The following is a 516,467-nucleotide window of genomic DNA, read 5'->3' as shown; positions in this document are numbered from 1 at the left end:
AACTTTTTAATAAAACAAAAGGTACGTGTTAGCCACAAGATTTCCAGATATTCAAAGATGGTCTTTTTCCAAAACCTATCCATTGAATTCGAATCAATATCTACTACATTACTGAGGTTATTTACTTTTACTGACAACAATCGTCATGTCGTTGTCGGTCGTGCAACTTTCTGGGAACAGGGGAATTAATTCATAATTCATAGCGCCAAGAACAGTTTACACGTTGGAGGATACAAAGGACTGATCGGTTTCGTGGATAATTAAATCCAAAATATCAGACATAAATAATAAAGATTTGAACCCTCGTAACTTTAATTATAAGTTTTGGACTATAATTACCACCATTAAATTAATTAAAGTATGACATAACTTGACGTTTTAAAAGTGCTTGTAAAATGAGCTGAATTGCAATAAATGAATTTGAATTGTGATTTTTTAATAATTGAACACAGAGCTTTGCGTCCTACAAAAAAGTATATTTAATAGTAACCTTGCTGAAAAGGGATTCCAATACCTAAAGGATAACTATTAATAAAAGATAATAAATTGTATCGTTACTTAGAGTCGTATAAAGATAATCTCCGTTGAGAGTGCCGAATGTGGCAGATAATTATGTCGCATCATGACTACTTTGGTCACTTTGAGGCGGAGAAGACACTTGAAAGAAAAAAAAAAAATTATTGGTTTAGGAAAATGTCAAAGTTCGTTAAAAATATGTAAATTTGTGCATTGAATGTGCATATGCCTATACCCGTTTAAACTCGAGAGAAGGTCTGCTCCATCCTTTCGCTAAAGTACGAGTAGATGTGATGTTTCATACCATACATGTTGACCAACTCAGACCTTTAGTCAAAACAAAATGAGGTTAAACACATTTGCTAGTGATTGTAGATGGATTCACCAAATCATGTCTTATTAAGCCTGTTAGATGTTAGTAAGATGATATATTTTTCATGATTAGAGTGCCTGACTGTATTATAGCTGACCGCGGTAGCTGTTTCGTGTCTTACACCTTTACTCGATTTTGCTTGTGATAAATGTGTCACTAAGCATATTCTTAACGCAGTAAGTCCTAGGTCAAGTAGAAAGGTACAATCGGACCATTCTTGACAAGGGCAGAAAACCAGCCTGAGTTTACTCTGAAGGTGAACTTGTTAAGATAACTAAAAAGATTTTTAATAATGATGAACAGAAAAAAGCTCATGCCCTCATGTATAGGGCCCTATCGTGTCTCTAAAGTCCTAAGGTATGATATCCTAGGATAGGTATCAAGTAGCGCAGGTGTCAGGCGTAATCGGCCTGCAAAACACACGTCCCACAACAGTTGCCGCCGACCGTATGTTGGCATGGATAAGTACATATTGCTGCTTTATAAGATGAACGGTTAGAGCAAGAGCTCTGATGATAAGGATTATAGAAAGATGATAATTAATACTTGACTAAAAAAAATAGTTTATTAATGTTTGTATGATTTTAGTTTACAATTTTATATAAGAATAAGAATTGTTTATTTGGAAAAAACTCAGTACTCAAATTGCAATGACGTCCTGGCCCTTAAACTAGGTAAGCCCGTGTCTTAAGGGCCAGTGACTTCCCCAGGTGCATATGCATAGGTACAATTACAATAATGGTGTAGTTAACATAAAATATCCAAATAGAATTTTTACAATAATCAGGTATTTTGTGTTTTTTATATTTATTTATCGATGCATTTAAACTGCAGGTTGATTTTTCGTTGTTACAGATGAGACACGAGAATCGATCGGATCGTGTCTTGTCACTCTCGATGGAGCTGGAATCAGGCGCGAGAATCGATCGGATCGTGGCCTGATACAGCAGAAACACTAGAACCAGGCACGAGAATCGATCGGATCGTGTCCTGGTATGTGAATATTAGAGTATGTTGCCCCACTGGCTGCCACAAGTAAATCGATCGTCTTGTAGTCATATCTGTGCGGTAAGCTGATAATAGTGGGTTATTCGATTAATCGAACGTTCGAATCCCAACGAAACAGTAAGAAGTCAAATAAGTGAAAGAAAGCATTAATCGATCGTTGTTTTTCTTATTAAGCAGATCCATATAATTACTTACGAAGTAATGTGATCAATAATAGCCGTATGTAATATAAATATTAATAGTCTTAAAAGATAATCAGTTTACGAATGTAACCGATTATAATTAAGTTTGTGATTGTTGCATTAATTATGTTGATTGCAATGTGTAAAATCAATTGAGAATATAATCGATCACTGGATGGATGGATATGTTGATTGCGATGTATAAAATCAATTGAGAATATAATCTACATTTTGATATCATATAAGATACAAGAGTTATTCAGCTCACAAAGTATGTTTATTAAAATAATATTAACATTAAAATTTGTATACAATCAGAGTTTTATAAGAATGTACGACTAGAATAATATTATGAAAAGAGTAAGAGTAAGAGTTTATGTAAAGAGTGACAACTGACTAACTTTCGATTGTTAGGATGCCTCCTGGCGACATGTGCGGGGCGCACACGTTGTCAGGACGGTCGATTGTTAGGATTAAGCAAACTAGATTCATAATTATATCACATTTTTATTTTCATGCTGGCAACTTTGTTTTTAAATGATCTCTCAGTTGTCATTCTGTGATTGGTTGACGCCGGTTGAAGTAAAATGGCGGGAACCAATCAGATTTATTTTATCCAAGCTTGAAAGCTACAACTTGACAGAAGACATTATTGTTTTCATGTTGGCGGTCGATTATTCTCTGTTGAGCGAATCACGAGTTAAGTCGAGTAGAATTGAAACAGTTTTTATAACCAACATTTTTGAAAAGAGCTACTGTAGAGTTTCTTATCGATTCTTCTCTGCAATGTCTGCAATTCCGAATCGAGAGTAGTTTTACCACCAATAGAAATATCATAAAGTAATTGAAATAAAAGAAGGTATTCAAACAATCAAGAAGTTATTATTACCTGAATCCTGAGTACGCCTACAATATGAAATCCAAAACTGACCCGAGTTTGGAATGGAAGGGATCCACTCCGAGCTGGGTTGTCAGATCTTGTTGTTGAAAACCAGTGCACTATCAGAGTCGACAACATTAAAAAAAATGGCAAAAATTAGAAAAATAAAATCAACATTCCATCTAAACATCTTCATCATCATCATCATCATATCAGCCGATGGACGTCCACTGCAGAACATAGGCCTTTTGTAGGGACTTCCAAACATCACGAAAAGGAAAAGAAAGAAATATCTTTATTTTTAGGCAGTGCCACACATTACAATAATAAATTTTAAATATATAACTCATAGCTAAAACAAAAAAAGAAGAACGCCCTGCAATATGTGGCATAACCTAGGAAAAGGCCCTAACTCAGTATTTTGCTACATACTTCCTATCCAAAAAAAAGTATGCAGTACTGATTTTCAGTCACTGGTAACTTTTAATAAACAGCATTAAAATTGCTTTCTCATCCAGCCAATGCACCCAAAATATTTCAGAGAGAACTTTTATTTTTGGAGCAAAAACCGCTCTTTTGTGCAGCCATTTTTTTCTATATAGCCGAGGTTGAACTTTGTTCCGACCAAAAATAAATTAGTTTTTCCCTGAAATTGAGCTTTGTTGTACATCTGCGTTGAACTGAGTATGAAAGGTTTTCAGATTTTATTTACGAACTAGTAGACGCCTCGCGGTTTAACCCAAATAGTTCCCGTTCACGTACAAATACGGAGATAAAATATAGCCTATAGCCTTCCTCGGTAAATGGACTATCTAACACTGAAAGAATTTTTCAAATCGGACCAGTATTCCTAACTCAAGGTGCAAGGAAAGGTGGAAGCCACGAGAGCGCGTGGTAGGTCACCAATGCGCTGGACTGACCAAGTAAAAACTACTCTTCATGGATCGCTCCACGAATGTGCTAGGAGAGCCACACTACGGGAGGAATGGCAAAGGATAGTGAGGCTTGCCACCGCACCCAAATGACGACCATGACCACTCTGCCAAGAGTGTAACGACAAAGAAGAAATTCCTAACTTTAGCGCGTTGAAGCAAACAAACAAACTTTTCAGCTTTACAATATTAGAATAGATATAAAATTAATAGAGAATCGGATAGGCAGGAAGGACAACACGAGCGGAGAAAGGGAGCGTTAATCGATTGACAAGGAATTCCTTAACCCTACATCCATTGGTCACAAGTCCTGGACTTTCATTATCAACCCATTTTTGGGTCACTGCTGAGCTCTAGTCTCCTCTCAGACTGAGAGGGGTTAGGCCAATAAGTCCACCACGCTGGCCCAATGCGGATTGGCAGACTTCACACACGCAGATAATTAAGAAAATTCTCCGATATGCAGGTTTCCTCACGATGTTTTTCCTTCACCGTTTGAGACTCGTGATATTTAATTTCTTAAAATGCACACAACTGAAAAGTTGGAGGGGCATGCCCTGGACCGGATTCGAAGACAGAGGCCACTTGCTGATGTCCTTAAGTTTTCCTAAACCGAAGGTTGCCTGGAAGAAATCGCTACTTAGCGATAAGGCCGCCTTTTGTATGCTGATCTCTTCTTAATATGTTTTTGTTTCACTTGTTGTTGTCTTTGTGGTGTGCAAATATAGAATATCTATTTATTTATCATATCCTCTTATTCTTAAAATGCACACAACCGAAAATTGCAATTTGGTTAAATACGTACTCTCTCATTGCATTACGAGTTAGTGTAGAAACTTGTCTTCTTCAGAAGAAGAATAAAAAGGGCATCCTAAGAATAAAGGAATTAAATATCACTTGTCTCAAACGGTGAAGGAAAAACATAGTGAGGAAACCTGCCTACCTGAGTACCTGCATACCTACCTGAGTTTGTGTAAAGTCAGCCAATCCGCATTTGGTAAGCGTGGTGGACTAAGTCCCTTCTGCGAGAAGTCTCAACAGTGAGCCGAATATGGGTTGCTAATGATGATGATCATAAAGTAATACCCTTGCCACAGTAACTTTTCACTCCGCCTTGGAATAAAACCTCTCGGATTCGGAAAACGAAATTCAGATCTAAACCTTTTGTACAATTAGCACTACGGCTACGTCGGATAGGAGGCAGGGCGGAAAGAGCTTAATCCGTTTACAGTACGTCCAACCAATTACAGAATGCACTAGCTACCTTGGACGCATCAAGTTGCCCGAAATTATTATATACCACTTTTGAAGTGATGACTTCTTAAGGGGTAAATCGCTTCGTAACGAAACGAGTTACGGCGCAGCTCTGTCCGGCTTCTCTTTCCCTCATGAATTCGGCAGCAGGTTTAAGTTGTGACATCTGTCGAGTAAATAAAAAGCTTGTTTGTAAGTTGAACCTTGGACTCCGTAAACTCCGTCAAAATTTCCGTCAACCTCTGTACTAACCAAATAAATATCAAGTGTATCATTGGTTTAGTGGTTCGCCTATGTGGTTTGGGATCCCGAGGTCCTGGGTTTCACCCGCGTAGTTTCACCCTGTGAGAATACGGGGATAAAATATAGCCTATGACACTCACAAATAACGTTCTTCCTAGTAGTAAAAAAGTTCTCAAAATTAGTTCTAGAGATCCCCATATTACCCCCAGCAACACCACAAACTACCTCTTTATAATATAGTTTAAATATAAGAGCCGTGGTAGCCCAGTGAATATGACCTCTGCCTCCGATTCCGGAGGGTATCTTTTTCAGTTGTGTGCATTTTAAGAAATTACCTTAATTAATTAATTAGGTGAAAAACATCGTGAGGAAACCTGCATACCTGAGAATATTCTTAATTCTCTGCGTGTGTGAAGTCTGACAATCCGCATTGGGCCAGCGTGGTAAACTATTGGCCTAACCCCACTCATTCTGAGAGGAGACTCGAGCTCAGCAGTGAGCCGAATATGGGTAATGATGATGATAAATATAAATATAGGTGCGTAGAAAGATTTTGAACATGCCACTATTAATTTTCACAGTATTCCGTTTCATTGCACCTTATAGCAAGATCTGGTGCTGACATTCAATTTTAATTTAACAAGGTGACGTACCTCGTTTCTGTACTGGTAACATTATTATGCGTAGCTATGCGTGTTTCGCGAAACGTGAAATTAATCAGGGGTGAAATTTGTAAGCCCTTTTATGTATTCGCGACCCGAATTTTGTTTTGAGCTAGTAGGTACAGTAAATCTTTATTAGGAGTTTTATTTTAATAACGTAAATATATATAAAGAAATATACATAAAATCTTTTTAACAAAAACATTTAACCTACTTCAAAGATGCATTACTTACCTTAAAAAGCGAAACAAAAAACATTGGACGTATGTCTTTTCTAAAGATCGGTCGAAAGGCGGTGCTATGCCAAACGGCTCTAAAAATTATTTTGTTTCCTGGCACCGCCTTCAAATAGGTATAGGTATAGGTATAGTCGCGGACTATTTTTCAAAAATTTTAAGGGTAACAAGGTAACAATTCCGTCATACATATTTTTTGTGTATTACACGCGCACGGATCGAATCCCCTCAAAAGGAAATTTATGTTCCCGTTTTTGCCATGTTTTTGTCATATCTATAATTGCTGCTCCACTCATAGTAGTCGTAGCGCATTATACCTAAGCCTATTGGTATATGCATTTACTCACAAATAATGTCGCTTTCTATTACTAACTCCCTACAACCTCAGAAACACGCGAACTTTATACCTTTTTTTTATAATATTGGTATAGATTATTAGGTAGTTAAATCGTGGATTTTTAAATTATAAATTCATCATGAGGTATCAAATTTTGATTACAGTAGAAGCTATCCAACAATAAAGTTTCCTTCGAACCGGGCAAATTAGCTTCTGGGCCGGCATAAAATGTTATGGCTATTTTATAAACGTAATAAAGTCTCAGGAAAGTAATTCTTATTGTATTAACCTTAGAATCTTAGTTTTAGTATAGTAATAAATGATTGATTTAAATGGCTCTGTGTTGTACTCATGGGAATTAAGTCTAATTAAAATTTATTTATATTATAAGACTATAAATAAAAATTTGTATAATAAATAACTGTACTATAAAGTTTGCCATGGTTATAATATCATCATCATCTTAACAGCCGATGGACATCCACTGCAGGACATAGGCTATTTGTATTGGACACTAGGTGGACCGAAAACATCAAGCGGATTGCCTGGAGCCGGTGGATGCTGGCGGCTCGAGACCGATGTGCTTGGAAGTCCATGAAAAAGGCCTATGTCCGGCATTGGACGTCCATCGGCTGATAATGATGAGGACATCGCTATCAATAATAAATTAGACAATCGTGTCATACGAGTAGGTAAACGTACAACTTTGAGATGAAAACATCGAGAAAAATATACGTGCTTTTTTGATGTTTCACATTTCACGCAAAGGAAAATGATTTTAGTCATAAAAATATAATGTGAATTTCATGAAAAACTCATTAGGCAACTATTGAGTGCTCTATATAGCTCCATAGTGGAGCATGAATGAAATGAACTTTTATTAAAAAGCGCAAAGGTTTTTTGCACGCTACTTTATGTATTCAGCTATGGATGGAGTCAGCTACTTTTATGTAGAGGTGATTAACAGACATATTCCAATATTATTTTTTATTAGCTGAATATTTATTTTTTTGCTTTTACTTATACTATAAATTTATATTATTTATACTAATTAATACATATTAAATAAAATATAAATGTCTGTCTGTGTTTTCTAAATAACTGTGTATTTTCAAGTGCTATTTATAAAAAGCTCTCTATTTACACGACACTAAAATATAATCAATTTGTCTAAAAAATTCGTCCTCGTATCTGGCTGTCTGTCTTTCTGTTTGTCCGGCCAATACTAAAGAACTGCTCAACCGATTTCAATGGGACTTGCGCTGGAGCAGCATATAGGCTACTTTATAATCCGAGAAAATAAATGGTTCCCGCGAGATTTCGTCGGGATTTCCGAGGGCAAAACAGAATTTCATGCGTCCGCTAGTCTAATCCGCTATAGTATTTATACGAATAGTTCAGCTGACGCCATGCGGTTTCACTTACGTGGTTCCAGTTTCCGTAGAAATACTGGGATAATATATAACCTATAGCCTTCCTCGATAAACGGGCTATCTAACACTGAAAGAATTTTTCAAATTGGACTGGTATTTACTCAGATAAGCGCGTTCAAGCAAACAAACGAACAAACTCTTCGACTTTATAATTTAACCTTCCTCGATAAATGGACTATCTAACAATAAAAGAATTTTCCAAATCGGACCAGTAGTTCCTGAGATTAGCGTGTTCAAGCAAACAAACTCTTCAGCTTTATAATATTAGTATAGTTTATCCGTATCCAAAAAACTAACTACTGAGTCAATGAGACATTTAATTAGAAATTATAATAAGTATGCAAATCATAATATGCTAAATAGTCACGTTGCTACTGTTTACTGATTGAGATAGAATTACGAAAATCCCCGACTTCGCTTGCGAAGCAAATCCCGCGAGATTGGTGATGCTAAATTGGAACTATGTCAACGCGATTTTGTTGTTTGCTGAGCGAAATTATTCTTCGCTTCATCGGTGTAGCGAAAGCGAACGAGTTTACTGAAGAAGTTTTACATAGGTTTCATTACGTTTCAAATATTCATGCTCAAGAAATAGTACCTACTCGTAAATACGGACTGAATAACTGTAATGGAAAGAAAATTGAGGTTAATCCTACTAATATTATAAACGCGAAAGTTTGTATGTTTGTTACTCTATAACGTCGCTACTACTGAAGCTGAAATATGGAATGGAAATAGATTTTACTCTGGACTAACACATATACTACTTTTTATCCCGAAAAAATCCATAGTTTTCCGAGATTTGCGAAAACCGATGATTTTGATGATATGAATGTTTGTTACTCTTTCACGCCTCAACTACTGAACTGAATTAGCTGATATTTGGTATTAATATATATTATAGCCTGGATTAACACACAGACTATTTTTTATCCCGGAAAATCCATGGTTCCTGCGGGATTTGTGAAAAACTGAATTCCACGCGGACGAAGTCGCGGGCGTCTGCTAGTCGGAAAATAACAAGAACCTATGATAGCCAGGCCAGTGGCGTAGCGTGCCTTGGAGGGCCCTGTTTCAAAATTTGTTGAAGGCACCAATTAAGTAACGACTTCTCACAAAAAAAACATTTTTTTCTTTACATTTATCATTTTTGAAGTGAAAACTCAGCTTTCACACGTAAAAAATGGATCCCCGGCTGGACTTATTGAGCTTCTCTTAATTGCTCCAGGTCTGGCAGGCGGGAGACTTCGTCCGTGGCTAGTTACTTCCTTACCGGAAAGTTCTCAGCATTACGAATTAATCAAGCCCAAACACAAGGTAGTTAACGTAAACCTTTAAGGAGTTCCCTTGATTGTCCTTGGTCTTCATCAGCAGACCCCTAATGACAGTCACAACCTATCGAAGTGGAAAGTTCTCATTAATATAAATGAATCAAGCCCAAACACAAGGTAACTGCTGTAATCGTTGAGGAGTTCCCTCCTTTGTATTATGGTTCCATCATAAGATCGATTCCAAACCTTCATGAGATTGTAGTGCTTTAAAATAATAATTGGAAAAATTTACGAACATACCAGTCACCTATATAATTTTTGAAAGTTCCCCTCAATTTCTCCAAGATTCCATCACCAGATCTTAACATGGGACCATATGGGGCTATATTCTTTAAAACAAAAAAAGAATTTTTGAAATCGGTCCAGGCGTCTTCGAGTAATCGGTGTACAAGTACATACATTAAAAAGAAAAAAAACATACTGGTCAAATTGAGAACCCTCCTCCTTGAAGTCGGTTAAAAGGCGAGATACAGAAACTCACACTACCAAGTAAAAAAATATTATAGGACTAACTTGTCGTTGAATAAAACAATGCGAAAAAAATCTATAGATATACTATAGAATACGAGCCGTGATAGCCCAGTGGATATGACCTCTGCCTCCGATTCCGGAGGGTGTGGGTTCGAATCCGGTCCGGGACATGCACCTCCAACTTTTCAGTTGTGTGCATTTTAAGAAATTAAATATCACGTGTCTCAATCGGTGAAGGAAAACATCGTGAGGAAACCTGCATACCAAAGAATTATCTTAATTCTCTGAGTGTGTGAAGTCTGCCAATCCGCATTGGGCCTGCGTGGTGGACTATTGGCCTAACCCCTCTCATTCTGAGAGGAGACTCGAGCTCAGCAGTGAGCCGAATATGGGTTGATAACGACGAAACAGTACCATAATATATCCTATCAAAGGCTGTAGTATAGTTTTAAAACATTACAGGACTATCTTGTCGTTGAATAAAACAATGCGAATAAAATCCATAGACATACTATAGAATATATTTTGTGTTCATTCCACCCAACGAATGTGTTCCAAGCTCCAGTAATGCTAGTTGTTAGTCGAGCGGAAGGAAGTAATCAGACGATTTTAAGCGTTGGTATGAACGAGCTCCGGCTGTTTTAATTTTTTTTTTTCGCCTTATAAATGAGACTCGTAGTGGTTATTATTGTGAGGAATGAACTGGATTGTTATACGCCATATCCGGTGAAACAACCATATAAAATAGTGGTTATCCGGTTGGTGTTGTAAAATCTAAGACTTCATCGTTTAACAATAGGTGAGTAATCAAGCTACTAATTGTCATCGAATTAAAAATATAGGTATATCATTAGAAAATTTAAAAGTAAATATCAGTAGTTAAAATAACATTAAAATGTATTTTTAGCAGAAGGCTTTTGACGGCCCCCGTGGCGCAGTGGTATGCGCGGTGGATTTACAAAACGGAGGTCCTGGGTTCGATCCCCGGCTGGGCAAATTGAGATTTTCTTAATTGGTCCAGGTCTGGCTGGTGGGAGGCTTCGGCCGTGGCTAGTTACCACCCTACCGGCAAAGACGTACCGCCAAGCGATTTAGCGTTCCGGTACGATGCCGTGTAGAAACCGAAGGGGGTGTGGATTTTCATCCTCCTCCAAACATGTTAGCCCGCTTCCAAGTGATGATGTAGTCTAAGACTGCATCATCACTTACCATCAGGTGAGATTGTAGTCAAGGGCTAACTTGTAAAGAATAAAAAAAAAGGCTTCAAAGGTGGATTAAAAAAAAAAGAAATCCAATGTTGAACAACGGTTATGATTCACAATATATGTCAGGACAACTTAATTAACAAATCAAACTGTAACCAAAATAAAACTCTAGAATGGCGGAGAATGAATGTCCTAGGGTGTAGTCACGCACTTGTGAACGTTGTGTGTAGGGTAAAGGATTCTTTGACTGTTAACAAACACTCCCCTTTTCTACTCAAGTCACTCTCCCCGCCTATCCCAAGTAACCCATTTAAGATTTTTACAAATCAAGAAATGTGAATGGCTCGAACGCCACGAGCATACTGAAGCCGGCCGTACGACGAGTGCCTTATATCGATAGTCGTTCCCGCCAACCGATCACTACCCCTCTCTAACTCCCTACTCTTTACGGAAACAAGTTGCGCCACCTAGCGTGTCGGCACGAGCTAACACGTGATCGAGAAACGTACCTAATATACGCCTCAAACTACTTTTTCCTACAGTATAATTTTTATAATATTTAACTGACATAATATGAAACTTCTCTCTCAATATTTTTCAAGGTTTTTTTTTAAATGCAACCTCATTTTATGATGGCAAGGATTTAATAAAACGATAAAAAAGTTAATTAGTTCCAAACAATATTGACGTTATTGTTGATGACAAGCAAAACCTGGCTGAGTTTGTAGTGGGTTGTTCTCAGAGTCACACTAAGTTTGGAATCCTATAGTTGCAAACTCGAAGGTTGTGAAGATATAGTCTGACAAGTTCGTTGATGACACTCCCATGATATGCGGGCGACGAGGGGAAAGTCTACGTGGGTGTGTAATCGTGCGTGCGGGGAAGTAAGGTGCATCAGTCGTGGGTTTTTCATTCATCGCTACACGCCCCCCGGCACGCGCGAACCATTGGGAGTGTTACGAACAAAGTTGCCAAGCTACATAATTAATAATTAATAAAAATAAAAAAACAAACTAATTGATCATTCAAAACAGAACACACGATTCTGATAAAATAAACGAAATTTGATTGTACTTGCATCTCTTGATATTCGTTATCAACCCATATTCGGCTCACTGCTGAGCTCGAGTCTCCTCTCAGAATGAGAGGGGTTAGTCCAATAGTCCACCACGCTGGTCCAATGCGAATTGGCAGACTTTACACACGCAGATAACTAAGAAAATTCTCTAGTATGTAGGTTTCCTCAAGATGTTTTTCCTTCACCGTTTGAGATACATGATATTTAATTTCTTAAAGTGCACACAACTGAAAAGTTGGAGATGCATCCTTCGGACCGGATTCGAACCCACACCATCCGGAATCGGAGTCAGAGGTCATATCCACTGGGCTATCACGTCTCTCTTTTTGGTATTAGAATGTATTTTTTATTTAATCTTATTTTTAATACTAGCTTCTAGGTAGTCTGGTCTTTATGATGTACTTTTGTGTGTTAGTTATTTTGTTATACAATGAAAAGATTACGTAAATTGAGCGTAAATAACAACAAAGTAACCTCACGCCTACCGCTATAAATATCAATTTGGAATTTAACTACCAAAACGCCTGGAGGCAGGATAGAGTGCTTGAGACGAGTAAATAATTAAAAAAAATTCTCCCTTTACCCTGAAAACGCTATTATGTAAATCTTTGAAGACGAATTTTATTTAGCCTCCGTAGATGGCTTATACTAACTTGTTGATTTAGGAAATAATGGCCTTCCTAAATTCTATTAGAACGGGCCCATGGGCGTATTCAATCTTTTACGTAACTTTTAAATTAAATATATGAAGATAATGCCCTTTTTTGGCCTTGGTAAAGTCAAAGTCAAAGTCACAATTATTTAGAGATTCCTTATCAGTTTGTATTTGTTACAATTTCTTTACATTATTATGGCGAGCGAGCTATGCTTGATGATTCTCTGTGTGATCGAATCAGAAATCGAAAATCGATCCGCAGACGAACCAAAGTCACCGACATAGCTCAGCAAGTCGCGAAGCTGAAGTGGCAATGGGCAGGGGCACATAGTTCGAAGAACCGATGGTCGTTGGACTCCCAAGGTTCTGGAATGGCAACCCCGCTCCAGAAAGTGCAGTGTTTGTCGACCCCCTACTAGATAGATGGTTGCAGGGAGATGTTTGAAAGTATAAACAAGTGACAGTCGGCTGATGATGATGATGATGATGACGATCTGATGTTAAGTCCTGGTTCAGTCTTGGTAATAGGATTAGAAGAGGTACAAGCTTATATTTCGATGATATAATATTCTACGGGATATTTTACCGTAATTTACTATGTATTATTTGTACGGTATTTTCAGTAAGGTCTAGCCACACTGAAACCTACGAACCTCCCAGACCTCAGTCAATTTAATCGAACCCAGTATCTGTCTTTTGACCAACATATAAGTCGTTCAAAATTAAAAAAAAATAAAATTAATTTTCTCACCACATACGCTGCAGAACCGATAGACTGAAGCGACTGAAGAAAGGTCAGTCACCTCACTCGAGTCAGATGTCAGCTGCCTGGCCTCTGAAGCACTGCTTGCACCCTTTCGACACTGCGGCACCGGATAGTGACGAGAGCGTATCGATACATTAACGAGCAATAACGAATAAAAACGACATTCGAACTTAGATTGCAATAAACATGCGCGACCACACAAATGTTACTGCTAGTGATGTGAAAGAAACCGTCGTATGTATACGACATCGATTCGTATCAATCTGATGTCACCGACTTGGCATAATTGGAAGTCCATAAGAGGCCTATGTTCAGCAGAAAACGTCCATCAGCTGTTATTGATGATAATGATGATTCATTTATGTAGATATTGTAGTGCTGAAATTATCCATAATCAAACAAAGGAGAAGAGGTGAAAATCTATTTACCTTATTTATATGCAAAAACATACTTAACCTCCAATAGAAAATAAAAAGAAGCTTGTATCACTCGCTTGCTGTCTAAATAATATTAATTAAATAAATAAATGTATTTATATTCAATGTTAAGCTATTGCATGAAATTACGTTTACTTTCGAAATAAATACAAAAAAAGTAATTAGAACTATTTGCTGTCAATTAATAATTAAATAGACGTATAAATTAACAGTCAACAGAAGAAGATACTTAAATTGATTCAACGAAATTACTTACATACATTCTTGGATGCGAAGCGAATACGCGTTATAAATATTTAAACATCTTAGATACATCGTTAACGTTAATAAAGACGAGCAATCTTCATGGAAAACGAAGTTATTATACAAGAAACACGATTAAATTGTACAACATGTTTACTCCATGCTGTTAAAACGATGATCCTATACCTTCCGTGTGATCTGTCATGGACTTGTATTTCATTTATATCGATATCGAGTAAAAACACTAGACTTCCCTTAATAAGAGCGCGTTGTTTCATCTCCCGCTATAAATGACCAGATAGGAGCTGAATGACTGCTTTGTAGTGTATATTGCCTGCTTTATCGACTATACAGACGTAGTTAAACCACTTCGGGACACAGTTGTTGCTAAGCAACGCTATTCAATAGAGTTTTTATCAAAAGCCAATATTGTCGTTAAGTTTTATAACCAACTGACGAATCGTCGCGCGAAACTAATTCTTAAAGACCAAATCGGGAAATCAAAAAGTCCACTTACATGCTATTTTTGTCTATAAACAGCTTTGATCAATGATAATTTTGTACTATAGATCAATTACGTCCCTACAAAATCTCCACAAAAAGTGATCCGAATAACAGGCTACAAAACTGAGCGCTCTTGCACAAATTTGTCTTTAAATCCATTATTTATTTATGTATATATAGTTTTTACGCTTTCTGACAACTCGGCTTTTCACACAACTCGACATTGTAGACGATATTTAGGTATTATTTGTTAACATTTTTTTTTTATTCTTTACAAGTTAGCCCTTGACTACAATCTCACCTGACGGTAAGTGATGATGCAGTCTAGGATGGAAACGGGCTAACTTGTCAAGGAGGAGGATGAAAATCCACACCCCTTTCGGTTTCTACACGGCATCGTACAGGAACGCTAAATCGCTTGGCGGTACGTCTTTGCCGGTAGGGTGGTAACTAGCCACGGCCGATGCCTCCCACCAGCCAGACCTGGACAAATTAAGAAAATCACAATCTGCCCAGCCGGGGATCGAACCCAGGACCTCCGTCTTGTAAATCCACCGCGCGTACCACTGCGCCACGGAGGCCGTCAAAAAACGTTCATTGTTAACATTGAGATGTGGAAATTTCCTCTTTTGAGCGCCTCAGTTTTCATGACCTAGTAACACATCTAACAGTGTTTAATCTTATTGGCTTTGCTGTTTCGATGTGAAGATTTTCACACCTATGCCTCAGGCCTCAGGGTGACGGATGCAGGCTTAATATTGTGTTTTTATTATAGTTGGCAGTAGGGTTGCCATGTCGCCGAAATTAATAGCCGGACTGTCCAGTCAGTTTGGCCTGACATTTGGGTAAAAAGTCCAGATAGCCTACATTATTGAGGGTTTTTGTGTACATCAGTATTAATAGGTGCCTACGACAATTTTTTTTGTGTAAAATCTAGCATTCATGATTATCATCGTAAATTTTGTTCCCACACACACTCGTCGTTCGCTCGTTAATTAAATTAATTAAATGTAAAGCGTAACAAAAGTCCGACAAGCCGGACACCGTTTATTTCGGCCGGATACGGAATAGAAAAGCCTAACTACGTCCGGCTTTATCCGGACACCTGGCAACACTAGTTGCCAGTATGGTGTGCACAAGGTGTTTAACTAGAGTACAATTTGTAAAAATTCCTGTCTGACTGACTTGTCAGGGTACGCAGTATGAAGCTTAACTATTTTTGACCAGATGGAAGCAGGACAGTAGCGCTATTCCTTATAGAGTTTCCTTTCTCAAGAAGGTTCGAATAAGATCTCATGGTTTATAGCTGGCTGGACATTCTGAGTTTGGAACCTTATATCTTATTCTGTCTATAGTATCGTGTTAGACAGAGAAAGATAAAGACGAATTCAACACACACTTTCGAGATATGAAAACATCCATATTGACTAGCGCTAATGGATATTGCAGGACCACTCCTGCAATATCCATCTAACTTGGTGTTTCTTTACAATAGTAGGAGGCCATCTTTACTTTTAGAAATAACATGAACTTTAAAATGTTGAAGGACAGAAATTATTAATTACACTCTCGGTCAAGTCATCAATATTCTCTTTCAGTGCAGTTCATATGAGACCCCACTCGAGTATATTTGCAGACATTCGCTTATTCTTCCCCACTTTCACCCACTACAAGTTTTAAGCGGCTCAACCGATTTTCATCAAACATGTCTAAGAACACTCCCACATAGGTCACCTTTAATAATAATAAAAAAAAAATTGAAATCGCTTCATCCGTTGGGAAGCTATGGTGCCACAGACAGACAGACACGTCAAACTTATAACACCCCTCTTTTTGCGTCGGGGGTTAAAATTTAAACCATAAAAGTTATGGTCTGATCTCTTTAATAATGCTCTCAAATATCTGCTGTCGTTATCAACCCATATTCGGCTCACTGCTGATCTCGAGTCTCCTCTAAGAATGAGAGGGCCTTAGTCCACCACGCTGGCCCAATGCAAGTATCTTCTGTACAATGTACATTTTATGAGCATAAGAAATCATAGATAAGGCGAGCACGCAAGTGGCAAATGATTTATCTGTCTCCACAGAGCACGTTTGCTAAAGTGTTTCATGTTTTATGTAGATTACCCTCCACTTTCGCTATTCAAGAAGAAGGCGATTAGCGAGTACATTTTTGAAGTATCTACTAAGTTCTCTGTTAACTTAGAAGATATTTCAGACACTGCACTCATATATATAAGCGGTTATTACTCACTATGGTACATACAAGATCAATGTTTAGAAGATTTACAATGTCCTACAAATTGCGTGGTACATTATCTCGTTCGGACGCTCAGAAATTTTTATTACCTGGTAACCCAATAGGCTTTCAATACACCTATTGAGAATTACCTATATTATACCTATAGCGCTTAGGGATAGTGTAGCTTCTCTACAGTGAAAGTATTTTTCAAATTAGTTCAGTAGTTCCGGAGCCTATTCGTTACATACAAACAAACAATCAAATCTTTCCTCTTTATAATATTAGTATACATAGTATAGATTACGAGTACGTAGTAGAAGTACTACAAATAAATATATATATTTTTTGTAATCTTGTTTGTCTAGGGGATGGATTATCATGACACAGCTTGTTTGGTCCCCTCCACACACTCGTAAGTGGGGTCTTTGTCCTCACTAATAGGCTTTCCGCGGCTTTTCCTTTTTTTTACAGTGAAGCCAAGTCTACGGCCCTAGGTGTGTAAGCAGGGTTTAATAAACAAATGCCAAATCATAACACCTCAAATCGGAAACACTCGGGAATCGGAGAGATTTTAGATAAAAAAATAAGTAATTTATTTATTTTAATCACTTCATTACGATACAAATACAAGATAGTATACATACTCGTACTAGGCCACCTTACGACTAATGGCGATTTCTTTTAGGCATTTTTTTTATGAAAACACACTTTCACACAGAAACTACTAAATGGATTTGTCTGTAATTTGGAATGGATACCCTGGATTAACACAAACATAGCCTACTTTTGTCCTGGAAAAGTCCATGGTTCCGTGGTTTTTTTTAAATGAATTTGACGCAGACAATGTCGCGGGCTTACTCTAGTGTGTTTATAAGTAGTTTACACAGTTACAAGTCTTTCTATTAAAATTGACTTATTTCGTTTTATAAAATGCACACGTCTTTTATGAGTGTGCAATATGTAATTTGGTGGTTACAAATGGTTCTGGATCTCAGATTCTGGAAAAGTTAAGAGCCTGATATTTGGATAAATGATATTTCAAAGTGTTAGCTTCGTTATGACTATACAAAATACAAAATAGCCCTCAATTCATAAGCTACGTACTATTTCATTGCTGATTTTTCATTCAGTTTTACACTCCAATATATTTGTCAAACGCTTTTCTTTAGCTTAGTCTCGACATCTAAAGCTAAATTGTCTTCTAAAGGTAAATAGACTCAGAATCAGAATAATTTATCTTCTCATCATACAAAGGTGAAGATTGTAATGAAATTGTCAACACAGTTCGAAAAGCCGATGGACGTTGGGGTCCTGAAGTGCTGGAATGGCGACCCCGCACTAGTAAGCGCAGTGTTGGTCGACCCCCCACCAGGTGGACTGACGACGTCAAGCGAGTTGCAGGGATTCGCGGATGCAGGCGGCTCAGTATCGTGATGTTTGGAAGTCCCTACAAAAGGCCTATGTCCTGCAGTGGACGTCCATCGACTGATATGATGATGATGATGAAGTCAACATAGTAAGTATGGCATTAAATTGATATCAGTTCTAAGCTAAATTATGCAATATTCTGATATTTCCGATCATAAAAACGTACTACGTAGACAACCATAGAAGTTTTATTAGGTCAATATGAGGTAACCGCGCGTTATGTACCCCTTTCCCATGATTTCCCCAGAGATATGAGAATGTTAGATTTTCTCTTAGTTCAGAAACCCGACCTACTGTTACGTAAACAGTAGGTTGGCTTCCTGAACAACGATTTGTCAAATATTTGTCTATTTGTGAATCCTTAATTGTGTTAATCAATTTAGCTACAACCTTTTTAGGGTTCTGTACCTATAATTGAAATATACGGTATCCTAATTGGATAAGTTAGTTGTCCGTCTGATTATAACAAGCTAGCCTTTGACTCCGATCTCCAAACAGAAGGTAAATGCTGTAAATCTTTGAGGGGTTCCATCGTATTTGTTTCGGCTCCATCATCAAACCGACTACAGACCATAAAATTGTAGTGCTTTAAAATACCTATTTGAAACAAATTAACAAACGCACTAGTCGTCTTTACGATTTTCGAAAGTTCCCCTCAATTTCTCCAAGACGCCATCCTCAGATCCTGATACGAAGAAAATGGGATCACCCTGAAAGTATGCCCTACGAAACAAAAAAATAATATTCAAAATCGGTCCACAAATGACGGTCATAAAAAAAATAGCATACCTACAGCCGAACATAGAGCCTCCTTTTTGGAAGTCGGTTAAATATAATTTATTTTGTAAGTATCTAATATTAAGTTACTTACATACGACTAATTACATTCACTTAGTTTGTATAAGCTTTCGTTGCTAAATAATGAAACGCTGGACCCTAATTAATTTTCGTCGAGCATGGAATTGACCTGTGTCAACCTTATTCCAACACTAAAAAAACGTAAGAAAACTGAATCGCAATGGAATATCAACCTAAATACTTTGGAATACTGACGAAGATCGCCTGGCGATGTGTAATACCATAATGTTTAACATAAAGGAGGTTACCAGCTAACAATAGTTGTTTAAATAAGAGCGCAATAAGGTCAGCGCATCCGCCGTCATTTGAAATGCCAATAGATTGCAGCCAGCCATGGTTTCAAAATTCAAAATTCTAAAAGTAGGCTCAACAAGCACTTTTGATACGTCAGTTGGCTATTTGTAAAGATTCTACCACCGGTTCGGAAGGCAGGTTCTGCTGAGAACATACCGGCAAGAAACTCAACAGTTGCTCTTTTGAAAAAGTCATACAGTATTATAATTTACAATGTAAATGTGTGTAGTAACCTCGACTAAGTAAATGTTTTTTAACACATTGCTTAAAGTTGTGCATTGGCAGGTCCATCACACCATTACATAAGTAGTTTTAGTAGTAGAGCTTTTTGGGACAGAGATCGTCCGAGGAAGTCTATACAGCCTCAAGGGTAAGAGCGGTCGGACTTATCACCGAGGGGTGGTGGATCCTCACCCCGTTGGTCTATTGTCGTACCCACTCCTAGCACAGGAGGGGAATGGGAAAATTGGTCATATTAAAAAAAAGATATGGCAAATATTCTTTAAAAAAAAAAGAACTACCGCCATGCAGTCAAACAGCATTTGTAATAAGTTAGCATTGCTGTAAAAGTCTAAAGGGCATGTAATTACGGGCACTGAGATTGTTTTACAGTATATTGCAACACAGTGTTTTATATAAAACACTATCCATCGTAAACAGATGCGTGAAGTTCGTTTCTAATATGAATATTAGGCTATTTTCATTTAACATCATGCCATCTGTCCATGTTCATACCCACGGGAACAGGAACTACGCCGGTAGACCTCGGGGCAGCTGGTAGTAATATAAGCAATAATATTTTATACTAGAGATGGGGCGCATCAATATTGAGGCGGACAAATGTGGAAAATTGACTTCATATCATTTAGTCGTTATTTTAACAAAAAACTGGTATTTACGTAATTTCATTGAAATGTTCATGTTTGAAACACTGCGCGGGTGTGAAATCGTGCGTGCGGGGAAGTGTCGTGCATCAGTCGTAGGTTTTTCATTCATCGCTACACACCCCCGCCCAGTGCGCATCTTCGGGTGTGTTACGAACGAAGTTGCCCAGGTAGTTGTCTTGGGAATTACTGGTGCTACATGTTAGAATATTTATATAAAAACTACTATAGCTATAATTTATTATTAAAACGTATTGACCTTAGGGAGTACACAGTCAAAGGACTATATACTACAGTCGTCATCGTCATCAACCCATATTCGGCTCACTGCTGAGCTCGAGTCTCCTCTCAGAATGAGAGGGGTTAGGCCAATAGTCCACCGCGCTGGCCCAATGCGGATTGGCAGACTTCACACACGCAGAGAATTAAAGTAATTCTCTGGTATGCAGGTTTCCTCACGATGTTTACCTTCACCGTTTGAGACACGTGATATTTTAAATGCACACAACTGAAAAGTTGGAGGTGCATGCCCCGGACCGGATTCGAACCCACACCCTCCGGAATCGGAGGCAGAGGTCATATCCACTGGGCTATCACGGCTCTTATACTACAGTAGTACTATACTAATAGCATTAACAACTGAGTCTTAGGGCCATAAATCATTTCTCTATATCTATCTCGCTTGCACTTATGGGTCTTATGGAGCCGTCTAGTGAAGGGTGTAACAATGAAAGACATATTATCGATAAGTAAAGTTTATTATCGTATCTTGTTCACAAAATTAAAAAAATTAACAATATTTGATTTAATATAATACATATTTCATATTATATAATTATTAACTAAATAAAATTAATCTTCATCTGAGTCTTCATCATCAGAATCTTCGTCTTCTGCCAAATTTATTATATATTAGTATCCATAGTGCGCAACGAGTAACACATGAATGTATTTATTTAATTGCAGTAAACACATTTATAGCAAAAAAAATACGCAATGCAATTACATTAGAAACCGACCAATCAGAATCGTCCAAATCATTATTGACTCATCATTAGCACGTGCGCAGGTAGCCGTTTATCGATAATTAGGGTGCGCAGGTAGGCGCGCTGCACATTCCTATCTTTTTTGACTTTTATGACCGGACGACTCAGATGATAATGCGCATACTATAATTAATTTATGCACGTCATTGCCTCGTCTGGTCACGAGACTATTGAATGCTCCCGCGGGATTGGTTGCCTGAGTCCCGTCAGCAATGTAACGTTGATCCGTCTTATAAATACTACTAGCTGGCGCCACGCGGTTTCGCCCGCGTGATTCCCGTTCCCGTAGGAATACGGGGATAATATATAGCCTATAGCCTTCCTCGATAAATGGGCTATGTAACAGTGAAAGAATTTTTCAAATCAGACCAATAGTGCCTGAGATTAGCGCGTTCAAACAAACTCTTCTGCTTTATAATGCACAGAAGCAACACTATATTCTCTTATAACTTATCTTCTTTTTTGCCTACTTCTAGATTAAATAAATATCTATAAAACCAAAGACTTTATACTATTAGATATGTTAGTAACACGTTGAAACTGGCGCATAAAGGTGGCTTATTTTAATTTAGTCACAAAGGCATCGAAAGTCATTTAAGCATATAATACCTAAATATTGTCTATAATGTCGAGTTGTGTATTCAGGAAGTGTAAAAAGTATATACTTAAATAAATATATAATGTAAGTAAACACAAAATTGTGCATTTGTGCGCTATAAGGAGTAGTTTGAATGTCTTTTTGCGGTGCTTTTTTAGGCACAGTAGTTAAATTTTAATCGCTTTTTGTGATTTTGTAGGCACGTAGCATGTCTATAGTATGAAAGGTCGTTGTATAAAACACGTCTACAGTTCGATTGCTTTTGAACGATATTAATTGTTAAAAGTAAATAAGAGAGTGTTTTGAAAAATAAGTCAAACTTTTTTTGCGAAAATCCGACAAATCCGTCTTTTAAAAGGACCCATTTTTAAAAATTCTGACATTTTCATACGAGAAGAAAATAAGCTTTTAAGGCTTATCGAACTGGTCCAATGCGGATTGGCAAAATAAATAACCAAACAAATAAAACGAAGCAAAAAATATAACCCATTTTTATGAACTACTTATTTTGATAAATAGGTGACAAGTATCAAGTGACACGATCATGATAGCTAGGGAATGGACTCAGCCCGAAGCCTTTACCCTTCAAAATGTAGTCCGGGATATATTTACGAGTACATATATCGTTTTAAGACAGAAAGGTTGGGAGAACTAAAATACGCAGAACTAAATGTTAAATGTTTAAAATAATTATATATTTATTTAATAGATACAACGCATATAATGTACCAAATGAGCCGATGGACGTTGGTCCCAAGGTGCTGGAATGGCGATCCCGCACCGAAAACCGCCGTGTTGATTGACCCCTCGCTAGGACTAAACACGTCAAGCAGTTGTAGCTCACTGTTGAGCATAACTCTCGTCTCTGAATGAGAGGGGTTAGACCAATAGTCCAACACGCTGGCCCAATGCAGATTTCTTCTTCTTCTTCACACAAATACTACTACTCAAGTAGAACTACGAAAATTCTCAGGTAATACTCAGGATGTTTTTCCTTTAACGATCGAGACACGTGATACTCAATTTCTTAAATCGTATCGTTACTGCCTTCGGAGTGCGTGGATCCGGAGTGCGTGAATCCGGTCCTGAGCATGCACCTCCAACTTTTCAGTTATGTGGATTTTAAGAAATTAAATATCGTGTGTCTCAAACAGTGAAGTAATCTGCATCCCTGATTTTTTTTTATAATTTTCTACGTGTGTGAAGTATGCCGATCCGCATTGGGCCAGCGTGGTGGACTAAGGCCTAACCTCGCTCATTCTGAGAGGAGACTCGTGATTAACAGTGAGCCGAATATGGGTAGTTAATGATGAATTAGTATTGTTTACGCAAGCTTAATTAGGTGTCTGTTTGGTTAAGTACTAACTTCTATTTGAGAAAAAAGCTTAGGATCAAGTAACGTTTAAAATGCGAAGCTTTCATGTCAGGCTGGCGACAAATGACTCACCGTGACGTGACCTTTGCCTTCTGAGTATCAGTTCGGTTCACGGCAGATTTATATCGACCTAAGACAGATGGCCCGGGTGAACTTAACCGGGTTATCTGTAAAAATATAAATTAGTCTACGTATTTCTTACTAGCGGACACCCGCGACTTCGTCCGCGTGGAAATCAATGTAAACTTTCAAGCCCTATGTCACCACTTTAGAGTTTGAATTTTTAAAAATTTCGAATCACATTATATTTCGTATTTTTTTCATGATTTATGAACAAGTTTTTAAAACTGTAACTTTAAAAATGAAGGACTTTCCATACAAACTTTCAACCCTATTTCACTCCCTTCTCATTTCATTTTCGCAATAAAAATTATCCTGTAACCTTCTCCGTATTATGGTCTTAAACCGTGCGAAATTTCATTTGAATTCATTTAGTAGTTTCAGCGTGATGCACGAATAATAAAAAAAACACGGACAGACAGACAGACAAAAAAATCGAAAAAAAATAATTTTAGCTTCAGTATCGAATATATAATGCCCCCAACAAAAATTTTCAAAATTTCAATTAAATTCTTCAATGTACAGAATGTACAGAGTTTGACCTGTTACAGTTTTATTAGATATAAGTTCTAGATGGCGCTAGTAGTACGTTATGCCAAGGTAACAAAGCCACCACCACCACCACCACCACCTGCATCCAGCGATTCGTCTGCGAATCTCCTCATTTTTGATTCGATCACGCAGAGAAACCCCAAGTATAGCAAGTCTCGGATACAATATAAAATTATAAAATTATGTGAATAGTAGTTAAGTATTAAATAAAATTTAGAAGTAGAAGACAGTTATAGAACTCCAACGCTAAACTAATTTTTCTAGGTTTTGCTAACATTTTCATTTCCGAATTGCCTCTGAAAGACGTATTTCACATGATTATTGACATAAACTGTTTCTTATACCCATTCAACCATTCTCAATGATATTGATAGATATAAATTTTCTAGAGCAGGATTCGTTCCGAAGCGGAACTATTGACCCACATAGATGAATAGAAGGGTCTTATGGATCGTATGACAGTTACTCTGAATTATCCAATATTCTCTGACATGTACCTATCATAATATGTCAATGACAATAGCGGATAGCTGAAGCCGAAGTACGAAGCGTTAGCTCTCATTCGCACAAGAGTTTTTTTAACAGACGTAATAATAATCATTCAAATCATTTTTTTTTATAAATTTTTAATAGTGTTTTGTATTTTATATTTATATTGACATTGTTAAAAATTAAAAAAAAATAACTAATAAATAAATGAGAGTAAAAATCATTCAAATAAAACAAAAGCATTCCCAAGTTGATGTTCACACGACAGCGAACCCGACTACGGCGAAGCTAAAAGTAAGGGTAATAAAGGGTAGCTAAAAGTAAGGGGTCAGTCTACGTAATAATAAAAATAATAATAATAATAATTGTTTATTTGCAAGGATACAACATTTCACTAAATTAATAGTGTGCAAATATAAAAAAATACAAATAGTCACAATTACCAAATTAAATGAAATGAGATTAAGAAAAAGATAAATACAGTCACAATTACTAAATTAAATTAAATTAAATTACAAATAAAAAAGAAAAAATAACACCAATAGTCATAATTACCAAATTATATTAAAAATAAAAATAACAATTGCAATACAATATACAAAATTCATTATTTTTACAATTAACATTTTTACAATTATTATTTTTATAGTTTTTTGACATTATAGTAGTAGAATGTATGTATAGGTATATGTTTGTTCCACCGTAGTGCCTAAACTACTGAACCTACTGAAGAAATGCATAGGAACAAAAATAGTCACGGTAGAGCCGTGGAACCCATTATATACCTCACATGTACGTACAAGTACCTATGTTTAAAATAGAAGTGCTCCTGGTATAATCACATTAGACCGTATACAGTCGGTGCGACCACGGCTCTACCATGAACATTTTTGTTCCTATGCATTTCTTCAGTAGGTTAGTGCATTTCAATCTGAAATATTTTCGTGTATCGTTCCTTTTAGACCCTTTTTTACGCAGTCGGGTTACAGTTTTTAAACTTTATTTTTTATTTGGAGCAGTGTTTCATTTTCAATTTTGAGCGCTGCAAATAGACCTTAATTTAACTATATTTTTAACGTCCGTTAAAAAACTCTCGTGCGAATGATGGCTTAAAGTAACTACTACCTATTGCTATAAATCAAAAGGCGACACTTGAATACGAGTATATCCTATGTAGCCTAGGTGACAAATTACAGCATTTGGATGTACAGATAAGTAAATATATTCAAGGTAAAGCCACAATGTAATATTTAATAACTGATGGAACCTCGTCTTCGTGAATGTATAGGATTTTTATCGTCCCGAAGAAACTCTCTAGTTAAAAAAGATTGTTTAAAATCTACTTGTGTGTGCTTATGTTTCAACACTATATAAGTATGGTGTAATAAATGTTGGAAATATTTTACAGGTGTTAGGAAGCGAATAAGTAATGGAATAGCTCAGTAATTTTCAAGTAGGTAATTTATATTTTTGTTTATTTTATTTTAATACAATAATTAAATGCAACATATCATTTTATTTTAAGGTACTAATACAATCATACATACAAACAATCATCCAAGTATCTATACTAATTTTATAAAGCTGAAGAGTTTGTTTGTTTGACCCCGCTAATCTCAGGAACTACTGGTCCGATTTGAAAAATTCTTTCAGTGCTAGATAGCCCATTTATCGAGGAAAGCTATAGGTTATATAATATCCCCGTATTCCTACGACAACGGAAACCACGCGGGTGAAACCGCGTGGTGTCTTCTTCTATATACATTTCAATTGTTTTCACAAAGAACGAGTAAATGTCACACAATCGAGCAAGCAGAATGAAGTGGAAATTGGTTTTTCCTACACAAGTATACATTAATGTATCACGATGGAAACGTCGAGGCCTATTTTCCGAATTTCACTACTTTGACAAGTTTTCACGCGCAGTATGAATAGGTACAGGCTACTAAATGTATTGGAAAAGTGTCAGTCATTGTTACCAGCATGATAGAGTGCGATGTAACATGGTTATTCTTTGTATACATTTTAAATGTTACAAAGAAAATGTTTTTAAAAAAAGTGATCGGTGATTTCATCCCCATTATAATTAAGATACCTGTTCTTTTGTTCCTTGTTTGGTATTTGACAGTTTACATGTTTTTTCGGTGAATGTTCTGTGCACTTGTTAATCATAGATTTACGTATAAGTCAATGTGAGCTATTTATATTTTATTTGTAATAAATAAATAAAGAAAAGAGAATAAAGTTCTTGCGACGTGATACATTAATAGATTTTGTTTAATAGTCTACTGGAGGGTCAAAATCAGACCTCTCTGTGGTAAAAGGGTGTTTCCCTCTTTATTTGATGCTTTGATCACCATGCTTCTTCAGTGCGGCTAGGCAGGGTTATAACATTATGTACAAGTAACAGTGGAATCATAGACGTTGTAGAGGCACCCTCAGGGGATCATTCAGCCGCTGAGCGTCGAATTTAACCTTTATTTGTTAGAGAATTTGACACTCAGCCAATGAATGATCCCCTGGGGGTGCCCCTACAACGTCTATGAATTCCACTGTTACTTGTACATAGTGTCTGTTTCTTAACAATCACTACCAGAATGAACAACCTTTTTTAACTTTTAACCTAAAAAAAATGAGAAGATAAAAAAAAGATAAAAAGAAGAGAAATTGAAAAACACATTTCTCAACACTTTCAATAACAAGTGACATTAATGATGAGTATAAATAGATTTTTCATCCCTGACCTACGTCACGCATATATTAACGTCAACTTCACTTCCCTTAAATGTACTGCAAAATATGCCTTATAGCTTATTCGTAGAGTCCATAATAGAATTAGCACAGTTTGATTCCGTTTTCACGGTCACCTGTTATGAAGAAAAATGTCTAATAAAAAGTATTCCGCAAAATAAATTGCCTCCCAAGTCCCAGCCTGTCTTCGACGTCGAAGCGATGTCGCTTGACATAACCTTGTTATACTTGTAATAATATGATGTCTACCGTAGCGCAGTCCCTGCTGGCAGGTTTGTTCCACTTAGGCACTTGAGTACCTCCCAATTAAAAAATCCGTTCTTTGTTTATTTTTAAATCTATCTAAATCTCAGACCAATTATTGTATAGGACCTGCCTCGGTAGACGTTACTTTTCTGCCAAAGTATATGATCAACGATCTAACGCTATTATAAAAACTGTCTACAAAGAATCGATGTTTCATAGTTGTAATTGAATTCGTCGGTTAAAGAGCTGCTTAAAAATACATTTTTATGTAGTTGAATGCTGTAAAAAACGGGCAAGAACTTCTAGTTTAGTATAAGATATACGCCAAATCCAAGCTTGTTTTGTTCGGAAAATGACAGACAATTTTGTTCGTGAATATGGATGCAACACTGGTCCTTCTATAATTGGTCTGAGATCTAAATACACTCGTAATAAATAAAGCGTGTCATCGGAAAATATCGATGCTTGATGTACAAATTTGTGATTTGGTAGAGTGGTAGGATATTAGTAGACGTCCGCTAAGAACGGATTTAGTAAGATGGCCGGATTAAAGAGGTCTAAAGGTGGACGCTAGTATTGGAATATTTCACGGAAAAGATGACTAACCACCTGTGACATGGTGATACTGCAAGAAAAAAAACTTGAAATTTTTTTAGATGCGTTGCCTTACATCTTGAAGCTGAGGCATAAGTTTAAACTTCATGTGCTAAGTATTTCACAGGCAACCATACTCTCCAGACGTAAAAGGCTTTATTTATTTTATTTATTTATTTATTTGTTGCAAGGGCAACTATTCAATGAAAAAATGCATACTTGGTTTAATTTCAAATGGAGCTCGTTACGGATAGCGTAAAAATAAGAAAGTATTTACGATTTTCCTGTAGATCTCGATGTTTATTTGAAAGTTCCAAAGGACGACTGCTATACCTGCAATAAAATAAAGCTAGTTTTATTTAAGTTTTCGATCAAAACACCGTGATCCTTGAAACACGGTGAAACCTAAACAAGTATTTTCGTACACAAACGAGTGCAAATAAATAAATCACAAAAACTGATGCGTGAATGAAGTCAAGAACATTTACTTAAACCACCAGCCTTGGTTAATGTAACACTTCAGACGAATTACAGTAAAACAAATAATATTATAAAATCAAATATGACGATGAAGGAAAGAACTAAATATTAATATGTATTAAGTAAAAGCATTTAAAATGGTTTGTTGATATTAATCATTGCCAAACAAGATGTTTATACATATTGCGATATCATGCCGATACTAATAAACTATATTGTAAGATATGGCTGTTCCTATGTATTTTGTTTGTGTTCGAATTATAATTTTAAATACAATATATATTTTATTGTTAAACTTTCGTAAGTTAAAGATATGGTTATTGATAAGTAATGAGACATGTTCTAGTTGAGTGTCTCTAAGCCTTCAATAAGGTCCATTATTTTACTCACTTGCTTTGCTTTTCTAGTTCAATATTTCTTTGTCCTCATGGGTCTATGAATTATTGAGTCTTATCTTTTAAGCAATTCTCAGTTAGCCTAGAGTAGAAAAATTCTGTTGTGACACCCCTGACTCTTGGAGAGTATGTTAAGCCGACGCTACTGGTCATTATCTTCAACATCAGATTTTGATTGTTACGAGTAAGATTATCACCCGCCAACCCGCATTGGAACAGCGTGGTGGGTTTCATATGCCTCTCGTAAAGAAAGGAAGGTCAGACTCTGTACGGGGCCATTCAAATAGATTCAAAATTAATTTATTCACAATGATAATATAATTAAGTAATTGAGAATAATTACGGTGCCAAGTGGAACATAGTCCTGACACCTTAGACTTAGAGGACCAGATGTCCCGAGGTAATAACTTGAGCTCTATCCCAAGGCCTATGTAGGTACCAGTATTATTATTTGATGATCAAATTTTTGGATTTTTTTTATTATATATACTAATATTTTAAAGAGGTAAAGTTTGTAAGGTTGTAGAGAGAGGATAATGTTAACATTTATAGCTAAAACATCAAACATTTACTTAATTACTAGCGGATTCAGTCTAGCTTCGCTTTGATTTATGTGCACTTCTTCCCTACTCTTCACTACTCTACCCTACTCCTATCCTACCCAACCCTACCCCTTCCCTACCTCTACCCTACCCCTTCCCTACACCTACCCTAACCCTACCTCTTAAACGTTTGTATGGGAAATATAAAAGGGTTGTTTTTATGGTTTTCCCGGCAAATAATTTTTCTCACCCTTTAAACCTTCTCTATACCTCCACTAACATTTCAAGAGCAAGATGAGATAAATCCCTTCGGTCGTTCTCGAGTTTTATCGAGACTAACGAACAGCAATTCATTTTTATGTATAGATTATATGGAAGTAAAAAAAATATTAAATTAATTGAGGTGATAGTTACTTTGTGGGTTACTATAAAAAGTTTTAAATTAAAAATAAAACGGAAATTCAAATTAGTTGTTATTTAAATTTCAACTTTCTATTTGTTTTCTGAATGGTTTATCTGTTTTTTTTTTAATTAAAAATGTCAGACCCAGGCGGCGTGTCTGCATGCAGATTGTTTTGAGTGCATAACAAATCTCTTAAACATTTTTATATATTTATACAATTAAGCATGTACCGAACTTTTTCATCTTTTTGAATTAAAAAAAAATGTCCTTGTTGTTGTGTACATTTCGAAACTCAAGGAATCAAAATTTATAGGGTAAGTACGTAAGTAAAAATAAATTTTAATTTATTTATTTTACACTTTTACGATAGATGGTGAATTTTGGATTTATTTGTTACGTTTGTTACATGTTACAAAGTATGATAATGTAGGTATACGTACAACTGAAATTAAATATTCAAAAAATTCTACGAAACTTCGGTGGGCGAATCCGACTCGCACATTAATTTTTATAATCAATACATTTAATTAAGTCTATTTTAGGTGTTTTATAACTTCACTTCACAAACCTTCTTGCACCTATAGTCATCCGTCTCGCGTATTCCCGGCTTCGTAAGAAGGAGGGTAATGTTTTTGTATAGACAATGAAAAACAACGTTTTTCTAATTGTAGTTTTTTTTAACATGGCCATGATATACCATTTTAAAATCATCACAAAAAACCCAAAGCATAGAATTTGATACCCATATTGCAATATTCGAAAAAAAGTTTTTTTTTTCACCTCTCTCACAGACGACTTGTTGGTTTTTTTTTAATTCACCTATGAGTTTAGTAGTTTATGCAAAGAACACTTGGGTTATTAATACAAATGAAACGATATCTTAATTACGTAAATCCGTTCAGCGGTTTGGATGATATGAAGTAACAAAGAGTCCATACTTATTACATACATACATACGCTCTGCAATGACGGCATAATGCTCAGAGTTATTTTCTGATATAGCAACAGCCTTCTAGGCATTATTCACGTTGGTTCATTTCACAGGTTAATTTTGTCCATGGCTTGTAGTCTATATCAGAACTCAGAAGGTAGCACATAGTATACTAAGTGTGTGTGAGCGTGAAGACAAAGAGAACAATTGTACGAAGCGTAACAAATTATGTGCGTACGTTATTAGCTTCATTATTATAACGATCGTTACGTCAAAAAAAAACTAACGTAACTGCGTCCAGCGAGCTAAAAGAGATACTTGCTCAGCGATTCGGTAATTTACTGTTACACAGTCATTTATATTGTAGCAGTAAAACCATAGAATAAATACAGCGGTAAAACTCAGACCAATTACCATTGGACCTGCCTCTCTAGACGTTACCCCTCTGTCAAAAGTATATGATCTTGATCTAACGTGTCTATACAAACTGTGTCTATAGAATCAGTGCTCCATTGGGTTAAAAAATACACGTGTGTTTATTACGATTTAAAATAGTTGTGTGTAGTGTAAGGCCACAGGATATATTTATTGGCATCGATCGTAGATATTTTTTTAAGTCCACATCCACTTACAGCATTACGTACTGAGATAATATGTGCGTGCACGTCTTTTGGTTATGACATAAATTTGTGCATTCTTTACTATGGACTACCCTACCTAAATATACCCATATAAAATATTTTCGATTAGTGAGTTTACCTGGTCCCCCTCAAAAAACGACAGACAATTTTGTTGGTGAATTTGAGTGCGTTACAAAACAAAGTTAATTGGTCTGAGTGTTAAACTTATTATAGTATAGAATATTTTAACCATTATTAGTTGAAACTGGTAGCATATTTAAAAATATTCTTTCTTATCTCCTTTTTAGAAAGTCTTATTTGCAGCTATAGAATGCTCTTGATGTGGACTTGTTTGTCTACACACTGCTCTCGAGTGACTCGCGCTCGTACCGACAAAGTTAGAAGCGGTGGGCAGGGCTAGCAGCATGATATGCAGCAGAAAGAGTAACTTGGCCCCACGACTTCTCTGCCTACTTCCCTCACTATTTCCTACGCCACTCGTGCGGTGTATGGCGGGTGTGTTAGCAGAGTTTAACGTCTGACACCTTCTTTATAGAAGAAGCGATATGGAGTTTAGACCCGTCACGCAGGTACGATGCGCGTTGGCAGGGTTAGAGTGGTAGTGATCATTGAAGATTTAAACCCTTAATAATCACATTAATGACATGCCGAGCCGTGATAGCTCAGTGGATATGACTTCTGCCATCGATTTCGGAGGGTGGAGGACGGAGGTTTGAATCCGGTCCGGGGTATGTACCTCCTACTTTTCTTTATGTGCATTTTAAGAAATTAAATATCACGTGTCTCAAAAGTGGAAAGGAAAACATCGTGAGGAAACCTGCATACCTGCGTATGTGAAGTCTGCCAATTAGGATTAGGCCAGCGTGGTGGACTTTTTGGTCTCTCATTCTGAGAGGAAACTCGAACTCAGCAGAGAATATGGGTTGATAATCATCATCAAAATCGATTGAGCCTTTGTAGTTACATACGGGCATGCATACTTACAGGTTAAATACATAACCCTCCTTTAAATCTTCGTCGCAGTCGGGTAATTAAATGAAAACAATGTAAAGCTTTCAATGCGGCTTGTCTTTATTCGCCCGGCTCCCACTTGACCGGTCGTGACGTCGCTCCGTCATTACGCTGGATGAACTTTTATAACAACTGATATCCATCGTGATCCTTTACTCGGTGGAAAAACTGAGTAATATTTATAAAGACGTATATTATGTTGAAGTTATATTATTATTTAATTTTTACCCGACTGCATTTTTGACGGCCTCCGTGGCGCAGTGGCATGCGCGGTGAATTTATAAGACGGAGGTCCTGGGTTCGATCCCCGGCTGGGCCGATTGAGATTTTCTTAATTGGTCCAGGTCTGGCTGGTGGGAGGCTTTCGCTGTGGCTAGTTACCACCCTACCGGCAAAGACGTACCGCCAAGTGATTTAGCGTTCCGGTACGATGCCGTGTAGAAACCGAAAGGGGTGTGGATTTTCATCCTCCTCCTAATAAGTTAGCCCGCTTCCATCTTAGATTGCATCATCACTTACCATCAGGTGAGATTGTAGTCAAGGGCTAACTCATAAGGAATAAAAAAAAAGAAGGGTTATGATTTTCGTGCGTATCTTGTATGTATGTATGTATGTAATATTTATTACCTCATATCTTTCAAACCGCTGAACGGATTTACTTAATTAAGATATAGTTAGATTTGACTTAATAACCCAAGTGTTCTAAAATAGGTGAAATTAAAAAAAAAATCAATAAGACGACTGTGAGACGCTATAGACTCTAGGTGAAATAAAAATTTTTTTTTCGAATATTGCAATATGGGTATCAAATTCAAGGGCTTTTTGTGAGGACTTTCTTATTGCTTTCTACACTTCCGGACTGAGCTTGTTTTTTTTTTTTCAGTTTTTTATATTTTATGCAGTCGGGTTTTTAATTGTTAATTAATGTTTTTTATACACTAACTTTTATAAAATCGTATTTTTACATAACAGAAAGACTCGTAAACTATGGCTATTGGTATTGTCTTTCATTAAGTCACGCTCGCCTGTGCATAAACACTCGACCGTGAAACAATTAAAAACAAAAGTGATTCACAACATTTATCAATGTAACCGTCGCGGTTACGCCGACAGTTTGCGGTTACATGCAACGAGCGAGCGGGATGTCTGCGTCGGAACTCGGAAGACATACATATATCACACATGTATCTTCCCACATAACCACGAGTACATACATACCTACCCAATGATATTAACCATTCGCTGCCCGCGAGTATTTTATCGAAAAGCCCGTCTGCGTTGAAGAAGTCGACAGTCAGGGAATACGGCTAATCTACCGTTGTGAGCCATTTAAAAAAAATTTATATTCCTCTATCGCGCGGAACATGATACTGTGCTCGCCTACTGCCCTTAGTTTACTTTTAGTTTATTTTGTTTACATGTCACGTAACGGATACGATGGGCGACCGGTCGTCCATTTAGGAGTCAAATGGTTAAATACTGTCAGGGCGTCTCCTCTGAGACTCGGAACTCGGCTTCAGGAAATCCGTTCAGGAAGGGTGTTTTGGTCTGAGTGTATTAGTCCGAGGAGAGAGAGAGAGAGAGGAAGAAAGAGACTAAGGGAGTCCTTAGAGGCGGACGATGTCGCGGGCGTACGCCAGTATTTTTTAAGCTAGTGGTATAACAATAGTCCACGGATACAAATTGTAATTACGTCTACTTTGATACAATCCACCCTCTAAAGCTACTTGTTAATGCAATTTCATTTCACTCCAACGATTTTATACTATTAGATATGTTACGTGTCTACAAAATCACCGCAAAAAGTGATCTGAATTTGGCTCCTCCACTGAGCGCACATATATACAATTTTGTGTTTATTTACATTGAACAGGGTGTTGCGGAGTATTTCCCATAACTTCAAAGTGTTGACAAATCCACTTATAGGAGCCGAACTGCATAACTAATTTTTTTAATTAAAAAAAGAAACTTTTTTTATTTTTAAGTACTTCAAATAATTCCGACTATATATGTAAAAGTATTATTAATCCTTGCACTCCGCAGTTTACTAGTAAACTACTTCATGATATTTCTAAAATTATTAGTTTAGCTAGGTCATAATGTAAGTAAAGGGACACAATTTAAGATCTATTAACAAAAGAAATATTTTTACTCCGAAAATATTTAGAGCACATGTTCCAAACATTTTTATTAATTTTCGTTGAAGAATATAACCCTAGGGTTATGGAAAATACTCCCGAGCAAGCTGTATATTTTATATAATATATAGTTTTTACACTTGACAATATTTAGGTATTATTTGTTTAAATAATTTTCGATGTACTATGCAACTATATGAAATTAATACAGTTAGCCACATTTGTGCGCCTCAGTTTTGACGCGCTAGACATATCTAATAGTATAAAATCTTTATTTCACGTTTCACCCTCTAATTTATCGCAAACTCTGCACTTTTCCTGTCGAAGCTTTCCGCATCCGGCGAGAGTGCAATAAAACTCAAAATTTGTATAGCCGAGTCACAGGATGTGCTTCATAAATTTATTGAAGAAGCATTCTATTATCCCGAGCCTCGTGTAACTGCCAGTTTTTGCCCTTTATCTACCAATACTGCTCTCGATAAGGCACGCGCCGCCCATTCAGGGGACCCTGAATTATTAACTGAGATATTTCGCCGTTGAACGTGAATTGCACTGTCTGACGTGCATTTTAAGTGTTTGTAATTAGTACTCGGCTGTGGAAGATAAAACGTTACTTGCTGGTGTTCATATTTATAACTGTTATTTATATAAGTCGCTATACTTAATAAATCTATACCAATATTATAAAGCTGAATAGTTTGCTTGATTGAACGCGCTAATCTCAGGAACTACTGGTCCGATTCAAAAAATACATTCAGTGATAGATAGCTCATTTATCGAGGAAGGCTATAGGCTATATTATATTTTCAAAAAATTAGGAATCCCTTCTTAAACTCCAATAATGTAACCCAAGGTGTACAAAAGTTTTGTTTACATTGCAAAAACTATTGATTATAGAATAAATTCTGTGTCAGATAGCCTATTTATTGAGGAAGGCTATAGGCTATATATTGTCCCCGCATGCCTGAGGATTTATTTACAGAAAAGTTTCATATACCATTCCTGATCTCAACAAAGTTATTCATGGTGATTTGTTGACTCTTTTAGAGGATAGATATTATAATACTATCTGCCGACTTTTTTTTTTGAAAAACAGAAAAAGTTTTGAAAGTCTTAAATAGACCTACTTCGCGGTATTGTAACAATTTTTTAATTCATTTTTTTCTTCTAGAATAAATACATCTATATTCTATAGTTTGACTGGGTGTTAAATCAAACTCAAACCACCATAAAACGAATAACATGCTGGCTATGGCAGGCAGTAGGTACGAATATAAAGTATCTTAATAATAATGCTACTTAGTTTAGGCACTCCACACAAAAAGCATTGATGATCTCATAGTTAAGCCAAAAACATGCTAGGTAGTATATACAAAAAAAAAAACAATACAATACAAAAACGATATACGTTTATTGCTGTTCTAAACTTCTAAGATGTGATTAATTGGCCGAGAAAATATTTTAATATATTCGGTGTTTGAAGCGTCCACAAATGGGGATAATATATAGCATAGATTGCTCCCTGATAATATAGTTTTCTATTAGTAAAGGAATTTTTCAAATCAGTCCAGTAGTTTTTTGAATTTTTCCGTTAAACACAAAAATACAAGCATCTTCTCCCTAAATATAGACTCAGACCAATTACCTTCCATAAGACCTGCCTAGCTAGAGGTATAATTTTTACACTTCCTTAAAAACTACTTGACATTGTTGACAATATTTAGGTATTAATTGTTTATATAACTTTCGTTGTTTACTATACGACTAAATGAAATTAAGACAATTAGCCACTGATGCACTAGTGACATATTTAATAGTATAAAATCTTTGGCTTTTATACCTCCACGGTAAATCTTGGACTGGACTATTGTTGTACCTCCTAACACAGTTTTTACTTTATAGCTTTCTTTCATTCAAATGGTCTAAAAAAATTAAAAGTTGAATAAACGGTACACCAAAGATAGCTACAATTAAGTGGGTACTTAAACAAATTATAAATATTGAACATATGAGTGAGCATCTCAACGTTGTAGATTTACAGCGGATTTATTAGACCATATCGGATTACAAAGTTGAATTACGTACGGTACTGACAAGACTCACGCAGGAACGGCTCTGCAACCATTTACAAGTTTGCTGTAGATTCTACTGTTATTATATTATAAGTGTGTTTAGGCTTGGACACAGAAATACAAAATGAAAATGGCGACCTCGGGCCGTGCAGGAGTGGTGTTCGAGTTGCCATGGTGATATTTAAAAACGTTCCTAATATCTTTAAAAAACTGTGTCATAGGCTGAAGCATAGGTGTATACTACAATATGTTAACTTAAATCGGGTCGAGTGAGCTGATCATATAATTATGATCGAACTTCACTTCCAGGTAAGTTCGTTTGATCCTTAATTATGCTGTTGAAGCAACTTGTATGTTGAAGAGTTACTACTGAATGAATGAATGAATGATATTTTATTCATGAAAATGTAGGTTTAACATGATGGTACATATTATAGAATTGAGCCTTTATACATTTTACCATAACTGGTGTATGAATTATCTAAAATAATTAAATACATTTGAATGAAGAAAAAAAAAGAATCTAAATTAATACTGTTGAAGAGAATATTTTAAAATTCATGTTGAATTGACTCAAGTTTATGAAACTGATGTACTACAAATTAAAACCAACAAATACCCAACTCTGTTATAAGAAATGGGGATAATAAAGCCGTGAAATAACAATTCTTGTCTCAATTCTACAATTAAAAGTCTATTCATATAATATTGCATTGTCGCCAAAGATAACATTAACAAGGTATATGGGTAGGTTTTATATGAGTCTAAAGTTTCAACCAACGAAAGAAAGAAAATGATCCTTATTTGGCTTCCAAGATTTGACAAATTCATACTACAAGGCAAGCTAAATGGGGATGATGACTAGGTTTGAATATATTGATTTTTATGATACATTCGGGTAAATAGGGTCAATGTTAACTAATTTATACAATAAAAGCAAAGATTGTCTGGATGTTTGCAAAGTAAATGAGATTATAAAATTTCAAAATCTATTAAAAATATTTTATCGTAATTAGATGAAAATTCATACAGTTTTAGCTTCCATACATTAAATGTGACATTTTTTAATAAATGAACTATAAACTTAAACGCACAAATAACAAAGATATTAGTAATTTTGTTTGAACGCACATACAAATCTAACGATTATTACATTGCCTACGACGTCATTAGTTCGTGCCATTTTGTATGGGGCGTTTTTCAGGGATCCGCGGCAGCGCCGCAAATCTGACTCTTTGAATCCCTGTAGCTCCGAAAGTAATGATCGCAGATACCCTGTTCCTTTTACAAAATTTCTTTACTATTAGTATACTCTTAATTTATAAACAATTTAAAAAACTGTCATCATCCCTAATATCACGCATGAATTCCTTTGCTGTTGGCAGTGAGAGAAGAAATGGGTTGGATACCCGTTTTGGAAATAATGTTTATTTTAGAAGTCAAATAAATGCTTGTAATGAGACGTAAGGGGGTAAAAGAAGTCACCGTGCATACGTAAGCATTTACGCCATAATTTTTACCCTTTTTAAGAAGTCTGTTAATGAACTCGTTCGTTATTCATTGCTGCCATGAAGGTCAGATAAGGGCAGGCGTATTTTTGACCTTAAACTTAATTAATGGGATGGGGATGAACACTGTAATTTAAGGGTTCTAATTTTGCAACGTGGCCGTAATAGACCAGTGGATATGACCTCTGACTTTGGTTCGATTTTCACCCTTTACGTAATATCAAGTTACTCGTAGCTTACTTTACACAATCAGCTAACTTCAATATTGGCTAACATTGACATTAATTATGGTTTTTAAAGACATCATCATAATTTTCATTCATACCTTCGATTCTGAGGGGCTTAGATTCTTTTCAGTTATGTGCATTTTAAGAAATTAAATATCACGTGCTTCAAACCTTCACCTGAGAATTTTCTTGATTCTCTTCGTATGTGTCTGCTAAACCGCATTAGGTCAGCGTGGTGGACTGTTAGCCTAACCTCTCTCATGCTCATCAGTGAGCTGAATATGGATTGTTAATGATGATGATGAATTTTGCAACATGTATGAAAAGTTGAATAAATAAGTGAGTAAGCTGGTAGAAATTAACGCAATAAAATATTTGCAGAGCAGTCCGGTCCCAATTATTCAGAACTGCCTCGAGACCAAACAAAGGTTAATTAATCTCACAGACGCAGCTGTCATAGAAATATCCAATATTCACAGTGGACTCGGACTAAAATAAACAGTACGCAATGACCTTCATTAAGGTTAGACAGTGGACGTGTCTATAATATCATAAATTTGTTAGAAAGTAATAAAATTAGAACCAATTTTGAAGTTATGCACTAATATCGAACATTTTTTGATTATTCAAATCTAAGACTTCAGTTTTAATTAAAAAAAAATACAATTTTTTCCTTCAAATAAATGTAACATTATAGATACAGGTATTAATAGCGGAATGATTTAGTTTTGACGTTTTCTGCTATATCATATATGTCAAAAATGAATGTTTTGACATAATGTTATTGAAAAGGTCCGACGGCTTAGCGGGCTATACGAGGGGGTGTGACACCACCGATATTCTTATTCCCACCAATTTTCTAGTCAAAAAATGTCGTTTAAGAAGTGGGTACGACAATAGTCCAGCCGGGAATCAAAGTCGAACCCATAAACTCTCGGAGTTGAGTCCGGCCGCTATAAAGTTGAGCTATTGACTAAAATAATAATAACATGCTTTTAGTAAAGAAGAAGAGACGTTATACCAGAGGCTTTGCTTCGAATCCGGGGCATGCACCTCCAACTTTTCAGTTATGTGCATTTTAAGAAATTAAATATCACTTGTCTCAATCGGTGAAGGAAAAACGTCATGAGGAGACTTGCATACCTGAGAATTTTCTTAATTATCTGAAGTCTGCCGATCCACATTGGGCCAGCGTGGTGGGCTAAGGACTAACCCCTCTTAATCTGAGAGTACTCATCAACAATGCCGAAATATGGATTGTTGATGAAAAGTAATAATTGATACAATAGCAATCGTTAGCACAAACACATAAATCATCATTATAACTTTGCACTTTATCACAATCACAACCGACGTCTAGATATCAGCCATTTAAACTTACCATAAGTGATAGAACATTTTTTGTATCGCTCGATAAATCAAATAGGTTGTGGTGAGAGATTGCGACGGGTCCTATTTACGAAGCGTTTCCTATGAATTAATTACCTGTCGACTGCAAGTCTGATAAATATAAGGATAGTAAGTATAATTATGGTATAAGGATATCTCTCAGAGTTATTTCTAATGTTTCATCATTAGAAATCTTCTTCAGTCATTTACTAGAGGACTGCTACTTTGTTTGACTGAAACTCAGTTTTGGAAAACCATGGATTTTTTGGGCATAATAATTAGCCTGGAATCCAATTCTGGGTACAATCTATCTCCATTTCTAATTGCAGTCATATCCTTTTACTCACACGTGAAAGTATATCAAAATATATACTAACTTTCGCGTTTATAATATTAGTAGTAATGTTTGAAGAAATTATAATCAAACTTATTATTTAAATTACCTAGTCTGTATTTATTTAAGCACAGAAAACATATGTGATTTAAGTATGTGCTCTTTAATGTTGTTGCGACAGACTACATAGAAAACGTTGTCCATTTTGGAGTCTGTTACCATTTTTATCTGTAACTTCTTTTTAACCGACTTCAAAAAGGAGGAGGTTCTCAATTCGGTCGGTATTTTTTTTTTTTTTTTATGTATGTACACCGATTACTCAAAGACGCCTGGACCGATTTCAAAAATTCTTTTTTTGTTTGAAACGGTATAGTCTCCATTTGGTCCCATTGTCATCATGTCAAGATCTGATGATGGAATCCTGGAGAAATTGAGAGGAACTTTCGAAAATTATATGGGTGTCTAGTGTGTTCGTAAACTTTTCCATTTAGTACTTTTAAGCACTACAATTTCATGAAGGTTTAAAATCGATCTGATGATGGAGCCATAAAACAGACGAGGGAACTCCTCGGCGATGTACTGCAATTACCTTGTGTTTGTACTTGATTAATTTGTATTAATGAGAACTTTCCACATAGATAGGTTGTGACTGTCATTTAGGGGTTTGGTGAAGAAGACCAAGGACAATTAAGGGAACTCCTTAACAGTTTACAGTAACTACCTTGTGTTTGGCCTCGATTAATTCGTATTGCTGAGAACTTTCTACCTAGATGAGTTGTGTCTATTATTAGGTGTCTGATGATGAAGACCAAGGTCAATTAAGGGAACCCTTAACGGTTTACGGTAGCTACCTTGTGCTTGGGCTTGATTAATTTGTATTGCTGAGAATTTTGTACCAAGATGGGTTGTGACTGTCATTAGGGTTCTGATGTATTCGTTTCAGATGAAATTTTACACTAAAAATGGAAAAATAATAAAAATTTTAATAAAAAAATACAACCGACTTCAAAACCTAAAAACGTACCCACTAAACTAAAAAGCGAAAAATAACATCATAATAATATGTTCTACCTGCTGATCAGTATGAAGGCGGTGCTTAGCCGGTGTTGTCTTAATTTAAGCCATTTCTGACAGGACCACATGAAACAACAGTGCAAAATCTAAGTATAAGATATTCTAACATGGCTTGAATTAATACATCACCGGCTTAGCACCGCCTTCATACTGATCAGCAGGTAGAACATATTATTATGATGTTATTTTTCGCTTTTTAGTTTAGTGGGTACGTTTTTAGGTTTTGAAGTCGGTTGTATTTTTTTATTAAAATTTTTCGATTAAATTTATCTAATAAATTCGTGAAACCTCATGAAAATTATGTCTTGAATGATTCTATTACGTTGCTCGCTTCAAGATTATCCTGAGCTATAAGCAATCTTTATATGTTATGGTATGAGATTCGAAGAGCCAATGGACGTTGGGGTCCCAAAGTGCTGGAATGGCGACCCCACACGAAATGAATTTAGGAAAGATAACTTATCTGAAGAAAATCAAACCCCACACAGATATATCATCTGTAATTTGCTAGTCAAAATATGCGTTAATAATAATAGAATCAAATAATGCGTTTTACAATTAAATTTTTAATTGCTATAATACACTTGTACCACAATTGCTTCGCGCATTTTTTGTTCGCATAAGAAACATCTCACGTATTTCTCGCAAGAAGAAAATCCTTCGGTTTATTTACCTTTCAACTAGCTAAGGAAAAATAGATCGTACATTATCAATATATCTGCTACATTTCAATCCAAGTTGACCATACAAGGACCCGATGTGATGAATTCTAGATTTCCTTTGCCGTATACGCGGCGCGTCTCAATAAGTCAATGGCACGCGGCATGTGGTACAAGCCTAATTTATGAGAGCCGGTGGCTCATGAAATTCAAATGTCTCTCCGTGAGGTTCACCTGGCGTTGACGCATTGAGTGCGGAATACTGGACTTTTACCGGAAGTGCTTTGAACACTTCAGTGTAGTTGTATCTATTTATTTAAGAAGGATGCCAAGCGTGATAATGATGAGAGGAAATATGTATAATTTTAATACATATTTCCTCTGACTCATCATGTGTTCTTAAGACAAGCTTTTTATCGTACTTGCTATCGCTGGTAACCCTAATAAGTAGGCGTAGATATTACGTAGATGAGTTTTAGATTTTCTTTGCCGTATACTCGTGTGTCTAAGTCAATGGCACGCGGCATGTGGTACACGCCTAATTTATGAGTGCCTGTGGCTCATGAAATTCAAATGTCTCTCCGTGAGGTTCACCTGGCGTTGACACATCGAGTGCGGAATACGTGCTGCGAGTAATCACTGGACTTTAGCCGGAAGCGTTTTTAACACTTCAGTGCAGTTATATCTACTTGTTTGTTTTATTCTTAACTAGCGGACGCCCGCGACTTCGTCCGCGTAAAAGTCGATGTAAACTTTCAACTACCCCTACCCTACCCTACCCCTACTCTACCTATTAAGGCTGCACACGCGATGGAAGCTTAAAAAATGGAGTAACCTCTTCCGTTTTGCCAACATTTCCCTTCACTGCTCTGCTCCTATTGATCGCAGCGTGATAAAAAGTATCCTATAATCTGCCCAGGAGTGTGAAGAACAATTGTACAAAGTTTCGTTAAAATCCGTCGAGTAGTTTGTTTCTATAACGAACATACAGACAGACAGACAAAAATTTTTCTGATTGCATTTTTGGCATCAGTATCGATCACTAATCACCCCCTGATAGTTATTTTGGAAATATTTTTGTATGTACAGAATTGACCTGTCTACAGATTTCACTTGCAATGGCTAAAATATATATTGGTGATAGCTCTTCCGCAGACGATCTCTGACACCAAAATCTCTACAACTACCTGGGCACATCCAAGTCGAATTCGCGAACTGAGGATAAAAACAAAATTGAAACCAATTAGTTACTTCTCTGAAGCTCATTTCTAGTATGTTTTGCTTGATTTATGATATTACTGGTAGTGTTTTGTACTTTTTAACCGACTTCCAAAAAGGAGGAGTTGTATGTTTTTTTATGTATGTCCAGCGATAATTCCGTCAATTATGGACCGATTTTAAAAATTCTTTTTTTGTTTTGAAGGGTTTACTTTCAGGGTGGTCCCATTTTTTTCATGTCAGGATCTGATGATGGCATCCTGGAGAAATCGAGGGGAACTTTCGAAAGTTGTAGAGACGGCTAGTGCGTTTGTTAGTGTTTCGATAAGGTATTTTAAGCCACTACAACTTTATGAAGGTTTGGAGTTGGTCTGATGATGGAGCCGAAACACAGACGATGGAACTCATCAAGGATTTACAGCAGTGACCTTTTGTTTGGACTTGATTAATTTGTATTCATGAGTACTTTCCACCTATATGGGTTGTGACTGTATTAAGGGTCTGGTGATGAAGACGAGGGACAGTGAAGATAACTCTTCGACGGTTCACAGTAGCTACCTTGTGTTTGGACTTGATAAATTTGTATTGATGAGAACTTTCCACCTAGATGGATTGTGACTGTATTAAGGGTCTGGTGATGAAGACGAAAGACAGTGAAGAGAACTCCTCGACGGTTCACAGTAGCTACCTTGTGTTTGGACTTGATAAATTTGTATTGATGAGAACTTTCCACCTAGATGGATTGTGACTGTATTAAGGGTCTGATGATGAAGACGAGGGACAGTGAAGAGAACTCCTCGACGGTTCACAGTAGCTACCTTGCGTTTGGACTTGATAAATTTGTATTGATGAGAACTTTCCACCTAGATGGATTGTGACTGTATTAAGGGTCTGGTGATGAAGACGAAAGACAGTGAAGAGAACTCCTCGACGGTTCACAGTAGCTACCTTGTGTTTGGACTTGATAAATTTGTATTGATAAGAACTTTCCACCTAGATGGATTGTGACTGTATTAAGGGTCTGATGATGAAGACGAGGGACAATGAAGAGAACTCCTCGACGGTTCACAGTAGCTACCTTGCGTTTGGACTTGATAAATTTGTATTATTGAGAAATTTCCACCTAGATGGATTGTGACTGTATTAAGGGTCTGGTGATGAAGACGAAGCACAGTAAAGAGAACTCCTCGATAGTTCACAGTAGCTACCTTGTATTTGGACTTGATAATTTTGTATTGATAAGAACTTTCCACTTAGATAGGTTGTGACTGTACACACGCAGTAGGTATGCTAACACTAAAAATAAAAAAATAAATTAAAACACGGCACTGGCTTGGCACCGCCTTCAAACTGATCAGAAGGTAGCACATAGGTAGGATGTTATTTTTTGCTTTTTAGTTAAAGTTATTTTTTGAGTTGGAAGTCGGTTGAATTTTTTTTATTAAATTTTTTTATGATTCTATGATCCTTGCCCTTGTATGTATAAAATATTAGACAAAAATACTCAAATCTTTGGAGTTGGAAGTTTAATTTGATAGAATTTCAATTTATTACTTCAAAACTGACAAAAGCTTTTGACAGTTAAACAAACAAACCAACAGGAATAAATGTAATCGTTATAAGAGTTCCATTATTTCGTACAAGTGTGAGTCAATGAGAATACGTCACGCAATTATCCACAGACTACGTTCTGTAATCCACTGACTGATTAAACTTTTATCGGATTACTGAATGGGGCATTGATCTTTGACACAACGACACTGATTAAAGGATATAACCTACTCTAATGACGAGTAAAAACTACCTATATACATGAATTACAACTTTACACTCAAGTCTTAATTATATGTAGGTACGTTACTAGCGGACGCCCGCGGCTTCGTCGTTCGTTTTTCACAAATCCCTCGGGAACCATGGATTTTTCCGAGATAAAAAGTAGCCTATGTGTTAATCCAGACTATAATCTTTCTCTACTTCAAATTAAAGTAACAAACATTCATACCTCTGTACAAACAATCTCGGGAAACCAGAGTTTTTTTCATGACAATGTGACATGCCTTTGTGTTAATCCAGAATAAAATCTATTGCAATTCCAAATTTCAGCCAAATCGGTTCAGTAGTTGCGGCGTTAAAGAGTAACAAACATCCAAACTTACAAACTTTCGCGTTTATAATATTAGTAGGATTAAAGGTAACTCCTAATTCAATGTAGAGGATATTGATGTCCTTCTCTTGACCGAATTTCTTCTTTCTTGAATCTTAAAACTAGTTTTTTACGCCGACTAGTGTACACATTTGTGCACTCTTTGCTCTGATTATTTCATAATGTTCATGTTTCCAAACTGACACGAAAGTGACTGATGCCTTTACGTGCTCTCCAAAGCACGCAGTATCACTAACTTACAAACTCCAGATTACTATTCAGACGTCTTTGCGTGCTTCGGAACGGAGATATACTTACCGCAGATTTCCAAATTCAGGCTGCTATTAAAAAAAAAAATTTCAGCTTTTTTTCATCGAACCTAGGACATAATCCGTACCTACGTACACGAGCTATGAGGCAGAAAGATGTTTAACGGTAGCGATTGTACATTTTTACCTCTTTCTACATTAAGGGAGAGGCGGGTGTGTCGCCTAATTGACGAGATGAAACTCGCTGCTCATGAAATTCAAATGGCCCTAGCTGCTCACCTGGGACTGTGACAAATTGCGAGCGAGGTACAAGAGTTTCAACCGTTAGGATTTCTGAGCACTGACGCTATACTATAGGTCAGGGAAGGCGAACCTTTTATGTATCAGCATTTTTATTTCAAGGAAATGTTTAATGAGGTAGTTTACGTGTCCCCACTATTTAACTTTGTGTTTATTCGGATAATAATATAGAAAATTTTACGAAAAATTATACCTACGCGTGAGATATTTCTATTAATAAACATATATCTATAGAAATGTGTCATGCGTAATATAAACAGAAGTAAAATTAGTGTGACTTCTTTACTGCATTATAGATGACCAATACTGTGTTAGAAATCTTTATTATTTTTTTTTATCTCAAACTTCTTCTTAACTATTCTACTACACTTCGAAACGTTCGATCGTCAAATTGTTTTAGTGCATAGTGAATTTTGTGATCGGTGACATGCAAAAAATTCGTGTCGCGTGCCATTGGTTCGCCATCCCTGCTAAAAGTAGACATAATTAAAATAATTAAATATATTTTTTTGGCATTAATTTAAATAAATAAATCATGTTTTTGTTAAAATATAATGAATCACACTTTACATTTAAACCAACTAAACATTTAAAACGTACGAAAAGTCAAACGTTTCTAAAATAAAACAATTTAAATATTTTCGAAAGGCAATCTTACAACATTGTATTTAAAATTCAAACAAGTAATTTATACTTAACATTGTAATCCAATTAAAAGTGTTGCTAACAGAGTCTCATTTTTAATTACAACCTACTAACAAGTTATTAGGAAAATCGAAATACAAATTTTCTGCTCTAAAGAAATTTGTTTGAAGGTCAATCTATTAATTGATTCCCTGAAGTTTATAAAGTGAGTATTGCGCGTAGTTGAATCACTAAAGGAATAAGTTTAACGTAAAAATATTACAAAACTAGCGGACGCCCGCGACTTCGTCCGAGTGGAATTCAGCTTTTCATAAATCCCGCGGGAACCATGGATTTTTCCGGGATGAAAAGTAGCCTAAGTGTAAAATCTATTTATATTCCAAATTTTAACCGATTCCTTTCAGTAGCCGCAGCGTAAAAGAGGAACAAACATACTTACACACTTACACACAAAATTTCGCCTTTATAATATTAGTGTGATAGTATGATGTGATTAATTTGAATACGAAGTGCAGTGGACGCACTTGGTTGACTTTCTATACAAAGAATACTAAAATCTGTTGGACGCGATGCGTCCGATACGTACGATGCGGATCAGTGGACGCCTTCCATAAATCGGTTAATTGTTGAATTCCAACCACCCAGGTGATTGGAATGGAATTCATCTCTACGGTACATGTTGCATGGTTTGTATGGTGGAATAAGCTCTAATAAAGCTTTGATTGAATGAGCTGCCTCCAATTCCGGAGGGTGTGGGTTCGAATCCGGTCGGGACATGCACCTCCAACTTTTTCAGTTATGTGCATTTTAAATTAAATATCACGTGTCTCAAAACGGTGAAGGAAAAACATCGTGAGGAAACCTGCATACCAGAGAATTTTCATAATTCTCTGCGTGTGTGAAGCCTGGCAATCCGCATTGGGCCAGCGTGGTGGGATATTAGCCTAACCCCTCTCATTCTAAGAGGAGACTCGAGCTCAGCAATGAGCCGAATATGGGTTGATAATGATGAATCTACAGTACAGTTAGTACCTAATTATCAAAGATTCTATACAAAGATTTTCTGTATCAGGGCCTATCAATAAAGTATTGAAAAGGTAAGGTATTGGATATTATTTTCCATTATCGCCCAGCGAAAATTGATAAGGCGGAAAATTTAATAAAATGCCTCAGATAATATTATTCGGATTCCTGAGGATATTAAATTTGGGCTCCTGAAAATGTTATCGAGGATTTGTATTTAAGAATCTGAAATCAGGTCAACTCACTTTTAAAAATGTAGCGAATTTTTTTTCAAGAGACTGGACTAAAGTGTGATTTAGGATCTTTCATACCTAGTAGGTATAAAATACTGAAGACTGTGATTCGCCAATTTTCTTTCCTAAAGCTACTGTTACACATGCTCATTTCAAGCACGAAAGAATGCTACTATTGAGCAGTTGCTACTTATTAGCATGTATATTGCAGGATTGCTAATAATAAGCATGCTTATTTCGAGCTTGCTCAAGAATCAATAGTCGTGCGATATATTAGCATGCTACTTGCTGCGCGGGTAAAAGGGGCGTGCTTTTAGCGCGTTTAAACAGGTTTGCTTATTGAGTATGCTAGTCGATCAGCATTGCTATTCTGTATTCTCTTCACCTTCATCTCTCCCTGTCTAACACGATACAGTGGACAGAGAGCGATAGATACAAATTAGCATGTGTAACTGGAATGTTTGCTATGAGTATGCTTATTCAGGAGCATATTTAAAAATACCATGCTTATTGCTAGCAAATGGAAACTGATGATAAGTATGCTCCATACGAGCATACTATCTAAAATAGCACGTTTTTAGCATGCTATTTTAGAGCACGTGTAACACTACCTTAACTTTTAAAGGTGTCTTTTAAAATTACACAACAAAACCTTCAGAACATAAAATGACATATTTACGGAGATGTTACATTGGAAAATTCATTTTCAGATTTCAGAGTAAAAATGTAATTACCAGGGAACAATAGTGTAAACTATTTGGCAATCCAATAATACAAACGTTCGATTTCGACCAGTCCAAATCTAACAACCCTAGCCCAGTGGATATGACCTCTGCCTCCGATTCCGGAAGGTGAGGGTTCGAATCCAGTATATACACCTTCAACTTTTCAGTTGTGTGCATTTTAAGAAATTAAATATCACGTGTCTCAAACGGTGAAGGAAAAACATCGTGAGGAAACCTGCATACCAGAGAAATTTCTTAATTCTCTGCGTGTGTGAAGTCTGCCAATCTGCATTGGGCCAGCGTGGTGGACTATTGGCCTAACCCCTTTCATTCTGAGAGGAGACTCGAGCTCAGCAGTGAGCCGAATATGGGTTGATAGTGATGAAATCTAATAAAAAGTATAAAGAAATCCTAAGCTGGAGAGAGAAGTTAGTCCAAATTTAAAAAAAAAAGCAATTCTAAACTTACGAAGCCTGTAATATTTAATTGGTCTGTTCACCTATTTTTGGAATAATCATAGATTTTAGCAGAAAATTTCATTTAAACAGACAATCTCTTTTCAATTCATTTTACAAGGCTACTGTAAACAATTCCTTACTCAATCACGTGTATTTCAAAATACCTACTATCAGTTGAAGATCGAACTTGAAACTTAGACAAGCGGCTAATAGTGCTTCGTGCACAGAGAACGATCTAAGATTACTATCCAGGATTGGTAAGCAATAGCCTTTCTGATCGCACTATCATATTACGAGCAGTTACTAATAATATGTGTAGAGACCTTACATGAAGAAGTTATCCTAGGAGCTACGTTGATTTTAAAAGAAGGTGTGATTGCAATAATATTAATGTCAGAAATAAAAATAAAATTGTTGTACATCACACTAGGTTACAAAAAATTAGTAATTCTTTTAAGGGCAATTGCATACGTTTTTATAATAAACTGCCACATGAAATCACTGGCATGTCTCTCAGTCGCGTTTGGAACCCTCGTAACTTTAATTTTAAGTTTTCGAATAATTACTATCACCATTATCTTAAGTTCAATATTATTACCTGACGTTTCGAAAGAGCTTGTAAACTAAGCCTATTTGAAATAAATGAATTAACTTTGACTTTGACTTTGATGACAATATACATGAAATAAAGTATAGTATAGTGTAGTTACACCACTTAACTGCTGGGTTTCACAAGCGTATCAGCCTTTCCTGTGAAAATATTGGGATAAAAAGTAGTCTATCTGCTGTCTATCCTAGTAGAAGCTCTATACGAGAATACATTATAGACTATGATACTCACAAGTATTTCTATTAATTCCATATAAGCTTTCTATTGGTAAAAGAGTTTTCGAAATTGAATCAGATCAAATAGTTAGGTTAGAGATAGGATAGGAGTAGGGCAGGGCTATTGTTGAGTAGGGGTAGGGTTGAGAAGGAGTATGGTAGGGTAAGTGTAGAGTGGGTCCAAGGTAGGGTAGGTTTTCACGCGGATGAAGTCGAAGACGTTCGCCAGTATTAGTATAGATGTAACAAAGTAGGTAGACTTAGCCCACATAACGCTGAATCCCGTGGTTTCGAGAAAGTTTTCGGAAAGGTATGTACAGCGTAGATCCCTTTTAGAAGGTTGAGGCAACAAGAGCGCGTGGTAGGTCACCAATGCGCTGGACGGACCAAATCAAAACCACTCAATTCGTTAGGAGAGCTGTAAGTACGGAAGGAATGGCAACGGATCATAAATCTTGCCACCGCCCCTAAAGTGACGACCACTGCCACTCTGTCAAGAGTGTAGCGACGAACAAGAAGATGCCTTTTATGTAAAAAAAATCGTTTTAAACAGTAGTATGTCCATGTCAAATATTTTTCAATAATCTGAAACAATCCGAAGATAAGAGTAAAAAGAGAAATATGAGAAAATTTACCCGTTTGGCAATTGTTTTTCTCTATGCTTGCAACTTTACATAACATCGTAAAATTGCATAAATTTTAATTATTGAAATTTTAACTTAATGAACCTGATTTTGATACATTGTCAACTGTCATCCAACCTCTAACGGCCATTTTTTCATCGCAAGTAACAGTTAAAGTAACGTCATAAATCAAAAGTGACGGTCTTATTCACTGCAAAATAAAGTCTTTTTTACTACTTACTTCTTTTACTGTTACTTTAGAATTTTACATGAAGAAACTGGCTGTAACTGTATCTTCCATAATCAAGTAAGTGTGCTCGAGTTAATTGTCATCCAACACAAAAGCGAGTCCTTGTTGTAAAGTAGTCCTTAAATCTCGTCTGACCGGATCGGCACGTTGCAAGCCTATATCAGCAGCTGGATAGATGATATCAATGTAGAATGGTAGACTGATTATTGGGTAACTGCTTGTTAGCTGCAATGTAACTGGAACGGGCGGCTAATAAAGTTGATATTACACGCAATTTATGCTCAGATAGCCATCACTTTAGACAATTTATTCCGCTTCATCGAAACGATGACTTGTAATGAATATCAGTTGCTTGGATTGAATGTAATAATATTGTCTTATGATAAGCCGCTTTTTAGGTATCAAATCAGATATTCCTTAGATCTGGTTTGATACTTAGGAACTGAGATTCAACTATTGACAAGGCTGTCACGGATTTAAAAGATCATCATTATCAACCCATATTCGGCTCACTGCTGAGCTCGAGTCTCCTCTCAGAATGAGAGGCCATTAGTCCACCACGCTGGCCCAATGCGGATCGGTAGACTTCACACACGCAGAGAATTAAGAAAATTCTCTGGTGTGCAGGTTTCCTCACGATGTTTTTCTTCGCCGTTTGATACACGTAATATTTAATTACTTAAAATGCACACATCTGAAAAGATGGAGGTGCATGCCCCGGACCGGATTCGAACCTACGCCCTCCGGAATCGGAGGCAGAGGGCATATCCACTGGGCTATCACGGCTCTGAATTTAAAGATACATATTTAAAATCAAGTGGTAACCTTGTCGGTCAATTTTCAGTCGAATTACGGAAGATGGAGTGGTAGGAGAACGACTCACCAACATGGTTCATTACTACATTCATACGTTTTGCTTGAATTTAATGTATTTATGGCGAGTCGGATCGCTATGAATACATTAAATTCGAGCAGTACGGTTATGAATAAATATTTTGTACTTAGGACCAAGGAGTAAGAGATATACCTGCAGATACGCAGAAAAATTTTAATAAACGAAGATCGACAAGTTACGCTTGGCTATTGGAACTGCAACGGCTTCTAGAAAGCATTTCTCAGATATGCCTAAAAATGTGGATATGTGGCAACAGAAGCTAACTGAAAGTAAGGAACTGTTTGAAGCAAGTTCTTTCCAGTATATTATTTTTTTCCTTCCACATACGATAGATGCTCACTGCCCATCATCTAACCATCTTCATCTTCATATTTTTTGTTTTCTGCTTTCTACTTAATATCTTCTCTATCCGTCTCTATTTCTATTGCTTTAGTTATTGTTGTGTACAAATAATCAATATTATCCAAATGACGTTCACAGCTGGACATAAGGCTCTCATTTGGATTTACAAAGACCATGGTCTCAAGCTGCCAGCATTCAGTGGTGCCCTGTATCCCACTTGTCGTTAGTCCATCCAGTGAGAGGATCTACTAATACTGCTTCTTGTTCCCATTCCCGGAGGAATATGGGGACAATTTATATATTGTATAGTCTTCCTCAATAAATGGGCAATTTAACACTGAAAGAATTCTTCAAATCGGACCAGTAGTTTCTGAGATTAGCGCGTTCAAGTAAACAAACAAACTCTTCAGCTTTATAATATTAGTATAGATAAGACAAGTAGGCTTGTATCCCTATTATTAAAATTAGTTAACAAAACTATGTTTAAGCAAGGGAAGATTTCATTTATCCAGATTTTTTTTCTAACATCCGGATAGCATGTTAATCTTTTTAATTAGCACTAAGTAATCATGATATCTCTGGGAAAGATGCCTTTAAATTGATGTAAAGATAGCTCGTAGCTAATGAAGAAAGTGTGGTTAATTTATTCCTTTAATATAAAAGTCTTTGATGAAAGAACATTTTTATCTAGCGCTTTTATGTTTAAAATATTTAATTTTGGTAATGGATTTTTATAATATTCTTTTACGTCTCTCTGTTGAATGCTACCCTTAGCTAGTTATATGACAACATTCTTATTACCAATTACTGCTCTCAGATTCATATCTTTGATTTCCTATCCTTGATTTTCTGTGATCTTTGATCTTATCGCTTTCGGACGGTTTGTCTTTCGTTGTAGCATACACGGCTTTGTGTGTCTAATGGAAAGGTCATCACAACAGAAACACATTGTTAAATTATTTACAGTAACCAAAACAGTTTACCGGAAAATCGTTGCTTAGCAACAACATAGAGACAGATGCTAGTTTTATTAAAGTTTCTGATTTTCTAACGCTCGTTCAGTCATCTTTACCGCTATAACCAAAGCCTTACCATCTTTCAGAAGTAAAATATTTACTTAGATCATCATAGCCCATACATTTTATGACGTCACCATTATCTGACACATCTTCATTTAATATATGTCAAGCTTGATCAGAAAAATGCTCTGTTAGTGATTTTTGTGACAAGTTCTTAGGGTACTTTAGATTACATGAACTAACTTTTTTAAAATTTGTTTGTCCGCGCCAATTTTTGGAACTTCTGAACCTATTTTCATAGGACTTTGACTGGAAGATAGTGGAGGTTATTGAGCAACACACAAGCTACTTTTTATCACGGAAACATCCAACGTAACCGAGGAATTTGTGAAAAACTGTATTTCACGTGAACGAAGTCGCGAGCATCCTTGTTATTCGTGAATAATTGCTTGTTTTACATGAATACAGAATGCATACTCATAGTTATAAATGATTAAAACAAAAAGCTTGTTCGTTAGCAAGTATAAACTGAACCCAACATTCATATAATATGCATTTAACTGCATTGCACAAAACTGACAAATTCGTAGTTTGTAACCCATGTTTCATATTTCTCTGAAAAGCGACGCGAAACTGCTGACAAAAACTAGTAATTAATAGAGGGATTCAAGGAAGAATTAATTTGCGAGATCCAACGAAAATTTAGTTTATGTTACACGCCTTGAGACTATAAATTACAATCAACTCAACACATTCGCATTATGTTCTACATAATTGTTACACAAAAACGAAATTCCAGAGACGTTGATTGAACAAGTTCAGTTGTTGAGAAATTATGTTTTTGTTTCAGTGATTACTTTTACTTTATATCACAGATTCATTAATTAGGATTTAATTAGATATTTTCCGTTATTAGGCATTGGTACTCACGGTATATTAATGACCTACGGGTCTGAGATTTGATCGTAAAAAGGCTCAGTCATTTAGTAGACGATAGAGCGAGCTGATCGAAGTCATCAAATCAGAAATGAGGAGTCAAAGTCACCCACCAAAGAGTCGCGAAGCTGCTTAACTTTAAATCACAAATTCATTAATTAGGAATTAATTAGATATTTTCCGTTATTAGGCATTGGTACTCACGGTATATTAATGACCTACGGGTCTGAGATTTGATCGTAAAAAGGCTCAGTCATTTAGTAGACGATGGAGCGAGCTGATTGAAGTCTTCAAATCATAAATGAGGAGTCAAAGTCACCCACCAAAAAGTCGCGAAGCTGCTTAACTTTAAATCACAAATTCATTAATTAGGAATTAATTACATATTTTCCATTAGTAGGCATAGGTATATTAATGACCCACGGGTCTGAGATTTGATCGTAAAAAGGCCATTCAGTAGACGATGGAGCGAGCTGATTGAAGTCATCAAATCAGAAATGAGGAATCAAAGTCACCCACCAACGAGTCACGAAGCCGCTCGAAGCATTAACAACCTATATTCGGCTTACCATTGGACACGAGCCTCCTCTAAGAATGAGAGGGGTTAGGCCTTAATCTACCACGCTGGCTCAATGAGGATTGGCAGACTTCACACACGTAGAAAATTAAGAAAATTGTCAGGTATGCAGGTTTCTTCACGATGTTTTTTCTTCACCGTTAGAGACAACTGATATTTAATTTCTTAAAATGCACAGCTTAAAAGCTGGAGGTGCACCTGGATCTTATTCGAAACTACGCCCTCTGAATCTAAAGCAGATGACAATATCCACTGGGCTATCACGTCTCTAAGGGCGATGTACGTAGTTTAAATTCAGGACAAAGTCACTACATGCTAAACCTTAAACAAGATTAAGCCGGCAATAACTATGTTCGAAGTGAAAATTCGAAGTCGTCAATGCTAGCATAACTCAGAAAGAGAAATTGAGCACACACCAATATCCGACCGATATCAGCGTTATTGATTTAGATACGACAATGAACATTGATTTAGAGCCAATTGCTACTCGAACACTAACTTTGAATTCTGCCACCGAGCAAGCCTTGAGTGCAAAATTTGATATCAAATTACCGGGTAATAAAGACCCTCCGCCTATAGATATAGGATTCAACGCAACGCCTTCAGTGAGATTTACGCCCTTCCGCGTGTCATTAGTAACTTTAATGGATGCCTAAACATGCTCTGGGGGACATTTCTAGGACGTGGTCTGGAATAGGAAATCATTGGCATAGTTTACGTAGGAGAAAAATTTGCAATCGATGCGTTTATTTTGGATAAAGCACCGTTGTTAAAAAGATTCAGAACTCCTACTTGGGATATGCAAATTGAATTGCATCATATATGTAATCACACAGAAGTAAGAGATACTTATGTTTGATTTGTTTGTTATCCAACCTTTAATCAAAATTGAACTCTGTGGTTGGGATTTTAAAAGTTAGTTTCAATTAAGTGCTAGCTAGCCTATAAGTCTAGGCAAATTGTTTTTCTCACGCTATCTATATCTATCATCAGCATTTTTTTAAGAACTAGTCTAATTTGGTAAATATTTCGAGCACGAAAGGTACGTTTTTCTGTTGAAATTTGTTTCGGCTACGAAAACCTCACGCGTTTTGAATATGTCGTAGTAATTTCCTGTATGAAATCATCTTTTAATTATTTGTTAATTACACGTTTAGTAAAAACATTAATTATGTTCCTTGTCATATTTTTGTCTTTGTCTTTTACTTACCTACATCTATTTTGTCTAAAGTTATCCTTTTAATAATCTTCTATTTCAAAGTCAAACTTCTAAAGAGATAAAGATAATTTTACCAGTAAGATTTTGATATATTTTATCTACGTTTATCCAATCCGGTCTAGATATTGCAATGCAAACATATTATGCAAAGATTATAATATCAATTCAATATCGAAGTAATTCAAACACGTTTGAAGCGACAGCGTTGAGTACTTGACCGATACATCATCGGCTCCTTGATTAGTCGATGAATATGCATGTCATACGTCGAATTCCTTAACAGTGATTGAGAACTAAGAGCCACTAGGAGCCTCTCCTCCAGTGGCGTGCACAAGAGTTTCAGCTAGGGTATGCAATATATGTATAAATTGTGTATGTAAAATTCCTTCTTCAATAGAGGCTAGTAATGAGTCCTTAGAGTAGGCAGTGTATTTTTGCATCTTTATAATGGACTCCACTGCTCTCTTCGTGGGAGAGCTTGCCTGGGGAAGAACTACTACTATCAATTTGTATGCACATTACTAGTTACAGGCATATGTGCATTACCAGTTATATGAGTATATTTCTGGTTAAGAAGTAGCAGTTGATACTTAGCTATACATAAGCGATTTTATCACTAAGTCGTTTGTTCCGTAAACGTAAAATATTATTAATAACTATTGAAAGACGAAGAATAGAAGATTAAAAGAAGAAAGAAAAAATGTTTACAATATATGTATAAGATATTTAAAGGCAATACATGAAAAAACAAAATGAAATTTCAAGACTACAAAAAAGCTTGCCTGTACATCTAAAAAGCATTCCTGACGCTTAAACTTTTGTATATAAAAAAGGAAAAAAACGAGCGAGAAATAAAAGTACCTCAATAAAAAGTTCTTTGAACTTTCATTCAAGAATGTCATAAATGTTACCACTTGACGGCACTGGAGTATTTCGTGTAACCGATTCAAATTTTCGCCCTAACCACAGCCGAAATTGCCTGTACATTGGTACCGGGTGGTACAATTAATTCCTACTTACCTTCGAATTGAGTTTAATCCTTTGATTCCTGACCCCTTTCAATCATGATCTATTTGCTTTTGCAAAACTTAAACTAATTAGGTTTGTAATAAGAACTTTAATAATGTTATCAGGTAAGAAAAGTAGGTAAAAGAATGAGGCAAGAACATGACTACAATAAATAATTGAAATAAGTAGAAAAACTGTTAGCTGGTATAGGGTGGGTACATTTAACTAAAATTAGCTCTTAAAAGTTTAATGTTTTACAAACGGATCCTTAAATCGAAAAGTATTGGTAGAAGATATATTATATTTAACGATACTCCTCATTATGAAATAAACGAGTAATAAAAAAAACATCCCCACTGTACATGTACTTACCCTAAAAAAATAGATTTCAAGATTTTATTTTACGACTTTGTTTACTTTTTAATGTTAATAATTAAAACTAGCTTAGCTTTCTAGTATAGTACGAGTAATAGTCTCTGCGCTAAACCGCGGACAGACACACATGTCGAAACTTCACATTTGGACTACGGAACCCTAAAAATAATGATATCGTGACTTTTATGAATTGCAAAAAATTACAGTAACGAAAGGCGTTTTTTTTTAAAGCGAATATCCAAAAGGTATGCAAAAATCTTTTACATAAGTCCGAAGCAATTATAAATCTATTCGTTTAATTTTCAAAACTTGATTGTTGAATTTCTAAAATTAAATACGGAAACAAAACGACCTACATTTTAAGTGGAACTTCCAGATTCTTCCAAAGTACGCACGCATATTACAGCCTTTATGCAAATTCGCTTAACTTATCCAGCAATAAATATCAGAACTGCACTAAATGTATTCCTAACTTGGATTTTGTTATGTAAATTCATGTTAGGAGTACCGTTATTTCGTGAATCCGAAATCCTGGATCCGCAGATAATCTCGGTTGATTTTCCACTTGGATAGATTGTAAGCGTCTTGAAATTGCCTTTGTTAATCTATATAGCTATGGAAACTTAGTTGTGTTTAGAGCATCAATGGATTTGTTATCAAAACTAAGTGGACCAATTAATTTGTAGTATTGATTTAATTAAAGTTAAACAGAATTACTGAATTCTCTTTATACTTTACTATAATAAACTAGCAGACACCCGCGACTACGTCCGCGTGAAATTTACTTTTTCACAAATCCCTCGAGATCCATGGATTTTCTCTGGATAAAAAGTAGCCTATGCGTTAATCCAGACTATAATCTATCTCTACTTCAAATTTCAGGCGAACACTCATACGTTACGGTTTTCGTAAATCTCGTGAATCCAAGGATTTTTTCGGGATAAAAAGTAGCCTATGCAATGTTAATCTAGAGTAAAAGCTATTTACATTACAAATTTCAGCCAAATCGACTTAGTAGTTGCGGCGTTAAAGAGTAACAACCATCCAAACATCCACACAAACTTTCGTGTTTATAATATTAGTAGGATGATTTCTTAATAAACTTATTTTCTGGCTATAAGTCCATAAGTTGAGACCTTAATCTCAAGCATTATTTATTAGCACTTAAATTAATTACTTCAGATTTCGTATGAGTCGCAAAATTTCATTGATCATGTTTTTCTCTTGAAAAATATTCAGATTAATTCTTATCTGCGAGTATTTGAATATATAATATAAAAGTGAATCTTGAATCTTCCTAAGCGCAAATTTCGAGAACGGCTATTTATTTTTTTAGAATACTCCTTGAAGTATGAAGATGGTCTTTACGGTCAGTTTTTTTTTAGGGTAGGAGTAGGGTAGGGGTAGAGTAGGGGTAAGGTAGGGAAGAAGTGCACTAAAGTCAAAGCGAAGCTCCGGTCCTGGGTCGCTAGGTCGGAACTGGGTCCGCTAGTTATATATATTTCTCTCTATTAGTTTTATGAGAAACCTCATTTTTAGCTCCCAACGTAATGTCGGCATGAATCAAACGATTAAATATTTCAATGACACGAGCGTACAAGCAACAAAAACTAATAAATTCAGTTTACAAATATGGTTTGCATTATGTCATTCATATCAATGTACTTACAACATCACGAGGTAAGAAACCTTCTCATCATTACTCGGCCGATTGTTAAGAGAACTATTTACCATGTTCAGGTGTCATTGAATACATTAAATACATGCAAATTCCTCCTTTTGTTTATATAAACATCGGATTTTTAATTATGATAAACGGTCATATTTATAAACATGGATTAAGATTTAAAAGCCTATGTTCTTCAAAGTAAAGTGAACTTTAACCTGTAGAGATTAGGTGCACTTTACTTTGAAGGAAATTCGGGTTTGAATCTTAATCCACGTTTATAAATATGGCAGATTTTGTGGTTTCTGCCACTAAGTCTCGAACAATCAAAGGACCGACTGTCTCTTTGAACCAGTGATTATCCCATGTGGCTTGTGATCATATGTCTCTGGGTCGGGGTATGAAATGCCCAACCGGCAAAAACGTACGTACACCAAGCGATTTAGCGTTCCGGTATGTTGTCGTGTAGAAACCGAAAGGGGGTGGATTTTCATCCTACTTCTAACAAGTTAACCCTCTTTCAATTTAGATTGCATCATCACTTACCATCAGATGAGATTGTGGTCAAGAGCTAACTTGTAAAGAACAAAAAGTAGGTACTGCTATTTTCTTTTTTCTAGGGAATTTTAATTGGAAAATGGGAAGTTGGAGACATTACAGCCTCGTAATTCGGAGAATTTTTACCATTAACATATAATTTTCTTTTACAATGATCGGCAAAGAATCAAAGATTATTACGCCCACCAATCCGCATTGGAACAGCATAGTAGGTCTATACGCTTTATTTCCTTAAGGGGGGAGGCCAAGCCCTGTAGTAAAAATAATCTTATAATGATGATTTGTGATTTCAGAAAGCGCTTATTCAAATAGAGTGGCTGTAACTACTTCTGATTCCCAAACAGTATGCCAGTATTCATGAAAAGGCCAAAGTTGAATACTTGTTGATCGAACACAGCACTCAGCTTCTGATACATTGTGAAGAGTTATGCTTGGGACACGTGGATTAGAGTAGGTATTCCCCAATCATTTATACAGGATGCTCTGGAGTATTTCCTATAACTTCAAGGTGTTAACGAGTAAACTAACTACAAAACTATCCACGTAACAAACACGTAACAAAGTGACAACGTTGCATTTTAAAATATAAATACGTCACAATTATTGGGACGTTTATAAGTTGTTTGTATGGGACACATTTTATTTATTTATTTATACTTTATTTATGCATCACAACATAAAAAAAAACAAATAATAAGACAGAAAAGTTAAAAAGTAGGATACAAAAGGCGGTCTTATCACTATGTAGCGATTTCTTCCAGGCAACCTTGGGTTTAGGAAAATGCAAAAAGACGAGAATGCAGGTTGTATAAATAAAATGAAAATTTAATTATAATTTTTTATTATAATTATAAAAAAAATACATACATTCAAAAAATTACACACTAATACATAAACCAATTAATATATAGATAAAAAAAATCAAGATCTATTTACAAAAGAAATATGTATTATTTACTCCGAAAATATTCATTTAAGAACACATATGTTCCTTGAACATTTCGAATTATTTTTTTTAAAGAATGTAACCCTCGAGTTTATAGTGAATACTCCCGAGCACCCTGATAATCGAGTATACAAGTATCGAGTACATAGTATTGTTTTATTTGTAGAATAATCTAAGATAGAACGAGATATTGTCTCGTTTCTTGTAGAATAATCTCAAGTTTTTAAAGAAATCTCAAAGATTTTGCTAAAAAACCCGTCCGTTTTTACAGTGCAATGCGCTCGGTGTGAATTTTTAATTTCTTCAGCTTAGTCTGCTTATTCTGTCAACTAGTACTACAAAAATACCTTTTGAAGAAACAGTGTATATTTTTTTTTTGTTATCAATCCATATTCGGCTCACTGCTGAGCTCGAGTCTTCTCACAGAATGAGAGGGGTTAGGCCAATAGTCCACCACGCTGGCCCAATGCGGATTGGCAGACTTCACACACGCAGAGAATTAAGAAAATTCTCTGGTATGCAGGTTTCTTCACGATGTTTTCCTTCGCCGTTTGAGACATGTGATATTTAATTTCTTAAAATGCACACAACTGAAAAGTTGGAGGTGCATGCAACGGACAGGATTCGAACCCACACACACCCTTCGGAATCGGAGGCAGAGGTCATATCCACTGGGCTATCACGGCTTAACTAACTTACGAGCACAAAATAAAGAAAGAAAAACGGATTGTAACTCACGTAGCTAACTGGATCGTGTGTGACTTTAAACTAAGCTAATATTGAGAAGACATTCAATAGTTCTATGAATTGTGACTAGCTATATTATAAATAAATAAATTTCAGCTAAACTTTTTCTATAAATATGTTTATTTTTATGAAAACAAAAACACAATACGAGTATAATGAAGTAAGAATTTTTTAGAACCAAAATAATCTTGGATAAAGTAAGTTAGCAAAACTTTCCCAGCCATCAATCCATTCTTGAATTATTTATTAAAGGGAAAATAAGATGGACAGAAAAGTGAAGGTATTTTTCAGAGCCCTTTTACTTAAAGCTCCCTGAATCTTTGATCAAATAATATAATCATTACATACACATACATGACTTTCTTGGAAAGGGACACAGAAAGTTATCTTATTCTTAAATACTGTAACATGTAATCAGCTTTCATTTATTATGTACCTCGGAATCTAGGATTACCATGAATTACTTACGTTATGTGTGGAGGGTACTGGAGGGTGTGAGTTCGAATCCTTCAACTTTTCAATTGTGTGTATTTTAAGAAATTAATTATCACGTGTCTCAAACGGTGAAGGAAAACATCGTGAGGAAACCTCCATACCAGAGAATTTCTTAATTCTCTGCGTGTGTAAACTCTGCCAATTCGCATTGGGTCAGCGTGGTGGGCTATTGGCCTAACCCCTCTCATTCTAAGAGGAGACTCGAGCTCAGCAGCGAGCCGAATATTGGTTGATAACGAACTTACGTTATGTACATTGTTATAACTGAAATATGTTATGTACATTGTTATAACTGAAATAAATGAAATTTGAATTATATATTTTGTAATTTTTTATATTATATACACGTAATATAGTAGAAGATCTGAATAAGTAACGACCTTTACCCATCTGTTTATTGGATGATAAGTTATATCTTTAGTAAAACAAAACGGTCAGTCGGTGAAGTCAGTTAAAAGTTTAAACAAAATTTCGAAAGTTCCCATCGATCAATTTCTCCAGGATTCCATCATCAGATCCTGGTTTTCTTGTCATGGTACCACCATCGAAACATTTCCATTCCAAAAAAAAAAAAAAATCCGGATTGGTTCTACGACGTTGTGCGCGAAAGCGCCACAGTATGGGCAATTTCATTCATTTATTCCAGTTATTTTCATTTTAACACAAAATTACTGAACCGATTTTCATTAAAATTAAATGGGACCAATATGGAACTGTATTCTTTCAAACGCAAAAAGAATTTTCAAAATTGGTTAATAAATTACGAAGTTCTGAGGTACCAAACATACGCGTCCTATTGAGAACCTCCTCCTTTTTTTAAGTCGGTTAAAAAGGTGAATGAACTCCGTCCTATTCTACTAAATAAATTGGATTATGTAGAATGTAGATATGGAACAGTGGCGCCAATATAAATTCAATATTGTCGCAGCTTTGAGATTAAGAATTCCATTTTGGTAACAGCCTATCTATATGGGTAACAAATGGTTTTTCCGAATATTATAATAACCATATTATTATTAAGTTAACCAAATACAGAATAGCCATATATTTACATAATATAATAAAACAGTTGAAAGTTTGAATATTTATTACAAACTAGCGTGGAATTCAGTTATAACAAACGTCCATACAAACTTTCGCGTACAAAACATTAGTAGGATTTATATCCTACCTACTAATATTTTACTAAATCATTTTTTTGACTAAAAGTCTGCGAAAACCATGTTTTGGTCATTATTGGTAACCAAAACATGGTTTTCGCAGACTTTTCTACAATAAGTTTATTTTGTTCTAAGTTCTAAGATTCAAGTCCTAGTTGTAGGTAAATACAGTTTATTAAATAAGAAGACAGACAGACAGATGGACATGATCGATAAAATCTTCACGGAGGTAAGAATTGAGTGGGGGGTCGACTAACACTGCGCTTTCCGTTGCGAGGTCGCCATTCTAGCAACGTCCATCGGCTCTTCGAACTATGTGGCCTGCCCATTGCCACTTCAGCTTCGCGACTCGCTGAGCTATGTCAGTGACTTTGACAGTGACTGATCTCCTCATTTCTGATTCGATCACGCAAAGAAACTCCAAGCATAGCTCGCTCCATCCATTGAATCCTATAGGGTTTGCAAACTGGTTGATCATTATGCACTCACCAAAACTCCCAATTATATAGCAGCATATTTCACAAAGGCCAACAGCTTAGTTAAGTGGGAAGAATTCTTGAAAATAAAAGAAAATGTCGTAGCGGTGCCTATACTACACTATCAGAAAAAATATTATGTAATAATAATTTCACGTTATCCATCCTTCTATGGGATGCATTGTTAGATTCGCCTTTCCGTTCCGCTTACAGATCAGAGAAAACCACAGCGGAAAATTCAACATGGTACGTAGGTACTTAGGTAGGTACTGCTTGCTCCAGTCATGTTGAATTACTGTCCCGTCATGGAGTGGACTTACGCACGCTTGATGCATGGTTGCCTAATTTGTATTGGCTGATGTGGCTAGTTTGTTAATGAAAACATTATCAACTACAAAGATTTATAATAGAGATATGTCACTAGCGTACCAAAACTAAGGCGAGCAAAAGCGGCCAATCTATAGGTATTTATAATAAATCTGTAGAGAAGTCAATTCTGTACATGAAATTTCCAAAATAACTATCATTGGTGATTAGTGATCGATACTGATGCCAAAAATGCAATCTATCTGTCTGTCTGTCTGTATATTCGTTATAGAAACAAAAACTACTCGACGGACTTTATAGAAACTTGGTACAATTATTTTTCATACTCCTGGGAAGGTTATAGTATACTTTTCATCACGCTACGATCGAATAGGAGCAGAGCAGTGAAGGGAAATGTTGGGAAAACGGGAGAAGTTACTCCATTGTTACAGCGATACTACTGTAAGGGCTGTATTAAAGAGATCTAAGAGCGGAGGAAGTCGCGGGCGTCCGCTACTTTTCTAATAAGTAAAGCAAATCGTTGAGTCGCATAGTAAACAATATTTATATTGTTTAATGTATATTTAAGTATTATTTAAACAAATAATACTTAAATATACATATACAATGTCGTGTTGTGCGTTTAGGAACTTTGAAAACTGTATATAACGGATTTAAATATAAAATAGTGCATGTTCGCGCTCAGTGAAGTAGCTACATACGACTCTCTTTTTGCGGTGATTTTGTAGGCACGTAACATGTCTACAGTATAAAATGTCTTTGATGAACTATATCATAAACTAATGCCCTTTCAAGCGCAGTTGGTGATGCTGTGGTTTTAAAAATGAAAGTCCAGGGTTCGGTTGCCAGATCTGGTCAATTTGATTTTACATTTTCTGAATTGGCTCAGGTATGGTCTGGTAAGACGTACCGCCATGATTTAGCGTTCCGTTACGATGTGGTATAGAAACCGAAAGGGGTGTGGACTTTCATCCGCCTAACAAAAAGTTGACCCACTTCCGTCTTAGACTGCATCATCACTTACCATCAGGTGAGCCGGTAGCGTGGTAACTAGCCACAGCCGAAGCCTGCCATCAGCTAGACCTGGACCAATAAAGAAAATCTCAATCGGCCCAGCCGGGGATCGAATCCAGGACCTCCGTTTTGTAAATTTACCGCGCATACCACTGCGCCACGGAGGCCGTCGAAAAATTGAATTTACTAAACTACATCGAGCCAAATACCAATGTTGTTACCAATAATGTTCTAAAGTGTATTTGCATGCAAAGTGTATTTTATTTCTTCACTGTTTCTCCTCATACATAATATTATTTATCGGTAGCTTTACGCATCATTATAGACAATTAAATAATGATCACCGGTTACACTTAAATTACAGAGCTAGGTAGCTAATCACCCGGAGAAAATGTATTCCTGAATACTGAATCTAATACGTAAGAAAATGGTATTGATGATGCAAGTTCTACAGTAAAATGAATCCGGAAGAAAAAGAAATATAATAGAACGCCTAATGATATAAAATTCCATAAGTAATAACCTAAAATTAATCATTTCTCACTTTTACTTATGTAAACAAACTTAATCAAATCTATAAAAAATCAAAAAGCTCATACGTAAACTCGCTAAAGTAAAAATAAAGAAAATTATAATCTATAGGTACTAATATTATAAAGCTGAAGCGTTTGTTTGTTTGGTTGAACGCGCAAATCTCAGGAAGTATTCCCGTTCCCGTAGGAATACAGGGTTAATATATAGCCTATAGCCTTCCTCGATAAATGGGCTATCCAACACTGAAGGAATTTTTCAAATCGGAACAGTACTTCCTGAGATTAGCGCGTTAAATCAATCAATCAAACAAACAAACTCTTCAGCTATATAATAATAATATAGATATATCTATACATTCAGCTTATAATGTGTTTAAAGATATAGCTGACGATATAAAAACTTTACAATATTTGAGGAATACTTAAAAGAATTTAGATTTAGAAGTTCCTCAGTCAGAAAATAAACAAGGTTGGAAAATTATGGTCAAGCATCGTGAGCTACTTTTAATCGTAATTAAAAACTTGCACAATTACCACAATTTCGACAAATCTACAAACAATTACATTACGTGAATGCACGGCTAGTGGGTATCATGTAGGAAATTAAACATTAATTATAATCCATTTAAAAATTCCGGTGAAATCAAAACAAAGTATTGCCGGTTCACGCACAGAAAATTTATTGCAATAAATACCTACATTACATTAACAAACAAAACAAACAAATCTATACTACGACTATTCTTACCTTAAAAACTCGCAGTCATATTCGCATACCTCGAATGAAATACTGAAAAAATCCTTTAAGGTCACCAAATATACGCAATAAAACACAAACGTAATTAAAACAGCACTTTGGGGTCACTGGAATTTAATATGAGCTTTTGAAAACGTTGCGGAATTTTGAAAACACCACCGTAATAACTGAAATTTAATTTCGTCGGCTATGAGTGTAAACATAATAGTTCATTCAATTAAAAAAAAACATAAATAATTTTCCTTTTGAAAAAAAAAGAAAAAATTTTTTTTTTTAATTTTTTTTAACACTGTAAATGTGTCAATGCTCTGTTGTCAATATCTAACAATATGTTAGGATGAAAATCACAGATTATTATTAGGTTTACACTATAAGCCGACTCACACTATTTTGTCCGTTTGTTTATATTCCGCGATGTTAGAAGCGTGGACCGAGACACACTCGCTCTCTCCAAGCGCTCATATGGAACTGGCGAGCGAAGCAATGAAAATTATTCGTCATACAACCCGCTAGTGGAAAACGGTTTTCGGTACAATGCTCAACAATATTTTATGTTATGTTGGGAAATATTAAAAATGCAATATTTTGAGGGTTTTAATAATGTATTTTGCGTTACAAATATAATTAGGATTTGGTAAATTTTTAATTATTGTTCGTCATACAACCCGCTTGTGGAAAACGGTTTTCGGTACAATGCTCAACAATATTTTATGCTATGTTGGGAAATATTAAAAATGCACATTTTGAGGATTTTAATAATGTATTTTGTATTACAAATATCATTAGGATTTGGTAAAATTTTAATTATTACCAATAATAAATACGCTAGTAAATATTTTATGTTCAAATAGCTCTACGGTTAAGGGACTAAAGGTAGAAAGGTCCTGTTTGATTAATTATTATTCAATGGACTATCGCCGTGCCTAAAGGCGTCTTGCATGGTTTGTGGGGAAAGAAAATATTGGACAAGATTAAAAAAAAGTCCGTCGTACTAGTGTGAAAAAAAAACATGACTAATCTTCTGTATAAAAAACATAACATCATGCGGAAACCTGCATACCAGAGAATTTTCTTAATGAAGAAGTGTGTGAAGTTTGCCGAAAGAATGCAATCCGCATTGGACCAGCGTGGTGGATTATTGGCCTAACCCCTCTCATTCTAAGAGGAGACTCGAATGAATATGGGTTTATAAAGAATCAAAAAATATATAGATATAAAAATTATAAGAATACATACAACATACAACGAGGAACTTAAGCTAACTTATCCTAATAACTACACAAATCACGCCCACGTGGAATGGTGGCAAAAATACCGGCAGAGTTTTCGCGCTGGACGGCCAAAATAAAAGAAAAGACATATTTCATACTAGGATATATAAGGAACTTTTTACTTCTTTACTTTGTCGATACAATTAACTTCAAGAAAATAATTGTCTTGATAGTGACTAAATAATTGTATTCAGCCGAATGAATACTCGTACATTAGTAAAATTAAACAAACAAGTTGACGCTTTATTAAATAGTGTGGCAGCTGCCACTTATGGCTTGTCTATACAAAACTACTGCACGTAACTAAAGTCACGAATATGATTTAAATAATTAATTGCGTGTCAATGCTTTGATGCCCATTAACTTCGTTTATTATCGCTCTTCCCTGTTGAGATGAAGACAGCCTTCCTAGTTTCTACGATAGTGCTGTATTAGGCTGCCAGTCCATTGAAGCGGAACGAGGCAGCGGAGCCGATAAACGGAGAAATATTTATATAAGAATTGCACAAAATCTCCGCTCCTCTTAAATGGACAGGGACTTGCGAGTGCTAGTTTAAAAATTCATATAAAACCGGTAAGCTGAGCGGGGAAACGGAAATAAATGAAATTTAACATTTATTTATTTATTTAACATAGTCTGCAACTCCGCTTTGGATTAGTCTGTTTCTCCGCTACGCTCTCTTGCTCTGCTCTGGTGGACAGGCAGCCTTAATAATATTAGTAGAAATAGGTCTCAATAGGGCAATCGTTTACATTACGCGGCATTGATATTGTTTAAATAATTTCTTGCACTATATGATCTGATACTTAGTTTTAGAGATTATTGTAAAATGATGATAAGCAAAAAGAATCCTTGACTGAGTTTGTTGTGGGCTCTTTTCGGACCAAGGCGCAAGGAACCCTCTTAATTTTAAGTTTTAATAATAATAATAATAATAAAAACATTTATTCAGCCAAAACAACATAACATAAATAAGAAAAAAAATACATGAGAATTAATACTAACTTAATACTAAGGCTTCGGCTGAATGGGGCGCTGCCTCAGCTCTATGCTACAGCTAAGACGCTAACTGTAGCGCTGATTTTCAGGCATAACCCCAGGGTGAGCTCACGGACTGATCGGGAGAGCGTTGCGTCATTTATTGATTCCAAATTTAAAATAGATAAAATAATATACTACTATGTATCCACATATCTATAGTAAGTAAAAAACATAAGTACATACAGACGAACGTAGAACCTCCTCCTTTTTGGAAGTCAGTTAAAAATTAGATTGGAGCGAAGGACAAACATTAATATTATATGCAAAAAATAAATAAAAAATAAAATAAGATTACTAAACAACTACAATAAAGACAAAAAAAAATAAAAAAAAAGAAAAACAACTGTCCTGCAAAATATTTGGTTATTGTTTCTGTAGAACTAAGAGATGTTCTTTAATTAGTTTTTTGTAAACAGTAAGAGATTTAGCTAGTCTAATTGGTGGTGGTAGGTCGTTCCAAATTTTGCAGGCTGAGTACTTAAAAGTCCCCTTAAACGAGGCAGACCTATGAAACGGGCAAGAAATACGTGGAGCTCCTCTTGGCCTGCATGTACTACCTTGACTGGCCCATTTTATACGTGAACACAAATAAGATGGTTTACCAGTGGAGATGACACCGAAAATTAGAGTGGCTAAATGTAGTTTCCTCCGTTTTCGGCTTTGATTCTCACATAACTTAATCTGACGTTTCAATAGTGCTTGTAAACTAAGCCCACTTGAAATAAATGAATTTATGATTTCAGTTTTATGACTTTCGTTACCGTACACTGTGTTCAAACAACACGACACAAGTTTTTTTTGCCTTTTTTCTTTAGAAAGGCACAATAAAGTTCTACATTACTTATATGCTTTTGCCCATAATATCATGATGGGTAATGTATTCGTGGATAGAATATTCCATGATAAACTTAGTCTGTTGCATATTTTATAACTTTAGCTAAACTTGTAGCTCTATCGCTCCATATTCGGTCAAAGTCCGCGCGTCAAGTAACATTGTGTTATATTGCACGTCGGAAGTCTGAAAGCTGCGCATTGATTTCAGGGGGCCATTTATGGCTTCCGTTATCCTAAGGCTCTGTTCAAACTTTATTACTCAAGTCGATATGCCTTTTATCTTTAGAACGCCTCGACCAAGATCTACATTACTTAGGTACTTAAATAATAATATCATAATGGGTAATATATTCGTTGATAGGATATTCTCATGATAAAATTGGTTCACCTGTTCACCTGTCATAACTTTAACAAAACTTAAGGCTCTACAAAGTCCGCGCGTCAAGTAACATTGTGTTATGTTGCACGGAAAGTCAGAAGTCGGAAAGCTGCGCATTGATTTCAGGGGGCCATTTATGGCTTCAGTTAATCTAAGGCTCTGTTCAAACTATATGACACTAACCAAAAAAGTACAAATATTCTAAGCCTCTTTAGTTTCATTAGTCTCAAGTTGATTTTTAATTTTAAGAGATTAAAAGATTCCAGGTTCGATTACTGCTTCAAGCTTGGACTAAAAAAACATGAATGTCTTTTACAATATGTCAATAAGAAGAGTCTTAATAAAGACATCTAAAGATCGTTACATAGTTAAATAACATCACATTAAGCTCTCTCCTCTCCTCTTCCTATACGAACTATTATTAAAGAAGAGAGAATTCGTATTCTTTGTGTACTGATGATGGCGATTATGATGATTGACATAGCTCAACGTGTCGCGAAGTTCGAAGAGCCGATGGACGCTGGGGTTCCAAGGAACTGGAATGGCGACTCGGCACTAGAAAGTGTTGGTCGACCTCCCACCAGGAGGACTGAAGACATCAATCGAGTCGCAGGGATTCGCTGGATACAGACGGCTTAGAATCGTGATGTTTGGAAGTCCCAACAAAAGTCTTATAAAATCTTTGTAGTTGATAACGATGACGAATAAAGGTCAGTTTATATCCACAGACGTTTAGCCAGACTCGTGCCGTGGCAGACAAAAGAATATTCTTCTATACAGTGTTTATTATCGTATTTATATCTATCGTAACGCGGTCGCGCAGACGTTGACAGACACGGGCCGCGCACGGCCAGTATTCGCGTAAAGAATATTTTGTCTGTGCGGTTCATGTCTGTAGAGTCCTTTTCATGAAACCTGAACTAAAATTGACAGCGCCTTACACAAATGATAATAAGACCGCCATTACGAAATGTCAATGACCGCCATTAAGACATTAGCGCCGCATCTGGGAGACTTCTTTCATGAAAAGGAATTTAAGTGTCTCTAGCTACCTGCTGGGCAGTGTGAATAGACGGTGTCTGTTTGTGTCTGCCACGCTACTTGTCTATGACGCACTGGGTCTGTAGATATAAACGGACCTTAAATCCCTGTACATTATGTATTATTATATATAGTGGTAAATAATGGTCGTCATTCTAAATTTATTGCAACTTGCACTGTTTTAAACATATCTCCGTCCAACAGGCAGCATTACTGAATAATGCTTCCAAATCCTCTCTCGCTCGAACTGGGTTAAAAATATAGAGCACTGCGATGTAAAAATATCTGGATATATTTTTTTAACCTCTGATATTCGTTACTTCAGTTTAATTACATTTGGACGATTTCTCTGGCGCAGTTGGTAGTGCTGTGGTTCTCAACGGAGATGTCCTGGATTCGATTCCCAGATCAGTTTAGGATTTAATATTTTCTATATCGGATTAATCGAGTTGCAGCGAGGAGTGCGTCAGGGAGATGTGATCTCTCCTAAGCTATTTACATTGGAAGACGTCTTTAAGCTTCTGGACTGGGACGGATTTAGCATCAACATCAATGGCGAGTACATCAGTCAACTGCGGTTCGCGGACGATGTAGTCATCATGGCAGAGACTCTGGGGACTTAAGTACCATGATCAATGACCTCAGCAGAGTTTCTTAACAGGTGGGCCTGAACATGGCCAAAACAAAAATAATATGTAATGCTCATATATCGCTCCACCCAGTTATAGTTGAGAACGCTGCACTCGAAATTGTAGACGAATACAAATGATCAAGTTAGGTCCCTCCAAAAGGTCTATGTCCTGCAGTGGACGTCCATTGGCTGATATGATGATGATGATGATATCGGTTTAAGTCAGGGGCCTTAGCCATGTAGCACGTCCATTCTCTTTCTGCAAACGCTAACGCTTCTACGAACGATGTATTAGAACTTTTGAATAAATCACTTAGCCAATAAAGCACAAAAAATATATTTCCATCTGTGCAAGTCCTTAGAAAAAGTTGACCGCATTATATCACCCGTCCGGGGCGTGTTAGCTTTCAATGAGGCTTCAATACTGAATTACGAATACGTTCTTGTTGGCGATTGTATGGTATAAGCCAGTGAGATGTTGTTACCTCTAGAAAATTTATATCCCGTTTTATTACATGAAAACTATAGAAACTTTTTAAACCTGGAAATTCACAATCTTTTTTATTAGGTTTTTATTTAGAACCTCTAAGATGTGAAATGCCCTTTTAGCGTCAGTGTTTCCTGTGATTTTGTGCATCTTCAAGACTTCAGTGACTAGGCACCTTCAAGGGCAAATAACGTTGTTTTTCATCAGTGTGCGGCCAAAAACAGTTTTCGTGAAGAGACATAGACAAAATATCGACCAATGGCGGCGGAGTAGTTCAATATCCAACTCTTTCGCCCCAACGCAATGAAAGAGATACGATGTTTTCGGTTGCACCCTATTTCTCTTTATTTGTCTATTTCTCTTCATAAATGGGTTTCGAAGAGCACCATAGCTTTACCAGACTCGAGTATTAGGACTTGAAGAATTTGAGGAAACATTTTCTTTAAGGGCGTCTTATATGATACACTGACTTCGTCTAAGAGGGACGTTAGAACCAATAGGGTTTGTTGTATATGAGAGACATGTCCTGCCACACTTGTGACCATGCTAAACTTATATACACAACATATTGAAATAGAGTAATGAGCCCCATTGACGGTCAATTATTCTCACGTTTCTGCCGTGAAAACGGCAGCACCCACGCGGCTCAAGTCGAGCCGTCATGTACGCAGTGACCAACACACGATCAATTAAAGTCGTGGGTGCTACAGAAAAGTGAGAATAATTGACCGTTTGTTGCTAGCATGCGTGTAAGGTTCTAAGAAAAATAATAATGGCTTTTAATAAGTTATTTAAATACTAAGTAAATAGTCTATTTTGTGATCATGTCGTATGTTTTTCAAGTTTAATAGTAGTAAGAATACTAAGTTCCTCTAGTAGTAGTTATATCTCATGCAGTATGAACAGACTTTATTACGCGTGTAGAGTCTATTTATTGATATAAATGAAGCGTATATTTGTATTCCATGAAATGAGTTAGAATCCCTTTGTTTTATTATTCTGAACGTAGGAAATTAGTAAATTCAGATGTTTTATTATTCTTTATTAGAAAATTCCAAGAGTTGAAAGATCGCTTGAGTGTTTGAAAAAAAAAATCGAGTCCAAAGATAGTAATGGCTAAGCAACTTTGTTCGTAACACATCCGATGGTCCGCGCGGGCCGGGGGGCGTGAAGCGATGAATGAAAAACCCACGACTGATGCATACCTATCACTTCCTCGCACGATTTCACACCTGCGCAGCCTTTCCCCCGTCGCCCGCATATGATGGGAGTGTCATCAACGAAATTGCCAGGCTATAGTTTTTCATTTTAATTATACTCTTTGACCTATAAAATATAATTTTAATGAATAGAAATTCAATTTGTTTAGTGCAAAGAGTAAAATGATCTACATACTAAAAAAGCTATCGCGACTACACATTACACAATAGGTAATATACGCTTTTCGTAATTATTAATTATAATGTTATTGTATTATGAATTAATTACGCAGCGGAAAATTTAGCTTCCTCATTCAACCTATATACTATGTACCACATTACTAATTACACCAAATTTAACATTAACAATTCTTAATGCCCTAGTAATAAGGTTCAAATTTGTTTGAAAATCATTTGCCCCGAGCAATAGTAAAATGGTTTTGCGCATCGGTTCATTTCTTCCTATTCAAACTAATAAGGGTCTGTAGGTTGTTAGTATAAACCCTTTGTCAGGTGTTGGGTGTTGGTGAAAGGTTCGTTATTAGATTTCGAAACCCTGTTTGGGTACCTAATAGTTGTACCCTACTGAGAGGATAATTGTGTTCCGGTATAACAACAGAGAGTTTTCATCAGGTATAAATAGATAACATAGTTTTCATGAAATGAATTGCATGTCTCCTCTTATAATGAGAGGGGTTAGGCCAATAGTCCACCACGCTGGCCCAATCCGGATTGGCAGACTTCACACACGCAGAGAATTGAGAAAATTCTCTGGTATGCAGGTTTCCTCACGATGTTTTCCTTCACCGTTTGAGACACGTGATATTAAATTTCTTAAAATGCACACAACTGAAAAGTTGGAGGTACATGCCCCGGACCAGATTCGAACCCACACCCTCCGCCCTCCGGAATCGAAGGCAGAGGTCATATCCACTGGGCTATCATGGCTCTGAATTTGTTAGAAATGAATTTATTAGTTACTTTTCCACACAATTTTTTAGTTAGTCTTTGATTTTTTTATTCTTCACAAGTTATCCCTTGATTACAATCTCACCTGATAGTAAGTGATGTAATCTAAGATGGAAGAGGGCTAACTTGTTAGGAGGAGGATGAAAATGCACACCCTTTTCGGTTTCTACACGGCATCGCATCGGAACGCTAAATCGCTTGGCGGCACGTCTTTGTAGATAGGGTGGTAACTAGCCACGATCTGGACCAATTAAGAAAACCTCAGTCGGCCCAGCCGGGGATCGAACCCAGGACCTCCGTTTGGTCACCGCGCATACCACTGCGTTACGGAGGTCGTCAAAGAAAGTGCAAGGCCATGCAAGAGGCCTATGTCCAGCAACGGACGTCCATTGACTGTTAATGATGAAGCTGCTACAAAGGTAGGACATAGCCAAACCCAGGAATCGAACTCAGGACCAGGATCGGTAGCAGCTAACCCCTGCATTAACAAGGCAGTCATGCCGCGCTGCATTCATACCGCATTGCGTCACATCTCGCTACGCATAGGTAAACAAACTGTTGTTTGTTAGAAAATCCTTACGAATTTTTACTCGGCACCCGTATACACTACGGCGTATAAACGTAAGAGAACTACTGAATGATTGGCGTAACTATTCCATATGAGGCTTGTGGTGTGACTCATCAGAAGGCTCAAATGGTCTAACGCTCAAAGTCACTCAGCGAGCGATGGAGCGAGCTATGCTTGGAGTTTCTCTGCGTGATCGAATCAGAAATGAGATCCGCAGACGAATCAAAGTCACTGACATAGCTCAGCGAGTCGCGAGATGCTGGCGGCTCGAGATCGTTGTGCTTGGAGGTCCATGCAAGATTCCTATGTCTATCGGCTGATAAGGTAAGGTAGGTAAAGATTTTTTGATAGAAATATGTCACTAGCGTTTCTAAACTGAGGCGAACAAAAGCAGCTAGTTGTCCTAATTTCATTTATTTGTTTAAGAAACAACGAAAGTTGTTTAAACACATAAAACCTAAATATTGTCTACAATATCAAGTTGTGTGTGAAGTGTAAAAACTATATTATACATAATGTAAAACTCAATATTGTGCATGTGCTCAGTGGAGTCGCTAAATTCGGATCACTTTTTACGGTGATTATGAAGGCACGTAACATATCTATACAACAAGATAATCTTTAATATATGTATTTTATCCCCGTATTCTCAAAGGAACGGGAACAACGCGGGTGAAATCGCAGAACGTCCGTTAGTATAAAATAAAGAAATACAAATATTTTATGTATTTAAATGAAATGTGTGCACAAAATTCGTATTATATTTTAATGAACGCTTAGATGTAGTAAAAATTATTTAATAATTGCCAGTTAACGTAATTATCGACGTGATTTCATATAATAGGAAAGTAAATGTACCGTAAAGTGCGATACCGACAAAGAAATCTTAATCACGAAAGATGTGACGTGGGCTTTAAGAAAATTTTACCTTTTATTTGAAACAATTTTCTCATTTACAATGGAACGGAAATGGTTCTGCCAGAGATCTAGATAGGTAATGCCAAGGGACTTGGTACGTTTCTAACAAAATACATATTATTTCCTATATTTTCTGAGTAACTAATGCCAGCGACTTTTAATGTGCGAGGAAATTGTTTCAAAAATCCTGTAATGGCCAGACCTCTTAAAATATTAACTAAATAAATAAATATACTTAAACATCTCATATTAAGCTTATAGCCTGTGTGGATCGTTTTTTTTTTGAAACGGAGGTCGTCGGAGCTTTTGTTAAACGAGATAAATCTGGTCAGAGCGCAGGCCAGATCCGGAAGACACAGACTTGGACTCTTTGTCCATTTAAAAGGTAAATTTTACTCAATTGAAAAATAAATAATAGGTACATTTAAAATAGCTTGATGTTAAACGATACGCTACGATTGTGTGCTTAATTTTTTTTTTCAATTTTAATAACAATATTGCAACAAACATATCTAAAAACATACAAAATCTTAGTTTTTGATAAGTTTGTAAAATGGTGGTAAACAAAAAAAAAATCTTATCTGAGTTTGTTATGGGCTCTTCTCGGACCAAGGTGTATTTGGAATCTTCGTAGCTTTGAGTTTTTAAGTGAGCTTTAAAGTTTTTGACTTTAATTATCACCATTAAATTGACGTTTCAAGTGCTTGTAAATTAAGCCTTTGATTATTTTAATGAGATATTCAGATTCTATAATGGGATATTCAGATTCCAATAAATCCTCTATCAAAATACAACAAAAAATTGGCACTAGAGATTTAAAACAATTCATCCGAAATCCAACAATTTATCCCAATAATTAGATCCCATACCTGTCTACGTTATACAGTAACGTCATCCAAGCGGCCTATTTCACCGCTTAGCCCAGAGTTTCCCAAACATTTTTGTGTCGTAGACCCCTTGCCATGTTTTTCCGTGTTGGGTAGACCCCCTACTTATTTGATATTGATTTTCTGTATACAATTTTATAAACATATATAATGAATTTTTTACTTCATAGTTACTTTTAAACTAATGTATATGTTTTGATATTATTAGATAAAAATAGGTACTATCAGTGTATGTGTTATGATCCACTATCGTGGAAACCATTTTCATTTAATGGACCCCCAATTTTTTTTCCTGACATAGACCCCTTGCAGTTTGTCATAGGGTCGATATAGACCCCTTTGGGAATCACTGGCTTAGCCGATTGAGTTTTACGAGTGCAATCTGTCAAATGCCAATAGCCGAGGGTTCGACCCTATGCGCGGAACCGAATTATCCCATTAGCCACAGGAATGGGGAACGCGCGAAAATGCGACGCTTCCTTGCTACACGGCTTGACTGAATCATGTGTTTCCAGCTCAGAGGGAGAAAGTCCGAACTTTCTGGCTCGGTGGTTTAATCACAAATTATTTAACAATAAATACTTTAATATAAAGGGTCGCGTAAACGATCAAACTTCTTGTCAAATCAAACATGTTTGTCAAACTATTATCAAATAGATTGTCAAACGTTGCGTAGTGAAAAAGTCAAGTTTGTCCAAAATTTGTTTAATTCGTTAAAATGTTTTAGATTTGCTTTGTAATTGAAAGGTCAATAATTCGTTTTAGATTTCTAGGTTAGTGCGCTGCCTTAAAACTATTTTTTTATATTCTCTACAGGATACACTGGCGTGTTGCCAGTGATGACTTATGGCTCCGAGACTAGGTCGCTAACTATGGGCCTCATAAGAAGGAAGTCACACAGCGGGCGATGGAGCGAGCTATGCCTGGAGTGCCTCTGCGCGATCGAATCAGAAATGAGGAGATCAGTAAAAGAACCAAAGTTACTGACATAGCTCAACGAGTCGCGAAGATGAAGTGGCAATGGGCGGGGTATATAGTTGACGATGGGGTCCTAAGGGGCTGGAATGGCGACCCCGCATCGCAAAGCGCAGTGTTGATCGACACTAGGTGTACCGAAGACATCAAGCCGGTTGCAGGGAGTCGCCGCCCCGAATCTTTTATTTGAGATCGAACAGTACATTCACAAATTACACTTAAATAATGCTTGAAACGCGGTATTTTTTTTCTCTGTTGTAAAGTACCAATTTGGTATAATATTACGATCTAGCCTAATTATGTAATTAGTAATTTAACTTTCACCTAAACTTGTAATATATAATTATTTTCCTTCTAATATTATATTATCCTACTAATATTATAAACGCGAAAGTTTGAATGGATGTTTGGATGTTTGTTACTCTTTAACACTGCAATTACTGATTCGATTTGGCTGAAATTTGGAATGGAAATAGATATTACTCTGGACACATAGGCTACTTTTTATCCCGAAAAAATCCACGGATTCCCGAGAATAAAGCCAAACCTGATAATTTTTATGGTATAAATGTTTGTTACTCTTTCACGTCTCGACTACTGAACCGAATCACCTAAAATTTGAAGTAGAGATAGATTATAGTCTGAATTAACTCATAGGCTATTTTTTGTCTCGGAAAAATCCATGGTTCCCGAGGGATTGTGACTAACGAAGACGAAGTCGCGGGCGTTGCTAGTACCAAGATAAGGCGATATTAAAACGGTTATTTTCGATTTCGATGCGCTGCTCTTCGATTTTCACATATATATGTACCATATATGCATTGCGTCTAGGTGGGTAAACTCATTACGCGCGACCTGAATCTGCCTTTAACACGCTGGATTAACTCCATTATACGCTCCGGTTTACACTTTGCCAGACTTACTCACTAATTAATGATACGGAATAAGAACTTTATACAGCGCTTGTCCTCGGCTGTTCATTAGCAAGCTTTATATGCTTTAAACAATGCGAGATGTCTTAATTCTTGACTTTCTTGCTCTTTGTTGTGCTTGCTGATTGTTGTCTTGTTTTTGTTTTGCTACGCAGCACGCAGTCTTATAAAAAAGAAAAAAAGTACGTAACGTACGTACGTAAGAATATTTACTTAATATTCTTAATAATAAGAAACACGAACACGACTGATGAGAGATCAGGAATAAAATCGTTATTTAGTACGAGTAGTTGAATAGACACAAATTTAATATTAATTAATAGTTTTTGAATTTTATTTTACTCTCAGACCTATAGAAGGACCTGTATCGCACTCATAGTCACGAACGAAATTGTCTGTCATTTTCTGACGAAAACGAGCTTAGATTTGGTATATATCTTATACTAAATTAGAAGTTTTTTGCCCGTTTTTTACACAATTCAATTACAGAAAGGTATTTTTACGGAGCTCTTTATCCCACTAACACGATTACAACTATTTAACATCGATTATATAGAGACAGTTTTTATAATCGCATTAGATCGTTGATCATATACTTTGACAGAAAAGTAATGTCTAGCGAGGCAGGTCTTATACAATAATTAGTCTGAGATTTTACTCGTTATTTCTTGTGTCTGTGCGCCAGAAATGGCCGAATACATTATTTTGTTAATGTAAGTGTTCAGCAAATATAATTTTAATTAAACTTAAACGTAGCAAACTTAATACAGTAACGGAACTAATGACAGTACACTGTTCAGTAAATAAACACCTTTCGGTTCTAGGTATAACAGACAGTCCTCTATGCAGAGCATGCATGGAGGAAGACGAAACCCCGATACATGTTATGCTCAGATGCAGAGGTGTATCCAAACAACGCGCAGCACACATTGGATCCCCAGCAACACTCCAAGAGGCGTTCGGCGACCTGGGCGGCCTGCTAAGCTTCTGGAGCGAGCTCGGTTGGCTGGAGTGACTGGTGGTGAGTACTGGTGCGAGGAGCATCACCAAAAGGACCAACGTACAACTGCCCTAGTGGCCAAGTGCGGAAAAGGCCCAGGAAAGAAGAAGAAGAAGAACGGCTAAACCTATTTAATGAGACTTGAGCTATCACGACTAATAAATAATATTAACTGGCTCTTTCTCTATCGGCCTCTTTCTCATATGAAAAAAATAAAATTAAAAAGCGAGAATTTAAAAAACAATTGGCGTGAATAATACACACTCGATTTTTTTCAGAAATTCATTGCAAATTTGTGACCATAACTTACATATTTTTCAACAATAATTGTTATTGTTGTCTTCATCTAGTGAGAAAATGGTGATCCTAATTTGAAGATAGATGAAATTTTCAATCTGTTACCATCAAAGTCGAGACGCATTTACTTAAATACCTACGATACCTACGAATACCTACGAAAAATTTAATAAGTGAAGGAAACAACAACGAATGGATTCACGTACTCATTATTCATCTTCACAGTAGCCGGAAATTATGTTACCGGGTAAAAGCATCTCCCTTAATATCCAAAATTGTAGACTTTGTACAATTAATTTTCAATTAAAATAAATCATTGAATATTGTACTAAACTATTTTATTTTCTCGCAATCGTAGTGAAAAGCAGAGTGTAACACGTGGGGCTAAACCCATTATAAACTCGGTTTCTATTTAGGCGTATAAAATACCTCGTATACAATGGGTCTTTTTAGCCCCTTGTATAACAATCTACTATTATTCTGCAACTACTTGTACTTGGTTCCTACTCTCATTAATGATGTAAAGTTGATTAACAAAGTTCTATGATAGTGGATGGAGGCATATTGAGTTCCAGCTATTTGGAGCACACATCCGATCGGAGAGCCACAACTATTGCCGGCAGGAGCGGCAGGACAAGTTGCCGATACTTGCCGGAATTCCGACCCGATGTCAATGTGTGGTGTAAAATAACTGTGTCGACCGGGCAACTAACTTTGTAATTGTAATATTAATTAAACACAGTAGACAGAGAGTTATATATTTGTACCTTTTGCCGTGGAGACCCTTGGGCCATGGAGTCGCAGTGCCAAAAAATTTTTCCGTACCACTTCACCGCGGCTTGTTGCCTCGACTGGTGACAGAAGGGCTGGCTCATTTTTTGCGCAAAGGATCAGCCTGGCTGTCCAGCGCCGAAATGCAGCCAGTATTCTTGCCACCATTCCACGTGGGCATGATTTGTATAGTTATTAGGATAAGTTAGCTTAAGTTCCTTATTGTATTCTTTCTCAATAAAAAAAAAAATTAAACACATAACCCATTATCTATCTATCTACTCAACACGTATAGAAAGAGGATCGTTAAAGCACTGCGTATGATATCGTCAGGGATAGTAAACATTTGCTTATATGCATCGATCGTAGATCGTTAGATGGGCCTCATAGCGTCGCGGAATTGTCATTGGTTTCGCACATAGAGTACGTAATTTTTTACACTTCCAAATTAACACGTTGGCATGATCAAGGGATTAAAATAAGAAAATACAGTAAATATTTTTTTAAGTCCACGTCACTCACATCGTCGTCGGACGGACGTCAAGCCGTTAGCGCTGCAAGCATGTGAGATTACTTGATTGTCAGTAACTGACTTAATAGTAAGTACCTAGGTAGGTACAGAACCTCATTGTTCCAAAGTCGGTTAAATGGCATTAGAAAGAAAGAAAGAAAAATCTTCATTAGAGCATTATGACACAACACAATTTGTTCTTATAATCGTCAGAACAATATCCTGCGATGTGTGGCATAACCCAGTAAAGCCACAACAAGGACCCAACTCAGCATAATGCTACATACTCTTTAAATAAAAAGAGCATTACAAATCCCTTCTAAAGACTCTTGATTTCATTTATTTTTAGATACCTCGTAGATATAGTAATTAATAGTTGTCGAAAACTTGGACCACAGACCTTTCAAAGGATGATTGAAATGTACCAGTTGTGAAATTTAATTCAGGATAACTGATAGATCAGGAATTTAGTCAGCTATGACGAAACAAATGTTTGTATATTTCCTGTTCCGAGCTAAAGCTAAACTCTTACAGATTTAATCACATTCTTTGGTAATTATAAAAAAAAAATATTTCCCATTTTTTTTAAATTGATGAATTAGTCTTAAATACTTTGAGGTTGTGTACAATCGGCCGTGGGATCAAACCGATTACCTCTCAGCATTGAATCCGTCTTTCAGTATTGAGCAGATAGCCCAGTGGTTATGACTTTTGCCTCCGATTCCGGAGGGTATGGGTTCGAATCCCCTTCAACCTCCAACTTTTCAGTTGTGTGCATTCTAAGAAATTAAATATCACGTGTCTCAAACGGTGAAGGAAAAACATCGTGAGGAAACCTGCATACCAGAGAATTTTTTTAATTCTCTGCGTATGTGAAGTGGGCCAATCCGCATTGGACCAGCGTGGTGGACTATTGGCCTAACCCTTCTCATTCTGAGAGGAGACTCGAGCTCAGCAGTGAGACGAATACGGGTTGATAATGATGATTGATTCGAATTGAAGGATTCGAAACTGGTCGGGCATAGTCCGACAATAATCACGTGACTTTTAGTTAGTTCCATTAGTTATTTATTTATTAAAGTAATGGGATGTATTAAAACGAAATTTCGTATCGAAATATTGTATTTTACATTTCATCAAAAATTCATAATATAGTTACTTTATATAATAATAATTATAATTATATTTATTCTATATAATCTATGATTACAAAAATAATGTTCTTACTTACACAATAGTTACAATTTCATTTAAAATATAACATTATTTATAACCATATATTTTTTTTACTTAGCGAGAAATTCATACATTTCGCATGGCATTTACTTCTAATAATTACTAATATTTACAAATAACAGTTTATTACGGAAGACTTATTATTAATTGACTCCATAATTATTATTACGAGGGATTAGCATTATTTTACGTCGTGTAACCATCTAGTGAATCCACCAAGGAATAGCTACCATACACAATTAGCCCTCATTCGCACGAGAGTTTTTTTGAAGGACGTTAAAAAAGCGTTCAAATACAACAAATGCATTACCAAGTAAGAAAGAAGAAAGAAAATAAATTTATTCATATCTAAAAGTTACAGACAGACAATAAATACCTTATCCTTATGACAGCATGTCTGTCTGTAACCCTTAAAAAGAAAAGGTGTACAGCTCAGCATACGCCGTGCACTACATACAAGCATAATACACGGCGCTGATTTTCAGCTGAGACCCGAAGTATATGTTCACACGACAGCGTTTTTAAAACACAACGCTTTTTTTCGAGCAGTGTTGCATTTTCAATTTTGGGCGTTGGAAATTTAACTTCATACTATATTTGAATGCTTTTTTAACGACCGTTTAAAAAACTCACGTGCGAATGAGGGCTTATTACAAGTAATATTTGTAGCGCCATATCATTGTACATTACTTTCAAGAAATGGACGTTTGGAATCGGAGTTCAATGCGGAGAAAGTCAGGCAGTTAAATATAGCAAAAATTCAAACATTTCCAAGGATTAATTTATAAAGGCACATTAGGTTTTCATACCTGTAGTAGGTACTTGTATCAGGTAAAACACAAACACTGTGTAGAAGGTTTTGGCACAAATGTATTAGTCAAGAGTTAGATGAAGTCAAATTTGAAATTTATGTCAATTAATTATGTCAATCAAAGGAAATTGGGGGTTTTATTTGTGCTTATTTTTGATATATTTTTTTTAGTTGAACACAAGCATAATTCTGATAAAGATCAACTATTTGGCACTTCATTGGCTACCATACTTTTGTAAATGAAATACAAGTCCCTCTTTTATGTATTTTTTTTTCAACTATTTTAATGTTTAAAATTGTTCTATTAAAATATTACTGATTTTCTAAAATATGAATCTATTGATAGAAGTATGTTTGTGTGTATGTATGTTGTAAAGATTAAAATAGTCGTAAAGTACGATTAATTTTTTACTGTATGTCTGAAAATTATAATCATTTATTATTTAATTTTTATTACCTACTATGTGTTATAATCTAAATTGTTAATATAATAAATAATGTGAACAAGGAACATTATTATGATTGCATATAAAATTATCTGTAATGCTTGTAAATATTTTTTTCACAATTTATGTATCACTGACATAAAAATGTAAATATATATGTGTGTTCTATATTCTATGAAATATTAAAAACGGTTAATTAATTTGTGAGCACCATTTTGTTTACAAAATTGTTTTTCTCATAACAGTAATTTTACTGTAGGTATATAATGAAAATATTGGAAATGGTGTGTTGGATATTACCTTATTTGTGAAATAAGTACAATACTTTACATATTGTAACATTGAAAGTATAAAACGTAATGCTGTAACGGAAAAAAAAAACGGAAATTATAAAGGTTGAAATTTTTCTGGTAACATTTTGATATTCCGAATACCCTGATACGTTTGGAAATAAAAATAAAAATAATAATTGGAATAGGCTATTCAGAACAGCAAATTATAATTAGGTATGCATGATACTTAACATAATACCTAGTTTTAAAATCAAAATATCATTAATTTATGTTAAACTAAAGTGTAAGATCTTTATGTGCCTGCTTACTCCAAAAATAAAATAAAAATATACAATATACAGTTAATTTGCAGTTAATATTAAAATATGTCTCGCTAAGCCTAAAGCGGCATAACTCAGATAGTATATAATTTTATGTGGATATATAAATTCTCTAAATAGTCATCTGCAGGATTATTTATTATGTTACCCTTGGCAAGCGCTGTAACTAATATAATGGCAAACAGCTTTATCAGCAAAAATAAAAACTAAATGAGATATTTCTTATTCATATCTTACTCGATTGCCATATTCGATTACTTTATGGTTAACTCGTTTAACCTCTGCTGCTAACTTATTGAGACTACGATGATGAAATAATAAATGGTTTCATGATTATGTACCTACTTTAAAAATATAAAAAAAAACTGTACTCGAAAATTTGCGCCATCTAGCGGCAAGTAGCTAAACTAAGTCACGAAGATTTTTATTAGATAGATTTTTGATAGATGGCGCAATCAGAAACATACATGCTACAACAAAATGACGACGCAATTTTGTTCAATGCTTTGAAAATAAATATTATAATTATTATTTGAAACGATACCTAATAAGTCATTATAACTAATAAGTCACCGTTAAGCATAATAACTAATTTTAAAAAGGACATTTAAAAACTATTTAAAACGACATGAATAACACGATTCAGCTAACTAGGTTAATTACTCTCTCTTGTAATAAAAACACTTTGTGACATCATCGTGGCCCCAACAGAAGCGTAACTACATCCAAGTTGTACAGTGTCCCCACTGGTTCAGTGGTTAGAAGGTGGCGTCCCATCCGGAGAGGTCGTCGGGTGGCGGTTCGTCTGCGTCGGGCGGGTATTGGTCGAAGTTGTGGGTGTCTACTGCAGATTTCACGACCGGCGTGATTGGTGGGTCCAGTGTGCGTTGCGCCAGACCTTCCCAATTGAAGCCGTCGAACCATCTGCAATAATTATTCGTTACTCATTAATTTCAAGGTTTACTCATTACATAAAAACCATTAATTTGCGAATTGTATATGACAAACATTTAAAAGACTGACGGCTTTACGTGCTCTTCGAGGCACGACGGTGTATCAACACCGACATCCCAATTCCACACTGATAAAGTGATCAGGACTCAAACCCTGGACCTTATCATCATGCCTAGAAGAAATAGTGATTGGAAGGAGGGTACTGGTAGCCCAGCCGCTCGGCGGGGTTGTCGCGGCACAGTCGACGAGTGTAACAACAACAATACGCACTTGTGTTTCTGTATCTCGGTGATGCCGCCGCGCTGGTAGCCCACCCGCTCGGCGGGGTTGTCGCGGCACAGTCGATGAGTATAACGACAACAATACGCACTTGTGTTTCTGTATCTCGGTGATGCCGCCGCGCTGGTAGCCCAGCCGCTCGGCGGGGTTGTCGCGGCACAGTTGACGAGTGTAACAACAACAATACGCACTTGTGTTTCTGTATCTCGGTGATGCCGCCGCGCTGGTAGCCCAGCCGCTCGGCGGGGTTGTCGCGGCACAGTTGACGAGTGTAACAACAACAATACGCACTTGTGTTTCTGTATCTCGGTGATGCCGCCGCGCTGGTAGCCCAGCCGCTCGGCGGGGTTGTCGCGGCACAGTTGACGAGTGTAACAACAACAATACGCACTTGTGTTTCTGTATCTCGGTGATGCCGCCGCGCTGGTAGCCCAGCCGCTCGGCGGGGTTGTCGCGGCACAGCTTCTTGATGAGGTTGGCGGCGTTGCGCGTGATGCAGCGCGGGAACTCCACCGCGTCGATGCCCTTCAGGATCTTGTTGTACGTCTTCATGGGGTCCGTGCCCGTGAACGGCGGCGAGCCGGTCAGCAGCTCGAACATTAGCACACCTGCAAGTAAGTAACAACAGGATTAATTATAAATAATAAATATGTTCATGAGCTCAGAAATTATATGATAGTCTCCTTTTATAGGCAATTTATAAGATTGTAGGTAATATTTTATGTGGCATTACTTAAAATAAAGATATTTCTTTAATATAGGTGTAAAGGAAAGTTACTCCTCTTTTCTCATTGCCTTGTGATAGCCTGGATTTAATTATTCACTTTTAAAATGAAAAGAATGGAAAGTGTGTATAGGTACTCGTAATTCATTAAATTTGCGATACTTTCATTTGTATTTCTATTCTTTCAAACCATCAGCAATTTATGTTATCTAGCGTTAAGCATACGTTGTGCATGCAAAAACAACAAAACTTTCCCTTGTACCATAGTCATGTGATCGTTGAAAGTCTTTTTGTTTAATTTATATCATACTAGCGGATGCCCGCGACTTCGTTCGCCCTTAGACCTTACTAAATATAAACTATCTCCCTGCCAAAATTCATCTTTGCACATCAAGCGGTTTTCGAGAATTCATGATGGATACCTTTCGCTTTTATATATTAAGATATGTTGCAATGTATATATTTAGGTAAATAGAATTAAGATTTCGATTTATAATATAGTGCTAAGCTAGGGAATTAGGTGATACCTGTAAGGCTAGTTTTAAGTTATGATGATAATAAATAAATAAATAAATGTTACCTAGCCTACCTACATTGGAACAGCAAGGTAGGTCCCCTCTCCCATAAGGAGGGCCTGTATTGGGTCACTAAAATCGGCTAATAATGATGATGATGTTACCTAAGGACCAGTAGTCAGCGCTGATGTCGTGGCCCCTGTTCATGATGACCTCCGGCGCGACGTACTCCGGCGTGCCGCAGAAGGTCCACGTCTTGCGGCTCGCTTGCAGTTTCTTCGAGAAACCGAAGTCCACCAGCTTCACGTATCCCTTCGAGTCGAGGAGTAAGTTCTCTGGCTTGAGATCCCTGGAATAAAAAATCTCGGCTGGATTACAGGAGTAGTGCGAACTAGGCCTTATCCTTATCCCTAACTAGCTGACGTCGCGCGGTTTTACCCGCATAGTTTCCGTTCCCGTGAGAATATAGGGATAATATATAGCCTATAGCCTTCCTCGATAAATGGGCTATCTAACACTGAAAGAATTTTTGAAATCGGACCTGTAGTTCCTGAGATTATCACGTTCAATCAAACAAACAAACAAACTCTTCAGCTTTATAATATTAGTATAGATGCATGCTGTGACAATCAATAGGTGGGTTTGCAATAATTGCCGTAACTTTGATATTTCTTTATATTTTATTATAGGATTTTATTGTAACCTGTTGGTGTCCTGTTTTAAATAAATAAATAAGACGTTTGGTATATCAATTTTCCATATACATTTAAAAAAAATTGAAATGTCTGTTTGTGTTTTAAAATTACTGTAATTTCTCAAGTGTTATTTTACGACGGTGTTATTTTTGACGGCCTCCGAGGCGCAGTGGTATGCGCGGTAGATTTACATGACCTTGGTTCGATCCCCGGTGGGCCGATTGATTTTCTAGATTGGTACAGGGCTGGCTGGTGGGAGGCTTCAGCCGTGGCTAGTTACCACCCTACCGGCAAGGAAGTACCGCCAAGCGATTTAGCGTTCTGGTACGATGTCGTGTAGAAACCGAAAGGGGTGTGGATTTTCAACATCATCCTAAAAAAATTGCCCGCTTCCATCTTAGACTGCATTATCAGTTACCATCAGGTGAGATTGTACTCAAGAAAAAAAAATTATACCAAACTAAAACACAAACAACCTTTTTTTATTTTTGTCTATTTGTCTGGGCCACTAGGCCCTCTGGTCACATGTTCCAGAGGGCAGTTTGATACTGTTACTATCGCGTTAACGTAAACGCGAATTTCTAAGGCATTGAAACAGCGCCATCTAGTGGCACTACTGCACAACTGTTTTAACTCCATATAAATTCGTGTTTACGTTAACGCGATAGTAACAGTATGAAAACTTCCACTAGGCACACTGTTTTTAATGGGACTTTCACTTGTAGACAAGGTTGTTGAGTAACTTGTTACCCTGGAACACTTTTCACTCACGGTTCCTCCGGGTTTTATGAAAAACTGTTTTTTTCTTTATTGATTTACCTGTAAATTATGTTCCTAGAATGTAAGTAGTGGAAAGCCTCAACAACACACGCTGTATAGAACCTCGTCGTTGCGTCGTCAAATTGTCCTGAAATGAGAAAAATTTAAAGAAAATTAGGAAAAAATTCAAACGATATTTAAATTATAAGCTTTGTTATAAACAGAAACGAAGTATCTATGGGATAAAAATTGGTTGTAAATAACTTAACCATTATTCTGAATTGTTGGATTATTATTTGTCATTCCATTTTCAATATTAAATTAGGTATAATTAATTTGTCTAATTTTGAATGATTTGCTTGGCTTTGGATGTATTGGTAAAGTGTACATGCTTATGAGAGGCACGTTGGTATGTAAAACTATAGAACATCTTCAATCCAAAGCCATGCACGCAAGTTAGTTTAGGTATATATAACAAACGCCAAAACCATTACTTCTAAAGGGACTCATAGGAATAGATATAGCCCTTTAGAAGGGCAAAAGGGCGTATTCACGTAGAAAGCAGGTTGCATGCTCATATCTGCGTATCAGCTGGCCTATTGCAGTAGGCAAATGGCAGTTTGTCAATTGTTTATTTTAATAAGCACCGGATGATATTTGTTACTGTCAACTAGCATACGTCAAAGATAGTGAATTAGCCTCTGCAATACTGAAAACATTGAAAACTCCCACTAGTTTACAACGTTTTTATACTGTTACTATAGCGTTAACGTAAACACGAATTTATATGGGATTGAAACAGTTGTGCGGTAGTGCCACTAGATGGCGCTGTTTTAATTCCTTAGAAATACGCGTTTACATCGTCACAGTATCAAACTGCCACTAGCCCCTCTTATAAGCTATGGGGTTGATCGGCGCAAGCAACCTGTTCTCTACGTACGCCATAACAAAAGTTCAATCGCATACCTCTATCTCTCAATATGGTCCACAGCTCTCCTCCAAGGCAAGTCTCCATCAGCATGTACAAGTATTTGCGGTCTTTGAACGTCTTGTACAACTTCACAATGAATTCGCAGTTCATTTCTGACATGATCTCCTTCTCCGACATTATGTGCTGTTGCTGCCTCGTTTCGACTATTTGTGCCTTCTTCATCTGTTTCAGGGCGAAGGATCGGCTGGAGTCTCCATGGATCTGGACTAGCTCAACGCGCCCGAAGCCACCGATGCCAAGAGTTGCGATGATACGCAGGTCGGTGAGTCGTAGGTTTGCAAACTCTTCGTTAAGTCTGGAATATAGAATAGTTACGGTTCAAATAGATGTACGAGACGAGCTTGCATTCAATAGATTAATGAATGTCAGGTCGTGTGGCAGAGAGAATAACTTTGAGCAGATCTCGGGATTTGTGAATCGGGTTAGGTAACTCTTTATACTCGTGCCTACCTAGCGGACGCCCATATCGTTGTTCACGTAAAATCTTTGAAAAAAGTAAGTAATTCTGGGAAAACAAGTAGCTTATGTTCTGCTTCAAGGTTCACTTTATTCCAAATTTCAGACAGACAGACTTACTTTTGCATTCATAATATTATGTATAGATGTACCTAAATAAAAATTCCCTAGAAAATGGATTTCTTGAATTTTAATGAAATTTAAATTAAATACTAGAATTGACACTCATAACTCTAGAATATACAATTTTTATTAACCAACTGCCAAAAAGGAGGAGGCTCTATGTTCGGCTGTATGTATGTCTTTTTATGTATGTCCAGCAATATTTCCGTCATTTGTGGACTGATTTTGAAATTCTGTTTTTGTTATCCTCATCTCAACCAAAATATTTATTTTATGACCTTACTGTTTAAACTTTGTGTTAAGTTACAAGGCGAGACAGACAAAATTATGAAAGAAACGTACCATGGTAGTACCATTTCCTTCCCAGCTATCAAACCAGCCATTTCCGTTCCAAATATTTGACGTAAAAGCACCTATCGTCAGTCTAGATGTGATACCTCGTAACTGTTAGTTAATTTTGGTAAAAATTGATTTTGACGCAGAAAACTTCAAACAGCTTTTCCGGTGGTAGCCCGTAAATGTCTTGTAGTACGTACTTAAAAAAATGTTTTTGGTCGCATAAAACAACTTTTAGTGATACCTAAAAGATGTTTCTTGTCTCTCCTGTAAAGTTCGTCAGTTAGCACTTACGAGCTATCACATCTAGACCGACGCTATGCTATGTATGATCTAAAAAATATCTCCAAAATCCCTCATTTAATGCAAGTCGAAAATCTTTAAGGTTATTGTAACAAAGCCGTGAACGAAAGCAAGTTGATAATCTTGAAATCCATTAGACCTTGTAATTAGTCGAAATGTAAAGTACAATCGCCTTCGATTGTCGTTTATCACGTACCGAGTGCAGCTGCATTGTTTTAATTTACAATACCGGCGACAAAAACGCGGGAAATCATCAATTGTGTGACGGTAAAAAGGTTCAAGTTTCTATGCCAAAGAGGAAAGTTAATAACCTGCGATTTACTTCCACTGTTCAATACTAATTTCTTTCACCATTGCGGTTCGTTGATAGTGAAAGTGATAACCGATAACTGTAACTTTTGGTTTCGTAATTTAATAGGTGTTTATTATTGTTGTTACTGCGCTTTTGTGTTTGAAATTTGATATTAGCAGCGTTTTACCTGAAATAAAACGCATATTAAAATACTTACCTAACTGGAAGCTTTTATATTGAGAGTAGCATTTCCGTTTCCGTCGATTTTATACCAGTTTTCGTACTTTTATTGACGTCAGGTTTGGCTTTGTGGCGCCACCTGGCGGTGTCGGGCTCGGGAAGTTTCGTAAATCGCTGAGCGCGACTCTAGCTCATTGGCTCAATATATCACCAGGCAGGAATTACTTAAAGCTTCCAGTTAGGTAAGTATTTTAATATGCGTTTTATTTCAGGTAAAACGCTGCTATTAAAATATTGACCTAACTGGAAGCTTTTATATTGAGAGCCTGTTTGTTTTCGCCTGGTGACGCCACATATTAGATTATGTATCTATTATATTATTACGCCAATGTGATTAAAATAAAACTTTTTTGTAACCAATAACACTTGTTTATTTCTAAATCAATTAACCTTCTTTACAAATAATAATGAATAATAAAAAACTCAAAATCGTTATTACATAATATTAAATGCGAAATCAAATCAATATAGTCATTGATATTAACAATCGTTAATTTATTGAATTGAACAATTGAGTTACACTTTCTAAGTTATTACTTTCCATCACTTCACGTCTATAATAATTTTTAAAAGTATTTGCTGATTGCCAATTTCCACGAGCCAATATTTCATCGAGGGAATGATTTTCCCACCAACTTTTGGATGCAACTGCCGATCGAATACTACCAGGAGTAGCAGATATGCCGGCTTCTTTAAATAACGTTTTTATCCAACCTGCTATAACCGTAGGCGAGGCAGGTTTAGCTAAACCTCTTATTGTTACAAACAAATTCTTGGTTTTTGCTGCATTACGTCTATCATTCAACAACGTAATAGATTTATTAATCCAAAAAAGAGGGTTAAGGTTATTATTATTTTTATTTACTAGTAATTTCCAGCCAGATTGTCTATAATCACTCCTATCAGTTTTTGAACCGAACTGTGGCCAAAATATAATATAATCATCAGATTTTATACAATGCTTATCATCAACTCTAAGTAATGTTAGATCATGTACACGTCTTCCTGAACATAATAGTAATATAACAGCAGTATGACGAGATACTTGAAATTGATTTTTTAAATCTACTGAATAATTAACTAAGTAAGAAGTTAAATCACTAACATTCCAGACCGGGGGTTTGGAAATCTTTGGATTTTTTAATGCAATGGCTTTTAGGATATGCTTTACAAGAGCGTGGCTGCTTAAGAGACTTGAAGTTTCAGCGTTACATAAAGTTGACACTACTGATTTATGTAACAGGATTGTATTATAAGATAATTTGTGATTTAAGTGTAAATCTGCCAAAAATTGTGCCAACTCTGAACCAGTGGGGTGAATAGTATTAATATTTTTACTTCTAGACCATAAGCACCAACGTTTCCACGCTGATTCATAAGTTTTTAGAGTAGATTTTCGCCAGGAATTTTTAAGCAATGATAACTGTTTAGAATTCCAAGTTTCTGTCGCCTCTGACCACCCCCACATTTCCAGACTTCGAGAACTATCTCCTCGACTTTTGGAGGTGCAAGGCCTGTTGAAGTGTCGATGAGAAACTTCTTTAGATGCCTTAGAGTTATAGGTGCTGCAAGCGCTCGGGATCTGAGATCCGCCCGCCAAAAGACTTTCTCCCACCGGGGTACTACTATCAAAAATATTCCCATCGCCTGGTTCAGGTGAGACAAGACTCTCGGGATTAGAAATGGTGGCGGGAATACCCATGCAAGTTGGAAGTTCCACGGGATGCTGAATGCATCGTAAAAAAGAGCTTGGGGGTCCATCATGTCTCGCGTTACATAATTCTGGACTACATGAGCCTTCTCTGAAGCGAAAAGGTCGATTACCGGGGTACCCCACTTCGCAAACACTTTTTCTACGCAAACTGGGCGTAAGTGCCACTCCGGCGGGTGGAGATGACGTGATAAGTGATCTGCATGACCGTTGTATTTGCCGGGTATATATTGTATTCTGTAGTGAATTTGATGTTGATCTAGTAACTCTAGAACTCTGAATGTTATATTCAATAGAGGTAACGACTTCGTCCCCCCTTCCCTCCGTAAATGAGCGACAGCTGTCTTGTTGTCGCATTGAATTAAGATGGAACTGTTGTGTATGTGATGAGCTTGATTCTGGAGGGCATGTAGTATGGCCAACATTTCTTTCTGATTGGAATGTAGTGCCTGTTCCTCTTGAGACCATGAACCCCATAGAGCCTGATTGTTCAGTAGTGCTCCCCAGGCGTGGTCTGAGGCATCTGTTACTAAAAAATTTTTTGCCGTAGGGTAATGAAGTGGAGTAGGCAGTCGACAATTCTGAGTCCACCAAACTAGTTCTTCGATTACCTTCAACGGTAACGGGTAATTTTTTGATGATGGATCCGGAATTGTGTTTTTGAACAGCAACAGGTATCGATGATTCAATCGTCCTCGTGGAACCACAAAGCTCGCAAAATTTAGAAGACCTACTATTTTTTGTAGCTTTTTTAGAGTGGATCTTCTTTCTTTTAACACGTGATTTATGTTTGCGATTATTACATCGGACTTTTCCTTTGGAAGAATTTTCAGATTTTCCCAGGGTTTCCATACTATTCCTAAATAAGTTATCGATTTTTGTGGCCAAAGAATCGATTTCTCGAAATTTATTTGCCAACCAAGGGTCTGTAGTAACTGTACTGTAATTTTGACATGTTCCCGAAGTGTATGTGCGCTTTGATTTGCTATGAGAAAATCGTCGAGATAAACTATTATTCTTATATTCCACCTTTCTCTTAGAACTTGTGCTACCCAATTTGTCAGCATTGAGAAAGTTTTGGGAGCCGTGTTTAGTCCGAATGGCAAGCAAGTCCACTCCAACAATTCTCCGTTGTATACAAGGCGTAGGAAGCGCCTCTGTGATTTTATTATATTTACATGAAAGTAGGCTTGTGTTATGTCTACTTTGCTTAACCAATCTTGGGATTGAAGAAAGTCTGGGATGCGGTGCATGTTTATCAAGTGGAATGGTTTTGCTATTATGTAATTGTTTAGTGCTTTGAGGTTGAATATAGGTCGTAACCGGCCGTCGGGCTTTGGCACCAAAAAAAGCGACGAAAGGAAGCTCGGTGTGCGTGGAGCTACCTTTAGGATTCCTTGTTTTCTCATTTTGTGTACTATTGCAGACATTTCTTCCGACACAGGAGTGTGAAATGATGTTTTGTTTAGGTTGGGAAAAACAAGAAGAGGTTTTTGAAAGAATGGTATGCGATAACCTTGTATTAACCTCTGTATGATTTCTGGTGCTCGCATTTTCTGCCATTGCGAAAGGTGGTGCACTAAACGACCTGCTTGAAACGAAGTCGAGTCAATCTCTCCAGTTATCTTTGGAGTTTTTGGATGCGTTGGAGCGTCCTCTGTAGCTACCCTTAGTGGGCCGCGAGCCCCGGGTCGGAAAGGATTCTTTATCCTTTGCATGATAATCGAAATTATTTTTAGTATGTTGATTTCTAGAAGCATAACCGGCACGCTGATATCCACCCCGCGAGGGTGGGTTATAATAATGATGCGTGTAAGATTGTGCATGAGCGTGAGTGCATTGTGTATGCCGTGCCGAGTGTGTTCCACGCGATGGAACATTTATTACGCCTTGCCCCCGCGAGGGGCGGCGATCTAGTTGACTATTTTTTGACTGTGCACATCCTTCCTTTTTGGGCCAAAAAGCCTTTCGGACGCCGCCAGCCTTCTCCAAGGTGGATGTGAATTTATCCGAATCAAATAAATGCGTATCTGTAGGTGGTATTTTATTCAATAATGCTTTTACTAATGGATCACGAACTTGGCACGTGATATGATCACGGCGCATCTCAATAGTTTCTGCTCTGTGGCCACAAACCATTTGTAATAAATCTGAAAAAACTTTATGAAACTCACTGTTGTGAAATAATTCCTCAATTTTCGCAGTTAACTGATCAGAATTTGTATTATTGTTTTGTCTGGCCCAAGAAAGCAAACCTTTTATTGCGTCCTGTAAAGCTAATTTTTGTTTTAAAATGCAGTATGTGATAGCTGCATATGCTTTTTCTGTATTTGCTAGATGACGTAAGGTATCATACGTTTTTACCTCTTCGTTTGATTCTAGGTCTATGAAACCTGGAGTATGATTATAATTCTTTTGAGTTTCTGCGTATCTAACCTCAGACCAAGAAGCGGTACCGAAACGTTGGACATCAAGTAACATTTTTAGGAAACTTTCTGATGTTTTCGGAACAGTAGGTTCCTTGACCTTAGTTTCTATATCAAAAGAAAAATCTAAACACTTTTCCTGTTGTTCGAATTGACACTGTGGTTCGTCAGGTATATCTCTATAAAGATCACCACTCACTTGGGAACAAATTTCTTCATAATTATGAGTATTACTTGATGTGACAATATGTTTACGTAACTCACCGATCTCTTTTGTTAGCTTGTATACGTCCTCCATCATTCGTGATTTATGAACGCGTCTGCGTCGTTTACGTCGCTGGCGGCGCGTCCGTTTTGTAGTACTATCCGAGGAAGAGCTCGAACTACTGCTGGACGAGCTACTACTATTAGAACTGCTGCGGGTTCGCTTTCTAGGAACCCCACTTGGGCCCGCCTCTTCCACTATATTATCCATAACCTATTATTTAGGCAGTCGGAATAACACTACAAAAGAAAATATAATGTTACACTCTATAAGTACGAAAACCTTTACAAAAAGACAAAAGACAACATTTTGATAAATAAGGTAGTGATCCGAACGGACAAACCGTTAAAGTAATGATCACGTACTATTTTAGTGATTCAAACGGACCAACCGTTAAAAATTTATCACGTAGGTACTATTTAAAATTTTCTGATAATTATTAAAAATAATGATCACGTACCAATTAATGTAAAGTAGTCACTGTGAATTCGCTTCACTTTATACTTTTACTATCACTTTTTTCTTGCAATGTCGGGTACCCACTGATTGCAAGAAGTTGCTTCGACGGTAAACGAAACGCCAATGAGCTAGAGTCGCGCTCAGCGATTTACGAAACTTCCCGAGCCCGACACCGCCAGGTGGCGCCACAAAGCCAAACCTGACGTCAATAAAAGTACGAAAACTGGTATAAAATCGACGGAAACGGAAATGCTACTCTCAATATAAAAGCTTCCAGTTAGGTCAATATTTTAATACGTTTTACGAATTCTATTATATCACTACAATACGTAATAATTGCATCAACAATGTTTAATATTCTCTGCATTTTTGGTAGCGTGAATGGTTTGAATTTGATTGAATGTATTTAATTTTTCAATCATAAATATCAAAAGTAATTCTGATAATTAAAGAAGAGAGCTTTAATTGTATTGTCGACGGATGTAGTTAGCGCTAACACAGGCACTTTGTCTATGATAAACAAAATCAAATAAATCTAAACTAACATTACAAGGAGGTAAAGTTTGTGGACTTGTAGGGGGGTAATCTCTGGATATACTAAACCGATTTTGAAAATATTTTTACTTCTAAGTCACGTTATTTGTGAGTGTTATAACCTTTAGGTACTGTATCCCCGTATTCTCCCAGGAATGAAACTACGCGGGTGAAACCGCGGGGCATCTAGATAAAATTTGGTACAGAGACAGATTATAGTGTGAAATAACACACTTTTTATGAAATTCCCATGGGAATAAGATCTACGTGGATGTCGGATGAGAAAGCAGCATACAACTAGCAATTTATAAAAATAATCAAACAGAAGATTAATTAAAAATAGACGACGCACGGTGGTTCATGCAATAGGTATATGAGATCACCACAAAGCTAAGTCCATTACAATTTCCACAATTTGGTGTGGAATGACTTACCGTATAACATATCCAAGTTTGCATTAACAGAAACACAACATGTTATTATTGAACGGTTAGACAAAGGACGCCCAAAATAGTAATGTTTTAGCATACCAATAGAGACTGTAGTCGCATTCTTGCTAAGCCTATTGTTGTCCATATCGGTCTTACAAGTTGTTTTTGTGAACTTGACACAAGAACAAAGTCTAACATCTAGTATATCGTTGGCAAAGATCGGTGAATGTGTGACCTGATTCTGACAGCAAATTATTCACATGTATATCAAATGAATATGTTAAACCAGTCTATAATCTAAGATGTGACCTTGAAGTGAATGATAATGTTGTATTACTAAATATGCGGCTATCTTATGGTTACTACAAAATTTTAGTTGCCTAATTTAGTAAGAAAAAATTGATCTTAGGTACTGTGACTGACTGAATTAAAGGACTTACTTACAAACAAACATTTTCTGCAAAGTTTTCTTCACATCATATATATTCATATTTATTATTAGTGCCTACTTAGAGAACTTCATTAAACACTGATTTGATATTAATGTAGATCATCATTACTTTGAGAACTAGTTTTGAGGTTGCTAACAAAAATGTCTTGCAGATCGCCTTTAAGGTTTATTCTTGGAATTTGACTTACCTCTGTCTATCGTCGCCCTCGTCCTTGTATTTGCTGCGGATTTCATCCAAAGTGGATATAAGCTGGTTGAAGGTCTCCCTGTCGATTACCAGACAGGTGGTGCCGTTAGGAGAGTCGCAGATGATGTTTGCAGTTCGAAGATCATCCCTGAAATATGTTTATCAGTTGTTACTTTCATATTACATTGTTTAGTATAATGTCCTAATATAATGCTAATTCTAATTTTCTATGATCAGGCTATCATAGAAAATTTAAATTAGAATTTGTTTTTAAGTTAAGATTTGAAACAATTCATATAAATATATTTATTTATATGAATTGTTTCAAATCTTATCTACGCGTTCCCTAAACCATGCTATACAGACCTGTAATTTTAATAGAGCAGTCAAATTGTTTAGTTAAATTGTCCATGTGTAGTGTCCGTCAATTTTAACAGTAGGTACAGTTAAGTATGACCGTCTAAAGCGCAGGTTGCCCATTTTTCCTTTGGTAAATAATTGATTTATGTTTAACATCAGCTAGATTTAGTGTTTCTATTATATCTGCTATTTTGGATGTCTTTCTTTCTATATCAGTGGTTAAATATGATGCGAGTGTGTTCAAAAACAATCTATAGTAATATTATAAAATTATGAAAATTACCCTTGTAATGCTTTCTCTCCGAAGAAATCTCCTTTCGTCAGAGTTCTTATGAATTTCTCGTCATTGCAGTTCGGTAGTTTTTGTGTTACTTTGACCTGAAACGAAGAAAGTCTACATAAATAACAATGTTAACGGAATCGAATTTTTTAAGTAATAAATATTTCAATTACTGGCATAAAATGTGCACCGCACATATCTAAAGACGAAATAAAAATAAATATAGACTAACTATAGACTCGAAAACATCGCTCTATCTTTCAATACGTTGGGATGGAAGAGAGAGCGATATTTCAACTTCTTCCACTGGTGGTCAACATTATGTATTTTCCTCTGGACGAGATAATTTCGTTGGCGCAAATCTCAGTTCAGGCTTACTATAACTAAGACTAAAAAGTATAAGTCAATTCTTAGGAGTCAATGAGACCTTCTTTCATAGGCACCATCATGCCCAAAAGAAGGTTTCAACAATGAAATTTATTAAAACTTGTATGTTTAACCAATAAAGATTTTGTATTTGTCAATGATAAACGATTCATAGTGTGTATATAGAAAACGAAACAAACTGGCGTAAGGATTCCAGGAGAATCTATACTGAATCTATAGGTTTTCAATTCAGTAACAGATGTAGATAACTATTCTATCGCATCAATATATAATTAAGAAAAATCAATAAAAAATAAACCTACAAGATCTGTTGGACTTTAACTTTTGGACGCATGTGGCAGAATTGTTGCCATCCATTGTTAAGACAAAAAGAGATAAGACAAGATGTTAAATATCGCATGTGTGACTATTTTCATTTGAACTGTACAAAATATTGAGTCTTTATCTTTGACCCTAATGAGTATTTGAGCAAACCAAAATAACTAAAGATAAGAGGTATCGGGTCACTAGCGCGGTCAAGTTACGGATATTGTAACCAATTTTCCTTGTAGTTAGACATTGTAGACGTAAAGATAATATGGTAAAACTATTTGGTTTATATCATCGTAAAATTTTTGTGAATTTCAGAATGCCAAAAGCAAGATTATTTTTTTAATTTTACAGAGATATTTAAAATTTTCCTATTAAAGACAAATTTAAAACAAATTTTAAATTTTTCTTCTTAACTGTCAGTCAACTTCAGAAACTAAATAATATATTCATTTTGTTTTTTATTGTAAAAAAAACAGTGTTTCATTGAAATTAGACGTAGCGAACAAAAAAACCTTACGAGCGTAGGCTAATTAAAAATATTTCTGAACTAAACGTTTTCAAAATATCGACAAAGTTTTAATCACCATAACAGATTTGTATAAACCACCAGAAGTAACTTTCGTTTTGGTACTTTACTGATGTAATTTGTTGATGCAATTATTTAAAAGTAGTATTTTTACGATTGCCGATTTCTCTTTTTTAATTCATTGTTACAAAATTGACAATTCAATTTTTACAATTATATGCTTTACAGTTAAATTGTTAAAATAAGTATTTAAATATTTTGCTTTATATTCGTAGATTTAAGGATTGTACTTTATGTTCAAACTATTGGTGCTATATGGCATGAAAAATTTACAATTGAATTAAATGATGAAAAAAAAATTAGAATTGATTGTACAAAATTATAAATTAATAAATCATGCAATAAGATATAATCAAGTAACCTAAACCGAAGATATCAAAATACAGGATTTCCAAACAAAGAATCTTAAAATCTGCAACCTTAAATTAAATGTTTATATTGGTTATGTCTACCAATGCAGTAAACAAATTAAATTTCTATGCGATATGGATAGATAGTATCAAGCTATCTATCCATATCGCAAGTTTGGATAGTGGTCAAGATCGTAATGTTGGAAAGTTCTAACAAGAGGTTTTTATGCAGGAGGGAAAATATGCACCTCCTGACCCCAAGACGTTGGTGTTCCTGCCATTTTGGCTTACTACCCCTGTCTATCACCGTGCTCTGTTTTGTCGTCCTTCTCTTTGTACTTTATTATTCCTTCCAAATAAAATCTACAACTTCCTATTTCTCTTTCGTCTCCAGCATTACGATGCGTAGATTAAGAATTCTATTTCAATTCAATTCAATTCAATGTCGTATTACTTACTATTACTCTTTTTCATTCAAAATTAGGGCAGTGGATTATCGTGTGTTTCACATTGTCTTCTTCTGGGAAATTCAAACATCAAGCATTCGGCGGAATAAATTTTTTTATACGTTTAAGGTAGGCTTAATAAAGACTCTTTGCTCTGTGCCATCCAGAATGTTTGGTGTCCATGTTTTCTATTCACCCACTCCTGTATGTCTGCGTGTCCAGCGGCCACTTGTTGACTGGTTGACTCATTCTGTCTTCATTTCTGTCACATGTGGCCATTCTTGTCCATACGTGGATGTTGTTGTTGTTGATGATGATGATGATGATGATGATGAAAATGACGATGACGATAACAAAAGAAGAAACAACCAAAATCCTTTACATAAAATAGCTTGATGACGTGGTGATTACACGGTAGAGAAACAATAAGCAAAAGCAATTATGTAAATACACCTTAATCGCGTAAACCAGTTACATCCTGGTTGTCCATGGTTTGTATTTACAATTACAATATATCTAATATACTGACCAAAAATATAAAAAGATTTGTAGAATCTTATACGTACATAATTGTGTTTAATGACCAGTGATTTGGATAAAAATATATACATATAACAACTGATATCTTTACTTAGCCTTAGCCTTTTTAGAATTAATATAATAGGTTCAAATTGTTTTTTCAAAATCAATCTTGACTGACATTGTAGATGGTACTAGAAACAGGAAGGGAATTCCAAAGCTTTATCAAATAAGGAACCAAATCGCGTATATGTTGCTTAACAAGACGATATACGTAACTGTGCTGGCCATTGCGATGACTTTTTTTTCTGATTCTGTATTTTCTATAGACTCCATAATAGTATCGTAGCTGCGTCATAATATTTAGAGTGAGTTCAAAAGCTCTGTCAGAGTCGAGTTCTAAATAAAGGCAAATAATTGAGGGAAGAAATAGCTCTTTAAAGGCGTCTTCTGTGAGACTCAGACCTCAGGGCTAAAGTGATTTTCTGACCGAATTTGTATCTAACTCTTTTTATCAGAAAACAGATAAAATTAGATTAGAGTCGAATTTGAAACACACTGCCGAAGTTTAACGACATCGTTAGAGAATAGAATAATCTTAATTTGGTGAGAAGAAATTATTGAATATTTAAGTATGTATAAGCTCTTTAAAGGCGTCTTCTGTGAGACTCAGACCTCAGGGCTAAAGTGATTTTCTGACCGAATTTGTATCTAACTCTTTTTATCAGAAAACAGATAAAATTAGATTAGAGTCGAATTTGAAACACACTGCCGAAGTTTAACGACATCGTTAGAGAATAGAATAATCTTAAATTGGTGAGAAGAAATTATTGAATATTTAAGTATGTATAAGCTCTTTAAAGGCGTCTTCTGTGAGACTCAGACCTCAGGGCTAAAGTGATTTTCTGACCGAATTTGTATCTAACTCTTTTTATCAGAATACAGATAAAGTTAGATTAGAGTCAAATTCGAAACACACTGTCAAGGTTTAAAAACATCGTTAGAGAATAGAAAAATCTTAATTTGGTGAGAGGTTTAATATTTAGGTAATCTGTCTGCTAAAATTATAACGATTAAAAGTCAAACTTATGGTATTACAAGAAATTCATTAGTTAAACATCAAACAATGAATTAATTTAATATTCATTAGGTAGGACTGTATTTAATTATAATTCTTTTGTTTGAAATAATTTGCATGTTTTGTTTGCAACAAGAGCAATAAACTTGGTGTGAACTAGTGTCACAACTCACAGGGTCCAGGTAATGTAATTATAATAATTAATTAATGCTGATTTGACCAGCATTTTTCTTTGTTTTTGTCCATTTTGCTTGTTGACTGCATTATCTTGGTTACGTGATAGAATAGGGCTTGGACTTTGACTCCATTTTCTATTTTAGAAAGTATACATCTGTTTGTTAATTACAATTTAACTCAAAAACTGCTGGTAATAAATTAAACCAAATTTTACTACTGTTTTAATATAAAATTCATTGTAATTGTTCAATATTTTAGATTTGATTGAGATATTTATGACATTTTTGATTTTTTTTATGCGAAGCCAGGGTAAGTAAATTCTAATTTAAAATATATTGGTTTTCTTATCATGTCAGATAGATGTGGAATGTTCTTCCAGCTTCCGTTTTCCCCACCACCTTCAATATGGGTGTCTTCAAGTCAAAAGTGAATAGGAATCTTCTAGGTAAACGCATTCCAACATAGGCTGCAACATCGCTTACGATAAGGCGTAATTGCAGCTATACTAAAGCTATACTCAATAAGCATTTTTTACCAACAAATGAACTATAAATGAATGTTTTTCTGCCTTCATTTATCACATGTAATTTCATGACTTATTTATTTTAAATGATGTATTGTTTTTTTATACAAATTATATTAACTACGAGGGTGGCTGAAAAGTTTTGAGCCAAATAGAATAGGTACATTTCTATTGGTATTAAAAATGCTAATAGAAATGTATAAAAATATTTTTTAGGGTTTATTTCTTTAAACCCTATCTCGGCGAGGTCACTTAATACTAGTACTACTTAGGCTCAAAACTATTTATTTCTTAACATAGACAATATTAATAATTAAAGCTTATTAATAATTTTGTTTTCCTTACTATAAGAACAAGTAAATCAAATAATTATTAAGTGTGGAATGACTAGATTTATAGCCTCATTTTTAAACTAGTAAACAGTGCACATCGAGTATAACTTAGGTATAAACACTTGTTTATACATAATAATAAAAAACCCTTTCCCGTTACTTTTTATAACGACAATCGACTGGCCTTGTCCTCTCTACCATAACTAACAAGCTACGTCCTCTATTTTTAGGCTCCAACGACAATCGCACTGCCATGGCCTTACCACTACCTACTACTAGTTTGGATTTGTAAGAAGTTGGTTAAAAACATACGTATTGTTAAATAAAAAGTGAAGTTGTGCTCATGGAACCGTCTCCAACGATCTTTAAGAATCTACGGTCTATGAGATTTTTGGGTCAAGAAGCAATTTTGTCACTGTTACGTTTTAAGGAAAATACTTAAAACGTTTTAAAATAAATGCAGGTTCTTTATTTAGAATTATTGTAAGTGATCGATTAATTTGTTTCTAAATCATGTAACATTTAATTTTATCATCATAATCATCATTAACAATTCGGCTCACTGCTGAGCACGAGTCTCCTCTCAGAATGAGAGGGCTCTTAGTCCATCACATTGTTACATCACATTGTTTAATTTTAATGTATTTGAATTGGTTAATATTAATTTATTCTTAATTTTTAATTTGATTGAATTTGAATGTATTATTTTTAATTTTTAATTTGTTTGAATTTGAATTTATTATTTTTAATTTATTTTTTTTTGCTTAATATTCATTTTGTAATTTAAGATTTATTGTAGTAATTATTATTCCTGATTGCTCGAGAAACGAATTGGGAAACTGTAATGTTTCTCTGGGCACTTGTTATGTATATAAATAAATAAATAAATAAATAAATAAAATAAATAAATAAATAAAATCACGCTGGCCAAATGCGGATTCAGACTTCACATACGTAGAGAATCAGGAAAATTCCTCATGATGTTTTCCTTAACCGTTTGTGACACGTGATATTTAATTTCTTAAAATGCACTTAACTGAAAAGTTGCAGGTGCATGCCCCAGACCGGATTCGAACCTACGCCCTCCAAATCAAAGGCATATCCACTGGGCTATCGGTATGTATATATTATTTATTAATAGTTATTTTCGTTAAAATATTACCGTATACTAGCCAGATATATCAGGGGACGCTCGCGACATTCTCACAAATCTAGCATTAGGAACCATAGATTTATCCGGAATAAAAGTAAGCTTATTAAGTAATAATATTAAGTATTAATGCAGGGTATAATCTATATCCATTTCAAATTCATTCACATTCATTCAAATCGTTCAGCAGATATGGTGATAATGAGTAACAAAAATAAACATACCTACCATATATTCGTACTTATACACATACTTTCACAATTATTAGTAGTTAGTGTTTGTTGTTTCAGTGTGTGTAAAGAGTGATTTTAACATGAATCTCACCATTGCTTATTATCACGGATAAACTTAAGTTGGTGTTGTGTGCTTATTATCAACCTTACAAGTAAAAAAATTGGTATTTTTTTTTTAATGTTTTCAAAAATACTATTACGTTAGATCCAGGAGTCAAGTAGAGAGAGTTCAGAGGTTCCATTGCAAATGTTGAGTCAGAGACCTCACTCATGCCTGACCCTGACACGACGCGTGACGCAAAATTGCAAAAGGTTCATTTAGATAACCATTTTACACGCGGACGCACTGATCTGACCTCATACCCCTCTCTCGTTATGGTTGTCGCCCACTTGTGCAAACCATAAAGTAATGTTTATTTTTATTTCAGCAACGAGTTTATGATTGCTGCACGCTTAAATTGCAGGTGCGTGTTTACTATGTCTAAAAGTACATTTTTGAAGGATTTTTTTTATTCTTTACAAGTTAGCCCTTGACTACAATCTCGCCTGATGGTAAGTGATGATGCAATCTAAGATAGAAGCGGGCTAAGTTGTTAGAAGTAGGATAAAAATCTACATCCCTTTCGGTTTCTACACGACATAGTACCTACCGGTACGCTAAATCGCCTGGCGGTACGTCTGTTACTTGTGGTAACAAGCCACTGCCGAAACCTCCCACCAGCCAGAACTGGACCAATTAAGAAACCTCAATCATCCCGGCCGGGGATAGAACTCAGAACCTCCGTCTTGTAAATCCACCTCGCATACCACTGCGGTCGGTGTTACGCAATTTGTAGGTTTCAAGGGAACGGGAACTACGCGCATGAAACCGCGGGGCGTCGGTTAGTATTCTATATTACTTACTTAAATCATCATCATCATTTTAGCCGATGGAGTCCACTGCAGGCTTTTTATAGGGACTTCCAAACATCATGATACTGCAACCTCCACCTGGTGGGGGGTCGACCAACACTTAACTTTCTAGTGGGGGTCGTCGGGATTCCAGCACCTTGGGACCCCAACAGCCATCGGCTCTTCGAACTATGTGCCCCGCCCATTGCCACTTCAGCTTCGCGACACGTTGAGCTATGTCGGTGACTTTAGTTCTTCTGCGGATCTCCTCATTTCTGATTCGATCACGCAGAGATACTCCTAGCATAATTCATTCCATCGCCCGCTGTGCGACTCTGACTTTTCTTATGAGGCCCACAGTTACTTAAATAAATGATATTTTATACCTTACTTAGTTAATACTATAAATGCGAAAGTCCGTCTGTCTGATCATTACACGGCAAAGCCGCTGATTTTCACACGATCAGAGTCGCAGGCTTCCGCTAGTATTTCTTTATTACTTAATTATATAGTATTTCACATTATATTACTTAAGAAACTTAGTGTCAAGGTCAACGCGTACTAGATATATTTACATAACTAACAGAAAATAATTATGTAAATTATACTATTTAGAACTACAGTATTATAACTTGTAGCACTAAAATTAATACATCAACTTAGTATTCATAGTTACAAAGTATTTATAAAACCTTGTTTAGTGCAGGTGGGATTTCATGTAATTAAAAGTGACCATAGTTTGCATTTTAGCATACAATTTACACGAAATAGAATATACATCAGTTTCAGTTTGAGATAAAGATGAAAAGTATACTTATAATAAAACTGTAGCAGGTCTAATTCTGTACATTGCAGATTTTTTGAAAATTTTTGTTGGGGGCAGTATATAAACGATACTGAAGCCAAAAATATTTTTTTTCTATTTCTTGTCTGTCTGTCTGTCCGTATTTTTTGTTGACCGGACATCACGCTGAAACTACGGAATGAATTCAAATGTAACTTAGCACAGTTTGAGATCATAATACGGAGAAGATTATAGGATACTTTTTATTGCGAAAATAAAATAAAAAGGGAGTGTAATAGACGTTGATAATTTGTATGTAAAGTACTTAATTTTATTAGTTGGTTATAGTTTTAAAAATTTGTTCATAAATCATAAAAAAATACGAAATATAATGTGATTCAAGATTTGAAATATGACTTGAAAGTTTATATTGATTTCCACGCGGACGAAGTCAAGGGCGTCCGCTAGTTTTTAATATGTTTGTGCACATCGAGTATGGCTTCAATATTATATAGATTATAGATAGTTGGAAATGCGCGATGACCCTAACGCTCCCGCCCGCGTAGTGCGCTGACCTTGTAGGCACAATAGCCCGACACTGCGGCCTCTAAAGCCTCAATTGCTTGGGTAAAGCCTCTCACTGTGCTCTAATATACATTTATTATTTATGTAGTATATATTATATATTATATTTTTTTTTAGTTGTATATTATGTAATACATATGTAAATTTTAATATTATATTTACGTATATATTATATTATATTTATTTAATTTTTTATATATATAATTACATATAATGTATTGCACCTTCCCGCTCTTTCTTCGCAAGTTCTCTCGTCAGGGGTTGCCTGGTAGAGATTACTTTTAGTAATAAGGCCGCCTTTGCATGCTAAGTTTAATTTTTCTTTTCATTGTTTTAATTTATAATTGTATTTTTTGTGTGCAATAAAGTATTTCTTCTTCTTCTTCTTCTTATACCAACATACCTATATTCGTATTGTAATAAATATAGTGTTATATTTACATTTGAGAAGACATGACTTTCGTTCAGGAGGTCAGGACAGAGGCGGATCCAGGATTGTTGTTTGAGAGACTTAACCCTTCTTCAGCGTAATAGCCCCGTGGATATATTGTGTGCTTTTTAAGAAATTAAATATCACGTGTCTCAAACGGTGAAGGAAAACATCGTGAGGAAACCTGGATACCAGAGAATTTTCAGTGTATGAATTCTGCCAATCCGCATTGGGCCAGCGTGGTGGACTATTGGCCTAACCCCTCTCATTCTGAGGAGGAGGAGACTCGAGTTCAGCAGGGAGCCGAATATGGGTTGATAATGATGATGAACCCTTCTTCACTGGTGTGCAACAGGTTTTTAGCTTGTAGCTGATAATAATTAAGTTTTCTTTCCCAAAAAAAATGCTAAAAAAAATAGCTACATTGTCTTAGCCAGTGTGAAAGGTGTTTAGCTAGTGCCAAGAACAATGTATTAATGTCTAGAATGTTTACAAGATGATGATTATAGCCCGTCTGTCTGTAGATGTGTATTAACATAAATGAGATAGAAAGTGTAATGGTGTAAGTATTATTGTGAATGAATATTGAAATGTTGTGTAACTTTTGTGTTGGGAAGTCTATTAGTGAGATTTTTATAGCTATATATAGGATAGGTAGGAAGATAAGTTAGAGATTGTTGTTATTAGTATATATTGGAGCAGTGATAGCCCAGTGGATATGACCTCTGCCTCCGATTCCGGAGGGTGTGGGTTCGAATCCGGTTCAGGGCATGCACCCCCAACTTTTCAGTTGTGTGCATTTTAAGAAATTTAATATCACGTGTCTCAATCGGTGAAGGAAAACATCGTGAGGAAACCTGCATACCAGAGAATTATATAATTTAATTCATTCTCTGCGTGTGTGAAGTCTGCCAATCCGCATTGGGCCAGCGTGGTGGACTATTGGTCTAACCCCTCTCATTCTGAAAGGAGACTCGAGCTCAGCAGTGAGCCGAATATGGGTTGATGACGAGTATATATTATTATTTTCTTTCCTGTAAGTAATAGACGTTGTCTCGCTGGTACAGGTTATAGCCAAACAATTCGAAATATTACTGGATAGTGTGCCTAGTGGGAGTTTTCAATATTTTCATACTGTTACTATCGCGTCAACGTAAACGCGAATTTATAAGGAATTGAAACAGATGCGCAGTAATGCCACTAGATGGCGCCGTTTCAATTCCTTGGAAATTCGCATTTACGTTTACGCGATAGTAACAGTATCAAACTGCCACTAGGCCCTCTGAAGAAGACAATCAACTTCCGATATAAAACCCATATTTTTGTAAGAAATCTTTACTTTAAAAGGGTTTTGCTATTTGTGTTTTTTTTGTACATTTATTCTATTAGAACATCGATGTTCTAAATTCAGAGAACCCATTGGTCTCGGTTTAATTGCGTGGTGTAACGAAAAAGGTTCTATTTGTGTTCATAAAACATGATTCGACATAGAATCGGTGGAGTGTTAACACTGTTATGTTAGGTACTGTTATAATTTTATCTAACGCTTCCGTGTATTCATCAACATCATCATCATTATCAACCCATATTCGTCTCATTGCTGAGCACGAGTCTCTTCTCAGAATGGGTGCCGTTAGGCCTATAGGCCACCACGCTGGCCCAATATATATACTAAAAACAGTAAAAGTAAACTAGTCATGTAAATATTTACTTTCCAGAAATGAATATCAACTTGCTTGACAACAAAGTAACGGACTACATTTTTATGCCTACAATAAAACTTGTAAATTATAATTAAACTTTTATCTAGTTATTGTTAAAAATTCAAGAGTTTCACAATTAATTTATTTTTTGAATAGTTTACATACACTTTTGAAACGTCTAAATTGTCTGTTTGTAGTGTAGTAGTAGTAGTTACTATAACTCAGCGAATTCGTCCGTAACACTCCCGATGGTCCGCGCGGGCCGGGAGGAGGGTAGCGATGCCCCGCGCGCTTGACTTCATACCCGCGCAATCCTACCCTCTGCTTCACACGCACGACTTCACCCCCGCGCAGTCCTTTCCCCCGTCGCCCGCATATCATGGTAGTGTCACCAACGAGCTTGCCAAGCTATGATATATCTACCACCAATTCGAAAGGCAGGTTCTGATAATAAGACAAGTTGTACAATTTAAACCATTGATATTTTAAAGTTTTATGTCCTTTTTAACATTCCATTTGTACATAATTGTTTCACAAATAACCTTTAAATTTTCAACTTTTACGTCCTTATTGACATTTAATTTAATATTTTAAACAACAATTCACTATATTAGTTAATTGTCTGCAAGTGTGTTATTTTAATCCTTTCAAATAAAGTTTAATTTGCAAGTGCGATTTCAAAATTGCAAATAGTTGTATAGGTATCTCAAAGTAGACACATCGAGGCTCAGTTAAATGCCAAGGTGAACTGGTTATTTTACAATCACCGTTTCCACGCGGACAATTTATTATTTCAAAGTCAATTCTATATCATTCATATTACTCAGGTCTTTTCTAGTCGTTTTTAGGCTCAGATCAATTACCTTTGGACTTGTACCGCACTCAAATTCACCAACAAAATTGTTATTTTTTGAGGGGGATGACGTAAACTCACATATCTAAAATATTTAAACACCAATGAATATATCCTATCCGTTCACTTCACACAACTTTAAATTTAAATCGTTATACACACACGTGTGATTTTAACACAATGAAAAATCGATTCAATAGTCGCAGTTTGTATAAACACTTTAGATCGTGATCATATACTTTTGACAGAGTGGTAACGTCTAGCGAGGCAGGTCCTATGGTAATTGGTCTGAGTTTTAGAAAAGCTTGGGGGAAACTATACCACATTTATGAAGTCGGTTGAATCTATTTTTCAAGTCATTGTTTCTTGCTGTTGAGTTTCTTATCTCTCTTTGGCTCGGCTCATCTTAGCAGAACCTGCCTTCCGAACCTTTACGTTTCAAAAGCCGTTGTCAACAAAGCCTACTTGAAATAAACGAATGTTGATTTGACTTGATCTTAAATATTTTATCTTCACAATGTTTATTTATTTTATTATCCTCTATGAAGTCGTGGGATGTTGAGAGTTGGTAGAACAAACACACGGTGGACTTATAACAAACAAATTACGAGAAAAAAACAAACAAAGATCGGGATAACGTGAGATCATTTACCCTAGCAAAGGCCTATAAGGGAATAGCAAACATAAAATGCTTGGATTGGTTGCGATTCTATAGTAAACTAACTTGTTAACTATTTGCGTAAATAGTTTCTTAACTAATGTTAAAAATAACTGTATCTCTTTTTTATTTTTTTCTACTCGAATTATACGGGCTACAGACCTTCAGTTGTAACTACAGGTCTGTAATCCGCATTAGGTAAGTAAGATGAAATCTATTAAAATTGCATTTTAATTTAAATTATGAACCTAATCAATCTTCTGACAAACATACGACTGACGTTTTCTTTGAAACCTGATGAGAAAAAAATACTATTACATATCGTGAATATTGTTAATAACACTATAAAGTAAGATTTATTACTCCCCTTATAATATCTACATACGCAGTCTTACGGCCCCTTTACACTAGCGTAGGCGTTTGTCGAAAGCATAGCGCTGATGTGGGACCAACGCCTTGCGAGCTATGTATTGTGGCTTATTAACCACGTCTACTAATCAGTCGTCTACTAATCAGTCGGATTGTAGTAGTAATACTCTGTGAAAGATCTAGTCCAGGTGAGTAGTACTACCATGCGTTTATGCCTTGGAATCGCTGTTTCTATATTGCCAATAAAACTACGGTTTTTTTTAAATAAGAAGTATAACTTAACAATTACGTGATAAGCAAAACTTAACTCATGTGTGTGTTGGTTTATCTGGAAAGGCATAATACTGCGTCTGGTCCTTTGCAACTCAATGATTGTCACTTTACCCTACTGTCTAAGCGATAACATCCAACATATTATGCCCAGCGTTTGAATAATGTCTACGTTGGAGATATGTCAGTGTGAACGGGCCATTAGATATAATTGGCTTTATTGTCACATCCGCTATGAACACGAGAATATAATTTGTAAAGAATTTCTCACTTTCCTTACATAAGAAGTAATATCAATTAGACAGATACTTGTATTGCTTACTAAAACTTTCATGTGGTTTTATAAGAATATACCTATAATAATTTTGTTACGTAATTAATAAATGTACCTACATTAATTACTTACTTGAAGTGATTTGATATAATTTGCACCTGAGAGGCAGACAAAATCAGGTAAAGCAGGTTTACAGGTAAAACAAACATTTTTTTGAAATGTTTGTCGAAAGATTATCAACTAAGGTGACAACGTTAAGATAACGATGATATTCTAGGACGACAGAATAATTATTTTTCGGCCCCTCATCTTGAAATTAGAAAATTATAAAGAGTTGGAACTCTCTTCGGCGTCTTCTAGAATTCTTTCTCCTTAGAAGTTCTCCATAATAAATAATGTTTTTAATTAATATTTTTCATAGGCCATTAAAACAAATAACTACTTCTACTACTCGTACAAAAAGTATACCTAATAATTTAAAACATTAAATAATGTAAGTTTAAATCTAGATCTACTTTTTAAAATATCAAAAGCTCAGTAGTAGTGTCAAATACAACTCCATACATTAGGATTACATACAATCAGATATGGGCAGAAGGCGTTTAAAAACATGCACAGATAACAGACGAATCGGATATTTACAAAACATAAAGGTGTGGTTATTGCAGGGCTGTGCCAAAGGCAAAAATAAAATGACTTATGTATATTTATTTTTAACCCCCGACGCAAAAAGAGGGGTATTATAAGTTTGACGTGTCTGTTTGTCTGTCTGTCAGTCTGTCTGTGACACCATAGCTCCCGAACGGATGAAGTGATTTCAATTTAGTTTTTTTTGTATCAAAGGTGAAAATCGGTAGAGCCCTTTAAAAGTTGAGGGGGTTGAAATTGGGGAAGAACAACTAAACCAAAAAATATACTCGAATCTCAAATGTAAGCGCACTGAAAGAATATTGACGACTTGATCGAGAGTGTACTTTATTAATAATTTCTTGACATTCGGGGGTTTTTCAAGATTTCCAATTATATGTTATTTAGCTATTGACTGCGCCCTTACTTACTTCACCTGGCGCGGAGGTACGTTTTTGTCGGTATAGGGTGATAGCTGATCCTAGCATTATAATTAAATTTAAGTAAATGTATTGATGTTGATTTTATCGTGCTGGCAACCCTAAACTAGACCAGTCTTTCTCGAAAGTCGATTCAAGAAACGAAAGTGAGACTGTTAACTCTCGTGTTCAAACATCTTCACGTGTTTGACATACGAGTATAATATCTACATGTATGTAGGGTTACCATGTCGCCGAAATTAAAAGCGGGACAGTCCAGGCAGTTTGGCCTGACATTTAGTTAAAAAGGCCAGACAGGCTACATTATTGAGGATTTTGTGTACTTCAGTATTAATAGGTAGGTACAACAATTTTTTTTGACGTGACAACGTCTTATAATTCGATGTAGCCGGCTGCACGAAAAAAGATGAAGTCATGCGTCGTTCCCTCGTTCTAGGGTTGCCAACTTTTTTTTACAGGAAATAAATTATTAAATTTTAGAAATACGAACATTTTTTTTTTTTAAATGCAGCTATTCCATCAGTATTTTCGACGTTGTTACATTCATGCTAAATGTAAAGCCTAACAAAACCCGGACAATCCGGACACCGTTTATATTAACCGGACACGGAATAGAAAAACCTAAATATGTCCGGCTTTATCCGAACACCTGGCAACACTACATGTATGAATGCTTCACGCCTAGTCATCCAAACAAATACCTATAAAAAGTCTTATCACATTAGTGAAATTATTTTAAGTTTCGACATTGCTAAACGTTAAAGAAAAGTGTTTACGGTTTTTATCGCTACGTTGTCTCACAGTGTTAGAAATCTTTTAGAAACTGCTAATAAAACTTATTTTAAAACTGAAGCTAATGCACGCCATTGACGATCAATTATTCTCACGTTTCTTCAACACGAAGGTATATTGGTCGCTGCGTGCATGACAGCTCGACTTATGACACGTCTTCGCTGCTGTTTGCGCTGCAGAAACGTGAAAATAATTGACCGTCAATGGCTGACTTAAGAGTGATGAATTAAATCAATTAATAACTTTATCTGTATAATAATAAATACTAATATAATAGAGGTAAAGTTAGTGGTGTTGTATAGGGTAATCTCTAGATATACTGAACCGATTTAGAAATTCTTTTACCACTAGAAAGCCATGTTATATGTGAGTATCAAAGGCTATATTTTATCCCCGAATTCTTACAGGAACAGGAACTACGCGGATGAAACCGCGGGGCGTCGACTTTTTATGAAGCTCAATTACGTACATCATAGCATACAATTGAAATATCTACTTCATATGCAAACAAACTGTTTTTTGGATAGTTACAAACGAGAGAAAAATAATGTAAGACGTGTTAAAACTGGTTGTTTTTAGTGCTGTTTACAGTTAATTTTAAACATTTCATGTCCCTTAACTTCACAATAGCACGCCTAAAGCGCGAACTTGGTTGCACCGGATGTATAATTAATTAAGTTTTATGGTAATATCACGACAAATTACTTCATCATGTCCATAGTTATAACATTAAAAACAGCTATTTGTCAAGATTTATAATATTTAATTGATTGAGTTGCAAGAAAGACCAGTTCGGCTAATTATTTCCTCTGATGCGATTGGTTCATACCAGTTGTAGTTTAAAACTTGTGTGAATTTCGAAAGATGTTACTCCTATCTATTTGCGACGCTAAATCTTGTTTTAATTACTCTATTAATTATACTGCGTGTTAAAAATGTTAACGTCTGTGTACTACGTTTTAACAGATTCATTGAACCTTGAAAGTGCATTGGTATTAATTGCATATTCAACTGTTCCGAATGCATTTTAAACGATTGGTACTTTATAATTAACGTGTTTTAAATATCTTTTCAGTTCGAATTTGTAACATAATACTGTTTTTCAATGAGCTCTGATGAGAATATTTTAACTTTGACGGCCGCGTGGCGCAGTGGGTAGCGACCCTGCTTTCTGCATCCACGGCCGGGGGTTCGATTCCCACAACTGGAATATATTTGTGTGATGAACATGGGTGTTTTCCAGTGTCTGTGTGTATTTATACATTATATAAGTATTTATATGTAGTATATAATTGTATATTAATATTATAATATTAACTATCTTAGCACCCATAACACAAGTTACTCTGTATGCTTACTTTGGGGCTAGATAGTGATGTTGTTATGTGATATTGTTTAAGTATATTTATATTTATTAAAAAAAAAAAAAATTTAACTGAATTTTCATTTTAGATTTGCAATTTTGAAGAATGCATTGTAAATAATCACACTAATATTACAAAAGCAAAAGTTTGTGTGCGTGTAAGTGTGCATGTTTGTTCCTCCTTTACACTGCGGCTACTAAAGCGATTTGGCTGAAATTTTGAATGGAAATAGGTTTTAATCTGGATTAACATATAGGCTTTTCATCCCGGAAAAATCCATGATTCCCGCGGGATTTGTGAAAAACTTAATTCCACGCAGACGAAGTCGCGGGCGTCCGCTAGTCAATTGTAATTTGATAAATAAGTGTTTAACCAAACACTCTTTAACTGGGTGAAAGGGTTGGTATAGTCGAGTCAATTTTATTTGATTTAAGCCATTTTTTCTGTTCTCTCCGGATGCATATAGAAATTTATAACCGGTGACATCTTTGATAGGATGTCCAAGAGCCGTCTCGAGTGGTCATTTATGTTTCATTAAGATTTCTGTTTCACTCTCCAATTTATGTTTAAAAATACCTAATGATACATTTTTTAGTGACTTCAAAACAAGGCAATGCTTTTTTTTATTTTTTATAAATTTAATATCACACACTGTCATTTGAAATTCTAACAGGTTTTATTATTTATCCGAATTGTAAAGTTGAAGGCTTTCTTGAACTTTTGAATCAAATGGCAAATATATCGACTTGTACAAATGTGATCCACGTTTATGTTTCATTACTAGTTAAAATATTTAACTCTGGTATATTAATTCTTTATTAATAACGTAAGAATAACATGCTGTGTCGCGATATTTAAATAGATTAAGCCAATGATATTAAATACGACGTGTACTAGCGCATAAAAAGTGAGGCGCTCAGAAAAGGAAAATTTATAGTCAACTCAATGTTAGTTGTGGTCAACAATGGACGTTATTTAAACAAATAATACCTAAATAAAGTCTACAATGTCCAGTTGTGTGTTCAGAAAGTGTAAAAACTATATATACATAAATATATAATGGAACTAAAGACAAAACTGTCCATGTGTGCGCTCAGTGTTGTAGCCTATTCGGATCAATTTTTTGCGATGATTTTGTAGGGACGCAACCGATCTATAGTATAAAATTATCATTGTGTTAAGCTAATAAGCTGTCACCTTACCTGTCCCTTTGAGATTATGAAGAATGTATCTCCCCTGGCACCTTGCCTGATAATGTAATCACCGTTTTGATAGTGAGTCTCTTCCAGCACGTCGGATATCTTGATAAGCGTGTCTTCGGGCAGGTTCTTGAAAATCGGAACACTGTGGAAGACAAACATAATTATATTTAGATTTGAGATTAAGAGCTTTTCTTAAGTGATCAGTTTGTATAGAAGGCTTAATTTATGTTAGCATTAAAAGTTGGTATTAAAACCACGTATTCTGACAGATGAATTTTGAGTCATTGAGGATTGATTCATACTACCTATACTAATTTTATAAAGCTGAAGAGTTTGTTTGTTTGAACGCGCTAGTCTCAGGACCTACTAGTCCGATTTAAAAAATTCTTTCAGTGTTACATAGCCCATTTATCGAGGAAGGCTATAGGCTATATATTATCCCCGTATTCCTACAGGAACGGGAACCACGCGGGTAAAACCGCGCGGCATCAGCTAGTATTTTACATTGGTGATATATCCATTGCAATCCTTATTTCATAATTAATTTAATAACAAAGAATGTGTTTTATATTCCAATGCTTGCATTTTCCATGTACTTCTAATCAAACGTATCGTTTAAAATGTTATAGGTATGCACTTTACTATTAACTATAACCTCTATGTTCATTTATATTTCAAATTGCATTGCTCTTTACTTAGTAGCAAACAAGTATCTATATTGTAGGTAAAAGTTAGTATGACCTTAAGAATAACAATTATAGGTACATTTACAATATTAACTTTGTAACCTGTTAACGTAAAATGTCCAGTCACTGGTTTCAATTTCCTGAACTGCAAAATCATTGATAATGTCATTAATGTTTTAAATAATTAAAATACTTTAGCACCAGCATGAAGCTAATATTCGAGGCCAACCTATTCGGTAACACACAGTATCCTTTCCAATCAAAACCTTTAGTATTGTTAACTGAATAAAACAAAAAAATTCATAGCCTCAATAACTCAACGGTAAGATCGGTCCGACTCATCATCGATCCCCACTCCGTTGGTTGGTTGTTGTCGTACCTACTTCTAATACAGTCTTTCCCGACTTGTAGGAGGGGAATGGGAATATCCTACTTCCTACTATCCTACTTAATATTATAAACGCGAAAGTTTGTATGGATGTTTGGATGTTTGTTACTCTATAACGCCGCTACTACTGAAGCGATTTAGCTGAATTTGGAATGGAAATAGATTTTACTCTGGATTAACACATAGGCTACTTTTAATCCCGAAAAAATCCGTGGTTTCCCGAGATTGGCAAAAACTGATGATTTTGATGATATGAATGTTTGTTACTCGTTCACGCCTCAACTACTGAACCGAATTATCTGAAATTTATATTATAGCTCGGGAAACTTATATTATAATTAAGTTATATTATAGCCTGGATTAACACATAGACTACTTTTTATCCCGGAAAAATCCATGGTTCCCGAGGGATTTGCGAAAAATTAAATTCCACGCGGACGAAGTCGCGGGGGTCCGCTAGTTAGTCATGTTTAAAACGTAGAGGTACCTGATGGCACATTTGATGTCAATGAAGGTCTGTATGTGGCGTTCTTTTTCTATTTTCAATAAATATTTTGCAATATCAGATTACAAAACAAACTTATTCGAGGGAATTATATCTCTAAAGATCTAAAGGTACCTCTTTCTTGAAGCATTTGAAAAAGGAAATGAAAACAAACATCTCTACACTAGCGATGACCATCAAACGTTAAAAATATTTATAACCTTGTTTTGACATGGAACATTAGCTACAAGAGGATGGCGATGAATTATATACTCCTTTAATCATAATTATAATTATAATTAAAGATTGAGAAATAGAAGTAAGATATATGAGCGGATTCCGTTAGTCAAGCGAGTTCATACGTCAATTGCAAAACGCGTATCAAAAATATAGGAAATTGCCCAATTGCTACTTAGTCACTCGTCCATGTCGTTTCGGTTCAAGTTGTTTTACTAACGACCCATATTAAACCTGTTTGGTTCTAATTAAACTATATTAATCTATCGCTTTCTGTTGCTTCTGTGGTTAAAAACTAAAATATATTAATGTCCATCAGTGTTTATACGTTTGTCTTTAATTAGATCGTCTCTAACCTGAATAACTAACTAGTGCCTACTTATACAGCCTTTCTTGATGAGTACTGTTTACCAACAAACAAATTAAAAATGAGGGTATAAATTACTATTCATTTCACAACTAATATTAATTATAATTCACTTATTCTCTGAAAATAATTTTGATTAATAAGCTTACAAAAATTAGATATGGTTAATATATTTTATATAACATTTTATAAACAAACCATACATAATTTAAAATAAATAAGTTACGAAATGACACGCGTTTTCTACCAACATTTCTAATTTGTTTGTTGTTAAGCAGTACTCTTCAAGAAAAACTGTAGTATAGTAAGTGCATTTAGCCGTGACTTCGGTTATTTATTGATATTGTATCACAATTTATAAATTTTCTACGACTTTGGTTAACAAGCTTGCGTAAATCTACCCCTTCTGAGTTAAAAATGGACTAATTAAAAAAAGCTGAATTAAGATTTCAATTAACATGACTAATTGTATCTTTTGATTATTACACTCTTGAATTAAGGAAATGTGATATTTCAGAATAAAATTAAAACACTAGATTTTTCCAAGCAACTGGTTTATTTTCACTTGCATCCGTATCTCGATTTCTTTGTGTGACCTTAACTTGCGTAAAATCTTTATAATTATCAATGTTACCTCTTGAGTAATAGAGATTAATTATAATTGTAAATATTCAATTATTTATTGTGGTTTTAATTATTGGAACTTAATTAAGAATTTAAAATTCTTTTAAATTTAATTAGTATCTCGAAAACATTTACATACATTTTCTATTTTTATTTGAAGGTCACAAAAGGTAAATAAATTTAATATTTAAGTTTTATTAAATCAGTAAAATGCTTTTGTTAGATATTATATAATTTTATTACGTTTGTTTTATTTCCGTACCAAACAAGCAAAAATATAGTACAACCTTTGTATTGGCCTTTAATTAATATTATATTTTTAATACATAACCACTATCTCTTACGTCACTTGCCACTAGTTTAAAACCATGAAGGTCATCTTACTAAGTATTGTAATAATTTTCTATATTACTGGGAAAATCTTTTCTATTAAAATTAAAATATAACTAGATTAGAATTGGTATATAAACGAATAGTTAAATGTGAATTTGGAAACCATTTAACCCTAGGCTTTTCATTCAAAAGGTACATCAAATCTTAATTTAGTTGTACCTTCATCTGTTTTAATATTATGAAGAGGAAATATATAAATATTTGTTTGCATTAGATAGGCTTTGAAACTACTGAACCGAATTGAAAAAAACTTTCACCAATGTAAAGCTACATTATCAGCAAGTAACATATGCTATTTTTTATCTCCGTTATCCTACGGACGCGAGTAGTACGCGGGTAAAACCACGGCCTCTGCTAGTAATAAAATAAAGGCCTTGATTATGCAACACTTTACGAAAGACAATAACGACTAACGAGTAATATAAAGTCGTGACGCAAAATTATATCGACGAGCAAACGTAAACATTGTCTTTCAATGGAATATAGATAATGTTTATGTCGACACGCCATTTTAGCCGCAGGCAATTTCCGACAAATATTTTGTAGTCAAAGATAAATCTATAACTAAAGTAAAGGCTTTAAATGGCTTTTTTTTGGTTGAAACTCATTAAATTGAAATGCATATGAAATAAGACATACGTATACATGTAAACAAATAATTACGACAAGACGTCAAATATTTGAAAATAATTCAGACTGTTTTTAACATTAACTATACAAACAATGCAGGACAAATAAATATAGAATGTCTTAACTGATGTACTGATTTGTATTAAATTATGTTAGAGTTCTAATGAATCCTTCCTTCATATCAAGTGGGAAAATAATGTAATAAACGTTGGAAAATTAAACTTAATTTTCATATCCGCTTATGCAAGTGATTGCATAACAGTAAACAGTAGCTAGAAGCAATAAATAAAGTGCCCTGATAGACAACTAGGTAATTACTCGCAGATATGTGCCGACAATGTGTGTCGAGGCAGTGGAAGCGTTAATAGGACCTCGTTGACCACAGACCAAAGACTTTGCAACACCACGAAGTTATGTACTTATACTCGTACATACTCGTAGGTATCTCGCAAGTCGAGCAAAAAAAAGGGTAAAGCCGTAAATAAATAGATCGACTTGACAAGCGCTCTAAACAATGTTATTGGATATAATAATGATTGTAACATACTTATGTATTCATGCGATGGCCAAGTCAATCTATTTATTTAGAATATAAAAGATTTTTAATATTGATATGGTCACTGTAAGATGTTGTTAGATTAGCTAATTACGTAATAACTTGAAACAGAAGATCCTTAATTACGGACAGAATAAGGTAATCGACTTGGTATTACATGGATCTCACAACTTTTTTGCGGTAGAATAACTGATTGCGAGAATTGCTACATTTTACAAGTGTTGTTTTTTATGGTATACATTATACATTTCGTCGTAGAGGTAGGAGATAGGCAGAATTTAAACTTGTATCCCTTAATCAGCTGAAGATTTAGGAAGCACATATACGTTTTTGAGTTTAAATTAATTGGCGAAAATTTTAAGTTATAAAGAACTGTAAACAATTTGTGAAGTACACAGTACCTAGAAGCAATAAATAAAGTATCCTGTAACTAGATAACTAGTTACTTAATTACTGGTATATATGTGTCGACAGTGTGTGTCGAGACAATTTAAGAATCAATATAAATCATATCTAACGTCTGAAAAATGGCATTCAATAATTGGTTGCTAACAAACAAAGAAACGTTCTTTATTTATACTAGTTTGTATACAATTATAATGATCTATAAGTTTATCCATAATCCTCCATTAAGAGATCCATTGGGAAAAACAAAACGTCGAAAGACAATAGAGGAAATCACCTGAGGCTGTTGCTCAGAAATACTTGACTTAGCGGGATTTCAAATAGGGAGATCTGGAAGAGATGGAAGCTTTTATCCACAAGGAACTAGATTATAAATGAATCGATTAAAAAAGTAATCAATTAAAATGTAGAAAATAAAGCTTATAATAATAATAATCCATAAGACTGACAAAATGCTTCCGTCATAGTGGCCATGACGCGTTTGTGTCCAGTCTTCCTAGAATGAAACAGTACTGTGGGCAGTGAAAGGATTGAAAATTCAAATGTCATGAGTTGCAACGTGACATGTATTTCGTAAAGTATCGCACGAACCTCTTGGGCAATGTTGTCGAGTTTCACAACTCTTTGTTTTACAACGTTATATATACGGAAAATCTTGGAATATGTCAGAAATGGATTGTCTGCCATGTGTGATGAATGCAGATCATAGTTACGATAGCGGAATGTCTCAGCTTGGGGAAGACCTTCGTTTGATTTGTTGAGAAGGTCAATGTCGTGGTATACGAGTGTTGAGTACTTATACAACAAAATGTATGCGGGTTTAGTTATAAAATACTATTTGATGCCCACGGTTTCCGTTTCCGTGAGGATACGGGAATAAAATGTAGCCTATGACACTCACAAAAAACGTGGATTTTTATTAGTAAAAGTATTTTTCAAAATCTATTTAGTAGATCTAATGATTATCCCCAACCAAAAAACTTCACGACTTTTTTATATATTAGTACTAACGGACGCCTCCTTAGACCTTCTTAATTCGGCTCTCTTGCAAAATCCGTTCCTAATGGACGTCTACTACCTATAAGCAGGGAGGTACCTGCCAAATTTCAACTTTGTACGTCAAGCAGTTTTGGAGATATCGTGAATGACCTTCCGCTTTAAAGTATTAAGATAGATTAGCTTCAACTAGAACTATTGCCGTTAGCACATCGTTTTAGCACTAATTTAATCTAGAATCTGAACAACTAAACTCGGACAAAATATTACGTTTACCATTAGCGAGCTAGTAGAGCCTTTAGTAGATATTCTAAGACTACACATTTTCTAGTCTCTTATTTCCTTATTTTTCAACTAGCAGACGCCACGCGGTTTCATCCGCGTGGTTACCATTCCCGTAACAAAACGGAGATAAAATATAGCCTATAGCACTCGGGGATAGTATAGCTTCCCAACAGTTAAAGAATTTTTCAAATTGGTTCAGGCCAGCGCCTATTCAAAGCATACAAACAATCAAATCATTCCTCTTTATAATATTAGTATAGACTACCTAGTTGCCTATTTATAGAAGTAGGTAAATAAGGCAATAGATAGATAGCCTTTGTCGTACATGATTTGTTACGATATTTTGAAAAGGATTTCGAAACCTTACTCAGAAGACAGTGATAAAAATATATTTTTTGAAACTGTTATATTATCGTTATACTTAATTTAAATTCAAAGTCACGTACAATGTTGACCTCGGTCGTACTTATTAATGTATTCCTCTAACAGACAAGTGATATTGTGATGAAAGGATTCAAAGTAGCGGAATACGTACCGTAATATGAAACTATAAAAATATCTTAGGTACTTTCTAGAGTTGCATGTAGATGCTAACATAGTTAACAGTAATTGGAGCAGAAAACCTAAGTAAAATTTCTCTTAAGCATAATCTATGTCAAAAAACCCCGTTTATTGAGCAAAAAATTCATTAGATCATTTTTATGATAAGAATCAAATTATGCATAGGTAGATCTTAATGTGTAAATGTGAAAGAAACGAAATCTCGAAGACGACTTATTTTTTTATCTTAGATAGTCTTGCGCTTGACTACAATCATGCCTGATGGTGAGCAATGATGAGGTCTAAGATGAAACCCGCTTGCCTAGAAGATGCCTGTTCACTCTTGCCTTGAAGGTGCACAAATTGGAAGTGTCCGGAAACACAGACGCCGGAAGGGCATTCCACATCTTAGCCGTTCTAACTAGAAACGTTGACGCAAAACGTTTCGTGCGGGTCGACAACAAAGGAATGCCATTTTCCACGACATCTCGCTGTTCTGTGGTAGAATGGGGATGGAGGAACAAGATTATAAAGTTCAAATTGACATAAGTACAAAGATGAAATTTGGCAGGGAGATACTTTACAGTTAGTAGACGACCGGTTTTGCAAGAGGGCCAGATTAAGGATGCCTACAGGCGGACGAAGTCGAGGGCGTCCGCTAGTAATTAGATATTGGTAACTTGAACATAAAGTTATAAGATTTTACACGTGCCCTTGTTATAGAAGAAATCTAAAATAAGCCAGTTGTGGTTTTATATCACTTACATTTGTTTATTGTAGTCTTCTGTAATTTCTTATCATCACTGTTTATAATTTTATGATTATATCTCTTACTCGTGTATACGAGTACGTCACTAGCTAATTGCCGGTCTTTCGCGTTAATTTGAGAATTCCACTAACCCGAGGGAACTTACTTTAGGGGGTAAATTTTAAGAAATATTTTTCTAGTGATAGCGGAAGCCAATCTTAATAACTATCTGAGTCATCGTTGGGTGCCAAATTTCAGCGCAATCCGTTAAGTGGTTTGAGTTTTGTGTTAATATTGTAACTAGATAGTCAATAGGTTAGGGTAGGGTAGACATAGGATAGGATATGGGTGGATTAGAGGGAAGTTATAGTAGGGAAGAAGTACACATATGTCAAAGTGAAGCTTGAACGAATCCGCTAGAAAGAGATAAAATTAAACTGACTATAAGAAACAAAACTAAAATAACTGATACATACTGAATTAAAAACTGAAATGGATGTGGGCAGGAATATTATTAGTCCTAGTAGATAAATGGTCAAGAAATATAATAGCTTGGTGTCCAAGACAACAAAAAAGAAACAAAGAAAAACTGCGTCGTAGATGATGAAGTCAGAAAAATAGCAAGTGTGAGTTAGGCATACCTAACCATTCAGTGTGGAAAGCTTTAGGGGAGGCCTCTGCTGGAAATCATGACAATTTTCAACTTAACGTAAGACTATTAAATAAACTATTATTGTAACTAGATCAGTCAGTAACGGATACACGGATACAGACTTAAAAACAAACTGACCTATGCCTATAAATATTATTGAAACGTTGTTGAATGATTGTATGTTTCTGACGATGCGTTTCCTCTTAATAAGTGGTGTAGACGACAATTTCAAGTCCCCACCGATGAAAGAAGAATAGGCCGTTGCACGCCCATTGGATTTGCATAAGTGTCTCGGGTCAATACCCGCTTTTAACTGTTTGCTCCTTGTGCTACTATCCTATTATATTTCGTTTTTACTTGAACTAAAAATACTTATAACAAATGGTACTTTGACAACAAATTACCTGTTATTCGAGTAGTAATTTTTAGCAACAGATTATTTAATGATGTATACAAATATGGGGAAATACAACAAATCTGGCAGGATGGAAACTTGTATCACCAGCTTTTTGATTTAAGATTTTTGAGTTTCCATTAATTGGCGAAAATTCCAAAATAGAGGATTATAATAAATTAGCTGAGTGTACAGGACACTTCTTAAATTTTTAATTATAAAAGGTTGGAATAATTAAATGGTGCTTTGATGATTAGTTATTTGACATGTTGCTAATTTTTATTCTGTTGTAAATGGATTTCTAGGTAATCTTATGACCTTTAAAAATATGAGGAAAAGTAACTAAATTGGCAGGAATTAAATTTGTATCTCTCGATTCTACTCGTATACCAGATGTAATGATTTGAGAGTTTCTATTAATTAACGATAAATATTAGAATAAAGAACTATAATTTAGTAAAGTGTATAGAACATTTCATAAATGTTTGATTATGAAGTCTTTTTATGGAATAAGAATAGAAGTGATTAGTGATAGGTTATTGACAAACGCACATAAAATAGTTTCGTGTTACATTGATACATAAAACGAACGTGGCAATAAAACAAATATCCGAATAAAACCAGCTATAATCTGTGTTTATAAACCAAACTAAAATAGGTCTGTACCTACTTTTAGTCACCGACCAGCTAACTAACTAGTCCACGAGTACATTGTTAGTAAAACAGCCATGTTATTGACCGAGGAATATAAACAAGGTATCTCAAGTCCAAAATAGATGACACAGTAGTTTCTTTTACGATCATCATGAATGATAGATAGATCAGGCGTAAAATCTGTTACTGACAAGAGGATGTATTTACGTTTTATCTTACAAGTTCACATGTCTGTCGAATGATAAAAAAAAAGATAATGACTTTGAAATTTGACTTCATAAATCTAAAAGTGAACGTCTAACATTCTAGTCATTTGCTAAAGATATGAAAAAATGTACAGTATTTTCTAATGAAGATTTTGGGATAACACAAGTTTGTGTCAATATGGCACACATGTTTAATCTATGGGACTCAGATACTAATAGTAAAATCCAGCAAAGCCATTATGTGCTAACGTGTACTAATTACATAAAACTGGCAGGATGGAAGCTTGTATCTCCCAAGAGTATACCAGATAAAATGATTTAAGAGTTTCTAGCAAATTAATTAAGATTTAAGAGCTTAAGAGCTGGCGAAAAATTTTAGAATAAAGGACTGTAATAAATTAGTAAAGTGTATCAATTTGTAAATGTTTAATTATAAAAAACTGCGTCTTTTTATGGAATAAGATTTATGGAATGAGATTATGGAAGAAGATTTTAAGGAATAAGTGCAGTGATAGGTATAGTAACAAACGCTCAGGCAGTAGTAAAAATATTTTCTAATGAAGATTTTAAGATAGTATAAGTAAAAGCTTATGTCAACCCAGCTCTTTGAAATGCACACATGCTTAATAAATGCGACTCAGATAGTTAAATCCAGCAAAGCCTTTATGTGCTAACATATCCTTATTACATCTATTTAGCATGCGACACTTGTAATAGTTAATAGGGAAATCGGAAATCGGTTTATCCAACTGTTCATCTCTTTGTCTTGGACATTTATAATCCAGATGTATAATGTGTAATACATATGCTTCCTCACTATTACAATATTCAAAATATATATTGAACCACAGGAACCTAACGAATGATAATGAATTCATCGTGTTGACAAACTTTCAAATACAATTCTTTATCAGATTCTTAGTTTAGACCATTGTAGACTTGTTTCTTACAAAGTCAAATACTTATTTGCAAGTAAAACTGACCTGATATATCTCATTAAGAGAAAAATACAATGCCGACCAATCGCGGCACAGTTGTCGCAATCCAGCTCTTTCGCCCCATGACAACGAAAGACAGGATGGTAGTTCAGATTATTACGTTATTGGTCGACATTTTCTCTCGACTTGCGATGTCCTGCGCATTGTAGGCCTACATGCATCCTACAGGAGACTAGTTTTTAAGCTATTGCATAGCTTTTATCGCAGGCTTTGAGCGCGGCGACCGAATCAAGAAATTCCGTAACGAAAATAAACCTAACACACAATTCGTGCATTAAGTTAACACATTTCGACGTTATCATAACAACTCAACTGGACAAGTGGTGTGAAACTAAGGGGCAAAACTTAAGAAACCAGAGTTCGATTACAGCTCAACATAAGAACATTTTTTTTAAATTTATTATTTTCTAAAGAAAAAAAAATACTGTGTAAATAAAATATTATAAAGCTGAAGTGTTTGTTTGATTGATTGAACGCGCTAATCTCAAGAACTACTGGTCCGATTAGAAAAATTCTTTCAGTGTTAGATAGCCCATTTATCGAGGAAGTCTATAATAATAAGTCTATAATATATATTATCCCCATATTCTTACGGGGACGGAAACCACGCGGGTGAAACCGCGCGGCGTTAGCTAGTAATTTACAATTGCGTTAATCAAAAATTCTATGTAATAGCTTTCTTTACCGCGGCAGTCCCCGAATGCCACACGTATTTTTTTTTTTTGGTAAAGTTGCCACGCACTTACACATTTGGTAAAAACTGTAACTATCACAAACAAACGCTTCAATGTCAATAGATGAAATTTCTTATTTCTTATTATATGACAGTACTGACCTCTTGAGGAAATCTGTGTATTCAGCCTGGCGAATAAGCCCAGTCCTCATCATGATGGTCTGGAAGCACTGTCGTTCGATGGCCCACAGGCGGCAGTCGGTGGCAGCTTTGATGGTGGCGGTTCTCTTGCAGTTGTACAGTATCGCCAGCTCGCCAAAGACTTTTCCAGGCGCCATTGTGCTGAGGTATTTGTTCTCGCGGGATACTTCCACTCGACCCTCTGTTGACAAATTAAAAGCATATTAAAGTAATGATTCAATCAGAAATTAAAAGTGAACCAAATCTATGTTTCCATATTATTATGCGACTTAAGAAGGGTTATGATTTTCGCTCGTATCTTGTATGTAGCTATGATAATGTTCTTTATTACCTGTTCGTTCTTCCAAATCGCTGAACGGATTTACGTCATTAATATATCGTCTTGAAAACCCAAGTCCTCTTAGATAGGTGAAGTTAAAGTTTAAAGAAATCAAAACGATGACAAGACTGTTTTCTAATTGCTTTCTACACTTCTGGATTGAGCATGTTTTTTTTTACTTTTTAGTTTTTATATTTTATACAGTCGGGGTTTTTATTTCTTTATCTACATACTTTAATATCATTATATATTATAAAATTAAGTCGCTTTCCCTTTATGTTCGCTTAGATCTTTTATACTACTCAACGAATTTTAATGCACTTTTCAGCACTATATGTATAGGTACCATATTTTTTAAATTGTTTTACTAGTGGAAACCTACATTATTCAAAATTCATTTATTTATTTCAAGTATGCTCAATTTACAAGCACTATTAATACGTCAGTTGACTACTTGTAAAGATTCTACGGAAGACAGGTTCTGCTGAGAAGAAATCGGTAAAAGACTGAACAGTTGCTCTTTTAAAAAAAATATCATACAATTATTATTAGCAAGTAACATGGGCTATATTTTATCCCCTTACTCCAACAGTTAGGGGAACTGCGCGGGACAAACGATGGTAGCGTCCGCTGGTAAGACATAAATGTAAAATTCAATTAAAAACACCAACCTGCATTATTAAACAAATATAGTATTTGTACGGTCACCAAAATTAAAATAACGGATATATTTGTTGACACACACCCATAAGTGTTCAAGGCTGAAGCTAATACAGAGGCTAAACGTTTCTCACGATTACTCATAAACCAGTCTTGTTAGAAAATATGACAGGATATTGCAAAAAGTTTCATACTTAGCAGATCTCACAACACAGCACATCAGCTAGACAAGCAAAATGAACTATGATCGATGAGTAAGAAAATGTACTAGCGCATCGCAAATGTAATAAACAAATTATTACCTATACCATATCATGTTGGGTAGGGTAAGTAATTGTAGGGAGTAATCTCTGGATCTACTTAACCGATTTTGAAAATTCTTTTACCTCTAGAAAGACACGTTATTTGTGAATAGAATAGGCTATATTTTATAACGGTAGTCTCATGGGAACGGGAACTACACGGGTGAAACCGCGGAGTGTCGGAACATTTAGGTATTTCATTCTAAAGAGTGTAATAGGTAGGTTTATCGACATGAAAAACAACTGAAATTAAATACATACAGCATATTATCACGTGATGAAAATTTATGATATGATGATCTGGAAGTGGAGGCACTTTGTTGCTATAAAACTCCTGTTTTCAAAAGAAACCTCAATTATTTCTATTACTAAATTCCTTACAACAATTTCGTTTATGGTGTGATTGTATTAATTTGCACTTTGTTGGTATAAATAATATGCCTATTTCAATTTGGTTTTAAAGAATTTAGATGTCAAAAAAAAAGATTATGTTATTATTGATATTGATACAAATAAGTGAATTACATATACAATAAATTTCATAAACCGTAACAAATACTTATATTAATTTATACTTTGTAGTACGTTCACACAATAAATTAGTTAATAAAGTTTTAAAATTCTTACACGACTCAGTAAACCTAAATGATGCAGACAAGATTAAATCTTTCACGATGAAATCTGAAGAAAACTAATAGAAATACCAAAGTATGTCTGTCTGTTTTTTTTTTACCCTCACGGTTTGAACCGATTTTGATGAATGTTGGTGTAGAGATAAATTGCTGATCAGTTTGAAAACGGTGCTAATCCAATGATGTATTAATTCAAGCCCTGAATATTGAAATGTGGTTCTTTCAGAAACAGCTTAAATTAATACGACACCGGCTTAGCACCGTCTTCAAACTGATCAGCAGGTAGAAGATTATAGGATGTTATTATTCGCTTTTTAGTTTTATGGGTACGTCTTTAGGTTTTGAAGTCGGTTGTATTATTTTTATCAAAATTTTTATCACGGAAAAATCGATGGTTGTCGCGAGATTTTTGAAAAGCAGAGCCTTCGGAGTTGTAAGCATGCTAGTGTTACCTTTAATGGAGTAAGCAGTAAAATAGTTAAGAAAGTTTTATAAACTTACTTACATAGGTTTTACCGATTTATCAAACAGTAAAACAAGTATGTTAATAATTTAACATATTTCATCAGATAAATGTTAGTAACGTATGAAAGATAGAACAATTGAGTCAAGGTGGCAACCGTGCGAATAAACAAAGAGGCGTGTGATATCGTACATTGTTTCAATTATTCTTGTTAAAGAACTTCATTAATATCCGCCCTGAATTGAATTAATTACGGTTTGTTCTGAAACTGGCAACATTTGTTAACACTGAACAATCAAAGCAAATTTTACTTCAAGACGTTAAAGTCAAAATTATGTTTATTTTGTTATATTAATATTATATATGTGATGAACCTCTCATTACATACTTCGGTTTTATTAATAAAGAGACAAAAACGTTAAATTTTTTGATTTAATTATTCATATTGACTAAAAAACATTTATGTGGTAGATTGTCTCCATTGTTCTTGTTAAAGAACTTCATTACTATCCGCCCTGAACTGAATTAATTACAGTTTGTGCTGAAACTGGCAATATTTGTTAAAATTAAACAATCAAAACAAATATACTTAAAACACTATATAAGGTTTAAGTAAAAACATATTTATTTTATTGTGTTTATCTTACAATATGTAATAAGAGTAAAATATACAAAACGGTTGTAAGAACTGTCGTGCTGTATGGATCAGAATGTTGGTTGGTAAAAGGGACGGATAGTAAAATAATGCATGTGAACGAAATGCGTATATTGAGATGGATGTGTGGTGTGACAAGAATGGATAAAATAAGGAATGAGTATATAAGAGGAAGTCTGATAGTGGCGCCAGTGACAGAAAAAAAGGAATAGAAAAAAGGAGAGAAGGAGTAGAATGGACATGTATTGCGTAGGGAGGAAAGTGCAAGTGGAAAAACATAAGAGGAGAGGAAGGCCAAAGAAGAGATGGCTGGAGTATGTGAAAGAGGACATATATAGTATGTACAAAGGCAGTGGATGATGAGTTGACGAGTAATAGAGACGAATGGAAAAGATTGATATATTTTTCCGACCCCACTTAAGTGGGATAAGGGAAAGGAGATGATGATGATCAATATGTAGGTAGAAAAATCTCTCATCACCTATTTTTGTTGTTACATATTTCTGTTTTTTGAGTAAACACACAATATGAGTAATTTGATTCAATTATTCAAAAAACTATAAATTATTTATTGATTGTGTTCCAGTTATTATCATACTGAATCGATGTTTATTAATAACAACTTAATTTGAAGTGGTTTAATTCAAAACTTTGCTTAATTTTGAAAGGTGTTTGACGCATATTAAAACTGACACTTAAAAGCCTGTAAACATTTTTAAGAGCATAATATAGTCATGCTTATGGTCTAAGAGCCAGTTCATTTTATTAAAGTTGAAAGTTGAAAGTCAGCTCCTATCGTAGATACTCGTAAGCACGGTAGACAACTAAGAAGACCCTGGTATGTAAAAAATCGTGATTTTTTTACACTTCCTACCAGATATATTTTTTATTCTCTACATTGCCCTTGACAATAATCTCATCTGATAGTAAGCTATAATGCAATCTAAAATGGAAGCGGACTAACTTGTTACGAGGAGGATGAACATCCAACTTTGTCCGTTTCTACACGACATCGTACTGGAACGCTAAATTGATTGGCGGTACGTCTTTGCCGGTAGGGTGGTAGGCCGGGGATCGAACCCATGACCTCCGGCTTGTAAATCCACCGCACACACCACTGCGCCACGAAGGCCATGTTTGATCGCTGTGTTTTTCGACAGTATACTGAGATAATATAGGTTAAACTTTCAGCATTTCTAAAATCAGGAAGATCTTGCTCTCACACGTTCTCAATCTATACTCAGAGGCACAATTATCCGCCCATTTTAATGTACTCGCGTCATATTAAAGAGGGCGGATAATTGTGCTTCTGAGTATATTAGGTGTTAAAGTGAAATAACCGTAGCACTCGAGAAACTTTAGTCTTTAGACGCTCTAAATGTTAATTATGTTTTGGTTGATAATAATAATGAATTAGAATCACATTTACATTAATTATAGGTAGGTAAGTAAAGCTATGACTAATAGGATATAAAAGAGACTTATAATTTTTAATGTCAGCCTTCAAAATATGTGACTGAATCGCTTTATAATAATACATGATCATAGAAGATCTAAAGTGCCTACTTAAATTTACATCAAGGACTGGTAAACATCTACTTGGTTAATTCAATGTGACTCCTTCAAGGTGATATTGACGTGGGTATTATACCTGGTAGGTATATGTTGCATCGATCCATCTTAAAATAACATCATTGAAATTTAGATGCTGCCATTGTTAAAGAAGTTTCAAATAAGATGTCAATTAATAAAAATGTTTTTTAACGAAAAAGTTGAACCGACTTTAAAGATGCATTACTCTAAAAAGCGAAAAATGACATCCTTTCTATAGATAGATTTCAAGGCAGTGCTATACCAAATATGCTTAAAGCTTTATTTGACATTAAACTAATAATAGGAGTATGACATATATTTGTATAACAACTTAATGATAAAGGAATGAACTTGGATGGTTGGTGTAACATCACCATGTGAAAAATTCTTTCAAGATTAAAAATCCCAGTAATACAGCCCATCTAGTAAACAATTAAACAATCTCATTTGCGACAGTTAATCGTAGTTCAATTTAGATTAAGTTAATAATTTTATTTCAACAACGAAAATTTGGGTTATGATTTTATTTATTAAGTGTGACAAACTGGTTTAATTGAATAAATAAAATCTTCTTATACGCTTGCATGATTAGCTTTCAAAGTAGGCCATACTAAACTAGTTCTTAATAATACACAAGTGAGTTTATTGAGCAATATTAGAATAGTTAGCATTACATTGTTTATGTACATAATTTAGGATTTGGCGTCGAAGGAAATGAAATTCAAATAGGCTATCGTTGTTCTATCGGCATTGATAAATAATGTCTAGAGAAACAAGGTTAACTTAAAGACAAATAAATCTGTAGACACGACATCTATGAAAAATGTGATGTTATTATGTGCTTGGGAGGTCAGTTAAAAAGTACATTAAAATGAAATAGGTATAATTAAGTATGATTACATACTAAATTAAGCCTATTATGAAAGTAATAATTATTAACATTCATTCATGTCAAGTAGGCTTATTTGATGGTAGAAGCGCTCATGATGCTGGATTTATTCGAGTGTTGCGTGGACCTATTGAGCTCATACTCAACAACATGCTGACGCGCTCGAGTAAATTCAAAGTTATCATCTCATGAGATGTGATAGCCCAGTGGTTATGACCTCTGCCTCCTTTTGCATTGGTCATTAAAATAGGCCCACAATAATGTTTTTTTATACATCATTATGTGCCTAATAGTTTTATTAAATTCATAAACTAATTTAATAAAACTATTAGGCTATTTTAAAAACGAAGAATGCCAATTCTATTAAGTTACGAGCAACATGAATCTGTCATCTCTTCGCAAATTTTTTCGTCCGTCAATATGATGCTATAAATGATAAAGATGCTATACATAATAATCACATGATAAAGATAAAGTTGATGAATCACAAAAGAGAGAGATATATTTTCATCTTTCGTCTTTTTGCATTTCATCATGTAACAACTAATAATTATATAGGTTTACCTGAATCTCCATTTTGTTGAGAGTCAAAATTGTTGCTCGTATCTTCTAAGCGAGTCACGTCTAGCAATATTCCAGCATCAAGCGAAGATTCAGTGGCTGTGCTATCCCGCTGACAAAGATTGCCAGTTCTTCTTTTACGTAATCCATATGTATGTACAGGTACTATTAATTTTGGTCGCGGTATAGAGAAATCAGAGTCTGAACCACTAGATGAACTTTTAGCACTACGAGAATAAATACCGGTATTATTAGTCGCACGTTCTTCAGAGATACGCTCTTTAGGTGAACTAAACGATAAAATGTCATTGTACCTATCATACCTATCTTCACTTTTCACTCTCACTGTATTGTAAAGCTTCCCGTATTTATCCGGTTTAATTTGTCTAGCAACACCGTTAGTCCGATATTCACTTTCTTTTCCTAAATCGACGGAGTGAAACCCATTACTGGTTGAGACAGGTGGAGGCTGACTTCCACGTAACATTCCGTATTGCATTAACGTCAGCTGCTCGCTCGGTGAGAGATTCCTTTTTGGTTGTGTAACAGTGACGCCATTATACATTTTGTTATCATTTTCTACAGTATCAAGATAAGGTCGAAGTGGCGCCCGTCCTTCGCTTTTTACTCTTAAAGATTTTGAACGAAAACTAGGCCTAACATCGTCCGCACGTCCGTTTCGCTTATTTTCAGGTTGCGTTATGTGCTCAGGAAGTTGCTCGCATGTAGATAACGATTCATTAATAGGGTGCATGTATATGCCTAAATCTTCCGTTTCGCTATCCATGTCGAGGTTTTTGTTTCCGGATCTTTTTTTTATTGGGGCTAAATCTAAAGTTGCCATTGAATTTATTATTTTATACATATCATTGCCATAACCACGAACAGTACCATTCATCTTGGCATCCCCATTTTCAAAATTTCTTTCCTTCTTTGGGTCTTTTTGAATCAACTTTATTTTATCACTGTCTGTGTCATTATTTTGTTGGCTGACCCTTGAATAATATTCATAGTAGGACTCTGATGCAGGATCAGGAGGTACGGGCCCAGGGTCAGGGAGAGGATATAAATTTTTCTTAGAATCAACTTTTCTTTGCCTATGCGCATATTTGAGAGAATCTTTTCTTTGTGGAGGGACAGGAACCTGTTTGTCACTAGGACCAAACGCTTCGATATCCCATTCAGTAAAGTTTCGCCTCTTTACCCTTCTTAGTGTTGACGGTTTATATCCATTTGGCATATCTTTAAAACTATAACTGTGCTTTAATTTATTTTGCATTAAGAAGTTATTGTTGGCTCTTGCCTTTTCTTCAATATCCTGTTGATATTTCGCTAATTGAGATATGTTTTCACGAGGGACGTTATTGTTCTTGTAGTGACCTTGGCTTGCACGTGAATAGGTGTTGTATTTGTCATCGTCTTTTTCTACGCTGCGCCCCACGTCTCGACATGACTTACTTCTAGATATGGAGTTAAATGATTTAACAGACTGGTTGTCATCTTCTTTGTACCCATTTAGGTTATTCGCCCCAACCCAATTGGCGGCGTAAACAAGGTCCATTGTTCTATCATTGATAGATAGCCAAGGGTCCTCCATGACCGCTTTTCCTGGATAATGCTTGATTTTCATAATGATTCAACGTTGAAAAATTTTTTATCAACTCTAAAACTCCAAAAACTCTTTCTTGAAACTTTTAGAGCACTACACAATTCTTGATCCATCTTTATTAGTATGTAAGTTCAATTAAAATTTCCACTTTTTGAGTTTCTTGTTGATTTAATCTATTTCATACCGAATTAAAATTAAATAAGATTAAAACACTGAGTTTTATTTTTCCGCTAAATGCCACAACAATATTTTAACAGGTTTTATTATTGATTAGCATTGCCTTTTGTTACAGGAATATCTATGAAGTTTATTCTGATGACATAATTTGAGCGAGATTAAATTTAATATCAAAATCGTTAGCTTTAGTGTTTTGTTGTATGTTCTGTGTTTATTATAATTCCCTTTAATATAATCAATGAATCATGCGCAACACATGACTTACATTAACAGGGAACCCGATACAAGATTGTTTCTTTGGTACAAACTGGTTGACGCCTGGAGCATAATAAAATATTTTAGGAACGCACTGACTACCGGAAAAAATAACTCGAGAAAATAAATATAGCTGCAATGAGGAAATTTGACTTGAGGCAAGTAAAAACCAGTATCTAACAGAATATTTCTATCGCCGACTTCAGTTCCATCAAAAATTAACATTATTATAAACACAAAAGAAATTACGTAATAAATGATGATTATGTTGATAATATTTGATTGAACATAATTAATGATTACTACAATAATATTTCACCGTTCCTTCGTCAGTTCAATTGTTAATTTCCTTGATGTTCTACCCGCATTGAAAATAACGCAACCATTGATGCTGATGACTACTATTATATATGAGCTATCAGCCAAAACAATTAATGTTTCACGCAATAGACAAGTGGTTTACCAACCCATGCCTGAGTTAACTAATTAAAGCCATTAATATATAAAATGCCCTTCATAATAAGAGACTACACAGCTGTCGCTTCAAATCAGCCTTGAAAATAATTCCTTTACTGGTTTTAAGCCAATAATAAATAATTGAACAAGTTATTGGCTTGTTTATGCAAATGGGTTATATAGAGTTGGTCTAAAAGCGATACAATAGACGGACGTGCATTCTCATTATAATTTATAAATGTCACAGCTTTTACAAAAGTTCAATCAATCTTCATAACAGGTTTCAAGTCGCTTGCAATTATTAATTTAAATTCGATCATTCCATTTACATAATTAATACCTAACTCTGAACCAAAATACTGTTGTACGGTAATGTTGTATTGTAAACTACATTGGTATTGGCTCCTCGTGACTTTGTTTAAACACCTATTACCCTACTTAGTACTATTCCTAATTTGTAAGGTTCAGACCTCTTTTATACAATAGAATAATTGTGTTAAGATCGCATTTCCTTCGTCTTGATCATGATAGAATTATTCATATCTACTGAAGTCTGATTTAGAAATGGAATACAAACTAAGATACAGCTATCTTAGTTTCTATTTAGTGTATTGTAGTTAGTGCATAATCAAACTTTTTATCTTTATTCATCGACAGTTTAAAACACCAAGACTATGTAAATCCACTGTTACCGCTTAGGTATAAAATAGGTCAAACATTTTATTTCAAGTAGACTAAAGAACCTTATCTACTTGAAATGAAGAGAATTTCTTAACAAAAAACCCAATATCTTTTTACTCAGTGGGTTTTTGTCAAGTATCATAATATACTTTCCACAGACGTGATAGTCTAACAGATACCTTCAATTCTTATTTTAAGTAGGTAAGTAGTTATCGTAAGAAGAAAAAAGTACCGAAATACCTAATTATTCCTCAAAGGAGAAGAAAAAGTATCAAAAACCAAACGTAATGCATAACGTTATTACAATTAGTTAATGAGAGAATGTCTTCGATCTTATCGCTCCAGTGAAAAGTAAGTAGATACCGAAATAAGCTTTTCACTTGTGAGAATAAAAATATAGCATTAAACGAAATAACAGTCCATAAGAACGGATGCGTCACGGACCGTAGCCACGAATTGCACAAGCCATCATCCATGAGGAAATAACTGGGCCCCAAGAGTCCATCAAATGCAAAGTGTACCTCGTTGCACAATAATTAGATAATGGCCGAGACTTTATTCCGTCCGCACAGTAGCCAGTTTTTAACATTTAATGTTATTGCACTTTCACTGTTATTTACTGCAATTTGCTAAGGGTATGTGCTCACGGTATGATGGTACGGCGCGATTGATTTGCGACTCTCATAAAATACGTTGTGTTTTTGTAAAATTTGCACAAATATGTGTACCTATTACTGTGTAGCAACTTTTTATCAGTTTGGAAAAGCAATTGCTATTCAACGCTTAGTTAAAATATTAAAAGATTGGGTTTGAATATCATCTCACCTGATGATAAATATTATATGACAGATAAGGTGTTAATTTGAAAAAAGATAGTGTCTATAAAATACACAATCTGGTATGAATATTTTGATCTGTAGAACTATACCGTCATTAACTAACCCTACATTTATATGAGTTTATTCTGCGGACGTGAGCATGCAAACTCAATTCAGGCTGGCAAAGATATATATAAAGTTTAATCGCGAGCTGATAATATTGTGTTCTTTAAAAACGCGCGTACTTGTATGTATACTATCGTGTGTCTACAGTCTTAAAACAAACGCAGACTCCCGGCCAATAGTGGTTAGACGATGACACAATAACAAAAACGTATAACAACAGTTTGATTAGAGTTTTTGCGGCTACTGCGCTACTGGTATTGAAGCAGTAGTAGCGGTCATTTAACTACTTTATAATACAATCGGAAAACAACACTGTTAAAATGAATTTTCTTTCCTTAACATCAACAACCTAAAACAAAACAATCCTGTATCTTTCTTCTCTTGCATTTCATTTCAATGCAACAATTTTATACACATTGATACTAGTTATGACTTTATAAGTAATATAAGTAATATTGTGGTATTATCGAATTAGACTAACGAATGAAGGTGAGAAATGAGTTTAGTAATTTTTAATCTCTCACTTTTTCTTGCTCTATTTGCTATCAGTTGGTAAAAACGTGATGAGCACCTGAGTGACGACTTTCAGGTATATAGGTATACCTATAAAGAAAACAAAATCTTGATGAATTTAAGTTTCGGACTGATATGTTTTGTAAGTTGTCTAGATCTTTGTCCTAAGACAAACTTGTTAAGAAAAAGTAACAGATAGACTATCAAATAACTCTTACATCTAATAATTGTTAGTTAAGGCCCACACTTTATAATTTGGTCCATCACTGATATGAATAAATGAGTACCTATAGAATCGAGTGTAATTTGCAACACTGCGTGGTTTTAATAATAAACATGATTTCATACATTTGATTTGCTTTTATTTCGCAACAGAAAAGCTCACAATCGACTGCGTTTGGAGTACAGTTGTTCTAAATACCTACCTATTTTGAAAATAAAGTAATCATATTTATGATAACTTAGAAAGTATTAACAAATTCAGAAGAACGGATGTCTTCATTTAAAAAGCAAATCTCAAATGAAAGAGAAACAATAACATAAGCTAACAAAAACTAGTGCAAAATGAATAGATGAATAGAATATTAATAAATTTAGCTGAAATGCCTCACGTGAATATAGCCAATCAACCAAATGATTGAGCCAATTATAGCTTAATTCGTAATCTAAATGTATTTTAACAAAATTACAGGTACGAGTATACTGAGTACCTACATAAAAATAATATGAGCATACTTTGCAAATTGAAGGTAATTATTAAACGCATGATCGAACTACTAGAAAACGATTTCTATATCGATAGAGTTGAAACCAGTTCAGTGGTCCACATATCCATTGGACTGGCCAGCTGATACATGAGAATCTAGGAACTTGAGAAATCTATGCCTAGTTTATCACTCACTAGCCTTATTAAGTCTAACAAATGATGAACAAAAAATGAACACAGAAGAACTTAGAGAGCTCCAGTCTCTAATGATAAAAAATATAAATATTTGTTTCAATGGAGGGAACAATAAAGCTTAGTGTAACCAATCTATATTACCGTTTTATTGGAAATCGATGATAATAGTAGAAAAACAAGATTACAAAGAAGAGAAGTTGAAAAACAGTGGGAAAGTGAGAGAAAGGGCTCAAGCATTGTCTTTACTCAAAACACTGTGATTATACAATCAAAAATAAACAATGTGCATAAAACAATCGACCTGATAGGAATTCGAGCAAACAATAGATAGGTATGACACCTTGGTATGTGTAGCGCTAAGAACAATAAGATATTCTAATAATAATATTCTCAAGACACTCGAAAATAAAGTACAATTTGCATACAATAAAAAAACTCTTACAGTAGGTACCTACTTAGCGAGGTACTTACATAAAATTGTAATTAAATAAATATTTATATGCACTTATTTGCTTCATTATAAAGATCTGATGAGTTAACGTTCGATTATCATAATCATGACGAATAAAATACTAATAAAATCGCAACTACTTTCAAGTACAAAGTACATTAAATTTAAATCCACAATTCAAAAGTTCTGTACTTGTTTCATTAAAAGATTCGTTTATAAACGTCGTTATAAAATATTGTAGAGATCCAATATTTTAACGCGACGAAGCCAAAGATGGGAGCAAAAAAATATAAAGTCCAAACAATCGATTCCGACAATCACTCGTCGCTAACCACAAACCAGTTTAATTAGGCAAAAACAACACAAAAAGTTTTTATTTTAAATCAAAAGACAATTTAACTCAAGGTAACGATCTAAAAGAAATCACAATGTGTTTAAATGATAAGTAGAGTAGGTAATGTACCTTATTTCGGAATACTATCACGTTTCTTTATAGAGGTAAACATTAAGAAATTATACGATGACTCACCAACGTATGAGTATTAGTCGTAAAAGGAAAAAAACATAAATATAAATAGCTCGTCCCGGATATATCTATACCATAATTGTTAAAGTAGCAGACAAAAGAGTTCTTTTCTTCCATTGAACTGAATAAAGCATTACGACATTAGGGGCATTCCATGAACTGAAATGTATGAGCATTATTATCAGAGAAACAACTGTCTGTCTTATTTAAAAGGTCGTTCATTGTGTTATCTTATTCATTTAGCAGAGCATCGATAATGTTGTAGTATAGATACGTAGATCAAATAACTCATTAAATAGTGTTTATCCTAATGACATTTTAACATTTTTAATTGGTAGGTAATGTATCACAACAAAAGGCAACTTTCTATAGCGTCGTGACAATCGTTTCGGCCCACACTATTATTAAATGATAACATCAATATTATTATACATGGGTTAACATACATTGTTGAACGAGTAAATCACGATCATAACATTAGACATGTGTATGTATGTATTTGATAAAATCATTGGTATGTAGGTACTTTCTAATTTCAGAGGTAAGAGAATGATGGGACACATATTTGAACTGCTACAATCAAAATAGCTCAATACAGAAATTTATAACTAATAATAAATCTATCTGTAGATGCAATAAAGAGAATTGGGCTGTAACATCACAAATTAATCAAAACCTGTTGTGTTTAATAACACTAGCTAATTATAACGTGAAATTCTACATGAAACAATTTATTATTAATATTTTCTCTAATGTTATTGCAAAATTAGGTCATCAAAATAGTAACAAATAAATTTCACGAAATGCATCGAGGCTGAAAGGCTGTTGTAGAAAGCTCCGTGAACATTAATATGCAAAAAATCTTCACCGTGAAGACAACGTTCCAAAATACTTTCACGACACATTCGAGTAATGCACGCGAGCATGACTTGGATGCAATATCAACTCCTAAGAGTGCAATCTAGCTTACTTGACCAACTAGCGAATTTGAATAAGAAATGAGATACTCCAAAATTTAATTCAACGTTTAGTCGAATGATTTGAAAGTATACACGTTTTTTAATAACTATAACACGCCTTACAAGTAGTTAATATAAATTAATGATTATTCTGATGTTAAGCATCAAAAGGGGTAACAAAATATTGTTGTGGCTTAAAACGGATGCACGCTATCCGAGCTTTTCATCACGATAGTCACTTAATATCCTTCGAAATCTTTGTGTTGTGACAGCTGCAAGTTGCGCGAAAAAACACCTTGACACTTCACTGCGTTCTCAACCACTTTGTTATTGTATCACCAAATTATGTGTATGAATAAAAACTGGTCAACACGCAAACCATCGTTCTTGGAAGCGAGATATATCGCGTCGAATTTTTATTCGGGGGGAAAGGAACGTGGAACGCAAGGCGACCAATCACGGCGGCGTCGCCCCGCTTACTGTTGGATTGGAACTTGGTCTGTTGCACTCCGATCTTGATCAACTCCTGCGCATGGTGACGTGAGCAAGCGAGATCGACACACAGGTAGAGACAGAACATTTTATACCTGAATTTAAAAGCTCTAGTAGTAACAATAGACGTGACGTCACCGTAAATCAAACAACCAAGTTTACCGTAAATGTTTTAAATGGTCTATAAAATGTTCAACAAAATATATCCACAACGATTTTTGTAAAACAACATCGAGAAAAAGTTATTTAGGTATTAAATTCATAACTAAAACTGCAATATAATACTTAAAATTAAGTTAACATTTACCATAATGTTGTGTCATCGAAATATAGTTTGCATCAAATAAGTTTTGAGTTGATCTACATGATTGCTGTGATAGTCTGAAAATCTGAAGATATTATCTCGATAAAAAGATAAAAATATCTTCTTATTAAAATATTTATTGGAGAGGTAACGATAATTTAGGTAAACCAGTGCAAGGTGCTGCCCATGACCAGCCAGCTGATATTTGAATGCTCAAATTGAAGGTAACGTCCGAAAAAGTATTGTACAAACGAATGACATTTCCATTTAATTTAATAATTTTAAGAGTTAAAATTTTTCCCCACGTTACATTTGCATAGTAAATAGAAACAGACTTAAATCTTTTAGGCATTCATAAACTTATGTTGGCACATGCATGCTAAGCAACAGACCACGATGCCAAAGTTTATCAAAAAGAAGTAGTGAATACACAAGATATCGCAATCAATTGATTTATATATGCTACGTGACTAAAACGTATAGACGACTACTGTGTACAAATGTAAGACATAATTAAAGTAAAGAAAACGTTGACCTTAATCTTAACCGTCTAAAACTTCATCAAATGTAAATTAACCCATATGATGGTGTTGTTACATTCATTCCGGTTACATAAGTAAACAACATAATCCGGATAATATGGAAAGCGGCAGAATTGAGAAGGGAAAGTGCTAAGTGAAATTAAATACATAAACGACCCAGAATAGGCCCATTATGTAGAACTTTATATAATTTACAAATGCACTTAGTTAACTTGTTCAATTGAATTCAAACCAATGTCAAAATACAAAGTGTAGATACATTTTACAACTATTTGTACAAGTTGCTAATCTATAAAGATGTTACACGTGTATAACTAGTTGGTTGTTGGATCTACGTTAGGATCCAGATGATAATTATAATTATACCTAGAACTAAAACAATTATGGCAACTTAAGAATGATTGTCAGATAATCTAATGAAACGATCTAGTTTTGCGGTGACAATTAGATACACGAGTTTCATCATGCACATTCTAGATGTTATTATGTTATTTCTATAAATATACTTAAGCATCATCATATCAATTATATTTACATCTTAAGCAAATAATACTATCTGGGAAGGATCTCATTCGTAATATACAGGTAGATGTGATTGCTCATATACCTTTCATGTTTATCCACAATTATACTAGCGAATTTATCCACGTCAGTTTTTGGCAAATATCGCAAAAATCATGGAATTTTTCGGGATGAAAGTACCCTGGTGGCTGGTGGGAGGCTTCGGTCGTGGCTAGTTACCACCCTACCGACAAAGACGTACCGCCAAGCGATTTAGCATTCCGGTACGATGTCGTGTAGAAATCGAAAAGGGGTGTGAATTTTCATCCTCCTCCTAACAAGTTAGCCCGCTTACATCTTAGACTGCATCATCACTTACCATCAGGTGAGATTGTAGTCAGGGGCTAACTTGTAAAAAATAAAAAAAAAAAACAAAAAACCCTATGTGTTAATCTAAGGTATTATCTATCTTCGTTTTAAATTTCAGTCAAATCAGTTCAGTAGCTGCGGCGTTAACTAGTAACAAACATTCAATCAAACATCCATACAAACTTTCTTGTTTATAATATTAGTAAGGTAAATAATGGAAATGGAAGTAAAACAATCAACTATGAATATTTTACTTGGTATAACATAAATAAATCTATATTTAGGTTCAGAATACACAACTAAGACACTTAAATATCTAAAAGAAAAAAATACATATATAATTTAAACCCACTTTAGCAGTAAGATAGTGACATTTAGTTCGTCCTCGAATTTATCAAATGCAGAAAGAACAAAACCATTGATTTATACTTCTCAGACAGACAGTCATGAATATGGAGACAATTTTACTAATCATCTTCGAAGATGCATTATACATAATTTTTTAATGAACAAACAAAATCATTTGTCTTTCATTGTTACAAAATTAGGATTCCATAATAACGTGTCTGAAAAGATTAGCGAATAATCTTTACTAATATTTTAGAAAGGTAAAGTTTGTGGTGTTCCAGGGATAATCTCTGAACCTACTGAACCGATTTTAAAAATTCTTTTACCGCTAGAATGCCACGTTATTTGTGAGTGTCATAAACTATATTATATTCCCGTATTTCTACGGAAACGGGAATTACGCGACTGAAACCGCGCTTCAGCTATTAATAACAGTATACTGAGCACCATCTAATAGTAGCTTCACATTATGTTAAATTGATGTTAGTAAAATATTTTCCTATTTTAAGGGATTGTTTACTTGACCTGTTAGCTCTTGAAACTGAATTCTGATGAATGCTGTAGGTGCTTTGGATTAAATTTCTCTCTACAACCTTTCGAATGGCCTGTCTATAATGCGGATTTGAAAGGTTATGAAGAGAAATTTGAAACCACAGCTTAAACACGAGAACAAGCAAAATAGTATTGAAAAACGTTAATATTTAAAATAATAATCATAATCGATCACTCTCTTTAAGTATGCCAAATATTGTTAAAAGGAATTCCTTGAATTTCATTATTGAGAAAGATATAAAAGAAAATATATTTCAAATAGCTGACGCCGCGCGGCTATCTTACGCTGAAAAATTTTATAAAACGGACTAGTAGTTCCTTAGATTAGTGCGTTCAAGTAAACAAAGAAACAAACAAACTCTTCAGCGTTATCCATATTAATACTTTAAAGCTGAAGAGTTTGTTTGTTTATTTGTTTGTTTGTTTGTTTGAACGCGTTTGTTTGTTTGAATTATATCTATAGTTAATAGTATTTAATCACCTACAGGATGAGTGGAAAGTTTAAGTAAAAGTAATGGTAATTTGAGGCTTCAATCGTACTTCATTTGCGTCGCAAATCAGACCGCGGTCAAGGCTGAGATCGTGGGGTTTCGCTTTCACAAATCACGACAAGAAAACGTTAAAAAAATGGTAATAAGATACTTTAAAGTGTACTTGAAGGGAAAATAGTTTTAAATAAAAGTACAAGAATCAAACCGAAGTTACGACCTCAATAAACTAACTCAGGTTTTGATGTTCGTTTTGTCACTTTATCATTTAGATGAAAACAATTTTGCATTAATAAAATAAAGTTAAGTACCTATGGTAAAAAAAGATTGTGAAAAATAATGCTACAATTTTATCTCTAGTTTCAAATGCAATGAACGCAATTCTGTCGACGCAGTTTGCGTCAACACGTTAGATCATGATCATAATTATAGTCTTGACAGAGGGCTAACCTCTAGCGAGGCAGAGGCACGCTGGTCCAATGCGGATTGATAGACTACACATCATCATCATCATCATCATATCAGCCAATGGACGTCCACTGCAGGACATAGGCCTTTTGTAAGGACTTCCAAACATCACGATACTGAGCCACCTGCATCCAGCGAATCCCTGCGACTCGCTTGATGTCGTCAGTCCACCTGGTGGGGGGTCGGCCAACACTGCGCTTACTAGTGCGGGGTCGCCATTCCAGCACTTTGGGACCCCAACGTCCATCGGCTCTTCGAACTATGTGCCCCGCCCATTGCCACTTCAGCTTCGCAACTCGTTGAGCTATGTCGGTGACTTTGGTTCTTCTGCGGATCTCCTCATTTCTGATTCGATCACGCAAAGATACTCCTAACATAGCTCGTTCCATCGCCCGCTGTGTGACTCTGAGCCTTCTTATGAGGCCCATAGTTAGCGACCAAGTCTCGGAACCATAGGTCATCACTGGCAACACGCACTGTTCGAAAACTTTTGTCTTCAGGCACTGAGGAATTTCGGACGAAAAGATGTCGCGAAGTTTCCCGAATGCAGCCCAGCCGAGTTGGATTTCTACTTCTACGGAAACGGGAACCACGCGGGTGAAACCGCGCGGCGTCAGCTAGTTAGACATATAAGTCTAATACGTACTAAGCTGGAGATGCTATGGTTTAAGATCAAAAGTAGGTAGACTGTAAATAGAAACACCGACTTTGATGGTCACATGGCCACAATCTGTGACAGTATACCACGACCAATTAAAGAATTAAAGTGTTTACATCTAACGCCATATAAGCATTTACAGTTGCAAATTGTTCGGATAACGTTCACATTTTTTGCGGAACTGGAACGTAACCGAAGAGATTAACGCCATGTGAAGGAAAAGTTAGAAGAACTTCTTATACAGGGTGGCCCGTCATTAATGGATAAAACGCAAATGGTAGATACACAACCTAATTATCTAAAACTGATTCAAATAATATTGACAAAATCCTTATATATTTCTTTTTCGGTTTTTTAAATTTTTTTATCCTAAATCAGTTTTGTCATCTGTTGTAATTAAGATTTTAAAAATTCTGATTTTTGTTGAACATTACAGATTAAATTACCAATGTACTATAATACTATTTTTATAAATAATGTTTTATTTGTTTTGTAGGAAGCTTTGAATGCAATAATTATTTTTCTATCAATATGATGACCCGTTTTAAAGATTGTCCTTTAAAAAAAATGTATTAAAATCCAAGTGTACTATTATTTTACAAACTTATACACTTCTCGTGGTTTGTAAATTTGTATAACACTTGTGTCTACTCCTTGTAGTTACAAAAATGGTAAAACTGTATGAGGCGCTGAGTTTTCAAGACAAAAAAAAATTTGCACATTCAAACATTTTTTTAAAAATGTTATACAACATTTGCCTATTAGTTTAAATTTACTAATGCAGTATAACCTATGTAGTGTATCTACCATTAGAGTTTTATCCATTAATTACGAGACACCCTGTATATGCACTGTCTAGCTACTGTATTGTTTCACTGATTTATTGAGTACGTCATTTCCAAATTGATGATTCAGTTGGGAAAAGTCGTCTATAACGATAATGGATTGGAATTGCAGTCTCTTGATTGTGTGACGGAAATAAGTAATGAGTCATTAGTTGTTATAATTGAATATGCAAATAAATAAGTTGTTATGAACAATTCAAAAATACCCATCATTTGCTACTGATATCTTAATCAATAATTATTCTCATTAAAGCTTTAAAAAGAGAAGAATTGCTAAGTTTCTTGCCGGTTGTACTCAGTGGAATCTCCCTTCCAAACCGATAATCGAATTAAAGTGAAAATAGACAAACTAGATGTTTTAAAAGTGCTTGAATCTGAAATTATGATACGTAAATATGATTATTTTACAATATTAATCTTTTGTGTTCCTAGACCTTAGTGGCGCAGTGGTATGAGCGGTGGTAATTTAGAAAATATAAAAATCCGAAATCGAACCCAGGACATCTTTGTAAGAAACTGCAGCATTACCACTGTGCCATATCTAATTTATAGTATGGCAAGCTCATTGATGACACTCCCATGATATGCGGGCGACGGGGGGAAAGACTGCACGGGTGTGAAGCCGTGCGTGCGGGAAAGTGAGGTGCATCAGTCGTGAGTTTTTCATTCATCGCTACACGCCCCCGGCCCGTGCGGATCATCGGGTGTGTTACAAACGATCTTGCCAAGCTATAACAGCATTTACTGTGTGAGGTTAGAACAACTTGTACCTATAGTTTCTTTGTGTTTCGTCATCGACCTACATAACAATATTTCTCACAATAACCTATAGACATTAAGGCCATATTATTGGCTAATGTGGTCACTATACTAAGTGAGTGGAGCTAAGTCGAAAATTATCTTCATATTACACATATCTAATCTTGCGATTCTGATCTTTGTTGACCTTGTAACATGGGTCATTATGCTGTATCAAGGTGATTTTAGTAGAACGAGATCTGCTTTTCTTCTAGCTCAATTTTCTTCATTCATGCATCAACGTAACTGAGCGTTGCTGATTAAGAATCTCTTTTATTACGTTTTCATCTATAATAATATTATTAAAGATTTGTTTGTTTGTTTGCTTTGAATAGGCTCCGAAACTACTGAACTGATTTGAAAAATTCCTTCACTTTTTTTTTATTCTTTACAAGTTAGCCCTTGACTGCAATCTCACCTGATGGTAAGTGGTGATGCAATCCAAGATGGATCCTAACTTATTAGGAGGAGGATGAAAATCCACACCACTTTCGGTTTCTACACGACATCTTACCAGAACGCTAAATCGCTTGGCGGTACGTCTTTGTCGGGTGTTTGGGGTGATAACTAGCCACGGCTGAAGCCTCCCACCAGCCAGACCTGGACTAGTTAGGAAAACTCAATTGGCCCAGCCGGGGATCGAACCTAGGACATCCGTCTTGTAAATCCACCGGGCATACCACTGCGCCACGGAGGCCGTCAAAAGCCGTATGGAAGCTACACTATCTATGAGTGCTACAGGCTATATTATGTTCCCTTGAACGGAAACTAAGCGGATTCCTCGGAACCACGAGCAGATACTTTTAAAAAAAAAAATATTCAGCTTCATGAAATATTATTGAACTGGGACAAAAGAGATGGAACTGAGACAACTCCGTCGCCACTAGACGATATTTTTTCTATTTCTCTACACGTGGTCGCGTGTTAGCGCCACAGAGCAATAGACAAAATAGCGACCGAAACAGAGATAGGCGACAAAATAGTCCTTACATACATAGCTAATTAGTCCCGTAACTATCCTCCAAGTGACCGACTACGCAATCCACTTTCTCTTCCTAGTCTTTATGTCCACGTGTTTGTAATTAAAAATGAGTTATGCGTAAGTCTGGCGCTCGCATTTCAAGCATCGCTCAAGTACGTTTTGCTTTACTTGTGAAAGTAAAAGATTTTTTACATATTATTTTTACAAAAATATATGACCTCTGCTATTCGATTCGGATGGTATAGGTTCGAATGCGGCCCGGGGCATGGACCTCTAACTTTTCAGTTATGTGCTTTTTAAGAAATTAAATATCACATGTCTCAAAACATCGAGAGGAAACGCCAACTGAAACGCCAACTGAATAGAAAACATGGTTACTGGTTAACAATATTAATAATTAACGCATACTGAACCTCAAAGGTTTTCAAAGACGAGATGAAATTGTAGAAATTGTGATGAAAGTTGGCTAAGGTTGTGTGGTTTACGAGATTCACAACGACCACAAATGACGGTTTACCCCTTCCGCGAACGAAATGTGTCAGTCATAGTTTTCTGGATTGCCTACCACTATACATTATTAATGAACCCCTCTCATTCTGAGAGGAAACTCGAGCTTTTTTTGATGTGTTTGTTATTGTTCAGGAGAAGGTCCTTATGACAGAAAAAAAAAATTGTAGGGGTAGGGATAGTTGAAAGTTTACATCGAGTTTCAGGCGGACGAAGTCGCGGGCATCCGCTAGTACATTATGTATAGTGAATTGTGACACAGAAAAATACATAGTGGAGAGAGTAAAGAGCCGTTTTAGCCCAGTGGATATGCCTCCTCCTCCTCTGCCTCCGTCTCCGAAGGGCGTAGGTTCAAATCCTACTATTCAGTTATGTGCATTTTAAGAAACTAAATATTACGTGTCACAAACATCTTGAGGAAACGAGAATTTTCCTAATTATCTATTTGTATGAAGTCGGCCAATCAACATTGGACCAGCATTGTGGACTATTAGCCTAATCACTATCATTCTGAGAGAACGTTCGTGCTCAACAGTGAGCCGAATTTGGGTTGATGATGATGATAAAGTAGGAAAAGCTTGTAATGCCCACTTTTTGTAAGGAGAAAGAACTCATATGGTCACTAAAAATTGACTGATAATGATCAACTTTAAGATATTTGGTGCGTTTAGTTCTACAAAAAAAAATCTCTTGGCCAATACTCACGGCTCACGTATCAATTGCAAATTGTTTCGCAAGTCTATACAAAGAAGCATACTAACAATCCACTTGAGTGTTGCAATTTCCAAACACTATTAATAGCCGCAATGACTCAACGGTTCAATAGTTGGATTTAAATTTTGAGATCCTAGGTTCGTTCCTCATTTGAGGTAATTAATTATGTTAATATATATAATCGTATGAAAAATTTAATTACTCAATTTAATAAATATGAGCGTCTACTAAGTTTCTTGACAGCGTTTTTATTATATTCTATGGAAATAGTCTTTATTCATTGTTATGTGTTGTATTGATATATATTTTTTAATACTATTTATTTGTACACCACAATAAATAAAAGAAAACAAGCAAAACAGAAACATAAGAAAAAGTAGAATACAAAATTCGGCCTTATCGCTTATAGTAGCGATCTCTTCCAGGCAACCTTAGGCTTAGGAACTTATTAAATTATTATTAATTTTTTGCCTTTTGAACCGGTAAAGGTTTGCTAGAAGTTGACTTTTTAAAAATGCTCGTAAATTAAGCCAACTGGAAATAAACAGATTTTAACTTTTAACTTTTCGTCGTTTCGTTCGCGGATGTCAGCAATCTAGATCTCTTTCGTTTCCTAGGCGTGGAGTAACTAACTACTTCCAAGTAAAAGACCGGTCAAGTAAGGCTAGGTTAAGCCAAAAAAGTAGGAGTACTTACCTTGCATAAATTCCCAAAAAGGCATTTACAAAATGGTTTTGTATTGAATGGGTGTTTTCTCTACTACGAGTAGGTATGTAGGTATATTACTCTTACAATGGAGTATCAAAACATTTGGACACAAATTTCATATTTAGGCAGATTTAAAAAATGTCTATTAACTTCCAAATATAGAAGCGACCTCGATACCGAATCAAAACAACTTTTTGCAGTGTAACCTCTTAACCTTCAAACAGATTGATATTTTTCAATAAGTTCTTTGGTCATTCATTTCAAATTAAATCATGCTGCTTGATAAAAAGATGAATAAGAAATTTATTTTAGACCGAAAGATTTTCTAATTGATCTAAATCGACTTAAAGTAAATCTTCAGTTTTTATGTAATTTGAGTTAGGTATTTGTTTTTTTAAATAATTCTACTGTTCTAAATAATTTGACTTCCATTAACTTGTTTATGGTATTTATCTTCTATTAAGAGTAGCAAAAATAAAAATATCGTTAAACCATTATATAAGTGAATCTACAATAAAGCCGAATAGGGATGATGACAGTACAAATTGTATATAAATTAGGAGTAGGTAACAGGATATCTGCGATCATTATTTATCAACAAACAAATTAAAAATGAAGGTAGAAAACTCATGTAATTTCATATATAATTTACCTACATAAAATTATGTATTGTTTTTGTATGAAATTTGATTGAAAATCTTGTCAAAATTGTCATTAATTTAGGTACAACTTTCAAAAGGCAACAGGTAGGTTTATGGTACTACTCTCAAGAGATGAGCACCACAAGATGTCATGAAATACACTGGATTTCGCACCAAACACGCCATAATACAAATACATAAAATCCCGCAGAACGTCTCACGACAGATTGCAGGAATAAGGAGAGATAAAAAAAAATAGGTACAAGTTAGGTAATTTTAAGTATTATTAGGAAATGACTAGCAAATCGTTAGTTATTATACCCTAATTTTTAATGTGTTTGTTGATAAACATTGCACATCGAGTTTACCTTTAGTATAGTACCTACAGTATTTACATCAGAATGTATAAGGTTTCCCTCACCTACTCCCGTGTCTCGCAAGAAAAGTTGGTGTCGCTGCTGTTTTTCCGCTTTCGCGTTGAGAGAAAGTTATCAACGAGGCACAACAACTTTACTGTCGTCGATATATTATTAAAAAAACTCAATTTATAAGTATCTACTTCTATTTATTGGATTAAACTTTAAGATAAAAGTAAGCTTCTTAAGTACATTCTACAATAATAATAACAATTTGTAGATTTCTTTCTAATAATTGTAACTATAATTTTACTACACGACAAATCTAAATATTGTGAATTATTTTTTTTTAATGATTTTACATCTAAAACGTGTTGCTTTTAGGTAGAAAAACAAATAAAAATATTCCTTTCTTTTAGTTTTGTTGCCATCTATATTGATTGTATGGAACTAATAGCTACTTTGTTAGTTGTAATAGTTTAGCTACTGCTCAACAGATGGCGCGTAACGTAAAAGCGCTAAGTCTAAGTCTGCTAATCTACACTAGATGGCGGTATAATAAATATGTTGTAACCTTACCTTCCATAACGTACACGATGCTGCCAACATCTCCTTCTTTGATGATGAGACTGCCGGCGGCATATTCAACTGGATACATGCAGTCCACAATCTCTCTAATCTGCGTCATCTCTAGGTTCTTCATGAAGTCGTTATCCAGGATTGCACTCTTGATTAACTCCCGAGATCTGGTAAAATAAAAGGAAACATTATTAAAACTGTACAATTTAAATTTTAAAAGATATTTGTTTTTATATTTATCTAATTTATAATGATAATCCAGTCGCAGTGTTAACTCACGTGATTTGCACCACCACTGCCTTCGATTCGGAGTGCATAGGTTCGAATCTGGTATGGGGCATACACGTCACAACATTTCATTTATGAGCATTTTAAAAAATAAATTAAATACGACGAGTATCAAACGTGAGGAAACCTGCAACCTAGTAATTTTCTCAATTCTCTACGTGTGAAGTCTACCAATCCGCATTGGGCCAGCGTGGTGGACTATTAGCCTAACCCCCCTCTCATTCAGTAGAGGCAGTGCCGGATTAAAGTAACTTGATGACCTAAACAATCTTCTCCTATATTCCTAAATAAAATACAAATAATGATTAAAAAAATATAGTCATACGTAGGTGTAATAAGTATCAATCAACGTCAATTGATTTCGCTCGTTTTTTTTCGTCTCTGGTGCCCGAAGATGGAATGTCCTGGCCTAGTTCGGACTACTGAAGTATTTTAGTCGAGTACGAACAATTTTTGTGCTTTAAGCGATTGCTTGTATTCTGTGCTAATAAGCTAATAATCCAGCACTGATGAGACGAGATTCGTACGTTATAGTGAACCAAATATAATGTTAATGATGGCATCTATTCGAGTGTGTTCTGGGTTCTTTTTTATAAATCCAAGATGGCGTGTTGTGAATGTTAGATGAGTCTCGGTAATTGGTTCCCGAGAACTGTAATGGTAGGTTCATATTATCCGTAATTAATACTAAGTGTATAAAATAATGAAAACGAGTTGCATCCGCATTCAAAGCGGTTTCCATCATTATATTTTATTTATAGTAAGTTCAATTACTTTGTTTACTAGACTTGATTATGTAAGGCAGGTAAATTATATTAAAATTAATTTATCCATTTAGATATTTATTATTTAGTAGCGTCCGCGTGGAATTCAGTTCTTTACAAATCCCGCGGGAACCATGGATTTTTCCGGGATGAAAAGTAGCCTATGTGTTAATCCAGACTAAAATCTATTTCCATACCAAATTTCAGCCAAATCGCTTCAGTAGCCGCAGCGTAAAAGAGGAACAAACATACTTACACACTTTCACACTTCACACAAAATTTCGCCTTTATAATATTAGTGTAATTAGTGTGATGTGAAGTGTGATTATGTAATCATTAACTCTATAATACGACTTTTCTATAAGCTTGCGTTTAATAAAAACTTTGAACTTATTGAAAAACGTGTCCGCTGTTTCAAGTGGCAGTTTATTATAAATTGTATGCAATTACCCTTAAAAGAATTACTGTTACCCTTAAAAGAATTAATTGTGAGCGGGGCAGAGGGACGGACTGCGCGGGTATGAAGTCGTACGCGCGGCGTATCGCTACCTCCAACCATATTGGAATAAATCAATTTTGTCTTACTTAATTTTTGCCGCTCTGGGCCCAAACAATTACAATTATTTTCCGAGAGGGGTTTGTTAATGTAACCCTGCTACTAGCTCTCATGAGGTCACCTGTAAAATCCATTTGAGTCTACATCATACCACCTGAAACCAATATTTGCGGTGAAATGAGTAATGTTCGCAAGTCACGAATCTCAGCCGAGTGACTAATGTGCTGCGGCCCACTTAAAATAAACTACATATTTAAACTTGACATAAAAGGTCATTGCTTAAAGTGCAGCCCCAATTTAAAAATTCATTACCCACCAAACTGTGGTTTTAATATTTATAACCATAGTTATTTATCATAACACGAAGAGGTAAACTTTGTGTGGTTATAGGGGATAATCTCTGGATCTGTTAACAGACTTTGAAAATTGTTTAACCAATACAAAGCCAAGTACTTTGTGAATGTCATAGGATATACTTTGCCCTAGTATTCTCAAAGTAATGGGAACAGTAAAACCGCGGGGGATATCGTCGTTATCAACCCATATACGGCTCTCTGCTGAGCTCGAGTTTCCTCTCAGAATGAGAGGGTTTAGGCTAATAGTCCACCACGCAGGCCCAATGCGGATTGGCAGACTTCACACACGCAGAGAATTAAAAAATTCTCTGGTATGCAGGTTTCCTCAAGATGTTTTCCTTCACCGATTGAGACACGTGATATTTAATTTCTTAAAATGCACACAACTGAAAAGTTGGAGGTGCATGCCCCGGACCGGATTCGAACCCACACTGTGTGAAGTTCTTCATTTAGTAGTTTTTTTACTTTTAAAAATTTTGAAACTAATAAAGACTTTAATCTTTATTATTTTTTAAAAATGGGGATGACAAGTCAATAATTTTGCAACAAAAAGACAACCCAGATGTTTCAAAAGTGCTTGTAAACTAAGCTTTCTTGGAATAAATGTACAAAGTAAAGCCTATGACACAAAAGGACAAAGTAAAGCCTATGACATAAACACTATTCATCCCCTTTCTTAAAGGCTTAAGATAAGAAAGGGGTTGACAATAGTGTTTATGATGTTTCATCGCACATTAATTTGCGTAATCAATAACTGAAAGAAATAAAAAAAAGCTTCAAACAATATGCACTTAAGAATAAATAACCGGATCGTTCCAGACAAGGCTATTCCGGTAATAGAGTTTAATGACAGTAACCTTTATATTACAGCAAATTGATGTCATAAACTGCGAGCTTGTCGACGACGCATTACAATAAATCTTAGGTAAGGAGGTACGGTACATACAAATATAGAAGGTACAAGATAATTGCATCTATTAGTCTATGATATGTACTTAGAAGAAATTGATTTATCTACTGCTGGAAGAAGCTGTAGCTGATAAAGCTATACTGGACTGTGTCTATTGATCTGTCATTGATTCCCGTCCAAAAATCTATACTAATATTATAAAGCTGAAGAGTTTGTTTGTTTGTTTTGTTTGTTTGATTGAACGCGCTAATCTCTGGAACTACTGGTTAGATTTGAAAAACTCTTTCAGTGTTAGATAGCCCATTTATCGAGGAAGGCTATAGGCTATATATTATCCCTGTATTCCGACAGGAACGAGAACCACGCGGGTGAAACCGCGCGGCGTCTGCTAAAACAAGCAGACTGTTTTCGTCAACCTTAAGGCCTAGTTCGGACTACTTTATCATTTCAGTCGAGTAGAATATTAAACTACTTGCTACCACCCAAAAATCGTTCGTACTCGACTAAAATACTAAAGAAGTTCAAACTAGGCATAACAGTCATGATTGAACTCAAAATTATAGATTTTTGTATGAATTTTTTGTATGAAATGTAAGTTACTCTCGCAAAAATTGGTAAAGTTATAATCAAGATACTAAAACGTTCAAAAGGTTTCAAAAAGGTTCAGTTTTCTAAAAATTTCTTAAAAACTAAGTTAACAATGTTATGGCTAATTAATTTTTACAAAAAACCAAAAAAAAAAAGATTTTATAAATACAAATTATCCTTTCAAAAACATTTTTTTTCAGGTGGTAGGTATTTCGGTCAATGATATTTCCGTCTCGGGCAACGTGCCTAATTTTAAAATAAATATTATTCCGGTTACGCTCACATGAAAACTTTTCCAGTTTGTAAATAAGCATACTCAATTTAAAGAACAACACAACCCAAAAAAGTAAATAAACGAACCTTTGTTTTATTATCTGCCAAGCATATATAAAGTACTTCTAAATAATATAATATCATAAATAATAAATAACATAAACATAAATTGGCACAAAATCCAATTACAAAAAAAGAAATAGATTACTTCAGCGTTAGCTAACTTAACCCACCCAAAAATAACATACGTTAATAAATCATTAAAAAAATCACCACTAATTAATTTCCACGGTAAAGCTGTAATTAATAATCATATTTCGTATGTCAAAAATGAACACAAGAATAATAATTGAAAGAAATTAGTCACTGCGACCGAGAACGACATAGCCCGTCATCGAGTGCCATAAGCGAGGACAATCGTAAAGTTCGTTCGTAATTATACCAAATGGGAGCTATTGAAGGCACTCCGGCTAACACACGTCGACCTCGGCGCGACACACGCGGCGAAGAAATTCAATCACTGTGATTGATCACTTTACATTACTTACATGATACTTATTAATCAGTTTAAATTAACTGCGAGATGCATGGATCCCTTTTAGTGATCTACGAGTTACTTGAGTATCGTTGACAGAATAAATAGATTTAGAATGGAAATATACGTCGTTTTTATGCAAAGTTGCGGAATTTCTAATAGTAGAATATCTAGTAACAAAAGTTGTACTATTAACGTGAAAGAATATTTTAAAATTTCTCGCAGACAAGAATACAAAACAATGTCATCAAAAGACAACAATGTCAACAAATATACCAATTCTCGCGACTCAGTTGTTCTACCGTAAAAAGTTATGAGATTCATGTAATACAAATGTCGGTTACTTTATTCAGTCCATAATTAAGGGACCTTCTCAAGTTATTACGTAATTAGATAACCTAAGAACATAATATTATAGTTACCATATCAATATTACAAATTACAAATCTTTTATATTTTTAATTGATTTTAATACGTCGAAAATGGTGAATTGCTTCGAGAAGTATGGTACAGCCGTGCCACCTTTTTTGCTCGACTTGGTGAGGGCACTGCCATGCTATTACGTTAATATTGATTAAATACCATACTTTAATAACCAATTTAAATTGTTGTTCTTGCACATGCGACAATCGATCAGAAAATGAGTTCATTTAAAACCCTTTAAAGAAATAAGTTTCTTTTATGTATTTAATTTTAAATACTTACTTGTGACTTTTCGGGATTTTAATCAGTTTCATTTCGTTATCTTGCGTCAAAGAAGACAATGGTTCCGCTGAGATAGCTGTCCTCTTAAGCCTGGGCTCACCAAGCGGAAGTATCCTTGTGTTTTCTATACCAGGCGTTTTTACTCGCTCTTCTTCATCGACACCGTTCCTTTGTATATCAAACATTTGCCTTGTCAGTGGCTTGACCACTTGTCTAAATTTGTCTATTTCATTCTTCAAATATCGTATCGTAGCATCTTTGTCGTCTATCTCATTTTCTAACAAGGCTATTATTTTGTCTCTGCGCTTCAGTTCTTGCGTCTTCTCTATCACTAATCTCTTCATCTCTAACAACTTTTTCTCTAGTTTGAAGTAATCGTCTATTTTGCACTGAGTGGTACTGGTATGTGTTTGCGCCATGTTGCTTATAATAAAGTTCCTCAAAATACAATATGCCAACGCAATTTTAAACCTTGATATTATTTAGTCACTGGTAGAATTTTCATTATGGTACTGTGTGTGAAATCTCACACATTTTTTGAGTGTCTAAACTTAAAAATCAAACTATAATTTGAATTTTCTGAATTATGTGCACGAGCTGTCATTTATAGATAATATTCGAGGTTAAAACTTGTTTTTATCGAAAGCACTTTAAATTATTTAGGTCCTATAACATCATACATACTCGTATCTTTGTAACAATGCTCTAGTATAGTTAATCGTGAAATAAATAGTATGTATATTCGTAAATACCAATTTGAATTCTAATAATAAATAATGAATTTGTATTTATTTCAACCGCGATATTAGTTTAATAACAAGTTTGTCGAAATAATGTTAATTTCAAGCGAGGACATAATTTAATTAGAGTCAATACTTTGAATACTGGCACTAAATTAGATCATCGTAATGCTCTGGCAGTGGAACATAAGCCTTCTTCAGAACGAAGGGAAATAAGAGTGATGCTTTAATACCTTTTTAAAGAACTAAACAAGTAGAGAGTTTAAGAATTAATTTTCTTAGGTTATAATGATTAGTAATGATTAGTAATCTCTCTATATAATAAAAAAAACTACCAAATGTGTGGTTAACACAAAAGGAATTTCTTTTTTGCATAATTTTGTTAAAGATAAAAAATGTAAAAATGCGATAAAAACTTAATAACAATTTCTTTTTCCATGCAAATCACAGATTTGAGACAAAAAAGTCTATACAGGCAGCTATTAAGACAACAATATACAATAAGAATAAAAATAACCGGAATTATTAAGGTTTCCTAAGCACCAGGAATTAGGTTAGTTTGAATGGATGTGTTTTATAAATTAAAGTACTTTTTTAATGGATATACAAACATTAATTTGGATGGGATATCCAGTAACCGTACTCTGTCAAGGTAGATAATCATTGGACAGAAAATAATTACATAGCCACTTATTACACAAAAATACTAATTATTAATGTATGTGTTAAAAATATAATTTATGACTCTATTTAAAATGTAGGCGGTTACTCATAAGGTCGATGTATCGGTAACACGTAGCAAGAAATCATTATACCTTTCAAAGTTTAAGGCAAAGGCCAATACAAGATTTATGACAAGTGAAATAATTTGGGACACATATGTGGCTGAGATTATGAAACACGTGATACTAAATCACGTTACAATTATGAACATATACCATAAAAACAATTATATTTTAATGGTAAGCTTTCGATAAATATCAAGGGACAAGTGACTGACTAACACATGTATACTATGATGATAAAGAAATACAATTTGTGAGATTGTATTATAGAATATGTATGTATTATCTACTGGATACATAAATATTTAAACAAAAATATTTGTATGAAGACGATGTAAACTCACATTATTATTGAAAGAAATTTACGAGAATCCATCAACGCTCATGCTGCCAAAGTAGATGGCGTCGCAGGTTTCCGTTAGTAACTTAGATATGTATTTAAAAATATTAACAATAAAGTATGAAAAGATATCAATGATTGATATTTGTAGGTATGTTGTAGACATTTATTTCCGTTTCAGGAATATCGCATGGATTACTTACAGAAAAGTTAAACAAAGAAAGATTGACCAACGAATTCGTACAAAAGTCACAATTTAAAAGTTAAATTCAAATTCAAATACCTATGTGATTAATTTCAAATCATTTTGAAAGATCTATTAGTTATTTGTAAGTATAATATCAGTTAGGAGGAATCAGAATAATTTATTAAAAACAACTGAAAATAGCCAATAATAAAGTCAGCATTTTAGATACATTAAATTATAAATTAATTATCACGATACACTTTGGATAAAAATTCTATAAATTCAATATCCACCGTATTTTTATATAAATTGAAAATGTTAACTAAATGTTGCATATTAAGATTGATCTATAACGCAAAATTACAGTGTTACTTTAATCTTTTAATTAAATAAATCATGCCTGTCATCTAAAACTGGTAGCGAATTACGTCACTAACTCACTAGACATTTATTTAAGATCTCAACGGCATTGATAAAATCAGCTTCTGTTGAATGTTTATATTTTAAAAACATTTTACTAATTAAAAGATTGAAACATTACATAATATATCTGTAAGTATTTATGTTATTGTGACTACCCCTCTCACTGGTTTATACTCCGTCGTGTACGGTAGGAAGAGAATTAATGATAAGGTCGCCTCTTGCATTGCATTTTAATCGTAGTTTTAAGATTTCGTATGTTCCACACATATATGTTTTGTTGCATTAAAGATATTTAAATAAAATAAATAAATAATAGAACTGATTGACATATGATATGGTTGAGCATTATTAGAAGTGCATTCAATCAAAATGTTTTTATCAGTTTGTTTATCTTTTGGTATACTTGGTATGGTAATATAAAAAAATTTGGTATATTTGGTTATCCTCGATGGCATCGTAATATTAATATTGTACCAGAGCTGAAAATCAGAGCTATATGCTCCAGCATTTGCTAGGTTTATGCAGTCCAATAAGCATTTGCTTGGTTCATGCAATACAATAATGACCTGGTAGTTGGTAACTTTTTCAAAATTGTGCCAAACAGGAAGTGTAGCGTTTGATGTTTCTACTAGATTGATAACTATATAGTTAACATATACACGGCTTTCAAATATTGCAAAAGACGGAAGAATTTTCTACACATGACCGCCAAACTTCGGTTGGAAAAGGCACCTAATGATGATGATTAGGTTCTGTTTTGGTCTTGCCTTGCCCAGCTGGCCTATTCTAATTTGGTCTTTATTATCAACCTATTGGTATAGACATTAAATTAATTGAGAAATGTCATCTACCTACTGTTTAATATCCACTAGTAGGCACCGGGTGACATTTGTTACATAGAATCTCAATTTCGTATATGTCAACTAGCATACGTCAAAGATAGTGAATTAGCCTTTTAGTGTTTTGAGGCATAAGACACTTCAATAGTGCTTATGTATGGTGGAGTGGCGATGGTGTGGCACAATTTTAAAATAAACGATTTTTCTTTCTTTCACAACTTGGCAACACTACTACATAAACTAGAGTTTGAGCTCATTTACCTTGGTGATTTATATAAAAGTTTGTTTACAAAAATTTTTAAATATTATTTATTTTAATATTAAAAATGTAATTTTAATATGAAAAGTAAATATGATGTCCAAAGATGACCTTCATTTTAATCTGTATTTAAGAGCAGACTTACATAACTTTCTGTAGTGTATGCAGTTTCTTGTTTGCTCTATATTTTGAGTTTAAGGAAAAGAAAATAGGTCAAGTAGAACGTGTACTAAACCGAGTTGCTATCGTGACTCGTATGTGAGTGGTATCGTCACTTTCAGAATGGTAATTTGAATAATTTTAAATAATTATCAAGTATTCAATTAGTTTGTACGAATTACCTAAATTATACATTTTATTTAGGTTGTTAGTTTATAAATGTTGTTAATTTTTACCCGACTGGAAGAAGGGTTATGTTTTTCGCGCGTATCATTTATGTATGTATGTAATATTCTTTATTACCTCATATCTTCCAAACCATTGAACGGATTTACGTAATTAGGATATCGTTAGATTTGTCTCAAAAACCCAAGTGTTCTTAGATAGGTGAAACTAAAAAAAATAACAAGACGACTGTGAGACGCTATAGACTCGAGGTGAATTTTTTTTTCTAATATTTCAATATGAGAGAAAAGCTTTTTGTGAGGATTCTAAAATGGTATATCATGGCCATGTTTAAAAAAAACTACAATCAGTAAAACGTTATTTATTAGTTGTTGTCGACTGTTTTCTAATTGCTTTCTACACTTCTGGACTGAGCTTGTTTTTTTTTTCAGTTTTTTTATACTTTATGCAGTCGGGTTTTTTTTATTTGTTTAATTAATTTATTTATTAAAAGATCACTTTGGCGAATATTTTCCAAGACATTTATTTTCTAAATTGGCTCAAATATCAAATACGATACTGAATTACTTTGCGTCCATTTCTAAAATGCTCAAAAGATTATTGTGTATACATGTTGTGAACGGATATGGAAAATAACATAGGATACCTGTCATCCACGGATACTAAAATACGCGAGAACTTACAGTTACCGAATAAATAATCCATTTACATAATATCGAATCAAATTCTTCTAGAATTAGTATTACTATATACGTAGTCTAACTGTCTCTACTGTTGTATTTATAGAAGCTGTCATTGATAATATATGATAAGATAGTGTATCACCTATTGCCAATCACCATCTAACTGCTGCGTTGTATGTACTCGTATGTTTAGACAAATTATATCTGTATGACAGTATACTGGCGAGTCATAGCCGTGATAGCCCAGTTGATATGACCTCTGCCTTCGATTCCGGAGTGTGTGGTTTTGAATCCGGTCCGGGGCATGCACCTCCAACTTTTCAGTTGTGTGCATTTTAAGAAATTAAATATCACGTGTCTCAAACGGTAAAGGAAAAACATCGTGAGGAAACTGCATACCAGAGAATTTTCTTAATTCTCTGCGTGTGTGAAGTCTGTGTGTGAGTGGACTATTGAACTAACTTCTCTCATTCTGAGAGGAGACTCGGGCTCAGCAGTGAGCCGAATATAGGTTGATGATGATACTGGCGCGTCTGTCTGTCAGTCTAAAGGCGATAGACTTATAAACCACTTCATACGGTTTGACCAATTGCGCCGCGTAATCAAATCGAGATAAAAATATTTTTGAAAACGTAAATTTTGATAATCCATTTATATGAGTTTGAGTAACAAACATTCCTACAAACAATAATATAAACTTTCACATCTTTACTATTACTGAGATTAGTAGATAAGTATTACCAGAAGTGTGATTAAATATTTATGTTCATAGATAGTAATCATACCTATTTTTTTTTAAATAATTACATTTATGACCCTCAAAAAGTCCTTGCAGATACTCATATACTTCATTTTTCATTATTCACGTAAATACGTCTGCAAACAATTTGTAACTATCACCGTTGTCTTTTGGCCTAGACCCCATTTGCACACTTGGCCTCGGGCCCAAAGTTTTTGCTATGATAAGATCACCCTTAACTATTTTGACAGGTCATCCTAAGAATAGTTCTTTAATGAGTTCGATGGCAGGAATAACTATAACTCTAAAACTAACTAAACTCACTACTAAAACTCATGGTGTAAGCAATGTTCATAAATGAATATTCATCATCATCATCATCATCATATCAGCCGATGGACGTCCACTGCAGGACATAGGCCTTTTGTAGGGACTTCCAAACATCACGATACTGAGCCGCCTGCATCCAGCGAATCCCTGCGACTCGCTTGATGTCCTCAGTCCACCTGGTGGGGGGTCGGCCAACACTGCGCTTACTAGTACGGGGTCGCCATTCCAGCACTTTGGGACCCCAACGTCCATCGGCTCTTCGAACTATGTTCCCCGCCCATTGCCACTTCAGCTTCGCAACTCGTTGAGCTATGTCGGTGACTTTGGTTCTTCTGCGGATCTCCTCATTTCTGATTCGATCACGCAGAGATACTACTAACATAGCTCAACAACATAGCTCTAAATGAATATTATGGTAAATTAATTAAAGACAAGTTCTAAACTAAGTATTTCAGAGTTGAGTGTGAGATGTGAGATCAATGAATTGCATTGATCTGCGAATAATAAACAGAAATATACTAAGCTCACTGCAAACCTTTGCTATTAAAAAAATAACAAATTAACATTACAAATTAATAATAATAATATAACAAATTAATATTGATTAATAAAATGTCAGATTCAGAACTGACGGAGTTATGCAGCTGTTATTGAGAGGTAATCAACTTTAAATTTCAGTATCGATAATTTAAAAACTTGCATTGAGATTTATGTAAAAATGAAATTTTCCGTTGTTTCTCAACCGCTTATCAATTACGTTATTCGTGCAGTTTATCATACATATCTGTAATTAGAGTTTGCGTGTCTCCAAAATTAAATAAATCCGTCTTGATATCCATAATTAAAATTATTGAGTGATTAACTCGGTATATTTATAGAAATTGCGAAGTATAAGTACAATCCATTATAACAAGTAGTGCTTCATCAAAACATTAAATAGCTTTAGACGTCACTTTGAATGAATTATATTTTTTTATAAGATTAGGTATATATTTTTAAACATTTTGATAAAATACATTTTTTAAATACAGTCACCTCTTGACAGTGATCTCACCAATGATAATAACAATAAGTTTTGTAACTGAAGTGATGTTTAAGGTAGTATGGCTAACTTGGAAGGAGTTCTAACACTAGTTTCTACACGGAATCAATGCTAAATCATTGGGCTGTTAGTATATATTTTAAAGTTTAAATAAACCTACAACCAGAACAGAACTGAACCAATATATTAAGAAGAAGAAGAAGAAATACTTATTGCACACAAAAATACAATTATAAATTAAAACATTAAAAAAGTAAATTAAACTTAGCATGCAAAGGCGGCCTTATTACTATAAGTAATCTCTACCAGGCAACCCCTGACGAGAGAACTTGCGAAGAAAGAGCGGGAAGGTGCAATACATTATATGTAATTATATAAATAATTAAATAAATATAATATAATATATACGTAAATATAATATTAAAATTTACATATGTATTACATAATATATTACAACTAATATATATATTATCTAAATATAGAAATCAATAAATTGTCTTAAACTGTTAATCGAAAACAGTATCTGTTATATAGAAAGAATTACTCGCTTGTAAAGAAAGCAAGAAATAAATACATATACAAACAAATAAAAAGTTTCAAATAAATACATTGCACCAACTGATTGTGCTGAAACAAATGCGAGTGCAGTGATAATAAATAATCATACATAAGCTGTAAATAAAGCCGTGTTTATAATTTCGTTTAGCGTAAATTAACGTCTCGGCCAGACAATCACAAATCGTATATGATAATGAATGGGCAACTTAGTATTACCGATGTATTACCGAGTTCTCTATTATTATATTGTAATTATTCCATGCTGTAATGATTACTACAGCTATTACAATATACTTGTTATCGTAAATTCGCTACTGTGTTTGTTTAACATGGACATAATTGTTGTTTTGCTAGAAAATTATAGGTTTTAGCTTTTACATAATGACTTTTGTACAGCAACATTTGATTATGCTCAAGTGGTATTTATGACTTTTAGTATATGCTCATTATTAGTACAATTATTGTAATCTTATTTAGTTAACTGGATTTTAGATGAATAAGTGATCTTAGAGACTACGTCATTATGTTAGTCTTTATAATGTAGGCTAAAAAAGTAGGTACGTACTATGAAATCTGTTCTAGAGAACGATAAAATTATATTCATGAAACTCAACGATTAAACTTAAAAAAATCTTCAAAAGCTTTTTAATTTTTTTAAACCTTATTTCTACAAGGAACCTACAATTAATATCTTATTATGTATCTTATGTCACTTATCTTTTTAATTGTTCAAGACAATGCGAACAAATTAACTACATATCAGTTAAGTGGTCTATAATTACTCAAAAAGTCATATGAGCAATTATTAATCCAATTTTCATTTTATTTGCTGCTAAGCGAAACATGGTAGCGTGTCAACCAATTTGGTTATGGTGTGGCAACGCTCTGATTGTATCGACCCCCATTCCATGTCAACATGATAGTTGATTGATTTAGAACACAGCGTTACAATCTAATCTGTTCTCCATTACTAATGACATCCAGTTAACCGAATTTTATCTAAAGCTCGGTAATCTTCTTTACATTTGACGTCATACAGCGTGCCATTTAAGCCCGTTAGCTGAGGTTGTCACAGATACTAATTGCTATTTATGGGGCTTGACGTTATCATGATACCGGCAAAATAGCCAAAACCATTAGGGAATTCAGATTCTGCCAGATTGCGTAACAATGTCAAAAGCCACCAAAATGTTGCTTCCATGAATTTTGATGTACATTCAAATTAATGTTAGTATATTTTATATAGTGACAAACATCTTAATTATAAGACTCGTACTTTATCTCCTAATGATGCACAGATGTGTATAGATGATCAGAAATAAGGCAGAATAACTAACAATGTCATTGTAGATTCAGTATTCAAAAATAGACACACTGGTAGCCATTTAAAATTGATTAGTTCTCACGAAACAATAGAAAATATATAACGCTTATTTGCTATGTTAATAGTGACAAAAATAGAACTACAATAAAGTCATCAGCTATATACAGGAGAAAGGTTTACGAGTATATGAGGAATGGCTATGGAACTTAATGTCTTATGCTATTTTCAGCTGACTTTGAAACGCCATTTGGAATGTATTTGATGAAATATTAATTTTACAACGTATAGAACACGTTTCACATGTGTTTTACAGTTATCGTTAATCTCATTTGAACTGAAGGAGAAAATAAAACTTTAGCAAATAAAATATAAAAGAAAGGAGATATCCCGAAATTGTCTCAGGTGAAATGAAAAATACCAAGATACCCAAAAATATATATGTGCTAAAATTACCTTACAATTGTTATATTGAAAGATATAAACAGAATCTCGGAATAGATAGGTATTATGTGACATGTTATGATACACAATAAATAACCCAGCTGTCAAGGATCAAAAATAAAATTTATAATTAATTTAGACATTACAATCCCACCAACCCAAAGATTTAATTGTGACGCATTAACTTTTTTGTCTGGGGCTAACAATATATGGAGAGTGGGACATCTCCTTTGGAGTTTCAGAAATTGTCATAGAATAAAACCAAAAAGGCATATAATGATTTTTAAATAACCTTAGGATATTTAAACATTTGTTCGACAATTTTTTGTGATCAAACAGGACAAATTATATTTGTTCAAAATAGACAATTCTCGAATATATAAGAGAGACACTCAACTCAAGCTTCCACATTTAAAACATCTGAGTAAATAATTATTTGGCTAAATTTAGTGTGTGATTTAAGGATACGAACCAAGTGGGTACCAAGGTCGAACCGGACACACAGTTAGTGAGTATTTTAGTATATTTTATACTCGAGATTATCTTAAGATTTATGTTGTTTCTTTTTTATTCATCATTTAATTAAATATTTTTTAATGTCTTTAGGATTTATATTTTGGATTTTATTAGTAGGTATATAATCTTAATAATGAAATTAAATTATTTCTCTTGACATTTTGTTGAATTTTTTGGAGGCTTAACTACATTAAGATAGTTAAATTATTTTAAGTGTGACTATAGTTTGCATGTGTAAGTACATGCAATTGAAATATGTTGAATTATTGATATTATGATTATATTAATAGAATAGATATTATGATTATATTATAGTGCTTCAAACGAGTATATAATAAAAGTTTAGATCTATAGTGCCTAACAAATAGTCTGCACCTGTGAGTACAAAAATAAAAACCTAAGTAATTAAACCACTTTTTTAAGAAACCTTGACACAGAAACTTCAGCTCAATTTGTCGTTAGAGATGTGAGAAAGATTGTCACAATGCACGACAGAGTAAATAGTTCTTTTGAAAATAAGTCACACGTTTTTTGTCTATTATTTCTTTCATTGAAGTTTCAGTACATAGAGTCCCATACGACAGTATATTTTTAAGAAAAAAGATTATCTCTTTCTCCAGTCAGTCCCTCTTGACTGAGAACACTCCCTTAGCGAGTAAATAGTGAACTTTCGATAGACAATCATCCTCCGTAGTGTACGGTCCCAGGCCATTAGGGCTAAACTGTAGTAGGTACGAACACCTGTATCTTTAAGTTCACCCATTATAGGGTTGGAAATCTAACCCATGACTGTTAGCCTTCTATATTTCTAACCACAATTAAAAACAAGTATTTTCAGTTACATCCGTAGATCATAATAAAACGTTTTGTTTTTCCGTACCTATTTAATAAATTAAGTAAGTAACTAGTAGTAACCACCAGATTATAATCATAATTATGTTATATTTATCGACTGTAAAAGTAAAATAATTCTCGAGTTTCTACAACAGCATTAAGTAATTAAATCAATCGGAAATATCTTAAATGACACTAGGCTGTATTTCAATTGATGCATGCATTAATTAAATATGAAATTTAAAAACTTGTCCAAGCAAATAAACACACAACGCATTTCGTGAAAGTGAAGGTCAAAGGAATTTTTCTGTTATATTTTCATTCCATTGTAAGTTTATAAAAGACTAAGTTAGAAAAAATGGATATCCGGAAGGTAGTGCCAAGGTTGCTCTTGATGTTATCGGAAGTTGACGATGCGTATCGGATAAATCTGCTATACATACAGATCACGTACCCACTGCCATGTGAATATATGAAGGTGACCGAATGACATTCGGACTCAAAATATATCAATGACTGAAAATTCCAACATGTGACTAAATTGTACAAGCAAATTCAATACCACCAATTGTAATGATCATAAGTATGAATTTGTATTGTATTTCCGTACAAAAAAAATAGTTTTGAATTTCATTTCTTACATTCAAAGTATTCAAGTTAAAATAATTTTCGTTTGCATTCTAATTTGTTGTCAACTGTTGATCTTCTTGTTGATGTTTAGCTAGTTTTCAGTTTTTAGGTAATGGAAGAAATGTGAGTGACTAGACTGTTTGTTTTTTATAGTTCTGATAAAGTTTTGAAAGCAGTTAAACATGTAATCTTGGGCCTCGCTCCACATCATCAAGGAAAAAATAATAAACGCAAAATTATTTTGCGAGTTTCAGTGGTATGGACGTATGATGAAAAACTTGATACACTTCTTTTAGATGATATTATAAATGTAAATAATTATAAATGTAAAACGTTGCATGTTACTCAATAAAACTTTTAAAGGGCTGAAAGTTTTAGATGCAAGGCACGCAGATAATTCACAACCATGTTATCTATATCTTAGCATATCTGTCTGTTTATGTTCATCTTTGAAGATGCTAAAAATACGTTCAGACTATTTTCTCAGAAAGATTAATTCCATACGTAATGTTTCACAGAGATCGAACATCAAGACCTATATCCGTATATTGTACAAAGCATCGTCTGCAGGTATGGTTCATAAAAAATAAAACAGATTAATTAACCAAAAATGTTACTCAACTTAAATTCATAACTTGTGCTCTAAACATAATATGATCCGAAAATTGAAATTAAAGAAGCCACAAGCTCGAACGTAATTAAACAATTTAGTGATAGGTTAAATGTGTTATTCTATTTTGCTAATTAACATACAATGAGAATTTTAACAGTAACTACTACACCAAACATTTAAAAACGCCAAGATGTTTTTACGGAAGCAAGCAGAATTAGTGAATTTCTAAACCGGTGAATAAATATTTAAAAATATATTTTTAAAACTAGATTCTGAAAAGAAAATAAAATTAAATATTTATCCAAAGTTATAACGTTGTGCGTTACGTTATGTTTTTTGTTTACTTTTGAATTTCGTATTTGATAAATGCTTTAATGTTATCGAATAGTTAGCCAACTTTATAATGAATGACGTTGTTTTCATTTCACTTCGATTTTTCCGCCATTTACCATTCTTACGGTAAGAGGGATATATATTTTATGAGTCCGCTAACTTTTGTTAAGTATTTTATGAACAATGACTTTAAAAATATACTTAAAAGTTTTAATCGAGGTTTGCATGTAGATATATAATGCATATACAATATATACACACAAACACACAAGACACAAGTTACTAAAATAACTAAACGAAAATAACATGTTTTATATTAGCCATAGGTACATGATCTGCTTAAATTGTCAGTCACCATGTTTTTATTGCAGCATTTCTTTTTTCTCGTGCTACTATTTAAATCAAACTTTGGTTTACATGCGAATTTATATTACTATGATATTGGCATAGATGAGTAGAGCAAGTAAATTTGATCAAACAAAGTCCTAAACTATATAAAATCATCAAGTATGAGCATACTGAGGATTTATAGAAAAGAAGAAGAAATACTTTATTGCACACAAAAATATAAAACTAAATAAAAATCATTAAAGATGAATAATTTAAACTAAGAATTTACAAGTAAGTAAGACGTCGTTATTACTGTAAAGCAATCTCTACCGGGCAACCCCTGATGAGAGGACTTATGATAAAATAATGTTGTATTCTTTAATAAATTAGCAGATATTTTGTTTTTACTGGAGTTATGTAATGTGAAGTACTTCTTACTCTATCTACTTTATTTCGGTGACACTCCTGTAAGTAATTTCAGCTTAACTTTGTAATTAATTTTCTCCACTGTTTACTTATTTATTACTTTTTGTTTTTCTGGCTATTATGTTTCAAAATAATTGGTTCGTTCGGCATTTATATTGAAAGAGATTTCACAGTCATCTCTTGCGTAAATTAATTTTCTTTTTCTTCCATTGTTACAATAAAATAATAATCTATGCAAAATTTATATTTTCTAAGCGATATATTTATTTATTTGTCGATCACAGATTCAATAATAATATTCATATCCTTTTTAATTGTAATAAGAGCTAATTGTAATTGGCTCTCATGTTAACTATAGTTATTAACATACTTATATACGATATTATTTTAATTTGTAGCAAAAAATAGTGTAAGTAGTTTCCTAGCGAACCAATGTAATATTTACTTATAAGACTGATTATAATAATAATAAGAACGAATTGTAATTCTCTCTAATGATATAGTTACAACCAAACACCTGTACGCTTTTTTCTATTGATGACAGCTCTATGACTTCATAATTCGAACGATAAAAAAGTCGTCCGAAGTGCCTATTGTACATCAAACGACTATTGAAGTGGAGGCAAAAGAAAATTCACCAAGAAATACCAGTATACGTAAATAAACGAACTTTGAAATGGGTTTCTCAATCGGAGTTTTCGATACTTTTCACTTTGGGGATAAATTACGCGCGTCCGGATTAATGATTCGATTTTCGAAACGCGTTGGGACGTTCTGTCTGTACGAGCGTCGCGGTACGACTACCGGACTAGTGTTGAGTAGGACATACAAGAGCCAACACATTTGTCCCGTACATGACGTCAGAATGTAAGAGCGGCTCAAAATTTCAAAATGTCCTACCTCACATTTTTTGTCGCGGCAATACTATTACTCGTAAGCCAGTCGCAAGCGAGACGGAGTGAGGCACTTAAGACTTACTGTTATGGCGATACATAGACGTGACATAGACATTCTTACAAAAGAGAAAAGACGACAGACAGATGTGATTTGTGCCTGTGTTTCCGTGTGTGGGTCATTCATACGGTAGTCTACGGACGCGTTCGCGTTTCGAAGAAATTATGAAGAAATTTTGAATTACAAATAATTATTTTGCATTTTCTATCATTACATTTTCTGTTATAATTAACATTCATATAAAAAAAATTACTCACCAATTCAATTAATGTATACCAACTTTAAATAATAATTATGCTTACTAAATATACCAACATAAATATTAATTGGATTATATTACCCGGTACTTGTACCGAATCGTAAATCTATGTTATTACCATAGATAATAATGGCCTGTAAAGCAATCTCAGGTTGTGTAGTCTATGATAGCCCTGCAAAATTGAGCAATTTATTAGAAATTTGGTAAACTTTTATTAATTCTCTATAGACGAAATAAATTAAATAGATGATTATTAAATATGTGCAAGTAAGTGTTTATAATTATTATGTTTTATGTGTGTTATGTGTGACATTTACGAAGACTGTGAATAAAAATATGCGTTTTTAGAACGAAAATAAGTTTTATGGATAGCAACCCTGAGCTCAAGCTTGGCGCGGGCGCGCGACAGTTTAATTTTGAAATTCGATTTGAATTTTGAATTCATTTCATAAACGTCCTTCTGAAAGTTTGCGTTAGGACCTGCGAAAGTTTATCGAAATAGTTGTGAAATAAATTAAATAGGTGATTAATAAATATATTCAGGTAAGTGTTTATAATTATTATGTTCTATTAATGTATTTTATTATATATAATTTGTTGATTTGGCTTTTAAATTTGGTTTGGGTCACATTTGTTATGGTTTAATATATCTAATAATTTTATTTTTACTTTCTTGCATGCTCTTTGATGCAATTTGCACAAAAGATAAACCTAATAAAATTATGTGTGTATTTAAGTAAGTGTGGTTTACTTTTATCAAATATAAATTAACATTGACGGTTGGCCACAAAAGCATTTTTGTTGCATTTTTTTGTTGATAAAATTTGAATAAAGGATTAAGCATTAATAAAATTTTGGGTGCTTGTAACAATTAATCAAGTACTCAGACCAATCGCACTATTATTATTATTATTATTATTATTATTTTAGCCTGGTTATTTATTTATTGTATATTACTATTATTTATAACTTGTAAGTTATAAACACAAGTATCACTATTAGCTTATTTTATTTAATAAACTGCTCACTGGAGAGCTAAGCCATCGTTCGAAGCGAGGATATGGAGCTTAGACGCACCCCGCCACTTCTATGAGGTTTGGCGGGCTTGAAATTTGAATTTGTAACGATCACTTTCAAATAGTAATGCTAAGGGCCGAGATCGATGGCTTAAAGTACTCTCATCACCAATTTCCCAATTCCAAGCTGAGAAGTTTATTGATTTTTTTTAATTTAAAGTAAAAAAATACTTAATAATTAATTTTCGTTCGACCCAAAACCTCGTGATTACAGGAATTAATAAAAAATATATTATTTTCACTACTCTTGCTCAAAAACACTGTCATATTACCACTCCACAGCGGGGTTAAACAAGTATTTCAGCCTCTAGGGGCTAAAGTAATTTTGTTTTTTTTTTAATTCTTATCTGTTACGAGTACTAGCCAAGCACTAGCCTACTATAAAACGGAGGAGGTTTTATTTGAAAATAAAATAATTATAGGTAAGGCCCTGATTGATTTGAAAAATAAATAAAAAACTTTAAATGGAATGAAATGCAGCGTTCTTGTCTGTGGAATGCGTTCATTTTTTTTATTTAATTTCTATTGAGTTGCGAATAGAGCGAGATTTGAAGATATGGGACATCCTGTACGGTGTAATACCTTTGCCTTTATCTCATGTGAAAGAAAAATACAATTAAAAAGCGAGAATTTTAAAAATAATATTGCCGTGAATAAATAATCCATACTTGATTGTTTTAAAGAAATTCATTGTGAATTTGTGACTGTAATTTACATGTTTCGCAAAATTAATTGTTATGTCTTTATCTAGTGAGAATAGTGACCCTAATTTGGAGATGGATCAAAAAAGATTTACAAATGAAACACCTACTTACGAAAAATTTAATAAGTGGAGAAAAGAACAATTTCGTTGCATTCACTTACGGATGGTGTTTTTAAAACAATTGTCTCCCATGTTTACCGCTTATTCTCATTATTCAACTTCACAGTAGTCGGAAATTAATTTACCGGGTACAAGCATCTCCCCTAACATCCAAAGTTGTAGCATTTTGTACCTACATTTAATTTTCAAATAAAATGAAACATTGAATACTGTACCGAGCTATTTTATTTTCTCGCAATCGTAGTGAAAATAATTGTATCATAGGCGGGGCTAAACCCATTATAAACTCGGTTTCTATTTAGGCGGCCCTCGCCTTCGGCTCGTGCCCTAAAAATACCTCGTTTAAAATGGGTTTTTTTAGCCCCTTGTATAACAATCTACTATATTTATGATATTTAATACTATTATTTTGCTTTTTTGCATGTGTACGTAGGATGTTTGGTGGAGACAGAAAATCATCAAAAGCATGGCAGTTTTTTACAGACCTTAAAAACGATAAAGCTAAATGTAACTTTTGCCAAAAAGAGTTTTCGTACAAAGGTGGCGGTGCTTACAACTTAATAAGACACACAAAAAGCAAACATCCTCAAGTATTTGTCGCAATACGCGAATGTCCGCATGATGCAACTGTTCCAATAGCTTCCTCTGCCACAGAAGTTCGCCACTCCACAACAACTACCAATTCACCCAGAATTGAACTTCAGATACCCGCTGCTTCCACGTCCACCGCTTCTACATCATCTGGTTCAACTGCTATCGTACCTAAAGCTTCTGGTTCCTTACCCATACTAACTACCACCAGCACAAGCACCGATCTATGTAAACCAAAATGCCTGACCACTAACCCAAAATTAACTCAATTTTTCCATAAGCCGCTGTCAGCAAAAAAAACAGAATATTTAAATAAATTACTAGTGAAAGTTTTTACAAAAAATTTCTTGGCGTTCAATCTTATTGAATCTGCAGAACTCAAACAATTTATAAAAGAATTGAACCCATCTTATCAACTACCTAGTCGCAAGACATTGTCTAATGCTCTATTAACAAACTTTTATAACAAAACTAAAGAAATAGTGAAGTCAGAAATCAATAAATCAGAACACGTGAGCATAACAACTGATGGCTGGACATCCGCTCCCAACGACAACTATATTGCTGTAACAGTACATTTTTTTAACCAACAGGCAGAATTTAAATCATTTTTACTAGAATGCATTCAGTTTTCCGACAGACATACCTCAGAAAATCTAGCAGAACAACTTAAAACAATTACAGACGCTTGGGATATTACAGATAAAATTGTCGCAGCGACTAGTGACAATGCTTTTAATATTAAAGGTGCAATAAGATTAAATAAGTGGAAGCAAATACCTTGTTTTGCTCACACCCTCAACCTCATAGTTCAATCCGCTTTGAAAGAAATTAAAGACATCACCATAAAAGTTAAACAGATAGTAGAGATATTTAAGCGCAGTCCACTGGCATGTGAAAGATTAAGAAACATGCAAAAAAAGCTAGAGGAACCGATACTAAAACTGAAACAGGATGTATCCACTCGTTGGAACTCCACGTGCGACATGTTCCAGAGAATTATTACGATAAAAAATAGTGTTATGTCCACCATTGCAATAGACTACCCCGATACTGAGAATATTACCCTGGAAGATATAAAGATTTTGGAATCTGCCATTGAAATACTCACATATTTTAAAGACGTAACTGAGGAGATGAGTGCCGAAAAAACAGTTACGATATCTGAGGTAAAGTATGATCGCTATATATTATTTTTCACGTAATTTTAGTATGTAGAAGGAAAAAAACCGGCCAAGTGCGTCTGATTTCGTTATCAACCCATATTCGGCTCAATGCTGAGCTCGAGTCTCCTCAGAATAAGAGGGGTTAGGCAAATAGTCCACGCTGGCCCAATGCGGATTGGCAGACTTCACACACGCTGAGAATTAAAAAAATTATCTGGTGTGCAGGTTTCCTTACGATGTTTTCCTTCACCGTTTGAGACACGTGATATTTAATTTCTTAAAATGCACACAACTGAAAAGTTGGGAGATGCATGCCCCAGACCGGATTTGAACCCACACCCTCCGGAAACGGAGGCAGAGGTCATATCCACTGGGCTATCACGGCTCACTGGACTATCATGTGTGTCTGATTTAGTAGATTAAATTAGCACTTAAAACCTTAATATTTCAGAAATGGATCCTTGAATGGAAACATAATTTTATAAACACTACAATTCAATTCACAGGTTTTATAAATTAATTTTCCTATTTCTTCTGATTAATCTAATTCTAACTCAACTCTCCTACAATGCCAGTCCTCCCCTCGTTTTTGGAGAGAAGATATAGAGTTCAGACCCACAACGTTGCTCCAACGCAGATTGGCAAGCTCAGACTGATAATGTTAAATTGTTTTTTTTTTTCTCCTGTAGTCTTGATTTCTTACTTGTTTCGCTTTTCACAGGAAGCACAGAATTTAATTTAATATACTCGTATTATAACAGGTGCCTATTTTTATTAATTACAGGTTATACTTATATCAAAAGCACTGAAAAAAAAATGTCAAAATTTTTTATCATCGGCGCAGCCAGAAATTGTAAAAAAAATGGCTCAAGTGCTATTGAACGAAATGAACTCCAGATTTCAAGGAATCGAAGACAATAACATTTTTGCTGAGAGCACAGTTTTAGATCCTAGGTTCAAACAATATGGTTTTGACAATGAATACGCCTACGGGAGGGCGTGTACAAATTTAAAAGCCATGGCCGGGCAAATAAAAACGTCAAATTTATCCCTAGTGGAACAGTCACACACGCCACCACCGCCGAAGTGCAAAAAAAGCATATGGGATGAATTTGACAAAGAAGTTGGAGAAATAATGAAGAATACCAATCCGACGGCAGGAGGTATTATCGAGGTAGATAAATACCTCGAGGAACCCCTACTACCAAGGTCTCAAGACCCAGCCAAGTGGTGGTTCAAAAAAAAAGACGCCTATCCTAGGCTTTATAAACTTTTTTTAAAGAGGCTTTGCATTGTTGCCACTTCTGTTCCTTCCGAACGCACCTTCAGTAAAGCGGGCCAGATCATTACTGACAGAAGGAACAAGTTAAGTGGTAACAAAGTAACACAAATTTTATTTTTAAATTCCAATTTGTAATTTTGTTTATTATTTTTTTATTAAAGACTTAAATATACTTGGCATATTTTTTATTTACTTACGAACACAATTTCGGTACTATGTTAACAAGCATTTATTATAATATGATGATACATTTATTCATAATAAGTTGTTTTACAATACATTAAAGAAAAAAATCAGTTCAAATTATTTTTTCTATTTTGCTAAATAAAACTTTAACCTGTAAGATTTAAGGTTTATTTTTAAATGAGACAAGTCAGCGATATAGTGACGTAATTATTGTACTTATTATTATTGTACTCAGTTAACATCGGTCGGTACAGTGATCACGCGCGCGCGGTTTTTGTCTAATTAATATTGTGATTATAGTGGGTTTATTGAATATTTCTATAGGTTGTGATATATTAAATAAATCTAGAGAATGTGTGCTTCAAAATGGTGCATAGAATAGTGTCTGTATTGACTGTGAAAGTTTTGTCTTCAAATTTGATTATTTTGCGTCGAAAAACGAATGATCGTTTGGTAAGTACCTATATCTATCCAACTAGCATGGGCCCCCGTTAAAATGTTTAGCAAATTAATTATATATAATACAAGCAATTAAATATAGATATCCCCTTAAAAATACAATTCGGGCCGCTATGTTTATATACAATATTCACAGTCTTTCTGTAGTGTATTTAGTATCAGGATTGCACCCGAAAGAAGCCACTATTCCATTATATGAATGTATGCAACGGTTACAAATATGACATTTCTAGTCGTTACTTCAAACGAGTACAATATGACATTTGTACTCGTCAGTTCGTCACTTCAAATGTAGTGCCAAACGCCAGTACGCCTCGCCTCATTCGAAGTGGGACATTGTACTGCCTCGGTACAAAAAAGAGGCAACACTTACAAACTCTTTTTCAAGTCATGTCCTACCCAACACTATACCGGACCGGCCGACTCGCATCGCATTTCGCTGGCGATAATAGTACGTCAACGCGAATCAGTCCTGTGTGTGAAGTGTTTATTAGAGTACGACCACACTAGGGGCTTCTTAGAAGTTCTTGTTTTTATACCACGTAAATATAATCTGTATATATACATATACTTATATGCCGCGTGCAAATCAATGTTAATCTTATCCACGTACAATGACTTGATTATTTTTTAGAAGAAAAACTGGCCAAGTGTTTGTAGGGCCATGTTTAGGGATGGGATCCGTAGATAAAATTAGCACATTAAAAATTTTAAAATGTTTACCTAACATATCCAATATCGTTGGATATGTTAGGTCCACACTATTGGATGGACGAGAAAAAAAACACCCTCACTATACAACGTAGGAAAAGAAATCAAAACATTTATTTTTTCAATTCTTTTATACACTTTTTAAACGTGATTAATAAATATATCAATGCCAAATTGAAGCTTTAGTTTATAGTTTTAAGTTACTAACAACTTTATCTAATTAATTAACAATGAAATTTGTATGAAAATTTCTGTTATCCCTAAAATAACCATCCATCCATCGGAATATTCCCCTATGCATGTTTTTATTATGTCTCCGAGGAGTTGGAGGAGCAGCGTTTCCGGTAATAACTCCCAGGTGCCCTGATATCTTACATTATTCATACACATTTTTTTTATCCTTTACAAGTTAGCCCTTGACTATAATCTCACGTGATGGTAAGTGATGATGTAAACTAAGATGGAAGCGGGCTTACTTGTTAGGAATAGGATGAAAATCCACACCCCTTTCGGTTTCTACACGACATAGTACCGGAATGCTAAATCGCTTGGCGGTACGTCTTTGCCGAAGCCTTCCACCAGCTAGACCCGGATCAATTAAGAAAACCTCAATTAGCGCAGTCGGGGATCGAAACCAGGACCTCCGTCTTATAAATTTACTGCGCTACGGAGGCCGTCAAAACTTCAACACTTCCAACAATTATTATATATTTCAATAAATTTAGACAAAATCTCGACAAATTATATATATATTGCAACACAATATATTTTGTCAAGATAAAAAATGAATAATTCAATCTTATATGCTGGTGATAACAGCATGAAATTCCGTTCAATAGTTTCAAGTTTATCACGAACAGACAGACACGGTAGATGTCTTTGTTTTGTAATATATCTAGATGCGACTGTCGCTAGTGTGTTCATGACCATATACAACTTAAATTAATTCATACATTAATGAACGCGTTGACCAGATGGGCGTAATTGAAGGATGTGCCTACTGCCTATTGTTGCCATTTGATTGGGAATTTTCTGGAACGATAATGACATTTCTATTTATAAAGAGCAATAAGAGAACAATAAGCAATCAAGATTTTTAATTTTTTTGTTCATCAATTGAAGCACGCCGCAAAAACAATTGAAACCATAGGTATCAATAGGTATTTTAAGAGGTCAAGTTTGTAAGGTCGTACTAGGATAATCTCTGGATCTACTGAAGCAATTTAGAAAACTCTTTTACTAAAAAAAAAGTCACGTTATTTGCGAGAGTCATCTTATATTTTATCCACGGGAACGGAACAACGTGAGTGAAACTGCAAGTCGTCTGCTAGTTCTAAATAAACCAAAAATAGAAACATACTTGAAACGCCAGTAGCAGAACGAACTTTTAGCTGTTTTGATGATTGTTATTGTCTGTTTTTTCAAGTGTGCCGCTACCTTAAAATCCCTTATGCTAATTCCCCTTTGATCTTGCTTTATATAAAAACTTGTTTGTTTTAATATGGGAGGAATTTATTACTTGCAGGTTTATAAAGAAAATTCCACTAACATTCGTTATCCACTCATATTCGACTCACTGCTGAGCTCAAGTCTCCTTTCAGAATGAGAGGGGTTAATTGAGAGACTTCACACACACAGAGAATCATGAAAAGTCTCTTGTATGCAGGTTCCTCACGATGTTTTTCCTTCACCGTTTGAGACACGTGATATTTAATTTCTTAAAATGCACCCAACTGAAAAGTTGGAGGTGCATGCCCCGGACCGGATTTGAAACCATACTCTCCGGAATCGGAAGTAGAGGTCATATTCACTGCGCTATCACGGTCTCTCACTAACATTATATAATGATAGCAATACTAAGTATACTACCCCATTGTTCCCGTGGTAAGTTGGTTCGGCTACGGAAAATGAAGTCCAGAGAAGAGTCCAAAAAAAATCGTTATTAATTTTTTCTTACAAGAAAAAGGGTTTTGGGTTGGTTGGTTTGGGAAGTTGGCGGTGTTAATACACCTCCGTGCCTCGGTAAGCACGTAAAAGCCGTCGGTCTTGCGCCTGATCTCTCACCAGCCGTCTCGGTTTGCCGTCCCATCTATAGAGTGAACACGAGATAAGTTGAGAACAGTAGTTGGTCTAACAACAGGTCACTGCCCGCTAAACAAACACCTTTCAATCCTAGGTATAACTGTCAGTCCTCTGTGCAGAGCCTGCATGGAGGAATACGAGACACCGCTACACGTTATGCTCAGTTGCAGAGGCGTAACAGAACAACGAGCAACCTACATTGGTTCCTCAGCGACACTCCATGAGGCTATGGTCGACCTGGGCGGCCTGCTAAGCTTCTGAAGCGAGCTCGGCTGGATGGAGTGAATCCAGCGGGAACTTACACCCACGTAAAACGGCCAATCACATGGTCAAGTTCGGAAACGGCCCAGTAGAAAGAAGAAGAAGAAAAGGAACTGCACCTGTGCGCAAGCACACACTTGTGCACTGTAATATCTTCTGCGTATAAGGTATCAACATTAGACTGGCCCGCGTGGTCGTAAATAAAAAATCGGTCGGAAGTAATAATAAGTCAGCAAAACTCAGTGTCTCAGGGTTCGCACCCAGACCCTCGTGATCCGAAGCCACTTAGCCTAACCACTGGACTTAAGGCAGTTGTGCCAATTGGCACATCTGTAGGCAATTAATCGAAATAAAAAGAAATATAATATAATGCTATCATTTGAAACGGTTAACATAATATGAGATGGTACCTCTTAATTTAGCGCAACCTCGTCGCTATTTTGGCCACTGGCAAATTGATATTAACCTTGAAACTGTTTTGCCATAAACCAGGTACGCGGGACTGGCCGTGTGGGACGCAGGTTAGGAATCGTACAGTTTTATTTGTAACCAGAGAATACAATAATACAAGCTAGCTTTTTAATGGCTTGCAAGCTTTTTTTTTCACGATAATGCTTATTTGGCCCATCCAGATAGCGCCAGCGCAGCGTTTAAAGGTAAAATACCTAACATGGCTCAAGAAAAACAACAAATAATAAGATGCCGTTGATTTTCTTGTAAATATTTTAATTTTAAATAACTGTAATATTTTGTAAAGTACTCGTTTTAGTCATTTTAATTTAATTATTTATAGTTTTCTCATTGTGTATTTAATTGTGTTACTACAATCTAATAAATCAAAGTAAAATCATAGATCATTATTCTGTACCTACCTAGTTATTTTTTTTTTATAAATTAGGTAGGTGCAAATTGTGCAAAAGTCCCATGGGGTTTTGAGGTTTAGTACATTTTTTTGTGAAATATAATAAATATATTTATCGTAGTTCACATTATATTTCTTTTTGCTACGGCAATTTTACGCTTTCTAACAAAGGCATAAATGAAAATTATTCCAAGGAAAATAAAACATGCTTATTAGTTTATGTATGACGAAACAAGTAGTTTATAAACCTAAGAACGGCTAGCAAAGACCAAAAACATCAGGTTCCATAGAAACGTGACTAACTACAATATGTTTTTTTTTGAGTATTCTCAAGTCCAAAAACTATATTACGCATTCTGTATGATTACTAAACTGTGGCGCAAACTGTCTAAACACTATAAAATATTTTTAGATGATATTATAATTCCAGGCACGCTTTCGTATTAACTGCACCTAGATGACTTCTAGATTTGTGAGTACGCAAGGGTCAGTCTCAAAGTCCGCCTAAATATTTACCGCGGTTGAGCAATTATAGACTTTATATTAAGATAAAATAGAGTTGCAATTAGTTAGGATTCCTAATAAAATTGTTTTTTTTTGTTGTGTTGGTTTTGTATTGTTAATTCGCTTCTACTATTGTAGAGGGGTTCAGGACTCTTTTTAGAGGAGACTGTTTGGTGCTTAGACCCACCCAGCCCAGACTTAGACTCAGCCCAGAGTTGAGATTTGGTAAGTTTGAGAGAGCACGGTAAGCCGGTACCTGTCATTGACATCAGGTAAGTAATACCAAGTGGTCGTTACAAAAATCAAACCTTATGCTAGCTACTAACTATCAAATAAGTCCACGTGCCTGCAGTGCTAACCGTGGCGCAGTGGTATGCGCGGTGGATTTACAAAACGGAGGTCCAGGGTTCAATCCCCGGCTGGGCCGATTGAGGTTATCTTAATTGGTCCAAGTCTGGTGGGAAACTTCGGCCGTGGCTAGTTACCACCCTACCGGCAAAGACGTACCGCTAATCGATTTAGCGTTCCGGTACAATGCCGCGTAGAAACCGAAATGAGTGTGAATTTTCGTCCTACTCCTAACAAGTTAGCCCGCTTACATCTTAGATTGCATCATCACTTACCATCATATGAGATTGTAGTCTAAGGCAAACTTGAAAAAAAAAACAGCACGACATCCGATAAAACTGACCGCGTTAGTCGGGATGTGCATGACATCATGCAGATCGCTACCAACACACGATCAGTTAGGTATATCAGATATCCTTCCGTTTGCGCTGCAAGCCCATGAGCTTATTGGATAGTCAGTGACTAACATTATTCTGAGCCAACTAACCTGTACTGGAGCAGCGTGTTTGTGAGTGAGTGATTAAGCTCCTTATTTTATAACTTTTTATCAATCTTAATAGGCGAAAGTATGTGTGTTTGTTTGTTACTCTTTTGTGCCACAAAGCTAATGAATTGATTTGGCTGAAGTTTAGAATGGATATAGATTATATTTTGGATTGTTAAATTACACATAAGCTACTTTTTATCCCGTGGGGTTTGTGACAAACCGAATTTCTACGAACGGAGTCGCGGGCGCCCTCTGGTATGAAATACAAATATTGAATTTCAAAAGGGAAATGTAGCGCCCTCTTGCTCTTTATTTCATAAAACAAACATAAACGAAATATTCTACTGACCGCTAGATGGCGCCAACTTGTGCAATGCATGAAATTATTCTCTTATCCACTTGGCTCTAACTTCTAATTTAATAAAATTAAATTTAAGAATTCTCAATTATATTTATTTAAATTAAAAAACATATTTAAAATTAAAGAAATGTTTTAAATAATATTAATAATATTTTAAAGCTCCATCTATTAGCGAACATTTTTTAGTTTCCAATAGTAGTCGTATGTTTTTTTTTAAATCTGCATCTTTTCAATTAATGTACATCATCTGTGAAAAAGGCCTACCCTAACCACCCGGCAATTTAAATCCAAAAAAAACCTTGATAATTCTACTTTAGTAATGAAATCGTTACTTTAACAAAAAAGTTTGCAACAACGTTTTACGATATTTTTAATTCATCTCTAATTTGTCCACAACGAAGAAAGAAGAAAGTGATTACCACAATACAGGGAATCCTAGTGTGGAGATCACAGACTTATGTAAATTATTTTTATGTGTACTAGTGAATCAATAAATATATTATTATATTAAAAAAAAAATTGTCCACAACGGGGACAAGCTTGCATTGACCATACACCCTGAGTTGTACGATATTTTTGAAGACATATAATTCATTTTTTTGTTCGTTTTATTTTTTGTTAAGCTTTTCTGGTTTACCAACAAACCAGAAAAAAATAGTACAAAATAATTATACAGCTTCAAACGTTACTTCGCCGCTTTGGTACACTAGCGAACATTTTTTTCTAGAAGACTACATCTTAATATCATCTCCATATACCTACTTATCCTAATAATATTCTAAAGTTTGTATGGATGTTTGGATGTTTGTTACTCTTTAACGCCGCCAATACTGAAGCGATTTGGCTGAAATTTGGAATGGAAATAGATTTTACTCTGGATGTTCACATAGGCTTTTTCATTCACTTTTTATCCCGAAAAAAGCCATGGTTTCCCGAGATTTGCGAAAACTGATGATTTTGATAATAAGAATGTTCGTTACTCTTTCACGCCTCGACTACTGAACCGAATTAGCTGAAATTTGGTATTGAGGTACATTATAGCCTGATTTAACATATAGGCTACTTTTTATCTCAGAAAATCCATGGTTCCTAAGGGATTTGTGAGAAACTAAATTCCACGCGGACGATGTAACGGGCGTCCGCTAGTATATTATATGAGGGTATATCTGGGTTCCCTTTTCAACTGTCTGTCTGTAACAGTCATGCGATATTATAGTCTGGTGATAGACGGACAGTCTTAGTCTTAGTCTTAGTAATAAGGTCCTTTTGGTTACGGAACCTTAAAAAGAGAGAAAATTTTATTTCAATTTATTTATTAGTGTTATTTTTAATGTATTTAATATTATTTACTTTTATTATTTATGTATTAAGTATAATATGTTTCCTCACTTTTTTTCTGTTGTACCTATCCATTCGTTTTGTTTAAAATCTCTCCCACTGCCAAGGGTCACTGGCAGAGATCTCTTATAGAGATAAGTGTTTCCTTGTCCACTGTTTTTCTTTTTACTTTTGTGTGTTACTAATATTGGTACAAAATAAATTAAAAAAAAAAAAAAAAAAAAAAAGAAAAATAAACTAAATATATCAGCAACAATCTCATACAAGCGCGCTCGTCACAAAGCGAGATAGGTCAAAATGATTGCGTGTCACTGTTGATCATGGACAGTTTGCTCGTTGACTAAAAATAGGCCACCTACGCAGTACACAGGCTCGCCTTTATAATAACGTCCTTTTATTGCTCGGGCAACGCCAATTGTGAGGAATTTAGCGCAAGATTTATAATATTACATGCTTGGTATAATATGAGACAAGTGAAATAGAAAAACGGCTATAAACTAAATCAGTGTATTGTGGGAATCATGACAATCCATAATCGGCTCACTGTTGAGTATGGCTCTCCTTTCAGAATGAGAGGGGTTAGGCTTTAGTCTACCAAATGGCCAAATGCGGAGTGGTTGCTTACACACGTATAGAGAATTAAGAAAATTCTTAGGTAGGTATGCGCGATGGCTCGTGTCTCGATATGAACATTATACCTACCGGCCTTCCTTATGCCTCGGTAATTAGCGACTTTCAAATTTATTCAACCAGCTATGAAAATAATATGGAGACCGTGCTAAGTGCAAGACTGGAAACAAATTAAATTAAATTAAGTCAAATATTTTTAAGACATTAAATATCACGTGTCTCAAACCGTGAAGAAAAAACATCGTAAGGAAACCTGCATAGCAGAGAATTTTCTTAGTTCTTTGCGTGTGTTAAGTCTGCCAATTCGCATTGGGCCAGCGTGGTGGACTATTGGCCTAACCCCTCTCATTCTAAGAGGAGACTCGAGCTCAACAGTGAGCCGAATAAGAGTTGATAATGATGATGAGTACATGGTCAATTATTTTGAAAAAATAATTTCAGAAAACTGATGGTGTGGTTGGTAAATTTTGCCATAACTTGAGATCACTGTTAAAAGTGCCACATCATGTAAATACATAAGAACTTTTACTTATTAGTTATGGTGGAAGATAAATAAACAATTTGTAGTCCGGTAGACTTGTAGTTGTAAATTAGATATGTGTAGTAGTTGTTAAGACTTCGCTCTACTGCACTTCCCTTGACTGATTATTATCGGAACACGATACGAGGGATATATTTCCAGTTTGTAAGGCGATAAACACACTATGCGTTCTTAATTCGAATTTTTAATTATAAACTAACCAGATAAAACAGAACACGTCGCTATTTTTTTTTTATAATTTTATTCTCTCACGTAGAGAAAAGGCAAAAGTATTAAGCTGTACAATCCTCGCCATGTTACGGAAACGAACAAATTGTTATTTTTGTGTATCTGACGTACAGGCAAAGATCTGTGACCATACAGCATGGGAAAAGAAGTTAATGTCTTGGTCTTATTGTAATCTACAAAGGACAGATACTAAAAAGTGCTTTTGGTACCTGCAAATAATGTTTATATTTTTGAAGTTGACTCTTGAATTGCAAAAATTGCGTGTTGTAGAGTCAACTTTTCCTGTTTCGGGGTGAAACGTACGTAGAGAGTATTTTGTCGGGCCTGGGTGACGTTGTCGCATGGGTTCGTCGGATTTTCATCGGATGATAGCAAAATAAATAAATTACTATCTAATATCTATTCATGATGAACTACTGCAAAGTAACGAGTGCCTCTATCCAATATTCTTGACATATAATAAAAAAGAAATAAATAAGGGCATAGGAAATGATCAATGAGAATGACAAATTTGTTTGTCAAACTTGACTTCATAAAGCGATATTTGACAAATGCTTTAAATAAATGCAAATTATCAAAACTGACAAAAATATAATACTAGATCGTAGTACGGAAGCCATTGAGATATGAGAAACGTTTTTGTTAGTTCACGACGAGCCGGTTAGGTACAGAAAACTCCAGGGGCGCTTCAAGGGTGAGTTCGACATCGCCCACGTGCCCACGGGCTGTTTACCAACAAAGAGCGGCGCCTTTTTTTAATCCTGCTGATTTTGTAAAATCAGCAGGATTAAAAAAAAATATCTTAACCGCTCGTTAAGATATTTTTTTTAAGTCATTACGTATTCCATTCGTTAAGATGCTACCTTTTTAGGACAAGCATGTTTAAATTAAATATTTACATAAAGGTACTGATGGTATACTAAATGGTCTCTGTTTATCTGTTATACATAATTATATAACAAACGAGACGCTCCACGCTCAGTGGAGATGACCTCTGCCTCTAATTCCGGAGGATATGGGTTAGAATCCGGGGCATGCACCTCCAACTTTTCAGTTGTGTGCGTTTTAAGAAATTAATAAACGGTAAAGGAAAAACATCGTGAGGAAACCTGCATACCTGAGAATTTTCTTAATCTTCATGTGTAAAGTCTGCCAATCCGCATCCGTGGTGGACTCGTTCTCAACAGTGAGCAGAATATGGGTCGTTAATGATGATGATGAGATAACAGACATTCATGAATATAGATTTAGTAATATTACTGACTGGAATGCTAAATCTTTACTTCTTTATATTGAAAAAAAAAATCAAATTATATCTTCTTTAGTTGTTAATGATAGTCGTTGTATATATTATGACTTACAAAACTTATCAGCATGTCTGTCTGTTTATGTATAATATTTTATTTAATCAAAGAAATATTTTTAATTGGACGCCAATCTATCAAAATAAAATAATAAAAACAAAACACGCTCCGTCAGTTCACAGCCAAATATTATTAAGTTCATGGAAACTGTCTCAAACGAGGCAAGTAACTTGGACTCAGACATAACTCATTAGATTTAGCCTTTATTACTATGTTGATAAAGTTCATAATGCTTTGACAAACTAATAATGTTTTCTGAAAGGCACACCAGACTAACAGGCCACACATGCAAGTGATTTAACAAGATAACGTATCGGACATTCTAGTTTGCTGCGATATTAGAAAACCTTTAATGAATGGTATCTTATACAGCGGACTCTGGGAAATTATTTTTTAAACCGCATACAAGGTCTGTAATAACTTATGATACTTTATACACAGGACATTAGCGAAAGATATCTAACAAACCGAAAAACGAACCGAGAAAAGAACCACGTTCAATTTGAATTTTACCACATAATATAATGTTAAAAATATGCATTTAAATAACAATATAATATTAGTAGGATTATATAACATACGAGACGTGATAGCCCAGTGGACCTCTACCTTCCATTCGTAGGTTCGAATCCAGTCCGGGGCATGCACTTCCAACTTTTCAGTTGTGTGCATTTTAAGAAATTAAATATTACGTGTCTCAAACGGTGAAGGAAAACATTGTGAAGTCGAAGTAGTAGTGATAAAATTCATTCAAATAATATTATTTTTAGGGATAGTAAATATTGTAATGAATTATGACTTTAAAAGAGCAACTGTTAAGTTTTAAAACTTCCCTTCTGAACCGGTGGAATCTACATAAAGTCTAACTAGACTTGCTTATAAACAGAGTCTTGAAGTCGAATTTTGAATTTTGAAATAGCGACCTACACTCAGGACTTATACTAAACAACCTACAAATCAAATCAGTAGATTTTATAAGACCTTTTAAAATCTATTGAATTCAGTTCAAGAGCATTTTAGAAGAATTTTATGCGAATGTGGAAGGCGCACATACAATTAATTAAACGAAAGCAGTATCTATTTCTTTTTCGATTCTCTAAAGCTATCTAAATAGAGTGGAGATTATATTATTATTATGAGGAACCACGAGGAATACGACGAAATAGTGCAGTGAGAATTTTCAATGATTCATAAGTTTTCCAGACGTTATAAAATAAGTGTGAATAAACAAACTGGCGTTTACGATTTCCTTAGAATCTAAATGAAACACCAAAATGTAAACAAATACCAACGCAGTAACTTATTACAGTAAATTTTAATTTTACTGTGAAAGGAAACTGTGGTCGGTGAAACATAAATTGCTTATGATACTAACCCAATAATACGTGAAGGAAAATCCGTAAATTTGGCAGTAACATCTAATATCTCGGAAAAATTCCCACAAAAAACGTATTCATTAACAAACCATATTCGGCTCACTGTTGAGCAAGAGTTTCCTCGTACCTCCTCCTTCTAATTCCTCGTTAACGTATTACATGTACATTTTGTATTACAATCCCTTAGCGATACTATCTATGCAGTATGCTTTATAGAATGCCTACTTATCACAAACAAACCTCACTTTAAAACACTGGGATTGTTATAATAGTAGAGGAGCCCGGGATGCTATATTTGCAGTTACTAAACCGTCATAGGGACCGATTAGATTCAGTAGATTAGACGATAGGAAGAACAAATGGTTATAATATCACAAAATACAATATGTGCGTAAGTAATAATACATACTTTTTCACTTGGTGGAAAAAAAAGATAATTTTTAACCTCGGCTTACTAAATTTGTCAGAAAATATTAGCATTTATTTAGGGGATTATTTTCTTGAAAAAGAAACTACACGTGACTCGAAAGCAGAAATACCAGGGTTTTATTTTGTAACTTTGGAAAATGGGAGGGTTCCAAAGTTCCCTTACATTACGGTAAAATTGTTATATTATCGAAATGTACGCCATTTAGCTATTAAATACCTTATCTTAATAGACGTGCTTGTTGAATATTTCTAAAATTACTTTTTTGTTTTGGTTGCCCTAAACGCAGCAATATTAAAAACTAATACTTGGTGGAGGTACTCAAGGACGTGCAAGGGTAAGTGCATCTGTCGTGTTCCAGTAACTCCAAAAATCCTCTATTCGGCTCCTATACTATAGTGTGTAAAAGCTCTTTATCAAGGGTTCATATCTTTAAGCTTATTGCCGAGCTTAACATAAATCGTCTCATTAAGCGGTATTATTCTGAGCATCTCATAATGTTTGTAACCGAAACTCGAACTTTTGCATCTGTAATTACCAGTACTCTGAATGCTTTGAGTGTAATTATCATTAAGTAATTTTGGTGGTCCGAATTTCTGATGTGAATTAATTTCGTGCTTTGATAAGCCAATCAGGTAATTATTTCAATGAAACGAAGGCTTAAATTCGTATGTTTGCCAGATAACGGAAGATATCGTTGTACGTATTCGTACGTAGTAATAAATGTTATCATTTGTAAAGAAAGCTACAATCAGCCTTTTTACAATTATTTGTTTATTGTCTTGATAGCATGTCAATTGCTTTATTTTTGGAACAATTAAGGAAAGCCTTGGTTACCTTAACCTTGTGGATGTTTTCCTAGAAATTTTATTGAAATATATTGATAATAAACATATTAAAAAACAGTATAATAAATAATAATTGTTGTTATGTGATACATATTTATAATTATTTAATATATTAGTCGACTCCCCACCGTTTCGGTGATAATACAGGGATAAAAAAACTTATGACACTCACAAATAACTGACTTTCTAGTGGTAAAAGAGATTTTAAAATCGATTTTATAGATCTCGTCTCGTCGTCTCGAGATTACCCCTAAAATACCACAAAATTTACCTCTTTATAATATTAGCAAAAATAGGCAAGGTTGTATTAAACGAACTCTGTACCAAATTGCTCTATTAAATTATTAAACAAATAAAATAAATATCTTCCTTCTTCGTAGATATGGTACAATATTGATCAATAGCGAAATCATAATGGCTTATGACATTGCGTCACTGCAACGCGCTTAAAAAATAAGGAGATGGAATTTAATTGCGTTAAAATAATATACTGAACACGCAGGCAGTGTTACATAGGAGTTATTTAGTATCTGAGATATTAATTAACTCTCGGATTATATTGGGTACAGCATTTAAAATGAGTACTTACAAACTATATATATTCCAATACTATAAAGAATTAAAGTTTGTCGAGTTGTAGGGGGTAATCTCTGGATCTACTGAAGCTATTTTGAAAAATATTTTACCACTAGAAAGCCACGATATTTATGAATGTCAAATGCTATATTTTATCTCAATATTATCACGGGAACGGGAACTACGTGCGTCGTCTAGTGCTGGAGTACAGTCATGAAGTTTAGAAGCAGAAATAGGCATGGTAATACTGAAAGAACTCTGTCACAAATTGCTCTACTAAAATTCTTAAGAAAATTTAAAATAATTCTTAGCCCTACGTAAATATGGTACAATATTGATCAATAGCGCAATCATAATGACTTATGACATTGCGTCATTGCAACGCGCTTAAAAAATAAGGAGATGGAATTTAATTGCGTTAAAATAATATACTGAACACGCAGGCAGTGTTACACGGGAGTTATTTAGTATCTGAGATATTAATTAACTCTCGGAGAATGAATTGGGTACAGCATTTAAAATGAGTAATTACAAACTGCTCTAAATTTAAGATAAAACTGCATGTTTCTCAGGACTCTTGTCGGGTTGCGGCCAACTTAATTATAAAATTTAATTTTTGTTTTACATTTAATTAAAAACACCTTCATACGTATTTAGTAAGGACAGAAGAGTAATAAAAACTAATTAAGTAAAATAAAAAAAAGTATTCAGTGGAAAGAGATGTTACTATGAAAAATATGTTACTATTATAGATACAAAAATACACGTTTGAACAACGTGATGTTTCTAAGCTCCGTGGCTCCATCGTATCTCTAATGCTAGCCACTCACCATCCGATAAGTCCATATGCCTGCAGCGCTAGCGGCTTGACAGCCGATAAAACTGATCATGTGTGAGCCGATAAAACTAACTGTGTTGGTCGCGATGTTCGTGTCATCATGCGGGCTTGTGAGCTTACTTGATAGTCAGTGGCTGACATTATAAAGGAGGCCTGCTGGACTATTTACTATTTTGGTTTTTATTTTCAACCTATTAAAATGAACATCAAATCAATTGACATAATATCATTTATATACACATTGACATCCACCAGAAGGCACCGGATGACATTTATTACATAGATTATCAATTTTGTATATGTCAACTAGCATAAGATAATATAAAGATAGTGAATTAGCCTGCATGCTCTGTTATCGACTGTTAATATATATTGATAATAATATTGATGATGAAATATTGATGATTGGAAAAATCGCAGCATGCAAATGTAAAAACAGTTTTTACAACCCACTAGACACAGGTTTAATTATGGGGTTAAAAAAAACTCAGTTATTAAACTCTCTCAGGTATGCTCGGAGTATCTCTTCGGACCATAATAATAAGCAAAGTTACTAATATAATTATGTATATTCGTTATATCTGTTGAGTCTCGTGGTTATAGTGACAAAAGTGGAGTACTTAGTTCGAAGAACTGATGGATTAGCGGGTCCCAAGTTACTTGAATGGCTAATCCAATCATACCCTGGAGCTGGTCTGAAGATGTAGTCGGAAGGTACCACAGGAACTCATAAAATCATGATGATTTTGGGCTCATTTGTCTTGGTTTGGCAATGCCCAATGCCTTATAGGGAGTATTAGAGTTTATCTTTTAAAATATTGTTTATTTTTTAGCTTTTAAGTACCTACTTTTTTCATTTCATTCATTTATTCATTACATTTTTCCATTATACAAAAAATATATGTTATGAATTAAATGTCATTATACAAAAGAACCCTGTGAGGGTGGTGTAACTAGTAAAGAGGCGGATTTTTTAGGTTAAAAAGGCATTTATTTTATAGTTCTTATTTTTTTTAATTATGTGATGTGTTATTTTATTATTTACTTTAATGCACATTTTGTGCGGTTACTGTGAATTTAAGAATTGGACTTTGGTTGCACTATGTTGATTAAGTACACGCGCGCTAGGTAATTGTGTCGTGGCTTGTTTTTTTTTAATTTTTGAAAGAATTCCGTATTTGCACTTTTTCTCTGACCTTACAAGGAATAAACTGAATAAAATGCAATATTCAACTGAATGTATAACGCATTTCATGACGATGACGTGTCGAAATTCCCAATCGTAGCGCAATTTGCGGTGAGAGCAAAGGGTCAGGCGCGTAATGATTGGTTGGGGTTGATTGACATTACACTCATTCGCTGCAACATTGTTACTCAAAGGTTGTGATTTTAAGCGGCAGTAATGAAAAATACAATCGCTGCAACCACGACTACTCTGCCAAGAGTGTACGATTAAGAAGAAAAATTAAAAATACAACTCAACATATTGTACCTATACAATATTATTTTTATAATATATAGTAAATGTATGCACACACGCGCATGCGCGCTCTAACACACACACACACGCACGTGCAAAACAACCTATTAAGTATATATTAAGTCTACTTAATATATTTAAGTATAGTAATATTTCAATATATTAAGTAGATTTTGAATAAGGATTATAGGTGTTATTTGACTTAAGTCTATACCAGCCTCGTTAGTCAACAACATTCGTTATACCCGAGTCTTGTATTTCAAAAAATGCTGAAAATCGTCGAGACTCAATTTTTTTTGATAAAAACCCTAATTATCAGCACCAGTGTTGCCAGTGTCTATGGGCGGGTGTAAACACTTAACATCAAGAGAGCAGCATGCTTGTTGGCCCACTATTAAAGCAATAAAAAAAATTATAGATTCGCGGCGGTGTTTTCAATTACGTCCCCCATACATGGGTCGTGTTACGTAATCATGCTAATTTTCTGTTACAATAAGTACCCTTTACTGTGAGTGAAAATATGCTTAATTTTTATAATAAGTCGAACTGATGTCTGGTTATGTGACGTCATAGCCCAGTGGATATGACCTCTGCCTTCGATTCGGAGGGCGTAGGTTCGAATCTGGTTCAGGACATGCACCCCCAACTTTTTAGTTATGTGCATTTTTAATAAATTAAATATTATGTGTCACAAACGATGAAGATAAAGCCTCGTGAGGAATATGCATACTTGAGAATTTTCCTAATTCTCTACGTATGTAAAGTCTGCCAATCCGCATCTAACCCCTCTCATTCTGAGAGGAGACTCGTGCTCAGCAGTGAGCCAAATATGGGCTGTTAATGATGATGGTGATGAAGTTGGTGATGTTATTCTCTCGTGTCTCGGAGAGTCGTCGCTCGGTATCATTAACATCAAATAGTAGACGTTAATTTATTTTTGACACCCTAATCTCACCAACCCGAATTACAGCAGCGTGGTGGGTCTAAAATCCATAACCCCTTTTCTATAAGGAAGCCGACCTGGCCTTGTTGTATGTCTTTTAACTTAATAAAACGCGATTGAAGTAGCCTTTATGTCTGTTTTTTTTTAGTAGAATTTCTAGGGTTGACCTTTGTAACAAAATCGTGTGGAATCTTGTTCTCGCGTTTCCCTTGTCAGTGTAACATGTCACTATAATTACCTAAATGCTATTAATTAATTATACGCACTACCTTCAATGGTGTAGAGCTTAAGGCTCTAACACACGATCTAAAATTGTTACATGTTATATTAGGACAATGGACGCCCGTGTCTCTGTTCGCGTAAAATACTCTTTTTCACAAATATTGCGGGTACCTTGGACTTGTCTATGTGTTAATCCAGGATAATTTTTATCTCTGTTCCAAATTTCAGCAAAATCCGTTCAGTAATTGTAGCGTGAAGGAGTAACAAACTTTCGTCTTTATAAAATCAGTGTGAGTGATTTGATCCAGTCTTTCTGTCAGTTTCCTTGCCCATAGAATAAAGGGTTAAAGTATAGCCTATGTTATTTCTTGATAACGTAGCTTTACATTGGTAAAAGATTTTTTTAAATGGGTAAAAAAAAAGTTTCAGAGCCTATTCAATCCAAGAAACAATCAAAAGTATTTCTTCTTTATAATATTAGTATAGATAAAATATTTACCTTTCAACCAAGTTTGATTTTTACCAATTATTATTCATATCTAGATTTTAGGAGAAAATCTGAGAAGATGACAATGAACTCAATTATTTTAATACACCTAGGTAGGTAAAAAAAATGGTGTATGCAGAAATTTTACGATATTATCATGATACAATTTTATTTTAAGCAGAGTTGCATTGCACAGGGAACCCAAATTGTTTGTGACAAATTTTGGGTTCCTTGTGGTTTGGTTCATTCATTGGTCCATTTGGTTCATTGGAAAGAAAATTCCAATACTATTTATAACGTGTAGTGGCGCTATTAGAGGCGGTCAGGGAGTCTAGTGTTAAAATACACTTATATAGAAAATCATAAAAAATCAGCTGTTAAAGACTATGTCGCTAATGGATGATTATCACACGGTATGTCACAAATGCAATGAGAATAATAAATTAAGGATAAAAATAGACATCTACGTGTAAAAAAAATCCTTGATACATCAGAAGTGTAAAAAAGCATCTACATTTCAATCTAATATGACCCATAAATGTAGATACTTCTATAATTAAATGTAAAATCAATTACTGATTTCAGTAAAGTTGGAGTGTAATGAACACGCACACACTGGTGATTTACTTAATCACTAATTTGATTACTCAATTCATTACTTTCACTTAATTGAATACAATATCTAGGTACTTCGTACCCTATTGCTATCGCTGTAATACTATAATGAGCCCCGCTGTCACGAGAGGCTTGTATTTATAGACAAGTCACTGCAATAGTTGGTGTATTGACATCGTGTTCGTCACTGGCATGACCACGTGTCACGTGTATCCGGCTATCAGAATATTGGTAACATCCGGTAACAACACTGAATTCCTGAATTCTTTCAAGTCTACAGTCTGCAGGCTGTTGACATGCAGTCCTATATACTACATGGTGTAATTAACTTTTAAATAAATTAAATTGTATTACTAACTGGTAGAAGAAGAGATAACGCATTACCGTCATCTCCTTTACCTTATCTCACTTATGGCAGGCGTTCATTGATCTGCATCGTACGTATCGTACGCATCGCATCATAGAGATTTTTAATTTTACGGTACATAAAATCCATCCGATGCGATCCGTACGATTTGGATCGGTGGACGCACTTGTGTCTTTGGTCGGTTTGGAGGTCGGCAAAATGTTTCAATCTCTTCCATTAGCTTCTATCATTCAACTCAACTTAACTTCTACTCCTTTTACATACTTGTCCTTCCATTTGTATAAATTGAACTTCTGGTAATATGATTTTCACCTCTTCGCAGGTCAATTCTGTCACGTCTATAAGTACCAAGGCAACCTCAGATATATATTATATCTTATATATTCCTATTTTATCCATTCTTGTCACAACACACATCCATCTCAACATACGCATTTCGTTTGCATTTGCATTTTTGTTTGCATCGACCAACATTCTGATCCATACAGCACGACACGCATTAATGATGAACTTGAAAATAAATCAAGTTATATCAATCAATAAACTTATAGTAAAAATGTCCCAAGTACGTAATTTTAAGTAGAAAACCATTGCTTCACGTGTCATGCTTCTCAAACCGTCACTTGTAAGGAACACGTCCTATAATTTGCTGACTTGCGGCCCAGGCCTTAAGCTTTATATACTTAATATTCCATCAGCAAACATAACCTCCAAACAAGTCATATCAAGCCTTATGCACTTGTTATTCCATCAGCAAACAGTAAGCTTGGAGCATTACCCGTAAGTATGGTGGTACTGCTTTCCTGGAATAGCTTAACACAAAGGGTCATTTTATTTAAACTAAGTAGAAAATAATCAAATGCTGAAAATAGATACATGGAATATAGAAGAGATGTGGGATAACAAGATAACCCAGAGTATACAGTCTCTAGTTAAAGATTAAAATTTGTTGCCAAAGAATCTTGTAACTACGTTTTGAGGCGATCGGCAATACTGTTAAACGAATTATATACTAATAGTAATAGTAATTATATATACTAATAGTATATTATATACTAATAGTAATAGTAATAGTATTAACTAATAGTAGCATTATTTCTAGAATTTGTCTGTATATTATTAAACGATTATTATCATACCGACACATCAAATATACAATATGGCTGAAAAAAGGGTCCTTCACAGTGACAAAATTGCCATTGCTAAAGTTGTTATACTGTTTAAACTTAGTAACTTCAAACGCTAAGGGATTTGTTAAAGTGACGTCATGAAACAGTTGAAATACTTCAGCAATGGCAAGTAAATTTCACCGAAAACTAGGTTTATTGAAGAAATTCATGTTATCTATTCCATACAGTCACATGTTGATGAAATCGTACTATTTCGACATGAGCGAAAAAATATCGAGCAAAAGAAAAATAATTGAAACGTTATTTCAAATCATGTAATTTTACTACCAAAATAATACTAAGATTTTCTTAGTTAAAACGCTTACGTTGTAATAAAGAAATAAAACCCCCTTTTGAACCCCATGGTTCCCAACAAATAATAAAACAGCTACAGTATAGTAGCATAAGTGAACACAAAGAAACAAAAAAATACACTGCCAATAAACTCTCATCACGAATTTTAATCGCGGAGTTATAACTCTTAAAATATTGTAAAACGTCATAAATTCGACACTTTACTGCATACATTGTTCGAAATTTAAAATGTATTGCGTTACATAATGACTTCATTTGTGTTATTTTGTATATTGCACGGTGTCACGAGATGTGCATTTTATGGGATACTCTTTAATCTTGGATCTTAACGAGCGACGGTATAATTGGTCAGCAAATTCGTTTACACCAACATGCTGACATTTAATTTTGTTTTCTTTTTATTATTGACAGCAGGTTTGTGCTTAATCATTATCGCAACATGATCACCTAATCAGTTATCAGTAATAAAGCAATCGAAGGCTTTTTTACATCAGACAAGTGTGTAGTATGAGTTATTAAAAGCTTTATATCACTTTAATTTTACAAAGCTTTTGTGAGAAAATGATTTACATTTTGTCTTTAGGTTCTAGTTATAAGTAAGGAAAGCCGATTGGTTTGATTTGAATATTTAAAATTATCTCTGTTGCTTGACGTTTAAATGTAATAACAAGTTTTAGAAACTTGTCAGTTTTTATTTGGCAGTTAATCGCATCACCAACAAGAGATAAGTGTAAAGCTATTAAGCTAGTCAGTAACCTTTAATATTACTTAAATTATCTTAGCTTTGAAAAATTACACATCCTTCATTAACTTAGCAACAAGTCACATTTACTTCTTAGTTCATACTTGATAAAAGACAGGCCGAAATGTAATCTTATTTAAGAACTTTCTTAACCTTTTCCTTATTATTAATAACGTTCACAGAATATAAATTCAAGTCTACATTTTTTGTTACATTTAAAATATAGTCCGTCAATCATCGCCTTTCATTTCAACTGATTAACGTCAATCTCAATTTTAATAAGTATATCGATCGATAATAATCATTTGTCATTATTACGCGATAAGTAGGTATTTTAGGGCAATTGGCGAATGATTCTTTTTGCTGATTTTATCCGTAGGTATTCACTTTCACGTGAGCCTTAGATATCCTAACTAATATTATAAATGTAAAAGATTGTTTGTCTGTCTGTCTGTCTGTTTGTCCGTTTTTCATGGCAAAACGGAGAGACGCATAGACGTGAATTTTAAAGTGGAGATTTTGAATATATGGAGCGTGAAATAGGCTACTTTTTGTCTCTTTCTAACCACCCATTTCCCTAAAATGGGGGGTGGAAGTTTGTATGGAGTATTTGTAGAGTATTGAAGGGGTAGAGTCCCCGACCCGGTCAAGCAAGCTTGACAGGGTCCGCTAGTTATATATATTTCTTTAACCTTAAAGCAATAACCAATGACGTGTTTTATCCTTGATACTATGAATATTGAAAACCTTAAAATATGGCTTTGAAATGTAACTGCTAAAAGGAATACGAGTAACTCTGAAAGAAGTAGCGATGAAAAAACACATCTTTACAAACTTACAGTTCACAGTTAAGTGAGACGAGCTGCTTAGATTCAAAATAATGACGCAAGCCATTCATAAGTGACTTGTTTTGACAAAATAATGTTTATCATTATCCAATGTAGGCCAATCGTGTGTACAACAACCTTAACATGTTAAATGGAACAAAAACTCAAACAGTTTAAATGTCTAATCCATCATAATAAGCCAAAGCAATTATTTATATCAACCAACAATGATTGATGATTGAAGTAGGCATTGTAAGGCTTGTAGTTGTACTTTCACACACACATCACACATTTGTATATTAAAACTGATCGGTTTTTGACATTGTAACGAGTTGAGTTGTAAGTTTTAATGGTATGAAAATAATTTCATGAGATCAAATATGAAGACAGTGAAGCGCAGTGTCGACCCCCATTAGGTGGACCGAGGATATCAAGCGGGTTGCAGGGAGCTGCTGGATGCTGGTGGCTCGAGACCGTTGTGCTTGGAAGTCCATGCAAGAAGTCTGTGTCTAGCAGTGGCTGATGATGTTAATGATGATGATGATGATGATGATGATGATGATGATGATGATGATGATGATGATGATGATGATGACAAATAGAGACAAACTGCCATTAGTTTTGTATATCTTGCAATACACTTCAAACGGAGCTTTTATGATTTTTCAGTTGTGTGAATGATATCTGCCTATTTTATAAGTTATGCTCAAAGATTAACATTGAAAGAGACAGTTAATTAATCGATAGATAACTTAAAAGCTACAATAAAACCTTTAACTACACGCCAAACAATAAATATAACTAATGAAGCACTAAACGCTCATACTAATAAATTATCCTAGTCCTAGTATATAAAATATATATTATCACAAAACTAAGTCTGTCTGTATGTCTGTTACCTTTTCACGCCTATATTTTACTCAACCGATTTGAATAAAATGCAGTATAGAGATAAAGTGGACATTGGAGTAGAACATGGCCTACTTTTTTTACCAGAAATATGTATGGTTTTGTAAAAAACAGAATTTTAGGCGAACAGAGTCGCGCGCGTCCGCTAATGTCCTAGTAAAATGATATCATGCCAGATGTCCTTCCTCCACAGCCGGCCACTTGAACAATAAAATGATTTCTCGAATAGCTCTCTTGAATCTCTTGACACACATACTGTAAAACAGAATAGGCTTCAGCTATCAACAACATGTGACTGGAGTAAAAAATATCTTTATCATATTTATAAGAGATTTGGTAATACGTAAATTTTACATTTTTTTATCGCATGAAGAATTATATAGATAACTTCTTTATGACAAACTTAATGAACCAGTAGCACTCATTTCAAACAATCTAATAAAGTAAACTAACGTGGGAGGTAAAAAATCACTAAAAATAACTCATTTATTGCTCGGTATTATCAGTTTAAGAGTTATGAATATATTAAAAGGTATAGTTTATTAGATTTTTTATTAAAATTAGCTACTTTCAAACTTATGCTGACTAACCGATAGATAACTAATGCTTACCTTAGTTAAAAACCTCGCCACTGGTACCAACGAGACTCAAAACATAGACAAGGTAGACGATTAAGACGGTGGAGTGTTAATAATTATAGTCAGGGTTGCAGTAAAATTATGGCAATTAACAACCAGAGACAGAGTACAATAGCTGAATATTCAAAACTTTCTGTATTTATTTGTATTTTTTATGTTTTTGCCTTTACGTTAAAGTCAACTGATATTAAGGTGAAATCGCGGTTACACATTAGGTGATAGCATTTGAAAATTTACTGAACAAGTCTAGCGATTGCACAATAAGCAGTCCGGAGAGGATTTCAAGATGGTGATAAATTGTAACAAGAAAAAGTTAAAAACGCAAGGCGTATGGTAAAGGCCAAATTGGAAAACGAGATTTCACTCATTGCCATCTTTGGGATTCGACAAGTGCACTCCGCACCTGTATTTCAACTTGGTGTGTTTCGAATTTATTTGTTTTGCGTGCCGCCTTTGCTCGGTTGCCTACTTAAGTTAGAGTTATGGGACACGTTGGTCTTTAACTCTCGCGACAAACTCGTGGGCTTATAAATGTTGTAATTTGATTTTTGATTATTCCTTCCATACTAGTATTATAAATGGGGAAATAAGTCTGTCTGTCTGTATGTTAGCTTTACACGGCTAAATCACGGAAATGATTTGGATGGAATTGGACATTGAAGCAGAACATAGGCTATCCGCTAGCACAGAATACATATGTACGAATACTTAATATAACGGTTTTACATAACAATAAAACCGATATTATGTGCCGAGAGGAAAGCCATACAGCATTGTCTTGAAGATCGCATTTGTGTACCTTACCTTTCTATCATCAGAACATCGATACAATACCTAGTTCCTTCAATCTACTGAAGGAGGTGTAATATGTTTTTGATCTACTACAACAACTTCAAACAAGTTTTGACTAACAACCACAAAAATAGACTACAAAGTAAACAGTTTCACAAAGATAAAATTACTAAAAGATTTATAAGATTAAAAATAAAGACTTACTTATTATAATTTAACAAGCGTCAGTCAATGATTTATAAAAGATATCTTTTTGATTACTACATAAAATGCAATCAAAGTGTCCGATATGAATATCATAATAATTAATTTTGTACAAAATATTAATGATAAAAAAACATACATACAGCCGAACTTAGGACCTCCTCCTTTTTGGAAGTCGGTTAAAAATTAATGTTGATTGTAGTCACATTAAACTCGTACAAAAGAATCCACTCAAAATCAAAAGAAACTCATAGGTACAAAAGAAAGATCTCGATTATCTATAAACCTTATTAACTTTAAATGTTTTCGCAGTTTTTTTCAAAAATTTAATTAGATTATTATTTTTAATTTTTTTTATTATCATTTGTAATTTTTATTTTTTGATTTCGGAGGGTGAAGGAAAAAAATAGTGAGGAAACCTGAATATGAGAGAATTTTCTTAATTCTCTGCGTGTGTGAAGTCTGCCAATCTGCATTGGGCCATCGTGATGAACATTGGCCTAACCCTTCTCATTTTGTGAGGAGACTCGAGCTAAGCAGTGAGCCGAATATGAAAATACTCACTTTTAAAATATAGTTAATTTATTCTGATACAAATATTTCAAGTTTATTAATAAATACACTTTAAACTATGTTTGATAGAGATTTTTGAACTGTTAAAACAGTCATAGCATACCAATGTTTTGTATCATAGAGAGATTTGCTAAAAATAAAACATAGACTAATTAAAACAAACGAACATGACGAAAACAACATGGCTATAGCAACCGAGATTACGTCAGGTGGATACCGATCTATTATTTTCGTCAGTATGTGGGATATTTTTAACATTCTATAAAATCATTGGGATCAATCGTCGTCGATCGGAATCGTGATCGAGATATACGTAATAGTTTATCTTATCTCGATTTAGATAAAAAAAGTTATGTTAAATATAGACTTATTTTGCATGAACTGAATTGCGATAAACAGCAGGAATGTGTGGAAATATTTACGCAGGTAAATTTAATTTATAACGTCTAACTCAAGACTAAAAATACTTTTTAAAAGGATATTAGGTACCAGAATACTTTACTTCGCAATATTAATTAATCGTTCTTTTCTATTAGGACAAAACAAACTGAACGTGAATAGATCAAGCTGTAACAATTTGATTTATTCAGTGATATCACATACCAAATCACAGTTTTATCTTATTTCAATCTAATCTGTCACGCATGACACAAAAATATATTGAACCATTCACCAGATCTATCGTTTACAACTGTTTGTAACTGTACATTAACATCGACTTTGATATGTTTATAATTTTTAACCACTAGAACATTACGAAAAAATTGTTAGTTTCAGTATTTACAATTATTTGTTTTGGAGAGCTATGTGTTTTCTACTCATCAAATACAGCATTAAAACTTTCTGGTCTGACCGATAAAACTAATGATAAATCTCAAACCACTACACCTTTTACAACATTAGCATTAGCTATTATTATCAATAGCCTATTAACATTTCTATACTCTGGGTCTTTACTCTGAAACCGTGCGATAGCTCCTTACATCACTTTTATTTTTTTCGTGTGATTTAACAGTTTTTGCTCGCAAATTTGATTTTGAGAGTAATCTTAGTTGCTTAAGGAACCAGGCTATTATCACCAGAAACAATTGAAGTCACGACTACTTTCTGTCGATCTAGGATTTATCACCAGTAACAGTCACCTTTACAGTCAGAAGTCAGACCTTCTTTCTGTCCTTCATTGAAGTTGAAACCAGCACTTCAATTGAAGTAATCGAGGCTCGTGATACTGATGCAAATGTCGAACAATTAGTATATACTCGTACTTCTTTTGAAGGTAGTCTCGTAGATAAGGTGGCACTGCCTTTCACGTTTAAAACTTTTAATTGGGCGTGTTGGTATGTAGGTATACATGGTAATAATTAGACAACCGGTACACTGGTTACTCATTAATACGGTCACTTAAAGAACTTTTGGGCGATAAACGATTTACAAATTACAGAATTGACTTTCATCATGTTACATGAACTTTGTCCTGGAATCCAATTAAAATTACTACGCTGGAAACCTTTAAAATGTTAATGGTAATATTTAAAAAGTAATGCGATATTATAAAATGACAAATTGACGGTATATGAATACAGTTGTAATAAATTAATTATGAAATAAAGACAGGATGTAAAAGTCATACAGTCGAATTAACTTAACATATATATGGCATTTGGTAATACCTATACTATCTAGCTGTTTTTATTTAACATAATAAAGCACCTTTGGATGCCAATTGTAGAATAACCTTATTTTATGTTGTAACAACTTTGCATATAAATAGTTGTGTGGACCAAAAATAATAACAAATCAATAAAATAATAAAACCATGCATATAACAAAGTGTATTAAATACAAAATTCCAAAGACGACAATAAAAACCAAGAATAGTCTTCAATTCTAAAAACAAAAGAAGGAATAAACGTAACATACAGGAATCTTAATTGCAGACGAACACAATAATATGAAGTTTTATACATATATATATCAAGATAATATTATGTATTTCGATTGACCATCTTTGGGTCCTCGCTCGGTTCTATTACCCCAAATTACCATAACCGCAACGAACTAAACTAAACAAGCAGTAGCAAATGTAGAGCTGTTAGGTATACAAACCAGATTCATAAATTTTTCATAATAAAAAAACTCGAATTCATTTACACTTATAAGTTTTTGTAAGACCTCACATAGACGGCCACTTAAATTGCAAAAATCATTAAATACTTGAACAAGCATATGCTAAAGTTAGTTTTGAAAACATAGCTTATATAAACATGGCAATATCTTCAACAAATAAGCAACTTACAATGTCCTACAATGCAAATGCTTCCCTATGTCTGTCAACATGAAAGGTGCTAATCGGGATCCAACAATTAATTATGATTGGCGACAAAAAAAGCATATCAGTTATTTCTTCAAACGAGCGCGCATTTGGAACCCTCGCAACTTAATATATAGTTTATGTACTTATCACTATATTTTTTTTAATTAATTAGCCGAAGACTCGTGGTCCCCTAAGAATACGAAGATAAAATACAGCCTTTGACACTCAAAAATAGCGTGGTTTTCTAGTGGTAAAATATTTTCGAAATTAGTTCAGTAGTAACTTTACCTATAATATTAGTATAGACAATAAAAATCACAAATGTATCATTAATTATTCAAAATTAACATAATTATATATATTTATTATACATGTATGTTAATTTATATAAGATATATACATTTATATCAGACATATCTTCTTCCCGAATAAAGAGATTTTGACTTTGACTTTCTGGTCAATCACAAATTAAATAAAAAACAAAATTGTCTAAGCTTGGCACACGAATTGTCTAACTCTTGTGATTGTTGTTTTTGTTTGATTATTTCTGGTGTAAATTGTCTCTTGTTGTTAATGTCTTGTCTGTATTCCATACACATATTATGAAAACTATGCGGGTGGTTAATCCGCTTAAAAGCTTTAGTTGCCACATAACTGTCAACAGCCTCTACGATATCGTGAAATAAAAACTTGTCAGGTGAAATTTTATAAATATAAACTCAAGATTTGCATTTATTGTATCTGGATCTGATATATCGATTAAATAATGTCCCCTCCTAAATGCGATCGCTTCAATTTAGATAGACATTTAAGATAGCAGTCAGGAGACATTTAAAATTAAAGTAAATTTAAATATTATAACCGAGTAATCAAACTTTCACTGTATCAGCTTCGTTTTGAATGAAATGAATCCTTGTGTAAATAAAATACGAGATAAACATAATTATTATGTGACTAAAGATAAAAGGTCTAATGACAGATTGGCATTAACGAAACTAAAATTAAAGCAAAAGTTAGAACCATTAGTGTTTACTATTTAGGTAACAAGATATCAAAACCCTCAAAACTATAATTTATAATATATCTGTAATGTCTTAAAATACCTTTTAGACAACTTGTAAAATCAACATATACAAATCCGCGATTATCTTGTCATGTATGTATCTAAAGATTTATTCCACTTTAGTGTGAGATAAGTATTTTTTTACATTTAAACTAAATTATCCCTAAAAATAGTCTGTTGTATTCCGTGCTGATTCAAATCAGATATAAACTCGTAAAAATCCATCGTAATATTCCAAAAGAGACTTTTCGCATACTTGAATTTACTGGGAAGGAAAAAACAACAACGAAGCTTCATTACATAGAATACAAGACATTTGCTGATAATAAAAAGAAAATAATACGCTTCTAAAATGCCTTTAATAAACTTCTTAAAACACTTTAATAAACCTTCATGGCCTCTACGACGCCAGGACAGTTTAGGCTAAAGGAAACAAAATTACATACAAATGAGTAAACCAAATTTCAAGGCTATAGTTATGGCGCTATAAAACGTCCCAAATGCAATAAAACTGTACTTCTAGTACGTTCGTAGCATACGGGCCAGATGTCGTAACGATAAGACCAATCCGGGAGGCTATCTCAATACCTTGAACCACCAATTTTGATAGTACTTTTAAGCCACTAACACATGCTAATAAGATGCCAAGGGAGTTTATCTAGATCGTTTAGTACCGCTGATCTTTAGGAAAATTATTCAGTCACGAAGTGTTTATTTATGTCTGATATTAATAGTGTCAACATACTAGAAGAACCAATAGTTGATCGAGATGACAAAATAGTTGCTTTTGCTTGTAACACTAGTCATAATTTAGCTCTAACATACATACTCGTATAAATTTAGGGTACTCTTAGAGACAGGCAATGGTCTAGCTAAAAAAATAATTGGGAACACGCGTGTACATATCTCTATTCCTTCATTTCTATACATTCTGACCCTGAAAGGTTTGACGTACTCTCTCATGTATAATATAAAGATCATAAATATAATTGCATAACCTATATAACATAACTAAAAATAATATGATTTGTAAAATAATGACGTTATAATTGTACTCGTAAAGTACTTAAAAAAATAAGGTAAATAAAAACAATACAGAAATAGAATGATACACGTAAGGCGTTTACTTGATTACTGATTTTTTTTTTACAATTATTGATTCGAAGTAGACAACAGTGTCTATAGTTACCGTCTAGGCCTCTTGCCAAATAAGATTAGTTTTGTTCATTTGTGACATTATTAGGTCATTGCTTTATAGTATAATCTTTTATTCAACGCCGATACTAAAAATAACTTTTTAATCTATTTTTAACCCTGAAATAAGACCACTTGTTGCTTAAGTACCTAGTATAAATACTTTACGATTGTCTTTATTAGCGCCGTACACTGTTTCTGTGATAATAAATTAATCATTAAGTACCACTAATGAAGGAAAACAATAAACAGATTAAATATTTACTTAAGAAATATTTCTACCAACAATTGTTGTTTTTGCAAAATTATCATATTGATGCTACATTTTTTCTTTGATATTCTGCATCTGTAGATTGAGATACATTTATAATGAGACTATTGACCTATTTAATCTAAATTAAATTTAAATCATTGGCGTTATTTGAGTCTTTTACTTTGACTAAGTGTCCTTAAGCAAAGGATTTTTATGAATGTGCAAGACACTAAAATGATGTTGTTTTTTTTTTTTAAATTCCAATGCACTGAATACTTATCCCTCACCTATCACATGAAGCAAGCCCATAAATTTAGATAAGGCTACGAAAAACGTTATACCTATTGCCAAAATTCTCCCGTATCACACCATTGTGCATACTAATGAATATTTTAAAATTCATGGTGTCGTACACGTTTTTATCACTTTTTGGGGCAATAGCAAATAAAGAGTAACTGTGTTGTGAATATTGATTAATAGTTAACCAGTGACTGATACGTTAGAATAGCAAACATAGCATAATTGGCCAATTTGGACAATAAAACGAAGCTGCTTAGGAATTTAAATAACGTAATCAATCACAGTTTATAACTATTCTGTGAGATGGTTTTAGAAAAACTCACGCTCAAGACTGTTGTTTTGAAAGTTTAGCATTCATCAATATTGATCAGGAGTGATATGGTTTAACCAAAAACGGTCCCAAGGACTAACAAAGTTATATTAAGCAAGGCAAACTATAAGTAATAATAGAAAAATTAACGATACATAATTTTAATACTCTAGCTGACGCCGCCAAATTGTCTAAGTCTTTATATTTCTTTTAACTTCTTAAACCCTTTGTATTCTAATTGCTTCGTAATTTGTTGACTGTAAAATTGGTTTCAAATAATGGCTGCAACTAAATAGTATGAGTTGAGTACATTGTCACTGTTTTTTCTCAGAAACTACCAGCATATTTTTTTTCATTTTAAAACAAAATTTTGAAGATGGTCAAGGATGGTCTCGTTGTAAAATTGACAAAAAGTAGTTTTCGATAGTGATTCCGTATTATTTTTTGCTTCTAGTGTCATTTAAACCTTAAGAATATTTTACAAAACAAACATTACAACTATAAAACGACGAAATTTTATTTTTAAATTTAAAACTTCTCATTGACAGGAATTCTCTCAATTGGACATTTCTTAATAAAAACTAACTTTCATGGATTTGACCTTACTGAAATTGATATTATTACTATTACAGCAAATTTTTTGTAGTAAAAATATAATAATATTGAAAATTTGCTCACGTTTTCGGTAATGATAGTTGGACTTGGACAAAGCAATGCTGACTAAAAAAAGATAGGTATCCTGGACAGGGTCGAATGATAGGTGTATGACATTACCTACATTTATTCATGAACGTCATAGTCATTTAAATCTGAGCAAAATAATTTGTGGGTAGATTAAAAACCTGACATGGGATGAGAGAAGAGATAAACCCAAAAAAGCTCAATTTCCTAAGAACCAAAGCGGGTGACATCAAAAGTCATAATAAAGTACCTATTAAACCATACAAACTAGTTAATTAACAGTTTCATCGGCTTAAGAATTCGCAAAACAAGTTGAGCCTGATCGTTTGGCGGAAGACGAAACTAGACAAAATGAGACTTCTGGGAAGTTACCGGACATTACTGTACATAGATGGAAGACATAGATGAAGGGAAAATTAGTGTACATCCAGTGGCGAGCATAAGCGAGTTAACTAGGGAAGGCATTGTACATACAAATTGTACAAAATGGGAATTTGCTTCTTCAATACAGTTATTTTGTAAATTCTACCATGAAGGTAGGTAAGGTACCTACCTACCTTCATGGTAGACGGGGTATTTACCCTTAAACCTGCTACCGGCAGTCACAAGACTGGAGACCGGGACTGTTCAAACTATTTTCTGCCATAGTAGGGTTTTATTTTGGTTACAGTTTCATTTCTTAATTAAGTTGTCTTGACAAATATTGTGAATCATACCTTTGTTTCACATTTGTTTTCATTATTTTTTAAAATCCACTTCTGATTTTTTTTGCTAACTATATAACATTTTTTTTACAGATAAAAGTATTGGTGAACTAAGTAGGTACTATGCTAAATACGTGTTCAATTTAAGTAGAATATTTTACAATATTTTATCTTTAGATTGCAATGCCAGAAATAGGCTAATCTTGTACACTTGTTATGTACTTTTCCACAAGTATTTCCAATTTTATTGCATAACAATGATTCAAACTGTTAGTCATTTTCTTTTTTAAAATAAAATTCGTGTATCGTTGTAGTGTGTTGTGTATTACTAATATGTGTAAAAAAAAAGAAAATAATTACCGCGTACAGAAATATTACTGCAGCCAAATTATCAAAGTAGATTGTTAAATTACTTGAACAAAAAAACTATAACTAGAGGCTGTAGTTTGGTTCCTATATTATTAGGTATCACTATATGAACGTACGGGCACCCGGTTCGAGTTTCGGCCGTGGCTAGTTACCGGTAAAGACGTACCACCAAGCGATTTAGCGTTCCGGTACGATGCCGCGTAGAAACCGTCAGATGTATTAGTAGAATAAACTTGTAGGTACCTCTTTTAAGTTAGCCCCCTTCTTATTTCAACGCTGTCTTTTGTCTTTGTTTTTTTTTTTTCTACAAGTTAGCCCTTGACTACAATCTCACTTGATGGTCACTGACAAACACTTAACAATCACATGAGAATGCAGTTAAGGGCTAACATTAAATTTAAAAAAAAAACATTGACCTAAACGTCGGGTTAAATATCTACCCCGTGGTCTTATCCTTTACTATCAGTATACAATATTTTTTGTTTAAGTAAATGTAAACCTTCAGTCTTCACGGACAAAATGTGTAAATAAACGCTATTAATGCCAATTCAGGTTAAAAAATGAACCACTTCACACAATATAAGGCTCACATAACTTTCAAGTCGGCAACCTTAAAGAGATCGTTAAACACATCGCAGGCTGTTGTTTTTATGGTTCAATTAAACCTTCAGCGGTAACAAAAAATGATAATCTGAGAGTTATTTAATACACGCGATGAAGCATAAACCTCAATTTTGCAAGAGTTGTAAGAGCTACTTTTAAGTTACACTTAAGGTTATCAAAGCTTAAAAAAATGTAAGAAAAACGTCCTAAACTAAAGTATTCAAATATAATTTTTTTTTTACCTTATCCAACTTAAGTGGGTCGGCAAGATATAACAATCTCCTCCATCTCTCACTCTCACTCTCATCCGCTAACTTTACACACAATATTGAATAGAATCGAATATATTTTTATTTGTCCACAGATAAGTAATAAAAGAAGCAAACAGAATATCTTCTTCTTCTGATAGTGCCATCTCCTATCGGAGGTCAGCAATCATTAAGGCTAATTTAACTTTGTTCACTGCTGCCCGAAAGAGTGATCTGGTACTCATATTAAACCATTGGCGTAAGTTCATGAGCCAAGATGTACGTCTACGACCAGGCCTTCGTTTGCCCTTTATCTTTCCCTGGATAATACGCTGGAGCAGGTGATATTTGGAGTTTCGCATTATATGACACAGGTATTCGAGCTTCCTCCTTTGAACTTGTTGCAGAACATCTGTTGACTTCTGTTGGATGATGATGATGTTACAAATAGGGAAAGTGGGACAAGTTTACTAGCACATTTGAAACATCAATTCTGTTTGTACCGACTCCAGCAGAAGACTTATTTAACACGAGCCGGCAAAAGCCGATTGCTTCTAATAATCTTAGAATACTACAAGCAACCTACTCTCAATGTATTTTTAGCATACTTCATCCAAAAAACAGAGGGGTAATGTCGTATCCAATTCGGATCTTCTTATATACAGCATACACTATCAATTACGCGTGTCGCATATAGAGGTTTTTGACAGATACTTAAACACATTACATACATTATAAATTGCCTAGCAGATGAAAATTTAATTTTAGACCACGTACCTAAACATCTCTTTAACAAAAAATTTAACCGACTTTAAAATCACAAAAATAAACTAAAAAACGAAAAATAACATCGTATTGCTACCTTCTGATCTCTTTAAAAGCGGTGCCAAGCCAGTGACGTATCAAATAAAGCCGTTTCTAAAAGAAATGTTTTTAAACCCTAAAACTATTTGATTAAATCGGCTTTAGTGTTTAATGCCTGTGTTTCAAATTATTTTTGTGATTTTGAAGTCGGTTTAACTTTTTTGTTAAAAAGATTTAATTTTTCTGTTTTTAGTGTGTCCTAGCATAATGAATGAAAGCGCCACAGTAAGGGCAATTTCGTTATTTTCATTTTAATACAAAACTAGTAAATCGATTTTCTTCTTCTTTGTCGCTGCGCTCTTGACAGAGCGGTCGTGGTCCTTAGGACGTATTGGAGGCAGATGTAATACGCCTCACGAGCATTCGCCACTTCTCCCTTTGTGTAGTGAGTCGCGTACATTCATGCAAGGGACCGCCTACAGCAGATTTAATCTGGTCGGTCCATCGCATGGGTGACCTTCCGCGTGGCCTAGTTCCCTCCACCTTCCCTTGCACAACAAGGCGTTCGATACAATCATTCCCTCGCCGGGAGACATGTCCAAAAAACTGAAGAATGCGACTGTGTACTAATGTCGAGAGACGTTGTTTTATGTCGAGTTCTTGGAGTATAGAGACGTTAGTGCGGAACTCAGTCCAGGAGATTCCCAGCATTCGTCTCCAACACCACATCTCCAGAGCATCTATCTTTTTTTTCTCGACTTGTCGCAAGGTCCATGTCTCTGCTGCGTATAAGAAAATGGGGAAAACAAGAGTTTTTACGAGCCGGATCTTGGTGGCTTTGGTAACCTTCTTGTTCCGCCATATTTTCTTCAGCCTGTCCATTGCGGTTCTTGTGATTGCCATACGTCGCTTAACTTCGTCTACGCAACCGCCACTGTTTGTGATTAAAGCTCCTAGATATATGTAAGACGGAACGACCTCACAATTCGCTATGTGAGTAACTTTTGGCGAGTTGTTGTTGGCCCGATCAACGATCATCATCTTGGTTTTGCTGCGATTAATTTTTAATCCAAACTCCTGGCTCACGAACAAATCGATTTTAGTGAAAATTAAATGGAACCAATCTGAAAGTATACTCTTTCAAACAAAAAAAGAATTTTCAAAATTGGTTAAGAAATGAGTTAAAGTTATGAGGTAACTAAAAAAAAACATACGCGTCGTATTGAGAACCTCCTTTTTTTGAAGTTGGTTAAAAAAATATAATACGTTCCATGGCTGACGTGTAGAATGGTTTGTAAGTCGCACTACAGTTCAAATGCTACAAATGTATTTATCGATAGCATGTTTATTGACAACAGATGTAGATGTAGTCATCACAACCAATAAATACCACGAATAGGTATCAAAATGTCAGGAAAGAGGATGTCGCTTATAGTAGTCAATGATAATAGATTAATAAAGTATTTGTGTTTTATAAATAACTGTTATGAAATGATTCATATATGAATCCGACTATCATAATATAAATATTATTAATCGCATGTACTAGAATTGTAATAAAATAAGTTTAACGCGATAATTTAGTATAGTAAAGAAGGATAGTATGTTGAATTTCTTTATGGACCAGTGATTAAGAACGGTTACTTTTACTGATAATGAAACATGATTCGATGGACCCATGTACTCGTACATTACACATACATGGCGTTGACTTTTGTGCCACGATTCATGAAGTTATTAATTCATAATTTTACTAGGAAGCAAGAGATATTTATAGCAGAGCAATAGACACAATTATTATATTTATACATCAAATAATATGTAAATAATAATTACTGAATAAAAGATTTCTCAAACATAATTTCGTAGCGAGAATACATTAACAATAATACAGAATTAAATGAAAACTAACTAAAACTTACAAAGTAATGAAATAAAAATAGTTACAAATTAAGAATTGAATTAAGATGAAGATACATACAGTATTTCAAATGAGGTTAATAGAAATATAAAATGATAAGTTATTATAATTTAAATATAGATAATTGTTCTACAACTGTAATGATTATGACTGATTGGATTGTAGATTTACATCTGATTGGACGTACTCAAAACTTTTGTTAATACATGAAATAAGTATATTTTTTTTAATTATTGCACATAGTGACAGTGCTTTTGTTCAAAATTGATAATTATCATGATGTTTATTACATTATAAAGGTAATATTTAGCAATTTTATCTATAAAAATACTTTTAATTCGACTATTAAATGTTTTATGTGTCGTTAAGTTAATGTTTATTATGTATGTATATGAATTACAATTTTATGGATTATTTAATATCTCACCAATAAAATTAAGCGGCAAATCGATTCGGATACTTAATGGATTTATAATTTAGGCAACTATTAAGGTTATTTTAAGACTATCTGCGTATAATATTTTAACATAAATCGGTCATGCTTCGGTGTGATATTTAATAAGAAGGATCTGCCGTTCCCGTAGGAGTAATTGAACAAAAAGTAGTTATGCTAGTATTTTGTATTACAACTCTTTAGTACCTATACAAAGAAGCGACGTTGTATAAAACTGTTTACTATTAGGAGGGTGTTTTGGACACATCAATATAGCTAGAAAATTTGGTAACCAAACTTGCTTTAATTGTATTTTTAATTAAAAAAATAACTAAATTAAACATGTTTTCTTTTAACGAGTTAAAAAATATGTTTGCTTTCACGCCATAACTGCTAAACCGATCATCACTAAACTGTGCATTCACGATTTTAAGGATTTTTACAAAAACAATTTTATCTTTCATCCAGTGAAAAATAATATTCATAAGGAATCTTTCAACGATACCAAACTAAAGTGAAAGTGTATTGCAATGTGAAATTATCAGATATAAATGTCGATAAAACACCGAATAAGATAACGCAGGTCAAAGGGTGCAATAAAAAACAACAGTTAAAATCAATGCCTTTTATCGTTACAATAAAAAATTTAATATATCGGCAAAGGTTACAAATGTTGTAAAATGTATTCAAGTAAAGTGAATATTCATAAAAAACCATTGAGTTATCGTAAAAATTTTGAAAATTGTAATCACGTACTGATTTGACGGAAGTAACCTCAAGGTTAACTTGTATGTATATTGAAAAGAGTATATAAGCGTTGAAATTGTTGTAGGAACCACAAAGTGTTGTGGTATAAGAAACAAGTTCAAGTATAAATTAAACTGTGGACAGCACGTGACAGTTATTTACATAAAAAATACTTCTGCTTACAATAATACTTGACGGTATTGATGTTAGCATAAATTGCACAAATAATTTTCATGTTTCAGAAGTCACGGCAGCGGCCAAATTTAATAATTTTGTATAATTTTCTGAAATATTATTTGCCAATTGCAAAGGTATTGGGAGTTTCCATAATGTTAGAAATAAATATTCAAATAATTATATTCCCCTAACAGTAAAAAAACTTAAAACACTTATTTTATACATATTATAATGTTCTTTTTGATAGAATGAGTGATTTCTAAAATGTTTTTCGTATAAAGGAAGATCTCTAAAATCTCGATACGGCGTTAAATTATGCTCGTTTGGTATTACGAAAATCCAAAACAGAAGAAGAAGGAGGAAGCAAACAAGCCATCAACTTAAGCTCTGGTTTTACTGTCCGAGCTAGAGTTTGGCTAATGAAAGTAGAGACCGAAATCAGCCGGCAAATTAAAAAAAAAATTCTACTAATCTTTATTAAAAAAAACGTACCTATATGTGTGAAACATTACTTCATATTGAAATACATTATAATAAGGAATGCCATAGTCTGTATTGTCACCTCAATGGAATTCTTTCTGGCTCTCAATTTCCATACATGATTAGCTTTAGTAGAGAGAGATGATTTGATTGATGGTGTAGTTAAGACAACTCTTCGTTCACCCCATAACAATTTTACTGAATCTGTAGATATTCTTGATAATAAAACCGTTACAATTGAAAAATGCAAAAAATAATATCAAACATATTATTTTTTAAAACATATGAACTTTTATGAAGATCAATAACAATGTATCTTAGTAGACGATCACATACAATGTAAGTCTTCTCACGAAGAAGTAATCAACGAGAACAAGATGGAATATTGATACAAGGATAATGATGATACACACTAAAATTACAGAGAACCCAACGTTCATCAAACGAACATTAGACCTTTGCCGCTACAATTGCCGCATAGGGTTGTCTCGGAAATACCAAACGATGACAGTGCGGTATTTTAGTATGATAAACTTATAATATATCTATTATGTATCTATCATGTATAAACCCATTAACATAATAATATGTGATATTGGAACTAATAGTCATGTTCATTTAAAAATATACCATTTTCTATTATCCATATTAAGATATCCAGGACACTTTCACGCCTATGCCGTTTTATTTTAATAATTCTTTCACCAAGTTCACCAAAAATACTACATTATCAGCGAGTAATATGGTATATATCAACCACGTGATCCCTCAGATCTACTTGAGTGAAAATGACAAAAGCGTCACGTCACAAAATCACGTGAATTTCTCATACCCGACTAAATTGCAACACGACTTAATACAGGAAGAAATTTTTCCTCAGATAAGGGTTTAAAATGCCTAAAATTACTCGACTAACCAGTGATTCAGCGTTTGATAACGAGCTTTAGTTTTAAGGATAATTAAATCGTTACATCTTGCCAGGTACACTAAATATGTGGACGATGGTAAAGATATTTGCAGTGCTGATCGAACCCCCACTAGGTGGTCTGAGGACATTAAGTGGGTTGCAGGGAGCCCCTGGGTGCTGGCGGCTTATGTTGTGGTGTCAGGATGAGAAGCCAAGCAAGTTTGTGTGTAACTAAGAGTACAATTATTGTCTAAAAGGAAATGAATGTATTTTTGTATGCTGCGAATAAACTCAAAACTACTGAATGGATTTTAAAAGTTCTTTCACTCATAGAAAGCTACATTATCAGGGAGTAACACAACCTACTTTTTTATCCCTATATTCTCACAGGAATAAGAACTACGCGGGTAAAACCACGAGGTTCTGCTAGTAGAAGTTTATTTAGTTGACGGAAGACGACGGAAGAAGACGGAACAACCGAAAGGGATGTGGATTTTCATCCTACTCCTAACAAGTTAGCCCGCTTCCATCTTAGATTGCATCATCACTTACCATCAGGTGAGATTGTAGTCAGGTGCTTACTGGTAGAGAATAAAAAAACGCTTGTTTATATACTATACCACTACATCCAAAGTTGAAAATACTTCCAAAGTAATCAAACTTTGTAATGTGTACTATAATTATATTCATATATCATCTTAATATACATTATGATAAGTTAGCCTAAGTTCCTTATTGTATTATTTCCAATAAAATCTTAATATTATCTATATTATATATACCTATATTATAATATCTACTCTCGTAAAAGTTTAGTATGGCAGTCTAACTTAGCAACGATATTTTAATAGGCTTTTAAAGCCAAGTTTTCTTTTTAATTTCCTGCCGTATTAATTACGTCTTGATATGATAAACGTTTATTATTTGACATTGGTTATGATGCCAATTAAATGTCGCCATGTGTGTTTTCTATGATCATTAACAGAGGCTTAAGCGAGTTTTTTATATATCTATTAAAATACCAAACAGCTTTCAAACTACCATTCATATTATACTAGTACTTCTTTGCTTTAATATAGATTTTAATTAATAGTTAATTTTGTATTCCCTAAAATGTTTTTCTTTTTTTAGTTATTTGAATTATTTTTTGTCTTATCTTGAATGGAATTCCACTAAAAATTATAAATAGTAAAACAAGCTATTGATAAACTATTGAGTGATAACAATACTCAATAATGCAAAGGATGTTGTTGTAGAAGTATTGCGAAAACAACAAAAGTATATAGTCAACAACAGTTGATATACGGTAAAAGAAAGAAATTGTACTTACGTCTCACTCTTATCGTAGATCGGGAACGTCTGGTGTGCAAGGTCCTGGAGAGATGAGCTCGTTTGCGGCTCAGCAGAGATACCCTGAGCTCTCTGCTTCCTAGGGCCCCTAGAGCCCCTAGCGTATTGCTGATACGGGAACACGCTCTGGAGTTTGTCCAGCTGCGAGCGCAATTCCAGCATTTCCTGATCGCGCTGCTTCAACAAAGCTTCCAGCTCGCGTATACGTTCTATTAGCGGTTGCATATCGCTTGTCACCGTTGCGTTTGCAACGCAATTCTCGTCGGAATTCATAGCGCTGGGAGTCCCCATTATACCATTCAACTCTTCTCGATACGTTTCGTCTAACGCGCGTCTATCGCCGTTGACAGTGGGCGCCACGGTTAACGCACCTCCTGTGTTCACTACGGCCCTCGGCTCATCGTCACCAGCTACCCGCTGTGACGATCCGAAGCAGAGGGTGTCGAAACACACGCGCATTCACTCGGCTACCGAGCACTGCACAGAACCACTGGGGATTTGCACTTGGGTCAACGGGGTCCACGTTTACACTGGCCACTAACGGTTTATAGTCACTCGGATTGCGGGACAGTTCGCAGGATGCTAGTACGGAGTCGTGCGACGCGTGCGCGTACGGCCGGTGTAGTGATACGTCGGCCGCGTTTAGCCCCGCGTGCCTCGGCGACGCCCTGCAAATAATAATTTTCTCATTACACTATCATCCATTTATCAAAATAAACATTGATATTTTGTAACATAGCTTTTATCTAATGACACTTATTCTTTTGTTTGTAAACGTAATTACTATTGAGAAATTTATATACAAATTGCGAGTGTTATCAGTTTGGTGCGATATATTTTGTTATATTCAGTGGTTGCGACTTGATTCGTTTAATATCGTTTTTGGCGACGCCCTGCAAATAATAATTTTCTCATTACACTATCATCCATTTATCAAAATAAACATTGATATTTTGTAACATAGCTTTTATCTAATGAAACTTATTCTTTCGTTTGTAAACCTAATGACTGTTGAGAATTTATATACAAATTGCGAGTGTTATCAGTTTGGTGCGATATATTTTGTTATACTCAATGGTTTCGACTGGCCTGGAATTCGTTTTTGTCGGATAGTTTTTTTTACCAGATGCCAGATCTCGATGAAACAAAGTCAAAATTCATTCTTTACCCCACTGCAAGAAGGGTTATGTTTTTCACGCGTATCATGTATATATGTAATAATCTTTATTATCCTATATTTTTCAAACCGCTGAACGGATTTACGTAATTAAGATATCTTTAAAGTGTTCTTAGATAGGTGGAATTAAAAAAAAACTAACATGACGACTGTGAGACGCCGTGGTGAAAAAAATTTTTTTTTCGAATATTGCGATATGGGTATCAAATTCAAGGGCTCATCAAGAGGATTTTAAAATGGTATAGGTATCATGGCCATATTAAAAAACCTACAATTAGAAAAACGTTTTTATTAATCTCTATACAAAATTTCGGTGCGACCAGGTTAGGCAGTTGGATTTCCTAATTTTTTAAATTATTGACTTGTTTTTTTAATTATTGACTTGTTAATTAGGCTAAGTTCACGAAAATTTTTGAAACATCAGGTAATTTGATTAGGTAGGTAATTGTGATATTTGGTCGAAAACTTATATTTAAAGTAACAAGGTTCCAATAGCTATTATATTGTCAGTACAGTTTGCTAAGATTAATTTTCTTGTAAACATCGCAGGAATTTCGTTTAATATACCCACTACTTTCGGAGACTGGCCTGAATAAACAAATAGATCAAAATTAATTTCATAAATTGTTTTTCTTTGAATGAATAATGCAACAAAAAACTTTCCATGGTGTGTATCAGTATAAGGTACGGTATAGTTTCAAACGACTGTATTTCACATCATTCCAATAAGTGATATGTTACCTTTAACTTCCAAGATAACATTTAAACCCTGAAACTCATCTCTGAGAAAATCAAACTTTCTGTCTCCTCATTTCTGTTTCTCTGCGTGATCGAAACAGAAATCAGCAGAAAACCAAAGTCACTGACTCAGCGAGTCGCGAAGCTGAAGTGGCAATGGGCAGGACACATAGTTCGATGAACCGATGGGCGTTGGGATCCCAAGGTGCTGGAATGGTGACCCCGCATCGGAAAGCGCAGCGTCGACTGGTGGACCCCCCACTAGTAGGACCGAGAACATTAAACAGGGAGCCGCTGGATGCTGGCGGCTCGGAACCGTTGTGTTTGGAAATCCATGTAAGAGGCCTATGTCCAGCAGTGGTGATGATGATGTATACTAATATAATAAAGATGTAAGTTTTGTGATTTTGGAAACCAATTGGAAAAATTATTATACTACAAGAAAGCTGTAGAAATCCCCTGATAGCCCAGTGGATATGACCTCTGCCTCCGATTCCGGAGGGTACGGGTTCGAATCCGGTCCGGGGCATGCACCTCCAACTTTTCAGTTGTGTGCATTTTAAGAAATGAAATATCACGTGGCTCAAACGGTGAAGGAAAAACATCGTGAGGAAACCTGCACACCAGAGAATTTCTTAATTCTCTGCGTGTGTGAAGTCTGCCAATCCGCATTGGGCCAGCGTGGTGGACTATTGGCCTAAACCCTCTCATTCTGAGAGGAGACTTGAGCTCAGCAGTGAGCCGTATATGGGTTGATAACGACGAACGACGACTAGAAAGCTATCTTATTTGTGAGTGTTATAAGCCAGCCTTCTTCTGGTCACGGGAGGCGATTCGGTCGATGGTCGATTAATCGCTTTGCGATTTCTTTAAAAAGAAAATTTTCTTTTTAAATAATGTTGTTAGAATAAACAAATTCTTATTGTAGATATTTTACTATAGACACATAATAATAATGATAAGACAAAGAAATTGCGTAAATTTTTAATCTACGGTGTAAACAGAATAATGCTTCGATTAGTACGAATTCTGATTAAGGTATTATTTCACGTCTACACAAATAAAAACAAATATAATTATTATTATATAGCAGTCGACGAATAAAGTGCTCTACTTTGACTATCGTTACTAGGTAGTTTGTGGACTTGTGTGGTTCATTCTTGTTATGTTAGCTACGTAGAATTTCCAGCTGTGTTCACAGGTTTTTTAATCTGGGTAAGCATTAATCACATCGGAACACTGTTGTGTGTCTAAGCTTCTTTTCTTTACCGGGAAAGGCCTGACTCTGTACCCAAGTGGCACGTCGAATCTCTTTCTACAAACGCTAAAGCTTCGAAAATTAAAAATGTGTGTGAATGACATTCACTATCGACAGGTCATGTGATTAAGTCGATGGGATCTGTAATTTCTATACATTTTATTTGTTTTCGAAGCGTTAGCGTTTGTAGAAAGAGAATCGACGTGTCACTTGGCTAAGGCTTTGTAGTAAAAAGCCCTGAAACCGATTTATTCTGCCCGATTAACTCCACCACGTTTGCCAAATGTCCCTCATTGGGCAAGCGTGGTGAAATTAATAAGAATAAGAATTAAACTTCAAATCCTTTAAAGAATTTATAGAAATGAGAAATTTGTGGTTATTACAGTCCCAACTCTGGGCTGAGAATTTTAACTAAAAATATCTTAGAAGATAGAAAAACTGAATATCTCATATAACCCGACTCAGGATTCGAACCCAGCCCCATGAAAATTAAATCCAATCATAAGGTCCTGCCCCCCTAGCTAAGTGGCACGTCGATTCTCTTTCTACGATCGCTACAAGCTTCTAAAAAACTTCTAAAACTAGAAAGATGTATGGGAATGACATTTGCTATCGTTAGCGTTAGCGTTAGCGATCATAGAAAGAGATTCGACGTGCCACTTGGCTAAGGGGGCAGGACGTTGTGATTGGATTAAATTTTCATTGTTACGACTTACTAGATTATACCTATTTATTTTAACTATACTGTAGTGATTTGGAACAAATAAATGTTGCAATAGCCTTATCACCAATGATATTGAACACAGTTTGTATGACAATACCCTGATCACCTGATTGAGAGATTCACTGGCCACATGATGCTTATTATCTAATCTCATGATGTTCGAACTGACACAATACAAGGTATATCAGATAGTGGGTTTTCATTTTGGGGAGAAGTTCAAAATAGGTTAACTATTCAAGGTAGTGATTTATTATTAAAACTAGTTGAGCTCTCGCAACTTCGTCCGCCCTTAGACCTCTTTAATCCCTTACAGTAGTTATCAACCCATATTCGACTGACTGTCGGCTGTCTGCTGAGCTCGAGTCTCCTCTCAGAATGAGAGGGGTTAGGCCAATAGTCCACCACGCTGGCCCAATGCGGATTGCCAGACTTCACACACGCAGAGAATTAAGAAAATTCTCTGGTATGCAGGTTTCCTCATGATGTTTTTCCTTAACCGTTTGAGATACGTGATATTTAATTTCTTGAAATGCACACAACTGAAAAGTTGGAGGTTTTTTTTTTTTGCAAGTTAGCCCTTGACTACAATCTCACCTGTTGGTAAGTGATGATGCAGTCTAAGATGGAAGCGGACTAACTTGTTAGGAGGAGGAAGAAAATCCACACCCCTTTCGGTTTCTACACGGCATCGTGCCGAAACGCTAAATCGCTTGGCGATACGTCTTTGCCGGTAGGATGGTGAACCCACACCCTCCGGAATCGGAAGCAGAGGTCATATCCACTGGGCTATCACGCCTTACAGTAGCATCGCTGCAAAAATAGAGTAACTTCTCCCGTTGTTTCTCTCCAAACATTTTTCTTCACTGCTCCGCACTCCCTATTGATCGTAGCGTGATGAAAAGTATACTATAATCTGTCCAGGAGTATGAAAAATAATTGTACCAAGTTCCGTTTAAAATCCGTCGAGTAGTTTTTGTTTCTACAACAAACATACAGACAGACAGATAGACATACGTTTTGCTGATTGCATTTTTGACATCAGTATCAATTATTAATCATCCCCTGATAGTTACTTTGGCAATATATTTCATTGAGAATTGACCTCTCTACATAATATTTATAAGCTAAATAAATAGTTCATTTTCTGATGTGTTTATTTATTAACACATGAACAAGCACTGTTAACTGTTTTTATAACACATTTGCTCGTAAAGTGTCTCATAATTCACCAATTTTAATATTCGTAATGTATCTCATTACGCACTTGTGCGTTATCGTAATGTAGATCGCACGGAATATCACCCGTTTAAAAACTGTATCTGTATCTGTATATATCTGTACCTGTATATATATTCGTTCCAAAGGTACAGGGAATGTGTAGTGTACACCCTTGCACTAAATTACCGGTTCATGATTATCATGAAACTGATAACATATGCCCATCATGGGCACTATCCTTTACTATTTAAACATGATAATGTTATATATAAATATTTATCATTTGACCCATTACTTACTTAAATAAATGAAGTGATTAATCTAAATTTAGCTGTTGGTTGTTTGAATTAAACAAACACGGATACGCTAAATGTTTTCTTAGTTAATTATTATTAAAAAGTATTCAATATATTCATAGTGACCTTTCATTTAATCGTCAAGCATAATATCGTAAGATAAAGTCGTGGGCGGGCATATGTAACCGGAGTTAAAATAAACTACGAAAACATAGTTAAAAAATAATATACATATTTATTAATCACTATATAGTATGGGGCGAGAAATGGACAAAAAATTTTTCAGAATCCTTGGGATGGCAAGAGGAGTAAAGGAAGGCAAGTAAAAAGTTGGGAGGATAATTTTAAGAAGGTCGCCGATCCCGAATGAATGAGAATGGAGTGGATAGAGAAAAGTGGAGATCGATAGGGGAGGCCTATGTCGAAGGACGAGCTGCTAACTAAATAAATAAATAAATATACTTAAACAATACACATCACTATCTAGCCCCAAAGTAAGCATACAGAGTAGCTTGTGTTATGGGTGCTAAGATAGTTGATATTATAATATTAATATACAATTATATACTACATATAAATACTTATATAATGTATAAATACACACAGATACTGAAAAACACCCAGGCTCATCACACAAATATGTTCCAGTAGTGGGAATCGAACCCACGACCGTGGATGCAGAAAGCAGAGTCACTACTCACTGCGCCACGCGGCCGTCAAACTAATTAGGAACTATCTATATAAATGTAAATGTAAATAACCAGCAGTAATAAAGGCTTATTTTATTTATTTATTTTAATTTAGTATAGAACAAAGTCTCTTCCCCCTGATAGTCTGTTTATAAGGCGTATGCTTCATGGCGTTACAATTTCTTCCTGCTAAAACGGTCAATGTACATTATTGCCAGCTCTTTTAGTACGGAGTATACGCAAAAATGCTATTACAATATATATTCGTAAGTAGTTATATTTTATTTGTCTTACGAATCTCTTTTTCAAAGGTAAATCTCGTAGAATTACAACTTCGAGATAACATTTCAACCATATTAATCTTTTATGATATAATTGATACTTACTAAAAATATATATTAATAGACACATAATATTATAAATGTAGGTAATCTACGCTAGCAATGAAGATGTCTATTAATTAGTCATTCTCGTCTTATAAATCGATGCATTAATTAACCTTAACGTTATATGATCGTATTGGCACGTGCTGACAAATTTTCCATTGAAATTGTTTGGTCTATAAATTCATTATTAAACCTGTTCATATATTTAGTTTATTGCCTATTGAACGAAAGCGATGCTGTAGGAGGAAAAACCTAATTCTAAGAGACTGTCATAAATATCTTACGACTGGCCGCATTTTGCGATCTCTGTAACGTTGTTGGTAAAAAAGGGACCTGCAATTTCGGGCTCGGGTCAGTTTAGGATTTACAACCAACACTGCGCTTTCCAGTGTGGGGTCGTCATTCCAGCACCTTGGGACCCCAACGTCCATCGGCTCTTCGAACTATGTAGCCGATGTATAGGACATCATCAGCATCATTAACATAAATATTATTCATCCATATTCAGCTCACTATAGAGCACGAGTCTCCTCCCAGAATGGGGTTAGGGTACCTACCTACCACCACCCCGGAACAATACGGATTGGCAGACGTCATACGTAGAGAGTTAAGAAAATTCTCAGGTGTCCTATTTTTTTTCAATCCTGTATACATTTTTATTAAAACCACGTGGATAAAATGTGCTAGTACCAAAATAATTTTTTTGAGATCTCATTGAGAATACATTACAACAATAAGTAAATTATCTTGTGAAAAAAGTTATTCGTGAACATAACAAAAATACTGATACGCGTCGATTTGAGAAACTCCTCAGTTAATAAAAATATGAATATATTATAAAAAAACTTAAATAGATAAAGAGCCGAAAATATATTTTATTTCAATGAGTGATATATTCTGGTAAATGGCTACATAAAACAGTTTTCAATAACATAAACTTTAATTAATAAATTATTATTAAGAAATAGCCTAGAAATTCATAGTTCAGTCAGGTTACTATTTTAATATTTTGTGCAAAATAATTAGTTTTGACATCCAAAATAACGAGTACAAAATATAGATTATTATATAAATTAATATGCAAGACACATGTTTTATTAGTGTAATGTAAAATTTTGTAATTAACTTTATAAAGGCTCCAGATAAAAATATTGTTAATTGATTATATTATTTTTTTCGAAAATGAAAACATATATAAATCAAAATAAGCATTTTAAATGAAATTAAAACTTCGGGTTTTAATAACGATATTTGTGTTTCCAAGTCATAGATGTTATTTTTAGTTTGGTTTGGTAATGTTATTCGATAACATAAAATATAAAGCGACAATAATATAACGAGATAATATAGCGACGACATGATTGTCATGGGTCCATTTGCAGGGTTATTCGGACTATTGTTGATCCACTAATAAGGTTTTGCGACTAATTGAAGCATCATATTTATATAATAGATTTATATGTATAAAAATCTGTTAAAATTGGCGGAAACTAAGTGCCACCAATGATAATTTTATACTATAGATCGGTCCCGTTCCTACAAAATCACCGCAATAAGTGATCCGAATAATGCTACAACACTGAGCGCACACATGCACTATTTTGTCTTTATTCCATTATATATTTATGTAGGTATATATAGTTTTTACACTTCCTGAACACACAACTCGACATTGTAGACGATATTTATTTATTATTTGCTTAAATAAGGTTCGTTGTTGACCACAATTACCATTGAGTTGTGTATAAATTTCCTCTTCTGAGCGCCTTTTTTTCATGCGCTAGAAACACATCTAACAGTATTTAATATCATTGTTTGCCACAGTATTTTTATTATTATTTTTAACATTTTATCCCTTATATATCTTGCTGCGAGTTCGTAGGACCAAAGTAACTTTTTATTCACTTTCTAAAATATAAATCTTGGTCTAATTAAGAATTTCGAAATTCGCAATTAGTTTTCAATTTGTTTCGAGACGCATAAAATTATTCTTTATCTGTATTATATCAAGGCTGGTTGATTAATTATACATGTAGCTAACCTAAAATACAAATTGTTTTTCAGAAGTTAGTCATATAAATACTAGTCTGCTGTATTAATTTTGATATTATAATCTACTCTGTGATTGCAGCGACGTGGTACAAAATTATTTATCGTTATGCAAAACTTGTTGCTTATTTAGTTGACATATTTGTGACAGCCGTGTACTATGTGCTGAATAGTTTATTATATATTATTATATATTCTGTCGTGGGAATTAATTATTAATTTTGTTTATGATTACTTAACGTAAATATAGTGTCATATAGTATTAACTGTAGCATAGCCGTTGGTTACTTGAGCTCCATAGCTATGCTAGCTATGCTAGGAGCGGAGCGGGATGTGAGTTGAGAAGGTAAGCTACTGGTGCCGTACGCGCAATGCAAGTACGATGCGCATAATTTCTTATTTTTCAATCTCAGTGCTCCGTCTCCTTTCGACGTTCGTCTCTAAAATTGTCCCACCGACGTTTTCAGTTTCGGTTTCGTCCAAGGTTCGGCTAAATATATATTTATAAACAGGTATCGGCTTAGTATCGATTTCGGGTGAAAACCGGCCGAAACTACAGCCGAAACCGAGATTTGGCTGAAGCTGAAATTGAAGGAAGGGCGTTCGAAATTTTGTCTAATAAACCTAACCAACCCAACCTAAATGCTCTAATTTGCTACGATTTTTCGCAAAAGTCAACTGCACAAACAAAGACTATGAGAAAATAACCCGAAGGCGACGAGCGAGGCACTTTGCCAACAATAACCGCACTCATTACCACGACGAATAAACACTTAACATAAATATATTCAATGTCCGACCCGAGGAGTAGAATCCTAATATGGATCTTGAATTTTCCATGACGTTCCACAACGAATTAAAATTATTAAAAACATTTAAAGAGTTTATGGCAGCAAAAAACACTTGCCTACCTATATTCATCAACATTATAAATCATGTTATAGAATAAAATTATGATAATTATTTTTAGAATAGTCTAAATGGTGTTTTTGAAGTCCGTCAAAAATAATTTTCTGCAAAAAATATGGTAAGTATACTCATGCAAAAAATCATAAAAGTTTCAATATTTCATCATTGATTCGAACTGGTAAAAAACTAAGTAAGTATATTTTTGTTTCATAAGTTTACTTTGCAAATAGCTTTTTAAAAAAGCTTACTTGGGTAAAAGAACATTATGGAGACGACAAGACAAAAGTCTGTTTGATCCCAGTTACTGGATAGTTATTGTAGTAGTATACACTTCACACTAATATTATAAAGGCGAAAGTTTGTGTGTAAGTGTGTAAGTATGTTTATTCCTCTTTTACGCTGCGGCTACTGAAGCGATTGAAATAGATTTTACTCTGGATTACCACATAGGCTACTTTTCACCCCGGAAAAATCCATGGTTCGCGTGGGATTTGTGAAAAACTGAATTCCACGCGGACGACGTCGCGGGCGTCCGCTAGTTACTCATAAAAGAGGATTTTATTTTAATTGAAGGGGAATGGGATTATTAGTCATTGGCAAATATCCTTTTTTACCGAAAAAAAATTACACTCTACATATAGACAACATAAAAAAGCTCATATGCACACAATTGCTTGGACACACAAGAAGAAATTAAATGTTAAAAAGTTCAAGGATTTTGAAAGGTCAAGATTCTTAAATTCATCTCTACGAACAGAAACTATATTATGTTTTCAGTTCACATTAAGATCTAAGAGTGAAATTGTATATCCTATGCTTCTTAGCTAATATAACACTCGAATGTGAATGTGTTTGTTTGGTTACGTTTTCGCTTTTATTTTCCAAATTACCTTTAAAAAAAAGTAACTACTTAATGTTCTCGAGAGGTTTTTTTTTATTCTTTACAAGTTAGCCCTTGACTACATTCTCACCTGATGGTAAGTGATGATGCAGTCTAAGATGGAAGCGGGCTGACTTGTTAGGAGGAGGATGAAAATCCACACCCCTTTCGGTTTCTATACGGCATCGTACCGGGACGCTAAATCGCTTGGCGGTACGTCTTTGCCGGTAGGGTGGTAACTAGCCACGGCCGAAGCCTCCCACCAGCCAGACCTGGACAAATTAAGAAAATCTCAATCTGCCCAGCCGGGGATCGAACCCAGGACTCCATTTGAGGTGGAATTTGAGAGACATTGTACTCAAAGTTATTTTGAAGTTACTTTGTATAATCGTTTGGATATATTTGATAACTTTGAAGTTCTGTGAAAAATACGTACATGACCTATCACTATTTAGCCTCAAACGAAAGTGTACCTATAGCCTGTATTATGGATACTAATATAGATAATTTTCTCATATAAATTTTATATACTACATTTCGTAGTACTACATTACTACGTGTTGCCAGTGATGACCTATGGTTCCGAGACTTGGTCGCTAACTATGGGCCTCATAAGAAGGCTCAGAGTCACACAGCGGGCGATGGAACGAGCTATGTTAGGAGTATCTCTGCGTGATCGAATCAGAAATGAAGAGATCCGCAGAAGAACCAAAGTCACCGACATAGCTCAAAGAGTTGCGAAGCTGAAGTGGCAATGGGCGGGGCACATAGTTCGAAGAGCCGATGGACGTTGGGGTCCCAAAGTGCTGGAATGGCGACCCCGCACTAGTAAGCGCAGTGTTGGCCGACCCCCCACCAGGTGGACTGACGATATCAAGCGAGTCGCAGGGATTCGCTGGATGCAGGCGGCTCAGTATCGTGATGTTTGGAAGTCCCTACAAAAGGCCTATGTCCTGCAGTGGACGTCCATCGGCTGATATGATGATGATGATGATGATGATACTACATTTAAATACTGATATAGTGTACTGTACTGGAAAGCACCCATGCTCGTTACACAAATATTTTCCAGTTGTGGGAATCGAACCCACGACCGTAGGTGCAGAAAGTCTCACTACTCACTGCGCCACGCGGCCGATGAAGTGAGAGAAATATAATTTATTTTAAAGGCAACATTCGGTTCTTGGCGACCGCGATCGGGTCGAACGACCCACTGCTTAGTATGAATTTATATAAAGCACACATCATTTTCAACCCATATGTGGCTCACTGCTGAGCTCGAGTCTCCTCTCAGAATGAGAGGGGTTAAGCCAATAGTCCACCACGCTGGCCCAATGCGAATTGGCAGACTTTAGACACGCAGAGAATTAAGAAAATTCTCAGGTATGGTAATAGGTTTCCTCACGATGTTTTCCTTCACCGTGTGAGATACGTGATATTTAATTTCTTAAAATGCACACAACTAAAAAGTTGGAGGAGCATGCTTCGGACTGGATTCGAATGGATCATGTCTCATTTTTTTAGTGTTCCATATAAATTCATACTAAGCATAAGCAATGGGTCATATGACCCGATCACGGTCACGGTTGCGGGTCGCGGTTGCCAAGTAGGTACCGAATGTTACTTAAACAGTTAAGAGCGCGCAGCGCGTCGGTACGATATGGATAAAATTCGAAGCGCAAACGAGACACCGAATTATGACTTTCACGTGAGTGAAAAGCACGGAGCGATTGAAGCGCGACGCAATTTTTTTCAATTAATTGCAAGTAAATTAAACAACATAACGAAATACAAAATGGCCATGTTCAAGATATATAACTTATTTTCTATACAAAACAAAAATTTAAGAAAATAAGTTTGCTTTTTCTGAAATTGAAAGCAAAATGTGAGCAAAACATGTATTTTTAAAAAAAATAAACTATCGAGAAAAGTTTAACAAATTGTGTATTTTGTATAGTCATAACAAAGCTAACACTTTAAAATATCATTTACCCAAATATCAGGCTCCTAACTTTTCCAGAATCTGAGATCCAGAACCATTTGTAACCACCAAATTACATATTGCACACTCTTAAGCATCGATCGTTGCGACGACAGATAACAAGAGCGAAGATAAAGAAGACCGCCCAATTCGCGAATGTGCTCCGAGATAAGAGAAGCGAAACATGGGCGCGTGTCAGTCGCAATAAAATTATGTCAATGAAACAATTATCTCGACGCCGTAATGTTTGCATAAAAAATTAAGGACGAAAACTTGGACTGTGCAATTTTGTGGAATTAAGTTAATTGGTAAAGAAAAACTGTTAACATATCATTAAAAATACACATATATGTTTTTGTTTTGCAATGATACATAACTACTACTGCATCACATCAAAGCACACTATGTTTGTGTGTAAGTGTGTATGTGTGGGGTTGGGGTCCCAAATTGCTGGAATGGTGACCCTCCACTGGAAAGCGCAGTGTTGGTCGACCCCCCACTAGGTGGACGGAGGATATCAAGCGGATTGCGGGGAGCCGCTGGATGCTGGCGACTCGAGACCGATGTGCTTGGAGGTCCATGCAATAGGACTATGTCCTGCAGTGGACGTCTATCGGCTGATAAGGTAGGTATGACTCGTACGTATTAACTTGACACCTGACTTTCAAACACAGTAGAAACATAATTTGAGCTAGGTGTCAAGTTAATCCGCACGAGCTGTAGGTAGGTGTATCTTTGCTCCTCCTTTGTGTAGCGGCTACAGAAGGCTGGAATTTGGAATGAAAATAGATTTTACTCTGGATTAACACATGGCTACTTTTCATTCCGGAAAAATCCATGGTTTCCTAGGGATTTGTGAAAAACTGAACTCCACGCGGACGAAGTCGCGGGCGTCCGCTAGTTTTTAATACAATTAAAAATACCAAATTTTACTGTCGCACTGTTGGTTCCGTATCACCATGCAATACTTAAAAAAAACAAAAAATCATCGCAAGTTTATTGTTATGTATAACAACAAATAAATACGTATAAGGTTTGCAGATTTTCCCATTTACTTATTCATTGCTAGTCAAATTCCACGATTCTAGGTAGGCGGGAAAATGTTTTTAATTAAATAAAGGTTTATTATAAGCCTACTGATTATAAGCTACCTCCCTGCTAAATTTCATCTTTGTATACCAATAGGTTTAATAGATTTCAAGATTTCGCATTTATACATATTATATTAGGATTTGCCAGTATCTAAACGTGACCAACACTGCCATTCCCTCCAATTAGTCGGAAAAGACTGTATTAAGAGTGGGTACGACAATAGACCATCGGTCACGGATCTTCCATGTAGCACTTAACACTACAATATCACTAGTCACTAAACACTAATTCAAATGATTTGGTCCGTTTAAGTCTTACGAATACAGTGAGAAGACTTAAATGGACCAAACCATTTGAGTTAGTCTTTAGTGACTAGTGATAGTGTATTGTTAAGTGCTACATGGGAGATCGCGTGAACAAAGTGACCTTAAGACTTAATAGTAAAGTTTAGGTTAAAGTTAACTCACTAATTAGTAACATAAGTAGGCTACATCGTAATTTTATGAAGTACCAAAATAAGAAAAAGAGAGAGAAAAAAAAATGGATCGAACCACCACCTCTCGATAAGTCCTGGGCCACTGAGCTAGTGAGGCTTAGTTTGTTTCTGCTGACATTAACTACTGATCAGTACATGTCAAAAACATTTTTCGTAAAGGTCGTCATCAACCCATATTCGGCTCACTGCAGAGCTCGAGTCTCCTCTCAGAATAAAAGGGGTAAGGCCAATAGTCCACAACGCTGGCCCAATGCGGATTGGCAGACTTCACACACGCAGAGAAATAAGATAATTCTCTGGTATGCAGGTTTCCTCACGATGTTTTCCTTCACCGATTAAGACACGTGATATTTAATTTCTTAAAATGCACACAACTGAAAAGTTGGAGGTGCACGCCCCGGACCGGATTCGAACCCACACCCTCCGGAGGCAGAGGTCATATCCACTAGGCTATCACAGCTCTTTCGTAAAGGTATTTAAAAGAATATTAATCACACTGTTTAAATTGCGGAGTAAGTTAAGAAATTCCTATGCCGTGTCATCGAACGGAATTGACTTATGAGGCGCAGTTAAAATAACTGCGGTAAATAAATGGCCTCATTGTTCGATCATTTTTTGGTAAATGGCCTTCTCTGAGGAATATTTAACATATTCTTATTGAATTAATTGGCCTTTAACTTTTTTATGTATTGTAAGTATGGGAGACATTGTTACTCGTTATAATTTATTTATTTTTATTTAAAGAGCTTTTGTATGATTATCCCATTGATATAAGAAGTCTTGTGCCATTCGGAGAGAGACCAATCCTAAGTTAGTCCGCTTCCATCTTAGATTGCATGATCATTTACCATCAGGTGAGATTGTAGTCAAATGCTAACTTGTAAAGAATTAAAAAATATATCAATGGTTTATCCAGTATACAAATCCAAATAATCATTTTTTTTTATTCTTTACAAGTTAGCCCTCGACTACAATCTCACCTGATGGTAAGTGATGATGCAATCTAAGAAGGAAGCGGATTAACTTCTTCAGTGTAAGATGAAAAGACACACCCTTACAGGTCCTAAACGACATCGTACCGGAACGCTATATCGCTTGGCGGTACTTCTTTGCCGGTAGGGTGGTAAATAGCCACGGTCAAAGACTCCCACCAGCCAGACCTGGACCAATTAAGAAAACCTCAATTAGTCCAGCCGGGGATCGAAGTCTATTTATAATTTCCGGAAAAATTGTATTTATTAAGAGTTAATCTATCTATACATATAATAAATCTGTAAAGGTCAATTCTGTACATGAAATATATTTCCATAATAACTATCAGGGGGTTACTAGTGATCGATACTGATGCCAAAACTGCAATCAGTAAAATTTTTATCTGTCTGTCTGTATGTTCGTTATATCACCAAAAACTACTGGACGGATTTTAACGAACGATGCAGTTATTATTCATACTCCTGGGCAGGTTAAAGTATACCAAATTTTAATCACGCTACGATCAATAGTAGCAGAGCAGTGAAGGGAAATGTTGGGAAAACGGGAGAAGTTACTCCAATTTTACAGCGATACTCTACTGTAAGGGCTGGATTAAAGAGGTCTAAGGGCGGACGAAGTCGCGGGCGTCTGCTAGTAATATAATAAATTCATATTACACACCCACACACTAACTACAACTAATGTTTCCACAAAACTTGTTCTGAACACGACCTGTGTGTAAAATTAATGCGACACATTAATCTATGATTTTAATTGCCAAGTAGAACTTGAAACTTAATTAAGAAACCTATGTCCTGCACCTATAAATTTTATTTTTAGACTTGTTAATTTTATAATATGCTAAACGAGAAGTTTTAATTAGTCAATGGAAAATCACGTCGATTGGAAGGCTTCCTCAAATACAAGTAGGCATCTAAATGTAAAATTCAAAATCATTTATTGATTGCAAAATACAGGTACAAAAGATATTATAGTCATTTTAAATCATTGTAGGTACTGCTGTTAATAACCTACTATTTTATAGTCAGGGATCCGTAGAAAATTTTGTAATGATTACTAACAAGTAAATTTTTCGTGAGTAGCTTCATCTCGATGAGACGAATAAAATAGCTCTCAATTTTTTTTATTTACGAAAATTCTTGTTTCTAACAAAAATAAAAAGTGGCTAACAGAGTTACCAGGAATTAAAAATTTATAAGCGTCGGATCTCAGGATCTACTGGTCCGATTTGAAAAATTATTTTAGTCTTAGGTAGCCTATTTATCAAGGAAAGCTATATTATCATTGTATTCTCACGGGAACGGGAACCATGCGGGTGAAACCGCGCGGCGTCGGCTAGTATTAAATAATTATACTTTTAAGTCTAATTCCAAGAATATTGTATATGGTGCATTTCGAAAGTGGACGACCACACAACCTTGATGGATATGTACAAATTACTCTTTAATAGCACTACAACAGTTTACAAAAATTGACGAAACCGTATTGTAAATTACTTTTATGTACATTTATTTATTTAATTCAGAACTAAAGTATGTTCATTATAAAACCAACGAATGCTAATTATACTTACAATTAAATTTTGCAGGTCATTTGCAAAATTAAAAGTTGTTGTTTATTATGATTATTGTTTTTACATTATAACTAACAACTTTTTTAATTTTGGTACAATAATACCAAAAAATCCGCATTATTTATTATTAGCGGATGAATTCAGTTTTTCACAAATCCCGCGGGAACCATGGATTTTTCCGGGATGAAAAGTAGCCTATGTGTTAATCCAAAGTAAAATCTATCTCCATTCCAAATTACAGCCAAATCGCTTCAAAAAAAGAGGAAAAAACATACTTACACACTTACACACAAACTTTCGCCTTTATAATATTAGTGTGACAAAAATGTACCTAAGATACATCCAAAGGTTTTGAAAAGTATTTCGTCCACTTTAATTAGGTACATATGTAATACGTCATGTTACAAAATTATTACAGAGACGACATACAAAACATAATAAATTTCCAATATATGTTCCCTCTCAGTTAATGGGCTATAAAGACATTTAAAAAAGTCATTATAATTAATAAGACACAGTTCTTTTTTTCACTGAAAACCAGTTCGTTAAATTGCAGTTTAATTTGAACGTTAGCGAAGCCATAAATTTTAAATGCTCTACTTTTTATTCTGAGAACAAGTTATTTTCGGTGTGCTCTTGGAGTACATCACATAAATAACCGTCATACAAGCACTGGACCATTAAAACAGATTCAATATATTTTTACCTGACTATGGAGGTCCGTCCCGTCGTATGTCTTGTGCCAATATTATGCAAAAGATCTTAATACACCGTAGCTTAAGGTAAGGTGTCTAATTATCACGTCTATTCTTTGGATATAATAATGAATGTTTCAAAAGTGTTTGCTTGTAAATGAAGCCTAATCGAAGTAAATGAATTTTTACTAAATATACCCCGGAAAACAAAAAAGTAGAAGTACTCAATTTTTCTTCAATGTCTCAAACGATGAAGGAAAAACATCGTGAGGAAACCTGCATATCAGAGAACTTTCTTAATTCTCTGCGTGTGTGAAATCTGCCAATCCGTATTGGGCCAGTATGGTGAACTATTGGCTTAACCCCTCTCATTCTGAGGAGAGACTCGAGCTCAGCAGTGAGCCGAAAATGGGTTAATAATGAACCTATTTTTTAATGACCTTGTATATTTTTTTCAGATGGAAGTACGGAAGGGACTTTTCACAATTCCTTTGTAATAAGCGTGACTTAAAGGTTCATGGAATTTTTCAGCATCTTGGTAATTTATGTTTTTCGTGTTTCTTGTTTATTTAATAGACGATAATTAATGTTGAATAGATTATAATTTATAACTTAGTATTTATAAAATGAGAATATTTTTTCTTATTTCATAATTTTCATTATCAGATATTGTAGTAGTCGTTTTTTTTAATCTTGGAACATACTTTATACACCAATTGGTACATACGTTTTATTAAGCGAATAGAAATAATATTTAAATTTCCTGCACTTACTCGTAATCGTAATAGGATATTATATCATTATATAACATTAACATATGATTTACATACAGATACCATCTATTGTGTGAATGATTACTTACTTTACATGCATAAAATAACAAGTGACTTATTTAATACAGAACAAGACCTTAAAGCATGTCATAGACTATAGAGCACTGTTCATTTATGTGTATAGCGAATAGAGTAAGAGCCTATGACGGCTAAGCCTTCGTCATACATACACTCTATCACGCCTCATTTCCGTAGGGGTAAACAGACCACGAGAGGTAAGAGCCGTGATATCCAAGTGGATGTGACCTCTGCCTCCGATTCCGGAGAGTGTCGGTTCCAATCCGGTCGTCATGCATCTCCAACTTTTCTGTTGTGTGCATTTTAAGACATTAAAGATCACGTGTCTCAAACGGTGAAGGAAAACATCGTGAGGAAACCTGCATACCAGAGAATTTTCTTAATTCTCTGCGTGTGTGTAGTCTGCCAATCCGCATTGAGCCAGCGTGGTGAATTATTGGCCTAATCGCTTTCGTTCCAAGAGGAGACTCGAGCTCAGTAGTGAGTCGAATATGGGTTTATGATGATGATGAAACTTTCAAATAATACGCGTTATTCTCTTGCATCTTCCATTTTCACCTATCCCTTTATACAAGTTTGTCGTTTTAGGGTACTCTTGGTCCAGAAACGTTGCCTCGTCCTTCCCCTTCTATCATTCACATTCGCCTTTCACCAAAGCCATTCCTTCGTCATTTCGTCATAAAAGCTTAAAGTCAGCTCACACTCAATGCTCATAGCATAATTAAATACTCTTTGCTAGAAAAGTTTTATATCTATACAGTAAATGACGCAGTTTAGCGCTTTTACCATTTAATGCATGATATACCGAAAACACTAAAGTTTAGTGCAATAAAGATTTACAACCAAACAAACAACACTATAATGTGCCCTTGTTATTTGCTCCTTTTTGAAGCCATCATTGTTCAAACTCCATAGTCGTCTACCGTTGGTACCGTCTACCTATGGTAGGTATCTTCTGACAAACTTTAACTTTTATGACGTGACCAAGATCTTTCCACCACTAGCTCTTGTCCTATATAACACGGCCAAAGTACATAGCCAACGTTATGTAGAATTATCAATTACGTAGGTTGGGAGTTAATAGACATAATAACCGTACACGAAGTTTATACAATAAAGACTGTGGCATTACATTGAACGCTGTTGAGCTAAAGGCAAAATAATGACGTTCTTTGAGAAGGATTACAAAACAAGGCTGATTCAGAACAATTTTACGGTTCGTTTAAAATGAATGCTCTTTTTGTTGGAAATGAATTCATGAATGAATTTCGCACGCTGTCACCAGTTTGTATTTTAAACTTTGCTCTGGATAAATTTAAAATGATTTTGTTTATTTATAAAACTTAAATGAAAGGTTTTGTGTTCTGTTGACACCAATTTAGAATCTTTTTGTACCTTTATTTTATGCAAACAAATTGCTGTTATTAACTGAAAATACGGAGGTTTTGAAGAAGAGATTTGACCCGTATTTGCGATCCTACTTATCGGCGACTTATTTGAAATATAGTTGTTTGGAAATAATTTTGTAAAAGTATTGTACTAAAGCGGTTTGGATTATCATTGAAAAAAAATATAAAGGCAATGTTATTTTGTAAGTGTTAGAGCTCTTCAAGAAAAGTACTACCTTGCTTATTTCTTTCATTCACCTTTGTTTGTTTGTGTTTCCGTTTGAAATGTATAGTTATGTGTAAAATTACTAAAATACTCAGTAGAAATCTGGAGTTGGAAAGTTTATGCATGAACTGTGGGTTTTGTTTTAGTAATCATTAACTTTTGATGGCTATTGTTACAGCTTCAACACTCTTACCGCCACTCGTGTAAGCATTCATCTTCTTTATGGAGAACTAGCTTATACCCGCGAGTTCGTCTACGTAAAATTATCATTTTGGCTGCTATTTGGAAAAACAATCAGTAATTTTTGTAGAAAGAGTTTATACTGTCATTACATTATCAGTTTTTCGCAGGAATCATGGTATTTTTCAGGACAATTTATGTGTTAATCTGGGATATAATCTATTTTCAATGCAAATTCACTTAAATCGCTTAAGTGAACGCAACGTTAAAGAGTAACAATCTCGGGAAACCATGATTTTTTCGCGACCAAAGTGTAAAACTAGCTTATACCCACGAGTTCGTCTATGTAAAATTATGATTTCCACATTGTTTTTCCAAATAACAGCCAAATCCAATAAGTAGATTTTGCGTGATAAAGTTTATACCATCATTAGGTACAATCAGATTTTCACAGGAACCATGATTTCTTTCAGGACAACTTATGTGTTAATTAACTTTGCTTATGACACGTATAATCTATTTTAAATACAAATTTCAGCTAAAGCGGTTAAATAGTCACGGCGTTAAAGAGTAACAATCTCGGGAAACCATGAATTTTTCGGGACCAAAGTGTAGCATGTATATCTTTATTTTAACAGTTAAATCGGTTTAGTAATTGCGACGTTTATAATATTAGTAGGATTAACCCTGTAATGTGCCATAGTAGAAGGCTGGTAGTGATTATATTTCTATGTATTATATGATGCTTAAAGAATACAATCTTATGGAAGGGTTGGCTCCATAAGTCCATTGAACCAATTATGGAACATAAGCAACCACTTAGGACTAATAAGCTTTAATGTTTATTTTAACATGACCGGCTCCGTCTATTTATAGGTTGCTCTCAATTAGTTTCAATTCAACAGACTGGGTTGTGATATGAACAATTGCGTTATTTACGGTTACATGGTGTATGGTTGTTAAATCGTGGTTATTTAGAATTAAGAATAATTGATTTTTATTGGCCGGCGCGGCTTAAACAATTGTTTTAATTGGTGTGTGGATTATGATTTTATTTTTCTATATTTTAGGTTTAAATGGATTTGTGTGTGAATGTGAGTTTGAATCATGTCTAACTTGGTGTGTGGTGTTTTGATATTTAGCACGTTTGTTTAGTTGTCGTAATAATACGTTTGTTTTATGTTTGTTGTCTTTAAAATAAAGATCAAGTAGATATAATAAGGCATCTATTAAATCAAGTATCAAAGAGACATCTTTAATTTACCCAATTTTTAATCTTTTATTCAATTTACTACTTTTATAATTTACAGTAAAAAATACAGCTGGTTAGTAACGATTTTTAATAACCTCGTTATTGATACCAGTTTGGAGTAGGGTAGAGTAACAAAAGTTGTTACTAACCAAATGGTTCTTTTTACTGATGATTAATTTTTTTTTTAAAAGAATATTTGCCATATGTATTAAATATGACCAATATTCCCATTACCCTCCAACTAGTAGGGAAAGATTGTTTTAGGAGTGGGTACGACAATAGACCAACGGCGCGGGGATCGAACCACCATCCCTCGGTGATGAGTCCGACCGCTCTTACCGTTGAGCTATTGAGGCTAATTAATTAAGTTGTACAACTTAACAGCCACAATGTTCTACAAATTGCGCGGTACATTATCTTATTCCGGCGCTCTGAAATTTTAATTTCCTGGTAACTAAGTTAGCTACCAGAATCAAGAATTTTCGTAAATAAAAAAATTGTCCGTCTCATCGAGATGAAGCTACTCACGAAAGAATTGCTTGTTAGTAATCAGGTGTATAAAATCTTCTACGGATCCCTGACTTTAAGCTCGTTATGAATAAATGCATACAACACAACTATTTGATAAGCCACACAGTCCGTGCTGTGCTAACTTCAAATAAGGCGCTTCCGTAGAGATGCAGTCATTAAGTAATTGAACGAGCAACTTTAGGTCTAACGGCTCGGCATTCAGGGCGGCCAATTTAGGGACACCGACAGGGTTATCATTCATTTTAGTGTTATATTTTTAAAGTTTCTAATAAGTTACTGTTTTGTGTATATTTGAATAAAACATTTGACATACTTGCTTGAACCGCGAGTTACCAACGCGGCGTCCACCTGTGGTCCACCTATCGACTCCCAGAAATTCATTAACTACGCGAGGTTCACTGGTGGACAACGCGGCGTCCACCCGTGGTACTTTATAACTTACACTACGCATAACGTGGTACTTTAGTAAAACAGAACCATACTCGTAGTACCAGTCTGATGAGGGAGTCGTAATATGGCCATAGGAACACCTTATCCATGAATAATATTTAAACGGGTACGTACCACGATAAAACGACGAGATTTTTAATGTCGATATTTCGAACCAGTTGCATGGATCGTGGTCACGACAGGACTGAAGTTGCGAGATGCGAAGTTGGCAGCTGCTAGGGGCAGAACCGATCTACCCTGTTTCTTGTTATTTTTTCTCTTTTTTCAATAACCTCACGTTTTCGTCTGTCTAGGCAAACCACACTCACGACATCGCTTTTGTTATTAGGTTTTTCGTGGCGCCCTCTTGGTTTGCACAATTCTACCACCGGATTGCAAATCAACAAGGCGCCGCAAAAAACCTAATTAGGTTCATTTGTCTTGGCAAACACTAGTACTAATTAAGTAAGTTTATGTTGGTGGGAGGCTTTTGGCCGTGGATACAAACCTATCCCTGAATTAGCGTTCCGGTACAATGTCGTAGAAACCGAAACGGATGTGGATTTCATCCTTCTTCTAACAAGTTAGCCCGTTTTCATCTTAGATTGCATCATCACTTGATGGGATTGTAGTCAAGGGCTAACTTGTAAAGAACAATAAAGTAGGATTTAATTAAAAAGAAAATAAAAATAAAAGCGTAAATGTCTCTCTTTCCAGAGCAGAATTTGAAGGCCTTGGTTGCATCTGACTAACAACAGTTCTAAAAGTGATTTACGCCAAAATCAATCTTGGCATGATTCGCATTTCTTATCTGAACAAGGTCTAGAGTTCGTCAATAAAGTTAAATACAGAGAGCATTATACACAAGATTTAGACAATTTATTTTAATGTTAATTTAAATTTAATGCGTATTTTATTAGTTTATTCGTACCTTTTGTGTTAAAACAACACAATCATTTTATTTAAAAAGTCGGTTTACTGACGATAGTTGAACGTGACAGCGTCATAAGAAAATACTGATGGTATGGTTGAAATTTTCAAAAGAAAATGTTCGTTTTTCTAAAATACTGTTTAATTATCTTCATAGGCCAGAATATACTTTATTTCTTGTTTGAAAACCTAGGGCGAGGGAACGACGCATGACGTCATCTTTTTTCGAGTGTGCAGCCGGCTCCATCGAATTAAAAGACGTTGTCACGTCGAAATATAATGGACTTAAAATTTAATATTATACGCGTAAGTACCGACATTACTGATACTGTATTACGTCCTCATATCATAAGGATGACATGAGTGACAAAAATTATAATTATTCACAATTTGTTGCTACTTATCTTTAAATAAAGACTTCAAAGAGATCGTTTATTATTATTTAAGTACGAAATAATTGAAAATTTTTAATAAAAATGTAATATAATTATGATATTACATAAAAAGTAGATAACCCTGAGGCTCAATTAAGTTTTTGTAAACCGCTAAAGCTCGTATGTAATCGATAACGTTGATCAACAGAAGATATTATCATGTTGTTCGTATCGGTTTTTCTCGACATATTCATCGTTCTGTTTTAGGGAATTCAACATCTGATATGACCTCTGATATGTCCATTTTACGTGGAATCTGCATCAATACTGACGTCCATACATAGGAATCACTAAGTATTGAAACTAATGTAATTGGATTAATTGGTTTTACATTCTAAGAAACAGTTATATTTTTTTCATTTACATAATAATCTTTTGAGTCTTGTAAAGTCTTAATGATGTTTAGTGATAATTTACTTAACCTTTAAGTATGGACGTGGAGTCTCACAGGCTATTCAATGTTTGCGTTTTCTTAGTTTTAACTAATTCTCCTCACTTTCCACGATTGAGCGGCTCAGTAGTTTTTGTTTTTTAACCGACTTCCAAAAAGGAGGAGGTTCTACGTTCGGCTGTATGTATGTTTTTTTTTTTTATTTGTAAAACTCCAATCGCCTCGCTCGCGAGGTGTCCACGCGCCGACTGCGAGTGAACCACTCAATGATAGCTCGCTGTTGACATGCTTGCTTGAACCGCGAGTTGACAACGCGGCGTCCACCCGTGGTCTATCTGTCGACTCCCAGAAATTCGTTAACTACGCGAGGTTCACTGGTGGACAACGCGGCGTCCACCCGTGGTACTACGACAAGTGGACGCCTAGCGACGAGGCGGTGCGGGTCGGGTCCCGGGTGGGTCTAATGAGCTACGACCTTTAAACTAGTTTCCAACTGTAACTATTTCTCTGATATCTTACAGTCGATGATTTTATTTTGACAGTTACCGAGCAAGTTGATTATAACTTACAAAAGTATCATTAGTTATCGCGTCAATCACAAAATCGAGATCTTGTTAGTTAGTCAAAATTCTTTAATGAACAATAATTTAAGGGGATTTAATGCTGCGATGTGTTTTTTTTTGTTATTATTACCTATGTGTTTATCAAAATTATCTCATTTTTTTCACTGATAAGTAGAATTATAAACTAATGATGCTGAAACAAAGTTATTAAGGTAATATTAAGTTTTTTAAAAACAGTACGTAACGAAAGGTTTGCCATCCCTGGTACAACATCAGAAGCAGTCAAGTAAGTAGTTAGCCTTTTGTCTTTGTGATGAGTTTTTATTTCATTGATTTGAAATGAGTCATATTTAGAGCGATCTTTATTTAACAACTAGCCGACACTCAGTTTCACGAGGATAAAATATAGCAAATGACACTCATAAATAACGTGGCTTTTAAGTGGTAAAATAATTTTCAAAAGTGTTCAGTAGATCCAGAGATCATCCCTACAACATCAAAAACTTTACCCTTTTATAATATACGTACCCTTTTATAAAATACGTATAGATTTAAAATATGGTTTCGTATTTCAGTAGGTACATATAAAAGGTCTATTTGAATATAGTTTGGATTTTAGAAGAGAGTTGAGATTTTGTCTCCACTATTAATTAGCTCCAACAAATCTATACTAATATTATAAAGCTGAAGAGTTTGTTAGTTTGTTTGGTTGAACGCGCTAATCTCAGGAACTACTGAAAAATTCGGATTCGAAAAATGATTCGGAGCGATTAGAAAAATTCTTTCAGTGTTAGATAGCTCACTTATCGAGAAAGGCTAACCTAATAAAACCGTCCCGTCCAAAAATATACCGTCATACGTTATTATTCCCGTATTTCTACGGGAACGGGAACCACGCGGGTGCAATATCTCATTCTCAAGCCCACAGCCTGCAGGTTTGTATGAAAGTCTTTCATTGTTCATGTTACGTTATGTTTACGGCCTCCGTGGCGCAGTGGTATGCGCGGTGGATTTACAAAACGAAGGTCCTGGGTTCGATCCCCGGCTGGGCCGATTGAGATTTTCTTAATTGGACCAGGTCTGGCTGGTCGGCTTCGGCCGTGGCTAGTTACCACCGACAAAGACGTACCGCCAAGCGATTTAGCGTTCCGGTACGATGCCGTGTAGAAACCGAAAAGGGGTGTGGATTTTCATCCTCCACCTAACAAGTTAGCCCGCTTCCATCTTAGACTGCATCATCACTTACTATCAGGTGAGCTTGTAGGCAAGGGCTAACTTGTAAAGAATAAATTAAAGTTATCAAAATTGTTAAGTGTAGGACGATAGGTAGGCATAAAATAGACCTTATTTATTAGATATGTTTTATATAGAAGTTTTTATAGAAAACATACATAATACCTGCTATGTAAGTACAAAATATTAATAAAATCAAGTTCGGGCAATTTCAAAGAAAAGATTGCTACAGCATGTTGATTGATAGTTAATAGTGACTCAGATGTCAAGTGTCGCGGTTACTGTTGGAAATATGTCATGTTGATTATTGCCTATGTCACACAAGATTTCCTGATACGATTATTGTTTTTTTTTATTATATCCGTTTAATTATTATATTCGTTTAATTATTTTTTTGTAAAAGAAATTATTAAACACTCTACGCTGTTATTTTTTAGTATTCGCTAAATCCTTTGTCGATCTTAAACTAATTGAAAACTAAACATGAAAAAAAAAACTAAATATTTTTATCATTAGATTTTCATATTCCAAGCATTATATTTATTCTAGCTGATGAAATCCCCATTATATGAATACCCAATACACGATAAAACCCTTACATTCTGTAGATTTGAGAGTGGCCTCTTAAATACTGAATAAGCGCCGTACCTTGTACACATCACACTAATATAATGAAGGCGAAAGTTTGTGTGTAAGTGTGTATGTTTGTTCCTCCATTGCTGCGCCACTGAAGCGATGTGGCTGACATTTGGAATGGAAATACTTAGAGACTACTTAGGCATGTCAAAAACCAAATATAGTCTAAGGATCAGAACACCACTATGTGACAGTAACTTACATACACTCAGAAAACTCTCGCATTTTCAATGTGAACAATACAACATACAATTTGTGTCCGTATACGCTATACACAATCTGATTTTTGTTAAGATGCTACGACAAAAAGCTTTATTTCTATGATCCGTAAGAGAGATACGAAATATTATGAAGGCAATAGAGATTAATGATATATAATTGAGTACTACTTATAAATCAAGAAATCAAAAGGGAATATAATATGCGTAAGATAGCACAATAAGTTATAACATTTAATGGCTTGGCACATTTAAACTTTAAACACAGCAAATAGCAAATCCATTTTGTTGAACTGCCAACCTAACCCGGCCTTTGTAAAGTTCATTGCAATAAAAATTCGGAACGCACCCGTATCTCATGTTACTGTACAATTAAATAGCGATCATATCGAAAACAAGTGTTTCTGGGCGGCACCGAGATAAATCACTGCAATGGTAAAAATAAAATATAAAAACTGTACAGGTGGTATTATTTTATTGATTAATATGCCCTAAAGGGGCGTGCTGATTTTTCTCATTTTGAGCTGTAGTTAAATACATCGAATGAATTGATTAATTATTATCGAGTTTTAGGACTATATTATTTAATTTTTGTTGACTCATCTGCACTAACTACATGTGATTAATAAAATAAAAAAAAAATCTAAAAAAAAAATTAAACATAAATAATAACATCATCGTCATCATAATTTGCCGTTTTTATGCCCACTGCAGGGCCAAATAGTTTAAATTAGTGCAACATACTTCCAACTGTATTTTTATAATATTTATCTTTATCTTGTTCCTTTATTTTTTTTTAATTTCAATTTTCCGCATTTTTTTTAATTTATAATGAACTAGCTGACGCCGCGCGGTTTTACCCGCGTGGTTCCCGTTCCCGCAGAAATACGGGGATAATATATAGCCTATAACATTTCTCGATAAATGGGTTATCTGACACCCAAAGAATTTTTCAAATCGGACCAGTAGTTTCTGAGATTAGCGCGTTAAACCAAAGAAACAAACAAACAAACTCTTCAGCTTTATATATATATGTATAGATTAATCTATCTATTATGTATATAATATCTTATTAAGAGTGACACGTTATAAACGTAGACTAGTCTAAATCATTGTCTTTAAAATCTATGTTTGAAATAAAATTAAAATAAACCTTTACGTTTGGTAGAGTTGTGGTTTGAAGCTCCAAATACATTTTCCCACACAAGAGCAAGACTGCAATGTTGTCAGCTATCTAATGATTAACGATTACGTAGTTTTAATTAGTAATCTACATAATTATAATCTTTACTTGTATAGAGGACGATTGCCATGACCACACATCTGGGCATACCGTAGAAACTATTTCACCCATTTCCTGTATTTATACTATTTGTACTTTCAAGTTCACTAGTGCACAATTCTCTAAGCCCAAGTGTTTTTTTTTTACCAACTTCAAAAAAAGGAGGAGATTCTCAATGCGACGCAAATATTTTTTTTTATGTTACCGCATAACTCCGTCATTTCTTAACCAATTTTAAAAATTATTTTTTTGTTTAAAACAGTGGACACACTAAAAACATAAAAATAAAATCTTTTTAACAAAAATATTGAACGACTTCAAAATCACAAAAATAAACTATAACACTAAAGCCGTTTAAATCATAAACCTTTAGGATTTAAAGACAGTTCTTTCCTGTGGTTCTTTCAGAAACGGCTTTAATTTATACGTCACTGGCTTGGCACCACCTTCAAAGTGATCCAAAGGTAGCACATACGATATTATTTTTCGCTTTTTAGTTTATCTTTGTGATTTTGTCGGTTTAATTTTTTTTTACAAGATTTTATTTTTTTATTCTTTACAATTAAGCCCTTGACTACAAGCTCATCTGATGGTAAGTGATGATGCAATCTAAGATGACAGCGGGCTAACTTGATAGGAGGAGGATGAAAATCCACGCCCCTTTCGGTTTCTACACGGCATCGTACCTGAACCCTAATTCGCTTGGCGTTACGTCTTTGTCTTTGTTTATGGTGGTAACTAGCCACGGCCGAATTTTTCTAAACCACTGCTGTAATGTGGATTGGCGAGCTCATCAGACAAAAAAGACAACCAATTAATTACATGGTCAAAATTTCAGTGCTGGAAAAGGATATGGCTACTAATTGCTATGTGGTGTTGATAATATACTAAGGAAACTCAGAAGTAGATTAAAAAAAACATTAATTCTTACTATATTATTTTCCGATCAATCACCTTGTGCATAGACCTTTAGTATTGGCATTAAGGTCCGTACTTGTCTGGTAATTTCTTCAAATGAAATATTTCTTTATGTGACTACGACATTCGCTGTTCCGGATCTTTATGTAACGGGGCGTGTCTCAGTGGCTTTAATTATTATAAAATAAAGAGTATATTTATTTTGTTATATATGTCTAGGTCACATTTGTAATTTTCTCTGAAGTTATGTTTTCACCTCACTAACTCGGAATGTGTGCTTTTATTGTATTTAAATACAATAGGGAAAATATAATTTTAGAGTTAACAGATCACTTGTTATAACTTTAAAACCATCCCGATAATATCTATTCCTCTTAATTTTGTCTTAAATTATTTTTTTTTATCCTAAGGTGCTGAATTGGCGACCCCGCACCAAAAACGTAGACGCCGACCCACCTATTGGACCGAAGATATTGTTAGGGAGAACCCTATTACTACAGACATAGGGTTCATAATCACTCGCCCCTTCGATTTGTTTACAAGTCGAGATGTTTTGATTGCATATCTATTGTTATTGTTTTGATTTGGCGAACTCCGTGGAATAAACAACACGTGTAGGCGGTCCCAGAATTATCTCGAAGTATAAATACACGACAGACTCGACGCTCGGGGCAGTTTACTTCGAAACGGAGTGAAGTGAACATTAAGTGACACAAGTGATACAAGTGAACATAACTGAACTCGGCTACGATTTTGGACTGCTTTGGAAGTGTGTATTGATACTTGGTTTAAGGAGTCAAATAAAGTCTTATACGAGTCACCGGGTGTTTAATTCCAAATCCTCGAACCCTAGTAACAATATCAAGCGAGTTGCAGAGGGAGCCGCTGGATGCAGGCAGCATAGAACCGTGATATTTCCAATCGTCCAGAAGTAAGATATGAAAGAGGCCTGGATATCTATCGGCTGATAATGAATGAAATGAATGAATGAATAAAACCTAAAATATCTAAATTGGAGACTCTCTCTTATTTATGACTTACGAGTATATACATTATTACATATACATTTTAGTAAGTAGGTTTAACAAAAATATTCACAAATAAATTGACAACTTTCTTCTCGCCCTTTTAATAATAGCGTTTTTCATTTGATCTGTTTAAATTTTTTATCCCCCCAAGGCGTTAAAACATAAAATAAATTACGAGGAAAATCACTCAGTAAAAAAATAACGGCTGATACATTTAACGTATAATTATTTAATTACAATGTAAACTGTATAATATCGTGCATGTGAAATCAAAATGTCAGGGAGCGTGTGAAGGGCCCTTGTATAAGTTGGCCCAATGCCTTCGAACTGCGTCGTTGGCAGTGGCATGCATAAGGGTGCTTTTCCACCAGAGATGTGCTACGCAGCTGCTGCGAAGATGTAAAGTCTACGTCACGAAAATATTTGACCGCTTCCACCAATACTGTGCGAAAAAGATGCACCGCCGCAAAGCAGCTGCGCGAGAAAGATGCGAAGCTCGAGCTATAAGTATGCGATGTCTCGTTGCTCAACACATAGCTACCCACTCGCGACAGCCCATAGCACGCATCCACAGCAAGCATCCATATTACCTACGCATCCATTGCTCACATCCATAGCACGCATCCTTAAATAATTATAAAAAAAAACATACCTATCTTAGTTGAATCCGTTTCCACCAGTGCTAAGCTATGTGCACCAATTAATATGATTGGTAGATATCAAACGCATCCATAGCAACGTAGCGTAGCACATCTCTGGTGGGAAAGCACCCTAAGGCTGTATATGTCATATAATTAAGACAAATTAAGTACTGAACTAACTAACTGAACTGAGCATTTCTTCGGAGAAATTCTTAATCAGCTGGGTTTTGGGATGTTTGTTGGTGTTACACCCAACACCGTGCCTCTTTCAACACGTTAATTATCGATAAAAAGTCAGGCATTATCACCGTAAGCCCGCCAAATCACATTGAAACAACGTGATGGGTTGAAGCTCCAAATCGAGGGTGACATGGGTTATTCAAAAAGGCTGATTAAAATGATATTGGCCAAACGCACTGGCCAAACAAACATGTGCTAGGGTCATAATAAGTAATTGCTTTAGTCACTTAACTTACACACGTATCGGTCAAGGTTTGACCGGTTTATGATTGTTTATGATACGAGTACAGGAATGACTTAATCTCTAAAATATAAAATGGTTATTGGTCAAGTATTTCTGTTCTGTATTATAATTATCTAAAATCTTGGTTATTTTTTAGGACTGTTTCATTGATGACACAGCATTACAAACCTTTACCACATAAGTACTATACCCACGAAACTTTTACTTGATACTAAACTTTAAGTTTTGTTTTTGCGATAGAAAGAAACCTGAATCCTTCGCCAATCCTTCGCGACGGCCTACGTGGTAGTGGTCCTGGTTTCTATCCCTGGCTGGGCCAATTGATGTTTTCTTAACAGGTTCAGGTCTGGCTGGTGGGAGGCCACCCTACCGCAAAGAGGCACCAAGTGATTTAGCGTTCCGGTACGATGAAATGGGTGTAGATTTTCATCCTACGCCTAACAAGTTAGCCCGCTTTTATCTTAGATTTCATCACTTAGGTGAGATTGCAGTGAAGAGTTAACTTGTAAAGAATAATTAAATAAAAAATAAATGATCCTACCTGCTTGTCTTGTTAACTAATCTAAATATATAAAACTCAAATGTGACTGACTGACATAGTGATCTATCAATGTACAGCCCAAAGCACTGGACGGATCGAGCTGGTTGTGCTCGTATTGTCAAAAAATATTCAAAAAAACGATATTTTTTTTTCAATCTAGTAAAACGATTGTGAACAATCTAAGACCATTAGGTAAAAACAGGCATACGTGACGTAGGAATTCGCTAAGAAAGGATTATGATTAATTCTACCCCCAAGGGGATAAAATAGAGGATGAAAGTTTGTATCAAACTTTGTAAATTTTGCGGCGATTTGGCCGAAATTTGGAATGAAAATAGATTTTACTCAGGATTAACACACAGGCTACTTTTCATCTCGGAAAAAACTGAGTTCCACGCGGATGAATTCGCAGGCGCCCGATAGTAGTTCATAAATTCAAATGTAATATTATTTATATTAAAATTATGTGAAAATGTAAATGCAGCCGTAAACAACGATTGGTTCTTATCTGACTGAAATAAGCTAGTTTATTACAGTCAAAGTTCATTTACATTTAGATTTTATCTGACATGCTAAAATATTAAAATGAGTATTTCTTTAAATATAAACTTCTTTAAAGTGTTTTACAGACTCTCTCTTTTCGTAATCACCGTTAAAGCCATAACTTTGGCTGTTAAAATGCTTAAAAGGCTGAAGCTCTTTTAATCCTTTTATCATAAAGCCATTAAGGCTTTCAGGGCAGAATGTACGAATTTATTGTTGTGTCACGCAATTATCGGATGCGCGATAAAATGTATCTAAATGTTTTGAACGTAATACTGTGACGATAATAAAAACAGTAAATGCTCCTTATTCGCGTTTCCACTATTCGCGGATTGAAAAATTGCGACTTAATTTCTTTACTTGCTGCCATAGATTCCGCTATTCGCGGATCTGATTGCTGAAAATGACGAAAAATCTGCAAAACTTGTAAATATTGCCGAAATTGCGAATAAAATAAAAATCAATAAATGGAAGAGTAAATCTGACGCATTGAGCTGCGTCAGATTTACTGCGAAGGTAAAAGAGTGCCCTGCTGAATATAAGTCTGAATTAAAGAAGCTTTTAAAAAATGTCAAGCAAGAAAAAAATACAAAAGTTCATTAAGAACTCCAATTTATTGATTTTTATCATAATTCTGAACTTGTCACCCAAGAACATATCCCCTTTAATTCCATATAAAATACCATTCCATATTCGCGGTTTCTATAATCGTGGCATATTTACAGAACGTAACCCCCGCGAATAAAAAGCTTTTACTGTACTGTGAAATTTTTGTTTTTTTTTACAAGTTAGCCCTTGCCACCTGATGTAAAGTGATGATACAATCTAAGATGGACTAACTTGATTAGCGTAGGATGAAAATCCACACCAATATCGGTTTCTACGAGACATCGTGCCGGAATCATTTAGCCTTCCAACAGCCAAAAAAAAATTATATGACGTAGGTTGTATATAGTTAAATAGGCGTTATTTGCGGTAATTCCTCCTCAATAGCTCGAAGGTAAAGGGGGGTTGTGGTTCGATCCCCGCCCGGCCCGTGGGTCTATTGTTGTACCAAATCTCTAGTCAATCTAAGTCTTTTCAGAGTAGTTACAGGTGAACGGGAATATTGGTCATTTATAAAAGATATACGAAATATTCTTTATGTCAGCCACTGACTATCAAGTAAGCTCGCATGCCTTGAACCCTAACGACTTGACTGCCGATAAAACTGATCGTGTATCTTCATGCCACTGCAGGCATGTGGGCTTATCGGATGGTGAGTGGCTAGCATTATAGAAATAAAAATAAGTCATAATGTAATATGGTATTTATTACACATAATGTGAGGTAGAGTAGGTAGACGGCATCACAGAAAGTTTCACTTGAAAATTCTGCTACTATTATTATATACATATATTAGTGATTACTAGAACCTTCATAAGAGGCAGATATAATATTATCTTCTTATATATGTATACTAGCGGACCCGGTCAGGCGTCGCTTTGACATATTAATTTATTTATTTGCACTTCTTCCCTATCCCTACCTTACACTGCCCTACTCCTACCCCTACCCCTACCCTACCCTACCCCTACCCTACCCTACAACTACCCTACTACTACCCTACCCCTACCCTATCCCTATAACATAAACCTACCCTACCACTACCCTACCCTCGAATGTTTGTAAACAAAGTAACATTAATGGAGAACTATTCATCGTTCATAATTATTTATTCTTCGAGTTTTTATTGTTAACAATTAGGTGTATAAAAAATAGATGTTGGCCTATTCTCATAGATACCGGATAAGCACAAAAAATTTCATCAAAATCGGTCAAGCCGTTTCGGAGGAGTATGGCAACGAAAACTGTGACACGAGAATTTTATATATTAGATACCAAGTCTTCTGAATAATAGATATAAGAATTATAGAGAATTTATCGACGCAAATATGATGAAGTGCTAAAGATAAAAAAAATATTTATTCACATTTAGTGCTTATACATTTACATAAGAAACCCATATTTTAGGCATGTTTCGTAAGTGCTAAAGACTTCGTTACCGCCCAATTAAATTTATACCCAGTTTTTATCAGCGAATCAATGCTATTGCAAAAAAAAGCTCGGAATAGCTTTTTTCTAGAATCACCACTGGATATGCAAATCAAGACGACGACATTATAATAATAAAACAGTAAAACATATATCCGCACGAGTCGCGCTGTTACATAATAAACTGTGGACACGTGCCTAATAAACTATTATTCTTTATCTAATTTGAATTTATATTTGATTATTTTATTTTAAAAGCACCATTAAACAACAGAGATCCGTAAGGATTTCTTATAGTGCACGTTATCCTTAGATGCAGCGGAATATAGAACAACGCGAGTACGTGATAGCCCAGTGGATGTGACCTTTGCCTCCGATTTCAGAGGGTGAGAGTTCGACTCCAGTCCGGGGCATGCACCTCCAACTTTTACAGTTGTGTGCATTTTATGAAATTAAATATCATATGTCTCAGACGGCGAAGGAAAAACATTGTGAGGAAACCTGCATGCCAGAGAATTCTCTTAATTATCTGCGTGTGTGAAGTCTGCCAATCCGCATTGGGCCAGCGTGGTAGACTATTGCCCTAACCCCACTCGTTCTGAGAGGAGACTCGAGCTCAGCAGCGAGCCGAATATGGGTTGATAATGATGATAGAACAACGCGCCTACAATGACTCCCATAGTAACACTCCATGAGACAAGCGTTCGGTGACCTGGGTGACCTGCTAAGCTTCTGGAGCGAACTCAGCTGGCTGGAGTGATTGAGTGTATCCCGAAGGTAGTTTACGTTTACGTACGTAAGTAGTTTAGTCACGAGGTTTTTCGTTCCCTTTCTTAAAATGCACATAACTGAAAACTTGGAGGTACATGCCTCGGACCGGAATCAAACCTGCGCAATAACTACTTACACATTTTCTCGGTTTGATTAGTAGTGTAGTAACCTCGATTAACAACCTTATGCACGCCACTGCCTATAATTGACCGTCCCAGGACTCGAATTCAGGACCTCGCAATCAAAAGCCACATTGGTAGACCATGTACCTATAGGCAATGGACAAGTATGATCACAGCCAAATGTAAAACTAATAGGTCCCTTAGGTCTGTCATTTGAACAGATCCCTGATAATTTAGTAAAAGTCTTACATTATGTGAAAAGATAAGTTGCGAGTAGTAGGCATACTGAAACTCTAATCTCAATTCCCTCTCACACTTGACCAAAATTATATATACCAAAATAACGAGCGCTTGTGTTAACAAAATTGTTAATAGCCTCTTTATGTCTGCCTACTTTTCAAAATGTCGACAATCAAAATGTTAAGTATTTTCCAAAACGCAATTTATTTATTTAAATGTCGTGTAAATTTTATCTCAACGGATGTCTAAAACCATAACTTTAGATAGAAATTAATGTAAAAGATAATAATAATGTTTATAAATAATTTTCTATTAATTAAATAAAATGTCAGACACATAATTTATCGTGCGCGAATATGCCGTATCAATTAAATACATGATTATTTTGTTTATACCTACTGTCATATTGATATCAATTAAACGTATTATAATGTATAAACTTGTTCCTAAATCAAACGTAAAGTAGATTTATTTGCAAGTTAGCCCGCTTCCATCCAAGATTACATCACTTACCATCAGGTGAGATTGTGGTCAAGGGCTTGTAAAGCATAAAAACGTTACTTAAAAGTAGAATTTTGTTTTTATGCAGCGTATTTTTTCCCCCGAATGATGAATTATATATATTAAACATTGAAGCAAATATATTTCAATATTAGTAAGCAGTTTATAAAATGTAAAAAAACCAGGTCTAGCTGGTGGGAGGCTTCGGCCGCGGCTAGTTACCACCCTACCGACAAAGACGTATCGTCAAGCGATTTAGCGTTCCGGTACGATGTCGTGTAGAAACCGAAACGAGTGTGGATTTCATCCTACTACTAACAAGTTAGCCCGCTTCCATTTTAGATTACATCATCACTTACCATCAGGTGAGATTGTAGTCAAAGGCTAACTTGTAAAGAATAAAAAAAAATATGTAAAAGGATTTGTATGTAGAAGAGTAGAAGATGAGTTGAATTTAAATTTAGATAGAAGAGAAAGAGAATGGGCTTTGACTCTATCCCACTTAGCGCGAATTAAGGGCAGAGAGATAATCGACCGTTTAATAATAATTGGTACTCGTGCCGAAGAAGTTACTGGTAATTAAAAAAAAAACAAAATCGACTCAATCGTACGGTGGGTCTCGTGAAATAAATAAAAAACAATCATGACGTCACGATGTCATGTTGTCGTTTAGCGTTCAAGCTGTAATTGAAACCTCGTGATGCCAGTCCAGTACAAAGTGTTACATGCGGCGTCTAATTTGTGATAAAATGTACTATAATGTATTATTATGTATTACTATGTGGACAGTCGTGCTAATTTTTCGTTTAGAAATTTTTCGATTTCCCTGACCCCAACATGTTGTGTTACGAAAGGTTGTCAATGGATATTATTAAGTATAGTTCGTTTCATGTAGGATGGTGCGGGTGACAGTTCGTTTCACTTGAATGTTTGCCGCGATTCACGATAATAGTACGTATTATGAACCTCATACAGGCCACTGTCAACCGTACTCATGCTATCTGAGAAACACTTTAGCTTAGCGACTAAAAAGTACCTACAAAAGGCCTAATAAAGCATTGTCGTCATCAACCCATATTCGGCTCACTGCTGAGCTCAAGTCTCCTCTTAGAATGAGAGGGGTAAGGCCAATAGTCCACCACGCTGGCCCAATGCGGATTGGCAGACTTCACACACGCAGAGAATTAAGATAATTCTATGGTATGCAGGTTTCCTCACGAAGTTTTCCTTCACCGTTTGAGACACGTGATATTTAATTTCTTAAAATGCACACAACCGAAAAATTGGAGGTGCATGAGCCGGACCGGATTCGTACCCATACCCTCCGGAATCGGAGGCAGAGGTCATATCCAGAGGTCATATCAATAAAGCATATCACACTAATATTATAATGGCGAAAGTTTGTGTGTGTGTATGTTTGTTCCTCCTTTACGCTGCGACCACTGAAGCGGTTTAGCTGAAATTTGGAATGGAAATAGATTTTATTCTGGCTTAATACATCGGCACTTTTCATTACGGAAAAATCCATGGTACCCGCGGGATTTGTAAAAACTGAATTCCACGCGGATAAAGTCGCGGGCGTCCGCTAGTTTTACAATAAGATACCTTAGCCTTGTCTTAGGTCTAGCACTGTCATAGGTGGTTGACTATAATCACTATATCAATCATAATCAAACTTTATTAGGCTCACTACTAAGCTCGAGTCTCCTCTCAGAATGAGAGGAGTTAGCCAATAGTCGACCACGCTGGCCCAATGCAAATTGGCAGACTTCACACACGTAGAGAGTTAAGAAAATTATCTGGTATGCAGGTTTCCTCACGATTTTCCTCCACCGTTTGAGACACGTGATATTTAATTTCAGATAACAGACAAAAAGTTTACTGATTGCATTTTTGGCATCAGTATCGATCACTAATCACCCCCTGATAGTTATTTTGGAAATATATTTCATGCACAGAATTGACCTCTCTACAAATTTATTATAAGTATAGATAAATTTTCGTCGAAAGTCGGTTTTGGCCCTTAAGGGTTGGCCTAGAGGTTTGAGGGTACGATTTAGATTACAAAAATGTATATTTTCTTCCTTGTGAAACTTGGCTTCGTATGTAAGTAAAGCAGAAAATATGTATAAAATATCCGTTGGTAACAACATAACATGAACTAACTGAGCATCCACGATATTATAATTAAACAGACCGTGTTAATAACTTGCATAACAACGTCAGTGTACATGAATAAGAAATCATAATAATCTGTCAGTTTCCTCAAACCATATAGAACATAATCAAGTCTATAAATATACAAATATAGTACCTACTTGACACAAATCACATAGCGAAAGAATCCATTCCATACTGAAATTAATGAACATAATTCGTTATCAACCCATATTCGGCTCACTGCTGAGCGCGAGTCTCAGCCAGAGTGGTTAGGCCAATAGTCCACCACGCTGGCCCAATGCGGATTGGCAGACTTTACACACGCAGAGAATTGAGAAATTTCTCTGGTATACAGGTTTCCTCACGATGTTTTCCTTCACCGTTTGAGACACTTAATTTCTTAAAATGCACACAACTGAAAAGTTGGAGGTGCATGCCCCGGGCCGGATTCGAACCCACACCCTCCGGAATCGGAGGCAGAGGTCATATCCACTGGGCTATCACGGCTCTAATTAACATAATGTTAATGAACGTAATAGTAATTCTAATTGAATAAAGCTTCGACCAACATCAGCTTACGGTTGACTGTTGGATCAAGTCATGGCTTAGATCACAGAATAAAGAATAAACCCGGAATGAGCCTTTACAAGCAGCGTGGTGAAGCCGGTGAAACCCATTAAAAACGTCACGCGTCTGCTTGACATCCGCCTAAACAAACTTTTTTCATAATTTAAGTATATTTCAAAATTTAACACTGACAACAACTACGCAAATATAATAATTAATAATCATTATTTACCAATGAAAAATACTCTATCTTATTTCTTTAGTTATTATCAGAGGAAAAAGAATCTAAAAATACTTTACTTACCCTAACTTCTTATCACTTTGATGCAAGTATGAATTGCACTATCAACACTTGATACTTGATAGAGATGTTTTTCTACACAATATATTCAATATTCATATTAAGTACGATAAAAATGGCGCCGGTAGAAGTAAATTTCATACCCAATCTTACTAGTACAGCAGGCATATTCACTACCTTTATTTATCTATGCTAGTTGACATACCTATATACGAAATTTACATTGTATGTAAAAATGTCATCCGGTGCTTACCACACAGTAGGTAAATAACATTTTATCAATTGATTTGATGTTCATTTTAATAGGTTGATAATAAATACCGTAATGGTGTATAGGCCAGCTGTTTTTTTTAAACCAAGGAAACAAAACGTTTCCTATGTAAAATTGTAAAATATTATCTTTGGAATGTCAATTGTAAGAATTCGAACCTTAGACCCTTGTTCAAGTTGCCTTGTGTTACCAGTGAAACCAGACTATTTAGCCTTCTATAGAAATATGTATTTTTTTACTAAATTCAATATGTTTAAACATCAGAGTTATTTATTCTACAGATAATATTACTAAAACTGATGATTGTAAGAAAATCAACAAAACGATCTTAATGATATTTACAAAATCATTAAGAAAGATTGAAGAACAAAATATTTTGTCTTAAATTAAAATATATAAATATATTTTTTTACAAAATCTCTTCTTAATGATAAGATCTGATGAGAGTTGTGATAACCCAGAGGATATGACCTCCAACTTTTCAGTTGTGTGCATTTTAAGAAATATCACGTGTCTCAAACGGTGAAGGAAAACATCGTGAGGAAACCTGCATACCAGAGAATGTTCTTAATTCTCTGCGTGTGTGAAATCTGCCAATCCGCATTGGGCTAGCGTGGTCACTATTGGCTTAACCCTTCTCATTCTGAGAGGAGACTCGAACTCAGCAGTGAGCCGAATATGGATTGATAATGACGACGATTGCCTGCTAGTTCAGACTTAATTTATTTGAATAATATTCTATAACCATAATAATTTTCCATAAATTAATTACTGGCGTCTCGACATCGAGGTCGGCGTTCGAATGCTTTTATTTCAGAATTTATTTGGCAAATTAATAGCATCGATTTAATAAAATTAACATCCATTTAGCAAAGTATATAATATTTTTTAATTCTATAAATATTAATTTGTAGAACAAGAGCCTGCGATAGTCAGACATGCCCCATGATATAAAAGCTGAAAGGAAACCAAAAATTTTGGGCCCAGCACTTAAAAAAAAGTAAAATATGCTTTATAAATCAAAAATATTAGAATGTAATTTTTTTTTGGAAAGTATCTACTTGTTTTCTTTGAAATTGTACATTTTATAACGTAGGTTCCTACTTGCCCATACCTTAATTATGCAATTGTTAATTAATTGAAATTGAACCAGTCTGTATTTATGACAGACATTTGGACATTGTTATGACTTAGTCAAAAATAAAAAAATAAAAATCAAAAATTCATTTATTTCAATTAGGCTCAGTATACAAGCACTTTTGATACGTCGTTAACTATTATTTGTAAAGATTCTACCACCGTCATCAAATTTGGGTCCAAAAATGTATGGAAAATGGGCAGTATCTTCGGTATTATTCTACTGTAGGTAAGTACAATACAATTACGAGTATGGAGCGCGGTGGTTTTGGAAGCAAGACACATTCTCAATTTTCCATTTATAAACGTATTTTAATTTTTTAATATTAAATATTGTCTGCGGGATATCAAGTCTCCAGTAGCCAGACCCTTACCTTTGTGGTAACCATTCGCTAGATATCCTTAAAGTTTGGTCTTTAACAGTCTATTTCGAAGGGTTGCCGCAAGCTAAGTCACTGGCGATTAAGGACATTTCTTATAACTAATTAAAATAAAAGATAATATTATTAACTATTACTATACGGGGATAAAATATACGTAGTACTCGGAGATTGTGTAGCTAACCAACAGTGAAATATTTTTAAATCGGTTTAGTAGTTTCAGAGCCTATACGAACAAACATACATTTTTATGCATAGTAGGCTTGCGCTTAACTATAAATTAGGCCTGATGAAAAGCATTAATGCGGTCTAACTTGGAGCACGCTTTCTAAAAAGATGCCTATTCACTCTTGCTTTGAAGATTTTCAAATTATAAGTGTCAGGAAACACAAACGCCGGATGGGCATTCCAAATTGCTGAAATGCAAATGAAATCTTTACAATCAAATCATTCTTTAAAATATTAGTATTACTTGTACACATGTTTTCTGTGGTATAGATGACAATAGCTTAGCATAGGCTGACAAATCCTTTTCCTGACGTTTACCTACATCGTCAGGAATGCACGTAGAAGAAATCGCACTTCTTTGTTATCTACGTCGTAGAAAAATGGAAAAAAAAGATACTATGAATTCATCCTTTTATATCAGATCGAAGCCGAAATGGTTTTTTTTTTAAACTTTATGGAGATTTACGAAAATACGAAGTTACGATCAGAATACTCATTAGATGAACTATCCCATATACAAGGACGGTTTTGAATTTCTATTATAAATTTTTCATGGCCACTCGATTTGGCGACCTTCGGAAGCGGCGACGTCGCCATGGCGTCTTAATGAGGCAGTGCTCTAATGAAATGAAGTATATCTGGCTATGACAGGCTCTTACTCCATTAACAAATGTATTCTAGACTGGATCTTAAAGAACGTTCGATTTGACGTCACGACATTTTATACAGTAAATATACAGAGACGATAAAACGTATATCGTTTTTCTTAATTAGGTCATTTTGGTAATAAAGTAGTTGTCGATACACGGCTCGATTACTTCAATTGATTTTTATGTGATCAACGACATTAAATATGCATGTAAGTGGTACTTGAAGTGGTTAATAAAAATCTTATTAGACTTTCAACGCGCAAAGCTTCTAAGGTTAGAATGAGGAATGGAAAAGAGGAGTTTCAAGTGAGCTAGAGTGCTTAATATGGTACTTATTCCAAAAACTAAATTTATTTCTTGCTTTGCTTGCTTGCTTGCCTTATATATTTTTTTTTGTTTACAAGTTAGCCCTTGACTACAATCTCACCTGATGGTAAGTGATGATGTAGTCTTTGATGGAAGCGGGGTATCTTGTAAGGAAAAGGATAAAAATCAACAACCCTTTCGGTTTCTACACGGCATCGTACCGGAACGCTAAATCGCTAGACGGTACGTCTTTGGCGTTAGGGTGGTAACTAGCCGCGTCTGAAGCCTCCCACCAGCCAGACCTGGACCAATTAAGAAAATCTCAATCTGCCCAGCCGGGGATCGAACCCAGGACCTCAGTTTTGTAAATCCACCGCGTCAAAGTGTAGCTTCCTAACAGTGAAAGCCTCCGTGGCGCATTGGTATACCCGGTGGACAACAACAAGAGGTCTTGGGTTCGATCCCCGGCTGGGTCGATTAAGGTTTTCTTATTTGTTCCAGGTCTGGCTGGTGGGAAGCTTCGGCCGTGGCTAGTTACCACCATACCGATAAAGACGGTAGGGAAACTAAATTCCACGCGGACGAAGTCCGTGGGCGTTGGCAAGTATGTTTATAAAATGTCTCTAAAACGCGAAAAAAAGAGATAATAGGAGGTGAAAATTATTGTTTGCACAAAATTATACACTTATATCAATAAGTATCTAAGTATCGTCCATTTTTCGGTTTTTACCATTTTATGTAATAGAGAAAAAAATAAATAACACTAATCCGACGGTCAAGTAGTTTTTCAGTTTAAAAAAACCGTCACACGTAAATAGATTGTTAACTATGCCTCTTTATAAATATATCTAAGCCTAATAAGAGTATAAAAAATAAACAAATAATACCTCACCTTAAAGAAACACGTAACGTAACGAAAAACTAATTTCGAAGTTAACGAATAAACTATTTTCGAAGTTCCAATAATAGATAGCTTCAACACAACACAACACTTGCACTTTAAAACTCAACCGTCATCGATAACTTCCCGTTTTGCTAACCGTTCCGTTTTTCTTTATCAGGGACTATTTCGACACTGCGTTGTATTCGTATCGGTCGAGACTCAAGACGTATAGATCAGACGTTGTATTCGTATCGGTCAAAACTAAGGATCAGATTAAGGATCAGCAGAGACGAGCGCGAGTTGACGCAGACTGACTGACAATAAATTCATATTGTACAAACGACAAGCGAACCAACTCATATTTACTAGTTTTAACCACTCGAGATACGAGTGCTGGCCAAGCTATGAGTGATAGCGTGCCTTAGCACAGATAATATTATCTGAAAAATTGTTGAGGATTAGGTGACATTAGAGGCGGAAATGCAGCCGGCTTACTTGGTAACAAGTTACGTGCATACAAAATCACCGCAAAAAAGTGATCCGAATTTAGCGACTGCACTGAGCGCATACATGCACAATTTTGTGTTTACTTACATTATATATTTATTAGGGTAGGGTAGAGGTAGGGTAGGGGTTTTGTAGGCTTAGGGTAAGAGTAGGTTAGGGGTAGGGTAGGAGTAGGTTAGTTGTAAATAGGGTAGGTTACTATCAGGGATGATTAGTGATCGATACTGATGCCAAAACTGCAATCAGTAAATTTTTGTTTGTCTGTATGTTCGTTATAGAAACAAAAACTACTCGACGGATTGAAACGAAACTTGGTACAATTATTCTTCATACTCCTGGGCAGGTTATAGTATACTTTTATCACGCTTCGATCAATAGGAGCAGAGCAGTGAAGGGAAATGTTGGGAAAACGGGAAAAGTTACCATTTTTACAGCGATACTACTAACTATACTGTAAAGCTGGGTTGAAGAGTTCTAAGGACGGACGAAGTCTGTATTTTTTTTCCTTCGCTGAAACGTTAAGTAGGTACGTTTAATTACGTTAAGTAAGTTTAATATCCGTAAACCTGCTAACCTATCTTTCAGCTTACTCGGAGCAACTAGGTGTCTATACTCTCTTCTCTCACTCTTACTTCTTAGTCTGTAGATACTTAAATAGGTACGAGATGTTTTCAGAACCCGTTTATTACTTGTACCAAGAACAATCCATCACATGCATCGCGAGTAGCCCGTACTTATCAATGTGTTTGCGCCGCAACCATTGGCGAGGTCGCGTATTTTGTGACTACTACTGGTAACGGAGAGAACACACAACCATTATAGAACAAAAAGGTCTATAAAAACCTCTGGTCAAACATATCTTGATATAACCTGTATTCACATTGTAAAAATCAAAAATTAAAATGAAAATTTTATTCACGAAATACATAAAATACAATATTTAAATATTAATACAAGCAATAAATATCTACATTTATTAAATTTTACAACAGCATGTTTAGATAGACGTAATGTTAATGAAGAGCCATCTGTGGACGAGTAGCGGTACTACGTGGTCGTATTATGAATTGTTATTTATCTTAAATAGATGGCGTCCTTAAATTACAATACATTCATAGAAAAAAAAACTTATTATTATTCTTGTTAGTTAGTTTTATATCACTACAACATTTATAACATAAATAAATAAAATGAGAACGAATAACCTACATAATTAGCGTTTGAGGTGACAATAACATGAATTCGTTATTTTTTTGAAGTTAAAGATAAAATTATAAACCCATTGCTTAACCTAAATAGCACTAACGCGACTGTTAAGATAACTCTTGGCTGTGAAGGTTAAACAGCTATTTATAGAACAGAATTAAATAACATTCCGTATTTCTTAAATATGTAAGACACGGAGAAATTACACAGGACTCACAATATGAATTAGTATGTAGGACACCCACTAAAACATAGTACCTAGGTAGTTACTGCTTCTACATAACTACCTAGGTACCTCGCAATATATTTTTTTTCTCTGGGAAAGCCACTTACGATCAAGTTATCATGAAGCCTACAAAACACTTAGAGATGTGGGCAATGAAAAAGATATCGTAACCATACTTAAAACGATATTTCGATATTAATGACTACATCACCAACCTTCCTTCAAACTTGACAGTAAACTTGATCGTTAGTCGCTGGTGTTATGATGATGAAGACATTATTTCCAATATCAGTGATCACGTGGGCACGGTTTGTTATCTGAGCTAAAAATATATCGCGGAAATATTAGGTCAATCTAGAGCAACCTACATGCATTTATTTATATTCTCATATCAGTGAGCTGTATAATAGCTGTATAATGTACACATTGAAACAGTTTCAGTATTATTTTTAGGTCACTATCAGCTGTGGTGTGCATAAGGGTTTGATTACAGTAAGCTTGCTTTGAGATTGACAATGGGGATGATGACTAGGTTTGAATATGTTGATTTTATGATACATTCGGGTTAATGAGGTCAATGTTAACTAATTTACACATAAAAAGCTAAGACTGACTGGATATTTGCAAAATAAATAAGATTATAAAATTTCAAAATCTACTAAAAATATTTCATCGTAATTAGATGAAAATTCATACAGTTTTAGCTTCCTTACATTAAATGTGACATTTTTTAATACATGAACTATAAACATAAACGCACAAATAACAAAGATATTAGTAATTTTGTTTAAACGCCCATGCAAATCTAACGATCATAAATTGCCTACGACGTCATAACCACCACCATTTTGTATGGGGCGTTTTTCAGGGATCCGCGGCAGCGCCGCAAATCTGTCCCTTTAAATCCCTGTAGCTCCGAAAGTAATGATCGCAGATACCCTGTTACTTTTACAAAATTACTATTAGCGTATTACTTTTACTATTAGCGTACTCTTAATTTATACACAATTTAAAAAACTGTCATCATCTCTATTACAGTGTCAACTACCTAAATACTGTTTTGTGCCACAAGTCACATTATTTGCGAAACTCGGCGATACATTCCATAATACCCAAACATAACAAAGGAGTCAAAAGTATAGTATTTTTAGCAATTTTATGTCCAAAGCTTCATGAAATACGCATAAATTTCGGAGATAAAGTAACGTTTAAAGTATTTTTCCGTCCATAAAACTGGGCTTAAAGTGTGTAAAGACTCGTGTTTTTATGGTCAACGGAAATTGGACTCTGGAGGTTAAAGTTCTAATATTTTTTATTATTCAGCTATTTATTAAGATAAATTAAACAGTTTTTGAAAATTTTTGAAGTTTATTGGAGTTTACTCCTTAAGAATCGATGTTTCATATATAGCCCATGGTATGAAATATGGGCAGTAAAATTCGATGAACGAATGACAGCGTTGCGTTTTTGTGCGCTACCTATTCTGCGCACCATTCACTTTTCAGGCGTAAGTATTGAGACGTACAGAGTGTATGCTGCGGGGCACCATACACCTATTTAGACAGTCGATGTCGTCATCAACCCATATTCGGCTCACTGCTGAGCTCGAGTCTCCTCTCAGAATGAGAGGGGTTAGGCCGATAGTCCACCACGCTGGCCCAATGCGGATTGGCAGACTCCACACACGCAGAGAATTAAGATAAAATTTCTGGTGTGCAGGTTTCCTCACGATGTTTTCTTTCACCGATTGAGACACGTGATATTTAATTTCTTAAAATGCACACAACTGAAAAGTTGGAGGTGCATGCCCCGGACCGGATTCGAATCCACACCCTCCGGAATCGGAGGCAGAGGTCATAACCACTGGGCTATCACGGCAGACAGTCGATATGAAAGTGTAAACTTCATTCGTGCGTCGGAGCTGACACAATCTTTTTTGTTTAAATATTTCGGTCACTGGATCAATCAGACACTCTGGTTGAAGAAGGAAGAAAGAGTTGAAGAAGTTGGGAAGCTGGTGGTGTTACTGGTACACACTCGTGCCTCAGGGAGCATCAACAACTGATTTTGATTAGAGTCATACATAATTATTTTATTTTCATCCATATGTACTTCATTAGATAGTAAATTGAAAATTTCACGAAGGTCATGAAATTATTAATTACACTCTCGATCAAGTCATAAATATTCTCGATCAAGTCATCAATATTCTCTTTCAGTGCGCTTTCATTTGAGACCCCACTCGAGTATTTCCGACATTAAGTTATTCTTCCCCACTTTAACCCGCAGAACTTTTAAACGGCTCAACCGATTTTCATCAAACATATCTAAGACCACTCGAACATAAATCATCTTTGATAGAAAACAAACTAAATTGAAATCATTTCGTTCGAGAGCTATGGTGCTACAGACAGACTGACCCCCCTTTTTGCTTCGGGGGTAAAAATGAAGACCTTACCGCCGTATGTTCAATGTTGTAGACTATTGGATTTTAATGTAGTTTCCAGCAATAGATAGGAGTGTTTCAAGAGGAAGGTTTATAGGTGAATACATATTTTATTGAAGAACAGATAATAAATATAAATTAGAGATTTTATATTTGCGGGTCATACGTTTCATCCCGTTTGGCAGAGGTTGTCAACGCAGGTGTGCCTTAAAGACACCCTGGTACTGGAAGTATAGACTAATCGATGTAATGTCTGGCTGGTAGCAGGCTTCGGCCGTGACTAGTTACCACCCTACCGGCAAAGACGTACCGCCAAGCGATTTAGCGTTCCGGTATGATGCCGTGTAGAAACCGAAAGGAATATGTATTTTCATCCTCCTCCTAACAAGTTAACCCGCTTCCATCATAGATTGCATCATCACTTACCATCAGGTGAGATTGTAGTCAAGGGCTAACTTGTAAAGATTAAAAAAAACATAATATTAGTGGCTAGAATAACTATAACTATAGGACGTTATGCAGTTTCGATCAAATAGTGCAGATAGGTGTAAAGTAAGCATATTTTACTTCATTATCAACTCAAATTCGGTTCACTGCTGAGCTCGCGTCTCCTCTCTAACGAGAGGGGTTAGGCCAATAGTCCACCACGCTGGCCCAACGCGCATTGGCAGACTTCACACACGCAAAGAATTAAGATAATTCTCTGATATGCAGGTTTCCTCACGATGTTTTTTGTTCACGGTTTGAGACACGTGATATTTAATGTCTTAAAAATATTTGACTTAATTTAATTTAATTTGTTCCCAGTCTTGCACTTAGCACGGTCTCCATATTATTTTCATAGCTGGTTGAATAAATTTGAAAGTTGCTAATTACCGAGGCATAAGGAAGGCCGGTAGGTATAATGTTCATATCGAGACACGAGCCATCGCGCATCGCGTATGGAGTGGTGTTAGGCTACGAACACACTGATGCGTCCAATTTTGCGTTTTAGACCTTTTATTCTAAGTGCTGTAACTTCTAAAAAATATATCGGTCGTTTTCGTTAGATTCTCAAAAAGCAAACTGTGTGGCAATCCCATATTTATCGATTTTCTTAATTATTCTTTTGTGACTAGGTATCTTTTTTATTCAACTTGCTTTTTCTTTTTTCTAAAATTACACTTATTAACTGTATTTTATTAGTGATAAAATTATTTACTAATATAGTTTTTACTGTCCTTCCCTCATAAGGGTCTGACAGAATACCAGATTTGTGGGCACTGATGTACTCACAATAATATAAGCTGAGTCAGGTCCATTTTATTGGCACAACACATTTACTAGTATTGTCATTAAATAGTTTTCTTCTCTAACATTAGTAATGCGTAGATAATGCATTTTTGCATCTATAAATACTGATACTAAGAAGTTAGTCAATACTGATACTATACGTCGAGCGTTCGTGATGAGTAATGTTTACTATCAAAGAAATTAGAAATGAAGGTAGAAAACGCATGTCATTTCATAACTTACTTATTTTAAAATATGCATGTTTTGTTTATAAAATGTTATATATAAAATATATTAACCATATCTAATTGTTCTAAACTTATTAATTAATTTATTTTTCATTCATTTAAGAACAAGTTAATTATATTAGGTGTGAAATGACTAGAAATTTTTAATTTGTTAATGGGGATGATGAGTAGGTTTAAATATATTGATTTTTATGATATATTCGGGTAAATAAGGTCATTGTTAACTAATTTATACATAAAAAGCAAAGATTGTCTGGATATTTGCAAAATAAATAAGATTATAAAATTTCAAATTCTATTAAAAATCTTTTATCGTGATTAGATGAAAATTCATATTAGCTTCCTTACATTAAATGTGACATTTTTCAATAAATGAACTATAAACATGAACGCACAAATAACAAAGATATTGGCAATTTTGTTCGAACGCCCATACAAATCTAACGATCATTATGCATCTACAACGTCATTAGTTCGTACCATTTTGTATGGGGCGTTTTTCTGGGATCCGCGGCAGCGCAAATCTGACCCTTTAAATCCCTGTAGCTCCGAAAGTAATGATCGCAGATACCCTGTTACTTTTACAAAATTGCTTTACTATTAGCATACTCCTAATTTATATACAATTTAAAAAACAGTCATCATCCCTATTGGTAAACAGTGCTCATCAAGAAAGGCTTTAGTATAGTGTTAACGTCAACAGGTAGAAAACAAAATGAAAGTTAAAACGCAATATTGAACGCGTCAGTGTGGCCGTGCCTTTACCTCGCACCTTATCAGTGTAGGAGCAACGTCTCCTGTGTAACCGGTTCGGCCGAATCTTGTTCCGAAACACTCGAGCGTTCGACTTTTCAACGCCCCTTTTGAACTTAATGTACAAACTTCGTACCTATCGCATTTTGTACAAAATCGGAATGGATACCAATTTATGAATTTACCTGTGTGGGAACTGGTTCACTCTTAATATAAGTATAGTAGTATGGTAACCGACGCCCCGCGGTTTTACCCGCATAGTTTCCGTTTCCGTAGGAATACTGGGATAAAATATAGCCTATAACATTCACAAATAATGTGGCTTTCTACTGGTAAAATAATTTTTAAAATCATTTTAGTAGATCCATTGATTACCCCGATTATTGTAGGGACAATACCACAAATTTTATCTCTTTGTTTCATTAACATACTACAAATAGGTATATATTTTTTATTCTCTATAAGTTAGGCATTGACTACAATCTCATCTGATGGTAAGTGATGATGCAATCTAAGATGGAAGCGGGCTAACTTGTTAGAAGTAGAATGGACCTTACTTGTTAGGAGTAGGACGGAAATCCACACCCATTTCAGTTGCTACGAGATATCGTATCGGAACGCTGAATTGCTTGGTGTACGTCTTTGCCGGTAGGGTGTAATTAGCCACGATCGAAGCCTCCAGCTAGATCTGGACCAACCAAGAAAACCTCAACGGGGATCGAACCCAGGACCTCCACCATTGCGCTACGGAGGGCGTAATTTCATTTAGCCGATTTACCTGAATAGTAAATATTATAAAGCTGAAGAGTTTGTTTGAACGCGCTAATCTCAGGAACTACTGGTCTGATTTGAAAAAATCTTTCAGTTTTAGATAGCCATTTATCTAGGAAGGCTATAGGCTATATTTTATCCCGGTATTCCTACGGAAACGGGAACCACGCAGGTGAAACCGGGCGTCTACTAGTAAATAGTATAAATTATTGTTGATCATTAGTATAGATTAATCGGTGCAGAATAGCCGATTAATTACGTGTTACAAATTCGGAAACTGGTACATTAAAAGTCAACATAACTCTAAGCATAAACGTTCCATATCTTTAATCAGATAAGATTGTAATCAAACTAGTAGCGTAAGCGCGGTTTTGCCGTAAAAATGGCTTGTGACTAAAACGAGATCATATCTAATTTATCTAGCAACACTTTATATTTAAACGAATTTTATGATAGTATTATGCAAAACGTTTCACATCATCATATCAACCGATGGACGTCCACTGCAGGACATAGGCCTTTTGTAGGGACTTCCAAACATCACGATACTGAGCCACCCGCATCCAGCGAATCCCTACGACTCGCTTGATGTCGTCAGTCCACCTGGTGGGGGGTCGACCAACACTGCGCTTTCTAGTGCGGGGTCGCCATTCCAGCACTTTGGGACCCCCAACGTCCAACGCCTCTTCAGCTTCGCAACTCGTTGAGCTATGTCGGTGACTTTGGTTCTTCTGCGGATCTCCTCATTTCTGATTCGATCACGCAGAGATACTCCTAACATAGCTCGTTCAATCGCCCGCTGTGTGACTCTGAGCTTTCTTATGAGGACCATAGTTAACGTTTGACAATCTGACTTATATTGGACACAAAATGAGAGCTTTTGTCATTTTAAAAATACTGAAGGTTTGTCGATAGCCCAGTGGATATGACCTCTGGCTCCGATTCCGGAAGGTGTGGGTTCGAATCCGGTCCGGGGCATGCACCCCCACTTTTCAGTTGTGTGCATTCACAGAGTAAATATCATACAGAGTGAGTCTTTACAAGCAGCAACATGATGCCGCTGAAACCCATAAAAAAACAAACGTCTCCTTGACATCCGCATATACAAACTTTTCCAAAATTTGTATTTCAAAATTTAACACTAACAACAATATTACGTAAATTAATATAATAATCAATAAATACCAATAAAAATACTCCATCTTATTTCTTTAGTTTTTGAGAAAAAATTTTAAAATATTTAAAAACATATGACGCCATTTTCGTGTATAATATTGAAAGTTACTGATGCGACGCTTCGTGTCGTACTGACTCGAGAATGTATTAGTTTTTGAATTTTGTATTTGGAGCGGCTACGACACCATCGTGTTCCGTGCGCTCCATCTGCCTTTTATTGATTAATCTGTGTGTGTATTTTAAGAAATTAAATATCATGTGTCTCAAACTGTGAAAGAAAATATCGTGAGGAAACCTGCATACCAGAAAATTTTCTGCTAATCCGCATTGGGCCAGCGTGGTGGACTATTAGCCTAAGCACTGTCATTCTGAGAGAAGACTCGAGCTCAGCAGTGAGCCGAACATGGGTTGATAATGATGATGATGATGACTGCATTGCAAAAGGTAGGACCTTAAAAAGGTTTGTTTTCACTAAATTAGCACCAGTCATAACAAACTTGAAGGTCAGCAGTATTTAAATAATCTGAGGCGCCAGTAAAAGTGATAACATTTCAGTAATTATTATTATCTATGACGTATATTTAAATATTTCTTACATAGCTTAATTAACAGAAATAATCGATATGAATGAAGTAACCTAAGCATAACTAATCGTTATTAGCCTATTTTAACGGTCCCCTATAAGGGGTCCTTACGGAGGTAGACTCCATAACTACAACTATTTTTTTTATTCTCTACAAGTTAGCCCTTGACTACAATCTCACCTGACGGTAAGTGATGATGCAATCTAAGATGGAAGCGGGCTAACTTGTTAGGAGTAGGATGAAATCCACACTCCTTTCGGTTTCTACACGACATCGTACCGGAACGCTCAATCGTTTGACGGTACCACAGAAAGTCTTTGTCTTTCAGGGCGAACAACACGAGAAGAGAACGGGGAGTGTTGATCGATCGTCAAGGAATTCCTTAACCCTACATCCTGTAGCCACAAGTTCAGGACTCTTCCCGGAGTTTTTCTCTCTAGCAAGCGATGGACCCGGCTCCCGCACGGTGAAATAATGGAGTGCTAAGATATTCGTCTTTAGTAATTCATTTTATATTAAATGCAAGATATGAGATAGCGAAGTCTATAAACGGAGTGACGTTGATGTTATTGTAAGAGATCTATTTCGGGACACAATATCTCTCGCCTCGTGTGAGCGACTTGAACTTGCAGTATAATTGGACGTAATGATAAAATCAATGTCAAATTATCGAATTTATATTGACCGTATAATTACGTTAATGTTTATTTTTAGCCTACTTCAAAAAAGTGGGGTATTTATCCCTAATTCTTTAAGTAATCTTTGACGCAAGCAGCATGTTTTATAGCTTGGCAAATTCGTTCGTAACACTCCCGAAGGCCCATGCAGTCCGGTACTGGGGTAGCGATGCCGTGCGCACGACTTCATACCCGCGCAGTCCTTCCTTCTGATCCGCGCGTACGACTTCACGCCTGCGCAGTCCTCCCCCTTCCCCCCTCGCCCGCACATCATGGGAGTGTCAACAACGAACTTGCCAAGCTATAGTCTACTTTATATGACAGAAAAATCTATGGTTTCCGCAGGATTTGTGTAAAAAGAACTTCACTCTCCTCTAGTATCGGTATATTTGTACGTATTAATAATGGGGATGATGACTAGGTTGGAATATATTGATTTTTATAATAAATTCGGATAAATAAGGTCAATGTTAAATAATTTATACATAAAAAGCAAAGATTGACTGGATATTTGCAAAATAAATAAGATTATAAAGTTTCAAAATCTAATAAAAATCTTTTATCGTAATTAGATAAAAATTCATACAGTTTTAGCTTCCTTACATTAAATGTGAAATTTTTCAATAAGTGAACTATTAACATAAACGCACAAATAACAAAGATATTAGTTTTGTTTGAACGCCCATACAAATCTAACGATCAGCGAGCCAACGACGTCACTAACTCGTGCCATTTTGTATGGGGCGTTTTTCAGGGATCCGCGACAGCGCCGCAAATCTGACCCTTTTAATCCCTGTAGCTCCGAAAGTAATGATCGCAGATACCCTGTTACTTTGACAAAATTGCTTTACTATTAGCATACTCTTAATTTATATACAATTTAAAAAACTGTCATCATCCCTAGTACTTAACTGATTGGGATTTCCAAACCCACGGTCGACACTCCATGTACCCTACCATGTATCCACGTATTATGTATCCGTATCATCCGTATCCGTATCCGTGATACAGAATACATGTATCCATGTATCATGGCTATCGTACTTTCCTTTGGTATATTTGTATGTACGAATAATTATGTCCGATATTTCATGATAAAACAAGATCCTAATAGCGCAGTGGTAAGTAATCTTTAATCACAACCTAGAAGTGGTGGTTTGATCCCCGCCCGCTGAACTATTGTCGTACCAACTCTTCACAGTCTTTTCCAACTAGTTGGAGAGGAACAGGAATATTAGCCATACTTGAAAAATGTTGTAAAAAAAAGTTTTTTTTTATAGGTATAGCTGTGCTATTTTAAAAAATATGGTAAAAAAAAGATTTTTTTTAAGGTATACCTCTCGTTCTTCAAGAGTACTCGTTTAGATAATAATCATAATACATTGTAGGACAAAGGAACATTTAATTGGATCTTAAAACGAGGTAAAACAACCGAGCAACAATATAATATTCATTCAATTTACAACGATAAAACACGCACAGTTATATTTAACCAGGCTGATGAAATAAACATGATACGAGGCTATTTTTAACCATGTGCCAGCATAATGTACTTAACGGAACGAATAATTCATTAGATAAATATAAATCTCGTAATGGCTTATTGTTCCTTTAATAGCTTAGCTTACAATATATAGAATTACATGCTAAAAGAAATATTCGGTTTATGAATCATCATTATTAAGTACATTAATTTAAATTGCCTTCATTATTAGCTTCGTTCTTTCGTTAACTATCCACTAAAGCCAGGCCTCCCTTCGTATACGAAATAAATTATGGAGTTTAGACTCACCATGCTAATCCAATGCGGGTTGGTTGGTTTCCATTTTTCAGAAAAATATAGTATTTTCAGATATGGTATTTTATTGAACAAGCAAAAATCGACATATTTTTTAAAAAACAATATTTATTTCTGAAATAAGAGGAGCATAGGTATGCTTTTTCACATTGAATTTTTAAATTTTGGATAACCAAGAGCTATTTTTTTAATTTGTTCGTTTTATGTTTAGAACATAATACGATAAATAAGTTCGGATATTGCATTTGTCAAAAACGAATGTTCATAAAGTTATAAAATGTTTTTTTTTATTACATTTCAGTGTAGAAAATATAGTATTTCTGCGTACTATATACTATTTCTTCAATAGTATATAGTACGCATACCCGAAATATAGTATAGTACGGTTTATTATAGATGCATGGAAAATTTATACAAAAAAGAAATGGCTTACTCTCATTCACACATTCCATAAATAGATTTTGATGAAATTGTTTAAAAAAAAATTGTTCGTTCTAGGAATTTAGGTGACAACTGTTGACGAAAGATAATAAAATGCAAAAATGCGGCAAAGGAATCCAAAGAAGTTGGTGAAATGCCGATTTGCGTGGCAAACGGCAGTCTGCTTGTAATAACTTAGGTATATTGTGCCAATAAACATAAGCTGTAGGCTCTTAACCTACATTTTAATTTTATCTCACACTTTTTATAATGGAAAAGTTTATTCACACTTTATTTATAAAACGACAGGTACAATAAAAATTTTAATAAAAAAAAATTCAACCGACTTCCAACTCAAAAAATAAACTAAATACGTTTAAACTACAAAATTTCTGTGGTTATTCCAGAAACAGCTTTAATTAAAACACGACACTGGCTTGGCACCGCCTTCAAACTGATCAGAAGGTAGCACATAGGTACGATGTTATTTTTTGCTTTTTAGTTAAAGTTATTTTTTGAGTTGGAAGTCGGTTGAATTTTTTTTTATTAAAATTTTTATTTTTTTATTTTTAGTGTTAGCATACCCACTGCGTGTGTACAGTCACAACCTATCTAAGTGGAAAGTTCTCATCAATACAAATTTATCAAGTCCAAACACAAGGTAGCTACTGTGAACCGTCAAGGAGTTCTCTTCACTGTCCCTCGTCTTCATCATCAGACCCTTAATACAGTCACAATCCATCTAGGTGGAAAGTTCTCATCAATACAAATTTATCAAGTCCAAACACAGGGTAGCTACTGTGAACCGTCGAGGAGTTCTCTTCACTGTCCCTCGTCTTCATCACCAGACCCTTAATACAGTCACAATCCATCTAGGTGGTAACTTCTCATCAATACAAATTTATCAAGTCCAAACACAAGGTAGCTACTGTGAACCGTCGAGGAGTTCTCTTCACTGTCCCTCGTCTTCATCATCAGACCCTTAATACAGTCACAATCCATCTAAGTGGTAAGTTCTCATCAATACAAATTTATCAAGTCCAAACACAAGGTAGCTACTGTGAACCGTCGAGGAGTTCTCTTCACTGTCCCTCGTCTTCATCACCAGACCCTTAATACAGTCACAACCCATATAGGTGGAAAGTACTCATCAATACAAATTAATCAAGCCCAAACAAAAGGTGACTGCTGTAAATCCTTGATGAGTTCCATCGTCTGTGTTTCGGCTCCATCATCAGACCAACTCCAAACCTTCATAAAGTTGTAGTGGTTTAAAATACCTTATGGAAACACTAACAAACGTACTAGCCGTCTCTACAACTTTCGAAAGTTCCCCTCAATTTCTCCAGGATGCCATCATCAGATCCTGACATGAAAAAAATGGGACCACCCTGGAAGTAAACCCTACAAAACAAAAAAAGAATTTTCAAAATCGGTCCATAATTGACGGAATTATCGCTGGACATACATAAAAAAAAAAAAAAAAAAAAACATACATACAGCCGAACGTAGAACCTCCTCCTTTTTGGAAGTCGGTTAATAAAACTATAATTCGATTCGGAATTAGATAATCTACATAACAAATTAAAGAGTATTTATATCGCAGCGACAAACTGGATTATTCGCTAAAAGCGTATGCATAAAGGTCATTCATTAGTGTTATTAGATTATAGATAGATCAGTCTAGATACAGTGCCTCGGTGATCCAGGGGCTTCGAATAATAAAGTCCTGAGTTCGACTATTGCATTGAACTATATATTTTTTTTAATTACAACCGAACCGAACAAAACATATCGGACCAACGAAACTAAAAGGCGAAAAATAACATTATAATATTTTCTACGTACTGTTCCGGTAGCCAAGTGGCAAGTCGGTTCTCATTCTACGATCGCAAACGCTTCGAAAACAAGAAAAATGTATTAGAATGATCACGTGACCTGTTGGTAGCAAATGTAAATCCCATACATTTTTCTAGTTTTCGAAGCGTTTGCGGTAGTAGAAAGAGAATCGACTCACCACTTAGCTACAGAGGCTGGTCACTTTGAAGAAATCCAAGCCGGTGATCTATTATTTCAAGGTGTATCATAAAGCTTTTTGTTTCTCAGACATTTTTTTTTCTTTCATGTGTTTTTTCAGTAACGACTAAAATCAACACCACGCGGGCTTGACACCGAATACTATAGATAAGGTTGAACCACTGAGAATAAACATCCAAACGCAAGTCAACTGGAATTCACACACCTTGCAATAGTTCTGCATGCTACGTAAGTCGGCAGCCTAATACCGATTGGCTCAATAAAACCCACAAAAAATAGAGGAAATAAATAGTTAATATTTAATCATTACTCCAAGAACTGGTCCATGCGATTAATGAGCCAAGAACCTAATTCTTATTTAAACGATACCCCACGCAACCGCGCCAACCCGCATTTGGGTGTTGTTAGCAAGTTGTTGTTATGTTCTCTATCCAGTGACGGACTTACCATCAGGATAAGTAGGTTAGACAGATTTTAAGCGGCGGCAAATGTGGCCCTAAATATTTTTTCTTACTTATAGAAAAATATAAAAATTAACAAATAGCCAAGGCAATAAAGACAATAGACCACAAATCATGAGGTTACAATTTTATTGTCAGAATAAAATATAATTAAAAGTTATAATAGGGTATTCAGTAGGGGCAAATATATAACAGCCTATTACCTACCGGCTAATTTGTGAATCCGCCACTGCCTCTAATAAAATGTAAGCGTTAATAAAAAGGTTAAGGTTGATTTTTAACGCTAATTAATTTTAAAATTAACACTAATTATTATTTATTATTATTATAATTATTATTATAATTAAGTAATAAATTAGTTTAAGTATTTTAAATCCATGACAATTAGTCTTATGTGTTTTGTGAGACAAACAATGAATAAATTATTTTTTACTACCTTTTTGTTATACTTCTTTAGAAAGTCCAGTTAGGGTTCATTTACACGAGCAGCAACTGCTACCGACGACTGCAGTCAACGGCAGTCGACTGCTACCGATGACAGCAGTCGACGGCAGTCGTCGGCAGCAGTTGCCAGCTGCCGTTAGCAACGTGCTGCTCGTGTAAATTAACCATTAGCGGGGATCGGACCCCTGACCTCTCGGTGTTGAATCCGTTCTTTATCATGAAGTTATTGAAGACATATTGTTATATGTTCCTAATTTGAATGACTCTTTAAATATATTAGGCGAACTTGTGAATGGTCTTAATTAATTCAACATGACTGGCAGTTTATCGCCAAATAAGTACTTGGAAATGAGACACGTGTGTTTTAGTAGTATTTTATATCTTTGACATTTTTGAAATTGAATTATTCGTCGTCATTTGCAATAACTATTATTATTAGGTACATATACATAGCATGCTTATATTGTACTTTAGTAGAATGCCTTACCTAAGGACTTATCTACCTTTAATTTTTTATAAAAAATAGTTTGTTCTTCTTTTGAGTCACATCAGGTGAAATCACTGTCAAGAGCTAACTTGGTAATAAAAATATTCTTCTGTGGTTTTAGATTAAGCAAAGTTTCAACGCCATAGTTTTGTTTCAAATGCATACTTATATTGTACGTAATATATGTAGGTATATATATTATTATAGAGATATATAATATTATAGAGCCGTGAAAGCCCAGTGGATATGACCTCTGCCTCCGATTCCGGAGGGTGTGGGTTCGAATCCGGTATGGGGCGTGCACCTCCAACTTTTCAGTTGTGTGCATTTTAAGAAATTTAATATCACGTGTCTCAAACGTTGAAGGAAAACATTGTGAGGAAACCTGCATACCAGAGAATTTTCTTAATTCTGTAGGTGTGTGAAGTCTGCCAATGCGCATTGGGTGCGTGGTGGACTAAGACCTAACCCTAAATCCTCTCATCCTGAGATGAGACTTGTGCTCAACAGTGAGCCAAATATGATTTGTTAATGATAATGATACATAATTACATAGTATACTTATATTTTAGTAGAATACCTAAACTTAATACTTACCTTTATTTTTTTATAAAAAAAAAGTTAGCTCTCCTTTTGAGTCAAGATATCGCAGTCAATGGCTAACTTGTTAATAAATAAAAAAATATTTTCGTCTATGGTTTTACCTTAGGCAAAGGTTTTAACTAGGGTATGCTGCATACCCTAGTTAAAACCTTTGCCTACTAGTGCATACCGTATGCACTATAGGTACAAAATAGAAAATTCCTATCGCAATACAGGTTTTTGACGGCCTCTGTGGCGCAGTGGTATGCGCGGTGGATTTACAAAACGGAGGTCCTGGGTTCGATCTCCGGCTGGGTAGATTGAGATTTTCTTAATTTGTCCAGGTCTGGCTGGTGGGAGGCTTCGGCCGTGGCTAGTTACCACCCTACCGGCAAAGACGTACCGCCAAGCGATTTAGCGTTCCGGATCGATGCCGTGTAGAAACCGAAAGGGGTGTGGATTTTCATCCTCCTCCTAACAAGTTAACCCGCTTCCATCTTAGACTGCATCATCACTTACCATCAGGTGAGATTGTAGTCAACGGCTAACTTGTAAAGAATAAAAAAAAAAGGTTCGTAGGGAGTTCTCAGGATAGGCAGAGCATTTTTGAATATGTGGTATGCACGCCACTGTATATATGTATGTGTTATTTATCTACATTTTATAATATCTATTTTAACGATACAGGTTTGCGGGTAATGTAATAAACATGTAGGTACCGTCATAAACCATTATTCTATAATAAGCAACATAAAGATAATGCGACGGACGTGTGAAGCATCTCGTATTAACTATTTCCATCCTGCCCGTTCTATATTTAGATGACATGGTGTAAATATAACCGACCAGTTCAGTATTGGACCAGTTATCGCATTGACCATCCCTGAGTGGTCTATTTTTAGATACAGTTAGTCATATGACCATTTACGTTCACAATGCGATGGGAACCATTTGAAGCTCTCGAGTTAAAATATGCTTAATGTTGTAATAGCAATGTTGTAATAATGTTTTTCTACTCCCATTTCATAATGAAATCAATAAATAAATAAAATAAATAATTAAAAAAATATAAAACCTCAAACCATCTAACAAAGCTTTTCATTCCTATAGGTAGTTTGGTAATGTTTAATACCACACGGGTAAATCGTGCTACAATGATTTTTTTTTTAATAGTTTTGTGGCATTGTCTACAAAAATTCAGGCTTTCATAAAAGTTGGCAACCTTAGAGCGAGGCAACGACGCATGACGTCATCTTTTTTCGAGTTTGCATCTAGCTTCGTCGAATAATACGACGTTGTCACGTCAAAAATGTATTTTTCTTTAAAAATCATACCTTTACTAAGCCAATTATTTAACTAGATACTTATTTAAACATCATATTATCATCTCCATATACTTTTATCCGGGGGTATACCTGGGTTCCCTGGGCCGGCGTTGTATGGGCCGGTGACCATTCTCCTTTTTTGGTAAGATCCTACTTTGCAGCTTTGGATAACCTACTGTGTAATGACAAATTACGACATAATCCTACTAATATTATAAACGCGAAAGTTTGTATAAATATTTGGATGTTTGTTACTCTTTAACGCCGCTACTACTGAAGCGATTTGGCTGAAATTTGGAATGAAAATAGATTTTACTCTGGATTAATACATAGGCTACTTTTTATCCTGAAAAAATCCATGGTTTCCCGAGATTTGCGAAAACTGATGATTTTGATGATATGAATGTTTGTTACTCTTTCACGCCTCGACTACTGAACGGAATTAGCTGAACTTTGGTATTGAGATATATTATAGCCTGGATTAACACATAGGCTACTTTTTATCCCGAAAAATTTTTATCCCCGGTTTCCGAGGGATTTGTGAAAACCCAAATTCCACGCTGACGAAGTCGCGGGCATCTGCTAGTTACACATAATTTCATAGCTAACTTGGGTTAATGCAAAAAACCTTAAAGGAAAGTGTAAGAGCTTAATTTACAATGCAATGAGAACTATTTATGGCTCTTAATAAAAAATAATAATAAAATACTATGTATATTGTTAGCGACCAAGGACTTGGTCGCTAACTATGGGCCTCATAAGAAGGCTCAGAGTCACACAGCGGGCGATGGAACGAGCTATGTTAGGAGTATCTCTGCGTGATCGAATCAGAAATGAGGAGATCCGCAGAAGAAGCAAAGTCACCGACATAGCTCAACGAGTTGCGAAGCTGAAGTGGCAATGGGCGGGGCACATAGTGCGAAGAGCTGATGGACGTTGGGGTCCCAAAGTGCTGGAATGGCGACCCCGCACCAGGTGGACTGACGACATCAAGCGAGTCGCAGGGATTCGCTGGATGCAGGTGGCTCAGTATCGTGATGTTTGGAAGTCCCTACAAAAGGCCTATGTCCTGCAGTGGACGTCCATCGGCTGATAGGATGATGTATATTGTTGTTCTAGGAGTAATAACAATGGTTATTGTTAATGATGTTTTCCTCGTCATAACTCACAACATAATGTTACATAATCATCATTAAATGGCAGTAACAAAATAATTAAATGTAATGTAACAATGTGAAATGTTCTTAACCTTCCAAAATAACCCTAGACGGTTTAACTAATAGTTGATTGGTTAATAAGTTCTGAAATCACTGTACTTAAAGACATGGTTCGTTTGTTATCAAATCGTTACCGCAATGGGCCAGCGTGGCCGACTATTGGCCTAACCCCTCTCATTCTGAGAGGAGACTCAAGCTCAGCAGTGAGCCCGAATATGAGTTGATAATGATGATTTAGGATTAAAATAAACTAGCCTAGAATAGTTTACTTAGTCTGGTTGTAACCTCATTTGGTCTAATCAGTAACTGTGGCCGATAGCGACCATGAATAATGTAAGTATGCAAAAAAATGTGTGTAATTCTTCAGCCATTACACGTGACTGGGGTGAAATAGCAGTCGTTCGAGGTATCGACGTGTGTAGAATGATAAATGTATATTAACAATACAGGGTGAAAAGTTTTGACAGTCACATAAAAAAAGCCTTGAAACAACGTTGTGTAGTGTAGAACAAAATGATAGAAATAAGTTTTAAAGCCTAAGTTTAAGGGTAGTGCCAGTTAAAATTTATTTATTTAATATACTCTGCCACTCAGCTCCGCAACATCGCTCCGCTTCGGTGGTCAGACACAGTCCGCAAATCTGATCAGCATTAGTCCGTTTCTTCGCTCCGCAGGACAGGCAGCCTAAAAGGGCTGGACTCATGAACGAGAGGTGTTGGTCGATCCCAGCCCGTTGGACTAATGTTGGTCTAAGACCCCGTATACATGACGACTTTCACCGACCTGTTTACTGGATGAAAAATATTTTATATTTGCAATAAATGTATTGCCAATGCCTTCAAAATTTTAGTCCAGGATTATAATGATGTCAGGAATCCAAGCTGATATTTCATAGACAACCCTATACCACCGTCTTTGTAATGAAATAAATTAAATTTGATCTATTAATCAGACTACACTTTTGATATCATATATTTGATATAATTTTATATATATATTTGATATAATTTGTTATAATTTGTTTATAAACTTTCCACCCAGTAAGGTGTGTTTACTCAAAACACAATCTTTTCCGAAAAGTTCTAGGGAAAGGAGGAATAATTTGTTTATTAAAGTTTGCTGGGAAGACGAAGACAATTTACCATGATGGTATAGAAATTGATTTACTCAATTAAGTAAACAAGTTACCAATAAAGATCATAATTTATTTTCTGTCCTATTTAGTTTTCCTCAATATTGTTTATATCTATTTTTTCCCGTGTCTAAGAAGTACGTAAAAGTTAAACTGATCATCAATACAATAAACCGCGATCACGCTAAAGCAATTTCTCAATTTAAAATCTATTAAGTGTGACCTTCAATTGTCCTGATTCCAAGTTATATTGCTCAACGAGGAAAATGCGAGTTTCAATTTTTATACAAAATTATCACGATTCCTTACAAACTGTTTTTCAATGCCGAAAATTCATTATAAATGCTGCAAAACAAGAATCACTTTAATTGATTATGAAACACAGCTAAAACTCACGTGATATTAGGTCGGAGTATGCCCGACTAGTTTCGAACCCATACGGGGCCCTTAGTCATGAGCTGGTTCTTGCATCGCGGCACGATCCAAACTGATCGCGCGGTTTCCATAATCAATTAATATGAATAACACCCACGATAGTTTAAATTCCAAGAATCACTTTTTGAATTTCTTCAAATAACTGTGAAATAAGTTGTACAACAATATTTATATGTATTACTTTTCAAAAATGTATATCAAGTTAGAATGAGAGCATATATGTGTATGATTCCAGAAACAGAGTTAAACATAGAGATAGATAATTATGTAAAGATTTAACAATGACATCAAGTTGTCATGCAAGAATGTATACTGACTATAATCGAGAAAGATATGCTTAGATAGCATAAGAAATGATGAATGAAATAAATTAATAAAAGATTCATATACCGAGTGTGAATGAATGGGAAGGGAAGAACAAGTCAACAATTGTCTGGATCGAATAAAGGACTATCTAAGTAAAGGCCAGCACACATATACTCTATACCGAAGAAATTAATTAAATTAATTGATAAGAGTGGAAGAAACCAGAAAGTATGTAGTAATCGTACCATGTGGATTGTGGATGGTCGCGGTCTCTACCTGTATCTACAAGTCAATTTGCCTTTGACGTATCTAAGTGGACGTATACGAAATTTACCAACTAGCTTTAAAATGTTAGTAATTTTTAAGTCACGTTATTTCGTATTTACTATTTATTTAATGCTAACTGATTAAAATTGAGAATATAGGCCCATTGTTCAGTTGACAATGTGTTTTTGGTAATAATGGATATTAAGGAATACGGTTGTATTTAATTCCTTAAATAAATAATAAATAAAAATAGTTTATTTCAATAACATCAATCGAATAACAAATAATAATTAAAGGCTAGGAGTATTCTTTTAAGAGTTTAAAACTCCTGTATCAGAAGGCTCCGCTCTTTAATTTAATTAAAGCATCGATTTGATGTTAATTATATTACATAGCCGTGATAGCCCAGCGAATATGAACTCTGCCTTCGATTCCTCAGGGTGTGGGTTCGAATCCGGTCCGGGCATGCACCTCCAACTTTTCAGTTGTGTGCATTTTAGGAAATTAAATATCACGTGTCTCAAACGGTGAAAGAAAAACATCGTGAGGAAACTTGCATACCAGAGAATTTTCTTAATTATCTGCGTGTGTGAAGTCTGCCAATCCGCACTGGGCCAGCGTGGTGGACTATTGGCCTAACCCCTCTCATTGTGAGAGGAGACTCGAGCTCAGCAGTGAGCCAAATATGGGTTGATAATGATGATGATGATATAGCAATCAGACGTGAAAGTTAGTGAATAGGTCAGCTGGTGTGAGGTACCAGTCACGTAGATTCCAGTAACAGTCATTTTAAATGTTCGCCAAAGTATCGTTACAATTCATGAACATATTTTTTCATATTCGTGATTGGAATTAACTCCTCATATGTTACGCAAGGTGAAGCATTGGACCATGCTACGTTTGTTACGGATAATTTACATTCAATCGATGAATTCGCAAAACTCTGTATTATTATGTACCTGACGACGTTGGAAAACCTTCATAAATATAAATGAACCTTCTCTTGTACAATCGACTCCGCTGCAATTAATTTCACAAATTGTAAGCAAAAATAGTCCTTTCTGTTTTGTTCTAGGGACTATATTTGCTAGAAGTTTAATTCTAGAAATAGATGTAGCATTGAGTTAGAAAATCACAAATTAGAAATGTGGTGCAGTCTACATTTTATGTTAGCAAGCGGTTTAATAGTATTGTATCTCGCAATTTATAGCATCATTACTTTTAGCTTTCCCTTAATCGACTGACAATAACAGTATCAATAAATCGAGCAAATTGAAATTTATATATTAAGAAAAGAAAAAATAGCATTCTTCTTACCTACTGAGCTACATCAATCACAATTTACAATAACGTTTATAGAAAACTAGCGGACGCCCGCGACTTCGCTCGCGTGGAATTCAGTTTTTTACAAATTCCGCAGGTACCATGAATTTTTCTATGAACCATGGCTGAAAAGTAGCCTATGTGTTAATCTAGAGTAAAATCTATTTCCATTCCAAATTTCAGCCAAATCGCTGAAAAAATTCTGTAGCCGCAGCGTAAAAGAGGAACAAACATACTTACACACTTACTCACAAACTTTCGCCTTTATAATATTAGTGTGATAGTGTGATAACTGTTTTATTAAAAATTCGAATAATAATGTCGTTTATGGTATAATTGTTTCAATCAATGGTTTTATAGCGAAAAGCTTTGACCAACATCTTAAGAAGCTTTCGCTTTACTGTTGGATAAAAGGCACCCTTGAGTCGGCGCTTACTGTAAGGAGGTTCCTCACTCTGGAGCCCTGACTACCTGTTGCTTGAACACTCACATGTCCCGCAGCGAGGCAGTTGCTTTTTTTTTAATTTTTTAATAGTGTTCTATATTACGGTCTCTCATTTATTTATTTCTCCTTTTTTTTTAAATTTTAACAATGTTATACATAAAATATACAAAACACTATTAAAAACTCAATCACTGCCTTTTGTATCCGACTCTTGATCCAACAGTTAAGCGAAAGCTTCTTAAGGTGTTGGTCGAAGCTTTTTGCTATAAGACCATTGACTGAAACAACCATTGGAACAATAATAGTTGACTCAACATTCCACATGGCGGTAATCTCGTGAGCAAGGTCCAAGTATTTTGATACTTCTTCCATTACGTATTATTAACATTGTCAAAAAAATAATAATAATAAGAGTGAAAAAAAAATTAATTATTTCATCTTCTTTACAAGAGTCACACAGTTCTTTATACAGGAAAATACATCAAAGAAAACCGATTGGAACATTTTAATGAACATCCTTCAATGTCAATTCACATTATTGCACATGATATCAAATTATGCGCTCTAGTAAATTTGATTTGACACCGGAAGGAAATATATCTTGATAATATCATATTCACCGAAGCTTATCATCATTTTTTCATTCTAACATTTGAAAATTAATTTAGGTATAGTTTGTAGCCAACTAATTGCGATGTGAATTAATGTTCTCTGGGATTGTTATATAATGTTCTTTTTTATTTTTTTTATTAGATTTGTCAACTTTAATGGTAGTTCAGTCAAAGTCATTTAACAGTATACAGTGCTATCAATATTTCATTTGAAATATGAACGTTTATAAAGGAGACGGTCCAAAATTGTATGGAGCCCAGGATAAGTCATTGTACCCTGGCGGAAATAAAAGAAAATATTTTTTTTAACTATTTTCGATTATACAAATCTACGAATTTACTTTAATTTTTTCGAAATAATGATCATTCTCCCCCAAGAAATGCAACACTAATATGGGCAATAATGGCCGATTAATGACGTTTTCAATGCAGTAGTCGATTTGACGTTTGCTATCAATTGTCATGACATAGTGGCTTATGGGCGCCATCTTTTTATAACTCAAAAACTTGGGTTTTAATTTTATTAATTTGTTTTTATTTAGTGAGATCTATTCACTTATTTAGATTTCAAAAAAATCTTTGTATTTTTCTAATTTCACTGATACGGGGTACAAAAGTGGACCCGGAATGGACCATCTCCTTAGTCAATTTGTGTTGACGCTTTGCAGTTTGATATATTTAAATTCAGTTTTATAATAAACTGATCTTTCTCAAGATATCAAAAATACTTACAGGCTTCTCATTTTTTTATATGAGATTTTCGTTACTCTCATATTAAATATTAAAATATTTCTAAATGATTTATCTCCCAAGCAAATTTGTATTATGTTTTACTATTTGAAAAATCAAAAAAAAATATTTTAGAATGCTAATTTAAATATTCCATTTATCCTATACATCCTTATCAACTACATCTATGTATGATAGAGCATATCATTATTTAGATAAAATCTCAATTAATCTTATTTTAACTTACAACTTCATCAGAATGATTTTTTTTTTGTAATATAATATTTATTATTTCTTAATGTAAGGTATAAATAGTACAGTTATTACTTAAACCCAATTGAAAAAAAACATTTGTTTTAATAACTAAAAATTATCATAATTATTACATAATATAAATGCCAAAAATTTAGCAGAAAACCGTTAATAATACAAAAAATAAACATTCAGTAAGTCTAATACTACAACGCAACCTGACAACACTCTGTCAAAGTATAAATCAACGATCGAGTAGTTAAAATAGCTTACAGTTAAAAACAGTAAAAATTTTACTACAAGGAGTGACGTTTCATTTGAAGGTATTTCTACAAAAAAAAAAAAAACCTAAAAAGAATCGACTCTTTAGCTGAATAGCAAAACAACGATCAAATAATCGAATTTTCTATGTAACGAGACTAACTAGGAGCTACTAGAAGCTTATTTTACTAGCATGGATACATTATGTTGGTACAAACGTTATTTTATTTAGAGAATATAGAATATTTATTACAGTTTTCGCTGATTTATTATCTACAACATATGTAGCATTAGCAATATTACTAGTAGCACTTACATTTGAGATTGTTTGATCATAAAACTTACTGCGTTCACCGAGAGAACGTTACTGTCGGGCTATTTGTTTATCTAAACTGTGTTCTGTGATGTTTAACCCACCAACGGTGACGTCGGTCTTACGTACCGGGGTTTTCAATGGAATATTTTTCAAAATGTTTTGAATATTGACCATGTATTTTTTTCTTTATGATATGCTGTTTAACTATCAAACAAAGATATTTAATTAATCAGAATTCGTCTATAGCAAAATTACTTATTAAAAAACAACGTCACTTAAAACAGGTAAAATTACTAAGACACAACACACAATAATCAATATATTTATGTAGCAACATCAAACTTTTCTTTAATTAGGTAACAGGAACTTACATAAAATAAACAAAAAGTATAAACAAAAACAGCCTACTAACAAAAAAATTTAAATATTTTTTTGTAACAAAAAAAAAAAATTAAATGTTCAATACACCAAACGGTGACCCCGGTCTCACAGACCGGGTTGGCACCAAAACTCCAAGACCTGCGCCTACTTTGATTTTGTAACTTGAGTGGACGATGCTATTGGGAAAGGCTCATGCAACAGCTACTCGAAATCAAAACAAAAACCCTTGGCGGTAGCAAAAGTTATTCGAATTTTTAAAATCACCCGGTCTCACAGACATGCATGACCGTTGGTGGGTTAATATTAGTACATCTAAAAATATTTGGATCATTGCATTAAAAAAAGTCAATTCAAAAATTATCAATTATATTCTAACATTTAGCTGTAAAGTTTGTGGATATTATCTCTGGTTCTACTGAACCGATTTTGAAAATTCTTTTACCACCAGCAAGCCGCGTTATTTGTGAGTGTCATAGGTAATATTTTATTCCCGTATTCTCACAGGAACGAGAACTATGCGGGAGAAACCGCGGGGCGTCTGCTAGTATATAACTATAACTATTTTAAGTGTACTGTGCAACTGACATAGTCAAGTCAGCAAATCGGTGACTGCGAACAATTGCATTTGCATCGACCTTGATTGCACTTATTTGCATTGCTAACATTTGACGCTAATATTAAATAGCGAGTAGGTACTATAAAAAAGAATTGTGCAGTAAATATTTAAATTTTATTTATTATTCTACAAAATACATATATCGAAATTAAACCATAGAGCAACATACTTTACCACTTTTAGTTCTGGGTTAGCCTATACGCTTAGCCTTATCGAGAAAAAATAAATTAAAACTCTTCGAATGGTCCAACAATCGTTAAATCATGTTGTGCCGACCAATCTAGTAGAATATATTGTACTTACCTACATAGGTACTAAAAACTTTTTCATTAATTCTTTATAACTAAAAAAAGCCAAAAATATTCTTCGGTTTCAAGGCAGTGCTATGCCAAGCAGTTGTTGTGACACCGCCTTCAAAGCGATCAATAGAAAGGACCAATATGTTTATTTTTCGCTTTTTGGAGCTGTAGGTAATGTATTGTTTAAGTCGGTTAGTTTTTTTGTTAAAAAGGTTTTATTTTTCTGTTGTAAGTGTGTCCTAGCATAATAATCGTAAACGCCACAGTATCTGCAATTTCGTTCACTTGTTTCAGTAACAATTTTAATTATAACACAAAATTACTGAACCGATTTCCATTCCGATTAAATAGGACCAATCTGGAAGAATCTCTCCGAAGACGAAAGTCTTCGAACAGTGCGTTTTGCCAGTGATGACATTCGGCTTCGAGACTTGGTCACTAACTATGGGCTTTATTAGAAGGCTCAAAGTCACTCAGCGGGCGATGGAGCGAGCTATGCTTGGAGTTTCTCTGCGTGGTCGAATCAGAAATGAGGAAATCCGCAGACGAACTAAAGTAACTGACATAGCTCAGCGAGTCGCGAAGCTGAAGTAGCAATGAGCAGGCCACATAGATCGAAGAGCCAATCGACGTTGGGGTCCCAAGGTGCTGTGATGGCGACCCCGCACCGGAAAGCGCAGTGTTGGTCGACCCCCCACTAGGTGGACTGAGGACATCAAGCGGGTTGCAGGGAGCTGCTGGATGCTGGCGGCTCGAGACCGTTATTTTGGAAGTCTAGCAGTGGACGTCTATCGGCTGATAAGCAAGAAAGCAAGGCATTTTGGTTCAACTCACTTGCCAAGGTCTATACTTACTAAATATATTTGAGACTTCACACGGCGCGATTGCTATCTGACTCCCCAACGGGTTTGCGGCTTGTGAATTAAACAGTAGAATGATCTCTGTCAAGCATTTTAGATTATCATCAGATGTTAGTCATAATATCTTGCACGATAACCCCTACTCAACTACGGTATTATGTAAAACAAAAAAAAATGTACAACAAATTCAATAATTAATTATAATTGCGATAGTTTTACTTTTTATTTCTCTATCGTAAAGTACCAATTTAGTACTTCATAAAATTACGATCTAGCCTACTTAGGTAACTAATCAGTAATTTAACTTTAACCTAAACTTATAATATATTATTATTATACTAAGATAATGTCCAATAACTTAATCTTAGTCTTTCACTAACTATCACGTCTTTAGGTCACTTTGTTCACGTGATCTTCCATGTAGCACTTAACCCTACACTATCACTAGTCACTAAACACTAACTCAAATGGTTTGGTCCGTTTAAGTCAAGTTTTACATAACACAGAATATATTAACGGCGAAAACCAACATGATTTTGTCGAAATATGCGCGACTAGATTTAATTTAATTAAATTTATTTTTATTTACGGGAATATTATTTATTAGCAGACGCCACGCGGTTTCTTTCGCGGAATTCCCGTTCCGTTAGGGATACGGGGATAAAATATAGCCTTGGGAACAGTGAAAGAATTTTTCAAATCAATTCTGTAGTTTCAGAGCTTATTCAATACAAACAAACAGACAATCAAATCTTTCCTCTCCATAATATTAGTATAGACAAATGTCATATACGAATATATACTTGTAACTCAATATATAAAACTAATATCGAAAAGCAATGTTCTGTATACATATAATTCGGTTTCGTTCCAATTTACCCTTCAATTAATTCAACCTATCAACTACCGTTATTTTTTCGAGACCGTAGAAGACAAGATAAGCGTTGAATTAAGCGAAAAAAGCTATGCGGCCTACACTTACAATGTCAATCAAGGGTATACATTGCGACAGATTTCAGTGAGCGAGATAAGTAGTATACAAAATAATAATAAATGATAAACAATTTGTATAATGAGAGTCGTGTCGATAGCTGACACGTGTTATCTCACCTTGTAAGATAATTTCTCGATAAAGGAATCCCCGATTTAAAAAAACCAGTCTGCGATAGCTTCCGGCTACTTGTTTGGAATAAATTTTGTTTGAGAAGTTATTTTTTGGTAAGTAACCTAATTTAAGTAAAATAATAATGGCAATCTACTCAAGTTTCTCATCATCATCATATCAGCCGATGGACGTCCACTGTTAAAAGAAAAGAACATTGAACTTTCGAAACTCAACATATAACATATAAAAACATATAACATAAAAAATATGGGCATCGAATTTTACTGCCCATATTTTTTTATGTTTTTTTTATATATTTTTAGTTATATTTTTTTCCTTCCAGGGGCTAGTATATGAAAAATCAATTCATGGAGTAAACTCAAAAAAAAAAAAAAATATGCTATATGTTGAGTTTCGAAAGTTCAATGTTCTTTTTCTTTTAACATTTTATAACGCCGCGTCGACCAACATAATATCAGCGAAATTAATTAGCACTTTAAATTTAACAACTTAAATAACATTATTATATCATTCAAAAGGTTTTAATTCAGGTTTATGATTAATTAACGTTGTTCTTGATTGAAGCAGTTTTTTTTTTACTTAATATGCTAAGTGGTCTATCGTGTATCGAGTGGTGTGATTGTATAAAAAAGCTGTGTGTTTTATTTAAAATTAATTTTTCATTTATGTAATAGTTTCCCCCAATGGTGAGACAATAATTAATTAAAAACTTGTTTTTATACAGATATTAATCTTATTATATTAACTTAAAATATAATATGTAGAAAAAAATGAGATTTGTTTCTTTTTAATTTATATGAAACTTTGTGTTTGATAGTCATCTGCTGAAAATAGTACTTACTTAAATATTTTTTTAAAAAAGATACTTAAATTTTATAATAGGTAGGTATATTGAATCACACTTTTTTAGCATTTCAGATTTCATCTAAGAACTCCTAGTTTCTCGTCCACTTTGAAGTGGACTTTAAAATAAAAGTTTAGTATCGCTGCGTTGGCCACTTTTAAATTTACATGTTTTTAATAAATAGTGTAGGGAATAGTAGTCTGTGACGGATATGACGTCACTCGATCTCGTGTTGGCTTCAGTGTGCTCGTGTCGTTCGACCCGCCCACATCTCTTGTTGTGTAATTCTTTATGGGTAACTTGTGATAGGCTGGGAGAGTGAAAAGGGGAGTGTTTGATATCAGTCAAAGGATCCTTTAACCCTACACACATCGTTCACAAGTGCGTGACTCCACTCAAGGTCATTCTCTGTCATTCTACGGTCTTATTTTGGTTACAGTTTGATTTGTTAATTATGTTGTCCTGACAAGTGTTGTGAATCACAACCTTTGTTCGACATTAGTTTTCTTATATTTGTAATCACTTTTGAGTCCTATAATACGTTAGTTTCTTCTATTATTCTTACTGTACGCAGACCTTACTCACAATGTTCTCCACATTAAAATATATCGGTCTACCTACAAAGATAATAAATTTACCACCATGCAATATATTCACATGAAAGGGTATAATGAAGATTTATTACCATGAAAGACAGCATTTATTAGTTCTGTATGTAATCTATTGATATTTTGTTTACTCTGTGCAAGTACTGAAACGAATAAACAGATTTATTTTTAGCTTTGAGCGACCACGCTACGGAATCCGTTCGGTATTAAAAATTAATTAGTCGTACCCGGGGTAATTGCGTAACAATCATCGCGTTACAAACGGTTTAAAACTGTAGATGTGAAACAGTTTCGATCGTTAAATATTGGAAATCATTATTGTAGTAGTCAACTGCCTAATCAAGCGATTAGTCTATAAATACAAGCCTCGAACAAGAGGGAATCAATTGCACTTGGGTGCTACAGATGACTTTTACCGACTAGCCGAAGAGTCGTTTGCAAAGATGTCGACTATACGGCCGACTGATCGGCTAGTCGTCTAGTAACAGTCATAGTCAGCGCATCTCTAGTAATGATCTATCACATGTTTCGAGGATTTCCGTAAAGCTTAGTCTAGGTGTACACTGTACATATGTTTTCTGTGGTTTAGGTACAGCTGATTTAAGCGCAAGTCGTCTGCGAGTGTTTCGATGTGTTTTTCTTAATTTTTGTTATTCTGACCGTCGCGAGACATTGAATAGAATGAATGACATGTTGACATGAATGACATGAATAAATGACAATGAATGAACCCTTGAATGTAGGAAAGGTAAATTTTGCTGCCGTGTGCAACAATCTCAATTTGATAATAATTTGTTATAACTACTAACTAGCGGACGCCCGTGACTTCGTGTGGTATTCAGTTTTTCACAAATCCCGCGGGAACCATGGATTTTTCCGGGATAAAAAGTAGACTATGTGTTAATCCACACTATAATATATCTTAATACCAAATTTCAGCTAATTCGGTTGAGTAGTCGAGGCGTGAAAGAGTAACAAACATTCATATCATCAAAATCATCAGTTTTCGCAAATCTCGGGAAACCATGGATCTTTTCGGGATAAAAAGTAGCCTATGTATTAATCCAGAGTAAAATTTATTTCTATTCCAAATTTCAGCCAAATAGCTTCAGTAGCCGCAGCGTAAAAGAGGAATATACATACTTACACACTTCCAGATTTACACACAAACTTTCGCCTTTATAATATTAGTAGGATATTAGTAGGATAAGTGTGATGCAGGTGCATCATATTAATTTTAATTTATAGCTTTTAACACTGCAGTGTGAACCAAACCGTGTTTTCTGTTACAAAATTAGAATAATGTAGAAGATTTGTTTTTGTTACCGTCGCCAAGTGATAATTTCAGTGCGTTGTAAAAGATAATAACTGTAGGAGCTCCTGCAAACATTAGATTTTTTATTGGCAGTAATACATTTACCGCCTCGCGGTTTCACTCGCGTAGTTCCCAGTCCTGTGGAAATTCGAGGTTAAATATAGCATTGCATAAGTAATAATAATGCATAATGCATAGATACATAATCGTTCGTTATCAACCCATATTCGGCTCACTGTTGAGCTCGAGTCTCCTCTCAGAATGAGAGGGGTTAGGTCAATAGTCCACCACGCTGGCCCAATGCGGATTGGCAGACTCCACACAAAGAATTAAGAAAATTCTCTGATAGGTAGGTTTTCTCACGATGTTTTCCTTCAATGTTTGAGACACGTAATTTCTTAAAATGCACACAACTGAAAAGTTGGAGGTGCATGCCCCGGACCGGATTCGAACCCACACCCTCCGGAATCGGAAGCAGAGTTCATATCCACTGGGCTATCACGGATACGCATACATGCATACATAATATGTGTAGGTACCTAAATTACGAGGTGACTATTATGCATTATATTCACCTCGTAATTTTATTTTAGGGACATGAAGTATACTATTATAACTTTTTTCGTGGTATTTGCACAAGTCGTGCCAAGTGTCATTTGAATTCAAACAGTAGTTTCGGAGTAACATATTTTAAAAAATTGTTGTTTAATTGAATGGCTATTAGTGTGATAATGTCATGATACAAATTGGATTTTTAATAAAACAAGCGATAAAACTGATACAAAGCATTTGTTCAATCCATATACTCGACTAGCTGACGCCGCGCAGTTTCACCCGCATGGTTCCCGTTCCCGTAGAAATACGGGGATAATATATAGCCTTCCTCGATCTATCTAAATTTTATAAACCGGACCTGTAGTACCTGACATAACGGTCCTCTTAAAATGCAGACTCAACTCCTCAGAGCACCTGGTCTAATTCGCAAGTTGCATACATTCTTAATTCTGATGAAAACCTGACAGAGCTACCGGCAGACAAAAGGTCTGCTATTTGCGATTGCTCTAACTTTCCGCAATAAAATAGCCTAGATACACTATCAGATTTATAAATATAACATTTGTATTAAGTACCCACATTTTTTTTTAATAATTCTAGGCCAAGTGGAAGTAGAGCATTTTGCTTCATCATTATCAGCCGATGGGCGTCCACTGCCGGACGTCTCTTGCATGGACCTCCAAGCACAAAGTTCTCGAGCCGCCAGCATCCAGCGGCTCCCTGCAACCCGCTTGATGTCCTCTGTCCACCTAATATGAGGTCAACCAACATTGTGCTTTCCAGGTCGCTATTCCAGCACCTTGGGACCCCAACGTCCATCGGGTCTCCGAACTAAGTGGCCTGCCCACTTCAGCTTCGCGACTCGCTTGCATGACTTGCTTAATATTGACTTTAGTTACTACATACTGAAATCACCAGGTTGCAATTTTTACAAATTTTATAGTAGACGCCCGCGACTTCGTCCGCCTTTAGACATCTTCATAATCCGATAGTATCGCTGTAAAAATGGAGTAACTTCTTCCGTTTTCCCAACATTTACCTTCACTGCTCAGCTCCTATTGATCGTAGCGTGATGAAAAGTATACTATAACCTGCCCCGGAGTATGAAGAATAATTGTACCAAGTGTCGTTAAAATTCGTCGAGTAGTTTTAGTTTTTATAACGAACATACAAACAGAGAGACAATAATTTTACTGATTGTTGGCATCAGTATCGATCACTAATCACCCCCAGAATGTTATACTTATGTTTACTATCTCATACTACGTTTCTGTTAATTATTAAAAGCATGTTTTTCCGCCTATACTTATCGCTAGCAGATCGATATGAGACTTTATCTTGACGTCATAGACATTTGTCGCTCTATCGAAGTAATCCACGCTATATTTAATACTATATTTGGCAGTGAGCTATATGACGCATTCTCATAAATGGCGTTTTGGCGGCCTCTGTGGTAGTGGTATGCGCGGTGGAGGTCCTGGGTTCGAACCCCGGCTATGCTGATTCAAGTTTTCTTATTTGGTCCAGGTCTGGTGGGAGACTTCAGCCGTGACTAGTTACCACCCTACCGACAAAGACGTACCGCCAAGCGATTTAGCGTTCCGGTTCGATGTCGTGTAGAAACCGAAAGGGGTGTGGATTTCATCCTACTCCTAACAAGTTAGCCCGCTTTCATCTTAGATTGCATCATCACTCACCATCAGGTGAGATTGTAGTCAAGGGCTAATTTGTGAGAATAAAAAAAAAATAGTTAACCCTACCGTCAAAGTCGTACCGCCAAGCGATTTAGCGTTCCGGTACAATGTTGGGTAGAAACCGAAGGGGGTGTGGATTTTCATCCTCCTCCTAACAAGTTAGCCCTCTTCCATCTTAGATTGCATCATAATTCACCATCAGGTGAGATTGTAGTCATGGACTAATTTCGCTAGTTCTAACATATGGTAAATAAACCAGACGCTTTGACTTATGATGCACTTCTTCCCTATCCCTACCCTACCCTGCTTTTACCCTACTCCTACCCTACCCCTACATTACCTCTACCGTACCTCAATCCTACACCTACCCTAGTCATACCCTACTTTTACCCTACCCCTAGGATTTTGGGGTTTTGAAAAATAGATGTTGGCCTATTCTCATAGATACCGGATAAGCACAAAAAAATTCAACAAAATCAGTCAAGCCGTTTCGGAGGATTATGGCAACGAAAACTGTGACACGAGAATTTTATATATTAGATGTAGCTACAAGTATATTATAGCAATCAACAAACGAGATGAACTTGAAACATAATCCGAAACACGGGCAAGTAAAAATGCTTTAATTTTATTACATTATGATAACTTGTTTGAGAAGCATTATATTTGCACTACTCGGATAACATAATTATATTGTGTTATGTATAAAAGAACACTTGTCCAAGATTTCTCGATGATATTTTTGTTAGAGCATTATTTTCTACGCAGTCAAATGACAAGTACTTCTTAACTTTAAAGTTAAACTAACTTAACTAATCAGTCGAGGTATCCAACGTATAGGTAATAAGGGAAAATAAAATTGGTTTTTAAGATATTTAGATATACATATCTTTATTCCACATAACAAAATATAAAACTACAATATCGCTAATAGCGATCTCCTCCAGACAACTCACATTGATTGAGATTGAAGGAAAACGGATAGTGGAATAATACAAATTATAAATAGATAATAAGTATAATAAATAAACTGTACATACTAATAATATATACATAAAATAGAAAAAATAAGTCATGTATAAATTATATATAACATGAGGAATAATAGGTACATCATACATAATATTTATAATATAGACTAACGGAAACCGGTCAAGCTTCGCTTTGACTTATGTGCACTTCTTCCCTACCCCTACCCTATTCCTACCCATGCCCTACTCCTACCCCTGTCCTACCCTAGCCTACCCCTATCGTATCCCTACTTTAGAAATGAATTCAGGGGTAGGAAAAGTCCTAATCCTGAGTTAAAATGTCCTATTACAAAAAATGTGTTAAATGAAGAATCGCTCGACCGATTTTGTGCAAACTTCACATAAACCATCTACTAAATATTCCAAACAAAGCCTGAAAACTGAAATTGATTTTTATAATATAGTTAAGTAGTAACTTTTAGACGATCTTTGAGGAATCATTTAATGATTCAGAACATCTATAAGTCCCTTGGCAATCCATTCCAAAGCTTTTACTGAAAATCAATTTCGATATATTAATTTTTCATATCCTTGATTTGTCACTATAAACAGAACCGTAAAGGTCCCAAAGTGCTGGAATGGCGACTCCGCACTAGTAAGCGCAGTGTTGGTCGACCCCCCACCAGGTGGACTGACGACATCAAGCGAGTCGCAGGGACTCGCTGACTGCAGGTGGCTCAGTATCGTGATGTTTGGAAGTCCCTACAAAAGGCCTATGTTCTGCAGTGGACGTCCATCGGCTGATATGATGATGATGATGAAAGCTTCGAGTTATGTACTCGAAGCGAAGAAGCTATAAAAAGAAGAAGAGAAGAAGGGGAAGAAGAACACACCGATTCTGAGAAGTTCAATATTTAGATTTGCTTACTTTTACTCTTTGTAAAGATGTAATAAGTACGTAACTTTGCTGGTTACTGTCTGTTTATGTACAACATAAATGCTATAACAATAGTCTATAAAAATAAATAAAATTAAAATGCTATCTATTTCAACAGGTTTTTTTTTCAATGCAAATTATAATTTTTTACATGGACAATAATACTTAACAAATTATATTTATATAGTTTGCAATATGAGGAGTAACTGGGGTTAAAAATAGATAGGGCGTAAAAAATTTAAATTAGAGATTTTTTTTAAAAATTTGATCAAATTTTCAATTTTACTGGAAGTGCTTGAATCCTACTAATATTATAAACGCGAAAGTTTGTATGGATGTTTGAATGTATGTTTTTTTTGGATGTTTATTACTCTTTAACGCCGCTACTACTGAAGCTATTTGGCTGAAATTGGGAATGGAAATTGATTTTACTCTAAATTAAAATGTGCTACTTTTTATCCCTAAAAAATCCATGGTTTCGCGAGAGTTGCGAAAACTGATGATTTTGATGATATGAATGTTTGTTACTCTTTCACGCCTCGACTACTGAACCGAATTAGCTGAAATTTGGTATTGAGATATATTATAGCATGGATTACCACATAGGCTACTTTTTGTCCCGGAAAAATCCATGGCTCCCGAGGGATTTGTAAATAACTAAATTCCACGCGGACGAAGTCACAGGCGTCCGCTAGTTACCGATAAATAAAACGAACATTTTTTATTAAAATCCACATGTACGACGTCGCGGGACGTATTTGTCTCCACAGCCATTTCGAAAACAAGTCATGACTAAGTACCAGAAAATGAAATAAAATACAGGTTTTGAATCCGATATCCGATAATAGCAAATACGCTCAATATTATTTCGGATTCTCAAAATCACTTCAACTTTTATTATCTTTGTACGAGGAGCTTATAGATTTTATCATACATGTGGCTTCGAAACACATAAAATGACACGCGACAATTTTATTACACTTTAGTCTCATTTAAAATAATTGAAAATATCTGATATCTAAAGTAAACTGACAGCTATAATTTATGTAAATTGCCGTATAGTATGAAAATCCTACTAATATTATAAACGCGAAAGTTTGTATGGATTTTTATTACTCTTAAACGCCGCAACTGCTGATCTGATTTGGCTGAAATTTGGAATGGAAATGGATTTTACTATGGATTACCACATAGGCTACTTTTCCTCCCGGAAAAATCCATGGTTCCCAAGGGATTTGTGGAAAACTAAATTCCACGCAGGTGTTCTCTAGTAGATAATAAACAAGCTTTTATTAAAGTTGAAATCTAAATAAACTATACGTGCTTCCTGACATTCGATTGGGATTCTTTGGTATACTTGAGATTCTTCGATAACAATGACATAATATAGGTACTCTGAAGTTTGCGGGATCATAATATGATCGGACGTCCTAACTATCCTGTTCTAAATCAAACAAGCTGCTTTGTCAAACATTTTTGCTACGATAATTAAATTAGTTATCCATAGTAAAGAAATACATTTGCAAGTATTATTTTAAAAAGAAACAACTTTATTTTGGTAATAACAGACCATAAAATCGAAGTAAAGAAAACTCGCGTTGATCAATTCAATTTTATTAACCTTTTAGTTCCATTTAAAATAATTGAAAGTTTCAGATCACGATTACTTACTGTCACAGTCGTATCGGAAATGCTTCGTTTAGCATTTACAAGTACATTACTATAAAACATATACTTTACGATTATAAAAGAACAGGATAAAGGTATTCCTTTTTAAGTTGGTAAGTACAAGTTTTATTTTTAAGTTTAAGTAATGTGGGACGTTTTAAAAGGTTGCATGCAATACGCTACACTTGAGAGCGTTGATAAAAGGCATTGGTAATTTTATGCGAAATAACAATCTACTCGTGACTGCCGCGGCATATCGGCTTAAGGTGATGCAGTACAGCCTTGGTCTGCATTATCTTATAGTATTTATTAAAATTGTATCACAATGAGTTATAATTAATATTGGTCAAATTACGTTTTGAAAACTTGAGCTGATGAGAGCTCGAGCTCGAGCTTGAGAGATGGTCCATTTCAGGTCCACTCTAATTGTACCCCGTATCATTAAAATTAAAAAAAAAATACTAGGATTTTATTGAAATCTAAATAAGTGAATAAATCTAACTAAATAAAAATAAAATAAATAAAATTAAACCCCAAGTTTTTGAGTTATATCAAGATGGAGTCCTTAAATCAACTATGCCATGACTCTTGACAGCAAACGTCAAAACGACTACTGCGTAGAAAACGTCATCAATCCGCCATTATTACCCTTATTATACTACTATCGTTAACAACTGAGTCTTAGGGCCATAAATCATTTCTCTATATCTATCTCGCTTGCACTTATGGGTCTTATGGAGCCGTCTAGTGAAGGGTGTAACAATGAAAGACATATTATCGATAAGTAAAGTTTATTATCGTATCTTGTTCACAAAATTAAAAAAATTAACAATATTTGATTTAATATAATACATATTTCATATTATATAATTATTAACTAAATAAAATTAATCTTCATCTGAGTCTTCATCATCAGAATCTTCGTCTTGTAAATTTGTTCTTGGTATACAGGTACTGCCTGATTGTGATACTTCCGTCTTGATTCGGTCCACTGTCGCTCTGCTCACACCACAAACAAATGCGGCCATTTCACGTGGTTTGTTGAAATTTAGAGAAGCCACTTTATTCGGATCACTTTTCAATTCATTGAGAAACAGGAATACGTTGTGAATCAGTGTTCGAGCTTGAGGGCTAATATCGCCATGTAATTTCTTCAGATCAACGTTAGAAAATAAAGTATCCATAGTGCGCAACGAGTAACACATGAATGTATTTATTTAATTGCAGTAAACACATTTATAGCAAAAAAAATACGCAATGCAATTACATTAGAAACCGACCAATCAGAATCGTCCAAATCATTATTGACTCATCATTAGCACGTGCGCAGGTAGCCGTTTATCGATAATTAGGGTGCGCAGGTAGGCGCGCTGCACATTCCTATCTTTTTTGACTTTTATGACCGGACGACTCAGATGATAACGCGCATACTATAGTGTTGGATTTCTTGGGATATAATTATTATAATTGATCCTGGGCTCCGTACAATTTTGGAATATCTTCTTTGAAAACTCGAATCCCTTTAGAATCGTTTGATCATATTCAATAGTCGATGTAAATAATTTGTTAATATTGTTTTACACGGTAATCTGATTTCTTCCAAGCCCGAGTTATTAAGTGAGGTCGAGAAGTTCTATGGACAGCTATACATGACTACTCAGCAGCCTGTTGACAACTTGGCTAAAGACCCCAGAGCCAAGTTGACCCGACACTATACCGAAGATATCCCGGACGTCAGCCTATACGAGATTAGTGTGGCTCTCAAACAACTGAAGAACAATAAGGCGCCAGGTGAGGACGGAATCACAGCAGAACTCCTGAAAGCGGGTGGAAAACCGATACTTAAAGTCCTTCAGCGATTGTTCAATTCCGTCATTCACGAGGGCACGACGCCTGAGGCGTGGCATAGGAGCGTGGTGGTTCTGTTCTTCAAAAAAGGTGACAACACCTTGCTGAAGAATTACAGACCCATCTCGCTGCTAAGCCATGTTTACAAATTGTTCTCGAGAGTCATTACGAATCGTCTCGCTAATAGGTTTGACGACTTCCAGCCTCCCGAACAAGCCGGTTTCCGAAAAGGCTTTAGTACCATAGACCACATCCATACGCTGCGGCAGGTTATACAGAAGACTCACGAGTATAACCAGCCACTTTGCTTAGCGTTTGTGGACTATGAGAAAGCCTTCGATTCGGTGGAAACCTGGGCTGTGCTAAGGTCATTGCAGAGATGCCGAATTGATTACAGGTATATCCAAGCGTTGAAGTGCTTGTACGAAAACGCCACTATGTCAGTCCGTATTCAGGATCAGACTACGAGGCCAATCCAGTTGCAGCGAGGAGTGCGTCAGGGAGATGTGATCTCTCCGAAGCTATTTACCGCCGCATTGGAAGACGTCTTTAAGCTTCTGGACTGGGGCGGACTTGGCATCAACATCAATGGCGAGTACATCACTCAACTGCGGTTCGCGGATGATGTAGTCATCATGGCACAGACTCTGGATGACCTTAGTACCATGCTCAATGACCTCAGCAGCGTTTCTCAACAGGTGGGCCTGAAAATGAACATGGGCAAAACAAAAATAATGTGTAATGCTCATGTATCGCTCCACCCAGTTATAGTTGAGAACGCTGCACTCGAAATTGTAGACGAATACATATACCTAGGACATATGATCCAGTTAGGTAGGTCCAATTTCGAGAAAGAGGTGAACCGTCGAATCCAACTCGGCTGGGCTGCATTCGGGAAACTTCGCGACATCTTTTCGTCCGAAATTCCTCAGTGCCTGAAGACAAAAGTCTTCGAACAGTGCGTGTTGCCAGTGATGACCTATGGTTCCGAGACTTGGTCGCTAACTATGGGCCTCATAAGAAGGCTCAGAGTCACACAGCGGGCGATGGAACGAGCTATGTTAGGAGTATCTTTGCGTGATCGAATCTGAAATGAGGAGATCCGCAGAAGAACCAAAGTCACCGACATAGCTCAACGAGTTGCGAAGCTGAAGTGGCAATGGGCGGGGCACATAGTGCGAAGAGCCGATGGACGTTGGGGTCCCAAAGTGCTGGAATGGCGACCCCGCACTAGTAAGCGCAGTGTAGGCCGACCCCCCACCAGGTGGACTGACGACATCAAGCGAGTCGCAGGGATTCGCTGGATGCAGTTGGCTCAGTATCGTGATGTTTGGAAGTCCCTACAAAAGGCCTATGTCCTGCAGTGGACGTCCATCGGCTGATATGATGATGATGATGATTGTTTTACATTATCATTAAAAATACGGTGATATTTAAAGTGGCAAACTTAAAATTAAATGAGTGTCCTAAAAGCAAATTAGACTAAAAGAAGCCTACAGTATATTAAAGGCAAGCGCGTCTGTTCATATCTATACTAATATTATAAAGCTGAAGAGTTTGTTTGTTTGTTTGTTTGTTTGTTTGTTAGATTGAACGCGCTAATCTCAGGAACTACTAAAACTAAAAATTCTTTCAGTGTTAGATAGCCCATTTATCGACGAAGGCTATAGGCTATATATTATCTCCATATTCCTACAGGGACGGAAACCACGCGGGTGAAACCGCGCGGCGTCAGCTAGTACAATATAAACTTCAGCGTCGTTCACACTAGCATTAAACTTTCTATTAATTTCATTTCAATCCTCAAGATGCATTTTATCATATCTTTCAATAAAAGTCATTTCATCAAGTTCATCGAAAAAGCGTACTTACTCGTACTATGTACTTATGTAGTTACGGATCTGATCCGTACATTTTCATTTTTCTATCCTTTGCAATTGTTATCGCAGCTCCTATATTACCTACTAGCCGTCGCCACGCGGTTTTACCCGTGTGGTTCCCGTTCCCGTAGGAAAATGGCGATAATAAATAGCCTATAGCCTTCCTCGATAAATGGGCTATCTAACACTGAAATAAATTTCCAAATCGGACCAGTAGTTCCTGAGATTAGCGCGTTCAATCAAAAAACAAACAAACAAACTCTTTAGCTTTATAATATTAGTAAAGATTTACCTTTCTGATACATACGTTCAGGTTTTACTCAATGAAGACATTGTGATCGTGATTTAGCTGCATCATATTTATCATAATCAATATCAATATCAATCAATGTTCGACATCATACAAACACTATGCAAAGGGTTGGCGCTGCTTAGTCTTCTAAGCAGTGACATTACCTTTCTATATCGTTTTTTCTGTTTCTTGCTTTCAAACGATACAGAACACTCTTTGGAGGATGTTGATTTAACACTTTAAATCTTTTATAGAATTATCTAGTACACCTAATGATATTATTATTTCAAAGATAAGCATTTGCCTATTACATATTTGTTTTCCTACGTAAATACGTCTACGTAACTTTTTTATCTGGGATTAGAATAACAATCGGATACATACCTATAGGTACAAAATAATATCAATAATTGAAGCATTGATGAACATGATTGAAGAAATTGATCGATCGTTTGGATTCAGAGCTTCGTTCAATGTTATTGGACTTCGAAATGTATTGTTCAATGTTATTGTAGGTCTAGAGGTTAGGTCTTAGAGATGGTCTGACAAGTTTCCGACTAAGAAAACCCGACCCGATTGTGTGTTCTTATAGTTAAAACCTGATTACATGTCTAATACTAGGTAGATTTTAGGGAACATGAACTTACTGAATGAAAAGTTCTTGGCTGGTGTGACTTCGTCCACGTCCAGATTAGTCCTCGCTACACCACTGGTTGTAAACCTACATATGTGGCAGAAAAACGTATACCGGAAGGGCATTCCACACCTTAGCGGTGAATGAGCTTGGGTTTTGTATCGTTGACCCAAATCGGCGATGGGTGACGAGACACGGTATGTGGTTAAACCCGTTTATTCACTGATATGTGATGGTAATCAGAAACAGTATATTGTGTTAAAAATATTGTTAGGCATCTAATTTATCTGATACTGGGTCGTTGTAAAACTAGTTGCGGAGATGAGATAGATATCGGCCACTTATAAAAACTTAATACTTTTCTAATAAGAAACTATAGACAGAGATACAAAGTTTAATCAGATGCAGGTATTCCATTGGATCAGTTTTTTAAACTACTAGGCTAGAAGGTCTAGAGCTATAGATCAAGAGGTTCTGAATCCTTGGATTTAGCTTAGTGACTGATATTCTCTTTCTTTTAAAATAAATTGAAGAATACTAGCTGAGTTCATTGTGGGTTTAATTGGTTTGAGACAAGAGTTAGAAATTTTTAAACCTCGAGATGATAATTTTTAGTAACCATCATCATGACTTTACATTATTGTTTAGAACAAACAAACCATTTTAATTTTAAATGAAATAAAATGGTTTTGACTTTTGAAGCTGCTTAAAATTGAGAAGGTCTACGACCTGTCTGTCCCTGTCTTTATCACTAACCCTTTGGCCTGTTTCACCACATTCTGAAAAGTGTAGACAAAAATTGCAGTTCAGATAGTATAAACAAAAATTTTGTCAAAGACAAAATTTGTGAATAAGCTATCCTACACTTAAGTAACAGAAGGTGATGATTATATAATGATTTATTTATTTTGCTATCATCCGCGAAAAGTCGACGAACCCATGCGACAACGTCACCCAGGTCCGACAAAATACTCTCTACGTACGTTTCACCCCGAAACCGGAGCATCCTCAGGAGATGTTGACTCTACAACGTGCAATTGCAAAGAAACGTACGTAGAGAGTATTTTGTCGGACCTGGGTGACGTTGTCGCATGGGTTCGTCGACTTTTCGCGGATGATAGCAAAATAAATAAATCATTATATAATCATGATGAACTTCCGCAAAGTAACGCCTGCTTCTATCCAATATTTAAAAGAAGGTGATGAAACCCTTGAAATCTTAATGTTTAGCCTAAAACAAATTGGAGATGCATAGTAGATTTAACCTCTTAATAAGTGGGACTTTAAAATAAGCGAATGATGACTAAGAACAACATAATGATTTTAAAATAATATTGGCTACATCTTCATGACAATCACGCTTGATGGAAAACTGTGACAAGGTCTAAGTTAGGAAGCGCTTGCCAAGAAATACTTATTCGCTTTATCCTTGAAGATCCTTAGGTCATGGGAAGACCTCTTAGGCGCAGTAGAGACCTTATTTATGTCCAAGAGGACCTGGACTTTGCTCCCAGGTATTTATAATTTTTTATTGATTGTAGGTTTCGTCCGAGGCTAGTTATATCCCTGCTGTCACAGACGTCACGCCAAACGGTTCCGGTACGGAGTATAAAGCCTTAGAGATAGCCTGTTATAAAACTACAATCTCTTTACATCAGTAAAACTTGCAGTAGGTATAATGCTAGCAAACGAGAAAACAATATTAATAGTTAACAAGAAAAAGAATTAAAAATGTTGAAAAACCCTCGACAGTTATTCCTAACACCCTTCTTATTTACACCGGGCTGTAAAAAGGATAATTTTTGAAGGAACCCAACAAATTACTAACCCATCCAGAACTCTTACTCATGAACCTGTTTGCAGCAGTTTGAAGTTGAATTTTACTACCAGTAAGATTTGAGCGTAACATTTAGGTACGTAGACGCAGATAGGTACATATTACTTAACGCAAGATTATGTATTACGGAACCTATTAACTTAGATAATAACTAGGCAGTCTTTCATTTATAAAGCATTGAATTAGCAAGTAAATAAAACAATCTCCAACCGTAAGTACTAAGTAGATATTAACAAGGATTTAACTTAGCAAACTACTGATTAACCTAACAGCCATTACAGTCGGAGTTATTTTTAGATTCCGCACAGAGATGACTTAGGTCTGTCGTAATGTAAATGAAATGAATGCAGTGTGTTTGTGAGTGGACGACTTCGCCGGCGGGAAACAATGCACGTATGTATTATCTAAATGACATAACCTATAACTGAATACCAAACACAATAAATATTTAAAGGAAATATAAAACATATCTTACCGAGCACACGGCGAAACTTCCACGTTACCCAAATCATTGTAAAAACCACTGATTATGATTTCGAATTGAGGTTATGTTGCGCGGTTGTCAATTGTCATTGTCACATCATTTTGACAGGTGTAGTGAATACCACCTGTGGCAGAGTTTACGGCACATTGAATCCCTGTTTTGAATGTTCTGTCGGGTTATTGTCATAGTTTAGGGAGTGGAAAAGAGCACTTTGCGTCTTGGCATCCCGGCCAATGGACGTTGTACGCGTCAAGGTCACTGGAGGCGGCGCCGGGTATAGAACGGTGGATACGCGCGGCTCCCTCGCCGCCCGTATAGCAACTAAACTAAACAGAAACAGAGACTGTAAGCGGGCTTGATGCGCCGATAAGCGGTATATGGTATAAATAAAAACGCCGCGTTGTGAATATGAATGAATGCGCAGCACGCCCCATAGTTTTAGATGTGGGTGAAAACGATTTTGAATCATGTCTGTAAGATAAGTAAAATATATACGTAGGTAGGTTATCGCTTGCCAGAGCATGCGGGTTACGTGATTTTTGTGTAATCCTCATATACCTACCTACCTACCTACGTTTGCATCACCACTGGTGATGAACAACACCAGGGTTCCCAACTTAGGGGTTTTCCCCCAGATTTAGGGGACAAATAAGTGAAATGGGATTTTTTTAGGGGTCTGAAATTTTTAGGGGTATTTTCAGGGATTTATTGACTCTTTAATATTTTTAAATTGATGATAATTATAATATTTCTTTCTTGACCTAGCGATTTATAATGACATATAATACGTTATTCTACAACCACTCTGAGGCCACTGGCGGCAATTTTCATCGAATAAAAAAGTTGTTAAATTTATTCAGTGTATGATTTCAAAAAATCTGAATCTTCAGATAAAGACGTAATATTTTGTCTGTATTAAATATAGACTTTTGAAAGATATTACTGCATATTAATTGATTATGAAACACGGCTAAAACTCACGTGATATTACGTCGGAGTATGCCCGACTAGTTTCATAATCAATTAATATGAATAACACTCACGATAGTTTAAATTCTAAAATATTACTGCATATTATTTCTAAATTTATTTTTATTTTCAAATTATTATGAATTTATATTTTCTAGGGGGACAACTCAATAATTAAGGCGATTTTAGGGGTTTTTGACACAAACTTTAGGGATAAATATTTTGGAGAGTTGGTAACACTGAACAACACATACACCACGAAGACCACAGAAATTTTAAACTATAGATAGGTTACGTGTCTACAAAATCACAGCGCACACGTGCACAATTTTGTGCTTACTTACGTTATATATTTATGTAAGTAGGTATATTTAGTTTTTATTTCCTGAACACACAACTCCACATAATACACAATATTTAGGTATTATTTGTTTAAATAACGTTCGTAGTAGTAATTAATATAAGTAAAAATAATAAATTAATTTAGTCGCAAAGTAAACTACTATGCGACTAAATTAAATTAATACTATTGTGCATATTTGTCCTCCTCAGTTTTAATGCGCTTGTGCCTTAGCTCTAGCACAGTAGATATAACAAGGTTCTAGTGTAAAATAACGTTGAGGCAGACACTCAGGGATTCTTAAGTCATATTGAACAGCCCACTCACTAGGTACATTGCCTTGCCATTCTTCAAAGGGAATTGGATTTTAATTCCGTCACGATGCGCTGGTCCAATGCTTACAATATTTTTGTAAGCATTCAAGCATCAATGATTTAATATTTTCTTCATTGGGCCAATTTGTGGGATTTAACATTTTCAACATTGGACCAATTTGTGGGATTTAATATTTTCAACATTGGACCAATTTGTGGGATTTAATATTTTCAACATTGGACCAATTTGTGGGATTTAATATTTTCAACATTGGACCAATTTGTGGGATTTAACATTTTCAACATTGGACCAATTTGTGGGATTTAATATTTTCTACATCGGACCAATTTGTGAGATTTAATATTAAAAAAAATTAAATATCACATGTCTCAAACGGTGATGGAAAAATATCGTGAGGAAACCGGCACACCTGCTGAGAAATTTCTTAATCCTCTACGTGTGTGAAGTCTACCAATCCGCACTGGGCCAGCGCGGTGGACTATTGGCTTAACCCCTCTCAATCTGAGAGGAGACTCGAGATCAGCAGTGAGCCGAATATGGGTTGTTAATGATGGTGATGATGACATTGGGTCAGATCTGGTGATAAACTTAGACTGTGGTATTACCACCCTACCGACAAAGACGTATCGCCTAGTGATTAAGCGTTCCCGGCATTGTTTCCCCGTAGACACTATCAGAGATATAGGTAGAATAAACTTGGAACTATTCCAAAGTAGTCTGCTAGCGTGTCTGCTATATAGTCAAAGTCAAGTTTAGGGACTAAATCCATTGGGACATAGAACATATCATGGTCTTAGGGTGTTAATTAACAATCAACAAAAGATGTTACAAAAAATTCTTAGAAGAAACAACTGCTCAGTATTTCACAACTTGACGGAAGAGTTGAAAATTCTTACTGAAAATTTCTTAGAATAAAGAAAAACTCAATATCTTATATAGGCCGAACCAGAATTCTAAATCTGGACCTGGTGAACACCACATAGGCCAACCATGGGACCAACGAGGAAATCTATTAATTATTTCAGGAGTAAGCCAAAATTGGTAATTAGATGGAAAATTGGACCACGATAAGGCGAATGCTCTGAAAACGAGATTTAAATATGAAATGAAAATTCAAATTACAAAATATCGAAGACCGCTTTACGTACAAACATAAAATTTAGCAGGCAGTTATAGTTAGCAGACATTCGATAGAAACAGATTTTGCTAATGGGTCTGATTAAGGCGTTATAAGGGCGGGCGAAGTCGGGAGCGTCCGCTAGTTATGTATGTAGGAGAAATAATAAATAACGAATAAAAAGTATGGGTAAGACTTTCCTTTCTTTATGTCCTCTAGCTTCTAATGGACGGATCACTTTTCTGGATATTGCAGTTATTTCTATACAAGCAGACGTTCGAATCTTAAAATGCTTGTTCAGCTACTACACGGTAGATGGCGCTAGTTAGTCTCCAAAATTGGTTTTAAATTAATTTAATATCATAATTTATTTTTATGTCTGACTTTCTGGTTTGCATCATCATACTCAATGCGATGATCTCTTCTGCTCGTTCAGCTCCCATTTTTTATACCAATAAATCTGAATGTGAAGTCAAGAGTGACTAGGCGGTAGGGATTTAACTACCTTATATGTGAACGCATTCCACCATGGCCTGGATCATCACTTACCACTACAATCAAGGGCTAACCATGTATCATAAAAATCTTTATTAATTTTTATACCAACAAATGGCTGTAGACAATAAAATCCTGTTCACAATAAAGTCTTCGAGTGCGTCTCCGACTAGTAGACTAGTCGGAGAAGTTTGCTTTGTAAATTCTTAAATAATTTTGCGGAGTTGTTTGGCGGCCTCCGTGGCGCAGTGGTAAGCGCGGTGGATTTACAAAGGTCCTGGGTTCGATCCCCGGGCCGATTGAGATTTTCTTAATTGGTCCAGGTCTGGCTGGTGGGAGGCTTCGGCCGTGGCTAGTTGCCACCCTACCGACAAAGACGTGTACCGCCAAGCGTGTAGCGTTCCTGTACGATGTCGTGAAGAAACCGAAAAGGGGTGTGGATTGTCATCCTCCTTCTAACAAGTTAGCCCGCTTCCATCTTAGACTGCATCATCACTTACCATCAGGTAAGATTGTAGTCAAGGGCTAACTTGTAAAGAATAAAAAAAAATCCTGGTCCGCTCTCTGATATTCCTCAACCGACTTCTTTCTACGATTTACGTCTCTTCTGCCGGCAATTTTTCCCATCAAGATGAGCAGTAGGAGTTCGTATGTTTCGTAGCACTTAATGGGTCTAGTAAATTCGGAAAAAAATTACTGTGACAGACAAACGAATGATCATAAATAGGTGCTGATAGACTTGACCATTCATTTGTAACAGAACATCGAGTATTCGACGTTTTTAGATTTTTAGGTTTTTAGAACAACGAGCCGAGCCAAGCATAGAGCCAAATATTGCTACGAACACCTTAAGAGTTCTAGCGAACGTTCTATTCGATGCTCGTCAAAGATATTGCCAGTTTCTATAATTTATAATCTCCAAGCAAATCTGCTCGCTAGACTGCTCGCCAGAATGAATGCTAAAATGTTATCGTATTTTTCTGAGAAGTAACATTCGCACGAATGTCAAGTCTAGCAGCACCTTAAGTTGTCTGTTTTTTATTACGACTTACGGAACCCTATAAAGGATCACAGAACGTAAGCGAAGTAGTAACGTCCGGTATAATGGAATACTTGTACCTTTCCATGGTCTCGACTATTTCCATCACGTGAATCATTCTGGCCAATATTGTATATTGTTTTAATTCCAGAAGCCGTTTCCATCGTTCCAGAAGCGCCTGTGTTTGCACTAAAAGCCATTTGACGTAATGACAATATTGATTTATTGATCTAGTGTTGGAACGATCGACGATAAAATCGATAATATCAAAGTGTTTTGCAGCGTGCCAAGCTTTGTGGTTACTGTACAAATAGGTATTCGTAATTCCTGGTCTCCATAGCTCATTGGTAAAGGTAGTGTATATCACCGAAAGGTTATGGGTTCGAGTCTCGTCTACTGGACAATTGTGGTACTCACTCCTTACAGTTTTTATGACTAGTTGGAAGGAAAAGGGAATATCTAAACATAAAAGATATGGCAAAAATATTCAATAGAAGAAAACCTACTTAATAGTTGCATAGTCCTAATTTCCATTTTCAGATGATATTTTATTGTTTTATACCTACACTGAAAAATAAAGCTTTACTGATTTTTCAATAGTCAAGGTTTTGATTTTTGAACTTACCTACTTTTATTTATTACGTATATAGTAAAATTCTAATTCAAAATAATTTCTGGAAATATACAAAATATTATAAACTAGCAGATGCTTGCGACTTCGTACCTTCTCTCTCTAAATAACAGATTTCAATAGCTATACAAAGTTTCGCCTCTTTCCTACAATTTCCTATCACACACTATTGGTGAAAAACCTCATGAAAACCCATTAGGTAGTTTTTGAGTTAATCGCAAACAGATAGACAGGCAGACAGACTTTGTTTTGAATAATATATACATTACATAATGTATAAAATATACGGAACCGACAAGGAAATCAAATTTGCATCTCGCCGACTAATAATATCTATGTATATGAATGACGAATTCGTTACACGTGTCTTATTGTTTTTACATTAGGTATATGATTAGACGACCTATGACGTGATCTAGGTTTTAGCATTCTAAATATAATATTTTAGGTAATAATCTAGTCATAAAATACTAGCACACGGATGTAATAAAACACTAATTTCATTTTGCATTTAGATTTGAGATAAGAATTGTTCAATAATGCCATTCCTTATCTAAATATGTGCACTGTTTAACATATTCATACACATCTAGCAACACAATTAGCATCCTAAACGCCTAGTTGAATTACAAAAGTGATCTTATCGGTTTTGGTTTAATATCTATGGTTATTTATCACGTACTTATGTTATTCAACAAGATACTTAAAAATAACAAGTTTAGACTATTTATCATTCCATTGGTGTTCATTTGACAATAGCAACGACCTACGATTTAATTTTCCATAAAAATGGAAATTGATTTAGTTGATACAGAAAATAATCTAGACGTGTGATTTGTGGTTTTTTATACAAAGCTACTGTTACACATGCTCATTTCAAGAATTCATGCTACTATTGAGCAGTTGCTAAATAACATATTAGCATGTGTATCGCAACATTGCTAATAATGAGCATGCTTATTTCGAGCTTGCTCAAGAATCAACAGTCGTGCGATTTATGAGCATGGTATTTGATGCGCGGATGGAAGGGGGCGTGCTTTTAGCGTGTGTGAACAGGTTTGCTTATTGAGTATACTAGTTGATCAGCATTGCTATTCTGTATTCTCTTCACCTTCATCACTCCCTGTGTAACACGATACTATAGGCAGAGAGCGATATATACCAATTAGCATGTGTAATTGGAATGTTTGCTTTGAGCATGCTTATTCAGGAGCATACTTAAAAATAACATGCTAGCAAATGTAAACTGATGATAAGCATGCTCATGAACATACTTAATAGCACGTTTTTAGCATGCTACTTTAGAGCATGTGTAAATCTGTATGACAGAATTTTCATGATCTACAACATCACATTTCTTTAATTGTTGGAAAAAATTGGATTAAAAAAATATAGAATCGTCAAGCTATCATCTTAATGTATTTTCATCAGCCATCTTAACACAACCCATAACAAAACCTACGTTTTGGCGTTAGCGGTGTGTGGTGTCCAAATGTGTTTTTTTATTTAATTTAACGTAACTCCTGATGAGTTATGGAGTATCGCCACAGTGTATCTTTTACAAGATTATAACAAGACGGGTAGCAGCGACAGTGATTATACCATAATTTTGTGGTAGAGGAAACACCCCGAGCAAATTCAAGGACGTGTGACCTTAGGTGTAGGTTATAGGGATCTTTTTAGAATCCCTCTCCTCCCCTACTCTCTGATGTTCTCCATGCCCTCAGTTTATGATCAATAATTACACCACAAAACATTATTGAAGAAAATCACTAACGTGACTACCAGCGTGACGGTGTCCACGCCGTCTATCAAAGAACTGAACTGAATAGGGTAATTGACTCGTATCGAATTTAATGTAAACAATATTAATTTCATGTAGTACATGGAATAAGGGTCTGAAATATATCGATATCAATTAATAAAAATTAAGGATTTCTTATACTTAATTAAAATTTCTAATTTTCCAAACATCAAAAATGCTGTCGTACATTTTGTGACGTCACTAAGACACTTAATGTACTAAATGTCAAACTAATTGTTAACTATTACTTTTGTCAAACGCTCCGTTTGTAAGGGATTTGTTATAGTGACATCATGAAACAGTTTTTAAATAGAGACCGTATAGCCGATGTTTGAAATAATTAAAATTAAAAAAAAAGTTCAATATTGTAAAACGATAATGAACTATTTAAGAACATTTAAAAAAGTTTCCACTGGCCTATTTATCAACATTATTAAATTGTAAATATCACTAGTACTCGAGAAACTCGTAACACGATGTGTATATAAAACTCCATACCTATACTCTGATCTTACGAACTAATTCGAGGATCGCTTCATGGACGCAGGACAGGAAGCTCAAAGCCCGGGTGTTCATTTAAATAAACACAATAAATGTTTTGAAATTTTATTAAAAAATAAATTATTGTAGTACAACTTGCACCAATAACAACAAAATTTTGGTTTGAACAACTTGAAACCGTTAGCTCAAAGCAAGAATCAACCATCTTAATGAATTAGAAATAGTCTTAATTAACAAGGATACAAAATTTATTTAATCTAGACAGTGCGGTGAAAATCTATCATAATGTACGAAAGTCCACTAACTTGTAGGTTCACATATTAATAATTTTAAGCCAACTTTGTATATACCTGAATGTAAACAACTAATTATTGAAAATTATAAAAATATTTCATTTAATTTGATTGGCAAAAGAGGAATTGTTATATTTGTGAATACTTCTTTGCAAAAATAAACCGACATGACTTTATACGAAGAAAACACCCAGATACACTGTATAAAAGTATTATAGATTAAGATAAAAATAATTCAGATATCAAACGGCCTAGTAAACAGTTACATAACAAGAACCATGTTGATATAGACGCCGGAAAAATCTGGACGAAATATGACAAAAACTAGAATGGTCTGTTTCTACATATAAATTCTAATGAAACTTAGCTTAACCGCAACGGTCAACTGGATTAAATTCAAGGAACCTATAAGAAAAGTGGCAGCGAACTTTCATATTCAAATGATCGTCTTAACTAATGTAGAGTGTAGACTCAACAGAGAGCATTCATCTAATTCAGTTACGCTAGTTGATTATCTTTGTCCACGTAATGAATTAACTTTAATTACTGATGCAAGCTAGGCTTCAGCAGACAGATAACTTTTCATTTAATATACCTATTTTAATAAATCTCAAACACACAACCTATAAGAGATTCACCCTCAAATACTATAGCTCTGCACAACACATGGGAAATAATAAAGAAAAGTAATCTAAAACACTTTCTCTTAACAACTTAAAATAGCATTTACTCGGAGCTCCAAGTACTTAAAGTACAAAAATGACAAAAGGCATAGAAATCCACTAATTGCCTAGAGTAACATTTCTGTTTTCTATTCATCCATTATTTTAATTTGCATGAATTGCAGTATTTCTAAACTACGCTCGTAATATAAATTTATAAATATTGATTTATACGTGTATGTGTCAATTTACAAATTCGCTAACCATATCTTCAATAACTTTACCTAATGCTCGATAAGTACGTGTATTAAATATTGCTTAAAAACGTTTAACGTTCAATGATAAAGACCTTTGCTACTATAATTGTCTATTTCATTGCAAATCATTTCAATCATGTTCTTTAATTAAAATTTATTTAATATAAGATAATAACCTAAAGTAAATTTAAGTTATTTTAATTTAGCTCTAAAATTTGCATTACGTGCCATAACACTACGTGTTGGAGGCTTTAAATTTCTGTTGGCTACCAGTGAATCTAATAATAGTTATATAACATTTATGATTATACCATAAACAAAACCAGCATTAAAAGCAGATCTAACTTTGATTTTTAAACGACTACTACCACTAGATTTTTAAGTAGTAGCAGATTATGGCCTAGTAGTAGTACTGCTTACCTTATTATTATCAGTAAAGTTGGTATCGGTAATATAAATATAATAAAATTTACCAATAAAAACTGATAAACCTCACCCTAAGATCAATTGAAAAGTTTAATAATTGACTATGTAAAAACCTTAGTTCCTTTATTTATTGCCTTTGTAAAATTACATGACGGTGTGACCAATTCTAACTAATTCTATAGTTATGTTTAAATATTTTTCCTTAAAAAAGGCCTCTAAGCTAAGTAGGTATTACACAATTTGGGCAGAATTACACAATGATGAAAGTTTTCACTTTAGCATGATAATATAGAACTTTAGACGGAGTGACTAATTAAATATCATTTAGGAGTTTACGTTACACGTTTTGTACCTATCAATATAATTTCCTATCGATCTGTTGATGACAAAGCAGATCTATAACAAATGAAAGAAGATGGACAAATGTAAAAATAAAATATAATACAATAGAAATGTAGTTAATTAAACATTTTGCTTTATACACAATATATCAACGGCTTTGTTATATCGTAAATCTTTATTATTTCATTATAATTACAATTTTATGTTTATACGTGACGTCGTACTGTACCGGATAATTAATCGTGTTATGCTATCATTTTAAAAGAATGCTACTGTTATTCGAGTTTTTTGTACATGTCGTCGATCTGGGGCTTGAAGTAATTTCTGATTTCAGGCCGTTTCGCCTTCATTGTCGGAGTTAGCAGACCATTCTGTACTGAGAATGGATCCGGGTGAAGATAAATGTCCTTGATCTGCAAAAAAATAATAGTGCAATGTTTAAAAAAAAAAGAACTGCGTATTAGTCCTTGAGCTTAGGATTTAGGAACAAACTTCATCAGAATATCTATAAGATTCGTTGTTGGTTTGTTTATAAAATAATAATAAGCCGATTAATGCAGAATACATAAATAAAAAAAATTAAAATCAAGTGTTAACAATATCGGTCAATTTTCAAATACAATATTTGTTATCGGACACACCAAAGTGTAGAAGTTTTTTATGGAAAACGTCACACCACCGTTCTTCACTTCGTTCATGAATAAATATTTTGTTCCTGGGTGTTCAAGGTAAGGGGACTCACAGAAGATATACTAGACGACTGACAAATAATATTCCTTCTAAATACTAAAAGGAGATCCGAAAGAACCAAAGTCATAGACATAGCTGAACGAGTCGCAATACTGAAGTGGCTATGGGCGAAAAGCCGAAGAACGTTTAGGGTTGCAAGTTGCTGGAATGGCGAATCCTGCACTAGAAAGTTGGTCGACGCCTGACCGGGTACAGAAAAGCAATGCAAATAAAATGCTTATTTTTGCAAAATGTATCAACTTACTTGTTCAAATGTCTTAAGTCCAGCAGAGCGTCCCCACTGAAGCATATCCTCCAGGATGACTGACTTCACGCGTTCGTCCTCACACAGTGCCGAGAAAGTGCCTTTTATTCCGTTCTCTAACGCCCAGCATTTCACCACATCAACATCTGGTACCACGACCGCTACTACGCATGACTGCAAAAATAAAACAACCACTTAGAACTTTTAATTCCCTAATATCGTTTAAAAATGCTTAATAAACGAGACCATTTTTCATACATTGCTGGGCCTAGATTTGATGAACGTTCAGTTTGATTGAAAGTTTCATTATCGAGTTTAAGGGAATTTCAACGAAAACCACACATTTCAAAACTGTGAAAATAGTGAATTGTAAGTAATTACTTTTTGGTGAATTTGTTATATTTTAAAATAAAATATTTTTTTTATTTTTTTTTTGTAACGAGCTCAAAATGGTCAGTCTTCATTTACCGGTTTCATTCCTCAATGTTAATAAAATCTATTAGATCTAATACGCTTAAAATAAACTTTGCTATGTTCGATTTCATGGGCTCATACTTTTCAGAAATAGACAAATAATTGTGATATTTTTTTGGAATTACAATTGCAAACGTGTCGACAACTTAATATTTCTTAAAAGTTGGTATTCAAAAGCTAAAGCAAATCGTCGAAAGTTCTCATTTGTGTTGTAGTTTGACTAATTTGTCTAGATTAACCCGATTTACCATCGTCAATACATAAATAAGACTTTCTGAATCATTATTCATTTTCGGCATTGAATTATGATACTTTATTTTATATTCATCATTTATTTTTATTTAATTTTCAAGTTCAAGTAACAGCTATATATAAGTAATAGTTATAACATATAGTATTCTATAAATCTTACCTTTAATGATTCACCGTGCACGAAAACTTGTTCGACGTATTGACTTCTAATGTAGATATTTTCTATTTTTTCAGGAACTATGTATTCGCCTTGTGACAGCTTGAAGATGTGTTTTCTTCTATCGATGATTTTTAAGGTACCATTCTGAAATTATAACAATTCCTTAATGTATTGTTAAATTGATTTTGTGTCGAAAATCGTGCTAATCTCTATCGTTAACGTATGTTTTCAACAAATTAAACTACTTCTTGTCATTTTAAGTAAGGTGGCAGTAGTATAGTTTTTTTTATTCTTTATACTTCACAAGTTAGCCCTTGACTAAATCTCACCTGATGGTAAGTGATAATGCAATCTAAGATGGAAGTGGGCTAATTTGTTAGGAGTAGGATGAAAATCCACACCCTTTTCGGTTTCTACACGACATTATACCGGAACGCTAATCGCTTGGCGGTACGTCTTTGCCGGTAGGGTGGTAAGTAGTCATGATCATAGTCTGTCACCAGCCAAAAAGGTACCATAGTAGTGGTAGTAGTAATAGTAGAATTAGTAGCAGTAAGTAGTAACGTTGTTAAACGAAAAATCATTATTTACGTTATTTCATTGCAATAATCTTATTAAATGATTGCAAAAACAAATTATTCCACTTTCACTTGTCGTAGTCAAGATCAAGGTCTTAAATTCAAATAACTATGTTAGAAGATCGCAAAAACGAAAATACGGTGAAAAACGACAATACGATGAAAAACGACAATACGATGAAAAACGACGTAGTGACTCATTATTTGAATGGTACACCAAGATATAACAGGTCTGCTGTGCTGACGTTTCAAAAGTCCTTGTAAACTAAGCCTACTTGAAATAAATAAATGTTGAAATTTCGTACTTACAGGCAGCCACTTGCCAACGTCGCCCGTATGATGCCATCCATCCTGGTCGATGACCTGTCGGGTCTTGTCGGGCTCCTTGAAGTATCCCTTGAACACGTTCGCACCCTGGACACACACCTCCCCCTGCCCCTGCGCCGCGTAGTACTCCATTTCCGGGACATCCACTAGCTGAAGAAACAAATTACACCATTATTTATGTTTGCTTATCAACGAACCACTTTGGGAACTCCCTAGGATAAAAAGATGTAAAAATCATTTATTTAAAATGAAGCAGTTAAGTTTCTTTTGAATTATCGATACTATTTATTTTCAGAATTTTCTTTATTACCCGACTGCAAGAAGGGTTATTTTAATTCAATTCAAATTTCATTTATTTCAAGTAGGCTCAGTTTACAAGCACTTTTATCACTAAGGAACTTTAACATTTCGATACAATATTACATTTTACAGTTTAAGCTAAATTATATATTTTCAATCAGTACATAAAAGTCATGTCTTTTAGGGAATTATATTAATGCCTTTTAACATTCGAAAAGTATCAGTTTTCTAATTAAAAATACATTTTAATCTTAATATTACTAACCTAAACGTAATTTTTTAGGTTAGTAATAATATTTTTACTGGGATTTTACTGGGACTAGCCCTAGAAAATAGAGGAAGTTATTAAACAACTTAACTTAATAAGCTACTTTTCATCCCGACTAAATCCTTGGTTTCCGCCAAAATCGTAAAAACCAGAATTTCACGCGAACGGAGTCGTGAGCGTACGCTAGTTAAAAATATTTATTGAACTACCTTCACTTTACAACAAGCGACGGGAGGCCCGACGTGTTCGGGCACATGATCTCCCTGAACTGTCAGAGTTACGGGCGCGGTGCACTCTGTCTGACCGTAGCCTTCAACAATCTGCAACAAAATAAAATCATTACATGTTTTTCTTTATGAAATATTAAACTTTTCACTATTAAAGTAGCAGTTTCCAGTAGCTTCGGAAGTTGATGGAGTTACATCCTGCGTCTGGGAAAGTACGTTAAGCCGTCAATAACTCTCACTCTCACTATAATTTAACGTCTTATCTCGTACTTTGTGATTGTCAATGAATTTAATTATCACGCTAAAACCATGGTGACATGGTCAACGTTCGTGGACTTGACTTTTCTTCACTGGTTCCGTAGAGCAAACACATCATTTTTGAGTTAGAGAGGTGAAAATAATATTATTAGAAATATTTTCATACAACGTGGCAATACTCTTACTGTCAGCCTTTTAGGCACTTTACCAATGAACATCGATTCGGACGAATCCTAAGACGCCTAAGCCTTGAGATATAATTTAAAATATTTCCTCTTTTTTACAAAGTCAAACAGTATCATCCCAACACGGATTTTAGCAGCTTGATTGCCTGATTGGTCTTCAAATTTCCTGCTTAAGTAAGGCTCGACCCTTTTTAGTGGGTCACACAAATAAGCTGGTATTGATGATGTCTTTATCGATACAGTAATTGTCAAAATTTCGTAAAAGCTTATCGTTGTTTTGTCTCTAATATTAGTTTTCTGTTTGAAATTTTCTCATTCTCTTATGTCCATTTCATAACATCGCTGTGAATCATGAGATACCTACAATCAACATCATAAATAACATCATCCAATAAACTTGTCATCAGTTTCATGAAGTGGCTTATTTCCTATATTTACGAAGCGATAAAATTAATTATAATTCACTACCCGATAGATTTAATATCTATCCAAAATAAACAGCAAGCTTTATACGTAATCCCAGGAATTTCTAACAATAACAAACACCAGCAATATTATATTTCAACATAGGTAGTGCATTAAAGTAACCTTGGCTAGATACGAGTATTTTTGTGTCTATAAATCTGGTATTGTGGGGGGGGGGGGGGGGGTTAAATCTCTGGATGTACTAAACCGATATTGAAAATTCTTTTAGCACTATACTACAGCCTTTCTTAATGAATACTATTTATCAACAAAGAAATTAGAAAAAAATTATTTTCATCAATTTAAGATTAAGAATAAGTCAATAATAATAATTATTAGATGTGAAATGACTAGCAATTTATACCCTCATTTTTTATTTGTTTGTTGGTAAACAGAATCTCATCAAGAAAGATTGTAGTATAGAAAGCCATGTTATTTGTTATGAAACAAAAACTACGCGAGTGAAACCGCGAGGCATCAGCTGGTACTAAATATATTTTCTAAATCCGGTCAAACCTATAAAATGTGATTTATAAAGTTAATAAAAATAAAATATCCATATTAATTGAGATTACAGTTTTTGTAGTATCAGTCATACATTCAGCATCATCATCATCATCATTATCAGCCGATGGACATCCACTTCTGGACATAGGCCTCTTTTATAGACTTCGAAACACCATAGTCTTGAGTCGCCAGCTGCGCCAGAAAAAATATTAAATGCCTTTAAGACCCAATGATGAACGGCCTCACAGCAATGCCTCCTGCAGCTCCCACCAGTACTTTCTATCCATCATTGCATATTTCCTTCCTTTGATCGTTTCCATATTGTTTTGTTTATTTGTAGCTACTTATATGTTTAATATGTGTTTTCTTATGATTTTTTCTTAATGCTTTTTGTAATACATGATATTATATCTATGCTATTGTTAGTATCTCTATTATCTATATCTATTTTACAGTTATGCTACGAATCTGTATTGGTATTCAACTTCTTATTGTTATTTTATCTGTTTGTATTGTGTGAGCACGAATGTTATTTGGCTTGTTTCGATAAATAAGTAGAATACTTACAAGACATCCTAGAGCACATCGTGCGAAGGTGAGCACGTTGCCCGCCAGTGGGGCAGATCCTACCACCATTATACGTAGCCGTCCTCCCATGCCTTCCCGCACTTTGCGGAAGACCAGTTTATCCCAGATTGAGTCGTGACGTATGATTCCTCTGAAATAAAAAAAAATAGATGAATTAGTTGATTTCAAAGATCAGATTCACTTTCGCACGAAACGTACTATAAATTTAAATCATTATAAATTGACGGTAGTCTGCGACTTTGGCCATACATAAGCCTCCGTAATTCGGCTCTGTCGCTAAGTCCGTCCTTAGTGAATACATCCCTTCCAAATTTCATATCTGTACGTCAAGCGATTTTCGATATTTCGACCTTTCGCTTTTATATTATATAGATTTTAATTTTTAAATAAAGAGTATCAGGTGGTTTTACCTTTAGCAGAATCTACTGGGTAAGGAAACTGATGGGGTAATCACCTGCATACTTAGATTAGGTATTAGGTATACAAAATAGAGAAAGAAAGTCACCGAGGCTCGTAAATTTTTGCATCTCGTATGAAGGGCTCTGTAAGTTCAGGCCTATAGGTTGTAGTTACTGATGAGTTTACAGACTCGTGAAACCTGAGGTATAAGATCGATGCCTAAGATAGTGTGCTCTTTGCATTCCCTTCGTAGTGATGCCACAGAAAACATATGTACAAGGTGTTGCTCTATTATATGCCTTGGTTTTAACTCAGGTGGCTCATCTGTTTGTTCCGCCAATTAGTACTACAGAAAAAATTAAGCATATTAACCTCTTTAGTTCAGATTCTTTGGCAGACAACGCCATATTAAAGAGCAATTTCTTGATCTTCGAGTTTGATATTTCACTTTGCGCCTTATCGTATAGTCTGTTCAACAAACGCGGGACAGCCGGCATCATGGTAGGTTTAAGGGCTGTCAAGTCTTCACCTAGTCTTCTAATGTCGCCGTTGTAAAATCCGACAGCCCCACCCACCATATACAGGGCATTCTGGAAATATTGCATGACAGAAGTTGAAAAATAATTTTTATAAATAACATAAAATTGGTGTACCTAAATGATTAACATAATGAAGGTTTTGAGTTGGTTGTGTAGTGTTTGTACTCGTATATATTGTAAATAATGATAATGATGTGGTGTTTGATTCCTATTTCGAGTCAATTTCAAATTTAATATTTTCTAAATTGTCTTCAGTCTTTGGTCGTTGAATGGTGGCAAGAATACTTATTGCAATTCCACGTTGGCCTTTCTGCTCTATACTTGTTCCTTTGCGCAATTAAGGAGCCAGTACTTCAATAAAAAAAAAATTGGTTGTCTGTGATTTTTCTGACGATAATCGAATGTGACAACGTCATAAGAAAAAACTGATATAATTTTTAAAAAGAAAATGTTCGTTTAGTTACCACCCTACCAACAAAGACGTACCGCCAAGCGATTTAGCGCTCCGGTAAACGATTCGTGTAGAAACCGAAAGGGATTTTTATGCTCCTAACAAATTAGCCCGCTTCCATCATTTATTTGCATCATCACTTACCATCAGGTGAGATTGTAATCAAGGGCTTAACTTGTAATGAATAAAAAAATATATATATACTTTAATGTTGTTAAAAAAAGTTGGCAACCCTAGAGCGAGGGAACGAAGCACGACGTCATCTTTTTTCGAGTGTGCAGTCGGCTTCATCGAATTATAAGACGTTGTCACGTCAAAAATAAAGCTTACCTCACAACACCGCTCCAGCATGTGTGCTAGAGGCAGAAAGGATATCATGATGTCGTTCTTCATTGGTCGATGTTCCCCAAGCTGCATGATCACGCTACACATAGAGGCGACTACGTTTTCGTGTGTCAGCATCACGCCCTTTGGCATTCCTGTCGTTCCTGATGTGTAGCAGATTGTGCAGAGATTGTCTGGCTTTGGTGGCTAAAAGTTTAATTATGATGTTAGCTTATAATATTACAATGAAACCTGCTTTTACAGGATTGCTCAACACAAAGGAGGGTTATCTATTTCGCTGTTTGTTCATTTGTACCAAAAACTATTATATTTTTTAACCATCCAAAATAAATCCAATAATCGGTGATGGAATCTTTGACCTCGACATTGGCCATATATCGGACATCTGTAAGTAACAGCCTATAACCATAGAACTATTTGTGTAAGAAACGCCTAAAAAACACTTTTGCGAATTATTCAATGTTATGCGAAAACCATCTTATTGTAACCACTTTGCTGTTAAAACAAAAGCTTTTAACAATATCAACATGTTTACATTTATGTGCATAATTAAGGGCTTAAAATACCACAGTACTAACGTAACCACGGCAGTTATTCTAAGCCCGTACGCAGTAAGCTCTGCGTAAGGCCTCTATCCCACTGGTGATTTTGTGCATTGGCGTTTCTTTGACGTCTACTTAGCTTTTGGACACGGATTTGCGACATCAACGTTGCATAAAATCACTAACAATTTTTGGATAATTCTATGGAGCCTAACGAACGAATGCGCAGTGTGTCACTTACGCATTAAACGTACGAGAAATGCACTAGTTCTTCTATTTTCGAATAAGGATCGTTTGGAACTAGCAGTAAGTAGACATCAATATTAACATTATGTTTAAAACGTAAAGTATCTTCAACACAGCAGAAACGCATTGTTCAATTACTTAAAGTGATACTCGTATAGAGCGGCACAATAATATTGAAACTCGTTTATCAAAAAATATTATTTTTGTATTTTGCATGGCTGATGCTCCACATTTACACATTGACGTGACTTTCAAACGCTTATATATACACTTTACTACTATCTACAACCAAACCGTCTTCCGACACTAAAAAGACTATGTATATTCATAAAACGCCAGTGAGATAGCAGCTTAAGCCTCGTTTTGAAATCCACTTACAACACAAGGATGATCTTTCTGCGCTCCCAGTATCTCGACGTCGCTGAATTTAACAATTTCCACACCGCGACTCTTTGCCCTTTGGTGAGTTGACGGCGATACTTCCTTTATCGTGACGAGTTTGCGCAAACACCTCGGCGACTGGTCCAGCAGGAGGTTAGCTTTCTTGTCGTCTTCGCATACAACTACTGACATTTCCGCTGAAATTTGAAAAGATTGTTGTCGAAAAGACGAAGACGTCACTTTGCGGAGGGTCATTTGTAAAAGGGAACAATTGATTGAGTTTTGTTATTCTGCGTATTCGATAATGCGATTCGTACATTTTTCGTTGACAATAACAAAATAAATGAATTATTTTATTGTGCAGTATTCCTTACTTACCTTTCTAAATAAACTGTTTTTATGGCTCAATATTTCTACTAGCTAAAATAGTATCTAGATGATATTTCTCCTATATCTGTTTTCCGTTAAAAACTGACATGAAATACCCATCATTATTTTTATCTTAAATATACAGGTTGTTGGGAAGTATCTCCCATAACTCTGGGATTATTCTTTGCCGAACATTAATTTAAAATGTTCAAAGAACATGTGTTCTAAAATTTATATTTTCGGAGTATATATAATATTTCTTTTGTAAATAGATCTTAAAATGAGTCCCTTATACGCATCCTTATAATTATCACGTAGCCAAACATTAAAATTTTTAAAATGCAAGGATCTATGCTTGCATTTTTAAAAATTTAGAAAATCTACTTACTTTGATTAATAATAAAGGCACATGCATTGGCTCCTAAGGTATCATATAACGGTACTATAACCATCGAATAACAATAGGCAGCTTGCTCTGTCATAATCCATTCTGGACAATTCTGGGCGTATATACCTGAAAGTCATAAAAAATACATTATTGCCATATCAAAGACATTAAAGGCTTTCAAGATATATCTTAATTATAATGATTTATGTAGATATTAAAAAGTTCTCGCGGAAATAATGATAATCAAGTTACTTACCAACAAAGGTGCTTTGGCCTGGGGTGAGGCCTTGGCATATAAGACCTGAACCGAAGTTTTTCGCACGCAGCAGGGTCTCGTTGTACGTCTGCCATACATAGGGCTTATTTGGTCCCTCACGCCAACCAAGACAGTTGCCATTATCTGCAAGATAACGTCATTACTCTTGTGAAAAAAAAACAGATTGCATTTAATGGTCGGCGTTTCTCAAACAAGGAAAAAAATATTTAGATTTTATCACTGAATAAGTAAGATGTTGATCGCGGAATATTCCACAAACATAATTAATATTTTGTTGCACAGTTAAGTTTTTATTCTCTTTACCATTGACAATGTCGTTTACTGGTTTCTTGAATAAATAAACTTCACGTCAACTGTCCCGACCGCTTTGCTAGCACAAATTATGTTAACTGTAAATCCCGTGTGTTGTAAACCCGTTTTTGAATAACGTTAACATTATTCTGTAATGTGTAGATTATTGCTAACGAGCGGATACGCAATGCGGATAAAGAGGGGCCCAACATTTGTACCTCGAGGCACTACCATGAAACTGCATACAATACTAAAAGATAAATTATAATAGGTAAAAGTTTTGTGTCCGTAATTATGAGAATTGATAACCAAAGTGTGGTTGTTAGATTTTACTTTAATCTAATCTATGCAATACAAAAAAAAATTACTGATATCCCGAGTGATTCGTATTAGGTCTACTTAGTAAACAACAGAAAACAACTTTATATTTAGATATCACAAAACATAATTTATAACGTAAATATAAGTGTATTTACTTTCCACAATACTTGGTTGAGGAATAAAACTATATGATAGATGTGTATAGAAGGTATCAAAACATCAACATTATATTTAAATCATAGAAATGTCGTGTGATTTTGTTAATTCTCCTAGCTTATTGTTGCTTGTCGAGCTACATAATTATTTAGCTTACTACGCAATATGAAAATCAAAATTTTATATCTTACTTGATTCCTTAACTCCTCTACGAAAAGTTTCAAAAAGTGTGCGTGTATCGTCGTGTAGATATCGAAGGTATTTCCCGTTTTTTGCTTCCTTGTAGAACTTTGACACGCGAACCATTTCTGGACCCTAGAACGATAAATTAAAACAATACATTTTATTTGTTTACATAGAATCACGCAACTTAATGTGGGTATTTTTATACACCACAGAAGTGAAACTTGAATTTTGGAATTCTTGGATGCGTTCGACACATTTGCGTACAACGTCGATGACGACGTTAAATATTTAAATGAAAATTGTTTTATGTAAAAGAGTGGATTTATAGTTTTAAATGGACAACTGACGCTATCAAGATTGTATTACATTGCACTAGATTCAAGTACATAGTACGTACGTCCTCCTTCTATGTAAGCGTTCATTTGAAATATAATACTAGTACTTAATTTATTTAATAAATACTATCTAACGACACGCGGTTTCAATACGGGGATAATATATAGCTTATTGCATTTCTCAACAAATGAGCTATTTATAACTGAAAGAAAATTTCAAATCGGACCAGTAGTTCCTGAGATTAGTGCGTTCAATCGATCAAACAAACAAACTTTTTCTTCAGCTGTATAATATTAGTATAAATTATTTCGATCGCAACGAAAGTATTTTTAAATTTATTTTAAAAATTACTGACTGCCAAGAGTAATTTGTAGTTTATTAACATCTTAGTCACTACTACTAACGCCCTTGTGTTTGAAAGTCGCTATGTTCGTCGGTGGAAGTCCATCGGCTGGTATGTTGATAAATGATAATGATGAGTATCATTGTACTAAGCTTTAAAAAGTACAATCTGTACATACGTAGTAGACATTCTTGCTAGCTAATTTAGAAACATGACGGGTCTATCCATTGCAGCCGTCTAAGCTACTATCACTGTTATCTTCAATAATAAACATATATCAACGACGCTATTTAATCTATAAGCGAATTTATCTATAAGATTGAATTATTTTCAAATTATTCACACGTAAAACCTTATCATCCGCTTTAATTTGATTTGTCATCATAGCGTTAGAGTTCGTTGCCCTGAATCCTTTCAAGGAAGGGAACTAATCAACAATCTCTTGTAATCTTTTTAACGCTACCGCTTTGTACTCATTCATGTTGCAGAGATTATAACTGTCTGTCCGTGCCCGTATGAGAAAAATGGCCATTATAAATATAGTGTTAGTTTAACAGTTAAGTTATAAAACTAGGATATTTTAGCTGAGAGAACAAAATGTAGTTAAATCAAATTTGGTTATAGAGTTACCTTTATTTTCACTGAGCTAAGTATCATATTTTAACTTCAATAATAAAATATATGTTAAGCACGATATTTGCGATTATTTAGTACATAAGCGCTGTCGTGAGCCGTGATAGCCAAGTGGATATGACCTCTGCCTCCGATTCCGGAGAGTGTGGGTTCGAATCCAGTCCGGGGCATGCACCTCCAACTTTTCAGTTGTGTGCATTTAAAAAAAAAAAATTAAATATCACGTGTCTCAATCGGTGAAGGAAAACATCGTGAGGAAACCTGCATACCAGAGAATTATCTTAATTCTCTGCGTGTGTGAAGTCTGCCAATCCGCATTGGGCCAGCGTGGTAGACTATTGGCCAAACCCCTCTCATTCTGACGAAGCGCTGTCGCAAAATGTTTGAAATTTACGTTATTTTCTATATGAAATATTTGATTTACAATTTTGTGTTTATTAATAGTTATGTCATTTTACGATATTATCCATTTATTTACAGTTCTAACTTTTATATAATTATGTGTGTGTGACATGACATTATCGCTATGTGATTGAAAGCAAAATCAATTTTAAAACATCAGTCAAATTAGATGTTTACTTGTATGCATTATTAACATCAACCAGTAACATCTATCTATCTCGAAAATTTCTACTAAATTCCTAAAATATAGATTTAGCGTGTCACATTTAGATATTCATAAACAGGAAATACATGAAACATATGTTTCGTTTAAAATTAAACAAGGTTAAAAGGAAACAGAAGTGACACAAAGACTAACAGCGACAGTCGTGAGGTTAGGTGACCGAGTAGTTAAATATAATCATCGGTGACATAACGCACATGCTGTCTGAAGTATTTTAAGATACCTTATGAATAATACGCGGTCACCTTTTACTGTAATCAAATTAATGATTCAGTTGATGTGTAAATATAAACATTTGAATAAAGATATATAATTAAACAGATGTAGCTAAATTATAGCATTTAATTTTATGCACACATTTTTATTATGGTATTTTTCGCTCCTTTATTTAGATATGCTCTTTGAGTTTTTGTGCCATTTATGAATATTACCGAAACCAATATTGCATTCCTATTGGTCGTATTTTAAGATACCTCAATGAATGATGAATGAAAAGAAACTATATAAGGCGAAGTAGAATAGAAATTCTGGAAGGCAAGTGTTCTTAAACAAAATCCAGGACTTTATCAATAAAAAGGCCAAATAAAGGTCAAAAGTACCCTAAAACGAAGAACATATATGAAAGTATTGATGAGAGAGGAAACAGCAAGGGATGTTGCAATGAACAATGCAAAAATATAGTTATATATAAGTTTATACTTCAAAAAAAGTGTATACGCATCCTCGTACATATAAGTAAGACTGAATCATGCCAACCGTATTTCAAACAACTAAAAATATTGACCCTGCCCTGCATATATATTTTTGAAATATGTAAATTTGTGAGAAAAAATTTTCATTTTTACGAAAAAGTCGATAACTCTTATAAACCACGGCGCTTCCGCGAAAAAAACGAAAATAAACTAATTTACCCTCTTTCAAAATTAATACTCCACAGCTCCGGCCCATACGCAATGTCAATAAAAATTTACAACAACCTTCCAGACCGTATACGTAATGAGGCGAAAGATATTGCTTTCAAAAAGAAATTAAGGGACTTTCTGGTCGAAAAGTGCTATTACACGGTGAATGACTACTTGAATGACAAATAAAAACAAAAAATAAAATCGGTCTCCCTATCACTCACTCGACAAAAGGCTACGCCCAAACTGGGTATCCATAACTTGCATTATGTAATAAAATGTAACTTGTAATTATTATTATTATATTGTATAATGTAATGTATGGTATTGCTTGATATTAAATAAATAAATAAATAAATAAAATTGTAGCAAGAATAACAATAACAAACATTGAGATAAAATACAAATAACAATTTTCATCTAACAACATTCTTTATCACTTTTCTATTTACCCGATACTGGCAAATAATGTACGAGTATCTGTGCGTTACTTGACTTACAGGTTCCTTCTATAAATGAAAAATTAAATACATGTCAGTAGAAATTTAAAAGGTTATCCCATGGATTTATAATAAAATTTCCCTTGGCAATAAATTATGTTTTTTTTAAATCCCCGTCATAGTAGTTAGGTGGCGCCATATTTCCGCATATCATTTCAGAGTATTCAAAGTTGTAAACAAGATTTAAATAAAGTGACTGTGTAAACATATGGTTGAAATTGTAATAGGATGTTTACAAATATCTTGTTTGAAGATTACGATGATGCGTTTTGATTCTATCATTGGAACATTAAATTTATTTACTTGTATTCTACTCTATAAACACGTACTAAATCTACGAGTCTGAGAAATCGTATATCGAATATATTCATAAGATTTTCCTCTTACTGTTATAAATAATAAAATACAATTGCTGGCTCTTTATTCAGGACTTCCGGCTTTAATCCCGTTCGCTTCTAGACCGGATAGAGGAAAAATTTAATATTAATTCTAATTCTATTTTCTTTTAATTATTTATTTTTTCAAATTCATTTTATTATTTCAAATTCCTCGAATTGGAAGTTACAAAAACGAAGCAACCATACAATTTAAAAAAATAAAAGCATTCCATCTTATTCCTTTATGTGTGAAACAGTGACAGTCTCGTCAAGTTCGGTTCAGCCGATTAGACGAAACAAACAGAGAGACAGAAAAAACAAAAATAAATGAGATTTTGAATTATATACCGTAGATACAAAAGAAAATTACAAACATACAATTTATTTGTATAATATGTGCAGTATACAAGCTTTTAAAAATAGTGCTCATTTGAAAGCACCAGTCAGATAGTAATTTGTATGTTAATCAACATATTTTAAAATAATTTTTAATTAACATACTTTGTTAGATAAACAAACTTCATGAAGTCTTCGCACTGCAAATTAAAGGTGTTAAGTAACAACAATAAACTGTCACTCATCCACATAGTTTTAATGATAACGATAGAGACTTTGGCAAATCATCAAATATGTCACAAGATAATAATATTGTATCTTGTTTACATGCAATATACAAACAAAATGTGATAAACGATGGTAACAAAACTCAAACTACCACCGTAGAATAACATGAAGTGAAAAAATACGTCACTAATCAAAACAAAACAAAAATCTACTGATTGTAATCACAAACTACCATTTGAAGTTTACTACTAAGTCAAAAATAGTGAATTCTCAAAGGAATAGTGTGTTGATTTCGTTATTATTAGAATGTAACCTTAAACTTTAATGCAAGTACAATAAAACATAATATGTTTGCCTTGCTTTCAGTAGAAACGTGACATAAGATCACATGCCTATTCATATTTCTTATTACACCATGTCGTGGTAATTTAACCCTTGTGTTGTCCATAGTGGCATTAGCATAACATACAATAGAGCGGAAAATATCAATCAAGAAAATGGATTGAAATGTCATACTGTTGAAAACAATAATTATTCAAAAAAAATTTCTTTGCTAAATACAGATTACATTATTTCTTTAGCTGGTGATGTAACATGTAAAGATGAGCCAAATATTAAAAAAATCGTAACGTCGTGACTATCAAATCAATCACGTCATGTCAAGAGAGAATGTCACAATGGTAATTTCCGGATACCTCTGTCTTGTTAGTTATCAATACATATAAATAAAACTGAAGTGTCCGTCTGTGATTTCAAAACAACCGCTGTGTTTTCTCAAGAGCTTATTTGCATGATCCTTAAACGCAAACATATTTTTTTATTTATGTCTGTCTATCGGTTTTAATAAGACTTTTACTGTAAGATAGAGGAGACTTACTGAATATTTATTGACACATATATGCTACTTATTATACCCAAGACTCCCACGGGATTTCTGAAGCGTCTGCTAGTGGTAAGTTGTATTTCGATTCACAAAATAAAATACATTTTGAGAATGTGCGACACTAAACATCATTGTCCTGTACAGACTAATTTATTAAAAATATCGAAGAATATTTCTCATTTTCCAGCAATTAAGAGTGATTCAACGGAAATTTGCTTAAAATGTTAAAACTTTACAATTACCTACGAGTCCGTTGATTTTATCCCGTGACTCGTCTGAATAATGTGCCAAAAATTTTAATAACGTTAGACATTCTTTCCCTAAGGTCACATGTTTATGGATTCTTCTATCAGTGTTGCCATGTGCTTTTAGAAATTTTAAAAGAAGTGTATTTTCAATAATGATATTTAAAAGCTGAGCAGTGAATAAGAAAGTAATAAGAAACTGTAAATTTTTTTCTTTGTTAATAACTATAGGCGATATTTAAATGATCCTGTATAAACTATGCGAAATAAATAGAAATCTCCACTAATTTTGTTGTCTGTACTTATTGACAAAATTCGACCAAAAATTAACAACTTTCAACTGAGGGGCTTTAATGTGTGATGTGGGCGTATCAAAATTTATTATATCCCTTATTTGTAACACTAATATTAATAAATTTGATAATTTATTACATCCATCTCCATAATATTTTTAAAATAGGAGCCTCAATATGCTCTGGAAACAGTTATTCTTATCCTCCTGCCTACCAGAGATATTTTTTATTTAGTATATTCTTTTGTTATTACGTACTATGAATAGGACATATGTAGGTAGGAGGATTGACCATTAAAATGCCTTCATATTCTGATTTTATTGCTGAAGGAAACTGAGCATTAGGTATGATATAGTTTACAGTTATGGCGCATAGTTTTATAATTTACTAGACATTGAATTGCCCACGCGAAGTTTCTATTAAATTAAACATTTTAGACACTACTAGATATATAACTTTATTTTTATATTCATTGTGGTAATTTCAAGTTATCTGGATTTGTATATGACGTTTTCAAGAGCAATGAATCAGTATGAAATGTGTTATGTGCATTTGAAGCAGTTGAGTTACAGACAGGGTTAATGGATGTTTTCCATACAATACGCTTACGTACACAAAGCTTTAACCATCCTGGATGATTTAACTATCCTACTTGATACAGATTTAGCTATGTTAGACAGTATCGCTTTTTAGATTAATGAATCGTAGAGTGACAAGAAAAAAAGAACACGAGAAACGATAACTGATAGATAAGCACGAAGTAATGCTAGGCGGTTCCGTGCTGACTGAGGAGTTTGGGGAGATTATTTTAGTCCGTGCAAGTATACCTTACTTGACAGCAGAAGTCCCAAGGGATGTTTTCCTCCCGACAAAAAAAAGCGTTCTATAGATCAATAATGAAATTGTTTAGTGATTTCAACACACTTTTTCAAAATAGCTGTTTGCTATTTGTAACAACTGTAGTAGAAATGAAATTAAAGGTTTTAGTTATCCTTCATAAAATCTAAACTATCTAATGTATCATCAAAGCCTATGATCTTAATCTAATGACAAGGAGCGTTGCCAACAATCACAACTCGATTAACAGTGTCTCGGACAAACGGATTACAATAATTCTTTTTTTACACTTGTTTGTGACGCCTACTATGTGGTCAGCTTCTATTTTATTCCAATTATCTTTGATTATTAGTGTTTAACCCTTATTTATGGAAGCGTAATGTGAGTTTGTTCCACGGTTTCTCCTATAAAATTACGTTATTAAACTACTAGTTCATATTATAATTTGTACACTACTTAACATGTACTGTCTAGTGTTTATGAGTTACAGCTGTACTAGTAAATCATTTTTGCTAATTGTTGTACATTACAGAATTATCTGTGAAATAGTTACTGTGTTTCCTGACACATATACTTTGTGCGCCTTCAAGGCATGAGAGATGTATCTTCTAGCAAGCGCTCTCTTAACTAGACATCATCATTGGTTTCTAGGCATATTTGTAAAGTGATAAAGCTCAAATCTATTTAGCATTAAACAAATCTTACTTTTAAAGATTCTGATTGGTCAGTCAAAGGAATGGGTGGTCGGATCGGTGGAACACCAATACAACAGTCACAGCACGCCATTGCAACAACTTTGATATCACTTGTTCACAATTCCGTATCGCAACTTCTATATCACTTGTTCACAGTTTTGTATCAACTTTGTTCACACATCACTGGTTCATTGCGCAACCAGCATTGTTCATTGCGTTTGATATCACTGCGATTATATTAGCAACGATCACTATTGCCACTGAATCCACAATTTTTGGAAATGTTTGAAACAATTTCGTTCGCCACACGAACTTTGTGGTTGAGGTCCAATTCAACCTCGTCACTTTCACTAGAGACTTCTGTATACTGACATGAGAGTAGCAGCTCTGGGAGCTCTTGGTACAATGAGTTAAAAATACCGCTCGAAGATGCGCTCTGCCAATTCAAAGAGCGGCTTCATAGTTTAGGACATCTTGAACTTTGATGCTCAGATATAAGGAACAACACCAATAAACACATATTATGATACATCAGACGAAAAATATTTAATATATATTTTTTAAACATTCGTTTTGTGATACGTTGTAAAAACCTACAGATCATTGACCTTTACAATGACATTCAGAATAATTTGCTTCACAATTTTAATTAATTTAAGTTTTAATAATAAAATACAATTATACAAAATATTCAGCATCGCCTTTTTTTATATACTTTACAGATTGTATACTTAACTTTTAAGGCTAAGTGTTTTCGTAATATTTAGTTTATCTCACGATTAAAGTTTAAATGATCGGAAGGCTATCGATCATTACTCCTTTAGACTACCTTTAGACTATCATATAAACGTTTATTTATCATATTCGTTTATCGGTTATGAACTTCCTTTATCTAAGACTCATGATTATTAAATTACTCAATATTCTTATCGCATATAAATAAAGTATACTTGACAACAAGTGGAAGGTAAATTGCAGCTCGATTTTATACTTCCTCATTTTATACGGCAATAAATCACTCACTCTGGCTTCCTTAAAATGGTTTAAATTGAAGTTATAATTATCACCTACTGTACTTAAAAAAAAGTATCTTAACACATTAAAATAAGCATTAATGCTTCTCTGAGAGATGCATAAAACAACGTACACTTCGTGCGATGTAGTATGGTGCGGGTGACAGAGCAGTGATAGCCCAGTGGATATGACCTCTGCCTCCGATTCCGGAGGGTGTGGGTTCGAATCCGGTCCGGGGCATGCACCTCCAACTTTTCAGTTGTGTGCATTTTAAGAAATTAAATATCACGTGTCTCAATCGGTGAAGGAAAACATCGTGAGGAAACCTGCATACCAGAGAATTATCTTCATTGTCTGCGTGTGTGAAGTCTGCCAATCCGCATTGGGCCAGCGTGGTGGACTATTGGCCTAACCCCTCTCATTCTAAGAGGAGACTCGAGCTCAGCAGTGAGCCGAATATGGGTTGATGACGACGATACGTATTACGAACGTCATGAGGCAACTGTCACCCACACCATGCTACAGCGCACAACCTGTAAGAGACCTGTGCAGCGGAGGTATTGTAATAGGTAAAGATAATTCAACATGCATGCCACCATGGGCATAGTTAGCAGCGGCGAAGGGTTCATGAAAGCCGATTCCCGGCGGGTTGTCTTTAAAAATCCATGAATATTCATTGTATAAAGAATATTTGCCATATCTTTTAAATATGACCAATATTCCCATTCCCTTCCAACTGGTCGGAAAAGACTGTGCTAGGACAATAGACCAACGGAGGGCGGGGATCGAACCACCACCCCTCGGTGATGAGTCCGACCGCTCTTACCATTGAGCTATTGAGGCTAAATATTGTTGCACTAAATATGTGAGAAATTGGAGTTTGTATCATTCTATATGAATTTCCTTCACTTACGGGTGGAATTTAGATGAAGGTAGCATCATCAAAATTCCACCCTTAAGTTGCATATTAAGTGGTAAAAGAACCACATAAGAGACATTCTGGATTGAAAATATGCTCAAGTTTCACACAATATTATGTGTATGTGCGTCAAGTTCTCAAGTTGACTCGGCCTAGGTATCGAATTGAGGACCTCCCTTTTAAAACAACACATGCACAACTTAAAATTTGTTATTATTTTAAAACTGAATAATAAGTAATAACCCACTTTCCTAGAGCTTGATTTATGAGTTGATACGCCAATAAACAATCTAACAACCAAGGGAAGAATTCATATTTTTACAAGAGATACGTTACTAAAGACATAACGTTACTTTCGAATCAGCCGCTATTGGTCGACACTTACCGGCTCAAGTAAGCTCTGTTCGTGCAGTGTGACCAGGGGTTTCTCTGGCTTGGGCCGCGTGCTGAGGTAGAAGGCCGACGCAGCCGCTACGCCGGTGAGCGCCAGCGCGCCGGCCGATCCGCCGACCATCCATAGGTACTGGTCTATTTCGCTTACTGAAACAAACAACAATTATTCTTAATTATTATATCAACTAGCTGTTGTAGATTAGGAGCCTGCGATAACCAGATTTTCCTCATTTTATGATGGCTGAAAGTTTGTCTTTTTATGATTAATAGGCTTGCGTTTGACTATAATCATCCCTAATAGAAACCAATGTTAAGGTCTAGGATTGAACGCGCTTGCATAGAAAGTTCCATATTGCCTTGAAGTTGACACATATTATTGTCAGTCTCTGGAAGGGAAGCCCAACTTGTCAGCCCTATTCTCTACGACAGGTAAGTAAGGTACCCAATAATAAAGTTTGAACCATGGTGCCCTTAAAAGAAAGCAGCTTGCAATAGGGAAATCTTAAATTGATGCTTCGGAAAAAAATAATAAAAAATGAAGCAATAAGGAAATCTAAAATTGCTAATTCTGTGGAAAAGAGGACACTAGGCGATATGTCATATTCAAATGCTCTGCCTGAGAGGGGCGGCACAGGGAGCGGATGCCCACGTGGACTCCGGTAGCCTGATTGCGCTAATGCGATTAGGCGAAGGCGATTAGCAGAAATACGCACAAATACTCCGGAAAATAATGATAAGAAGGGAAAGAGAAAAATAAAAGGGAAATACTTTAGAAGCAGTTAGCACGATGTAATGCCGGGCAGCTCCATGCTGACTCTAAAGATTTAAAGCTGACAAGGAACGAGACGAACAACCGTCCAAGTACCATGTAAATAACCATATACATTTGAGGAATTACGGACAGAAACAATATGTATTGATGTTTAAAGGTTCGTTTATATCTACAGACATTTAGTGTGCCAGACACGTGCCGTGGCTGACTAAATAATATTCTTCTATACAGTGTTTATTAACGTAACTATCTACGTTACGCACGCAGCCGGGCAGACGGTGACAGACGTGGGCCGCGCATGGCCAGTATTCGTGGAAAGAATACTGTTTTGTCTGCCACGGCACGTGTCTGGCACGCTAAATGTCTGGAGATATAAACGGACCTTAAGGCGTACGATGACGATAAAATACAGACACAGTTGACAGAATTGGAAATCTGGACATCTCCAAAACAGGTGGTACGATAATGACAGTTCTCATTAAAGTTACCATAAGGCTTACTCTGCAACTTAAATGCAGTCACTGTCGATAATTATCGACCTCACTTGTCAATCACGTCTTTCGTTTGAGGTCATTACTCCAATTGATATTCCTGAGAGTCAAATTGGCCTTATATTTGCCACAAATTCTTTTTCTATTTTTAGGCCACTGGAAGGTATCATATATACTCGTACAAGTAAATTTAGTGTTCGCTTAAATCCTATTCAAAACCATGTTTTAACGCAGTGAATAAATAACTATTATTAAAAAATCTGTAAAGTTCATCGACCTCAATAAAAAAATGAAATGTTAAAACATTTTTTTTTACATTCTCTAAAGAATGTCGTAAATAAGGTAATAATTAGCATAAACTTATTATTTTATTTACACCGACTTGAATAGCGTCAACAGTAATACGGAAGAAATATTATTGTTTGAGAACCAGGCTTTGTGATGTGAAGACCAAAACGATAATAAAATAAAGTGCATATAATAATAAGAAACAAATTAATTAAAATTTGCATTTTATTTTATTATTCAGTAACTATTGTTGAAGTTATATGAAATTATGGCCGAATCCTGCGACATCATATGAGGCATCGCATGATTTTCACAAAAGTAAGTCCTCATTCACACGATAGCGTTTTTAAAAGGCGGCGTTTTTTTCGAGCAGTGTTGCATTTTAAATTTTGGGTGTTGGAAATAGACCTTCAGTTAACTTCATACTATATTTGAACGCTTTTTTGACGTTTTTTTTTTGACTCTCGTGTGAATGAGGGCTAAAAGAGTCATTCTATGCTGTGCATTTTATTTGAGAACTATAGGGTAACAATTCCGACATACTTTTACGCAGAGCACGCAACGAAGCTCACTTAAGGAATAATTCCTTCTAGTTTTGTCATATTGCTCCTTTTCTATCGGTCGTAGCGTTATGTTTTAAAGCCTCCCTTGATAAATAAACTTCGGTTTCCTTTTAAAGATATTTATTTTTCCAAAAAAGAACGTACTGTTCACTTAACTTAGAATTAACATATCGTCATTTTTGCAGACAGCATGCATTATTGTAACAAAATTTTAATTACATTGTTTTTTCAATATTTTGTCCAAGTTTGTAGGATGTAGGATTTAATCGATTTCTTGAATGCTTTTATGTTGTTTAACTCCTTAATGGAGTTTGGCAGATTGTTATATACCTGAGCACCCTCACATAATATGTTTTTATTTTTGTCCGTGGTCGCCAAATATTGATTTTCTATTTATTCCTGAGATTGAGTTTGTTAGTCCTATGCTTAAATGTTATAGTAGAATGTAGTGTTGGTCATGATTTTTTTAATTATGAGACAGGTATTGTATGTGTATAGTTTCTATTCAGATCCAAAACTAAATTTTTCTTACAATTCCAACCAGTAATTCTTTAGATTAACGCGATAAACTGGACAAATTATACAGCTTTATAATATTAAGTATACAATTACAAGTAGATTGTATTACCCAAGTAGAAGCACTGCAGATGGCATGCCCATAGTACAATAAAACAACTCAACCATTAAACCTCTAGTGAGTGTAAACAAAACAAAACGTCTGTTGCAAGTGCAGGCGTATCTAATGCAAATATATAACGTGTCATAAAAGATGCAGCAATTGGATGCAAAGTTTCCTGATCTTCAACACAAGGAAACGACTCAGACAACTTTCATGCAGTCTAGTGACTAGTTCCTGGACCATAAACCGAGAGTGCAGCTAGTTTAGAAAGTGGATACCGGGGTGCTCAAGCACCAGTGTATCGTACCGTGTTAGCGTGTTGATTTCACGGGATTCTCTCGCGCTTTCCACTGACACACTTTTACGTTGCTTGTTGTTTACGATGAGAATTTGTAATAAGTAAACTGTCTGTCCTATCTTAACACGTTCGCTGCGGCTTTGATTTTTCTGTTCTTTCCCCTGGTGTGGTACGAGGTTTTTTGACCTCGTACTAAAACAATCAGTGGTGCGATACGAGGTCCATCGACCTCGTACCTCTTGAAGACGTGATAGGTACCTACGAGGTGAATTGACCTCGTCCCGTAGTGAACGTGTTAATGTAACTAATGTTATAAATGCATAAGTTTGTGCAGATATTTATTACTCAGATTATCAAAACATTTGGACGGATGTATATTAAATATGGCAAAGATTATAAAGGCTGAAATAGCATACTTTTATCCATGAAATGATATTTAGTCATAGCAAAAGATATATGATTTAGTTTGTTGGTTACGCTTTTATGTCTTACTTACACATCCGATAATAGTAAAACTTTGCAAACACGTTGTCAGGAATACAGAAAAAGAATCAGACTTCAGAAAGAAAAAATACATTGACTTATCATTGACTTTCAAATATTAGTTTTATATATTTATTATTTATATTACATGAAATAGTTCCACAAAACATTCAAAATAATTTTTATTTTTGTACATTTAGGTTTAAGTTGTCAAGTTGTACACGCGCTTGCATGGCGAACCAATGGTAGTTCACACAGAAATTAGGGTTATGGCTCGCAAAAGTCAATGTCGAAATTCGACGTTCCGATAATTAGAAGGGTCCACATATAATTTGAAGGCAACGTTTAAGGTCGCGTCTCTGACCCCGATTTGTCGTTGAATAACTGGAGGTACTGGGTGTATTTCAAAAGTTGGAACCTTGGTGCTCTAATTTCCCCTCATTGTCGATTCAAAGAACGTAACAAGCATGACGGCCCTTCAAGGGCCGCTTGGTCTTGCAATAATACAATCAAATAACCTTTTCTTTTATTCCAATCAATAAAAAAATTAAGGGCTCAGTACAGACTAGAGATTCTTTAGTATTACTGAGTTTATCAATTTAAAGTATACTATTAATGCAGCAAATATAATAGTTTAGTTAGTTAGTTTTTTTTTAAAAATACACATTACTTCAATAAGAAAAATAATTGTAATTTAATATGATTTCATATAAATTGGACGCCTCCTCCACATAACCTTTAGTCAGTAATGCAAATATACTTACAACTGCTGCATTGATTCCACCAAATCGTCTTCTCCTTCGAATTAGATTCAGTCTTCTGTTTATCAGTCTTCTTTAGTTTTTTCTGTAGCTTACGACATTTTTCCTTAACACTAAACTCAGTCTTGTTAGCCTCTGTTGCGTTCACTTTGTCTTTATTGCCATTAGTCACCTCACACTTCCCGCTTCCCATTTTATTACTGTTACACATGTTTATTAATTTGTCACTTTTCTTTCCACATTAACATTCTTATCAGCTTTATTTATTTACATGTCTCGATGTATCTGAATTGTAAACAAAACTTCAAGAACACACTTCACTTTATCCATTCGCTCCTACTCGATTGTCGTAAAGATATTCTATATCGATTATTTTGTTGTGGAATGAGGCAGAATCCATAAAACTAAAAGGTTTTATAGATTCATTTCGAAGGGGCATTCAGCCTTGGGAGGGTCATTAACACTACCAGTTGATATCTGAAACTAATCTAGCTTCTGATTTCATTGGCTCGCTTGCTTATCGATTTGTAATATATGTTATCGAAGCACACGTTACAAATAGAAATGTATATTAATGTCGAACCGTAGTAATTGCTCTTAATAAAGATTTGCTTACCAGAATAAAATGTTTTAGGTTTGCAAAATACACAAATACAAAATAAAGAGAAAAACAAGTGACAGCCAATAATGAAGTTTACATAAAATAAATCGTTGTGAATAATAAACATACGGAATAAACCTTCCGACATAATGACAGACAGTTCAATTATATAGTAAAAGAGCAATGATATATTACCAGATTGTGTTTAAGAGTTTATGGCGGTTTAAATTAGCTCACAATAACTGGAAGAATATTTAATTACCAATATAATACAGATGATAATTTACGGGTACAGTTATTTGCTTTTTTATTGTTTTCATTAACCTCATTGATAAAACATAAATCAACAAAAAGTTTAACGGGTATAATATTTTCGATGATAATGCATACCTACTTGAGCTTTTAATCAAAAACAATAAAACGATTATTGAATATGAAATTCAATTAATCATAGATGTTCTACACAAACTAAAATATATGAGAAGTAACTTAAATAAACTTATGACAACAAACAAATATTATGAATATTAAATTTAATTTCCAGAGAAATAAGTAGCAGACATTGTATGTACTATAGAACATTGTAAACATCAAAATGTAAATCATGCAGTCAATGCAAACAGTCAAATAGATTGACAGATAAAGCGGCAACATGCTATTAAAATCTAACAATGGATTATAATCCCCAAGCCGTATGCAGCGTATCGTATTGACCCAATAATTCGAAAGTACCGTAGTGGGTGTAAGTACACATAAAACCTCCATAGTGGCAACTGGCAACGCCATGATTATTAATTACCACCTCGAAGTAAAGCAGACAGCTGCAATATGTTACTTAAAAATTTAAATAAAATTTTGATTAATAGTTTTAATGATAATTTATGTTATGTATACTCATCGATGGATGTAAGTAACCTTTCTAATCTCACATAAGACCTATTTCTCGGTTCATACAAACTTGGAGTGGAAATCGGCGTGGCACATAGTTCGAAGAGCCGATGGACGTTGGAGTCCCTAGGTTCTGGGATGGCTACTCAGCACTAGAAAACGCAGTGTTGGTCGAACCACCGACCAGGTGGACTGACGAAATCAAGCGAGTCGCAAGGATTCGCTGGATGCAGGTGGCTCAGGATTGTAATGTTTAGAAGTCTCTACAAGGAGGCCTATGTCCTGCAGTGAACGTCCATTGGCTGATATGATGATGTAACGACCAATACGAACAATTATTGGAAGAAAATGAGATATAGCGCCTGTAGTGGGTGATAGTAATACTTTAAATAGTGCAAATTCAAATGATGATGATTCATCACATATATTACATTATATGAAGAGGAAGGTGCTAAACATCAAAACTAACTTAATAACTATCTATCTGATGGAAAACTTGGAAAACTAGACAGAACTATTTCAGAAAAATCTCAATATCTACATAATATTTTATGTTGTATATTGTAAGATACTAGTAGATAGAAAGTCCTAAGGGATCTAACGCCTTCCAAACGACATAAAGTTAGGCTAAGAGACAGAGAGTGTTGATTTGCAAGGTAGATATTATTTTTATCATTTCATTAATCGCTTATTATTTATATCTAAAGAGATATGCCATGTCATTGCCCTTTACAGATTTGGGTAATTTTGAAACATTGAACCTATCGATAATTTGTTTCGTTTTAAGACAGGAAAGGTTGAACGACCCGGTTTCTACCTATATTTGATTGGATAGTGCCTATTTTTCTGCTACACCAACTTAAAATTTTGCGAGATAGAATATTGAAAATTTACCTAAATTTTCAATATTCTAAATCGCTAAATTTTTTTTTTTTTTGCAAGTCGGTGATTTAACTCTAAAAATGCTCTATTTCTGTTGATCCACATCCAGAGTCATAGTGGAACTTTGGACTAAGAATGAGACATCCATTGGTCGAAGTCAAAATGCATTAGTACAGTACTTGTACGGCTGTACGCAAATGTATAGGCTTACTCGTAGTTTACAAGCATTTTTGAAAAATTTAGCACGGCAGTTACATGATCAAAGAACTTTAACTTATTAGTCAACGAGTTAGTTAAGGATTATTGATTAAGCACAATTTAAAGCTCAAACGGTTATGTACCTACCTAAGCAATGTTTATAAATAAACCTTCTGCGAACAAACCGTTTATTAAACATTCCAGTTAGTCAGAACGTTATGTTTATACTATTTGTAGTTGTAGATACCTTAACAATGTCACATTGTTATTACTAACGAACAGATGCCCGTAGTTTCACCCACACAGTTCTTGTTCTCGTGAGAATATGGAGATAAAATAAAGGTATTTTTTTTTTTTTATTCTTTACAAGTTAGCCCTTGACTACAATCTCACTTGATGGTAAGTGATGATGCAGTCTAAGATGGAAGCGGGCTAACTTGTTAGGAGGAGGATGAAAATCCACACCCCTTTCGGTTTCTACACGGCATCGTACCGGAACGCTAAATCGCTTGGCGGTACGTCTTTGCCGGTAGGGTGGTAACTAGCCACGGCTGAAACCTCCCACCAGCCAGACCTGGACAAATTAAGAAAATCTCAATCTGCCCAGCCGGGGATCGAACCCAGGACCTCCGTTTTGTAAATCCACCGCGCATACCACTGCGCCACGGAGGCCGTCAAACTCAAAGGAGGAGGTAAAAGAATTTACAAAATCAGTTTAATAGATTCAAAGGTAATATAAGTTTAAAATCTTAATAAAATAAATGCGAAAGGTCATACATCACGAAAACCACTTAACGCACAAAGATGAAATTTGGCATAGAGGTAATCTATAGTTAGTAGATATCTGCTAAGAATGGTTTTTGCGGTAGAGCTAGATTAAAGAGGTCTAAAGGCTCTCGCAAGTTTTAATGAAAGTCCTTCAGTTTTTATGCTACAAACTTCAAATTTAGCAGGGAGACGGTTTATAGTTTATAGTTGGTATACATTTGTTAAAAACCAATTTTACGACAGGGCCGGATTAAAGAGGTCTAATAGGCTCTCGCAAGTTTGAATGAAATTGGTGTGTGTAAGAGAAACATTAATAGGGAAATAGGGAAAGAAAGTCTACACCAATTTTTACGCGGACGAAGTCGCGGGCGTTTGTACTAGAATAGATGTAAATTCCATTGTGGAACAAAACGAATGGTACCAGTATAAACAACCAAGTGATTTCCGCTATCGGAACGTTCACACTTAACGGTGGTTCTGGTTAAATCTGGTTCATGAAACAATAAAATCAAGTTGCTTTAAAACTCATTTTACTGTAAGTTAATTTGTGTAGATACCGTAATAAATGTCACGTTGGTTTAGTTAGTGGTTAACCTACAAGGTTAGATAATAATTACTTATCCATTTTCAATTCAAGTTCTGCAGGCAAATTCCCTATCTTTGACGTAGGCTAAAGTGTTTTTCAGATAGCATGGGTGCGGTGACAGTCGCTTCTATGACGTTCATAATACGTACTATTATCGTGAATCGCGGCAAACTTTCAAGAGTGAAACGAACTGTCACCCGTACCATTCTACATGGAACAAACTGTAGTTGATATATACGAAATTGAGATTCTGAAATGAGAGAGAGATTGTAACAAATACCACCTTTTGTCATCAAATATGTAAGAAAGATGACAGTTCTCAAATGATTTGATGTCTATTTTAACAGGTTGATATTGAAGACCAAAATAGTGCATAGGCCAGCTGTATAGGTTTAAGGAAATAAGATTGAGTTTTTCCATCTGTCATGAAATTCTTTATGCAGTGTGGATATGGGAAGTCAATAGGAGTAATATACATATAGTTACACCACAGAAAACATATGTACAAGTAGAACGATCATGTTAGAACACCAGTCCCGGGATAATATAATCCCAACCTTAGCTACCCGCATGGCACCGTTGTAGATCGAAACACCAAATTCCCTTGTCTACAACCAGGAGATATGTACCCTTTTACGATAGGCTAGCGATGATGCCATTATGCGTATATATTTTTATTGCTTTTGCCTTTTATTCGTTTTACCTTATCAAATATATGAAAAAAAAAGTTAAATTACCCGAGCCGTTTTGGCTTAGCAACACCAATCACGTTGCTAAGCCATAACGGAAATGATTAATTTTTTTTATTAATTTAGATTAAATAATAAATTAACATTGTACACAATATTGTAACAGAAATGTCGCTTACGAACCATTTCAGATTTTTCCGCGAACCCTCTCGGTCCCCTACCCGTGTCAATCTCTATGAATTTACTCCAACAATATACTGAGAGCACAAAAAATTTGACACACTTTCCGGGTTGCTAGGCTATTTGGAGGTCGACGAACTGTTCAAAGCGTGTTTTGATATAGCCGTCAATTTGCAATCTGCCAATTTTTTACCTAAAGTACCGCGGTTACAGTTAAAAACGGCTATAAGGCTTTCGCGGACCATTTTAATTACTTCGTAGTCACGTCGTAGTAAAATTTTTACCGCTACACGAAAGTGATAAGGAACGGAACAGGATTTTGATTGTGCTCGTTTGGCAGAGGAATATTAAAGACTAGCTGACGCCGCGCGGTGTTACCCGCGTGGTTCCCGTTCCCGCAGGAATACAGGGATAATATATAGCCTATAGCCTTCACCGATTAATGGGCTATCTAACACATAAAGAATTTTTCAAATCGGACCAGTAGTTCCTGAGATTAGCGCGTTCAATCACACAAACAAACAAACAAACTCTTCAGCTTTATAATATTAGTATAGATGCGACTTTTTCAGTGAAATTTATTTGATTTAGTACTTGTGAGATTAAAAAATGAAAATTTCGAAAAGAATCACATTTTGGAAACAAATTGGTCCCACCTAAATTTTTGAAATGTTGTTTAAAGTTTTGTAACCTATGGCACGTGACCATTTTTAACTGTTGATTTGTAATTTTAAAAATCTTTTATTTCGTTTGATAGATTTTTTTTATATTCTTTACAAGTTAGCCCTTAACTACAATCACCTGATGGTAAGTGATGATGCAATCCAAGATGGAAGCGGGCTAACTTGCTAGGAGGAGGATGAAAATTCACACCCCTTTCGGTTTCTACTCGACATCATACTGGGACGCTAAATCGCTTGGCGGTACGTCATTGTCCGTAGGGTGGTAACTAGTCACGGCCGAAGCCTCCCACCAGCCAGGCCTGGACCGATTAAGAAAACCTTAATCGGCCCAGCCGGGGATTTGTTCTACAAGTCCAAATACGTAAACAATCGTACGTAGAACCTAAGCCACTAAAATTCGCAGTAGCCAATAACACCATACGAGCTCTGAAAACGAAAGTAACACTCCGTGCGAGGTAGGTAGGTAGGTAGGTAGGTAGGTACTAATCAAGTCAATACAATTTCGCGCACGGCTTTCTGCGCTGTTACATGCACTTCCTAGGCAATGCGCCCGCGCATACCGAATGAGGTTGAGGTACGGCACTTCAGTCACGTCTCTATACTTGCCACTCGATGTATACACAGACGGACAAATCAAATTATATATTAACAAGCTGACATGGCAAACATTGTTCTTTCGTATAGTTATAGTAGCTGACGCCGCGCGTTTTCACCCGCGTGATTTCCGTTCCCGTAGGAATACGGGGATAATATATAGCCTATAGCCTTCCTCGATAAATGGGCTATCTGACACTGAAAAATTTTTTCAAATCGGACAGTAGTTTCTGAGATTAGCGCGTTCAAACAAACTCTTAAGCTTTATAATATTAGTATAGATTTAATACAAAAAATCGCAATTAAAAAATAGATGTTTTATTCATAATGAATACTTTAGTATTTCTATTTTCATACCTACCAAATAAACCAAAAAGATTCAAAAATTATTTTAAAAAATAATCATTAAAATGTATCGACTACAAATACCGGCCCAAGATATTTAATAACATTTTGCAACAATATCATATGATAAAAAAATCAAAAAATCAGTATAAAGTCGAGTGACTGATCACTAGAACGTCACAAAAAAAAAGAAAAAGATTTTGTAAAAAATCAGTATTTGTAAAAAACTTATTTTAAAATATGACTAGTGTATAAAGAGTTATAGAATTTTCTTGGTAACTTTACAAACTAATAAAGACAATTTTAAAACTTTCAGATAAGCCTACCTAAAGTAGGTATAATGACATTTAAATTAATGACGATTTACCGCGATAAGTTAAAGCGTTAAGTTAAAAACGCCATCTTTTAATAATCAAACGGATATTTTTATCTCTACCGTTTCAGTTAAGCGCACACAGGACATGTTTCTAAGGAGAAAAGGACTGACAAAAGTTTTATACACATCAAACTAAAGTCTAAGCTTAAAAGTCCTACGATAGGACAGACCACAGGATGCATTTACGGCTTCGCGGAACGTACCTACTTAAGTGAATCGCCACAAAATAGTTTTGCATTTTTTTTTCCTTTTACGCTTTTAAATATATTTCAAGCACATCACGTATAAAGATAACTACAAGGTTAAAAAGAATAAATGGCAAATGTATCTACTCGTACGTCTAGGTATAGTTTCGCAGAATGTCGCTGGTTTGCATGAGAAAATGTTTACGAAATGTTCAATTTTGAAGGTTTTTGATGTAATTTTAATTAATGTAAACGTATTCAGAGATAGCACGAGGAAATAATATAGAATGTTTATTACAATTGTATTACCAAGTTGGTCAATAATGTGTAAAAATCTTGTTGAAAGGAAATTAACGAATTGCTTAGTGAGAAATTTTGAATTATAGATTTCTTAAAAAAAGGTTGGTAATAAGAATCTTAAAATACAAAATTGTAACAAACCTATGACAATGCTTTTATGGTAGGTACAATAAAAGCCTTGTCTTTGTATGTTGTTTGTATTGTTTATATGAATGAATTTTCATCTTCCATTAAAATTTTAAAATCATTAAAAACACAAATATACAATATTAAATTAGTTATTGATCATTAAGTACGAGTATATTATAAAAATACGACTGCGTGGAAAATAATGGAAAATCTGGGAAATATATATAGTAAGTAGTTAGTTCTCGTATATCATGCATACCACGGAGATATATCTGATGACTACTCATATTATGATGAAATATATGTATATCATAAGCATATCTATAACTAGCCAACGTCCTGCGGTTTCACCCGTGTAGTTTCCGTTCCCGTGACAATGCGGGTATAAAATATAACCTTTGTAGTGTTAATTTTTTTAAAAATAGTAAATCTGTAAGCAGTCGCGTAAAAATGGCCTTAGCCCTCATTCGCACGAGAGTTTTTTTAACGGACTTTAAAGAAGAGTTCAAAATACAACAAATGCATTCCCAAGTAGGTATATGTTTAAACGACAGCATATTTAAAACACGACGTTTTTTTATTTTTTGTTTTCAATTTTAGGCGTTGGATATAGACTTTCAATTAACTTCATACTATATTGGAACGCACTTTTAATGCGTCCGTTAAAAAAAAAAAACTTTCGTGCGAGTGAGCTTATTGAATACAATTTTATGTATTGTATACAACTAGGTTCTCGTATCTTTTGATGATCGTGCAAGGCTTATGGAAATATATTTATTGTATAATTATATATATCCACAACTACGTTCTGGTATATTTTAATGATGGTACATTTATGGATATTTGTATATCCGTATCCCGGACACCCTGTATGTCTCGTTAAGCTTAAAAGAGGAAAGATACGACAGTACTGCGAGTCCACAGGATGGGTTTACTGCTTCGGGGAACGAACGCACTTGAGTGAATTTATACCCGCACGACGGATAAGTATATTATTATCTTCTTATTTCTGCGAGAACGTTCCTTTCACAGTTTTATTACGCATTCGTGTGAAGTCAATCTGGATGTTATAGGGTTATGTGTTTCCTTTATGTTTTTTTTTATTTTTGTAGTTATGGTTGAACAAATGGATGGCTAACGTGATATTGAGTAGAAATTTATTGTCTTTACTTAATTAATTTGCAGGCATGAATAACTTGGCGGGAGAAAATATAAGCAGGCCTGTAGAAATTCAAACCTTTAAACTTATAATTTTTACATTACTTTTATAAGCTTGCGCTTCAGCTTATCTTGTGCAAATGCACTAGTTACAATTCGACTTCGTCCGCGTAAAACCCTACTACTACCCTACCCTACTCCCACTATACAGCTACCCTATCATACAGGGGATGATTAGGGATTCAACGCTACCCCTACCCTACTCCTACCCTACCTCTTACCCTACCAAGCGACGGATGCTTAAAAAATCGGTCGCAATAAGTTAAATGAAAAAATCGGTCGGAAAAATGGTGTAACTTCTCCCGTTTTCCCAACATTTCCCTTCACTGCTCTGCTCCTATTGATCGTAGCGTGATGAAAAGTATACTATAACCTGTCCAGGAGAATGAAGAATAATTGTACCCAGTTTCGCTAAAATACGTCGAATAGTTTTCATTTTTATAACAAAACAGACAGTCAGACAGACAAAAATTTTACTGATTGCATTTTTGGCATCAATATCGATCACTAATCAACCCCTGATAGTTATTTTGGGAGTATATTTTATGTAAAGAATTGACCTCTCTACAGATTTATTATATAAATAAAGATGATTTATGGTCACATAAAACATTACAAAATTTAAGAAATATTCAAGTGATCGAATTAGTTTTCGATCGTGAAGCTGTGACGCAAGTTACTCTTAATTCAAGGCTAATGTCAGGTTATTATGTCAGGGACGGGTTTTTATAAGAATCGCGGTCGGTCTTTCATATCGCCTGTCAGTTTAGAACGCCTTTATGAGGGAGCCTAATATTTAGAGCTTCAAAAGCCTTAGAGCATTGAATACTGCTCTCTTTGTGTTGAAAATAATGATTAGTGCTTTAGAATATGCATAAGCCATGGTTCATTTTGGAGTAGGCATCCGGTTCTTTGTTGGTATTCTATGGGAAGTTATTTGTTTTATTTCTGGTCCAGTTTGCTTCGAGTGCTAAAATTCAATAGCTTTGGAGAATTTTTGGAAATTGGGCAGAAATTATTATTTGTTTTGTTGACCACTGAGCTGATGAATAAGTACAAACAGAATTTTAAATTAAAGAATGAACTAATAAATTTTCTATAACACATGTCTTCCAGTTAGACAAATGAATAACAATATTGCTCATGACTCTTCGCTAAAGGAACACTGCATTTTTTTTAATTTGATTAGTTGATTTAATTCAAAATATACTCAACCGATTTTAATAATAATTATTTCACCAATTTTCAGAAAACTACCATCTTCAACAAGTAACATAATATTTTCTTGTCGTATCTCTACGGGAATAGGAACTACGCGGGTGAAACCGCGGGGCGTCTTTAGTATATGATATTTTTTTATTTATAAACGTTTTTGTGATGAAAAAATGCCAATCAAGAGTCTTATTGCATCAAAGCATGTCTCCATCAATGTCATTTATCAAACCGCAGACCCCGCAGATGTTATATAAAAGAACTTTCTAGTACAAGTACTGCCCACAATAATCTAATATTTAAGTTCTATTCATGACTAATAAAGCAATTTGTTCTATTAAGATGGTTTCTCATAGAGCATCATTTCACGAGTGTTATTATTACGTGACTTAGTACGGAAACTGATTGGAATTACGTACTGGCACGTTAAGATAGCTAAATTTACTGATAAATCGGTCGGGAAAAATCTCCTAAAATATACTTCTACTCAGTACTTATGTAATCTATTAAGATGCATATAAAACTAATAAAAGATTAGGTAACATTACCTAAAGGACATGTCCCAATTTTGTAAGGAGGCTGGGCCTTTATTCCGAGTGTCAACTAAGCAAAACAAATAATTTTTATCTTTATAGAACATAAAACATAGGGCTTAAATCCTAAAATATTTTTTATTTTGGAACCCGTATTTTTTAAAAATTTATTAAATATTTTTTTTTTTTCATTAGCTCTAATTTTTATCATGGCAACTCATACCTCGTAACTCACACACTGACAGATTCTCAGTGATCTTCGCACAGTCGCGTTCGTTTAATGAATTTATGGAATTGTTTTGTTTCATTCTTCTGACAAATTATAAATAATAAAGGCCAATTTTGGAACGTGTCCTTTATTGATATATCTAAAAGTACTACTTAGAATTAGAAGTAATGGAAATTGGGATTATTTTATATCACTACATATATTTATGATATATATTATAAATACAAAAATAAACGCTCCAAAGACATAACCCTCCGTGAGCAATCGGGTAAAAATATATGTCAAACGCAACGAGCTACATCCCATGAGAAGGCACCATTTAAAACACAACAAGAAGCCTTTAGAGGAGTCGTGTACTGACCCACAAAGGTGCTCGGATCAAATTTCCTCCCATAGAGCTAGCGAGCGTCGTGATCGCCTTAGGCACGATCGCAATCGTTTAAATGTACAAAAGTTGTTATTAAAATAATGGTTGCCTGCACGAAGCCTTTTCATGTAATAAAATGCATTATTATACTGCATAGCGTTGAGATGTGACATGAGATTGCAAGAATATGAGATGTAAATAGTGCCTTTTTCATCTCTGAAAGCGTGGAGTCATTGAAGCATGCAAATAGGTTTATGTACCCCAAGCGCAAAATTACTTTAGATACATTTGTAAAGATAAAGATGTAAGTCTTATATTCACAGAAGTGAAAAGTAAAGCAGTAAGAACCCTACTAGAAATAGTCTTTTGTATTTTGCATACTACCTACTCATATAAAACGGAGTCCCCTGCCGCGTCTGTCTATCTGTTCGTGATAAACTCGAAGACTACTGAACGGATTTTCTTGTAACTTTCACCAATAGAGGACCAATTCATGAGGAAGGTATATTTTTGGTGTTATAGGGGGTTATCTCTGAATCTAGTGAACCAATTTTGAAAATTCTTTTACCACTAGAAAGTCACGTTATTTGTGTCTTAAATCAAACTTTGCGGCTGAAAAACTCGGCTAAATCTAGACAAATTATATACTATAGGAAATAGTAGTCTGAGACGGATATGACGTCGCTCGATCTCGTGGCGGCTTGTGTCGATGCTAGGCGACTTGTCCGTAAAGAGTAGGGATTTAGAGAGGGGTAGCGATCGATTGGCGGGAAGTGTCGAAAAAACTCAAGCTGACTCGGAACTTCTATCGAAAACTGCATTGGAGATATAACAAAATAATAGATTGGTTGAATATTTCGGCTTTGTTAATGTTTGTTGTTATTTTATGGTTTCCTTATGAATCTGCTAAAATCGTATATAACCTACATTATTAATTATTGAAAAACGCAGACGTTTTTAGAAATTTTATTCAAGCATGTAAATAAGGTAATAAACTGTAAGCAAAACATTGCTTAAGTCATGCCTTTTATGTAGATTAGAAGATTAGACCATTATGATGAAAATGCTAATGTAAGTGTTAATACTGATTTTATGGGACAACTTTCCATAGTAAAACTCTATGGGGCAGATGGAGAAAATATTGTTGGAATTTAATATACTTTCCTCATTGATAATTTTATACTATAGATCGGTTACGTCCCTACAAAATCACCGCAGAAGTGATCCGAATAAAAGGCTACAACACTGAGCGCACACATGCACAATTTTGTCTTTAATTCCATTATATATTTTTGTATATATAGTTTTTATACTTTCTGAACACACAACACGACATTATAGACGATATTTAGGTATGTATTTGTTTAAATAACTTTCGTTGTTGACCACAACTAACATTGAGATGTGAATAAATTTCCTCTTTTGAGCGCCTCTAACACATCTAACAGTAACACATCTAACAGTATTTAATATCATTGACTTTCCTACTAAGATATAATTAAAAATCTAAGATCTGATTCTATAAAACCGTACACCTAAGGTTACTATCAGGATTTATTAAATTGAAATTTTAGAATTTTTACATAATAAATAAAATTTAGCAAAATTAGTAACATTACAAACATTAAAAATTCAGTTACTTAAGAACAAAATTTTTTTATGTTTCTGTAATTTATATACTTTTTGCAGTAGCAATTAAAAATCTTTAACATGTTTCATTAAAAGAAAAAAATATTCAAAAGACATTTGCATTGTTTCTAAGTAACTATTTGTTTATTGATATTTTTCAATATAAGGTATTTCCGAAATCAAGGTACTAGTTAAATAAAAGAAACCAACTAGATAAGTGGTACCACCTGCGTACAAACATTCTGCAATGCCAAAACCATTGCCCAATGCAATTTGATACGTCATTTGAAATATTATAATAATGATTTGGCTGTAATTCATAGTTTATTTGTCATTGTATCATACTTCATTTCACTTGGACTTTCAAAATAATCATTGTAATGATAGTAATTTAAAATTGGTCAATGATAAATTATACGTTCCTTTTAAAAGTAGTGTCTGTCTGTACTGTCTAGTAATTTGTTTTTGGTTTGTGGACTAGTTTTGTAACTAATAATTTATTTATTGAACTCTCTGGGTCCCTTATGTTTAAAACTCTCTTATATGTAAAGATAAAGAATGATAATTCAGCAATAAACACTGTCCCTTCACTATGATGAATTAAAGTTAAGCTCCTTATTAATCAATTAACAATAAAAAAATAAATGAAGATTAAAATTTACCCAACAATACCACAATAAATAAATACATATATATTTATTTACTGTGACAATACCGTACCTGTACGAATATCAAGTACTAGCTGACGCCGCGCGGTTTCACCCGCGTAATTCCCGTTCCCGTAGCAATACGGGGATAATATATAGCCTATAGCCTTCCTCGATAAATGAGCTGTCTAATACTGAAATCGGACCAGTAGTTCCTAAGATTAGCGCGTTCAATCAAACAAACAAACAAACTCTTCAGCTTTATAATATTAGTATAGATTTTGCTACATCGATATAATAGTCAAAATTAAATTCCTCAAATCCAATAAACTTTTGTTTATGTAAGACACATTTTTATTTTCGCTAAAATAGGATTTATGAAAATAATGTAAAAATAGCTTACTGAAGTTTATCATAGCTGTATATTACACACTTTGAAAATTAACAGTATTTGTCAAAGGTTTTACGAAAACTTGCAGCTATAAAAATCTATTGTTTTTAATAACAAACAAAATACATAGTAACGCGATATTTATATTATCAAAAAAAAATAGGTTAAAGACTGCCTTCTAAATTAAGTCTCAGTGTCTTACTTTGGTGTAAACTTATCTTTTTCCATAATACCCACATTTACATAAAAAATATTCAATAATATTTTGATATAAAGACCGCTGCCGCTGATATATTATTGTATAATTATAAATTAATATTTGAATAGCTTCTAGACTTCTAGACTTCAATGAAATTGACCGTAAAAAATGTAATATTTTGTATGCACATGCAAGCTATCGGCGAAAAACTGAAGCGACAAACATAATAGATACGAGCGAACACAACAAAAACACGACATCGAAAATCGTTACGACATTCCATCGGGCACTGTACCTACGGTATTTACACACTGCAGTTTTTTTTATCGTCGTTCGACTTATCGGACGTCACTGCGTACGATGTGCTGTCTTTTTTTTGTCGTCGAGCGACTTATCGGACGTCACTGTGTCGTAGATGCAATGCGCGTGCGCTGTTCGACGCGCGGCCGATGCGGCGGCCAGGGACAATGTGACTCCAATACTCCATGTACGGACTACGGACTACGGCGATGCCTCCCCAGTATAGCCTAGCCGCCTCTCTCTTTTAAGTAGTCAGCTTCACTGCAGCTCTCCACCGTTTGAGTGTTTCCTTACCCGGCGACAATAAAACTACTGTGTTTTGTAGAATTTTAACTACGTTTCGTGTTCGTCTTCTTCTTTTGTTTTGGCTTTTCGTAGTGCCAAATCAGCTAATGTCGAAACTATTGTGTTTTTCTAAAAATGGCTTAAATTAAAAATTTGCGTAATTTTGTAGGAATAGCAATACGCCGTTAGTTACATTAGTTTGGCCGCGGTTGATGAACAAGCTCATTATTAAAAGCCCCGGATGGGTTCGAAATTAGTCAAGAATTTTCGACAATGTTGTTTGTTTGGAAAATGGAATGTAAAATGGAATGGAAAATACTACACATTATTCAGATCATAAACAATTATAACCTACATTAACAAGAAAGAATTGCCTAATTTTGCCTTGCAGGCTCTTTTCTGCAGATGTGTTTGCCAATCGGCAAATTCCTCCTGTAACCTTTTCCATTCGAGTATTTCTTTAGGTTAGGTACCTACTCTGTTCCATGTCACGCCAGCCAGTTGCCTGTCATTTCCTATTTTTTCTCTGTTCTGACACTTTTTCTTTTTCCTTCTCTAGGGTACCACTGTTAAGTTCGTACTCTTAGACAAGCACTAGAGGCGTAGCGCAACGGAGGCACCAGCGAGTTCAAGTGAAATCCCGGAGCTTCCCAATATGCGCTGTCCCGTTGTCACACAAGTCCCACATAAACCGTCTTGAAGAGGACCCCCCCCCCCCAAGTACCAGTCGTCATCAACCCATATTCGGCTCACTGCTGAGCTCGAGTCTCCTCTCAGAATGAGAGGGGTTAGGCCAATAGTCTACCACGCTGGCCCAATGCGGATTGGCAGACTTCACACACGCAGATAATTAAGATAATGCAGGTTTCCTCACGATGTTTTCCTTCACCGATGAAGACACATGATATTTAATTTCTTAAAATGCACACAACTGAAAAGTTGGAGGTGCATGCCCCGGACCGGATTGGAACCCACACCCTCCGGAATCGGAGGCAGAGGTCATATCCACTGGGCTATCACGGTTTCGTGAAGTACCAGTATTACGAAATATTTTAACTATACTAATATTATAAAGCTGAAGAGTTTGTTTGTTTGATTGAACGCGCTAATCTCGGGAACTACTGGTCCGATTTGAAAAATTCTATCAGTGTTAGATAGCCCATTTATCAAGGAAGGCTATAGGCTATTGATACATATAGCCTATAGCCTATATTGATACATACTGACGAAAATATATTGTACAGATTTGGCTTTTATATATCGCGTATATTTTTTTCTTTTCTAGAGTACCAATTAGAAACTCAATAAAAATACCATTAGGACTATACTTATTAGGCTACGTAGATTAAATCTCAACCTATATTTATAAAATTATCATAATTTTAAAGCATAATCATTGCCATTAATTAGTCTCGTTTAGGATATTTGAGTGTCGTACCTGTATGGTGAAATTGCTTTATTTTTGGTAGACGGTATGGTTTCGTAAGCTACAGGGACATCAGAAAAACATATGTGGTTTTTTATAAGATATATTATTATTACTGAAAAAGGCGTGTGACTTGAAAACTCGTTTCCAAAAAATCGTTGAAAAACGGCAAATAACAATTCATAAATTTGTTTCTGCTTTCCTGTCGCGACTGTACAACAAACATACCATTAAAGTAGAATATTTTTAATATAATACTAGCTGACGCCGAGCGGTTACACCTGCGTGGTTCCCGTTCCCGTAAGAATACGGGGATAATATATAGCCTATAGCCTACCTCGATAAATGGGCTATCCAACACTGAAAGAATTTTTCAAACCGGACCAGTAGTTTCTAAAATAAGCGCGTTCCAGCAAACAAACAAACTCTTTAGCTTTATAATATTGGTATAGATGTGCCTACCTATAACCGCTGACTTTTTTTTATTATATACAAATTAGCCCTTGACTACAATCTCATCTGATGGTAAGTGATGATGCAATCTAAGATCGAAGCGGGCTAATTTGTTAAGAGGAGGATGAAAATCCACACTCCTTTCGGTTTCTACACGACATCTTACGCTTACCGGTACGCCTTTGTCGGTAGGTTGGTAATTAGCCACGGCCCAAGCCTCCCAGCCAGACCTAGACCAATTAAGAAAACCTCAATCGGCCCAGTCGGGGATCGAACCCAGGACCTCCGTATTGTAAATCCTTTCCGTATTGTAAAAGTTTCTGATTTGATATAAAGCCTCAAAGCCACTATACATGTAAACACGGCACGCCTACAACACAACAGATTCCGTTTTATATTACATACGAAATTGTTTCCCCAGCGCACAAAATGAGGTTTGTTTGCGACTAACATAATACACCGGGAGCCTGCTATAGCCAGACCTTATTTTATGAAGGATGTAAGTTTGTCAAAAAGAATCTTACTATGGGTCAGGTCACTTACTTACATCAGCGGCGCGATGATTCCTATCAACCGGATTACTATCGGGTTACCTTTTAAAATCCACGAATTTCACGGACGTAAATAATTTAATGTATTCAAAAACACATTCAGACTAAAAAACACATGAACGGATTACCTACTAGAAAAAAAATTAATAAAAAAAATACAACCGACTTCAAAAATATAAAACATACTGACTAAACTAAAAAGCGAAAAAAACATACATACAGCCGAACGTAGAACCTCCTCCTTTTTGGAAGTCGGTTAAAAATAACATCATACTAATATCATATTATGTTTTAACTGATGTCCAGTTTGAAGGCGGTGCTAGCCCTGAAATTTGAAAGCGGTGCTAGGCTGAAATTAGGTCACAGAGACCTTGAAATCCCAGTGCACCTACCTCTGATGACGACTGGCGAGTCTCAACACCAACGACGAAGAACACTTTGTCACCTTTTTGAAGTGATAACTTCATATGGCAGCCGTGATAGTCTAGTGTATATGACCTCTGCCTCCGACTCCGGAGGGTGTAAGTTCGAATCCGGTTACACCTCCGAACTTTCAGTTATGTGCATTTTAGAAATTAAATATCACGTGTCTCAAACGTTGAAGAAAAAGCATCGTAGGGTTAGGGTAGGGAGTATGGTAGAGGTAGGGTAGGGTAGGGAAGGGGTAGAGTAGGTGTACGGTAGGGTGGGAGTAGAATAGGATAGGGGTAGAGAAGTCAAAGCGAAGCTTTACCGGGTCCGCTAGTCATTACATTTAAATAAAATTGAAATGTCTGTCTGTGATATCTAAATAACTATGTTTTTTCAAATGCTTTAGCTATTTCCTCGATACTAAAACATAAACAAGTTTCTTTGAAAATTTGGCCTATCTGTCTGTCTTTTTCTTTCTGGAATAATCTTTGGAACGGCTGAATTTTGATGGGTCTTTCACTGGAAAAAAGACAAGGTTGTAGAGGAACCTAAAGAACCGGAAAAATCCATGTAAACCATGATTCGTGAGAATCTCCGCTAATTATGTACCATAGTACATATACTGTAAAATGTACTGCGTAGCCTAGATAGGCATTTAGTTATGACTAAATGCCTATCTAGGCTACGCGGTTGTATACAAAGCCTGTTGACAAAACTCCATTTTGCTTCGCGCTAAGGGTGCTTTTCCACCAGATAAGTGCTACACTACGTTGCTATGGATGCGTTTGATATCCACCAATCGTGGAAACGGAATCAACTAAGATATGTTGTGGAATTACTTTATATGGAAGTATTATTTTATATAAAAGGGTGCGTGCTATGGATGCGTGCTATGGATGCGTGCTATAGATGCGTGATATGGATGTCTCACCGCTTCCCTACTATCGATACATCGCATACTTGTAGCTCGAGCTGGTCATCTTTCTCGCGCAGCTACTATTGGTGGAAACGGTCACATAATTTCTAAGGGTAGAATTCACATCTTCACAGCATAGCTCCATAGCTGCATAGCACATATCTGGTGGAAAAGCACCCTGAAACATATACCTCGACATCCTTACGAAACAAACCTAAATATTGACGCGAACAGAACATGTGAGAACACAAAAATAAACAGTGTAGTCCGCAAGGGCGTCGAACTAGAACGAGTAAATTGGCACTGCCAAAGCTGCAAATTGAATTACAGAAACTAAATGCATCAACGGATTGCAATATATACGATGCTATGTATTTGTTTGCCACAACAAGCTGCAATAGTTGATTGGATTTCACGCTGAGTGAATGAAATAGTTGGAACGAGAAGCTATACTCAAGTATGGAACCGCAGGTTAGACTGAAGTTGTCCGTCTTTAAGATAATGCGAATGACTTTCTGTTCAATGAAAAAGATACTTTTGATTTAAAAAAAGTAAGTACTACTTGAATAACTGATGAAAGAGATTTTTGACAATGACAAGAGGCAATTGCTCTCGCTTTGAGGATAGAAGCAAAGGTAACAAAGTTGAGAAGTCCATAATAAGTAGATCATTAAAAGTAGCTACAAGTTTGATTGGATTTGAATCAATGAAATTGTTGGAACAAGATGCTATACTCAAGTGTGGGAACCTGAGAAAAGACCAAATTGTCCATCGTTAACATGATGCAAGTGAATTTGCGTTCGATGGAGAAGATACCTTTTATTCAAAATTTATTCGCCACAACAAGCTGCAATTGCTAATTGGGTTTCACGCTAAGGGAATACAATAGTTGAAAGAAGAAGCTATACTCAAGTATGGAACCGCAGATTAGACTGAAGTTGTCCGTCTTTATGATAATGCAAATGAATTTGTGTTCGATGAAGAAGATACCTTTAATCAAATTTCAAACAAAGTAAGTACTCCTTGAGCAGCTGATGAAAAAGACTTTTGATAATGATAAGGAACGACTAATCGCGCTTCGAGATGGCTACCTACCTAATGGCTACTGTCATCTTTGTAATATCTCAATCAAATATAATATTATATTAGTCAAGCGTGTATAATATGCTATATGCAAGACAAAACCCCATTTGGCACAATGCCAGTGTCGATATGGCATGATCGCGAGACCATTTTGTGCTAGTCCTTATATCGTTCATATCAAGACATTAGTTGGTTTTCATTCCTTTGTCGTTGTGAACCATAAGTGTAACCTAATTTTAAGTAAATGTTTATTACACTTATTTGCGAGGGTCTGTAAGCCTTTTCGAGCGAGAGAGTCTCAGAGCGTGTGCAAAATTTCATCCTAATCGAAGACCGGAAAGTGGGTCAAATTGAGATTCCAAGATTTTCTTACATACATATAGTTACAAGGGAAGCTAATTTATGCGTGTTAATAACTACTTCTCGTGACTTTTAAATGAAAACTCCAATGCTCTGGCACGGCAGAGCTGTATAGGTAAATGATTCACGCACTTTTGAGCGTTTCTAAATAAAATATAATGTACATTTAACAGCCGCACTATTTATATTATATATTTAAAATCTCCGGCCTACTTGTAATTCTCGTTTTACGAGTGTGTTTTGTTAGAAACGCAATACACGAAGGTCGATTCGGTTATATTTCTGGCTGGAAACTCCAATAAATATAAATGAAAACGAAATTTTAAATCAACACTTCTGTGCACATTAAATTAAAAAATGAATACTTTGTTCTGAGGAAATTTCTTCGTCATTTTAAAAACTACAACTTAATTGTGTGGAATCGTAGCTTTTAAATGTGTGTGTAATTTTGTATTTGGTATTCTTTTTTGTACGTTGGTTTTCCAGCGATGATTCCTAACACACTAAATAGAAGTTTTATCAAAATCGTTTCAGTTGTTTACAAGATATAGGGATAAAAGTGGGGATGAACAATCGAATATCTCCAACTAAACAGTGGGGTATACTACAAGGTGGATTATGGGAATGTACAGACCATCTTCTTTCAAATGAAAAAGTATGATGCGTACAAAAGCGTTATAGTCTGACAAATTCGTTGATGACACTCCCATGATATGCGGGCGACGGGGGAAAAGACAGCGCGGGTGTGAAATCGTGCGTGCGAGGAAGTGAGGTCAATCAGGTGGGTTATTCATTCATCGCTACACACCCTCCGGCGCCCGCGCGGACCATCGGGAGCCAAGCTATAGCTTTAGCTATGTTATGTGTATGTATGTATACATAACAACATTGATCAATAAAAATAGCATAAGCGTCCGAAACGCTTCATTAAAATTTTACCCCATTTCCGCCTAATTAAGAGGTTTTTACATATTTTTCGCGTCTCAATGACTCCGTGGCCGAGTAATAAAAACGCTGAACATTCAGTGACATTCATAATACATTTTATATTCAGAGCGTTCCGGCAGATTTAATTCGAATCTCATTTCTAGTAGATATGTTTGCCAACGAATTTGTGTCATTTCCGAAAGAATTAACACGGGAACAGGAACTAAGCTGTTGAAACGGTTTGACCGCACCTCCGTAGTGCAGTGGTATGCAAGGTGGATTTATAAGACGGAGGTCCTGGGTTCGATCCAGAGCTGGGCCAAAGGTTTTCTTAATTGTTCCAGGTCTGACTGCTGCATGCTGAATTCTGCATCACGCTAACGAAGTTTTCGAAATTTTCAACACAAGTACCTACAACATATTTCTAATATGAATGAGGTGTCTGTTTCTTCGTGTTAAACCAGTGACAAGGAGCTGGCTAAAATCCTTCTCATTGTAATGAAATTAGGTCACTTTTTCTGTGACCTTGAAATCCCAGTGCACCTACCTCTGATGACGACTGGCTTTTGGCACTGAGTCTTAACACCAACGACGAAGAACATTTTGACACCTTTTTGAAGTGATAATTTCTTGTGCCCAGTGGATATGACCTCTGCCTCCGACTCCGTAGGGTGTAGATTCGAATCCGGTTTGGGGCATGCACCTCCGAACTTTCAGTTATGTGCATTTTAGAAACTAAATATCACGTGTCTCAAACGGTGAAGGAAAAACATCGTAGGGGTAGGGTAAAGGATTGGGGTAGAGTAGGGGTAGGGTAGATGTACGATATGGTGGGAGTAAAATAGGATAGGGGTAGAGAATGAATCAAAGCAAAGCTTTTCCGGGTCCGCTAGTCATTACATTTAAGTAAAATTGAAATATCTATCTGTGATATCTAAATAACTCTATTTTTTCAAGTGCTTTAGCTTTTTCACGATACTAAAACATACACCAGTTTCTTTAAAAAATTGGCCTATCTGTCTGTCTTTCTCTTTCCGGAATAATTTTTGGAAAGGCTAAATTTTGATGGGTCTTTAGATAGACGAGGTTGTAGAGGAACCTAAAGAACCGGAAAAATCCATGAAAACCATGATTCGTGAAAATCTCCGCTAATTATGTAGCATAGTACATAGAAAAATGTACTGCGTAACCTAGATAAGCATTTAGTCATAACTAAATGCCTATCTAGGCTACGCGGTTATATACAAAGCCTGTTGTCAAAACTCCATTTTGCTTCGCGCTAAGGGTGCTTTTCCACCAGATATGTGCTACACTACGTTGCTATGGATGCGTTTGATATCCACCAATCGTGGAAACGGATTCAACTAAGATATGTTGTGGAATTATTTTATATGGAAAGTATTATTTTATATAGATGGGTGCGTGCTATGGATGCGTGCTATGGATGCGTGCTATAGATGCGTGATATGGATGTCTCACCGCTTCCCTACTATCGATACATCGCATACTTGTAGCTCGAGCTGGTCATCTTTCTCGCGCAGCTACTATTGGTGGAAACGGTCACATAATTTCTAAGGGTAGAATTCACATCTTCACAGCATAGCTCCATAGCTGCATAGCACATATCTGGTGGAAAAGCACCCTGAAACATATACCTCGACATCCTTACGAAACAAACCTAAATATTGACGCGAACAGAACATGTGAGAACACAAAAATAAAAAGTGTAGTCCGCAAGGGCGTCGAACTAGAACGAGTAAATTGGCACTGCCAAAGCTGCAAATTGAATTACAGAAACTAAATGCATCAACGGATTGCAATATATACGATGCTATGTATTTGTTTGCCACAACAAGCTGCAATAGTTGATTGGATTTCACGATGAGTGAATGAAATAGTTGGAACGAGAAGCTATACTCAAGTATGGAACCGCAGGTTAGACTGAAGTTGTCCGTCTTTAAGGTAATGCGAATGAGTTTCTGTTCGATGAAAAAGATACCTTTGATTCAAAGAAAATAAGTATTACCTGAACAACTGATGAAAGAGATTTTTGACAATGACAAGAGGCGATTGTTCTCGCTTTGAGGATAGAAGCAAAGGTAACAAAGTTGAGAAATCCCTAATAAGTAGATCCTTAAAAGTAGCTACAAGTTTGATTGGATTTGAATTAATGAAATTGTTGGAACAAGATGCTATACTCAAGTGTGGGAACCTGAGAAAAGACCAAATTGTCCATCGTTAACATGATGCAAGTGAATTTGCGTTCGATGGAGAAGATACCTTTTATTCAAAATTTATTCACCATAACAAGCTGCAATTGCTAATTGGGTTTCACGCTAAGGGAATACAATAGTTGAAAGAAGAAGCTATACTCAAGTATGGATTCGCAGATTAGACTAAAGTTGCCCGTCTTTATGATAATGCAAATGAATTTGTGTTCGATGAAGAAGATACCTTTAATCAAATTTCAAACAAAGTAAGTACTCCTTGAGCAGCTGATGAAAGAGACTTTTGATAATGATAAGAAACGACTAATCTCGCTTCGAGATGGCTACCTACCTAATGGCTACTGTCATCTTTGTAATATCTCAATCAAATATAATATTATATTAGTCAAGCGTGTATAATATGCTATATGCAAGACAAAACCCTATTTGGCACAATGCCAGTGTCGATATGGCATGATCGTGAGACCATTTTGTGTAAGTCCTTATATCATTCATATCAAGACATTGGGTTGGTTTTCATCCCTATATCATTGTGAACCATAAGTGTAACCTAATTTTGAGTAAATGTTTATTACACATATTTGCGAGGGTCTGTAAGCCTTTTCGAGGTCTGTTTTTCGTGATTCTTTCATAAATATTAGATCACTGATACTTAAACAAAAGTGAAATGAAACGACATCTATACTATACTAGCTGACGCCCATGTTTCACCCGCGTGGTTCCCGTTCCCGTAGGAATACGGGGATAATAAATAGTCTATAACATTCCTCAATAAATGGGCTATCTAACAATGAACGAATTTTTCAAATCGGACCAGTAGTTCCTGAGATTAGCGCGTTCAAACAAATCGCCAGTTTACTGTATTATGTAAGTACGTTCCATGATAGTCTACATCTACACTTACCATCATATGAGATCATGACGTGCACTTCATAGATACAAAAATACACTGCCTACCCTGAAGTTTCATTACCTGGATTGGAGAAGGAATTTTCCGTTTTATGTAATGTAATTTGCACAGTAAATATTTGCGTACTTACCCTAGGCAAAAGCCTTGTGCACGACTGCACGCCACTGTATGAGATATAATGTCCAAGTAGATGTTTACGTCAATATAAGGTTAAGTTGTACATGTTTCAATCATAAAGCACCTAAATAAATAACATGAATAGTTTAAAAAACTAAAAAAACCCGCTTGATACCCATACCATGGGGGTGCATTGAAGTGCACCCCCATGGCTATTTGAAAATAGCCTGTCCGCCATCTCGAACGCCCGCCATATTAGATTTAAGTCACTTGGCTATTTATTTCGTATTCCTGACAGCAAACCCTTTCATTTGATATCCATATCATGGGGGTGGATTTCAAACAGCCAGTCCACCATATTGGACTTGTAATGACGTTTCTTAGCTAGACGAGTATTGCCTCAGAGCGTGTGCAAAATTTCATCCTAATCGAAGACCGGAAAGTGGGTCAAATTAAGTTTCCAAGATTTTCTTACATACATATAGTTACAAGGGAAGCTAATTTATGCGTGTTAAAAACTACTTCTCGTGACTTTTAAATGAAAACTCCAATCTGCTGGCACGGCAGAGCTGTATAGGTAAATGATTCACGCACTTTTGAGCGTTTCTAAATAAAATATAATGTACTTTTAACAGCCACACTATTTATATTATATATTTAAAATCTCCGGCCTACTTGTAATTCTCGTTTTACGAGTGTGTTTTGTTAGAAACGCAATACACGAAGGTCGATTCGGTTATATTTCTGGCTGGAAACTCCAATAAATATGAATGAAAACGAAATTTTAAATCAACACTTCTGTGCACATTAAATTAAATAATGAACACTTCGTTCTGAGGAAATTTCTGCGTCATTTTAAAAACTACAACTTAATTGTGTGGAATCTTAGCTTTTAAATGTGTGTGTAATTTTGTATTTGGTATTCTTTTATTACGTTGGTTTTCCAGCGACACTAAATAGAAGTTTTATCAAAATCGTTTCAGTTGTTTACAAGATATAGGAATAAAAGTGAACAATCGAATATCTCCAAATATATAGTGGGGTACACTACAAGGTGGAATAAGGGAATGTACAGACCATTTTCTTTGAAATGAAAATGTACGATGTGTACAAAAGCGTAATAGTCTGGCAAGTTTGTTAATGACACTCCTATGTTATGCGGGCGACGGGGGAAAAGACTACGCGGGTGTGTAATCGTGCATGCGGGGAAGTGGAGTGCATCAGTCGTGGGTTTTTCATTCATCGTTACACACCCCCCGGCGCCCGCGCGGACCATGAGAGCCAAGTTATAGCTTTAGCTATGTTATGTGTGTGTATGTATGTATACCTACATTAATCAATAAAAATAGCATAAGTGTCCGAAACGCTTCATTAAAATTTTACCCCATTTCCGCCTAATTAAGAGGTTTTTACATATTTTTCGCGTCTCAATGACTCCGTGGCCGCGTAATAAAAACGCTGAACATTCAGTGACATTCATAATACATTTTATATTCAGGGCGTTCCGGCAGATTTAATTCGAATCTCATTTCTAGTAGATATGTTTGCCAACGAATTTGTGTCATTTCCGAAAGAATTAACGCGGGAACAGGAACTAAGCTGTTGAAACGGTTTGACCGCACCTCCGTAGTGCAGTGGTATGCACGGTGGATTTACAAGACGAGGTCCTGGGTTCGATCCACAGCTGGGCCAATTGAGGTTTCTTACGGCTTTCTTAATTGTTCCAGATCTGGCTGGTGGGAGGCTTCGGCCGTGGCTTGTTACCACCCAACTGCGTGACATCTGCTAGTATTGTAGGTACATATACCTAAACATTGTACCTATAAATACATTAAAATTAGGAACAACCGCGTGTTAAGTTATGCGGTACGTTTGATGTATGCGTATTTATTGACCCAAAATACGAACCAAATACTCGTAATAAGTTCTGTATTTTTCAGGAAATTCTCCAGAATTCCCCTACCTAATATCGATACCGTACCGCGAAAAGTAGCGCGAAACGGGCTTGGTCAGTCGATAATTCGATGTCTTATGAAATTCTCAAGAACCATTCACACTTACGTTCCATTCATTCCATCCCGCAGGAGTGTGAATAGACCCTAATGGTGGGTGTCCACTAATCCACATCGTACATATTATAGCATCGCTTCAAACGAATTTTTAATTTTACAGATAACATCCGTTCAATGCGAATCAGTGGACGCACTTGTATTACTTTCTATACAAAGAATACTATAATCTGTCTGTAAACGGCAGACAGATTATAGCCAGAATGTATAGACAGAAACGGCAGACTTCCGCATCGTACGCATCGTTCGCACGAGAGTTTTTTTAACGGACGTTAAAAAAGTGTTCAAATACAGTATGAAGTTAAATGAAGGTCTATTTCCAACGCCGTAACATCCATTTTAAAGTCGTAACATCCAAAAAAAAAACTGGTACGTATACCTCGATTAGTGTCAATGTCAACATACAATATCCCGCACTAATGCGTATTTCCTCGGTCCCATTTATAAGTAAAACTGTAAAAATGAATGCATTATTAGCGTACAATTCGGTAAACCGGGTCACCTCCAAGACAATCCTCCAAAAATTACGTAAACACATTCCATCAAGTGTTATTGTGGTCAAGAGCTGGCACGTTAACCTAAAATAAAAGAATGCATATTTCGACCGATTTATTAATTTTAACCGTGATATCAATAAACTCGCACCTTTGTGTTAACTGCGTGTAGGGTTACCAAGCGATTTGCTTTATAATACAGGAAATGTAGAAAAAATTGTATTAGATTTGTAAAAGATTTACGTGACTCGAGATTTTTTGACCATCGGTAGGGAGTGACCCAACAAGCTTAACTTGATTACACCGAACTACTTGAATTTTTATGCGATGCATATTCGTACATTAAAGCATCAATCATTATTTATCATCATCATTAACAACCCATATTCAGCTCACTGCTGAGCTCGAGTCTCCTCTCAGTACAAGAGGGTTTAGGCCTTAGTCCACCAATACGGTTAAGCAGACTTCCCACATATAGAGAATTAAGAAAATTCTCAGGTATGCAGGTTTCCTCACGATATTTCTCCTTCACCGTTAGAGACACGTGACGTTTTATTTCTTAAAATGTACATACCGGGGATAATGACTAGGTTTCGGTTAATTCGGGTAAATAAGGTCAACGTTAATTAATTTATACATAAAAAGCAAAGATTGTCTGGATATTTGCAAAATAAATGAGATTATAAAATTTCAAAATTTATTATCTTTTATCGTAATTATATTGATGAAAATTCATACAGTTACATTAAATGTGACATTTTTCAATAAATGAACTATAAACATAAACGCACAAATAACATCACTATGTACCTACGACGTCATTAATTCGTACCATTTTGTATGGGGCATTTTTCAGGAATCCGCGGCAGTGCCGCAAATCTGACCCTTTAAATCCCTGTAGCTCCGAAAGTAATGATCGCATATACTCTGTTACTTTTACAAAATTGCTTTACTATTAGCATATTCTTAATTTATATACAATTTAAAAAACTGTCATCATTCCTACTGCACGCTTGGAACGGATTCGAACTTACACCCCCCGAAAGGCAGAGCTCATATCCACTGGGCTATCACGGCACGGCACGGCTGGGATCTTGGAGTATAGTAAATATCAAACAATTTCCACAAAGCGTGGGATCTCTCGTCACGATTATCGTTGGACCAAGTCATGCGGCTAGTGACGCATCGCGGAATGCATGTCACATGCCCACTACTGTCTGCCGAGCGTTGAGATTGGTACACAAACTACCTATAGTACTTATAGTATTTCTAGGTGTCATGCATATAACATGCATTGATTTTGTTATACAGTACTAGCTGACGCCGCGCGGTTTCACTCGCGTGGTTCCCGTTCCCGAAGGAATACGGAGATCACATATAGCCTACAGCCTTCCTCGATAAATGGGCTATCTAACACTGAAAGAATTTTTCAAATCGGCCCAGTATTTCCTGAGATTAGCGCGTTCAATCAAACAAACAAACAACCAAACAAACTCTTCAGGTTTATAATATTAGTAATAGATGTCTCGTAAATAGCATGACAGAGTAATAGCTGTTATCATCATCATTATCAGCCCATATTCGGGCTCACTATTGAGCACGAGCCTCCTCTCAGAATGAGAGGGGTCGATGGATCTAAGCTCCATATCCCCTCTTTTATTAAGGAGGGAGCCCTGGCCCTGCAGTGGGACGTTAAAATAGGTTGAACAAGTAGTCTACGAGTAGGTACATGGGAGCACGAGTCTCCTATCAGAATGAGAGGGGTCGGTGGGTCTAATTTCCATATCACCTCTTTTATTAAGTATTTTACTGTATTTTATGCAGTAGGCCGTTAAAATAGGTTGAACAAGTAGTCTACCAGTAGGTACATGCAAAGCCAAACGGACTTCCCAGAGTAGATTGACTCAATTACGAATGGCGTAAATAAATAATTCGTAGAAAAAGAAAAGGATAATAGGATAATTCGGTTCGATAAGGAAACAATGTTTACATTTATACGGAGAAACGGTAAACGTAAAGCAATTGATACGCACGTTTAAAAGATCACAAACCATTATAATTATCACCGAACAAACAATTCACAGATGTTTAATTACGTAGGAAGCGGTCGGTTAAATCAACAATTAAGGCATCTCGTGGACTACGCTTCCACGAACATAGGCTGCAACGTTAACCAGGTTAACTGAAGAAAGCATAAAGAATCAAATACATCGATATTTATACTGATGGCACTAGCGCGTCGAAACTGAGGCGGACAAATGTGGCTAATTGTCTTAATTTTTCAAGTTATTACCTGCTACTACAACTACTAGACTAATGTTACTTTACTTTACGTAAATTGACGATTATTGTGTCATTTTGTTAAAAACACAATGTTAGATGATTGCAAAAACGAAGATACGATGGAAAACGATGTAGTAACTGATTACTTGAATTACATAATAACCCTGCAAGAAGTGCAAAAACATTAAATGTATATAAGTAAACATAAAATTGTGCGTGTGTGCGCTGAGTGGAACTGCTAAGTTTGGATCACTTTTTGTTGTGATTTTGTAGGCACATAACATATCTATAGTATAAAATATCGTTGCTCAAATATACTACTCACTAACTGAAATGAGCCGAGTAGTGAAGCGAGGCTCTTCATGTTCGAACCTCGGATCGATACGATTTCTTTGACTCGGGGACAAAAACCGACAACAATAGGAAGTTACGCCAGGCGAGTCAGGGTTGCACGAAGTGAAGCGAAGTTTATGCCTTCACTGTCGTATTAAGTAGTGTATTGTGGGTGTTACGACGTAGTTACATTACGTATAATGAAAATCTCCGCACTTGGTCGCACCGGCCAATTGACAGCAGACCGGACCAACACGGCTGTTCGTTACGACCAAACTACGTGTAGTTTGCAACCACGACCAACGAATAGTCGTGCTCGTGGCTATCTAGTGTGCGAGATCCCTTAGTTTAAAAGTCAAAACTAAAGGCAATTTCTTTATTCAAAGGCGTCAATATGAAGTAGGTACTTACGAAGAGAAAAAAATGGCAGTCACTTTAAAAGCTTCCTGAATAATAAACTTTACAAATAGTAATAAAACTTGACAGCTCACAATGAAACGCTGAAATATCAAAATAACCACAACTTTATTTAAAAGCAAAGTGCCTTTAGTTTTAGGGCTGACACAGAGTCGACGAAAACATTAGGTACCTTTAAAATTTAACTTGTTATCGTGAGGGAGATAAATGAAAGATAAATTAAAGTTTTTTTTTTCTAATAAACCCGATAAATATTCGAAAAAAATTAAGGATATTTTACATACTAAACTGCAAATATCTCTCTGATTTAAAAAAAAGTGTTTTCCGTAAAAGTTGCATTAAAAATCTATGTACAAAAAATCATGCCGTATTCTATGTACAAATTGGCTAACCGCTATAAAATCTATATCTATATCTATACTAATATATAAAGCTGAAGAGTTTGTTTGATTGAACGCGCTAATCTCAGGAACTACAGGTCCGATTTAAAAAATTCTTTCAGTGTGAGATAGCCCATTTATCAAGGAAGGCTGTAGGCTATATTATCCCCGTATTCCTACGGGAACGGAAACCATGCGAGTGAAACCGCGCGGCTTCAGCTTAATATTATAATAAACAGTCACACATAAATATTACGCTTATAGGACTATTATTATTAAAGTTCAAAGTTGATCCACCTCAAATCATTTTCTTATAAATCATTTCGTCAAATCATAATAAAATATAGCGGTTTAAATTAATAAGTTGTATTCATTATTAATACATTATATTTTTAAAAGTGTATAAATTAAATTTTTTCGGATGTCCAACCTGTTTTGGACCAGTCTCTTTTCTTTTATGATCTCGTCTCAGACAAACGGTTAAAAGGCATAATACGAACTTTTGTTCAACGAGAACAGGAGGAGACTGTATTCCGCATCTTTGCAGGATTAAACTCCGCGCCACGAAAGAAGTCCCGCGGGTAAAACCTGAACTAAAATTGACAGCACCTTACACAAATGACAATAAGACCGCTATTACCAAATGATAATGAGCGCCATTAAGACAATAGCGCCGCGACTTCGGGACTTATTTCGTGGCGCAGAGTCTGTAACAATCGTTACGTTATAACATAGGAACGAAATACTTAAGCCTTTTTAAACTCTTTGGGTTAGTTAAATATTTCCACGACCTATAGGTGCCCCCTAGTTTTTGCTACATTGTACCAATCAGTAAGCGATGTTCATTAGTGATAAGTACATAAATTACCTATGTCACACTAATATTATAAATGTGAAAGTTTGTTTGTATGTTTGTTCCTCCTTTTTTAGAATTTTATTGTTATATGTAGAATTTTTATGCCTATTAAATTGATATTTTGACGGCCTCCGTGCCGCAGTGGTATGCGTGGTGGATTTACAAGACGCAGGTCCTGAGTTCGATTCCCGGCTGGGCCGATTGAGATTTTCTTAATTCGTCCAGGTCTGGTTGGTGGGAGGCTTCGGCCTTGGCTAGTTACCACCCTACCAGCAAAGAAGTACCGCCAAGCGATTTAGATTTAGTCGTGTAGAAACCGAAAGGATTGTCATCCTCATCCTAACAAGTTAGCACGTTTCTAACTTAGATTGCATCATCACTTACCATCAGGGTAGATCTTACGTCAAGAGATGGGACCCATTATCCCAATATCCCCAAGGCCCAATAGGCGAAACACGGCCCTGAGTTACAGCGGCAGGTGGTTTCGCACAAAACAAAAGTGTAGGCCGCATAACTCGCCACAATAGTGTCATTAATCCTTCACGGGGTCACTGACCCCGGGCCGCGAGTGATAGACAATGGTGGTAGTCGGTTGTGCGTTGAATTAATGCGTATGCACATGCAATGGGAAGCGGGTGCTGTACAGCCTTGAACTTGCTCGCTGCAGTTCGTCGCGAGCGATGAATGCGAAAGCAGTCGCCATTTCTAGGAGCCACGTAGCGGTGCTGTCACACTGAGCGTAACTTCTTTTTTATAAACGTCGCGGTTTTGGAACCATAGAGTTAATAAAAAATAATAATATATAATACAAACGCCTTCATAGCTCCCCGCCCCCTGGACTATTTGTCGTACTCACTCCCAATACAGTCATTCCCGACTAGTTGGAGGGGAATGGGAATTACTATTAGAAATGGCACTGACTTACGTAAACAAATATACGCGTCGAATTGAGAATCTTGCTCCATTTTTTCGTCGGTTGAAAACTAAACAATCATACCACATACCAATAAAACATTTAGATAGAATATAATATATGAATATTTAATTTTGATTGGTTTTATTTACAAGGTAGAGCTTGGCTTAGCTTGGTTGGTAAGTGAAGAGGCAGTCCAGAAATCCTATTCAAATTCCGGTAAGAAAAATGACAACCATAGCTTGGCAATGGTGATGGTCCGAAAATAATATACAGAAGATGATATCCCTTGGAATTGACCGCGTAAGCCTTTAAGCAATGCCTGGAAGTCCTATGGTAGAAAAAAGGATAAAGGAGGAACTAGATATCAAAGTTCTAGAGCACACTCTCCAATTCTCTTTCTCTCACTTTTCCTCTGTCTTTTAGAAAAACGACAAAATTAAGAATGAGCGCATAGAACATCTTTTTTTAATTTTTAATATCGCATATCACTATAGATAGTGTAATAGATGTAAAGTTACTGAAGCCTTGCATATTTCCTAACTACATCACCATGAAAAATAAAGCTATTACGATAAAGCGAGCGTGACTGATTGCCTGTCGGTCCGTTTGGCTATATTTCCGCCTGACATGCAAGGACGTAGGGAACGGAAAATGGAGTAGGGATGTAAAAATCAATCAATAGGTTTGCTTAGAGCTTTTTAGGAAACAATTTAGATAACTTGATAGTTTTATTATATAATCTATACATTTTGAAAGTCAATAGACAAAAATATGTAAGATTTAACAGCTTAAAAGTTGCACATTCATATAACCACGGAGCAAAAGAAATCAGGCCAGCAATTTATCTGTGATGTTATCCATCCTATTTGGATATTGCCAATCCATTGTCTTTAATCGAGTGGGCGCTGAACGTCAGTTAAATGTAATGAAATAGCCGAAAATCTACCGCATTGTATCGTTATATTTATGACTACCATAATGGTGGCATGGGAAAGAATAAATTGTATTGTGATTGTACTCGTAGGTGTGCGAATAACTGTTGGTTTACTTAATATTTACAGTAATAAGTGTTGTCTACATTTAATTGGACACTGATTTACAACAAATCGTAACAATACGTAAAAGTCAATTACATTAACAGATTTCTATGATTCGACGAATTAAAATGTCAAAATTGACTTTAAATATAATAATAATTGATTATAACTGGAGAACAGTTGGTTTTGATAAATTACTAAAGTACATACCTAGGACTAGGACCAATTTGGGTCATAAAAATCACTAAAAGAGAAGAGAACTATTATTGTAGATGCTTAATTTAACTAAATATACCTGTAGTTTATGATGAAACGGGTACACGTCTTGAAAATTCATCATAAAAATTGCACGAGATTTAAAAATGCATGAAGGTTTGATTCTGCTTTTCAAAGCTGCTTAAATATTGAAATTAAGTGTATAAGATTAGAAACGAGCAGCTTTTTGCCAGTGACGAGTAAAGAGAATAAATGTTTTTTACAAGTCCTTGAATCCGTCACAAAATTTAGACTGTACCTACAGCATGCCAAAACATTTTTATTATATATAAGAACATCAAACCGCATATATTTCCTTAAAAAATAACGAACACAATAAGTACCCAAATCGAATATCTATTTTTACACTAAATCACTGTCAAACAAACATACCTATACCTACTTAATTTATGCATGGATCGTAATCAGAACTTCCCTTTTTTGGAGTCGGTTAAAAACATACCTCATGTTACAATTTATTTGACTACAGATGGGTATTAACATTCATTATTTGACTTGAGCTCAGTTGTTTGTGAGGCAGCGTATACACCGTCACGCTGCCAGTCGCGTTAGTGTTTAGTGTTTCGTGTTGTAATTATTGTTTATCATAAATTGTTTAGTGTGGGCATGGAGAACACGTCGGGCAGGGAAGGTGAGTGTTTATGCATTCTAAAGGGATCCCTTAAACCTACACCCAAGGTCACAAGTCCTGGGACCTGCTCGAGGTGTTTCCTCTGCAAAATAATGATACAATCACTATCGCTGATACCCGTCACGTCACACTCCGTCGGTAGGTAAAAACTCGAAAAACGCTTAGTGTGATAACACCATTACACTTGCATTAGAACGGCTGGCAATTACTGTTTTCCTGCTACGGACCGTGTCGTGCTGGGCCTATTATCGGTGACAGAACAGAAGCTACATTTATTTAATGCGATAAGTGTGTCCCTACATGCACGCTTCAATAACAGCGTACGAGGCTTAGTGTCGCCACACACGGGCCACACGCCACAAACGCCACCACAAGAAGCAAGAAGAGGCTACAAAAGTAGCTGAAGCGCGCAACAGCCAATTGTAGCCGGTGGTCGACACTTGCGGTCAGTGGCTGCTACTTTTTTTTAACCCATACACGAAGTTATGCTGCTTTTGCAATAAATGGGAGATGCACTTTGGGATCTTCGAAAAGCAACGAATTTTCAAAGACCTTATTAAATTGCGGTTATATACCTAAGCACTTGGAAAGTTTTGGTTATTTACTTTAAATATTAAGGGTTGGAGTCTTAGAAATTCACCCCTTTTAATATTTAAGTGAGATGATGTTGGAGTTACTATTTGACCTTTTTTCTTTCCTCTGAATTTTACACAAGGATTTGTAGACAGTGATAGTTGACGGAACAAATAGATAAACAAATGATAGACGGACAACCATCGCCGCCAGCCATTGTTAATTAGCAACTCTTCGCAGGGTATAACAGGGACAAATGTCACAAGTTCCTCGATTACGGGTGTATTAACATTTACATTATTTATGTTGTTGTGGAGGTATCAGTGTTGATATAAATAAGAGGGTATTTGACGACTTGAGCTCAGTTGTTATGCAGCGTGGACACCGTCACGCTGCCTCATGTGCCACCCCCAACTTCTCCCTTCAGACCAGCAGGGTTATTATGTAACTCGGTGTACCATTCAAATAATCAGTCACTACGTCGTTTTACGTCGAAAAATGGCTTGAATTAATACATCACCGGCTTAGCACCGCCTTCATAGTGATCAGCAGGTAGAACATATTATGATGTTATTTTTCACTTTTTAGTTTAGTGGGTACGATTTTAGGTTTTGAAGTCGGTTGTATTTTTTTTTATTTTTATAGTATAATCACGTAAGTAAGTAATAAAAGACTTCTAAGCCAGGCTTCGATTCTCTCGATTCTTCAAATCGATGCCCAGCGGGGCATGCATCTACAACTTTTCAGTTACGTACAATAAAATAAATTCAATATCACGTGTCTCAAACGGTGAAAGAAAATCATCGTGAGGAAACCTGCACATACCTGTGATTTTTCTTAATTATTTACGTCTCTCATTCTGAGAGGAGACTAGTGCTCAATAGTAAGTAATGGGTTGATGGTTGATGATGATGATGAAATAAGTAAGTTCCTCAGAATAGAGTAAGTTCTATCAAAAAAACAACTTAAAAAAAAATATTCCCTTTTTTGTTGGTAGGTAAACGATTCCGCAATTAACCCGTTTAACTTTTCCAAAAATCCCATAACTTTAATATGCAATTTGTTAAATGATTATCATAATTGTTTTATGACTATACCGAGATGCTGAGAGGTATTCAGTAGGTTGCGGGGTCGACGACCTACCAACCGGTCGCGCTTTGAGCTTTGTCGAGCGAACGGGGCAAGGCAAATTTGGCCCACTTTTGAAAATCTATGCTTTATAATAAGGAATAACCACACTATCGTGAAAATGAAAAGGCAGTGTTATTTTGGAGACTCATTATATTGACGCCGCGCGGTTTCACCCGTGTGATTCCCGTTATCTCCCGTCTATCTAACACTGAAAGAATTTTTCAAAACGGACTAGTAGTTCCTGAGATTAGCGCGTTCAATCAAACACACAAACAAACCCTTCAGCTTTATAATATTAGTATAGATTTTACAAAATCGATCAAGCTCGCGAATTGAAATTTGAATCATTCTAAGATTCATAGATTTTTTTTTTTTTTTTATTTATATACTAATACTCATTCAGGAAAATATTTCCTTTTGGATGTAGTTGTAATGCGATAACACTAGAGTATTTTTGGCAAAACATTAAAAAAGGTATAGTACACGCTTTGCTTTTAGTCTGCTCTGAACACTTTACCACAGCAGATATAAACTTTACAGTGTACAAAAATGTATCATTGCGGGGTTATAGCACCTGAGAAGTTCGGCATGTAATAACTTCAGAGCAGACTACAAGTTTGGCGCATACATAAATACTTCGTTCTTATAAAAGGCAAAATCCTGAATATTTCACTACATAAGGTACACGTTACATTGTAAGGCTACATTATAATGTCTACTAGCGTATTCTATTCCGCCCTTTATGCGCCGACGCATATTTGTTACATTAATCTCCCCTTCGCGGTTACTGTGTCGAGTAACGGTGCACAGCAGATGGAGTCGAGCGTATCTACTCATTGGCAAAGACTATCTATTATAGTAGACATGTAACTATATTATACCTACAACAACGTACTGAAGATATTTTTTTTATTTTTTAAAAGTAGGTTTTGTGCATGTTGGTATATGTGTGTTCGTAGGTCCACTTTGGTAAAAAACTACTGATCCGATTTCAATTATTTCTTGATTACATAATTAAATTATAAATTAATTTATAGAGAAGTGTGGAGTTTAATGGCTTTTTTGATTTTCTTTAAAGGCACTCGAAATGATGATTAGTTGGTCAGATATTGACGAGCAAATGGTTTTAAAGGACATGTTCCTTCAATGTCCTGCTAACTGCTGCTTTAATTTATCATCAGGCACGCAAACAATTCAGTATTTCAATACGCAAAAAAAACGCCAGTTCAGTCAACTCTCACCATTAATAGCAGTCTATAAATCACATGCATGTAATGTATCAATATTATAGAATGGTGGATATAACGTGAAAACGTACATATACCTACATTTTGAGTACACCACTGAAGCCTTAATATCCGCAGCAGATGTCAAGGTTTCGTTCGTTTGTATGTATTCATAAAAAAGTATTTGTGTTCACAAATAGGTACACGATTCGACGTGTAGGTACATTCCAATTTTGAAATACTATTTTGATGGAATCGCATCGAGTAATAGTGAATTGTAGGTACTTTCTATAACATTTTAACTAATAGGTAGTTCTTTTTGTTTATTTATTCATTTATCACATACATATATAAACATTACAGGGTAAACCTAATGCGTAACAATTCTCGTGTTCTATTTATAAGTCCTTCATTACTTGAACGTATCTATCTGCTAAAAGTTCTGCGAATATAGTACAATAGTTTTGCTATAGTTATACAAACAAATAAATTTCCCACCTGATAGTAAGTGGTAAACTATAGCCTATAAACTGAATAACAATTCACAGGACACACAGAAAAGAAAGTAAGATAAAAAGAAAGGAAAGTTCATTTATAATGCACATCACACAAAAGAAAGAGGAAAAAAATCAATCAGTAATTAAAATAGGTTGCAATTAGCATGATGTGATCCTAAAATGGTCACCACTCAGCATATTGATGTGGTGGCGTGAAGGTGAAGTTTCAACGGTTTAATTTAGAACATTAAGTATATAATATAATACATGACGGTATAATATAATATTAGTTGATAATATAACGGGATTAGTTCTTTTTTTTTTTTTTTTTTATTTTTTATCTTTACAAGTTAGCCCTTGACTACAATCTCACCTGATGGTAAGTGATGATGCAGTCTAAGATGGAAGCGGGCTAACTAGTTAAGAGGAGGATGAAAATCCACACCCCTTTCGATTTCTACACGGCATCGTACCGGAACGCTAAATCGCTTGGCGGTACGTCTTTGCCGGTAGGGTGGTAACTAGCCACGGCCGAAGCCTCCCACCAGCCAGACCTGGACAAATTAAGAAAATCTCTATCTGCCCAGCCGGGGATCGAACCCAGGACCTCCGTTTTGTAAATCCACCGCGCATACCACTGCGCCACGGAGGCCGTCAAAACAACAAAGTTCGTTTAAAACAGAGAAACCTTCCTACAAGATATCGTCCTGTGTCCATTATGTGCGTGTAATTTGATTATTATTATTATGCTAATTATGAAAAAAATATTATATAATATACAGTAAATCCCAAAATATCTGGCAATAAAGTAATAAGAATAGCGAATCACGTTTCGTGACGTTGCTTTTTGGCGTTGACCTTCGAACGAATAAGTCCGTGCGCCATTTAAAATCAATATTGGAACAAGCTTCGAACTGTTCCATTTAAGTAGAGTTGAGCTCTTTGCGACCGCGTTCGTCCATCTAACATTTCTTTTTTTTTTCGGTTTTAACTGTCTATTTGTCGGTGGACTTCACTTATTATCTATCGGTAGGCCAATGATGCTGAGTGTGAATTTACTTCATTTGATTTATTTGTTATTCTACAAAATACATATTGAAATTAAGTAACTATACTGTGCACTGGTTATAGAAATATTAAACAGGTATAATAATATTCTATTTGGCATTTGGTGGAATAAAAAGAGAACTTTTAATTATTACCGCTTGCGGAAATAGTTCTTCTTTTTAGTTCCTCTAAAACAAAAATTTATCCGCGCTCATAACTCGAGAACAGAAATACCTACAACGACTTTATCTTGCGACTTAATAACCCTTTCATTACATTTCAAAATTCACACTTTTTAGTTATTATCTAATCCCTTTTTTTGACGTGCAAACAACCAAATTAGTCCTCTTTTTTAAAATTAGTATAGATAAACACACCCAGGCTCTGGAAAACATCCATGCTCATGACTCATCACGAATATTTTCCAGGTGTGGGAATCAAACCCACGGCCGTGGCTGCAGAGAACAGGTTCACTACCAACTGCGCCACGCGGCCGACAAAACTTTATTATAAAAAAACGAATATCTGCAATATTTTAACATTATGTACCTATTGAACTATCTACTCGTAGTATCGTACTTAATCTTTGCCCGTTCAATGGATGGTAAGCGATGAACATATTGAACTTGCGGTGTGTTGTGTCATGAGCAGTTATGCGATGCCTGTGAGTTGTGACCCACTTCCAAGATAATTGAACAAAAAACACACTGACCATTGTTAGTTGTGTTACAGGCCTAATCTTTCTCCCATACGTAATTTGACTAATGATGGAATGACTAATGAGTCACGTTCGGCTGTTCTCTGCATAAACGTGCCAACCCAACCAACACCTATGCGGCAACGTCACCCAGATCAAATTTTGAATAACCCCCAGTGATCTTGAATATCTATCATAATCATCGTCATCATCGTATCAGCCGATGGACGTCCACTGCAGGACAATAGGCTTTTTGTAGGGACTTCCATACATCACGATACTGAACCACGTGCATCCAGCGAATCCCTGCGACTCGCTTGATGTCGTCAGTCCACCTGGTGGGGGGTCGACGAACACTGCGCTGATCTTGATTATCTATGCTAATATTATAGAGCTGAAAAGTTAGTTTTTTTGTTTGCTTGAACGCGCTAATCTCAGAAACTACCGGTCCGATTTGATAAATTCTTTCCTTATATTATCCCCGTATGCCTAAGGGAACGGTAACCAAGCTAGTGAAACCGCGCGGCGTCAGCTACTTTATAATAAATAGCAACATAATAATACACCTTCCATCTCCCATAACTTTTTAACAATTATAACTATTTTCGTTAAGATGAACTTTGATATTTAGTTCTTTTCCTCTCTTACACTTAATTGTATACGGATAAAATATATCTAAAAACGCTAGAAAACCAGCTTTTACATAATGAAAACCGCATCCAAATCGGTTTTCCCGTTTAAGTGTTACAGACAGACAAACATGGGATTCAAACTTTTAACACCTCTAATGTTTTAGCATCCAACATACGTCTCAGAAATCGGAATGTCCCCAGAAAAGGTCGACAATCTGCAATTGCAAAAAGTCAAAGAGAAACGGAATTAATAAAGAGTCATTTCCTGAAGTTGCTATATTCTTTCAGAGTGACATGTATGTAGAGGATTTTTGACGGGTCTGACGTACCGCTACGCAATTTAGCGTTCCGGTACGATGTCGTTTAGAAACCGAAAGGGGTTTGGATTTTCATCCTTCTGCAAAAAGTTAACCCGCTTCCATCATATATTGCATCATAACATATCAGGTGAGATTGTAGTCAGGGGCTAACTTGTGAAGAATAAAAAAAATATATCCACATACGTTAAGCGTCCTGCAGGCTTGACGATGTAATTGACTTTGTGTGGCTAGCGTAAGCAAACAAAGGACACTATATACGGGCACTTAATTAACATAACGAGACCCGTGCACTTTTTAGTCATCAACAACCGTCAGAGCGGGGGCACACGAGTGGTGCGGCGCCGCAACGTTGTTACGTCACAGCGGCGCCATAGCTGCGTTGGACAGTCTGTTAATAACTCAGAGCGGGGGTACACGATGCGTTGCAGCACCGCATCGCAAAGATTTCACCGTCTCAGCGGGCACACGAGCGGTGCGGCGCCGCAATGTTGTTACATCTTAGCGGCGCCGCAGCAGCGTTGGACAGTCTGTTAAGAGTGTGCAATATGTAATTTGGTGGTTACAAATGGTTCTGGATCTCAGATTCTGGAAAAGTTAGGAGCCTGATATTTGGGTAAATGATATTTCAAAGTGTTAGCTTCGTTATGACTATACAAAATACACAATTTGTAAAAATATTCTCGATAGTTTATTTTTCTGAAAAATACATGTTTTGCTCACATTTTGCTTTCAATCTCAGGAAAAGCAAACTGATTTTCTTAAATTTTTGTTTTGTAAAGAAAATTAGGTATATATCTTGAACATGGCCATTTTGTTTTTCGTTATGTTGTTTAATTTACTTGCAATTAGGTAAAAATGGATTTAGCGCTCACTTCATAAAATTTGCGTCGCGCGTCAATCGCTCCGTGCTTTTCACTCACGTCAAGGTAATAATTCGGCGTCTCGTTTGCGCTTCGCATTTTATCCATATCGTACCGACGCGCTGCGCGCTCTTAATAAAGTAAGGTTGTGACGCATGAACAACTGAGCGGCATTCACCCCTTCTCGCCTCGTCTCGGTGGTTGCAAGTCTAGTGCGGCGTCGGAGCACATCGTGTGACTTGCCACAGATATTTCTATGTAAGACGAAGCAGCGACACCGCTGCGGCGCCGCACCGCCGCCGCAACGCATCGTGTGCCCCCGCTCTCACTGGTAGATAATAAAAAATGTACCGTTTCCGACACAGTTGTTCAGTGAACGCAGCATTTCACATAATATTATACGCAATCACCATTTTTGAAGTTACCAACAACCTACTCGTATTACCTTACCTTGACAATACAAAACAATACGGTCTACAGTTAGACGCATGCTTACGATTTAGCAATATTAGCATTTAGGCATAGTATTTAAATATTATTTTTAACCTACTTCAAAAAAGAAGGAGGTTTTCAATTCTATAGTCTATTTATTAATTTCGTAGAATTCTGACATTTCTATTTCCGTTTCCGGTGTCTCTATATGTAAAACAGTTCCCATAAAAAAGCTGACAAGTTCAACTAAACCGAAACTTATTCTTTCGATTCTAAAAACGAAATTTATAGAGGCTTAATTTTAATTTTTTATTATTTGAAAATTATTTTTGTTTGAAAGAGTAGATATTAGAAAAAAGTAAAAAATTTAAATCAAATTTTCGTAAAATAAATCTATCCATCTAAATAAACTTCAGCTCAATCAAATGCAGTGCATTCTAATGATAGGCGTCCACATAACCGCATCATTCGTATCGGATGTATTGCATCAAACGAATTTAAAATTTTACAGTAGATTTGCACGATCCGTACGATGCTGATCAGTGGATGCACTTGTATAACTTTCTATACAAAGAATAGATCCGTTTGATGCGCCGCGTCGGATACGTACGATGCGGATATGTGGACGCCTACCATTAATGATACTCATAAAGACAAGTCGTACTAAATAGAAGCTTAAAGCATTACAGCTTCTTCATCAGATTAGCTCGATACCACACTCGGCTCGGTAACACATTATTGCATTTATTTACTTCCACAAATAAACAAGGTTCAGTTCAATCGGATGTCAACAAGTGGTTCTAATTGCATGATTGGACCTATACCTACAAATAAAAGATTGCAAAAAATATATAAAGTTTATTTTTTGGTTTAAATGTAAGTTAAAGCCTCAATAGCTCAACGATTAAGAGCGGTTGGACTCATCACAGAGGTGGTGGTTCGATTCCCGCCCCGTTGGTCTATCGTCGTACCCACTCCTAGCACAGTCTTTCCCGACTAGTTGGAGGGGAATGGGAATATTGTAAAGGATATGGCAAATATTCTTTTAAAAAAAAAGTTTAGATTATAAAATTATGTTGATTTTGTTCGTGGCGTTACCCGATCTGTGGTTCTAGCTGAAAATCAGCGCTACATGTCCTAATTCAAATAGTCACGTAGCATTAAGCAGAGTTGGGTCCATTTTCTGGGTTATGCCACACATCGCAGGGTATTATCCTGGATAACCTGTTGTACTGGAGATATTGTGATGTGCCATAATTTCGAAATAAACGCATTGTTCTTTCTTCCTTTCTTTTCTATATACCTACTGCATACCTACAAGTTAAACACACCCTGTACATTATTATAACAGATGGTTCGATGAGGTTGTGAACAGTACGAACTCCATTTCTAACGCAAAAAAATGATTCGATCACGAATCAAATGTATAACCTCGATTCGTCAACGATAAAAAATATCTTTACAGTTATCTATCGAATCATATCTCTTGTGAGGCAGAAGCGGACTGTGGGGTCAACGAACCCTGCCATCTTGTGTTTTTGGTTTGCCGGTTCAGGGAATTAGAATATATCGAAGAGACGAATTAAAAAACCAAAAAAATGCTACATCGGCGCTGATGGAATACCGTATATAGGACGGCTTAGCTTTGTATCGGTTTTGGTTTTATTTTCCAAGGCGCGTCTCATAATTTTAAACAAGTGGAATGTAAGGATCTATTTTCTTATGTCTTTTATACAGGATGTTACATAATTAATGGATAAGACGCAGGTGAGAGATACACCACCTAATTAGGAGGTGGTTAATCTAAAACTCATTTGATTAGTTAAAAACAAAACTATTGTTTTTAACACGCTTATATTGGCTTCACTTGTAATTATGTATGTATAAAAAAACAAATCTTGGAATCTTGATTTGAACCCCTTCCCGATCTTCGATTAGGATGAAATTTTGCACACGCTCTGAGTTCTGATGTCAATATAAGACTAGCTAAAAACGTCATCATCACAAATCCAATATGGCGGCCTCCCCAATCACTTCGAACTATGTACCTATGTAAGAAAATCTTGGAATCCTAATTTGACTTACTATCCGGTCTGCGATTAGGATGGAATTTTGCACACGATCTGTGTTCTAATGATGACATGTCATATCATATACATGACTAGTTAAGAAATGTCATTACAAATCCAATATGGCGGCCTCCCCAAGATGGCAGTCTGGCTATTTCAAATCCACCCCCTTTGATATAGATATCAAATGAAAGGGATTGCTGTCAGGAATACGAAAAAAAATTGTAGTCACGTGACTTAAATCCAATATTTGTAATTTTTAGTGCGTCCTAAAAGTTTTATGAACTATTTAAAGTTATTTTTGTAGCTAATCTAGAGAGATACACCACACCACCTGATTTTAGATAATTAGGTGGTGTATATCTCTCTTGCGTTTTCCATTAGGTAATTACGGGTAATTTTATCATAACATTTTTTTTGTTTTTACTTCTGATTTTATTTTTTCTGATTACTCAAGGTCTAGATTATTCATATTCATTATAATATATTAGTTTTTACTATATTTAATTATAATTAACAAGACTGTATTCTGGGTACTGTATTCTGGAAGTATTTTGGGTATTAGTTTGATTTATTTTAGTTACTTTTTATAACAATAGCTTCATCACATTAGTTTAATATACCCTGCATATATTATCAACATTATTATATCAACGCTGGCAAACAATACTTTCCATACTTATTAATAGTTTTTATCCAAAATTATTTTCGAAAGACCTTCTAGGTAGACGACGCACGGAGTATAAATAAATACTTTTTTATTTTATTCTGCCTTAATTGTAAAGCTTAGACGCTACAATGTGATTCTTAGAAATTTTTGGGGACCTATTAAGAATTCTCGAGTCTTATTTTACAAAAAGCGGACATGGCTTGTAGACAAAGGAAATTCTTCGTAAATTAATGTGAACAAAAAAGACAGGGCACATATTATTTCGTCTGAGAACAATAGGGAGGCAACTAAAAATTCTTCTAATATAAGAGAATCAAACTTGTGAATTCCAAATTGCGACTCTGAAACCCGGTCTGGTCTATCTATAAAAAATAAAGAAAACAATGCAGGCAACAGGCGACATTTCTTTTTAAAAACTGATGGCGATTAAAAGCTGCCAACTCTGCAACTGACTTAACATTTTCAAGTACAATCTGGTGGTTTTTTTTTTTCTGCCTGAGTAGATGTCGATAGCTCCCTGCGGAACCACTACGGCGTTACCGGGGGAGTTGGGCGAGCGCAGAAGCATCGTCTGATGTGACCCGAAGGCTGAAAGAACGATAGAGGACGGAATGGCTCTCTAAGGGCGTCTCCTATGAGACTCGGACCTCGGCTTAGAGGGCCATTCTGGAGGAGGTAACCGTGACCTGAGAGAATCAGTCCGGACGCCCCCTAGATCGTGAGTTAGAAAATCCACGTCCGGGTGACGTTAGATATCGGAGACCTCGTCTTCGCCGGCGAAGACGCTGTGTAGCTTGTGATTGTGTTGCCTGGAAAGCATTGTCGTTAAAATGTAAATCTGGTGGGTAATTGCGTAACTTGATCGAATATTGATAAACTCGATACGTTCTAAAATTAATCGAATCCGTTTGACAACAAATTCATTCCATTATAGTTGTCAATCTGACAGTTTTCCTTGGAATTTGAGATTTGCTTGACATATATTTCATTGGCAGTGGGCGGACCATATCTGTCGCAGAACAGATGGCCGCTGGAGCAGACGTGTTCTGGAGTAGAGACCACGTACCAACAAGCGCAGTGTAGGACGCCCTCTAGTTAGATGAGCAAGGCAGGCTGGATGAGGAAGGCAGAGAATCGTATGTGGTGGCTCTTTCGAAAAGGTCTATGTCCAGCCGTGGACGGATAAAGGCTATTGATGATATTTCATTGAAGGGAGCTGTCAAACGGATCCGATCAAGTACCCAATTACCCACCAGATTGTACTTACAAGTTATAAATAAGAAGGTAGTGGGAAATGGCTGGATGAGAAAGGAGGAGGCCTATGTCTAGCAGTAGACGAATACAGGCTCTTGATGATATTGATGATATTTCATTAAATGGAGCTGTCAAACGGATCCCATCAAGTTACATATTTAGCAATTACCTACCAAATTGTACTTGCGGGTTATTATATATCAATATCAATATATATCAATTCCTGTCGGAAAAAGGACGTGATTTGTTTATGTCATTCACGAAAAGTATGAATTGGAATTGTTCCATTAAAACTCAATCACCGTTACATTAATATCAATGAATGTAGGTACTTTCAGTAGCAGTGGTCGTTATAAACTGACCCATTGCGTTCGCACATCCGCTTCTAATGGGAGATATGTAATATAACAACTTTGATGTGTTTCTCAAACCTAACTGTAAACGTGTCATTATGATGTTCAACCCACTGTGAAATAAAAAAATCAATACTTTACATGGATGTTTAAAGACAGGACAGATTGTATTTGTCGTATTTTACAATGAGCAAATTCAATATTAAAAAAATATAAATGTTATCATATTTTCCATTTGAAAATCTTTATAATCATCTCCTGTTAAGCACAGGTTTATGAGTTAGCTTACTATTATTTGCTGCTTTATTCATATCTAGGCATCAAGACTAATCAAGAGATTTGGACTCTGCTAGATGCTATTAAAGCTTGACCTCTAGAAGTGTTTTTGAAGGGTTATTCATCATACCTAATAGCACTGGGTTGAGCAGCGAGGATTATAAAAATACGCTTTTTACTTCTACAGTTGACTCCGTAGTTAACTACCGTACCTACTTATATGTTATTGTTTTTTTTTAATTGTATAGTAAGAGCTGACAAACTTCCAGCTTATACAGAAGCAAGAAGATCTCACTACCGCAGGCCTAGTACGGCAATACTTATTTACCGGTAAGTCAATGTCATTGACCGTCTACGTCACGTTACGCGCGTTTATGTCGCTTCCATCCGCTTTAGTTCTCCAACGTTATTGCCACAGATTATGTATAGGTGCAGATCCGGTCGCGAGATAGTGACCTACAAACCCCGTGCACCGTTCCAGCTAAACGACATCGTTCTTCATTATACCTAATTTCATTGGGTGCAATGAATATCGACGAATATGAAAATATTATGCTTTATAATTCGACGGTCTGGATCCTCGTAACCTACCATACGAAGTCACAATCCAGACTCAAGTTGACCTTAATTACTTATGGTATTAATGAGGAAGTGCTGACGAACTTCCAACTTCTTTATCACAAAAAAAAAGATCTGGATATTACAGGTTCTAGGCCAGTATTTACTGGTAAGTCAATGTCATTGACCGTCTACGTCACGTTACGCGCAGTTTATGTCGCTTCCATCCGCTTTAGTTCTCCAACGTTATAGCCACAGATTATGTATAGGTGCAGATCCGGTCGCACGAGATAGACCTACAAACCCCGTGCATCGTTCTTCATTATACCTAATTGCATTGGGTGCAATAAACATCGACGAATATGAAAATATTATGCTTTATACTTCGACGGTCTGGATCCTTGTAACCTACCTTACAAAGTCACAGTCCAGACTCTAGTTAACTTCCTTAAGTACTTATGGTATTATAGAGCAAGTGCTGACGAACTTTCAGCTTGTATAACACTAAGAAGATCTGGCTATTACAGGTTCCGGGCCAGTATTTACCGGTAAGTCAATGTCATTGACCGTTTACGTCACGTTACGCGCAGTTTATGTCGCTTCCATCCGCTTTAGTTCTCCAACGTTATAGCCACAGATTATGTATAGGAGCAGATCCGGTCGCGAGATAGTGACCTACAAGCCCCGTGCACCGTTCTTGATTATACCTAATTGCATTGAGTGCAATGAACATCGACGAATATGAAAATGTTATGCTTTATACTTCGACGGTCTGGATCCTTGTAACCTACCTTCAAAAGTCACAGTCCATACTAGTTGACTACCTTAATTACTTATCGTATTATAGAGCAAGTGCTGACGAACTTTCAGCTTGTATAACACTAAGAAGATCTGGATATTACAGGTTCTAGGCCAATATTTACCGGTAAGTCAATGTCATTGACCGCTTACGTCACGTTACGCGCAGTTTATGTCGCTTCCATCCGCTTTAGTTCTCCAACGTTATAGCCACAGATTATGTATAGGTCCAGATCCGGTCGCACGAGAGTGACCTACAAACCTCGTGCACCGTTCCAACTGACCGACAGTGCCATCGTTCCTCGTTATACCTAATTGCATTGGGTGCAATGAACAGCGACGCCTAAAGGTGAGCGTGCATATTGTCGCATCATATTTCATTATCTTATTTCTGCAGTAATTTAATTTTTTTCTTTTTTTTTGTAGGTATACTTAATTTGTTTAATTTTATAATTTATTAGTATAGATTATTATTTTCATTGTAATTATTTAACAATTTAATCAATAGGACACTTGACGTAAATGTAATTTGTAGTTTTTAGTGTAGGTAGTTTAATTTTTAAGTTTAATCGGACAACACACAACAATGCTGTATAAACCTTTAAAAGATGGCTTCGTTTAGCACTAGAACTTTTAAGATTATCTATGAAAAGATTATTATTAATGTTTCTTGTTGTCATTGTAGGTATATCAATAAATAATAAATAAATCATGAATGGGTTTTTGTACAACGCGTCCATGAGGACACCTACCGTTTTCCTCCTTTATCTTGCACACTACACCGCACATTACGCTACCTCTCACTCTCTGAATACAGAAAACTCTAGAAGGTTCGATTGCGTATAGGAATTAAGCCGTTGACATTTGATTTGTCTGTATGTCACTCTGTGTATGCCGTGTTATGAGACGTACATAACAAGTACAATTTTTGGACACAATGCGTGTTTTATAATAACGGCTGAACGTGGAGAGAGAGAGGTAATCCGATTACTGGTAGTTGCGTCGGCAAATCCGATCAATGCTGATTCTGTTGATGAGTTCTAAAAAATCTGTGTTTTGCGACGTGTCCGATACTTACGATGCGGAAATGTGGACGCCTACCTTTAGTCACGTTGGTATAACGTGATTATTATTGGTCCGTTCACGTTTTACGGGAACTCTTTGGTCTTATCTACAATCTAATAATATGAAGGGGTAAGATTGGATTATTTGTTTGTTGGTCAATGAATAAGCTCCGAAACTACCAGATCAATGTTTTTACATTCTTTCACCAATAGAAAGGCACATTATTAGCGAGTAACATATTAAAAGCATATATTTTCAAGTTTTATAATACATCTAGCGGACGCTTGGCGGTTTTATCCGCGTAGTTCCCGTTCCTATGGGAATACAGAGATAAAATACAGCTGTAATTTTTTCATGTGAGTACTTTTTGAGTTAAACCGTAACATACAAACAATAAATAAGATCTACTTATAATATTAATTAAGATAAATACATTTTAGACTGTCTTCTTAGCTCAAGGAAAGGTATCTAGTTTTTTTTTAGAATTTCCTTTAAAGAAAGACGACTTGATGAACTTAATATGTCTAAGCGGCTAATGATTGTGTTTGTCGCCGATATGTTGAACCTTATAGGTTATGCTTGCATAACTGTGCTAGCCAATGGAATAAAGATGTCAAGTTTAACAAATCAAAGCGAAGCTTGACTAGGTCCGCTAGTTACATTATATTTACACGGGACAGAGTAATGTCAGCCACTGACGATCAAGGCTTGACAGCCGATAAAACTGATCGTGTGTCGCAATGTACTTGACATCATACTGATCGCGACCAACACACGATCAGTTTTCGTCAAGCCATTAGCACTGCATACATGTGAGATTACTTGATCGTCAGTGGCTCACATAAGAGACACTCGGTAAAAATTGACATAGTGATGACGGTAATGTTTTGAGTTGTGAATGTGACCCACAAACCCCATACGGCGCGAGTGTCTGAGCCCACGTAGCCACTGTAATTGCATCGGGTGCAACGTACGATGGCTTGAGACGGTCACGTAGGCGTCTTTACTTATATTTTGGAAACTTGTTTCATTATTTTATAAGTCAAAATTTTACAGTTTAACAGCCAGTTTCTTCATGTAAAGCTAAAGTAACAGTAAAAGTAATAAGTAGTAAAGAAGACTTTATTTTTCAGTAAATATATATAGATTTAAGCTACTGTTACACGTGCTCATTTCAAGCATAGTTATAACCGAGTAAGGCATGTGTTTATTACGTCAATCATCATTAGCATAAACACTACAGTAGTCATAAATAAAATTAAAATTAATTAAAATAAAAACTAAGCTAAATTTGTCGTAATTACAGGGAAAACGGTATTATAATACCTAGCCAACGTACACTTTTGGTAAAAACTTGAGATTTTTCTTCACATTTATGGTACGTTCTTGAAAACGATATCTATAGACTTGAATTAACCCAGATACTAGACGGACGGTCTAGAATTTCTAGTGCCCGTTGTGAGAGTTGGCTTTGGATAATGGATATTATTAGATCCGAGAAACTCTAGTACATTTAAATACAAGATCTTGCGCCGTAAGGCACAAAGTAGGACACAAGTTATACCAAACAAAGTTCTCAATAAACGAACTTGGTTGTCTGTCTAGATTAAAAATTAAACACCTAAGACACGAAAATACAAGTTACCAGTATATCTTACCTACGTACGTAATATAGGAATCGGTAATTATTATACTTTGAATTAGAGTCGCTATTCGGAAAGAAATAATTGTAAAGACTTTATTAGCTTTATGATTCTCTCGTATTATAAATAGTCGTTAAGTTTATGCTCTTTACGGATATCCGTATATCAATCCCTAGGACGAAAAACTTGACTTTAATATGCTTATGTTTCCCTAAAATGATGTTACCTCTTAAATGCAATTTATCAAAGTACCTACTTATAAAAATAATTGTGAATTTCTAAATTGTGTCCATCAACATGAGGCGTACGTACGTTTTAAGCCTAGTGAAGTAAACCTGTAACTACACTGGCGATCTATCATCATTAACAACCCATATTTGGCTCACTGTTGAGCACGAATCTCCTCTCAGAATGAGAGGGGTAAGACCTTAGTCCACCTAGCTGGCCCAATGCGGATTCTTCTTACTAGGACTTCACACACGTAGAGAATTTAAAAATTGTCAGGTATGCAGGTTTCCCCACGATGATTTTCCTTCAAATTTAACTTGCGTACATATAAATTAATTCGTGGTACAAACTGGTGAGTCACCGTGGCGCCCCTGTTAACATTATTTATTGAGCGGGCGGTAGGTTCAGGTACAAATTACCCCTGATCAATACATTTTCATCAAAGTCCGTGAAAGTGCGTGACATTTGTTTGATGTTGACTAAGCTATGTAATTTACATACGTGCGTACAACATTGTAGCCAATGATACTAAATACTATTAGATGGGTTACTAGCGCATGAAAAATGAGACGCTCAAAAGAGGAAATTTATACACAACTCATTGTGGTCAACAACAGTTATTTGAGCAAATAATACCTAAATATCGTCTACAATGTCGAGTTGTGTGTTCAGGAAATGTAAAAACTATATATACATCCTACTTCCTACTTCCTACTAATATTATAAACGCGAAAGTTTGTATGGATGTTTGGATGTATGTTTGGATGTTTGTTACTCTATAGCGCCGCTACTACTGAAGCGATTTAGCTGAAATTTGGAATGGAAATTGATTTTACTCTGGATTAACACATAGGCTACTTTTTATCCCGAAAAAAACCATGGTTTCCCAAGATTTGAGAAAACTGATGATTTTGATGATATGAATGTTTGTTACTCTTTCACGCCTCAACTTCCGAACCGAATTAGCTGAAATTTGGTATTAAGATATATTATAGCCTGGATTAACACATATATTACTTTTAATCCCGGAAAAATCCATGGTTCCCGAGGGATTTGTGAAAAACTAATTTCCACGCGGACGAAGTCGCGGGCATCCGCTAGTAAATATATTGGATTGAAAGACAAAATTGTGCATGTGTGCGCTTAGTGTCGTAGCCTATATTATTCGAATCAATTTTTGCGGTGATTTTGTAGGGGACGTAACCGATCTATAGTATAAAATTATCATTGATTGAAGCAATGTGTCGAAGGTAGAAGCTCAGTTAAAAGTAACTGAGCTTCTTTTGATATTCTATGTAACAAATGTCATCCGGTGCTTACTGGTGGATATCACACAGTGGGTAGGTAAATGACATTTTGTAAATTGATTTGATGTTTATTTTAATAGGTTGTTAATTAAGGCCAAAACAGTGAATAGGTCCTGCAAGTGAATTTTAAACCAGTTATTAACCGATTAAGCTATAAATTATTAAGGTTAATGTATATTCTGCTGTAAACACATTCGCAGGGTCCCTTAGCATAATTGAGGCCTTATCCGACTAACCCAGCCTGAATAATTAACACCAGGATTAACATTAAGTAGATGGTAAATACCTAAAATCCCGTACAACATTTCATTAGTCTATAATTAACTTAGTTAAGCCTTGAGCCTTGACCTAATTAAAGTACATGTAGGTGCCTTCATTAAATAAGTAAGTTTGTAAAATGGTGGTAAACAAAAAAATAAACCTTGGCTGAGTTTGTTGTGGGCTCTTCTCGGACCAAGGCGCGTTTGGAACCCTCGTCACTTTAATTTTAAGTTTTCGTCTATTATTGCCACCATTAGATTAAATTAAATTTTGACACATACCTGACCTTTCATAAGTGCTTGTAAACTAAGCCTAATTGAAATAAAAGAATTTTGAATTTTGTTTTTTTTTTTTTTGAACCAACCAATCCAGTTCAACTAATGCTAATATTGGTAAAAGTTAATCAAGATAATTTTGAGTTTAATTAGTTTACATTAAAAATATATGGAAATACCTAATCTGTAAAAATATTGAGCCTGAAGGATTATTTATTCAAAATCAGTTATTATATACTATTGATAGATTAGGTTCTTATACGTATACCTAGTTGTAATCAGCTACCTAAATATTTTCTGATACCTTAATGTTTTGACTATAATGAACGAGATCCATTTCAAATAATATTGTCTGTGTACTATAAAAAATACAGAAGCTAGATTTTTACTTGAAGATTTTCGGAAAACCTCAGAAATATCAAATTTTTGGGGCAAAATGGAAAATAAAAAAAAAACTTCTTTAAACTGCACCGTATGATACATCCAATAAACAAGCTTGGTAAGAGGATCATAAATATATTTTTTTTGTAATTTTGAAATAAATAGTCAATCGTCCATTATAGTAGTAAGATAAGTATCAGCTACCTAAATATTTTCTGATACCTTAATGTCTTGACTATAATGGACGAGATCCATTACAAATAATATTGTCCTAAAATATTAAATCATATTTTTATTAAATCTAATAAGGGTAGGTTTAATAATAAAAAGAAAATTATTATAATCATTCGTTCGTTATCAACTCATATTCGGCTCACTGCTGAGCTCGAGTCTCCTCTTAGAATGAAAGGGGTTAGGCCAATAGTCCACCACACTGGCAGACTTACACAGAGAATTATGAAAATTATCAGGTAAGCAGGTTTTCTCACGATGTTTTCCTTCACAGTTTGCGACACGTGATATTAAATTTTTTAAAATGCACACAACTGAAAAGTTGGAGGTGCATACACATCCTCCGGAATCGGAGGATAAGGTCATATCCACTGGGCTATCACGGCTGATAATGTATAATTATAATCATTATCCTAACATATTCGGCGTCATTGTTGCAAAAAAAAAAAAATTGTTTCACAATAATTGCAAAAGAAAATAATTTATGTAAGGTAGGTTAGGTATTTACGTAGGTACATACAAATGTGCGTCATAATCGTCAAAATGGCCTTCACTGTGTTTCACGATATAGACGAAAAGCATCGAACGAAAAGTAGGAAAATAGAATGATTTATGAAATAACGAACGATGTTCCCTCTTCCCATATATTCAGTAATAAATAACATTTCTCTCATAATCTTTTAACAAGTAACTGTTTGTTAAAAAAATAACGTAAAAAAACTCGGACTAGGTAATAAAAGTAATTATTCACTGTCAACTTTTGAAGTTGTTTTTTAACCACAAGTCCAGAAACTATTGCAGTCTGGGACGGATATGACGTCGCTCGATCTCGTGTTGGCTCGTGCCGACGCTAGATTGCGCGACTTGTTTCGTAAAGAGTAGGGTGTTAGAGAGGGGTAGCGATCACTTGGCGGGAACGACTTGCGATATAATGCGCTCGTCGTGCAGTCGGCTCCAGCAGTATGCTCGTGTCGTGACGTTCGAGCCGTCCACGTTCCTTGTTGTATAATTATTTATGGGTTACTTGGGATAGGCGAGGAGACTGACTTGAGTGGGAAAGGGGAGTTAACTGTCTAGGGCGCCCTTAACCCTACACACAACGTTTACAAGTGCGTGACTTCACTCAAGTCATTCTCTGCCATTTGATGGTCTTATTTTGGTTATAGTTTGATTAGTTAATGGTTTTCTTATTTTTGTAATCCACTTATGAGTCTGCTAAAACTATATTATAAGACAGTTATTTATATTTAATTAATTATGTTTGTGTTTTGTTACATATATGGAAGGAGCTTATCTTACAATGCACGGCTCTTGCGCTTGCCAATATGAAGTATAGCCGGTGGCGTTCATTTCATAGACTCAAAAATGCCTTGCCTACCCCCTGAAGCATAATTAATACAACCAAATTACGATGGGTGTCGCGTAAGTAGTATTTTAAGTAGATTATAAAATAAAATAGTGCTTACCTTTTAACATCGCGTCGGCCGGGTAGAATCCTAATCAGCAAGCTAAAACAAACACATAAACCAATTTAGCACAGTAATACAACAACACAGCGTTATCAACTAAAATATTGTCTGTTCTCGCCGGGTTACTAGTTTAAATGATAAGTTTGTTTACGATTATTCAGTGCAGGGGTAGTCAACCGGTGGATCGCGATTACAGTTGCCCTATAGTAAACGAGTAGTAAGTACAGTATTGTATAGTCGGATGCAAACTTTAAGACGTCTAAAAAATTATTATAAAAGTGATACGAATATAGCTACTCCACTGATCACACACATGCCCAATGTTGTGTTTACTTAAACGAGTATTATGTACTTGTATACTTATGTATATACTTGCGGACCCGGTCAAGCTTCGCTTTGATTCGCTTGTTTCCTATCCTACCCTACCCTACCCATACCCCACACCTACCCTACCCTTACCCTACCCCTGCCCTACCCTGCCCTACCCCAACCCTAACCGTACCCTACCAATACAATACTAAACTAATCAATTTATTTTGCTAAACACGTCTTGCTGTATCAATCAATAAAATAAAATCCAAAATAATTTTACTCTATCAGACGCTAGGCTAACCTATAAGGCTATTTTGGTAAATATTCCCAAATAGATATTACTCCAAACCACTTTTATTTATAATAATAAATAATGGTAAAATAAATATACAAATATTACTTGCGTAAACGCAACGACGAGGCGTCTGAATTATACGTCAGGCTGATTTGAAATAAAATTTGATGTAATTCGCGTATCGGGAAATGAAATAAATTACTTATTCAGTTACCTTGCTAATATAAATATTAGCTTACTTGTTTGTTTGTGTTTGCAGAACTCAAGCAACTTAGGATAAGTAGACATTATTATAATTCTTGTCTATTTTTACAAGAAAAACTAGCGAATCTACGACAACATATCGATTTTCAGGTTACTTATTTCATACCGTTCAATGAAGCAAATCCTCTGTACAATTTATGTATAAGTTAGCTTCATCCAAGGTTAGTCGCGAAACCGCGAAACTTCCATGAAGATTAATCCACAAGATCTAGTGATCCTCTTGATGGCTTTCTTGGGATTAATTGTATAAGTTTGTATGCCATAATAGGCTATTAAAGGGATGGACATAGCTATCATATGAGGTCGAGGATTTGATCACCCGGTTTGGTGATCGCGAGTCAAACTGCGCGGCGACGCGTGCCAGCTCATGCCTAAGAGCCCCGTATGGATTCAAAACTAGGTGGGCACACTCCGACGTTATATTACGTAAGTTTTAGCCGTGTTCTATAAAAAATAAATATGAAGAATTTGAACTATCGTGAATGATAATTTTAATTCTAAAATTGTTCTACTTGGTCTTAGCACTCCACCAAGTTGCGGGGAGAGGATTTTTGATCATTGTGCTACAAAAAATATTCTGACTGGGTCAAACCAGGCGCAGTCGGATTTAATTATAGTTTATCAAAAATGCTTAATAAATTGGTTATGTACCTATATTTTTTGATGAAATTTGAATAATGATGTTATCTATTGTTACCTTCACAGCACAGATTGTTCAGAGTTTACTTTACTAAATAAAATAGGTATGTTTTTATACGTATTGTTTAATATACACAACGTGGCTCGCAAGTCACGTTGTTGGTCTGGTTTTAAATCAGCATTTACTGAATATGCAAAAAATTATGAAAATGAAAAATATAATATAATATTTACTAGTGAACGCCTGCGACTTCGTCCGCCCATAATCATCTTTAATCCTTACAGTAGTATCGCTGTAAAAATGGAGTAACTTCTCCCGTTTTCCCTACATTTCCCTTCACTGCTCTGCTGCTATTGATCGCAGCGTGATGAAGAATAATTGTACCAAGGTTTGTTAAAACCCGTCGAGTAGTTTTTGTTTCTATATCGAACCTACAGACAGACAGACAGACAAAAATTTTACTGATTGCATCATTTTTGCCATCAGTATCAATCACTAATCACTTGATAGTTATTTTGGAAATTTAGTTCATGCACAGAATTGACCTCTCTACATGTTTATTATAAGTATAGAATAGAAGATTTAAATAAAATAATTATTATTTATATGATAATAAATTATTTGTTATTTTACAAATTGTAAATTATTTTTTTTAGTGAGCTGTTTAACTCACTTAAGGAATATATACTTAGGACTAGCGGACGCCCGCGACTTCGCCCGCCCTTAAACCTGCTTAATCCGGCCCTATCACAAAATATATTCTTAGCGAACACCTACTAACCATTACCTACTTCCCTGTCAAATTTCATCTTTGTACCTGCGTCAAGCGGTTTTCGAGATTTCGTGAAGACTCCCCATTAGGTGGACCGAGGACGAGGACATCCCTCTTAACTTTAGTTTTAAGTTTTCTACTATTATTACCACCATTAGATTAAATTAAATTATGACATAATCTTGACCTTTCAAAAGTGCTTGTAAACTAAGCCTAATTGAAATAAATGAATTTTTTGACAATGACGGGTTGCAGGGAGCCGCTGGTGGCTCGAGACCGTTGTGTTTGGAAGTCCATGCAAGAGACCTATGTCCAGCAGTGGACTTCCATCGGCTGTTAATGATGATGATGATGATGAATGAAAATTCATTTAACTATGAGTGCCAGTCAACTCACTTCAGCTTCTTATAACTATTTTTCCTACCCAACAATCTATACTAATATATAAAGCTGAAGAATTTGTTTGTTTGTTTGATTGAACGCGCTAATCTCAGGAACAACTGGTCCGATTTGAAAAATTGATTCAGTGTTAGATAGCCCATTTATCGAGGACGGCTGTATATATTATCCCCATTTTCCTACGGGAACGGAAACCAAGGGTAAAACCGCGGTGTCAGCTAGTGTGCATATAAAATTTCATGACGATTGATTGAGTATTTAAAACGTCACAAACAAACTCTTTCGTGTTATTGTGTTTATCAATAGCAAAGAATTTAAACAACGTCTAACGTAAAACACCGTTTTGTAGTAAAATAAAAAACAACCGTGATAGCCCAGTGGATATTATGACCTCTGATTCCGGAGTGTGTGGGTTCGAATTCGGTCCGGGGCATGCACTTCCAACTTTTCAGTTGTGTGCATTTTAAGAAATTAAATATCACGTGTATCAATCGGTGAAGGAAAACATCGTGAGGAAACCTGCATACCAGAGAATTATCTTAATTCTCTGCGTGTGTGAAGTCTGCCAATTCGCATTGGGCCAGCGTAGTGGACTATTGGCCTTATTCCTCTCATTCTGAGAGGAGACTCGAGCTCAGCAGTGAGCCGAATATGGGTTGATGACGACGAAAAAACAACTCGCAAGTAAAGCACAACAAAAAGCACAACTTTGTATGATTTACGATTTATTTTTGTATTTTTGTATGAAATTGAAATACATAGACGCAAAATTTGTAAGACACTTACTGGTTTTGATGTGAAAATGGTAACATATCACATTTTGAATAAAAATTAAAGGAATTTGGGGAAAATTAATACATTTTCCTTTATCCGTGAATACGAAGGGGTGTTAATTTTGACAAGTAGACATCTTTGACATTTCTTTTCATCATAATTATATTTTTCATAAATGCTTACCGCTTCATAGAAGTACGTTTGCTCTTTACGCCTTACTCAACGTAAGGCCCTAAGGCCTTTTTAAGGCAAAGTGCATCGAACCATAGACAATTTGCGGACCATAGACTTGTTAATACATATTTAGTATGTAGTTTATGTAGTATGTAGTATACGTAGTATGTAGTACTTGTTTTTGTAGTTAGATATCTCGGGTTCGATATCGGGTAAATTTTTTCGGTTTTTATTAACACATTAATGAACCATTAATTATTATCATTCACAATTAAATGCGGGAATGCTGTCTGAGAATACCCCTAGGAGTGTAGTAGCAGGATTCATAAGCCGTTTTATGTGCCCCGAAATGGGGGCCTTTGACGCATCGCTACGCCACGATAAGTACGCTTGTGTGCGTGTCGGCGAAGGTAATTAGCTTAACTTTTACGCATACATAGTCATAGAAGTAGCTTACGTTTGTAGTGAAAAAATTTTAGGTGTTCCGGATCTATAGGTTTTAGTCTAAGGTTTTAATTTAATTTAATTTTATAGATTTAGTAACTAATATAAAATATCACGTGTCTCAAACGGTGTAGGAAAAAATTGTGAAGAAACTTGCATACCAGAGAGTTTTCTAATTAACTAGTTGTGTGCAGTCTGCCAATCCGCATTAGGCCAGCGTGATGTACCATTGACCTAATCCCTCTTATTCTGAGACGAGACTCGTGCTCAACAGTGAGCTGAATATGGGTTGCTAATGATGACTAGGAATAGCACTCGTCTTGTATTTAGGTATTAGATTATTTTATATAGCCAGCGATTTTATTTTATTTACATAAACAAAGCAAACACAAATAAAGTAGGTCGTGTAAAGGAGTCAAATGTCTATTTCCGTTGATAATATTTATTATTGTTTACGATTAAACAACTGATGCTTTGCATTAATATGATAGGTGTTGATATGATCATATTACATTTATTTACGACTTCGTCCGCGTGGAATTTAGGTATTCACAAATCCCTCGGGAACCATGTATTTTTCCGGGATAAAAAGTAGACTATGTGTTAATCCAGGCTATAATACATCTCAATACCAAATTTCAGATAATTCAGTTCAGTAGTCGAGGCGTGAAAGCGTAACAAACATTCGTATCATCAAAATCATCAGTTTTCGCAAATCTCGGGAAACCATGGGTTTTTTCGGGATAAAAAGTAGCCTATGTCCATCCAGAGTAAAATCTATTTCCATTTCAAATTTCAGCCAAATCGCTTCAGGAGAGACAAACATAATACCTAATTTAATTTCTCATACCTAGTTACCATTTTTAAAATACTGAGAATTCTTTAGTTTACATAGGTTTACGTAGGTATTCCATGTTTCTTTCTTTTCTCGTTATAACAATACACAAAGGCTTCTGTTCGGGGCAACGAGCACGAGATGTAACATACTAACCTCTTTTTGTTGGTCTTTCAGAGTCTTATTAGAGCCGTCGGTATTAATAAACGTTCTGTTTATATCTTACTTCTATGACAACAGTTTATTTATATTTAACTGCGTCTTTGCCTATGTGGTATCATCATCATTATCCCATATACGGCTTAATGCTGAGCTCGAGTCTCCTCAGAATGAGAGCGGTTAGGCCAATAGTCCACCACGCTGGCCCAATGCGGATTGGCTGACTTCACACGCGCAGAGAATTAAGAAAATCATCTGGTATGCAGGTTTCCTTACGATATTTCCTTCACCCAATATCCCACGAGTCGTTTAAACAAGTCTGCTCAGTCCGCCTACAACTGTCCACCTGATATTAAGTGGTAACCTACGCCTATAACAGAGCAACATTCTGCATGGCATATAACGAATTGATCCAACCACGTGTCCGTCAACTTAAGGCGTTAAGTCTCATGGGTCAGTTATTTCTTGAATATACTCCTTTTATGGTCTATCATTTGGAAACCAAGATATTGTTCTGGCAAGGCCTTGGGATACACTTCCCCCTGCAAATTAGTTTTATGATTGTAAAATCTGTGACAAAAATAATATTAGGTCTCTGTCCAAATATCGATAAAAAAGGCCGCTGAATCAAATGTATGTTACTCTGTGGATAGCTTTTAAATAATTCTCTGATTAAACTGCTTTATTTCTCGGCTCAACAGTAACGTTATATTTAACTCTATTGACAGGAACTACTAAAACACGGCAATGCAGAGATAAATAACATTTTTTTATGAAAACAAATATATTCTATATGTGTAAATAAATGTAAAGTTGTAATATCAAAAATTGCTACTTACAAATTTATCAGTAAAATGTGTCCAAATATAATTTCACATAATATCACAAACTGCGTAGATTGATATTATATTCCTAAGCTTAGAATATAACTAATCTATTTCACACAAAATTTATAACAATTAAAGCTGCATGGTAGTCCATTTTGTACCTAAGTGTAGGAAATTATATTAGATTACGATCACAGAAATATAAAATTTGGGCAACACACGCCATTAGCGAGGTGCCCTGACGTGACTATGGACGTGGTTTCCCATAAAATATGTCATAGGATTTTCACCCTCAAAAACCCTTATACGCATGCGTACACGTTTAAGGTTATACTGCGTCCCTCTCCTCCCCTAAATAATAAATCGTAGCGTAAACGTAGGGTGACTTGCGCAGTGGTATAGATGGACATAAGGGTGGTTTTTCTAAACAATCTTGACTACTTTGCGCCACTAAATGATAATAATTTTATTACAATTAATAAAAGAGGTGCACTAAACGTACAAAATAAATAAATAGTTAAATTATTTACGTGTTCAGTCATAGATTAATTATTACTGCCCGTTTATTTGTTTAACTACTTATTTTATTTTTCGATAGTTAACTGGTATTTCAATATAAGTACTTCGCTGGATGCAGGCGGCTCAGGATCGTGATGTTTGGAAGTCAAAAGGCCTATGTCCTGCAGTGGACGTCCATGACGATGATGATGAAGTACTTATAAACACAGCTCAGTGCAAAAAACTGGTTACTTCAATTTATTTAAAGTGGTATATATAATACCAGTGTAAATTAGTGATCCTAGATGGCGCTACTAAAAGTTTTTTTTACACTTTTTTATCCAAAGGACTTCTGTACCAACGCAAAAAATTTGGAGTTAATTCTTCTACGGCAAAAAGCATTAACAATTTTGATCACCTGTATCTTTTATGAATACATTAGGTATATCGCAATGTATAATGTGGTGCCATCTACCTACAAAGCAACACATTTATTATCCCCCGGAGGTTCTGACGGCTTGTAATGCGGTGGGTCTGGTTGTGGACCAACTCTACTTCGCAAAGCCCTGGTCAGATGCCAGCACCTTCCATGAGTCGGCTTTTGACGTAACGCGGAGTCCTGAAGACGCCAACCATGCTCGAAAGTTGTGCACTCAGCAAAGTAATACTTCTTCTCCGGTAAAATTTTATTCCGTTTGGCCAAATATTGTAGTCTACCAAATTCTGGTTTAGGCTTGTATATAATGCTGTTCAATTCTGGATCAACGGGGCGCATAATTGGATCATTAGCTGTATGATTCAAGAGTCTAGGATCCTCTTTTGGATCGCCGAGTCCAACGTCAATTATAGAATGTCCCTTCTGGAGGTCTTTGATACCTGGTATGTATGTTCCGTCACGTATTGGGGTTTTGCGTCTATTATTCTTAGCCACAATATGATCTCTTGTGATGGTCTGCAAACCGTTGATCATGCTGTGGGCGATGACGTCAGTCTCAAAATAGTTTGTCGGCTCCCGAGTGAGAGTTGCGGCTTGCTGTATACGTTCCCAATTCTTGTGAATCCAATTAAGTCGTAACCGGTTCTCTTTTTCATAGTTTTCGATCAAAAATATGATGATCGCCGGATTTGTTATGTCAATCAGAGGCATTTTTTACCGTTTGTAAAATAATATCTAAAAAATATAATAAATATGATTCAAAAAACTTACTCCTTGTCTATAAATAGACCAATCTGTCGAGATCGACACTTTAAAACTATAAAATTATAAATGTCACTTCACTCGTCCGCGCCAACTGGCCAATTACAAAATATCTTCGAGATAAAAATATCATGCCGCTGTGCGAACTGGTCAATCTTGTTTTCCACTGGGCTTTCTAATTTTTGTTTATTTTTCGAGGAAATTTTTAGTTTGTGATTTTCAATTTAATACATAAGTATTGAAAGAAATCGTAGATCCTCCTTGCGTCCTATTTCTCAGTACTGAGGTCGTGACCCCTATCTCTGTACCGGTTCTCAAAAATACTCAAAAAAGTTTTGGCTTACGCAAAAAAGCTTTGTCGTTTGCCAGTTTAGTGAGATGTGGTACCTTCCAACACCGCGTAGTTTTAAGTTAGAGGTTGATTAGAAATATAAAATTCTTCTTAGATACATAGATAACAGGTGTATATAGGTGTCAAAGTTCGAGGTGTATATATGTATATAAGTGTCAAAGCGAGGATTTTTATGGTCAGGGCGTTGATGGAGTGTTTCCCTGTCTAGAATAATTTATCAGGCAATACTACTAATATTCATTGTTAAATAAATGAACCTTACCTTTACAAGGGCGTTACAGGTCCAAAAACTTCATATCAATGGTATTTTTGTTCCTTTTGTTTCTTTTCTGAGAAAAACTAAATCTTAAATATTTCAAGTAGAGTGTAACACGTGGGACAAAACTCATTATAACTCTGTTTCTATTTAGCGACCTCGCTTTACGGCTCAGGCCCTAAGCATACTCTTACGGTCGTATCTCAAATAGGTCTTTGTAGCCCCTGGTATAAAAATCTACTATTAACTATCCATTGCCCACACTATGGGATAGACGAGAACTAAAAATCCTTCCCACTTCACATGTAGGTAGATACCATAAAACTATTTTTTTTTTAATATTATTTTATTATTTTTGTTTCCAAAATTAGTTTCCAGACTAAAAGAGTACCCTCTCGTCACCTCTTGGAGATTAGTTGCCACGTTAATCAAAATTTACAAATGTCTTAATTATATATTTTAATGTCTATTATAGGTAAAGTAGGTATAAATAAAAATATGCACATATTTCAAAATTTGTTTATTCATAAATAAATAACATTTTTGTTTGGAACAAAACAACCTCCATATTTAAGCCACGTATACACTTGGCGACATTTGAGGCGCAGCAAGAAACAAACCCATAGTCGTGTTGCGCGACAAACGTCGTACAGTGAACACATACCTTTATTCACACACCATACATCTCGTCATATTGAATTACAATTATTAATTTTCTAATTACTTTCTAATAATACTTACAGCAATCTTAAAATTTACGTTGTACACATTTCATTACCACAATTAATTTGAGATTTTTTTTTATATGAAAATATGATCTAATAATGTTTACATAGAGAGAATTATATCAATTAGAAAATATTACGTTTTATTTTAATAGTATAATATCTGCTATGGAACAATCAGTAATTGGTCAAAAGTTGTACTACTTCAGTAGAAAAACCGGTTAAACTGTATTTAATATCAAAATCTGAAGCAAATTTAAAGATTCACATTAAACTGATGCGCTGTCATCTATATTAATAAAAAAGAGGTAAAGTTTGTGTTGTTTGGGGTAATCTCTGAATCTACGGAACTGGTTTTGAAAATTCTTTTACCAATAGAAAGCCCCGTTATTTTTGAGTGTCGTAGGCTATATTTTTTTCCGTTCACGGGATTTTTTTATGGCCGTTCACGGGAACGGGAACTACGCGGGTGGAACTGCGGCGAGACGACTAGTAAATCATAAGATCCTATGCTTGATTATTCAAGTCATCATGAAACCATTAATAAATCATGTACATAGTCATGAATTTATCCGCGAAATCTTAGGTCGTAGTATATGATGTACTGTGACTTTACATATTACTACACAGAATTAGATTAAGGGCCGTTTTCACCACCTTCGTTCTAATAAATGTCGGACAGTCTAAACGTAAGTTATCTATCTCTAAAGTCTTTATCTTACTTTGTGTCAAATGATAAAGACGAAACTAGCGAATAAGATATCCGATACTTGTCAGAAAATGTTGAGATCAACCCTTACTAACCCGGTCAAGCTTCGCTTTGACTTATGTGCACTTCTTCCCTATCCCTACCCTACCCGTACCCTACCCCTATCCTAAAATAGTCACAAATAGTCTGCATATGAATTTTTAACTTTCTACTTTGAACATTGCGGAATGCTCTATACAAACTTTCATTACCCATTTTAGGGAAGTGACGTAAGGTGAGGGTTAGAAAGAGACAAAAAGTAGCCTAAAACCACGTCAATTCGTCGCTCTGTTTTGTCTTGAAAGGCGGACAAACAAACAGACAGACACACACACTTTCAAAGTAACACAGCTGAAGCAAAGACACAGCGCAACAGTCCAATGTAAATCCGGCTTAATGTTTCTAAAATTAAATGAGACAGAAATTTCGTTACAAGACAAGGATAGTTAATTTTAGAACTTTCAAATTTAACAGCGTCTTTAGGGTCAGCGCAAACCGGGCTTCAAATTGTGCGAGCGAGCTCGAGCGCTTTGGAACATTAAATAAGTAATTCCCATTCCCATTCACGTGGGAATACGGAGATAAAATATAGCATATGTTATTCCATGATAATGTAGATTTCCATTGGTGAAAGATTTTTTCCAATTTATTGCCTATTTATCTCCGTCTTCATAACCACATTCATTATAAAACACAGATACGATCTTAAAACTCAAAAGGAATTTTACCTAGCATCGGAAAAGTCGTTCGATGAATCTCACACAATTTAATGTCTGTTTTGTGTAGATCCTTAGTTTTCTTAAATTAAACGAGACAGATGTGAATGTCATGGGGCTAAAGATAGGCGTCCACGTATTCGCGTTCGCTTCAAACGGACTTTTAATTTTACGTAAATTCTTGCGATCCGTACGATGAGGATCAGTGGACGCACATATATGACTTTCTATACAAAGAATACTACGGTCCGTTTGATGCGATGCGTTCGATACGAACGATGCGGATATGTGGACACCTACCATAGCACAGCCTATTTTAAACCTATCACTTTACCGTGACCTTACGCCGAAAAGACTCAACACATGCTTCTCATAATTGACAAGTCACACGTATTATTGAAATCTTTGGATTCGTATTATAGAAGGTAGAATTTGATATACAAGATGGTTAAATTATTGTTTAATTGGTTAAAATGTTGGCCCAAACTAAAATAGACAGTCATAACGCTAAAGATATCACTAAAAAAGGTCAAAAATTATATATTAAATTTGCTATATATTGTATGTAATAATCAGTAATGACAACAAACTAATATAATTATTATTAGTTCATTTTTGTAAATATATATACAATTATATAGCTTCATTTAAAATATAACATTGACACTGTTTGGTTCTTTATGAATAGTGCCTTTAAAGCAACAAAGATAAGGTAGCGTTTTCACTGAAGCATGAAATAGCAAAACATTATTTAAAGATTTTTTTTTCATTCATTATTTCTGCTCAGCTAAAATACTTTTCTGTGATTGCGATTTGTTAAGTTTAAATATTTTAAATTGATTTTCAAATTTTCATAAAGCTGTATGAAGATTTTTAAATCCTTTATCCTTTAAAAGTTGGTAAACAAGCATTTCTAAATATTTGAATATGATATATAAGAACATAAAGACTCACGAAAAATGTATTTAATTGACATTTTTTTAACCTAGACGCGTATCTGGTTTGCCAGTAGATTTAACAATGAAAGCCTTATAATGTTTTATCTCCTGCTCAGCATAAAAAACATTAATGCTAAGGAAAACTAAAACGAAACATAAATAGGAAATATGCATGTATTTCATTTATATTTTTAATCGATTTCTGACAACAAAATTATAATAAAAGTAAAATCTCGAGTTGAACATCATTACTTGGACTATGACGTCATAAATGTTCAAAGACTTTTCTAATATGCCTGAACGCCTAGCATACGACCAACGGCATGTATCGTGAAAATAAATAGACAAAACGTCACTTAATGGCGGCAGAGTATTCCCAGTGTCACCTGTTTTGCCTCAACAAAAAACTCTCTTTCAAAAGATGACAGAGATAGCGATATTTACGGTTGAGTTGTTGGTTGACGTTTATCTATTTCTGTTCACGAGCTACGTCATTTGGTTGCTTGTTATGCGTGCTCGTTAAACGTAGAAAATTAAACCACTTATCGAACTGAACATAATGATGGTTTGACGCAAAAATATCTGCTAATTCAAATCATATTCATGCATATTCCTTATTAATAGATACATAGACTGGAATGGATAAACTGGTACAGTAACTAACTTTCTGTAATATAACGTTAGCGCGAGGCAGCTGTTCCTAAGAGCAGACAATATAGGGAAGTGACTGCGAAAGACATTGACCAGAAATCAGAATTACAAGCGAAATTAGAATGATTTTACGCGCACACATTAGAAATTCAGGCGTAGGTATTAAAAAAACATATATTTTTCCTTTTAACTTATCCAATATTCTCCTTTACTCTCAAACTAAGGGAAAAGCTTTGTGTTAAGATTGGGTCAATTGTCTAACAGGCCACTAAAAAATATATTGATCCTCCCATTAAGCTAAGTTCTTTATCGATGGATCTTTTGAGGCTTCTATATATTTTAGGTTTCTTGAGTAGTCACCCGGCACTAAAAAGTAGCACGGTTATTTTGATGCAAAAATATCTTTGACGACCCTCGATTTAGTGGAGATTGGTGTCAATATTTTGAGATAATATTAAAATTAAAAAGAAAAGTTGATATTTTTTTTAATGTCAAGAACATATTACAAATAAAAACATTTGTAAGATTTAAATTTACGCAGTGTACCCCAAATACGCGTTTATTAAAATTGTTTGAAAAACAATAAGTCCGAATGCGTTCGCCTCTTTGTTCTTTTCTGGCCAATGTCTCATTTTTTACAATAAGTACTTACCAATAATACGTTAATTTTGTTAAATTGTTATTTACAAAGAAATAAAGAACTTGTGCGATCGAAATCATAATTTTTATTGTCCACAAACAAATACAAAATTATTAACATGATACTCGTGTGGAATTACGACGCACATCCCTACGCCCGCATCACCGCGCGCGCAAGCACTCACTGATGACGTCACCTGACACGCACTGATGACGTCACCGAGCACGTAGTGAAGACGTCACCAGGCACACACTGATGACGTCACCGGGCACGCACTGATGACGTCACCGGGCACGCACTGATGACGTCAACGGACACGCACTGATGACGTCACCGGGCACGCACTGATGACGTCAACGGACACGCACTGATGACGTCACCGGGCTCGCATTATCGTGCAGTTCGCATTATCTATCAACATCCCGCTCGAGACATGGACATTTAGTAACTTATTTACTAAAAACTAAATGTTTACATCCTAGTGCAATTTCTATAATCACAATACTCAAGCTTGCATTTTCTCGGAATTTGATTAAAGAATAATTTAGTACAATACCTAACTATATAAGAATTTTTGGTATCTTGGTCATTTATTTACTATAAATGTCACGTGAGTTAGGCCCTGATATTCAATCTGCGATTATTTGGATTATTACTATATCATATAAATATTATACAAGTATCTCAAATGATACATGAAAACAAACTACCGACTCACACGAAAAAACCTTCATGTTATATGTAGTAGGAATAGACAATAATGAGGTAAGTAAATCAGAACATTTACGTACGTGATATCATGTAAAAACAATAATGTAAAGCTACATGATTTGTAAAAAAAATTACAACGAAAACACGGTCATGTCGGTTAATAAAAAAACAACGCCTTGCGTTAGATGAATTTCAAATTCGACTATCATCTATATTACACAAATATCACACAACTCTCGATGCAAACAAACACTCACACTGTACCATCACCTCCGACCAATAGGATTAACGAATACCAGCAGTAATGCATCAGAAAAGCTATTGACAATGTATACAAGTTTTTAAAGGATGTCCCATAAGTATGTCCTATTTGCATCAACTGTGAGAATCTAAATAGAATATTATTTATAATAAACAACTTAAAGAACCTTTCCTATTTTTTCACTGGGGACTGTAATGTAATTGTAAATTTTGGACTGTAATATGTACCAAATCCAAAAGCAGAAACACAAAATAGCCAAGGTGCTGATAGACTTGAGCATTCACTTGTGATGAGCATTCGTGCGAAAATAAGAAAACATTTTAGCGGGCATTCTATCGAGCGTTCTGGCGAGCATTCTAGAGAACAGTTTTGCTAGGAGCTTTTTGCCGAGCCAAGCTTCTGTCATCGTTCCGCGCCTCGCCACTGCAAAATTACTACTCTAGTATGTATAGCCTGGCAAAAAAGAGTACAAATTAATAGAAGCGCCATTATCGCCAATATGCCAACACGAATACGAGAAACGTAAACGTAGCCATAACATCATAGCCTTCAAAGCCGACAGAATAATCACTTTTGACAGCATAGACACTAACAAATGACAGTTGAATAGTGTTGTAAGAGGATGAAAAGTTAGTTCCGTATCTACACTTTTTTGCCAATTTGTAGGAAGCATTCCTACTCTTTCAAACAAAACAGAATTTTCAAAGTTGGTTGGTTTTTTATTTGTAGTCGGTTGAAAAGATTTCAAAAGGACATTTCTTGGCTAAATAATCAATTAATTATATATCATCTACATTAGAGCTGGTATTCAAGACAATTGGTCAAAGATGCAAGGTGTTGGACGCAATCATTTAATTCAATTCGTTCAGCTGACAAATTTTCGGGTCCCTCGGTAACGCCAAGGTGTTGTTACATACTAGACCGACGACCGGGTTTTCTAGTATCTCGTATTTGGAATTGGTCTCTGAAGACAGACTCACTGCGCCACTGCTATCGCCTTCATACGTGTTCTCTGTGTCGTCAACGTGGGAGCTGGTACTAGACTTGTCATTTCTTTCTGGTATTTGGTCCTTGTCCAGTGTGTAGTCGTATTTCTCGTCGTTGTTGGATAGTTCTATCCAGTGCGCGCGGTTGCTTTTAACTCGGTCTAGCATCGGTTGTAGCGATTGTGAAAGGACCGCGAATGCCTGGAAATTAATAAAATAACACTTATTAAAGAAATTTTACCCAATCAGCACTAAATTTGTTTTTGTAAAGAAAAGTCTAAAAATATTTAATAAATTGTTCAGGCCGATAAATCAGTTATAAAATCCTACTTACCTCATAAATTGGAAGGCAAATGGTGTCAATAAATTTGACTTGCATGGCAGGGAGTTGATCTTCTTTATCTCTATTCATAATGTCCTGAAAAAAAAGAAATGATTTTCATATCAACTTAATTCATTGTCATCATACCAGTCAAAATTATATGATCGACGCACTACAGGCCGATGCCTCGATCTTTATAGAAGAGAAGATATGGAACTTAGACCCATCATGTTATCCCAATGCGGGTAGGGTCACTTTCTTTTAAGGCAAACACCACTAACTTTGCCAACTCCAAAATTTCTTAGTAAAAGACAAGCTTAGTATCAACTTGGGACTCGAACCTACGATCTCCTGATTCGGAGCCATATACGAGTACGCTTACAATTGGATCAACCAGTCAATTACAGATAGGCTCTGAACATGAGGCGTGTAGTAGCGAAGTTTGGCGAGCTGCAAAGTCCGAGCGGATTCGAAGTTTGGCGAACACTGTATACGCCGCTTCTATATCAAGGGAATATTTACGAGTCACTCACGATAGGAGTAAGATTGACGTTCTGCCTCTCCAGAAGTACAGAACCTTAATCAATACTGATCACATATTGGTCTAACTCTAACATGTGACTAATGAAGATAAATATAGACAAAATTTCGTCCAGTGGTGTTAGAGTTGTCCTATCTCTTTCGTGCCAAAGCAATGAAAGAGATAGCGGTATTTCCGGTTGCGCTGCCATTTGTTGAGGTTCTGCCTCTCCAGGGCGCCTTGCCGGAAGAACTCCCGGCAACTAGCGCGGCTACCCGTCGCTCCACGAGTCAGGTTTTAGTCATGATAATTACTACACACACTAGGCCACTTAAGTAAGGGAATACTCACGATAGAAGATTGAGGTTCTGCCTCTCCAGGTCGCCTTGCCGGAAGAACTTCTCAGCGACTAACACGGCCACCCGTCGCTCCACGGGCCACGTTTTAGTCATGGTAATTACTACACACGCTAGGTCATTTTAGTAAGAGAATACTCACGATAGGAGTAAGATTGAGGTTCTGCCTCTCCAGGTCGCCTTGCCGGAAGAACTCCCCCGCGACTAGCGCAGCCACCCGTCGTTCCACGGGCCACGGCTTCGTGATGGCGGCCAGGTCACAGGCCGTCATCAGCATCGCCCGCAGCAGCCCGCGCCGCTCGTCGCACTCGCCCCACGCGGGCGTCACCACGCGTTCTTTGCTGACCAGCTCGATGAATGGTTTACGTTTGCTGGAAAATAATTAAATCGATTAATATAACTAAAAACAAGTTTTTAGATTAAATATGCCCTAAGAAGTAGCACCAGTGATTGACGTGTGGTCTAAAATGGGTCTCTATATGTGTTTACTTAGTTCAGTTTAAAAGTTCTTATTGTCGGAGTATAAGGGGTTTCCCATCAGAAGCGGTTGTCTGCAATACACAATTATTGAATGTAAGTCTGTCAAGTCTAATTATTCCCACTAAGAATGTTACCAATAAACCCTGAGTGACCTTGAGTGGAGTCACGCACTTGTGAACGATGTGTGTAGGGTTAAAGGATCCTTTGACTGTTAACAAACACTCCCCTTTTGCACTAAAGTCATTCTTTCCGCTTATTCCAAGTAACCCATAAAGAATTACACATCAAGAGATGTGTAACCATATTTTTATAGTAACTATTGTCAGACCAAGCAAGCGAAACACCAGCGCCTTTAAATATTCGTTTTTGCAACCATCTAACATGGTTATATCAGAGTTACATGGCCACATGATCGTTTAATTATACTTATTTGGTGTTAAGCTATAATGATAATAATGGTTCTTTCACAGTCCATTTATAAAAATTACTAGCAGACGTCACGCGGTTTCACTCTTGTAATTTCCGTTGCTTTGGGAATACGGGGGTTTCTGACCTATGCCTATGACACTTATAAATAACGTGGCTAAGAATTTTCATAATTGGTTCAGTAGATCCAAAGATTACCCCTACCACCTAGTGTATGTAGTTTATGTTGTATGTAGTGTGTAGAGTTTCGTTTACTTATAGCTTTGTTTATATCAAGATGTCTAAATCACGTCTTTTATGAAACATTTGACACTTTTATTTATTGTCACATTCTAAACAAGATTCTACGTGCTAAATGAAAAGGAAATCAATATCGAACTATTAGTTATACGACAATGCCCAATGTCAATAACAACAGTACAATGCCTTCCAAAATCAAGGTTAGCATTCTGCTAAACATATCAACAAATATATGTAAAAATTATCAACCTCGCTCTCTAAAAAGATCAGTGTTCTAACAGTGATAATTGTATTGAACAAGTAAGGTTAAACAAGTTCATTAATTGAACTGAACAATCGAAAACCTTAAAATATAATATTTTCATTACGAATAGATAACACACATATCAATGAATTGGTTCCATATCAAACTAAATTTAAACAAACATATGCTCAATCAATTTCTCTTATATATTTCTCTTACAATTTCTCTCGTAGCCTGTACGCTTGGCATGCGACCAACGGCATATTAACTCGTGAAGAGAAATATACAAAATTTCGATCAATGGCGGCGAAATAGTCCCAGTTCCATCTCTTTCGTAACAACGCAATGATTGAAGATGTCGATATTTCCGGTTGAGCCGCAATTGGTTGACTTTTGTCTATTTCTCTTCACAAGATTATGTCGTTTGGTCGCGTTAAGCGTACTGGCTCTTTACCTTTAAAACACCTTAATAATTTAGACCCACAATGTTGACTCAATGTGGGTTAGCGGGCTATTATTAATAAAACTATACTATAGCTTGGCAAGGTAAAGGAATCGGGTTGTTAAGAACCATCGCCCCTGCTAAATACGCAACTCTCACCTAAAATAGACAGCTAAATCGGTGGACAGTATAGCATGTTCTAGAACTTTGACCACTTTCTCATAGTCTTCAGATGAGAGGTTGGCGAGCACTTGGTTGCCTGGCGAGTTGAGGATCATGAGGCACTGGTCGAAGTGATGGTGCTCCATGGTGGACGTGCTGTACAACTGAGCCAGTGGTGATGATGCCCTGGAAAAAGAGAACATAGTTACATTGACGGCCTCCGTGGCGCAGTGGTATGCGCGGTGGATTTACAAGACGGAGTCCTGGTTTCGATCCGACTGGGCCGATCGAGATTTTCTTAATTGGTCCAGGACTAGCTGGTGGGAGGCTTTGGCCGTGGCTAGTTACCACCCTACCGGCAAAGACGTACCGCCAAACCATTTAGCGTTCCGGTACGATGCCGTGTAGAAACCGAAAGGTGTGTGGATTTTCATCCTCCTCCTAAAAAGTTAGCTCGCTTCCGTCTTAGATTGCATCATCACTTACCATCAGGTGAGATTTTAGACAAGGGCTAACTTGTAAAAAATAAACATTACAAACATTTCTCCTCCTCCTCCTCCTCACTAGCGGATGCCCGCAACTTCGTCCGCCCTTAGGCCTCTTATTATAGATTCTTGAGGAACCCCAATTTTTACAACAGACCCGGTAGACTGATTTCCGTTGATGTCTACTTTCTGAATTCTATTCATTAAATATGAACTCAGCAGGTTTAGGGAATTATCAGTGATTCCGTAGTAATGTAATTTCCTGACCAATGTTTCATGATGCACACAATCAAATGCCCTGGACAAATCACAAAATACTCCTAAAAACACAAAATACTGCTGTGGCTCTTCCCAGGCTTCAAAGATATGTTGAACTAACTCAACACCTGCGTCGGTTGTTAAGTGACTTGTAAAACCAAACTGCTTAGTGTGCAATACATTATTCATACTAAAATAACTAAGTAACTGATTTAACATAAGTTTCTCGAAAATTTTACTGAGGGTGGGTAGTACTGATACCGGTTTATAATTGCTGGGGTCAGTGATACTACCTGATTTAAACAATGGAATAATCTGCCCAGGTTTATGAAAATTAATTGAACCAAGTTTCGTTTAAATCCGTCGAGTATTTTTTTTTTTCTATAACTAACATACAGACAGACTGAGAGACAGACAAAAATTTTGCTGATTGCATTTTTGGCATCAGTATCGATCACCAATCACCCCCTGACAGTTATTTTGGAAATATATTTCATGTACAGAATTGACCTCTCTACAGATTTATTATATGTAGGTATAGATTACTGCTTAAAAAGCAAAATGGAAAAGTAGGGAAAGCAGTGATAGCCCAGTGGATATGATCTCTGCCTCCGTTTCCGGAGGGTGTGGGTTCGAATCCGGTCCGGGGTATACTCCTCCAGCTTTTCAGTTGTGTGCATTTTAAGAAATTAAATATCACGTGTCTCAAACGGTGAAGGAAAAACATCGTGAGGAAATTTGCATACAAGAGAATTTTGTTAATTCTCTGCGTGTGTGACGTCTGCCAATCCGCATTGGGCCAGCGTGGTGGACTATTGGCCTAACCCCTCTCATTCTGAGAGGAGACTCGAGCTGAGCAGTGAGCCGAATATAGTTGATGATGATAATTTTGAAGGCCTAGGTATTTTACGATATTTTATAGATGGTAGTAACTCACTTGATCTGAAAAGAGTTATTGGTCCCCCGGTGGTCAAGGTCGTGGCACAGGCAGCCAATGATTAAAGCTAAACACTCCAGCTCGCCGAATATTTTCCACCATTGCGTCTCCTGAAACAATCCAATCTATTTGAGTAATTCACAAAATCATAATTATTTTTCCGTAGATAACCCATACTCATGGTTATAATTTTACGGTAGGTACTAACGTTTAACGTTAACGTTTAACGATATCGTTGGAACTGGGTATGTTTTCGGTAACTTGATATATTTATTATTCAAAATATGTATCAAAATATGGGAGTATTTCCCATAGCTCTAGTGTTATATTTTTTAAGGAAAATTAATTAAAAACTTTTAAGGAATGTGTCTGTTAAAATGTATATTTTCGGAGTAAAAAATATTTTTTTGTTAATAGATCTTAAATTGTGTCCCTTATATCGCAACCTTATATTATGACCTAGCCAAACTTATCCATTGATTAAGATCATGAAGTAGCTTACTAATGAAGTGCAAAGTGCCAGTACCAATATCTCATCGATATCGACAATCTTACCACCACGATTAAGTATTTTAAAATGCAAGCAGATAAAGGCATGTGTGTTACATGGATAGTCGGAATTATTTGAATAACTTTGTATGTTTTTTTTGTTTAAAAAAATTAGTTATGAAGTTCGGCCTCCTATAAGTGGACTTGTGAACACCTTGAATTTATGGGAAATATTTCGCAACATCCTGTATAATTCATAACAATAAACATCTATACTCACAGTAAGTATCGCGAACATCATCTGCGCCACATTGAAAGCGTGCCGCCAATTGTGGTACGTTACATTGCGGTAATTCTTCTTAACACTCAGTAACCACCTGCACAGCACGCTGTAATCTATGTGAAACCTCTCCACAAAGTCGAGGTCCAAGAACATTCGGAGACACGCTCTCAGTGTGTCGTCATCCGTAAGGTCTATGTCGTCAAATGCGAGCTCGTGTAAGTTGAAGTGGGCAGATGAGGGTATCCTTAAGTTCTGGAAAAGGAGAAAGATATACGTTAGTTTAAATAAGTGGTGTTAATTTTAATACAAAATGTAATAAGACTTTTTCAAGACATGTGTTTGAAGTAAAGGTACTGTTACACATGCTCTAAAATAGCATGGTAAAAACGTGCTATTAAGTATGCTCCATACGAGCATGCTTATCATCAGTTTACATTTGCTAGCAATAAGCATGCTAATTTAAGTATGCTCTTGAATAAGCATGCTCAAAGCGAACATTCCAATTACACATGCTAATTTGTATCTATCGTTCTCTGTCTATAGTATCGTGTTAGACAGGGAGAGATGAAGGTAAAGAGAAAACAGAATGGCAATGCTGATCGACTAGCATACTCAATAAGCAAACCTGTTCAGACGCGCTAAAAGCACGTCCCTTTCCACCCGCGCAGCAACTAAATTGTACGATCATGCTCATAAGTTGCACGGCTGTTGATTGTTGAGCAAGCTCGAAATAAGCATGCTCATTATTAGCAATGTTTATTATATACACATGCTAATAAGTAGCAACTGCTCAATAGTAGCATGATTTCGTGATTGAAATGAGCATGTGTAACAGTAGCTTTAGTGTATTTATTTACTGACAAAATTGTTAATGGTTCGTTACCCGCAAGAAACGTTAAATACCAAAAGTGCCTACACAAAAATAATTTATGAGATCATTACTTAAAAGTATAATATAATAAATACCTAAATAATAATAGTCGTAAATAAAAGTATATATTTTGGGGGAATGTAATATATAAAAATCTCGTGTCGCGATATTGGTTATCTTCTGAAACGGCTGGACCGTTTTTTATGAAATTTTGTGTGCATATCAGGTAAGTCTGAAAATCAGGCTTGAATTCATAATAATTTAACTCTGTAAGGGTCACTTATCAGATATTAATGACCGGGATCGACAGCTTAACTTGTTCTACAAGGCTTAAAACCACTAAACAAAAGACTACAACTACCTACTAAGAATTTCTGAAAAAGATTCTGAAAAAAGAAAAGATGAATTTCATTGCTCGACCTAGGACTCGATCCCAGGACCACATACTCCGAAGCAACATAGTTTACGACTGAATTATTTAGGCAGTACGCCTTAGGTAAGGTAGGCATTAATACCAGGTATGTAAAAATACCAGGAACACATAACCTTAGCACAACATCTACAAAGAATGCATAAACAGTATAACGCCGGTTGGTACGCGGAAACGTATCACGAAAGCTAAACAAAACAAAGCCGTTATGGATTTCAGAGTAACGAACGCGAACGAATTCAATAGCGTTATTACTGAGCCGTATTAACTCGAAAGCCTACGACAGCCAGACACACCTCATGCAATGTGTTACTAAATATTTACTTAGTAAAAAGAGTACTACACCATTGATGATTTATTTAATGATAAAGATGCTTGGAGCCCAGTTTCCCTCACACAGGAAATTAAAATAAAATAAACGGTAATGATTATTAACGGTTATAAGTATTTTATATTAAATTATAATAATAAGTTTATAACAGAGCAAGTTTTTTGTCTGGACCTGCCTTCAAAACCGATAGTAGAGTCTTTAAAAATAATCTTGACGTTTTAAAAGCCTATTTGAAAGCTGAACGTCAGGACATGCTTCCAAGTTTTACTATAGGTAAGTACGGTAGCCAATTGCGGAGTTTGGATAATTAGAATTCAGAGACATTTAAAATTCTCTCATTAAAATTTAAAAATGGTGATTTTTAAGGGTTACCGCAAAGCTAATTGACTGATTGATCATGTCCCCACATAATTTCTCTTAATATGCCAATGAAAATAAACAAAAAAAAAAATACGATTTATACTTGGACAGTTGAGGGTTTGGATCCTTGAATCGTGCTATCAAAGCCGCCACAGACCAAACTCTATAATTAGCTACAGTACTTACCTTACTTAGCTACCTGTTGTAGGAGCATAGGCTGAAAAACTTTCAGCCTACATAAAATGAGGTTTATCTAGCCATCGCAGGCTCCCGGTCCATATTTCTGTAGAGGCGTTTTAATGACGTCAATAGTGACGTCAGCGTAGTGTGCTATAGTGTCAATTTATGGTGTTTGTCTGTGTCTACTCACCCTTAACCGCTGGGCGTCGTCCAGTGATGCGGACGCGTGGTAACTCAATACCTGCAACACGATAGCGCGTTTTATTTGACGGAGCATCAAATTAATGATGCTAATAGGCTACTAGCCTGCTGTATAAAACTAAGAAGATTTTTGTGTATAGGCAGTTTAGATGCCTATAAACTAAACGCCAAACATAAACTGCGACGTCATTCGCTACGAGGTATCGGTTTGTGATTGGCGCTTGCGGTGACGTGATAAGAATACAATTTTGTTTTATCACATTTGATATATCACATCACTGCAAACGCCAATCACGCAGTTATCTCTATGAATGACGTCACTTGCTAATGTGTTGTGTTTCGGCGGCAAAAATTTTACGTAAGATATTTTTTCATTTATATAAAATTTTTTACTGGTTATTATTGACGGGACAAAATAAATATAGCTTATAGTACTTCCATAATTCAGTTTAAACACTGTTTACAAAAGAGGCAAGTAGCCTAACGACACGTCAGATTGATGTGCGCGGCAGTTCTGTGTTGTGACGCTGTCAGATTGAAGTGGTTCAAAACATTGTCCTGATATATTAAGGCGGAATTATATTTGTCTGACGTGTCGTGTCGAGACGCATCAGAACAGAATCAGAATCATGAATTTTGTATGGCAACGTATACACTTGTGTGTTGTGACATGTCGTGATGGCTTCTGATGTGTCACATAGAGAATGTATGATACCGATTCTGTTCTCGTCGTTATCAACCCATATTCGGCTCACTGCTGAGCTTTGAGTCTCTTCTCAGAATGAGAGGGGTTTGGCCAATAGTTCACCACACTGGCCCAATGCGGATTGGCAGACTTCACACACGCAGAGAATTAAGAAAATTCTATGGTATGCAGGTTTCCTCACGATGTTTTCCTTCACCGATTAAGACACGTGATATTTAATTTCTTAAAATGCACACAACTGAAAATTTGGAGGTGCATGCCCTGGACCGGATTCGAACTCACACGCTCCGGAATCGGAGGCAGAGGTCGTATCCACTAGGCTATCACGGCCTCATTGGTCAGTAAATATAATTCCGACTTTAATGTAATCACTTGCAATCACGCCATGACACGACATGTGACGTCAGCTAAATATAAATCAGCATTTAGTCACAGGGTCCCGCTTTACCTTTTGTGTACGGAACCCTACAAAATAAAACTGGCACTTACATCAAGTGTAACGCTCTGCTTCGCCATCGCAGTGATAGCCTTTTCGTACATGTGTGTGTTGTGTAAACCCATGCCGCAGAATATCGCGAACGCCTCCACGAAGTTCTCGTCGTTCTTCGTGAACAGGAGGTCGTCGAATTTGTTCACCAACTGAAAATTTAAAAAAAAATATCACCAAAACTGCCACAGAGATCTTTAAAGTTCTACCTGTCCACAGAATAGGTACAGTTAGCAAAAAAACTCAGTGGATTAAAAAAATAAGGAAAGTAACGCCAATCCGCATTTGGCCAGTGTGGTGGACTAAGGCCTAGCCCCTCTCACTCTGAGAGGAGACTCGTGCTCAACGGTGAGCCAAATATGGGTTGTCAATATTGATGACTTGAGAAAATACGCCTAAATTGAAATCACTGACAGAGACTACAACTTTATTTTATGTATGTATCGATGACTAGCTTTCCGCTGCGATCTTCGCTAACGCGATGATGCTCAAATTTATACAATTAAATGAAAACGACCGTCTAAAAGGTATATTTATTTCCCTCGGGATTACCTACTACATTTTCGGGATGAAAAGTAGATACTCGTGCCACATATCCATTTCAGGACTTCTGACAATGTGTACGCAAAATTTCATGATTGGTTTAAAGATGAAGGGGTAAAGAATTGACCTTTGTATTTTTAACATTAATGCATAGCTTTAAAGCAATGTGTTAAAAAACATTTACTTAGTCGAGGTTACTACACCATTGGACCAGCTTCCAGTTGTTGAGTTTCTTGCCGGTTTCTTCTCAGCAGAACCTGCCTTCCGAACCGGTGGTAGAATCTTTACAAATAGTCAACTGACGTGTCAAATGTACTTGTAAACTGAGCCTACTTGAATATGAATTTTGAATATTAATTGGAATTTGCTTTGTTTAAAGATGGCTGAATAGATTTAGAATTGTATCCTATTAGATTTTTCATTAATTTTGTAAAATATAAAAATCTAAACCACAAGCAATATGACTTAATCCGTCTTAAAAAGTAAGCTGAAATGCAAAAGTCGACACAATTTCCTTCCTACGCCTTCATCTCGAGGTTTATATTTAAAAAGCTAATTTCCCCCGAGTGCGGGAAGTTTCAAGCCACCAAAATTAGCCGCTAACTAGTCTTTGTTCCAATTAAAAATACAAATAACCGTGTACTTTGTAACTTTCGAAACTTGACGCGGTAATATCCTTTTGTTTAATCTACTTTACGCTGGTTGGAACTTGTTGTTTACCCTTGGGAACTCCCTAGGGAGAAAAAACATTTTGCAAAGAGACAGCGAGAATTTTATGTTATTTAAAATAATATTATAAAGAGGTAATGTTAGTGGTGTTGTAGGGGGTAATCAATAGAACTACGAGTGGACATCCACGTTATTTATGGATTGCCATAGCGAGAATTCCCTAGGGAGAAACCACTTTACGAGAAGTTAGTGAGAAATAGTTTGGGTTTACTATATTCAGGGCGTGTTTCTACAATTTTCTACAATTTAAATTAACTTAGCTGTTGCAATTAAAATTATGTAACCGTGTAATTTAACTTCCTGAAATCAACGCGGTAATATCCTTTTCTTTAATCTACTTTAAGCTCGTTGGAACTTGTTGTTTACCCTTGAGAACTCCCTAGGGAAAAATCATTTTGCAAGGAAATACTGAGAAATTTGTGTTATTTTATAATATTCAGGGCATATTTTTAACTAACTTGTTTCAATTAAAAATGATAACAAAGTGTAATTTTTATACCACAAAAATAAAAAAAACGTCGTATATTTCGAAAAAAAAGATTGCATTCCCCAATTTGAGTTTCTTATATTTCTGACCAGGGCATAATTTTAATAATAAGTAACATAATCGACGTGGTTATATCCTAGCTAGCATAGTTAGATAATAATACACTGTTTAATTTGCGTCATCCACGTTGGAAAAATTAGTTTTTCCTCCCAAGTACAAAAAAAAAATCCGAAGTTTGTCTAATAAGAACGTAAAATTTATTTATAATAGTGGAACGTTTTAGTAGTAAAACTTAACTTATTTGTTTCAAAATAATAAACGTTCTAATAAAAAGAACTTTAGGAACTTAACGGCGTAATATCCAGTCAATATTTGTTTTTCCTTGAGCTCCTAAAGTCTAATCTGAAATCGGTTTTAAGACTTTAACGAATTAATTAGCAAGCTTTGAATGTTATAACCCCGCTGTGAAACTTCTGAGAAATATTAAATATTATTAACTTACTACTAAAGATTATTGGTACTACGTAATGAGAAAACTGCCTCTTTGGCCCAGAGATTAACTAATGGGTCTTCGTGTTATAAGAGCCTGGTTTCTACAGTTGAGGGTTATGAAATATTGAGCTTTTCATTAAAAATAAGCTTGGAATTGAGAAGCTACAGATTCGAGTTTGAGCATTTTAAGCCGTTTGTCCTGGTCAGATACACATTAATTGATAGTGATAATTTCTGAATCAAATCTCGTCAAAGTCGTCAAAGTCGGTCTAAATGGTTCTCCATTGCTTAGGATTATATTTTACTAGCGGACGCCCGCGACTTCATCCGTGTGAAACTCGATTTAAACTTTCAACTACCTCTTACCCTGCCCTACCCTATCTCTACCCTACACCTACCCTATCCCTACGCTACCCCTACCCTTTTTTCTAATTTACCGCGCATTTTTTTAACTTTTTTCTGTCTTAAGAACCTTCTACTGACAATAACAAACACATCAAAAAAACAGACCAGCAATCGGTCCAGCCCTTTACGCGTGATGGCGTGACCAAGGAATATTTGGATTATTGTTATATATATAAATTTTATACTACGTAAAATTCTCAGTACCGAAGCCTCAATAGCTCAGTAGTAAAGAGACCGGACTTATCAGCGAGAAGTGGTGGTTCGATCCCCATCCGCTGAACTGTCCTTTCCATCCTCCTCCTAACAAGTTAGCCCGCTTCCATCTTAGATTGCATCATCACTTACCATCAGGTGAGATTGTAGTCAAGGGCTTATAAAAATAAAAAAAAGATATTGTACCCACTCCTCACAGTCTTTTCTGACTATTTGGGCAATATTCCTGATATTGGTCGTATTTAAAAGATATAGCAAATATTATATAAAAGAAATAATAATATATTAAAGGAGATCAAATTGGATATATATATGCAGGAGTTAATTAGTAAATCGACCTACCTCCATTAACGTGAGTATAATTAAGCTAATGAATTCGGCAAATTATCGCATCACCCTCATAATAATGGATAAAATATGTATGAGGTAACAAAATATACATTATAGGCCTATTTGATTAAATATATTTTTATTGGACAAGAGTCCTACTTGCATATGCATGTAGATTCGTATATAAAATTTTTGACATACGCAACTTTAGTTAGGTAAATGGTGGGTTCTCATATGTATGACTTACCTACCAGTTTTTTAATTCTTCAATGAACCTTGCTACTTGGTTGTAGTTAAATTAACTATAAATATATTTTTAAAATACAACCGACTTCAATACCATAAATGTAACCACGAAACAAAAAAGCGAAAAATAAACTTATATTACTTTCTACCTACTGATCCCTTTAAAGACGGTGCTCATATCACCCCTATTTTCTCACCCTTAACTTAATGTCTTACTTATGGTATAATACTCATAGTATTAGAATTAAAACAAAATTGTGCATATGTGCGCTCAGTGTTGTAGCCTATCATTCGGATCACTTTTTGCGGTAATTTCTATGGACGTAACCGATCTATAGTATAAAATGATCATTGACGCTAACAATGAAAGAATACATGCATGCTAGCAAGTGGTCCATACGAAATTCGTACAATGGACCCGATAAAATTTCTGGGTCAAAATTCGTTCGTTTCACACGCATCCAAATTGTCGCATTGTTTCTCCCGCATTGCGCAATGTGTAACTAACATTACCGCTTTGTATTAAATGAAAAATTCAGACTCAACATACCCTCGTTATAGAACCGTGATAGCCCAGTATTCCGGAGGGTGTGGGTTCGAATCCGGTCCGGGACATGCACCTCTAACTTTTCAGTTGTGTGCATTTTAAGTCTGACATCCGTAGGTCATGCTTGTTAGAACATAGGTATAACATATTTTCTTTTTTTCTTTAATTGGCATAGAGTGATACTATTTAGCGATCACTATCAGATATAAATGGCAATGAATGAAACCGACTCAACAAGGGTGTGAACCACCAACTGTCTAATCTCGGGCTACTACCGAAAGAATGTTTGAAAGAAATAAAAGGGTCAATATTTCATAGCCAGGACCGATGCCATACGGTTAAGCACTGGAGTAACGAGGGTATCGTTATCAACCCACATTCGGCTCATTGCTGAGCTCGAGTCTCGGGTCTCGGGTTAGGCCAATAGTCCACTACGCTGGCCCAATGCGGATTGGCAGACTTCACACACGCAGATAATTAAGAAAATTCTCTTGCACGCAGGCTTCCTCGCAATGTTTTCCTTCACCGTTTGAGACACGTGATATTTATTTTTTTAAAATGCACACAACTGAAAAGTTGGAGGTGCAGGCCCCGGACTGGATTCTAATCCACACCCTCTGGAATCGGAGGCAGAGGTCATATCCACTAGGCTATCATGGCTTTAAAGTAGGTATATAAATAAATAAATGAGAGAATAAATATTGATACGAATGTGGGTCTGAATTTATAATTTAAAAACACAACACCCATTGTTTTAACATTTCCTAGACGACTTCGGTGATTTGATTACATTTCTCAGTCCGTAGAGAGTTATTTACCACGCTAGCGCGCTTTTTCCCGCATACGTGGCGTAGCACCGTATTGTATATTCAATATTCATTAAAATTTTAATTAAATTCGTTTTCAATATCGTATGAGATGGAATGTTTGCATTTCCCTTGTTATGAAATTTATCTATTAGGTAAATAACAGACGCACGCGACTTCGTCCGTCCTATATTATAGACTACAAGCCCTTGAACAAAAATTACATGTGAAATGAACCAACATGAATAACGCTTAGAAGGCTGTTACTATATCAGAAAATAACTCTGAGCACTATGCTGTCATTTCTGAGCGGTACAGGTAAGTACAGACAGACAGAAGGACATGGCGAAAATAAGGGTTCCTTGTAGACTACGGAACTCCATAAAAGCACGGCGAAAGTGCCTCTGTCAGAAAAGGCGGTATAATTGTTTCTTGAGATTGTAATTCGTAATACGAGTAAGTCCTTTACTATATACCTAAATAAACAACAGGTACTGAATTTAAAAATTTATTTTTCAAATTTCATTGCTAATAAATACGAAGGCTTTAGCACAAAGGCTGTTGTGAACAGGGCGCCTATAAACAAAAGTTCTCGCGCTATTAATGTTGGCAATAAACCTAAAGCCAACTTAGCTTACTTAATGAATGATGTTTCTGAAATTTTAAGTGTGTTAATAATAATTAATTAAATGAAATTTGTGTAAGTTTTGAGAAAGTAATTAAGTGAAAATTGGGCTTTATTTGAATAAAGGGAGCCGAGCGGTATGTAATACATTGTTTCTCTAATTGTTAAACGAAAATATATTTCAACTAGCCGAAGCCACGGGGGTTCACCCGCCTAGTTGCCCGAGAGTATACAGGGATAAAATATAGCTAATGACACTCATAAATAACGTGGCTTTCTATTGGTAAAAGAATTTTCAAAATCGGCTTAGTATAGATCCAAAAATTATTTCTACAACCTCACAAAACCTTACCTTTTTATTATATTAGTATAGATGAAATATGAATACAGTGTGAGTGTTATAAAAAAGTAAAATCTTTTTCCCAGATGTTGCAATCCTTCTAATATTACAGACTAGCAGACTCTTCAATCTAGCCCTTACAGTAGTATCGCTGTAAAAATGGAGTAACTTCTCCCGTTTTCCCAACATTTTCCTTCACTGGTCTGCTCCTATTGATCGTAGCGTGATAAAAAGTATACTATAACCTGTCCAGGAGTATGAAGACTAAGTGTGCTAAGTTTAGTTAAAATCCGTCGAGTAGTTTCTGTAACGAACAGACAGACTTACAAAAATATGCCAGTATTTAGTCCTGGCAAATTGTTCAATATATGTGGCACCATATGATCTTTGGCGCGTCTCCCATAATATTTATTTTATTGGGTTTAATTTCATGAAACAATATAAACACGTGACATGACACTGCAAAGACAGACCGCTAAAGATAACGAGACACGTAGCATGGCGGATAGCTATGGCGGTCGACGCGGAAGTTAGCGACCGCATGCAATGGTCAAAGTTCATTGATAATATTCGTTGCCATGGCTAACTGACGAGTTATCGAGTGCAGTAAACGACCTATGGTCGCCATCACCGTGTATTGTAAAGTCTATATCTATACAAATATTATAAAGCTGAAGAGTTTGTTTGTTTGGTTGAACGCGCTAATCTCAGGAACTACTTGTCCGATTTGAAAAATTCTTTCAGTTTTAGATAGCCCATTTATCGAGGAAGATTATATAATATCCCCGTATTCCTAAGGGAACGGGAACCACGCGGGTGAACCGCGAAGCGTAAGCTAATTATGTATATAGGAGAAGATAATAAATTGGGCTTAGTAAAAGAACAGCATTAGCTATTTTTATGATTTATCGTCAGGGTTGATTGTACCGATTCTTATAATGTGTTTCTTATTACGTCACACTGAATAGCCGAAATAACTATTCAACATCGGAATAGTAAAAAAAAAATTCTTGTAACTATTTCTCACACACTTTGTATGAACCTACGTATGTGAAATACAGCTGTTTTGATTTTATCTATCATCATAAACTATTACCTAAACAAAAAAAAATAGTGGCTTTATTAACTTCCGAATATTTTAATCCTAAAAGAGTTCAGTATTTTTCGGAAAAGCACTGAGTTAGCGAATACAGATGCGAATTATTTCTATCCCGATTTAAAGCTTTGGACTGTTTTAGCGAAACGCAAAGCAATTAATTTCAATGCGTTATAAGATTTGTTCTGTAAATGTTTCCAGTTTCAGAGTAATCGCTTTCGAAGCACTTTGTTTTTATGATTTTTCTGAGTATTGAATAAATGAATTACTCACTTGAATAACACCTATGATTCGTCCCTCGGAGTTTTTGATAGCCATACATAGTATGGTGTTGTGTTTGAACCCCGCGCCGTCGTCCACGGAGGGGTCGAAGCGCGCGTCCATATACGCGTCCGCGATATTGACTGTCTGCGAAACATACAGTAACATAAACATACAGTAATTATCATTATCACCATCATCATCATCACTATTCGGCCGTGGCTAGTCTCCAAACTGGTAAGGACGTACCGTCAAAACGATTTAGCGTACCGGTACGATGAAGCGTAGAAACCGTAAGAGGTATGGGTAGAATAAGCTTGTAACTCTTCCAAGTACGCCCGCTTCTATCTTAGTGTTCATTAACACGAGCGGCAGCTGCTACCGACGACTGCAATCGGCGACGTCTCGGCGGCAGGCGTCGCCGATTGCAGTCAGCGACGTCTCGGCGGCAGTCAACGGGAGTCGACTGCAATGGGCAACCGCCGCCGACCGTCGCTGAGAGTCGACAGCGGTCGTCGGTAGAGTTGCTGTTCGTGTAAATGAACCCTTAGACTGCATCGTAACTTTACATCAAGTGAGAACGCAGTTAAGGGTTAACTTGCCATAGAAAAATAAAAAACGATCGGGAATAAACTGTAATTTGGTGTTAACACTATTGCGACAGCGTGGTATAGTATGAGCCAAAGTTCGAGTCCGCTCTGATATTGCAGCACGTCGAATCGCGGAGCTTATCGTTTTACTTCCGCTGCTACGAGTATATAGTTTCGTATACTACGAAGCCATACGCCTCGTGTTCAAAGCGGACTCGAAGTTTGGCGCTTACTCTACAACGTTAGACAATATTACCCTCACGTTAGTTCAATTAGGTAGCAAACATACGCTAAAGTTGGCGATCGGCTATTAAGGGCCGGTGCACACCACGTTTTTTAAACGCGCCGTGGACGCGCGTTTCCAGCGATGATAACACGCGTGTGTATACAAACGACAACAAACTGCTCTGTAGGATAAAAGCACGTCGTCGATGCACGTTTCTAAAACGCACATCAACGCGTTTAAAAAACGTGATGTGCACAGGCTTAAATACGGCGCTCGTCTACACCACGGTCTTTCCTGACCTCAGTCTATAAATCATCCCTTGGTCTTTACCTCCCCAGTGGTAGCCACGTATCCCGTGATGCCGATGTTTATAGGGAACCGGCTCTCGTAGGGCGAAGTCCGCGGCGTCCCGGGCTCCTCATCGTCTCCGGCCTCCAGGTCGAAGACTCGTGAGAAACTGCCCTTAGACGCTTCGTGCACTAGAAGTATCTGAAAGAAAATAACTATATTATTCATCACGCATCAATAACAACCGATAATGGGCCCTTCTTCTTCTTGGACCGTTTCCGCACTTAGCCATGTAATAAGTTGGCGATAATGGGCTCACTAGTTTCCTCTCAGAATGGAGTTAGGTACCTCCAACTTTTCAGTTATGTACCTACATTTTAAGAAATTAAATATCACGTGTCTCAAACGGTGAAGGATAAACAGTGAGAAAACCGGCATACATGAGAATTTGCTTAATTATCTACGTGTGGAGATACTGCCAATCTGTTTTGAGCCAGAGTGGTGGACCATTAGATCATTAGGAGAGGAGACTCGTACTCAACAGTGAGCCGAAAGCCGAAATACAAAATATTCTTATCACAAAAAAATAAAGGTAATATCGGAAGTTGTACGACGACATTAACACGCTCTTTTAAAATTACGCTGTTAAAATTCATACGAAACTTTTTTTATTCAAAAAGTTAATCTTTCGATGTCGACGTACTCGAGTTTTAAAAACTCCGATAGCTTAAATTTGTTTTAAGAAATCCTTTCTTTTAAAATGTAAATGTACGGAAAAGAGTAAGAAAGTGAACAAGAACAAGAAAGTGAATTTAAAAGCTTATAATATGCAAAGATAATTACAATTGCTGAACTTTGCAGTATATTATGCCGCAATTAATATTGCTTCCCAAACTTTTTTATTCGATATAATACGCTAAATTCCTCAGTGCCTGAAGACAAAAGTCTTCGAACAGTGCGTGTTGCCAGTGATGACCTATGGTTCCGAGACTTGGTCGCTAACTATGGGCCTCATAAGAAGAACATAGTTCGAAGAGTCGATGGACGTTGGGGTCAAAAAGTGCTGGAATGGCGACCCCGCATTAGTAAGCGCAGAGTCGGTCGACCCCCACCAGGTGGACTGACGACATCAAGTGAATCGCAGGGATTCGCTGGATGCAGGCGGCTCAGTATCGTGATGTTCGGAAGTCCCTACAAAAGGCCTATGTCCTGCAGTTTACGTCCATCGGCTGATATGATGATGATGATGATGAATACGCTATATACGTATATACGTACGACATCCTTTCGAAAAAGTTTAGACTAGTACTGACAACGTGTATGCAAGATAATCGTTTGAGCATTTAAGATGTGAACAATGAGCATGTGACGAAACAGACAGACAGACATATTTCAACAAATAATATAGCTTAACTAACCTAACTTTGCTTAACCTTCTTCATAAATGAAAGTTGTCACTCAGAAGAAAAGTTAATGTTATTCCGTCTCTGTCTATTAATGAAAACCGCATGAAAATCTGTTTAGTAATTATCAAGTTTTTCACGTCTGGTCTGTCAAAATGGCTGACAGACAAGGCGGCGGACTTTGTTTTACAATATGTATTAATCATCGATCGTAGATCGTTAGATGGGCCCCGAAACATCACGGAATTATCATTGGTTTCGCAAATACTTACGAATGAAAAGTAACAACTTTCTCATAATACTCGTGTTGCGGCTTGTGCTTTTACACCTCCAAAATGGTCACGAAGGCATAATTAAGGGATTTAACAATAAATAAACAGTAAAATATTTTTAAGTTACAGCATGCGCTTGTTGCATACTAAGATAAGATGTGCGTGCACGTCTGAGTAATGACATAACATTGTGCGTTCTTTAATATGGAGGGGCCCATCTAATGATTTATATAGATGGTAATAATACCTAAATAATAACACATATATAGAGAAAATAAAAACACAACAATACACTGAAGCGCAATTACATTTTGCGTTATAAATATGTTCTAGGTCTCTCATATTTTATTGAAGCAAAAGACTACGCAGTCCCCGGGGCATTGTAGTGTCGACATTAAAGTGTCTGGCAATGAAAACGTTCTTATTCAGTGAATTGTACAACATAGTTCTGTGGTTGTAAACGAAAACGGTCCCTTAATTGTTATAGTTTGTCTCAAAATGACCGAAAAGCTTCACGGCATTGTCTCTGTGGCGTTTTATAACTTTAGCGGGACTTTAAAAGGTACAACATTCAGGTCTAGTACGAAACTTTTTCTTTTCAGGGTTCCGTGCCTCAAAACAAACAAACTGAATTTATAGGGTCACTTTTTTGCTATGCGTCCCATAAAGGTTCTTTCAAGATTCCCCTTATCTAGTGGAGGCATCGAGTTGAAATTAAAACCAAGCTATAATAATCCAAACTTTTAAGTTCAAAAGAATCAAAATAAAAGAATAGTTTCCAGTTTTCAATTGACCTAGAGCTACAAAATTTGGCATGAAATACGAAGTTATAAGCAATATTAGAAATAAGTATAGGAAAAACGACGTAGTAGACAAATACAACCAATAGCTGCGCAACTGGAATCGCTATCTCTTTCGTTGCATTGGGACTGGAGAGATGGGACTACTCCGCCGCCATTGGTGGACATTTTGTATCTTTCTCTTCACGGGATATATGTCATAGGTCGCATGCTAGGCGACACACACTTTATTACAAAATATAATAGTTCGAAAGTACATTTTAATATTATGTCACCAATTTGTCAAACGGGTTAAGCAAATCCATGAATTTATATTGCCTTTCATTGAACAACCCTTGTGAAGGAACAACGCCGATGTAATTAAATTTCGATACCGTTTTACAAACAAGGTTAATTGGGTCTACCGATGCTACAAAATTTAAGCTTGGTTTAAGCTAATTTTGTTAGAAATTAACATTAATTAGTTGGTTTAGCTTCATAACAATGGAATATATACAGATTTAATTAGTTATTTCGTTGTTTGTATTCACAGCGATGGATATAACGCGGTTTTCAATAAAATAATATTTCTTATATCTTCTTTTATAGAGAGGCGGTTTCTATCTATGAGATTCTCAGTCTATGAGACTCGTGCCCAGAGCCATTTAAAAACTGATGAAGATATAACTGGCCGGATGGACTCCTATACCTGCCGAATAAAAAACATGTTTCGAAATTTTCATTCCTTTTGGGTATTTTTTTTTATTAAGAGACTAACAAACAGGTATTCAGTTTTAAAATATAATATTTTTTAATACGACGAAATGAATATACCATATAGGCGTTGAATTTAGCTCCTTATTCGTTAAAAGCTATTAAAGCTTTAGAAATACCAATTTTAAATAACGTAAAGTGTGTCTAAATTATTCTACAACATTATGAACATTGGATCTCGAAAACAACAATTGATCTCGAAACTCGTTATCGATACGCGGCGTTTTGTACTAAGGCAAGAGATAAGTAATAAGAATTTGCGTGCAATTTGACTCGAGTCTTGAGGCTTTACAGGAGTCAACGTAACTTCCATTAGAGGGTTTCGGCGGCTTATTTCCACATTGTTCTTACGTAATTGAGTTTTCTTTGGGAATGATCCAATAAAGTATTGTAAAAGGGAATTTCGTGTCGATGCTGTTACATTATTCTTGGTAAGATAATGGTTTTTTTTTTTTCATAAAATTTACTTTGAGCTGCTATCTACATACAATTCGTAAGATTACTTCGGCTACATATTCGGCTCACTGCTGAGCTCAAGTCTCCTCACAGAATGAGAGGGATTAGGCCAATAGTCCACCACGCTGGCCCAATGCGAATTGGCAGACTTCACTCACGCAGAGAATAATAAAAATTCTCTGGTCTCACGATGTTTTTTCACCGTTTCAGACGCGTGATATTTAATTTTTTAAATTGCACACAACTGAAAAGTTGGAGGTGCATGCCCCGGACCGTATTCGAACCCACACCTCCCGGAATCGGAGGCAGAGGTCATATCCACTGGGCTATCACGGCTCTTTATTAACACATCATAGAAAAATAAAAGAAAAAGTCATAATAATATAAAGTAAATATTTTGTTTGTTCGTACGGATAATTTAAAACTTTTTGAATCGATTCTAATGATGTTTGGTATAGAGGTAAGAACTTAGACAAATTTAACATATATGCGAAATAAGAAATGAAAGTTTGTGTGGTAAATCAGATATTTTTTAAATGAAATTTCCTAAAGGAGAAATTGCGAACCAAAGTAATATTTACACACATATATAAAATCCGATCCATGCGATCCATACGATCCGGATAAGTGGACGCACTTGTATGACTTTCTATACAAAGAATACTAAAATCCGTTTGATGCGATGCATCCGATACGTACGATTCGGATCAGTGGACGCCTCCATATATGTATTTAATACCAAAATGACACCGTACGTATCTTTCATCAGCTTTAGATACGACACTGCTCCTATCATTCATCGTTCCTCATGGGCACGTTACAAGCTTAAGCCGGCCACAGACGTTCAAGTCAGCAGTGCTACCTTCAACTCACTTCGGGATTTAGACAGTGACAAAAAGTCGAAATATAGTATTCGGTGGCTCGAGGTTCCGATATTTTTTTTACTGCTGACATCACTAAGCATCCTGCAGACTTGATCGTCAGTGGCCGGCTTTATACGAGTATTTCAGTCACAAGACTGTGACAACCTATTGATTGCATAACATGCACACTTGCATTGTAAATATAAACATCTTGACTCATCCGACAGTTACTGATGATGAAATGCTACGCGATTGGTGCAATTCGAAGACAATTTTGGCATCCATTCACAAGTTAGTTATCTTTAGACGATACGTAGCAGACAATATAAGTTAAAATTAATCATCACACCATCACACTCATATTATAAAGGCGAAAGTTTGTGTGTAAGTATGTATTTTTGTTTCTCCTTTACGCTGCGGCTACTGAAGCGATTTGGTTGAAATTTGGAATGGAAATAGATTTAACTTTGGATTAACACACAGACTACTTTTCAACCGGGAAAAATCGATTTGCGAAAAATAGAATTCCACGCGGACGAAGTCGCAGGCGTCCGCTAGTAGTTTCTAAAACCTACATGTCCACGAGTATTTAGAATTTAACATTGTATAGTTAAATAAAGCTGTTCAACAGTTAATCTGGTATCTTAAGCTAACCTCAACTATTGGCCTTATAAGAAGGCTCAGAGTTACTCAGCGATGGAGTGAGCTATGCTTGGAGATTTTATACTATAATAGTTTTAAATAAGTTTGTAAAATGGTAGAAACCAAAAAAAAACTTTGGCTGACTTTGTTGTGGGCTCTTCTCGAACCAAGGCGCGTTTGGAACCCTCGTAACTTTAATTTTAATTTTCCGATTATTATTACCACCATTGATTTAAAATAAATTATGACATAATCCTGACCTTTCAAAAGAATTTTCTTTACGAAAACCTTTCAGAAAAATCAAAATTTTGAATTTTTATTCATTATCGAGGAACAAATAGGTATGAGTAGGTATGTCGATACTACGTGCAAGTCGCTAATGAACAAAGACCAACTCGGATAAAGACAAATAAAATTCAGCAAAAACGTGGAATAAGAACGGCAGAAATTGTCTACATTGGCTTTGTTTAAAACAAACAAAGGCAACATTTTGTCTCTTATATATGTATTGTATAGTCTATATTTTAAGACAGTATCGCAATTGTACGGTATCGAATTTGGAAATGCTGGCCAAGTGCCAGCTTTGCAATACATTGTTGAATATTGTTCTTTTAACGAAAGTGTCAGCCAGAAAAGTACTAGGAATGGATGCCAATAGCGTTCACTTAGGATGTGGCCGAATAAATAAGAGAGTAGCTTATTATCGTTTCATTACAATCTGTAGTAACTTAATACCTTTTTTTTCTGATTGTGTAAGTGCAGTATTCTCCTTATGGGACCTTAGCGGCGTCACCGGGGGGGTAGGCCCAATACCGCACTCATACAATACTATAGATTGGCAAATTCGTTCGTTATCCCGATGGTCCGCACGGGCCGGGGGCGTGTAGCGATGATTGAAAAACCCACGACTGATGCACCTCACTTTGCCGCACGCACGATTTCACACCCACGCAGTCTTCCCCCCGTCGCCCGCATATCATGGGAGTGTCATCAACAAACTTGCCACACGATTTCACACCCGCGCTGTCTTTCCCCCCGTCGCCCGCATGTCATGGTAGTGTCATCAATAAACCTGCCACACGATTTCACACCTGCGCAGTCTTCCCCCCGTCGCCCGCATATCATGGGAGTGTCATCAACAAACTTGCCACAAGATTTCACACCTACGCAGTCTTCCTCCCGTCGCCCGCATATCATGGAAGTGATATGAAAAAACTTGCCATACGATTTCACACCCACGCAGTCTTCCCCCCGTCGCCCGCATATCATGGGAGTGTCATCAACAAACTTGCCAAGCTATACTCGTGTAGCTGCATACCATACCACTGCGCCACGGAGGCCGTCAAAATTATTATATTATAGTTATTTACCATGTATTTACCAGTGGATACGACCTCTGCCTCCGATTCCGGGAGAGCCGTGATAGCCCAGTGGATACGACCTCTGCCTCCGATTCCGGAGGGTGTGGGTTCGAATCCGGTCCAGGGCATGCACTTCCAACTTTTCAGTTGTGTGCATTTTAAGAAATTAAATATCACGTGTATCAAACGGTGAAGGAAAACATCGTGAGGAAACCTGCATACCAGGGAATTTTCCTGATTCTCTGCGTGTGTGAAGTCTGCCAATCCGCATTGGGCCAGCGTGGTGGGCTATTGGCCTAACCCCTCTCATTCTGAGAGGAGACTCGAGCTCAGCAGTGAGCCGAATATGGGTTGATAATGATGATGATGATGATTTACCATGAGCAATGCGCATTACCAATATCTCTCGTTTATTACGATGGTACGTACTACAACAAACCAACGGACGCGGATCGAACCCAAGGACACTAGAGTTTAAATCCGGCCACATTTATAACGTTGATTTGTAACGTATCAAGCAGAGTGGCGTGTTAATAACATGTTTATGTTTATTTATACGTAAGTTAACATGCCACGGTTCACACCCCACGTACGAACGTAAATGGATTTATAAATTGTTATGGTCTATGGTTATATTTATATCGAAACGCAGACTATATCGTTTGGCAAATTGTCAGTCTCAAGTGGCAAAATCTCGTTAATAACTAAATTTTACACTTATTAAATGCTAACTAAGCTGGCTAACTGATAAGTTTAAAAAAAACATAGACTCGAATTGAGAACCTCCTTCTTTTTTGAAGTCGGTTAATTAAATATGAACATTTACCTCATCATCATCATCATCATATCAGCCGATGGACGTCCACTGCAGGACATAGGCCTTTTGTAGGAACTTCCAAACATCACGATACTGAGCCACCTGCATCCGGCGAATCTCTGCGACTCGCTTGACGTGGTGGGGGGTCAACCAACACTGCGCTTACTAGTGCGGGGTCGCCATTCTAGCACTTTAACATTTACCTATACTTTTTAAATTCATCATTATAACCATCAACGCTTTTTATTTTAACTTTGCGACTTCACTTCTAATCTTATTCTTCTAATGTTATTAGTTTCAAATAACATTATCTGACGTTTCAAAAGTGCGTGTAAACTAAGCCTAATTGAAATGAATTTATTTAGACTTTGTACGCTTGGGTTTTTAATTCTACTCAACTTAACTTTATGCGTATTTCATTAATAGAGAGCGAGAGAGAAATTTGCGAGCGGTTTCAACCCGACTACGGCGAAGCCAAAAGGAAGGGTAGGTAATGATTAAAATTGAGGTATTCCTGTTATAATCGCATGTAGACCGTGTACAGTAGATGCGACCACGGCTCTACCATGACCATTTTTTGTACGGTCTATGCCGATCTGAAATATTATTTTGTTTATTTCTTTTTAGACCCCTTTGTATATAGTCTGGTTATAGTTTTAAAACTTTATTTTGTATTTAATAATGAATTTCTGATGTGCTGACGTTGTTATAGCTTGGCAAAATCGTTCGCAACACTCCCCCTGACCCGCGCAGCCCTTCCCCTCCCGTCGCCCGCATATCATGGGAGTGTCACCAACGAACTTACCAAGCTATAGTCTCCGCACAAGAAGGTATTTGTACTGTCCAGTTACTATCAAATCCAAACCGACTTCCTAAAGTAGAACAACTATAAGCCATTTGATTTTCTTATTTAAGGGTTCATTTACACGAGCGGCAACTGTACCTACGACCACAGTAGCCGACGTCCCAGCGGCAGTCGACGGTGGTTGCCGACTGCAGTCAGCGACCGCCGTCAGTCGCCGCCGAGAGTCGACTGCAATCGGCGACGCAGTCACCTGCTGTCGAGACGTCGCCGACTGCAGTTGACTGCCGTTGGCTGCCGCCGAGATGTCGCTAACTACAGTCGTCGGTAGCAGCTGACGCTCGTGTAAATTAACACTTATTTATACTCTTTTCATTATTATAATATACCTGTTCGCCGCGAAAGCTGAAATAGAAGCGAAAAGGTGAAAACACCCGTACCTGCGCATCCATAGAAAACGGTGGCTTTACATGGACAAAAGCTGAATAGAGCTGAATATATGTAATTAGTCCCTTAGAAAGACCGTCGAGGAATAAACGTTAGATACAAGGCATAGATAACTCTAATCTCTGATATATATCTGTGATACGAGTATGGTCGAAGATGGAACGTGCCAGTCTGGAATTACGAGTATTTGATAATCAGTTACTCATAAGTTCTGAACTACTGTAAAAGAGTATAACCTGTTTGGGTGGAACATATCCGGTTGGAGGCCGTGAGATGTTATTAGGTTTAGAGATGTAAACTGTAAATGTCTGTCAAGTATTTTGTTACTTGCTGGTAACACATTATAATTTGTCATACCCTTTGCGATTAATTCAATAAAAAAAAATCTTTTAAAATTAAAAAATAGTATTGACTATGTGTACTTATAACTAAGTTGATTTAATAGGACAATCACACTTATAATATAATAGGGAAAGTTTATATGTGTGTGTGTCTATGTCTGATTTAGAATGAAGCCGTCGAATTACGACATTGTAATATAAAAATCATTCGATGTAAAAATCTTAATACTGGATCAAATAATTATCAGTAGTGTAAAACAACTGAAATTTGATAATTTGAATAATTAAACGTCTTGTTAATTTTACATTAGTTTTAATTCATAATTGTGGTTTTCTTAAACGCGTCCGTTGATGATATTTTGTTAATTCATTATTCAGTTAAAATAATTCTCCATCTCTCATTTCATTAATGATAAATATCTATACCTACTCGTACAAACAAATGTCATCAAAACACCCTAGAGATTCAAGTTGACTCATTAAAACGAGAGTTGGAACAAGAGTACTCCAATCTGACAGGTGTCCGTGGACTTGAATTGTTCCTACCGCACAATGCGACCTCTAGAGACAACAACACCCCACTGGGCGTGATCGCAATCTGCCTGTCCATTGAAAGTTGGAAATATCAATTAGCATTCAGTTGTTTGCGCGTCTATCGCGATAAGCCCCAGATACGGCGCCACTAGTGTTGTTTATTGGCCCCTATCGATAGAGTATCGATAGGTCGACATTAGTGGGAATATTATAATAAGTACCAATTAATGATACGTGATAGCATAACCTATGGTTATAGTATTGACGACTTACAACAATATTAAGTCTTGATGATCTTCACTTCGTTGATAATAGATATCGATATCGGCCCAAGAGTGTCGCCAGTCCGTAGACTAATGGTAAGCATGTTGATAATGCTATGGTAGATGAAAAAAATATTTATTCTGAAATCTAGTGCTTGCTTTACACTAATTGTAGTACCATACGAGTACCCCTACGGCAAGTATTGTTACCTTAGTGATTGACTTTGGTTACTTTTAATTTATTTGGCTATATTTTTAACAGGCAGCTTCACCTCCTTGCCTACCTGGGTGTCGTCATTACACTCGGCTCTAACAAGTTTACTATAGATGTTGATATTTTGAGACTATCGACAATTGTGTGTTATGAATGTCAAATTGTATAGTCTGAAGCTATCGAAGGTTATGATATAGTTGATATTTAGGTTATGATATCTAATTTCAAAGTCAATCATCGATAGTGGTTTTATCGATAGTTTTGCAACACTAAGCGCCACATCCGGGCGACGGCTCAATCATCATTACACGGTGTCTATTAAATAGAATTTACCGGCGTCGGATAGGCGGACGAGTGATGGCGCCACCAGTTCATAATAAATCCCTATACCCTCGAGCGATATCGATAATGATCGGACGTATCGCGGTATTTTAAAGTGGCGTGAATGGCGAATTCTTGCCCTGTCAATTTATAGCCGCTTTTCGTTCTCAAAGGCGACTAATTGTGGGTTTTCAACGCGGAGCATTATTTAGCTAGACATCGCCAGCCTACATACAGTGCCGGAGATATTTTTGTGAAGCGTCTATTTATGTGATAATTGAATCATTTAAATTGTAGCGTCTTCTGCTAGACATAGGCCTATCTTGTAAGTACCTACTTTCAAACACCACAGTTTCAGCCTCCTGGTCCACCTAGTGGAGGTTCGAACTACACTGCGCTTCGCGATAAGGTGGCTATTTCAGCGCCTTGGAATCCAAACGTCTGATCGCACTTCGAAATATGTGCCCCTCCCGTTGCCACTTCAGCTTTGCGACTCTTTCATAGAGAACACATATGCTTGTCAAAACGGATATGAACTGATGACACAAATGTGGACATTAAACGAGTAAGGGGATTTACAAGCATCAAATCTGTGTCAATTAATGTGAAAGTTAATCAGAGAGTAAATATAATAGTTTTAAAAGGTAAGTAATTGTCAAACAAGGGTTATAATCCACAATATTTGTCAGGACAACTTAAATAACAGATCAAACTGTAACTGAAACAAACCCTAGAATGAAAGAGAATACCATGAGAATACTGAAGTCGACTGTACGGCGAGCGCCTTATATCGCCAGTCGTTCCCGAACGATCACTACTCCTCTCTAACTCCCTACTCTTTACGGAAATAAGTCGCGCCATCTAGCGTCGGCACGAGCCAACACGAGTTCAAGCGACGTCATATCCGTCTAAGACTACTACCTCCTAAAATAGAAAATTAAAAGTAAATGTACTGGCCCTTGTAGAGACAACCGATATATAGTTTTGCCTGTTGCGATAGCACTCTTAAAAATCCATTTAAGAATTCCTCCTCTTTATGCTAATAAATGTAATATGCTCTTTCCAGAAATATTTAAACTTCAATAGCTAAATAGCGGTAGACTGAAGTACGAAATATTCTCAGTTAAAATTCCAACCGGAGTGCGTTGGTCTAAATAATCATTCCTACTCCTAGCGCAAGCTTTTCTCTTTATTAGTAAAGAGGAAATTATCCGTGTCTTGAAAACATGGCAAATACTCGAGTTACATAAAAAAGTTACTTAAGCATATGTTAAATACTTGAATTAAATACTAAATTATTTTTTTAACACTCTAATAATAGCAACACTTGTAACTAACTATGTATGTAAGAAAATCTTGGAATCTTAATTTGACCCACTTCCCGGTCTTCGATTAGGATGACATTTTGCACACGCTCTGAGTGCTGATGACTATACATAACTAGCTAAGAAACGTCATTACAAATCGAATATGGCGGCCTCGCCAAGATGGCCATCGGCTAATACGATATTGATGATGATGACATAATAGGGTAAACTAACAAATCAGACCAGAACTACTGGTCTGATTTGAAAAATTCTTTTAGGTAGCCCAATTATCGAGGAAGGCTATAGGCTATATATTATCCCCGTATTCCTACGGGAACGGGAACAACGCGGGTGAAACCGCACGGCGTCAGCTAGTAAGATTATACCCGTAGTATATATAGTAAGGAAACATTTCTCATGTTTCGAAAGAAATTTCTGACCCTAAAATAATTGGAAGAACTCCAAAAGCAAGCTGAGGAAATGTACAAACAAGGACATGACTAGCGTTTTGATATTTTATTTAAATGGAGTACCCTAATAAAAAAATATATGAACTGCTATGCAAATCGGATGGAGTGAAACAAAGCGTATGTGTGACCTATATACTATATATGTACGAATGGTTATTATGTATGTAGGTACAAGATAATGTCGTGCAATCGCGGTTTTCTTTCGAGGTTACGTATCTATATTCAGGTCTGGTAGGTACTGGGTACGTGATATCGTAACATGTAGACCGATACTGTTTGAAAAAAGCTTAGTATTAGCATTGCCATGTCTAATACCTACTGTGAAATGCGTCATATTCCTATATTACCTACCTACTTAACTTACTTCCTCAAGCGAACTCTACTCTAAAAACTATAAATGTTTTATGTACTAGAAATTAAGAAAAATCTACTAATGTTTGTTAAAAAAAAACGCATGTGTGAAATCATTACCTACTGCCCATATGTATATAAAAATAATAATTAATTGCAAGTATAAAACTGAGTTATTCCATTATTGGCATTATAATTTTGGGAATGCCCTCAGAATCTTATAGAAGACTATCGGAACCGGTCAAGCTTCGCTTTGACTTATGTGGAATTCTTCCTCATCCCAACCCTACTCTACCCCTACTCTACCGTACCCTACCCGTACCCTACCGTACCCTACCCGTACCCTAAAATTGAAAAATTGCGGAATTTTAGGGAAGTGGGGAAGAGACAAAAAGTAGCCTATGTCATTCTCCATCCTTTCAACTATCGCCGCCTAAAAAATTCATGTCAATTCGTCTGTCCGTTTTGCCGTGAAAGACGAAAAAACAAACGGACCGACACACACACTTTCACATGTATAATATTAGTATGAATAAAAACCTCTGTGGCAGTGGTATGCGCGGTGGATGTACAAAACGGAGGTCCTGGGTTCGATCCTCGGCAGGGCCGATTGAAATTCTTAATTGGTCCAGGTCAGGCTAGTGGGAGGCTTCGGCCTTGGCTACTTACCTACCGACAAAGACGTACCGCAAAGCGATTTAGCGTGAAAAGGGGTGTGGATTCTCATCCTCCTTCTAATAAGTTAGCCCGCTTTCATCTTAGACTGCATTATCACTTACCATCAAGTGAGATTGTAGTCAAGGGCTAACTTGTAAATAATCAAAAAAAAACCCGACTAAGGACTTCCAACCCAGTACCTTATTATCTGAAACCACATAGACGAACCAAAGAGGCAGATATTTCTCTAATAAAGTTAATGTCTTTTCACGTATGTATCACGTAGTCACCCACACATATAGTCTTCACAAATGTCACGTACCTTCATTTTGTATTAGCGCTAATAATATTTATTACGTACGAGTAAAGTGTTAATGGAGTCCTTTATAATTTGATCTGCAAGGTACAGTCGGTTTCAGAATTATTTAAATCTAGAGTTACTACTTCAGTGCTTCCGTCGTTCACACAGAATAGCTCAATAAGATTACTAAATATACTCGTTCATCTACCTTCCTTCCTACTCCTTACTAATATTATAAACGCGAAAGTTTGTATGGATATTTGTTTGTTGGGATGTTTGTTACTCTTTAACGCCGCAACTACTGTACCACTGGCTGAAATTTAAAATCGAAATAGACTTTACTCTGGATTAACACACTACCGTGGATTTTCATCGCGGAAAAATCTACGGTTCCCGAGGGCTTTGTGAAAAACTAAATTCCAAGCGAATTTTATCAAAAAAACGTTTACTACAACGCTTTACGACATTTTCAATTTGTCCCCAATGGGTAAAAGCAAGCCATAGAATATATCGAATACCATAAAATAGCGAATCATAGAAATACAGTCCGAGTTTTATCACATTTTTTGAAAACTTATGATTGGTTTGTTCGTTCGTTTTCTTGTTTATTAGTTTGTTGGTAACAGAAAACAGAAAAAAATAACACTAAAAATTTAAATTATTGTCCTTAATTTAGGAGTTAATTAAAATTATTATTAGGTGAAAAAATAGTAGCAATTTATAACCTCATTGTCGATAAACATTGCACAGCAACTTTGGCTTTAGTATACATATTTGTGTTCGTTAAAATGTCGATATTTCAGAAAAATATCGTTAATTCTGACGCCGACTGTACATTATTCACACATAAAACGTTCGCAATTGCGTATTTGTCGGAAATTGTTACCTTGTTAGAGAACATTAGTCAATAGGGGCGAATCAATATGATCAATATTGTGTTCGTATTCAACAAAAGGTTCTGCGTACTGTAAATTATGTTCAACGGATTTATTACGTACTAAATAGTCGACTATTATAATATAATTTATTGAAAGCGAGAAGTATGAAATAATAAAATTATTTGAAATGGTTCTAAAATGTTGAGGATAATTTAAAGGTTATTTGGTAGTGCTTCCCATCAGTTCGTTTCCCAGTCCGGGTCAATTTAGGATTTAATGACTTCTAAATTGGCTCACATCTGGTGGTAGTACCGTACGTACCGCCAAGCGATTTAGCGTTCCGGTACGATGCCGTGTAGAAACCGAAAGGGTGTGGATTTTCATCCTACGTCTAACAAGTTAGCACACTTCCATCTTAGATTGCATCATCACTTACTATCAGGTGAGATTGTAGTCAAGGGCTAACCTGTAGAGGATAAAACAAAGAAATCGAAAGGGGTGTGGATTTTCCTACGCCTAACAAGTTAGCCCACTTCATCATCATAGACATAGATTGCATCATCATTTACCATCAGGTGAGATTGCAGTAACTTGTAAAGAATAAAAAAAAAGACAGCGTCTTAGAATTGTCAACTTACTTGTACCCGTTGACACTGTATTAGACTCTGCGTGTGTGTCAGTATCCTCAACACCATGTGCTCTATCGTGCTCTGCTCCTCGAAGACCATCCTCGCCAGGTCCAGGAGGACCTGGTTCCTCTTCACCTCCAGCTGTGACCTCTCGTACAGCTGCGCGTTCCGAAGGCCGATGCCGCAGAACTGGAGGTAGGACGCGAAGACCTTCTCGTCGTACGTCGTGAAAGGTCCGTCGCTCTGTTTGTTTATCACCTGTGAATCATGTATCTTGTATCGATATTCTATTGTTGGAAGACGGTTTGGTTTAGAGGTTGTAGTAAGGACAGCAAAGACGATTCTGTGTGTGTATAAACTCAAACAAGTTAATAATTAAAAAAAAAAACCCGACTGCCTAAACTGCTTGTGCCTAGTCATCCGCCTCGCGTATTTTGTATAGCGATTAATAAAAACGTTTTTCTAATTGTAGGTTTTTTTTAATATAGTCTTGATATGATTTTGAAATCCTCATCTCTATCATCTAAGAAATACATTGCGAGTAGGTTGTCTCAAAAATACCTGGCCAAGTTATCATTAATGATAGTTAATAATGGTTAATAATAATAGTTTGGCCAAGCTTCCGAGGACTTCCTTGACAGTTAACTAACACCCTTCTCCGCTCGTGTTGTTCTCCCTGCCTAGCCAAATTTGGCAAGATCTTACTAGGGCAGCTTTGGATACCCGTCCTAATGTATTATAGAACTTACTGCAGTTCTAGAGAGGCCAAGGGCTCAAGGTCAAGCCATAATGAAAAAAACGCGTATTAAAATCCTCACCTGGGCAACTCCAATGACTTCGCCATTGATGTCCTTGATGGGCATACATAACAATGATCTCGTCTTGTACCCCGTTTGTTGGTCGATGTCGTGGTTAAACCTTTCGTCCTAAAACAATTAAAATAAAAAAATTACATAAAAGCAGAAAGTAAATAAATAGAACACGTTCTTGTCTGGTAATAAGATATTTTTAAGGAGAAATGTGTGTTATGTGCTATGCTGTTTTAATCTACATTCTACATTGATAAAAGCGAAAAGTCACGAAATATCAAAAACCATGGTGATGTACAAGAATGGAATTTGGCATAGAGGTAGGTTTTTAGTTAGTAAGTGTCCGCTAAGAACCATTTCTTAGCGGACACTTACTAACTTCATTTTTCGTCAGGGCGGAAAAATGTCTAATGAAAAAATCTCTCATTACCATTAAACGTTTTTTTTTAATCCTATCATTCGATTTTCTTTTTTTCTTCAGTCGAGTTTTCCGCATTAAAGTCGAATGTTTGCGGAGCTAAGGAGCAATTACATCACGAGTGGCTCTCGCAGAGATGAAAGAACCCTGGAGGTCTGTGGTTAGGTGCACTCTGGGATTTCGATTACACGGCCGAGTTCATGTACTCGTATGTGAAGGGTTTCATTACGTTTAAGATTCAATTTATCACTTAAAATACCTACAAAAAAGTAAAATGGACTTTTGGGTTGATATAAAATAATCATAATCAACCATGACGTAATCAAAGTATTAAAATTTGTTTGGATTTTTTTTTTATTATTAAGTAAGCTCGCACTTGACTACGGTCTCACCTGATGTGTCAATGTGGTCTAATATTTATAAAATTACAAGACCAATACAGATAGTAGATCGTCACACAAGGGACCAAAATTCCCCATTATATTACGTACAGTTATAGGCACAAGCCTTAGCGAGGAGCTAAATAGAAAACGAGTTATTATGGGTTTTTAGCGCTGTACACTTCGTAAGATTACGATAAATTAAATTTAATAAAATAATCGACTATAATATTAAATAGATTCGGTCACAAATTCACTTTTATTCAAAGAAATATTCTAAAGAAGACTTTTTCTATTTATTACTCCTCTTGCTCTAAATCTTTTACAGTATAGTTTACGTACCAGAGCGGCGATAATACAGCATTTTAAGCTCTAGGGGAAAAGTATTTCTTTTTAGTTTATGTTCTGTTACTTTACTTACTTATAAAAACGATAAATATATTGTACCTGTATCGTAAATATATTTTTATTTATCAATATAAACTCTCTGTTGTATATAAACATGATATTATAATGTCGAAAACTTGCTGTACCCAGCTGCAGGAGTGTGTTTTGTTATCATGAGATTGATGAGTTCTTAATGATCACAGCAGGGCTTTGGTACTCTCTATAAAGTAATAACGCAACGTTTTACCCTGTCCACTATAGATTGGTTTCTATACGGTAAGCTACATCGCTTGGCGTATCGTCCTTACTTAAGGTAGTAACTAGCCACGACCGAATATACCCCCATAAAAGACACAAGTCGATTAACAAAGTATATAATTTTTAATTGATTAATTTCTGGGACGATTGAGGTTTTCTTAATTGGTCCAGGTCTGGCTGATAGGAGGCTTCGGTCGTGGCTAGTAACCACCCTACCGGCAAAGACGTAACGTCAAGCGATTTAGCGTTCCGGTACGATGTCGTGTAGAAACCGTAAGGAGTGTTGATTATCATTTTCCTCTTAACATTTAGCCCGCTTTTATCTTAGATTGGGCCTAACCTGTAAAGAATGAAAAAAAAATTGACAAAACTGAGAGTCGAACCGAAGATTTCTCTATTGTAAACCAGTTACAACTCAGCCAGTGAGGCTATATTTTTAAGCGAAAAAGTTAAAAGTTAAAATCATAAAGTTTGACAGGTTTTTGAAGTAATTTAATCTATCGAAATGCTTCGAGAATTATTATATTATGGCAAAAACCATTAGTGGTCAATCTGTGTTAAAACTAGTCAAACCTTCGACCTTTTCTTAAAAAATGTGGAACATATTTTTAACATGTTTTTTGAACTCTAATATAATATTTAATTTTTGTTGTAACAACACAAGTTGTTATCTTAACATGAAATTTAAAATTATAATTAGAATATATGAGATTCGTCAATGATAATTTTATACTATAGATCGGTTACGTCCCTACAAAATCACCGCTAAAAGTGATCCGAATAATATAGGCTACAACACCGAGAACACACCTGCACAATTTTGTCTTTAATTCCATTATATATTTGTGAATATATAGTTTTTACACTTTCTGAACACACAACTCGACATTGTAGACGATATTTAGTTATTATTTGTTTAAATAACGTTCGTTGTTGACCACAACTAACATTGAGTTGACCATAAATTTCCTCTTTTGAGCGCTTCATTTTTCATGTGCTTATAACACATCTAACAGTATTTAATATCATTGACATTCGTAACGTTATTCAAACATGCCTTTTTAAAAAAGACATCTTGGAAAAACCATTAAAAAATATTACGCCTATAAAAATACTATAACAAGGTTATAAAATGTAAACATTTTTAAATATACATATTTGTATATGTCACCGTAAAATTGTAAATACCGGTAGATTATATATTTCGTGAGATGGTGCACGCCACTGTAATACGAGTACCTAATTATTACACATATCTCTCTAATTATTACTCATCATATGAGTAACTTACTCCCATACATTTCCCGCGATAGCCGTGATAGCCGTGATAGCCCAGTGGGTATGACCTTTGCCTCCGATTCCGGAGGGTGTGGGTTCGAATCCGGTCCGGGGCATACACCTCCAACTTTTCAGTTGTGTGCATTTTAAGAAATTAAATATCACGTGTCTCAATCGGTGAAGGAAAACATCGTGAGGAAACCTGCATAACAGAGAATTATCTTAATTCTCTGCGTGTGTGAAGTCTACCAATCCGCATTGGGCAAGCGTGGTGGACTATTGGCCTTACCCCTCTCATTCTGAGAGGAGACTCGAGCTCAGCCGTGAGCCGAATATGGGTTGATGACGACGACGATACATTTCCCAACTAAATGACAAATAATACTGGAACGTTCGAGACACATAAAATATACGATATAAAAGATTGCTATCATTGGCCCATTCAACAATTTTTTTTCGCTATAATAAATAACAGTTCGGAACATCCGACGGAAGAATATACTGTTTTCACAAAATAACCAACGGCCTGTTACGATCAGCTAAGAATATATGGGCTGGAAGTTTTGTACTATTTGACATTTTATTTAACCTTTAGCCATGTACAGACGATTAAATATCTACTTCCTCAATGACCGTTGATATTCTTCTTATTCGTGCACTCTTTGCATAGTGGTCGTGGTTGATGTGATGTGCGATGCGATGCTTTGACGTCTTCTGTGCCACTTTTGGCACTCTACCATGGATGATAGTTTAAGAAAGAAAGAAGAAAGAAAAATATTTTTATTTGGTCAGCAAACTTAAAACTAAGCTTTTATATTTTACAACGAACAAGAAAAGTGAAAGTTTACTACTTTTAATTTAAAATCTACAGTAATTACAGATCAATAGCTTATTTATTAAGCTTCAACATTTATATTTCTCACACTATGTGTAAATTATTATTCAAAGATTTTATAATGGATAACTACCGGGTCAAAACTGAGGCGAACAAAAGCGGCTAATTGTCTTAATTTCATTATGTCGCATAGTAAACAACGAAAGTTATTTAAATAAATAATACTTAAATATTATACATATATTGACGCAAGTGAGTTATTTGATCGGTTAGCTCGTGGTCATGAGCCGAGATAATGCAAAATGTTCAGGTCAGAGGTTCTACTCGTAATTATTTCAACAAGGAAACGGCTTCTCCGTTATTTAAAATGTGTGTTCAGGAACTGCAAAAACTGTATACATACATACACAAATATATAATATCTAATAATGGTATTAAACACACGCATGTGTGCGCTCAGTGTTGTAGCTAAATTCAGATAACTCTTTGCGGTGATTTTGTAGGCACGTAACATATCTATAGTATAAAATATCATTGTTATTATTGCCCGGAAAGGAATTAATCATGAAAATCTGTTCCTGCTCACAGAGTTTAACTAGATTTATAGTAGCTATTGACGGGTTACCGCAATACTGCGCAGAGATCTATCAGTAACACGTGGTTTGAGATCCACAAAGCCAGTAGTTTGAGGATTAATCGAATACGGTACAAATCTATCACGAAATGGAAACGATATCCTGCCTACAGATATACAATAGAAGCAGACGCCCGCGACTTCGTCCGCCCTTAGCCCTCTTTAATCCGGACTTATCGCATAATAGGTATAACTATTTAACTATAGACTAACTCGCTACCTAATTTGATCTTTGTACGTCAAACGATTTTCGAGATTTCGTAAGTTCGACCATTCGCATTTATATATTAAGATACCACTTACCTGAAAAAATACATAAATAAATTTTGTAGCCCGCTTTGGAATTATGTATAAAATTATAAATAAAAATAATCTATTGCTCTTTTGTATAAACTCTTCCAATGATATTTAAAACCTATAATAATCTATACTAATATTATAAAGAGGTAAAGTTTGTAAGTTTGTAAGTTTGTCACATGTCAAATGTCAAATGGGGTAATCTTCGGAACTACTGGTCTGATTTTAAAAAAACTTCACCAGTAGAATGCTACATTATCGGGGAGTGCTATAGGCTATATTTTATATTGGTATCATATATATTAGCCGAGTTATCACAGTTTTTGTCATACAGGTCGGACTGAAAATCCTCTTAAACAGACTTATTCGCATGCGCTGCCTTAACTATTGTGTAAAATTGAAATTAATGTATGGAGACTTCATGTATCTTTAAAAGTTCTACAAAAAAGTCCGCGACACCATATATCTATCTTCTATATATTAGCAGATATAGTACCTTTTGTGTTTTAAAAAATATTAATTTTATATACTTAGGTTTACGTCATTATTTATACAACTGAACTTTAAACCTTATTAAAATAAATTATTTAATAATCACAAGGATATTATGGAGATAAGATTTGCCCTTTACAGTATGTTAATTACTCAAATAGTTTCGGAGATAATACAAAATTTCTAAAAGACGCACAAATTCCGCTATATGACGCCCGGCGCTTTTATTTACATAGTTTCCGTTCCCGTGTGAATATGGGGATCAAACATAGCCTATGACACTCGCAAATAACGTAACTTTCTATTGGTAAAACAATTTTACAAATCGGTCCAGTAGATCCAGAGATTACCTCCTACAACCACACGAACTTTACCTCTTTATATTATTAGCATAGAAGTCTCTATTTCTCTTGGTCATACCACCACTCTCGAAGGACTGGACCGATTTTGCTAAGGGTAGGAGTAAGATAGAGAAGTTACAGGGTAGGGTAGGGTACGGGTAGGGAAGCGTAGGGGTAGTGTAGGGGTAGGGTAGGTTTAGGGCCGGGTTAGGGTAGTGGTAGGGTAGGGGTAGAGGTAGGGTAGTGGTAGGGTAGAGGTGTAGAGGTACGGGTAGGATAGGGAAGTGGTAGGGTAGGGGTAGGATAGGCGTGAGATAGGGGTACGGGTGGGATAGGGGTAGGAAAGGGATAGGGTACGGGGAGGGTAGGGGTAGGATGGGGGTAGGGTGTAGGTAAGGTAGGGGTAAGGTAGGGGTAGGTTTGGGGTAGGGTAGGGTAGGGTAGGGTTGGGGTAGTGGTAGGGTAGGGGTAGGGGTAGTCATAAAGTTGACATCGAAATTTACGCGGACGAAGTCGCGGGCGTCCGCTAGTATAGGTATAAAGCTGAAGAGTTTGTTTGTTTGATTGTTTGATTGAACGCGCTAATCTCAGGAACTACTGGTCCGATTTGAAAAATTCTTTCAGTGTTAGATAGCCCATTTATCGAGGAAGGATATAAGCTATAAGGATATTATCTCTGTACTAGTTCAGCTAGTCATTCTGTATTACTTCTCGATTTAATGTGAATCCAATAAAGCATTTATTAAGAAATTTATCATTTGTAAAATATATCTCCAAAATATACAGCTGGTAAATCATATTAATATATCATCCGAAACACGAATTAGACTCGGGTTATTATAGTCACCAGCGCCGTTATTGATGACCCACAAATGGCGTTCGTACACAGGCCAATACGTATTTTATGACCCAAAGTTTATCTGTATATCCTATTGTTAACCATTATTCGTACAAAAGCAAAATATATTATATTGGGAAATAGTTATCAACGCATGTCGCTATTAATTTCGACCGCCATTATATTGAAGCGTTGTGATAATAGTGTTCCGCTTACCATTTGCTTTTATCAAATAATAAATGTTATTTCTACTTTATGGTTGGCAATTTTTTTCATATTTGTGCCTAGTTGAATAAATGAAAGATCTTTTTTATCTTTTTGTATTCATTTATAAGCTTTTATTAAACTTGCCTTGCTTACAGCTCGTGTGGCCTGACCTACCTATTAAATGACAACCTTGACGCTCTAGATCTATAACCTTTTGTATCTATTATCTATGATTGTATATATTATACACTAGCTGACGCCGCGCGGTTTTACCCGCGTGGTTCCCGTTCCCTTTGGAAAACGGGGATAATACATATCTTTCCTCGATAAATGGGCTATCTAACACTGAAAGAATTTTTCAAATCGGAGCAGTAGTTCCTGAGATTGGCACGTTCAAACAAACACATAAACTCTTCAGCTTTATAATATTAGTATGATTTAAATGAAATTTAATTTAACAAGTTTCCTCTATATGAGGAGTATAATAAATTATTCAAGAATAAGCAACTGCCTTAGTTCTGGGCCTTAGTTCTGCCTTTTAAACCAATAGTTTCTGCCTTTCAGGCCGATAGTTATTGCCTTCCGAACCGGTCAATTCTCCTGTCCGAACCGGTAGTTTCTGCCTTCCAAACTGGTAGTTTCTGACTTCCGGACCGGAGGATTTTTCGATCTGGTACAATTTGCCTTCCGAACCAGTAGTTTCTGCCTTTCGCAGCAGTAGTTTCCGCCTTCCGAACCAGTGCTTTCTGCCTTCTGAACTGGTAGAATCTGTTTTCCGAATCAGTAAACTCAGCGGAGTCACAACTTGGAGATAAAATTGAGTTTTTAAAAATGCTAAAATAAACTTACTTATGTTAAACAAAGTTTGACTATTTTTGACTCTGCCATTAGTTCAAAATGCAGATCTACTAAGAAGAGCCGGCAAGAAATTCAGCAATACATGTAAATATCGTCATTAACCCATATTCGCCTCACTGCTGAGCTCGAGTCTCCTCTCAGAATGAGAGGGGTTAGGCTAATAGTCCACCACGCTGGATCAATGCGGATTGGCAGCACGCAGAGAATTAAGATAATTCTCTGGTATGTAGGTTTCCTCACGATGTTTTCCTTTACCGATTGAGACACCTGATATTTAATTTCTTAAAATGCACACAACTGAAAAGTTGGAGGTGCATGCCCCGGACCGGATTCGAACCCACACCCTCCAGAATCGAAGACAGAGGTCATATCCACTGGGCTATCACAGCTCTTTCATATAAATATGCAATACCTAAATAAAATCAGTCGGTTCCGATAAAATTAAGTTAGCAGACGCTAAAGTTGGGAGCTATTTCATTAGGCACTTCTATTCAGATACAACCGAAATTTGAAACGGAGTTTCGGTTTGTGGTTACTGGACAGCTAACTGCATCCAAGAACTAAGTTAAACTAGCTTCTTGCAAAGGACATTTTATATACAACTAGCATAAAATATATATAGCGAATAGCCTTAAACTGTATAAGATATTCACATAGGCAGGAAATGAATCACGATACGTCGATATTAGTGGAGTCAGTACAGTTCGTTTGATGTAGGATGGTGCGGGTGACAGTTCGTTTCACTCTTGAAAGATTGCCGCGATTCTCAATAATAGTATGTAAGTTGAACGTCATACAGGCGACTGTCACCGCACACATGCTCTTTTTTGCAGTAGTCGATTTTCTTTCAGAAGTAGGCTTTGTTTACAAGAACTTTTGAAATGTCACGTTTTAAAAGTGCTCAAACAGTGCGAAAACTGCACAGTACTGTACATAATAATACATGTACAAAAATGTTTCAGAAATAAATATTTTATCGGACAATCTACCACAATTTATTCGAGGGTTTTCACAAACAAAAATTGTCTGCAATATTAAAAAAGAAGAATTTCAAATTCCATTGATTTCAGGGACAATAGGTATTGTGAAGGGCTCTTGACGGGTCTGTTCAAATTTTCCTCAGAAGTTAGGTGTACCGGAATTTCCGCAACGGAAAGCAATGTCTTCGTGTAAGATAAAAATGTAGATAATTGAGTCACCCACCAACCTAAATATACCTAACAGAAATTAATATTTTTGGATGAAAATGATAATTTAATATGTTTTGTTTTTGATTATTTAAATAACTAGTGGACGCCCGCGACTTCGTCCGCGTGGAATTCACAAATCCCGCAGGAACCATGAATTTTTACGGGATGAAAAGTAGCCTATGTGTTAATCCAGAGTAAAATATATTTTTCATTTCTCATAATCGGAAAGTAGTGTTGTTTTGATCTGAGTATTGGGTGGAAAATGCTGCTTCCCTACACAGGGAGGGAATAACTCATACAAATTACTTCCCACCTAAGGGCCGGAATGAACTTTAAAAATAGAACTGCTGTCATTAGCTGTGAAGAGTTTTACGTTTTTTTTTAATTTGTCCCCAACTAAATTCGGGGACAGGCAAAGATCGTTGACCATACTGCCTGTTCAGACGTCAATGAAGTTCTAGAGGAAAACTTTTATGTAAAAAGTACAGTAATTATAAAAAAAAATGCTACGGCCATGTGAGTGAATTCTATAACATTAGTGGTTCTTCGAGTAGGATGTAACGAGATTTTTACGTAAGTCATTCTCCTTAGAGAAAGCCGCCAAGCGGGGAGTAGTCACAACGTCGGTAAAGCAGTCGTCCAATTTGACGACTGCTTTACCGACGTTCCAAGAGCGGGTCAAATAAATAGACAATAATTATAATTTCCTCGTTATCGAAATGAAATTTCCTCATATTCGAAATGAAAAGTAGAGTGCTTAACACGGGTAAAAGAATCAATTCCTACTCGGACTATAGCCTAAGTCTAAATACCTCGGGAATTGATTCTTTCCACCCTCGGTTAACAATCTACTATTCATTCCAAATTTCAGCCTAATCGCTTCAGTAGCCGCAGCGAGAAAAAAAAAGGAACAAACATACTTACACACTTTCACACTTACACATAAACTTTCGCCTTTATAATATTAGTGTGATAGTGTGATTACGTTAACTATTATGTGCTATGCAATATAAAAATTATAACTAGAATTAATTATTAATTTAAAGTACTTATGATTATGCTTACCATGAAGCAAGATTGCAGACAAGCGCTAGCCTATATAATATCCAAAAAATCCTAGCTGTGTAGGTACTTATTTTTTTGTAATACATTATACAAAAGTTAAGGTCATATAAAACATATATCTTATTTCGACATCACAAAAAATTTTGACAATTCTATAAAGGCAGCTTCCCGCAACCTTCAGACGAAGGCATTGTTATGATAATGTTAAGAGCATCCTTTGTTAAATGTGTATTTATTTAACAATAAGATTTTATTCAAATTTGAATTCATTTGTTCGAAGTAGGTTTACTTAATAAGCGCTTTAGAAAAAAAAAAACCTTTATATTTTCTTTTCCGGTGTCTGAAAGCACGAGGCAAGAAACTTAGAAGTTGTCCTTCTACAAAAACCGCAAGACACAATTTAGCAGCTTAGGGCTTGTACACAAAACTGCGATGCGACATCGCATCGTAAAAATCTACGAGCTCGCACAACACATCGCAAGAACTTGCGAATTGATTCGCAACGCGCATTCCTGCGGTGTTTCGTCACACTTGTTGACGCCACTTTTAGTACGGTCTGGGACAGCGTGTGGGCAAGACGTATGTAAATAAATGACAGAGTACGACTATGATTTTATAATATCACTGATTGAGGAGCGCCATTGGGACACTAGTAATGAAGATTAAAATTAATAATAAAAACAAATTCATCAAACAAGATTCTTGGAAGGACGTTTATAAAAGTTTATTTCAAAATTTCGAGGAAAAAAAATATCAGAAGTGCACACTTCTTTTTACGATCCATGTCACGACCTAGTTTTCAATTCAAAATACGTTTAGTACGGTTGACGGTTGTCAACCGTACTATGTTGTCAATGGGAGACGCCTTGCCGCACGAAATCGCATCGCAGGAATTCGTGTCGTAATTTTCTGCGTTGCGAATTCGTTGAGTTTTGTGTACAAGCCCTTACGTTATTCTATTTATTAAAACACCGCAGAAAGTGATTAATTTCATGTCAAAGGAGACAGTGAGTTAAACTGTTTGTTTACTTTTAGTAAACTATTATGCTACATAAATGAGAAGTACTTTATTTTGCAGTTACTATAGTTATTTACATGCACCTCCAACTTTTAAGTTGTGTGCAATTTTAGAAATTAAATATCACGTGTCTCAAACGGCGAAGCAAAAACATCGCGAGGAAACCTGCATACCAGAGACTTTTCTTAATTCTCTGCGTATGTGAAGTCTGGCAATCCACATAGGGCCAGCGTGGTGGACCTCTCTCATTCTGAAAGAAGACTCGAGCTCAGCAGTGAGCTGAATATGGGTTGATAATGATAGTTACTTGCAGTTGACAGTTGACATCGTTGGCGACAAAAAATTTGGTGGGCTGGTGGGAGGCTTCGGCCGTGGCTAGTTACCACCCTACCGGGAAAGACGCCAAGCGATTTAGCGTTATGCCGTGTAGAAACCGAAAGGGGTATGGATTTTTATCCTCCTCCTACCAAGTTAGCCCGCTTCCATCTAAGACTACATCATTAGTTACCATAAGGTGAGATTGTAGTCAAGGGCTAACTTGTATAGAATAAAAAAAAACATCTTTTCATTACTTAAGATTTTAATTGCATTGTAACAATTTCTTTATATATGCCACTTACATGTTTGTAAATTTCTGTTGCAATATTATATACAAATACGGTCGGGTACGCATAAACTGGTAATAGGTACAAGGCCAAAATTTTGGAAGTGCGCCAGATCATGTACTATGTGTTGGTCCCGACTTATGGTGTTGGTATTCATTAATATTTATAAATTAATCTATACTAATATTATAAAGCTGAAGAGTTTGTTTGTTTGTGTGTTTGATTGAACGCGCTAATCTCAGGAAGAACTGGTCCGATTTGAAAAATTCTTTCAGTGTTAGATAGCCCATTTATTGAGGAAGGCTATAGGCTATATATTATTCCCGTATTCCTACGGGGACGGGAACCACGCGAGTGAAACCGCGAGGCGTCAGCTAGTTCATTATAGTTTGGCACCTTCGTTCATTACACTCCTGATGGTCCCGCGCGGGCCGGGGGACGTGTAGCGATGAATAAAAAACCCACGACTGATGCACCTCACTTCCCCGCACGCACGATTTCACACCCGCGCAGGCTTTCCCCCCGTCGCCCGCATATCATGGGCGTGTCATCAACGAACTTGCCAGACTATAAAACCATTTATTATTACTAATTAATGTTGGCGTAAAATCTCGTTCACCGTTTTATATTTGCGCATATATATTTGTTAATTATTAATATTAGTAGATAAGAATTCAATAAGTTGTAGGCTTAATTATTTGTAAAATGGTGCACGTAAAAGCGTTTATTCAAAAGTATTCATTCGATTAGATATTAGAATAAGGAACTTTACCGGTTTTCTTGACTTAAAATGCTAAATAGTTATCATTAACTCCTATATAATACAAAATGGTGGTGAAGTAATAGTAATAGTTTTAGAATATCAGAAACTGGAAAAAACCCTATATTAAATTAAATATATTGTTAATTGATGTAGTTTCATTTTTTATTAGAACAGACTTTAAAATTAGAGCTTTATGTATATAGCATGTATGTTTGTTTGTAATATCAGCGATTTACTCAAAAACTATTGATCCAATAGCTAAGTAGGTTTAGCTTAGTGTTAAAGTAGGCACAGGAAGCGACTAAAGTAAATCACTTGACTTTAAAAAAAATGGATTTTTTAAATTAGTTATTAAATTAATTAGTAAAAAAATCGAATTTGATATCTTTCGCCGTATCCATATGCCGTCAATTATCATCAGATGAGCTCATGCACGAATTCGTCATTTAATACAATTATGGTTTTTTGATACTCTAACACTTAAACTATGCTAGCTAGTATGAAAAACCATAGTGTGTAATGTATCTTGTCTTAGTGATTGATGAATAATCCCGGCCTTGATTACAACTAGCTACAATTAAGACGCTCAAACGGTTTTATTATGGCAAAAAACTGTTACGTCATCGGGTATACGTAATTTCCGTTTAGATGGTTAATCAAGCAGTTGTTTGTTTAGCAAACGAAAATGTAATGTAAAATTGTTAAAATGTTCACTAGATTTTTAAGAAAAAAAATATCGATTCCTTTTTATTGACTACTAGCTGACGCCGCGCGGTTTCACCCGCGTGGTTCTCGTCCCCGTAGGAATACGGGCATAATATACAGCCTATAGCCTTCCTCGATAAACGGGCTATCTAACACTTTGAAAGAACTCAGGAACTACTGGTTCGATTGCGAAAGAATTTTTGCAATCGAACCAGTAGTTCCTGAGATTAGCGCGTTCTATCAAAAATACTCTTCAGCTTTACAATATTAGTATAGATTTCAAAGCAGTAAAATTCCTAAAATTTTCATCATCATTATCACCATCACTAGGTGCCATCCCCAGAAAGAAGTTTTGAAGTCAGTCTGTGAATAGCTTTTCATGACAGAAAAGCTTTTCACACTGAATAATTGTGGGTAGTAGAGTCCAGTCCATTCTTTTATGTCGTCCAACCATTTTCACTTTTGACGACCGGGTGCTCTCTTGCCTTGGAAAGCTAATGGCTTTCCTCGCAAGATTAATTTGGAAAAGAAAACTGATCTCTCTCTGTAGGTGTCCAAAGAAGCTCAGTTTAATCCGCGTTTAAAATTTTCCGTAAAGTACTGAAAATATTTCGTAGGTACCCCTTGCGACCCTTGTGTTAAAAGCTAGCCAAACAAACTCACTTTATAGAATATCAATAATTCATTAGCACTCACTCGTATGCTCACATAATTTCGCAACAAAAGGCAACCGACCCCCGTCACGGAATTCATGAAGTGTGCGAAGATGGATAGCTTAGCATTTATTTAGAGGGCTCGGCATTACGCGAGAATTATTCATTGTACACGCCTTTGCTGTTTTTGACCTGGCGCTTTGTATGTAGGTATGAATACCCCTCAGTATGTTCAGATAACTTTCAGAATTAAATTATGAAGTTAACTAGCATACGCTCTGCGTTTTTACCTGCATGGTTCCCATTCCTGTGGGAATACGAGGAAAAGAAATATATATACGAGTACCCCGTCAAGCTTCGCTTTGACTCATTCCCTACCCCTATTCTATTCTACTCCCACCTTCCCATTCCTGTGGGAACACGAGAAAAGAAATATAGATTGCGAGTACTATCGGACCCCGTCAAGCTTCAATTTGACTCATTTCCTACCCCCATCCAATTCTACCCCCACCTTACAGATATCCTTACCCCCCTACCCAACCTGATCTCTACATCTATCCTATGTTTTCTGCTAAAGTTGTAGTACATTATTTTTATTCTACCAACAATAGTTTCTGCAGCGCACGCGATATAAAATACTTTAGGTAAAATTTTCACATTATTTTCACTCCAGTTACATAATTGGAGTTTTAGGAAGGTTCCCTAATTTTTTGAAAATATAATATAGCGTATAGCACTCAGGGATAGTGTAGCTTCCCAAGAGTGAAATAAATTTTCAAATCAGTACAGTAATTTCGGAGCCTATTCATTACACACAAACACACAAACAAACAATCCAATCTTTCCTCTTTCTAATATTAGTATAGATGAGACTCACAAATATCGTGGTTTTCTATTAGTTTAGTAAGAGAATTTCCAAAATAGGTATAGTGCATCCAGAGATTATCATGAGTTACCAGAAAGACAAGAAAAAATCGTAGATCAGGGGTAAAAGACTGCCCATCTGATAGTACATACCTAAACGTTACATAAGATCCTTAAATCATTATTTAGCCCCAAGCGTCAACCCGCATTGAAGCAACGTGTTAATCCTAAGCGCTTAGTACCCATCGTCTATGAGAGAGGTGGCCTGTAGCCAGCAACCGGGCATAAATTATACTGATAAAGATAATGTTCTCAACTATTAAAGTGCCGTAGAAATTTAGTATTACAAAACGAATGTATGTGTTCTTATTAAAAAAAATTGGGAACCAATTTGTAAGTGATTTTATAGGTACGAGCATAATAATTGTCTCTTCTTATCTTTTCTATTTAGGTAAACTTACATACATTAAACGCGAATCAGTACTAATATTAGAAAGAGTTAAACTATACTCTACACTAATATTATAAAGGTTTGTGAGGTTCATCATCATCATCATTTCAACCCATTTCATCGGCTCACTGCTGAGCCAATAGTCCACCACGCTAACCCAATGCGGATTGGCAGACTTCACTCACGCAGAGAATTTCTCTGGTATGCAGGTTTCCTCACGATGTTTTTCCTTCACCAATTGAGACAAGTGATATTTAATTTCTTAAAATACACACAATTGAAACGTTGGAGGTGCATGCCCCGGACCGGATTCGAACCCACACCCTCCGGAATCGGAGGCAGAGTTCATATCAACTAGGCTATCACGGCTTAATATTAAATTACCAGAACCTAAGTATTCAAATATCAGCCATGGTTGATTCAAAGTACAAAACACATTCGAACGTAACCAAACGCAGGGACGACCAATTAAATAAAAGGCGAGCGAGACCAAACAAAAGCGAAACCAGCTCCGAGTAAACCAAGATAAAATTCCATCTTAGATTGCTTTAGGTGAGATCACAGTCAAGAGTTAACTTGTCATTAAATTATCAGGACCTAAGTATTCAAATATCAACCATGGTTGGTTCAAAGTACAAAACACACTAGAACGTAACCAAAATCAGCGACGACCCAGTAAATAAAAGGCGAGTGAGGCCAAACAAAAGCGACACCAGTTCCGGGACGATGATAAATTTCCATCTTAGATTGCATTAGGTGAGATCGCAGTCAACAGTTAACTTGTCATTAAATTACCAGAACCTAAGTATTCAAATATCAACCATGGTTGATTCAAAGTACAACGTAACCAAACGCAGGGACGACCCAGTAAATAAAAGGCGAGCGAGGCCAAACAAAAGCGAACCAGCTCCGAGTGGACGATGATAAAATACCGGCGTCAAATTTTTTCGCAGCTCTGTTCACGCCCTCTTAATTTGAAACTTTTTAAATTAATGGCCTCTCCTCAGTTATATGCGCTTTAAAAAATATCCAAATGGACGTCCGTTTTACTAGGACCGGACTGCTGGCACTGTAATTTTGCGTCTTTTTGCCAGAATGATAAATTTTATATTTCAATGTTTGAAGAAATATCAGAATAAGATCATTTAAATATTAATGAGATAAGATTATAGCTTGGCAACTTCGTTCGTAACACTGATGATGGTGCGAGCGGGGGGGCGTGTAGCAATGAATGAAAAACCGACGACTGATGTACCTCACTTCCCCGCAAACACGATTTCACACCCGCGCAGTCTTTCCCCTCGTCGCCCGCATATCATGGGAGTGTCATCAACGAACTTACAAGACTATAGTTTTCTATTTCAATGTTTTGAAAAATATATCGGAATGAGACCTTTACTACGGGTATCAACGAGATTTTTGCATACATAATTCAAATTCGTTTAACACAGACGTTTAATTCTTATTCGTTGATTCGGAAACATTCATGGCGCTAAATGTAGTTTAACTCTCAACATGAAGAAAGATTGTTAATCGATTTCAATAATAAAACACGCTCTGAATCAAGTACAAAACCAAAAAAAACGAAAGTTAGGACAGCGTTTCAAGTAAAAGAACAAGGAGGCTATTCTGTAATAATGTCTTTATCACTTCGACAGTGTGAGCTTTATCTATAGCTCTCTTTCTATATTACTGTTTAGACAGAGAGAAACAGAACACTTTACTGAATAGTTATCTATAGCTCTCTTTCTATATTACTGTTTAGACAGAGAGAAACAGAACACTTTACTGAATAGTTATCTATAGCTCTCTTTCTATATTACTGTTTAGACAGAGAGAAACATAACACTTTACTGAATAGTTCTCATTTTAAAACCGAAACACAAACGTGAAGAAATATTTTTCAAAAGGAGGAGTTTCTCAAGTCGACTTTGGGTAGTCGAAAGAAAGGTTGTTCACTCATATATTATTACTTTAACCCCTTATTCGCAAATATACAAGACAGTAAATCTTCAGAACTGCTGAGACTTAACAATGACATGCCAGTGATTAAATGCGTAGTAAAAAGAAACTTAAAAAAGTAGGCAAAATACAGCGATATTATACTAAAAGATTGCTCTACGGTCGATATACTTTATCAATTAGTTTTACATAATTTCTCCATTACTTGAATATTAATGTAACACGAAGCGTTTCTTGACAATGCATTTACATTAATCAATGTGATTTAGTTTCGATAGATCTTTCAATTTGTTTTTTTATTAACGTTCTAGATTTAAATATCATTATCGATATCGATATCCTGTAACGATGTTTTTACAACTTCATTGTGTTTCGATTCATCGTTATCTCTCACTTTGTCTACAAATAGAGAGATATAGAGGCGCAATCGAATCTCATTCGTCATATTCGTTATAGCGACACTAGTGGCGTGCACTTCATAGATGCACTGTCTACCCCGAGCACTCACCACAAATCAGTATTCGAGAAAAAAAAATCCGTTTTGTACATTGTCTATTACAGTGCCTACCCTAGTTGAAAACCTTATGCTCGCCATTGAGTGTTAATGATATTATAAATCCTTTTCTGATTTATGCATTTGCTTTAAAGCTTAGATTAGACTGCATAATAGGACCAGCCGCTCTAGCTCTATGCTATATATCGATTAGTCTCTTTCTACAATCGCTTCGAAAATTAAAAATTGTATGTCAATGACATTCGTTATAGTCACGTGATCCAGTTATCAATCGAATATGTTTGTAATTTTCATGTTTACGTGTAAAAAAAGGTTCTCTCTTACTTATTAAAGCAAAACAAATCCCCATGGCTTTTATTTATTTTTTTAATTTAAGACTACTTATTAGTGTCAAAAAATGCGTTCTTTATAAAACAACAAATAAAACATACCACTGAGGATCTCTCATATGCAAAACATCATCATAAGAAGTCTATGGTCGCATTTTTTACGATATAATAAACATAAAACTGGATTGAAGAACACTGATCATACGGCCTACGAACGAGGGCTGAATAATCTTTTTTATTAACCAATTAATATAAAAATTTCTAGGCCATAACAAAACTTATTAAAATGGATTTATGTCAAGCGATATTATATCACTATAATAAAATAAATAATAAACTTTTATAAAGTATGCATAAAATTGCATGCACCTCTAACTTTTCAGTTTTGAGCATTTTAAGAAATTAAATATCACGTGTCTCAAACGGTGAAAGAAAATCTTGTGAGGAAACCTACATGCCAGAGAATTTTCTTAATTCTGCCAATCCGCATTGGGCCAGCGTGGTGGACTATTGGCCTAACCTCTCTCATTCTAGAGGAGACTCGAGCTCAGCAGTGAACCGAATATGGGTATAATGATTATTAACTGACTGTTTCGAAAGTGCTTGTAAACTCATTCTAAATGAACTTTGAGTTAACTTTGCATATACATATATGGCGATATGTATAGAGTTCATACATAAAATGTGTGTAAAAAATGCTTTTACCCGTAATAACAATGTAAAAACAATAGAATATGTAATTCCGGGGGCCAATGTGAAGTCTGCAACAGTGTCTGGTTAATGGGCGGCAGTAAAGCGATATTACGGCACAATTTTTCACTCTCACCGCAGCATACATTTCCCGCGGCACTCGTAGGAAAATTATAAAAAAATTCGCGCTACAGTGCGCGTGGGAGACGTAAAATATCACATTAGACTTTGTTGTATTAAGAACATGCTTACATATTTTGGCTGGTGGGAGGTTTCGGCCGTGGCTAGTTACCCTACCGGCAAAGACGTACCGCCAAGCGATTTAGCGTTCCGGTACGATGCCGTGTAGAAACCGATTGTGGATTTTCATCCTCCTCCTAACAAGTTAGCCCGCTTCCATATTAGACTGCATCATCACTTACCATGAGGTGAGATTGTAGTCAAGGGCTAACTTGTAAAGAATATACATACAAAAAAAAATATCTTATGAAGGATCATTTTCGTAGTTTCATGATAGTGAACACCTTCTACACTAATATTATAAACGCGAAAGTTTGTATGGATGTTTGTTTGGATGTTCGTTACTCTTTAACACCGCTACTCCTGAAGCGATTTGACTGAAAAATCCATGGATTCCCGAGATTAGCGAAAACCTGATGATTTTGATGGTATGAATGTTTGCTACTCTTTCACGTCTCGGCTACATAGGCTACTTTTCATCCCAGAATAATCTGCGGTTCCCGCGGAATTTGTGAAAAACTGATTTCCACGCGGACGAAATCGCGGGCGTCTAATAGTATTATAAAAGCGAAAGTTTGTATGAATGTTTGTTACTAATTAACGCTGCACGTACTGCACCGGCTATATGCTACTTTTCATCCCGGAAATATTCATGGTTCCCGAGGGATTTGTAAAAAACTACATTCCACTAAAGTCGCGGGCGTCCGCTAGTAAGCTATATTTTATCTCCGTATTCTCACGTTAATGGGACAAACGTGGGTGAAACCGCGAGGTTCTGCTACGAAATTCTAAAACAAAGTCCATCGCCGCGTCTGTCTGTCTAATAAACTTAAAAACTCAAAATTAGGATAGGATTTTCAAGCGATGAAACCCAATGGATGGAAAACTGCACATACTTTTGTTTTTGTTTTTTTTTTATTTATTCTTTTCAAGATAGCCCTTGACTACAATCTCACCTGATGTTAAGTGATGATGCAGTCTAAGATGGAAGCGGGCTAACTTGTTAGGAGGAGGAGGAAAATCCACACCCCTTTCGGTTTCTACACGGCATCGTAGCGGAACGCTAAATCGCTTGGCGGTACGTCTTTGCCGGTAGGGCGGTAACTAGCCACGGCCGAAGCATCCCACCAGCCAGACCTGGACAAATTAAGAAAATCTCAATCTACCCAGCCGGGGATTGAACCCAGGACCTCCGTCTTGTAAATCCACCGCGCATACCACTGCGCCACGGAGGCCGTCAAAAACGTCACTTTCAACGTTTATCGTCTTATTTCCACCAATTCACAAAAAAAAACATGACCAAATAATATACCTAAACCTTCATCATGAATCGCTCTATCTATTGGCAAAAAACACATAAATATTGTAGTTGTTTTTAAGTTTATCGCGTACAGACAGACAGACACTATATATAATTCAAAGCTAGAAAATACAGCAGTTCGCAATTTGTTGTACAAATTCTCAAAGTTAAATAAAACACGAAAGTAATAATGCGGTACAAGCGAGCACCAAAATAAAACCACAACGCGACGTTGTAAAAAGAACCACAATTATTTGTTCCTCGTTAAGACCCAAAAATGTTTTCTGAAAAGCTACAGTAAAGGGTGCGAACATTATTTTTTATGGTCGCAATGCGTTACGGTTGCCGTTACGAACGCTGTATAGCAGTGGTTCCCAAACTTGATTGGGGTCCGACAACAAAACAAAGTCGTGGCCCAGCTCGTGGCCGTCTTAAAAAGGGGCATAAAATATTAGTAACGCTCAGATTAACTAGTCTTTAAGGTCAATCCGGTCCGGGGCATGCACCTCGAACTTTTCAGTTGTGTGCATTTTAAGAAATTAAATATCACGTGTCTGAAACGGTGAAGGCAAACAATGTGAGGAAACCGCATACCAATAGAATTTTCTTAATTCTCTGCGTGTGTGAAGTTTGCCAATCCGCACTGGGCCAGCGTGGTGGACTATTGGCCTAACCCCTCTCATTCTGAGAGGAGACTCGAGCTCAAAGTTAGCCGAATATGGGTTGAAAATGATGATGATGATGAGTTATAGATAATTGGTGTTAGTCCGATCGGTCAGGTTATCTAATGTTACAGGGCTTAAAATTCGCTCATTCGACCCATACTTTGGGAACCTCTGCTGTAGAGGGTTTTAGCGCTCTCAAACGCGAACTTTCATTACGGAAGGTATTTTAGGAATTGCGAGAGACGTTGAAATGATGCGGTTTTTGATAGACCATGTTTCACGGTTATTTCACTCCTGCGAAGCGTATAAAGGCAAATTGAGTGTTTACTTCGCAGTGTACATAAAATAAATAAATAAAATAAAATAAAAAATAAAAATAAAAAAGCCTTTTATTTCCAGTACAAACATACATATACAATTTTGTGAGAATTACCTACTTTTAAAAATTAATATGTAACTAATCTATGGTATTTATTTAAAAAAAACTATATTTTGCTGGAACCCCCCTCAGGTAAAGGCCTCCTCCAAAGATTTCCATTTTTCCCGGTCTATAGCGATTTGAAGCCATTGTGGGCCTGCAATTTTTTTAATATCATCGTCCCATCTAGAGTATGGTCTACCTCTGTAGCGTTTGCCCGCTGGACCTTTCCATGATGTCACGGTTTTGGTCCATCTTTTGTCTTTGAGTCTGGCTACATGCCCAGCCCATTTCCATTTTAATTTTTGGCTGTGTGTTACAGCATCTATAGATTTGATCGCAGATCTTAATTTAGTGTGATTTATTTTTTGTATTTTTTTAATGTTAAGCATACTGCGTTCCATTCCACGTTGACATGTAGTTAGTTTATTTTTTATTTTATTTGTAAACTTCCATGTTTGGCACGCATATGTTAAGCTGGGTATAAGGCATGAATCCAATACCTTTTTCTTTAATTTAATGGGCATTTCGCTTTTAAAAACCTCCTTGTAACCCCAGTATTTTTTCCAAGTGCTTTTGACTCTTCGCTCTACCTCTTGTTCATTGCTATCTCTGTTGAAACCAATTTGTTTACCCAAGTATATATATTGGTCTACATATTCTAATGGATTATTCTCAATTGTTATATTTGACTTAGAGTAGTTAGTCATAACCTTGGTTTTGTTAATATTCATCTCTAAGCCCACTTGTCTACTTGCCGTGTGTAAAGTGTCTAACATATATTGTAGTTGCGTGTATGTTTCGGACAACAATACCAGGTCGTCTGCAAATCTCAAGTGGCTTAGATAATTGCCCTGGATGTATAAACCACGATTTTTCCAGTCTAATTTACTTATGACAGATTCTAATATTGCAATAAAAATTTTTGGGGATAAGGGGTCGCCTTGTCTCAGTCCACTCTTGACTGGAAAACTCGGGCCTACAGTTTCTAGTTTGACTCTACTTGAGCTATTTCTATATATATGTTTGAGTATTTCTATGTATTTTGGTTCTACTTTTTGGCTTCTTAGAGTCTCCCATATACTTTCGTGTGAAACTGTATCAAAGGCTTTTTGGTAGTCAATAAATGTAATGTAGAGCGGCCTCTGTTGTTCCTGGTATTTTTCAATTATCAGCTCTAATGTATGTATGTGATCGATAGTTGAAAAACTCTTTCTAAAACCAGCTTGTTCAATTGGTTGATTTCGTTCTAGCGTTGGATTTATTCTTTGGTTTATTATTGTAGAGAAAAGTTTATATATACATGGCAAAAGACTTATAGGCCGGTAGTTGCTGATGTCATTTGGGTCTCCTTTCTTGTATAATAATATAATGTCCGATTCCGACCATTGAGAAGGTGTGACACCAGTTTCGAATATCAAATTAAATAGGGTTGTTAATGGTTCAGCTAGTATAAAGCAAGCTGTTTTTATGGCCTCATTCGTGATATTATCTGTTCCTGGGCTTTTGTCTGTTTTCAGTCTCTTTATTGTCTCTATAAGTTCCGAGGACTCTATTGGTTTTATGTAGAGTTTCTCAACCTCGGTAGCAATTCTCAGACGGTTAGTGTCTCTAGTTTCGTTAGTTAGATCACTATATAATTTTTTGTAAAAACTAGTTGCTATGTTTATAATGTCTTTTCGACTGTAAGCCATTTCCCCGGAGTCTTTCAAACTATTGATCCATGTCTTACTTGTTAAAAGTTCTTTATAGCTCTTTTTCAGACTTCCTTGTTGTTCTAGATATTTTTGAATTGTATTAAATCTATAGAGCTTGTAGTCTCTTTTTATATATTTACTTATTAATTTGTATAGTGCTTTGAGTTCATTTTTCATTGATCGTGTTTTGTTTTTGGTTCTTTGTAGTTCTTGTCGTCGTTTTAGAAGTCTTACAGTATTATCTGTGAGTGCACGACGAGTCTTTGTCGAGTTGGAAGTTCCTGCAATTTGTAGACTATTTGTAATATAATTTATAAGTTTGTCGTGATATTCTTGTACAGACTCTACTGGCTCTATGTTGAGTTGAGATAATTGAGTTTTTAAATTTTCTTTATATATTTCTATTTCTACTTCGTTTTTAAGTGCACTGTTTTTCTTATTAACAAATCTAGTTCTTCTTTTTATTTGCTTAGCGAGTGATATTTTGGCTCTAAGCGGTCTATGGTCTGATGCAAAATTTACACTTAGAGTCTCTATGTCTTGAAATAAGTCAGGGAAATTTGATAGTATGAAGTCTATTTCATTTTTATGTTTTCCGTTTGGGGATCGCCAAGTCCACCTCCTTTTTGCTTTTTTCTTGTAAAAAGTATTAATAATAGCTAGCTTATTTTGGATGGCGAAATCAACGAGTCTTTGTCCTCTTTCGTTTCTTGTTCCGTACCCGTACTGTTTCATTACTAAGAGTTCATCTTTTTGTGGCATACCAATTTTAGCATTGAAGTCCCCCATCAAAATTAAATCTTTGTGTGCCTTGTCAATTGCTTCATACACGGTTTCATAGAAAGTGTTTATCTCTTCTTCGTCTGCTGCTTCTGTTGGGGCGTATACTTGTATGATTGTAAACTTTTTTTCTGATATTTTTAAATTTAGCATAGCAACCCGTTCAGACATACCTACATAGCTTTCCATGTATTGTTTAAGATGCTTTTGTATTATAAATCCAACTCCGAATTTCCCTTGTGTTTTACCAGTATAGCAAAGAATAAATTTTGGGTATTCTTCTATGGCACTTCCGACGCGCCGAACTTCTGATAAGCCTATTATATCGTATTTTATGTGCGCTAATGCATTTTCCATTTCTAATATTTTATCATAAGACGAAAGAGTTCTAACATTGTAGGTTAATATGTAGAGCTGATTATTTTTTCTTTCAAATATTTTAAGTTGATCTGATGATAGTATCTGTGGAGGGTTGTAGTCGTACTCTTCCTCGGTGACCAGCCGGCTTGGAAGATGATGTGATGTGTTTTTTGTCTGATTTTTGTAATTATTTTCTGAGAGAGGTACTGTTGATTGCTAGATCTGAATTTTGTTTTTATTGTTCTCATCTACCTGGTTTTTGCCATTTTTGTTTACTAGAAAGTTAAGTATGCCCGGCTTTACTGCACCTTCAGAAAAACTAGACGACCTTAATGGGGTGGCATGTGTAGGTAAATACTTGTTTTTCTTTGGTGGTTGATTGTTGCGTGGCATATTATGTAAGCTTGAACTACTTGGTGGTGATATAGAGGTGTTCCTTTTTCTTTTTTCAGGTGGTTTTTCTATATCTGCGTTATTTTTAAATATTACTAGTTTATCGTACTTAATAATGGCTTTATTTCCTTTTTCGTACTCTGTTTTTACTTGTTCTTGGAGTTCTTTTCGTTTTTCTATGACATATTGAGGGTAGTCTTCCTTTATATAATAAGATGTATCTTTTAACATTCGCTTCTGTTTTATGATATCAATTTTCAAACCTAGTGTCGTAAATGTAATTATTAATGGTCTTGGTTTGTCTGTTTTTTTACCTATTCTTCTTGCTGATTGAATATCATTGTAATTCAAATTTATTGACCAATATTTATCAATAAAATTTATAACAATGTTAACCAAGTTTGAGTATGATTTTTCATTTTCCTCTATGCCAAAGAAAACCACATTTCTTTGCCTAGCTTGTTTTTCGAGTAATTGTAATCTTTGTTCTTGGTTTTCCATTTTTCTTTTAAGATCTGCCTGATTTTCTTCCCATGATTTGAACTTGTCATCCAATATTTTAATTATATTTTCAGTTACTTGTTCGGTTACTTTTTCCCCATTCTTAGTTATTTCCTTTTTTTGTTCATCGAGGTCTTTTTGGATCTTACGGAGTGCAATTAAAACTTCCTCCATTATGATAAATAGCAATAGATTATAATAACAGTAATAATAGGTTTATAAAACTTTACTTTAAAAGTTATAAAATTTCCACTGAGTTTACCTATTTTTGCTCATTACTGTACTAGTACTGTATCAAACATCTATAATCACAACGGCTAGAAGATACATTTAGCGTTTTAAAATATTTGTTGATAACGATACTGCCCTCTTGTGTGCTTGTGTGTAAATTTCTCGATTTCGTGGCGAGCTGTCACTTGCTTGGCTTGCACATCATATGGTAATCAATTTAACGAAAAAGTTCCTACGTAGTACAATAGATGGCGTGCTTAGCGGAATGATTCTGCAATTTTTGAATTTATTCTAAATTTGGCAATAGTAATAAACTCGCAATTTTATCATTTTGTGTATGATATTTACACTCATAAATAAGTTTTTACACTATATTCGCAAGTTAATCGCTTTATTTTTGCCTCCTTATTAGTATTTATGAATGCTATTGTACACGATTTTTGTCGTTATTTTGTTGATTTCTATTTTCACTTTTTAGCACGGGCACAGACTGATTTCACCACTCTCCACAATTGACCCGAAAGAACGTCCTAGCAGCAAGATATTTTTATCACTTTAGACACTTTTTAAGTACTTTATCTATTTTTAAAGTAATTTAAATACAGAGGTAACTAAGTAAACAATGGCACACCAGCGCCCTCTCCTAAAACAAGTGTACATAGTTTTCATTTATTTATTCAGTTATTAAGAATAGTAGCCATGCCGTGGGAGGGTTTTTTATACGCTCTCAATTGTAAAGCGAAAGGCAAAAAAAAAAAGAAAAGCGTAATTGAAATGTTGCGATTTACGTTTGGCGTTTGGCGATTATTTCTCTACTGCAAGATTTTATAGTGTTTACGCTTTGTATTTTTTTACTGATTTAACTTAGGATTAATTATAATTATTATTAGGTCATAAGATAAATCAATAAAAAAATTAGAAGTCTTTTCGCTGAGTTGTGGAGGACTATAATCATACTGATGATTATAATCATACTGCCCTCAACAAGTCAGCAAAAAGCTCGTGTTACGAGTTGGTGGTACGCCAATGAGTGCGTTCCTAATCCTCTCTCGACGCAGGGCTCGTACCCAGGACATCGTGATCGAAAGTCACATGGGTAAACCACTGCTCCATCGAGGCAGTTATAAACTGAAAACATTAACAGCTTTGCTTCGCAAAAGTTCCCACAATAAAGATGATAATTTCTTTACATAATTCTAGAAATTCGTTTGAAAAATCTCCAATTAGTGAACTCCGCAAAGTGAACAAGATGTAGATTGAAATGAAAAGAGTAATGTTTTGTTCGTACCAGTAAATGAATGGTATTCCATTTCAATACACCGCTATAAGTAATGCTGTAATTAACTCACTCCGAAATTAACGACGTTTGAAGTTGAACTGCGAAATATGGTGCAGTTTTCATTTTGATTCATTAGCGTCCTTTTCATCGTGCAACTATTTAAGATTTCATGATTTAAATAGCTTTATTTTAGTATAATCTTAAGTGTTTTTACATTTAAATATCTATTTAATTTTGAATTTAAAAATTTTCATAATTAGCTGACGCCGCGCGGTTTCACCCGCGTGGTTCCCGTTCCCGTAAGAGTATGGAGTTAATATATAGCCTATAGCTTTCCTCGATAAAAGGGCTATCTAACACTGAAAGAATTTTTCAAATCGAACCAGTAGTCCCTGAGATTAGCGCGTTCAAACAAACAAACTCTTCAACTTTATAATATTAGTATAGATTTATACTCCAGTCAAATTAGACATCCAAGGCTTAATTCACATAAAGCTGAAAATTGGTATAATCGTTAAAAATTTAGAAATAAAATTTTAAATTTCATCGATCCTGTAAGTACCTGAAAAAAAATCCACTCACAATGACAATGGGTTTTCGCGACTTTCGGAAAAACGGTAAGTTTTTTTATAAAATTAGCAAATTAGGGGTACTCTAAAAAAACATTTTTCAAGATTTTATATTAAAACTTTGTCGGCATACTTAATTTACATACTCATAGCACTAATATTATAAAGAGGTGCAGTTTGTGGTATTGTAGGGTATAATCTCTGGATCTACTGAACCGTTTTTTTTAATTCTTTTCCTACTAGAAAGCCACGTTATTTGTGAGTGTCAAAGGTTATATTTTATTCCCGTATTATCACGGGAACGTTAACTAACAGTAACTGCTATACTTTGATAGCTACGTACTTTACTTTGATTACTACTACGTACTACTTTGATTTGACGGCCTCCGTGGCGCAGTGGTATGCGCGTTGGATTTACAAGACGGAGGTCCTGGGTCCGATCCCCGGCTGGGCAGATTGAGATTTTCTTAATTTGTTCAGGTCTGGCTGGTGGGGGGCTTCGGCCGTGGCTTGTTACCACCCAACCGGCGAAGACGTACCGCCAAGCGATTTAGCGTACCGGTACGATGTCGTGTAGAAACCGAAAGGGGTGTGGATTTTCATCCTCCTCCTAACAAGTAGAGATGAGATTGTAGTCAAGGGCTAACTTGTAAAGAATAAAAAAAACGTAAGTATACGTACTATGTGGTATAGTGGTATAAAATGCAGTACAATAAAATGAAAAATTAGGATTATGTCAAATATATTTAATGAAATTTAAGCTTACTCATACCGGTAATAACAAAACTCGTGCGGAATTCGTTGCAACTTCACGTTTATTTGCTCAGAAATTCCGTGACATATGGCCAATGTAGTGAGCAGATTTGACTTTTTTGCCATTTGCAATCTAGATTTATTGTCCGCTGTGGCGCAAATTCACATATTAAATTCCATTAAAAATTTAAACTGCAGACATATTACGCTACGAAATCCAAGCACGATTTTTGTCTCAGAATAAAGTTTGAAATGCATTTTGTGATAATAAAATTTTAAATATTCTCATAAAAATATTTTTCGTATTAAGCGTAACTTTGACTAGTAAATGTATAATTTTAAAGTTTTTGGTGCTCGACCAATTAAAAGTAATTTTTGAATATCAGTACCATTAGCATTTCTATATTAAGGGCCACTAATAATGAAGGTTATTGTTAGTGGCCCTTAATCACCGATTTTCCATTTCTATATTAAGGGCCACTAATAATGAAGGTTATTGTTAGTGGCCCTTAATCACCGATTTTCCATTTCTATATTAAGGGCCACTTATAATGAAGGTTATTGTTAGTGGCCCTTAATCAGCGATTTTCCATTTCTATATTAAGGGCCACTAATAATGAAGGTTAGTGTTAGTGGCCCTTAATCACCGATTTCCTATTTTTAATAAGAGATCAATGCCCTTAATATTATTTAAGACATTTATTTTATAGAAAAATATTTAAATCATGGTAATGATTTGCATGCATCGTGAACTATACATCGTATTCGTAAACATACAAATCAACTTGCAAGGAACCTAATGATGAAGAAACCTGATACAACTTTCAAAAGGCTCAAGAGACCGAGCACCACAAGATGTCATGAAATAGACAATACATTATTATGTTTGGGCAAATCACTGGATTTCGCACCAAACACGCCTTAATTCAAATACTTAAAATCCCGCTGAATGTCTTACGATAGATTGCAGGAATCATTGAGAGACTAAATAAAAAAAAAATAAAAAAACATGGTAAAAATACGGGAGGGAGGGTGGGGAAGAAGATGAAAAATACTTTACGACCTATTCTCACACCCACCTACCAAATATACATAAAAAGTTTTAACCAAAACTGACAGCGATGAGATCAAAACGACCAAACTATAAAAATACTCGTTATTTGACTATTGAAATCTAAAAAGTGAAGAGTTTTCTGTCGCCACTTCACATAAAAAGCGGAGTCAAAATTAATTCTCCGTTAAGAAATAATAAATCCAACGTCTATCCGATATCGCTGTTTGAATAGCGACGTCCATCATTTTCACTTTAGTGAATGGCTTTTGAAAAGTGAAAGACAATTTCTCGGTAGCCTAAAGCCGAGCAGTTCAAGCAATGAACCATTCATCATGGTTGACTTACGAGCCAGTTATGATTTATTATGATATTTGTGTTACGAGTGGAAAATATAAACTGCCTGCCCACTGCATTTGAGTAAGACCTCTGTCTCCGATTCGATGGGCATAGGTTCGAATCCGGTCCTGGGGATCTCCAACTTTTCCATTATGCGCATTTTAACAAATTAATTAACACGTGTCTCAAACGGTGAAGGAAAAACATCGTGAGAAAACCTTTTGAAAATTTTATTCATTCTCTGCGTGTGTGAAGTCTGCCAATCCGCATTGCCCCGCCCCTCTCATTCTGACTCGTGCTCAATAGTGAGCCGAATATGGGTTGTTTATCATGATGATAATGATTGAAAAATAATAGTGGACAATTATCGTTTCATTTCTGAAAAATAATTAAACTAACATTACTACCGACAGTTCAACTTGATGTTCAAAAGATTACTTAGGCTTAGGCTTAAGTACTTGAAATAAAAGAATTTTATTTTATTTTATTTTTCAGCGTCTATTATGGTAAACGATTAAAGAAATTTGATTATGCCGCAGATTTTAGAGCCTCAATAGCTCAACGGTAAGGGCGGTCGGACTCATCCCCGAGGGGTGGTTCAATCCCCGCCCTGTTGGTCTATTGTCGTACCCACTCCTACTCCAATATTTTTCGACTAGTTGAAGGGGAATGGGAATATTGGTCAAAAGATTATATATTATTATATATTATTATATATATTTAGTATTATTATATATATTTAGTAAGTTTTCTAGTTTTGCCAGGACAAATGTATCTAATTTGGAAAACTGGAAATTATAAGCTTTAAACACTAGACATTAAGTGTCTAGTGTTATAAAGCAACAGTATCGACAATATCAGATGGTTCCTCACTATTGAAAGTTTTAGCTCAGTAAAATGTTTATTTTTAGATTATCGCAACAAATCGTGAGTCCATAGACCATAATAGAGTCTTTAGAGTTATTTTCTTTCATAATTATCGCTGAGAAAAAAACATTTAAAAACAAATCTAACCTCGATTCGCAAATGGAGCTCAAAACGTAAACACTCAGTTCCATACAATCAAATAAAAGTGAAATGTTCAGTGCTAATTGAAAATTCCATTCGAACCAATTCGCGAAGTTAAATAAATATTTCTTTACAATCTTCGACTGACTTCATCAACTGTCTTACCCCTGTGATTAAAAATTGTTTACTGGGGTTTAAAGAACAATAAATTTTATTAATCATTATGGCATGGCATAGTTCATTCGATTTCTTTCAACAGTTTATGCGGAATCGATACTAACATTATAAAGAGGTACAGTTTGTGACCCACCCGACCGATTTTGAAAATTCTTTTACCAATTGAAAGCTACGTTATTTGCAATTGACAAAAGCTATATTTTAACTTCGTATTCCCAAGGGGACAAGAACTACGCCGGTGTAACCGCGGGGCGTCGTAATATTTCAAGGTTTTAAAAGAAAAATAAATTTGATTAATCCAGCATATTGATTCGCTCTGTGGCATATTTCATTCGATTCCTTTCAACAGTGTATGGCTACGAGTACATTGAGTGATAAACCTTCACGCATTTAATTCTGAAACGATTTTGTTTATTTCATTAAATTGAAAGACCGCTTTTAATTGAACAACAATTTCATGCCCCTTCGATCAGTCCCTGCATTATGTATAGTTACAGCGATGGGACATCGCTCGTTTCCATGGCAACGTCGTTGTTATTGACATTTTATTTTTGACATCCCATAAAAATAAAGTTCAAATTGTATTGTAACTTGTTAAAGGCCAATATTACATCGACGAGTACAAAATATCCGAATCACACCCCAGTTCAAAACACTTTCACTCATTCAAAACAGAAGGCTCGTCTCGAAAACGCTCAGATAACAATTTATTTGACACATCAAAGAATTTATAAGATACTAGAAATTTATAAAAATAAAACTTTTTCATGTATATGCCACGACATATGTTTTTTTATCACACAATAAAGTTAAAAGGCAATACTAAAATTAAAACAAAATAACATATTGTCGTCTGTCGATCAATAGTGCTGAACCAGAAATCTCTCTCTTTCGTTGTGATAGGAAGAAAAAGAGAGCGATATTTCCGGTTCGGCCGCTATCGGTAGACAATGTCATTTCCTCTTCATGAGATATGTCGTCTCTTGTAGGGTGGTAACTAGCCACGGCCAAAGCCTCCCACCAGCCAGACTTGGACCAATTAAGAAAACCTCAATCGGCCCAGCTGGGGTTCAACCCAGGACCTCCGTCTTGTAAATCCACCGCGCACACCACTGCGCCACGGAGGCCGTCAAGAAATAAACAATTACACAATCAGAAAAAAAAAGAAACAATGTGATTGTGTCAAAGTTTCCCCACCTTGTAGGCGTCAGGTATGTTGACGGGCTCGCCGCTCTCGGCCACGTAGCCGACGATGCCGCTGCCCCAGGGTATCCGGATCTCCTCCAGCTGCTCCATCTGCTCCGGCGTGGACTTGGAGCACACGTCAAACAGCTTCGACACCAGGCATCTGCCAACAACAAGTTTAAATCACCTGAAAGCCATTAAAGAAAAGAACGTCAGTTCGAAGTTATTTTGTATAGGTACATCAAAGAAGTTCTTCTTAATCGTACACTCTTGGCAGAGTGGTCGTGGTTGCAGCGATGAGCGACGCCTTCTGTGCAATGCTCCTCCACTTTTGGCGATTGGCTGCATTTTGAGTACACTCCGCCAAAGATGACTGTGTAGCAGCCTTAACTAAATCCGTCCAGCGAGTTGGAGATCGGCCTCTGGATCTTTTGCCTTGGACTTGCCCTTGCACTACCAACCGTTCTATAGAATCATGATTTCTGGAGATGTGACCAAAGAACTTTAAGACCTTAAAGAAGTAATTAATATTTTTTAAAATTGGTTTTAATATGAAATACATTTCTATAATATTCTCTTTGTATTAGCATACTAGCCGACGCCCGCGACTTCGTCCGCGTGAAACTCGATGTAAACTTTCAACTACCCCTATCTTACCCCTACCCTACCCCTAGCCTACCCCTAGCCTACCGCTACCCCTACCCTACTCCTAGCTACCCCTACCCTTCTTTTCTGGTTGATTTTTTACACCTTGTGTCCGAAAAGCTCAAATATCTTACGGAACCTTTTTTTTTCTAAAATAAAATTTAGTCTATATTACTTGTGGACAATGTAGCTTTCGAATAGTGAAAGAATTTTTAAAATCGGTCCAGTAGTTTTTGAGCCTATTCATTACAATCAAACAAACAAACAAACATACAAACAAACATACAAACAAAGTTTTCCTCTTTATAATATTAGTATAGATCAAATTTTTTAGTCATATAACACGCATGAAGTCCTATTTGATTATTCATAAAACGCGTGAGAAAGAACATATTAATTATGGTATTGACTAATGGCTATTCGTTGGACTTTTGCTTGTGCTAGTTTGCGTTTCTGTAGCTACGAGTAGTTACCCACTCTACAGATTCAAAGATGCACCATAATTTTTCGAGACGAGAAAAGGATAGGTGTCGACCAATAGCGGTGCAATCGAAAATATCGCTCTGTCTTTCATTGCGTGGAAACGAACTGGGACAAAGACAACCGTCGCTATTGATCCAAATTTGTCTTTTTATATTCACTATGTCGTTGATGCATGCTAGGCCTATAGCTGAAATCGCAGCTAAGGTTCTCATTGGATAAAATAAAAAAAAACTAGCTGATCCGGCAAACGTTGTTTTGCCTTATAAATTATATCTAGGGATTAAAAAAATATGGGGTGGACCACCCTTATCACCTTGGGGCAAAGATTTTATCCTATTAGACATGTCACTACCCCGACAAAATTGAGGCAAACCAAGGTGGTTATTTGTCTTAATTACATTTAGTCGCATAGTAAACAACGAAAGTTAATTAAACAAATAATACCTAAATAGTGTCTCCAATGTTGTGTGTTCAAGAAGTGTAAAAAATACATACACTAAAATAATACATACATACATAAATATATAGTGTAAGTAAACACAAAATTGTATAGATATGCACAAAATCTATATATATAAAAATGAATTGCTGTTCGTTAGTCTCGCTAAAACTCGAGAACGGCTGAACGGATTTATCTTATCTTGGTCTTCAAATGTTCGTGGAGGTGTAGGGAAGGTTTAAAAGGTGAGAAAAATTAGAATAATTGCCGGTAATAAAAACAACCCTTTTCTATTTCCCATACAAACGTTTAAGAGTCAAGGGGTAGGGTATGGTAGGGGTAGAGTAGTGTAGAGTAGGGATAGGGAAGAAGTGCACATAAGTCAAAGAGAAGCTTGACCGGGTCCACTAGTATTTCATAAAAATCGGCCCAGCCGTTTCGGAAGAGTTTGGTAACACTGCGACACGAGATTTTTTATATATTAGAAGATTTCAAAGGATCACGGATATCACACAGACAGCAAATTCCGTAACTTACGCTACCGCCTTTGTTCGGCCTCGAAGGCTGTTTTAATTTCGTAAAAGCCGCTTTGTGGTACGATTCAAAAAACGTCTGTTGTACAAGAGTTATTGTACCCCGGCTTGCTCGTTGTCGGACCGCTTTTATTAAACGTATCCTTCTTGTTATTCGCCGATTGGGAAATTCCATGGGCAGCTGGAATTTGATTGTGCCCCTATCACGCGTTCGATGCGCGGTCGATACCTCGCGCCACGTGTGATAACACTTAGTGATATTGAGTTACCTATATGTTTTTTTTTGTAACTAATAAAAAAGCATATGTCGTCATCATCATATTCGGCTTACTGTTAAGCACGAGTCTTCTCTCAGAATGAGAAAATTTAGGCCTTATTCCACCACGCTGGCTCAATGCGGATTAGCAGATTTCACACATGCAGAAAATTAAGTAAATTCTCTGGTATGTATGTAGGTGTCCTCACGGGATTTTCCTTCACCGTTTGAGACACGTGATATTTAATTTCTTAAAATGCACACAACTGAAAAGTTGGAGGTGCATGCCCCGGACCGGATTCGAACCTATCACGTCTCAAAAAAAGCATACAGCTCTCCATAATAAGAAAATTGTTTTTTTTTTTGGGGATATGTATTCTCATATTTTTCAGAAACATTATATTTGGACAGCTGTTGCTGGTCTGAAGTCTAGACACTTCAAAACTGTTGAATTTTGTGCTCTCTTCAGCAGAACCTGTCTTTCGAACTGGTGGTAGAAATCTTTACAAATAATCAAACTTGACGATTCTATAGTGCTTGTAAACTAAAGCTAATTGAAATAAATGAATTTTGATTATTTCCTTCTCTACGGTCCAAACTCTGTATAGTTGTCTACCATTCATATGGTAGAAGTATGGGCTGACAGACTTTCATCTTTTATAAAATCCTGAAGGTCACCGACTCAATCTATTATTGATATCTATCCACAGCTCTGACGTCACAACACCACGTAACTCAAACACCTGAAACACGGCGCCGCGCGTGTCATATTACATCATGATCACGGAACGCTAACTCAGCGTTTGGACGCTAACTCAGCGCCGCGCAGCTTCCGTATCAACAGTGAATAAAACATACATTTACAGCGAGTAGAAACGAGAGAACACCAGTGTGGCGTGTTTAGAAATCTGGCTAGCAGAATTAATAGTGTTGCTTCACAAAAAGAGTAATGCATGCTGAGAGACTTTCAATTTAATAAATTCACGAATACTACAGAGAATATCACAGATTCAATTAGTTGAATCTATGCACAGCGCTGACGTCACAACACCGCGTAATGTAAACACCTGAACCGCGGCGCCAGCGCGTGTCATGTTACACCACGGACTACCTACATAGTCCGTATGTCACACAGACATTACGATCACGGAACGCTAACTCAGCATTTGCACGCTAACTCAGCGTTTGCACGCTAACTGAGCGTTTGTACGCAAACTCAGCATGCGCCGTGCAGCGTTTACGAAACAAAAACCGTATCAACGGTGAATAAAAAATATATATCAGCGATCGGACACAAGAGGACACCAGTGTGTTTACTGTTTGCCGTTGGGGAAATCTGGCTAGCGGAATTCAATTATACTCCTTTTATGTCCCCGTCCGACTCGTCAACAGTTTACTGTCATTCAATTTAAACTTTTTTTGTATTTAACTACGAGCGATTTTCTGCAATCATATTAAGTGACCATTGAGTTTGAGGTGTTAGTTTGCACTAGTTAGATTTAGAATAGATTTATTGTACCTACTTGCAAGTTTGTCTTGAAGACCGCGTGGCACAGTGGGTAGTGACGTTACTTTTTGCATCCACGGCCATGGGTTCGATTCCCAAAACTGGAAACTATCTTAGTACCCAAAACAAAGACTACGCTTAGTTTGGGGCTAGATATGTGTATTGTTTCGTAATCATGTCATCGCTAAGGAGGCAACTACCCACGGCTGAAGCCTAACTCTAGACCATAACCAATAAAGAAAATATAAATTGTTAAATTTATCTGATCTATACTAATAATAATCTCTAGATCTACTTCACCAATTTTGAAAATTCGTTTACTAATAGAAGGCAACGGTATTTGTGAGAATTGTAAGTTATATTTTACCCCCTTATTCACTACGCGGGTGAAACCGCGGGCGTCTGCTATTCTAATATAAATTGTTAAATTGTACAAGAGGACTATTCTGTGACGATGTTTTGTATAACTCGCAAGTGTGAGTTTCAAATTCATCTCTCTCTATCTGACACGATATTATAGAAAGAGAAATATATAGGGGAAATCGAAACTGGCACTTGCGAGTTTACAACTAATAAACGATACAGAATAGGCCTCTTAATCTGAGATTAAGTTAAAGAATTGCAACTTAAAACAGTATACAGTACACTTTTGCGGTTGGGATTTATATGGGCAAATCAAAAACAGGTTTCTTTTGGATTTCTTATCACGTTAACTTTACCAAAAAAAAAACAAATCTGAGGTTCAAAATGTCAACTCTTGCGGTGTATTGAATAAGCATTTGAATATAAAAACATCACCAATGAGGTTGTCACACCCGCGAGTCGCTTCACGTGTTAGTTGGTTCACGTGTAAATCTGGTTTTTGTTACAACTGTTCACACATGGAACAGTTTACGTACAAGACAATAACATTTTTTGTGTTCATATTTAAAACAGTATTTAACAAAGAAGTAGGTATATGTATACTAAGCATATTTTTTAATTTAAAATTATCGGTATTATAAAACGGTGGTATCTAGGCCCGTACCGTGATAGCCCAGTAGACATCTGCCTTCAATTTGGAGGACGTAGATTCGAATCCAGTCCGGGACATGCACCCCTAACTTTTCAGTCATGTGCATTTTAAGAAATCTCTCATTCTGAGAGGAGACTCGAGCTCAGCATGGAGCCGAAAATGGGTTGATATCTTTAATAAGTTTTAGATCACAAGGTCTTAATGCTGCTTTACCTGAAAAAGTCGCCGAATTTCTACTGAAAGTAAACGTAGGCAAGTTACTTAGTGTAATCTTATATCATAATACGAAAATAGTGTCACAAGATATCCTAAATGTTCCTAATGAACACTCAATTTCAGACCGCTACACTTCCTCAGCTAATATCGGAATCTCCTCAAGATAAAGTAATGAAAAGGAAAACTGTGATTCGGGATCGAATTACCCACGCTAATACGTAAAAATATACGCATAGAAGCCGTGATAGCCCAGTGGATATGGCCTGTACATCCGATTCCGGAGGGTGTGGGTTCGAATCCGGTCCGAGGCATGCACCTCCAACTTTTCAGTTGTGTGCGTTTTAAGAAATTAAATATCACGTGTCTCAATCGGTGAAGGAAAACATCGTGAGGAAACCTGCATACCAGAGAATTATCTTAATTCTCTGCGTGTGTGAAGTCTGTCAATCCGCATTGGGCCAGCGTGGTGGGCTATTGGCCTAACCCCTCTCATTCTGAGAGGAGACTCGAGCTCAGCAGTGAGCCGAATATGGGTTGCTGACGAATACGTAATAATATACGCATAGAATGGATAGTTTTGCTCGTTTACTTCATAAATTCCTACTTGATTTTCTTAAGCCTAAGGTTGCCTGGTAGGGAGCGCTACAAAGCGATAAGGCCGCCTTTTATATATTTTATTTTTATCTTATGTATCTGCAATCAGGCGACAGACTATAAGCAGATTTGGTGGAATAAGTTTGGCTTTACTAGACAGGAAGACCATTGTCTTCAAGACTGCACAGAGTCGAGCACATCAGCTCGCTTTAACCGCTTATCTCTTTCTACAGTTAATAGCCCGGAGGTCAGTGGATTGGGATGTTTTAGCAACCCCTCTATATATTACTTCTTTTATATACATTTCTGCTCAATGTTATATTCTTTATTGTAGTCTACAAATAAGTGTAAATTATAGGTACCATATTAACGAGAAGGTTTGTATGTATGTTTATTACTCTTAAACGCTGCAATTACTGAACCAACTATTTGATATTGTAGTAAACCGATACAAACAATTTTGATCTTTGTGTCAATTAAACGAGAGGTTGTAATAATAATAACAAATATTTATAAGCGATATATCAAGTTTCATTGACGTACAAGTAATTTTATGTAAGAAATAGATATACAGGATGATGCAATAATATAATATGTGTTAACAATACGATTATATGAGAAATAAACAAATAATTTATGCAGATTTACGAAAACGAGTATAGTAAAACGGAACTTCTTTAGATTTTCAAACATCTAGAAATTTTAGCAGCTATTGCCTATTTACGCAATAAAAACATAATTAGGTTCCAATCAAAATTATTAAAGTATCCTTCTAATATCGAAACTTTGTATGGATGTTTGTTACTCTTTAATGTCGCTACTATTGAAGCGATTTGACTGAAATTTGTAATGAAAATAGATTCATCTCGGTAAAATCCATGGTTCCCACGGGATTTGGCAAAAACTGAATTCCACGCGGACGAAGTCGCGGGCGTCCGCTAGTTATAATTATAATACAATGAGATGAGCCGTCCACATCTCTTGTTGTGCAATTCTTTATGGATTCTTTAACCCTACACACAACGTTCACAAGTGCGTCACTGAAGATCATTCTCTGCCATTCTAGGGTCTTATTTTGGTTAAAGTTTGATTTGTTAATTAAGTTGTCCTGACAAATGTTGTGAATCATAACCTTTGTTCGACATTAGTTTTCTTATTTTTATGATCACTTTTGAGTCTGCTAAAACGTCGACGCTCCAAATTCCCTCGAATGTAATACTTAATTTACAACAATTTCTATTTATGCCACCCACGCGTACTTATAAAATCCAACCTGTATAAGTGGTCCGTAATGATATTCTAGCGGCACGTGGCAATTTTATGCGACGAAATACCGAAAGGAAGAAAAAAAGGCATTAACATACGCATTTTATTAACGTTTTATTAAATTAGTGTACCATTAGTGAGACGCTCATAAATTTTAATGAATTGAAACATCGGTTTTACTCGTAAATATACTAAAAACACATCCTTCTATTTTGTACAGCTTTTATAGAGTTGGTTGTTTCATTTGTGGTTTGTAGGGGTGATTTATCTAATATCTGCGAAAAACTTAAGAATCCACAGAAACTCCAGTCTCAACCCAGAATACTCAAAACCCCTCTACGTAAGTAATATTCAGAAACCGATGTATTGTAAGATTTATTGCGTTACAGAATATACAATTTTAAATAATATTATCTTTTTGGTCAATGGTTAGCTTAAGTGGCTTGTCTATTTTTTTATTCTTTACAAGTTAGCCCATGACTACAATCTCACCTGATGGTAAGTGATGATATACTCTAAGATGAAAGCGTGCTAATTTGTTAGGAGGATGATGAAAATTCACATCCTTTTCGGTTTCTACATGACATCGTACCGCTAAATTGCTTGGCGGTGCGTCTTTGCCGGTAGGGTGATAACACGGCCGAAGTCTCCGACCAATGAATACCTCAATCGGCCCTGCCGGGGAACGAACCCAGGACCTCCGTCTTGTATATGGGCTAAGAAAAATTTAGGTTTTCTCATAGTTGGGAAAATGACGCCTACTATAGACTAATGGATCTATGTGCTTCGGAGAGCACGTTAAGCCGTCGGTCTCGTTAACCTTATCACCCAACAGCATTGGAGTAGTGTGGTGGTTTAAAGCTCCATATCCCATCTCCAATACGGAAGGATAGCCAGCCTCAATTTCATATAATCCTAGCGGACGCCCGCGACTTCGTCCGCGTGAAACTCGATGTAAACTTTCAACTACCTCTACCCTACCCCTACCCGTAAAAAAAAAGTATCCTATGTCCTTCTCCTGGCTCTAAACTACCTCCCTGCCAATTTTCAACTAAATCGGTTCAGCCGTTCTTGAGTTATAAGTGGAGTAACTAACACGACTTTCTTTTATATATAGATGTCAACTAGCATAGTCAAAGATAGTGAATAAGCCTGCAGGACAACCTATGTCGGATCTGCTAGAGGTTCAAATAAGTTCAGTCGACAAATTAAAAAAATATATTTATAAACGATAAATTAGTTGAATAGAAATGTCACAAGCCTTTTATGATGGAATTTTGTGTTGAACATTTAACAGTGGGGTGCTTAATTAATTTTTGAATAACTTTACATGAACAAAATATAAATTATACTGCTTGTATACAAAATGCTTGCTTAGTTTTGGAGTATAGTACGTAAATCAACAGGTATATAAATATTCTAGCGGACTTCGCTTTGACAATTACGCAACCAACCAATCGCAAGAAAGATTATCGGCTAAAAACAGAGTTATTACTCGCTTTTAATCTAATATATAAAGCTGAAGAGTTTGTTTGTTTTTTTTTTTTATTCTTTACAAGTTAGCCCTTGACTACAATCTCACCTGATGGTAAGTGATGATGCAGTCTAAAATGGAAGCGGGCTAACTTGTTAGGAGGAGGATGAAAATCCACACCCCTTTCGGTTTCTACACGGCATCGTACCGGAACGCTAAATCGCTTGGCGGTACGTCTTTGCCGGTAGGGTGGTAACTAGCCACGGCCGAAGCCTCCCACCAGCCAAATTTGGTCTGGTTCAAAGTTTGTTTGATTGAACGCGCTAATCTCAGGAACCACTGGTCTGATTTAAAAAATTCTTTCAGTGCTAGATAGCCCATTTATCGAGGAATGCTATAGGCTATATATTATCCCCGTATTTCTACGGGAACGAGAACCAGGCGGGTGAAACTGCGCGGCGTCAACTAGTAATACATATATGTACATAAATTACGGAAAAGAACCATCTCGAACAATGGCGTGCACAGCGCGCACAAGATTTGAACTAGGGTAAACACTATTGATACAAATTGTACAAAACCGTAAATTATTTAATACACGTTCAGAAGGGAGTCGTCAGAATATAGCATTTACCAAGTGCACGCCACTTATTTCGAACAGGTCAACTATTAATAAAAACAAATATTCTGTCCGTTCGCTTAGAAACTACAATGCAATAGACCGACATACAAGTTAAACTTATAACATCCTATTTTTGCCCTTGAAATAAATCTTGAACACCTCTAGCGCGAGTATCGTGTGCACTGGCCCTAAAATCTATTCTGAATAGCAAATGAAGCTTGCAGTATCAATCGGGTGTGCGGGGCTATCGGATCGGTCTATTGTCCCTGCCGACCACCGGCCAAAACTCAGCCGCAATCCGCAAAGCTTTGTCAGTGCCGCCTCTCTACTGTTTACCAATTGAGGAATTTGTGTAGACTGAATGTTTTAAAAAAACCACCCAGACACTGGAAAATATCTATGTTTATCACAGGATTATTTTTTCAGTTGTTGGAATCGAAACCACGGCCTTGATGACAGAAAGTAGAGTCTACCTACTGCACCTAGACAAATTATAAGCAAACGAAGCATATGACGAATACTTCACAGTGCATCGTAACAAATTGTAAGACGTGTTTTTATGATGCCCTATAAGGTATATCATCAAATAAGACCATCTGTATGTTTCGCACAAAAAATAGAATCAGTGGGTCTAGATCATAGCAATAAATCAAATAGATAATCGTCTTACGACAAAAACGAATATTACAACTTAATACGGTCCTAATAAAGAGCTTTTTGTCTTGGAATCTTGTTACTGATAGCAGTATTCCGCCGTAAGATTTGTGACTCTGCGGCTCAACATGGAAGCTGGGTATTATCTCGAGAATAATGGCGACGATCAATTCATTGCTTCACTTAAATGAGCTTCCATTTTCAAGGCTAGGGTAGTTATTCAAAAAGCGGTTTACTTGTCGTAACTTGGCATCTAAGCGGATAAAACATTGGATAGATATAATTTATGAGAAATCCATCAGGTGTATTTTATTCTATCCAAAATAATCTATATTAATATTATAAAGAGGAACGATTTCTTTATTTTTTGCATTGCAATAGGCTCCGAAACTACTAAGCCGGTTTAAAAATTCTTTTACCATTAGAAAGCTTAAACTTCACAGAGTATATTTTATTCCCATATTCCTACAAGAATAGAAACTACCCGGATAAAACCACAGTTGCTATTCGACAGCTACTACAGTTAGCTAGTAGCTAGTACTACTAGTTAGCTAGTTAAAGTGCTAGTTAGGTTTTAAATAATTAATTTGTCTAATTAATAGTCGAAAGTCGAAGTATTAGAAAACATATTCTGTTATTTTGTAAAAATACGTCCATGAACAAATGTTTTAACATCGGCATTGAAGATTTCTTTTTTCCGAAAAAATCCTAATAAAATTTCTGAGCGTTACATTCGTGCCTCGGCTGCCCACAAGCGGAAACGCAGAACGCAGCTAGTATATTTTGTTGCCATTAATCAAAATACTAAGGAAATCAGTGTTCCGCATCCTATTCTTCCGATACGAAAGTTTGGCGCAAGATTTTCCTATTTGAACGTGATTTCCACGACGCCCCTCTCTGCTCGTCCTTCCTTTCGTTTGGCCTTGACCTTAACCGCTGAGAGAGCGATTGATGAAAATATTTCGATAAATTACTCAGCCTTTTGACAGACCATTATACGATTGTACGGTTTCTTGGAAATAGGTGCGAATATTTTTCGATTTTGAAATGAGACTGGCATTTGACTTTATGCCTTTTATTTGCAAAAATAAAACATGCGCAAAATTTTGGAATGTTTTAAACATAATAGCCAAAAAAACAAAAATGATTTACTATAGTCTCCAGTTAATAAAATGTGACTTTGACATATAGATAGGTACCTAATACCTGGCACTTGTTTATGAAGCTAAAATCGCACTGAAAAGTAACTGAAAATTAAATCTTGTTATATTTTCATAAACACGATGTGGCATGTGTGAGTGAGTTAAAGTACATGGTTAAGATAATTTTGATATAATATTATAACTAGTACAGGAGGCAGGGCTTCAACTTAATTTATGATATGAAAAACACTTTAAATATATTAAATTACTAGTTGACGCCGCGCGGTTTCACCCGCGTGGTTCCCGTTCCTGTAAGAATATAGGGATAATATATAGCCTATAGCCTTCCTCGATAAATGGGCTATCTAACAGTGAAAGAATTTTTCAAATCGGACCAGTAGTTCCTGAGATTAGCGCGTTTAATCAAACAAAAAAACAAACAAACTCTTCAGCTTTATTATATTAGTATAGATTGCTACCATATACCTACACATACTTCTGAAAGGTTTTACCCGGTATCGCACTGAAAAACTACAAAATGTAAGTTAAGCCAACTTGGTTTATTTATTTGAGATTAGTAGTACGTATTGTGAAGATAAAACAGTGTATAAGAAGACATTTCCATAAGGTTGGCATCAATATTATTATCCCTTAATAATCTCAATGACAAGTTCGCGATAGAATTCGATACACGAAATCCCGCGAGGCGCATATAAAAACGATGTCGAGGAAAAAAGGTTGGGAATAGGTTGGGGGAAGTGGTTTCTAAGAATTTCGGAGGCAGTGAAATGTTATTGAGACATTCGTAGGTACGGCGTATGCTTAACTTTGAGCAACTTTTTTCGAATCGCATTATGTACTTACAAATATTCGCCTTCACGTAGTAGGCTTCATGCAACCAACGACTAATATCAAAATAAACAAATGGAAGCCGGAGTTGTCCCAGTCTCTTTCGTCCCAACCCAATAAAAGAGATAGCGATATTTCTGATTGCGCTGCTATTGGTTGACATGTCGTTGTGTTATTTTCGCGTTGCAACGACTTGCGGTACGGACGGCTTTAGTGTGCTCGTGGCGTTCGAGCCGTCCACATCCCTTGTTGTTTTATGGGTTACTTGGGAATTCTTTATGGGTTACTTGGGATAGGCGGGGAGAGTGACTTGAGTGGAAAAGGGGAGTGTTAGATATCTGTCAAAGGCGCCTTTAACCCTACACACATCGTTCACAAGTGCGTGACTTCACTCAAGGTCATTCTCTGCCATTCTAGGGTCTTATTTTGGTAACAGTTTGATTTGTTAATTAAGTTGTCCTGACAAGTGTTGTGAAACCTTTGTTCGACATTAGTTTTCTTATATTTGTAATCACTTTTGAGTCCTATAATAATTCGATTTTGTGAAACTAATAATATGATATTGTCATTCTACTTTAACTAATTGTAAATCGTGGAAACATGTTACATTAAAAATTACCTTATCGGCACTTCATAAGGTTTAATTTCGTCTGAAGCTTCTACTTAACCTAATTAATGTAAAAGTGTATTATTATATACAATCGTGTCGCGTAGACGTAAATTCAATTAACAACAAGTGTTCAGTAGAAATGCGTGTCTAGACGGAACGTCGAGAAAAAACGAGTCGCAAAAAGGAGAATTGCTTTCTTAAATGTGCGGTTGACAGGTTGTCCGCTCTTTGAAAAGACCTTTCATCAAATTTGGGCACTCCATTTATTACTTTATTTATAGATTGGTAGACGCCCGCGACTTTGTCTGTGTAAAATTATTTTTCTTCGTATATTAAGTACCTAGGTAAATACTTATGTGCTTTTAATAGAGCAAAGCGTGTCATGATCTAGGTTTGCTTACGTGTTACTAATGACATGAAATTGTGATTTTTGTCTTTGGTTTTCAAGACAGCTATAAAGTAGACTATGTTTTTTTAGCAGACTCAGACGTGATTACAAAAATAAGAAATCTATTGTCGAACAATGGTTATGATTCACAACATTTGTCAGGACAACTTAATTAACAAATCAAACTGTAACCAAAATAAGACCTTAGAATGGCACAGAATGACCTTGAGTGAAGTCACGCACTTGTGAACGATGTGTGTAGGGCTAAAGGCGCCTTTGATAGATGTCTAACACTCCCCTTTTCCACTCAAGTCACTCTCCCCGCCTATACCAAGTAACCCATAAAGAATTACACAACAAGAGATGTGGACGGCTCGAACGCCACGAGCACACTAAAGCCGTCCCTACCACAAGTATTGCAACTCGGCGATAACAATTTATTCAGTTTTTCAGATACCTTTGTACAATTACTATCAAAAAACCCATCTAGTCGTTTTAGCATGATTAATTCGTATAGTATCGTCGTTATCAACCCATATTCGGCTCACTGCTGAGCTCGAGTCTCCTCTCAGAATGATAGGAGTTAGCCCAATAGTTCACCACGCTGGCCCAATGCGGATTGGCAGACTTCACACACGCAGAAAATTAAGAAAATTTCTCTGGTATGCAGGTTTCCTCACGATGTTTTCCTTCACCGTTTGAGGCACGAGATATTTAATTTCTTAAAATGTACACAACTGAAAAGTTGGAGGTGCATGCCCCGGACCGGATTCAAACCCACACCCTCCGGAATCAGAGGCAGAGGCCATATTCACTGGGCAATCACGGCACGGCATGATTAATTAGTAACAAACATTTAAACAAAAAAAACTCATATTCATAATATTAATTGATTAATTAATTTTATTTCGTGGAGATAATTGCAAGTTGTTGTGTATTTTACAATTTCAACGGGAACGTGAACTAAAGTGTTTTTCAGATAGCATGGGTACGGTGACAGTTGCCTTATGACATTTATAATATATTTATAAACGGGTGAAACTGCGGGCTTCTACTAGTTATTATATTCTTAACAACAAATTTAAATCCCTATTATCTTGAACAATGTTTTATCCCTTTATTTTAACCGGCGCATCGTGGAACAAACCAGCATTAATAAATCCCTATAATTTATACTGATTCCATAATGAGCAGACTCCGTTCTCTGTATACACACAAAAATTTAATTTGCATATCTAAAAATAAACAGAAGTTGCAAACTTAATTTAAATAAGGGTGAGTGTACATGAATATGCAACGCAAAGGATCTTATCAAGTTTAATCTAGGCGAACGAAATAAATTAAAAAATCTTTTAGCTGGTGAATTTTTGGAAAGTGTATTTAAAATACTCACATTGTTTTACTTCTTTTTTGCAGTTTCTACTCTCATTTTATATAAAGTAGAAAATTGTTTGCACTGTAGATTAACACTTTTTTTTTTACCAGAAAGGTTTTGGGTTCGATTAGCAGCTCGGTCAATTTAGGATCATATATTTTCTAAATTGACTCAGCTCCACTATGGTGGTAGACATTGGTCTTGGCTATTTTAGAATTTAAACTATCGTTGTTCTTATTAATTGATTATGAAACAAGCTGAAACTCATGCTAGTTGGCTCGACTTGATTCCGTAAAGAGTAGGGACTTAGAGAGGGGTAGCGATCGGTTGCGGGTAGGGGCGGGAACGACTTGCGATATAAGACACTCGTCGTACGGTCGACTTCAGTATGCTCGTGGCGTTCGAGCCGTTCACATATCTTGTTGTGTAATTCTTTACGGGTTTCTTGTGATAGGCGGGAAGAGTGACTTGAGTGGAAAAAGGGAGAATTTGTTAACTGTCAAAGACGTCTTTAACCCTACACACAACGTTCACAAGTGCGTGACTCCACTGAAGGTCATTCTCTGCTATTTTGGTCTTATTTTGGTTACAGTTTAATTTGTTAATTTAGTTGTCCTGACAAATATGGTCTGAGTCTGCTTAAAATAATTGCGAAATCTCACGAAATATCGGAAACAGTTTAAAGTACCTACACAGATTCATGGCAGAGAATTAGTTAATAGTTAGAAGACGTCCACTAAGAACGAATTATGCAACAGGGTCGGAGGTCTAAGGGCGGGCGCTCACTAGTACAATTATAAAAAAAAAACTAGTAATTTATAACTTTAGATCGCACAATTGGCGGTAAACTGAATAGTACCTAAACAGTAAAACGAAGCCAAGGATGCATCTTGTTTATCTGCGCTGCCATTCAATGAGTCACTAGACGCCTGGTACAGTCAACCGCATTATAATATAATGAAATAATTGCATAGCCCACCTACATACGATAAGTAGCTACGTAGCTACGTATCTACTTAGGGTAGTTGTGTAATGCAGTGTTCAGATCTACGTACAGTCTTGAAGTAGATAAGTAAGTAACTAACTACATATGTATGTTTTATGGTAACATCACACACAATCTCAGACTAATTAGATAAAGACCTGCCTCGCAAGACATTATTTTTCTGTCAAAGTATATGATCAACGATCTTATGCGATTATAAACACTGTCTTTATAGAATCGATGTTTCATAGTTAACAATCGTGTCCGTCGGTTAAAAACCTCCCTAAAAATACCTTCTTGTGCAGTTAAATGGTGTAAAAAACGAACAAAACCTGCTAGTTTAGTATAAGATATGTATGTAATCTAAGCTCGTTTTCCTTAGAAAATGGCAGAAAATTTTGTTCGCGAATTTGGGTGCGATACTAGTCCTTATGTATTTAGTCTGAGCACACAATACACTAAACACTAAAGGCAAAAGTTGTGTAATGCAGTACGTACGTACATAAGTCTTGAAGTACAATTTGTGATCAGCAATTCGATGAATGCCTGGTTGCTCGAGTAGTTAGGCTATGTGGTTTCGGATCACAGGTCCTGGATTCGAATCCTGGATCGGGCTATGTGATACTGAGTTTTCTTTCTTCCAAGAAATTTTCCTAATTTTCCAAATTCCAAGGGAAGCTAAGGGTCTGGCTGGAGCCGGAGGATTTACAAAATTTTTAATTTTAACTTGTTTTTGTGCTATAATTATTATCCTAGAATCACCGACAGAATTCATCAAACGTTGATAGAAACCAGTGGCGTGCACAAGGTTTTTAACTAGGCATACGTAAAAATTGTACAATATTGAAATTTTATAATCCAGGTTAGGTGAGCTGTGATAGCCCAGTATGACCTCTGCCTTCGAATCCGTGGGCGTAAATTCAAATCCGGCCCTGGGCATACACCTTCAACTTTTCAATTATTGCATTAAAAAAATAAATATCACGTGTCTCAAACAGTGAAGGGAAAACATCGTGAGGAAACCTACATAACTAAGAATTTTCTTAATTCTACAAGTTGGCAATCCGCATTGAGCTAGCAGTGTGGACTATTAGCATAACCTCTCTCATTCTGAGAGGCGATTCGTGCTCAACAGTGAGCAATATGGGTTGTTAATAATGATGATTAAATATTGGTAATAAATATACAGGGTAGTACATTGTTGCATTTGCAGTGCATGCCACTTTTAGAAGCACGTGGCAGCCTGCGTGCGTGAGGCGATCGGTAAGCGATACCTTTTAATCGATCGACGTCACCCTTGGAAATTACTGCATTAATGAATGATTGCCTATGGTAAACAGTTGCACGAACTAACACTAATACTTTGTGATGTATTACACGATAATAGTAAACACTGTCGCGATAGAAACATAAATCTTTTACAAACGAATTGCGTCATTTTTTTTTAAAGAATATTTGCCAAATGTATTAAATATGATCAAAATTCCCATTCCCCTCCAACTAGTCGGGAAATACTGTATTAGGAGTGGGTACGACAATAGACAAACGGGGCGGGGATCGAACCACCACCCCTCAGTGATGAGTCCGACCGCTCTTACCGTTGAGCTATTGAGGCTGTGAATCAAAAATTATACTAATAATCCAGGATCCGGGAAGCATTTTTCGTATTGATGAGACGCTCAACTGTTATATTTACGAAAATTCTTGACTCTGGTAGCTAACTGGGTTATTGGTAATAAAAATTACTCTTGCTTCCCTCGTGGCGAGAATGTATCCGTGAGGATTTTCCCGAGAAAAAAAGGGTAGGCAATGAATATGCAATTTCAAAAAGGGCATATGTCGGATATTCTGTACATACATCTCACAAATATAAAATATCTAATAACATATATGTATAGTAATTTTAAAAGCAATAATTTTAGTAATTTTCGGAGGCTAATTAACACCAAAATTTAAAACAATATACATAGTCAGGGATCCCTAGAAAATTTTGTACGCCTGATTACTAACAAGCTAATTTTTCGTGAGTAGCTTCTACTCGATGAGACGATCAACTTTTGTTTGAAAATTCTTGATTCTGGTAGCTGAGTTACCAGGAAATGAAAATGTATCACGCAATTTGTAGGACGATATGGCTGTTAAATTGTATAACTATTAACTAAGCAACACTAAAAAACCATGTACTAGTATATATACTTATAGAAATTATAAAGGTTTGGAAAATAATTGTTTTTTTTAATCCTGGACATTTTAAAGGACATGTCCCAATTTTCAAATTCGCAAATCACATTTTTTTAAATTAATTAAATAAAATGTATTTTTTTCTTTAGCTGACATCATTCATTAAGAATTTTTATCATGGCTTGCTTGTAACTTACACCCTGACAGATTGTCAGTGATCTTCGCGTAGTAGCGTTCGTTTATGGCGTTTTTACGGCTTTTTTTTTGTTTAATGCGTCTCTGTCTATGATTTAATGTTTCTTTTTAACTTGTGTCTTATTGAAATTTGACAATATTACGTGACATTGACAGCTTACACCGGATATAAATTCAATGTCAGGTGTTTTTATTGGCTGTTTTGATCACTTTTACTGTATTGTCTATGTTTTATTTGTAGACAAGGGAGCGAAACAAAAAAAATATTTATCTAATTAATTCCAAAAATTCTAAAAATTATTTTCTCAACAGCTCTTTGTATCTTCTATCCGTAAAAAATACTATCGACCTGCTTATCTATACTAATATTATAAAGCTGAAGAGTTTGTTTGTTTGTTTCACTGAACGCGCTAATCTCTGGAACTACTGGTCCGATTTGAAAAATTCTTTCAGTGTTAGATAGCCCATTTATCGAGGAAGGCTATATATTACCTATTTCTACAGGAACGGGAACCACGCGGGTGAATCCGCGCGGCGTCAGCTAGTAATTTATCATTAATCATTATTAAAAATTATCTATACTTATAATAAATCTGTAGAGAGGTCAATACTGTACATGAAATATATTTCCAAAATAACTATCAGGGGGTGATTAGTGGTCGATACTGATGCCAAAAATGAAATCAGTAATTTTTGTCTGTCTGTCTGTCTGTCTGTATGTTCTTTATAGAAACAAAAACTACTCGACGGATTTTAACGAAACTTGGTACAATTATTCTTCATACTGCTGGGCAGGTTATAGTATACTTTTCATCACGCTACGATCAATAGGAGCAGAACAGTGCAGGGAAATGTTGGGAAAACGGGAGAAGTTACTAAATTTTTTAAGCTTCCGTCGCGTGGTATGTTCGTTATAGAAATAAAAACTACTCGACGGATTTTAACAAATCTTGGTACAATTGTTTTTCATACTCCTGAGCAGGTTAAAGTATACTTTTTATTACGCTACCGTCAATAGGAGCAGAGCAGTGAAGGAAAATGTTGAGAAAACGGGAGAAGTTACTCCATTTTTTAAGCCGCTAGTAAATAATAAAGGCCCATTTTGGGACATGTCCTTGGGATGTTAAAGGACAGTTCGATTTTTTAAATTCGAAATTGCATACGAAGTGCTCGCACTGATTGTAACCTACACTGGTATGCGTTACCCTGTCGTGTTATCACAGGGTCAGAGGTAAATTAGCACGTGACAAAAACACGTGTTTCCTGCTTTTTCAGGAAATTTGTTGAGGAAACTAAAACGTAGTCGAATGACACGTTTCAGTTACTATCATCCGCACGTTGCAATGTTGCACGTTAAATAAAATATCATGGTTTTTAATACATGACTATTATTCTTTATATAAAAAATATATTATTATACCTAGTTCGGACTACTTTATTGTTTTAGTAGGGTGCCAACGATTTTTGGTTTTACCGCCCAAAAATCGTTTGTACTCGGATGGATTACTGGAGTAGTGCGAACTAGGCCTTATCCTTATCCTTAGTGCATGCTGTGACAACCAAAAGTGGGTCTGCAATAATTGCCGTAACTTATATATTTTATTGTAACCTGTTGGTGTTCTGTTTAAAAAATAAATAAATAAATCAGATTTAAGTCCAATTTTGATCCTTGAAATGTTTAAGACGAATTTCATTAATCTTTCGAGTTTATATCATTTTGAAATATACTAACAAAAATACGACTTCTGACTTCAAAAAGCTCTAAAAGTTCTCTTGATTTCTGCATGATCCCATCATGAGATGACTACTAGTATCTACTCATCTGAGGAGTATACCCTTTAAACAAAAGAAGAATTTTCCAAGTAAAATGAAGAAACAAACAAATAAAAAAAAGATTCCAATGAATTGAGAACATACTTATTTCTTGAAGGCTTCTAATAAGAAGTTTACAAAATTGCGTATTAAAATAAATATTTAATGGTATGCGAGGTGGAATTACAAGACGGAGATCCTGGATTCGATCCCCGGCTGGGCCGATTGAGGTTTTCTTAATTGGTTCAGGTCTGGCTGGTGGGAGGCTTTGGCCGTGGCTAGTTACCACCCTACCCACAAAGACGTACCGCCAAGCGATTAAGCGTTCCGGTACGATGTTGTGTAGAAACCGAAAGGAGTGTGGATTTGTCCTACTCCTAACAAGTTAGTCCGCTTCCATCTTAGATTGCATCATCACTTACCATCAGGTGAGATTGTAGTCAAGGGCTAACTTGTAGAGAATAAAAAAAAATGCGTAAAAAAATATAGAATTATTGTTGTTAGTCGGCAAAGCAACTTTGATTACAAGCAAAACAAAACGTTGCACCTAAAGTCACCACTCTCATAACTCTCCATATTTAATACAAAGAGAAATAATAACCAACCAACGGCTAACATAAGCCTCCCTAAATATTAGGCCAGTAAAATGCCCTTTATTTGTACGAATGCGGCCTTGGAGATGGCCTGAGGACATTTTGCGACACCATATTCCCAGGATTGCGAATGTTAACTGTTTATCTGAGCCAAAATCTCGGGACCTTTGTATTTCATATTAAAACATTTCTGTATTCTTCGCAATATAAAACTAAGTACCTAAATAATCCCCAAGGATAGGAGAAACTTTTGAAGTCATATAAAAAAAACTGCGAGAACATAGTAGTCTATGTTTTATCTACCTCATATAATCTATGGTCATAGATTTGATATACTAATTGTCTTCATTATCAATCCATATTCGGCTCACTGCTGAGCTCACGTCTCCTCTCCGAATGAGAGGGGTTAGGGTTCGGTTTCTACACGACATCGTACCGTACGCTAAATCGCTTAGCGGTACGTCTTTGTCGGTAGGGTGGTAACTAGCCACGGCCGAAGTCTCACACCAGCCAGACTTGGACCAATTAAGAAAACCTCAATCTGCCCAGCCGGGGATCGAACCCAGGATCTCCGTCTTGTAAGTCCACTGCGCCACGGGGCCGCCTAAATGAATGTATGCATTTCCTTTTCTTTGTGACGGCTTACCTTCATCTAATTTCCATCCTTCGCCACTGCTAGAGGATAATATACCGATGGTAGACCACAGGCCGTGATGTACATGACACCGTACACCATTGCGTTAGTTAAATGGAGTGTGCGACCGGAGACAGATTGCAATGAAACCTCTCGTCCGACCCCAACGGGATAAACATGGCCCGATTAGTCAAGTTACTTGGATTGCGGCCAACAATCGTCCATAAACTGGATGTATTGGGTCGAGAAAAAGATCTAATGAACGCATAACCCCATTTCCTCCGCATTCAATCTTTGTTTTACAAAGGGGCGTACGTACACATGATTTATTTTCCATTTGTGGGGTTCCGTACTATATATTTGGATCACAGAAGATAGAAAACGCTAAAGCTGTAGGTTTAGATTTGTATAAAACAGAGCCTTTATTAGATCGCTATGTTGTTTGTCTGTCGTGACATTTCTCTACACTGTGAGGAGGTACCAAGTTGAAATTATGCACACTTATATTATCACTGAGAGATAGGCTAGTGAATATGACCTCTGCCTTCGATTCGGAGGGCGTAGGTTCGAATCCGGTCCGGGGCAGGCACCTCTAACTTTTCAGTTATGCGCGTTTTGAGAATTTAAATATCACGTGTCTCAAATGGTGAAGGAAAAACATCGTGAGGAAACCTGCATACCAGAGAATTTTCTTAATTCCCTACGTGTGTGAAGTCTGCCAATTCATATTGGGCCAGCGTGGTGAACTATTGGCCTAAGCTATCATTCTGAGAGGAGACTCGAGCTCAGCAGTGAGCCGAATATGGGTTGATAATGATGATTAAAGTCTGCAATCCTTTGGGATCAATCTTAATTTGATGACAACGCAACTAAAAAATACAGCCGTCGCATTTTTACACTCACAAGGGGACAAAAATCGGTTACGGTGTATAACCGTTTACCTAAACCTTATACGTTATCGACCCATATACGGCTCACTGCTGAGCTCGAGTCTCCTCTCAGAATGAGAGGGGTTAGGCCAATAGTCCACCACGCTGGCCCAATGCGGATTGGCAGACTTCACACACGCAGATAATTAAGAAAATTCTCTGGTATGCAGGTTTCCTCACGATGTTTTTCCTTCACAGTTTGAGACACGTGATATTTAATTTAAAATGCACACAACTGAAAAGGAGGTGCATGCCCCGGACCGGATTCGAACCCACACCCTCCGGAATTGGAGGCAGAGGTCATATCCACTGGGCTATCACGTCTCTCGCCTTAGACCTTATAGCACAAGTATATTACAAAAATTTTCGAAAACCACCAATCAATACTTAATTTCCAAAAAAGAATTAGGCAAATGAACTGCAGTAATGTTACTTTATCGTTATTTTTTTTCGCACTTACACAATTACCTATTATCTAACTTTCACTATAATTCGTTTTTCTATAAGATTTCAATCTGCGTCATAGTCTGTACTATCAAAGGTTCTTTTATAAGAAAATTCTTTCATTACATTACATCTTTTAAAACTGTTGCTGACCTCTTTCCAAACTGGGATTATATGGGTATCGTCGGAGTTTCATAATCTCGTTCTTCAATAATGTAATACCTAATTAGTATTCTACTGACGATCTACTTTTGTTTTCACCGGTATTGTCTGATTTTACAAAGAGCCTTTTTCAATACAGAATAAGTAGTTAGGTTACATCGTAACTTAGTATAATGTTTCAAAATGGTTGCATAATATGTTTTCAACATTAACAATCCATATTCGGCTCACTGAAGAGTACGAGTCTACTCTCAAAATGAGAGAGGGTGATAGTCTACCAATGTGGATCGACAGACTTCACACACGCAGAGAATTAAGAAAAATCTCAGGTATGCAGGTTTCCTCATGATGTTTTCCTTCACCGTTTGAAACACTTGATAATTAATTTCTTAAAATGCACTTATCTGAAAAGGACTAGGTTCGAACCTACGCCTTCCAAATCAAATCAAAGACACAGGTAATTTCTACTAGGCTATTACGTATCTACTATACTATCAACCATGAACTAAAAAAATATCATACAGTTATGGACTGTATTTTGTATATTATATATGTATAAAAGTTATAGTCATTTTGTTGTTATAAATAAAATCTTTTTAACAAAAAAATTTAACCGATTTTAAAATCACAAAAATAAACTAAAAAGCGGAAAATAACATCGTATGTGCTATCTTCTAATCACTTTGAAGGCGGTGCAAAGCCAGTGACGTACTAATTAAAGCCATTTTCTGAAAGAACCACTCGATAGAACTGTCTTTAAATCCTAAAAGTTAATGATTTAATCGGCTTTAGTTAATGCATCACTGTGTTGACACCGCCTTCGTAGACGCCGACGTAGCACATACGATGTTATTGCTTTTTAGTTTATTTTTGTGATTTTGAAGTCGGTTCAATTTCTTTGTTAAAAAGATTTCATTTATAACCACATGAACATTAAATGGGACCAATCTGAAAGTATACTCTTTCAAACAAAAAAAAACATACGCGTCGTCTTTTTTTTTGAAGTCGGTTAAAAACATAGAACTCCCAACATCATTATAATGTCAACAAGAACAGTCCCCGCATTCTGTAAAATTACAGCGATGTGACATCGCTCATTTCCATGACAACTTCGTTATTCGTCGTTATCAACCCATATACGGCTCACTGCTGAGCTCGAGTCTCCTCTCAGAATGAGAGGGGTTAGGCCAATAGTCCACCACGCTGGCCCAATGCGGATTGGCAGACTTCACACACGCAGAGAATTAAGAAATTTTCTGATGTGTAGGTTTCCTCACGATGTTTTCCTTCACCGTTTGGGACACGTGATATTTAATTTCTTAAAATGCATACAACTGAAAAGTTGGAGGTGCATGCCCCTGACCGGATTCGAACCCACTCCCTCCGGAATCGGAGGCAGAGGTTACATCCACTGGGCTATCAGGGCTCTAACTTCGTTATTAGTGACATTTTATTTTTACCATCCCATGGAAATAAAGTTCAAATTATAATAAAACTCATTATAGGCGAATATTACATCGACGAGTATAAAATAGCGGAATCACGCCCCAGAATCTGTAGTCGGAATAAAGACAGTGACTGTAACAAGTTATATGATATTGGGCGAGCTATAAAAATAAATGTGTCAGAACCGACGTACGGCGTTAGCTCATAAAACGTGGCCCACAACGGATGTAGGCATTTACGAGTGCCATGGACTTCCGATTTTTCTCTTTTGTGACGGTCTAATAACCAAAAAAGGTCCACTAAACCAAATCTCGGGTCGGCACGAAGTTTTCTATTTTTATCTCTGCAGGATGTGACGTAACTCAACCGCACTTCCTAACCAGTTAATTCGTTTGGTGATTTCTTTTAACATTTAGGAGTAAGCACGTCACTAGCTTGGGAGGAGGGAGGGGCAAGATATTAATATTAAGGAGAATAATTATTATCAGGCTGGCCTAAGGAAAAAGAGAGCGACATTTTTGATTGCCAAGTTGATCGGTCGATGGCCTGGGAGTGTATCCGATCCTTGATCCAACAGTTTATCGAAAGCTTCTTGAGATGTTGGTCGAAGCTTTTTGAATTAATTTATTAATTACTAATAAATTAATATACTATACATGCATGTTTAGATATTTGAAGACTTGGAATCTTGCAGTGGATCATAGATACTGCTAAAATTAGGTACATTCCTAAAAATCTTAACCCTTCCTGTATGTAGGCTTTGCCGAAGTTGAGTACAATGAATTAGTTTAGTGGAACCGTTTTTTGTGTGGATCAAAACGAAATGGAACTAAACGAAATCTGAACCATAATCCCATTTTATTCAATCGCAGACGAAATAAATTCTGATCGTAAGACTTGCAGTCTTGTAGTGGATCGTAAATATAACGTCCAAAAATTACTCGTACATTGCTAAAAACCTCAACCCTATCACAGGACTTTGCCGCAATCGAAGTCAATACGTGTTTGTGGAGATGTTAGAGTGTATGTAGAGTGTTATTTGTACGGAACGGAACGGAACTAAATCAAACAATGCAATCTGAACCTTATTCCCACATCAAGTAACTGCAGACGCAATATTTTTTTTTATAATAATAGTCTTGCAATGGATCGTAACGTCCAAAAATTACTCGTACATTGCTAAAAATCTCAACCCTTTCTCAGGACTTGCGTATTTGTGGCAACGTTATTAGTATGAAACGGAACGGAACAGAATTAAGCCAAACAGTGTATTCTGAACCTTATTCCCACATCAAGTATGGCGACCCTATTGCAGACGCAATAAATTCAGATTACGAGCGTCGACTTGCAGTCAAGTGCAAATTCTCATTTCGATTTCAATGTCAGTAGACTTTCTTTTTTTATTGCCACAGCTTGCTTTTTAATTACTATTCATCGCATTAGTGTCGGGTTGAAATGGTGCAATGGATGTTATCGTGTCCAAGCTGGCGAGCCAAATGTGGAAATAATAATAACTAATATCGACATCTGTCGAGCGTGTCATCGTCCTGGGGAGTCCCTCAGGCATATTGTGTCTCACCTTGCTAACGGCGAATACTTGCACAGACATAATCAAGTAGCCAAGATAATCCACCAACAACTTGCTCTTCAATATGGCCTTATCGATTTTGAGATGCCTTACTATAGGTACGACCCAGCGTCAGTCCTTGAAAATAGCAGTGCATTGCTCTACTGGGACCGAACGATTATCACTGACAGGTATATTGTAGCCAATAGACCTGATATAGTGCTAGTCGATCGGTCAGTGCGTCGTGCAATAATTGTTGATATTACTGTTCCACATGACGATAATCTGGTTAAAGCCGAAAAGGAAAAAGTATCAAAATACTTGGACCTTGCTCACGAGATTACCGCCATGTGGAATGTTGAGTCAACTATTATTGTTCCGATAGTTGTTTCAGTCAATGGTCTTATAGCGAAAAGCTTCGACCAACACCTTAAGAAGCTTTCGCTTAACTGTTGGATCAAGAGTCGGATACAAAAGGCAGTGATTCTTGAGACGGCGCGTATTGTGAGGAGGTTCCTCACTCTGGAGCCCTGACCACCGGTTGCTTGGGCACTCAAATGTCCCGCAGCGGGAGGGTGAAATTTTTTTTTATAAATTTTTAATAATGTTTTGTATTTTATACTTATATTGTTAAAAATTTAAAAAAAAGAAGTAATAAATAAATGAGAGAATAAAACTAATATAACTAAGATAACTTAAGTCTTGATTGTAATGACTGATGCTAAATGTTGATGCAGTTTATGAAACGGGTTAACTTGAAATTGGTACCTACTATTTGTTTAATTAACCCCTCACAGGTTTCTGAGAGTCAAAGTGCTGGATAGCTAAATCGCTTGACTGGATCTCTTTACCGGGTCCATAAAACCACGGAATTACGTTTTGCATTGTGTAGTTAATCCTTTAAGTTTAAAAGTTTCCTTTTGTCCAAACAAACTAAGCGAATAGTACTTGTAGAGCTTACTGTGCCGTGGGAGACTAACATTCCAAAGGACCACAGTTTATAAGTGAATAAATATTATGACCTATATATGAATATATAGATATTCGTCTCTCTCTAAAAGTCACTGAACTTTGGACAATTAATGGTTTTCCGGGGAAAATCAGCTGCGAAATATTTATTTTATCACTCGATGAATTTCGTCTACCCGCAAAATTAAGTTACAAATGGCAAACGGTCCATTACCGTTATTTCTGGTTATTTACTATTAAGTTTATTTTTCAGTTTAATGTAATTGTAGGTATTAGTTTAGATTATAAGGTTGTGTTGGCTGTGTTCGTGGCGTTACCCAATCTGTGATTCCAACTGAAAATCAGCGCTACGTGTCCAAATTCAAATGGTCACGTAGCATTATGCTGAGCTGGGGCCATTTTCTGGGTTATGCCACACATCGCAGGAGATTACCCTGGATGTCATGGTGCACTGGAGATATTGTGATGTGTGGCATAATTTCTAAATAAACGCATTTTTCTTTCTTTTCTTTCTTTACCGTATACGTTGTATAGAAAATCCTATTATTTACCTACCTTCCATTCTGCGGGTGTGGGGAGGAGGCTCGCTCTCCCTGCACGAGGAACAGAGAGCCCCTGTCCGCGTCCAGGAGTATGGAGACGTTCTGGAGGATCTTGTGGCACAGCACCCGGACCTCCAGCTCGTTGCATATATCTTTCACCTGGAACAAAAACAACAATCGTATACATAAACCAAAACTATAAAGAACATCACACAAATGACACAGATTAAACAAATACCTATAAATTATTACAGAAATGACACACATTAGAAACATCGATCCTCCTCCTCACCCGCCTCGGTTCCACTCGCTTAGTTCCCGCTCCCGTGAGAATACGGTGATAAAATATAGCCTACGATAGTCAGAAATAATGTGGCTTTTTTTGGTAATAGAAATTTCAATATCGGTTCAGTAGATCCAGAGATTACCCCTACATCACCACAAACTTTACCTCTTTATAATATTAAGTACTAGCGGACGCCCACGGCTTCGTCCGCCCTTAGACCTCTTTAATCCAGCCCTTACATTAGTATCGCTGTAAAAATGGAGTAACTTCTCCCGTTTTGGCAACATTTCCCTTCACTGCTGTGCTCCTATTAATCTTATCGTGATGAAAAGTATACTATAACCTGCCCAGGAGTATTAAGAATAATTGTACCAAGTTTCGTTAAAATCCGTCGAGTAGTTTTTTGTTTCTATAACGAACATAAAATACTGACAAAAATTTAACTGATTGCATTTTTGGCATCAGTATCACTACCTGAGTTATTTTAGAAATATACTCCATGTACAGAATTGAACTCTCTACAGATTAATTATAATTATCTATACTAATATTATAAAGCTGAAGAGTTTGTTTGTTTAAGCGCGCTAATACGGGAACTACGGGTCCGATTTGAAAAATTATTTCAGTGTTAGATAGCCCATTTATCGAGAAAGGCTATATATAGGCTATATATTATCTTCGTTATCCTACGGGAACGGGAACCACGCGGGTAAAACCGCGCGGTGTCAGCTAGTGTATAGATATAATGTGTGGTTTATATTTATAAGTCCAGACGTTTATACAACGAAGTTATTTCTCACTCAATGTAAGAGGCTATAAAACCCGAGGTGAGGACTTTAAAATCATAAAATCCTCCTTGATTGCTCGGATAAGTATAGTGCTCTGGATAATTATGAGTGAGACTGTAATCACAACTTATATTACAACTGTAATCCTAATGTAACAAAGCAATAAACACATTGGGCTTTATCATTAAGAAAGTTTAGATTAATACGCAGTCGTTGCGAGTTTACGTATTAATTAAATTCCAAGACTCTGAAGTGTAATTTAAAGCGGGTAATGGAAATAGGTAGGTACCTATTTATTTAGAGGGTGGTGTATTTCACCCTTATGTCTGGTGTATCAAATGTTTTTTTTTAAGTGATCAATGATGATAGAAGAAAAAAGAGGTAGATAGATTATACGCGGATCGCAAGTGGCACGTTAAAACTATGCTAATTAGCAAACCTGAGCTCAGTCTCCGCACTGTCATCGCGACAATGACAATGCCGCTGGAATATTTTTTGTGTGCCAGTTGTAAACATCGAATGTGGCATATGTAGCCTATATACCTACCTCTTTTTTCTTCTAACATCATTGGCCGCGATGGACACTTTTTGGATGTGAAAAATCTTATGAGTTCGCGTCACCGACATGCAGTCATTCAGCAGTATATCTGTAGCTAAATAGCTGACTTATAGAGATAGATTTTATAGTATGTTTTCACTTTTATCGGCAGTCTGTCCAAACTGCGATTTTTTAATTTGTTGTAGACTCCTTAAATTCTTGGGGTCCCAACCCAACAGATACTGGGAGGTTTTTGAACAAAAACTCAGAACGCTGGAACAGCCTTATTGGAGTCCGAGGTCTAGAAGATCATTGAAGATCCCCGCACTTAACTTAATAATCGTCAAAACGACGGGAAATTAAAATGTATTATATTGGGTTACAATCCAAAGATTCGGATCATCAGCATACTAACCAACCATAATATAAATAAAAAATATAACTGAAACATCCTGTACATTTAAATGTCAAAGATAAATAGAATAGATAGCACAAAATGGCGTCGCAAACTGTCTTGAAACCACACTCTACAATCCTTTCCCGAAGTCGTAAAGGCTACTGACAAGGCGTAAAGGACGTTCCGCGAATCGGAACTGATTTCCGAACTAATTTCCGCCAGAACATTTTCAGTTTTGATGACATTTTATTCTTTACCGTATCTTTTACTTGTAACATCTATACCTACAAGTAATAAAAGAGTAGAAAGAGTACGTTTATGCGTTTATACGTCTAGATTGATTAACTACACGACGGATTTTAATGCGATTTTCAATCTACATAGAGTAATTCTAGAAGGTTTAAACGTTTAGTATAATAAATAAAATGTCGTATCGTAGTTCATGATTTTCACGAGTGGCCTAATTCACTATTTTGGTCTTTATTATCAACTTATTGAGGTGGACAACAAAGTGTCATCTACATACGGTGTATATATGATATACACCGTAAGTACCGGATGACATTTGTAATTTGTACGATAGTATGTGGATGACATTTTGTCAATTGATTTGTTTTTAATTTTGATGGGTTGATAATAAAAACCATAATAGGAAATAGGCCAGCTGGTCTGCCAGTATTGGATTTAATTACTAACTAAATAATGTAATAAAATTAGACAATTACAAAAGGGTTTTAAATTAATAACTGTTTTTAATTTAATCGTTAACAATCAATAAATAATTTGATCTTACGTTTATTATTTATTTTTGCGGAGAATAGCTAAATAAATCGCCTGCTATCTTTCAATAGGGCAAGTTATATACAAGCTTGTAAAAAAATGTTTGCCCGCGAATCAAACTGAGGTAAACAGTTAACTGGATCCCGAGGTGGGCTGGCCAGCTGCCAACATGTTAAATGAAAGATGACAATAAATTAATTTTTTAAACGGTCTTTTATTACATCAACTTTCTTTAAAAGAAACTTTTATAAAACTGTTATGAAAACGGTAAATTATTATTTCGTAACAATTATGTATATGCAAAGTTTTGCTGCTGAACAATTTGAAGTAATTGTAAAAATTGCGATTTAAAAATTGAGCTAAAGTATGGGTTACTTTGAGAGTTCTTAATGATCAATGAATAATTGAGCGTGCCATTCCCAAAAAAACTAGGAATAAAGCTTCAAAGATCCGACTTTATGTCGGGCTTGAATTCCATCTGCATGTGTTTCACACCGAAACCGGAGCAACCGAAGTAGATGTTGACTCTACTCGTACCTACATTATTCAATTGCAAAGTTTGCTTGCTTGTTTATTAAAACATGAAGCTGAAAATAGCTAACTAAATCAATTATTATTTATTGATCAAAACGGTTAAGCATGAAGATTTTGGGACTAACATAATAATTTTGTTCGCACGCGCATTTGTTAACTCTACTCGCACCTACATTATTCAATTGCAAAGTTTGATTGCTTAATTGTTAAAACATTGAAGATTTTTGGACTAACATAATTTGTTCGCGTGCGAACAAATTTTTTTACACAAAACCAAATTCATAGATCAAAACGTTTTACTATGAGATTTTTTTCGACTAAGAATTTATGCAAATACCTTCACCGTACCATCCGTTGGATGGAGTTTAGAAAGATACAATAGCGAATTAACATTTTTTTAACCGACTTCAAAAAGGAGGAGGTTCTAAAGGTATTTTTACGTACTTAACATTCGAAGGGACGGTATGAGTTTGCGTAAAGTTGTATTATTTATATGTTAGAATTTGATCTTTTCATAGTACTGCGACACGGAAAACCATTAGTCAACAAAGAAAAATAACACCTTCACGTCTTCACCTCCGGCGTTATTACTTTTTTGAAGTGTTTGATATATTTCCCCTAAATAGAATTGTTTTTGTTCACTTTTCAACATTTCGCTTTTTCACTCTTTGAGTTATTACGATTTAGATTGGTTTCCTTATAATAAATTTTAGTCAAATGTTTGCCCTTTTCAGCGCTCGTAAATATCGTTTCTAATGTTTGTTCAAATTACACCAACGTATTGCCACTGGTAGAAAGTTGTTTACGCGAAATAAGTGTTTTTGTAACTGTGTTTTTTCACTGAATTGACAAAATTATACCAACATACGAGTATTTCCACAGGTAGAAATGTGTTTACACGAAATAAGTATTTAGTCTATGACGTACACAGAATAACACATTTATTTTTGGTAATAATCCTCCCATATACTCCCATTCCAAGAAAGAAACGTTTGCATCTATACAACAATACATCTAATAGCAGTTGAGGCTAAAGGTAGAATGGATGAATGTTATATGCCGCGGCACAAGTGTTAAGTGTCAATAGCTTCAAGGTTCTTAGGCTAAGGTAACTCGAAAGGTCTAGAGGTTGATCTGAGGCAGTTGGACTATTGAAATTGATGTAACAACTCCTAACACGGGCTTAGCGCAAATTTTAAGGAAAATGATACGTACAATATTATTATTGGTCATATTCAAACAATACGGCTAATAAAATATGTATTTTCTACTAATAATATAAACGCAAAAGTTTGTATGGATGTATGTTACTTTTTAACACCGCAACTACTAAACCGATTTGGCTGAAATTCGGAATGGAAATAGATTTTACGCTGGATCAATACATAGGCTACTTTTAATCCCAGAAAAATGTATGGTTCCTGAGGGAGTTTGTGAAAAACTACATTTGACGCGGACGAATCCACGGGCGTCGATTCCAGGGTTTGATTCCAGGGTGGTCCCATTTTTTTCGTGTCAGGATCTGATGATTTATAAGTTAATTCGTTCTTAATTATAATTCAAAGTGACTCCATGACGCGCGACGTCTATTCTACCAAATACCCACACTGCTAAACGAAAATGAAAATATTATAAATCAATGACGCTTTAGTAATTAAAATATTTACTACCCAACTATTTAGTGTGCTAACAAACGTGGATACACGAACCCATTAAAAAGCAAATAAATTATTTACTGTGATTTATTTTATTTTAGTAACAGTGGAAACATTTAAAATGTAATTAGGCAGGGCTACATTTGTAAGAATTATTACTCACCTAGATACAGAATACTTAATTTTAGGCTGGGTTTAAATTACCATGTAATTATAAAAAAAAAACACATTACTAAAAGCTGTCAGCTAAAAAGAGTTATTCTAACGCAATTATTTGCGCGCCTCGTAAACTTTTGCGTTAGAATAACTCTATCTAATTATTTTAACTACAATAATTATAACAGTCAATTATAACTTACTAGCAGACGCCCGCGACTTCATCCGCGTGGAAATCAATGTAAACTTTGAACCCCTATTTCACTAAATTGAATTTAATTCACATTAAATTTCGTATTTTTTTATCACGAACGAACGAATTTTCAAAAAATAAGGACTTTCCATACAAACTTCTATCACGCCCTTCTATTTTTATTTTAGGATCAATAATACCCTTGCTCCAAGGTCCCATTTACCATTATACCAAAATTCATCTTGATCGGTTAAGTCGTGAAACAGTAGCAGACAAACAAACTTTCACATTTATAATATTATCATAGATTCTTTGTACCTTGCAAGTTTAGGTTAGACGTTTTATTTTGGGCATAGATTTTTTTTCTAATAATTGCTTTGTAATATCGTATTCGCATACAAATGTTACTTTAACCTTCCACGTAAAATTCAATGAACCAGAATGAAACAATGTTTACATGAGTACAAATTCTGGACCGGCAGTTCGGCTGATAAATAGCGGTCCTCACTTGATAATGTGTGGTGTGCCAGGGAAGTACATTTTACACTAAGGCCCGGGACATATCTGACGAAAGCTTTACTACTTTTAACGGCCTCCGTTGCGCAGAATTAAAAAAAAACTACTATTAAACTATTCTCGACACTTTGGCTGTGGAAATAAAGTTGAGAATGAATTAAAACATATTATAAAGCAGCAACTTCGTCCACGTGAAATTAGGTATTTGCAAATCTCGCGGGAACCATGGTTTATTTAATTTAAACAGTAAAAAGTAGCCTACATTTTGCTCAATAACCTGTTCTTATCTTCAAGTCCCATTAAAATCAAACCCCACTCTAACGAATTTTATTTTAAAAGAAATTTTTAGTGTTTTGATTATCAACCCGTATTCGGCTCACTATTGAGCTCGAGTCTCCTCTCAGAATGAGATGGTTTAAGCCTTAGTCCGCCACGCTGGCCCAATGAGGATTGGCAGACTTAACACACGCAGAGAATTAAGTAAATTTTCTGGTATGCAGGTTTCCTCACGATGTTTGAGACACGTGATAGTTCATTCCTTAAAATTCAAATAACTGAAAAGTTGGAGGTGCATGCCCCGGACCGGATTTGGACCTATGCCCTCCGGAATCAGAAGCAGAGGTCATATCCACTGGGCTATCACGGCACATGTAAATAACTATGAGCACTTTAGAAAACACAACAGTTTTTAAATTACAAACAAACATTTTTTATATTATGTACATTATTTAGATATATGTATTTATTATCTTTGTATTATGTATTTGGTTACTGCGTTTTCAGCGCCTGTTTCGACACGTGTAGAGTTCCATTAGAACAGTAATAAATGTAAATCATATTTTGTTAGGTGAACGCCACGCCAAGAGCCACTACGGTCGAATAGTACATTATCCAATCTAATGATTTAATGGCCTGTCATAGCCAGACCATCGTCATTTTATATTTAAGTACAGTAGGCAATAATGGAACAAACAGGTGACAGTTTGGTATCCGAGGCATGGTACTAGGAGCCTAGGTCGCAAAACCCATATTCGGCTTACTGCTGAGCTCGAGTCTCCTCTCAGAATGAAAGGGGTAAGGCCAATAGTCCACCACGCTGGCCCACAGACTTCACACACGCAGATAATAAAGAAAATTCTCTGCAGGTTTCCTCACGATGTTTTTCCTTCATCGTTTTAAGACACGTAGTATTTAATTTCTTAAAATGCACACAACTGAAATGTTGGAGGTGCATGCCCCGGACCGGATTCTAACCCACACCCTCCGGAATCAGAGGCAGAGGTTGAGGGAATTTCATATCGGTATCTACTTGCGTCTGATAATAGAATCAGACGCTATAGCAATAGCCATGTGTTTAGCAAGGTTATAATCTATGTCCATTCTGAATTTCAGCCAAATCAGCTCAGTATTTTTTCACATTTACACGAAAACTTTCGCCTCCGTGTGATTTAAGTGTGGTCTAATTTAGAACTAAAATAACAACTAACATACCGGCAGTGGCGTGCACTTCGTAGATGCAAAATAGCACCACCTACCAGTGGCTAAGAATGGAATTTAGATGAAGATGAGCCGGCCCAAAGAAAAGGTAATTCATACAGTGTGATACAAACTCCGTTTTCTCATATATCTAGATATAATACAACAATGAATATGCATGGATTTTTATAGGTAACCCGGCGGGAATCGGTTTACATGAACTCTTCGCCGCTGCCGCCTACTCTAAAAACACAGTTTTAAACTACGTCAAACCACATAATACATACTTGGACAAGCAGTTTTCCATTTCTACTTATGTGTGCATACCCAAGTTAAAAACCTTGTGCAATATGTTTTGTGAATGCTATAAAAAAGCTGTGACGTAAATGCAAGTGTTTAATTTAATTACCGAAGTCCAAAATAACTCTGTCTTAAAATAAGACCGCCACATGGTGTCTAAGAAATACACAGGTATTTTCCTCAATTTGGTTAAAGGCATTTAAAATAATTAAAATTTGGACTTTGGCCGATACCTATTACTTACTTACCGGTGGTAGAATCTTTACAAATAGTCAACTGACGTATCAAAAGTGCTTGTAAACTAATCCTACAAGAAATAAATGAATTTTGAATTTGAATTGAATTTGAATTACTGCATATACAGGGTGCTTGGGAGCATTTCCCATAACTCTGGTGTTATATTCGTTACCGAAAATTAAAAATGTTCCAGGGACATTAAGGCTCTAAAATTAATATTTTCGGTGTAAATAATATTTCTTTTGTAGATCATAAAATGTGTCCCTTATACGCATTCTTATAATTATGACGTAGCCAAGTTTTACGCATTTTAAAATGCAAGGATCGATAAAGGCGTGTGTTCCATGGATAGTCGGAATTATTTGAATTACGTTGTATGAAAACAAAAAAAGATTTTATTTTTTAGTTGAAAAAATATTGGTTATGCAGTTTGGTTCCTATAAGTGGACTCGTCAACACCTTGAAGTTATGGGAAATACTCCCGAGCACCCTGTATATACTTAAACTAGCCGCATTGCTTTGCAAGGTCCTGATTTTTTTTTAGTCAACCATTTGCAACTTATTTTTTGACATATTTACTTAATTTGATATTAAAAAAAAACTTTTAATCCAATAACTAACTCGGTAAAAATCGTCTTATACTGGGATCCTCTACTAAACATACATGTAATAGGTATAGATAATTTTTCAAACAAAGCTCTAAACAAAGAATACCTATACGAATATGAGCGAAATCCCTATCCATATCATATGAGAATTCTTTGAAAAAGTCACTCAATTCAAGCAATTCGAACTCGAACGCTTCGAAAACAGAATATTTATAAAATCGGTTAAAATTGATCCAATTCGTAAAACACGTTTCCGAGATATACTCGTGCGAAATAACGAGTATCTATTAGGTATACGAGTATTGCTCGTTGAAATATATTACACTAGCGGACGCCCGCGACTTCGTCCGCGTAAATTTAGATGTCAACTTTACTACTACCCCTACCGTTTAAGAGGATTTTCAGTCCGACCTGTATGACAAAAACTGTGATAACTCGGCTAATATATATGATACCTATATAAAATAGCCTATAGCACTCCCCGATAATGTAGCATTCTACTGGTGAAAGAATTTTTGAAATCGGACCAGTAGTTCCGAAGATTACCCCATTTAAAAAATGTGACAAACTTACAAACTTTACCTCTTTATAATATTAGTATAGAGTATAGATTTGCACTTGAAAGACGTTACACGAGTGACCTAAAATAACATTTGACGTTAATGTCCCTGTTTCATTAACTTGCTGACATCGTCTGGCTTCCATTCAGGCTGAACATTACACCTCGAGCTGACGGACAAAAATACGTGATACAGTAGAGTTGGACATAAATAGCTTCTAATGCTAGCAAGCCACGGTTCGATAAACCCACATGCCTGTAGTATATGCATGACATCATGCAAATCGCGACCATCACACGATCAGTTTTATCGGATGTCAAGCCGTTAGCGCTGCAGGCATGTGGGCTTATGGTTGGTGAATGGCTAGCATATGACTCCATACACATTGCCGCAGAGTCGAAGCGACATGTGCATAGGTACCTCCTTCTATATCAACTGGTTCACTCGGAGAATAAAGATTTAAGGATGAAAGTTAGGCTTCTAAAACCAATCACCCTATAAATAAAAAGTCAAAATTTATTTCATAATGTATATATATACCATTATATTGGTACATAGACTTTTGGTTTCTAAATTCCTAGATCGAAATAACCTCACGCATTACAAAAACTTGTTATTTCGAAATACGATCTTTGAGTTTTTTTTAAACACGTCGCCATTTTTAATTAAAGTGGCCCATGATTCATTACTTTGAATATGAGCCAAATATAGAAGAAGGAGAGCCAGCTACTGCCAGACCTTCGTCATTTTAGATAAACCGTAAGTTTGACAGCTTACGCGCCTTCCATACGTAAGTACAATAGTTAATGGAGTTTGTACTGTGGTGGTTTTGGGAGGTAGCAGGTTTCAAGGATCCAGTCCCCCAACAGTCTAAATATTAAGTGTATTTTTTTTATAATTTTCTCAGTATAACATGGGAAATTATATCCCCAATCGCCAAACACCCTTTAAATATTAACGTTAAGTCAAAAGGTCAAAGTTTATTTATTTTTAGTTTACAAGCACTTTTGAAACGTCAGGTAATAATATCATTAGATAATGGTGATAATAATTGGACGAAAACATAAAATTAAAATTACGAGTGTGCCAAATGCGCCTTGGTCCGAGAAGAACCCACAACAAACTCAGCTAGGGTTTATTGAAGGGTTACCGCGAAGCTCTGTGACTGGTACTGATGATATAATTTTTCATATTATGTCGAGGTAAATATAAAAAAAAAACATTTTGTATTTAGACGATTGAGGGTTTAAATCCTAGAAACATGCTAGCTTCTAAAGTAACCATGGTCTAAACTCCATAATAATTTGCAACTACTTACCTATGGTTGCATGAAATGACATACTTACAGATTTTATAAAATGTAGAAACTCTGTCATTGACTCTTAGTCTATAGAAGCAATTTTTGAAAATATTTCTCAGTCAAAAACACGTTTTGTATTATAATACTAATGCGAACAGTATTTTTACCTACTGCATTTTGGACGTTTTTATGGCTTTTTTTATTTTAGTCTGCATAATTTTCGCGTCGTGGAAAAATACAAAACACTCGAGGTTTGTTTTGAATCATTTACAAGAATTCCTGATTAGTTTTCCGTGTACAATATGAAAATTATTTAATAAATTTTCGATGAAAATTCAAATTCTATTAATAGAACGGATATTCAAAGCTGCTTTAGTAGGACCCTCCACAGCCACAGTGAATCCATGGAATATTAAGATATTTGTTTCCCTATGTAGCTCTAACATATTCTAGAGGTCTACGGTTTGATGCTCGGCCGTTAGACTAATTGCTGTACGGTGTCCTAATATGTGAACAGGGTTTCGTCGAGATATTATAGAGAAATATTCATTAATATTCTCAAAGACACGCCTATAGTGGTTATAGATAATGATATATCGATCGTATGTTTTTTTTTAAGTGATAACTTCTTATAGAAGGACACTGTCTAGTTTATTATCGTATAGATAGATAAATAACATAAAATTGAAATTTTTGAATAACCCCCGAATGTCATATAATTATTAATAATTACACTCTCGATCAAGTCGTCAACATTTTCTTTCAGTGCGCTTTCATTTAAGACCCCTCTCGAGTATATTGGCAGACATTCGGTTGTTCTTCCCCACTTTCAACCCCACAACTTTTAAATGGCTCAACCGATTTTTATCAAATATGTCTGAGAACACTCGACCGCAAGTCACCTTTAATACAAAAAACATGGTGCCACAGACAGACTGACAGACATACAGACAGACAGACATGTCAAACATATAACACCCCTCTTTTTGCGACGGGGGTTAAAAAATAGAATAGAATGCTATGGTGCGATGGATTACACTGAAAATTTATGGGACGTAAGCAAGGGGCGGTGTGTTAAAGGACTTAAAAGCTTAATTAAGTGATAAGGTGGAAAAAATATACAGTAAACTATTGTGTAATTTTGAACCTTAGCCCTTGGTCCTTAGGGTTCATATTTCGTTGAGCGTGAAACTCGATGGGATGCTGTTGTGGTCACGTTCGAATAGTCCGTTTATCAATCAAGACGTGGATATATTGCTACGGTAGATTAGACAAATGATCGGGGGGTAGACCTTCCTAAATTCGATAGCTCTCTTTGAATTATTATCCGGAAAGATATGATTGAGAGCCTCTGAATTACTTCGTAACGAGTCGACACTTATTTTTTGTGTAAGACGGGCTATTTGTTATGTTGGTGCGAGTGTAGGCGTCGCGTGGCGTGGCAATTTGTTGCTTAGTCTTAGCGTTGGATATTCCCTGGTTGTCCGTTGTAGTGACTGTAAACCTATTTCAGAGTTTTTCGTTTTTTATTGGCCTGAAAACTTAATGACAAAGTTGTTTTTCTACAAAATATTTGGTTATAAATATTGCTTGCCCCAAATTCGTTGGGCGGTAAGGGCGGTAAAAAGCCTTGTCAGTTATTATGTCGTCAGAACGTAAAGGACATTTTAGGGCGTGCTGACTGTCGTCGCACCAACGGCTGCAGGAGCCCGCCGGTATCTTTGTACTTGATTTAGTAGACTGTATGCAGAATATGCAGAAGTACAAAAGCGCGTGCCAGGTCACCAATGCGCTAGACTGACCAAGTGAAAACCGCTCTCCGTGGTTTGTACCACAACTGTGCTAGGAGAGATTTACTACGGGCGGAATGGCGACGGATCGTAAGCATTGCCACCACTTCTAAATTACGACGATGACCACTCTGTCAAGAGTGTAGCTACGAAGAAGAAGAATGCAGAAGTTGATTCACAAATTCAAATAGAAGCTCCATCTTATCGCAGCTCGTGGCACGAGCGTCGTTGCGGGAGCGGCTGCTCTCCGACGAAGGTGGGCGTGCCGTCGACCGTCGTCACCAGCGGCTTGAGGAGCCACCGAGATCTTTGTACTTGATGTAGTTGACTATATAAAGAAGTGGACTCACTAATTCAAATATTAGCTCCTTCTCGTCGAGCTGTCGCAGCTCGTGGCGCGAGCGTCGCTGCGGGCGCGACGGCGCGGCGTGCGGCGGCTGGTCGCCGAGGAAGGTGGGCGTGCCGTCGACCGTCGTCACCAGCGGCTTGAGCAGTCCTCCGCGCTCGAACTCGTGCGCAGAGATCTTCCTGTCAGAAAACCAATCGGATTTAGGTGGCTATATACTATAACAATCTTTATCTTAATTATATGTGTAAAAGCGAAAGGTCACTCATCGAAAACAACTAGACGTACAAAGTTGAAATTTGCCAGGGAGGTAGTTTATAGTTAGCGGACATCCGCTATGAATGTACTTTGCGAGAGGGCCGTATTAAAAAGGTCTAAGGGCGGACGAAGTCACGGGAGCCGCTAGTAATTATATGTTAAAAACAATTTAATTTTGTATAAAAGCTCTAAATAAACTATAAGTTTAATTAGTTTATTTTGACCGTGGCGCAGTGGTATGCGCGGTGGATTTACAAGACGGAGGTCCTGGGTTCGATCCCCGGCTGGGCAGATTGAGATTTTCTTAATTTGTCCAGGTCTGGCTGGTGGGAGGCTTCGGCCGTGGCTAGTTACCACCCTACCGGCAAAGACGTACCGCCAAGCTATTTAGCGTTCCGGTACGATGCCGCGTAGAAACCGAAAGGGGTGTGGATTTGCATCCTCACCTAACAAGTTAGCCCGCTTCCATCTGAGACTGCATCATCACTTACCATCAGGTGAGATTGTAGTCAAGGGCTAACTTGTAAAGAAAAAAAAAAAATAAGTTTCGCTTATGTTCAGCTGCGGTCGTCTATCGGCTGATGATGATGATGATGATCGTAATATACCTACTCTAGCAGCGATAGAGATCCGGTTTTCCGGACCTCATTTATTCGGATCCGTGATTATCCGCATCGAAAGCCCAATACCTTACTAGCGTACGTATACCATACGTGGCATACATACACTATTAATCTCTATGTTTTTATCACAAATTAAGCGGATACTATGGATTTTTCGGGGATAAAAAGTATCCTATGTTCTACTACATAGTTCAAATAACTCCATAACAGAATATATTAAAATAGGCTTTTTGTTTTAGTCAAATTTTCATAATTTATATGGTCTACAGCACTTTGTTAAGGCACAAATCCCTACTTTTCGTTATTAACTTTAATTACAACATTTGGATTAATTCCGCATCGAATAATCCCGCTAATATAAATTAACTAAATTGCCAAATAATGCATTAATTTAAATTGACAATTCCGCAATTAATTATCATGTCCGTGGACGCAATATATTTAATGGAGAGATAACACAACTGACAGCTATGCAATATATACAGGGTGCTCGGGAGTAGTTCCCATAATTCTGAGGTTATATTCTTTACCGAAAATTAATTAAAGATGTTCAAGGAACAAATTAATATTTTCAGGAAAAAATATATTTCTTTTGTAAATAGATCTTAAAATGTGTCCCTTAAATGCATCCTTATTACCTATTCGTTACTAGCTGACGCCGCGCGGTTTCACCCGCGTGGATCCCGTTCCCGTAGGAATACAGGGATAATATAGTCTATAGCCTTCCTAGATAAATGGGCTATCTAACACTGAAAGAATCGTTTAAATCGGACAAGTAGTTCCTGAGATTAGCGCGTTCAATTAAACAAACAAACTCTTTAGCTTTATAATATTAGTATAGATGACGTAGCCAAGTTTCACGTATTTTAAAATGCAAGGATGCAAGGATAAACAAAGGCGTGTGTTACATGAATAGTCGGAGTTACTTGAATTACTTTGTATGAAAACATAAAAGTTATTTATTTTTTAGTTAAAAAATATTAGTTAAGCAGTTCGGCTCGTCAACACTTTGAACTTTGAAGTTATGGAAAGTACTCCCGAGCAGCCTGTATAATCTATTGGTTTACCATGCCTGGCGTCGCATCGCATTAAACGAATTTTTAACTCTACGTTAGATTCCAATCTATGTCTAATCTATACTTATAATAAAACCGGTCAAATTCTATTTCTATTCGCAATTTGAGATTTTACTTATACCATTTGTAACACCAAACATTACCGTGGCATAACGTATTACTAGCGCCATCTTGAACTTATAATAAAACTGTAACAGGTCAAATTCTGTACATTTTGTACATTGAAGCTATTTTGGAAATTTTTGTTGGGGGATATATAATCGATACTGATATATATAACCGATTATATAATATATAATCGGTTATATAATCGATACTGAAGCTTAAAATATCTTTTTTCGATTTTTTGTCTGTCTGTCCGTGTTTTTTATTTTTATTCGGGCATTACACTGAAACTATTGAATGAATTCAAATGAAACTTGGCACGGATTAAGACCATAATACGGAGAAGGTTAAAGGATACATTTAATTGTGAAAATTAAATAAGAAGCGGGTGAAATAGGGGTTGAAAGTTTCTATGGAAAGTCCTTCATTTTTAGAGTTACAGTTTTAAAAATTTGTCCATAAATCTTAAAAAAAATACGAAATATAATGGGATTCAAAAGTTTTTAAAATTCAAACTTTAAAGTGGTGAAATAGGTCTTGAAAGATTACATTGATTTCCTCGTCCGCTCGTCTAAAATATAGATACAATTTCCATATTGGTAGGCTACGTTTTACCGTAGGCATCTTCAACCACAGAACGTAAAGCATTCTTTGCCACTACCGTACAAGATTCCAAACTTGTTTTAAAGTTCAAAATGTTTATACACATGTCTTATCATTATCTTTATTGCATAGCTTTTAAAAATAATTACATACTTAATATGCATAATACGTGTTCCATTATGTGCAATTTAGATCGCTTAGGGATACGCAGCACTCCAGTACCAAGTAGTTATTATATAAATTAGATATAACTATAAGCTGCGAGCAATCAATGCAGTCATCAACTTGTTCTTAAGCATATTTATGAGATAGTCACAGCATCTTCTTTTTGTGTATTGCGTCTATAAAATTTAATCTATAAGTTGAAATATCAATATACTATCTATAATCGCTGAATAGTAAAACATTATCACTTTTTGCTTCTGCTTCGACTATTAGTTCTTCATCGCATTTTGATACGATTTATACGAATATTTAAATAAATTTTGATATAAATCGTTGGGCGTTGGTTGGATGAACCACTCCATACAAAAGAGCGAACAATTTTATATCATTACCCAAAGACGTGCACGCACATCTTATCTTAGTACGTAACAAGCGCATGCTGTGGACGTGGACTTAAAAAAACATTTACAACAACATTTTTTTTTTGTTTTAATCCCTTAATATGCCTTCGTGTTAATTTTGGAAGTGTAAAAACACAAACCACAACATGAATAAAGAGAAATGTGTTACGAGTGATGACGTACTCAATGTGCGAAACCAATGACAATTCTGCAACTCTTTGAGGCCCATCTAACGATCTACGATCGATGCTAGGATGCATAGCACAGGATCCGTAGAACATTATTACAATTGATTACTATCAAGATGATTTTCCGTGTACGTAAGCTACATCTTGATGAGACGCTATATTTTTTATTTTATTTACGAAAACTCTTAAAATGATGATGACGATGACACATCATCATCAGCCAATAGACGTCTACTGCAGGAAATAGGCTTTTAATAGGGCCTTTTACGAATTTTGTAAGGACTTCCAAACACTACGGTATCAAGCCAACTGCATTCAGCGACACCCTGTCATTCACTAATTGATGACGTCATTTCACATAGTGAATGACCTTGAATGAAGTCACGCACTTGTGACCGTTGTGTGTAGGGTTAAAGGATCCTTTGAATGTTAACAAACACTCCCCTTTTCCACTCAAGTCACTCTCCCCGCCTATCCCAAGTAATCTATAAAGAATTACACAACAAGAGATGTGGACGGCTCGAACGCCACGAGCACACTAAAGCCGTCCGTACGTCGCAACACGGCGATAACAGTAGTAAGCCGAATACGGGTTAATAATGATGATATTCAATTTAAATCAATGATATCTGTCAAAGAATCAATGATAAAACTGCACTACATGAAAATAAAAGTGATCCATTGTTACCCACTCTCCCCTACGTCATGTGGTTTTTCAAATACCGTGACGTATTCTGGTATAAAGAGTCGTTTCATTTATTTAATTTATTATTAACTTATTTACCTACTATAGTGTTTTTCAGACAGGATGGGAACGGTGACAGTTCGTTTCACTATTGAAAGTTTGCCGCGATTCACGATAATAGTACGTGTAATGTTTGCACACACTCTCTGGGTGATCGGTTGATCACTCGGGTTATCACATCCAGTTGGTTGAACACTGTATCTTCTTAGTACCTCGTGGTACGTACTGCTGTAGCACCAAAGTGCAACTAACCCCCCTCTTGTCCGAGGCTTGTATTTAGAGACTCATCTATTGACAGTCTAGGCTGTTGACAAATACTACAGTACGTATTATGAACATCATAAGGCAACTGTCACCGAACCCATGCTATCTGAAAAACACTTAATTAACATTTTACTCAGTTACAATAGAATAGATTTGATTTAAAATCATGAATAAATTTTCCACTGCAAGAGATCTGTGTCCCAATTTCTTTGGCGAGAACCGAGTTAATCCGAACAATGGTACAATTATACTTGGACAGTGTTTGCACCTTAAAAGACAGTCTGAAGAAGTGCCAAGGGGTTTTTTATTTGAAACTTGGAAAACTTATTTCTTACTTAACTCCAGTGGACCGGTGCGACGCCAAAATGTCTGTCTGGGAAAATCTAGTTTCCGTCTCCACAGACGCATTTCTTTAAAGTATCAAATTCAAACTTTTAAAATGCATTTTTTATATCTTACAAATAATGACTTTAGTTGTTACTGTTATGGTTGTCGTAACTCTCAATCTCTTGAGATTCTAAAGTATAAATAAGGTTAATACCTAAGCATTTCTGTACGTAAAGGAGATGGTCCATTTCTGATCCACTCTTTTACCCCGTATCATTAAAATTTAAAAAATACAAGGATTTTATTAAAGTTTATTAAAGTGAATAAATCTAACTAAATAAAAAGAAAGAAATAAAATAAAAACCCAAGTTTTTGAGTTATATCAAGATGGCGCCCATAGAGAAACTCTGACATGACAATTGACAGCAAACGTCAAATCGATTACTGCATTGAAATCGTCATCTATCCGCCATTATTACCCTTAATAACGTTGCATTTCTTGGAAGTTAATGAATATTATTTCGAAAGAATTAAAGTAAATTCGTAGATTTGTATAATCAAAAATACATAAAAAAATATCGTCTTTTATTTCCGCTAGGGTAGGTACAATGACTGATCCTGAATTTTGGACCATCTCCTTTGTGTCATCATTTCATGTCATAATGATGAAATGATGAAATAATTTATTCGGATTTGATCTTCATCGTCAATATGAAATGAGAAGAAAATCTTAAGAAAATTCTCCTAATGTCAGGTGTCCATTACAAATACCGTCGTCCATCCATTTCAGAGATTGCCCTCATTCGCACGAGAGTTTTATTAACGGTCAAAATAGCGTTCAAATATAGTATGAAGTTAAATGAGGGTCTATTTCCAACGCCCAAAATTGACAACCCCCACTGTTATTTACCCCAACATGCTGTCAACCATTCAGACTTGACGTCATACTTGACTGTGTGTGGCTGGCTTTACACCACATACAAACACAAATTAAACTCAACACCCCCCTTGCGTCGGAGGTTAAAAATGATAGAATGTAGCAACGTTTCCAGTTATTATGAGTCGATATTTCGAAAAGAACGTATAATGGGGCTGACAGAAGATTGATGGAGGCACGCCGAGTTAGAGGGGGATTACTAACGCTCCAGTAATATGCTGCTACATTGTTATGCGCCTTATGAACGACAAGAATTAATAATGAGGGACCCTGTAAAACATAAAATCTTACCATCTTCGCAAGTCCGTAGCTATTTGTGTTTAAAGTAATTTATGTAACTACATAGTTAAAATATATAAAAATCAATGCCATTTCATAACTCAATGTAATTTTATAACTCAAGAACCTATCCTATCACCTATCCAAACCAAATGTTTAGGCTTTGGAGTAAGGTAGCGTAGGGATAGGGGTAGGGTAGAGTAGGGTAGGGGTAGGGTAAGGTAGGGTAGGGGTAGGGTAGTGTGGTAAAGTAGGGGTAGGGTAGTGTGGTAAAGTAGGGGTAGGGTAGGGTAGGGGTAAGGTAGGGTAGTGTGGTAGGGTAGGGGTAAGGTAGGGTAGTGTGGTAGGGTAGGGTAGTGTGGTAGAGTAGGGTAGTGTGGTAGGGTAGTGTGGTAGGGTAGGGTAGTGTGGGGGTAGGGTAGTGTGGTAGGGTAGGGTAGGGGTAGGGTAGTGTGGTAGGGTAGGGTAGTGTTGGGTAGGGTAGGGTAGGGGTAGTTGAAAGTTTATAACGAGTTTCACGTGGATGAAGTTGCAGGCGTCAATGATAAATGTCGCGCTTGTGTAAGTTGACAATGGTCAACTACAAAGACCAATTCTTGATAAGTAAATACCTACTTGTAGAAACAAAGAAGTTGCCGTTAGTAAAGAACACAATAAGCGCGGAATTTGTATTATTAAGGTTGAATGCTTTAAAGTTTACAATTTTATATGCAAAACTTATTTAAACATTTAATTAAACTATCCCCAATTCATGTCAAGATTCACATTTCAAGGCACCTAAAGTCAATTATTCCACGGTTCAAACTAAAAGGCCTTTACGAAGTTATGATTGCCTGTAATAGCCAATTACTAACTTAATTCCTTTTGGCTAGGTTCTCCTATAAAGGAGCAAGATGTGTAATTTCGTAATAGTTCGCCACTTCATTAAAATACATAGTGCGTGATTATTGGAACTAATTTAAAGTTCTTGTTTAGGATCGCCACCGGTAATGACCTACCTGAACACTACTACTTTCCTCTGATGCGGTACGAGGTCATTTGACCTCATTCTAAGACTTTGTAGTGTGGTACGAGGTTCATCGACCTCGTAACTCTTGAAGACGCCAGGTGTACGAGGTCAATTGACCTCGTACCGCAGCGATCGTGTTCATGTACGAATTTGACCCTAAGCTATGACATACAAAATCAAAAAAAATCAAAATCAAAAGTCATTTATTTCAAGTAGGCTCAGTTTACAAGCACTTGACACGTCAGTTGACTATTTGTAAAGTTTCTAGCACCGGTTCGGAAGGCAGGTTCTGCTGAGAAGATACCGGCAAGAAACTCAGCAGTTGCTCTTTTGAAAAAGTCATACAGTATTATAATTTATAATTTACAATACAAATATAAATACAAATCTTTATTGTTTCACGACATTTTCAATTCATTTTTAATTTGTCCACAACGGGGACAAGCAAAGATTGTTGATCATACAGCCTGAGTTTTAAGACCTTTTTTGAAGACTTATGCTCGGTTCGTTTGTTTGTTTTCTTGTTAGTAACAAAAAAACTAATACAAAAAATATATACTTAGCTTCGAATATAACTTCTCCGGTTTGATACACCAGCGTAATTTATAAGCAAGAAGAGTGATAAAAAAATGTCTTTACTTCAAGAAATATACTTTATTTAAGCCAATTATTTAACCAGATTTAACCTTATTTAACCGAAAGGAGTGTGGATATCATCCTACTCCTAACAACTTAGCCCGCTGCCATCTTAGATCGCATCATCAATTGTAACAGTGAGATTGCAGTCAAGGGCTAACTTATAGAGTATAAAAAAAATATATTATCATCTCCACATACTTTTACGGGGGTATACCTGGGTTCCCGGGCCGACGTTGTATTGACCGGTGGACATTTCCCTTTTTGGGTTCCGGTTATCATTAACATATTACAGTGATCGTTACAAACATTATCACCCTAAGCCAACCAACCCGTTGTTTTTTTTTATTCTTTAGAAGTTAGCCCTTGACTACAATCACACCTTTTTTTTTATTTTGTATAAACAAGCGCTTAGCTGCAATCACGCTTGATGGTAAGCGATGATGGTGGAACGCGCTTGCCTAGAAGATGCCTATTCACTCTTGACTTGACCCGTGTTGTAGGTGGTGGGGAAAACGGAAGCTGGAAGAGCATTCCACATCTTTGCAGTGCGTATAAAAAAAGAGGAATTAAACCGCTTAGTACGCATCCGAGGAATATCGACGACGTAGCGGTGCAGATTTCTGCGATGCCTAGCACTTAGCAGTCATGTGGTAGAACGGCACCTGTATCGTTGTAGCGAACGTATGTAATCGTTGTAGCGAAGTTTAAGAGTGTGCAATATGTAATTTGGTGGTTACAAATGGTTCTGGATCTCAGATTCTGGAAAAGTTAGGAGCCTGATATTTGGGTAAATGATATTTCAAAGTGTTAGATCAGCAAACGCCTCAGAGAGGCAACAGGCGACCCTCGGGCGGGCAGCTTTCTCGCGCAAAGAATTTCTATCGCAATTCAGCGCGGGAATGCTGCCTGCGTGATGGGCACCCTACCAAGGGCGGCAAATTTCGATAATTATTTCTAGGTATTAGTTTTAATTTTAATTTATTTTAATTTTGTAGTTGTAGTTATATTTCCTTATATTTTATTTTTATAATAAGTTTAGCTAATTTAAGTATTATCTTCATTAATAAATACTATTCCCCAAGTGTTAGCTTCGTTATGACTATACAAAATACACAATTTGTAAAACTTTTCTCGATAGTTTATTTTTTTGAAAAATACATGTTTTGCTCACATTTTGCTTTCAATCTCAGGAAAAGCAAACTTATTTTCTTAAATTTTTGTTTTGTATAGAAAATTAGGTATATATCTTGAACATGGCCATTTTGTTTTTGGTTATGTTGTTTAATTTACTTGCAATTAGGTAAAAATGCTTCGTGCTTTTCACTCACGTCATAAAATTTGCGTCGCGCGTCAATCGCTCCGTGCTTTTCACTCACGTGAAAGTCATAATTCGGCGTCTCGTTTGCGCTTCGAATTTTATCCATATCGTACCGCCGCGCTGCGCGCTCTTAAGCTCCATATCCATTTTCTAGTATAGAGAGAGACGCTTGGCTATAGGCCGATACAGTGATAATGATGAATGATGGTATGTTATTACCTGACCGGCGTAGTGGCGCCCGAGCCCGAGCCAGCTCTGGAGGGGGACGCAAGTTCGGCGCTCTGCGGCGTCGCGTGCGACACCAGCCACGCGTCCACCACCTGCCGCGTTGCCTTCCTGATCACAACATTACATGTTAATTAAGTCATTAAAACTAAAATACATTTGATTAATCTATACTAATATTATAAAGCTGAAGAGTTGGTTTGATTGAACGCGCTAATCTCAGGAACTACAGGTCCGATTTGAAAAATTCTTTCAGTGTTAGATATCGAGGAAGGCTATATATTGTTCCCGTACTCTTACGGGAACGCGAACCATTCCCACTAGTTGGTGAAGAATGGGAATATTGTCATATTTATAAGATATGGGAAATATTTATAATAATAAAACTTTAATAAAAAAAATACAATCGACTTCAAAACATAAAAACGTACCCACTAAACTAAAAAGCGAATAAAAAAATCATATAATATTATTATATTGACCACATGACCGACCATATATATGGCTTTAGGCCCAGGTATTCATTACAGTAAAGGTAAATTAAAATTGTTTCTACTGAGTGCCTAGTGGGAGTTTTCAATATTTTTATACTATTACTATCGCGTTGACGTAAACGCGAATTTATATGGAATTGAAACAGTTGTGCAGTAATGTCACTAGATGGCACTGTTTCAATTCCTTAGAAATTCGCGTTTACGTTAACGCGATAGTATCAGTATCAAACTGCCACTAGCCCCTCAGAAAAGAAAACGATGGGATTAACGTAAACAGCCCTTTAGAATAGAAAATTTAATTAAGTGGGTACTTTACCATTTTAAATAGCCCTCATACAAAACTAAAATAATTCGTAGGTACGCAGTAAAAGTAAAAGTACATACTAACATGAAACAAACACTCAAAAACGTGATATCCCCATTCCCCCCAGACTGATATCATGAGCACATTTGCAGAATTTATTTCGAACTTACCAACTTGGTAAGGTAATTCACGGAGTCAAAATACAACAGACATTTGCTATATCTCAGTCTGCATGCGAATACGGATAACTACTAAAGTTTCGAGACTTTTAACTTTTACACTGTCCTTAGTATCAAATCGTCTGGCGATGTTTTGGTATACAAAACGCGCGTATTACAGTTCAAAATAATATACAAATTTCTTGTGTAGATAACACGTGAGTCGTGTGAACAAAAGTAGTATATACTAATATATAATGAGGTAAAGTTTGTGGTGTTGTAGGGCGTAATCTATACTAATATTATAAAGCTGAAGAGTTTGTTTGTATGGTTGAACGCGCTAATCTCAGGAACTACTGGTTCGATTTGAAAAATTCTTTCAGTATTAGATAGCCTATTTATCGAGGAATACTAAAGGCTTATATATTATCCCCGTATTCCTACGGGAACACGAACCACGCGGGTTAAACCGCGCGGCGTCAGCTAGTCTTTGTATAAACTGAACCGATTTTTAAAATTCTTTTTAACGGGAAACCCCGGGGCATCTGCCAATATACAGCAGAAAGAGAGAATACATGTTATCAGAAACCCGCGGTTTTACCCGCGTAGCTCCCATCCCCGTGAGAATACGGTAACCAAATTTAGCCTATATTACTGCCTGACAATGTAGCTTTCTATTGGTGATATTATTTTTGATATCGGTCAAGTAGTTTCAGAGGCAATGCAAACGAACGATCAAATATTTCTGTATAATATAGAAAAAGAAGAAGAGGAATAAGCAGAAAAAGAAGAAGACTAATACAATATAGGTATAGGTCTAGATAAGCTAAGCATAAATACTAGTAACAAAGTGTGTGTCGGTAAAGAGGTGTTGCGTCAAACATTTTACGAAGGCAATCTACGCAATAACACAATCACGGGGACTTACAATAATAGTTTCATTACAAATAGACTAAGAGCCCGTGAACCCCAGACCTTCGTCATTTTATAAATGCTTAACTAATGGTTAGCCATTAGTCAAAGAGTAAATTAATATGAGGTCCATTACGTCGTAAATACGAAATTGCCTGAACGGGCCGGGCAAGTGTTGTACGATGACGTCACGTACAATATCGCGTCTGTTAGCGGTATGTAAAATCATAACTGTTTGGTATTTTCAAATAAAACAAAAACTATTGTATTTGTATATATAAAAGCTCTAATGTAACAAAGTTTCGAGTGATTTTGTACCGAGTAATATTTTCTATTGGCTACCGTACTTACTTATTAGAAGCATGAGCTGACAAACTTTGACCTTTTATAAAATGACGAAGGTCTGGGGTAAACGGGCTCTCCGTCTATAACTTTATTCTGTACCATTCTGCCAGAAGGCAGTTTAATCCGCAATAAAATTTATGGAACAGTTTATAAAGATTGTCTCGTTAGAATGATCGCTAAGAGCTTATTGAAGCCAGTTTCCTTATTGACCCGCCTGATGTTAGTTTTCTCACGCAATACCGATTACTTTAAGGATTTGTTTGATTTATTTTTGGGTTTCCACACCCCTTTCGGTTTCTACACGGCATCGTACCGGAACGCTAAATCGCTTTGCGGTACGTCTTTGCCGGTAGGGTGGTAACTAGCCACGGCCGAACCCTTACACCAGCCAGACCTAGACAAATTAAGAAAATTTTAATCTGCCCAGCCGGGGATCGAACCCAGGACCTCCGTCTTGTAAATCCACCGCGCATACCACTGCTCACGGGGGTCGTCAAATACTTTCATCAAGTTGGATACGAATGGGAATAGAAAAATAAATAAGACCCGACCCAAATTC

General features: G+C 35.6%; 6 protein-coding genes across 25 annotated transcripts in view; 1 reads left to right on the top strand and 5 right to left on the bottom strand.

The window, feature by feature from the left end:
- Positions 1-66,253, bottom strand: part of LOC112045107 (rap1 GTPase-activating protein 1) — a 391,775-nt gene extending 325,522 nt beyond the window's left edge. The window contains exons 1-2 of one of the 3 annotated variants that reach the window (XM_052887390.1): positions 66,174-66,253; positions 65,781-65,956 (exon numbers count right to left, since the gene is read on the bottom strand). The gene's annotated coding sequence lies outside the window, so the exon portion shown is untranslated. The remainder of the gene's footprint in view (positions 1-65,780; positions 65,957-66,173) is intronic. The other 2 variants (XM_052887392.1, XM_052887391.1) reach the window with 2 other exon arrangements.
- Positions 66,254-84,162: 17,909 nt separating this feature from the next.
- LOC112046535 (cGMP-dependent protein kinase, isozyme 2 forms cD4/T1/T3A/T3B) lies at positions 84,163-299,922 on the bottom strand. 6 transcript variants are annotated; one of them, XM_024083203.2, is made up of 12 exons: positions 299,598-299,922; positions 213,620-214,307; positions 150,229-150,395; positions 125,792-126,011; positions 114,714-114,855; positions 97,382-97,476; positions 96,740-96,886; positions 88,500-88,819; positions 87,594-87,681; positions 86,244-86,428; positions 85,232-85,448; positions 84,163-84,531 (listed from the first exon to the last, which is right to left on the bottom strand). In XM_024083203.2, exons 2-12 carry the CDS (start codon positions 214,096-214,098, stop codon positions 84,366-84,368), a joined length of 2,226 nt encoding a protein of 741 aa, XP_023938971.1. In that variant the 5' UTR covers positions 214,099-214,307; positions 299,598-299,922; the 3' UTR covers positions 84,163-84,365. The 6 variants fall into 6 exon arrangements, with proteins under 6 accessions (XP_023938971.1, XP_023938972.2, XP_052743490.1 ...); XM_024083204.2 differs by lacking the exons at positions 213,620-214,307; positions 299,598-299,922 and adding exons at positions 155,204-155,753; positions 168,591-168,708; XM_052887530.1 differs by lacking the exons at positions 150,229-150,395; positions 213,620-214,307; positions 299,598-299,922 and adding exons at positions 131,908-133,686; positions 139,756-139,895.
- Positions 168,739-175,087, top strand: LOC128199180 (E3 SUMO-protein ligase ZBED1-like). Its single transcript, XM_052887531.1, has 2 exons — positions 168,739-172,792; positions 173,574-175,087. Exons 1-2 carry the CDS (start codon positions 171,467-171,469, stop codon positions 174,204-174,206), a joined length of 1,959 nt encoding a protein of 652 aa, XP_052743491.1. The 5' UTR covers positions 168,739-171,466; the 3' UTR covers positions 174,207-175,087.
- Positions 299,923-306,929: 7,007 nt separating the features above from the next.
- On the bottom strand, positions 306,930-347,432 carry LOC112046528 (long-chain-fatty-acid--CoA ligase 5). 7 transcript variants are annotated; one of them, XM_024083189.2, is made up of 15 exons: positions 347,251-347,432; positions 333,130-333,462; positions 328,844-328,998; positions 319,298-319,421; positions 318,318-318,461; positions 318,062-318,187; positions 317,302-317,501; positions 316,121-316,321; positions 315,173-315,390; positions 314,381-314,531; positions 312,381-312,491; positions 311,586-311,753; positions 310,699-310,842; positions 309,813-309,986; positions 306,930-309,231 (listed from the first exon to the last, which is right to left on the bottom strand). In XM_024083189.2, the coding sequence occupies exons 2-15, from the start codon at positions 333,335-333,337 to the stop codon at positions 309,094-309,096; spliced, it is 2,262 nt and encodes a 753-aa protein (XP_023938957.1). In that variant the 5' UTR covers positions 333,338-333,462; positions 347,251-347,432; the 3' UTR covers positions 306,930-309,093. The 7 variants fall into 7 exon arrangements, with proteins under 7 accessions (XP_023938957.1, XP_052743443.1, XP_023938956.1 ...); XM_052887483.1 differs by having other exon boundaries at positions 333,130-333,428; XM_024083188.2 differs by having other exon boundaries at positions 333,130-333,411.
- A 39,432-nt stretch (positions 347,433-386,864) lies between these two features.
- Positions 386,865-394,461, bottom strand: LOC112046529 (uncharacterized). The gene is made up of 2 exons (XM_052887484.1): positions 392,775-394,461; positions 386,865-386,906 (listed from the first exon to the last, which is right to left on the bottom strand). The coding sequence occupies exon 1, from the start codon at positions 394,405-394,407 to the stop codon at positions 393,736-393,738; it is 672 nt and encodes a 223-aa protein (XP_052743444.1). The 5' UTR covers positions 394,408-394,461; the 3' UTR covers positions 386,865-386,906; positions 392,775-393,735.
- A 1,110-nt stretch (positions 394,462-395,571) lies between these two features.
- LOC112046526 (dual 3',5'-cyclic-AMP and -GMP phosphodiesterase 11) overlaps positions 395,572-516,467 on the bottom strand; it is a 317,311-nt gene continuing 196,415 nt past the window's right edge. For all 7 annotated transcript variants that reach the window (XM_052887477.1, XM_052887478.1, XM_052887479.1 and 4 more), the window contains 16 exons: positions 513,690-513,806; positions 504,538-504,715; positions 492,087-492,232; positions 465,559-465,709; positions 434,578-434,685; positions 433,769-434,017; positions 418,920-419,078; positions 417,786-417,920; positions 410,656-410,805; positions 409,450-409,500; positions 407,085-407,339; positions 406,316-406,425; positions 404,633-404,821; positions 402,784-403,012; positions 401,778-401,861; positions 395,572-401,644 (listed from right to left, as the gene is read on the bottom strand). In XM_052887477.1, coding sequence (XP_052743437.1) covers positions 401,309-401,644; positions 401,778-401,861; positions 402,784-403,012; positions 404,633-404,821; positions 406,316-406,425; positions 407,085-407,339; positions 409,450-409,500; positions 410,656-410,805; positions 417,786-417,920; positions 418,920-419,078; positions 433,769-434,017; positions 434,578-434,685; positions 465,559-465,709; positions 492,087-492,232; positions 504,538-504,715; positions 513,690-513,806 — 2,647 coding nt within the window. In that variant the 3' untranslated portion in view covers positions 395,572-401,308. The remainder of the gene's footprint in view (positions 401,645-401,777; positions 401,862-402,783; positions 403,013-404,632; positions 404,822-406,315; positions 406,426-407,084; positions 407,340-409,449; positions 409,501-410,655; positions 410,806-417,785; positions 417,921-418,919; positions 419,079-433,768; positions 434,018-434,577; positions 434,686-465,558; positions 465,710-492,086; positions 492,233-504,537; positions 504,716-513,689; positions 513,807-516,467) is intronic.

The sequence above is a fragment of the Bicyclus anynana genome, chromosome 19 (assembly GCF_947172395.1).
Source record: "Bicyclus anynana chromosome 19, ilBicAnyn1.1, whole genome shotgun sequence".
Lineage (NCBI taxonomy): Eukaryota > Metazoa > Arthropoda > Insecta > Lepidoptera > Nymphalidae > Bicyclus > Bicyclus anynana.
This window is presented reverse-complemented; position numbering and strand designations above follow the sequence as displayed.

Excerpts from the sequence above, each read along its gene's own strand:
- LOC112046535 (XM_052887530.1), bottom strand. The coding sequence starts at position 133,534 with ATGAAAATCAAGCATTATCCAGGAAAAGCGGTCATGGAGGACCCTTGG. Across the intron at positions 97,477-114,713 it reads TCATAATCTCAAAGGGACAG|GTCAAAGTAACACAAAAACT; the intron begins GTAAGGTGACAG and ends TCTTCGTTTCAG. Across the intron at positions 96,887-97,381 it reads GGAGAGAAAGCATTACAAGG|GGATGATCTTCGAACTGCAA; the intron begins GTAATTTTCATA and ends AACATATTTCAG.
- LOC128199180 (XM_052887531.1), top strand. The coding sequence starts at position 171,467 with ATGTTTGGTGGAGACAGAAAATCATCAAAAGCATGGCAGTTTTTTACA. Across the intron at positions 172,793-173,573 it reads AAACAGTTACGATATCTGAG|GTTATACTTATATCAAAAGC; the intron begins GTAAAGTATGAT and ends TATTAATTACAG.
- LOC112046528 (XM_024083189.2), bottom strand. The coding sequence starts at position 333,337 with ATGTGTAACAGTAATAAAATGGGAAGCGGGAAGTGTGAGGTGACTAAT. Across the intron at positions 318,188-318,317 it reads AGGCCAAAGCACCTTTGTTG|GTATATACGCCCAGAATTGT; the intron begins GTAAGTAACTTG and ends TATGACTTTCAG. Across the intron at positions 309,987-310,698 it reads TGCACGGTGAATCATTAAAG|TCATGCGTAGTAGCGGTCGT; the intron begins GTAAGATTTATA and ends TTATTTTTGCAG.
- LOC112046529 (XM_052887484.1), bottom strand. The coding sequence starts at position 394,407 with ATGCCTCTGATTGACATAACAAATCCGGCGATCATCATATTTTTGATC.